The following is a 461,152-nucleotide window of genomic DNA, read 5'->3' on the forward strand; positions in this document are numbered from 1 at the left end:
TTTCCAAAGAGAATAGTTACCGCTATTTATGGTTATCTAAATCAACGCGAATCAAAATTTTAACACTTTTATAATTACAATAATTTCTTAAAAAAGTATTTAAATATAATTAAACATTATTTTGAATCTTCTCAGCGAAGCGATCAAATGGTATAAATAACACCATTTAGAAAAAGTTAATATTTTTAAATTTCCTTAATGTTTCAAAGTACCATAACTTTTTGAAAAATGCTCGGATTTTGAAAAACCAAACATTTTTGGAATCTGCACATCATGCCGATTTAAAAAATGTGCATTTGACCATGCTGAACATTTGTGGACACTTTCGATAACATTTTGAGTTTACCACGTGGACGCTTGGAAAATCTTAAAACTATGCTATAGATATAAGAATTTTAATTGGTGCTCGTTTGTTAATGCACTTAATACTAAAAATTTGCGGCGAGTATTGCGATTCGCCTGGCAGAACATATCCAGGGTTCCCTTGTGAGTTTAGCATGCAAGGGTCTAGCAGTTTAGCACGAATCTGTTAGATCGACCAAGAAAATGTTTAAAACGTTGAAAGCAAGAAATGAAAAGCAGATTTGTACTTATGGTAAATAATATGTATATTATAAGCGTCAAATTTCCTTCCATTAATAGATAATAAAAACAGGTCAATTTCGACTTAAGCAGAACACTAAGTCTTACAAATTAGCAATAAGTTTTTGCATTTCTGGGAAGGGGGGTCAGGATCAATGTCTTCAAAGGCATTAAATTTCGGATAGCAATTTTAAGAATCTCCGATTACCTTCTACACGTGCGTATTTCGCAAGACAACAACACTTCACGAGGAGCCCCTTTTTTGAGTCCCCTTTTGAAAAAAAATTTTAGCATAAAAAAGTTGTTCTTTTTCTCTCATCCTTTTATTATTTACTACAAGAGATCCAGATCCATTATGTTCGGAATGCAATATTTTAGTGGGCATTGTGATGCCATGCCTGGCGTGGGAAAACAAGAAAACAGAGACCCTTTCTTATTATTATGTATGCGTGATATATGCGTGTGCCTTTGCACACGCGTCCTAAATGTGTTTTCAATACAAATTTTCTCTTTAGCTTGCAAATCAAAATAAACCTGTATGAAATACTGCGCGATTGTGGGCACGGATTATTGGTAAATGAACTTAAAGGGGGAGGGGGAAATGATCGCAATAAGTATTTAGGAACACATTAAATTTGTTTTTCTCAGTAAATTCAACCCTTTGGAAATCATCTGGGTGTTCAGAAAACGCCCTGATATACTAAAAATCTCGTTTCTGAGCACCCTTTACAGAATATAATTGCACATATATGTATTCTGAAAGCTCACGACTCTGGCCGTTCCAACGATGAGCAAATCTTGCTGATCGAACTAACATTCAGTGGCGTCTGTTAAGTGGCCACACATGCAAATTGAATGATATCGATCGCTGGAAGGATACAAAATGCGAATGTTTCCTCCAGATTCCACGTACATATTGCATTAATTTTTTAGCACCAATTAAAATTCTTCTATCTAGCATAGTTTATGAATAACAGAGCAGCAAAGGTTCCCCTAAAGTAGAGAGGGGAACCGGGACGGGTTTTTGGTCCCGTCACTGAAAAAATAATCCCGCCCCTGTCCCATTTTTTTTCTCTCGGGTTCATCCCTGTCCCTGCCCCGTCCCTGTTAGCTCTTAACCTTGTCCCTGTTTAGTCCCCCCCCTCAAACCCTTACCAGATTCGTAATTTTTCAAATTTCTACTTTACTTTTAAAATTAGATATATTTTGTCAGTAAATAACAATATGTAATTTGTAAGCCTCGCAAGAGTGCTCACTTTTGAAAATAGGTTGGTGGAGATAGTGACCCTTTTTATACATTTATTGCTTCCAGGGCTCGCAAAAATTGCATTTTCCGGAAAACCCCAATCCATGGCTAAAAACTGTTTTTTTGCGGGGTTTTCTGCAATTTTGCGCTTTTCACCGACACAAATGCATTTTTATGGAAATTAAAAATTCCTTATGCTGGATGACCAAAAATAGGAACGTTACAAAATCAGTATAAAGCCACTGGTTGAGGGGTCATCAATTTTGCAATACGCAAAAATGCACCACTAGTTTTTTGCGCATAAAATGAGTTGGATGAGTTTTTTCCCCCGAATTCAACCCCGAAAAGAATATATTTCGCGCCAAAAAAGAGTAAAATTTTGGAAAATTGCTGTTTGTTTTACAATAATTGATTGTCTTTTGGTAAAACCAGTGGCATTTTTTTTTAAATCCTTATTTCTGGTCATCCATCTTAAGAATTTTTAATTTTCAATGAAATCGCATGTGCTTCGAAGAAATGCGCAAAATCGCAGAAAAACCTGCAAAAAGCAGATTTTTTGCTGATAATCTTTTAATGCTGCCGATAAAACTGTCCCTTGTCCCGCTGCAGATTGTCCCCGTCCCGTCCCTGTCCCGAAATACCAAATTCATCCCGTCCCTGAGGGATTCCCTCAGGGACGGGAATCCCGTGATCCCTGTCCCTGGTCCCCACTCTATTTCAAAGTACCATAACTTTTTGAAAAATGCTCGGATTTTGAAAAACCAAACATTTTTGGAATCTGCACATCATGCCGATTTAAAAAATGTGCATTTGACCATTTTGACCATTTCTGGACACTTTCGATAATGTTTTGAGTTTACCACGTGGACACTTGGCTAATCTTTGCAGCTCTGTTATTCGTAAACTATGCTAGATAGAGGAATTTTAATAGGTGCTTGTTTCTTACTGCACTTAATACTAAAAATTTGCGGTATTGCGATCTGCCGGGCGGAACAGATTTATCCAGGGTTACCTTGTTAATAAAGACATTTAATTTTCTGTACAAGCTCTGGAATGAACTGAATAAATTATTCAAATTTTATTTTTACTACTAAAGATCTCGTAAAGTATTCATCTAACAATTATTTCAATTTTTAAACTGGATTATCCAGCAAGAAAATCAGGTTTGAAAATTTTATCGAGTTTTTCACATCCAACATTTTGAAATAAAGCGTACACCAGCCTGTATTTTATGATTCAGAATTTTAACACACTAGAAAAAAGTCAATTAGAATTTTACTACCGAATCCGGAAACATAAAACGCTAAATTATGCTGATTTAGAGAATGCGTCAGCTCAACTTTTCCACAGCTGCACTTTAATTTCTTGTGACACAATTCGTATTCTTATCAAATGACAAAAAAACGAGGGTTGAAAACTTGTTAAAGGGGGAACTGGTGACTGGATTCTAATGCGCAATGAAGGGGTTCATTTCTTTCTCTGTGTCATGACACGCGCGGGCCTTCTCTCCTTCAAGCTGCTATGAATATAATGCATTACAAATTTCCGATCATATTTATTAACAACTATTACGTTTGACAGATGCACTCTGCACCAATCAATTTTGATAAGAAAGGATTTTTTCAATATTTTCCATAATGTTCAAGCATAGCTCCTCAATTATATCATGCTGCTAAAACAGGACAAATCATTTGCTTGTTTCCAAGGTGACACAGTCATTATGAAAATTCGAGATTATTTTAGATAAGGCTGAGAGTTAGCGAAATATATAGCACTAACATAATATGGATAACGGATTTCCTCTTGATGATAATGCTTTGACCTTAATTTGTTGCTACAGTTTTTAATGTGGGCCAGTACAATATAACACTTGAATGACAGCACTTGACACTGGAGTTGAATTCAGAGTTGAATTGTGGAAAAATAAATCGAATTCTATCTTTTAATTTTGTCGCTATGCTCTAAGAAAACGTGAGTCAAAATTTAACTAGTAGTCGTTTAAAAAAATAATGAATATGCAAAGCTTAAAATGTTAACCCATTTATATAGCAGGCAATCTTTATAATTGAACACTGCGACCTTAACTTTTATCATGGATCAAGAGGAAAATTAAAGCAAAGTTTCTATGGTTTCCTGTCCTCATAAATACTATATTATATTCAATCTTGGAGCGCTTGCAGCCGAGTGAAGGAAAACAAGCAAGTGCAAATATTAAAAATTGTTCCTGATGCTATGGGAGCAAGCAAACCGCAAAGCTTTGAATTTTATGCAATCGGATTATAAAGATTGTGATAAATTAAAATATTGATTAGCTGGAATTTGATAATGAATTGTAATATCCCTATACTAGCAAGACAAGTAAAGTTTTCGAAATCGCAGTAACGTAGGTAGTTTGAGTATTAATTTCACCAGGTGGCCAACAAACGAAATTCCATCTTAACATTTCGCATTTAATTGTGTGCGTGGTGCGAGGGCGGATTTAAGTGATTTATGGTCATCCACTGTCTACTGCATCCCGTTTTAATGGATGAACCACTAAAGCGGGATGCAATAAATTTTAAAAAACAATTTAAAAAAAACAGCACAAAAGATTTTTAGGCCTTGATGCCTTGTTGATTTACCTTCACAGTAGCAGTCTGAAACTTTTTTCGTCGTTCTAGTAAAAACTGAACCAGAGGGGTTCTTGAGCAGACAATATAATTGATGCGCATAATAGACACACAATCACCAGTGTCCCTTGCGTCATTGCTTGAGCAGAGATAACGGTAATAAAGCTAGGTGATAAAGGTGAATTGTTAAAATTGGGGATTTGCAACTCTACAGGATGTTTAATAAATGCAAAAAGAAAGGCCACTCTGAGAAAAAAGATAAAGAGAAACTCCCGGGATTGAAGAGTGTAAATCATTGTAAAGGTGGATTTCATAATGTGTGAGGCACATTACGACATTTTTACGAAATTTTCATTATACTCTCTTCTTTGAAATTTCCACGAAGGTCAGCACAAAAAGCTACCTGCCAAAGGCCGAACAAAAAATTACCTTGCAAGAGATTTTTTTGTATATTATTGTCACGCTCATTATTTTACAATGAATATCTATTGCGAACAATTGAAGACCTTGTTTTGCTCCATACTGTGTCACAAAGAAATAATGCTTTCCTTTTCAAATATTTGCTCAAAAGGGCGTTTCAATATATATTAAAACTGTCAAACATGTTGTTCAAATAGCGTAAGATGTTTCTGTACACGAAATATCATTTTCACAACAATATTCCTGGATTTTTTTTCAAACTTCGTTGGATAGATTGCAAGAAGAATCGATAAATGCCATATTATATGGACCCAAACACTTGGGGAATATCGAAAAACAATTAAAATAAATTTTAATTGTTGCCCTGAATTAACCCAAAGCTCGCCATTTACAATGAACAAAATTTTGGGATTTTTTTACCTAATTGGTTCAACTTGAGAGGTAACCAAATTAATAATTTTATATTTTTAAATGTTACAAAACGAAGAAATAATTTGTGTAGCTTACATTGTAATTGACTCATCTAGATTTGTTATATTTCTGATGGCTTAAAATTATAAAAAGGAACCAAGAACGTCAAGAAATCGGAAGACCCATGCAAAGAGATAGTAAAAATTATACACTCATATTGTTTTGCAATATGGAAATGAAATAATTAAAAGTGGACTTTGCTATATATATAATTAAAATTAATTTTTTAATTTCCAATCTGGAGCTAGAGTCAGACTTTAATCCTGCGTTTTGGGTATAGGCTGGTAAGAAAGTTGACCATTGAAAAGTCGGCTATCACTATAATACATTAACAATTCATGCAGCGTGCATTTTGGTATACTAAAAATTTTGTCCCGTCTATCGAAGGGCAAAAAATGGCTTTTAAAAAAGAATGCTCACTGCGAGGACACATTTTCACCGCCCATTTCCTGTTCGTTTTGCGGGCAGCATATTTCAGTGCTGCCTCCCACATGCGGCGCCTTGCAAAAAAATCTAATGAATGAACTGAACCGCCTGAGCAACGGTCTCTTGCCGCCGTCCTATTCATGTAATTAAATAACGATTCTACGCGCAGACACAAGCGCAAAACAGCGAGCGATGAAATTTTAATGAGCCCAACCCGGGACGAGTGTTGATTTTTGATCGCTGCTGGTTTCCGTGTGCAGATTACGATTTTGGGGGCAAATTAGGGCTACTACACATGTTGGACCATATTATAGGTTATTTTCTATAACAATTACTCCTTTTTATTTTTTTGCTCTTTTCATCCCTGTAACAACTAGTTGTAGGTTCAGGGCAAAGAAAATAGCAGCTACACTTAAATAAAAATAATAATAATTTTTTCATTATTTTTTAAACCAAATCTTTCTCTTCGGCCCCAAATTCTTTCGATCTATCAGAATATTATGTGAATTATGTACGCTAGAGGAATTCTGTAAATGTGTGTGTAAATGGTGTAAATGAAGAAGACATTCCTTTGGAGAATGAAGTGAACGACCTTGAACAAAATAAATATGTACCACCACCACAGGTGCCATTGGGGAGAGTTAGCTTGCTAATTCTTTGTGGGTAAGAAGGTTAGATGGCCCTAACCACTAGAGCGTAAAGCACGTCACCTCTGCTAGGGTGCTTACGCACGACAGCGATTTAAGATCGGATCCATCTAATATTTTAGTGATTTACTAACGTAAGTAAATTCATCTTTTCCCCTAAGGGCCACGACCCGTATTGCCTCGCGCAATACCAAATCCCTAAATAGGGCCAGACAATCTAACCTTCGAATCTGCCCCCAATAGGTGCCCAGTGTGGCCGTTAGTTTCACTACGTTAATCAAACGGCTAGCACCGGAGCTTCGAGTCGCAGCGTCATAGCGACTGGCGCGCCCACATCACTACGGCGCGTCGTGACCACAACCCTTAGTTCGGTCACCCGGTGGGCAACTAGTTCTACTTCCTCGACGGAGGACAATCTGAGTCAAAAAGGACGTTCAGCGCAATTGCGAGTGATATGTACAACTGTGTAATTTTTGTAAAATTTGTTATTATCGTTAGATTCCAAATATTTTGTTCCCACTAACCTTTTCCATTTTTGTTTATAAAATTTTGCCATCAACACAAACCTATCGAACATGACAACACGGTTATTTTTGCTTGTCCGAGTCTGCATAATAAAATCTGTTGTTTGACAGCCTCCTTTGTTGGTGACAAATCCCGTTTCTCATTTTGATATTAGATTTCGATAGAAAACATATTCTGAGTATAACTATAATTTCGTCGCATTGAAATATTTCTAATAACAATTCGAACCCTTGTACCTTGTCGGATAAGATTCCTGATTGCGATATTATTTTAGGAATTTCGCCTTTTGGTCGACCTAAAGAAAAATTGGTCTGTGAGTCTCTTTCTTCAAAGTTAAATTTCACGTGTTCCGTGAATGGCATCCCTAACCTTCTATTTGAGGAAGGGCGCGCACTGCACCAGCATGAATGCTGAAACCCGGGTCCCAATAACACCGCGAACGGATAGCATGGGGGCACCAGGCCGCACAGGGACCCAGTCCACTCAAGGGCCACTTGCCTCCGCACCGAGGACTGCATTGAAACGCTAGACATTCGTCCCGTGAAGCCAAATCACGCATGCTGGAAAGGTGCAAACCAGCAAGTAGCGAGTCGGCGCCAGTGCGCCTCCTCGCCCATTGAGCAATTTGAGCATTTCGAGTCACTAAACTAACCACTTTTTGCCATCTCTGACATTGGGTAGCCAGTATTAGATCTCTGAACTGCTCAAATATCTCCCATTCCTTTGACACTCATGAGAATGCCTTAACAATGCGAGCCAACGGGCTGGTTTTTAATTTACTGATGATACAATTGATTAAAAAAACGAATTTATTGGTGCAAGATATTTTTTCTCACATTGGCGGCTGTAGCACAGTTTGGTCAAAGTATGGCAATCTATGAGAGAGGAAACAGGAAACTAAAACGATTCTTTGAAGCAAGCATGTGTGGACCTAAAATAACATGCTGAAGAATCAATTTTCCCCGCGGGCAGTTTTTAACAGCGTGGGGGGTGAAATGGTAAATGCACCAGCTTCCACAGGCAGTTACGAAATCTAGGACTGGAAGCAGGCAGTGTCGAAATCTATACTACACTGAGAATTCTGCAATTACTGTTCCTCGAAAATAAGTCTAGTAAGAAGCCAGTGTTTTGGATATTTTTTTGCTCAATGCCCCCAATAGAGTTAATGCATTTACTGTGCAACTGGAATAATATGCAAGCCTTGCTTCATTTACTCAATTTCGTGTTGTGAAATTTATTTCACGCTTATGGTTGGAAAGTGCTTATGGTGTCAAGTGCACTAAAATTTGGCAAAGTACTAAAAATCATAACAAGATATCAAAGGCCCAAACAAGAAAAATGTTCCAAATGTATGTTCATAATACTAAGATCAAAATCTTTTGGCGGATAACATTTTTTTCGTTTGTAAGACAGTCACGTCGAAAGCTTAAAAACGTTTTTTTTTTCGGGAACCAAACGCGGAATTTTTTTAATTTTGGATTTTTGACCTGATACTATTATTTATCGATTTGTAAATAGTTATTTGTGACTGTTTTTAGGGTTGAGATGGATTATCCACGTCTCAGGGGGTCTATGGGGGGGGGGGGGTTAGCTTTTTCGGTGTAGGTTTCAAAAACTACCTCTAGCCAATAATTAAGTTCAAAATATAAATAATGTATCATAAAAATTGATTGACCCTTTCCAACTTTGAAAAACCCGTTTATAATCTTACTATGCTGGTGTGTTGGCTCCCAAAAGTAAGTGCCAACAGAGAGTGAGCCTTGATTTATTGCCAACGTACAATGCACGCTTATTGTGCATTATAAAAGTGAGTGGAGATTAACCCGAGCACGACATTATTTTTTGTCTCCAGTAGCGGGCGAGAGATTAAAAGGGCTTGTCTGCGTTGACTTTGTTTTAGTGTCGCATTTATGCTTTATTTGCGCCGCGCTTGATTTGTGATTTTACTGTTTAACATGCCGTGACAACGCACTCTTGATTGTTTGCACAATATACGTCGTATCAACTCGCCCCTCATTTGAGACAGGAATAAAAAAAGCAGCTCTCCACAATTAGATTGAGCAGCACCTGTGGAGGTAAAACAGGTTTAATTGCACCTGATAACTTTAAATTTAATGAATTTAGGAATTTGAAATAGATGACATTTCATTAAAATTTTCAATGAAAAATGCTTATATAGTTGCGTTTAGGCTGTTATAAATTTATAACGCTGATGAAAATAACTTTGTAATTTTAAATTTTGTTGGTCAGTAAGAAAGAAAATTCGTTCCTTTCCGCTGCAAATCGATTGGGTTTTAACGCATATGTGCAGCGAGTGCAAGCGTGATGCCTTTGTGTATATAGCGCATGGTAAAAAAATGACCGGAAATTCATTCATTCACTGTTTACGCATCTAACTTTCAAAAGCAGCCGAGATTTCCACATTTATATGTGACCCTGGAAGCGCTCTCTGGTTTGGGGAGATTTTTTCCACACGTGTTCACAATTTGTGTTGTCACTTTTCACAGGTTTCACGTCCACTCTTTCCCTTAAAGCAAAATTTATCTGTCCGAAAAATTGAAAGAAAATCGAACTTGGTCCAGTAATTCATACATGATTAGCTGACACATTCTGTAATATCCCTGATGCTATTTCAGCATAGCATTAAATAAATTTTCGCAATTAATAATGGAATGGATAGGTAATTTAAGTTGATTAGAAGGTGACAATTAGACACCAAAATCAATACATTGTGCAATAATTAATGAACATCCATGGCGACCAGATGTTGCTGAGAAACTGTCGTTTAACCTTTTCTCACGGTCTTTCACATTTCCAAAATAAATGACTTTCTTTGGGCTGACCACGTGTTTTTTCATAGATATGTATAGATAGTAGGATTAAATGTTTACTTTTTAACTAAAAGGGTTAACAAATTATTATGTTATATTATATATGAAAGTTAAGTTCTGTTACTCAGCTGTTACTATTATATATTGACAAGTTGACGTGTTGAATACTTAGTGACAATTATTTGTGTATTCCCAGAGATCAGCGTGAAGGGGTTATTGAACAATTACTCATTACAACTTCAAAGAAAATTTCTTGCGGTAAAAATTTTTCTAGAGATCTTTTCATCTTAATATTTTTCCTGGTGTCTTTTTTAAGTTAATAATAAGTGGTTATTTTAAATACTCTCACATTTTTTTTTGGTTGACAAAAACTTAAAAATAAGAATAATTTACCCGTGTGGTCCTTTTTAATATTGGCTCCAGTTTCCGCTATAGTGGTCAATAAATGACATTTAGATACAAAGCACAGACATACGAGACTGCGAAGCCGATTATCAAAGTTTCCCACTTCAGAATCATTTAATGCAGAGCAGGGGATACTTCCAGAGATGCTAATCAAAACGCGCGGAGAAATCGCAAAATTGATGACTAGTGCATAGAGATAACTAAGCACTATAGGCGACGCTTCCACACGTGCCGACTTTTCATTTCAGACTCGTTTTTTGCCATGCTCTCCGGTCTGAATGAAATACCACCGCTCCTTCTGTTTACCTTTTTAATCTCAGAAATAATCTGAATACTAGATAAACAACTCAGCAGGAGAAAGGTTTACTGTTGCTAACTGACTGATTTGTTTGGTCTCAGCGATTCACCTCCAGAAAATGATTCTTTCAATTCGCTTTGAGGAGCTGCATTAATAACAAAAATTTAATTTTTATCTGTTCTTCTCTTTTTATAAGAATTGTCACCCCCTGATAGCAAATAGCTCTTGGAAACTCCAGAGTCCCGGTAGCATCGCAAACAAATGAAATAGGCCTCATTTGAGGAAGCCCAGGAGCGCAAAAAGAGGACCACCTGAAGTTAGTGCCCTCGCTCCAGGTTCTTCAATTCAAACGTTGGACATTCATACTGTTAAACTAATTCACGCATGCTGGAAAACAGCAAACAAGCAAGTAGCGGGTCGGAAAAACTTTCGCAATCCTCGCCAATCTGAATGTATTTGTCATTGCAATGCAAGAGCCGAATTTAGGCGCAGTTCAGCCCGTACCCAAACCTACAAACGTCACTCGGATTCTCACATTGCAAATGCGAGGATTTGTACTTCACGCTGCTGGAGAGGTACAAAAACTAGCCCTCTTTTCAATCACTTATTAACTACTTAATGAAATGTAATTTTAAAAATGGTAGCAATGCTTAGATTTGCTCCAGATGGATTGGAAAATTTTAAGAAAAAAATTTAAATACAGCGGCTAATTCAGAACCCGTTGAGTATCTCAAAGACAAAATTTATTCCACAGCATTAGCTGCAGAGAATGCTGAATTAGTAGTTTATGAAAACATCTGACTGTAGTTATTGCTGAGAAACAATAAAAAAGGAAAAAAGTGAACCTCTGTCTGATAATTAATCCGAGTCATGTATTATTCAAGGCGGAAGAGGGTGAGATTTGAAAAGTAGCTACCTCAATGTCCAAAACAAATTGGCTTTGGTTAATTTTAAGGTCATTCAGGTCATTGAGCCCTAGAAACAGGACTATAGCGGTAAATACTGTATATAAGTTTCCCTTAAGTCAGCATTGTTAGGAAATTCTACGCGACTGTCAAAGTCTGTATAGAAATTGTTGGGGGATGAAGAAATATCCCCCAACAATATAAAATATGTGGCCTGGGAAATAGTCGTTTCCTTCGTTTTTCGTTTACACTATATGTAGTTAATATTTGATTTAATTTGCTAATTTAAGTATAATTTAAAATGCGTGCACCATTTAGTTTTTTCCTGATTTAACATTTGATCTGTCTGGGAGCCGTAAGGAAAATATACGTTTTTTCCATCCACTAAAAGCAGGATAAATTTTGCTGACGATAACCTCGGCTTCGAGGGCATTTGATTGTCGAAGGAGAGGCGATAAGGATTTCTTTGCAGAGAGCCACACGTGTCAAAATTATTGGCGCATTCAACTGACACAGCCAAAATGCAGAACCAGTGGCGCGATCAATATTTGAAATGCCGATCGGCGTTCGTGTTTTTCGGAGAAGGCTTGGCCGTCCATACTAATCACCACTTCATTCAATTCAGATTTCTTTCATTCATTCTATGCATTGGTGGCGAGAACGCACAACGCGTTTTATGGGCCTCTGTTTACAGTCTCTGCTGTATTTGTCGCAGCGTTTGGGATGTTTTCAAATCAATGTGCCACATTAGCATTCATTTGCGTGGTTGACAAGCCTAAAAATTTGTTTGTTTGTGCGGCAGGTCGGCGAAATTCTGACACCAGAATCCAAATGATATCGACTGTGTGACATTTTGACTGTCTATAAAAATCATTTCATCTCACAAGAAACACTTGTCGCATTTGTTCCCTGTTAAATTAATCGTTACTACTATAGAAATACAATATAGAAATAAAACATCGTTATAACAAGGAATGGGGTTTTAGGTATCCTTACTGATGATTTTACTGAGTAATTGAGTGAATTTATCAACGATTTATCACAGAGAAAATTGTTATAACCCAAACAATTATTCAAATTAATAATGATTCCTTTCCTTCAAAAAAATCCATGCAGTTATTTGGAGTTGAATTACATACGATTATAACCAATTTCAGATCTATGTCAAGTACTGCATATTTAGTATGGCAAATGAAAAATGTTACGATAAAATGGCTTCCATCATTTCATCATACTTTCTTAAGGACTCAGTTTCATTTCAACATACTGATTGCCTGATTTGGTTTATCTGGTATAATTATCCTCATTTAATTTGATCGTTTGTGACCAATTTAGTTTGCTTTTATTCCAAACCCTGTGATTAGTGCAAAACTGTTTCGCATCGTTTGCTGACTGGTATTTTATATGTTTTGAAATAATTCGCGTGAAGCGGGTGTGGCCGGCTAACACGCATTTGAAAAGTGTGTGCTAGTGCAGCCAAATCTAGTCCCATTATATTAATTTTTACGCCCTCTGATCCGGTCTTAAACTTATCTTGAGTGTTGCACCTGATCGCATTTACTGAAAAAATGATTCAACAAGGTTAACAGTTAAATTCTTAATAAAATTGTATGCCAAAGTTATAGTGACTAACTTTCTGAACAGAAATAAGAATGAAATACACTTGCAGGTAGTTAAGTGGAATAAAAAAAAAACTTGATGGCTTATTAGATGCTTGAATTTTGTATGTATGCACTCTTCAGCTTTTTATATAGATAGGAAGAGGTACAAGTGAACCACCTCGCATAGGGGAGTTGCGGCTCTGTGTATTTTGTTTTTTCATTCCCACGCCTCATTCACGCATATTGCACACACAGAGCAAGCACCAGAGATGATGACTTTATATTAGCTTATAATTTTGATTAGGATAAAATTAACTCTGGTCCAAAATTTAATTCAATAAATTTCAATGAATTTTATGCAGTTCGCATCGTTGCAAAGTGTGTAGTTATTTGTCTGCTTCCAAACATATGTAATGATAAAAGGTGCAAGGGAAGAAGTACCGCACGCATCTCACAATCACACTGCGTGAGTCTACCCCCTGCGCGGCTTTTGTGAAGAGATAAATTGCTGGAACAAATTGAAGTAACACAGGTTCAGGCTTTCTCCCAGCGAGTAAGTGACCTACAAACCCTTATAATGGTGACAAAAGAGAGATAGAAAAGGGCACGCATTGATTAATTTACAGCTTAAACAGTAATTTAGGCAGTAATATGTTCAGCAGGGATGCTGCATTTTGCTTAGCAACAAAATATAAAATTTACTTGATTGATTATTAATAACAATCCCGGTCCGAGAGGACAGGGATAAAAAGAGCAAAAAAAAACAATAAATATCTAATGAAATTTTATCAGTTAACGTTTCTTTGGGGAGAGAAGAATTTTTAATTAAAAGGTAAATTGACCGTAACATTTAAGGATAAGTTTTGCATAGCCAAGACGGTATGTGAAGAGTCTTTAAAAGAAAATCCCAGGAGTTAATTGCTGTAGCACCAGAAAAGCTATCTGGGTCATGAAGCAAACTATGAAAACACATCAAACATGCCGTTAATTTCTACCGAGAGATCACATTGGCGGCGAAACAAAAGGAATGAATCGCGATTTTTGGGTGTCCCTTTTAACACGAGCCAACGCACCAGCCAGCATTCTCTCTCGCCCGCGGCCGCCCTCTATGTTTATACTCCAGTAAATGCCGCTTAACAACTCTCTCGCTTGCTGATTTCCACCTCAATAAACACACGCGTTTCAGCAACAGTTTTACGAGCCCAAACACATTTACTTAGTGCCGTCTAAGATGAAGAAGAGGCACGCGTGCAGCTATTGGTTGTGTAATTATCATGCCGAGTCGACGGTTCCAATCTTGCCTCACCTCAGGCTCTATATCAGAACCCCATCCATCTGAAATAAAAGAAGTTTTTAAAATACAAATACAGAGTGGGTTGTAATAATTTTAAGGTTTCCCCAATTTGATGCAGTGGCAACTTTATCAATTCTTGTGTGATGCAACTGTATTTTAAGTAAAAAATATATTTTTTCCTAAAATCCAATATCAGCTTGAATGTTTAATTACGGACTATACATATAAAGAGCGTCCTGATTACAGATTTAATTTTAATATTAGATAATATAAGACTCTCAAAGTGCAGCAGCATGGAGCAATCCTTGGTCTTGAACAAATTCCTTCCAAACAGTAACCACCCCCAATGCACAACCCTCCTTCACAAGGTGAAAAGTCCCAAGGGAAGCGTGTGTGCAGTCTTCAACTTCAAAGAATAATTTGATTTAAATTAATTTACCAATTTTCAGACCATATCGAAGGTTAGGGTGAAAGTTTTCTTTTAATTTTGAATATATTTATACTTATCAGCTTTTAACACTTTGATAATAGCAGGAGAAAAATTTGGGCAGAATAATTTGAAAATAATAAGAAACAATTTTGACAATTTTTGAGCCTTTTGTTCTGAACAGTAGAAATATGCAAGAGACGCGTTTCAAGGGCATGAGACCATGCCTGGATGCCTGACTCTGAAGCGAAACCTGACACCAGAAATAGTCAACGTTTAGCGCGCCATAGGATAAAAAGTGGCCAGTCTTCTGCACGTTTTAACATAAATTTTAAATTCGTAGCGTTGACCACACTACTCAGCCAGCGAGCCAGCAGAGTGAGGGGACAAAAAGGTGGGCGCTCTAAATTGGTCCTGTTCGCATAATTTCATGTCCCAGAATTTCAACTTTCTTAAAAATCCCATGGGTGACGGCGTTTATTAAAATGCACGGCTGCACAGGCAAACAATGAACATAACCGAATTTGGCTTGGTGCAGGGCTGGCTCTAGCAAACTTTTTTATGAAACAATGCCGTCGAACTGGTGTGCCGAGCACGGAGCCCCGGCGTCCCGTGTATATACATATTTATTTATATGTGCGCCTCTCTGTGAGAGTACTCTACGCGTGCAATATAACAAAATGACCCTCATTGTTGCCGACAACTCGAAAAAAGTATCCTTCTCCTTGCAGAGAGCGCGATTTTTGCCTTTTTCTTTGTCTCCGCGGCCTGCTTGTTGCGGTTTCCGTGGCAGAATCAACAAGGTTCATTTTAAAACTGGTTTGTGCTTGAGTGGATTCAGACTTTAAAAGAACAGTAATAATTTTTCATTTCAAAACTAATTGTGAAAGCTCAGTGTTTTTAACATTCAAAATATGCTTCCAAATTAAAATGTATGGTTAGAAAAAAAATGAATTTTACTACTTCGTAATTTAAAGAAAATCAAGCGAAAATGCATATGGAAAGGTATTTTCTACCCCAAGGGAAAAAGAGCCAGTTTCTCCTTACGACGTAGTGAAGGAAACTATAACTTCCGTGTCCTTTTCATTATAATAAAATTGAGATATTTGATCTTTTCCAATTTGTCACTCGCGAATCTTCGGATGCAATTTCAACCCTCAAGAGAAAGTATAAAATGTGCCACATTCAAATGTATTTTGCTATAGAGCTTCAACTTAAGTACAGGAAATCTAAATTAAAGAACTTAAGACAGTACATCAGGCTAAAACTTTTTATGCCACTGCTATAGCAAATTACAAGCTCATTAATTTCAGCGCTGCGGCGACATAAAGACAGACGGACGCCTGCCTATGCACATTATACACAAACTAAACGACAGAGGCACGTTGGAGTAAAAAGAAAGAGAGAAAGAGCAGCGAGACTTGATATCGAGTTACCTCAGCAAACAAATGTACAATTCCTTTAAAGGCACGGCGTAAAAAGCAACTTGGCGCGATGTGTATGTGGCGCTTTTATTCAAGAATTTGTAGGCAAAATATTTAAACAGAGATAAAATTTTAACGCCTCCGACAAATCGCGCAGAGGGGGCTCCGTCTGAAAAGACAGCAAAAGCCTTCAAGAATTGATGCTATTGAAAAATACTCGGCTGCTAGGTTAATCTCCGCGTCTCACCAAGCTGGATGTTCCAATGAGAACATTCCAGGATACAGAATTTCAATAGAAACTCGATTTCTAAAACGCTTTGAGTATTTTTAAAAGTAACCAGCTCTCGGTTTTTATCACTCACGAATAACGCCGAGAAAAATTGTTCCCCTTTTTCATAACTTGCTGCCCTAGATCATGCTCTCTCGAGTGGCCATTTCAAGTTTTCCCTGCAAGTCCTGCCTGGGAGTGAGAGAATGGTGAATAGTGCTAATTTTCGAGAGTAAAACGCGTAACTCGAGACGCAATGTGCATGCAGAGAGGTATGGCTTGAATAAACGGCACCCCCTTGCTCTCTCCCGCTTGAGTGTTTGGCGCGAGAGGAAAATGGAATCTCTGGCTACCAATGGGACCAAAAGAGCTCTCGTTTCTAATATAGCTATAAGAAAGGGAGCATGCGGTTTCCCCAAACATATTAAATTCAATAATTAAAATGTATGGCCATGTTCGCAATTGACTTCCAAAATTATATTAATGCGTGTACGCACTTCAATTTTCAATCATTTTCTGACGATCCCGCTGACTTATCAAAGATTATGCCTTCCCCCATTAAAGTGGATACAGAGGCAAAAATCGCCTTCATAATTATTTGGAATTCCTCTCGATATCCTAACCGCAAAACTCAATATTTGAGTTCCCCTCTTTCGAGCCGAGTGATAATTCTAGAGGCAAATCACGCAATGGTAAGCCACTTTAAGATGCCAGGCCGTAAGTAAAAGAAATCATCGGCATGTCAGCGCTTCATCATTGCGAGATAATCACGAAATCCAGGGTTTTCCACGCTGATAAAGAGGGAGAGAGCGGCGTATGTCACATTATTTTCTAGCTTTGAGATGGCAATCTCCCCCGAGGGCAGGGTGGATGGATATGTGCCCCAGCCCCAAGATGAATGTTGCGTGCATTTCATTATACAGTGCATGCTGTAAATCTAGCTGGCGGCTGTGTTGATCGGGCCCTTTGTGCCGGCGAAAGCAAGAGAGGCCACTTGAGAGATTCGCTTGCTTCTTGCCAGACAGACAGACAGACTGAGAAAAACACTCGCGCTTTGGCATTCCAGGGGCCAGATTGGTTTGATAGTGCGAGAGTGCGAATAGGAGAGTACAACAGCGGCCAGGTGAAATTTTGTTGACGCGTGTGAAATTTCGATCTACTCGAGGCATGGGTAAATTTCAAGTTGCTTGGTGGTTCTTAAAATTTCCCGGAATGTTGGATTTACTGCTTCCCTGGGGAGGAAAACGAAATAATATGAGTCAGCGTTTTACATATAAGTAATATCCCTTGGCTCCCTTATTGCACCTGGAAGTTGCTAAAGGGAAATTCTGTACTCAAATTTTTGACTAGGTGTGTTAAACCCACAAAGAACATTTAACGGCTTGAGTAAAAGATGTAAACTGGAATTAAAAATATGCTGCGTCTTATTCTCCGGCTGCCTGCCTCAGCTTAATAAAAAAGTTTCCCATATTTGTCTATACGTTAAATGAATAAGGAAAGAATGAACACAATGAAGATATTTCTGTTGCTATGCAAATTTTGCCTTTTGGTTTGTGTATTAAAATAACACCACCCTCAAGGTATAAAGTTACGTGATGCGCATTAATATATGATCTGCAGGTTCTGCCGGCGCGTGTGAGACATAATGAGCTCTAATATCCACACTAGAAAGCAACAATATTATTTTTTCCTTTTAACCTGCTGCATATGTTGCGGCAGGTTTGATTAGACACCTCTGTTTTTACACCTGCGTGGCTAATGAAACATCAACAAACCGCAGAGAGGCCTGTGTCTGCCGCAAAATGTTGCTGCTTAATAAAAAATAAATTGCACAAAGCTGCCGTCTGGCGCATATATGATTAAATAGCAAGCTAAAAAGCAGGGAACATGCGAGCGCTTTCGCGCGATCCTCTGATCTACAGGTTGAATTTATAGTGACGTTTCACGGTGACCAGGCGATATTATCAAACGACAATATTTAAAAGCCATCAGTCAGGATCACCTCTCGATATCACCAAATCTCTCTTACTACTATAGAATTTTTCATTTTCAGCAAGCTGCCGGGCCCATTTGAACCTGAACAGCATAGAAAGAAGAATAAAAATCAGATTTCCCCTCGCTGTGCGACGTGCATTATTAAATTGCTTAGTCACTGAACAAGTCTATATGGACTTATTTATCACCACCGGCGTGAGCACACAAGTTAATTTATCATTTGACCGCCGCTGACAATTTGACACTACACCTTTTATTGCTAATGTTCCGAGGACATAGAGTAATCAATTAATCAGATTTTTTTGAGTTGGTAATTGGTTTTATTTATTGACTTTCAGTGCCGGCACTCAAAATTTGCGCTTCCTCTTTAGCTATATGATAATCAATTGATTTTAAACCAATCCAATTATGAAAGGTCAGCTCCAAGCCAATGAACGGAAAGGATATTTATGTCATGGAACCGGGACCGTCAATTAGATTTAACCTTTTCTTAATTTTTGACTGGCCAAAGCCGAGTTTTGAAGGCATGTGACTTTTATGCAAATTTATTCTGTGGCAGTAATATTTGCTTCTAATCTACAAAAAGATATATAAAAAATATTTTGATTTCTTGACACAATACTCATTTTAGTATAATTATAATCAACAGATTATTCAAATTTTATTAATTCATCCCTTTTCTTCTCGTTTGAAGTTAGTTTTGTAGTTCCATCCAACACCTTCCTTTTCTACATAGTATATTTTCGTAAAACAATTTTCTTTGTTTGTTAAGTACAACACTAGACCAACTGTGATTTAATATAGAATAACGTGATTGGGTGCATCAGGAGAGAGCAGTTTTATATAGTCTGTCGTGGCCCTGAGAGCCAAACGCTAATTTGCGATTTGCGCGACTGTCAACTTTGCAGTTTGTTTTAGCGCTTAGGAATAAGACACACGCGCGCACATCGAGATGAATGGAAACCGGCGCGGCGGCGAGGGTGATGTCATAAGCGAAAAGGAAATTTAAACCGAGGCCGGTATATATGTCATTAGACCTCTTCCTAGAGTCAGACTCCTCGACTTGGCGGCGACGGCGGTCGAACCTTATCGTTCAAACATTATATTGGCTGCAACACATACACAACATGTTGTATAGGTGACGTCATTTACGGGGGCACAAATCGCATCCTGTCAAAAATCTCTTTCTCACGCACCCAAGAGCCGCAGCAGCCGCGGTCTATGCTCTTTTTATTATTGGTGGATGCATAAATTCCGCCTTACATAGTCCTTGGCTCTTTGTTTTTGGCACTTTCCATGTAATAAATCAAATTATTTTCCACAAGATTTTACAGGCGTAACCTTGGAAACGTTTTAACAACAAAGAGGATGGAATGAATGGCTGGTTTTTTACTGTTATAATGTTTATAATAAAATATTTTAGGATATTGATTAATACATAGTAATGTCAACGACATATTTTTCTAATTTTCCCCATTATTTGATTAAATGTATGTAATTCATTTGAGCTGATTTCGACCGATGTATATATATAAATATTTTTAATTTCCTGTAGCTATACTTAACTGTACCCCATAATGATTATTTCAATGTAATAATGTCAGATGAACGTATCCATAAATGAATATTGCGTCAATAACTACAAACATAACCTTAGAACAAACCTTTTGTGGGTCGCAAGATTCAAGAATTCATTACATACATCATACATACATACCGCAGCCTCTTCATACTTCGTAGCTTTACTCTCCTTATATTTAATCAGGTGAAGCAATCATTTTCAGTTACGTAAGTAGATACATATATCCTTGTCCACTTGGTCCACTTCAATAAAATTCCACGTCGTCCGATCCATTAAATGTATGAGTTGTTGGGATGATTTGTTCATAAATTTTTTTAACATAGAGTCGACACCTGAAATCTCCAGCGTTAAAAAGAGTAAAAAAGGTCACATACTAACTTCACGTTGATGCGTCTATTTTGCCCAGATTTTCCGTTTTTTCCCTGCTGGTGTATATTTGTGATAAATTGATGATTTTTAGATTCTTGACACAAGACGATGCGCTGATTAATAATTGGAATACACGGAATACATAATAATAATATTCCGATCTTCATTTGTCTCTTCTTCTCTTTTCTCTTGTTGGCCTCTGCCTCTTTATGTGTTTATGTTTAGAACTAAGACAAAAGATGGAAGAGGAGGGGAGGAGAAGGAGAGATGGAGGATAAAGAGAAAAGAAGAGTAAAAACATACCATACATAAACACTCAAGAATGTTTGAATTGGTCTTTGGTGCTTGCTATTCTCTTTTTTGTGTGATCAAATTCTTTGTTTTTATATAATTTATAAATTTGTTAATTGTTTTATTACAAGTCTCACCATACCTTTTTAAGCGTGGGATTGTGTGTATGATGAGAATGTATGATGTTAATTGATCTTTTTCATTTCAGGTCATTTGGACAATGCATTTATATGATGCAAATCATACATAGGATGAATTCCAAGCAGGGTTCGTTTTTCAAAATGAAGAGATGAAATTAATAATGTATGTATGTAGCATATTATGTGTTTCATTTTTCTTTGAGACCTTGCCACGTTTTGGGTGAGTTTGAATCTTGCATCCCCCTTGGTTATATTTGAAGCATCGTCGACTCTACAACTTGATTATTCTGTATGATAATTATAATCCTCCAATTAAAATTGTCCAGCGATCCATCCTGTATTAAATATTATTAATTAACAAAAGTGTACGCTCTCAACCTTTTGATGTTGCATGCAAACTTTAATCAGCACACGCGTGCATCCTGTCTTCCTGTGCCCCACTTTTCATACTTTACAAGAGATGCTTTTTTGTCTCTAAAGCCAAATTAATGCCCATTTCGAAAGGCATAAAAGCATAAAGATCTCAACCTCTGATGTCTAGCTGTGTTCATGATAAAATTTAACATGCTCTTAATTACCGTCTTGAGTGTTTTAATTACACGAAAAATTATGTATGCAATCGCAATTTTGTCGTTGTAATTAAACTTACAGCAAGTCATTATTTAAATAAATTTTTACATGGATGATAGAAGTACTCCTTTCCAAATTTTCAAACATAAAGTGCCTTAAATTAATGTCTAAATTTTATGCAGGTTAACCTTGCTGAGAGCCTAAAGTGCGTGAATGGATCAGTCCTGCTGCTAATAATGCCTCAACTACAAAGATCGAGAATGTGGTATTGACTTAGACTTCAATTAAGAATGCCAAGCCGCAGGCCAACCAAATGGTACTGTTTCATGATGTGCACCCTCTGGAAAGCGATTGGTAAGTCACAGCCATGCCAACCCTTTTTAATTTCCCACTTAAATATGTGCGTTAATTGATACCGCAGACTTATTTAATGGCGCGAGAGAAAATAACCAGCCTTGTTAAACGCAGCACGAGGGTTAGGTTAGAGTAGTTTAACTGACCTGGCTTTTGTTTTATAGGGGTTAGGGGTGCTTCAGACTCTATTGATAGAGAGAGTTTGTTGAGTAATTATAATTATACTGACTGCCAGGAGTTGATTTTGATTACAACCACCTGTTATTTCCCTTCCCTGCCTCTGCTGCCGTTCTACTTTATCATATAAGATCTACGCAGTTTGTCTGCTCATCATAGCATGTCCGATTATTGTGCGTCATGCTGGCCAAAGTGGTTGATATCAGAATGGGCACGTCTATAAAATTGTAACGATTTGCAGCAGCTGATCAGTTGACGAGATTATGTGCGTGAACTTGGAAGTGTATTCGTCGTCGATATGCTTATTTAGTGAGCTTGCTTTCAAAGAAGCGGTCGCTAAAAGGGGCTCGGGATTTCAATCAGATTCGTTTTAAAATCACGTCGGAAGGGAATAATTTAAATATTTTATTTAATCGATGGAGCAACAATCAGTTGAATATATATATTGATTGGTTTTTGTCTTTCGTCTAGAGAAAATGTTTCAAAAATGTCTGTTTGAGACAGACAGAGAGGTATGGAAACTGTCATTTTTTTGTTGCATCCAATCTCCTGACAGGAAAAATATGCTAGCGATTTATCTTCTCTCCTTTGGAGCATTTAAAATTCAATTTGCGGCCTAAAAAAGAGAGACACCGAATTAGGGACAATCATTCTAAATTTATTCATCTGTTAATGTAAAAGCCATTAAGAGTGATTAAGAGTTTGCCTTTGCCATATCAAATTGAATGGTTTTCATTTCCTCACATTTTTCTGTTCCCCGAGGAGACATAAACCATGTTTACACAAACTTTAGATTAAAATATGGTAGAATCCGTCTATTTTATTTTAAAAGCCGTTTTGATTAATAAAAAATTGGGGTGTTAGTGGAATACAGAGCATTTATGCTGTACAACTAAATATATGTCAAGGTTCAATCAAGGCGTTGATCTTCAATGAGTCTCATCCCTAAACGCTCACATCCGTCAATACAATAAACCAAATTTACAAGCTTCCGTCTCGATATTTAGGGTAGTCGTCACTAAAGCATACTAGTCGGTTTGGCAAAGTTTCCCTTTTTGATCAAACATTCTTACCAACATGAAAATTCAATGCAATTTACAAGAGCACAACATAAATTATTTTTGAATAATTACAACAATTATTGCTACTCACAAGAATTGACAAATAACTTTAAGGTTCAAGTCCGTATTTCAGCAAGACCATTCTTGTAGGCTTGGCCCTTTGTGGCCAAGCCATATTTTTGTGGATGAGACGTGCTGCTGCACACGGCCAGCCACGCTCTCCTTTTGCCTTCTTACACCAATTTCTCGATTTTCACAAATATTTCTCAGTCACTCAAATAGATATGGTGAAAACTTTAATTTTTTACAAATACATTCAACGAGGCTCCTATCTCTCTTTATAATACAAACACTTTTTCTTTGAGCAAAGAAGACGCGAAATACCAACGTAAATTCTCCGACAAGAAAGCTTGAGCGTGTGCATTATTTATTCGCAGTGAGGGATAATTATCTATTCAAGTCACGTGTTTGGACAAAGGCACAAACAATGCGAAATGTTGATTTTCATACGCCGTCTTCTCTCAATCTCTTCAGGAAATGATAAATGATTCATGCATCAGAACGGTATATTGGTAGACGAGGGTGAGACACAAGATTCAATTTATGTCCCTTTTTTCGATTGCGGCGTGCGCTAATGACGTCGTCGATTGCAATTTGATCGCAACTGCGCAGCTGATTCAGAGGCGCGAGGGGTTGATATATTACATTTATATCATTCGCAACAAAATTTGCCATCTCTCTTAGAGAACTACGTAATGTTTGATTCAAAATCATAGAAGTTCAAGCTTTATTAAATGAGCTGAATGTTTGATTATTTCCTGTTTACAGAAAGTTAATCTGAGACTCACAATCAGGTCCAATTTTATCCACTTGATGGTGCTATTGGGATCATGTGAGCTCATAGCCCACGAGATGTGTTCTGAAAAGGTACATTTAATTTGCCACGCTGCTCACAATTAGAATGGATCTATAGAATAAATCCCAGCAGTGTTTCTTCTGTGGTGGTCTGCTTTTTCCTGCAAACTTTTTCGCGAATAACGGAACACCTCTGGTCAAAGCAGCACGCGAAGGCTATGCCTTAGAATACAATAAATAAATCAGGGAACAAAAAAGCCGACTTGATTCGAGTTCATGTGGCAACAGCAGCATTTCGCCCGAGCGACTTCCTTATCACTGCATTCCGCTGCGGCGTCTAGACTATATGGGCCGCACATTCAAATATTAAATTTCCATTAAGAATTTAATATGGTCGCATTATTTTTTCACCCCCGTGACACTTGGCGACTGGAATGGAATCTCTTCATCCCACGCAAGTGTTATTGCTGTTTTATATCACTTGATTAAGGAGCGTATATGCATCAAAAGTGGACTGAATGCAATTCAATAGTTTTGGTCATTTTGGCTAATTTATTGAATGACTCGGCAAGACAGTCAAATAATCATTCAAATGATTAAGGCTTGAGGGGGTGCTCTTAAGTTAAAATCAAAAGTCAAAAACACAAGGCCTCATTTCAAATCGTCTGTCAGGGTGGAACAAAAGGCAAGTCTAAACTCTAGAGGCCCTCTCATTCGATTTATAGAGCATGGTTGCATGATTAAAAGAAAAGAAAAGAATGCCTGTCTCTGGATTGAATGCTTTGTTTTGCTTATATTCACCAATTGAGAGCACATTGTGTGTTTGCGAATAATACGGAGGGGTTTTTCCATTATGCTCAACGCTTTTTTTAAGCGCTCTGAAAAATGGAAAGGCATCAAAGATATTTTTTCTAATAGCAGCACTGCCCTGCCACAGGAAAATATAACAGCATTGGTTTTTTGACCTTTGCAGTTGAGAGTAACTGCTCACAAGACAATTAGAAGATTTATAGCTCTTCTTATTTTAGGTTCAAATGTCCTTTTTCATTTTGGCTGTATAAACACTAAAAGTTAAAGTACGTACTTCTGATGATTAATGACTTTTCATAGCTGAGGAAATAGAATGTATCACACCCCCATTTGTCTGGCACGGGCATTTATTTTTTCCACTTTTTTCCCTCTGCGGTCAGTTGTTAAGATTTGACGCCTTCATTTGACTGTTATTATTGCGTTGCAATGATTTTTCCGTTTGGATTTGGAAAGATAACGGTTATATACCTTTCCAGCATGCGTGAAATCATTTCACGGGACAAGATGTCTGGATTTAAAATTAAAAATCTCATAGCGGGGGCATTAACATGAGCTGGTCCTTTTCTGGACTAGCTGAGTTTCCTCTTATGAGGCCCGTACGCCCATCTTATTTGTTTGCGATTTTATTGGGACTTGGGACGCAGAGATTTCGCTGTTGAGGGGGTCGTCTGTCTTGAAAGAGGTTAACCAATCAAAAAATATAATGGAGGAAAATTTGCAATTTGGTTTTGGATGTTTGCAGGCGTGTGAATCTGTCGTCCTAAACAAATGATATTCGTGACGGCGTTCATCTCATCATTTAAGAGCAAATTGTTATGGCGTGTCGCCAGCGCGCGTTTCGCAACAGTGGTCAGAAGCGGCCAGCTAGCTTTCCCTAATAAATGCCCCTCCTAATCGAGCACACGTGTCTCTGGAGCGGCCGGGAGAAGGCGAAATTTGCCTAGGCAAGCGCAAGTGAATGACATTTAGGGGGAATTCGATCCTCGAAGGCTCGTTTGTTTTCCTGCCCGATTGAATGTGTGTGTGTGTGTGTGTGTATATGCAAATCTGCGCAGCGCGGCATAATTTTCCACGTGCCTGCGTTTGTTTGAAGGGAGATTGCTCTGCCTGATAAAATCTCGATCCTCTGTGGTGAGCCGCTCCACGCGGGGCCACCTACCTGTGCTCTGGATTTTCATTTCCAAGTGTTGCATGCAGCTAGATGGTCTTAATTAGCCCACCTCGAATTTCGTTTACCCTCGAGCCTTCGTTGATGCTTATCATCGCCGTCGTTGCTCCGAGCTGGCGTTTTTAAATCTTGTTTATTCGGCCCTTTTGCCACTTTTGATTGGGCAAAGGCGAAAGAAAAGGTTATGCCATGGGTGCTTTTCTAATTTGATTACTGTGGCTGTTGAAAAAAATCGACAAATTTTATTTAACTGTCTCTGGTTTTAATAGACATTTATTCTCGTTTCGGTTGGAAATTTTGATTTGTGTTTTTCGTTCTCGTGTTCAGGGTGGCTGTGATCGCTAAAGGATTTTATTCCAATTAGCATATTTTAATTTACAAATCTGTTCCGCAGTCTTATTTCAGCAAAAAAAATAATAATTTCTCTTGGGAAAAGCAAATTTTGAATATGAACAGATTTGTTTTTATTCCCATGAAAGTTCAAATTAAGCCATTCTGCGAAATCATAACATAAAAAGAGCATGTATATCATTATATCGCATGTAACTGAGCGCGACTGTTGTTTTTAGATTGGCTGCGCGTCTAATCTGCTCGCCACTGACACGCTCTTTCAATGCCATTCAAAGCTAAAAAAGACTTTAATTTAGTATAAAACAGCAATTGTATTTGCAATGCTTGCACGCACTTGTTATTCATAAAAGCGCTTGACACACGCTTCACTTTGAGCTGTGCAGCTACAGCCGTATTATTTTCAAGGTTTGGCCATGTGATCAAAAATATTAAATGTTGACACGATAGCGTTATACCACAAATGAAACCTAGAATAAGGTCTCTAAGCTCTGCATTCATGGGTTCCAAATCTTTTAGTCAAATAATGGTCAATATTATGGGGATTTTTCTAGTAAATTTTAAAGGTTTTGACCCTGATTTTGTGTCAGGGTGATAACTCTGCTGTGTGAGGTCAAATCTCCTTTAGTGAATTTTAGCAAGCAGGGAAAATTCGTCTCAAATTTTCTCTAAATTTGCAATTGGTAGTATAACAACTTAATTTTAATTTTAATCAGTCCTGCTCCAGTTAAAGCCAAAATTTAGCCAGGAAGCAATGTATTTTATTTAGAAAATTATAGCTGCCAAGTTAGCTTACCTTTCAAATAGTGGTGATGTCTGTTACCCTACATGAAATCTTATTTTATTTCCCAACAAAGTTTCCCCATAAAGGTCTCATACACGGTTGGACAGATCTTGACAAGTGGAATCGAAATGAGCCATGAAAATGTGATCAAAACCTATAAATTTCGGGGGAATGGCAAAAATTTGAACAAACCTCTAGAAAAAATCTGCGATGACAGCTTAAAACGGACTTTGAAAAGTAAAGCTTCTTATTTCACAGAATCAAAAGGCATTTTTCCTACTATGTATTCGGGACGTGGATTCCAATGAAAACTGAATGCGCGCGTGCTCGGCCTTGTTTTGCTGAGCCGCGGCGGCTATCCGGAATAAATAATTCTAGGGATTTGGTACACCCGCAGCGTTGGCTTTGAGCTACACCGCTCTGCAATCTTTTTCAGATCTCGCGATTTTCCTCCTTTCATGCCATTGTCTCGCGGGAGAGTCTGTGATCTACAAAATTGCGAAAAAAGAGCTGCTGGCTTGGTCTAGCCGCCGCCACCGCCATGCACAAACGATCATGCGTTTTGACCGACGGCGACTAGTTTTATTGGTACTCAACACCGATTACATCAAATTGATTCGTGATTTACGACGATAGCAGTAAATTTTATCAGCGAGCTTTTTCAATAATTGCTTAATTTCTAGGAATTATATTCGCGCCTTTAACATGTATTTGGCCTGTGGTCTTTTTCACTCAAAATAAAAATTCGTCCTTAAAATTTCTAGCGTTTTTGCAGTTTTCTGCTAGCATTTGTTTGCCCATTCTTACCATGTCTTAATTTAATGTATTTAAATTTTGTAACTATGACAGTAAGAATAAACAAAAAATAATAAAATTAATTTAGTTATTTCTAAATTTCTAGAGCACAGTCTCTTTGACTAACTGCTGTGCATTTTTTTTACGAATTTCGTCAACAATTTAATTGTATTTTTTATTATAGCCCACGTAATGTATTAGCATATGTATATTCAAGAAAACAAATCATGAGCTAAATCTTTTGATTGAAAATTCTTCTTTTGAGTGTCTCCAAACAATGCTCAACTTATTTTTATTTTATTCAAATAAATTGATTTCTCTTGCAAATTATCAAAACCAGATGAAAATTTTCAAATTTTTTATTCACAATTCTTTACAGCAGGACAGCCTTGTGAATCATCACACTCTTATTATCAAAACAAAAGCCACCTGACCAAAGTCTGCCTGTATTTGCGTGCCACTCATTCGACACCTGTTGCATCTGGTATCCACGCCGTTTGTATACCATATGTTCTGTGCTCGGCTGCTCTTTAAAGGTCCATGGCTCGGCCAGCGCAATTCGAAGCGAATTACTACCAATGACTAGGCCTGATAATATCAAATTCACGCTTTCAACCCTTAGTTGAGGCAGGATGCATCCCCTTTGTCGTTAGCGTGTGCGCCCTAAGTTACAACAGAGTGATGAAAATCACCATTATTATCACCTAACAAAAGCCATGGAATAACCTTTTCTGTATAACAGAAATATTTAGCTTAAGCTAATTACGTTTCTATTTGATGAAAGAGGGAAGTTGTTATAGCCCATTGGACAATTTATATGAAAATCAGCTATAATACTTCAAGAATTATCGTGGCAAGAGTTTTGTTTCAATTGTCCGCGTTAAAAAATTAAATCGGAAACAACTTTTGTTTTAGAATTGTATTTGAAAGTGACTGGGGTGCACTTTGTTCTAACGTTGATGTGTTGTCTCTGTGCGTCCAAGGGAGAAAGCTTTTGAAAAAAGACCCCATTCCTCTCAGCAGTCCGCAGAACGTTAACTCCCTAATGGCTTTACACGCAGGCAGAAAGCCCACAATCCATGCTGCTTCTGGCGTTCTAATTGAGAATTTGAGTTAAGATTTTGTGCTATGAACCCAATTATCTTTTTTCATTTGTGGCCGTTTTCAATTACGCACACGATTTCTTTTCCAATCGCAGGCTCCCATGCCTTAAATGCTTTTGGAATCACTTTTGCAGATACGGGAAATAGCGCGAAATCGTCCCGTTCATTGCAAACCTACAGTATAACATGTTGATATAAATATTTCTTTTAACTATTTACATCAGGTTTCAAGCTGACAGCTACCTGCTTTGCTTTCCACAAATTAACATTTTTATCATAAGATAAGCAACAATAATTGGCAATTCTATTATTTCCAACACATGAATAAGTCACCAACATGAGTTAAACAAGGCATTCAGGGCTATTAGCATATAATAAGTAACCAGGATGCTAGTAAAATTTATCTACAAAAATTTGTGCATCATTGCTGGGATATATTAATTTACCTCAACTAAACTGTCTGTAGTTTAAATATTTTGAGTCTCTTGGGGATATTTCCAAGCATTTGCTAATGCAGGCTAAGATATTATTCTACTGCAAAGCCATATTCTGCACGCATGGTTGATTTTAGACAGGTTCACCTGGAATACGTAGATGCAATATCTAATTTAATGAAAATTGACTAACGTGAGAATACTGTTTCAGCTAAATTAAGATCAAACTGTATTTTTTTAATTGATTTTGAAATTTGTGGCCGTTTTTTGTGGTCTCCAAAATTGCTATAAAAAATCGTTGTATCGAAAAATTTCCACCACAATATTGACCACACCAGGAAAGGCTACACAAATTCAATGGTTTCCCCAAAAATCTGTAATGTCTATAGTTTTCTTGTTGGAAAAATATTGCTCTGTAAAATGTTACAGCAAAATTTTTGTTTCTCTGACTTTTCTCGCTAATTTATTGCAATGACAACATTTAAATTTGTTTGTATAAAGGTATTAACCTCGCATTATCAAACGATGCGAGTTAGCTTGCTTTTCCCTTTGAGCGTGCACGAAATTAGTCATTTGAGCAAGCATAAGCACACGTAGAGATGTTCTACGCTTCTTATTTTTCACACAAACACAAGAGAAAGACACGGCTGGTCGCACAAGCGTGAACGTCTAGCTTGCAAAGTGTTTGCAAAACGGAATAAAAAAGCGGCGTGCAAATTCCTTTTTGATCGCTCTCGTCTCGTCGTCGGTCGCGAAACCTGTTTGCAATGCAGGCAGACACGGCTGCTTTGAATGGAGCCAATACTCTCGCCAAATATAATAGAGCACGCCCCTGAAAGATGCCGTGCTCCGATTCGGGATATGTGTGAGAAAGTTTTTGCTAAGCAGCTCCTTTAGCCGCGGCGAGACGCGAGACGCGCGTGTAAAAAAAGCGCGCGAAAATATTGAGGTCACCCCCTCCCGATCCTCGCGGGCTGAATTAGCAGTCGACGCCACTGCAACATGCTGCACGCGAACACGCTGGAGTCGAGTTTAAATCGACAGAGGAACATTCTAAATTTTTTTAATTATTTAAATTAAAAAATACGTAGTTTTGTCTCCTGTCGGTCTTTGCCTCTATAGACTGATTTTGGGCACTGCCCACAATATTTTAATTTTAAAAATCTATTCAAATTTATATTCATATATCATTTCTTTCATAGTCATTCATTATATTTTATCATTTTCCTCTTAGAGTTGTTCCAGTAGTCATCAAAATAGATTTTGTTAAACGTATTATTTAAAAAAAAAATCTTGAACTTCCTCATTTTGGTAGTCTAGTGTATTAATCTCTTCTAGTTCATGAAAAATTACACATAGGTAATGAATGAATATAAACTACAGGAAAACGAGATAATATTTTTTTTGCTCTTTTCATCCCTATCTGAGGAAGGGCGCGCACTGCACTAGCATGAATGCTGAAACCCGGGTCCCAATAACACCGCGAACGGATAGCATGGGGGCACCAGGCCGCACAGGGACCCAGTCCACTCAAGGGCCACTTGCCTCCGCAACGAGGACTGCATTGAAACGCTAGACATTCGTCCCGTGAAGCCAAATCACGCATGCTGGAAAGGTGCAAACCAGCAAGTAGCGAGTCGGCGCCGGGGCGCCTCCCCGCCCGTTGAGCAATTTGAGCATTTCATCGAGTCACTAAACTAACCACTTTTTGCTATCTCTGATATTGTGTAGCCAGTATTAGATCTCTGAACTGCTCAAATACCTCCCATTGCTTTGACACTCCTGAGAGTGCCTTAACAATGCGAGCCAACGGGCTGGTTCAAAAGTCTTTTTTGCTCAGCTCCCACAGACCAGAATGGATACTTTTTTAGGAAAATCTTTTTCGGCCAATATTACCTTAACCTTTTCGACCAATATTCCCTTAAATGGGTCAAACCTAAAATTTGCACTTATTTAGCTGTATGTATTTCTGAGAGAATCAGCTCCTAAGTTAATAATGCTCAAGTTTCGAGTACTGTCTGCTTATTGAAATTCGTGATTTACTTCGCCAAAAGGAAAATTTTCGTTGTGAGCCACACACCATGACGAGAGTTAAAATCCCCCACAAAAATTCTGACAAAGCCGTGCGTGAGTTTACCAAGTTTCCTGGGTAATCAGCATACTCTTGATTTTAAGTGTAGATTGATCTCTTTTTGATTGACTTAATTTCACAAAACAAGTTTTGCTTAGATCCACAAATAATAATTGAAGAACAGTGATATCATTTTTTATTTAATTTTTGTCTAACTGTTTTTTTTTGCCTTGCAAGAAGTGACCAGTTGTTTTCTAATTTATTTCTTCAACGCAAATAGATCAAGCTTCATATGAAATATATCGGTTTAGGCAGCATTTCACAACTTCTTGCTTAAACGGATAATATGGAATTTGACTTAATTTACCGGCTTTTTTATTTTGCCCTCAATATTTCCTCCAGATATACTCTAGAACCAAATAAAATCCTTGCCCTGTTGTGAATTCTTGATCGGCGAGCCCTGAAATAGACTCATCAGTATTCCCAGTGGCTGCATCCTCTATTTCAATTCTAATTCGCACCTCAAGCGTTGCACGTGTACGCGGGCAATTTTTATGCTCTCAAGATTCGAGTGCGGTCGGTCAAAACTTTCACGAAAAACAAATCGTGTTTAGGCCCGCACGTCAGTGCTGAATGCATAAGAATAATAACAATCGCAATCGTATTAAAGTGTGACCAGTTTTAAAAGCCGCTGCTTAACGACAACTTGGCTACTGAAATGTCAGCGACGCGAGCTGAATTTCGATAATTTATGTATATGCAGCAGGCCGAAAATGAGAACAGTCTTATTGTGTGGTTTAAAGGATCTTTATGTGACTGATTGAAGACAAAAAATTGGTTTGCGCTGGGGAAAAGCTGTGTGACTTCTTTTTTCTTATATCCATCTTGATGATTGCCCTTCAGTTTTGATTAAACTTTACTGGCAGTGCAGCTTTTCAAATAAATCAGTACGTTTCAAGTTTCGAGAGGGTGCTCAGATCCGTTTTGAAAAGAAAAGCCTATGCTTGACGACGCAGCTTCTTAAATAAATATAAGTGTCGTTGATATTAAAAAGGGCAAGAATTTTTTACTACCTGTCCCTCGTTTTTTTTTTTTCAAAGCAATCATACTTTACAAACATGTCAAGGAACGTTTTTAAATATTAATCGGCTTTACCAAATATGAGAAAAATTTCTGGCAAATTATAAACGTTTTTGGATATTTCATACAAAATTTATTTATTTTTCCTAGCCAATTTCTTGCCAATAAAATCACATGGGTAGAGATTATTCCAATTTTAGTACTTTTCTTGGTACCACAGTTTTTCTCAAGATAAATCAATAACTGATCGATTGAAAATCCGTCTATAAATGTTAAGCAGTCTCAAACTTTAGGCTTAGTTTGAATTTGTCGCATTTTGGAAAGATTTAATCATGTTTCTTGAGTGGTTTTGATGATTTTGACTTTAAATATGGATTTAATGGTAGCTTATTTTTTATTTGCGTGTTTTTGTACATAGAATAAATTTGGACCCTAGGAAAATAGTTGACCATCTGTCATTTTGTGTATAGCCATCAATGTGTCGCATTGTGGAAGCCACAACACTCAACATTCCTCTGAAATCCCCAGGATGCGACGAATCACTGACCACCCACAAGGCGACTTATCTTCTGTGAAGCCTTTATGAATAACCGGCATTCTTAAAATACTTTGCACTATACTCCTGATACAAATAGCTCATATAGCATACCAACATTTGATTTGGTTCGTTCACTATAGTTGAAAATCAAACTTCAACCTACTCTTTTCATAAAATTGTTATGTCACTCTGGTAGGAAAATTCTAATCTTTTTTCTCATTGAGTTTCAAACACATACTGATTTTCCCCCACTTTGTTTTCAAGACAGACGATGCAAATCTAGTTGGCCTTTACCCTTTTTGCAGTTTATTTACCAACTGAGTTGTTTTTGCCTTCCAGATTTTTTTATCCTTCTCTTATATTCCCAGGATTTGTCCCTTTTTATTAATTTTACCCCTTGACTTCAAAAATCTTGGTGTAATTTAATGGAGATGCATATCAGGAAGGGGTATTATGTTTAAAAACAAAGAAATATGTCATAAATTGATAATGGCAAAACGCTTACATGTTTTCTAGGATTTTACGCCTCTAAAATAAGAATAGGCTTGAGTAATAAAATTTTGATGAGGTTCTCACGGCTAACTAAAATGCTGGTCGATAAACAGCCGCGAATGATGCGTAATAAAAAGGCGAATTGACAATGTTATACTGGTAGAGGTAAAATAATCTTCTTCTCCGTCTGGTCTGGTCTGCGGCCGCGGCACGCTCACCATTATTTGAAAAATAGCGCTCGTAAAAATTTCATACTCCACTCGAGCGCACAAAAAGGCGACAATAATAATGACACGCACGCACCTTCCTTGGGCCCACTTTAGAAAAGATTGGTGACGACTTTTACGACTTTTTAAGAATATTTCCCAGCAACCTCTCGCGCAAGTAAATTAAACACACAGTGGCCGATAGCAGGGCAGCGGCTCACAATGCTTTTATGATTGCGTTTTATTGGCGTTTGTCAAGACGCGCGTAGGAAATAATTCGATAATTCAGCAGACAATGCGCGGCGTAATTTTTGTTCCTCTCCACCAGCGCGTGCAGACTTTCCTGCTCTCTTTCTTTGGCCGCGCGCGGACAAAAAGAGAGGCAGGAGAAGCCGCGCTCTTCGAAAAGCAGATGTTTTTTCTTGGGGTGACACACAAGAAAGCTAGCTGCTTGCATTCATTCTATTCAAATCACTCCTCCCCCCTCTCGCCGCGGATTCCCCTTTCTACTATGCAACCTCGATTTTTTTGCGCTTCCTCGGCTTCCTACCCTTCTTTTTCATTTCTTCATTTTTGTTTGGTATTAGTCCAAGACCACCTGTAAATCTGGCCGTTTTCCCGCTTTCTGGCGCTGGGTTTTTTCCTATAAATGTTAAATGGATGTGCTGAAATCATAAAGTCTTGGATTTTAAATTAATTGAATCACAAGGCCCCAAAATTCGGCACATTTTATTTGAGATTTTTACATTGAAGGTAGAAATTTTAATATTTTATGCGTGACTAATCCGCTCTAAAGAGAGATCTCATCTTGCTACAAATAATGTTCAATTTTCTCCGAAAATTACAGCGCCTGATCATATTTCCTTATCAGATTTCGAATTTCGATTCCTCTCGTTGAGATTTATCCAACGAGTGCATGAAACTTTTTAGGGAAACTGTTTTCTCTGAAATAAAATAAGATATCAAGCAGGGAGACGTTCCTCATATTTAGATAAGCAGACTAAATTTGCAGCCACTTTAAAAAATATATATATACAGAGGTTAAATTTAATTTTGAACTTAATCCTTTGGCGTTAGTTTATACATTGCATTGGCAACAACAAGTTTCTGGGTTTTCCACTATCAATCCTATTTAATCTGTTACTTTTCGCCTAAAAAGAAATGTAAAAATACAATTCTTAAAATGCACAGAGCACTGTGCGGTTGCGGTGTTGGTACAAAAAACCGTTAACCGCACACCACAACCGCAGATGCGGTTATAATTTTGCGGTTGCGGTTTGTTTTTGCAGTTGCGGTAGAACCACAAAAAACGCAAATCTTGGAGAATCAAAATTTACCATTTTTAACATGCGACTGTTTTTTATGTATTAGTATGAAGTCAGGGTTCGCCAAGTTTGCAATGCGCAAAAATGCAGCATTTTTTAACAATTCGGATAACATACCGCGATCTTTTTTGCATTTTCCAGCAAGTAATATATAAAATTAGTATTAAAATCATTAAAAAAAATAAATTTTCAAGGGAAACATCGTCCAAATGTCTTGAAGGAAGATAGAACAATAGATGTATAACGCTGTTGTAATATCTGGGAATAGGCATTTAATAATAATACAAAATATGAAAAATCTCCTTTCTTTGAGTAAAATACGTGTTAAATCTATAATATCAAGCCAATCAATTACTACAACGTTATTGATGCATCATAAATGCAATATGAGCTTCTTTTAGTGGACAAGTTGATCGGATCAAGAGCCACTTAAATGTGTGCCCGCAATAAAAAACGAGGCCAAATTTTTCAGAATGGCGTTATTTTTATAATATCTCTTGATAGTTATATATTTCATAAATTAATATAAATGACATTTTTCCACTTTTTGGGTTCTATGAACCTTCAAATCTCAGGTTCTAACCATCAGAATTGCAAAAATTTTCCACCGATAGACTCGCTCTGACCTCCACTAAACAGCCAAAGTGTTTAGGGGGAGCTTACCCTCATCCCCTTTCAACCCCATTGTTACAATTTTAATAAAAAAAATTAACTTGCTTCCATTTGCATCCACTTGGCTTCAAAACATTTAAAATCATCTTTAGTTCCTACCGAATTACTACCCCGTCCATTCAACCAAAACTCAAAAATATTTTTTAATTAAATGTAAATTAATAGAATTATCCAGAGCTAAAACATGTTATTCATTTTCGAGGGGTTTGAAGTGTAAGGGTGGAGGTTAAGAACCCCTAAACCCTTAAGCTACTCAGGGGAGGTCAAGACGTGTCTAATGGTGAGAAGTTTTTGCAATTATGATGGTTAAAACCCGAGATTTGGAGTTGCACGCAAAAATAATGAAATTTGAAGCCTAGCCAAAACAAAACTATTTTGTTCTAGTACATATTAAATAAATTGCGGTTTTGCAGTAATTTTGCAGTTACCGCAACTGCGGTTTTGGTCAAGCCGTATGCGGTTGTGGTTTTTTATTTAAAAAAAATGCTGTTACCATGGTAATGAATGTTGACACCGCACAGTGCTCTAGTTGCACTCATGCAGGTTTATTGAAATGCAAGAAAACCAAAAAGCAAACCACTCTTTCTCTCATTCTATTGCTCAATAAGAGAAAAAATATATTATTTTTTTTCCCTGCACAACTCACAGTGCCACAATCACATATATTTTTAACCAAATACTCAACATAATAATACGAAAAATTACTTTTCTTGTAGTTCTCTAAGCACAAATATAATAGACTCGGATATTTTTAAAGATTGAGTCGATCTCGATTCCGCCGGCCCGCTGCTTAGTTGTCTCTGATGCCGTGCGAACTAGCATGCGTATATCTGGAGTAGCTTGCCTATTGTTATGGCATGGCTTGGTAGCGGTGTGTGTGTGTGTGTGTGTGTGTGTGTGTGTGTGTGTGTGTGTGTGTGTGTGTGTGTGTGTGTGTGTGTGTGTGTGTGTGTGTGTGTGTGTGTGTGTGTGTGTGTGTGTGTGTGTGTGTGAGCTGCAGCCCCTGGCCTGGCTGGCGTCGTCGGTCCGCAGAAGCATCTTTTCCCCTCCTTCAGATCGCCTTCTGGGGCCTCGTACATCTGCTTCTTACGTTACCACCTGTCCCATACAAAAGTTCTTAACTACTACTATGAATTACGTCTGATAGCGTCACCTTTTTATTCATAACACCAAGCACGCTTCCAGCCTCGGCTTTTCCCTTGGATGCGGCGGGTTTTAGTGTGTGTCACGATTGAGCCACTCTAACCCACGATGATTTGCAATAAAACCACCCCTGTGTCTGTCGCACAGCCCGCTTCTGTTCTGTTTTAAATTACGCCTGTGCGCCTCTTTAAGTCGCAATTTTGTTGCCTCTTAATTTGCCATTAGGTGCTGTGTAATCCGAGCTGAAAACTCGAAGATGCGCAAATCGCTCTTCCCCGAGAAAGAGATAAGTCCGGGTGTTAAATCCAAACATATTTCCTACCTGCTCTTGCAGCGAGGAAATCCTTGAAGGCTATTTTGTCTACTCTTTTGTCGAAAACAAGAAAAAATGCCACAGAATTCGTGGAAATGAACCCTCAGCAAAACCACTCCGCATTCCCCACACAGCATTGGGCAGCAGAGCATTAATGCTGCACATATATATCATTTTTCCGGCTTGGTATAGAGATTAGCTTCTATTTCCTGCGCCCGCATCTTATTTTTATGCGAATCCGCACCTCCGAGCACTTTGTGGCTTAATCAACCGAGAGAGAGAGAGAGAGAGAGAGAGAGAGAGAGAGAGAGAGAGAGAGAGAGAGAGAGAGAGAGAGAGAGAGAGAGAGAGAGAGAGAGAGAGAGAGAGAGAGAGAGATAGTTTCCCTCTTTATGCGCGGCGCGAAATACATTATGCCGCAGTGCAAAACTATGTTTTTGCAGCCGCCGGGAATTAAAAACTTCTCGGCACAAGTGAAAGGAACAAGGGGAGACGTGCTTCTGTTCTTGAATCTAACCTGCGTGCAGAATTTTGTGGTTAATCCTTAGATAAATAAAAGTGCTCAAATTAAAAAAAAAAACAGTAGGAAAGTCCTGAAAGTTCTTTACGGAAAGACATTTTTAACTTAGTTTAAAAACGTGTAATAGAGCAATTAGATTTTACTTGAAAATTCAAATTTGATGACTTCTGCTCCAAATCAACATCATAAACTATCCTTGAACTAAGCCAGATCATAATTATTCATTTTAGGAAAATAAAATATTAAAAATGCTCTAGCAAATGAAGATACTATTGAATTTTTTGAAAAGTGCTAACAGGTGGTTTTTGACTGACACATTCCTTGTGTTATTTTTCCTCTCCTCTGCCCAACTAATGTGGCGCTGAAAGGCAATCATTGCAGCACCGCATTTTATTTACATAAATTACTGTGGCACTAATTGCAATCAGTGCTGTTTGCATTATTTATGAATTCTAACTGGCTTTGATTTTTGCTATCAGACTGCCTGCGAGAAAAAAAAATTAATGGGATGTTGATAACAGGCAGATTTTCTTTGGTCCTACGACTCAAAGGAAGGCTGCAGCTGCAAGATAAGGATTTCGCGGTTTCCTCCGAACGTCTCTCATATAGCAGGGAAAAACCACTTGACTCGTGATTAACAGAGACGAACCTTTTCCTCTTATGCTGTGTGATTGTGCGGCTTATAATCACTGTAAGTTTAAATTTAAAAACTTCGAGCGTAGAAAGTACACTTCATAATGCAAGATTGAATAGAATTGTAAAGAAAAATATTTACTCTGCTCATTTTACGAGCCTGGAAACTGCACAAATTATTACACGCATCAAAAATTATTTTCTTCTTCATTGAACAGCTGGCGTTCCCTCGGATTTAGAAACATTCTGCACCGCCGTACCCTCTGCGTCTGCAACATCTTTTCTCGTCACGGCCAGACAATAAAAGATGCACAAGGGGTGCCAGAAAAAATCACTTAGACCCCACAGGCATTGCTTTTTTGCTCTAGAATTTAAATTCCTCCGTCTGCAACTTTACAAGCCGAAAAAAACAGTCTCGCCTGCAAATAAAAGTCTTGTTGTACAGAGGGTGCGTGAATGCTGATTAAAACCGCATAATTTCTCTATCTCCTCATGGGGAGACTTTTCAAAACCTGAATCACGCGCTGCTGTTCATATTACAGTCGATTACGGTAGTAAATCGTTTGTAAAATAAGAAAAGAGTAGCGAATTGAGATGAAATTGTCACTCTTCTGCACGTTTGATATTGCAATAATCGATATAGCAGTGATGACATTATTTATCTCCGTTGATCACAACATGGAAAAGATAATTTTTTATATTTTATGTCTACTCCTTCTAATTCTCTCTTAAATTCGGGGCCTTTTTACCTCTAAGAAATTTGAATTTAGAAGCGTATTGGGATTTTGATTCCTCTCCTTTTTCGCACCGTAATTTATGTAAACCTCGCGTACAGTGGTTCAATATTTATTTAAGTGCAATATCAAATATGACCTGGTCTAACCAGCCCGTTGGCTCGCATTGGTAAGGCATTCTCAGGAGTGTCAAAGCAATGGGAGGTATTTGAGCAGTTCAGAGATCTAATACTGGCTACTCAATGTCAGAGATGGCAAAAAGTGGGTTAGTTTAGTGACTCGAAATGCTCAAATTGGTCAATGCGCTGGGAGGCGCACCGGCGCCGACTCGCTACTAAACTTGCTGGTTTGCACCTTTCCAGCATGCGTGATTTGGCTTCACGGGATGAATGTCTAGCGTTTCAATGCAGTCCTCGGTGCGGAGGCAAATGGCCCTTGAGTGGGCTGGGTCCCTGTGCGGCCTGGTGCGCCCATGTTATCCGTTCGCGGTTTTATTGGGACCCGGGTTTTGGCATTCGTGCTATAGTGCAGTGCGCGCCCTTCCCGGTCCTCGGACAGGGATAAAAAGAACAAAAAAACGCACGTGTTTTACAATGTTCTGAACTTCTTTTTTTCAAGCAGAAGTTAGAATTAAAATTTGGGGAAAGGGCTATAATTTTCCAAAATAATTGTTGTTTTTTCCTGGAAAGATATAAAATAAGAACTATGAAACATCTTATGTTAGAAAATAAACGCAGTTTCTCTGGTGTACAGTGGGCTATTTTTTCGTTTATTTTTACAGCAGCAACATGGTTGAAACCATCGATTGTCAATAAAACCCAGCATGTCTCTGCATTTTACTCTTACGCTGATGAAAAAGTAAGTTGAAGCAGCTTTAATGAAACTGAAATTTAAAAATTTTACAAATCGCTGCGCCCCTTTCGCTCCAGATTGAGATTATCCAACCATTTGGCGTAAAAACGAGCTGCTCTTCGTCACGGTAGCAGATGGACTTGACGAGGAAAAATGAGAACACAGGAAAAGGGGAATTAATTTAGCATTTAGCCCTTGACAGAGCTGATAACGGCTTGAAGGAGTTTGTGAAATTCAAAAGCCTCGTCTTTTCTGAAACTGCATGCGTGAGAAAGCCTATCTGTTTATTTTCTTTCACGAAAAAAATATTGATGAGATCAGGGAGATAAAAAATCTCTATCATGGTGTCATATTTCACTCCAAACAACAAAGAACCGCCAGGGGACAATTTATTAGCATTTTCTGTCCATTCTCACCTCTGATTCACCATTTAGATTACGCCAAGAATTAACACTAAAATTCTTGGCCCAAAAGTTTATTTTCGAGTTAAAAGTCCGGGGGCCTGTGCACCTGTAAATACCGATATTAATGCAAATCGTGTGCGGGCCTCGCTTCGGGGCCCTCAAGCTAGCATCGTGAAGGAAAAAGGGGGGAAACGATGTGATGTGTCGCGCCGCGTGCACCTTGCGCCTTCCGCCGAGAGAAAACACCTTGCGTGCTTAATAATTGTGCGGCCATAAGGCTTGCGATGGGGTCAAACTTGGAGGCGCATCTGCCGTAATTACACACCTCAAAACGTGGACGGCGCAAAAAAATGACTTAATAGTGTATATATTTCTGTGAATATTCCTCCGTTTTATTATATTTTTATCAAATTAGGAGGAAAATAAAATATATTAATATATGGACGAGAAAAATGGTCAGCGGGAGGTGAAAATTTTCTATAATAAAAATTCGTACATCATTGCTGACCAAGTTTTCCAGCATGCGTGATTTGGCTTCACGGGAGGAATGTCTAAAGCGTTTCAAAAAGGCCTCGATGCGGAGGCAGAGGCATGTGGCCTTTCAGTGGGCTAGGTCCCTGTGCGCCCATGTTATCAGTTCGTGGTGTTATTTGTACCAGGGTTTAAGCATACGTGCTAGTACAGTGCGTGCCCTTCCCGGACCTCGGAGAGGAATAAAAAGCAAAAAAAGGTGTTCCAAGGTGGTATTGAAGCAAAATCGATAAAATAATTGCAGAGGCAATTTAATTAAAAAGATACACGTCATGTTGACATCGTGTTAGCACGGGTTCTCAGATTTCGAAGAAATTTGCTGGAATGTGTTGTACTGCTGGGATGTGTTGTACGGTTCAGGTTCAGTTCGGTTCAGTTGTCGGAACTTTTCTTGAACAATTTCTTCCATTTCATCGCAACGCGTAAGGCACCTTGCAGCTATTGTACAAAAATAAATAAATGTGCCTGAGAAGGTAGTACAGCCAACGCAGGCACAAAACAACCCTCAACCCTTGAGGCCAATTCGGGGGGCAACCTAATACCTGTTCTGCCATGACTCTTCCGCTAGTAGGGATCCTCTCTCAGGTCAGTGGCAGCCGTGGCAGGCCAAAGAGGATCATGACAAAGGGTAGCCCTAGGATTACTAAATCGCACGCTAAAAGATCAGGCCAAAATTGCTCTACATATCTGTTCATTTATTCATGTACATTAAATAGGTCAGATTTAAATTAAGTTACATGAACAATGGCAAAAATTGACAAGCAGGAACTGCATAACCGACCGAAACAATAAATTTTGATGACGTTGTCACGTGCTGCACTAAATAATAAATAAGTTGATATTCACATCACAACATATTAAAAATTAAACCACAAGAACTGCTCGCACAGGAAGGGAAATTTTGACGCGTCGCATTCTTTCAAAAACGGTATGAAAAGGCGCTTCAGCCAAAAGCGATTCTCGCCGGGGGGGCTAAAGGCTCTTTCATCTCAAAGTGCGCGCCCCGCCTGGACAATTCTGTCGCTCTCACGTCAAAATCTGTATGTCAGCTCTGGCATTTTGGGAAAAAGACGAGGTCGGTGTGCCGCAGGTGCATGTCGAAAGGCATCACCTTTTGCAACCTCGGCAGGATTTTTCTATAAACACATTGCATGAAATCTTATTAGTGTTAACGATTTTTCAAATAGTTATAATCTGGCAACAATAGCATTTGATTCAAGGGGCAGTATGAGGAAATATATTTTCTATCATAATAATATATTATTCTGTGTATTCCAAGGTAATAGTAGAATAAATGAGTTCTATTTTTATAACCGGTATTGTACTATACCTGCACAGGATCCTTTGAAACCAATTCCAAAAGAGTGAGAAAGAAAGAGGACGATTATATTTGTGTCCAAACAACAACCATGAGGATCTTTCTTGACAGTGGGGTTGTTAGGAGGGATTTTGAAATACTTCTGAATCTGACAATGAGTTGTTTTTACCATCCATCTTTCCTCCCTTTTGCAATAGTCTGTAATCCGTGTTTTTCAGATCACAAAAGCATGCCCAACATCCATGAAAAAATAAAATTTAAAAAAAATAATATATATAGCTCAACATAGAAAACAACTTGGTTAGTTTGGGTAAAACTTGTATCTCCATCCCCCATGCAAACAGTATGAGAGAGTGTGTTCATGTTATTTTTCTTTTACAATTTTATTAATTTTTCTTGCAACCCATTCGTTATTATTTGCCTGTGGGATAAAACATTTTAAAATCGATTTCATTTTTCTGTATACCAAACATTTTTTGGCATGTACATTATTTTCTTTTCTCTGTGTACATGACATGAAATGTGGTATTTCTTACAGGACAGGTATCAAAGAGAGTATTGTCCTCACGTTTTTGCTGTGGAAGATTTATGAGCTTTTCTTCTTCTTTTTATATACTTGTTTGTGCCTTCAGAAAAGACAATACTACTTCAAGGTTATTCAGTTTTCTTCTCAAATTGTTTACACCAAGGTTTTGCTCACACAGCGGACTGTAGTACTGTCAGGGGGATTCGACATTTTAGGATCACCCCTGTGGAGAGCAAGAATAATGAAACACTGTAACTTATTCTCAGCCTGTTTTCCGTCCAATTTTTTTTATCTAATTCTTCGATTCCCAATGTTACATATATATTGGCTAAAATCAACAATAAAATCGATAATATCTACAATAATTAACACTCTTGACGCGACAGAGATGTTCGCTCTCCGTGAGGTGAGTGACTCGCTGCACCAAAGACGAGTTTGATAACCCGAAACGGCTGTCCTAGCCATAGGTATTTGCCTATGTACAATGAATTATCTACGATTTCTTCTGAAGCATTTTGGCACTCGCTTAAAGTGTTTTTGAAGATTCGCTCAACATTTATTTTTGATGATTTCTCGAATGGTCTGCGTTGCATTGAGTAGCATCCCTTAGTATATAATAGGGGTACATATATATTGTTGAAAAATAAGTCTTCTCTGAATTCTGAATATATAGCGCCGATAGCTGATGATATGTGCATAAAACTACGATGGAGGGAGAAAACAAAACAAAGGAGAAGCGGCCCTCTTAGCACATGGCGATGATTCTTGCTCGCACGTCATGCCTATGCCTTTTCCACGTGCTTTTTATTATTGTTGATGTCTGTAAGGGGCTTGGTCTGCTGGTTTGCGAGCAAGCGCGGGTTCAGCGATCGCGCTCAGGTGTGCTCGGCAATCAAATTAATAACACAGGAAATGTCGCTCGTCCTCTGCGCTTCAGCGGTTGGTTTCTGCGTTAATCTGAGATAGTGAAATTAGACTTAATGCGTTGAGAGTTGCCGTTCGTTTAATAAACGCTGTAATTTTGCGATTTGATCTCCTTAATTTTATGCGAAAATTGAAAGTGAAATTATGGTTAAGAATTGTTCTGCTTTTGTATTTTTATCAAACCAGACATGCAAATTAGGGTTGTTACAATTACTTGTAATTGAAGCAATGGTAAAATTGGCTAACACTTAAATGGTGTAGAGTAATTGATTTATTTTTATTTTTGTTTAAAATAGATGTCCCATGTGGCCAGAAATTAGATTGAAAGAAAAAAACCGATTTAATATTTTAGCAGGATTGCTTTAAACATATTTTTTGTCATTAGAAAATTTCTTACAGCTACTATAACATATGCAGCAAGTGCAATTTTACAATAATTTAAAGAAAATGATCGTTTTTACTTGAACATTAATTATTTTGGCTACAGAACGGTTCTCGTGTCACTCAAAAATTCGTCTTTGCCTCAGTACTGACTTTCAAGTTCAACGTCTAAAAGAATAACACAATACGATGGTCTGTATGCTTTGATTCCAATTTTATTAAGTTTATGACTTACAATTCATTTGATGTGTTCCTTCCAACTTATTGCATTTTTATAAAAATTCGCATCTAAAATATCAAAAATGGAAGGGTAATTTTGCTTTGTAGTCGATTGTCAGTCACCCGCAAACAAATTGTATTCTTTTGGGCTGATCAAATTAGGGATGGGTCACTCATAGAAATTTTACTGCACGCTGCACGTTTTACCTTAAAGAAGAATTATCAGCTTCACGGAAAATAGAAAAATAAATTTTTTTTCGTAATTTTTTCCGTTTCTATTGTTATTTTCATTTATATATCCAGTTACATTTGTCTGCAAATGAAATAAACTCTATTAATCTGGCTGTAGACTTGTGCAAAAACAGCACCAGGTGTGTGTTTCTTCCGTCAGTTAATGTAAACAAACAAAGCTGAGTGAGGCAGACACCGCGGTCGACGTCTTGGATTTTTAAACTTTAAACCTGAAGGTGCAGCATAGCACATTTATTGCGCATCTTTTCCTTCCTTCCCTCTTTATATCGGGATAGCCTGGCGCGCGCGCGCATGATTTTACACACACACACACACACAAGAATTATTATAATTCGCTCGAGGAGAGAATAAGGAGCGGGATAACAAAAAAGCAGCTTCATGCGTCGTATTTAAGAAAGAACAGCACATCTTTTGATCGGGGAAAAAACGGCGCAGCTGCTTCTAAAGACGCCACGATTCCACGAGTAGCAGTTCGAAGACGGCGTCATTATAATGTACGTACCTGAGAGGCAGGTGGCACGCGACTCTCTGACGTATGCAAGCAAAAAATAAAAAACGCCGCTTGACCAAGAGAAAAATTTTGGAGGCTGCTGTTTTGACATGTGTGAGAGCAGCTCCTTTTCTTTCTTCAACCCTTGCCTTAAGTAAAGATGACAGTGTGATGAATTGTGTGAGCGAATTAGCCGTCGCCCCGCTTCGCATTGCTCGCGCGAGGGATATAATTTGTTAATACAAATAGAGTAGACGCGCATGCATATTGTGGTTTCTCAATGTGCGCCCCGGTAAAAAAGAAGGGATGCTAACCAGTCTGCGTGCGGCAGATGTTAAGTTTTATGGCCCCTTTGCTGCAGTGACTGCGCTAGAGGCCTCTCTTTCTCATTGCTACTCATCCCCGTAGTTTGTTTGCCGGCTCCAATCTTAATTCTTGGAATTCAGTTTTAATCGAGATGGCTAATTACTACCCCGGGGAGGGTTAGTGCCAAACATTTTAGCCAAAACTCGCGCAAGAGATGTTTTTGCGGTGGATACGCACAACAAGCGATCGTTGAAAATGTCCGCCTACTCTCATTCCAGAGTGCATACGAAAAAAGAAACAAGCGACGAAATTGACTAACTCGCAAATCGAATCTGCTTGTGATTGGAACAGTTCAACTAAGCCAAATAATTCAATTTTATGTGAGCTATTTTGTAAAACTGCTCATAACATTTTTTCTACAAATATTTACTGGTTATTCAAAGTCAATAGTACAAATTAAATTAAAATATTGCAAGAAACGGCAAACAGATAGCTAGCAAAATATCGCAAAAACTATCAATTTCTTTACATAATCTCTCGCCTTACTAGGCTGAAATCGGAAAAAAATAACATCACCCACCCTAAACTCTCCATAATTACTTTTTGTACAGGAATTCGACAAGGGAGCAGTCGTGGGTGGCAGTTCACTCCAAAGATTTACCATATCCTTTAAGAGAGGCTTGTTGACCATGTTAGCTTCGCTTGTGGTGCGGTGGCTTTGTTGCTCAGGATGTTTGGCTGGTGTCATTTTGAAGAGGAGATTTATTGAGTTACATGATCGTCCAACTTGACACTTTACAAATAGAAAGTGTGTTTTCTGGGTAAAAGAGATGACTTTGCTAAAAGTGGAATTGTCAGGGGAAGGTTTAGTAAATAGCTTTTATCAATTGTCATATATTAGTAAAAAAGATCCACTCCCACAAGCTCCCTTTGACGATCGTTGACGGGGTAGTTAACCTTGAGAGAGCTATAACAAATAGTGGGCATCCATATCTTCTGTGAGTCAGCTTAAATAAACAGGAGTATTCTAAATTGTACTTTCACGTTGAAAAAAGTCATAAATATAGTTCAGACGTTTTTAGACGACTTAGGAATGTGAGTTTGAAGTTTTAAAACTGCGTAAGTCCTGCTCATTTCTTGTAGAAGAGTGAGAATGTGAACCAGATATTCAAACATCAAATGTGTGGATATTTTCAAATTCCTTGCCAAATAAAGATACATTCAAGTTCACTCAAAGTGGAATACTGAGTTGTGTAGCTGAAGCATTTCTTTTTTGTAGACTTCTTTATAACAATATAACAACAATTTCTATTAAACAATGAAGTTAATAAAGATAATTTTTAATCAAACCAGAATGAAACTACTTATTCCTCTCCTTTGCAACACATAAATTGTGATGGGATTTCCCAATATTTTAACGAAAAATAGAGTTAAATATCCTTTAATCCTAAACGAACCCTTTTGATGCAAAAGAAATTATTGATCATTTGACTAAAGTTCATTAATTATTGCACCACTCGGCTAATTAATTTATTTTGATCCATTTTCCCACATTATTTGCTCTAATTAAAAATGGGTTTATAGCCCATTTTCATTTATGAGTTGATCTCTACAGCTAAATAAAGCAAAATAATGTTCCACTGCCACTTATTCACCGACATTGATGGAAAAACCATAAATATTTCCCACCCTTTTACCGCGGCGACTGGAAACAACTATATTCTCTTTACTGGTCGCACACGAATAAATTTCGACCATTATAGGTCAGGTCACGCTAGAGCCATATAAAAATTCTCCTTGAAAATTTCAATGGCACGTGTCAGCAATAAAATTACGAATTCCGATCTTTTTCCTGCGTCTCGCTCTCAAAACTCGTATCGGAAACGCATCCTGTCAATTATTGAACTCGCTTTGATTGTTATTGCAGTCGCCTCATCTGGCCCGGCTCACGTTCAATTTTCCTTTTTTTCGGGGGATCGAGTTGTTGCTGTGAGACGCAATACCATATATTGTGTTGCTATGCAGCGCGGTGTGTTCTTGGAGCGCTTTTTCGTATAAGCAAGATGCAGCACCTGCCTCCCCTCTTCCTACCAGAAACCGGCGCTAGGGGCAGCACGTTGCAGAGAATGGCAATTTTGCTATGAAATTCATTTTTTCTTGTATGATATAACTTGTCAAGAATAAGAATTTGATTATATTCTCAAATCAAATAATTCATAGTTCAGCTTAGTTTTTTATGAACAGAAATTAAATTTAACTTACAATTCTCTTTGTATAGCGTTAATTTATGTTGTGTTGACTTTTGTTTTAGAGAAATAAACGAATGAAATGAATAATTAAATGAATGAAAAATTATTTCTCTTGTTTCGACTTCAAAATATTGCATCTATTTCTGATGGAAAAAAAGAAAATAGTTTTAATTTTTCAAAGCAGAGGATATATTTCCATTTTTTGTGGTGAATATTTTTAAAATAAACTTAAAGACAATAATTGTCAATGGAATTTTCATTATACATTTTTGCGAAGGGAAGTAAAATTTTAATTTTATTAGCCTTCATATAAAGTCTTCTCAAATTAAAAAATACAATTTTTGTAAATCACTTCACACTGAATTAACTTTCCAATGGTTGAACCAATTTTGCCGCAGAGACTGAGTGTCCGCGTTGAATTTTGAACCGCTCGCGCTGCGTCGTTTCTCCGATCGATTTCGCAAGCGGCCCAGCTGCTCGTCTCGCTGTTTGCCAGTGCTAAAGATCCATGAGTGTTGTGTTATTGCAGTGTGCGTTCAGCCGTTTAGAAAAGCCGCAGTGGGTGTATCGTGTGCCGATGGCCCAATCAACGTAACAAACTAATTCAATTGATGCACCTCCGCGGGTCAGTGAGGCTCTTATTTGCTAGCGTAGAGGCATTGAACGCAATTCGTAAGTGAAAATCGCGCTCTTGTTTTTATTTTATCACACACGTGATTCTGCAGGTAGCAGCGCTCGATATATTAGCAAAGCTCAATTTTCCAACTCAAGCACGTCTTCTTACAAATTTACCCGCACGCTTCTCTGCTCAAGGCTTGTTATTTTTATTTTTTTTTTATTTTTCTGTTGTCCTAACAAGACTAATTTTTTTCCAGAATGTCGCAGGAGCACTCATCTCTGTTTCAGGGTACCTTGGACAGGTACCACGGCATTACAATCGACTCCACCAAAGAGCCGTGCGCAGGACCGGAATCATTCACCGAAAAATTACAAGGTGTGTGAAGGAGCTCTGGTGATTAATTAATCTTGTTAACCGAAAACTGTTTCAATAGCCTCTCTCAAGTTGTGGATAGAAAAAGGTGAAATTCGAGGAGTGTGGTTCAAAGTTGCCCTGAAGGACGCTGAATGGGTGCCTGTGTTAGCGAAGGTAGGGCCAGAAGATCGGTTAGGCAGTCCGCTTCCCAAGAGAGACGTGCGCGTTGCATATTTGTATGCTAATTCGACTCTCTTTTATCCATAGAACAAATTACAAACAAATATATAATGCCGTTTATGTTATCATGGCAGATTTAAAAGATATTTTTAAATTGCATAGGAGTAAAAAAGATAAAATGTGCTACAAGGATAAAACATATTAACGGCTGAGTTAAATAAATTTGGCACGTGAAAATAGGCAAATTTCAATTTTTTATTAGAATCCATCCGTCAACACAAATAAAAGCGTTTTATTTTTTTCAGAATGAGTTTTGGTTTCACCACTCAAAACCAGAATGTGTGATGATGTGTCGTTGGCTGCCAAAGAAAGAACCGTGCAACATTCCCACTTACGCTCACACCATGGTAGGGGTTGGAGGACTGGTGGTCGACTCAAAAAATCGACTTCTGGTTGTTAAGGAACGCTTCTGGAAGACGCCGACCTGGAAGCTGCCTGGAGGGTTTTTGGAGTCGGGCAGGTGTTTTTTTATCCATAATTACGGTATCAAAATTATGAAAATATTCAGGTGAAGACCTGGGCAGTGCGGCAATAAGAGAAGTTTTCGAGGAGACTGGCATTTTGACCGAATTTAACTCCATTGTTGCCTTAAGACATCACCACGCGTCGCAATTTGGTTGCTCAGACATTTACACAATCGTTCACTTGACGCCTTTGGTCGAGGACCAGCCGATTCAGCAGTGCAATCGGGAAATTGTAGAGTGCTGCTGGATGGATGTAAGCATAATTTAATATGTGTTGGATTTCAATTTGATTTCTGGGGTTTCTAAGGTTGAGGAGTTCCTTGAACATCCTGAGGCTCACGACCACAATCGTTTTTTCGTCCGCAAGTACCTGGAAAATGATAGAAGAGGCACGGCTATGACTGCTTCCAAATCAAAGCACCCCACTTTCAAGAACACTCAGACTATTTACACCATAAACTGTGAATCATCCGTGTGATCAGATTTTTGTATCATCAATTTAAAAAAAAAATGTTTCGTCTATTCCATATCACAATAAATCTGCTGTAGAAATTCTTAACTTTATACGTTATGGTATTTTTCTAAATTATGTCAATTTTTATCCCTCTTAAATAACATAATTAGTTTAAATAAATAAACATAATTTAGTTTGGAAATATAAAACAGTAGACAACTTTTTCTAGGTGTCCGATTTTATTTATGGACGCCAAGTTTACGTGAATCATGAGACTTATGAGCCATGGAGGACTCGCACTTCTCGCTAGGATAGGGCATTACATTGATCCTTTCCCATCAAAGAGCGAGAAGTGTTTCCCATATCTTCAAAGACCATCTAAAATCGTCTAGGATCTCTTTAGGCCTGACGAATAACTGAAAAATTGCGGAGATTTGTGTACCTTTTCGGTGCAATTATTAAAGTTCTATAGTTTTTCTGGTATTTTCAAAAAATCAAAGATCCGATCATTCTTTTAAATTATATTGTTCTTACAAAATTTAATGTTGGGATTTGATTATTTTTGCTGACCTAAAAAACTAGAAGGGTAAATATTAGAATTACTAAAAAAATTCCCGATACTGAACCGTTTTCTGTTGAAAATACTAAAAATGAAATAGTGCAACGATCGGAATCTGAATAGAAACTCAATTAAACCATGTAAAAAATATCAAAATTAATTGTTATGATAAATCACGCCCGAAATATCTGATGCGTTCTAAATAGTCAGAAAATCGCTGTGAAAATTTTTTTAAATGGAAACAGTGAAAATTGGCTGTAAACCCTTAAAAATAGAGCCCATAATATAATGCGTCTGAAGTTCTTCCATCTGTGTAATGAATAATGATTTCTCAGTCAGCTCCAGCGAGAATTCTAGAATTCGCGCGCCTCGCCGAGCGCAACCAATCCTGCTCGCCGTTGCTCCAGCCATTTTGGTAGCCACTCCTCCTCACCGTCAATAGAGGGCACGCATGTCAACAAATCCTACGATTGTTCGAGATACAAGGGCGAACTTTTGAGGGTTAAAAATCGGCGGCCAACAGGGAAAATTTCTAAGTGACATCGGCTGAAGTTGGCACGAACACTCCCGTGATGAGCAAAGCCGTCGACCTGATGATGGAGCTGCCCGAAGACGAGGTCATCGATGTCATTTTGAAAGACGCAATTCTGCCCGTAGGTAAGAGGCGTATCTTCTTGTGTTTACCCATGTTTTGTATGTATTTACATATTTACAATATTTCCCATCCCGTCTCATTGAGTGTGTGTTATGTAACCAGCAGCAATGTGTACGTCGCTGAATATAATGTGCATCGACTGGTCGATGATCGGCTAATTGAGCGTTTTCCATTATCAGACGGCCTTGGTGCGTCGTTGTTGGCGGAACATGATTTTTTGTCACAGCCAATGTGTCTTCGCTGCTTTATCTAAATGGTCCGAACTTTGGCCCTTATCTCGATCGCAGAGGCACTATTAACGGGCTCAAAAGTCTCTTATCGCTCGCCCAGTTGCTATCGTAAATAAAGAACGAAATTCTCCAGAGCCCGTGGAGGATTGGTCGAATTCGAAAATTCTCGAAGCCAGACTGTCATGCCTGGATATATATCTGGACAAGAAAAGGCAGGAGTGTCTCATTATGTGACCTTGTTTAATAAACGGGATCGGGAAATCCAACTTGGATAAAGTGTGACAGTTCTGGTATTAACGATTGCAAGATGACATTTCGTTGATTTTCTATGCTCGACGTGGAAAATATTTGTGGAGAAACGGCAGACTCCCTTCTTGCTCCAAAAAAGGGAAACTTTCACTTCATTTAGCTGTCAATAAATTGTCACTGCTGGGGCAGTAGGATCCGGTAGACTCAAAGCTCGAAGACCAATCGGTCAGCCCCTTTAACCAATTTTTAGTAATTCGAGAGCGTCTCAGCAGGTTCAATCAAAAGCCTTCTTTTGGTAAAAAAGATAAATAAAACAATTTTAATTTAAAATAAAATAGGCCTAAAAATCAAAGGTAGCCGCCGAGAGTAGACAAGCTTTGGGTTGTCCTATGAAATAATTCAGCCGTGAAATATATGCTAACAACTCCTCCGCCATAAATCTGCGGCTTATTTGCTGGTGAGAAGCCAAGCAAGTTAGCTAACCTGCGTTTTTGCTGACCCGCTTGCTTATTTGGCTAAAGCCTGACTTGCCTCATATCAAAAGGCAATTCTACTTTTTTCGGTCCGATGCCAGCGAGCTCCCTGCGGCAACCTTCACTCAGGTACAAGTCAGGTGGCACCCAACGTGACTCGCTGCCTCCATGGATGCTGCGCGAGCGATAAATGTTGTGGCAAATATACGATTTTTAGCGCTGGCAAACCTACTGTGAATATCAAAAGCTAGGAACCATTCGGTTGTCACGCTGTGTTTGTATTTTTAACTGGCAATAATTTAGCATGGAAAGGAAAATTGTGTTCTCAAGGAATTAAAAAAATTGTATACGCTGAAATTCCATTTTGACGCATTTTTTATTATTGTTTTAATGCTGGCTGCAATCACATAAAAATTTATTAAGATTCATTTTCCTATTTAGCATCATGAATTTTTTTTTATTCTTTTCCTTGGCAAATTTCGATTGTTCGCTTCATTTTAAGAGATAGCTCGAAATTGAAAAATAAAATATGTAACCCCAAACGAAAATAAATACTTTCACTGGTCCGCATTTTATGTTCCAATTTGCTGAGCTTACACAATTTCATACATGTCCCATTATTTAGAACTTGAATTTCGAAAGAGATAGATTCTGCAAACGGTCATTGTGCTGAATTCTAAATTTGGCATCTCTGCTCGTGTCGGCGTCCGTCTCAACTTCTGTCAATGGACATTGCCTAATCCGCTCAAGTGTGATGACTGGTTTATTTACTAGTTTTGATATTAGAATAACCAATTCAACAATGTTGCTCAAACACTTCGCCAAAATAAGATAAGCCCAGCACGCCGTTATCACATGAACAAGCTGTGTCGTCTTTAAACAACACATCAGCGGATTCTTTTTCCTTTTTTGCGTGCGAAAATTCGATTTGAATTGCGTGGAATAAAATGCTCGTGTCTCTACAACACACGCTCGAATCAGGATTTTTGGACTTATTTGCTTTTGGCAGAGAGTCTGTCTGAACTTTTCTTTTGGCAAGAAGCAAGCGCCGCGGAGGTGACGAATCAGCAGCTCACGATCAGCAGCAGCGTGCTGTTCAACGTGACCGAAAATGAAGCGAGCGCCGCGTGGTTCTCAACGAGACCTGCATAAAAATTATTCACGTAGAGAAAACCCAAACAAATTGGTGGGGCCTCTGAGAATTAGCATCCCGAATTTCCACTTTTGGTTTTGCGAAATGTTGCTTGACGGGCTGGGTTTGATTATCGGAAAGTAAAGCTTTAAATATAATATATTATTTACTACAATCATGTAGAAAAATAATTTCAGCTGGTGCACTGTAGCCCAAAATCTTTGGATTTCTCTCAATCTTTGATTAACATTTTATGAATTCGACAGTCACGCTTTTATTATAAGGATTTTTGCAAAATCACCATTTAATATTTTTTAATAAATCGATTGATCGGTGCAAGGCAGTCTCCTTTTTTCAAGCAATTAAGTTGGCCCAATTACCAATTTTTAATCGCAAAATTACGCAGTAACGTGGTTCCCCCACACTCGGCGAGAGTCATGTGACTGCATATTAGATAGACCGCGGCTGCCCCTCCGAAAGTTTGTCCATCAGTGTGGCTTCCCCAGTCCCGTCCAGAGCTCAATTTCAATAGACCCTTAGTTTGCAACCTCCGCTTCGTCGATTGCAGTCGCATGAGTTGGAATTCAGGCGCGTCGAAACAGCAAGTCGGCTAACAAACAGTTTGGATTTTTTGTCGGAATAAAGCTCCTAAAATTTACGTGCTTCATTTCGTCATAAAAATATTTTGCTCGCATTCAACTGGGGAACGCTTTTGTAATTCAGCATACAAAATTTAGTGAGTTGGTGGTAGACACACATTTCCTCGTGGTTTTCATAGCCATTACTTTAATTCCTCTGTGGAAAGTTATTCATGTTGGCTACAGTATTTTTGTAAAATTGTCAACTTTTCCATTTCTGAAAACAAACACTCTGACCTTGAAATTAATTTTCCGTCTAAATAAAAAACTGAAGTTTTACAATTTAAATTTCTCATCTTTTTTAATTCCGGTAAAGTTTGAAATGTTAAAAATGTACGATGAAAAAGTTTTGAAGTGATTTTCCGCGCAGCGACCGTCCTTCGCGACTCTCGGTCACACCAGTCAGTAATTTTAATAACATTGGAGGGGTGCGCTGGGAACGTTCGAGAGGCCACGAAAGATTATCAATTTGGCGATTAGAACGATCGTGCGGGCGGTGGTTGCATAATCTCAGCAGTCAGTGACAGTTGCGGCATCAACTGATCAATTTCAGGTGTGCTGGAGGATGGAGGAGGTTCCGGACATCCGACACCAGTTGAATCAGCTGGCGCAACTGCTGATGATGGACTCGACATTGCCCAGTGTTGACTCGATTCACCAACAGCAGCATGGTATTTTTCAGGCCGTGAATTAAATATTTAGTGTGTTAGAAACGCCCAAGGTTGGTCCTTGACCCCCTCAACACATGTTATTTTGTTCAAATTTTGTCATCATTGTTTCAAACGAGTGTTTTGTTTTTCTGTTCCAGGGAAATTTGGGGACAAGTGTAAGGACGACGTCACCGACGAGTGGTCCAATTTTGAAGCGCAAGCAGCATTCCTCGGGCCCAACATTTGGGAAAAAGGCGCCGGACTGGGAAATGATATCCAACTCGGCGACCAGGTAAATTACCATTTAGGTTGTTTGTAATCAGACTAATTTCAAATTCAAATCAGTATGTCGACCTGGATGAGTTTTTGAACTCCACGTGCATCAGCAGCGGAAACCAGCAGCAATCGCGGGCCGAGACGCCTGACGAGAGCTTGGATGGTGAGAAATCCCCCATTTTCAGTAGAGAACATTTGGCTTGAACTGCATTTGAATAAATCTCAGGCCGGCAGTCTTCAGCTTCTATGCAGTCAGAGGATTCAGCAAAGCCTGAGGAAGAGCAGGATGACAAAGAGGAATCAGTAAAGGACGAGGAACTGTCCGAGCCACCGTCCCCTGCACAGTCTAGTATGTTGGTTCTAGTTTTTTTTAATTGATGTTTGCAATCGCAATAATTGATCCTCGCCAACCATCTTTGCACTACTTGGCTGCATCTTCCTTCCAGGAAACACAAAAAAATAATCAAGAAGGTCTTGAAATTGCACTACTAAAACTTTTGAGCTAATATGATTTTATAACTTATCAGCAAAGCAACTATGCCCCAAATCCAGAAAAAGAAATATGTAGCGCTGGGAAATTTAGATGGTTTTAAGACTGCTATATTATCTATTATTCCCAGCAATTTTCTGTCCATTGAAATCAGATTTCTAGGGGTTGGATGTTATTTATCATGGTTTTAGTTTCTTCAAAAAACTCCATGGTCAAATTCAAATTTTGAAGAAAATGTGAAACTATCAGGAATTTTTCTTAGGCTCCAACAAATTACTAAATAGAACATGATTAAATCTGGCCTTTTTTATTTTTTGAACTAACATGTTCAAAAAGTAACTCTAAAATTGATAGATATATCACTGAAAAATATAATTTAATGCACTTAAATCATAGACCAATTTCTGCGTATTGCTAAAGTATTCAGTAAATTAGACGATTTTACAAGTTTTTATACAGATGACTCGGCTCTAAAGTCTGAAATTATTTGCTTGCTGTGTGCTAACTTTCTGCCTGAAAGTAAATCAAATGCCTAAAAAGTTGACTGTCTCCCAACCTTTTTTTTAAAAAAAAAGCTGATCAAAAATATTCTAGTTCAGAAAATTTCTAACTCGAACAAAATTTCCACTATTACATGAATCTTAAGCCATTTGACATGCCTCTTGGACTGCCTTTAAACATTCAAAGTAGAAGCAATTTTTATTTTTTACAATAAGAACTATAAAATTGTTTATAGGCGTAACTACAGCTTCTCTGGAGAGTAAATATGAAATTGTGAAGAGAGGTACCACAAGCCTCCTTATGATGGTTGGCGGTTAACTTGGGTATTTGGCATTTCACGCATCATAGCCGAAGCACTTGTTGAAGATTAAAAACGGTTTTAGGCAGTTTAAATTCATACTCATTTGATTTGCAAGCTTGGTGCTTGAAGGTTCAGAAAATTTAGTTTAGCCTGATATTATCAGACACCATTTTTTGAACTTTACGAATTTAAAATATTATTCGTTCTGGAATTGCAGCTTCATCAAACGACTCTGACGACTCATATCACCCACCCCCGAGCAAGCGTTCCCGACGAGCGAATGTTGATTACCGCAAGAAACTTTCAAACGTTGACCTGAAGCCAGCGCCTGTCGTGAAGAAGTCGCGCAAACAGTTTGTGCCCGACGACCTGAAGGACGACAAGTACTGGGCTCGCAGGCGCAAGAACAACCTGGCCGCCAAGAGGTCAAGGGACGCGCGCAGGGCTAAAGAAAACCAGATAGTCGTCAGGGCTGGCTACCTTGAGGATGAGGTAATTATTTTAAGAAAATTAAATGAACAAACCAGCCCTTTGGCTCGCTTTGTTAAGAAATTCTCAGGAGTGTCAAAACAATGGGAGATATTTACGCAGTTCGGGGTTCTAAAACTGGCTGCATAATGTCCGAGATGGCAAAAGGTGGTTAGTTTAGTGACTCAAATTGCTAAAATAGTTCAATGGGCTTGTAGGCGTTTCAATATAAGACCTCTGCGCGAGGAGGCGAAAAGATGACCACATTTGGCCCTACCTCCTCTGTGGCCAGTTGTTATCCACTGGGCGGTGTTATATTGGGACCCGATGAGCTCATACCCCTCAGGATGTGCTGGGCAGAGGGTTTTTTTTTTTTAAATAGGCTTAATATCCACGTAAATTTCAGAACACAGCGCTCAAAGAGGAGAATGAAAAGCTGAAGAACGAGAATAAGAAGCTGCGTGCAGAGCTGGCTAAATACAATAAGAAGATGTAGTTATAGTGTTAGCAGTTTATCATAATTTATCAGAGCTTTTAGTGTATGACCATGATCAAATTGATGCAATTCGCACCACACCCAGTTTAAATGAGCGAAAAGTTCCCATTTGTTGTGAAAATTTAAACATTGTTTTGCAACCCGCAATAGTTTTGAAGCTGGCTTCAAAAATTTCATCGTTTTGTAAAGCTATTTTTACGACGTCTTGGTGCATTTTCCGTTTCAGTTGTTTTTCTACATTGCTGTTTGCACGTCTAAGTCTATGGTTGTGTTTCTGGAGCACTATTATTCTCCTTTCATTGTTGCTACCTTGTTAAAATTTCGTGTCAATTCAATCAATTTTTAAGCTCTGCTGACCAGTACGTACAAAAAGTCAGGCTATTGTAAGCGATAAGAGTTGTATATCGTTTGCCTTCATTGTGAAGCTAATCATGTATTAGAACATAGAGGAAACAAATTTTACTTTGTTTTTTAATATTGCTGTGTTCCAAACACACATGTTGATTGGATAAAATGTTACATTTTATCATATATTACGAAAGGTGTAGATTGGAAAGTGTATTTTGGAAAATATTAAAGAGGACTTATTTACTAAAGAGCACTGGTAGTTTTAAACTAGTTTACATATTTCGGGACGTGAATTTTTGCGAATCCTTATAATTGGGCCAAGCAAAAGCATTTAATGTATGAGTAAGTAGTAAGAAATATTTTTTGTTCGTCAAGGTTACATGGCTTTCGTTTAAGAGACACAGCGAGGCTAACAATAGCATCGATTGCACTTGGTCCAAATTACCCTGGTGGCGCTCGTCGCAACTAAATTATAGACCAGCGAAGGTTTGATACCAGAACCAGCCGTGCACGTGCACCGCTTTCAGCGCCAACAGCTTTAAATTGACAATGGTTACTCAATAACTTGGCCTGCTGGCTTCAAAACGCGGAAGGGCGGGTATTTGATTCGCCATTCTTGACGATTTTATTTCTTCAGAGGATTATCGTCCATCATTTCGAAACGGAAATATTTTCTTTGCATCATGAATGTTTCTTAACAATTTTAGGTATATATATTTTTTTTTTTCTCAGCCGTTACAAAAAGTCGGTTTGTAAACGAGATGTAATTTCCGCTACCTTCATAGGAGAGAGAAAAAGACTGGCCAGAATTGCAAACTAGGGCAAGCCTAAGTCCCCCTCCTACGCTTGGCAACGGGCAAAAAATCTTCTCTTCCTCCGTTGTTCGCCACGCTTTTTCTTCCATCATCAAGCACGGGTCTGAAGGAGTCACTGGCCTGTCGAATGAAATCGTTAACAAAAAAAATTCATAGACACCAGCAGCCAAAGTAAGGTGAAGGCGCAAGAGCAGCAACGACCGCAGCCTCAGGGTTGAAGGTTGCAGCTGCGGCACCACATCAGGGCTTTGAAAGGGTTGAAGGAAGGTGGTTCCCACTTGGCTGGTTGGCTGGCGAGGAGCAGCGGCTCAAAGAAGCTGGCGTCGCGTCGGGCGTCCGTTCGTCGACTGAGCCGCGGCTGTGGCTGCGCGAGAGGAAAGAGGTCAACGACCGACCCAGCCCCTCGCCGGCGCACGTGTAGCAGCGAGCACTCTCACTATGTACTGCGGCACAGCACGGCAGCAGCCAGCGAATCGCGCGTTTGCCCCTCTCTGCCCGCGGCCCCCTCGCCCCCGCCCCGGCAGCCACCCAGACGCGCCCGAAAAACCGACTGGAATCCAATTCTCGCCGCTCGCAGCCTGGCCGCCGTGCCAAGGGCGCTCGACCGACTATGTACCTGCTTTCACCCTCGCCTCCCAGAAAAAACTTTCTTCTTTCTTTCGACCGAAAAGCGCTCGCCGCGGCCACCAGCCAAATACCAATGAACTAGATCACATTTTAGCCAGCAGGATTTTTTAAACAATTTTTAAAAATTAATTTCCGGGGTCACTTTTTAGGGCACACTAGAGCGGCCATCTTGGCATTTATGGACGTCAATAGGCACTGCGGGCTACCTTCAGAAAACCGTTGAAGGTATCCTGGTGTCGCCATTTTAGAACTGGCTTCTTTGTTCGCATTTAATGGTGGACGGTACTTTTCAAACGAATCTTCAGGTAGTGATGCTGGTGAACCGTTTTTCGGTCGGTGCCAACTAATTTCACAAGCGCAGGTTCCTATATATTAAAATATAAATAACGTATTGTCCGTTAGGATATCCTTTAAAACAATGAGGGCACAAATGAAAAGACTTGACGGTTTTCATCAGGGAGGAAATAACAATTTATTTTGGCTCCTGGCAAAATAAATTTTGTTTCCTTTTTGAGAAACTTCTCAATTTTCTGGTTCCGCAATCAATTCAAAGGTAATTTTCACAATGTCTATAGCGGCTTCAAAAGACGTTTAAAACAAGTTGGCCAATCTCGGACATCATCTTAACTGACAAATTTACAAGTAGCTCAGAAGACGCCATTTTACAAAAAGTTACCAACAATCTTTTAAAATTAATTCAGAAAAAACCGATGTGCGCGAAGGTTTTGAGAAATTTTAATTCTATATCCATAAGGACCATAAAGGAATATTTTAATTTTATCCATCCCTCGGACATCAAGACGAAATACAAGAAGCCGTGTTTGAATTGAATTCCAAACAGGAAGAATGTATCCGTCTTCCGTCTATAAATAAAAACTTGTGGTTTGGACGCGTTCCGAGCAGGTTGCTGCATAATTCGAGCGATTTTGTATCGACCGCAGACTAGCGAGACGGCTCATTTCGCAGTCTGAGCCAACCCAACGTAAGGATAAAAAATGGGGTACATTCACTCAGCACTCCATGTGCAAACCCGCCAGGCTGGCATGGCAGGGGCGTGCAAATATGCGATAGCGAGTTACTCGCATGCCCGCCAGCCGCACAGAGCAGAGAAGTAATAAAAGTGTTCATCGTCTGGAGAAAAATGGCGGCGCTGGCCCGATTCAATCTACCACGTGCGAGCCGCGGAGAGAAAGAAAAAACCAACGGCCGCCACAGGCTGGGCTAAATTTAGGCCGAATTGGCCCCGAATCGCCGGCCTCGATTCGCAGCTCGTGGTAAAAAACGCTCGCGGCAGCAGCCTCGCCGGACGGAATTAAACTACGAGACTTGAAAAAATCGGGGTCGTCGCATCAACACGTGTCACAATTCTCATCGATCAGGAACGCGGCCTGAAATCAGATTTTGGCTTAATATGCGCCATTATTCGTCACTGTGAACGATCGAGATTAATTTACTAGAATAGAAATGATATACAAGCGAGGATGTTAGCCTGAAACAGAAAAATGCTATTGTGCAACTATCGTGAGTATGTATGATGAAGCCTAAGTAAAATTCTGTAATTCGGCTTAAAATTTGCACCAAAATGAGCATGAAAACCTGCTCATGTATTAATAGAGCTTGCTACATGTAACAAAAAACGCAAATTTCGACGGAGTGAGTTCATATCACCTGATTAATTATGAACGATGGATGGAAGCCGCTGGATTTGTCGGCGTCAAACCTAAGAGTGATGGAGGATAGTGATGCAGCGGAAGGCGGCACATTGCGGGCGTCGAGGCACGAGGCGGGAAGAGGAGCGGGCGGCTAATTGGCTGCGCTGCGACGCCAGTGCCTCTGGCGACCGGTGTCGGTGGCGGGTAAAAGACGCGCGCAATTTTCCTTACCCACCCCGCACGCTGTTACTGTTACCAAGCTGTGTTTTTGGATTGAAAATATGAAAATAGGAAAAATATCACATGGAGATAGCATGACATCATAGTTTTTAGAGTTTTTAAATTTAAAATCTCAACTGTGGATTTAAAGTGGATAGTATAGTATATAATAATGTACAGTAAAATTCAACAAATTAATTCTAAACTTTTTACTAACTACCTGAAAATCGGGAACTCAGGTTGCTGTCCAAATTTATAAGAATTGATTATTAACAATGTTTGTGCACCACTCAAGTGTTGAGCACCGACTCCTTATTGAAATTCATGATGTTAGGAAAAATGTGTTTGATTATCGTGTAGTGAAAATGTGGAACGATATGCAACCCGCGCTCAAAGATCGTTCGGCGGCGCAGTTTCCTTCACTTTGTAAGGTGTATAATATTATGGCAAGTTTTTAACATGTATTGTGATGTCATTTTGATATTATTTCCTAGTCTGGGCTCACTTCGGCTGTGTTATTCCGACAGAGTCTTTCTTATTTACTTCTTTATCAGAAGTGTCGCCCATTCTCACATGCTTCCTTTCTTTGTAATTGACCTATGATACTATAATGGATTATGACTAAATGTGAGAATAAACAAACATATATAGGAGGGAAATTTACCTTTTATCATAATTACCAGGTGATTTTGGATGGCAATTCCAGCTGATTGTCATTTTTTTTAATTTAGACAAAGATTTATGCAATAATCAATTGGATTTCAAAGATAGTAAAAGGCGTCAATTTGTTCTATTTTACAGTATTTTGCTCAACGTTTCCATTAAAAATCCTGTTTAAGATTGTGAAGTACATGAACTTGAATCAAAGTGGTCTTGTTGGGTTAGATGACGTAGGGGAAAATTAATATGTAGCAAAGTCTGCATCCGCATGACTCATTGAAAGATTTTCCTCACTGCTGAGTTCTTTTAATAGTAGCTCGGCTTTTGGCTCATTGTTAATTGGTGCTTAAACGAATAACGAAAAATAATATTTTGCCTTATCCCGTTATCCAGCTGTCATTAAAGAGGTTGTTCCGCCATTTTTAGCAATTTAATTACCAAAAATTCTAGAAACCGTTTTTGATTAGGACGTGCAACAACGACTTTTAAATTTTTACTGCGTCCTATGAAATATTTCAGGGAATCTATTCGTGGTATGTCAATAATTACCCATCCAATCGATTTGTCTCTTCCGATATATTTTTTTTTATTTTCCAACTTTCATATAATTGGAGCAAAATCAGAATTTTAAGTCAATTTTTTTATTATTTGAATATTTATCAAGCCCCTGAAATTTTCTAAAACCGTCAAAATTGTGTAATTATATCCAATGTACATTTTATTCACAGCATGAAAATCCTCACGAATATAATATTAATTTCAGGAGTGTCACCCAACATACATATGAAGATTTTTCTAATCTTTCTGGTATTAATAATTTACATTTCTTTTTAAAGAGAGCTGCACTCGTTCTGCATCCACTATTTCAATTCTACCGTTTGAATAAGGAATCACACACTTTGAAACCGGAAATCAGGTGTTTGTTAATAGTTTATTTAAGTTCGTTCAAATCTGATCAAATATAAAAAAACATGTGTTTTATTCCTCGATAAATTCTTTCAAAATGTCTGAATGGCAACATTTAGCTACCGCAAAATCCAAAACTTGACGATTTAGGATTATTTGAAAAATTCTTTGAATTGTAAACCACCGTGGCTGACTGAGTGAGGGCAGAGAGCAATTTACACGGCATCGGCATACTAGCGTTTTTGAGAAGTCTCAGTCGGCACTCGTGCGAGCGTTTGCCGGCTGAGGTTATTGACCGACCTAGCAGGCACTGGCATAGGCAGACGGCAACAGCACAGCCGCGCGAGCCGGGCGGGGTCAATGAAATGTCTCCAAGGAGAAAGTGCTGCATGTAATAATGCAGGCTGGATGAGGGGAAGCGAGTGAGAGAGAATGAGAGAGAGAGGCTCTCTCCACACACACACGCGTGGCGTTTTATGGATTTTCCTGCTTGTCGGCCGTAGTTCTACATTGCAAGGGCTGCTGCATGGCAACAAACAATGGGAAATACGCGCCGCTCGCTCATCGCACTCACGCATGATTCGCGTAAAACTGTAAAACCGTGGGCCCATACTGTAGTATTAGTATAACATGCCCTCACGCTTAGCTTCTTCCTTCCGCGAAGAATGAGAAGGGTCGAGGATTCAAGATAATCGGCTATTTTTTCCTAACCATCTGATTAACATTTAGACTCCAAATGAGCAGGAATCACGCAATTTAAAAATTTTCAACCCACCGGCCGTCTTAAAACCGCCAAAACCGTCTGAACCTCTCTTGAAGTTATCTCAGTCTTAAAAGTTTACTTACTGATTGGATAATGTTTTCTTGTGATTTATTTAGTTTTGGTATTTTGTAAATTCTGAACACAGGAAATTCGGAAAAATATATTGATTTTAAATTTTAAACCAATTTAAAGTATTCAATTAAAAATAACTTTTGTTTTATATTTATTTTTAATATAGATTTGTTAGCCTTACATTTTTCTACGGTCAAATCAGGAAACAATAAATCAGTAATTTTACCGAAAACAGGATGATTTTGTCTATAGTTCATAAACAGTAATAAAACAGTATGATATATGATTAATCCGTTGATTTTAATGCGAATTTTTTAAGTTTCGGTAAGCTAAATTCAAACAAAATGATCAAAATTCGTCGAGAAACAACACCTGAATTGGACGTAAAAGCCTTTTTCGAAAAAAAAACACTCTAAAATGAACTAAAAAACTGTCTAATAAAATTCGTCTTGCATAGAAAACGTCTAAAAATGTAAATGCGAATGATAAGACATTTTTACTCCACCAGCTGCGCAATTAGAGCAACGACGCGCTGCTCTTTAATTATTATCTCTTCTCTGTTCTTCTTGAGCCGCCGCGTGCGACAGCTGCGCTTTTCGATTCTTTTCTTTACATTATACTTCTTGCACACATACACGCGGCCATCTGCTCTCTCGTGTTTTTAACCCTCTTGATAGGCACGGCGCACGGAAATCCAATCGCGATTATAAATGCGTTTTATGCACAGCTCTCGGCAGGATATGAGAACAAAAAATTTAGAACTGCTCCAGCTTAAATTCTCACGCGGTCCTTCTGATGCGAACTTGTTTATTTTCTCAAAGGCCTCCTGTTATCCATTTATCACATTTCTTGAAACCAATATTTTGACTGAATGAAGAAGAAAACTACTTTCATTTATGTACAGCTACTGGCTTAAAAAATAAAAGAAAACGATTAGCCTCCTGGGATTTGAATCATTACGTCGAAATTCCTGTTTGCTTGAATAAAAGAGGGGTTTTTAAAGATATTTTAATAGGTGTGCGATGCCGTGAAGAAGAAAAAGAAGACACATTGAAGCGAAGCGATACAAAATTTGTGGTGAAATGACGGAAAACCAGATTTGAATACTTCATCGTTTCCCAGGGTTTTATGGTTCTCCAAATAAATCGGGGAAATTTCCCACGTGATTTAAAAAAATTAATACCGTTTACTCAAATAATACGAAAAGAAATTGAAGATTTAATCAAAACATTCAGGAAGTTAAAAAAGGAGCTGGTTAAAAAAATAGGCAGGCATTTCAAGTTTATTTTAATCAATCTTCACTGCAATTGTAATTTTTGCTCCTCGATATTTCCGATATTCCATTCTAGAGGAAATTTATTGATCACGCACTTTCAAGGCATGCAATAAAATCAGTTCTATTTCAAAAGCGGAGAAAAATTGCGGCGGAATTAGAGAATCCGAAAATTGAAACCTGATGGAAAATACTTAGAATAGTAATTAAAACGCAAATTGCATCTATGGTCATTCATTTCTCATTGTTTCTTACTTTAACTGCTTAGGTTGTCTTGCTTCCATAATCAACGTGCCTGCTGCATCATTTTAATTTCCGTGATCTCTTGTTGAATTTTATAGTATAAATTTTGTATTCTTTGGCATCAAACGCTACACAATTTATTTCTGGTTCATTTCCACTGCGCGCTGCGTTTTTTCGTTTCCAAGAGTAAGCCTCTCAACGAAACAGTTTCTGGGTTCTATTCCAATTCCACGCGCGTATACCATTCGAAATGCAGGGTCAACGACTTCCTTTCCTACTAGCTGCTGATGGATGGGCCTATGAATGCTTTGCTTGTTTTCTTTCCTCTCGTCTCTCTCTTGCTTTGGTCACGTCAAAATTTTATTGCTGCCTGCGGTTTTACTTACAATTAGCTTGGTGTGCGCGATGCTTCTTGAAATTTCAATAACGTGTGCGTGCGAGTACCAAAAATGAAACACCGGATGAGTGCGGATAAAATTCTCGATTTTTATTGTAGTGTGAATTCGCAATTACATGACTCAAAAGCTTTCCGTTATGTTGTTCCGAGATAATATGATTCAGTATTTGCACAAAATAACATTGATCATCCATTTATATGATGCATTATGAACTTTTATATCTTGCAGTAGGCCATAAATTAGCTTTTTTACACATAGAATCCCTTTTTCGTCAAAAATACATACAAAACAGAGGCAGAATCGAAATTAATACCAAGAAACAATTCTGCCTGGTCGCGGTATAGTTGTCCATCGCTCAACGAACACCCAAATTTTCATTGTCAAATTGATTTTTGCCTTTTTCTTGCAACAAATTCGCGTTTGGTTGTTGAAAGTTGCGCAATTTTCCCACTACTAGGATAAATTACTGGATTCTGAGGGTCGTATCAAAAACCATTTCAATTCAGATTTCCTCGGTTGCAGATTCACCACTCAGCGAACAAAGCGCAATTAATTCTACAAATTTGGCACAGTATTTGTCAGTTTATAATTTACAAAACAACGCATTACACATAAAAACGTTTGCATGAAGCTGATGGAGTGCACTCAAACACTTGTGACTCGTGATAGATTTGTGCTTCAATTTTAATAAATGTAACCAACATTTACAAAGACTTTCTTTCAATTTCATCTCTCAATAAAATATAGGTTATATCTCTGGTCCTCTCAAATAATGATTACTTTCTCACTTTCTCTCAATGTGAACTAGCTAGCCTTTTGTTGTTGCATCTCATTTTTTACCCAGCAATCAAATAAGAACACAGGAATTGGGAATAATCCGTGTTGCAGCTTTCCTCATTAATTAAACCGCACGATCATCGCAGCAGAAAGCTCAACTTATAGAACAAAAGAAGTACGAAAGCGGAGCGAAAAATGAGATGGCGGCGCACCTCTATGCCGGGGCGTCAGGGTTGGCCAGGGGGTCGCCTTCGTTGTCCTGCAGAAGCAGGTGCTGCGGCTGTGGAGGCGCCACAAGGTCCACGTCAACTGTGGCTGCTGGCGGAAGGTCGATTGCTGGGTCGGCTGTCGCCTCAGCCAGGTTTGTCACTGACTTAGATTTGACGCACTGTAGAAATTTTAATTTAAATCATTGCTCTCATTGCTATACCATTTGTTTAATTATAAGATATTTTTTTTAAGCAGAATAAATCAAGATTTTTGTCTTACAAATTTTAATCTTAATTACAAGGTGAGGTTTTCATTAAATCCAGATCTTAAAAATTAGAAAGAAGTACAAAAGGAGTTGAGCGCTTATTCACCAAAACAAGAGCTGATTTAAGGTTGAAAATCAAGTCAAATATTTTCAGTTAATTGTGATGCATTTTATGAAACTCCAACAATGTTGAATGGGAATAGGAGGGTGCCGAATTTTGAGGATAGACTTGACTGTATTTACTCGATTTGCATGCTATGGATATCACTAATTTTTCTGTTCAACTCAGATTTACCATTATGAGCCTCAGGAGATTTTTTGTGAATGTAGATTTTGTGGGGAACATTGTGAAAAATATCATATTTTGAAATGTTTAGTGAAAAGAATTAGTATAAGAGAAGCAGTAAAGACTTGTAAGAATTGATTGTATGGGATTAGTGTCGCACGCATATATGTGTTTAATAATGAATTCGTTCATATTTTCAGTTAATTTTTAGCGCTTGCAGAGATGGAATATCAAAGATATTTCTTGTTTTAAAATTTACTAGCCTGTTGCCTGGGAAATGTATTTCTAATTGATGATTTTAAAGTCAATCTTTAATATGTAACGGCTTTCAAGCAGAAGCATTTGTAGTTAACAACTATAAATTAGATTTTTAATGAGTGAGTGGTGCACAATGTTGCTTAAATGAAGCACAGAATTTACCCCAAGATTGAATTTGCTGAAAGCGGTTTGCATTTTTTGAACAATCAGTTTGGCATTCAGGTATTTCAATTTGTATTGAGCTGCCTCTCATTGTCAGACACAGGTATTAACCCATCTGGTTTACAAGTAAAATGTTGGCACCAGTCATTTGAGATCAACCAAAATAATTTAACTATGAAACTGCCTCAAATAATTTTTAACCTAAAAAAGTTCCACAATCTACAATCTAATGCCTTTCTTTCCAGATATGTTGTGAGTGAATTCCAAAATAATAATAATCAAAATCACATAAATTAATATCGACCTCTCCAATCAAATAAATGATCTGATTTTGTTACCTGGAAGTCAACATGTCGGCTCTTTGCCTCCTCCTTCTCCCAGCTCATGTGAATGAATGGCCTTTGCACGTAATTGTAAATGACTTCAGATCTGCCTCCTGGCCTGCGCTTCACCTGCAAACTGACATGAGCACAACTTATTCAGCAGCATATTGACGAACTTACCTTCTCCTTGTAGGTGGGGTAGCCTTCAATGCCCAGTCTAATTTTCTTCAATCCTCTCTCCTTCAACACTTGCTTCGCCACGTCTCGATTTTCGATGTACTTGAAGAAGCGGTACATGGCAGTGCTATTCACAGCTGCAATCGACAAATAAATAATGACTTCATTTTCACGGGACAAAAACGTTTTCTTACTCTGAGAATACTCCTCTCCCATCTGGGGTGGATACTTTTCGTCCCAGTCGACAAAGTCGTCGTCCAGGAGAATCACAACATGGCACTCCCTGTCTCCCCTGCGAGCGCTAGCAACCATCAGTGGAAGCACTAACTCCTCGAGAAACTTCTCCATTTGAGCCCTCGCCCCTTCGTTGCTCAGTTCATGCAGCAGGCCTCCTGCAAATCGATTTTTGTTTTGTTGAAATAATTTTTAAGTTGTGCCAATGGCTAAGGATCCATTTATTTGATAAAGAATAGCACAAATTAATTCACCGGTTGCATATATTATAACCTCAGTGTTTGAAGCCACCAACAGATGGCGCCACTGTATACTTTTGTTTTATTTTAATTTTAAGGTACTTCCGCTGCGATTTCAGACTCAATCCTGCCACTGTGCATTCTTCACTTAATATGCTTTCTGTTGACGCTCTGAAAACCAAAATCGCTTAAGCCAATCAGCGTAGAATCCTGATAAACTATTTTAGGAAATATACAATCTTTTCCAAGGTTTCTACGGCGAATGGCTGGACTGATTTTGGTTTTCAGCACGTCAAAAGAAAGCATATTAAGTGAAGAATGCACAGTGGCAGGATCGAATCTGAAATCACAGCGGAATAGCCTTAAATTTAAATTTATTATTAAAGTATACATTGGCGCCATCTGTTGGGAGGCTGAACACTGTAAGAGATTATACAACTGGCGAATTAAAAAAATAAAGTATAAAAAATATAGTCAATATTATCAGCTTTATGGATAGTTTAAAGGTTTTCGTGTATATTTTTTAATTTTTTATGGACCTGAAGTGATCTCCATAAAAATCAAGTGGTTTTTGGTGGGTAAAAATGACCCACCAATCGATTTTTCTCATTTAGGGGCATCTATTATGGAAAAAATCATATTGATTGTACCAAATTAGGATTCTTAAATTAATATATAGGTTTCATCCAAAAATTTTCCAGTCTGTAACTAAATAAGTGCTAGAAAGAAAAAAAATGACCGAAGGTTAATGAAACCACGTTTGAAGCAAAATATATTTTATAATTATTTAGCAAAGTCATACTTAAGTTTTGGCATTTGACAGTGCTGGCATCGAAGGGGACGAGAAGGTAGTCGCAAGCCTCTCTCAGTTCCTGCACCGACACAGTTGGCGGGCAGCGAATCACACCGTGGTTGTAGTAGTCGAGAATCGACCTGAACACAGTGGCGCTCATTCCCTCAGCCACTTCATACTCGCCTCGCTCGTTGGGCCTCACGAACTCAATGCCAGACGTGAACATCCTGCGAAGCAACGAAGCAACGTTTTGTAATTAGTGTGAAAAAGACGTGGATTCTTGCTAAACACAGTGTTGGTTCCCACTTGGCTTTAAAGTAGCGTATTAATTGGGCCTTGACGTCACATTATAGAGCAAGAATGTTTGCACACTGCGTATTTGTCTCGTTGCTATTATGGTTGGTTAGGTCAATATTTGTGGGCTGCACAAAATGATAAATGAATTGCCATTTCTGCGATTGATTCTGCACGGTTTTAAATACCTTGTTAAACGCAAAGTGGCATAATAATTGCCCTTGCGAAAAATCATTCCAAACCAACATTAGTGCACGTTTTTGTGCAACAAGCAATTCAAATCCTTGACGAGCCCTTCAGTGGGCTGGGTCCCTGTGCGGCCTGGTGCGCCCATGTTATCCGTTCGCGGTGTTATTGGGACCCGGGTTTCAGCATTTGAGCTATAGTGCAGCGCGCGCCCTTCCCGGTCCTCAGACAGGGTTAAAAAGAGTAAAATAAAAAAAAAATTGGGACTAAACTTTTACATTTCACAGGCAATTTGATAAACACGAATATCAGGAAAATTTCGTATTTAATCATTAAACGTTTGTTTTTAAATCATCACTACTTCTCAGACATAAAGGATTTTGAATGTGATGCGAGCTGATGACTAAGAAAAAGAGGAAATATGAAGGCTAATCCATAGCCCTTGAAGTTGTTAAACGACTTAAGGAAAGATAAAGCCACAATTAAGAGGTTTCTGTGAGATTACATTCCATGCTAATTTGATTTGACTCATGAATGAACCATTTAAGTGCACAATTTAATTAATTAGTCACATCCAACTAACTTCCTCTATCCATGACACGCGCCATGACTGTTGCTTTCCCATGAGACATGTTGTTGCATTCCACAGAACAAAGTGAGCCAGCTATGAGCTCCATTGGACACTTCAAACTCAAACGCTCAATTATAAACTTCATTAAGTGAAGCCAAATAAAATGTACAATAAGAACTGCAAGGGGCTCAATTCAACAGGAATGAACCTGCCAAATTATGAACGGGTAAAATTTTATGCTGCGTAGACAGCGCAAATAATGTATCCAATAAAATGTAAAATATTTGATTCCAAACTAATGAATTCGCCTCATCCTCCATTCTTACCTTCCGAGCATTGTGTTGGGGTGGGCTGTGAATAGGGCAGGGTCCACGACGAACCTGGTGTTGTCCACGATGAGGACGAGTCTATCATCGTTGAGGCAGAGACCCTGGCACGAGGAGCCAGTGGCGCCGGCCTCAGTGCCAGCCTGCATGTACTCCAGTTTGGCTAGCTGCTGCCTCGGCGACCTGAAAAGAGAAGGGCACACTGAAATGCTGGCTGCGCTGCCTCGGGTGCAAATGCACTCTCGTACCTGGACCAGGAAGAACTCTTGAAGCATCTGCGTCTGCCTTCATCAGAGTCGGTTTCCGAGCTGCTATCTCGACTGGTGTAGTTGCTGCTGTTGTAGCGGGTAATATCTTTTAGGCCTGACATCATCTGCAGAACAAACAAAAAGCGTTCGCCAATGCTGCGTAATGTATGTAGATACGGACAATGGGAATTGGGAAATACGGAAGCGAAAACAAGCGAGCGTCTGCACTCTTCGCCAGCGCCAACGACACTTTAGCGAGTATCTACTCACGAGAGAATTTCATCGACGTTTACATGGGGTTGTGTTTTCCTCGCTGGCGTCTCAAGGTTCGCTCACACGTTCGGGGATTTTGTGACGAAAAGTTGCGAAAAAGCTGGTGCACAGGTTTTTGACAAGAGATTCACGACGACCTTGTGTTGGGCAATGTTGCCAACGTCGCAAAATGTGAAAGGTATGAAAGGAGAGAAAGCTGGCACACCCCTTTCCTGACATTTAGCAGGTGTATCAGTTTACAAAAAAATATCAAATAGGGAACAATTTTCACCCTTATGCATAGCAAAATTAATTTTGATAAAGCACTTTCTGATAAAGCACTTGCAGCTAAAATTATTATTATAAATTTATATTACGTTGGTGCAACTGCAAGGCTGTTGATTGGCACATTCGAAAATGTTCATGGCATTCAGAGTCACGTGACAAGTGACTTCATCGACGACCAAACAAAACGAAGTGTACGGCGCACGACCGCTTCCGCCAAGATCAGAGCCAGTCACCTCGCCCTCCTCAGCGCCTGCCACCTCTTCATTCTTTTTTATCACTTTCCTCTGGTCATTACCGCCGAGCACAGCTCTTCGTTCATTTTCCACGCTTATCAGCGAATCTAACAAGAACCGAAATGAGTCTGCACGTTGCCGATAAGGTAATTTTTCATAAATTCAAATTCGATTCGCACCGGGAAAGGTGACGCACTCTGCAACCACATTGTGTTTTGTTATTCTCTCTCCTGGTGTGGCCCATTGCGCGTTAGGGTAGTAAAATCGTAAATCTAGAAGAGCCGGCTATGATATTGATTTTTTCATTGCGGTCATGCAATATCATGCCAAGGCTTTACAGGTCGGCTCAATAATTGTAATGCTGGTCACAGTAGATACCGTTAACTTTTTCTGTTATTGCTTAAATTGAAATCATACATACATGATGACATGATTACAAAATTGCTTGGTGGAGACAAAAACAATACAAAAATAGTGAATTTGTCTCTGTGTATATTTTTTTTAAATTTTATTTTTTAAACTTGCTTTTAAAATTATCCCATTTTTATTGCGGCAATCCAATTTTAAATCCTGTTAGTTTTGGTTGAAATGAGATACGTAATTGAGAAAACGTAATTTAAAAAAGAATGACCAGTCTCATGTTGTCAGGTTGCGTAATGCGATTATACTTGAATTATCCTTTAAGTGAGTCATGCACAATTTATGCAATGCGCGCATGACGCAACCCTAAGTGGGCAATATTTGTTGTTAAAATTATTGCTTTATCTGTGGATTTTTTTTCGTCTTTTTGCACATGACTCAACCCCACTTTTGTCTTTCAGGACGACTTCAACAAGAAGTTGGAGGAGGCTGGCAGCAAACTGGTCATTGTGGACTTTTTCGCCACCTGGTGCGGTCCATGCAAGATGATTGCTCCCATCCTTGAGGTGTGTAAGCAAACAAAGATAGGAGATAGAGACCGCTCAGATACGCTATTCTTTGAGGGGGATACAAAAGTGACAATTTTTCTGGTTGAAATTATAGAATTAAATAGTGTTGCCTGTCACTAGTTATTTATTTCCGTTAAAATATTTCCTCTTTGTTTTGTGGTTTTGTTTCATTCCTTATTTTTACCGCCCATCAACTCGAATTGAATTATTAAAGTTTTAACCTGCAACTTTGAGAAATGCAATTTTTCCAAATAATCATGGAAAAAATAAATTATATTTTCTGCTTTCAGAGCATGGTCGCTGAAAATCCGAATCTCGTGGTCCTGAAGGTTGACGTGGATGAATGCGAAGACCTGGCAACAGAGTATAGCATCAGCGCGATGCCCACCTTCATTTTCATTAAGAACAAGACAAAAGTCGACACTCTGACTGGCGCCAATCCAGAGAAGCTTAAAGCCCTCGCTGCCAGTTTACTGTAATTTGTTTGTTCTTATTTAAAATAAGTGAATATATTCCAGTCCATAATATGACCCCAAAAAAGGATTAAATCATCCTGGCCCTAGCAAAATTGCGTAACTTTCAACAACCAAACGCGAATTTCCTTGTTGCAAGAAAAAGTCAACAATCAATTCGACAATGAAAATTTGGGTGTTTGTTGAACGTTGCGCAATTTTGCCGGGACCAGGACGAAATCTACTTAAGTGGTAAAGCTGCCCACAGTTTGATGCAACGTGTTATGTATTTTAACAAAAAAGTAATCCTTGTGCCTATTCAATTTATATTTCCAATTCCAAATATTTTACATTGTTTCCAAAGACACTTATAAGCCTCTCATAGCTTTACACTATTCGGTTTGGCGTTTTAAATAAAGATGTATTATTGCTTCACAAACTGGCGTTTTTTTCTCTTTAGGCATTATTAGAAATATCACCAATTATGTTTGTATAACGATACCTCTGTAAATTATTTAAATTTTAAGTGCCATCTTAAATCCTCTGGATTATTAGAAGATATGAAGTCTTTCTACTTGAATACGCGTTAGAAGATAAGATAAACAGATAGAAAATGGAGAAAACCCAAAAGGACCAAAGAATAAATATTATCTTGTCTGCGGAATGTCGTTCAAATCATTTCAAACACCGATCTTTAAGTCAATATAATACGACAAAGTATATTGTATAAATTTAATCAAAAAATGATGTTAAAATGAAGCTAGAAATCAAATTTTACCAGAAAAGGCATTTTTGGAATTGGCCTTGAAACGATATAAAATTTTCAACGTGCTATGGTATTTTTTAGAACTTAATTTTCCTATTTGCAAAATCTTGTTAAATAGTTATAGATGATGTTTTTAATGCATGCTTAACATATAATATGCATATATAATTCAGCACAAAAAACACTATTAAAATTTGGAAATTTTGGGTTCTTTACAACTAAAATCAACTACATGCCACTCTGAAAAACACGGTTAAAGGTAAAATAATGAATTCTTCGTAAAGGTCAGTGTCATTCATGCCTAGGAATCCAGGTCAAGTCATTAAAAGATTGTGAAATTATCTTCTGCGTTTTGGTATTATGACGCGCGATGTTAAATTAACTAAATTAAAAAGAATCGATTATGCTTAGTTGTTTACGGCATAGATTTGTTTTTTGTTTCCTGTAAAACGCGAGCCAACTAGACAATAACGTTTATTATATTAACAATGTCCTGTTTTAACTGTTTCTTTTACATTTTTTGCTTCCTTGCCTTCCTTATAATTTGGTCATTATTGTAGTAAAGTTATTTGGCCTTATTTAAAATTAAAAGCGCGTAAAATTCTTGATGCTCATTGGTCCATCTAGCACTGTTTCATTTTTGCTAACGCGCCATTGACTGATAAATTCGAAATTAAGCGCGAACATCTGTTCAGTCGTGCTCCGCGGCCCCTGCGTACACCCTTCCCTTTCTGGTTTCATCGGTTATGTCGCGTGCTATTCCGGCAATTCCAAGGTCTAACATTTAGAGTTAAGGTCTTCGCTGGACCACTTGGTTGTGTTTCTGCAGATTGTAGGGCTGTTTTGACAGGTTGGTTGATGAATTTCCTCTTTACATTGTGCTAAATCCTCGAGCAAGCACTCTGGTACAGAAAATTGAGAGATTTTCACGCGCGGTATGCACTTTTTCAGGTGCTTGCTGAACATTTCCGGCAACAGGTGATGGACAACTACGTGAAGCTCGAGAAGCTCGGAGAAGGTTTGCAGAAGCGAATACATATTTATTTTTGAAATTCATCCCGAATTTTCATTGTTAGGCACGTATGGTGTCGTTTACAAGGGGAAAAATAAACTGACAAACGAGATCGTGGCCCTGAAAAAAATCAGATCAGAGGGCGACGATGAAGGTCTTCCTGCCACTGCCATTCGAGAAATTTCACTGCTCAAAGAACTGTGTCATCCTTACATTGTATCGTGAGTTTCCCGAAGAATTTGCGAAAACTGATTTTAATTCAAAAAATTACAGTTTAAAAGATGTCCTCATGGATGAGACTACGCTGCACCTGGTCTTTGAACACATGAGTATGGACCTGAGAAAATTCATGGATGTGAGGGAACTGAACGCGGAAAAGATCAGGTCGTTCCTCTACCAGGTAGCTGTTTTGAGGTCTCAAACTGCGCACTTGACCTGACAGAATCTTTCCAGATCCTTGTCGCCATTCTGTTCTGTCACAAGCGTAGAGTGCTTCACAGAGACCTGAAGCCACAGAACCTGCTGGTCAGCTATGACGGCCGCATTATCAAAATCGCTGACTTTGGTCTCGGTAGGGCTTTTGGGGTGCCCCTGAGGGCATACACGCACGAGGTCGTCACCCTGTGGTACAGGGCGCCAGAAATCTTGCTCGGCGGCCTCAGGTACTCCTGCCCTGTGGACATCTGGTCCATCGCCTGCATCTTCGCAGAGATGGTGAACAAACGCCCGCTGTTCCAAGGCGATTCTGAGATTGATCAAATCTTCAGGATATTCAGGTCAGTTGGGGTTTCTCTTGACATTGAACATTGACTGCTGCCATACCTTAATTAGTCAAACATTGACAGTTCATTTGCAATTTTCTGATAGCTTTTTGGCGTGTACATTTTCTAATTTTAACATCAACGCTGAAAAATCTAATTTGGTATTCGGCTGATATTTGGAGAAACGACAAGTGTAGTACTACTTCTTCCTGTTTGAAATATTTCCCCCTGAATAACCCCCAATAAGTTAAACCGATTTTAACCTATAGGAAATAAAAAGACTTTACACAGTTTTAATGGACAAAGTTGAAAACTTATATATTTATTTAATTTTAAGACCTAGAAAGAAGTTTCAAACGGATTGTGCCCTTTGACAGCACTATAGTACGCGTCTAAAAAATAAAAAAAATACCTCTTGGATATTTGAAATTTTAATGGGTTGTTATGTGCATTGAAAGAATTACTAGAAAAGACAACATGCTACTGGAAAGTGTGTTAAGTTTGTTTGCAAATTTGCTATTAGGAAATAATGAATTTTGTTATCACTAGGGTTAGGACTTGGAGACAACCGAATATTTTTTCTTGGCGCCTGATTAACTATTGGACGCCAATTTTCAGCACAAATCACACAATTTAAAGCAAATTTTTAGTCTGTCTAATGGCATCTAAATCGCTTGTATAGACAGACAAATTTTAAAACGCTAAAATTGGTCTGCAATTATGGATAATTTTCTTCAAAAAATATTCTTTTCATAAAGTTTTCAATTAATAAAAATTGTTTTTGTTGGTGCTGGAAATAGCAAAGTCAAATTGATGTTGAGATTTGATCATATTACATTGTTAATTTCCGACTTCTAAAGAGCTTGGGATAAGGATTTGGATTTAGAAAAATTCCTGATTGTATTTTTTAATATCCAAGGTTACAGTTGCACCACAAAATTTGACCTCATAACTTTTTGTAGAAATGAAAAACGTGTAAACATTCTTAAATTGGCCCCTAAACTATAAATATCGCTTTTTAGAAGGAAAACCCCCCTTTATAAATCCCCAACCCTAGTTATCATTGCTCCAATCCATAAAAATATTTGTTTTTGCAAGTCCATGCGGACATCATAGGGTAAATCATGTGGGAAAAATCTGGATTAGATCTGCGATCAGAAAATCTATACCGAGGAGTTACCCTACCCTCAAACGAAACTCAAAAAATGACTTTTTTGATGTTTTTAAAAATTGGTTCATTTTCTAGGACTTTGAGGACCCCCGACGAGGAAATTTGGCCTGGAGTGAGCGAGTTACCTGACTACAAGCCGACTTTTCCGCAGTGGCGCCAGAACAACCTCAAATCCTCAATGCCTACGATGAGCCCGGCGGCGTTGGACATCTTGCAGGTATTTCAAAACGATGCAAATAAGTTGAGCCTAGTCTGCATCAATTTTGTTTTAGAAAATGCTGATTTACTGCCCAGGCCAGAGACTGACGGCCAAGGACGCTGTGAAGCACCCATACTTTGATGGATTCAACACAGACAGCCTGCCTGCTGTAGCCGACTGAGTTTGAGTTTGTCACCCTCTTACTGGATCTGTCCTATCCGCATTAATTGCTGCCTTAATTAATTACCTAGTTGTTAAAGTGTAAAACTGAGGTTCTGTGAAAAACTGTTGTACATATTATTAATCCTTCCAATGATGCCTTTTACCACTGAAATAATCACAACAATGGAGAGCTGAGAAATTAAAGTCAAAGCTTATTTAATGAAATACTGGGTTTAATTTCTGTATTTCTCAACTGAATAGTTAGTAGGAGTCTTGATAAAAAAATTTGCCGCAATTTAATATAATTCGTTGACAACTGAGTGGGGAACACTTACAAAAGTCATCGGAACTGAGGGGATAGCTTCTAGTTTGTGGAATCCGGGTGTGTGACTAGAAGAAAACCATGCAACTGATTTTTCTCGAATAGGTTACTCGTACATCATGCATTTCCGGGTTACTGGCTCACAGCCCATATTATACAAAAACAAATTGTGCGAGTTGAAATCAACAGGACCAACAACATAAATTATCTGCCTCGCTCGCACTTCTTTCTCACCTACATTAACAATTAATCGTCAAAATCTGAAGAATGTTCTCTAGTGTACATCTAACTGTAGTTTTTAGTTATTATCTTTTGCAAGGAATCTCAATTTCTGACAAATTTACACGTCATATTATTCGGAATATAAATTACACGTTAATCTAAAATAGTGATAATGCGGTTAATTAATACTGGAAGATCAAAGTGGAATGGTTCAACTGAAAAAAATGCATTTTTCCGGTTAAGTAAAGTGAGCCGCTTGTGAAGTAAAATCGCGTGGGGCAGAAGAGGAAAGAGAGGAACAGAACCCAAAGTTGCGTCGTATCCAACGCTAGTTTCATTTTAGTAAGACCAATATTATGAAGCTAATACACTAAAAGAATTACTAAAAACCTCCAAGCACCGGTTTAAAAATATAAATAGCTCTCTTTCCTGCTTCCACGGTGAAAATCTTTTTTGAAACAAGTCGGGTCGATAAAAGACATGCGTGTTCATCACATTTTGAGGCCTTATTTCGAAGCAAACGAAAAATAAATATCCTCCCAGGATCTGAGGTGTGTGTGTGCTGAATAGAGTGAAGAGGTGCTTGCCTTTTGTCGTCAAACCATAAAAAGTCGTCCGCTCGCAGCACCACAATAAACTAACGTAACATTCGTGAGAATAATAATTATTACAATATCAAATGCCGTGTGCTGGGGCTGGGGGTTACGAGTTGACTCTCCTCTGCTGGGGGATCGGAATGCCGTGTAGCGCCTCCTTGGACGCGCCCTTGGAATGGAGGTGGTGGTTGTTGTTGAGGACGAACAACGGCTTCTGCAGCTTTGGGCCGTCCACATCCGACTTGTGCTGCTTCAGGTTTTCAGTCGAAGTGCTGTAAATTCAAAGTGGAAATTAAATTTTGGGGCACAGAGTCAACACTTAAGGTTTTATGAAAATGATTAATATAACAATAAAATAGTGATACTATTCCTTACAAAGAAACCTTGCACACCTTCTGATTTGAAAAGCTTGTGTTTCAGACCTATAGACTTCCATTGAGTTTAAGAAAATGACTAATGCAAATTTTGTATCAAGTTACGGAGTCTAACCTTAGTCTTATGGGGATTTCCATGTTATTTAATGGGAAATTTTTGCCAAATCATGATGACTTTGGTATGCAGACTCTCCACCACGAAATGAAATGATCAACGACTTTGATAATTTATAATTTTTTCTAGATTTTTTTTTGTATAAAATCATTTGATTTTTATATGTGGTTTCAAAAAGTGGCGTTTGGCTAGCAAACGGGTCAAAATAATTTGAAAATTTGATAAGTGCTAATTTTTAGTTGTTACCAACATAAAAACTTTTGAATTCATATTAAAGAATATTAGTAAGCCTGATGTAAATACTTTCGACTAGACGCGGACGATGTTTACATTTACAGTACAGAAGTGTGTACATGTGTTACAAAATATCGTAAGGTATGCCAGGTTTCATTGTTGGCTTAAATAAATTTTGTAACTGGAAGAAAATGAGTAAGGAAAAATGTGAAGCACAGAAACGATTTGGAAGAATTTGATCTCTTAGTTCCTATATTTAATAAAACTTCATAGAGATGCTACCTTTTTCCCTGGAAACTCCCCTTAAAAACGAAGCTTAACTGACCCATCATTGCATGAGACTCAACAAAGCTGATAAAAGCTGCAGTGGATGGGAAAGATAGAATCTTCCACATTGTGTTTGCGTTAAAGCAGATTTCCCTGACAGTGAGACTGAGTGGAGTGAAGGCGACAGAGCAAACTTATAGCGAGAATTTCTATCAATAAACGAAACGACGTCTAGCCGAAGGAAGCAGAAAATATGTGCAGTGTCTATAGCACAAGCAGAGCTCAGAATTTTCGCACAGGAACTTACCCTGTAGGTCTGCTTTGTCACCGTTAATCAAAATGCAGCGATCAAAAACACAAGAGAGTCAAAAACGGTTTTCCATTTGAGTAATAATATATGTATGTAGAGAGACGGGCTCGAAAAATTGAAAGTACCTCGACGGGTCATATGAGTGTGTGACAGAGTTAATAGGTTAGATGAGCCCACAACAAAACATGCACTCCAGTGAGAGCTGCCATTCCTAGAATGGCGTCTGTATTTCGTACCTGTCCTATCCTGAAGCTGCAGCCGACAGCGCAAGGGTGAGAAACACACGCATTATTTTGTTAGTTAGTCAAGCAGATTTAGAGCAAAATGACGTGAAAGCAAAAGATGGGGCAAGATATCTCACCTGACTAGAGGGCCACTTCCATCAGCGGGCACGCTGTGTGCCATCGTTGAGCCCATTGACACAGGTCGAATCTGCAGGAGGAATTGAGAAATCAGGAAATGCGGATCAAGAGGGGATCCTGCTTACCCTTTCTGTCTGTGTGGCTACGTTCGTCTTTTCAGCTGCGTTCTCTGGCGAACTGTCGATTCCGCAGTACTTTGTCATCTGCTGTTGCAGTAGGGAAATCGTCCTGTCTTTTTCGCTTAACTGCTGTTTTAAAAATATTACCTGGAATAATTCAAGAATAAAATAGCATGTTCAACTAGATTTGTCAAACTATTTCATACTTTGCACTTAAAAGTTTTATTTTTGTATATTTTTTACTCTCTTAAAATTAGTTAATTGAGTTTCTATTTAGTTTTAAGTATACAGTGAGGCTCTTGTATATTAATTGCAGAGTTATTATATCTAAAAAATTTCAACTCACTTGACGCCTGAGATCCACGTTATCCTCCTCTGTAGACACACTGGGGTGGTGGTCTTCCTTTTCAAATCCATCACTGTTGGCCAAATTATAGTAGAGGCCGCTTATCTGAGGGCAAATTAAAACAGAATCATGAGCCTCAAGAGCAGCAAACGCGTCACACAACTTACACTCAGCGAAGAGTCGAACGGGTTTCTGACGTCGGCATCCTGCAGGGTGCGTTTCAGCTTCAGCAAATCAGTCTTAAGTGATCGGATGTCGTGGAGGATGTTCTGGTTGGCCAGCCACTCGCCATCCACCGAGCTGACCGAGGAGCGCGGCGGCCGAAGCGGCGAGTTGTACGACTGGCGGCCCACCTCCGAGTTGCTTGACGCCCTTGACCGCAGCGACGGCGGCGTCTGATGGGCCGGAGCCTGTCCTCCGCATCTGTTGGCACAAAACGAGCATATTGCTGTTTGTTCTCATCCAAGGTAAAGTACATGGTAAAAAAAATATTTAGATGAAGAAAGGTTAAAATGCTAGCGGAATACTGATAAATCAGACCGAAGACATCGAGATGCGCCTCTTGAATTAGCGATTATTTGAATGTCTAATTTTTCTCCCCTCACAGGGAAACCTTGGGTTCATTCCGCCATGACTTGCAATATTTTTCTTCAAATGTTTTCACTTTGGGGATGTTTACATGGACCACCAGTCTTAAGTTTTCAATCTACTATTTTTTGGAGTTAAGAACTGGGCAAATGTTTTTTAAAAAAATACTTTTAAAAAAATGAAAGTTTTGTTCAATCGTGATGGTTATTGGTTTATAGACTCCCTTTGATGAGACGAATTGATACAGGGTTCTTTTTGGACTTTTCCATATTTTTTGTATTTTTAATATTTCAAATGTCTGAATTTAACGTTTGCAATTAATTTAAAATTTAATAAATTTTTACAAGATTTTTTTATATTGCCAAATATTGCTAAATTGTTGAATGTCAGCACAATAAGTTTTTTCCCAAAATATTTGATTTGTTGAGGAGCCACAAGCCATTAAGTAATACCATGCGCAAAAAAATTGTACAAAAATCAGGACGGTACAGTTAACAATTACAGTGTCGCATTTTAATTTAATCATAACTATTTCAATAGCCATTTTCCTCGAATAACGGATCTTGAATTATATCAACGGCTAATTCAATTATAATGACCTGAATTAGTACTTCATAATGTCATTACTACGTCAGATTTGATTTCCAGAACCGCTATTTATAAAATTTAAATATAACTGTCAATTCCTCTTTGAACTCTGAGAGATTTCAACTCCACATTTGAAGTTTATTTTCCTGAACATGAGTTTTTCGTATTTTCTGCTCATTCCATTCATACGATTGCTAATTCTGAGTTATGCGTGTCACAGAAACCACGGCTGAAACCCAAGAAATGTGATTTCTCTGACGATGCACGCCGCAAAACGTGGAAGATGCGATGGCGACAGGCGACAACTAAGCCGTCGATTTCTCACAGCCGCGGTTTTCGCCTGACACGCATATATGCTCTGGGACAAATCAACGCGCGTGGTAAGAAAAAAACCGCAGGCTAAAATCATCAATTTCAGCCAACGCGAAGCGGTCAGAAAAATGACGCTGCTACTTTCAATTCCAAAGTGGATAATTAGAATACCTCGTTTATTGTTAACAGCGTGCTATGAGAAAATCAACGAGTTCCTACCATTCACTATGAATTTACAGTTATTATAAGGTAAAAAAAGATTCTAATGAGTGTCTCAGCAACGAAAACGTCATTAGAAGGGCAATAAAAATGTTAATTAAAGGAAACGCATGCTGCAGCAGCAACCACGCATTCCAAGGTCAGTATCCTGCGAGTAATCAGTCTGGATCAACAGGATGCCGCAGAAGTGGGTATTATCGAGAAAACATGTTTTGTCAAAACCAGAAGTGAAATTAAACGATCAGTTTCTATTTTTTCTCACTTAAACGCAATAAATTAAAATTGTAATTAACATAATATAATTTAAAATCAATAAGCCACTTTTCTGCACTTTTCACTTCCCAGAGAATCAAACCATTCTCATCAAGCAGTGCTTGATTTCATTCATTATCTTGGAATTTTAATTATTGCTACTTGGCTTCCCGACGGGACTTTGGGTATTGATTCTGTTCGGTGTTCTTTCTCAATTCTTAGATTTTTGCATTATAGGTCTCACTGGCTGCGCGCACTGATCAAGCCGAACGAATCACTCAGAAAACGCGTGGCGTTGGTTCATGTCCCTCGTGTGGATTCGATTTGCACTTTGAACCGCGGTGGCTCAGTGCACGACCTGTTCATCTCGACTCTCGCAGCTCGCTCGGCGGCCGATCGCGGAAGAAACACACAGATAGCGAGCGAGACAAAAGGGCCGAGAGCACAAAAAGCGGCCACGCTCGGCTGCGCAAGAAGCTGCCGTGCACCTGCAGAGCCCGTGTGCTGGTGCCGGCAGAATAATTTTTCCACCTCCGCTGCGGATCGGGTTTCGGTTTCCTCCTTTTGCGCCGAAATACGACGCGAATTAGGAAAATTGTGGCGAGCATTTTAGCCGGTGTGAGTTTCTCTAGACAATTAAACGCGCTTTACTGTTTGTCATAATTTACAGTTTTAACAACAGAGCGATTAGTGGTGAGCAGGAATGAATCGGAATCAGGAACTAACGAGATTATGAGGTCGGAAGTAAATCTTTGCCTGTTACGGACAGAAATAAATATTAATTTAAACATTCTTCCGCATTAGCCAAAGAAAGAGCGGCTTGTTTCACGAGCCAACCGTGAAATCTTGAGGCCAGAGCGGATTCAATCTCGACTAGCTTATACAAACAATAAAACGATTACCGCGTCCAAGCTATTGAAAAAGACCAGTCGGATAAACGCTAGCGTGCGTTGCTCGACCGACCAATTCCAGTACGGCTACAAATAACAATGTGTTTGCGATTGCACTTGCCGCCCACGAGAAAGAAAGGTAAAGTAACCGTTTCAGCCTCCCACAATTCAACTGCGGTACCGAGTGAATAATGTCAGCGAGGCCACTTATAAAACACACACATGTCAAAAATGGGAGTAATTTTGCGTTCGTCCATTCTTTATCTGAGCTTTGTACGCAATCAACGATAGGAGCGACGTTTTATCGGCTCGCATGATTGGATGGATACTTTAAGCTTATTGACAACAACTACTCGCGTGAATCATCAGGCACGGCTTGCAACAGATATTGGCGAAGACAATATTAGTAATTGACAAACTAAAAATAATAATTTACAATTCACAGTTAAGGACGAATAATGGTTTTTAAAAGCGTGAAAATTTCCCACAAGCGGAATCCGTACAAGTGAGAAGCAAATGTCTTCTGCTCCGACAAAGAGGGGTAAGAAAAATTACCGTTGAAGCGCCGTGGGCAGTCTGGTGGCGTTGGCCACCCCGTTGGGGGTGGTGGCCACCCTTCGGGGTATCCTGCCGCCGCTGGAAGCCAGTTTTGGTTGCGCTCCGACACTTTTGCGGCTACCGCTCGCCTCTGACTAACCAACTCTGCGCGCAGCTCTCTCGAGCCAGCCAGCCGCAGGAGACCCCTTCTACTGCGGCGAAAAATGTTTGTTGCTTTCTCACAACAACATAAACACTCGCTCTCGCGTCGCGCATATGCTCGAGACCTCTCAAGTCTCTTGCCTCTGCACGGAATGAAAGAAAGCGTGCTCCACCGACAACGACTACTCTTCTTTAATTAGTGTGTGGCACTGAATTGGACGCGACCTTATGCAACTCGAGCGGCCATAAACTGCGGTCTTGCAGCAAAAACGGGTGTGCCCAGCGGTGACGAGCTCTCTGGGATCGAAAGAGCAGCGAAAATATCGAGCGTAGATAGTAGTGGGCGTATTATTTGCTGGAATGTGGAGCACCCACTCCTCGCTTTCATTCACGAAGGAGAAAAATTCTGGATAATTGTGGCCCAGCACGTGACGTCTTTAACGATAATTATCTACCAGACAGCTAAATTATGTGCTCTCCCAGCTGTTTGCTACGACATGACACGACAAATAAAATGCGGATTTGATTGCAAAATCAATATGAGCGTACAACACAAAGCTTCTTGAACAGGAATACGCCTGTAAGCAGAAATCCTTTCCATTTTTAGACTGTCCCTCCATTTCCAGGACCATTGTCTGACTGTCTAAACAGTAGAGTTCCAATAAGTTTGACTCATTACGCAAAAAAACTTGCCATAAAATGTACCTTGCAGAACACGATTAAATGTAATATTCTTAGGATTTTGAAAGGAATTCTGTAGCCTGGTGAATATCAGATTCGACCTAAACCTTCTAAAATCAGGGTCGCAAAATGCAGTTTACTTCTTGAGTTCACTGGATATTATTTCCAGTTTGCTAATTTAATATCAAAAAATTTAGAATTGAACTGCCAGACCTTCTTTTTGTAGCTGGTGGGAGATAGTTTAGGGCAGATCACTTGACCGAAATTGAGGAGAAGGGGAATCATACAGCAACATTTTACAAAATATCTATAATCATTTAAATAACAAACCTACGTTTAAAAAAATACTTATTATCATTTTTGTGAAGGAAGGAGTGAAAACAGCGGTGTAAATAATCAAGTACACAAGTTTTCGAGCAATTCTGATTTCCAAACTTATTTGTGCAATGTATATTTGACTTCAATGAAAAATAAATAAAGAAAGTAACAGTAAAATTAAATGACAACTGGGAAACATCACCCAAAGAGAGCAGCTGAGGTGCGAAATGCTCTAGTAAACGCACAAATAGCGGCAAGAAACGTGCCTGTTGCATAAATCGCACACGCTGCCGCACAAATGTGCACCTGGACGAGCGTCATCAACAATCCTCAGCAGCAAACAAATCGCTTTCACTCTCTCAACGACCAGAAGTCGTCAGCCTTGGCGAAATTCACTTGTGTTGAGAGAGAACACGCCAATTTAACAACAAATGCGCTCAACGAGCGCAAAAACTCGACCGCGACGAAAGGACGCTGCTGCCAAACATGGGCATTGGAATGACGCGCAGAAAAATTATGATTCCGTCCAAACAATTTTTTTTCTGCGCAAATATGCATCGACTTACATGTTTCCCATTTGTGCAAAACGTCTCCCGCTACAGAAACTGAGCCCGCGCGCGCTTTCGATGGATGACACATGCACTGGCTTGGCTCACATAAAAATGCGCTGGCCGAGTGACCTCACTCACTCTGGCACGCACTCCAGCCTACGACTAAACTTGAACAATTTTTCGATTCCCCCGCAACGCTGCCTGAGTGGAAGTGGAATCAACAAGGGCGTTCGTTTCTTTCTTTGTTTGCATTCGATTTCACGGTTTGGAAAACGGGAGAATGATAAATATTTTAGCGCATTACTTACCCTAGGCTGTTGAGACTAGTGACAGAGCCGAGCATCACGTTCCACTTGTTGATGATCTCATCAGAGCCATTAATCCCGCATCCAAACTCAGCCAGCTGCGAGATGCTCACATTTCTGGAATTCAATTGAGTTCCAGGCATACCATAAATAGTTGTTCTAATTGACACTCATTCATGAAATACTCTCAAGTTGCATTCTAATTTAAATCAATATAAACATGATTATTGCTCAGGGCAAAAAATGTATAAATAAAGCTGTTACTATTTCGCAGATACTAAATTGTTATCAAGGAAAAGATGTAATTTGATTACCGTGAACTTTCTTCAAAATCCAACATCAGATCATCAGAGGTAATACTTTCGCAGGGCGACAAGGTGCCCGTCGAATTTGAGCGCATTCTACGCGGCGTTGAGTTCACGGTTCGGACAGGACTAGCTTGTGCCTCGCGACCACCTTCTTCGCACCCAACTGCAAATTCCATTATAAATATTATCAAGGATCCAAACCGTTAACTGTCATGAAGAAAGAATTCAATGTAGATTGGTGGAATGATATTGAGCAAATAATTGAACTGTGCATATTAAAATTAAAATCTGAATAAAGAATTTCCATTATATTATGTCAGTAGTAAAATTTTCTTAACCAAACAATTGCATGAGCATCATCATGAAACTTCCCAATGCAAATTCACATCAGAAAAATACTGTTTTCCAATACTTTTTATTAAATTATTATATTCCAATATAACCCCCAATGAAAATTGATTCATAGAAAAAAAGACCAGTTATGTAGATGTTGAAACTAAATTACTAGATGCAGTGAAATATTTAGGCTCTACGGCAAGTTTTGAAATAATTCTAGTATATCTGCACATTTTTGAAAATATTAATGCTGGCTATACAATTTAATAAAAAGTCATTCCATCTTCAGGTTTTTTTCTAATATTTAAAATAATAATAATATATAATTCCACGGAAATAAATAGTCTGCATGAGCCCACCTTGAATAGATGGTGGTGCGTCTTGGACCAAGGTAGACAGATCTTGCGGAGGAGTTTCTTCATTGGCGACAGACTCCTCAATATTGTAAGTCTGCTCATCTCCATTGAGCGTGATTTCGCCCATAAAAGTTGTGTCATCCTTGTTGTACTGCGCGTCAGTCTCTTCACCATCTCCCTGCTCCTCCTCATGCTCACCATCGTCCTCGATGTACTCTGTGTCGTCGTAGTTGTTGTCGTCAAAAGTCAGTCCAGGCTGGTCGGCGATCTCATCGTCGATCAGGAAATTATCGTCAGAGCCATTGGACAACTGCGACAAGCTGGAACCCGACTTCTTCTTTTTCTTTTTGTCGTTCAGCTCTGACGACGTGCTGGAAATGCTGCTGACCAAGCTGTCTGCGGACTTGTCTGTGACGTTGTCCGGAAACTCGATCTGCTGCTCTTCAATGCCCTCGCTGTAGCTGCCAGTAGAGGAGACCTCGTCGGCGGCTGTCTCGCTCCACGCGGGAATTGGGAAGGCAGGCGGTGCTTTTTCTGAGGAGTTCTCGTCGATGCACGCCTTTTCCTGTCTCTCTTCCTCGTCCAGGTCCTCTGAGATTGCAGTCGGCGCGCGAAGCTCATATCTAAATTAGCGGATTGTTCATGAGTAGGGCTGCGATATTTTAATTAACTATCATTGACTATTTTGGTTGGTACTTTGCCCTTAAGAATAGTTGTTTTCAGTTTACTTTGAGGAATGAAATTAATACTAAATATGTTGCAAGACCTTTATTCTTGAACCTTGATTTAATTTTTATTGCTAGCCAGAAAAATATTTTTGCTACCAGTTTCACGATTTGTCCTAGTTCAAAGTGTTGAATATTTATGTTTGTTTTCTTCAGTAAAAAATTTAGACGATTTTCATGGGAAATTTTGGTTCATGGTTGAGAAAACTACTCCTGCTCTTAAATGAAAAAAAGTTATTAATTTCATGCAACATGAGAGGCATACAAATGAACGTTTTAAAATGAAGTTTTAAGCTTTTTTAATGTTTCCTTGAATGTAACCAAGTGAGAAATAATATAAATATATACAACTTGATCCTGCTCAAAATTAATTTTGATATTTAGTTGGGATGCTGAGAATTTTAAGATAATAATCAATTTACAATTTCTGATTAAAAACGCGGGCCAAATTTTTGGGTTATGGGGTTGTAAATAAATTCCAATGATTTCCCTATCCAGTTTTTTAAGTTGCACATATTGTCAATGTAGTGCATTTGAAATAATCCATTATCTGAGAGTTAAAATGTTCAGGGTACACTACTCTTCAAGTTAATTGGTCATCTGTCGTTTAAATTTAAAATTAAACTGTTGTCTGGTGGCAATTTATTGAGATGAAATTCCCACCAAGCAGAAGACAAAACACAAATAATTCATCCTTACCGCTCTATGCGCAAGTCGGTGGGCGAATCGTCTGTGACACTGAGGGTGCCGATGCCAGAGGAGGCCGATTTTCCTGAGCCAGGCGAAGAGTCAGAGCTCTGGTTAGCCACCATTATGTTGGCTTCGGTCTTGGCCGACTTGGTGCTCTGCGGCCGCAAGACGGGCTTTACCACCACGGGTTTGGCGATGGCGGCACCATTCTTCTTGCCGGCGGTCGGTTGCTTCAGACCCGGCTTGGAGCCGCTTGCTTTTGGCCCCGGCAGCCGCGACTTAACAAGCTTTGGTTTTGGTAACTGCGACGTCGGCAGCGGCTTCTGGGCCGGTGCGGTCACTGCTAAGGTTGACCTGTTGTTCTCCTCGAGCAGGGGGGCCTGCTCGTAGTTTTCCGTCGAGGAGACAGGGTTGCAGTTTCCGTCGATGCGCTCCGGCGACACAATCTGCGGACGTTGCAAGCAGGCTGCATTATTTCTTGAGCGGGGAATTTTACTTTTGACCGGCATGCTCGGTGCAATTGCTTAAAGTGATATTTGTTTCGGCTTATCAGTGCTGCAGACTGATGATAGCACGCTATCAACTTTTACTGTTGCGATTCGCCCCCAAACTTTCAGGTTTTGAGGCCTGGGTTTGTCAGAATTTGACAACAGCTCTCTTTATAGATAGCCAGTCATTAAAAAAATGGAAACTATGCTCAAACATTCAAAATCAATTTTTGAGATTACTTCTTAATAACACTTGCTACATACAAACAAATTTGAGTTTATAGTTCTGTAGTCTGTACTTGACACTGATACAATGAGATAGCAATTTGCATAAGGCATTGAAGACGACGAGGACAAGTTGAGCAGCAGCCATATTCCCTATTCTTTTAAATCAATATTACAGCCCAATTGCTGATCTGATTTAATTTTCTGAAGGTGCTCAAAAAATATTTTTTTGGAACATGCATGGGATGAAACTTTGTATGTAACAACAACAAAATAAGAGGCAATCAATCACCTGTGCATTAATATTATTGAGGACGGCGGTTGCCCGCGGACTAAGTTGGAATCCGAATCGGTTGGCTACTGGATTCTTGGGTTTTGGCTCCGTGGGAGGCGTAGGTGGCACGTGGTTTGGTGAGCAATGGTACGAGGAGGCTGACACCGGCGCCGCCGTCGGCGCCGATGCCATGTCAGGGGCAGCGCGGCGCCGGAATCCGAATGCAGTGAGCTGCATTGAAGCGGCGTTCGCCACCCTGCTGTAGGGAGTTTTTCGAGGCTGCGGAACGTTGCAAGCTCGATCGGCCTGGAAAAATAGAATCACAATCAATTCTGATATGTATATGCGTAAATAACTTAATTTTTAATGAATATATTTCTTGTGCAAGCCTGTATATTTCTTTAACTGATACCAAACCGAAAAAATTAATATATTTCGAAATAGTTTCAGCTATAGGGTTGAAACACAAAATTTTCCAGAAGAAAGCAGACTGATATCGATTTGAGCAACGCAAGCGTACTAAAAGGAGCAAGGCAATTTACTTTGGCGGCGGCGGGAAGGGCACGAGATGGAAAGCCCAACACTGGAGGCGTCCGCTTTAAACGGCAATATGCATGACAATGAGGGCGCAAAGGACAATCAGAGGGTCGGGAAAACAGGCCAGCGTTACTTATGCACGCGTTCAAAGATGAATTATACTTAATTGAATCAAAGTGCTAGTCTAGATTCATGTCGTTGTCATCATGTCAAGTTCTGTTCAGCCGAAATGTGACGCAGGATTTAAAAGATTCTAATTAGAAAAGACATTCTCTCCAGTGTTTACTCGCGCGCACACAGCGACAAAAGGAGGGAAAGCGCAGAGGACGTGGTCGTGCCCACTGTTTGATAACAAAGTGTTCACTTGTGTTAATTAGACCCCCATTGAAGAATTATTTTATTTCTTTTTTCGCTGATTACCTTTCCAAATAATAAAGGTAAGACAAGTGTGGAGAATTCTGAGGATATAACTGATTTTGGAACATGAAGTAATATTATTTCCGCTCTTATAATGAATTATTAACAAGATCGCTGTACTACCTGAGTGATTGAAAATCCTAGCAGAAAATTTGATAACACAGCGCCCTTTCGTGCTGCCCCTCTAAGCACATCCGGAATACAACGAGAATTCGCCATTTTGGAGTAGTTTAGATACATGTCACGATATTTTTTTTTTTAAATTCCAGAAATCGAATCCTAAAGTTCAATTGTAAACTATGTCATAGCTCACATTCCTAATTGTAAGTAGCACACCATGATGAGATAGTTAAAAAATATTTGTGTATCTTCGTGTTGTTTATGACACCGGATTAATGAGCACCACAAAAAACTTGCTTAATATTATAAAAAATGCTGCTTTCAACTAAGCCCAGATTATTCCCAGTAAAGGATCAAAACTTTTCTAAGGAAAACAAATTAAGCCCCTACACTATAAAACATTATTTACCGCACATAAAAATTGCAAGCGAAACAGCAATGCCTCGATTTCCCAGCAAAGTCGAGATAAATAATCGGGGCGCAAACAAACCACTCGTTCCGCGGGTAAAACGGATTAGGTGCTCTCAAATCGGTCCTGGAACGGCGAATTGCGCGTCCACGACATTACAGGGCGGACGCAATGGCGCACCGAGGGTGACCTTCTCGGCGGAGGCGGCCTGGAGGGTGGATTGGTTTCTCGGTGGGCAGCCTACTTACGTTGGCGGCCGCCGTGGCCAGCAGCACGCTCGTGTAGTCCATGGCCGCCGGGGCAGGGCGCTCAGGGTTCCTTTCGCAGCAGCGGCCACAAGCTCCGACACTCGCAGTTTCGGTTTCTCGGGCCAGTTGATCACGTGACCCCGACACCCTCGTCCAGGTGGATCAATAGCGGGCGGACGAGGGCGCAGAATCGTGCGAGCGAGCTTGGTGGTGCGCAGCCCGCCCGCTCCGATCTATACCTCGCGAAAAGCGTGTGTCAGCGTGTGAGTGCACGTTACAGAAGCTCCAGCCTGCCAGCCAGGCAGCAGCAGCGGCGGGCGGATGACGCAAACCGAACAGTCCGATTGCAGTCGCCGCCGCACTCGATGGCGATGACGATAATTGGTCGCCGTCAGACAAACAGGGGACTGCAGCCGAGCGGAACGGGGGACAAGACTTTTATGATTTGCAATTTGAATTGAGCACGATATATCAATGCAGAAAGTGGCACGAAAGGCTCGTTGGTTCGCGAATTAAGTTTTCAAGCTGATCAATTTCACCTAATGATTCCTAATAAAACGATGGAAGATTCAGCTGAGGCATACTGGCGATTGCAAATTTAAATATTCCCAACCATAAACCTATCGCTTTCATAGGGCAACATTGTCAATATTACTTGATCCTACTTCTGTGCATTTTTTAATGACAAATACGATCAACTTCAAGTGGATCTTTATAGGCCAAATTAACAAAAATTTTAATTGTTGGTTATAATAAGTGATTCATTGAATTTTTTTATTATGAAATCTAGCAACTATTCATCTAATACAATGTGAAATAACTTAATCAGGGCCGGATAAAGTTATATATCAGATTTAGCCCGATTTATCAATAAAATTACCAGCTTTTATATTTTTTCTCCTAATGTCACGGTATACACAACGGATTGCGAATTATGAGGCAAATTTCCCCATATATTTAGTTGGGTTGGGAGACAGTGCTCGTAGTTTGATTAGCTATGCAAACTGTAGAGCCGCAATTTCTCGGAAATTTGAACGGCACACCGTGGGCAACGACAACTTCATAACTTTTACACAGTTCTTTTTTGGGTAAAAGGAAAAAAGATTTTTCAGAATTTTTAGGAGCGTTATCCACTTTTCATCAAATAATTGAAAAAACACAAATATTGACAAAGTAACTGTTTTTCTTTCCAGAGAATTTTAAAATAGATCCGAAGCACTGATTTTTTCTAGCAATTAATGCTGAATAGAAGCATTGACTCTCATATCAGAGTGGAAGTCTCTAGAATTATGGATATTAATAATGACGTCAAACTCGCAATAAATTATGAAAATTTGTTTTGCACTTCACAATTTTGTTCCTCTCACCCCATAAAACAAAGGCAATAACAAATCGCTGTTTTAATAGCTCTATATCACAGACTTTTAATGCAGTTGAAATTTTGCTTCAGACCATTACACGATAAAATGCGCAGCGATTTATCCCCAAAGTGCTGCTTGTACTCACTCTCAGCTTCTTAAATCTGACGTCACGTTCATAGAGCAAGCACCGCTTAAGGATCGATAGCGGCGGAGAAAACGGCCCGAAATGTCCGGAAGTTAGAAGGGACACGTCGTTAAACAGGCGACGACTGACTGAATAATAAGTCGGACCGCGAGACAAATGTATATGAGGGCAACGCGATTGATTGATCAGCCAGGAGCACCAAGGTGGTGGCGCAAGACCACAGGTGAGGCTATTAGGTGCCGTCCGCGAGAAGAAAGCATCGGATGAAGAGGTTACAGATTTAGCTTGTGTGTGAAAACTGAGGCAACCAGTTATGACATCGGTGGTGGTCGCGATTCTCAAGTTTTGTGCCGCAACCATACGCTAAATTTAGAGACTTAAAGTGACACTCATGGATTTCTTAATGACACCAAAGGTTGATTGACAAGTGATTTTTTCGATTAAATGTTAAATGTAAAATAAATTAATCCATACAAGGTTCAGATTTTACTTTTTCGCATAATAGAGATGCCAAAATGTTTTTTTTTCATTTGGTACCAAAAGTCAATATAATAAATTTAAAAAAAACTCCTAATTTTTATAGCTAAAATAACCAAAATATTTATATAATATTACCAATATTACTGTAAGTCTAATTTTGAATTTTCCAGACATACAATTTTAAAATGAAAAAATCTTCCAACTTTATCAAATATAAAATGTTCCACGCACTGCTGCTACCTGTCAGCTCAATAAAGGCGTGACGTCAAATAATTAATATAAACTTCCTAATTTAAAATACTAAAAGCCGTTCAGGAAACTACGATTTACGACTTTCAAGCAGAAAATCGTACCAGAACGGAATAATTCGCGAACCAACTAGACTCGTGCTGTGAAACGGGAGATGCGAATGATAAAAATGTGCATCTCGTGCGAGCGATTCGGTGCCACGTGCGTCTGCATGTGCAAAAGCAGAGATTTGAAATGTAAATCGCAAACCTTGGCGTGGAACGAACGAACAGTGAGGAAAGCGGCGAGTTCACGGAGCGTGTGCAACTAACTAAAAGCCAAAGAGAAGAGTCACCACCTTTGCTGTTGCTGCTGCCGAGAGAAATGAGCGAATTTACAAATAAGGCGGCGATCTTTCCATCCTTATTTGGCAAACGCGCCGACAACATGTGTGCGCGAGAGAGTTTCAAAATCTCGATGGAAAGCCGGAAGGCTGAATGCTGGCCGTATGACTCGCTCAATGGACCGGGAGGATGCGGGGGGGGCCTTTGACTTTGTCTCGCCGCTCGTAAACGCGTTTTATGCCTACACTTTTCGCTCATTGCGACGTGGTGGGAATGCTAAAAGCGCTCTTGGTGATCCTCACAGACGGTATTGTTTCTGCGAAAATTATAGGACACCCGCCAAATGGTACTCTAGCGTCCAACTTTGAGTGCCGACGGCCAAATTTTTGTCCCCGACGGCCGCAGGTCCAAATTTTAATCTCGAATGTGAAGATAGCAATGGATTTTAAATCATTTATTGTCATAGAGCGTGGGCAAAAGTTTAACATTTGGTACTCGTTGATAGTAACTTTCCCTTTGTAAAAATAACTATATGTATATGTTTTTAGCAAAGTAAACTCTGTTCTAACCGATTACGCAACACATTGAATTCCAAGATGTGTATTAGGTCAAGGAAGAATTACGACAGGATTCGCACAATTATCCGTCTGTTTTTCCCACGGCCGGCTTTCCCGAAAAAACCAAGCATCGTCCGTTTTTCTTCAAGACAAGTATTGTTTAAATCCATGATAAAATACCGATTATGTGCTGGTCAAAAGCTCACGATCTTTTTTTAGCAGACTAAAATCTTTTGTAAAATACAAACAAACCAAGGAATTTTATAAACAGAGAAAATCATATTCATCTGCCTTTTGAATTTTTAGTGATGCAAATTTTCTGCATGTTCTCTTCAAACTTAATACATAGAACACGTGTCCCATCGTAATTTACAATTGCCTAAACACGCCCACAAGTTGACATCTCATGTTAAACGATTTAAATTTCGTAATCCGGCAACACCGTCTCTAGACAATTGCCATTGTTATTCGGTAGGTGTGCTAATTGAGACAGTTTGTAGCGTTTGTGTGCTGTCGCGCGGAGGTTAGATCGTGTCTTCATTTGAATAAATAGAAATCTGAGGGCTCGCGTGCCACATTTGAATAACCATTCCTAGTCGGGCGCACCACGCAAGTCGGAAAACGCCACTTCATACTTTTCCCAGCTGCCTATTGCGCCACTGACTGTGTAATATGTGTGCGACCCTCGGCGAATTGGATTAACCTTTAGCAGGGGATAATCCCTTGTTTTCTCACAGATGCGAAAGTCGTAAATAATACTCTTAAAGAGTAATAATTGCAGACATTTGTTATTGGATGATTTTCCCACCGACAGACCAAGCTGAATTCGGCTAGCGGGCAAACGGAAAGTCAGAAAAGGACGCCGGCCTTGCGGCGCTTTGAATGTTGGTTAAACAGACGATATAAGTGTGCACTTGTGAGTTGTGACATATTGTATCAAAACAAAACCAATAAAGTTGTCATTGTGACGAAGGTAAACAAGGGGTTTCTTCTTAACTCTCACAATTTGATTTCCAACGCAGAAAATATTTTATTATTGCTAATTGTAGAACCTTTCGTAACACCAAAGTAAGTATTTAATTATTTTCTGTAGAGACAGCGGGTGATGAAGAAGATTAGTTAATTTCAAAGAGCTTTTTGCTGTGAACTGATGCAAATTTTCAGTATTCAGCACTCAGCCCTTTGCGCACGTTTGCAGACTGAACTAGCTTGCAGAAAGTTAGCTAAAGGACCGAACAATGACAGAATTTCAAGCAACCGCTGCAGAGCAAACACGATTTTGTATGAGCAGGAGCGAGCAAGCCCGCGGATAAATTAATTCAGCGGCTCTGTGCCAAACTGCTGGCTGAATGCTGCATCCTGTATTTCCCAGCGAAAGGAGTTATGTAATGCTGCCTTTTATATCGTGTAATACTTCCAGAATAGGGTTTGCTTTCGTAAGCTTATTTATCGGGTCTTCATGAAATTGTAATTTAATGAGTCGCTTTTTTCTTTAAATCAGATGATGTGTACGGAAAATTTTGAAAGCACGAGATAAAAATTTTAATTAATTTTGTGGTTCCGTTTTTAACGCTCTAGATTTTGGTTATCAAGTTCATTGTTTTCAATTGTGTAGCTATACAACAGGAAGAAAAGCTTGAATGAAGTCTACCTGTGAATGTTCACAAGGAGAGTATCTCGATATAAACCAGTTTTTGTAGCACATAAAGTCACCTTTATGCTTTGATTAAAATGAACCAGTTTTAGAAGTAAACTGCCTTGACCTTACTTGCTAAAATGTTGACCAAAAAGTTAGCCTTAATGTCAATTTCTAAAACAGGTACAGCACGTAGAGAAATTTGCACATAGCATGATTTTAACCGAGGAGAATGAGATTTAAGAAAAATTAATCTTTTCAGTCACACAAAAAAGGACAGTGAGTTATGATGAGCATGAACACCCGACCAGAATTGATCGATATCATCTAATGAAGTCAAGTTTGTCTAATACGTAGTTTTAACGGCTTAACTTAATCTGAGTTTCATCAGGCTAAATGTTGATTTTTATTCCCATCACAAGATAGGAAATCAACCAATCCAAAAAGTGTCAGTTTGGTATGCCTGCGAATTTTCTATAATCTGAGGCTTCGATAGCAAAAATTCAGGTTTTCAGCGAATAAATTCGATCCGCGTAGGTTAAATTTTTTGGAAACAGGATATCATGAATCCCTACAAAAATGTAAAAACCAGCTTCACTCACCGGAATATCATTGGACAGACTTTCCATACTGGCAAAGGCGCTGTATATCTTGGACTTGCTTTTCTTCTTTTTCTTTTTGGCTGCTGGCTTGGCCGCCGACTTGCTGTTGGACTGCTGCTGGGCCTTAACGGCGGCGGCCCTCTTAGACGTGCACCCGCCCATGGGTTACGTTCTCCGGGTGCTCTGCTGCGAACAAATACAACATGTGCCAAGTAAGGCTTGGATTCGCCCCGCAAACCGCATTGATTCTGCCCACCGTGCAAGAGAAAAGGTGCATCTGCTGGTCCGTGCAAAAGCACTGATTCATCGCTGGGCAAACAACACAGAATGATAAAAAGCGAACAATAGATAAAAAGGTACACAAGAGGTGTGCCTCGAAAATATATGCTAATGAGAGAGAGGCGAGGTGACAACAGCGGATGCTGCGTGAAATCTTTCCAGCCCGCAAATGCGTATAGAGCAACACAGATGCAAATTCGTAATTTTGCAAAAAAAGGTTGCCTTGCGTAGGTGTTCTCAGTTTCTCGCTCACGGGAAAAATAAAATTGCACCACATCTCTCTCGCTCCGGAGCAGCATAGCGTAGAAAGAGACAGGTGTGTGCGTTTGTGACATTTTTCACACGCACCGCTGATTTCAGCTGATCGGGATGCACCAGCTTTATGCATATTATCTCCGCAGTGCATGCAAATTAAACACCCCTACAACACTACTCACCTCCGCACATAGGCTCACGATATCGGCATAACGAAATTGTTTCCCGCCCTCAGCGTGCTCGGCACAGGCACTGTCTGGTCATGCGAATTTCAGCTGCCGAGAGCAATTTGCGGACACTTCACACGAATGTTTATACTTGCACCACTGCTAGTAGTGCTAGTCAGTCGCGGATGAAGAATAATCTTCAAGAATTTTCCATAGTTCACAATTCACCCGCAAGACACCTGCTTTTCGGCCCGTAAGGTTGGCGGCGTTACGCTCGCGACATGCAGAGCCCTCTTTCCGCAACTCTAATAATCTATCTTTGTTTGAGACTGGCACTGAATCAAGCAGCAACATGAGGTTGGTTGACACGTGAAATCCCGAATTAAATCCCGAAAAATCGGCACCATCGTCCGCCGATCTTTTAAAACTTTTCTACCTTTGTGTTCTACATAGTCTTAAATTTCATTTATATGCCATTAGGATCGGATTGTGCTCGTACAGCGGGTTCAAAATCTACCCGGGCCATGGCAAAACAATGGTTAAGGCCGATGGCAAGGTAATTTGTTTTCTACCTGAAATCGGCAGTGTTCTAACGATTGCTTCTTCTGCAGGTTTTCACATTCTTGAATTCCAAATGCGAGTCCTCCCAGCTAATGAAGAGGAACCCGCGTAAGGTTACGTGGACCGTCTTATACAGGCATGTTTACATCTTCGTGTCATGGCGGCAATGGATCTACTAACACTTTTTACTGTGCAGGCGGAAACACAAGAAGGGTCAGGAGGAGGAACTGACGAAGAAGAGGACGAGGAGGACGCAGAAGTTCCAAAGAGCCATCGTCGGGGCCTCTCTTTCTGATATCCTTGCGAAGAGGAATATGAAGCCGGAGGTTAGGAAAGCCCAACGTGACCAGGCGATCAAGTAAGCACACAACATATCCACTTCATAAAAATATCTTATTATTAACATTATGAGATTGAATTGGTGGCTGAATTTAACTCCTCATCTATTTGTCCTAAAAATGTGTGTAGATAGGAAAATTTGTTTTCAAATAGTGATTAGATATAACATCAATTATTCTGTATCCGGTTTAATGGATCAAAACTTATAATATATAGATATTAATATTACCAGAAAAGGGTTTCTACTGTCTACTCACTGCAAAACATAAATGAAACAATTGAATAATGAAATGCTACTTAAGTTTACACCCATTTTAACCTTTGTGCACTTGTTTTTAAGTATAAATATATTTGTTTTAATTTTGACTGGTTCAAAATGGATTACTGATCGTTGAAAAGATTTTTAAATAAATTGTGTTTTATGTTCAATCTAGAAAAATAAATTTAATAAAGCCATAATTGTTCATCCTAACTGTTGCAAAATGATAATTATGCATTTTTGCACTTAGTGTCAAGTATACACGCCCCAATTTATAGATTATTTTCTGTTTTATTTTAACTGTGATAGAATTTTCACGTAACTGTCCCATACAATTTCAAAAGCAAATAATTCAAAAAGTAATGTCTATTTTGTAATTCAGATAGTGACCAATAAAAATCATTGGAACACTTAATTTTAGCCAATTCATTCTTTACGCCTACTTAGTATGAAGAATAAACCTACGCTGGTGTACTGAGTTTCAAAAGACGAAACTATCATAATCTTTACGTGATTGTCACACAATTTTATTAATTCTCTTAAAATCTGACATTTACATCTGGTTTCAGGATTGCTAAGGACCAGAAAAAGGCACAGAAAGCCCAGAAGAAGGCTACCGCACCTCCCAAGGCCAAGCAAGCCCCTAAGAGCAAGGCTGCCAAGCCCCAACAGAAGGCTGCTCCCAGAGTTGGAGGAAAGCGTTAAATACCTTATTATTTGTAAAAATTAAGCGTGGCTTTCAAATGAAACACTTTTTTCCCAGGAATAAACCAGTTGTTCTTTTGAGGTCCATGTTAAAATTAGAACATTTCATTTCGTAAAAATGCATTATTTATTCATCGACTAGAATTCTACACAAGTTTTCCATCAGTGCATGTATACGCTCTGCCTGAGTGTATCTTTGTTGGGTACCACTTGTCCTCTCCGTTCTTGATAAATAGATGGATTTTCTCTTGGTTAAAGTCTCTGTTTGAGTAGGAGCACAACTTCTTTGTCCCTTGCTGAACGTGTTTCAACCCCTGAAATGTGTTTTTTTTTAAATTAGAAACAAGAAGTATCAATATGGAAGCACTCTGAGCAGATTAAAATCGAATTCCAAAAATAATTTACATCTAAAAAAACTTTATTGCACTTCATCTATCATCTTCCAAAGTATTTTCAGCAAATAGCTTCAATTAATGAAATGTTAAGTGATTCCTACCAGTTCGAGACACTTTCTGATGCAAATCCTGCGTCCCCTCATTCCTTGTGGGGGATGCTCGTCCAAGGTTTCCTCCATGGGGTAGGTGTAGATGGCGTTTTGCTCCTCGTCTGTCCGCAGTGCGATTCCCTTCTGATCAGTCTGGCTCTGGAGGAACACGCCGCAGGTGCATGGCACGGGTCGAGCACTCAATCTGTCCCTGTTTTGGCTTACGTGCTGGCCTCTTCTGTGAAAGCTTCCTGAAACACTGGATGGGAGTTACGTCTGATGCAGGCAGCACCAAGAGGGCTCACCTGGCCGAAATAGCTGCTAAGACTGCAAGGGAGGTCAAAAGTTTTGTCAGGACCATTTTGCGTTTTGTTTGAGAGTGAGTTCGCCTAAAGAGCTTATATAGTTGTTTTCCTGCTGGCTAAGCGCGATTCACTATCTAGCACCTGCGTTTCGCTGAACTTGCGTCCCATTACTCCAGTTTTAATGATTTACAAAACACGCAGCACATCTGCTCACCAACATAAACACTCCTGGTAATCCAATGGAATGCCGAAAGATTTTCAAGGGCAGTATATAAGTCTGAATTAAAAAATTGACTCTCATTAATTGAAAGTTTAGTTTTGAACACGATTTTTATCAAAAACCAATCTGCTAAATGAGACAGCATACTGTTAATAAGTTTTAATTACTAAAAAGGCATTCTATTAAGATAAATGAAATATTATACACAATTATTACGTTTTTGCCAACTCGCCATGGCTTCAAATAAACAATTCATTGTCACAACTAAATAATGCGTATCAAAGTAAAATGGCCCAGGAGAAAACTATGCAACCAGCGTGTCCTGAGTGCACAGACGATTGCATACCTCAAATTATTGGTGTTTTATATTCCTTTGATTTATTACTTGATGGAGTCACCTGCAAAGAGAGATCTCATCTTTAGCTACGTTAATCTCCTTATTTTGCCTTATTATTTTATATATTACTTGTTTAATTTTCTGAATAGCACACATAATACATTGTGTCTGTGACAGGGATTGAAATAAAAATCACGTAGGTCCAGTTTTGTTTCGTTTTTAATTAATAATAAAGAATGTTGTATTCCGAATAAAGTTTCACATAATAATATTAATAATGGACAATAATAATATAATAATTACAGAATCAATAGCAACATAAATATCTAAAAGTGGGAACTTGTTTTTACATTAAGCCACGTGACCGCAATACACTAATCATTTAAATAATGGCAAAATTATTATGCAACTTCTGTTTAGACAGGACTTTGAAAACCGATTCCTTTCGGACATGGCAAATAATAACTACATATTATTGTGTCATAACGATTGGTAACGCGAGCAATTTTGCTAAACGAAACTATATCCTGTGTGTTTGCAAAAATCTGCAGGAAAATGCGTTTTGCTCCTTCCCCTAGGACTTAAAGCGTTGGGTTTCTCTCCTACCGATATGTTAATGTTGTTGACATCCGACGCATCATCTGCTGAACAACTCAGCACAGTTCAACTTAATGCTACTGTATATCTCTCGTTTAACCTAGAGGCAACTTAAGTTTCAATTACGTAAAACAACTCGTAGCGACTCGACCTTATAGTGGTTAATCACTTGAAAAAGCAGCAAGAATAGTTTCTTCGGAAGTACGGCTAGCTAAGAGGCATTTTGAGTTAAAAAGTTTCTCTTTAAAAATATAATCGCTATCGTATGCATTGATTCCCCGCACAATACCGACGTTTTCCAAGATAAAAAGCGACGGGCAAATTATCTCAAAAAACTGCCAACGTGATGTGAGTGTGACCAACGCTATGGCTCCAGCAATCACATTTCTCATCAGCGTGAAATAAATAAATACAGAGTAATAGGTTAGCAGTTAGTACTTCAGCTAGTTTGTCAAATCTAATATGGCCACTCAACCAAATTATGAACATTTTAAGCATTAAGAGAAATACTTGAATAAAAACTTATACTTTTGTCCCTGCAGCGGTGCTGCGACAGTTTAAATTCAAACACACGGAGACATGTTTCGAATATCAGAAATACAGCAGGAAGGACGACTTATTTCTTGATTCGATTTTTAAGTCTAAATTACAGCACCGTTGATTATCACTTATTACGCTTATTTACAATCAAAGAAAAAGTCAGGACGAGGCTTACCAGCCGAAGCTAAGAACCAATTTGACCACCCACCAACCTAAGCAACTAGTCCACTTTGATTTTTGGCTGGAAATCCGCCTTCAGAGCAAAGATATCTTGATGTAATAGAGGGGGTTCCATGAAAAGCACAGCGCGTTTCCAACGTTAACTACAAATTTTTACCCTTGAGTTTTAGGCGCACAATCTTGGTCACTGTTTTTGATGGAGGAATGTCCTCCCCAAAAGCTATAGGTTAAGTCGTCGAAAGACTAAGCTTGATAATTTATTATTTCCTCATTTTAGTCACTGCTCTACGAGAAAAATTTACGGTACAACGATGTAAGCCTGTCGTGTCCCATCAGCAGAATCGCCACATATATACTCTAGTCAGTAGTTTATGCCAATTTACAGCCGCATCAGTTGCAATTTTGTGCCGCTCGCTAAGTGATACCTTCTGTGTACGTGGGCGCTCACTTCCTGCTAGTCGGTGATTGATATTTGCGCAAAACCTATCAGGGTCTTCTCGTCGGGTATGTCTGCCGGGTTTGTTCCAGTGTTCTAAAAGTCAGAGAGGTAGGAGTTTATTTTAATCTGGGGTCTAAAAGTTTTAATTCAATCTACTTAGAAAAACAGACAAAAAAATCACAAAGCAGGAGAGATGCTTTTCAAAGCAATAAATGAAAAAAAAATGAAAAGCACTGATTCCATTGAAGGTTCACAAAATTAGGAATTTTCTAGTCTAGTTAATCACTTATAAACCACTGCATAAAAAACTGTTTTGATCATTAGGAGAAAAAACATTAAGTTGAACAACCATGAGACCTAAGAGTGAAATTTCAAATAAACCAGCCTGAGTGAGGTCATGTTTAAAAAACATACATACACACATCACAGTAAACATGTTCATCGTGCCTATGATCTGCAATGATAATAATAACACACAAGAAATTTATGTAGGGGGAGGAGGGGGAGACATCTTAAGCAACGAAAAAAATCCACTTTTTGAATGTTAAAAATTGAAATGAAAAACACTAAAACATACAAGTTGTTAGGAACCATGCCGAGGGGACAAAAATGGGGAGCAAAAACAATTGCAGATAGTTAATGACACATGCTTGAGCTGCAAAATGTGGTACGTACTGCCTGCGCCATCTGGTAACTCACTAATGGGAAGGTGATGTTCTTTCCGGCAGTCGCAGCGTTGTCAATGAGCTTCTGCAAGTTGGCCGCGATCGCCACCATGTCATGCCCGTCCACCAGACTCGCGCTCACCAGTTCTGACGCAATGCCTTCAGCACTATCTTTGCCCACGGCGAATTCAAACCTTATATCGTTAAGCTCTCGTTTTGCATTCCTATTGGGGACGAAAAAAATGTAAATTTTTAACACCAGAAAAAACACTCAACTGGCAAAGATAGAATAAAATTAATCTTGTTTGAGTAAAAAGTACCTTAAAAATTCAATTAAAAATGGAACAATTACCTAATAAATGTTTTATTAAAAAATAGAATAACTATAACAATTGAGCTTGAAATTTCTTTGTTAAATGTTGCATTAATTCAATGAGTTTGCCACCGACTTATAATTTAACTATAACGTGTTCTTTGTCGATGAATGAACGACTGGCCATTGATTGTAAGATCTAAGTCTGTTCTATTCATAATTGTTTAGTCTGGTCTATCGACTAAAGTTAAGCTAAAATATGTCCATTTAATGGAAGAGTGCTAAAGAGAACAAACTTAATACACGGCAAATAAGATTTGAAACAAATTTTGAGGGGATAATGACAACAGATAGATTGCTAAAAATTACTCTCACCTCATTCTAAGAACTAGATTGATCGGCACGGCATGGTTGAGTGGTGCCGCCGTGACTGGTGCGGTTTGACTCTCAAGCACAGGAATTGGGCCAGAGCCTGTTGAGCTGGTGGTGCTGCTGTTCTGCGCTGTGTGGCTCGGCGTGCTGTTGATGACGGGCTCAGGTTTTCCATCGTTCAGCTCCTCCTCGCTACCAGAGGAGCCCTGGTTGACCAAAAGGTTCATTGGTTTCTCTTTCCTGATGTGCAATTCATCGTCAGAATCCTAAATTATCGTTTTGATTAGTTTTCATGTCTGCTTGATTGGGTCTTGTTACCTCTTGCGAAGACGCATTTTCTTCGTCATCTGACCAAACCCACTCTCCAGTCACGGTTCTGTGAAGGCGACCAGATGTGCCAGGTTGTCGCTTAGATGCCTGAAAAAATATTAATACAGAAGGGTTACAATGATAAAATAATAATTTTTCTATTTTATATTGAAACCCTGTGAAACCAAACCAAATTCAAAGAGCATCAAATTTATTACAAGCTAGTTTGCTAACACATCAAATAAAATATATTTTAACGCTTATTTTCTAGAGAATCAGGAAAATCTTTTACCTTCTGAGATCTTGTTTCAATACTGGGTCCCATAGTCACTAGAGTCTGCTGCAAGAACTTCCTGTCTTTCGCCTTCTTGAAGAAAGGGTGCTTCAAGAGCTCTGTTGCTGAAGGCCTGAAAATAAAACACCACACATGTTGTTATTAACAGTTGGTGTTATTATTTTACTAAAAAAAACTTTTGCTGTTCCTTCAAAACTATTCTCAGCTCTTAACATTTTATTTTATAAGAGTACAAAGTTTGATTAAATGAAATTACTCAACTAATTGTGTTGTTACCATTCCACAGAGTGAAATGAATATTCAGGAAAATATTTTATTGGGAGAGGCTTGCGCATCAAAATATTTTTGTATTTAGCAGTTTAACTAATTAGTCTAACTGGAAATGTTTAGAGCACAGTAGGAAACGTGTATGCATCAATTTGGAATTTTGATCTATCTATAAATAAATTTTTCATCTTATTATAAAATCAGAATGATTGATGTTTTGTACTGATTTCAATTTCAACAGCTGTATTCGGAGCTCAAGAAATGATTGTCAATCGCAGTTACTTCTAAAAAAATCATAAAATGTAAAATCTACTATTTCTTTAGTCGAATCACCTCTTAGTAGGGTCCTTTTGAAGGCAGTCAACGATCATTTTCCTGAAGGTTTTGCCGTAAACCTTGTACTGATCCTTCTCCTCAGCGCCAGTGTCCAGGGATGGGGGGTCATTCTGCAGAGTTAGCATGAGCACCTTCATGGGCGGGTATTTGTGGTAGGGCGCAGTGCCAGTGGCCATCTCGATGGCCGTGATGCCGAAAGACCAGATGTCGGCCTTGAAGTCGTAACCATGGTCCTGCTCCATCACCTCGGGCGCCATCCAGCACGGCGTGCCCACGAACGTGTGTCTCACTTTTTGCCGAGAGAGGTCACGTCCGGTCGCCAGCCATGCACTCACGCCAAAGTCGGCGATCTGCACTGTGCCATCCTCGCCAAGCAGGATGTTGCCGGCTTTAACATCTCTGCGTTCAAAACAATCAAGTAAATACAAATTTGAAGATGTTTAATACATATATAATGTTATAATAAATTTGTTTTCCTAACAAACAAACAGAAAATTCCGACTTCTGACCTCAATTTTGAAGATTGTTTTATAATATAATAATTAAATTTAGAAATTACCTGTGAATCTGTCCATTGCTATGGAAGTACTCCAATCCCTTTAGCACTTCTTTCAAAACTGTTGCTATCGTGGCCTCGTCAAACACACCGTGTTTGCAGTTACTCGACTTCATCTTGTGTTTGATTATGTCCAAGAGCGAGCCACCCTCCAGCAGCCGCAGCACCAGCCACAGCTCCTCGCGCACGACAAAACTCGTGTAGTAGGTCACTACGTTTTCGTGGTTGCACGATGACATTGCTTGAATTTCTTTCTACAAGATACATAAAAATTAGTACTGATTATCAACTACTTAAATTGAACCTACTAATAGTTCGTCCATGCTCGTGTTCCATTTTTCCAGATTTATTCGCTTTATGGCACATTTCTCTTGGCGGGGTTTGCAAAAGGCCCCGTGAACCACAGCCGTCGCTCCAACACCTGAAGTAGAAAATAAACAGTTAGTTGAATTTTTTGTGACGTCAATGCTCTAGTCGCTTCAAAAACACGAGATTTAAAAATTAAAAGCCAACGCATGGTTGTAATGACTTTCAAAGTGAAAATAATATTTTCCCCACTTGAAAAATCCTGCTTACAATTAGGAACGAAGGGGGCGTGGCACTCCCTCAAAATTTCCTTTGAGATTCAAACTAAACAAATCGATGCTACGGCATAAACTAGAAAATTTTGCCTATTTACCAGATTGAAGATCAAATTTGAAAAACTGGCAGGTAAACACAGGCCAAGTGGCCGCGAGGAATGCATTTTCACGTGGGTGGCACACCCCCTTTAACCATGACCGAGGGGAGTGGGGCCCCCGGTCAATCGAAGGGCCCAGCGGCCGAGCCCTACGGGACGCCGACAGGGCCGCTCGTCACTCGATCTACGGGTGAATTCGGCGGCCGAATCGGCGCCGGCCGTCGCGCGCCAGCAGAGCCGATATGACGGGGTGCAGTGGGGACGGCCTCTGACGGCCGTACGGCGGCCCCCGACAGCGGTGACCGGGTGGCCGTGGCCGCCAGAGGTTCCTGGCGGGGCGTGCTCACCGATCACTTCCTTCAGTTCGTAATCTTCCTTGGTGTTAGGCCAACCAAGGCCGGTGGCACCAGCTCCTGACTGCGCCATTTTCGTTGCTAGTATGTCTCCAACGCTCTGACGGGGGCGCGACTTCGGCGCGGGAAACACTAGTTCAGCGCCAGTGGATGATTTGCGCCGGAAAATGCCTGGCGAGCCTGGCTGCACTACTCCAGGAGAGATTTTCCTGCGGGAAAAGGCAATGCGATAGATTGAAATCCAATAAACAGCGGCGGAAATAAATTCTTTCGGTGTTTATAACTTTTACTTTCCTAATATGTAACTTTAAAACACGTCATACAACGTGTATGTACGTCACACACCACGTTTTCTCTATCCTTATCTGTTATCTAATATGGTTTTACGTACAATTCGATTTATCATCACGACACGACCAAAATTTCCACTTAACTTCAGGTAGTTTCTACTGTTTGATTCAAAACTTTATCAATGAGTAATCGAGTAGTACCGGCTTGAATGACTTCTACTCTACAGTCATGCTGTTTAAACTGTCGGTGAAACAATTATATAATATCCTCAGCAAGCAGAGAGTTTTTAAGGGAAAAATAAAAACATTAGCAGCCATCTATCCTGAGTAAAATCCATGAATCCAATATTCTCTCATTTTAATTATCATATAGAAAAAAACTATTCATCTCCAGTAAATATGATACAATTTAAAAGGAAAGACAAGATTTTTCCCCTAAGCAATTTTTTTCATTCGACGATCATAGCGTTTAAAACACTCAGTTGCCCAGGATTTAAAAAAACCATAAATTCAATAAAGACTATTTTTTAATGCATAATAAATATCAACAATGCACAGTTTAGCGAAGACACTTCAAAGCTTTCCAATAAAAATACAAATATTTCTCCACAAGAAAATCAATAATTCAGGTCTGCAACTATACATAGTTCAGTTTCGTGAACAACAAATTTATTTTTAAAATTCTAAGATTCGGTTTTTCATTGGGATTTTTTAAAATAGCAAAAAGCATACCAAGAAAATGTTATTCTGCCTTTCGATGAGAAAGGTGCTAGCAAAATTCACTCTTAGGCGCAATATTTATTTCGTAAAAGAAATTCTGCAAAAACTCCTCTTTACACTCAATCAAGCACCATTTCTTCGCGATTTTCTTATACACTTTGCAAGTACGAATGAAAAACCCACTATTTTGCAACCTTGAATTTGTTATTTAAAAAAAGAAAAACTCTACACCATCACCTCCTGAAACATATAATAACACTTACTCGGTCTGATATGCTATGTAAAATTCAGCACCGCTGAATTCACTGCCGTGGCGATCTTGCCAAAGTTAACAATGATTTCGCTCGTTTTTACCTCTACTACGGTTTGCAACAAAATTCATGCGCGCGGAGAACACACGACTCACACACATGGACATGGTTCTCCTTCGTTCGCTCGTGTTTGCCTTTTTGCGTTGCTTCGTGACGTGTAATTACGTAACCTGCAATTGTGTATCCTGCTGATTATGATGCAAAGTTGGCCGGTCGTGTGTCGCAGAGTGCCATAAAATTTCTCATTTTGGCCACGAGATAAAAAGCAATAGTGTTGTTTTAGTGTGGAGCCGCATGGATTTGGCGCAATAATAAAAAATAATTTCCATTATTTCGTACAGCCGATGACCATACACTATAAACGCATCTCCTCCAACAAAAAAATTTCGAGAAGCGTGGAAAATAAATTTTAAATTAATAAGCTTGTATGAAGTCAGGCGGTACAATCTTTACTTAAAAACGATTTAAATAAAACTGTACACACAAGTCTTAACTTAAGGAAGTATTGTAATTTTCTAAATAAAAAATTGATATTTTTAGATTTTCTAAACAAAAAAATATACATTCTTACAAAACTAAAAAAACAGAAATATCTACTGGCCTGGAAATTGGAAATGTCCTCATCAACTGAATATATACCTGAGTCTTCTAGGAAGAAGATGATTATGATTATCCATATATATAGTAGTGTTTTTAACAAAAGTACAAGATTTTTATTTTTTATGAACGGGAAAAATATTCCTCGTGTTTTCTGAAAGACCGTTTGTACTGTATGTTCAAATGTTTTAATCGGTCGTCGTTTTTGAGATCAAATAATGGTCAAATACTGTCATCTATATACACTAGGAAAAATTACATTTTATTGATAATCGATTCAATGGTAGAGTTTTTAATAATATTTGAAGGGCAATGTGTACAACACAAGAAGATTAAATAAAATAATTTAATCTACTTCTAAATTTAAAGCTTTCACCAATTTTCGAGCAAAATAAACCTAACCTGCTACCGATTCAAATAGCCAGAACACCAAACTTGCAAGAATACAAACAAAGGAAAAACATGCTAGTAGAAGTGCTCGTTTCAGAAAAGTTGTGTTAAAAAGAAGAGAAGACCAATATTTGGGAATTGTTACCTGTGCCTTCCGACTGTGAGGTGTCCGAAGATTCCAGAGTGCTCCTGGAAGCTGGGGCCCCTGGTGAGGGGGTGGCTGAGGGTGTGCAAGAGGGGCGGATGCACCCTGGCGCGGGCCCTCGCCACCGACACTGGACTGTTAGGGATCGGCGACGGAAGTGAGACACCGTCACCAGGCGAGCTAGATATTAAAGAAAAAATAACCAACCAGGAAAGAAGAAAAGGTCAAATTGAGAAAATTGCGAGCCTTCGCCTTTCGTGCAAAACCAATAGAATATTACATGCGAGAGTGATTAATTATTCCACTTCGAGACGTCCAGCAATATAACAATTTGAATTAGAAATCCATCTCATTTTCGCCGGCAGGCAACAAAATTAGAGCGGTGTATGCATAATAATTGTGTTTATAAATATTCCCGTATAATTACAGCCTGTCACTTTTTTATTTGAAGTGGAGAACCTTGGCAGAAAGGGCATGCTGAAGAAATTAAGAGAGCTTGCCAAAGTCATTACCTTGATTAATGCGCAAAAATTATTTTGCTCAGTCTTAAAGAAATGCAGTACACGATACGAGTGAATGCAAAGTCACTTCAATAAATGAAACAATTTTATGTGTCATGGAATTTAATCCATAATTTTTGACCAGAACCAGACATGAACAAAAAATATAAATTTAAACGGCTAGCTTTATTGCCAGTCTGGTAATCACTAACTTTTTAATTTAACGATCTCGTTTCTCATGGGTTCTTGTTTAAGATTTATGGGCACGGAGAAAAATAAATCGTTTCAGCAAAAGCTGTTTCAATTAATCGTAAAAATCTGCTGGTATAGCGATGCTGTACTGTTACCAATATACTTCTCCCGCTTTTGTTACGCAACTTTTAAAAGGCTAATCGTGTAAGTATGCGCTTCGTTATTGTAAATCGCATTTTAATTACACCCGTCTTTCATCGCTGGCATCAATTAGTGATGTAAATTGCTCTCGTTGCATCTCTGAAAGGCAAGACGCGCCGAGAGACAAGAAAATGACAACATATACGTCGAGAGCAGCGCATCGTATGGTTCTGTTTTGAACTCTGTTTAGTTGCTACATCATTCGCACTCAGGGCTATTCGCTTGAAGCAAAACTCCAAATAAAAAATGCGGCAAAGGTAAAAAGTTGAGACTGAGAGAAATAGCTGCATTTTTCTTAAATAAACTTACTGAAATATCTTATTTAAAAAAGAAACAATTTCTTCAAGCTTATTCTTTTAAATGTGCAGACTTAAAATGTATCCTTAATTAGACAGTATGTTTTTTTTATCATTTATACAAAAACAATTTTTCCAACATTGAACAAAAGAACTGAAACTGATCTAACCAAAAATATTATTAAAAATAGAAATTGAGAAATGTTACTCCCATAAGGAATTTAATTAAAATTCTCAATGAAAAAACCTTTCAGATACGCTGCCAAAAAATGGAGGCAGCAGGAACCTTCATGGTAAATGGCAATTTTAGATCCTGCAAGCTTTTTCATTGTAAAGAAATAGAATTTTACTCATTGATTTAGCTACAAAATAAGGATGGAGTTTTGGCACTGTGAATTTTTGTCAGAGAGATTTTGTTGCAGGGAGAGTGGTTGGATTTTAATTGTGCTCATTAAGCAATGGGTTCCTTTGATCGTTTTCTAAATGGTAATTTATCCGGAATTCTCGCTGTCCTTTTTTTTGTTCTGAATTTTGCTCTTCAGTTAACCGTTTTTGTTCAAAAGTCAAGGAGTCTATCAAATTTACTCATAGGATGTTTAATATCACAATCATTCCAACAATGCATTAGTACTAATTTGTCAAAATACAAAACATGTGATAAAGGGCGTCACTTTTACCAAACAGCATTTATATTTCCTCTTATATGTTTAAGTTTAATTTAAAATAAATCATTTACTATTCTCCAGCGAAATTTGATTTAATTTGAGGGAACATGTTGACGGCAATGTTTATTTCAAGTTAAAGCAAATGGAACAAAATAACCATGACTTGGAAGCAAGGCCGCTTTTCCTTTTTGAGTCTTCGCAAAAAATTGTGATCGAATAGCTCTCTCCTTGCTTTGAGACACCTTCTTAATGCTATATTCCTGTCTGCGGCAGCAGGGCCATGCACTGCAGGCAGAGTAAATGTGTATGTGACGAGCATTCGCGATTATGACAACATGCAACCCGTGCCCTTATACCGCGAGCTTTACACTTTGTAATTGTTATGCGTTATTGAAAACGACTGCCAACATGAATATTCAATTAGACGCACGGGACAGGAATATGCAAATCACGGCGAAAAATAGCCTGCGATTAATGTGGTAATAAAGCCTTTTCAGACATTTATGTGTGCACTCCTTGGATAGCGAGTTGAAGCAATTTTCCGTAGTAAGCCGCCGCGCACTTTCTGCGATTTATGTTGGGAAAATAATATTTGCTATTTATAGACGTGATAGCATTGCAACAATTTCACCGCGTGCGACAGGAAAGTCGGGAGAAAAGCGGAATGTGCGCAGCGTAATAGGAAAATTGCTTAATTATAGGTGTGAGAAACTTGATGGGCGTTTTATGGCTGAATGGGTGAGCATAACAGACAACCTGGTCGTCACAGTAGTCATTAGTCAGTCTATTCAAACGAGAAACATTAGATTTTGTTATTTCAATCTGCTGCGGTTTTAAATTTTATTTCAAAAGCAGTGATTTAGTGTAAAAAATAGGTGCCGCGTTCGAGAGTAAATTAAAATGAGGTTTTTTACTGGAGTCAGCAAATTTGTAGGATGTTACTTCGTTTCAGGTTAGAAAATTTGTCTGATTCAATCGCAAAAGAAAGCTGAACGATTAAAACGAAGAGACTCTGATGTTCAGAAATTAAAAGCCACATTCGAGAGTGAAAAAATTATGAAACGAAAATGGTCTGAGCAAAGAGTGGCTAAACAAAGGTGTTTATTTTTAACTCCAATGTTAAAAAATATTTAAATCAACGAGAGAAAAGATTTTTTAACTAATGGCAATATAAATTAGTTAAAAATGTTAAGAAAAATAGTTTACTTATCGCGGAATTTTTACTTAATGCTTATTGTGAGGTAAATGTCATGTAAATAAAAATTTCTCAAACTAGATAACCGTGTTTGCTATACGTATTATTTGTCGAGCCAACACACGCGCACAAGGATGGAGTGACGATCAATCAAACTCGATTGATCGCGTTGTGCAGCGCCCGTACTGCACCAATTTTCTCTCTTTAACAACCAGCCGCGAAGCAGTCAAATGGAAATTGTTGTATAAAAATCGGATCGCGTTGAGGCGCGGCGCGGCGCGGCGCTCCCCTGGACGGCGCCAGAAAAGTGTGTGCGGTTAATTTGATTTACGCACCGACCGATCGACCCTGCCGCCAGCTGAAAAAACAACACATGCGGAGCAGGAGGCTATTACTTGGTGCTGCGGTTTTTGAGGAAGTGTGATAATTATACCGGCTCTACCAGCGACTGAGCGATAATTGCCGCGCAGGTTTTGTAAGGCGGCGCAAAAACGATAAGTGCGGCGCCACTTTGGAGCGTAAACAGCAGCTATTTTCCATAACGAGTATTTCTCTCATTTGCCTGACTGATTGTGAGGGAGAGCTTTTCGCGGATCGAAAACGTGCTCTCGACTTTTCCTTCAAGAACTGCAGTTATTCGGCGCCAGCGTGACCCTGAGATATATCTAGACGCGCAACCTTTTGATCACTTGCAAATATTTGGGGAGTGCTACAAGGAAAGTTTTGGCTTCGTATTAGCGTTCACTCCTACGTTAGAATTGCAAATACATAGTTTGTCAATTCATTTTGAGGTTGTTGCTCAACTCATAATTAGTCAACTTTTGGTTAAAAATTAAGATGTTAATTTCTTCCAATCTGTTTAAATGACAAAATTTGAAAGCTTATTCGAACTTGATTAAACTTTGCGTTTTTTTGCTGTCACCCTGAAATACAAAAGACTTATCTAACAATAAGTGATAAATAATTAAAGGAATATTTTGTTATATATTATATAAACGATATTTGTCACGTTAAAAGAGTTGAATTGGTTTACAAAATGCTTTTTTTTCTTGGTATTATTTTTTTCTGCTGAAATGTTTCTAGGGAATTAATTTCAAAGCTGGGTTTTTTTTTTGAATTATTGGAAAGGAAGAAAGGATCCGTAGATTTTATTCATATTGCAAGTCAGTAGACGCGTGTTTTATTTTGTTATGGGCCCATCTCGTCGCCGTATTGAGCCCCTAATAATGAAAATTGAGAGACGGCGACGTCCCTGGCCCTGCGTGTGCAGCGGATAATGAAAATGTTGATATGCACTTGTTCGCCAGATTGAGAGCCGCTGGAGGCCAAGATATTGCCAATTATTATGGCTATCAGCCGGAGAAGCGGCGGGTCAAGGCTCACCCTCCGCGCAAGTAAAGAAACGTGCCTACTTTTCCGCATACTTTGCAACTGAAATTTACATTCAAGCTACTCTTACATAATGTGGAGATAGAATTTAACTCTTTTTCTTTAACAGAATAATGCAGTGCGCCTCATAAAAATTCGTGTTTTTAAAGATTAAATAGAAGATAGAGAAATAATTTAAACATTTGAATATATTTTAAGTGATCAAAACTCTTTTTAGATTTTGAAAAATATGTAACTAGAAAATAATTGGGTAAGTTCAAAAAATGTACGGAAGGAAAATGAATAAAAACTATTTAAACTCTAAAATGTTTGAGAAGAGAAGGAAAGCTTTTAGACTTATTGAGATAAAGTTTGTGTGTTTATTACTATTAAAAAGCGCTCAACCCTGCAAATACCAGAGCTCATATAGCTAAATAAAAAATTATAATCAATAAAAATAAATTCATGTGAATGTATTGTCAAGTACTCTGATCTTTTTTATTTACTTTTTTAAGATCGGTTCGCCTCATTTGAGATGATAACGAACAACTCGCGAAAGCCTCGTGTTCCTATAACATCACGCACGAATATAATGGGATCACGAGCCTCAACGGAGGAAGCAAAATCGAGAAAAGGACCAGCTCATGTTACTGCCCCCGCAACGGAGTCTTTTATTGAAACACCCGCGAAATTAAGTTAATGCTGGAAAAGAGCAAACTAGCAAGTAGAGTCAAATCAAATCAGCCCGCACTCGACCCCCAATCATCTCTCGGATACAAACATAATTTGAAGAGCATTTGTGTAAAATAGCAATGAAAAACCATGCAGTAGAAACTCTGTAAAGATCAATATTTTGTCAAGATTTTTCAAATCACAAAAGGGGGTGAGGGTGAACAATAGCTACTAGACCGTGCGTGGGTTTGGAAAGGCCAGCGTCGGCTATTGTTATAAAAACCTTTGCACCTGCTCAATTCATTGCTACTGACGATTTTAAGCTGAGGAAGTGGCCAAACAGCACGAAATGCAACGTTTTCGTCTCTACGGAAATATTTGTCGTATCATTTCGAGCTTCAGAAATTCTTTTAGTAATTCATGGTGGTCTGTTTTGTTACACATCGATATCGTCATTGAAGGCTAAAAATTTACAAATCAATTTGCTTGTGGAATTTTCCTATGTAGTGTGGTTAAGGTTACATCGCAGTGAAAATACGTGGTTCGCGGCCTTTTCTGTTCTGACCTTCCGAAAATGTGTGGCGTCCAGAAATAGACCCCTCTCGCGGAAGCACGCTGCTCATAATGAGACACATAATCTGCGTTTTTAGAGCTGCAACACGCACAACGCTCCAATTTGCTTGTCAAGATGCGAAATATGCTCTGACTGGCCTACATTTTTGCATAATACTACACAGACACAGCATTGTGTTTTATTTCGAGCCCGCAATTTCGATAAACTCGCGGCGGTTCGAATCTCATATTGCTCAAGTTCGAATCCATATTACCTGCAACAATGCGGGCAATTTGGCGCACGTGCTGGCAGATCACAATCGAGCGTGCATAAATCACGGCGAGACGGTCTTGAAACAAATAAAGCAGCCGCGCGCGCTCTCACTCTCGCGCGCGGCGGGCCTATTTACTCTGGATATATCAAAATCAGCTTTATACACATTTAAACACAAATACACCTATTATCGAGTGTGCACCGACGACGACGACGACGACGACCGCGTGCGCTAACCTACATTTTCGAATCTCTGTGTATTCACGCGAAGACTCATATTGTGTGCTTACCCTTGACTCGAACCAATGAACGGATAACACTTGTTTATCGGCTCAGTGTTTATTATTTGATAATTGAGATATTAACCCTGCTGATTCGAGACTTGTTAATTGCGTGAGCGACTCGACAAATTGTAACGGCTTTATTGCTATCGAGGTGTCGAGTTTTTTTCCTGAGACACGCAAGAAAAGTAATGATTATTGAAAAACTGGTTTCAATATGAGAAATAAATTTTTATGATCCTCGATATCAGTGGTACAATTTTTCATATTGGAGTTTGAGACTAAAATTAAAATTAAATATTGGAAAATTTCTTATCTTCCAAGAATGCAGCAGATTCTAAGTTTATATAGATCCATTAATATTTGTACTAGATTAAGCATTCAATATAGAGAATTCAGCTATGTGTAGAACTCGACTCATGACAAACCAATGCTATTTTTCTTGATTTTCTGCACATAAACATTTGTAGGCTTTTGGGTATTTAAGATAAGTTCAACACTGTACCTTTTGCTTTAATTGTAAGGCACTGAATGAGCACAAATTACGCAATATCAGTACGCTTGGGTCATAGTTAAAATCGTCTTTGCACGCCAAAAATTTTCTTAACGGCCCATTAGACCTATAATTATAATTCTTAAACCTATTAAAACGCCCAAAATATTCTTCAATATTGCAAGTATGTCAATGCTTCTTCATCGAAAAATACATCTTTCTGGACGAATTTAGAGACTCTCAAACAGTCTTTTAGGACCCCGTTGGTTGCCTGGAAAGGTACTAAAGTTTGGAATCAAGTAAATTCTACACGCGATTTTAATCTTTTTAAAGTTCGAAATAAATCGAACTAAATCTTGACGAAAACCACAATTTTCTCGGTTTTGATCCAGTTCCTTTCAATTTCGTAGTTTATCTAAATGATTTAAATAAAATATAGATGGCTTTGTTGAGTAAAATACCAATTTAAAGTTTAGTTAATTCTAAGAGACAGTTTGATCATCCCCTCGTTAAGCAACGTAATCTATTGCCGTCTAATTCTGAGCTACAAAGGTTTGAAATCCAATTCATTATTCGTCGATCCTGATCGGAATTCATCAACAAAAGTCTGATAAATAGAATCTCCGGGTTTCAGTGCTAGTGCAGTGCGCGCCCTTCCCGGTCCTCGGACAGGGATAAAAAGAGCAAAAAAATAAAATAAGCTAAAAAACGACAAAAACTGAAGAATAATGTGGGAAGCCCCAGTTTAAATTGGTTTCAAAATCATCTAATTGTAAATTAAGCCCAAAATACTTCTTTCACTCAAAATGCCCAAGCCTAAAAACTATAGAAACCTTTTTATTTAATTTTTCTCAATGATTCTCTGGTAAAAAAACTCATACTCGTGAGAGCCATTCTTTGTAATTTTCATGCGCAGAAATGGTTTATAAAAATTCCATAGGTTTTTAGTACAAACCTATCGCAAGCGGCACATTGTTATTTGTCTCCTTCGGCATTGCCTTTTACATATAGCTCAGCAATATTTTCACACGTGTCGGTATTTCAAGATTAAAATATTATTCATGAGCGCCCGCACTTGGCTTCATAATTGAGCGACACATATGTGAATAAACGCGTGGTTTATTGAGCAGAGAGACTTTAATGGAAAGTTTACGCGTTGCGTACTACGCGCATAATGTCAAGACAGAATGTCCTTCTCCGTCAACCTGCTGCCGTGTGAAAATACTTTATTTGACCCAGAGTAGCTAGTGCGAACCAGAAATTATTATTCAAAAGCAATTCCAGTTTCATGACACAGAGCAGATTAGTCTGTTTTTCTTTCTTTTTTTAGCTTGTATCTCAACAGTGTTGAAATACAAATGTTTTTACACGCACATATTTTGCCTTATCTGAACAGATAAACTCTTTTAAAAAAAACTTTAAAGAGTATTTTTCTGAATCAAAAACACTAAATTTTTAAGTCACGCTGATTGTGAGCTGTATTTTATATTTTAACTGGCTACTTGCAATTTGCGTTATTATTTTAATTTAATTTTTAATACTTATTGTTCAAAATTTTAAATCTCGAGCCGTAACAACAATAATATTGAAAGTTGAGAACAGCAAATTTTGATAAAATGGTAGCAAAGCGATTTAAAAGTATACAATAAATTTATCTGTCACCCCCACTGAGCTGCTAATTTGCTCACGCTTTATTTATATTAGCTTCCCATCGAGCCTAAATTGTTCCTAAACAAACAAAATTAAAAGCTAAACATTTCTAAGTAATGGCAATAAATTAAACCAGGCTTCATCCCCGTTGCAAAATTGTCGTTTTAATCTCTCGACTATAGTTTTGACGTCATCCAGGACGTCCTAATCATGAGTGAAAAACAATTAAAATCAATACAATATCTAATGTCACATTTTAAAATTACAAAAAATTCCGATATAAAAAATTCCATTCACTTCTTAACAAATATCACCCACCTATTCATGAGGCAATTTATTGCCATTATGAACACAACCTCGAGTGGTCGCCTATTTCAAAAATTTCTAAGTAAATAAACTTTAGTCTAGAAAATTCAAATAACATAGTTTGTTTGCAATCTAGAAGCAAAAGCAGTGTCACTATTTCTTTCAACTATTTTTTCTCTTCTATTTCTCTTCCTTAGTTTAATTATTTTAAACTCCTGAAATGTTGATGCTATCAGTAATAATCACATCTGTATGCCACACACGTGTCACTAAACTGTCCAAATCCAATTCAGCTCACTGATTTCTCGTGCCTAATGAATAATTAATGCACCGAATCAGTCGTAAATCATCGCATCTCGAGTCCACGCCTGCTTGAACAATGATCCGCTCGATCGCCTCATTCCTCACGCATACAAAACCGAGAACAATAATAACAATTAATTGTTCGTCGGCGAGTGCACTCAACCCGCGAGATTAATTCATATTTATACGCTGTTTGTTTATTTGTTTGTTTGCTCGGTGCGGACACAAGCGGTTCAATTGAAGGAGAAGCCGCTGCTACGTTGCTTGAACAAACGAATAACGTGTCCTCAGTCGAGTGCTCCCGTAATCAATTACGGCGTGCCCATATTCAGACGCAATCAAAGGCCGTCGAATTCCACATTAAAAGGTTGCGCGCACACACACACACACCAGCCGCGGGGACGATGGCAGGTGCATGCTCAATTTTCACTTGCGCGTAGCGTCAAGGAATGTTCGCGAGCAAACTGGACGCGACACTCGAGATAAATAAATGAGCTTGAAAATTACCATGATTCAAACTCCTTTGGAGAGAGGTGTACGTTGACAGATTGAGAAATTTCAGACATTCTTAAGAAGTACAAATAAATTTTGAGATATTAACACTTTCTACTGATGGCATTGGCATTCTCACACAACACAAAATAGTTTGGTTCGAAAATATGGATTTTATAATTATTAGTTTGTGTTGCTTGATAATTTCTTCCCCAAGTTCAAAACTGTTTTGATAAAATTGGTTTGAAAAAATTTATTTTTCAAGCATTGTAAGATAGATTTTGAGGTGATCATTATGCAATTATTTTTTAAATGGGGTTTAATTTAAATATGTTAAACTTCTATAAAAAATTGTATAAATTGAAAACCTCTTAAATAAAAATTTTCCTCTTTCTATAAATTTAAAAAAATTAATTACATTTTCATACTTCTTGCGGTTTTTGCTTGTTCGTTTTGTCTACTTTATGTGTAACATTCACAAATTAAATTTTTTAACTGCAAAATAGTAAATCTTTCAAATTGGTTGGGTTTCAACACACTTTATTGATTTCTAAAAACTTTATTTCCTTATAAATTAGTTTGAAAATGTCGTCATCTTCCAGTTAAAGTCAAGACTATTTAGAGACTGTGACAGATCAATGGATAGAAAATAGGCAGAAAATGGAAAGCGAGTAAATATTGAATCCTGGAAGTCGTATGAAGCTAATTTAAAATTTGAACAATTTCGAAAATTCTATAAATTAGAAAGTCTGTGCAATTTTTAGAAATAGTTTAAATATATATTGAATGTTTTTTTCTACGATTTACAGGTCTATGAGTTAACCAGTTCAGGTTTGAACTTTTATATATACAATTTTATCACCGATAGAAGGACTTTTAGAGGCTTTTGAGTGAGTTAAATTTCATAGGTAGGAATTTTTCCAGAACTCATTTAATTAGATCGTATGCTTTCTGCATTGACCCCTCATTTTTAGTGAATATTTGGCATTAATTTTGGAAAAACCCAATTTCTCACAAAAATATTTTTGATTGCAATTTTAACTTGCAATTATCCAGGTACTCAAAGGTTCTTATTTTTTCCGCGAGGAGTCTTAAGTCACGCTTTTTAATTTCACACTCAAGTGATCAAGGCATGTGACTGATGAGTGCGGTTGTTTTGATTCCTCCGCACTTAAAAATTTACAAATGTAATTAACACGGGGATTAAGACAGGGCTGCAAGAATATTCCATTCCAAAGTGGATCGACACGAAAATAGAGAAACAAAATATTTTCCCATCAACCAGACATCTTTTTATCAGTAGCTGCACGTGACAGCTTAACAATTATATTTACTGAAACACTTATTAGTTTTAAGACGCACCATTATTGCGCAATATACAGTATTGCAAAAAAATTGTTTAATTTTAAATTAGAGTCTACAAAATTAAATAATTTAAAAATACCAAATTTGTTCGCCTTTTGCCAGTAAAAAATGGTTTAAAAAGTTTAAAGTTTAAAACCCTGGAATTCTCGAATTGGAATAAAAAGCAAGCATAAAAATGGTGATCCCTGGCTCATGGAAAAAATAGCAAAACGTCTGTTGTCAACTACCTGTTGCTCGTTTGCAGGCGGCAAAGGCTGATAAAGTCGGTGGAGGCTGACATTTTGGCAGCTTTGTCACTCGAAAACAGGAGGAGAACAAAATAAAAAGTCAGCCTTTCGGTGCGAGTGGAGAGAAACTGCTTTTTAAACGAAGTGGATTGCGGCACCGCGCGCGGCCGTCGACGGACGAGCAGCAGTGGTTATATGGTTGTGTTGTGCGCGAGTTGACAAGCGCGGGCACTCGCACTGCGTCCCGCGGTCGTGATAAATTAACACTGGCTACTCAATCACTTAAACAATAATCACCAGCCATACATGCACTGGACGCTTGGCGATCAGTGGAAGGGAGTTGTGCACGCGTGAATCTATTCAAACCAACGGAGAGTGGGCACAAGGAGCGATACAAAAAATTATTCAGACTTGGAGCTGTGGAGCGGCCGCGGCGATTTAGGTTTTCCCGTCCATAACGATTTGAGACAAGGATAAGCTTTTTCTAGAAGTTCTTGTACTGTTCACCTTAACTTGCAAAAATAAAACAACACTCCTTAAATTTTCAAAAGCAACAAATCACAAATTTTTATAATTGGATTACGAAACATAATTAACGTTCAAATATATTAAAATGATCCATTAAATTTAATTGAGGGCAATAATAATTGAACAGTCTCACAAATAAATTATTTATAGTGGCTAATTAAAAAAATCTGCAGATATTGACAGCTATAACAGGTCATATTTAGGTTATCACAAATTTTAGGAGCTCCTTTTCTAATAAAACTAAAATTAACACAATTTATCTTGGTATAAAGACACGTCATTTCCTTAAATAGCGATTAATATCTTCAAAAAAAATCAAGAACGCTGAAAACAGAGAAAGCAGCTACTCGGCTTGACTATCTCACCTTTCAAATTTCGAGTGGACTAGCTCTGGTTAAAACTGGGGTAAAGCAGAATGCACCGATTCCGACTCATAAGCCACATGCCCAACTTTCAGAGTTTGGTCTCCCTTTGTTGTCCGAGAGTAACATCAACTATTTGCGTTTTATAACGAGTTAAATATTTAAATCATTATTTGTAGCCCTCAAATTATAAATCTCTCAGAAAACTATCCCGCAACTTGATACAAAGCCTGTTCTCTCTATGTTTAAGAATTTGCTAAACTAAATGTGGCCGGCTATCTTTTGCTGTATAACCATTATAAGATGTTTTGGGCTTGATTAAAATGCAGATGTCTTTATCACAACAAACTGTGTTGCCTACTGGGAAAATAAAAAAGATGAAGTTTATTGAAAATCCGTACAAGAATTATGCCATGATTAATGAGCAAAGCATACAAGCACAATACTTTTCAGGAATCGTGTAGGGAATCCAGCCTTTCGAGCGAGGGTAAAAATCACTTCGATTGTCTTGATGGTGGCACTGGACTATTGTATAGATAAGTTGAAGATTGACACGAAAGAAACACTCACTCGTTTGGCTGTGTATTTCATACAAGCACAGCCCCCTCTCATATAACTGTAAAAGCTTTTACAAAACATAAATATTTGTTGAACATAAATTAGTACAAGATAATGGTTGTTTATTAACTAAACTAGATTGTAGAGGCACGGGTAAAATAATATTTAGAGGTTAAAATCTATCGAGTGAGAAAATACAAATCTTATACTAAAAAACTGTCTAAAAGTGTTTGAATATTTAAAAAAGCCATCTAAAGTTCGCGCGTGAACGGCTTTAAACAGCTGATGAGGCAAAATCCTGGGAAGGTAGCTGCAGGTGTTGATTTTATTTTGCAGGTAATGTATAATGCTGTCGAGGCCTACGTGGCCCTTAATAACTACTGCGCAACACAAGCACGTGTGTGTGCAATTTATTTTTATCTTTTTTCTTCTCCCATTCAAAGATCTAAACGACAACAACAGAGTCAGTTATTCCGTTTTTAATCGATTTAGATGTTTTTGTCACATCATTTCTAGCCCAATTCACGCGTATATTTGATGCTGCAGTTTCAAGCGGATTTATTGCTGATTTAGCCGGTTTTGGTGTTTTTAGACGGTATACGAGTATAATTCCAATTGATTGGATTTGCATGATTTCATGCTCAGCGACGAATTCAATGCAAATCGTCTTCCCAGTCCACCTAAAATTACAGTTTTAAATATTAAGTTAATAAAATAATTCGGAGCAGAAAAAATCAAAATAACTATATCATTGAGAATGTACTAGAATGACAAAGTAATTCACGAGTGCGCAGCTTGCGACTCAATAAAATAGAATTTTAATGATACACAGATTTATAAAATTATTTGACTCCAGTTAGGGATAAAGGTTGAAGCTTATTGAGATATGCTTTCAATAGACAGTGACTCATAGAAACAATTTTTTTAAAGAACAATCATGCTTTTCATCTGCAAAATTAAAATCTGCAAAAAGAAATCATTTATACAAAATTTCAGCTTGTTTTTCGGACTAAATTTAACGGTTGCAAACGAATGGTGGCGGTGTTTATCTGATACTCTCATCTGCTTATTATGAAAACCCAATCCACTGCTTGTCGAATCTAAGAATAATAAAGCGGCCGGCCGCGTTTGCTGCCGGCGAAAACAATTTTATGGCAGATTGTTGCAATAATAATGGCAGTGCGTAAAACGCGGCGAGTCTTTAGAGATCACGAGATGAGCCAGAGCGCAGCATCCCAGCAGCAGCACCAATCATTGGCCAGGTCAAAACAGCTGCTGCGGATCCTGACGCCTTTGTTTAAACACATTATCGCGTTACTTTTTTATTATTTACTCTCTACCATGCAGCGCCGTGCTTAACTTAGGTCGTAAATCAACAGAAATGAAGTCATCGGTAACTGTGTGGTAAAAGTCAATCGCAGATTTTCATATTGCATAACTGTTATTTGTGTAGCTCGATCCAGACTTTTTTATGAAGGATGAATGTAATTAAATTCCAACATAATGTCAGAAGGCTATATTGTGTCACCTGGGGCATGAAAATATTTTGACACGGCGATGGTGAGTATTTATAAAAGAAATAAAAAGGGGAGTAAAATTATCGAATTTTGCAAATTGTTTCATCAGAAAAAATTGTTTTCTCGTAAAAACCGCGACCAGTCGTGGTTTAGAAATGGGGCAGCAATTTTTGCCACAAATTACCTCTAATCACTCTAATTTACATTTTTTTTCTTGAGAGCGAATTTAATAACAATTAAGACTTCATATATGTTAATTTATGGCTATTTAATTCAACTACTCCACTAGTTTTTGCCAATAAAGTCCGCCCGATTGAATTATGAGTATGCCACAGCTAGCTCCATAATATGACCAAGAGAAACATTTTTTTGTCCTAAAATCACTCTTGTGACTATGATCTTTTCCTTTTAATTCGATTTTTATCTTTATATTTAGGATGAAAACTCCCCTTTGAAATAAACCTGACGATATTAGTTAACTTCTGACAAAATTTTTTTAGGGTAAATTTTAAGCAAACTATTTTATTTTTTTATTTAACATGAATTTGCGCATGTTGGGATAAACTGTCTAGGAAATCAAGCATGTTAATTACCTTTTTCCCAAACTAACCAAGATATGTCCTAGTCAGTAATTAGACCAGAAGTGTCAATCCAAAATCTTTTGTTTATTGGTGAACTAGCATCTAGGTGGATTCCCAGGAGAGTCCCACTGTAGAACCTAGGAGAAATCCAATGTTTCCTAGGCATTCTCAGCACCGCAATTTTAAGAAATCAAATTTTCTAGAATTCTTAACTCTGCTTTTTAAATACGCTACTGTTTATTTCCTCAATATTCTGGCAAATACTTTTTGTCTAAGCTTTCAATTCAAATATTTTGCTATCGACTACTAGCTCTGACCTATTAAAGCATAAATTGCAAAACTTTACTATTATTGTCTCTAATGTATTAGTCCATTCGTTCCACTTTTTAGCTCCAGCAATATCAATCCTTGATAGAAAAATATTTCGCAGAAATATTCTGCCGGATAAACCACTAACCTATTGAGTAAAAAATAAACGCAATGCCTTTTGATAAGCATAAATAACTGCACGAGTATGCGGGTAGGCCACTTAACGGGCGATTGCGTGCGTTGCTCATTGAGTAATTGATGCACGCAATTTCATTGATACAAAGTTGGCAGAAACGGAGAATAATCGGCGACCTGCCACGGTCAGAGCTTAACAAACGAAATGCATCCTTGCATGTATGGCATTCAAATTGAATTTCAATTAAATGAAAAAATTTTGCGCACATGATTAATTTCACTTTTAACTGTGCACAAATAATTTCTTGAAAATTTTCAACCGTTAAGTAAAATGTAAAGTTATAAGTTATAAGCGTTAAAAATATAATTTAATGATTCAATTCATGTTCATTGCTGTAAAAATTGCTATTTATGTTGGTAACTTTTTTGTCACAAAATCGCACGAATGCAATTTTATTCAATTTTCTCGCGTTCAATTGCATGAGCTATGGAAAGAGAGTGTTTTGTATCTCCGAAAGGCCGTTCGTTCGTTCGTTTTGAACGTTAGTCGGTTTGTTTGTTTATTAGCACACACAGAGAGCAATATAATCCAGTGGCGTGTCCTCCGATCCCGTGCCTCTGACGAGCATTATAATTAAAAGCCGTTTATCCCGACGAGCTGGAACAACAACTAGTGCAGCTCCGACCGACCCACTGGCGTCTCGATTTTATTCGCCACTTGCCTCGTGTTTCTCAACAACAAAAACAAAGTTGCAATAATGATTGCGACCGCGACGTCCGATTAAGTCAATCTTTTTCCCACCTTTTCCGAGAAAAAAGTGCGTTTGTTTTCACGCTGACATTACAACACATGTGTCACGGACGATTAATTTAATTTCTTGTAAGGTGCATGACGATTTCCGAGGATTTTAATTACCATGTGAGCTTTGATTTACACCTTTTCCAATTGATATTGTTGCTACTTGGCTTTTAATAGCTTATAATCTTTAATTGTAGTGTCCATTGCAACTTAGTCAGGAGTAATCTAGGTGATTAATTATTCAAAAATTTGCCTTTTATCAAGAATTACGTTGCAACCTTCGCGTACCCAGACATTAATTCGGGTCGCAGGTCGCAGGACAGAACTTCCCAGTAGTTATACCCTCCCGGTGAAGCTGTGCCCTATCAGGATTATTTCTGACACCACCAACTTTAATTAGTTCCCAAAGTTGGAAATTAATGGAAGATTTTAAATTTACGTTAAAAGAATTACTTCTTATAAAACAAAAATTGAATTTAAATAACTTTATTATTTAATTTATTGGTTTAGAAAATTATATGGTGTGTATTTGATATTGATACTATTCACCGGCGAATTGACTCAATAAGAACAGAATTTGAATATCCGAATTACAAACAGGAATACAACATTAAATGAATTACTATTTCCAAGAATTGAATTTAAGACAGGATATTAACAAGCTCAATTAGATATTGATTTCTCACCACTCACTCTGCCAAATTAGAGATGGAACGTCTGCGGACGGGTTTCTCCCACACTTGCCTGAACTTATCGTGTGGATGAAAAACTCTCAAGTGACCAGAGGGATATTTGGTCTATGGTTTTAAAGTGGCAAGAGGGGGTGCCGCCCGATAGAACATAATGCACTGGTATGCGAGGTGAGGGTGCAGGTGCACTGGTTTGGGAACCCGAGATACATAACAACCAGGTGTTCCGAGGATTAAATACTTTAGATTGCAAAGCAACCAAAAAGATTACTTTAACATCTAGAAATCTTCTGTGCCATAAAAGGATGTGGAATTTCGGTAGTGAACATGTTTTGGTCATTGAAGAGATTACTTATTGTAGAGTATCCTTAAAAATAGTGAATGGAATTCATTGTGGTTAAATTTTATGAGATTTTCAATAGATCATTGCGGACATTCTGAAAATGAAAAATGTGCAAAAAGGTGTTTTTTCTGGTCTTGATATATTTTAATAAACAAACACATGTTATGAGGGCCGATGAAATTTTTACTTTTATTCATGCAGGCAAAAGTCTTCTAGCAATTTTATTGAGTAAAGAATAAATTAAATTCATTAACAGTTAAAAACTTTTATTTTGGATTTTTCCACTAAAACAGGTATGAAGATTTCCTTCTAGTCAGATCAGAAAATTCAGACCAATCAAATCATTAATGAGCTATTCGTAATATTCCCAGCATCACAGAAAAAATAAAAAAATATAACATTCTCGTATCAGATAGGAGAATGCCTCATGAATATCAACATGAATGAACATCTACAGGCTACGAAATTTAAATTAGAAACAAATATTTTTTTTTAAATTTCATTGATTGAGGTGTGTTAAAAGAGAATCGAGTACGGCGACGAAAAATTACACCAGATGCTGCGACCTACATTCTGTTTTGAACAATTGAAAGTCAGCATTTTTTCTTCTTGAATGAAATTAAGTAATTAAAAATCTAATTAAGCTGTACAACTTGTTGCTAGTGGCACATATTCAAATGGACAGACGTGAGCCTCTGGCAGACAGATTGAAGGGCAACCGCGCGGAATTTCCTTCTGTGTTTACTGAGCCGGGACTGCTTCAGACGTCGCACGCGAGTGTCAATAAGAAAAATATATCCTCATAAATTAGTCAACAGGCAGAATGCGTAATTGCGCGTTGGCTCTTTCTCCGCGCATGTACTTTAAATTAAAATCTTCTACGTGTTTACCCTGTCTGCAGCCCCAAGGTGATTTTGAACTGGAATTTGCGTTAGCATGCAGAGACGAGAAAATGCGTACAAACTGCGATATATTGGGAAAAGGACGACGACAATGTTTGCGAACGCTCAAATATGCCAGCAAAGTAAATGCCAATTAGCTGAAAATTTATAAATATTCATTGGAATTCACTCAATATTGACTGATATTAATGGCGGTTGGATGGGCAAGTCTTTCAAGGAGAGTTTACTGAAAAACATGAAACACTGTTGAAAAAATAAATTAACAAGGAAATGCTTTTTTTAGCCATAGAAATTTGCTTTAGTGAAACTTAAAATTCACCATCCTAAATTTATTCATGCAGAGCTTTGCCGTTCGGAAATTTATTAAATTTCATTAATTACGTGCGTGTGTATTTATTTTTTCTACTTTTTCATTGTTGGTTGCATTCATAGAGAGCAAAAATAAAGGTTAATACCTATTGAGCTGTAACATATTTTTAGGAGTTTGGTTTCTACTAAAAATGCATTTTTCTCACATTTAAATTCAACTTTAAGCAATATTGAATAATTAAGATATTTTTATTTAGTTTTATTTGATAAGTTATTTATACCTCACGTGCTTTCTTTCTCTTAAAATTTAATTTTGTAAAGTGCATGTGTAGTCTAGCGCACTTTGCATAATAATGACAAAAATTTCCTCAAATAATAAAAAATCCGGATTTTTTTACAAAATATATTGTACCATTCTGTCCGCCCTTTCGTCATAATTGAATTATTAAATTTTTTTGAATTTGAATCTGTTCCAGTCACTGGTTAGTTTAAATAAATTTAAAATCAAATATGTTCCACAAAATTCACATAGTTGCACATTTGAGAATAAATGTAAAGATTTTTATGAGTAGCCTAGTCTGGGATTTTATTTTTAAAAGATATCTAAATGAATAATTTCCCAAATAGATTATCCCGAGAACAAATTATTAGAAAATATTTCCCCTTTTCGCTTTAAGAACAGAAACAAACAATAGACGCCAGATGGGTTTAAATCGTATGAAAGGCACCCAAACACACGCACAAAACATACAAGCTTGTATATTTATAGCTCCGCGTTTTATTTTTAGAGGCTAAAATTTTGGCCGGCCCCTCACGGATCAGTCTGCGTTGTCTCTTTGCACCGTGTCAACTCTGCAGCTGATCGGAAGAAAATTAATTTGTAAAGATGAGCGGCAGGAAGCAGGGCAACCGGCGGGCCCCTCGCAAGCAGACCCAGCAGCAGCAGCGGGTGCCGCGAGATGTGGTCGATCACGACCCAAAGTACACATGGGCCTGTAGCTGGAGCACCGTGCAGTCAAACAAAGACGGCTTTTTCAAGTGAGTTAATATAATTTTTGCAAGGAAATTGAACAGTATCATTTGAAAAACTAAAAACATAGGATTAAAACAGATGGGTATAAAATTTGTTGATATCAAATGAGATGGTTTTGTATAACATTTTTTTGTATTAAAACAAAATTTTATCGTGAAATGCACATTTTAAATTTATTTGTATTTTATTAATTTTATTCTATACCTTTTGCAACATCAACTAATCCATGAAATTAAAATAAATAGCACGTGTTCCTTGATACTTCAGAGAATATTTTCTAAATATTTTAAGAGAAGAGGGAAAGCTCTATTCGATTGTAAAGTCTAGCCAAAAGTAAATTCATTTAGATTGTTTCGTTCCCGTTATTTTTATTTTGAATTAGGTTTATAATAAAAACAAATTTCCTGCTGCAGAGCGATATTTGAAGGATTCGAGGATTCGCTGAACAAGTCGCAGTTGTCCACGTTCGCAAATCTAGACAGCGATGCCCGTCGCGTTGCCTACCTATTGCGGCAGGAGCAGGTCGAGAATTTGAATCCCGTGCCGATGTTCAGACAGAAAAGTACCAAAGAGGCGATAGGTCTCATGCTGCAGGCTGAAAATATGATGGAAAAAGGAAATTCAGGCGGTGCTCTTAACATTCTCAGCATGGCCATTACCAAAGCCCCAGGTATTTTTCTTTTCCAAAAGTCTAAGTCTAAAGTCCTGATTTTTTTTTAAAACGTGCTATTTGGAAAATTGTCTAACTTTTTCACATGATCTTTTTAATTTTTTTTCGTTCTACAGAATGTGGACTTTTTTATTTTTGAATTTAATTTGGTTATAACAGTTAATAGATTAAAATTGACAAGAGATCGAATTTTAAATTTTTCTGTAGTTTAATTTTAAATACAAATTTTACTCAACACAATTTAATTATCTTTTTAGAAATAAAACATGCAGCGCTGTTCTAAAATTAGGACCATGCAACGGCTGAGAATGAATTACATTTTTGCAGGAAAGGAAGGAGAAGAGGGCGAGTTGGTGTGTCGTCTGTTGACCCTGCGCTCGAAGGCCCTTTCCGCGCTCGAGCAGCACGAGCTGGCACTCAAAGACACACAGACGGCCCTTTGCGTCGGCGTACCTGACCCTTTAGCCAGGGCCCAGCTGCTGCGCACGCAAGGCCACGCATACTTCTCGCTCGGCGATCAAATGAGGTGATAAATCGAATTGTGCGCGAGTGAGTGAGAGGCTCTTCTGCGTAGCAAAAAGCGCGTTTGCTTTCCTCAATAAATCAAAATGTTATGGCTTTCTCGTACCTTTATTCATTCTCTTTAAATTATCTGAGATTAAAATAAATGATGCCAATTTTTTACTAAATTTATCTTTTAGCTCAATTGATTGATATTATCTTACGTTAGGCTGTCTAATTTTTGGACTGTTTCATAATATTATATACAGCAAATAATTCTGGTTTATTTTTTATTGTTAAATCTGAAATATATCTTGGACTTCCAGCCGTAATAATACTAAATTCACCATTTTTTGTTTGATATTTCTGCAAAATAAAAATTATGTTATTCAACTATTTTTATTTTAAGGGCAAAACTGGCGTATATCAGCGCACAGAGATTGCTGGACCCGAAAAACTCTAAATCAAACCAACTCAAATTGGACCTAGACGAAGAAATTGCAGAATGCCTCAATGCTACGAAGAACAACTCGAAAAAGGACGACCACTCAGATGAAAATACCTGCCCAAAGCTGACTGGGGGAGAAAACCAAAGCATTCCAAACACTTCTCTGCTGCTGGGGGTGCAAGAAAGCGCCCAAACTGGACGATTTATTGTTGCCAAGAGCAAAGTCGACGCAGGGGACCTCATAGCCGCTGAGCCCGCCTATTGTTGCGTGCTGCTGCTCGATAAGGCTGGAACTCACTGCCACAACTGCTTGGCAAGGTAAACTCACGACAATTGATAACTGCCTTTTAGCTTACATGAACTTACAATGAAACAATACATACCATAAAGGCATAAGAAATTTTTTTGAAATGAAGGTTTGTATCTCTCATCAATGAAATTATAAATTTAAACGCTCGAAATCTGAAAAAATCCCGCATTTACGAAACATTTACGGTTTCGTATTTATTAAAACACTACACGGTTTATGATTTGGTACATGGATCATTTTGTGCCCCCCTATTTTTACTATTCTCAGAAAATAAAGAGAAATCTACACGAGAAAATATAATGCTGTCTACTTTTCACATGATAAAAATATACAGGTTAGTGGCGCCAATTGGCTGTCCTGAGTGCAGCGGAGTCGCGTTTTGCAGCCGCGAGTGCCAAAAGACGGCGTGCGACACTTATCACCGGATCGAGTGCCACTTCTTGAACCTCTTCATTGGTCTCGGCATGAGCATTCTCGCGCAACTAGCGCTTCGATTAGTCACACGAGCTGGTACTTATATATTAATTAATAATCTCTGAGATCAGTAGTTAATTGAAAGGGTGCTTGCATTTGGAGATTAAATCAAGAGGTAGTTGGATTTTACTTTTTATTCAGCAAAGAAATACAATATTTAAGACGGTAAATGAAGCTAAAAATCTAATTTAACGCAAGGGAGTCAAAGACTGGACCAAAATAAATTTCTTTGAAGACAACACATGAAATGGAAATTAATTTTCTAGGAAGATTGAGAATATTCCTAGATTGTACTGCTGTTACTGTGAAATAATTAAAAAACGTAGCAGTGCAGAGTATTATAAAAGTAAAGCATTCTTAACACTTTTTTTTAAAAAATCATTCCAGTAATGATCGAACAATCTAGGAAAATTTTCATTCCATCTTAAGATTTTTTCTTTTTTAACTTGGTGTTTGCCAAAAATGAATATCGAAATTTAATTTTTTTAGGTAGCAATTTTAAGACAATTTTTTTGAACACATATTATGTATTTAAAAATCACTCGCTTCACGAAGGCTTGCCGATTTGCTCAAATTATAGTTTCAAGAGAAATTTACCATTTTTCAAAGGGAATGTGGAGGAAATTATTGAGCATTGCAAAAGATTTTCAAAAGAAAAACACGGGAAAAACATTAGTAAAAACTTCAATCATAAAAGATTTCAAAAATGCAAAAATAACTAATTCTTGAGTAATAGTCAGTAGTGTAGGAATTAAAATCTTTAAAGAAATTGTTCGGCTTGTATGTACCATACAAACTACATTTCCAATTCTCAATCATCTGAAGGTTCTGCGAAAAAATTCCTTCACTTGTGGGACAGCGTTCATCGTCCAGCGGAGGGCGTGGAGGAGCAAAGCGTGTCCGACTACCGACGCCTCTTACGCCTGGTGCACCACCCTGAGAAGAGAGGGACGCGTGACTACCTGAGCCGCACCCTGATGGCCGTCTTCCTGCTCAAGTGTCTGCAGAAGAGCGGCCGCTTTTGGCCGCCGGACGAGAAGATCAGCGCCGAGGAAGAGCTGAAGGTGGCCGAGGCGCTGCTCAGGCACCTCTGCCTGCTGCAGTTTAACGCGCATGAGGTCTTTGAGACCCTGGCCTGGGACCGCACCAAGGTCAAAGGCACTAAGACACATTACATCGGCGTCGGCGTCTACCTCAGCATCGCTCTCTTCAACCATGACTGCAATCCGGCCGTCGCCAGGTGAGTTAAAAATTATATGAGCTGCTCACAATTTTCTTGATCTAATAAAAACTTCAGCTTTAATCTCGTTTTCTCTCCTTTTAATAATGTTTTGAAATATTATAAGAAGAAATTATTTTCCCCTCACTTTCCTTATATCCATGCAAATTGTTATAATAATCTTCAAAAAATGGAATACAAACAGCAAAATTTTCCTTTAAAATATTAATTTTTCTGTGTGTGGGCGGGTGTTCCTGGGCAATTACATTTGTTAAAATTAACATCAAGAAAATCTTGGCCCAGCTCTGCTTGGATTTACTCAGGATGGATAGCTATTTCGTGAAAATTTGTCTCGTTCATAATTGCATAGTTATCAATTAGAAATCCTGACTGAGTATGTTCGCGCAGAGAGCTGAGTCATTTCGTTAATTTCAATTTCATAAAATTTCCTGCGCTTTTCTTTCTTTCTCTTTCTGTATTCAAAATATATTTGTTGGGAAAATCCGTTTAGTATCTTGTATTTTCTCGCAAATCTTTTGTTTTTAATACCAGTTAAACCTGAGTGACTTTTTCCAAATATACGTAAAAAATAGGTTTTTAAATGAGTGAACTTATATATAAGCAACACAAATCGCCAAGAGAAGTCCTAAAATAACCACAGATTTTCGGAAATTGACTAAAAATATGAATAATATGCCGCTCCAAATTTATTAAGAGTGTTCAGTGAATACTATCAAAATGAGATCTGCCCGAATGAAATATTTCATTTCTCTTTGTAGGACTTTCAGCGGCACGAAAATGCTGCTGCACGCGTTGCGACCGCTGCACCCCGGCGAGATGGTGGGCGAGAACTATGGCCCAATGTTCTCGAACAAGACGCGTGCAGAGCGACAGAGGAGCCTGAGGGCCAGGTATTGGTTCGACTGTGCCTGCCAGGCGTGCTCCGAAAACTGGAACACCTTCGATCAGGGAATCAAGTCACCGGTTAGTAAAGGAAAACCGCGAGAAAGAGTCTTTGTAAATAATAAACTGCGGTTGATTGCTAAAGGACAAGACTCAGGCCTTGCAGAAAATGTTCGACATGGGCTTCGAGGCCATGGAAGCCGGAAAATTGGAAGGCGCCGTCTACCTGCTCAGCCAGTTCATCAACACCATTGATGGTGACGTTACCATGCCCGACAGGTAGTAAAGGATATTTTTTACTGGTCGAAAATTTATTGAAGTATTCTTAGACTACATTTTTTACTATTTTTTTCCTATTTGAATCAAGATTCGCAATGTCCCCCATTTGTCCAGGAAAGATCTAATAATATTATGCATTCACATATTTTTCTGGAACACTCATTCCTGGTTAATCAAAATTAGGAAAATTGATAAAATATTGTGCAAACTGGTATCCCAAAATCTTTCTAATTTGTAAGTAGTAAGATGTAATTTTCAGGGTCAAATTTAAAAATAAATCACTTCTATATTATATGTAACAGAGAAGTATGCTTGTCCATCGATGCGTTACGTCTGTGCTTGATGAATTTGTGGGGAAATGTGGTCGTAATCCAGCCTCTGAAGAGTGAAGAGAAAATCCAGAGAACGTTAGATGAAAGCACTGTTCAAATAACTGAACTTCTCACTTTGGAAGATGTGAAATAAAGGCTTCAATTTTAATTTTAAAGTAATTTTAAATAAATAAATCAGACTTTATAATAAATTATGATGAAATTTAAATTGGTTTTTTCATTTCACATACAACACGAATCAATTCTTGTTAAAAATCCCACTCAAAATTGGAAAGAGAAAAGAAAATCAGGTATTGGGTTGTTTTGTTCATTTATTCTATGACAGTCTTCTTTTAGCATTTATTTCTATTTGAAACGTTCTGCTGGGAAATTGAAATTACATTATTGGAAGATGAACAGTTGTCAAGATCTGGCGTGTGGTTATCTCGACCACATTGACAAAATTAAATTAAAGACATTCTCGTATTGCACTCTTCTACATGAAAATTCTGTCAGGGGTGCTCAAGCAAGGGGAACTTGGTTCTGTTATAAAGGAATTAATCTTTTATGGGTCCCGTTTATGAAACGTGAAAAATTGTTCATTAGTGTAAATACACGCAACATCTAGTGCTCAAAGTTTTAAACAGACACAAACGCGTGCAGCACATTGGCACATAACAACTTAGGAGATACGCTGGAGATAGTAATTAGATCCTGGCAAAACTTAATTCTTAAGACTGGAGAGGCACATACGGAAAGTCCACTCGCAACTGTATTTGCTGGGAGTCTTGTTGAACACTATTTTCTGGCAGCATTAAGATTAACCGACAAGCACAGGCCAGTCGCAGCGTGAAAAGAAAACTTTCATAGTTGGGGGGAAAAGGCGAAATAATTGCGGGCCTAACAAGTGCCGGAATCATGAAGAGGCGGAACTGCCGCTGGTAGACGGCTCCGACTGTCTCAACTCTCGAAGGTCGAGCGGCCGGCGCTTGGAGCCTCTAACGGTCTTGGTACTCAGCTGCTGCAACGCGGCGAACGCCTTGATGCGGATTTCCTCATCCTTGTTTGCTGTTGAATCGCTTGGTTGCGCGCTGCCGCTGCTCTGCGGCAGGCCCTCATCAGGCACATTTGACACACCCACATCCTGCTGGCCCAACCGTAATCCTGTTGACAAACGCACATACTTTCCATTAGATTTAACAACGTGAATTTCTTTTGACAACAAAAATATAATATGCAGCAATATTTTTATACTTGAGGAACAGTTCAGATTTTCTAAAATTTTCCAACAAAAAGGTACCAAGGGAAAATCGGTTCACCTCTATTGAGATGGGCGACTCCCTGATAAAAAAAAACAACTCGCGAAAACTCTGCGTCCCAATAACATCGCGTATGAAAAACATGGGCGCACGGGCCTCTTAACATATAATAGTAAATTTTTTGTAAGAAGCTTTCAAATTAAGCATTATTTTGGCTACTTAAAAAAATATAAGTAAATTATAAATGGATTTTCCAGGACATTGGATAGATGGATATTTATTTTGTCCAGAATATGCTTCAATTGAAAATTTCATAAGCCTCCCGAATTTTCCAAGATTTTAGCTCTAGCACTCATAACCACTATTTTTATAGCCAAAGATTTTTTTTTTGTAAATTTAGATTAAAAATTTCAAGATTTATAAATTAACCCAGTTGCTTTTAAAACCGTAGTAAGTCTCAAATATTAGGATTTGAACGTGAACATAACTCGAAAACCATGTATGCGGAAAATTTTCTGTGGCAAATTCTCGCTTTACAGACACATTAGGATGGAACAATAATTTTTTTATTAATAGATGTGCTCTCCTTATGAACAAAAACCTGAATGAATCTCCCATGTGTTCCCACATTCATGTACTAATTGAATTTGTAAGTCTTGAAATAGTTAAATCCACACTTCATAAACATCAGTAGTCCACATACAGCTTAGTTTGAGCTTGCCAGAAAATTTTATGGTTAGCTAATAATCAAAACTATAAATGACTATGATTAATATATGGCTGCTATTAAACCTTTACATCATTTTGTAATAAGCATAAGTTTTACTTCATCCCTTGAAGTATTTTCTGCACGAGGAAAATTGTACACAAGCCCTTAGAAATAGTAAATTCTTTTATGTTCACTTTTCTTAAGGCTGCTTGCGTTTAGAGCTTTTGATATATTAAAGTTATGGCATCCTTTAATTATTACAATAATGACAATAGAGAATATAGATTCTTACCTGGGACATTAATAAAGTACTTCTTATTCATTACGACTCGAGGATTTTGCCGCTCAAGTTTCAGGTAATAGAACAGTTCTGTGGTGAAGGGAGTGACGACCCATTCCCTGCGGAACAAACACAACTCAGCAATCTGATTATTTAAGACATTAGGCAGAAGAACTTACGTGTGCTGAGTCTTGAGGTGCCGGCAAAGCGAGTGGAAGTGCTTTACCACGCCGACGCAGATTGGACACTGCATGTCTGGGCCTGACGGTTCTGATAGCACAAAACATTAGCTTCATATTGCTCAGAATGAAACGCGACAACGGGCTTACCTGGAAGAATAGGATCGTAGTCTTGGTTTTCAGGAAACAGCGGAGGCCTGTCCGCGTCGTCCGTCCTGGGTTGCTCTTTGGGAGCTGTCGACGCCTTTCGCATCTTGTTGATCACAGCTTCCAAAGACTCTTCACTAAGCAAAAGAAATGGAGCTAGTTACAATTTAAAAAAGGCATTCTAAAAAGTCACCTCTCTGGTGCCTTGTCAGAGACGGGCTTGATGGCCTGCTTGGCTATAGCAGTAAGGGTAAGGGGTGTGTCCAGGTTTATGAGCGGGGTTCTAGGATTGATTGAGTCTTTTGACAAACTCTCACTGAAAATTGAAATAGAAGTTATTCAAGACGTCACTTTCCAAACTGCACAAGAAAGATATTTTATTATTTTAGGATTCATGAACAAGGTTTTTGGGTACCAAGAAATCCTTAATTTTTATTCTCCCGAAACTGCCACTAGAAATTAACATACAACTTAAAAATCCACCTCTAGCCTAGTTTTATTTTTATTTCCTCAGATTTTTTAGATTTCTTTTAACAGCAAATTTTTAAGATCAAGACACCCAGTTTAAATATTTTTTGGCTTGGTTTATCAAAAAAAGTCACAATGTGAAACCAGTAATGGACTCACGAATGCTGCTTCTCGACGGGAGGCAGCGGCACTTTGCCCAGGAGGTTAGTGAGGGCGCGGTCGAGCAGGCCGCCGAGGGCCGTAGTCATCTTTTCCTTGAGGCCGTTACTTGTACTGGATGACGCCTCCGACTTGCTCTTGACGTGCCGCTGGTGTATGTGCGTATTCAGCGCCATCATGTCCGTGTAAAGCTCCTTGCACACGAAGCACGCGATCTTGCGCTTCTTCTGCGCGCACTCGTCGGCCACGGCACCAGCCGCCGCACGCAGCACGCCGCTCCGCGTGCCGCCAGCATGGTGTAGAACGTTGGCTGCTGCCAGACCCACTAGCAGGCAGTCACGCTCACGTGCGACCTGGTCGGTCAACTTGACAGCTGAAATGAGACAACAAAATCGTGAAGTGACATTTTAACTGGCTATTGTGCTTCTTCCGAAGCTGTTATTTTTTAATAGATAGAAGAGATATAGATATAGAGGTTTAAAATTTCTTGATCACAATTATTTTTAGTTAGATTTACACAACAAACTAAAGTAGAGGTAAATTTTTTTTTTTCAAATTTTACTGAATTTAATATCATTGTAAAAAACCAGTGATGTATATTTTCAAACAATAGTTTTTTTCTGATTTTAGACCATTTTAGAGAAATGAATGAGTTTAATATCCACAACTCTAGTAAAGACTAAATAGGTACGATGATTTACTTGAAATCAATTTTTCGATGCTCTTTGAGAAAAACTAATTGACTTAAATTTTATGTCCCGTCCCCTAGTAGTTTTTCCAGGACCACCAGCAGCCCTTTGGTGGTCTTTGGAAAACTTGATCTCTTATCTCTTAGACAGCAAAAGTTTGAACTCACTGTTGTTACCGTCGGTTTCTAAAAGCTTGGTGCCTTTGATCTTGTGAGCCCACGCGATGTGGGTCTCAACAGCCTGTAGTCCCAGGAAGTGCTTGTTGCACATGGGGCAGACCATTTCCTTCTGTCCGTATATGGTGAGCAGGGTGGTCGAGTTGTTGCCCATTTGTCCACCCTCGTCTGGAATCTCGGCCGCCTCGTCTAGTGACACGTTAGACCTGCGAACGACACGACAGGTTTAATTCTGCGCCCGAGCAAGAGAAATGATAACACGGCAAAAATCAGAGAGGAGGCAGGCAGAGAGATGCGGGCTCTAACTCTACAATGACCATGCTCAAGTGACCACTAGAATTACCTTTCGACCTTCCTTTCAACAGACTCAGTCTTTGAGAACAAAGCAAACACGTGTCTAGTTAGAGAAAGTGATTCATGTTTGCACCGGTTCTAAGTAGTAATTCAATTGGGCTCCCAATGTTAGTGAAAACCGGGTTTGCAAACATGGGTGGTAAATCGGGCAATGGATTGGGAATTTCCGACGATGATTTTTTTCCTAATTTTGATTATTTCCGAGAGTAAAAACCAGCAAAATCACTTAAATTTTATCTTATAACTCTCTTTCAAGTAACAGCTATTTAAAATATGCAATACCATTGAAAACGTGATATGATAATGGCAAAATAAAAACAGTAGGAAACATTGGTAGACTAATTGTTGGCTCCAAATCCATCTATTTGCCAAAACACCGTCTAAAATCCCAACCCTACTGGCGAACAAGGTTGCAAAAATTCGGTTATTAAAATATTATTATTATTTTAAATCACTGCCTACTATGAAAAAGCGTATGATGCGAATTTTGGCAGCCATAGTTATCATTAAAAATAACGATAACTATAAAATCTTTAGAAAATTAGCTGTTTGTAGGTGGAAAAATGCCCTCAAAGACAAAAGAAAACTTACTTGGCGGCGGCGATGAAAGCATAATCTCTGACAGGCTCAGGCATTTGTTGCGCGGTGACCTGATTGTCCAGGTCCATCAGTTCAGCGTCCTCAAGCGGTTCAATAGGTCCAGTGGCGTTGGCCAGGTTGACAAGCGTGACTTGGCCGACGGCGGCGGAGGTGGACGCGTCATACGTGCTCGAGTTGTCATAGACAAAGTTCTGACAGGCGAGGCCACCCCCCAGATTCTCCAGAATCGCCATGTCCTCATCGGTGGCGCCCATTGCCTCCTGGATCTGCTTCAGCGACTGCTGTCCCTCAAAGTTGCCTATCAGGTAGGGGTTATTGAACGCCTGGGGCTCTGCGTAGTGACCCATCGCGTCGGCCCCAATGTTGCCGATGACATACGGGTTCTCCAGCTCCGCGGGCGGTGCCACCATTGGCGGTGGCACTGGTGGGGGCGATGGGGGTTGGAAGGAGGAACGATTGCTCGTCCAGTTAGGTACAGAGTCGCGAACGGCGTCAAAATCAAACTTGGGTGGTGGCGGCAGTTTTTCCGGCCGCTGCCATTCCTCTTCATCCTCATCGTCCGAATGATCCACGGTGTCAGGGGCGGGAGGCGTTGGCTGTATGGACTTTTCCTTAGGCTCTTCCAACTCTCTGGTTCTCTCCTCCATTGAGTTTATCAGCTCTGCGGGAAACGGTGGCTCTGGCTCCTCGTCAGGTGGACATGGTGAGTTGGGAGGCGGCGGGGGTGGCATGTACTCCTTCTCCTCCTTGATGGCCGGGAAAGAGATTTCCTCCACCTCCTTGTTCTCCGCGACGCTGTTCTCTGACACGGCGGGCTTGTCAGCGCCCTCAGCAGCGGCATCGTTCAGGTGCTCCACAGTTTTGAGGTAGTTGACGGCGGTCGAGAAGCCTTCATTGTTCGCTACCGGGGATTCAGGAGAAGATTCAGTCTGGGGAAAAAAGGGAAATTTAAAACTCAACATTTTAGATTCAACATAATTAGATTCAACCCTAACATTAAACCTATTTTTGTCAGTGAAAATAAGTATTTCTTGAGAACAGATCTATGTTTGTAATGCCTAGACAATGGTATGAGCTTCTTCGCGGCCAAAAATAATTATCTAAATGACAAAAATGAAGCGTGAAACATGTTCAAAGAATGGTTTCAATCTATTTAAATCAAAGTAAAACTTCGGTCTAATAAACATAGTGAAGAGAGGCAAGTGGCCCTTGAGTGGGCGGGGTCCCTGTGCGGCCTGGTGCGCCCATGTTATCCGTTCGCGGTGTTATTGGGACCCGGGTTTCAGCATTCGTGCTAGTGCAGTGAGCGCCCTTCCCGGTCCGAGAGGACAGGGATAAAAAGAGCAAAAAAAAATATGCAACCATAAAATGTAACCGTTTACGTGTCTAAGCACCATCTCTCTTCCGAATTCTCTTGACTTACAACGCACTTATTACATTCATGAAACGACATTACTTTATATACACATCAAAAGATCACTTTATTCATGCGTTTGCTTTTCCTGTCTGGAAAACGACAGATTTATCTGCTAGCCTTCCTCACCTGTTTAATTTTTCATTTGGCAATGTACCTCTTCTTAAAATATTTTTTGACTAGAGTGAGAATGTATTAAGTTATAATTAAAAACTGATTTTAATGCAATAAAATGGAACATTTATTTCTTAAATGAATTGTAAAAGACAGAACTTGTAGTTCTTTTTCGTTTTGTTTGCTTTTTAGCAAAGGTGCTGCACTGGCACTTGACACTATTGCTTCCTTTTGTCTTGAAATGTCTTCATTGTTGATGTTTCGTAATTTTGGGTATGGCATCTGAACCAACGCCTTAACCTTGTCAGATTAATTTTGAAAACATATTTTCATGATAAAGGCTCGATTGTGCAAGGTATGACATTTGCTATCATTTGAATTCGCATGCCTAACTAGTTTTTGCTTGCCAGTTCTTTCCTGTGAAAATATTGTGTAATAAATACTAAACTTTCTATCTTGGATACTACAGAAAGAGTAATATCTAATAATTTTGTTCCGTACCCTTTATGGGTTCCCAAGTTTTTACCAAGTGGTATTTGCCAGAAAAGTGAAATTTTTATCATAGTACACTGAGTAAGAAGTAGTAGAAATTGTGCCCCGCAGCAAAAAATAACTGGTAAATACCGGTAATTACCACTGGAAAATACCACCTGGTATGGTAAAAATATGAAAATCTTGTAAATTCCGACCCTGTACCCTTAACGAGAATAATAATTTTTTTAATCCTAAATTGTGAATAAAATGTCCTACCTCAGCCTGAGCGTTGATGCCCTTGACTCTGTTCAAGTGCCTCAGCGTCTTCAAGTGCTTTTGGTAATTGAAAGGGGTTGAGAAACCTCTGCTGCAAGGGTCGCAATGAATCTTGAGCTCATCACTGCGCTTCGCCTTTTTCTTCTTAGCAACCTCGTCAGATTCCTCAGACAGGACTTGCTCTTTGGCAGACGGATTGGAATCAAGCTTTGGCTTTTTCTTGGAACCAGCTTCTGTCTCGTCGCTAGCTGCCTTTTTCTTACTGATTTTCTCTTTGGGTTCTGACAAAGGCACTTTGCAAGCGTCTTGCGCAAGAGAAGCAGCTGCTTCCAATTTCGCGGCCTTTTTCTTTTTGATTACTTGAGACAGAGGAATGTTGTCCTCCAAATCTTCCTCCATATCTTCAGGGACCTTCCTCTTGGACACTCCATCCTTATTCTTTTTAACTTTCTTAGCAGGAGCTTCACCATTCGCCTGTTCAGACCTCCTTCTCTTTGATTCTTTTTTGATCTTGGCGCTCTCATCTTTCTTGTTGTTAACTGTATCCACTTCAACCTTGAGTTCATCAGCAGCTGATGGCATCATTGGGCTGCTTGGATTGGAGTCTACAAAAGCGGCCGACTTAATTTGCTTTTTAACTTTTTTTCCTTGTTTTTTATTCGGCTTATCTATTTCTACTGACAAGCTTTCATTGGCTGTCACCTCAGGTGCAACCTCCGCCTCCTTGTGCTCAACAGGCAACGTCTCCTCGACCACCATAACCTTTTTGGAATTGGCTTTCTTGGGCCTGGACAGAGTCGGTTCAGAGGCCAAAATTACCAAGTTAGCCAGCTCCCTCTTCAGCTTGGTCTTAGGTTTCAACACTGCGTCCTCGCTCTTTGCCTTCTTAAAAGCCGCAACTGTGAGGAAGTTTTTCTTGGTAGCGTTTTTTCGAATGAAGAAAGGCTTGCCCTTGCCACGTTTCCTCCTCTTTGGCTTGTTGGAGTCCAGCTCAAGTTCAGGAGCGTCCGCCGATTCAGAGCTCGCGTCCGACTGCTTGGACAGCTCCGACGCACGCTTCCTGAACACCTTGGCACGGTTGGTGATCTCTGAAGGGCTTTCATTGCAGTTTGAAGCGTGTCTCTCCAGCAGTTTGCTTGATGTAAATGTCGAGTAGCAAATGGGACAAGAGTCTACCGCCTGCACTTGGCTCGCCTGCTTCTTGGCGATGTTTTTCGGCTCAAGCGGGCAGCTCTTTAAGTGCCTCTGCAGCGATGCGAAATTCAAAAGACCCTTCTCGCAGTAACGACAGTCAATGGGCGCTTTACGGTCCAGCTCAGGTCCAAACTCAACCAGCTTTTCAGTCTTTTTTGGCTCCTCCACCTCAACAGGCTTCTCCTCTGCAATGGCAGGCTCGACAGTCTTTATGGACTTCTTCTTCTTAGGTTTAATGTTCATGGGAGGCATTGGAATGGGGGGAGTCTTCTCAAGCGCCTTTATGGCCACCTTTGGTGGTTTGTCCACAGATTCAGATGACGATCTGCGCTCAGCAATGCTGGAAGTCGACGGCTGGGGTTGTTTAGGAACAAAGCGTGACTTTGAGGCTTTGACGCCAACAGCTATGGGTCGCAACTGTAATTAAATAAGAGAAGCAATGAATGCAACGAAGAGCGCAGACACGATTTTACCACATCACAACACCAATCAATAGTGTACCTTGATAAATCTTTTCCTAAGCATTCGTGACTGCATGGAAACAAGGATTTCAATTAAAAGCAAAAAGTGGAACGCGGGTCAAGAGAGAAATGGTGAAACTTACGCTGTGAATGGTTGCCTGACTTCTTGTTTTGATTTCATCTTCGTTGAAGTTGATGAGACGCCTAGTACCTCCTCGTTTGCCAGGCATATTGGAAAGTATCTTATCCATCGTTTCTCCTGCAAGAAAAACATTCTAATGTTAAAAACAAAGGGTTTGGGATTAGGGGGAAGACCTTTTGCAGCTGTTGTCATTTAATTGGATGATTAAAATATTGCCATGCACTGATTGAAAGTATCAATATGGTTCAAGACTGATTGAACTTAATCCTATAATATAACCAATGAGGAATGTTAAATATTAAGTTTCAACTTCTAATTAAGCACTAACAGGACTGTGAACCAACTATTCCAAGTGATTGAAAACACTCAGAGACAAGATTAAAAGGGTTCTGATGAATGACAGAATGGCTTTCTAATTGGTTTTATCAGTTTGTGTTTTTTTGCAACAATTTGATGAGACTATTTTGGTTAAGCGATGACTACAATTCGTGAGCACCATAATTCATCTGTGTTAAATAGAATTCAAGTGTTAAAGAAATGTTGAAAAAAAAAGAAAACAGATTTAAGTATGAAATATTTGTCAGTTGAATCATAAAATACATACTATCTCGTTTGCGCTTCTTAGTTTCAGTCTTAACAGGACTCATTGGTGAACGGTTCATGCCCCTGCGCGCCCTGCGGCGGGTGTTGAAGGGTCGCCATGGCTTTCGCCGCTTGGTGCTGGCCAGCATCCAGGTGATGTCGCCGCCACACTCGAGCATGTGCTTGTGCAGGTCAGGCTTGTTGGCGCACACCTTTCCGCACTTGGTGCACGGACAATCGGCGGCCAAGGTCTGTGGCAGCTCTGGAGCGCTGCCGCACGCGCCCACGCGGTTCAATGAGCGGTGAAAGAGGTCTTCGGGAAGAGACACGTCCAATGGCACATCTGAGTACGTGGCCAACACATTCGGGTGCTGGTCCCTGGCATGGTCGTCCAGGTCGTCCAGATCCGAGAACTGCTTTGTGCACACATGGCATATGTACCTGTAAAAATTCGTGAGTTCGCTTCTTTTTTGTAAAAATCTGAAAAGAAAAATGGTTGAAAATATCAGAGTTGCCCACCTACGCATGTTCCCCTCTGATAAATGATTAAGTTGAGAGACAGGAAAGTGGTTGAAGGTTAAGAGCCTTGATACAACAGTTATGAGATATGGGCGATAAATTTAAAATTCTGATTGTTTTATTAAAATAGCAGCTGACTAAATTCATGAAATCTAGGCCGACTTGAACTTCTCCACATTTAAACTTTCTTCTCTTGCACAGAGAATTGTAAAAAAATATATAACTGTTTTTTGTGCCAAATACATCCTGATTATTTTTCACATCTCTAATTGTTGACCGAAACTGTGATGTTTTATGACCAGAGTAAAAATAAATCCAAACCACCAAATGAGAAATAAATGAATAAATACCTTCTAGGCCGAGTCCAGTCACCAGTAAAGCCTTCCTCCAGAATCTCGCCAGCACGCATTTCACTCTGCTTCTTGTTCTTCCGCGACCTCCTCTCTGGTAGCACCTGGAAACTAGCTTGGCCTAGCTCGAGGCTCTGAAGAACGACAGCAAAGTCTTCAGAGGTGTTAGGATTATTTCTTGTAGGACGTGACGAAGACTTCCTGGGCTTCTTTTCGCTGTTGCTAAGCTGCTTGCGTTTGGCGGGACGACTCCTCCTCTTCACATCTTCCTGCATGTCAAGACTAAGCTGGGTTAAGTCTCCTGGAGTCTTTGGAGTCATGGGTCTTTGACCACAGAACAGTATTGGCCGGCTGTTGCTCTCTTGCGCGGGCTCAGAAGTAGTGGATTTGACCTTAGGCAGCTTTCCTGTGGTTTTTATAGCTGGCTTTTTGGGCGCCTTTGGCGCTGCCTTGCGTGACTTTGGCTTGGGTGCCTGTTTTGCAACCTTTGGCTTTACTGAGAGTTCTTTCTTAACAGGTACAGGTGCCTTGACCACCTCCTCAACTGTGGCTTTGGCTTCAATTGCGTTTTCTGTCACGACAGCCGTTTCTTGGGGTTTCTCTACCTCTTTGGGCGTTTCCTGAGGGTTTTCTTTCGGCTTTGAATGCTCAACTATTTTTTCAGTTAACTTGAGTGCTTCTACAGGCTTCTCTACTACCTTGGGTAGTTCTTTTGTTATTACCGTAACAACTGTTTTCGGCTTCACCTTTGAAGCAGCCTTCTTCCTTTTCTCAGATTTGTTTCCTGATTTCAGTATGATTTTCAGTGGGTGCTTCTTTTTTTCAGTCGGTTTTTTAGGTTGCATTGGCTTTGGCAGAGCCTCTTGAGGGCCAGGCACCTTCAGAATTACTAAAGAGGGGCCTTCTGGTCTGTCTTCAGTTTCAGGCGGAAGCGCGGATATGGTCACTTCACGAGTCAGGGCAACCGTCTGATTGCCTGCAGCAAGGTTTGGCAGGGAAAATTCCTCCTCAACAGCACTTGGTTTTTGAGCAGCCAAAACATCTTCCTTATTGTTTTTCTGAGAAATTAAAGGAGAAAATTGGTGAAAACCTTTTGAAAAGTCTTGATTTTGTCTGTAATTTAATATGAAAATTATGGTAAAAACTGGTTTAGTAATAATGCAGTCTTGTGAAATGAGTTTAAATCTAAAATCATCATTTTTAAAATAATTATACATATTCAGATGCAAGGAGATTATGAAATTTTTATAGTACCTTTTGAACTGTCGAAGTGGCGCTCTTCTTGTGTTTATTAAGTGAGCTTGGACACGATTTCCTGTGTCTGCACAAGTCAATGTAGTCAATGAAATTCTCATTGCAGGTCTTGCACAGGTTATTATAGTTCTCAGAATCAGGCTGCTCCTTCTCAACCGGGGTAATGGTGATGATGGGCGGTTCATGCACCGGTGGTGAGTGGGAAATCGACATGTGCACATTTAAGGAGTGTGCGTCCGTGAATCGATCTTGGCATTTAGTGCAGCCATTGTAGACGCTGAAAATTTATAAATATTAGTATGAATACTCGAATTAAGGGGCAGGCATCTCACTCTTTGTGCGAGGTCCGAAGATGCTTTCTCAGTTGGCCCAGCGTCTTGAACGGCATGCCGCAGAGGTACATGCAGGTAGTGTTCTGCGCGCTGTGCTGCGCTTGGTGCGTTTCACGATCTTCAAAGGTTTTGCCTTCAAAGAAGCAGTACATGCAAGGAAACTTGTCTCGCTTTAGGCATCGACTCTTCTGAAAATGGAATGGAAAATGGAAGGCACGCTAAGGAGTTAATCTCCTTGTGGAGCGATACCTTTGTGAGGAGAGTGCGACAGAGGAGTTAAGTGCTGTGAACCTATGTGACTTAATTTTGGCGACCTTTGCACCTGGACCTGAACGAGTTGAGTCTCCACTTGCGAACGAATCGACCTTTGACACCTAGTGCACAGGCCGCAAAAATTAAGCCAGCCGTAGGTTCAAGCACTTAACTCCTCTGTCGTACTCGCCTCACAAAGGGGACGTGCCCGACTTTTTCGGGAGCGGGACCCCCAGGGAGAAATATTTGCTTCCTGAGAATGCACTGTTCGTCACCACTTGAGTCAACTAACACAGTATCAAAGAACACGACAGAAAAAAAACCAACCGAAAAATTATTGAGCGTTATTCAAAAGTTTTAACTTAATTTAAAATGAAATTTTGGGCTCAAACTGGTGCCCTATTCATGAGACTATATAACTGGCAATACTTTTAAATTTTAATGCAATGTTTCTAATTTAGTACTCTTGCTGGTTGGAGCTAAAAACATGCCGGAACGAAATTAATTTTAACTTTGATAGTCAAGGACAAGTTGAATAGGAATCCGCTGCTTTGAGAAAACATCTTTAAATCATAAAAAAGATCCTTGTATATTATGCATGCCTTATATTTAACTGCGATAATTGGAAATTTAAGACTAGGAGTGATTTAAAAAATGAAAATATGCATTACCTCATGAAGGGCTTCGTGCCTAAGCAGGTTTACTTCGTTCGTGAAAGTGGTTTCGCAAAATTCACAAGTGAACTGCGGATCCTTCACCTGGCCTGAGGGCAGTACAACCATAGGATGGTGTCTTGAATGTTTCTCAAAATGATGCGCTTTTAGATGACAACTTTTTTCAAAGAAGGCGTCTGGACAGAAGTGGCAACGGAAGTAGTAGGTCAAATTCATAGGAGCGTCTTTGCGGGTGGGGATCTTACAAGCGTCACGCTCCTTGGTTGTGATCAACCTGGGGTTGATGTGTAGCGACAGGTAGTGAATTTTCAAGTAGAGTTTATCAGAGTATTTCGTGTCACAGACGTCGCAAGTGTAGTGCTGCAGGAAAGGAGAGAATATTTTCATTCGGGGAAAAAAGTTTAAAACAAATTTTTTAGAGAAAATTTAAATATTGAACGTTTAGATTTAGTATTGCTTGCGTTTTATTACAAAAACTTAAAAGTAATGTCTAACTCATAATGAATAATCATTATGCAGAAGTTTATTTGAATGTATGGAACAGAAATGTTTACAACCAAGATTATTAAAACTATAAATAAACATTAAGCCAATTGGCTCGTATGAAAACTTGAGACCCAAAAAAATTGGAGGTAGAAAATTTTAAGAAAACAACTATTTTACCTGTCTACCGTTCTGTAGGAAGTTTTGGTAATAGCGCTCAAAATTGAATTTCATTACAGTGGTAGTGGCTTGAGCTCGGTTGCCAATCTTCTTGGCAGCACTGTGATTTAAGAAACGCGGCTCAGCGGTTTGACCTTGGAAGACGCTCTTGAAAGTCTCAGAGGACATTCTTTGGATTGGCTTGATGTGGCTCTCTGGTTTGCGCACACACAAATCGAGTGCTTCATTGCGAGTCTGAAATCAGATAAGCGTGAAATTACAAGTGTGCAAATCGATAAAACCAATTCCAAAAAATTATAACCAACTTACACTGAGATCCACAGGAGTTGTATTGGACCGAGGAAAATAGGCCGGCGTCACAAAATTCATAAATGTGGGCAGTGAGTGTGAAGGCACTGGCGGATTGATCGCAGCACCCATGCCAATCGCAGGGTATTTGGTAAGACATGATGTGGATCTTTTTATAGTTTTCTTTTCTGTTGCTTTTTTCCTACTTTTCTTTGCCACCTGCTTCACAGGCTCATCAGCCATCTCCACAGGAGCGGCCTCGACCTGAGGAGTCTCGCTTTCTGTGGACTGGATGTAGGTCGGAGAGGCGCTCACCACAGGAGAGGCTTCGACCTGAGGAGTCTCGTTTTTGTTGGTCAGAGCGGCGTTCACTACAGATGCGAAAGAATCCACCACAAAGTCTAAAGTCAGCCTGACCACACTTGCATCGTCCAAACTTTCGACAACCGGGATGTCCTCTTGGACTGCTGCAACGTTCTCCTGGTTAACAGGACTGTCCTCGTGGACAGATGGAGCGTCTTCATGGACAGCTGGAGGAGGTGCTTCTTTCTCTGCAGAAGCACTCCCCTCAGGTGAATTCGCGTTCAGTGCAGAGTCCTCGGGTACCTTGTCTCCAGTCACTTCTGTGACTCCGACACCAGAAGCATCGTCGGCCACCTCTTTGATGTCATTAACTTCATTTTCGAAGTCAGTCTCATTTTCTTCTGTCAGTTCTTCAGCGTCCTCTGCTACTTCCACCTTGACGAACTCCTCCAAAACCCTGGACAGGTCTATTTCCAACTTGCTCATCGTGATCTCAGGATCAGTCTCTGTCTGAGCCCGACCAGTAGGAGCTTGTGAAGGTGCTGACGCCTCCACGCTGTTCACGTTGTTATCCATGTGGTCCAGCATGCTGATCATCACACTGGAGACGACATCATCGTGCTGCTCTTCGCGCTGCACTTCGTCTTCCAATTTGATCTCAATCATGGAGGGCATGGACTCTTTATCGATGTATTCCACTTCGGGTGAATTAGGACGGTTGAGAACAACTGAAACACGTTAAAGGTTGGTCAGTGATGGATGGGTTCAAATATCGATATTGACGTAGCATCGATTTAGCGATAATTCTCCGGGGATATAAGTCATCAATTTACAGATATAAACCACACACAGGTCTTGAAAAATGTGCGGCGAGAGATTATTCTATGTAATTTATCGCTTTAGCAATATTTTCCAAGCTGTTGCCATATTTACTTCTGAATTTTATGTACTATACATATCGTATTGAATTTGCAAGAATAAACAAACAAATAAACAAATACAGAGGCGACATCTAATGCTCAGGGTAGTGAAAATAACCACCAAAATGGCTGCCCTCTTGCCCTGTGCGAAACACGAAACCTCCTCGAATGCGCATTTGATAAAACGATATAGGTGGAAACGTACAAACACAGCAAACCATCTCTTTGAAGTGTTTAATAAACAATTATTGCTATAGAGAGTGAGACATCTACTGAATGAGAATTATGTTGAGTGAAGTTGGTGGAATAAAGATGGAGTGTGTGTCTTTCTTTTGAAATCCTCTTACATCTTCTTTTGCCAAGAGATATCGGTCCATACCGGACACCCGAAAATGATTCGGACAGGCGCCCCTCCGTAGAAGCTCATAAAGGCCATTTCAACATCAAACCGGTGACGTTAAACATATCAACTCAAGACCGAATTTGCTGTTGCAAAAGTGAAAAATCCCCTGCCGCAAATACAAAAAGAATATATGTCTGCTAGTGTAGTGTAACAAGCTAAAGCCAACACAACTTCAATGTCATAAATGAATATCTGTGCATGAAACTTTGAAAACGTGTGGGTAAATTAATACCGAGTATTTTGTATACATATGTTTGGCTTTTCCATTTTATATTTCAATGTATTTCAAAAGGCACCTGTAAATTATTTCGAATTGAATTAGGTAAAGCGCAGAGAAAGAAGCGACGTCAGCGCCACAGCGACTACCAGCGAGAGCGATTCATGCGACAAGATAGTTAACCAGCAGCCAGCTCATGTCGCTTTTGGTGGCTGTCCCTGCGGCGCTGCCATCACCAAGTAAAAAAGCAAATTTGACAACTGCTGTATATTCTTGTGGTCCTTTGCAGAACACAAGTTTCCACAGATTTTTTGCACGTCATGCTCAAATAATTTGATTGAAAAACGAATTTCCAGAGCTTCTTTATACAAGCTAAAGGCCGTAATATTTATTGACAATTTGAACCGATCCTTTTTATGTTTTACGGTGGCTGAAATTTATCAGTGCCGATGATAGCAAAACTGCGGGACGGGAGCTCTTTTAAATCCCGTGCAAGCTATGAATGTTCCTTTGAAGCGTGAACTTACGTGAAAGAGCTCAATTGTGTTGTATATTTTTATGAGATAGTGTTGCGCGAATTGCATAGCCATCAGGCGCTTTCTCGCTCCGCTGGTCCCATAATTTGAAAACGCTGGGAAAACTTTGTTACCAAGTCGAAGATGATGGGTTCTTTTTCGAATTTGTCGCAAAAAGGGGGTGCTACGCGCTCGGAGTGTGCAGTGGCCGAGACGTGGAGTTGGGCTAGCATTCAAGGACGCTTCCGTTTCCCCACCCGGCGCGTACAGTTACTCCTTTCGAGTCGGGCCAAATTCGACCAGAGGCGACGGCTGACGGTGGAAATGGGCGGAAAAAGAAGCGACGGACCGACAGGTGCTAAATACTGGCGGTGCACGGCTTGGATGGAAGCAGTTAATCCGAGTTATGCAACCAGAGTCGACAATGAGTTACGCGGATAGTCTAACTTGTTTCGGCACAGGAGCTCGAAGAGCCGCGCGGCCGTCAGTGCATTCTCCCGAGAGCTTGGAGGAAAGAGAGTGGCTCCACGCACCTACCCTCGCCGAATTCACGAAAGCAGGCCGAAAAGAAGCTGGAGCTGGAAGACGGCTGCCGTTGTTAGGATGAATTTCAAAGCAAGCTTTGCACTGCTGACGCGAGCGAGTGGCTGGCTGGCCCGCCGCCCGCCTGCTTGCCGTGTGTCTGCTGCTGCTGCTGCTCCTGTTCCCCTACATTTCTCTCTCTCCATATTATCATGCGTTCTCTCCCTCTCTCGCAGCCAGCAATATAATCTAGTCTCTCTTTTCGCTCTCTCGCCAAGCAATGCTCCGAGAGACCGAGAGAACCTCCATTTCAAGCGCATAAAACGACACGCGAGCAGTTGTGTGCAACCTCCACTGATATCTTTAAACAATTTTTGAACAGACCGATATAGCAAGCCGAGAACAGAGAGTTTGATTAAAACAATAATACTCGTTCAAAATTGGTACAAAGAATTATGATTAATCGTTTAATTATGGCATTTTACCAGCGCCAAATATTAGTCTAGTGAAATTCACCCAAAAAATCCATCCCCCGGAAACTACAGGAGAAGGGACCACCTTGATTAAGTCAAACCATTTACGATGAACCTACTTGTGATAAAATTTGACTGGATTTTTTTTTGCTCTTTTTATCCCTGTCCGAGTACCGGGAAGGGCGCGCACTGCACTAGCGAATGCTGAAACCCGGGTCCAAATAACACCGCGAACGGATAACATGGGCGCACCAGGCCGCACAGGGACCCAGCCCACTCAAGAGCCACTTGCCTCCGCACCGAGGACTGCATTGAAACGCTAGACATTCGTCCCGTGAAGCCAAATCACGCATGCTGGAAAGGTGCAAACCATCAAGTAGCGAGAATCTGGGCATATTTAATTAAAAGCGGTTTATCGTCACTCTTTTCGGGAGTAAAAAATGACTCGTGTTCCCAACCTCGGTCCAGAATGTCAAAAGTGACAAAAATGCTTAACACCATTTTTTATTGTGTCATTTTCTATCAAATGAGGTTCATTTTGCCCATTTCAAATTTCAAAATAAATATTTTGTTCGCTTCGATTATTTAGAATAAAATTTAATTTCGGGACATGGACCTTCAATAATTCATTTTTTTAATAAATAAGAATCAAATTTGGGTAGGAATACGGTATCTTTCATCGTTAAATCGGTTTGAAAAAAGGGGGTGAATGAGCAGCGTTTGAAAACCCTTGTGGCAGTTCCCGCCACTTACTGGCGCAAGTCAAACTCATATTCTCCCAAATCGGTAGAGGGCAGTGTAACTGTGCGATAAGTGCGTTACCTGCACTGACCCTTCCACCTCGCACGACGATGGTCATGTCAACCACTCACTCATCAGAATAGGAAATTCCGTGCGAGGAATTATTTTAAAGCAGCAACGAGATTATTGTAACTGACCCGCATTCGATCGGGGTAAGATATTCATTGTGATAACTCTTTTTCTTTGTGAACAATTATTTATTTAATGTGCAATATTTGTAATTGTGAATTATATGTATTACAGTCCTGTGCTACTACTACTACTACTAAACTCAGACGTAAATTAAAAAGCTAAGTAGAATCAAAAGACGTTTTTCCATTATGGGCTCCTCGATCGTAACCCACACCCTACAGGAGCAATAAAATGCAAACTCACCATTTTCAACGGTCTCCAATTTATTGAGCACGTGCTCGATGGCACCGCGTGCTGCTTCTTCATTCACGTCGATAGACATACTGTCAATGGGCATCTGTGGATTTAGGAAAATCCTTTTGGAAACCTTGCAGTACAATATGGAATGCAAAATTCTTAGAGCGTCGGAGTTTAATTTGGAATGGCGGTAAGCTTTGAGCGTCTATGAATCACGAGCGTCCACAAGCCAACTGCAATCCAGGGATGTTACACGCTACCTGGTGACGTACTTACTGATGCTGCTTCTCTCCCAAATATAAAGCGCACGCTCAAAGGTACAGGGTGCACGTATGGTGCATCAACTCAAAAGACGCACTGACCACGGGATAGTAAGAAAAATAACGTGTCAGCTTCTTACCATCTGGCAAAGATCGGTTTGTTCTTTCGTCTAATCCAAAATGTATAGGCCATAGCTTGAAACCCTGGAACAAAGTTTAAGTTGTATTTTAATAGAAGTCAATAGAACATAAATAATTTCTCAGCTCTTATACACATATTTCCCCTTTAAATATGATGTTCAAAGTAAGGGGATAAAATACAAGCTATTGAATAGTTAAGAATTTAAAAATTAACAAATAAAGCTCGTAATGCCTCTTATTGCATACAAGTTATTTTGCCGCACGTTACCATAACTGATTTTTAAACATTAGAGCGAGTCAAAACACGATATTTAAAGAAAGTGCTGGGGATCTTTAAATACAATAGATCGCGAAATAAACTGGTGGCCAAAGACTAGAAGTTATATGTTACTGATTAAAAATTGAAATTTGATCTTCCTAAGACTGATATTTTTTTTTGTGATATACAATTTAAAAATGGACTTTAGATTTCTGTTGAATTCTATTATACAAAAACAATGTTAAAAGGTAACTGGAGAACTTGAGGTGACCAAAGTTTGAGGATAGACATGTATACTCGATTTGCATGTCATGGGTGTCATTTGTTGTGCCATTCAGATGTATCATTATGAACCCCAAGATGTTTATTTAAAAATAATGTAGTTTTTGTAAAGAACGGTGTAAAAATATCATATTTTGATTCAACAAAAAGAATTGGTTTAAGAGAGGCATCAAAGAGTTGTTAAAATTAATACAGACAATTGTAGACTTCGTGTTGCACGCATAATTACGTTTAATAAATTATACATTCATTCAAATTAAACTCGTGCTTTAAATTACATTTAACAGCAATATCGTACCATGAGTTGTAACTTAAATATTTCAACCATCGAAATAATGCTAATTCGACCCTAACAAAATGAGCCATCGCAACAGCGAGTTTCTTCTCATGAAGAAGCAAACCAAGATTCCATCCAACCCTTACCTCAAAGTCACAAAAATGTGAAGTTTCTGCACCAAGTCAGGAATCATGCAATAAAATTAACGAACGGCTCTTTAGTTGCTGGCCGTCATCCTGATCAGAGAGACGGAGAGAGAAAGGCTCTACAGCTCTTTCCGAACGAAAAACAAAACTACAGCCTCTTAAAAAGAGCCTTCGGACTTTTTGCAGTAATCAATAGTCAGCAGATAGCGATGTGCGTTTACAGAAAAATCAGGAAAAAGATTTATTTGTTTTACTTTCGTTCTGTCAACAGTGATGGGCAATTGCGGAGTTGGCTACGAGCGTGGAAAGGTGTGCGCGCGACACACACTGTATAGTTAGCTGCTGCATAGCCGGAGCGATAATTTTCATTTACTAAATACCGTTATGCTGTGAGTCAACCTTGGCAGCGGCCGAGCGAAGCAGTAAGCGAGCGAGCGCAAGAGAGAACCAGCAGGCAATTTCTGATTCGGTGAAAATTTAATGCAGCCTTTGATGATTTTCAACCGTGAAATAGAAATGAGGGAAAATTCTACAGAAAGCAACTCACGAGAACCATAAAATACACTCTATAAGGGAAGTTAGCTAACACTTAACCAGAAGGAACAATTTTAACAAAGAGTCTTAAACATACAGACAGTGAAAGTTGTTGTTTATTGCTCCCTTAACTAGCTTATGATAGTCATAACATTTATAAAATTAACAGAACAGACTTCTTTTATTCATGACCAGTTAAAGAATATTTTAGGAAAAGGATTCAGAATTACTATAACTAAAACATTATATACATTTTAATTTGTTCAAGCATGAACACCGTGCAGGTAAATCTGCTACAATATTGATATACGCTTTGAAAGCCTGGCGGTGAGAACCATGATTTATTTATTTGAAAGGAAAAAAACCGTTGAATAGATCGCGAAATAGGGAATACAATAGGGAATTAGCTGCTTTATTTTGCTAGTGGAAAAATTCTCAACAGTAGTTAGTAATGATTAGGGCTGTGAATTTTGGACGATCGACAAATTTTATCTGAGCTTCTAAACGTTACGGCACTATCAAATGACCATGAATTATGCGATTTAAAGCCATTTGAACCACATTTAAAATCGTCTAAAACGGCCAAATCCATCGAAAAACGTAAAAAAAAAACGGATAATAATTATCTAGAACCGTTCATATTGGCTAAAAACCAAAGAAAAAGGCAAACAATTTTCATTTTTGCGCTCGAAAATTTTTCTCGTGGTACCGTTTTTAGCGGAGTTTTTTTTTATTGTAATACAATTACAATTTTAATAATTTATTATATTTTTCCAGTGGGCACTGTGAATGCAAATTCTGTGATAAACCAATCAACTTCTACCATTTCCTTAAAAAGGAATGATAGTGAATTACCCCGCAAAATCCTTTAACACACATACAGATTGGGTCCTAAAAATCATGTACAGTTAAAAAAATACAAGGCAGCACTGTAAATTTTCGAGAAAATCGGCCTCAAACTTAGCATTGTTTTAAATGGAGAATTTTCAACGGAATTGTGTAATCACGATTTTCTCTGAAATTCGGCATTTCCCCAAAAAAAGACTGGCTGTCTGATAGATCTCGATGAGAGGATTCCAAATTATGTGAGAAAATATAGTGTAACACTGTAAATTTTGGAGAAAATTGGCAAAAACAATCTGATTGGTCAGCGCCCAGCGCTGCTGGCCAACAGAGAGGGGCGTTTCACGCTGCCGCTTCTGGTTGCATTACAGAAGGTGGCTGGCGCGCAACTCATTATCATTTTAATTCCGTTTTCATTATCAGCAAAAATTTGAAATTTTCGCACATGGTAACCAATGAATATGTCCTTGGAAATCAATAAAAATTTTTTTGTATCATATGCAGTCTCTGATAGCCATAAGGGTCCGAGTTTGCCTCTGAAAATCATTGAAATTATTGGGAGACCAACAATTCTCCCCATTCCACCCTATGCATTGAAGTAGCCACAAAATTTCTATTTGCTTTGCTTTTCCGGCTAAAATGTGAAGTGATAAAATTTATAAAACAAAATCGTGCAGACAGGTTTTCAAGGGTAAAATTTCACGGGGAATCCGAATCTTGCATTATTTTTTCAATTTGCAACGTTATATATTTCAGGGGAGCGAAAATTTGAATTTCAAGTCACCTAAAATTACGGCTGATGTGAGAGGCTCACCAGAACTGATAATATATGACCAGAATTCTGGTTGTATCATGTGATCAAACGAAGAGCTCACCAGAACTGATCATGTATGACCAAAATTCTGGTTATATTTTATGATCATACGAAGAGCTCACCAGAATTGATAATATATAACCAAATTCTGTTGTTTTTCCGTATGATCACACGAGAGGATCGCTAGAGCTGATTGTATATAACCAAAGTCTGGCTATTTTTCTGTTTGATCATATAATACTAGTTCTTCTAAACCAGGGAGGGAGCTTGATCTTACTATATATTATCAGGTTCTGATCATTTGGTATTGGTTACTTTGGTTATTTTACAATATAAAATGATTGGATTTAGTAAATCACAAATGCTCATCTTTTTTCTGCAATATTCTCAAAATTTAATATTTGAATAGTGTAATTGTCAATACATATACATATTATACCGTTCCCTGACAGCTTTGTACTGTGGCAGTTCCCGCCACTCACTGGCGCAAGTCAAACTCATATTCTTCCAAATCAGTAGAGGGCAGTGTAACTGTGCGATAAGCGCGTTGCCTGCACTGACCCTTCCACCTCGCACGACGATGGTCATGTCAACCACTCACTCATCAGAATAGGAAATTCCGTGCGAGGAATTATTTTAAAGCAGCAACGAGATTATTGTAACTGACCCACATTTGATCGGGGTAAGACATTAATTGTGATATATTATTTTTGTTGTAAACAGTCAATTTATTTAATGTTCAATATTTGTGATTGTAAATTTTTTGTATTACAGTCCTGCACCACTACTATAACTAAGACGTGATTTAAAAGCTGAGTGGAATCAAAAGACGTTTTTTCCTTTATGTGCTCCGAGAGAATTAAGAAATGCACTTGTGACTGCTCGACCGCTGCAAGGCAATTGCGTATGTTACCTGCTGCAGCGACGAGGGCGGAACAAAGGTAACTCGCCGTGCAGGTTGCATACTCTGCACGGCGGTCCCCATAGGCCTACTGTAGGTTACGATCGAGGAGCCCATAATGGAAAAAACGTCTTTTGATTCCACTCAGCTTTTAATTCACGTTTAAGTTATAGTAGTGGTGCAGGACTGTTTGAAAAGGTCAAGTTTGTGGTAATTACAGTTTTTTAAAATAAACTTAATCTTGATTTTGCAGCCAACGCCATCTTGTAGTGGAGCGTAAAAGTGGCTGCAAGAACATTTGACGCAAAATAGGCGATAATTATATTAAAAACCTTTAGTCTCGATAGACTTAGGTAGCTAAATTTTTCAATACTTGAATATTTTTTAAAGCATGATGAGCAAAGAAACTATAGCCCTTCATTGTCAAAATTTGGCAAAAAGTTAAGAAAGTGAAATAATTGTTCGAAAAAAATTCATGATAATTAACATTAATTAATTTCTTTTGTTATTTTTCAAAAACTGTTTCAAAATTTGCAATAGGAGTGGAGATATGAAATATTGAAAATCAACTATCCTAAAAATCTTTTGAAGCCGTTTGAGCTGTAGTAGGGGCGAGCGCTGGTTTTTTCTCCGCAGATTTTATGTATGAAAAAATGTTTTAACTTAAATTATTAAAAATCTGCAAACTTTGGAAGCACGAATCATTAAAATTTGGCATCGGTTCTCTTAAGAAGAGTAAGATTATTTTCAGATAAACTTTTTCTAATTTTTATATTTCAGGCATAAGATGTCAAAAGCTGATAAATTATCATTAAAACTTAAATTTATTTCTTAAATTCTGTTAAATAATACCACAAACATACAACTGTATACGTAAATAACCAGGGAAATCGCCAATCATTTGCAAACAACATGATTCAATGTATTATGCATTTAAAGAGTTATTTAAAAAAATACTTAGTTGTATTTTTGATTATATTTATATATATTTTCTTTTCTATCAGTCGCATTTGCATGAAGTGCTCGTTTTTTATAATTGAGTTTAAACTGCAAATTGTTCTTAAACAATTAGACTTTTTTAAGCAGCAGCAATAGAGTTGTAATTTTCTTTTTAATCCAAATAATCATTTAAAATTTTTTTAAGGTTAAATTCATAGCATATTTTTTTTGATAGTGCCACTAGAGCCATATTAATTTTCCTTCATTAATATTTCGTTGGTGCAGCAACACTTGTTTTAATTGATTTTAGCCGGAAAAATGTTTTACGATTTCTTTTGAATGGCTTTCGAGTCACTCTGGTGCGCGGCGCGCGCTATTGTTCTCGTGCACATGCACTCGCCTGCAGCCCCCAAATGCGACAAAGAGGCTGCTGACGATTTTCGCGATAGGATTAAGGGTAATTGTCAATTTTTACCGACTTTATTAGCCCATCCTGAATTTTACATATGTTGTTAGGGATGTTTCATAGTGTGTAACCTGAAATTTTGAGTAAAAAATTCGGGGGCTTTTGTTGGGAAATCGCGATTTTCGAAAATTGAGAAGTTGAGATAGTAAATCCGAAATATCAAGGTATCTTCGGTCCAGATTGGAATTTTGATGTGGTTTTTCACCTTCAGGCGTAACCTTTTGAGTAGAACAAGTTTGCCATTGGTCAAATATTTGTAGGTCAAAGGTCAAGGTCACAAATTGGCATGCTAAATGATCAATTACAAATATCGCAAAATACGCCCCCTCGGATTTTTTTCATGAAAACGTAAAAAATGTAGCCCCAAATGCGTAGAATCGAATGGTCAGGAGAAATCGATGGGCATCTTATGGGTGGGGGTAAAATCAACCCTAAACCTTTCAGCTGGTTAGGGCAGGTCGAGACGAGTCCAACTGTGGTTAGTTTTTGCAATTCTGATGGTTAGAACCCGAGATTTGAGATTTGTAAAAATTTCAATATTTGAAAAATTTCATTTTTCTTTTCGCGCGCCGCTACTACTTGAAAAGTTTGAGACCAAAAGAATATTTAAGCACACCACTGGAAAGCTCGTTTATTTTTCTAGGTAATCATATGCATAACATGTGGGTTACATATCAAATTCCGACGTAAATTACGAAAGTAAAATCGCCGGATGATGTTGTCGTCGTGCCGGACGTTTGAATCAAATCCTTAAATTCAATATATCTCGCGATCTATGAGAGTGCCCATCGATTTCTCTTGACCATTCGATTCTACGCATTTGGGGCTCGCATTGAACGAGCCCCTTTGTAAAAAGGCAACCAGGGTGGTCATATTGTGAAAGCAGCATTTGCAACCCCAAGCAATATGGGTATTCAAAGCCAGGTTATTATTATTTCTTAAATTCTGCTTAAAATTAGTTATGCACCCACCGCGGAATTTTTACTAAAATTTGCACATTTCTATTTGCAGAAATTTTGGGCAAAACTGTGATAGCGATTTGTGCTTCAAACGAAAAACTAGAGCAGTTTGAATTCCTGCTTCGCACTATTCTGACACGTCACACAGCGAGCGAGGTAAAGCAAGCTGGCAAACAAGCAAGCAAGCAGGCAAAGCTAGAAGGAAGAGTGTGTGTGTGTGAGAGAGAGAGAGAGAGAGAGAGAGAGAGAGAGAGAGAGAGAGAGAGAGAGAGAGAGAGAGAGAGAGAGAGAGAGAGAGAGAGAGAGAGAGAGAGAGAGAGAGAGCGCGCAGTAGCAATATTTTGTTCTCTCCCCTTGTAACATTCTTGAGAGCGTCCAGGGCACAATATGTATAATAACCCACAAAATAACCACCCACCTGGCGGATTTTGGAGCATTGTTATCACTTTTGTGGGGCTGTTGCTTGAACAGTTTGTAGGTAAAGCGCGTCGAGCGTCGATCCAACAGCTCCCACCATCTTGTTTTTGATTTTAGTCCTCGCTTTTTTCTCTCTCTCTCTCTCTCTCTCTCGCCACCTCACCCGCTGCCGAGCTCTCTTCGTCTCTCTCGTCGTTTGCTTGCTTGTGTGTGTTGTAATAATATGTACAGTGGCAAGGCCAAGCGGACTTACAACTCTTTAAACGATAATCTACTTCTTTGAGCGCGCCTGTATCGCACGCCAGATTCTTTATTGCGAATTCCGGAACGGCGATGTTTGATTGCTAAATACAAATTGGAGCTTTTATAATTTTCATTTAAATATATAACAGATTTTCACGTTCATGCACAAAGCAGGGGGATACGAGTCCCAAAGGGAACTTTTCAAAATGGCCACATGCTCCTTTGGCAAGTGGCAAATATTTTAAGGTACACGCATCAATAAATAAATAATGGGGAAAAGAAACCTTTACACGAAGAACACTCACTTGAGGGTTCTTCTTCCCCATATGGGCAATGGCATGGAGCATGAAACTCACCCCCCTCTCATACACGGAAGGTGTTGAAGCCCAAAACGTAAAATCTCAACTTACAATTACATGGCCATTGGTGTCGTATGCTATTTCCTAAAAGAATGCACGTAACTCGTGAAACACACACTCAATAAGCAGAAACAATGCTGAATCTGAAACAAAAGAGAGCAAAATGTAAGCAATTGACTTTGGAAGCTAATTTTAAAAAAGTTCCGAGATAAAAACAACCGTAATATCGAAATACTAAAGGTATACACTTTAGGGCGATGATTGGGGCTGGAAATTAACTCGCACCCCTTATGGTTTGACGAGAGTAATTAAAAATGTACAAGCTTATGAGTTTCCACAGTGGCCGGCCGGCCCTGCCTCCGTCACTCATCTTACGCTTGTATCTGCGAGCCAGAAATTAATATGCCAGATTTCTAGATGATAGTATTGATGGAAACGAGAAAAAAGTGTGGTTTATTAACGTAGGGGGCGATTTATCATACTCGGCTATTATGCATAGGCTGAACCGAGCCAGTGGTCGACCCTTTTGGCTCTGGCCCAGCTGAAGTACGATCGTGAAGATAGCCGTTCGAGTTAGCCGCTCGCGAGAAGATAGCCGCTTTTTCAGCAATGCTGCCAACCTAAAATTTGTAAGGTAAAAAGAGGGTCGTACGCATAAATATAATGGATGGGGGTGAATCGGATACTGCCCAAGTGAAGTAAAATGCAACTCTTAGTCGTAAAATAAAAATTTGAGCAAAAGAAAAGGGTTCCATTTAAGGGCTTAAAATTCGAGGGGTTGTTCCAGAGAGGAGTTCAATCTTGAAACCCTTTCCAATTTATTTAAACCGATGAAAATAATACTTCCTGCGAGTTTGAATTAATTTCAGCGTTCTTAACTCGAGAAAATTAAATAAAACTCCGTAAAATGGTCAATTTGGGTGAAAAATTCGAGGGGTGTCTCCTGAAGGGAGTTCGATCTCCTAACCCTCTTCAATTTATTTAAACCGATTAAAGTAATATTTCCTGCAATTTTGAATAGATTTCAGCGTTCCTAACTCGAGAAAATTAAAAAAAACTCCGTAAAATGGTCAATTTTAAGGGTTAAAAATTCCAGGGGTGTCTCCTGAGGTGAGTTCGATCTCCAAACCCTTTTCGATATATTTAAACCAATGAAAACAATATTTCCTGCGAGTTTGAATTAATTTCACCGTTCCTAACTCGAGAAAACTCGACACCCCTCGAATTTTTAACCCTCAAATTTGACCGTTTTTCGGATTTTTATTTAATTTTCTCGAGTTAGGAAATCTATTTAAAATTGCAGGAAATATTGCTTTGATCGGTTTAAATAAATTGAAGAGGGTTAGAAGATCGAACTCCCCTCAGGAGACACCCCTCGAATTTTTAACCCTTAAAATTGACCATTTTACGGAGTTTTATTTAATTTTCTCGAGTTAGGAACGCTGAAATTAATTCAAACTCGCAGGAAATATTATTTTCATCGGTTTAAATAAATTGAAGAGGGTTAGGAGATCGAACTCCCCTCAGGAGAAACCCCACGAATTTTTAACCCTTAAAATTGACCATTTTACGGAGTTTTATTTAATTTTCTCGAGTTAGGAACAGTGAAATCTATTCAAAATTGCAGTAAATATTGCTTTCATCGGTTTACATCAATTGAAGAGGGTTAGGAGATTGAACTCCCCTAAGGAAACATTTCTCGAATTTTTAACCCCTAAAATTGACCATTTTACGGAGTTTTATTTAATTTTCTCGAGTTAGGAACGGTGAAAATAATTTAAACTCGCAGGAAATCTTGCTTTCATCGGTTTAAATAAATTGAACAGGGTTAGGAGATCGAACTCCTCTCAGGAGAAACCCCACGAATTTGTAACCCTTAAAATTGACCATTTTACGGAGTTTTATTTAATTTTCTCGAGTTAGGAACGGTGAAATTAATTCAAACTCGCAGGAAATATTGTTTTGATTGGTTTAAATATATCGAAAAGGGTTTGGAGATCGAACTCACCTCAGGAGACACCCCTCGAATTTTTAACCCTTAAAATTGACCATTTTACGGAGTTTTATTTAATTTTCTCGAGTTAGGAACGGTGAAATCTATTCAAAATTGCAGTAAATATTGCTTTCATCGGTTTACATCAATTGAAGAGGGTTAGGAGATTGAACTCCCCTAAGGAAACATTTCTCGAATTTGTAACCCTTAAAATTGACCATTTTACGGAGTTTTATTTAATTTTCTCGAGTTAGGAACGGTGAAATTAATTCAAACTCGCAGGAAATATTGTTTTGATTGGTTTAAATATATCGAAAAGGGTTTGGAGATCGAACTCACCTCAGGAGACACCCCTCGAATTTTTAACCCTTAAAATTGACCATTTTACGGAGTTTTATTTAATTTTCTCGAGTTAGGAACGGTGAAATCTATTCAAAATTGCAGTAAATATTGCTTTCATCGGTTTACATCAATTGAAGAGGGTTAGGAGATTGAACTCCCCTAAGGAAACATTTCTCGAATTTTTAACCCCTAAAATTGACCATTTTACGGAGTTTTATTTAATTTTCTCGAGTTAGGAACGGTGAAAATAATTTAAACTCGCAGGAAATATTGCTTTCATCGGTTTAAATAAATTGAACAGGGTTAGGAGATCGAACTCCTCTCAGGAGAAACCCCACGAATTTGTAACCCTTAAAATTGACCATTTTACGGAGTTTTATTTAATTTTCTCGAGTTAGGAACGGTGAAATTAATTCAAACTCGCAGGAAATATTGTTTTGATTGGTTTAAATATATCGAAAAGGGTTTGGAGATCGAACTCACCTCAGGAGACACCCCTCGAATTTTTAACCCTTAAAATTGACCATTTTACGGAGTTTTATTTAATTTTCTCGAGTTAGGAACGGTGAAATCTATTCAAAATTGCAGAAAATATTGCTTTCATCGGTTTACATAAATTGAAGAGGGTTAGGAGATCGAACTCCCCTAAGGAAACATTTCTCGAATTTTTAACCCTTAAAATTGACACTTTTTCGGATTTTTATTTAATTTTCTCGAGTTAGGAAATCTATTTAAAATTGCAGGAAATATTGCTTTGATCGGTTTAAATAAATTGAAGAGGGTTAGAAGATCGAACTCCCCTCAGGAGACACCCCTCGAATTTTTAACCCTTAAAATTGACCATTTTACGGAGTTTTATTTAATTTTCTCGAGTTAGGAACGGTGAAATTAATTCAAACTCGCAGGAAATATTGTTTTCATTGGTTTAAATAAATTGAAAAGGGTTTGGAGATCGAACTCACCTCAGGAGAAACCCCTCGAATTTTTACCCTCAAATTTGACCCTTTTTCAGATTTTTTTTTAATTTTCTCGAGTTAGGAACGGTGAAATTAATTCAAACTCGCAGGAAATATTGCTTTCATTGGTTTAAATAAATTGAACAGGGTTAGGAGATCGAACTCCCCTCAGGAGACACCCCTCGAATTGTTAACCCTTAAAATTGACACTTTTTCGGATTTTTATTTAATTTTCTTGAGTTAGGAAATCTATTTAAAATTGCAGGAAATATTGCTTTGATCGGTTTAAATAAATTGAAGAGGGTTAGAAGATCGAACTCCCCTCAGGAGACACCCTTCGAATTTTTAACCCTTAAAATTGACACTTTTTCGGATTTTTATTTAATTTTCTCGAGTTAGGAAATCTATTTAAAATTGCAGGAAATATTGCTTTGATCGGTTTAAATAAATTGAAGAGGGTTAGAAGATCGAACTCCCCTCAGGAGACACCCCTCGAATTTTTAACCCTTAAAATTGACAATTTTACGGAGTTTTATTTAATTTTCTCGAGTTAGGAACGGTGAAATTAATTCAAACTCGCAGGAAATATTGTTTTGATTGGTTTAAATATATCGAAAAGGGTTTGGAGATCGAACTCACCTCAGGAGACACCCCTCGAATTTTTAACCCTCAAATTTGACCCTTTTTCGGATTTTGTTTTTAATTTTCTCGTGTTAGGAACGATGAAATTAATTCAAACTCGCAGGAAATATTGTTTTCATTGGTTTAAATAAATTGAAAAGGGTTTGGAGATCGAACTCACCTCAGGAGACACCCCTCGAATTTTTACCCTCAAATTTGACCCTTTTTCGGATTTTTTTTTCAATTTTCTCGAGTTAGGAACGGTGAAATCTATTCAAACTCGCAGGAAATATTGCTTTGATCGGTTTAAATAAATTGAAGAGGGTTAGAAGATCGAACTCTTCTCAGGAGACACCCCTCGAATTTTTAACCCTTAAAATTGACCATTTTACGGAGTTTTATTTAATTTTCTCAAGTTAGGAACGCTGAAATTAATTCAAACTCGCAGGAAATATTATTTTCATCGGTTTAAATAAATTGGAAAGGGTTTCAAGATTGTACTCCCCTCAGCAACCACCCCTCGAATTTTAAGCCCTTAAATGGCACCCTTTTCTTTTGCTCAAATTTTTATTTTACGACTAAGAGTTGCATTTTACTTCACTTGGGCAGTATCCGATTCACCCCATCCCTTAAATTTATGCGTACGACCCTCTTTTTGCGTTGTAAATTTTAGGTTGGCAGCATTGCTGAAAAAGCGGCTATCTTCTCGCGAGCGGCTAACGCGAGCGGCCAACTTCACATTCGTCTGAATTCTTAAAATTTGTTTGGCCTGAAAAACGCGACCCGGCAACGTACATAGATCTACTTGCAGTACCACACCGTTTTGAGTAGCCACTGGTTATACGCTACTGCACATAAGGCTGGTGCAGAACCGACTCTTAACACATCGGCAGCGGCAGCAGCAACAATGGCGAGTGTGATAGGTTGCGTTTTGAAACGCTTCTTCCAGCTAAAGAATTAACGCTCCTGCCCATTCTCGTTGACTCTATCCCCGCTTAAATTCACTCACCGGGGCACAGTCGATGGCCGGGACACCAAAGGTGGCCCTAGCAGGCAAACTAGCGGAAAATTCGCACTATCGCAGTTTACAACAGCAAACACAACGAGTCCAACACGAGCAGGTGAACAATAAAGGCGAGAGAGCGAGAGAGTTGCCCAGAGATTCCGAGGATTTTGAGGGGAGCTGCGAGCTGCTTGCTTATTCGGTTCTTGCAGGCACAAACCTACCTACCTTTTGTGCAATTTTTACCGGTTTGATTTATCGTTTCACTTCAAAAACCGGTTAAAACAACTAACCGATTGAAAAATTGCGGTTTTTCTTTGAGAAACACCGGTTAATTTTACTACTTCTCGCTTATAAAAATCACCGGCTTAAAAGATATTCGAGGTGTGTTTTAACCGATGGTAACTAGCGCCATCTCACGACAGAAAAAACAATCGGATGCAAAAACATTCGTAGTATGAGTTGCTGGACGAAAGAGAAGGGCTGTATGACACGAAATTTGGATTTAGCAGCGGCTTTGGCTTTGACTCTGCCCTTCGCTGTATTGACCACGGCTACAGATCAAATACAGCATATTCGTAGCGCTTCATCGAAAATAAGACGCTGAAACGTGCTGCAGACCGTATCAATACGATGTGTGGCACTTCAAATGTTCTTCAATGCTGCTGATGCTTCGGGTGGATTTATTTCGTATGCAGTTTTTTGTGTCCCTTTTTCTCTGAGGAAAGAGATAAGGATGTAATAAAACTCCTCTAAACAAGAATTTGCCAGCTAAGCAACTCAGCATCACGCATTTGAAGTTTGTAAGCTTTAGCAAAAGAATTCAGTGACAAAAAAATATTTTCAATTTTTCAGGTTAGCCGAATTATTGTTAGGCCTAATAATGTCAGCTCCACGAATTGCGAGGGGGTCGAAAGGGAGAATTTTACTCTACTTAGGTGCTGTGCTTTTCGTTGGCCTCACTGTGGTCATTATTCACGAGACGCAAACAAGAATAGATGACCTGCGGAAATCATCCGAGAAGTGCCAACAACAGCAGGAATCTCTCTCAGCACAGCTTCAAGGTTTGAACTCTTATGCGTTTGGAGTTTTAAATGTAAAAGATAATTTATTTTCAGTAATATTTGAGTATAAAACGAGGCTGGAGAAGTCGGTGCAGCAAGAAAAAGCGGACCACAAGAAAACTCACGACAACCTCAGCTCCCAGTTGGAGATCGAAAAGAACAAGCGTGCGAGAGAGGTGCTCGACACTACCAACAAACTGGCCTCACTGCAGCAACACTACAAACTCCTCCAGGTAAACGAGGAAGAATTAAATTTATTCCAATCAGCGCCAATAGGTTCCTGTCGGCTGTCGGTGCCAGCTTAACCTTTTTCATCTTGTTAATCAAGATATTAGAGTGTAAACAATAGAAGCACTTCACGTCTTTCGTCTTTAAATTACGCAGCACTGTCACACACTCAAACTGCATGCACTTGCTTTAATCCTTTCAATAAACCTGCTTAACTCTTTGGTTGTGGTGTGCATGAAATTTATAGGGCCAACATGAAGATTTAGCTGAGGAATGTAATGGAGTGCGCAACGGGGCCATCAAAGCTCTTGAAGAACAAAGAGTGGCTGAGAGTACGCTACAAAAGTTGAAAGAACAATCTAATTTGGAATCAAATATTTATAAGGTTGTTGGTCAATTAAAATTTAACTATGAGTTTCTTGATTCTTTATAACTTCTTGAATGTTGTTGTAAATCAATCTGAAGAACCTTATAATTTTAGAGCCAAGTGACACAGTTGAAGATCGATAATGAAAAACTGTCAAAACTCTTAAAAGAAGATGCTGTTGAAATATCAAATCTCCAAGATGAAAACCAGCGACTCGACAATGAATTGAACCAGTGCAAGGTAATATTTCAGGTTTTTTGCGGTGGAAGAGTTGTTAATTTTTATTTATTGTGTGCAGAAGCAGCTTTCTTTGTGCCCATCCAAGTCGTCAGTTGCACTGAATGTGCCTAACTTCCTATCGCCGTCAGCTGCTAGCATTTCTCCCTCTCCAATGAACTCCAATATTAAAAATCAGCAAAATGTCCTTCATCAACCCGAAGAGCCAAAGGTAACTTTTGCCTTCATCTTCCTATACCTATGGCCTATATCTATGGCAGCCCCTACATCGCGTTGAAAACATAAGTTTATTGGAAATCATCGTTTAAGTCAGTTTACTCGTAGCCAGGGTGTTGGGCAAAGAGTTGACAAAAGGTGTGTGCAATTGTGATTCCCTGGAATTTTCATGAAATACCTAGCTTTCTCACTCAAGTTTTTGGAAAAAAAAAATAGGAATCCTACTTCCCCATGATTCATTTCATCATTTCGCAGTTATTCTGTTGTGTTCTGAATGTGGGGAGGTGTGGAGCATAGTTGCTCTGCTGATCCGCAATAATATCAGTTTTGAATCTAAATTTGACATTTCTTTCACACGTTGAAGTTGATACTAAACACAAATTGTTTTTTGTATCATTTTCTTTATCATTTCAGTTTTTAATCAATTTTAAATTTATTACTTACATACATTGCTATTTATCCTTCGCTTTTTAAGCGTTGAATTTGACTTACAGTGACGACCACACATTAAATTATAATCATCTTCTTCTTATTTACACTGTAAAAGCCTGGAAAATTCTTGTTGCCAATGCATGAATCCCTTAGTATTTAGTTGAAGCCAAAATTGACCTAGGTTGTACTGTAAACTTTTGAGAAAGGTAGCTGCAAAGCTAGCATGCTTTTCAAATGGTTTCCTCAAAACCTCTTTCACTGTTGAATAGATCATGACGAGAGGAATCAAAATATGCTCATTAAATTTGTTCACGCACTGTAAAATTAGGAAAATTAAAAAAATGAATTTTTACCGTAGCAAGGACTATTGCAAATTGTAGAGCAAATAATTGTCTATCAACTGCTTATTTCCATCCAATATTAAAAAAATTTCCCATTTTTGCCCTGTAACAATCGACTTTAACTTTTTTAATCCTTAAGGTCCCCTTTAAAATTGCACATTATTGTAGTTTATATAGAACAAAGCTCTATTGATTGGAAAAATTGACTTTATTTCATTAAATTCTTGAATTAGTTGTGTACGGACAAAACTTCAAACCCTGTACATGAATTAATTTAATCTAATCAATCATTTGAAACAGGTTTCTGTCAATGGCCCCAAATAAACTCATTTGGTTAGTTAAGAGACAGGAATCTAGAAACTTTGATACAATTAGTTTGACTTTGGGTAAGAAAAAAATCTTGCTTGTCACAAGTCACAATTTAACAATATTTTAATTATCTTGTCTAGTTGATTGAAGCAACAAATGGGCCGTACCTCTGGTGACATCACCAAAACTGTATCATCTATTGCTTGTACAAATAACTCTGATTGATTTCAGGCATCAAGTTCTTCTCCAACTGGAATGAAAAGTACAGCCAAAAGCAACGTAGTTCCAGTTCCAGCGCCTGGACCTGAAGCCCCAAAACCGCTGGCTGGAATTTTCGAGCAGCTGCTGCCAGCTGGGGTGGTTCCTCCTGCAGTAGTACCCAAGGTGCAGAGCGACGACGACAACAACATCCACAAAAACTCGCTTCTTGGCAAAAACTTGGAGGAGTCGCGACAGCTTGTAAAGCCTTTCCAAGGCCGGTTTTTGCGCCAGCCCGAGCCAGAGGAGGACGAAGAACAGAAGAAGGCTGTAGGAGCGCCTCCGCCTGAGCAGCAGCAGCAGCAGCCATGGCGCCAGGGCAATGCCCTTGATGAGGAGGATGCACGTCGCGGAGGGGCCGGCGGCCTTTTCCAGAACTACAAGGACGAGGATGGCGCCGCTCCCCATTGGAATGGAGTAAATCGCCATCTGCCTGAGGGCGAGAGACACGAAGATCTGCAACTTGAGGATCCTGATGAAGACGGTAGGTAAAATGGGCTCGGAATTGGTTGATATTTAACCTTGACATGTTTAGAAGGAGATGATGACGTGGATCAAATTGATTACGGCAACGATGCTGTAAATAACAAAAACCTTCCCAACGCCAAGCAAAAAGCTCACCGAAAGTTTCCCTTGGTGAGAGCATTACAGGAAATTATTAGTTGAACATATATCATTGCATTTAACTCGCAAAATGACATTTTTGGTTTCTCTGATAAGACTTCTTGGCGCAACTACTTTATTTTGCCGTGCTTTTTATTATATTTAATGAGTGTTATAATAGTTTAGTATTAGCTTTTTAGTGCAGATAAGAGATTGATTAGCCATCAATCAAGTAATTTGACTAGGATCAAAGACTAGAATCTCTTACGAGCTGGTGTTTGAAAATGGAAAATAAATCAAGGGGCTGAGCAAAAGTTTTAATGATAAAGTGTTTTATCTGGTTTAACCAGGGTTCGGCTTGGATTTTTCAGATTTTGGCCCAACTCAGAGTTAAAATAACGTGTTGACCAAATGCCACAAAACTGATCATTATTTCTTGTAAAATCTCTTACCAGATATTTTATGTTATTTCTAAATTTTTATAAATTCCAAGCTAGGTCTGAGTTGAGTCTTTAGTCCCAATATCAACATTTTTTATCTTTTGAGATTATGCAGTTTAAATTTACAATTTCATTTCATTTTCAGGGTGGAAAGCATGATAGTGTAATGGTCAATCCGAAATGATGCGACTAATTCACCCACCTGATGGACGAGGAACTCTTGTACAGTATAATCATTGATAGTCAACTGTGAACTGTGACTGCACAAATGCGCCATTGACGTGGACTAGTAAAACGCACACGAATCTTTGAATAGGGACAAGACTTTCATTTCAGGTTTGAAATGCTTGTGAAGGTGATATTTATGTAAATTTAAAAACATCAAATAGCATTTATTACCGAGACAGATAGCATGTTTCTGACAAGGAGAGATTCTATTTAACTAATATATTTTTAACTTGTTAAAGGATTGACGCATTTTTGTACATTTTGGTTAAATTTTTGTTATGTTCGATTTTTTTTAATTAAGCGTTCCTTGTAAAGAGTAGAGGGCTCTATTGTTCATAATTCGTTCCTATGCGGTTGATGAGAAATAAAAATAGGAATTTTATGGATAAAATCAGTCTTTTCTTGCGCGCTTATTGCTTTGCATTTCCATAGACGAGAGAGCAGTGAACGCTCTTTTCTGCAACTGGCGAGGAATGAACATCTTTGAAGTTATCTTTAACTCCGGTGTCTCAGTTTGCGTCAACGCCGTTGGCAACTGCGGTCCATAGATTACCTGCGGAAAGTTTTTATAATATCTAACAGCTGCAGTTAAATATTAAATCCATTTTACCCCTTTGCTAGAGGCACCATATTGTTGGTTATCACTTATGCTTTTAGCTGGGATGTTTCGATCGTACTCCTCAAGTTTAAAATTAGACTTTGCTTCCGTTGACCTGACAAAATTATTTGTTAACAAAATCGGAGGAAATAATATTACTTTTTGGTCATACCGGGAATTTGTTCTCAACCTTTTTAATACATCTGCCTTTCTTAAGTCCATTTTTAATTTCACTTCTTCAACATTTTCCATTTCAGGGGCATAGCAGACGTGGAAGACTCCACCATAAAAAGATGTCGCATCTAATTTTCTTTTCGTGAATCTGAAATATATATTTTTGAAGTTTATATTGACTCATATTCATATTTTTTAGTAGTTAAATTAGGTTGTTACCTGGCATTTTTGATGTCACAAAACACTGCATGGTAAACCTTTGTGAACTGCTCAGCGTCTTTATAATTAGGTAGTTCAGCAAGGCTTTCCAACTTTCCATACTTGGACAATTTCGTTTTCAGCTCATCTCTCAGGTTCAAGTCAGGCACTCCATGAAAAAGTAAATGCCGAGACTCGCCTGCTATGGTGTACACCTAAAATATTAGGGTCACTGAGTTATTATGTTGCAACAATCAGTGCAGTAATACATTGTTTTTTGGTTTTTGCCATATATTTTGCTAGCTGTTTTTGTCTTGCACAATTTTCTTTTAATGTTTAATGATTTATACATACATAAAATGAATGACTGCAAAAATAAACAAGTATGATAATATAATTATTATATTATTATTCCAAAACAAAGGAAACAAGAGTTATAACAACATAAATTTAGTCTAATCTAAAGCAATCTTATCATACTTTGACAGCAGTTAATTTTCTTCCTTGGCGATATTGAGGTCTTGATGTACACAGGTTTTGTTGAACATGGTGCGGAAGAATTTCCATTTTCTTTAAGTCACCGAGAATATTAAAATAATCTTTGCAGAGAAATGCTAAAATGCATTATCGAGATGTGAGCTGCAGGGGCAAGAAGAGGACGAAGAGGTTAATAATAAAAGCAATAAAAGGGCCGGGGTGGAAAAAATTGAACATTCGCGCGCCACAATCATAACACTACTCTTAAACAGGTGTATCAAACTTGCAATGACTTGCACCAAAGCTAAAATGTTGGTATGATAAAATAGTTTCCTTTTTTTGTCCGTAGAAAATCGGGATCAAGTGATAAAATAATAACAGTAATTAATATTATGTGAATTGTATTAACAGATTATGAGAATTTATTAAAAAAGTTTGAAGCTACGGCCAGGATTAATGATGAAATTTAAGATTGCGCGCTACGATCATGAAACTTAAGCAATAATACCAACTCAATATATGAATGTTTGGAATGTTTGAGTTTTTTATTTTATTTATTCTCGAGTATTAGTGATAAATAATTAGGAAAATATAATTTCGATCAACACATAATTAGTATAAATAGTTATGTGTCGATAGTATAGCAACATTAAATTAAATCATATAAAATTGAAAATTATTGGGTGAAAATCATGTTGGCCAGCTTGCAAAATCATTAATGGCTGCTCCACCACATTGCAAATAGCAATCTCTAGTGAGAGTGCTCGTGGCGTGCTTCTTCAGTCGCTTGCATTGACTTGCCAGATTTTTCGTCAATTTTCATGTTTTTCTTTGGAAACATTTATCTCTCTTACAAATTTGGTATAAAACTGTCTCGATAAATCTGTTGCACAACATCCAATCATGGCTAGATACACCCAGCGTCCGGAAAATGCGCTAAAAAAAGCCACCGGTAAGTCCTTGCATTCCCATGTCGAAAGTCAGAAATCAATCCAACCCCCAAATTTCAGAATTCATCGAAGTTGGGAAGCAGGCTCGTGCTTTAGACACCTTGTACGAAGTTTTCAGGAACAAGAAATGGGTTTTCAGCTGGAGCGAGAGCGTTCTCGAGCCCATCATGTTCAAATATCTCGAGCTATGCGTGGAATTGAAGAAGTCTCACATAGCCAAAGAGGGGCTCTTTCAATACCGCAACCTCTTCCAGTCCGTGAACGTTGGGTCATTAGAAAACGTTATTCGCTTTTATCTTCGGACAGCGGAAGAGCGGACAGAACAAGCTCGAGAGCAATCTCAGCAAGCTGTGGTTGATATCGATGATTTGGATAATTTGGAAACTCCAGAAAGTATACTTCTGAGGTATTATACCTGGTGTATTTAGCTATTCCTGTTTAATTATTAATTCCTGACTTCTTCAGTGCTGTAAGTGGTGAGGACGCCCAAGATCGGAGTGATAGAACCATTCTCACCCCATGGGTCAAGTTCCTCTGGGAATCTTACTGTCAGTGCCTCGAACTATTGCGCACAAACAGCCATGTGGAAACGCTGTACCATGACATTGCACGGATGGTATGAGATTTATTTCTTGCTTTGACTAAAACATTCAATTTTTAAAACTAATTAGCTCAGAAAGTTTTATATTGCTGCTATTGTTAAAATTGGTTATCAACTGACTTTGATATGGTTTTAATGGCTATAAAAGTTGTCTTACAGTTCATCATCAAACTAAATAATTTTGCAAAGGTCAGTGATAGGAAAACAGCAATGCTGGTGATTAAGATTGTAATTCTTAAATTATCTGCCGTAGCTGTTAGGAAGCTTACCAATTATATTAATGCAAAGATCACTAGATTAGTTGATTCAAAAAATAGAAACTGCAGAAAACTAATTTCTTCCTTGTTTCAGGCCTTTGCTTTCTGCCTGAAGTATAACCGCAAGACTGAGTTCCGCAAGCTATGCGACAAGCTGCGCAAACATTTGGAGGACATCCAGAAGCTGACTCCTCAGGTGGCCAATGTGTCCATCAGCAAGCCGGAGACGCAGCAGCTGAACCAGGACACACGTCTGGTGCAGCTAGACTCTGCCATCCAGATGGAACTGTGGCAGGAGGCGTACAAGGCCATTGAGGACATCCATGGCCTGATGAACTTGGCAAAGAAGTCACCAGTGCCCAAGACCATGGCCAACTACTACCAGAAGCTGGCACTGGTCTTTTGGAAGGCTGGCCACAACCTGTTCCACGCAGCGGCCTTGTTCAAGCTGTTCCAGCTTTCTAAGGAGATGAAGAAGAACATAACGCAGGAGGAGCTGCAAAAGATGGCCTGCAGGGTTCTGATTGCCACGCTGTCCATTCCGCTGCCGTCCGCGCACCCTGAGTTTGACCGCTTCATCGAGACAGACAAGAGCCCTCTGGAGAAGGCGCAGCGTCTGGCAGTGTTGCTTGGCCTCTTCCAGCCGCCCACTAGGCAGTCGCTGCTCAGGGACATTCTGCGCATGAACGTGGTCAGCCTGGCCACCCCGCAGCTGCAGGAGTTGCACCAGTGGCTTGAAGAGGAATTCAATCCGCTGCAGTTGTGCTCTAAGGTGCACAGTATCATTGATCGCATCCGCGCTGACGAGAGCGCCACTGGACTTGTGCAGTACATCCCTGCCCTGCAGGACGTCACCCACATCAGGCTCATCAGACAGGTATGTTGAAAATAACTGCAAGATAAGCCCAGATTTGGTCGCGGAATTTTTTCATTTTATTTTTATAGTTCCATTCAAATATGTTATAAAATAAATAATCAATTCTTCCCCACAGGTGTCCCAAGTTTACCAGACGATCGAGATTCCACGCCTGGTTGAGTTGGCGTGTTTCGCCACGCCATTCCACCTGGAGCGGCTGCTCGTGGATTGCGTCAGGCACAACGACATGCAAATTCGCATTGACCACCGCAAGGAATGTGTCCACTTTGGCATTGATCTGTCCCAGGCTCAGCGTGAAGACAAGGCAGAGGGGCCGACCCTGCAGAGCATGCCTAGCGAGCAGATTCGCAACCAGCTCATCAACATGGGTTCTGTCCTGTACAGAGCTGTCAAGATCATCGACCCTCTGAAGAAAAAGGTATTTTTGTCGGATCCTTTGCTTAAAATTCCTCACGTCTAATTCAAACTACGTTTAAAATTTTAAACAGATAATTTTTGTCTGAAGCAGCTGCTTCCATGGTAGTAATAAAATAGAAAGTTAGATGTCATCAACTTAATGCGTCTTTAAAGCCAACAACCGGTTTTTTTTCATATTCGGTGTTATTGTCTTTGAAAATTAAAATATCCATTGCTTAAGAAATTTCAAATAATTAAATTTGTTGCAGGCCGAAAAGTTAAGGACTATGCAGCTGTTGGTGAGTCACTACCACGGTATCAAGGATCGCGAGCACCGTGAAGTGCTGAACCGTCGCATAATCATCGAGGAGCGCAAGGAGATGCTGGAGCGTCTGAACACGGTGCGCGAAGAGGAAGAAGCTCGACGTCTGGAGGAGTTGGCGCGCCAGCAAGCCATGGCCGAGCAGAAAAGGCTGACGCAGGAACGGCAGGAGCGCGAGCGCAAACGCCAGGAGAACGAGCTGCAGCAGATCAAGGACCGCACTCTCAAGGAGAAAATGCAGCAGATCTCGCAGACCACCCACGGCCAGCGCATTTTGCAAAAGCTCCAGGACGATGTAAGCAACTTGTTGCCTTTCCTTGAAGGTTTTTACTTATTAAAAAAATCGTCATTGAATAAACAAGAATATTTATTTGTTCTTCACGACATTATTTTGCGTGCAGGATCTGAAGAAAATGGATGCCGATGAAATTGCCCTGAGAGAGGTTGAGGAATTGCAGAAGGAGCGACGGGAGCTGCAGCAGAAGCTCAAGTCTCAGGAGAAGAAGGTTGATTATTTTGAACGTGCCAAGCGCCTTGAAGAAATTCCTCTGCTCGTAAAGTCATTTGACGAGAAAAAGGTATGATTAAATTTTCATAACTTGCATTTTTAAGTATTTACATAATACAAAATTGCATCACTTCATAGGACACATGTAATGGTTAATAGACACAATCAAAGTGATCAAAGTGCTGATTGAGCGTCATTTTCACATCATTAATTTTATTAAACTTTGAGCACTGGTGATCAAGATATCTTTCTAGACATCCGAAAAGGAGTCGCAGAGTTTTAAATTCATTACTTAGAAGAGATTTCTTTCTAAATTTTCTCTTAGTTTGGTTGGTAAAATGTACAACCAGTCCAAGTTCCATAACCATGAACACACACACACAAACACACACACAGATATATATATATATATATATATATATATATATATATATATATATATATAATTTTAATTGTTGTAATAGCTTGTTCACTTAATTAACGCTTTATAATTTGTGCTGTTTTCAGGAACAAGACATGCTTTTCTGGGAGGCACAGGAGAAGCAAAGGATTTCTGCGCTGAAGGAAGAGCGAGAGTTGGCCGTGAAGACCAAGAAGCGGCTGCTGCTGATAATGGACGAGAAGAACGCGTTTGTGTCGCGACTGAAGGAGGAGCGCAAGGCCGAGTTCAAGGCCAAGGAGGAGGCGTTCAAGAAGAAGATGGCTGAGAAGCGCTTGCAGCTGCTGGAGGAGCGCAAGCAGCAGCGCAAGGAGCATCGCCGGCGGGACTATATCAGGGCCAAGGAGGCTGAGGAAATGCGCCGCAGGGAGGAGGAGGAAGCCAGGCTCGAAGAGATTGAGCGAAAGAGGATGGAGGAGGAGCAAGCTGCAGAGCTCATCCGCAAGGAAAAGGTTTGCCATCTTGGTTTAAGCTTAAATAATTCAATTTTATTCTAAAGAGAATTTTATTTTATATACATGATTTAGGTTTTCTGGTTTCAAAAACAGTTTCTAGGGTTGTGAATTAAAGACAATCCTGTTTTTTTTTGTCCAATTTTTATTCAGGCATCAAACTAGCACGAATTATACAATGCAGAATGCAGAGAGTTTTGATCCACCTAAAATCGTCTATGTTGCCATTAACCCATTTTGAAACCTTAAAGTAGCGCTAAAAAGTCCACTTTTTCAATTTAATCTTACTAAAATCCAATTTTTCAGATGATTTCAATTAGAAAGTTATTAAAATAGATTAAATTGGCAAAATATTGATTATAAACCAATTTGTCGGTTCTAATATTCAATTCAAAATTTACGTATATTTAAACCAAATATTAGGTCTTCTGTAATTTTAATTTATTTTTAGTCACACATTTCCACACAACACATTGATCACTGGTTGAAGGAAAATTTTGTCTTTTTTTTTTTTTTTTTTTTTTGTTAAATATCGTGCTGTTGTAATTAAAAAGCTGACTTAACGAGCCAAATTTTACACGAAAAATTAAACGGCCTTGTTGGAATATCTGAAATGATAAATAATATCTAGAATGATCAAGAATTAGGCTTTTTGAAATGAATAGGTTTTTTCTTTGTTTTACATGTTTTCATAATTTCCCTTTCTTTTTGCCTCCATAATACACAATATTAGTGAAGTTTGTCCTAACAATGAATTTGTTTATTAGGAGGAGGAAGAGCAGCGTGTAAGAATGGAGGCCCTCGACAGAGCTGCCGAGAAACAGAGGGAACGCGATCGCGAAATAGAGGAACGCACTAGGAATGAGCAGGCGTCTCTGCGTGAGAGAGACCGCGGAGGCGACGGGGGCTCCAGGCTCTGGAAACGTGATGACAGGGAAGCTCCAGCTCGACGTCCCGACGACTGGCGCTCGCGTGCCGCTAATGGTTCGCCACCAAGAGCCAAGGAGGACGCATGGAGGCCCACCGGTATGTGTCTGTTTTTCCTTATTTTATCGTCTTCATTTTTGCGTATATTTTAAAATGGTTGAAATGATTTTCATTGACCTTATCATACCATAGGTTACAGGATAGTGTTGTTAATACGTATATTTTGCTTAATTTTGTTATACTTATAAGCATTATATAACTTAAGATAATATTACCTTTACACGCTCTTTACCTCTTTAAATCTCTATGGGTCACATGGCAGAGGAATTTTAAATCAAATATATATAATTTTTTCTACTTCCAACTTGTCTTATTGATGTATTTGTATATTTGTATTAAGTGAGAATAAACATCTATATCAACCACCCTAGATTATTAAAGCTACAAATATATTAAATTCTAGGGGGGGGGGGGGAGAAATAAAAAAATTGTACATGTTGAATTATCACATCAATGCTTCAATTAAGTTAACACACTTCTTGTATATTTTCAGAACGCAGAGGTGATGATCTCAGGCGAGGCGATGACAGGAGAGGTGACGACAGGAGAGGCCCTATGTCCAGAGATGTCCCCATGTCTAGAGATGGTCCCATGTCTAGAGATATCCCCAGACGTGGTGTAAGTCAACACAATTTATGTACTGCTTTATATCCCATGCTGATTCCTCCTTTTGATAAAAATTTACCGATGGTTTTATTCTGACACTAATCTAATCATCCATTTGTGTTATTTCCAGATGGGCGAGCCAGGAAGCAGTTGGCGATCTGGCGGTGACGATTCTCGCGACACTGGCCCAAGGTAAGCTTTTTTCATGGTTTGGTGAAAGAGTTGACAGTTGACCAAAACATTTGGATTTTACCAACCTCCGTTATTTTATTTGAAAATAAAAAATGATAGTCCCCACTCAACTGTGATTAAAAAAATATTACATAAACTTTTCCACTACAGTGTTTGTAGAATATACACATCATTCTTTTGCTGAAAATTTGGTATCTATTGAAACTCATGGAACGCTCAAAATCATTGTTTGATGTCCAGGTACTATAAATCACTTCGAAACAATTTTACCTAACAGTATAGGCTTTGGTTTCTTGCCAGATTCAAACACCTATCTTTTAATCTCACGCGGTTTTCAATTAATGGTGTTTCTAGATGCTCATTCATTTTAACCATCTGAAGAAAATATTTTTTTAACATAGTTTTAATAATTATACTTGAATACGTCATTCGCTTCTACTTATTTTTAGTTTTTAAATGTGAGCTAATGAATAAATTAAAATGTTTTCATGTAGAGAAATCAGTTTTTTTTTTAATTTATCGACATCAATACCCAATTTAAAAAAATCTATCATTTCGTTAACAAATTTTAGGTTTCTATATCTATATAATTAGTATTGTAGAAAATCCTTTCAGCTAGAATAAACTGCACATTTCGTGCTGGATAAACTAGATATAATTGTGTGAACCGTTATTTTAATCCAATTAAAACGATTCCATTGAGATTTTCGCCATGCTTCGTTTTTGTCCAAATGCATGTTACATTGTGTACCCATTTTGTCCGCAGGAAAATTGAAATTACGCGCAGGGATGACCGCCGTGATGACCGACGTGACGACCGAGACAGAGATTTCCGCCGGCGCGATGATGATCGCAGGGACGACCGCCGCTTTGATAGGCGTGGTGGTGATGACCGTCGCGAAGACAGGAGAGACGACCGCGGCGGCCCGAAGCTTGACTGGCGCCGCGGACCTCCTGCTGGCGGTGCTGAGCCTCCTGTTCGCAAGGAAGAGCGTGAAGAGAAAAAACCAGGTGAGCTAAACTTTGGTACTATTCTAATTCATGCGCGTGGATGTCGTTAAAATGCATTACAAAATAATTTTTTCAGCAGGTGTGTGCTCTTTTGGCTTGTTTTTAGGCAACTTGCAATCTCTATTACAGTTTAAATTAATAGTTTCGTAACAGAAAAATTCTTTTCCACTTGATTTGCATTTTTATTGCGTCTCTTGGTGATACATTTTCTATTGCAAGAAATTGAAAAAAAAAATCCAGTGCATATTTTAACAATGCGTTTTCGCAACCCCGAGTACACCTAGAAAATATAATTTCTGGCAGAGTCCTTTCAGAGAAAAATACTAATTGACACTTTATCAATTCAGCCCCTGAACGAAGCGCTCCTTCTGCTCCTCAAGAAGAAGGTGATGACGGAAGCTGGCAGCGCGTGAGTCGCAAGTAATCCTGTTGATCACCACAGCTTCCGTCTCTCTAGTGCCCATTCCACTTGCTATCAATCTGATCAGCTGATTGCGATATTCTGTTTAAAATCAAATTTGTAAGTGGGCTTCTTTTATTTACGTGCGAAGACGGAACTTCAACACAATGTTATTAATGTGTATTATGTAGTACTCAATTTGTCTGGTTTCAATAAAGGTTTCTAATTGATACTATAGCTCGAAGGATTTGACTGTGATAAAAACTCAGTAAAGTTTAATTTTAAACGTTTTAATGCAAAAGCCAAGTTTATATTTCATTTCACAATGAATTATCAATCAATATGAACAACTATAATATATATCTCAAGTGTTTTCTTAAGTCTAACAGGGGCATAATTTTTGGAACCAAAGGAGGGTGGATCGTGAAATTAATAAAAACGGATGTACATATATTATTTGATGCATCTCAACAAAGGCTCTTGAGGCTCGTCTTTTGTTACTCTCCCAAGTAGTAAAACCATGTAATCAAAACTTCAATACCAATCACTCATGCAGGAAAATCTAAACGTTTGTTTCTGATCAGTTGTCTAAAGTAAAAGCAAATAAAAATTTATTCACATTTTACATCAATTTAGATTTTCCTATAGTTTTGTTTTCTTTGCTGATATAATGTTGCTTTAACATTATAGTTTGGAATGTTTTCCATGGCATCTCACCACCTCGTTCCGTTATTCTTGCTATTATTTAATTAAAAATCACAAAATTTCATGCGCGTTTTTCCTTTTATGGATAATTACATTACGAAGTGCATTTTAGAAGAGTATTCTTTGCTTTGTTTCCTTTGTTAGTTGATTAAAATTAAAATCCATGAGCAAAGTGCAGATATAGTAAAAATGTATGTAGAGAAATCATTCTCTAGCGCAGAGTTATAAATAAATGTTATAATAAAACTAGAAACCAAACCCTCAGCGGAGCTCCCTCGCGAAATCGATTTACTCAACGACAGAAGGGTTTTTCTGGGGGTTGGAAAAAAATCCAGAAAAATGACTTTCAAAGGTGATAACACACCTGCACGAATGTGGTTTGTTCATAACAACATTGAACAAGGTCAAGTTTGAAGAAGGATAGAGCAAATGTCTGAGGGTTTCCCTTAGTTAATTTGATGCAATATTTAAATCGTTCCTCTTTTTTAGAATTATAGTGGAAGGGCGTGTGAATATATTTTCGTTTTGCATGGTTTACTTTTCCCGCTTTAATGATTCATTTTCCATATAGTGTGAGAGCAATCAACAGTTGATTAAAAACGATAATCACATCCAATTTTTGCACTTTTTCAACACACACACTAGAGAGTTTTCCTAGGACGATCGACACCCTTTTCAGCATTTTCATTCGCATGCAATACACCAGGTATGTCAAAGGCGAACTTTTGTTAAATCTGTTTTTAGCAGTTAACTTCGGCAACACGGACGACGTTTTTCGCGGGCGGGGAGGGTGTAATAATCGTAATTGCTTATTAGAAAAATAAGGAGGAGAAGTTTGCCGAACATTTCGCATAATTCAACGGAGGTTCAAACCAAATTAATGTATAAAAATCCAAAAAAATCACTCTCAATATGAGCTGCGACGATTCCACCTCGAGATGAAATAAACAAGCGTCAAAGAAAAATATCAAAAAATTAATTAATATAAACGAGTAAAAAATATATGGTTACACACAGAAACATCGAAAGTGTGCGTTTGTCGGCAAATTCTCGCGCGGGGGAAAATAGGCCAATTTCGCAACACCTAGCTCTTTTATCAGAGAATATACAATTCATCGTTGTGTGTTTCAATTCAACTCTACGCGGTTTAACAACACCGAATCAATTAATATAATTTTTGCACCCTATAAACGTGGTTAGCTAATTGCGGAAATTGCTTCTTTTCGACGACGGGGAGCAAACAAGATCACACTCGCTACATACGATTTTTTCGTCTCTACGCGCTTGCAACAGATACATGGAGAGAAGAGTTTTGGATCTACCAAACTACTTTACACATCCAGATGGGTTTTAAAATATATAGTACAGAGCTCTAGTAATGTCGTGTGACAAACCTCAACACCGTTTGAATTGCACGTTTCTGCGGGTTTATTTGAGCTTTACGTCGCGTTCGAATACGATTCCCTTTGCATTTCTTCTAATACTCGCGCGTTCCTTGTGAATATCTCTTGTTTCTCTGATTTTATTATTGATTTAAATAGTTGGAGATTATCCTTTTAAAATCAAGTTAGATGCCTCTTTCTTGATTCTTTAGTCGTTTTAATTAAAGAGTACGTTAGAGTGGTAGTTTTTAAAAAATTCACGATTTTATACACGTTGAATGAGTCGATTTGTTTGTTTTCCCTCGCAGTTTTAAGAATATTTAGTACAAGTATAATAATAGTCCAGCAGTATTAAAATCACAGATAGTATGGCGACGATCCCTTGTATTCGCTTCACTCCCTCTCTGGCCTCGAGTTGAATTTCAAATACGGAAATGAGAAATGCTTTGCGTGGTTTGTGGATTTGCAGTTTCAAAATTATTTCACCAAACGCCTCCAGAACAAAAATCTCAAGTAATTTCCCGTTTTTATATTAAAAAAGAAAGGTGTCAAATTTTGGGAATCTTACTATCCGTGAAATATTTTGCTCCCTTAAACTATGCAGCTTGACAAGAACATTCGTTAAAGTTGTCTTTTCAATTAAACATAAAATTAATCAGTTAAACTTGACAAAAATTTGTTTTCAATAAAATGACTTCATAAGCAATCAAGGAAATTCGCGATAGGAAAATTATTCAGAGACGGCCGAAAATTTATTATTAATAATATTTAATTTTATGTGAAACGACAAAGTTGTTTAGGTATCAAACCATTTAAGCCGTTCAGGGGCCAAAACGAACTAAAAAAAGTATTCAAAAATCATCTAGAAATTTGGATTTTTGTGAATTTGAGATAATTGGGGCGAGTTCAAGGACAACATAGATGGTCAAAGAGTGTCTTGAAAGTCTTAAAATGGATTATTTTTGTGCTTATTTAATGCCTAAATGAAAATCAGTTGCTTAGACAAAAATTTGCAATATCATTTTAAATTTCCAACCCAAATTTGGTTGTGGTTTCATTTAACACGGTTTTAGGGCAGTTGCGGTTTGAGAATTTGAACCAGCGCAAAACAATTATTTTTTCTCATAACACGAACCAACAAAGGCGAACGGACGGAGGGGAGTGGAGGAGCAGGTTCGGCGCCATAGGGTGTGTTTGTGTGGCAATAATTTGCATGCGGAGTGGCGCGTGGAACGAGGACCACAAGTTTATTGGAGGGGGTGGGCGCTACGAGGCCGCCGAAGGGTTGTTGGACGAGTCAACGGCGCCATTGCCGGCGCCAGGACGGCGCCGCGGCTGTTGCTGCTGAAGGTGGTGCTGCTGGTGGTGCAGGAGCAGCCTGGTCTCCTCGGTGGGTGACGTGTTGTCCTCCTGCCGGTCAAGGCTGCAACCGCACGTGGCCACCCCCGATTCACCGAGCAAGTGGTGCCGGCAGCTGGCAACCCCCTGCTCCGGGGGTTCGTCCACGACAGGCGAGCGCAGCGGTGGCGGCCGCCGCCGCGCTGAGAATTTGCTCAGGCCGGCTGGGCCGAAGTCTGGCGGCTCGTGCACCACGGTGACGCCGAACTTGATCGGCGCCGAGCCCCTCGACGACTTGGACGACGCACGCAGGATCATCGGCGAGCTGGTGCTGATGTCGTTGACGTCGCCGCCGAGCAGCGGGTCGCCGGCGCCGATCGAGATGAGCTGCTCGCACTCGGGCTCGAACAAACCCCCGGAGGCCCCACCCTTGTTGCTGTCACACTTCTTCAGGATACTCTTCTTTCGTTGCTCCGCGGATGGACTTTCGATGGACTCGGCGGACAGTGAGCCGCGGCTATTGCTGCGACCTGAACGAAATGAGACAAATTAATATACATCGTTATCTCTTAACTATTCATTAAATTTAACGGGCGTAGCCACATTTCGTGACAATTCAAACACATGACAGGAAAACCTAACACGGAAACAACTTAAGTATTAAACAAATGGATTAAAATATACCTGAATTCACCTACATTTTAAAAAATTAATACAAAAACGTGGAAATCTTTAAAGAAATTCCCGTGAGTGTCAATTAAAGTTATGGATATATGTCCATATATGTTAATTAATATAGGTCTTCACCCTCTCTGTGGTGTGGTCGGAGACTATTTAAAGCATTTTTTTCCTACCTATAATATCTGATTTTTTATTTATTAATTTTTTTTTTTGATGGGGGAGTCTTTTTTTCACAGAATTTTAGTTTCCTTAAAGAGCTTTGAGGTCAAAAGGACAAAAAAGAGACAGAAAACGCCCATGTGAGCTATTCTAGGAATTTTAGAAAAAAATATCCAAAATAAAATAATAAAAAATAAGCTGAAGCGTTTCCTGCTCATGCTACTTAAAAGTAATTGGCAATGAGCGTGGGCGGCAGAAATGACAAATCTGCGTACCCATGGAGCCGAAAAGGTGCTGATTAATGATCCTAGTGGCCGAGGCCAGGCTGCGGGACGGCATGAAGGTGGGCCTTCTGGCAGTGAGCGGCGACGTCGTGATCGAACGGCCACGACTCAGTCCCAGGGGGTCGTCAGTCGAGTTGTTGTTGCCGGTGTAACCACCCTTGGAGAGGCCCTTCGACCCCTGCAATCAGAACACACCCTCGTCAGTTTGGCGATCGATGCGTGCCGGCAGCAGTGAGGGCGATTCGCCCAATTAGGAATAAAGGAATCGGCCAGGATTTGGGACAAAGGCAGGGTCAAGTGCTGAGAGTGTGAATCTGAGTATGCTAAGCAGACTTGGTGATTGATTTTGAACAGAATATCGATGGATGCAAATTTATAAATCAAAAGACACCACGATGGACGCGGATGAAGGGGACGAAATGTCACGGATTGGAGGTAAATACATTTTGGCACAACGAGGCCAAGCAAAATAAACAAAATTTACATCATAAATCAGTGATAAAAATTTATTTATGAGCTTTGTTTGAGACCGAAATATCTCACCTTCCCGTTGTGCAAAAATAATATATATGAAAATGTTTTGTCCAAAGCCAGATTGAACCGATAAATTTGATGTCCTAGATCAGGGTCGGTCAATAACGGTCACTATACTGTTAATTTTTATAGTTAAAATATTTGGATAGAGCTCAGGATTTTGGAATTTTGAAAATGTGCTTAAAAGTTGTCCCATGACATGTGTGAGCTTGTGAGAAAAATTCAGAGCGACACTTTTTTAGACATACTAGAAAACTCGAAAAAATTGAAGTTTTGTACTTTTTCTTGTGCTGCAAATATTATCAACTCTAAGTCTCGGGTTCTAACCATCAGAATTTCAAAAGTTGAGCACCGATAGACTCGGCTCGACCCTCCCTGACTAGCTGAAGGGCATAGGGGGTGCTTATCCCCTCCCATTTTAACCCCCTGCTAATATTTGTGCAGTTTTTGTAATTCTGCATGGTTATAGAGCCCGAGGTTTGGAAGATTTTGGAAACTCAAAAAAGACAAAAAAAATGTGCTTTGATCTGGAATTACTCGACAAAAAATAAAAAGACTAAAATTTTCACAACAGTTCTCAAAAATGTCATCGAGCAATTTTAAACGCATTATCAAAAGTTTTAAGTTTAAAGCTTTAAAAGTTTACCCAGGAAAGTACATTCGGTGTTATTTTGATCGGGCTAGGCGAGAGGAATATATTTTTGATCTAATTTTTAAAACTGCACCTCGGAGGGAGATGAGATATTTTTGTTTCTAAACCCTCCGAAAATGTACCGTAAAACAAGTGAAAATTACTAAAAGACTGAATTCGTCAATTTTGCTTGTTCTCCGTGCCATTTTTGTCCTCGCACCCGTGACATTTGGTCCCGAAAGACCAAAAGTTGAGCGTGACCTGCTGGAAGCGCGTTTTCCGATGCTTGGGTAGGTTGCCCGAGTTGTTGAGGCTGCCCCTGCTCCCCCTGGAGGGCCGCAAATCGTTGGCCAGCTCGAGCTCGTCGAGGTCCTCATCGTCGTCGGGCGAGAGGGCGCGCAGCACGTCGCCCGACGCGCTCTTGACCGGCCCCCGCGGGGGCCGGGCCGACCCGGGCCCGGCCAGCAGGTCCGAGATGTCGGCCTGCGAGGCGAACGGGTGCGTGCTGCAGCTGGCGTATGTGTCCGAGCTGTCCACGCTGCCCGCCATGTCGAGCAGCTGCTGGCCGCCGTGCATCCCGTAGATGGCCCCCCGCGCCGGCGTGGCCGGCAGCAGGGCCGCCGCACCGCGCATCCGCTTCATCTCGAGGCACACGCCGCTGCGCAGGTCGCTCGTTCCAAAAGGCATCAGGTTTTCGGCGTCAATGAATTCTTTGTAGTCCTGCAAGCAGCCGCACGGTTGGCCTAACTCGCGCCCAAGCTCGCTCGGGGCTGGGTTCGGGGGGTTATGGGGATAGGGACGCCGGCCTCGAGTGGCAAAATTAGCATTTTCTATTCACGGCTGCGTCAGGTTTTCAGCGTTTCCATTAATTTATGTTAATTTAAAGCTTTTCTACGAAATTATATTGTTGTAAATAGGTTTCAAAATTGGTGTTTTTTCGCAGTAAAATGCGTTCTGGAGGATGGACGTACAAAATTAAAATCAAATATTTAATCAAAGCTCAATGATAATTTTTTGTCTGCAGGAAATGATATCATAATAGGGATGTGAAATTAAGAATAAATAGCTAGTTTTCAGATGTTTTTGTCTATTGTTATTAGCATTCATGCGTAATTGAAGGATTTTCATGGATATCTTTTTTTGTCAACAACTTTTCATTTACTCGAAACCCTTCATATATTATATATCTTCTTGACCAAAAAGATAAAGATACATTTTTCTTGATGGAAACACCAACTATTAATTTTTCAAACCAAAAACCTGTGCTGATATAATTAATGGTATTACGAATTTTCTACGTGTATTATTTTAATCAAGTTTGAACCGCAAAATGTAAAAATTTGTAACAGATTTCGAATGCCGCAGTGCAGCTATTTTTGTCCTCTCATGCGTGCTTCCAGCCTAAAAGCAAAGTCAGTAAGCAACCGAGAGAGATAGCTAACTAAGCCACCGGTGCAGGCGAGTGAAGCCTCTCATTTGGATTTTCCGAGAATTCACGTCGAGCGCAATCAACAGGAAAGGTTTCAATTACGAGGCCAACGCATTGCCAGATCAGTTTCACACATCTCGTCATTGGCAATAAAGAAACATCGGTCCCTCGAGTAAAGTTGGCTATTTCGCCCCCAAAGAAGGAATAAACGAGCTTTTGGCTGCCGCTCGGTCATTAGCGTGTTCGGTGTGCGCGTCTGAAACATTAACGGGGCGTGGCACGGCAATTGCAGCATCCGCCGCCAAGAGCGGAGCAGAGAAAAGCAACTTTCACACCCACCCACACTCACGCAAACCCTCTGAAGCCAAACGCGCCTTTTTAAACGAGCTCGAGTAATTATAACTCGGATGCTTTGCTTGCTAACGGAATCGTCTTGTGTAAGCATGGAAAGTAATTTTGTAAAAATACATTCCAGAAAGAGTATAACAGCCAATTAAAAATTAGGAATTCTCATTATTTATTAATTTGAATTCTCTTTTATATATGCTCTGATTTTTTTACCAAGATACTCTTGGGATGTGCGCTTTTAGTTTTTAGTTAAACCATTCATGACTGATGGAAAATTTTCAATTCCGAGAAAACCATAATTTTTCTCCAAACTTTTTGTCTCGTAAGAATTATTTAATGTTTCGACATCAAACAAAAGACTCAAGAAATTCTAAACGCTGATGAAATTTCCAATTTCGAAATTGTGAATAGATTTTTCTTGTAGTTTTTTTTTTAAATCCGAAAAAAGAAGTTGGACTTGTGTGCGGGAACCGCTCGATAACCTAGATCAAAAAATTGCGCAGCCATTTCTCGCGGTTCGAACAGACACCACACTTGTTTTTTTTAAATTTCATATTTTGCAATAACCTGATAATCAGCTCAGGAAGTTGAAAATATATTATTTAGAATTATTTATTAATCGAAAATTCAGGGAAATTTCAACTAAAATATCTTTCTATTATAGCCAGTAAAAATTTTGAAAATTGTTTTTGAGGAAATATTTTTCTATTTGAGAAAATGGTTTTGGGCCGATTTAAGTTTTTTCTGCGGTATTACCTCTGCATTTTTCACAATAGGTTAGGTCTTTTTACAAACTATCAGAAACCAACATTGTTATTGTAAACTATGAAAAAAACCTCAACAAACATTTCCCATTTCTGATATACAAATTGGCAAGGGAACCCTTCCAAACAACAGGTCGATAATCTGTTACTCAAATTACACAATGCGGTACGGTTTTTGCGAACAAATAAAAAAATGCCACTCGCTGTCGCGTCGGGAGAAAGTAGTTTTTCTACACACTCATAACGAAAGGAACAGAGACGACGAGAAAGAAGTTTTCGATCGCACAACGATTGGTTTTCTCCGTTTGACATCATTTTCTGCCTTGAGAAAGAGAGAATGAACAAACTTACCCGTTTCAAAGCAAGGACTCACATTTTTGGAATGTTCTTCTGGGGGAGTGGGGCAAGAGAGAGTTATGCGACGCAACGGTCGACTCAAAGAGCAAATGAGGAGGAAAGAGAGAGAGAAAGAGAGAGGGACAAAATCCAAAATGAGACAGATAAAGAGGTACAGAGACAGAGTTTATATACATTTACATGCAACACTGACCATCAATGTAATATTATTAATAAATTACATGACAACAATGAGATAGAGATAGCACACCGAATGCAAAATTTCCATATCTCTGGACGATTCAATTTTAGGGCATGCTATTTATATAGGGTAACACTTATCAAAAGTAGCACATCGATTTTGGTTTTTTAATTTTATTTAAAAAAAATCACCGATTTGTGTGTGGTGGGATGGATTATTTTTTTTCGTATTAGGTTATTTTAAAGAAAATGTTAGTGTGTCTTTGGCGTCATTGAGATTAAAGGTATATTCGGGTTAAACGCGCACTCTTTTTTAACAATGTGAGACTCACCTGGTTTTTGGCGTCCTCCGTCATGTCGGTTGAATTATTTAGTAAGACAATTTGTTTTCCCTTAAAGGTATATGCTCCCTTCTCTCTTCCTTCTCCTATAAAATATTTAGACAAGAATTTGCTTTGCTGCTAGATCCAGCGAGCTGCTGTTAATTGGATTTTATGTATGGCAAAACGGCATCAAGAAAAATTGTTGTGTGTGAGAGGGAATTTTTCCATTTCAAAAATACTGATTTAGACGGTTGTTTATATTTTATACAGTTGTATTTGTGTAATGTTTTGTATGTGTGTGTCGATACGGAAATCCAACTTTCGCCTTTCGAGAATTAGAATATCATTGATCGGCCCCAGCAAATGAAGGAATTTATGAAGTTCGCCTTTTAAACGAAAATATAGCGTTTTACGGTGTTTTTATATCTAGCCCTTTTACGATTATTCCCAATTTCCATCAATTTATCGGTCACGTGCGCGAGTATGAAGCGATATCTCTATTTATTTAACACACTGCCGCGTGGAATGAATAATTCAGCAATCGGCGTCAGTCGATTTTCGTATCGCGAGTCTGTTATTCAAAATTACTCTTTAGCCAAAAGTTAGGTAGCGGCTCATTGCACTTTGAAACACACAAACAACAGTAACGAACCAACGAACGAACGAATTCCCAAAGTTAACACACACGCATTTACGAGAGAGAGAGGAATGTACACATATATGAATAGAGAGATAGATAGGAAAATCGACATGCAACATGCAAACAACAGACACATAGAGAGGAAAACGAGACGCGATGGCGGCGGCAATGGCGCACTTAGGCCACGCATGTTTGGAGCCGCGGCAGCCATAAAAATAGGAGGGCAGTAAATTTTTTATCGGGCCAAATATGAGGATCACACACGAAATGCTGCGACGTAAAAGGTGGAAAGAGAAAGAGAGCAGCGAGATGGAGACGCACAGAGACGAGCAACACACAGAGCAACATTTCACGGGTGCACAGAGAGACGGAGGTAAGAAAATAAAAAATAACAACAAATTTGACACTGATTGAGGCATAACAAGAGCACGTGTCGCCGGTGAGCGGACTCGTAATCTGCGACTGGAACACTCCAAGAGGGCTTTCTCGAAATTAGGGTTGAAAAAAATTCGATGCAATGTTTTTTTATTTTCAACTTCAACATTCGACTAGTAAAAAACCGGTTAGCAAGGAAATTAATGGCTGGAGATTCGCCGTTCCAGTCGCAGAGTCTACGCGTCCTTCAAGTGTATGAAACAATCCCTATGATCGAACTCATCAGACTGCTCTAGCACTAAACGGAGGGAACCGACACCTAACATTGATGATTTGAGCCTAATTACAACACCCAACTAAAGTGCCCGCTAATTTGAAAATCAGAGGCTCGAGAAAAGTAAGAGGGATTTTTTTCAAAGGGGAGAAGATGGATTCTGAATTGAGTAGGATTACATGATAACGTGAAGATCAATGGTGTGTGAGTCCTGCTGTTGAAGAGAGGTTTTTACTTTGGATTAATACTGCCTACAACGCCAATTGGATATATAGTAAAATTCAGACTTCTACTAACATTTCAAAGTAATTAAATTCTAAATTGGCGCCTATCCTAATGGCAAACCAGCCCGTAGCCAGACAGTTTGGAGTAATAAATGTTCTGTCCAACCATGCATTTAATTAAGTAGGCAGAAAAGCGATTGAAATTTACGTCAGTATATACTCTCTAAATTTCTGACTAGTCGTACTTAATGAAAGAAATCTACTGAAAATGTATTATAGTGGAAGCGGAAGCTTTGACTGACAACATTAAAAACAGTGTTTTGAAGAACTGTTTTGTTGGTGTTTTTCTTTCTTAAAATTCCGAAATGTTGTTCTGTAGTGGTCATGCATTCCATCTGTAGAATCAATTGGACCATGCTTTTTTGATGGGGAAAACTTTTGTCCTGATTTCATTTTGCGTTTCAGTAATGGAAATAAAGAAACACCAACTTTTCCTCCGAAGGAAAACTGACACCAATTCGAAAGAGTGGAAAGATGGACAGTTTGGAAAGTTAGACATCGAACATAGAGAGGGGTTTCTTTGTTTCACATTTTGACATTGAAAAAATAGTCGCAGTCAGTATTGAATTACTACCTTTGAAGTGCAAAAGCAACATTCGAACTCACTGGGCAGTTCATCCACCTTGTCGACTTTCTTGTCTTTTGTTTTAGAGTCGTCCTTTTGGAGGGTTAGTGCACAATGAGGTACAGAAATGTTAGTCTCATGAAATATAAATTTGCAACAGAAAAAGTTGGAAAAAGAGAGTCTTTTGTTTGTACACATGTTAATTGCAAACTTGCTCGCTGCGCAAAATAGCGAGAAATCCAAACCTTTTGTTAATCTTGAACTAAAAATAAATAACCAAGCTTAGCACACCAGGCAAAGGAACTCCAAATTTGTGGTGTTTTTGTGTACAATTCAATTTAATAAATATATAATACATGAAAACAAACTATAGAGAGGATGATAGTAATGAACCTGAAAATTGACTAATTTGTTTTGGAGTTAGTTATAAAAAAAGGAATATAGTGCATTATCTCAAGGAACCAACAGTTACCACCAGGAGAAAGTATAAGAAATGTTTTCAATTAATGAGAAGCATTTAAAAAAAAAAAATGACCACCATTTTTGGACGGTTTTCGAGCCAATTTTCGTAAACCAGCAAATATTTAAAAATTGATCAAATTTCAATAATTAATTAGCATTAATATGTTTCTAAAATTAACAGGTTTCAAATAAAAAAATTTTAATACATGGAAAAATTTGCCTGAAATTTAAAAAAAAATGTGAAAATATAGACCGTTTACCGCTTTTTCACTTCACAAGCAATATAGATGATTTTAGACGGTATCTAGGGGGGCCCAAAAGTTTTAAAATGGCGTGATTCGTAATAATTTGGCGTCAGAAAGTATATCACGCATATAGAAAAAATTGTTCATCGCCTTGAATTCTCAACCCTATAGTTCTAAATAATTTCTCGGTAAAGACGGACTAAATTTCACAGCTGAAATTAGAAAAAATTGGAATATTCCCGTGGCGACACCTGTTGGTAATTTTATCTACTTGACAAAAGTTTGATTCATCCACTAAATTGAGATCACTACTAGATAAAATATTAAAAACGCCTGCAAGTTTATGAAGTATGCAACCCGCTGGAGTGACTTGCACAGCCGGTTGCATAGCTTGCATCCACAATTGTTTAGAAACTTGGATATGAGACCGATTTAAAGTCCAAAGAGCAGCTAGAGACTCATGTCAGAAGTCGAGTGAAAACAATAAGAAAAGAGTAGCTTTGAAGAAATGTGAGGTTGCACTTACCTCGCTCTGGCAAACGGGCGTGAGCACCGTGGCGTCGCCGTCGGCGCTGTTCACCGCCACGATGGGCACCTGCTGCGCCGTGCTGTTGGTCGCCTGCTGCTGTTGTTGCGACGACGGCGGCGCCACCTGCGGCGTTGGAATGTCCAGCAGGTGGAGAGGAGAGCCGTGGAGTCCATCGGCGTTGTGCGCCTGGTGCAGAATCGTGGACGCGGGCGGCCCACCAGCCACGCCCGTCGCTCCTGCGGAACGTCAGGGATGGACGTTAGGCGAGCGACGGCCAATTTTAACCTTGCACGGCGTGCGGGCGGGAGATTTGCATGTCATTTTATTTTTGAGAGAAAATAGAATCCGCCGGGAGAGAGAGAGAGTAGTAAAGTTGTCGGTTCGCTGAAATGCAATGGTTTAACGTGCATTTTATCCGGCATTTTTGTGGTGTGACAGTGAAATTAAATTTTACCTGCCTGTGAGGGTATTTTGTTATTTTGAGGTGGTTAGTGTTTGATTTGTTATGCGTGCTATTAGTAAAGACTAGAAAAAAATGCTTTTTTAAGCCCCCGAAATTTAGTTTTAAACATTTCACGAAAAGACCACAAAAATGCATGAAAAATCGCGCGGCTAAAGCGGATTTCGCTCTACTGAAGCAGAAAGAGAGACAGAAATATTGAAAAATTGCTAGAATCGTAAACGAAGCAGTGGAGGAGAATGCTTATTTAGGGGGTTTGGGGTGGGGGGGGGTGAGGTGGAGGCGAACCCTGGGAAACAGTGAGCGGCATCAGCAAGTGCTTGGTGCGGTCGAGGTGGTGCTCGTGGTGCGTGCTGCAGCCGTCGCTCGGCTTGGGCGGTGCCGCGTAACTGTACTCGCTGCAGTCGTCATCGTCGTCTTCGTCGAGCGCGAGCGGCGCCGACTGCTCCGACTTGGACTTCTTGTGCCGCTGCTGTTGGTGCTGCTGCTGCTTCAGCTGCTGCTGCATCTGTTGCTGCGTGCCTAAACACACAATCCACACGCGTGCCGTTTATCATCACAGGTCTGCTTAACGATGCGCCGAGAGCGGTGTTTTTTTCTCTTTATTTTACTTCCGAGACGGTTTAAGCAAACAAAGTGCTTTTTCTTTCAAATGAAATGCTAGCAGTGCTGTCAGCGGGGCAGTTTATGATGCAACTTTATGCAAAATAATCTACATTGTTTTTAGAGGGAAAACTGAATCCTAATGCATGCATTGGAATTAATTTGCTGTTTGACTGTGAGACGAGCTTTGGTTGATATCGTTAATAACTAAAGACAAAAATTAATGAAGTTTAAATTTTTAGAGCAAATCAAGACACAAATTCAAATCGAAAACATGAATTGAATTTAAAAATTTTAAAGCAGTTGAACAGAAAATTAGTCTAATGCGCGTAAATTGTTTTACTCCATAAATGATGTTTTAATTTAGAATGTTTGAAGAATTAGACTAGAGAATAAAGTTTTTAAAGTAATGAGAAACGTTTCAGTCACCTTTTTAGGCTTTTAGAATAAATGATTACATTTACAGAGAGCAAAAACTCATGCCTAATAAAATTTCACCGCATGAAATCGTGACAGGGGGCCAGAAATGTGTAATTTATATCTAAAAATATTTGTCTCTAATAACTTTCAGTAGTAGTTTGATTCATTGCCAGCTGTCTCATGTTTCGCAGGCTCAAATAAATATTAAAAACCACGTGCAGAACAAATTGTCTGAGAAAATGTTCATTAAGCAGTGAATTACCACTACAAAGTTGTCGCAGTCAAAACAACAAATGAAAAGGTTGAGTATCACATTAGGCGGGAGTAAGAAAGTGCGCACGTCCAATCAATTTTGCTTTCTTGGCTCGCACATGAAAGAAAGAGAGATTCAAGTTCAAGCCTCGAGACCGCACCACCAGAATAATTTCACTGCGCGTCCCTTTTGGGTGTGCCATTAAGTATTTTATTAAAAACCACTGCGGCACGTAGGAAGAAGACCGAAATTTGACCCTGTGCAGTTCTCAAGCCAATAAAGCCGTGACCAAGGGTGGAAAAAGAAAAGAGTAAATAAAGAAAGTGTAAAAATGGCGGTGGGATTGCTTTAAGTGTGGTCGAGAGGAGGCGTTACTCCTCGACACTTTGGAGGATTCACTTGTGCGAGCGGGGGAACTGCATTTTATTTTTTTCCTCGGCTTCTAATCAACAAGGAAACGCCGCATACCTGACGAATTTAAAAGCAATTTTTTCGCATCATAGACGTGCACACTTTCATGAAATGGACCTTAACGATTCATTTTAACTTTGCAAAAGTGTACACATCAAATGCAAAATTTACTTTTAATTTGGATAGCATGCATGGTTTCTTTGTGAGAAGAAAGATTTTTCTCCCGACTAATTTGAAATGTCCAACTTAAAAACAAAAATTTGGTTTTCTAAGCATGCAGAGTATGCGGAAAGAAACTCATGTGAGAAACATCCACGCCCGCAGGGAAAAAGAAGGGCGTACATTAAGAAGATTAAAATCTGCAATAAGTAAATTGAAAAAAAACGAACGTACGGTGGAATGTGTGTGAACATAAAAAACTGCAGGCACCAATCATTCAGAGACAGTATGAGTATATACGCAATATGTTTATGTACACATGTTTTGAATAATCAAATTTCGCAGCAGCAGACTGCAGAGAAGTGGAGAAAAGTTAATCCGAGAGTAAGCGAGAGAAGCTAAGAGAAAATAACAGAAACACACCCAGAGAAGGAAATTCAATAACAACATAGTGAGTACAAGAGCGGTGGGTGGGTGGGCGGGCGGGCTGGCGGACAGGCATCTCTGAACCAACGGAGCAACTTGTTCTGCTCAATTATCCAGAAACGCTATTCGTCCGCTATGCAAATGGAGCCACAGCGAGTGCACAGATTAGCCTTCGCTGATAGCAAGAGATTTTTGCAGCTGTAGCTCCACGCTCCCTCTCCGACAGACACATCAAAACACACACAACGAGCAAGAAAATCGCTTCGACTGGATTGGAGAGGCGATTTTCTTGTGGAGAAGAGCCAGAATTAGTATTACAGAACAGTTAGAAAAGTGCCAGAAGACTGAAATCGGAAATAAAGGTTAGTGTACAACAAACCCAAGCAAGAAATTACGACACTTATGTTGCATCACAATTTAGTGCCTCGGAGCAATTAAAACAGCATTTCGAATAACACAGACAAGTGTTACTATTTACGATATAATTCCTGTTATAATAAACAGCCTTTGGCGTACGTTAGTAGTTTCATGAGAAGACGACGCCACTGAATTTCAGAATGAACAATGGTATAGTGGTGAAATGCGTAATTTATTCATTTAGATGTGTTATAGAGGGTTAGGAATTTTAAGACAGGATAAAGACGACTATTTTTTGAGCCAATTTCGAAATAATCAAACAAAACGAATATTGTGTTTTGAAGACTAAATTTCGTGATTATCTGTATTGAAAATAGAATAATGGCTAAAAATTTATATCAATTTACTCTTTCAATTTCTAGAACAAACGGGTTTATAAAATTAACTTTTTATTTACAGAGAAATCGTTAGTACAACATAATTTTGATAGAAGAATTTTAAAAACTAAAAATGTAGACCAAATTTTCCACATTTATTAAGGGGTTTTTTGTCAGGCATAAAAAGCGTTTGAATTGTGGCTTAAGTAAATCAGACGCACAGAAAAAAATATTCGACCGTCTTTAATTCCCAACCCTCTATTAAAAAGTTTTTCTCCTGCAAATCTAATGCGGATGAAGAATGGATTCGACAGTGGTGTCATTTTTTGGTGAATTTTATGAATCAAACTTAAGCCCAAAAGGCGAGTTTAAACCAAATTGAAATGTGTAAGAGAGAGAGAAAAAGAAAGGTTGTGCTCACCTGTGTCGACGATCACGTCAATGAGGTCCATGCTCTTGGCGAAGGCGTCGCGCAGGTTGATGTGGTGGAACGAGACGATAGATCCCTCGCGCTTGGCGCGCTCGAGGGCCTCGCGGCGCTTCAGTGCCTTTTCCCTTCTCATTTGGTTTTTATAGAACTCGGCAAAGTTGTTGACAATAATAGGAATCGGCAGAGCAATCACCAGGACACCACAAATGCAACAGACACTTCCTATTACCTTGCCAAGTGGGGTCGTGGGACAAATATCACCGTAACCGACGGTTGTCATTGTGATCCCGGCCCACCAGAAAGTCTCCGGGATACTGATAAATTTAGTGCCGGGCTCCTCCTTCTCGGCGAAGTACGCGAGACTGGAGAAGATGAGCACGCCCATGGCTAGGAACAGCATCAGCAGTCCCAGCTCTTTGTACGAGTTTCGCAGCGTGAAGCCGAGACTCTGGAGGCCCGTGCTGTGACGCGCTAGTTTCAAAATACGCAAGATTCGCATGATTCGGAAGATCTGCACGACGCGCCGCACGTCTTGGAACTGATCGTTCGCGTTCTTATTCGTCTCGACTAGGAAGAGGGACACGTAGTAGGGCATGATGGCTAGCAAATCGATCACATTGAGACCGCCCTTGAAAAACTTCCACTTATTGGGCGACGCGCTGAACCGCAGCAGATACTCGAGTGTGAACCACGTTATGCACACGGCCTCGACCATCGCCAGCTGAGGATTGTCAGTCAATATGCCGTGGTCGTCTTTCACTTGGAAACTCGGAATTGTGTTCAGAGTCAGTGCGATAGTCGACAGAACTATGAATAATATGGAGATAATGGCGATCACCTGAAATCAGACGGCAGAACACCGCTCGCTCTAGTTAATCCTATCGTCGCAAGGGTTCTTTCTATTGCTTTTCTCCACTGCCAAATCTAATTAAACGTTATGGATTGATATAGGGTAGCAATTGAAAACTACTAAGATTAATGGCTACGACTGTAAGCAGTTGATCCAATAACTAAGTTTTGTCACTAGAACATAATTCTTTCGATTCCTCTTGACGAGATCTATATCCAGAGGTAATCAAAACGATTTAGCAAAATCTTTTTTTGTGTGAAACAAAATCAGATTTTAAGTAGGGAGAAAGTCCTTACCATAGGAAAATAATGAAAACTTTGCAGCTACTTTCCTACAAAAATTACTGAGCTACACCTAGAAAAACAATTTGGCCCTAAATGAACCCTACAAAATCTGTTAATGATTGACTAAAACGATTTCCTCGGATTTTCCAATATCAATCCTCTTTATATCGCGAAATTTACGAGAACCCTTGCGCCTGCCACCCTGGTCCCCGCCCTCGACGGCCCTCGAGCATCCCTCAAGTCGGGCCATTGTTTGATGTGCACGCAAAGCAGCAGTTTGGTCATCGCACGTCAGATTAATAAATTTCGAGTCGCTGCTTGCGTGCAAGCCATGCACGCATGCGGGTGGAGGGATGGAAAAATGCGCCCCGCTGCTACTGTTTCGACACGACGCCGGCAGCTTGTTCTTCGGAGCACTTAAGCGTGTCAGTGGGGTTCACGAAAATCACTCGAAAAGACGGCTGGGATTACGCAGAAATGTGCTTCTTTTGGAACTAACCTTAACCAATCTTAAATTTGAGGACAATCAATTCAAACCCCTCTGAACACAGAGTTTGCAGTTTTGTTTGTCGTTTTTCTTTATTTAAAAAAAGAACAGCAAGAAAAAGTCCAGTTTTTCCGTACTTTAGAGATTTGTGGCCCAAATTTTCCCTGAAAACCACGATAAAATGTAAATTGAAAGAATACGAAGACTGAATAGCTCTTGAACCCCCCCCCCCTATTTGAGTGGAAAACGTCAATATAACCGATAGTTGTAAAAAATTGATTATACTCTATAAATTCGTTTCAAAAATAATTTAAGAAAAGGGCAGTTATTTACGGAAATTTCCTGGACGGTCTTTTGTCCCCATAATTGTCCGCCGTTTTACCAAACCCTGCTTGAAAATAGAACAAACTCTAGGAGAGGTAATAAAAGTGCAAATGGCCCATTAATTTTCTCTCATATAGGGGCTGCAAACCCTGAATTAGTAGCAACTAACCAACGAGCAAACTACCGCTTCGCCTGCACACGGATCGAAGACCAAAGGACCAGGAGTTGAACAACGAGAGCGTGCGGTATTGTACAGATTTCGACATTTTTGGAACAGAGAGCACGATTAATGTGCAGACAACAAGTGAACATCAACAAAACACCACCGATTTTTAGCATCATGAAACGAGCGGAACCCGTCCCACCACCACCACCACTACAGAACATCGAGAGTATACGGAAACACGGTACACCATACCATCGATTTTCTCCGCAGCCCACTTGTTTAGACGGAGAGAATGTTCATCAGCGATAGCGAAATAAGAGGTCAAAGAGAGAAATCCATTTCATAAAAATATACTATGTACACACTCACTGCAAAAGGGTTACGTGAGAAAACTAATGCTGTACAGCAGTTGTTTATTGGCAAAAGCATGTGCACTCTCACTGCATGTGAATAAGTCGGAATATATTATACCGTCTGAATATTGTTTCACTTACGCGAGCGTGCATGTATTCGTGGGGAAACGCGCGGCAAAAGGGTAACATGCTCGCGTTAGTGGATGTGAATACGATTACTCGAGTTATTAACTTTTTACTGAGAGGGGAAATGAATGCATTTGGAAGTCGGCTGGCACTCGCAGTGCAGCTACTGTGAGGCGTTTTTGCTCTGCGCCCGTTGGTTTTTGCTTCGTTTACAAGGCAAAGTGACAAGTACGCTATGATGGCTGCTCAGTGAACAGGCAGGGGCACGTGCTTGTTTTTTGTGTAATTAGCTGGTGAGCAAATTTGCACAACGGATGCTTTTTCTATTCCAAAGTTGGCGCCTAAACGAAGCGAGAACCGCGGGCGAGGCGAACTTTAAGGGTTGCAAATAACTCTTTTTAATATAAATTCAGCCTCACTGGTCATGCCGTTTTATTTTACATATTATTAAGGCTGTGAACGTTGACGGTCGTCTTTTAAATTATAAATTGGCAAAAATCTAAATTATAACAGGGATATTTTTGGTTCATCAAATTTTTCAGTTCAGATTATTTTGGAGGTATGCTTGGCATTGAAAAGGTTTTAGCGTGAGTATTAATTGTCAGCTTTATTATATTTAAAAAAAATTCTATTGTTAAGGGAGGTATATGAAAATTTGCTACTAAACATGAAAAACATTTTAACTCCGAACATTGCGAAGAATAAAAAAGTAATAAAAATGTGAAAGGTCATAGAAACCAACACATTTAATTTTGTTTTTAATTAAACAGTTTAAAAAAGTATTAAACAAATGTAATTTTAAAGCCTTTTAGCTCTTGACTTATGCAGCAAGCGAGGCCATTAAAAAGCCATCAAAACCAAGCAAGACACTGTCTAAAATTCACAGCCTTTCATATTTTTTCGTTGATTTAATTTGAATTAATCCGGGGGGAGGGGTAGACATTTTAAAAGAGCAATGCTTTTTATTTGACAAAAATAATATGGCTAAATTTTGCACCATCTTGTGAATGATTATTTTTTCCTAATATTTTGGTATTTGCCGAAAATTAACTTTTGAATATAGCGAGTTGGCAAGAAAATAATGCAACGCTGCTCTCTTTTCGCGAAAGACCCCTGTATTCCGGTCACGCGTTCGACAACAATTACACACTACCAAACACTGGCACTCGATTGAAATCCTGTTACTCGCTCCGGTATCTCCAGTCAGGCGAATAAACATCGCATCAGAGAATTTCCGGACAGGGTCGACGATTGGGCGGTTCCGCGATAGGGTCGTCAGGCGTTTCCGTGCGAAATTCCCAGCCTCTGAGCCTGGCGGCGGCGGCGGCAGAAAGAATTGCGTCCAAACCGCGTTGCCAACCCTATTCGCAGCGAGTGAGATTTGCCCCCGTGTGCGACTCTGCTGAGCAGAGTGTCCACCTCGCCCACCCTCTGGAGAACAGAAGAGCTGCCCCGCATCCTCGGCCCTTTCGGGGCCTGGCGGGCCCGTTGTCGGGGCCGGGGCCACGGGGCTGCCCGGGCGAATCTGCCAGGAGGTATCATTCCTGTGAAGCGTGGTCATTGCTCATGCCCTTTCGCTATTACATCATCGGGGGAGGTTAATTAATTTTTTTTCGTTCGCATAACGATGGTTAGTTCGTTTTAGCTTGGTATTCGAAAGTAGTAGATTGTTAAAAATCCATTAGAGCTAGGAGAAGTAGGCAGAAGAGGAAGCGGCGCCAAGCTCCGATTACGTCCACAAACAGAAGAAATCAGAGTCAGTTTCAAAATTTCAAGCAGGCAGCACGATTCCGGGAGATTTGACTCCAGGCCCGACAGTCAAGCGACCTCTCATTTTTGCAGTTTGTAAAAAAAATGGAAAAAATCGTATTTTTGCTGCAAAAAGAGAGACCAGCTCAATTTTCCAGATGACTGACGAACCCAGGCTTCCCAGAACCCTGCTCAAATAGAGTGTATTTCCGTACTATTTATTAATATTTACTACCCTGAAATTTCCGTCTTATTCTGGAATCATTTCTGGACCAAAACCGTTTTTTCGTAGTTCTGGCATTGATAAATTTTGATTCATTTTTTAGTATCCATATAGGCTTTCATATTTTTTAACCTTTTTAAATTTCAAAGACGGCCATGCAGGTGGTTTCCAATGGATTTAACTCAATTTTTGTCGATCACGTTCTATATCATAAATTTTGGGAAAATTTCTACTTTTTTTGAAATTTTTAATTACAAATTTGAAAAATAAATATACATAGCACATAAAAGTATAACTTTACTGTAGCGATATGTACTTTTTTAATGGATACCTTGCGAGAAACTATAAACTTAATCGTAACTCTGATAACAGGGACAGGTACATACAATTTTCAACCTTCGTTTGATTTGCCAATGGATATTTTTCACGATTTCATGCAAAAAATTAAGAAAATAATCTAAGAAAACAATATTCTGATAAGAAATTTTTGGTCGTTTTTTTCAGGACGTCTTTTCCTCTTTACAAAATTTTCTAAATTCAGGAAATACACTCTAAGCTGGAATGCAGGTTAGTACCGCGCGTCAATTTCACACAAAGCATGCCAACTGGACGGGGAAGCAAGCGACAACTGTTGTTTTTCAAAATCCCCATCCGTTTGGAGTGTGTCATAATAATCAGATGGATGGCGCGTCTCCCGGAGTTATTATGACACGAGAGAGCGAGCGCGAGAGAATTACGTCAAGGCGGGAAAAAGGATTTCGACTGACATGATTCACACGCAGGCGGACGGAACAGAAATGCACGGCGGCTAATTCTGCCGTCGGCCCGAATTGATTTTCCGCTCCCTCCGCCAGGAAAAATCACACTCAACATAATCACACTCACACACACGTCAAGAGTGCAGTGACACAAAGTGCACACGAGCACGCAAACAGCAAATTAAACGAAGAGCTGAAATGAATGAGGGTAATCTCAGGTGATGGGCAGTGTGTAGGTTTTTGTGTGAAATGAGCCATAGTGTGTTTGTGTTCAGCAGCTACATGAGAAAGAAAGAGAGAAAGAAAGAAAGAAAGAAAGAAAGCGTCCGAGGATTGTGTTCGTGACCAGCGTTCAAGGAAAACGCATTACGAGGATCTGATTTACAGGAATTTCAAGATCAACTAGTTAAAAATAATTCAATTTTTAACAAATAGCCAATAACATTGAGGCGCAATAAATTAGCTAATATCTGTTTGAACAAATACCCCTTAGCACTTGCAGCGTACTATTATATTTCTCCCTCTATATCCTACGGTTTTTTTGGCCAAATCCCTCCCTTTTCCTATAAGTTTCCCCCTACACCCCTTTTCGATGTACAATTAAAGACATGAATCATCGCGACCAACAATAAGTTGAAAATAAAGAGTGGTTGCTATTAATAAGGATTGTTTTAAACCACTAACAATATTTTGGGTTATGCCCTTTGTACTTCCAATAAGAGCACAGGCCGACAAGTCTTGGCCTGACAAAAAGAGCTGATAGAATTAAACCTGAGTATTTGAGGCCATCAATGGATTCTACAAAATGGTTTTTAAACAAATTAAATTAAATATTTTCAGAACTAAAATACACCGACATTTCCAGGAATCATAGCGAAATAGCACCAGTTTGCTTTATTGTCCGTCAATAGTTTTTCACGGCTATCGAAAATGAACTCAGGCACCATCTTCTAGTAAATTGTAGCTTCAAACACAAAATGAACAAAGAGAAACAATAAATAATAAAAATTATAAAAATTATGAAAATCCTGCGCTCAACTCAAGTTGTGTAATTAACTGTCTTGAGTACAATGAACTTTCCACTTTATAAAAAGCGTTTAAGTACACATAATTTTCAGCCCTTATATTCGCCACCGTCTGGCGACATTTTTAATCAGCAATCTCCTCGGGCAAATTCACACGAGTTATTGCATTGCTTTACGAGCTGCTTCCCCCGGGTAGGAAATAAGCTCGCAACTCTAGGTGCCGCCGTAATCGGGCACGACGCCTTCTGCACGAACGACATTCCGAGCAAAGGAACAATTCTTTCGTGGCTGACAGGGTGTAAAAATGCTGCAAAGAGGCCTCACGGCTACATATTTGAGGCCGAGTGTGCCGGCGGTGTAGTGGTAATAATAATAATTTGAGAGAGAGATAGAGTATAGTGGCGTGCGAAGAGTGAAAATTATTTTACCGCCCGCCAGAGAGAGCGAAAAAGTAATTAGAGCGAGTAAGAACACGCGTCAGCTGCTCTGATAAGACCCACGTAGATCGATTACCCGGCGCGTTTTTGCACGCCGCGAGAGACAAACCCGGTTTCTCAAGCGATATTTCAGCCCGTTTTTTTATTCATTAGGGAGTACACACGGCAGTCGGGTCATCAATCAATTCGGCGCGCGGCGGAAAAACGCTGAGTGGCTGCCATTGGAGCAGGGAGGCCGCTTTTTGCGTGCTACTCTCGTCTTTGTTTTCACTGCGAAATTAGTGTCTACATACCAGCGGTGCATTCAACAAGTACGCGGCCAGAGGGGCCTGAAATGCTGCACCTGTTTGCGCACGCCGCTCGCATGCACTCACGGCGCCTGCAAGCCAAAGCCAACCCCTCTCGACAGCTCGTCTCAAATTTATGCCCCTCGATCGGACGCCAATGGGGCCTACTGTTTCATTATTGTCCCTTCGCTGCGGCACATTAGCTGTCGATTGTCTCCCATTTTACTCTGTTTCCCTCGTTATTGTTTTAGAGGCACGCCTATTTATTTCTCAACCGAAAATAGTTTAGGTTGTTTAAAAGAAACTCATACCACTCAAACAAAATTGGCAAACAACTAAGAGTAGTATATTGATTAATTAATTAACATTTTTTAACCCTTTTTCCGGCACTGTTCCACTTTTGCTTGTCAATTGTATTTCATGAGCGAAATGAGATTGTCCGAACAAATGACATGAAGCGCACGTCACCTGCGCAGAGTGTGTTTCAAGAATCGAAATTTATAATTATTATTATAATATTTGTTTATTTTCCTTCTAGCTAAGGGAATTGTAAATACGCATTTTCCAGTTATGATGTAAGGGATGCATAAAAAATAAAAGAAATAAAAAATTTGTTTAACTTTCGCAGCTCATTTAGAAGTAATATTCAACGCTACAATTGCACAGCACATTTTCTTTCAAGTTCAATTAGGATATAATTTTTCCTCTCCTGTCTTTTATCTACAGACAAACCTGCGTGTTTTCGTTTTTAAATTCTCGCTCCAGTTTGCGTTCCGTGTATGTATATCTGCAGCGCAGCGTAACACTAATTATTCCAGGCTGGCGTGAAAGTTGGCCATTGAGTGTGACGAGCAGGAAAAATGTCCAGATCACGCACACATGCAACAATGAGTTTCGCCAGCAGCGCCGGGAGGTAATTGAATATGTCGGCTCGCGCGCGCGGGGAAAGAAATGACACTGTGAAAAATCGCGAGCAGGCCATTGAAACGAATGTCGCACACGGCGTGTGTCATCTGTACCACCAGCACTTTGTTATTTCCGCACCAGGGCTGCGGCATTTTACCACGGGTGCGTGCGTCTGCTCATTTAATAGATCTCAGAGTCGCATCGGGCCGAGTTTATGTCCCCTGCAGAGCCAGTTTTGTCGCTTTGGCACCTGCGCCTTCGTTTAGTGACCGGCTGGTGGCGTCAACTATGCGTGTAGGGTAATTTAGGTTTTGCCAAAATTACTCTCAGTTTTGCAGAACTGTAGAAAATGCCACAGAGGCAGCATAGCAGGGTTTCTTACTGCTTCGTTTGAAATGGGTACGAAAATTTACTGCGGTTTCCCGCGTCAGCAGTCGGAATTAATTAACTGTTATGTCTTATCTTTTTAGTGCGGCACATAAAAACGTCCATCTTAATATTGTTTTGCGCATTGGTGCGGTTTTTGCTTTTTTTGCTTGTTATTGCTTGTATTAATCACTGTTTTCCATTTAATCCTCAATCAAATACGTGCGCTAATTATATAATAAGCTTTCAACATTTAAATAAATATTGCATACATCTTTAAAATACAATTAAATGGTTTTTAGTTTGTTTTAATTTGCTATTTTTCTTACCTAATTTACGATTAGGAAATTATCTCATCCTAGTCAGATCCATAAAAAGGGTCCACAGACGAACTATCTACCAACGTTTTTTATAAATGCTTCTTTGTTAGTTTTGACAGCCTTTTTATTTCAAAGTTTTTATCGCCTCAGGATATTTTCTAATCGAGTCGTACAACTTAGTGGTCTATGAGCGTACTAGAAAAACCGAAATGAAATCTCTAGCGACTCAGTTCCGGGCGAGAGGGCGAGAGTTTCATATTTGCCACGGCGTGAGTGGAGAACGGTGCACTTTTCCCCGCAAAACAAGCAAGTCGCAGCGCAGCCAGCGGGCAATTGGATTTTTCGCTGCGCACACGAAACAGCTGAGAGGGCGATTGCTGGTGTAAATAGAAAGCGGGGTGCTCGCCCTCTGGGAGACCGAATCTAATCAATTCTGACGTCATGCTCGCGCGCTGTGCTGAGCGAGAAAGAGAGTATGGGCATTTGTTTTGATTACTGCTGCTGCTGCTGCCTCTCGTGACGTCACGTGATTTTCATATTAGTCACCCCCACCCCACTTGACCTTGTTGACGGGGGTGGTTTTCCTGCGGGCGGGCGGGCTAAGGGGTGACTGGGTCACGGTTGAGCGATGCTGATTAGGCGCTTAATGATCGAGTGATTTATTCAGAAAGCCGCCATCATTAAGCCATTAGCACGGCTGTTGTTGTTGCCATACATATTTTAGGGCCACGCGTAAAAAGGGTGAAAATGGCGCAGAGATATTGGCCCACGTGAAATATGGCGAACAGAAACGGGGAAATGGTGCCTGTTTGAAAATGGTCCAAGTGATGCATCAAGTTGAGGCTTGTATGTGCCAGAAATGCGCTGCTCTACTTCCCAAAATGCCCAATAATTCATCTGTGGGATGTTTAAAATTATTCCCCACAGCTCAGTTTTTGTGAACATTTTAAAAATAGGCAGAGAGTGAAAAACAGTTCAAAAGCATGGAATATAAGCAGTCTAGTAAAATTAATAAAATATTTACCCGTGTTCAGGGTAGATCAAAATCGTTATAAAATTTTCTTCTACTTCAATCGAACTGTCAAAATTGCTTACAAGCAGTTCTTGGGGTGATATTTTTTCAATGCGATTTAAGTTCATTTAACCTGTATGCGGCATAGTGACCAATGAAAACTGTGAAATTATTTTTTTGCAGTTGCTTATTATTTTACTGTCACTGTCCCTGCTTATTTTTAAATTCGCATTCCTTTGCTACTGGAAATTTCTCATTTATTTATTTTGAAGGGGTGAGAAGGAATTCGTAGCGACTATACGCATTTCCCCCATTCCACTTGCCAAAAACAGCGAATTCCAGACAGAAAATCGCGCCGTAAGCCTTATTCTCGAGTCGTGTCTCAATTGGCTCCACTTTGGCCGCCGAAAGCCCCTCGGTCTATTCAGCAACCGGTTGCGCGGTCTGCAAATCCGCCCACGCGGCCATTGTCACCCGGCCAGAGAGAAAATCCAGCCGTCCGTCGCCCGCTTTTTGTGTTTCCATTCGCAGAGAGTCGGCCGGCTGGCTGCCAGTTTATTGTGAGCGTGACGTCAATCGCAAAAAGGTTAAGAAGCGAGCCGGCCGGCACCACACCCTCTGCGCGAAAGAGAACCTTTCCGTTTAAGCAGTTAACCTTTCCGCTGCCCGAGCGGCAATTACCCCCCCTAAGACATTTTGAAAGTGAAAAATTCCGGCCTATCAGGGCCTGATTAATGACCCAGGCAGAGCCGACACGATTATACCGCAATATTATGCGTGCCTTCACGCCCAACCGTTTTAAATTTCCGCCAGACGCGAAGGGTTGCGGGCGAGCGAGCTTACAAGAAAATCCCAAATTTCAAAGCAACTTTTTCCATCGATGGTGTTCAATTTTGGAATGGCATGATGTTATCATGAAAAACTGTAGTCGACATTTTTTGTTTTTAAGTTTTGGAGGTAGCTCTCAATTTTATAACATTTAAAAATAATTTTAAAACTGAATTTTTATCCATGTTGATGAATTTTGGTATATGGTTTCCTTTTGATGAGACAAAATTTCCCTTTGTCTCGTCAAAAAGAGTCTGCTTACCGAATTTTATCATGAATGGAATAAAATTGCAAACTACATGGGAATCTCAAAATTACACCATAATAAGTATAGGATTCATAACTCCCCGCCTTTGTTGCTTCATGGGATATTTTTACTGGTCATATTCTTCTAATATCATGAAATTCTGAACGGCTATAATGCATTTTTTTTATCTTGGAAAATAAAGAGCAGGTTGCAAAAGGGCACCTTCCACGCAATCAGAGCAATTTTCGCTTTTCCACGACAGCAAAAATATTGACATTCCTCTGCCGGGGTGTTTCCGCCGTGATTTTCCTGTTCGGGCGTGCTCCGACCAGCCCTATAACAAGTTCAGGCGCTGTTTGTTTGCCAGCTAACTTCGGGAAACAGTGCAGCCTTCATTCAAACGCGGTCCGCGTGTCTCTCTCTCTCTCTCTGCGTGCTGCGGGGGTGGCGGAAAGTGTGGATCTGCCGAGGGTGCTTAGAGAGGCGCATTCGGGGACTAATGAGGCCCTCAAGACCCACCCACCTCGCTTTTGCAACGCCTGTTTTACCGTCAGACCGACAGCCTGCATTGTGCGCACCCGAAATGAGTGCGACCGGGCGTGACGAAGGGAAGGAATAAACCCAATTGCGGAATTTCGGGCTTCCGCCCACCGCTGGAATGACCCAATTCCAACTTAATTTCAGCGAAACAAAAACTTTAAGGAATAAATGCATTTTTAAAAGTTAAATTTGTTGTATATTGCACCTCGTTGGTAATTATTTTTCAAAATTGAAATTTTGCCATTTAAAACTATTCTTTAGGGACTCGTTTAGGGTGCAGTTGAAAATTACCGATTAAAAAATCAATGCTGGACAAAGAAAGTGGTGATCACATTGTGACATTGATGCTACTAGGATCTTTACAACGCAACAATAAACGAACTTACGAATTGTTGGACCTAACAGGTGGCCCATTGAATATAATAATTGTTTGTATGGGATCCATATTTTTTACTATGTATATAAAGCTTTGGCATGCTCTGGCATTTCATCTCTACTACGTGGAAAAATCAAACCAGGGCTTAGTTGCAATGAAATTTTAAATTTTGATAATTTTTTGATTTTGTTTTGATCGCGTGAATCTTGATCGTTTTGTGTCTCAAAGTATATTCAACTCACATAATTTTTTTTATCTTAAATCCTGATTTTTATATAATTTTGTCACGAAATGCAAGTTTTCTTTCAAACATACTATAAGATAGATAAAGTCTATATTGATCGAGTTTATTAATTAACTCCAAGTCTTGGAAGATATTGACAGATATTAAAGAATGGAAGATGATTAACTTACAAACAAACTTCTCAAAGATAAGCAACAGTCCGTAGAAGCGTTATTGGAGAATATTAAATTACCACCGAGAAGGAATGCTTTGATAGACTAATTTCAAAATCTTCGCAGAAATTCCCGTGGTGCCAAAGAAACATGTAACAGAGAGGAATGTGTATGGTGTTGAGCACAATGTGCGAATTTCTTAGGCAAACTTCATTAAGGGGCGAAGAATGCCTGTCCGTCGGGCGCGTAAATAGAGAGTGGCGCGTGCATTGTGCGGGCTGTGGGCTGGCTCGCCCACAGATACGAGCAGCCGTGCCGCTGAATAATTGTTTCCTTGACGTGTGTGCCCTTGTAATTGAAAGCCACTCCGCCTGCCTGTCAACAACACGCGCCCCGCATGCAAACGAGCCGCAAAACGGCCGCTCCTGGCCGCCGAGCCTGGACCACTCGCCGCCGGCCGAGAGCGTGATACTGAAATTTGGCCCGTCGTTCCTGCCGCCGCGGGTACGCAATCGATTTTTCTTACCGGTAAGCGCGTGCACTAGGTCGACTGCAGACTGACTGCTGCCGGGCAGGGTGTCGCAGGGCAAAAAATGGGCCCACGATGCTCCAAGGTGGCCAAAATCGTACAGTTTTCCTCGACAAATAGTACGAAAAATCTAAAAATATGAAGATTTTGACCCCCCATTTTTTTGCCAGCATATATTGGATCAATTTAGAACACCAATTAACAATATTTTGCACTGTTAGCTTTAGCAAGAGATTCAATTGATTTTCTTTGTTGCACACTCTTTGGCCTGTTACTGACCTTAGCGGCGCCATAAGCAGTATAAATAGGGAGAAAAGTGCTTACAGACGTTGCGGTGAATTTTCTTGGAAATTGAGCCGTCTCTCTGGGAAATTGTTAACCCATTCGAATTTTATGAAATTGATTCAGACATATAAAGTTAATGTTTTATAATTTTTCATTTCATATCCAATTAAATTATTTCTTGCACCACCTTCTTCTTTCACAAATGCGTGCTATTGAGCCTTTAATTTTTTGGACAACATTTGTCAAACAGATTTGTTGATAGGAAGCTAATTATGGCAGAGTCCTGGGGAGAATTAAGACTTACTAGATTTATGCAGCGTGTCGTGAAGTGAACACGAGTTCAGTGGTCGAAATTTAATGGACAATTTTAAAGACGGAGCCTTTAAAACAATTCTTAAATCTATCAAAATGTATTTAAAAATGCAGTGTTTCTTCATAGAGAGAAAAAACTGCACATTTTAAATCAAAATGCATGATTTCCTTTGTTTTCTTTTATCTCTTGACTTTTAATTCATAGTAAACTAAATAATTAAACAAACCTGATTAATGAAATTTCCATATCTTATTTCTTAAATAAAAGGAGATGCTCAGGGTGCAGAGAAATCCCAATCGTCAATAATAAATCTTGTAACAATTTGAATTGTTATATTTTTCTCAAATCCTCATGAAATTCTTGATCAAGATTCCAGCAGTGCTTCTGTTCGGGAAATCAATCACCATTCTGTGTGGTTCTAGAGATCGCACTCGCTTGGAAAACGCGCTTCTCTGCAGCAATTTGTTAGAGAGAGCGCACGCGAGGCAGAAGCAAAACAACAAATAACAATGAGGCGGGCAGACACACACGCGTCTCGTCACTCGAAAGATTGATACTTCTGCAGCAGCTGGAGCAGTTTCGCATCAACCGCAAGTGATTTTCAATTCCGCACAGAAAGGAAAACTGTACTAAATTATGCAGGAAGAGAGTGTATTCAAGTGACCCGGTGCCCGTCGTTATTTTGGCCAACGTCGAAGAACGAAATTGCGTCCGACACCTGACGCAGCGTCGTACCGCAACCGACAGAAGGGCTCAATTCATTCCTTTTTACGAATGTAAAAGCATTGATAAATATAAGGTTTGGAAATTTTAGATGGTTTTCCGACTGACTACCCATTTTTTTCTAGAAAACTATAGCCCATTTTCAGGGGTTGCAATTCTTTTGCACAGTTCTAGCTCCTAAAAAAACTTCAAGGTTGGTGTTACTAGCAAATTTGAATTATTTTCGACAAAAATGCATCACATTCGGGAATATTTTTGGTTTAAACTTTTTTCCAAGCTCTTAAGATGTCAGCAATAAACCTCAAAGGATGTTAGTTTTTTAATCCTTTTGTTACTGATCAAACTAGGCCCTAAAGGCTTTATAAATCATCCTGTTTCTGATTATAATGGCATAAAAATTTGAATCATCACTCGATCAAATAAAGAATTTAGGTTTTGAACCCCAATTTTCGTAAATGTTAAGGTTTTGAAAATAGCAACGGCTAAAAACAATCAAATACCAAAATTATTTTGACTTTTTCCAATTTCAAAAACCAATATAGGTTTTGAGATTATTTTAAATGATTTATTAAATTACCAATAATAAATTTCATAGTAAGCAGACAGTTATCCACGATTTTTGAGATGCCAAACAGGCTACTTCAACTGGTTTAAATGGTTTTGAGCACAAAAATTGATTTCCAATGTGGCTAAAAAATCTGAAAATTGCGTGATTTGGGGTTAAAAAATCAATCAGCGACAGACAGAAAAAACAGTCGATCGTTTTGAATTCTCAACACAAATGACAAAAAATCAATTTAGACGCGTTGTCTTCCATTTCTTTGAACAACTGTTTACATCTCTCGACACGAAGCGGCCTTTTCTTTGTGCATATTATATATTGCCCTGCTCACCCAGATCAATTTTCATTCCGCCACAGCAGATGCCTTGGTGTGAACAGACTGCATTGCGTTCAGTGACCCTAATTTCCCAGCGTCGCGCCCCTGAAGGATGAGGATGTGATGGAGTAAATTTCCCCCTTGTGCAAATGTCAGTATTTCGCATGGCTGGGCTGCAAGAAATCGGCAAAGGCAAGCCTGGGAGCTGAAAGGCTGGCCGAGACGCCACTGATATGGGAAATATTTCTGTTTACCCTGCAAACAGTCTGCCGAGGAAATTGTTGTACGAGGTTAATGGATGTTTGATTTACTCTTTGTCCAGCACCCTTGTTTGCCGTGTCAGTGTCGTCTTTTTAATAAGGCGCCGTTGCTTTATCGTTTGTTACTCACACAGAAATTTTAGGGTTCCGCGTTTTGGAGTGTGTTGGTTTATTTTAAACGGAAATATTTAATTTCAGAAAAAATACGCACACATGTACATCGTTAATTAGACAGAAAGACTCAGCCCTGCGTGGATTAATTCAAAATGAATTTTTAAGATCAAATAACACACGTTCTCGTACTGTAATGGGGGTTGTTTCGATGTTTGCTAATTCAGAATTTTCTGCAGCTAATACATAAATTAATTTCATATCGGATGTATATTTCTGTTGATGAGGCCTCAAAATTTATGTAAGATGTTAGAAATTGAAAGAAAAATATTTAAAATGAGAAATAGGCCAAAATGATTTTGACTTGAGTTGAAATTGCATGAAATTCCCGATATTCCATTTTCTAGCCCATTACCTCGTAACACGTACCAGAAAAAAGTTTGAAATCCTTAAGAATTCTCTTTATTTTTCGTTTTTTATATTGCCCGATTTCAGAGGTTAACGACCTGGCAGCTACGTGTATAAAAAATCATCGCCGCGCACGAAATATCAAAGATTGACCTCTGTTAGTAAGTGATCGCGTGTAAATGTTGGAAAATGTCAAGTTTGATGAAGTAAATGGTTTTTGTTGATGCTAATCTGTGTGTCAGATGTGTGTGATTGTATTTGGTATCGAAGGACATAAATAAATAAATAGACAGGTTCGGACATAATCCAGACACACACATGGACGGAGAGAAGACTTACCCTGGCGGCGAGTGAGGTGTTTGGCTTTTCTAACAGGTCCCAGAGGAACTTCTGGTACTGGGCGCACTTGCCGTCGCCGAAGTCTTCCTCGTCGCGTTGTCGCAGCGACTCGGCCTCCTTGCGCATCTCCTCGTGCACGTGCTCTTTGCGTTGGTGGTACTTATGCTGGCAGCACGACTCGAGGTACAGCTCGTCGACGCCCCAGTACTCGAGGTCGTCACTAAACGCCAGCACGCACATCTCGTCGACCAAGTGCAGCTTGCCAGTACGGTAGAAGTTGAGGATGGATGAGAAAGACTTTGGGTGTCGGTCGAAGAAGTACTCGTTGTCCACTAGCGAGTAGTCGTCGCAGATTTCTGTGATGGCCTCGTGCGTCGTGCAGTCGCGTAAGCGGCCCAGCCGCGTGTGAGGAAGACGCTCAAGCGTCCGCCACAGAACCTGAAAAACAAAAGCATATTTAGGAAACCTTTCATTCAATTTCAAACTCTGTAGAATGGTTGAAGGAATTAATAGAGGTACATAATATATGCTTTCCATGCGCATCACGTTCATTAGCAAGCAAAAACGATAATTTCCTTTGAAACATAAATTTTCTTCTGCCTAGAAAGTATTTTTAACTTTTAAGCTGCCCTCATGGAATAAGAAAGACAGCCCATTTAAAGAGAGACAGACAAATTGTTGCCAAAAAGAATGTTTCTCTGTCAGAAGAATTATCGTCCTAACTAAAATAAAAGTTGATATCTCTAGGATTCGGATACTTTGAAAGAGAAATCAACCAACTAACTCTAGCTGAGGTCAAAGCTGGCTGTAATGTAAACCATACAGCTGGACGAACAATGAGACCCTCTGGTGCATTTAACGACTTAATAATTCATCAGTTGCAAGAGCCCCTTCTGGGCCCATCCGGCTCTGTCCTCCTGGACAGGGGTTTCGTAAGATGTTTGCCAGGAGTGTTACCCTTTTCACACAATACATGCTTTATAATTTTTGACTATGCTAAAGTGATTGTAAAATTGTGAGAATAAAAAACAATATTAATTCATAGCCTCCAAGAGATTTCGCAAGCGGTTATTTTCGATTTTAATTCATTTTCCACTGTGATTTAAGTCTCATGAATGGTTCAATCCTGCTGCTGTACTTAAAATTCGTAGCTGCAGGAGTATGTCTAGAATCGCAACGGAAGTGCCTTAAAATCGGAAGTATACGCCGACGCCATTTGTTGACGACTTCTAACAAAAAGAGCTTTTGCAAATTTAATGGTGAGTTAATGAAGGTAGATGCTCATTTTATAGCTGGACTCCCTTGTTTTTCTCTACACTTAAAACTTCAGCTACAATGCTAATTAAACAATCAGCAAAACCCAAACCATTTTGGGCAACCAAAGTTTTCTATTTGCGGAAGTTTCCACGTGAAAATGCATTCTTTTCATGTTTGGAAAGTTTTAATATGTATTTTTTAAATCATTTTTTTTAACTTCTGCGTTCGTTCTCTTCAAATTAAGTATTATTTCATGCCTTTTATGACTCCTAAAACAGCATTTTTTTTTCTTAAAGACCGTCTTTGACGAAGTTTCTGAGCACACCAATCGATTCTTGAGGGTCGAATTAGGTAAGGTAAAGTGGATATTTTTGCCCACCAAAAAGTTCAGCGCGACATTCGTAGCAGAAGTAGAACTTTTTTACCGCCAAAAATATGTACCTTAACGTGAGAAATGCGCATGCGTCAGAGCTGGCGTGGTTACGTCAGCCGCTAGCAGCCGGAGGAGCTCTGACGCATGCGCATTTCTCACGTTAAGGTTCATATTTTTGGCGGTAAAAAAAGTTCTACTTGTGCTATGCACGTCGCGCTGGACTTTTTGGTCTGAAAAATAATTTCCTCTTTACCTAATTCGACCCTCAAGAGCCGATTGGTGTGCTAAGAAACTTCGTTAATAACGGTCTTTAAATTTTAGAAAATTAGGGTTTGGAATTTTCTGAATATTTAGAGTTAAACATTTTGTGGGTTTTCTAACCTCGTGCTTGACTCCACCAACGTTGATGATGACACGCCGGTTAAGGGCGCGACTTCGCATGATCATAAACGGCTCTGGCGGCAGCGACGACATGGAGCGCGAGTGTGCGCGCTGCATAGCCGTCGCGGGTGGCGACGACGTAAAGGGCGCGTAACGCACCTCCTTGACGCCGCCGACGCCGCCGTCGAAGTCGTCGCCCTTGGCCAGCTCCCATTTGATGGTGTTGGCGGCGGTGGGGGCGGCGGACTGCAGGCCCTCCGCCGGCACCACCTCCTTGCTCTCTGCGTCGCCCTCGGACATGATGCAGCCCTTCGCGGGGCCGCCGCCAGGCGACTCTCAGCCCTTGTCCAGGTAGCCCGTGCGCGGCTGCTGCTTCATAATTCCACTCGCCAGGTCATTTTCATCTCTGCAACAAATCGTACAAAAACTCTGAATATTTTCTTTTCGGTATATATTTTTGTTTGTTTTATGTTGATATTTAGGTCAGTAAAAGACGGTATAATACGAAAAAATTTCTATCAAACTGATTTTGTCATGTTGGAAACGTTTCTAATATATAATGGAAAAATACATTGTAATTTACATAATTTAAAACATTATATTCTACGGAATAAATTATAATCGGCATAATCCTTGTTGTTTGAAAGTTTCAATCTATATTCGTCTCAACATGTTCCAGGTCCAACACGACGTCCTATTTGCCATAAAATAAATTTTCTCATTAAAATACTGTTAACAAACTTTTTTAATTTTGTTTTAAAACAGTGAATCAAATTTAATTTAAAATTTCAAACACTCTTATGGTATGGTTTATAAATCTAGAAACATACCTTATTTCAGACAAAGTTGTAATTCTATACGCTGCAAAGAAATAATTTGATCCCAGACTAATTTTGCTAGTGAAATCCAATCCCTATGCTAATGAAGAGATTTCATCTAAATCATTTTCAGCCCTTTCAGTGCTTTCCGTAAGATAGGGAAGCGTTGACGGCGTGGGAAGGCGTGTTAAAGAATTTATTTCTACACGCGCGGACGGCATGCTAGCGTCATTCTTTCTAATTTTCCGGTAACAAGTCTAATCCCCTTTGTTATGGTACCAGCTTAAGTTGCAGGCAAAAGAAAAGCCGGGCGTGGGGCGCGAAACACTTTTCTTGAATACAAATCAGCGCAAGATCAATATTCGGTTCACCAGGAAAAACGAGACCGACAAACTTTTTCTCCTTGTCCATCACGCTCACCCCTTTGCTTTTTTCCACGAAGGCGAAAAGTGGGTCGCCAGTCGTGGGATCAGGAATCGGGACGCTTGAATTCCGCGACTAATGGAGTACGAGAGCAGAGAGGGAAGCATTCCCTCATCACATAGGAATTTAAGATGGTCGATCGATTGTTTTTTTCTGTCGTCTGACGTTTTGGACGCCAAAATGTGTGACGCAATTTTAAAACTTTTGAGCCACACACAGAATCCGTCTAAATCGGTTATGAAACCAGATTAACGCTCACAATAAAAATTTTCGGTTTAAATTAGAGAAAGCTCTTTAGTTCGAATTAAATGCAGCTTTTCCTCAGTGATATTGAGCTTATTGTGTTTTTTCAAATAAGCTAGTCATTTTCATCATAAACAGATACAGTTGAAAGCTGAATTCGAGTATATTTTTTTTTGTCAAGAAATCGGCAATTGCTTGCAAAAATTGTAAAAAGAATTTTAAATTGGACCTTTAAGCCATTTAAAGAAGCTAAAAAATAATTGCAACTTCCCAATAATGTGATATTATTGGTGTATCCTGAGAAAAGTCGGCTATTAGAGTCTAAAGCCATCTAATTTTGCCCCAACACTGTTTTAAAAATAATCCCATATATTATAAAAATTAACCCTCTTAAATACCCAACTCTAGTCATCACCGTCATCACCATTAGTGGGGCTAGCCCGGGTTCGTATAATTCGTTAAGGAATTGGAACGCAGTGCGCGGAGCTATTGAATATTTATCGGGCGGCTCGCTCTGAATTAATCATGTGCAGCAGCAACCTGGATGCGTGCACGAGAGCGGTGGATTAATTTTGGATAATGATGGAGCGAATGCACTGCCGCCGACCGCGGAAGCCATACCATAACAGCGCGCGCGCGCGTGTGTGTGTCGCGAGGCACCGCGATGCAATTTTTTATTTTATTTCAGCGATCCATCGAGTTCAATTGCCGTAATGAAAAAGGGGCACTCTAAAGGGTTTATTTATGGTACTGGGGGCTTTATGCAGCGTGCGGTGCAGATTGGCCATAATTTACAAGTGAGGTTATACAAATGGAAATCCACTCATGAGCCTGCAGGGGTTGCTAGGACGACTGCCATTCTGACGGGAACCCTCTCCGTTCTTTGGGAGGAAACAATACAGAGCTGTCGAACATGTGATCAGCAAAACGATTGGAGGAAGAGGGATCAATTCAACTAAAAGGATTTCAAATTTCATCTCAAAAGCCTCCAGCTTTCCTTGATAGGTGTTTGAAAGTACAATTAAAATACGAATAAAGTGAATTTTAAGAGCGAACAAATTCTTCTCTGCATCTTTCATAAACTAGGCTATGAGTATTTTGAGTATTAAAAGTAAAAATTCTTTGTAAATCTTTGATCTAACTGGGTATATTTGTATTTAAATATAATCAAAATCAGTCCTGAAAATGCTCTGTAAATTTAGAGTCAGTGAGCAAAATTTATTTTAATCTGTAGTTTGGCTAAACCTAGACCTTTTATTTGTAAGTAATGTTTAAAAGAAAATAACTGCTACATAAAAATATATTCTGAGGCCAAAGTTGAAATTAATTATTTACAGTCGCTCAAACGTAGTCGACAACTTTTCATTAAACATTAATTTCCAATTTACATAGCACTACTGTTTAATCTCAATGAATTAACGGCTTCTTCCTTTAATTACTGTTCACCATAGTGACGCAATAGCTGAATTCAAGCATTGGGAGTGTTGTGCGTGTGCGGGGATGCGAAAATGGAAAACGCCTCATTGTCAGCCATTGGGCGTGTGAACCGGTGGTGGCGGTGGCAGCAGAGCGATTTATTCAAAAGCGCGTCTTTCGGTCTGGCTGCGCACGTGTTCGCCGCGCTCTGCGTCGTCGTCTCGGCAGCCGAATCGATCGACACGCGGCGCACATGGCGAACCGCACAGCCCGGAGCGTTATTACTGCCGGGACACTTGATGGAGCCGCACCGCACCACGCAGGCCGACTCTCGCAGGTTTCTGGGTTAATCGCGCGCGGCCCGCCGGTCTTTTCCCGCTGCAGGCCGGCCGGACACGTGAATTGCGCCCGACTGATCCCTTTACGGCCAGCCTAACGAGTTTCATTTGGGCCGAAAGGGTTGATCTTTTGAGCCGCCTTGCGGCGCAAAAAACGCGATCGTCGTATTAAACGATTGACTGCTGGAATCAGCTCACGATGGAAATACCTGCCCTGCCAGCCGCCATCTGCGTTATTCCACGCACGAGTCTGAAAGGCTTACCCGAGACATTTATCTCATTTCGCGTTTCCACGAAGTGATCAACCCAAAACAGGCAACTCTCTTGATTTAAATATTTCTGGGAGCATTTCTTCAAAAGCAGTTCGAAAGGTGAATTTATTTATTTTGAGAGTTTGTTTCTTGGAAAAAATATCATAAAAGAAGCAAACTAAAAAGAATTCAATTTTACTCTCAGCTATGAGAAAAAGCTCAAATACAAAATTAATTTTCTGCGTTAGACATTTCGTTTTATTAATATTATTCTTTTAATATTTTTGACAGCTCATTCATCATTCTCACGCTCTCTTTGTGGCTTGGTGAGGAAGGTTTATTGGTTAAAAATAATTTTACTAGACCTATTTTGTAGAATTCACGTAAATTACTATTCCTACGTATTAAATTTACCGGGTGCCTGGTTTATATTCCATAATTTCTTGCAGGTGGGAAGTTTTTCGGATATCAATGTTTAAACGGTATTAGTTAGAATTGATTTAATTTGTTGGTTGCCGCAAGCAGTCGATGGAGTTGGCAAGTAAATGTACCGTAAAGTTTAAAGTAAAGCTGTAGAGAAAAGTTTTGAAAAGTCTTTTTTGCCTCTACTTGACATACTCTCTAAAAATTAGGATAGAGCTAAAAAATTTCCCAAGTTACTGTTCAATTTGCGAAAAAATCAAGGAAATATGAAGAAGTTAGCATGCAGTTGTTGCTGCTTATCTTTAAAAATCTAGGATTCTTTCGCCAAGGAAATTTATCTCATAATTCGTAGACCGTTTTATAGATCGTAAAGAGAGGTATCCAAATCAAATACATACTAATTTACAACCCGTTTAAATTTTTGCCAGATCTGAGATTTAACTGTCCTGATTTCGTTATTGCACATTGTATCATAGTAAAACTGTTGCTAAATTCCACAAACAATACACTCAAAGAACTAACAATTTAAAATGTTCTTAATTGTTGGCCTGTGAAGCCTCACTTTACAAAACACTATAAGAATCAAAAGAGGACATTGCTGGAGTAAAAACTCAAATTTTGCCAATTTTCTCTGAACTTAACAGTACACCCACCTACATCAATATTGGCTTTAACTAAATCCTCATCCATTGACAACAGGAATTGTTTTGAGGTTTTGCAATTTCCAAATATTTCACATGTAAGGAAAAAAGTCGATATCGGTGGAACCATAACCTACGGCATCGCAGGAACAAGTTGCAAAACGTGATAGGCGTCTCATAAATTAATAGCGAGCACTTTGCGAAAAAGTCGAGACGTTTTAGCATACTAAGCGAGTGCCTATACATTCTCTTTGGCCGACCGGCCGGCTGGCTGCGGCGTATAATGATATTCATGAGTGAGAAAAGGATGATGCGCGCACACTAAATAGCCCGTTCCGCTCAATAAGCACCCCCTTGCGATGAGATTTTCCGCAAAAAACACAATGAGCTGCTTTGCCACCGCGGCGGAGCGTTACTTTTTACGACACACGCGAGCGCTTTTTGCCAATGAAGCCGGCAAAAATTATAATATCGCGCGTGCACGTCGTCATTGCACCTTTTTCTCCGCCGTTCTCCCGCACGAGAATTCCAATTTCGGCCAGCTGCCTGCTGTCTGCGGCTTTCAATTAATGCGCATTCTTGAGGCGGCAATCGCCATCGCTGAAATGGCCGGCCAAAATATTAGTTGTTAGGTATATCGTTTAAAAGGCATCTTGCTCCTAGCTATGGATTTTTATAAAAGAAGAACTAAATACGTGTTGCCTGTTGTGCTCTATGAATCAGGCCTCTACGCTTTTTAACTAAAATATAGCTTTAAACATAGATTTTTATTAAGCCTAAATTAATAAAAAATCATCATGGCTACTCTCAAGACATAAGCTACATAATGTAAAAAATGATAATTGATGCATATTATTTTAATTTTAACAATAAAGTTATATGCTAAAAATATTTTTTTCACATTAAATTAGTTGTGTGCATACACGAAATATATAAATAAATACAAATGCGTCCCATTTCTTGACCTGAATAACACACTGAATTAATCATAATGCCAATTCTAAGGTGAAAAATGGTGTCAAGTTTCAATAAGTCGCTATACCTGCATTGATACTGTATTTCAGATATATTATAAAACTTGTTTATTTTATTTTCTAAAGGATACGCAGTATTAATATTTTTGGAATCTTGACCTCTATTTGAGAGATATATTAGAATTATTTTGAGTGATTTGTACTTCTTTCGCTGCTGTTAAGGCAAGGAGTAAACTATAATATCAGGACATAATTTTAGTACAATATCATTTATTTTACTAGCTATATAATCTCAATAAATATACGCAGAGATTGATTACACCCCTCTGGAGAGAGTTAGATGATTAATTAAAAATGCTTCAATTATCGAGAGAGTTAAAGTTAATTTGAATCTAATTTACAGCAGATTAATTCATTCTACATCTCGGTAGGTTTCTGTTCGGAAAAAGAGCACATTTTTTATATCAGTTCATAATAAAGCATTGAGATTTTCTAAACAATTATTAAAAGCATAAAAACAGAATCAAGAATTGTGGGTTTCTTTCAGTGACCTTCTAAGAGAGTTATTTTTAATTTTTGACACTTATTAAATTTAGTTTCGTAAATCTATAGATAAAAGAAACTTATTTGGTTAGTGAAAATATACTTCAATATTTTCAGCCGCATTTTGATTAACTTTGACGTATATTTGCACTGAATTCATCATTGATAGGAAAATTAATTGCCACTCTAAGAATATATTAAAAAAATCATCGCAACCCGATACGATTGCATAAACTGGAGCAATTTCGCAAGGTAGATTATGGCAAAATTGACGAGGAGAGAAGGAAATGCAAGACGATAGCGCGCGCTCGGGAGTCGGTCTTCAGCGTTTGATTTGATCGTCGGCGACCTTTGACCTTTTGCAGCGCGGCTGCAGCCCTGCGCGCCGGAGTGCAGCCGACGCAGCCCCGAGGGGTGGAGGGCGTACGTTCAGTCGTTCGTTCGTTTGGTCGGTCGGCAAAGCCCAACGTGCACCGCGTTCTCTCGCTCGTGCCCTCTCTCGCGTGGGTATTGATCGACCCCACCCCGCCGAGTGGCTCCGCCGCCCGCGCCCCGCCATCCGCCAGCCTGCCCGCCCCGACAGTCCAAACAAACACCTGACTGGCCCAAATTAAGTGTTCATTACTGAACCTGAGCGGCGCCAACTTCGGCCTTCGCCTTTGCCGCGGTTCAAACGTCTGTTTGTGCTTGCAATTCTTGGTTTTCAGAAAGGCGGTTGAAACATAAAAGTGCTTTTTATGTTTCGCATCTTGTTTTTCTAACCTCTGGAAATTTAATTTCATTGAAAAGAACGATCATTATTTATAGTTTCCATGTGATACAATTTTGGTTTATATTTTGGACTCAAAAAATGAGATGTGTTGTTTAAACATCTTAAATAAATCCTATTGCAGCAGAAGTGAGTTAAACTCTGGAAGCCGGAGCCACTCTATTTTAAATGAAAATTTAAATTTACTGTTGAAGAAAAGTAAAAACCGCATTGTATAGGCTGCAGTGTGTCAAGTAGCTTGTGTGGTATTTATTTTGCAGTTATATGAGTACATTATATTATCTCCTATTAGATTATTGGCGAGGACCATCTTCCTACTTGAAATCTTTTTTATTTCACAACAAAGAGTTTCCCCAAAACGTGTCTCGACCAGGGGAATCGAAATTTTCAGAGAAAAAGCTGAGATCAAATTTTTAAAACCAAACATTTGATCAACTGCATATTGTAGCCAATAATTCTATAATTTTCAATTGTTGCCCTGTGTGATTCGATTTTGAATGGCCTTGAGCTTGATTTTTTATTCCTTTTATAACGATCTATCTAATGATCTGCGGCTTCGTGATGTGTGAGGGGAGACTGCAGCTTTTAGCAATGTAAATTAAAAGTTTTCAGCATTGGAAAATACTGCTTGCCAAACTAAAACTAAATTAAAAAAGAAAAACTGTAACTCTTGACTAAAAACAAAATAAATTTCAGAAAATCCCTCTCTAACAAAACAAATTTTAGTCAAAACATTAGTCATTGCTCAGTTCAATAATGTTTTCCCAATTATTATTATTATTCCTAAAATGTGTTCTAATAATTTAAAAATAACCTTGAAAGTAAAACTTTGTATTTTATTTAATCTACGTGATGAGAGGAGTTTGTATTTTACCAAAATTGTGTCAAATGGTAAAAAAGGTGTTTTATCTAAATGGAAATTCCGACACACGGAATTCGGCTCATCCAAAAAGGAGACGCAGGAAGGAGCATGTGTGTACCAACTTTGATTAGGAAAAGGCTGGGGCTGCTGCGGCTTGGTTGTTGTGTGGGCGCGCGATGACGAGGGCGCAACAAGCGGGTGCAAAACGAACGTGCAAGGTGCGTTTGTTTTATCGGCGGGCGGGTGCGCGGCTCAATCAGCGCCCCCGGGCCTGCTCTTTCGATTATTTATGCTGTCGGATATTCCTTCCGTCCGAAATTCGACTGACGCCCCCAAGGATCCGCGCCGCACCGGGGCACGATGAGAGCGAAATGCGTGGCTTGGCTTTGAGGGTCGAGGAGCCGCACGTGCTCATCTCGCGTCGTTAATTGTGACGCGTTCTGCGTGACGCAAATGTTTGCAATGTTTCCGGCGAAATTTGGATCGGTGTTTGAGACACCTCATTGTCAGTTATAAGCTGAAATCGACACCTTTTAATCGTCAAAATATGTCTAGCAAATGTAAACACTGACAAAAGAAGGAAAACATTTCAATTTATTGGATGTCTCCCTATGGGATATTGGCCAGATTGCTGGGAGCTCGATTTTAAGGATTCTGACTGTTCTTCAACCATCGCAGGTAAATTGATTTAAATAGCTTTAGTTTTAAATTTTAATTTAGGGGAGTGTCTGAGACTTGTATGCTGAGGACGAAAACCTGGAAACTTTGAGAGCTCACGGGATGAGATAGAAAAAATGAATTTTGCCCCGTTAGGAAACTCAAATAAAATTCCAAATGTCCCCATTTGCTTCATTTAATAATTTCGCTTTGAATTTAATTTTAAAAAAATTAAAAAGACCATCATGGATTTCTTTATGAAATAGTTTGTAGAAATAAAATCATTAGAAATTTTAATCATTATAATTTTAACTATTGTCACCACGAATAATTTTCTAGGTGTATAATTATCCAATGGTTACTTACAACACCCAATTTTGAAGTGAATTTATAAGACTTTAATTGTAATTAGGGCTGCTGGAGCTGAAACTAGATCAAAATAAATTAACTCAAAGTTTCCAATGAGATATTGTCCCGTATATATTTTTTAATGAGTATAAATTAATTGATAAGCGTTTTTTATATTTAATTTGAATCCCATTTTATATGATTAGTTTACAAATGGCTTTCATTCCATATGGATCGTCAACAAATGCGTAAAATTGAGGTAATGCTCTCGGTCTGGAAGAACGTTTTATTGAACTCGACTGACATATAACAAAGTCGGAAACCTAGACGCCCAATAAGAAAGGAAAAAATGAGTGTTCAATTTTTCATCTTTCTCCGTTGGTGGCCTGTCTCTCATATAACAGCTATAGGGGTCGATTTCATCGCCTCTGTGGAAGAATTTCGACACCCCCACACAATCTGCGTCTAATGAGCCGTTTTTTTCCCTTCCAGCTGCCCGCAGGCCCGAATTCGGAATGTGGGTCAAATGGCCTGGACTGACCCTGTGCAAATGTCCGGCAGAGAACATGGTCACCGTGTCGAAAGAGCCGTTTGGTGGAATCATTTTTTAGATGAAACATGAAAATGCCAAATTCTTGCTGATTAAAACAGCTTAAGCAAACTGCACCGATCAGAATTAATCAGAACAATGTTCGCGAGTTGCCGCCAACAAAGTTTTCCACACGAGGTATCTGGCGCAGTATTGACTCGCACCGATCCATTCACCCCTTTTCCTCGTGTGCACCGAGCGGCATGTTACTATTATTAATATAAATGGCGCACACGTTTTGTTCGGATATCAACCGTATAAAAGAGAAGCTGGCGCGGCCAGAATGTATGCTGAGTGCAAATGATGTCGAACCTGCTTTGTTCTCAGCTGAAAAATTGAATATACACGCTACACCCTGCTGGGAACACTGCAACATTGTTAAACGCTTTTTGCGTCCAATATTGCCGGAAAGTGACAGAACAATTATTATGTTTTCAAAGTTCAGTTAAAGAAAAACTTAACACAGTATCCATTTATCATAGTAGAATTAAAAAAGCAATATAAAAAAATATTGTTTAAAATACACTCTTACTGGGTACATGTTTTAAACAGTTTTTGTGCTCCGTTTGCACTTATGGCTCATAATTGCATTAGGAAATTTGTGTCGATTTTTCACCATTTTTAAAAGGCTTACTTGAAGAATTAAGCTATTTTAAATTGATCGAAAATATAATTTAAAAATTAATTTTTACCGAAACAAAATCTTGCGAACATTAAATTTTAACGTGGTTTTGATAACTTTTTATTAAAATTATCGTAATTTACTTGTGAAACCATCTGGAATAGACCAAAATTCTCCTCATAGAAGCCAAAATTACGTCCTAGAATTGTGGTTCCAGATAACTGTGACATCATGATGTGGTCAAGAAAATCGCTAAAAATAAAAAATCAAAATTTGCTCCATAAATTCTAAAAATAAGGATATAAAAAGAAATGCACTCGCATGAATAACTAATGAAATTCCCAATAATCAAATAGCTCATGTCTGCGTGGATTAGAGAAATTTTGAAAGCAAAAAATCCATCCTGAATTGATTTGCGCCGAGATGACCCATTTAATAACTGTAATTTGAAGGCAAAGAAAATTACGAATTATATAGATTTAGAAAATTATTTGATTTTTAGGGTTTGCGCCATATTTCTTGTCAAAGAAAGTCGTAAAATTTCTTTTTTTATTGTGTTAGTCCGTGAATTTTTCGCTTGTCACGGTGCCAACAGTTTCATTTTTTTTATTAGCGAGCCTGCGGCGCTTCCCAATGGAAAATTCGATGCGACCGCAAAGTAACAATAATTGCTGCTGCCGCCGCGAGAGAATTAAATAATGAGCCGAAAAAAGTTCGCAGCCGGACGCAAAGCATAAATTTGAAGATTAGCTGAGCAATGAATCTCACGAGACGGGACGGAAAAATAAAAGCAAATTTGTCATAAACCGCGGGAAGTCGTAATGGGTGCATCTTTTCTCGCAGCTAAAAGGCTGGCCGATTCTTCCGGCGCCGCTATAACTTTTTAGTCCCTGTTTTGGCGGCGGAAAATGGAAAATCAGGGCAGAATTATTTTCTCCGCCGATAAACAACAATAAAATTGGATGAAACCTCCACTCTTTTGGAGTCGGTCCAGGTTTTGCCAGCGATTCCGAATTGTAAATAAAGTGAATAAATTATCTCCGCGGCTGTACAGATTTTCTCGCTCGTGCCAACAAAAGTGAAGACGGGATATAGGCCTTTGAAAAGTCGCTAAGTGCAGCTAGAGAGAGTATCTGGGCGTGCAATGAAATGGGCCGAAAAGTTGGGATAATTGGAGCTGTGCCACACATTAACAGACTTTCAGCGGCTTTACTATCAAATTGGGATTTCTCTTAAGATGACGCATTGTATTTCTTTTTTCATTGTCTGTCTCAAACGGGTTAAGCTGTATTTAAATTTTTAGGAATAAAATTATGTTTGCCGAAACAACGTCAATCAGAGGAGCAAAATATTTTGAAAACAAAAGCAATAAAGCGATCCTATTTGCAAGGGTTAGTATAATTTTTTCCTTTATTATTTGATATTGAGTCCTATATATAAAAATTAAGGCAGATTGTAATCATTCTCCTCGCTTTTTCTTGGCTGATTTATTAATAAAAATTTATCTAAAATAGCCAATCGTGCGCTGCAATTTAGATTCTTGATATCAAAATTTTATTCAACAGGAGCCTAAAATGATTTTGTGTTGGCAGTCAATACCCTCTTAAGTCTTCACAAAGTTAATTAAGATTTAATTCAGCTGACAGGCTTACAAAGTAGCCTTTTATTAAAGTTTCCAAATTATAATATTGAATTTTATTGTATGCCAAAGTTTCCAAATTAATTTGTCTTAAAAACTATTCTAAGAATTAGGGACTTTAGGGATGGATCAAATTAAGTTTTTTTGTTATTTTAGACTTGGAATTTTGTGGGTTTAGTTACCCTGCTGAACCACAACAAACTTAATTTTTAAATCTAAAGTTGATACAATTTCCTTATAAGAAAAGTTGATTTGGGCAAAGCTGCACAAAAAGTCATAAATATCCGTCCTTTATCACGGCAGAAAACGGAAAATCAGGACAGATTTTCCATCTTCATTTTTACGCAGCTTTTGATAGGGTTTGGAGAGTTCTGAGTGAATAGGTCAAGATAGCGAGTAGCCAATGAAAACGGAGAGCGGTGTGTTTGGTGCTGTGGCCGGCCTCAAAATGAAAACACGGCGTGCTTTTAAAACCGAAGCAGGACGCAATGCAAATGATGCCGAATCACGCGATTCGCCCTTCTTCCGCTGCGGACCGATCGTAAAACAAGTTTCGCAGCGCGTTCAATCGCCGACGCACCGCCGCCGCGGCAGACAGATAGCTAAATTTCGCTCCGCGCGAGGGGAGCTTTATTGCGTATGCAGGGCAAATGCTTAGGTTCACCTGATCGACTGATAAGGCAAAACAATTTATGCCGGGTTGGCCAAGAAAAACGGGCGAGATGTTATCCAGCGCCGAGGTATGGGAGAAAGAGAGATGCTGACCGATTTGAGATCCGTGAACCGAGATGCTTTCAAGATAAATAAAACGTGCGGTGTGTAATCGGTAAATAGCGTGAAACGTCTTTCTTGCTTGTTTCCGGGGTGCAATATAAAATAAACCTGTTATAAAATGCAGCTGAAATTCCAATTTTAACTGCAAGGGAAATTATGGTATAATAAAGACTTACAAATTTTTTAAAGATTAGTTTAGGTTATTAACTAGTAAATGGGTGGAGTGAGAAAATTCTCCTTAATCAACGGTCCCTTTTAGAATAGTCAAAATAATTAATACAAATTGGTAGAAAAAAAAACAAAAAACATGATTGTTACATCCGAATTTGTGAAAATGGTTTTTTTTCCTATTGCAAACTTCGAAAACAGATGGATAACAGATTGAAACGGGTTTGGCTGTTTTTGACGGTATTAGATGATTGGTTCGCATTTATTGAAATTCCATGATTTGTGCTCATTTGGTGGTCCCTGACCGATTGGAGGCAAAAAAAGTCAATCGTCTAGATTTCACGGTCATAATCTTGGAAATTTTCTCATTTCATCTAGAGATTTAATTCTGATTTTACTATTGATAACATCTTAAAAATAAAACAATCCTTTCGAGTCAATTTTATTGAAGGGCTCATGACTGAATTGAAAATATCAAATGCTTTTCATGGCATATTGCGATTGCCGTTGAGCTCCGCTGAATGAACTGAAAGACCCAATTTAAAAGAGACAAAGAGCATTTGATCTCTGCGGCGGGCTTTGGCGGGCTATTTCCACATGCTCGAAACACGAGAAGCGGCTTTTCTCTTTCTCTCTCAGCCGCCACACACACTGACACAAAGGAAAGCGTTCTCCCCACCACGGCCGCGGCATACTCGGCAGCAGCAGCTTGGAGCCAGCTCTCTCGAAACACAATAAAAACAACAGTAAAGTAGCGCCACTTTGCATAATGACGCCGCTAAAAAGGTTATATTGTCGGAGTCCACACTCAAGCAACACAGCCGAGTGAAAGCAGGCGCAGGAAGGAAGCCTCTGCCGCTGCACCAATTTCACCCTAGCCATCGACAGTAATGCAGTCGCGAGCGCGCTTCAAATCAATTACCCGTGTGTTTGTCATGTCGACTCGGCTAGAAATTTAATTCAGGACCTTAGCGTGTGCGCCTGTTCAGAGCAAACTATGCAACCCGTTGGGCTGATAGGCACATAGCGTTGCATATTAATAAAATCACAACCATAGTTTTAATTTTGACTCTTGCTACGAATATTATTGAAAAGTTGTCATCTAGACAGTTAGTTTTAAACAATTTTAAATAAATTTTAATTTCTCGTTCAAGTTAGATTAAAAAATTGCTTTTAAATTATTTTTGTACTGGTTGACGTTCTAATAAATTTTGAACCTAACATAACGAATCGATAATGCAAAATATGTAGTGTTGACTTTGTCTAGAAATAAATTATTTTCTTGATTACCGATTAATTGTAAATCTAAACCTGCACGTTAAATTGGAGTGAGAAGACGATGACTAGGGCTGTGAAATTTATATGTTCTAATTATTTCTGGGCTTCCAATCGTTGTAACCCAATCAAATGAGTACGAATCATGTAATATTCAACCATTTGAACCTCGAACCATACTTAAAACCGTCTCAAACCATCTTAAATTGCCAAAATCATCTAAACGCATCTAAAATAAGCCATATATTATCCTCTATAAAGTCTAGAACCGTCTATAAATCGGCCATTTATCAAGGAATAAATATAATAAATAATCAAAACAGGAGACACTTAACAATGAGTTAAAGAATAATGAAATAATATTAGAATAAAAAATTCAGACTAAACCAATCCTCTTCAAATTTAATCTAAAAGGACCAGCCAGGTAAACTGACATGGGATCAATTGTTAGTTTTTCTGACTGGGACCTCCAATAACTAATTATTTTAATTATTAATTTGCAAAAGATTTTTCAGCCACCTAAAATGAGCCTGAAACGTTCGTTGAAACTCCCGTGAAAATTTAAAACCCTAGCGATAACCATATAAAATATACCCTCCTTTCCATGAGAGAGTTTTGAAGGATATTTATGAAGACGAGGCTTTTGTTTGCTCATTTTCCCGCAGACTACTGAGTCAGTGTCATACGTGTCTGCCGCGCAATATGAAAGAGCCCAGCTCTGCATCATCCTGCATAAATAATTAATTAAAATATGCTGCATCGCGCCGCGACGACCCAAGTCCTCAGAGGGAGAGACCAACTTAATAAAGCAGCAAAGCAACCGAGAGCAGAGCAGAATGCAAAAATAATACACAATATTATAATGGACTCCCCGGTGATTTGCATAGAAATGAGTATGTGATTGTCAGACTGTCGGCGGGAATAAAATTTTATTCTACAAGCAGCGAGCCAGCCGGCGTTTAACTTTTATGATGATTAAATTTAACGAGCAAAACAAATGCCGATGTATGCAGCTTTCTACTCAAGCCTTGTTTCGTGCAACAAATTCCACGACACGCCAGGAAAAAGGAATATATTGCGGAGGGAGATTTTTATAGGGTTCTCAATTGTTCGGATCTTGCATGAATTTAAAATGTGGAAACTTGTAGGCCCAAACTAATTTGTAGATTTTATTTCACCCCTTAAACCAAGGTTTAAAAGCGAAACCTTTAAAATAATTTTCAATGATCTTGCAAAAAATTAGATGCACTCATTTATATCAATAAGTTTGGAAATTAATTAAATAAAATTCAAAAGCAATGGTTCTGAACACACATCACAGTTAAAAAATGGTAAATGAAATGGGCAATTGATACAATACAACTAGTTTGTTACAAACAATTCTTGAAAGCTGTACTAAAAATGCCTGCAGTCAAAATAACGAGCTCAAAATAAACGGGAGCTTTTACCGCTGAGAAGAATTCCACTATCACTTTCCATTGAACGATTTCAACCTATTTTCAGGCTAAGCAAATTTGACTCAGCATTCATCAGCGCATGGAACGACAGTTTTCACGGAGAGACGGTCCCAATTAATTAATCATTCCTGGGGCGCGCGCTTTGTGTGCGTGGAAGGCGCGCTGTGATTATTTCAGTCTCATCGGTAACAAATCAAGAAGGGGGCAGGCTAAGGCGAGCTGGTTCAAAGGCGAGTAAATCAAGCGCGGCCAGACTTGCCCGTCAGAGCTGATACACAATGACACTCTTAATTACGAGCCAGCCCAGAGACCTAGGGAAATACGGCTAATTGAAGACCAGTGCGGTGACTCCGGCACTTTTCTTCGCGCAAATAAATAAGTTTCCTTGTCTAATTTGCGTGTCAATTTGCGGTCGGGACAAATGCTGTTTGCTTTGTTTTCGCCACAGTGGCGACAAGCACGAAAATAGGCACACGTGAAGTGATTTTGCGCCTTTGTCCCGCCTTTGAATAGAGTTCAAAACAATTAGCGCTGATTGCTCTCTTTTCGTTCAGTAGTTAACACCTTTAGAATCTGTTATTTATGAATTTAGCCCGAAAATATAAATTCAGGCTGGTTAGATAGATTTTGAAATCAAAATCTTTAGTAGACATTTTTAGTTCTCCCATATTAATCAAAGTTCTTAAGATGTTTGCCAATGCCAGTAGGTATAGAGCGTCGTTTGAAAAATAATCTAAACGTTTGTTTCATTGTTATAATAGATTATCCCCTTCTTTATTTTCTTTGATAGAACGTTTGAGTTAAACAAGAATAAATCCTAACAACTGTTTAATGTTTTCGAGAAATCGGGCAAATTCTGAAATTTTATTGCTATTCAGTCCTGATTACACTTTTCTAGAGACAACAGATCTGATCTAATAAACCATAGTTTAGTATTTAAAATTTTATTAATTGCTGTCGGGTAAAGGTAAACTTTTTTCTTAGAATAAAAATGATTTCATGACATGGAAACATTACGAATTTCACGCTTTACTTGGGGAGTTCATTGAATGGTTAGTTTTAAAAAGATAAAAAAATAAAAATTCTTATGCAGTGCGCATCGAGGCCGTAATTTCAAAGGCTGCTGGCAGGCAGGCAGGCTTTTGGTGCACAGGGAAAGTCGTTGGCCTGCATGAGAACGGACGTGCTCTTTGTGTGATGGCATACATCAGAGATGCTCGCCCTCTTCTCGCAGCACCACCAGCACCAGAGATCCTTTTCTCCTCAAGCTGGTCGTAAAGAGGCTGGCAGAAATGCACAGTTTCAGAGTGGAGCTCGACGACGTACGTACGTGTTGCACATTAAATGCAGGAAAATGGGTCAAAAGTGCGAGCCTCTGCTGCATTTTCACCATTTCCGCGTTGCTTCGATGAAGGAAAAAACGATTTGTGTTTTGAGCGTGCAAAGAAAGTGAAACAAGAGTTCGTTCTCGGAATAGATTATAACTCCACGCGCAAGATGGATGGACGCGTGCTTGTATTAATTTTTCCTCTCGGCTTTCTTTCCGTCTGCCAGAAACTTTTTAGCCAAGACTAACGACTCCCGAGAACTGGCGCTCTGCGTAAAATAGAAAATATCTGGAGAAGACGCAAGACGTTCTCATTTTTTTTCATGTGTCTTCAAGTTTCGCCATCATCTCCCCATGTTTCTTACTAGATTGAAAATTTGTAATTTGAGAGCTTCCTCCTCACAATATTTCAACTGATTGCGAAATATATTTTTTAAAATTAACGCGGAGAATTTTAAAAATTACTTGAGGAAGCTTCTGGCTGGTCATTTTGTAGTAATTTAAGTGGAATTTCAAATGACTTTGGCTACATTAAAGTCGTGACTGTCATATGAGATGTACGAAATCATTATATTGAAACATGCTCGGCTGTGAAACGTCGTAAAATCGAGAATATTTAAAATATTCTACTTCCCTGGAATCAAAGTATTTTAAAGATTTTAACATCTACCAGAAATATATTAAACCATTCAGATATATTTCCTACGCACGTGCTTCCCCATGAAAATCATTACATCTTTCATATATAAATAAATCATTGAAATTTGACAGTCTACAATCGAGCAAACTATAAAATCACTTGAAATGAATGAACGGGCATATGCTCTCGTGATTCAATCGAATGAGAGAACGGAGATACATATGGTACGGTATGTACACGTACGCGGTGGGGCGGTAATTGAATTGGACGTGGGGCCGGTTAAAAGGAGTGCTTTCGCTCGTTTGTCAGAGGTCATCGTTTCCTGCTACCGGCCGTGCAGGGTACACACACACTTTATTACGAGAGTACTCACTCGCTCTTGATTAAGTGGCGGCACTTGCATAAAAATAACACAAACACACCGACCGACGGACCGAGAGTGTCCCGCACCCCGCGCATGGTGGCGCAGAACGCACTATTTTTGTTTGTGTGCGCGTCTACCAGCTGGGCCGGCGCGAGATCTGTGTCAGCGGGCCGAGAGCCAAATCAAGAAAGCACGACCCAACAGATCATCTCCGCCGAATTTAATTCTGAGGCTTGCGCCGACGGGGGAAAGAAACGCCATCGCGATTCTGACACTTTTCAGTGGCGGCTCGCGCTAAGTGTGAGATCGTGGGAGTTTGTGTCGACTAACACAGAGATCACAAGAAAAGATTGGGGACTTTTCAGAAGAGTGGCACATGTTCTTGAAGTTTCTAAGTATTTTAAGTGAAAGGAATAGATGAAGTGAAGGACAAATGTCTAAAATGATTGTTTGGTGAAATAAATGGACATTCTTGTACAACAAATAGGCACCATTTTCTACGAACAGTAACAGAAATAATAATTTTTTAAATTTTGAGTTTTAGAGGATAATCGAAATTGAATTTTGCAATGCATGTTTTGTTTGTCAGTAGAAATTAAATGCAGATTCCGTGTGGTGTTTAGCGAGCTGTTTATATTTCAGGTTTTCTACAGAAATGTCCTAGCTGCTCAACTATATAGTTTCGGCTGCTGGCTTCAGCCCTACTAGGTTGCTTTTTAATGTTTATATAAAATCAATGCATAGAAATTGTTGACAAACCCTAACTGACATTCATGTTCCATAAATCCTGGCGCATTAATTGAATTATAACTCCTTATACATGCATTGCAGAATTGTATATACACGTCATCGCAAAAATCAATCACGGGTGAAAATCACGGGTCTCACGATGGTTTTGGTGGTGTCAAGATAATCTGACGAAATTTATACCATCAAGAAGTCTTAACTCTAATAGTAACCGAAAAAAGTTTCGTCCAAATTATATTTTTGCGGGTTTTATGGGACATTTTTGGTGAATGATGAGAAAAGTTAAGGCATGCGTTTAACTCCTCTCATCAAGCCTGATCGAAACAACACCAAATTTGAGGTCATCGGTCATAGTCACCAAGGGCCATTTTTGAAAATTTCCGTTTTTAGGGATTAGGGAAAACAAGCACCATATTTTAAAACTCCGAAATATCTATCAAAAGTGGTCTCAGGGTAAGTGTAAACTTGTGTGAAAATTTCAAGGTGGTGATAGGCTTTGTTTTTAAGAAATTCAATTTTGAATTCTGAACAAATTTTTCCAATTTTTGCAAGTGTTGTGACCGCCAAATCTTGGGATATAACCGTCAGAAATGCCAAAACTGCACACTGTTCAACTTGGCTTGACTTCCCCGTGTGAGCTGGATAGCTTTTGGGGTGTTCACCCCTCAACCCCTTTTGGCCACAATTTCATCCCCGAGGCAAAAAGTTAATATTTTAAACCATCACGATTTTTTTGTCCTATTATATTTGGTATTTGAAAATTTGACTCTACTGTTTTGAATACAAGTAGAGGGTAGTAATGCAGGATGATTTGAAACATTTTTGAATAGCTAAGACGTATTTGACATATTTTTTTATATGTTTTTCTCTTTAAATTATACAGTTCCATCAGATAAAAATTCCAGACTAATTTTAGTAAAAGCAGCAAAGTTTTTTCTATGTAGTAGTTTGTCATGGACAATTTGCTCACATGCTTTACAGCATACGCAAAGTCAGGGTTGTTGTGAATTTAATTAAACTGCGAGATTGTTACCTCCTTTCAGCTCTGGAGATTATCCCCAATTCCGGCACATATAAATGCCATAAAATGTGATTAAGAATTCACGCTAGTTCCTTTTAGAGCCCATATAGTTGTGTAGCCATAAAGTTTCACTGGTGGTACGTAATTTAAAAAATACAAGTCCGGCCGACGGGCCGAAATGAGGCCGAAGACAGCGCAGAAGAAGGGAGAAATTTACAGCCGCAGTATGAGGCAGGGGCGTGAGGAAAAAAGTCAACATTTTGACCTGCACGCGTGAACCACGTTAATAAATTCGTCCTGTGTGTGGCCGCATCTGTAATGAGAGGGCTGTACGTGTGTCAGACACGCCGAGCAGCCATATCTGACCCAATTTGAATATTTTACTGCGCCTCGATGATAAATTCACCAAAATAGGAAAGGCAGTCTTGAAAATTTTAAATTCCTTGCTTGCGCGCGCGGCGCTTATCTGCAAAGGCACAAGAAGGCGGGCGCCAAATAAATTTTAATTAGGCTTTGTCATGCGACCGCCTTGGGCCGCGCTTAATTAGACTTTCTTTCTCACATGAATTTCAAATTATCGCTGCTGTGGCTGCTCACAGATTTTGAGCTACGCCGGCTAGACTCTTGCATGTTGCTTGCTATCTGAATTTTGAGCTGAATTTATGGCAATTGAGCAGTGCCGACGCATAATTAGGCTTTGGAGCAAAAATGTGGCGTCGAATTTTATGTAAAAAGAGGGAGCCAAAATAAATAAGCAGAATTCTGTCATGGCCAACGACCTTGCTGTTGGTTCTGATCGATCTTATAGTGGTTTTTATTGCAGGTGCTTTGATAAAAAAATTCTTCAATTCTGAATTCTAGCATTAAATGAACAATCGAGCCTGTCAGTGAGTGTTGAGAAGTCTAGTGTCTAATTGAATAAAACAATGGACAAGGTTTATTGAGTGTTTTTTTTTTAAATCCTCTTTACCTATTTAGTAAATAAAGTCTTGTCAGTCCAGGCTGTTCCAGGCCTCTTTGAATCCAGAACGCTTCAAAACATTTCTTAGATATTTTATTATTATTCTTGTTTATTCTTGCAGTAGTCAATACAATAAATACATTGAATAGAAATATTAAAAGCAAGAAATGGCAAACAAATGTTAGAAACAGTTAAACATTAAAAAATGAATAAACTAAGTGTTAGCAATTAACAAATTGTTAATTTTAATTCGATTAAAATAAATAATCTAGACTTTTGAGTTGAATTGATTGATCAGCTTCATCAGTTTCAAATTTAAGGCAGTTTGAGGTCCATTTATCTCAATCGGCCGTCGCATATTTACCGTCGACCTTGCAAATCACTCCCCGGGTGCCAATTTTTCTGAATCAACCCTCATCCCCTGTCGCAAAATAAATGCGTTGGTTTTATCGATCTTTAGTCAGCTCACTACTGCTGCTTTCACCGCGGCGGAACAAAACAAGTCTTTGGCCAAACGCGTACGTGCGAACGCACAGAGGCGTGGTGACAAAAAATACACATAGACATATATACGTGTGTTCATCGCGGTGGCGGTGCTGCTGTGTGTATCTCCGCGGCTATTTCCGTCAGACCAGCGCCAAAATATGAGCCGATTTCCAGCACTGATTGGGCGTGCCACTTCAAAGCTCTGATGTGCGGCGTGGCGCGCATCAAATGGATATTTAGCAGCACTCGGTGGCTTCCCACAGCTCTCGAGGGCAGTGGAAGATTAGTGTTCGATTGCGAATTGGACGGGAGGGAAATTACTCTGCTGTAAGACATTTACTGACCTTTCTCACGAAAAAAAAATTCATTGTCAAATTTCAATATTTTCACACCTCAATAATTATTGTCAAAATTTTCAATTTTAATTTAAATCAAATCTTTTTGTGTGGCACATGTCATGGTAACGTATCCACAGGGTATTTTAAAATGAACTTTCTTTAAAAATTTATATCAATAATCATTAAAAAAAATCAAAATTTTATTATCAACTCATTTTCAAGAAATGAATTATCCCTTTGAGCTGTATTAATTAAGTGTTTAATTCTACAGAGCGAAGGATTGATTGGCTTAGATTCACAAGTTCTATATTTATGTAACAATGAGTTGCATATTGGAAAAATATAAAATTGGGAGGTTGCATTAAGTAATCGATTTTTAGGGCACCGTCTGAATTTGGTAATAAAAATTCCTCCTTTTTAAGCAAAAAAGAAAAAAATAACGCATATATACAAAATTTCTTACCCATGAAAATGTGATTTATTTGAAAATAGCTTCGGAAATGGGATAAAACCATTCAAATATTTACTTTTTGAACAAGGCACATTGGTTATTAGCCTTTGGCAATTATTTTCAGAGAAATAAAATAAGTGATATTTCGTCACTTCCCTGCGTACATACATAATGTACGTGTTTATTGCAGCTATATAGGGCCCCGGAGTGAACAGTTCACTGGAATCTGGAGATTTCCCACTCAGCATCCACGTGCACTCCGCCACTTTTATTTATGGCACTTTTAATGGAATTAGTTTGCTAGCGTCCGCTCTTTCACTCACAGTCGGTTTCCAATGCGTCGCTCGGTGCCCGAGATCCCGAGATAAATGGACACTGCGCACCGAGAGTGTTGTAAATTTCACTCTGCTCTTTCCACCTGCGGTGTCGCGTGTGTCGCTCCATAACCATCAAGTAATGAGTAATCAGCCAAAACCACTTGTCACGCTTTGCATTTTGGCTGGATTATCGCGGGCTGTGTGTGCGAATCAAATTTCGAATTCAGGCACACAGTTGGTCTGCTTAGTGGGGACCGATGTCAAATGCAAATTGGACTTGGTTGGAGCAGCGAATGCAAATATTTGCCATCTGCATCACGGAGTCTGAATTACCGGATTAGGGTCGAAAGGGTTCGTCTAGAAATGTACACGGAACGCAGCTGAGTTTCCGGACCATCCCCTTTGGAATGGAGTGGTTATTTGTGGCAAGTCTCAACGGGTCAACACGCACACTAAAAATTTGCATGTGTATACTTTTAATTGTAAAAAACTTCAATGTGACCTAAAAGCAAAATAAACTAGACAATTGTGCACCATAAAAATCTCGAATTTCTTCTTCCATATACCATGACACGTCTAGTTGTTTCTTTTTATCCAGCTTTTAGGAGAGAAAAATCCACGATTTATTGCATTCCTCGCACACGCAAACGCGTATATCTTGCGAGATACAAATCCTTGGGCCCCTTTCTCATGACCCGCTCCGCCCGGCGAATTCGGGGCAAACGTGTCGCATTATTATTCGCCACGCCGGGCGCAGCATGCAAACGTCCCTCGGGATTATATATTTGCGGGCGCGTGTGTGCGCAACACCGGCGCTCTGCTCTCCCACGGCCAATAAAGCTGCTGCTGCAATGTGCAGCCGGTGTGCATGCACAAGTGTCGGTCCGGCGGTTGCACCTGCCCTCCGCCCTGTTCCGCGCCACCCGCGATAAATACATGCGGACAGACACTCCGTGCATGTACTCACTGTGGCGTGTGCCACTTTCCGCGTGTGCCCGGCCCAGCCGACGTCTGCCCTCCAGACGCATTAATTAATTGCAAACCCAGCTGCACATGCCTTATAATTACAACTTTTGACGTGAATGGAAAATATTCTTGCTTTTTCAAAGTCAATAATATCCAATCTATTCAAGGAAAATCCAGGTTTCAATGATTTCCTGAATGTTTTTTTTTAGTTGTAGATCTTATAACTTTACAATTGTTCAAGTTTAGTCTAACAAATTCGCCCCGTAGGCTATCATTGCTAAGGCATTCTCATGTCGGAGCAATGGGGTTTGAGCCTCTAGGATATATCTATTACTGCCGCTGCTCAATGTCAAAGGTGGTTAATTTGCTCAAATAGTTCAAAGGGTTGGGAGGCGAACCAGCGCCAACTCGCCACTTGCTAGTTTCTGCACCTTTCCAGCGACGTAAAGGACAAATGTCTGGCGCATTAATCAAAGACCTCGGTGTAGGTAGACGAAAAGATGGCCACATTAGCTGCGATTCAAAATGAAATCTTTTGTTTTTACAAATCAAATAGAGGAAACCGTGACATGAGAGTCGCTAAAGCGCGTGCCTATTCTCCCAACATGCCGATTTCCATTTTTAGTCAACCATCGCCGGCGTGTCATAGAATGCGGGCACGATCTTCTAAAAGAACTTAAAAAGCTGGTTTTGAATGAAAGAATTTCAATGCTTAAATATTGAAATAATTTTGGCACGGTTATGGACAACATGAGCCATATTATCACGCTTTTCTGATTATTATTCGCCTTTGGAATTAGAATTTCCATATGCAATTTAAAAGTCTAGGAATGGCTAAAAATTACATTTCGGAGAATATGGGGACAGGTTTCGGCTAGATATCTCGACCTAGGAAAAAAGAACAAACACAAATATAAAACTAGTTCCAGTTTTGCAGCCAGGCTGAGAAACGTGAAGGAATTGCAGTGACAAATGTTTGCTCTGGGCGTGCTGAAAAAGATTGCACCTTGCATGCCATATAGACAAAAACAAACACGATTCGCATGCCAGGGGATATTAAGCTGTTTGCGATGGTACACTTTTGATAGTAAGCTCGAATCGTTTGGATATTCATGAGCAGCGTGCTCTATCGAAATTATCATCGTGCTGGCTGGCATGGTTCCACTTGGAAATAATTGCTCTTTCGTACACGGTCACAGCAGCCGTGTAATAGTCACTTAATTTATTATAGTTGGCCGGACAACCGGCTTCATTTGTAATTAAGCCTATGTGTGTTGTGTACTCGCCGATTCTGGGCCGGCGCGATAAACGCTCTCCTCCCCTTTGGCTGGAACGGGACCAACATGCACGGGCGGCCAAAATTGCACGTAATTGTCATATTCACTTGATATCTTCATGCTGCGATAATTGCCAGTGTTAATTCGCGCAAGCTATGGTCGATTTCAACTCGAAATTGAGGAGATTAGTAGAGAAGGGGTGCCCGCAATTGAAAGACATAGGCTTAAACAATTTGTTAAAATAGTAATTGAGGAGCAACTTGCTTCTATAATATTTTCATTACAATTTCTATTAAATTAAATTTAAATTTACATTACTTTAAAGTCTAAAGTTCCGGCCACGCAAAGGGAAACATTTTGGTTGAACCAACAGTCTAATAATATATATACACAAAGATGATCATCACGATAATCACATTCTGTCATACCGCATGAAGTTTAAAACACAGTAAGCTCGCAACAAACCTTTATGTTAAACATCGTTTCTCATTTCATTTGCGCTCCCAAGAGATGAGTGCAGGCGCACGTTTTCAACAATCGCTGAATCAAAATTCTTTGCAGCTAATACTGTGGCTATGAATTTTGTTTTGGATGCAAAGCACTGCTGATGAGGCCAGTGGGGACGAAACAGCTGCTGTGCAGTACGAGAACATTTGATATTTTACAAATTTTTCTTGACTTCGCTTGTGGGAGTAGCCACAAATCATTTTAAAGTAAATATACCCCACATGGTTTTTCCTTTTTCTCAAAGTTAACAACATGAAACTTAGTTTGAAAAGATTTAACCTACTTTCATTTACTTTAGTTCTATTTTTTTTAAACTTTAAAATTTTCTAATATTTAAGAGAATAAAATCAGCGGTAGGATTTTTGAACCGGGAAAAAGTCAAGTTTATTTTAAAATAATGTATAGACATTCTGTTCGTATTATTCCAAAATTCAATTGTGATAGAAAAACATAATACTAAAAAACATGTGCTTTTCCTTTTTGCGCAGATTGGTTTTGCAACCTGCTGCAGGACAAATAAAATAGTAGTGACGAGCGTCTGATTTCTCAACAAAAAAAAGTAAAGAAACACGCATTACGGCAGGTAGGGCAATTCGCAGCACACGGTGCGCATTTTGTGTGTGTCTTTTGTGTCCGAGCGGAATCGATCGTACACATGAAAACGGTCGCAGATAATAAAGCGGGTGCCCCGCTTCGCTCTCGACCCTAGGTGCTTATTTATAACGCACTTTGCTTAGTTAATCTGCACGAAAGAGCTAGAAGACTCTGTCTGATGGACATACAACTTGATAGCGTCGGGGTTTCTTTCTTTTTTTTTTTAATTCTGTGGGCGTGTGATTGATGGGTCCTTGCAAAGGTGACTTTGCCGACGGATGGTGAACCATGACATTTGTACAGAAGCGGAGCAGAGATGACGGAAAATGGCAACTACTCCGTTAAGTTCATTCCGTAATCAGAAGAGCTCTTTACAAGGAAACCCATCATAGCATTCGACGTTTTAGTTTTTTTGGGAAATTATTGAAATCGTGTATATGGCAAGAATAAACAAGTATTATAACGAGTTAAAAGATATCCTAAGGGGAAAATTTATTATTTGATACCGTACGCGAGCTCTGAAGGTTAAATCTTATGGGATTAACAATGGGAAATCATTCAAATCATAATTTCGACGCCAGTTTTCATGGTGATATTTTTATAGGAAGACCCTACTGACAAATTTATTCCTTTTTTTAATTTAATTAAAAAAACATCATTTTAAAGAATTTAGCAGCTCTCTCTCCATTCCTCTCTTTCTAAAAGCATCCAGCATCACTTACGTTTTTAAGAGACTCTTCAAAACACTCTGAGAATACAAAGTGTTTGTTGAATTTAAAAACTGGGTCGAAAATACACACGTGAATCACACGCTTGCACACTCACACAGCCTTCTCTCCAAAGGAAATGCCAGTGATTATTGAACGAAGCAAGTAGTTTGCGTTGGCCAACAGTCGCAGATTAGAGCAATTGATGAGATAAATTTAACCACACGTCGCAAGCAAATTGTCTTGACGATGGAAGTAAGAATGGCGTGAGCAATGCTTTTGCGCAACAGTGAGTCATATTAGAGTGATTCTTCGAGAAAGGGAAGTGACTAATTACTTTGATTGCTCAAATTGTAGACAACAGCTCCTTTTTTTCTAGAGTTTATACGCATTTAAATGTCTTAACTAATTCTGCAGCGTTGGGTGAGTGGTTATACTGGTTATTAATTTAAAACTTCAGCAAGTTATTTGTTAATGTTACATATTATCCCCGACTCTCTAGCAATTTCATATTTTTAAACAATAGGAAAATATTGCAATGTCTCTATTACGATCTTGAGTGATTATCTTAACTATGATGGTTGGTTATTCTAAAGAGTTTAAGGCAAAACTGCATTTCCCCGATGAAATTTTAATTTCTTCGTAAAGGAAAAGGTGCATGTATTCGATTTTTATATTTTTTTTTTAATATGTAAGACGTTTCTTATAAGGTTGAGCTACTAAAGGTACTCAACAGGAACATGTCAAAAAATTTAGAACCTCATTCCATATTTTAGTTTGCGTCAATCATGACCTACAAACTGTCTGCATCGGACTGAACTGATCTAACATAAGGTAAAAATGGTTGGAATGAACAAGTTCCATTTTAAAGCTAAAAATAATTAGAAAAATAAAACTGAGATTTGAAAGGGGCTGAAAGCAGTTCAGATTCAGCATATATACACCAATTTCCATTCCCGTGGCGAAGACTTTGCGAAAAGTGAACGTCGATGAACATTTGGAGGTAGTAGTGAGCCGCTGGGAAAGCCGCAAAACAGGCCAAGCGAACGCGAGTGAGCGAGCGAGCCGAGGTTGCATCAAACTTTCATCGCGGCTTGCTCATTGAAAAGCGGAGGAAAGAGATAGAGGGATGGATGCTCGCTGCTGCGAGAAATAACAAACAAGGGCCGCTGCGGCGAGTGCTACAGCAGAGGAAAGAGGAGCCGTCATCAGTATGCAAAGCATCACTTCAAGTGCATTATGTGCCAGCGGCCAACGAGTGTAAACAATCACGAATATATTCTCTCTCTTCTTTTACGACTACCGCGCCCGACGCCCGCTTTCCTTTCTGCCCCGTGTGTACGCGTTCGACTTGCAAAATATTTACGCCAGGTTTTCACAAATAAAATTTTAAGGAGGCTTTTGATATGTTTGTTTCCATCTTGAGGCTGGCACGACGGAGTAAAACGTGTTTTTGCAGCTCTGCAGTTCAACTGAGGGAGAGAAAAACAGTCAATTCGGAGGGTTGCTCTTTTTACTCAACTATTTTGGCCCTTTCAAAAATAAAAAAATATTCTTATATATTTTACCCGATTTTACAAATTATCAATATCACTTTTTTAATTTTTGCATAGCAAATATATCATTGAATTAATATAGGGAGAGATAAAATTGTTCCTGCAATAATTTTCATCTTATATAATATAGTATTTTAACAATTTTGCTGAGAGCTCAATTTTATGATGAAAATGTTCTATACACTGTGGAAGCTGCATTTAATTTCATTTGAAATATTTTGGCAACCTCAATTGCATCTGCCTTCAATAGTTATCCATTTTGACCCAACATAAAATTTAAAACGCGCAGTCCAATATAGCAATTCAAAATAACTGCTTCTTTAAATGGATTTAAAAATCTCATTCACTTGTGTGAGAGACAAGCAGCTTCCTTTTGGAATTACTGATCCATAAAAGCCATTCTTGTGGATGATAAATGAATTTTGTTCGCCGACATGTGCATATAGCTCCTTCTTCTTCGCCTTCTCTATTAGCAAATGGCAATATTCCGTCCATTTCAGCAAAAGCTTCCTCTTTGTATCAGCAAATCAGTGGAGCGAGCAGCGATTGCATTATATGGCACGGCGAGTGTGTTTGCAAGAAAAAGGGAGGCGAATTTTTATTGCTCCAGAGCAAGCGAGACAAAGCCCTGCGCGCTGCAAGCTTTGGCTGCAAAAGGAGCGACTGGCTCGGCCAACCAATCAAGAACAAGAATTAGGCGAAAGCCTGCTGCTTTTCCTCATTTGAATTTGGCGCACTGCTGCTCTCCGTGGACACTTTCCAATTCAATTTAATACATCGTGATTACATTTTGCACACACTGCCGTCGGAGAGAGAGAAAGAGCGCGCATAGATGAGGCCACGTTGATAAAGAAAACAGAACAAGGGTGCCGACTCTTCCAGCCAAGAGGCAACCCCTGAGGATTCTCTCTCGCTTTTCCAACAGTTTGGCCAAGGAAGAAGTGTTTCCCTAAAATATGGACCGTGTCACTTTGCATTAGAATGACATGAGCCAAGAGAAAAGGGGCTGGCACGCTGGGGAAAAATTCACTAGCAGCTCTGACATTTTTGTCTAAAATTGCACGAGTCCAGAAAAAATTCAAATTCCCCATAGAAATAAACCAGAAACATCTAGCGACACTCACATGAAATAGGGGTGGGAATTTAAGATGGTTGAATATTTTTTCTGTGCGTTTCCGATTTTCATTTAGCCTAATATAAATAATATATTATTCAATTTTAAGACTTTTGAGCCACAGTAAAACTGTCTTTTGAGCAAAAAACCGCTAAAACATCTATATTGTGCTTGAACTCTACCCTTTAAATATAAAACTGGTTCGAGTTGGTCTTCTAAGTAGTCCAATTTTGATCGATGATTTTAGTTATTTCTGGCACCTTGAAAATCTTAGCAATGAAAAAGTTGAATAATTATTGATTCTAAACCACTTGGAGACATTAAGCTCTTATAGTTAGCAGTCAACCTGCAAAAGTGCAGCACCACACTCTTAGAAAGGGCCGTGTTGAACATTGGTGCAATTATGAAGAGGGGGAAACAAAGCAACACAGATTGCACAAATTGACTCTGTCATGCAAAAATATGCTTCACGCACCAGGGAAGTGAAAGGGTTTTGATTGGTGTTCGCGTATGACCTTGCAATCCTTGCAGTGCTTCTCTTTTTTCTTAAATTACTTGCGACGGTTTCCTTGCATTTTGTTGCATGATAGGTAGAACACGATACTTTTTCATAGCTAGGTATCTTGAGGCTTGAACTCATATGATGCAAGCGCTCGATAAATTGCCAGGAAACCCATTGATTTGCTCTACATTGCGGTTCACTTTTAATAACCCAAAGGAATCCAATAGCATATCTTATTACGAAGAGAGGAGATGTGAACCAACCACGTGTATATATTTCCTAGGCCATATCATGCAATCTATCCTTATATCTATGGAGAAAATTACAAGAAAAGAGAAAATTAAGCTTCGCAAACCATGAAATTTTAGATCCAAGTCATCTGACCTGAATAACTAAAAATAAAACCGTAATCAAATTTGGACCAAAATTTGGTTTCAAATGAGTAGCAACTATCACAGCCAAATGCTACGATTTGTGTTCACATTCAAATTTATCTTGTCGAATGCAAACTAAATTAAATTGTTTTTCTAATAAATTTCTTTTACCGCTTCTTCGTATAACTATTGACGTTTTCCGTATAATTTATTTACATATTGAAGTAAAAACAGCAAAGCAAAAAATAGGCCCAAAATAAGTTAAAATCAACAATTTTAAAAGCGGATGGAAATTTCATTTGCTCCCTCCACGCTTCGAGTGGAAATTTCGTCGCCAAAAATTAAATTTAGCATTCACACACTTTGTTTGCAGCCTCGCTCGTAAGTTCGAGAGCCGCACATTTTAGTGTGCGAGAGCGACAGAGGCAAGGTCGGCTGCACGCGCACAGAAATAGCCCGGCGAGTTCCCATCGGAATCGCGTGTAATTGGCCCCACGTCGCGGGCAGGTCGCTTTTTTTGTATAGGAACTGCATCACTTCCCTAGGAAACAGCATTGGAAATTGGGGCGCGCACCCCGCTCCCCGAGCTTGTTTGGTTTGAGGCTGATTAATGTTGACAAATGGGAAAAGGGGGAAGGCATTGAGACGGGTCCGCAAAGTGACACATTTTACAAATGGTTCCTCGCAGGAAGAAGGGAGATATCTTATCAATATTTGAATAAATCTCTTCTTGGCTTTATAAAGATTGTTTAAAAGCGCGCTTTTTAAAAATCCTGGGTTAAATTTCTGGATATGCCGGTAAATTAAGAGTCAGGTAATTTCAAATTATTTTTTTAAGGAAATATTTGTTTTACTATTAAAAAAATGCAAGTTCTGCCAATTCAGAAGAATTATTTGCTAGCGTTTTTTTGTAGCAAAATATTCGTGTGTCTACTTTAAAATGGTTTTCCAGAAAAAAAACAACATTAACCAAGGATAGGTGCAATTTTTTTTAGATTTCTGTTTCCCTTCTTTTTCGTTCTTTTAATTCAAAACTGGATGGTCAAATTAGCATACATCCAGTTTATTAGTTACATAGTTTAAAGCCACTTATTTAATATTTAAATTAATAAATTGCATATCTCAGCCAAACTCCATACCGAAATAAAATATGAAGAGAGAAATAAGTATGTGTTGTATGTTTACGTTTCAGTTGAGTGGCTTTGTCATCATGGATAGCTTTTGTCAGAATTATTAATGACTGTCAGATATCAACCAATTAATTATCTTCGGAGAGCATTATTAAATTTGAATAGCACTCACTCCAAATGTTTCCCACGCCCCTGCTTTTGTTCTTCTGGTAAACATGGCGTGCTCTGCTGCGGGGTGGCTGGCAGGCGGATGAATGAACGAAAACGAGACTAATTGTTTCGTACGTCGGACGCGGCACCAAATTGAACGATAGCTCAAATTGGGTCGAATTAATGGTGCAGCCGATGCGGCTAATTCGACGTCCGGCAGCAAGCAGTGGAAGCTGCAAGGCGCGGCGGAGACTCGAAGCCGGCGAGAAATGTAGTTGAAAAAACGAAGAAACAGTCTAGTTGTCTGCATGGCGATTTTTAGGCACACGTCCAACATTTCTTCTGACAGAGCCGCTTTCGAGTTTGTTGAGCACGCGCGAGACGCAGAAAGAGAGAAATTAAGGGGGGTTTGTGCGTGCGTCGCCAAGCGGCAAAAATTAAAGAATAATGGATTCTCGAGCGACTGGACGGTCTTTTATGGGGATGAACAAAGAAATTCAATCTCGCTTCTGACTGGGAGCAAAGCTTTGCTGTCACGCGTTAGACAATTACTTAAAAAGTGTTATAAATAGGGCTGTGAAATATAGACAATCGAGTTTTTTCAGACTTCCCAGTCAAAAAAACACGAATTAAGTCTTATGGGTTCATGGGTTCTTGCTGGATTTAAATCTCTATATATGTTCAACAGATTGGCTTTGGTATTTTAGTCGATATTTTCCAACCGAAATATCACTTTTTGGTCTGATTTTATTTTATTTGCAGCAGTTAATATACATATTTGATTTTATTTAAAACATACGAACATTAAAACATTACATTCCTTGGTACAAAAGAAAATTCCTTTTTGAAATTTAAATTTCACCCTTTCTACGCATTATTGAATGTTCAAAAATTAATTAAGAACCAAAGATCTCACGGTCAAAAATTTATTTGATTTTTTATGTGGTAAGCTGCTGAATTTAGTTTCAAAATTAAGTTTATTATGGGCTGACAGGGCAACTCTGCCCCAAATCAGCACACATTCATAAAGTAATGATACAATTATGTAGGAACAACATTTGGAAGGAAGTAATGATTAATGGTAGCTTGAGAATATTGCTTCTTCAATTTTCTTCTTAAACGCACTTGAATTCTCGTTCATACACAAATTTGGTGAAAGACTATTCCAATGACGATAGCACATTTATACATAATTAAATTGTCCAACGTTTACGAGAGATTGATGAGAAATATTCAACTATAGAATCGGCTTGGAGTCCAGTAAAACATAATGGCTTATAGGCATCGTTGTACTAATTAGACACGACGAATTTATGACTTAATTAAAGAGCGGGCGCTCGAGAGCAAATGTATTCGAGAGTAGTGGAGCAGAATGAGTTTTATTCCATCAAAGAGGGGCTTTCATAATTCCCTGCTGCTTGACTTGTGCTGGAAATAGGCCGCCGAAAGAAAAGCAGCTATAGTGTTGCCTGTGGAAAAGAATGCACCAGCCGGTGATTGTTTAGCAGGCACAGAAACGAGGTCTCCGCAGGAAGCATTGTCTGCCAATTTTCATAACACGAGCCTTTCTTGCGGATGACCCAAATGGATATACACGTGACTCATCCTACGGTGGAATTCCCTAAGGGTGATATTGAAGTTGCGAAATGAGCGATGGCAATTTCACTCTGATTGTGAGCCCTGATTTGGTGAGTTACTCGGCCGTTGGGAGTCTATGTCTGTCTGCATCCATGCATTATAATTACGTAGAGGGCAGAGTGTTGTATAAATTTTGCTAGATAAAAAATTTCATATTTTTTATTTATTGGAATTAAATTAGATTTGGCTTTTTTCTTTTACAGAGATTAACTCATGAAAATGCGTCTAATTAACTTAATATAATTATCATACAAAGTTATTATGTAAAATCACAGAGCAACAAACTATGCTAGGTCGTACAACTGCGTATTTCATTATAATTTTTCAATAGTTTACTTTTCTTCCGGTAAGGCATTGAAGTGTCATGGAATCATGACGGCTGTTAGTTCCTTTAACTCATGTTTGAGATGAAACATTTATTTTATTAAAGTACCACTTTTAGCTGAAATCAATCCACATACCGATTTGGATTGCAATTGAGTTTATTTCTATGACCACGTTTTTTGCTCTGCTCGAAGCATCTGATTGCAGGGACAATTTTCTCCAATCAATTGCATCAACCCTGCAAGTGAAAAGTCATTTGGATGTCAGCCACCAGGCTGGCGATTGCCATAAAAGGTCGTTTCTATCAATTTCATCACATCCACAATAATGACACAAGCTGCATTTCTGTGGATCGAAAAAATCGGCCGATTCAGCTGCCCTGGCGCAAATAAAAATAAGATAAATACAACGCTGGGGCCACTTTGCCCGTTGCTTTTGACAAGGCTTAATCTGGCCTGGCACACGGAAGCCGCCCATTCGTTTGTGCGGGGCGAGTGAGTGGCACAAAAAGCTGCCGGGATCGTAAAAAAGCAGCACAACAACAACAGCAGCCAACGACAGTATGCACTTTGTTGATTTTGCGCCAGTTTTGCTTGCACGTATATGAAAGACGGGACATCGGGAAGCTGCTGCTCGCTTTGCATATCCACATAAATTACAAAGCGCCTTCAATCAAGTCAAGATTGATGAGACAGGCGAAACTGGAGCAAGCAGCAGAAAGAAATCGGTCGTTGCCGTCAGGTTTCCCTCCTCTCGCCCCGGGGGAATGGCGGCTAATGAACTGTCCAATTGGCGCAACCATATCTTACCCTTAATTCTGCCTCGCCTGCGGATTTCCGCAGAGGTGTGCTATCCAATGAACGTGTTTTGGGTGCTAAGCGGATATCCGAAGTAAAGGTAACATCAAATTCTTTTAGTTGAGAATGAATATCAATTGATAAAATATTCCTTGCACTAAAATCCTTTTGATTGCAGTCACACACGATTTTGGTGATTTTAGGAACATTGTTTTTCGCTGAAAGAAAAGGATAATTTTACAGGTAGAGTAATAATGCAATTCCCCCATTATCCTCGTGTCGTATGACAGTTTTTTCGTACCTTTCACAAGTCAGACAAACAAGATGGCGGCTTCTAAGGTCTATCCAGTGTGATTAATCGTTTAAATTCGGAATTTGATTGTTCAACTTTAATTCAATTGTTGCAATATCGTTTAGATGGAAATTTTGGAAATATTTTGCTACAATTTTACTAACCCATCGATTTCGTTTCTGTTAATCTTTTCCCTCAGCAAATCAATTCTTAGTTGACTGAAGCCAATTGTATTAGAGATCTGTATGCAATCTAGTTCTCAATTTTTCTTACCTACGAAGGATTAATACTCCTGAGAGGTAAAGCTAAAGTTTGAGACAGTGTTATAAGAAGCATTGAGTCGCTCAATTTGTTTGAGTTATGCAACCGGCACAGCAGCAACGCTCGGCGAATCACATAACTGGTAATTTCTCCAGGGGCGTCAGTGCTTCCTCCCTTTAGAACTGAATTCATGCGGAAACTTTCCACCGCATGGCCGATTCATAATTTTTTCGATATTAATTTCGTTGCGAAGCCATTGGAAGGTAATTAGCAAGAGGGGAAAATTGTGAGGCGCCAGAGCGGCAATTCAATTAATTTAATCCACGAGATGGGTAACGGAGACGAAGAAAAGCTGCAGCGATAAATCTCGTTTGCTGTTGGAATCGGATCTCGAACACGCGCCCGAGGCGAGCGAACCAAGATGTGCGCTTGATTTATTTTTGCAATAATGGCGTTTTACGCACAGCAGCAGTAGCGGCAGCGTGCTCTCGATTTCTCTACAGAATGAATATTCATTTTTTCCCTTGGCTCGCGACACATTTTCTTGTGTACACACTTTGCTCAGTCAGAGGGAGAGAGCTATAAAGTTTTTTGCCCCCGCAGAAATGTAGGCTGGATTAGTGAGCACAATAAAAGTTATTATAATGTCTTTGGGTATGTAAGCATTAAAACGATAAATCACAAGAATTTTGCAAACTCTTTAGTATTTTATTGGCCCAGAGAACGTGGAGTGCTTAAGAATGCGGTTTGTTTAATACATGTACACCAGTCGATAATTCGTCTGAATTAGCTGGACTTGATATGTTCGAAAACTTTCTTTTCTAAAATATATTAATGTTAGAATGTAATTTTTTGGTAATAAAAAGTAGGCGAAATATTCATAGATTATGTTTCCATTTCATCGAAAAAATTAAAACATTTTGAGTTTAAGTGTGCTCGTCACATTCATTTTTACGTGATACTTGCAACAATTTCATTGATCTTGCGACAATCATGCCCGCGGAAAACAAAACTCGCAAGTGGCAAAGCTCAAAGCGGCATTAACTATTTGATCGACCATCTGAGAGTTCCTTTTAATTTGAACATGAAAGAGCAAGTCTGTGTGTCGTTGAACGCCATTGAATGAGCGAAAAGTCGGTGATTGCTTTTAACAAGGGACTTGTCAGTCAACTTCAAAGGCCTGTGTTTGCAGCAGAAACAAAATATCGCGACAAACTTGTGAAAATGCGGCGCGTTTTATGCCGCAAGAGGTTCCTCCCCCGTCCAGGCCCACGTGCTCCGGTGGCTAAACGAGGCCACGGCTGCTTTTTCAAGTATGCCTTTATTCAACACCTCGGGGTTTCACACAACACACCGTATAAGAGAGAACAATAAGGGAGATAAGGAGATGCAGGAGATCGATCAGCCACACGCTGAGCGCGGATCGAAGGCCGAATAATTAGCCTCTTCTTTCGACTCGGGGCCCGGCTGTCACAACGAGAGGGAGTCGCTGCCGGTAATTGGTAGGCTAAAGTGTGTGGACGTAAACGACCGATTGTTGACACAAGGACGCGAAGGATCAAGAGTCAGTCGAGGCAGCAAAGAAAGTTAGAGGCACGCATTGATTCCCTCGAGTGCCTAATTGGCATCGCACATGTCGCAGAACCGGCCAGCAGCCTCACCTAGGAAACCGGCTGTCCACATAGTAAATAATAAATCGCGAGCAAGGAGAATAAGCAGCCGGCCGCGAGCAAAATCGTTGCTGCACGCAACTCGGACAGTAGTGCACTTTCCTTGATGTGATTAAAGGCGTGCAAGTGGCCCGAAAAAAATGTACACACACGCGCTCGCTCACCCTCTCTCGTTCGTGCGGGCCGAAATCAATTTTTGGGACTTGTTCTGATATACAAACCGCTATGATGCTGTTGAATGCCAAAGTGGTACGTGACACAAAACGTTTTTTCTGTAAAATCTAATGAAAAAATATATTCAAAATAAATAATTATGTTTTAAAAATGGGCTTAGACGATTTTAAGTATTTCTTATGACATGAAATTTTGTTGTTCACTCTCATTTACTGTCTAAATATGTATATAATATATGTAAGATGTGCATAGAATTCATTTTCGATCGTCATAAATTTCCCAACTCCACATATTACAGAAATCATTAATAATTATCAATTTTCTAAGACGTAGAGTGCAACATTTAAGGGAGCAGGAATTGTCAATTTGTCTGAAAATAGAGCTACAAATTTCTCAAATACATGGACAAACATCCTTTTTACTAACTATTTTCCCTATTTTCTTACTATTCGTACATGCACCACTATATTTTTTTTACCAAAGATAGTCACGAAGCCAAAATGCAAAGTTATGCAATCACGTTTTTCAGGTGCATTTTGAATCAAGCATTAACACCGCTGGTTCATTGTTATGTGTTGCTTAACGGGCTCAACAACTACACAAGGGTTGGCTGCTGCTTTTTGCCCAGTTAAAGAGCAGCAGCAGCAGCAGCAGCAGCAGAGGAGCGGTTTAGATCTGGGCCAGTTCCAGAGTGCAGACTGGCTCTTCCTTATCTCCTCCGCTTTTCCGGCGGCGATTCTCAAGCCGAGCACCTCAAGAAAAATCTGCATCTCGAATGCAACGGGGAAAAACAGCAGAGCGGTGGGTGTTTCCCTTTTTCTTCGCAGCCCACGGTGAGTTAATTTTTTTCACAGTGTCTGCACGCCCGGAATTTTACTAGTGTTCGACACGCATGTGGTTGTGGTGTGCCGATTGATTAGACAAATGGATTCGTCAGCGTCGTCAAGCTATTTTGCTCTATTTCTCTACCCCAGAGCGCCACTGATAAAGGGGGAAGTGTGCATTAAGCGAATTATAAAAATTGCCGGCACACGCATCGATTTTGCTTTAGGTCTTGGTGACACACTGTGTTTTGTCTGTGATAAGTGTGCTCCGTCTGGTGCGAATAATGGTGGCGAGCGCGCGCAGATAATGCCGCTCTGCCGGCGATGATTTAATTAGTCCGTCGGCTCAGTGCGCTCTCTGTAAATAATATGTTTATCTACTGCATGCAAAGCTCTTATCAAATTAATATGTTTTCGCCTAGAGAGCAGGGGATTTGTTATTTTATCATTGAGTTCTGTGTAGGTTTTTACTATAAGGAGATATTGCATGGAAAATTCCAATAGATTCCTCGTATCTTTTAAATTTTATTTTCGCGAATATTATTTGACCCTCCAAGCGACTAAAGGATGCTCAGGAACGAGAATTGAGGCAGGCGTTTTCTGAGCGCCTAGTGGCTTCCAAATAGGACCGAACTGATAAGTTCTTGACTTGGCCGTTCCAACAGTGAAAGGATCTTGCAGATCGAACCAATACAGAGCCCGGCATCGGTAAAGTTGCTTCAAATACGAATTTATTGATAGGTTCAATTTTTACTGGATCTGATGATCTTTTCTAACCTCAGGGGAGAACCCCATCATGCACCGTAGGTAAAAAATCAACCAACCATACAATTTGTTTTTCGATACTCAACCTGTACTATAATACCCTTTTTGAACCTTTGCTTCGCTGTATCTCACAATCTACAAGTTTCGCACCACCCTGAAAATTTAGACAGCTGCACAAACTTGGGGCAACATTTAATCTATACTAACAATCAAAAGATTATAAAATTTAACCATTTTGAGATATTCAACATTAAAAAATTTGATTAAAAATTGTTCAAATTGGAAAAATTCCAAAAAATCTAAAAGTTTAATAGGCTATTTAATTTGACATATTTTGATACAGTTTAATACCATAGCATCATAAGAACTCGAGATATTCTTATTTTTGTGAACTTCAAGATTTTTTCAAGATTTCATCCTGATTTTTCAGAAAAAGAGAGTTAATTTCTCTGTCAAAATTGGTTATTTCGACTCCTCTTAACTGCCCTAGCAACATACCAAAAAACCAGGATGGTGCTTCAATGAATATAAAAAATTGCAGACTACATAAAAAATCTCTTATGGAAACACTCATTTTTTTAAATTAAATTTGCAACTAAAAAATGGAAGATCAGAGGTCAAAATTACAAAGATAGATTCAGCGATAAATATTGAGCCTTCTTTTGTCTATGGTCTGAAAGCTGCATTCTGTCTTTTATCCTCTTTGTTCTCTTTGTATCGCTGCGCTTTGACAGATCTGAAGGGGAATTTTTTCCCCAGTCAAGAGCATAGCGTTGAATTATCTCCAAATATATCGGGATACTGAGGTTTCCCTATATCTGACCAAGCATCACAATTTATTCTGACAGGGCTGGTCGAGTTGCGTCTGCGGCGCGGTGTTAGCTCAAACCGCAAGAATTTACAGTTCCCTTTTTTGAATGCAGACGAGCAGATCGGCGAATCAATGACCTAAATTTAGGAAACACTACCAAATCACCGGGGTCTCGTGAGAGAGAATTAATACAGCGTCCAAGACACCCTTGCATAGCAGAGAATGCCCCGTTAGACGCGTCTAATCCCGGTGGCCGACCGTAAAATTTGCATTTCCCGCCGAGAAAGCAAATTATGTAAAACACGCTCCGACATAGACGCATAGCCAAGCAGAGAGCGGCTAGTTCACGTGCGGTTTGCGAGAAACTTCCGCAAGCACTCGCTCGTTCACACACGCATTCATTTGCCAACAAATTATGATGCATTCTCTCTCTCTCTTTCTCTCTCACGCCCGCTCGCTCACCCGCTCAACATTTGTCTCACGTATCTCTTTGCTAATTAGCGAACAAGGAGGCGCCGAAGAGAAGGCGCAAAGTGAGCGGTTAATTTTTTGCCCACGCCTCCGTGGCCGCACATTATTTTTGCCCTCTTTCGCGTTAAAGTCGACTGAGAAAACTTGATTCAAAAAGTAGAAATATAAGTGTGTGCGTGGTAATTATAGTTATAAAAATATCTAGAATTAAAATGAAAAATCTTCCTGGAGTGTTTTAAGAGATATAATGGCGCAGATTGAATTCAGGGAAATCTCTTTTTAATTACTTTTGAAAGTGTGTCAAATCTGTTTCTCTCCCCTAGGGGAACGTTCTTTAACTCTTGAACTATGTAGCATTGGATAAATATCACAAGGATGTCTAAGCTTGCCAAGTGATTTAAAAATTTGAGCTAGTTGCCAATAAGCAATCTTTTCAAGTTTAGTTTAGTTGGTGTTTCTTCAAACACTGAAAATATAAATTTAAATATTTACCAGCCCGTTGGCTCGAATTTTAATGGCATTTTCAGGAGTTTTAAAGTGGTGGGAGATATTTGAGCAGTTCGGGGACTGCCCAATGTTAGAGATGGCAAAAGGTGGTTGGTTAGTTGAGTGACTCGAAATGCTCAAATTGCTCAACGGGCTGGGAGGCGCACCGGCGCCGACTTGCCACTTGCTCGTTTACGCACCTTTCCAGCGGCTTTAGGGACAAATGTCTGGCATTTCAATGAAAGACCTCGGTGCGGGAAGGCGAAAAGATGGCCACATTGGGCACAAGCTCCTCCTGCGGCCACTAGGGCCACTTTTGTTCCATGTTATCCTCTCGGCGGTGTTATTATTGTGACCTGGGACCGGTGAGCTCATAGCCCACGGGAAGTGCTGAGCAGAAGTTCTAAATAAAAATATGAAACCAGTGTATCTTAACCTTATAAAAATGAACTTTTAATTCTTTAATCCTTCAATTTAAACAATATCATTTTACGGGGAAAATTTGGGGCATTTAACAATTTCTAATGTCATAAAAAATCCTGATTTTTCATGTTGCGTTTTTAGACGGACAAAACTCTAACCTCAGTCAATCTTAAATTGTTGTATATTCTTTTCGTAAAGTTCCCTTTGCACGAGAAAGTTGCCAGGCTGACCACAATAGAACCTGAAGCGACCCATTTGAAACAAAAATTCTTCTGCTGACAATTAAATGCGGTTCCGTCAGCGGCGACGGAATGTCGGTGCGAGTAATTCGAGTACACCGCGCCCAGCGGGGGAGGCGGGCTGCCCCCGGTCCCGCCTCCGTGTGCCCTGGCTTACCTCTGGCGCAGCGGCCCTGCTGCGGCTGTGGGTCCGAGGCGTCGGCCGGCCGCAGCCCTGGACAGGCCCGGACGCGGCCTAGGCGTCCGCTGCGGCGCCGCACTCACTGCTGCTCAAACGCACTGAGCCCTGTGTCGGCTGAAAATCTGCCTGCCTGGCTGTCTGTTTGTGTGTCTGTCACCACCGCCGCACCTGTACCCCGCGCCAAGGGTTGTCTCCGACTCGAGCACCCGTTCGCACTGCTCTGGCTGGCTCCTCTCGACTCGCGCGGCCCCGGCCCCCTAGCCGCTCGGCCCGACGACGCCGCGCGCACGCGCCACCCCGACACCGCCACTCGAACCGGTGGCGCCGACACTGACTTGTCGCGCTCACCATTTCCCGACGCCGCCGAAGGAAAAAATGCCCTGCCTGCGTCAGCGAAAATCCTTCAATTCAGTGAACTTTTATACCTTATTCGTGGATGAATATTTACGGATTCCATTTAGGGCAAGAAATTTATTTTTTAATTTTAGTGCCTAATTTCCTGCAAGATAGTAATACAAATTTTATCTCATCTCTCAATGAAAGGAGTTGTCGTAGGACTGTTCTTTTTAATAATAAATATTTTTGCTATGTGTGACAAGCAATGATCACGAACCGTTTATTTTAAGCACATTTAAAGCCTATAAAATGAAGATGATATTCACGTTTTACCCGTTCACTCAGGAATTTGTGGAATTATGACTGAGCAAATGAAAAATCTCCTGCAACTAATGAATTTTCTGCTTTTTTTGAATGCATAGTTTTAAAATCAAGCTCTCGTTAAAATCAACTAAAATAAATTACTTTGCTAAAAAACAATGTACGTTCCTATAAACCAATGCAAACAAAATAAAATAAACTATTTTCAGCTATTTCCGCTGAGATAGTATTCGTATTTTAAAGTTTTGGCTAAATCATAGTTAATTGCTATAAATTTCAATCTTAGATTTATCTACATATTTATTCATTGGATTTTAGTCTAAATCCTTAAATACACGCCTTTAAATAGTTGAAATTGCCCCATGAAACTGAAAGAATTTAAGCGGAAATCACATAAAAGAAAATTAATCGCAATTTCTTGAAAATTCTGAAAGCAACGGCTTTGAAAAGAGAGGATTAAGTGCCCTGTATCCGCATAAATTGGCCTTGAAAGAAATTTAAAACCGTTATATGCGCAAATCTAGAAATCCTTTTCCAAGAATATTTTCACCTTAAGATAGTGTGGGTTCGTAGAGCCGTGACAGAAACGCGTGTTTTGGTAGTGCAATTATTCGTTTTTTATTTAGGTCTCGTGGTAGAATTAGTAAAGTTAAGACTGGGAAATTACATACATAAATAATCAAAATCACATATTTACAACAAATAGTTATTATAACAGTAAAAATATCACATTCAAACATGAACAATTATTACAACTTACCCCGCAGTGCGGGTTTTATATGAAATAGTTTTATAGAATTTTCTCGCACCAAATCTCATCCTAGACGGAAAGAGTTCATTTTCTGTGACTGCTTTGGTGCGAGTCTGATTGTGCAGTGCAGTGGGGGAGAAGGTGCAGTAAGGGTGCACTGCTTGTCGCACACCTTAATACTGCCACCTGGCGATACAGGTTAAATGCAAACTAGTTATTAGGAAAGTAGTGGCGAGGAGGCGCCACAATAGCAAATCTTTTTAATGGAAAAAACCATTTTGTGTGTGCAAAAGCAAAACTAAACATACTCAACTATTTGGACCTAGAAACCACAAATAAAAACTTGCAGCCCTAAACTAACTAAAACTTTTCACAGAATAGCTGCTTGGAACAACCAATCCTACCAGATGACGAAATTGAAGAAAAAGATGAATTAATAAAACAGGGATAAATTGTTTATTCCAGTTCTTCAATGGTTTCTAAACTGTTAAAAAATGAATAAACCGAGAAGACTTAGTGTTGGGGTGGCCTGAAAAATTGGATGAAAATCACGTTTAGTATAGTACAATAATCAAATAACAAACTTGATTGTCATTTCAACTCGTCGTTATTTCCTTAAGAGTTTGTTAGAAAATAAAAACAACGTCATTTTAGGGTGCAAAAACTAATATTGATAGCGATCGAGGCGCTTGAAAAACGCTTTATCGTCAGCTATCTTCTTTCTCCTTGCGATGTAACGCGCATTTGCCGCAGCATCGGTGTGTTCCAACCAGAACTTCTCATAATCAGGCTATTTCCGCACAAACTTACCCTGTTAACTCAAGGATGACAGGATGACTTAATTTCATTAAGGCACTGAAACTTGCCATTTGACGCAGGAAATTCTATTTGAAATAAATATGAAAAATAATTTAATTCTTATAGGAAATATAATAGAAATAGAGCTGCTTCCTGCTCCACGAAAACACACGAAATTAATTTTTGTACGGACCCTCCGTTAGAAGGTCAACGGCTGTATCCTGTGACACAACCAAGAAGTATTTTAATTAGTTGTATTCGCATAGTATCAATCTTATGATTTCAGTTCATTGATTAGTGTTTAAGCAACCACAATTTTATTTTTTAATTTTGCCAGTTATAAATTATATGACTTTACGTTTTTATATACTCCGAGGTATTCTTAACAAGTTCAGAAAAATGAGACATGAATTAAAATCGTTTGAATGTATTAAAGAAGTTACATTTTGTATAGAAAAGAGATGGTGTATTTGCTATATATTTTTGTGATTTTTTTACTGACAATGAGTAATAATTCGATTTCGTTAGATTTTCATTAGATGTGCCAGGTACTTTGCGTAATCTGACGCATTAAATGCATGGCCCAACAATGTATAGAAAGCATCTTTAATCTGTCACATTGTTGCATACATTAATTTTTGCTCTGCGCCTCGCAAAATATATCATAAGAGGCTGAAGTTATTTAGGCAATCATCTTATCTTTGGAATGAAGCAAGTTGCATAGTTCTCCTCTAAAGACTGAAATCCCTCATGTCAGCACATTTCAGTTGGTTCTGTACCAGTCAAGACCATGCATAATAATTTACATTAAGTTATTTTGGGAAAAGATCACATCAGCTAGCTATGTGTCGTAAATTCCAAGGCTTGAAAATCTATTCTGAATTGTTCTACTTTTTTGCGATCAAAGCGGTTTTACTTGTTAATTAAGCAAAAAAAAAACAGTTTACTATATATGTCCAACGTGTACTACCAACGCGCAAGATCAGATAAAAATTTTAAACAAAAAACCAGGTAAACGCGAATTTCAGCCTTGAAACAAAAAGTCAAAATGATATGCGTTGCACACAAAGCTTTCGTGCTACACATTTGTTTTCATTAACATATAGCTTTCGCTGCTTTGTCACGCAACTTAAAACAGGTATTTCCGTGCACATTAAAAATTGAACAGTAAAATAATGTCCCTAATTAAAAGCTCGATTATTTTATAAAAATGAACTATCCACCATTTTCTCTTTCAAATTTTCATATCCTGCAGCAAGTAAAGTGAAAATTTAATCAAGTGGTGTTTGCTGAGGCGCTGCAAAAATAATTTTCTCCTCTTTCACTTGCTCTTTCTCTTGCACGCAGCGGCGGTGGCGTTAAAAGTCAGCAGAGAATATATACCGCCGCTGTACACTTAGCACTCGTAGCAGAAGAACACACTCGCCGAATAAAATTTTACGAGGGCACGCTGTGTGTTTATGTATATAAATTATTTGGCAGCGTGCCTCATTACGCTCATGCGGCATTTAAAAACGGACACTTTCTTTCGCATTGCACACGCAACGGAAATTTTATAGCGAATTTAATGTCCCGACGCACACGCATCTTCTGCTCCCTTTTGCAAATAGGACCGACCACATTTGGCCACACACACAAATATTATACATTCCGACGCGTCGTAAACTAGTGGCCCGAGAGGTATTTGTATATTTAGGACAAAACGAAAAAAGAGTCGGCAAAAAATTGTTGATATATGAAAAAAACTGTTGTAAATGTGCACTTAACTTTCTTTTTAAACTGACTCTGTTTAATCCAAAATGAACCAAGCACCCATAAAAAGTTTGAAAAGCATTTTTCATTCAGAGATAAATTTAAAATCAACAAACTTTTGATCTGACCATAAAAATGTGTGCTCTGATTGTTAGTCTTCCTTCAATATACAGGGCCTTAGGTCATTGCTTCTGATAATGTCCCTATTAGGGTGTAAAAACGGGTGGCAACCCGGGACAGTGGTAACACGACGAGGTCCTATATCTACCCTGCATGCCCTGCCTCGTACGGGACAAGGTCAGCACCTCGTCCGTCCCGGTTAAATCTGGATTTTTAAATTTCTAAATAGTAAAAATTTAAAGAACTAAGTCTGTCACATTGGATTGTTATATTAAGGAATAAATGACTGAATATTTGAAATAAAAACGAATTTTTATTTGCGAGAAATAATATTTCTGACCAAAAACAAACAGATAGAAAATGCCTTTTTGGGTTGGAAAATCTCATCTTGAATATAATATACATAATATAGAACTAAAAAAATCGGTTGATCACAGACTTTTCGTTTCAAATAATCTTTATTATGGTTCTGCAGGGCTATTTTGCCCCATATATTGCCATATCCAGACAAATTAACTCAAATATAGGAACATAATTGTTAAACCGCTTTAAACGGGTTAAAATATATGACTGAAAATTGCATAAGTCGTGCTCATTTAATGGTCCCACAACGATCGGAAGCTCAGAAACAGTTGATCGTGCAAATTTATCGCTCCAAACAGATTAAAAATAATCATTGGCTATTATCACGAATTACGATCATGTTTTTGTGCTCTTTAGCGTGGGTCATGAGTAGGTTTTTGCGGTTGCTCCAAAAGAATGCCTTTGGGACAGTGTAATGCAAAAAGCCACGTTCTATCTCTTTGTTTTAATAGCATACAATATAATTCCGAGAGTCTCCGCCAAAAACCGTAAGCCACCAGATAAAAACATTTATCGGAGCATGTGTTCACCAAGAGCCAAGGAATAAATAAAAAAAGCATTCGTCCTGCTCATTTTTTGTCCCGTATTTGCCTTCTATGCACGGATCTCTAGTACTGCGCTCTCGATGAATAAATCACCGCCACGGTGGAGAAAAAATAAAGTTGGCAGGCAGCCTGGTTGCCTTTGTGCGCTGGTCATGCAGCCGCAAAATTTTTAACCTATTTAATGCCCCTTGATTTAGCAGTTCACAAGTAGCAGCAGCAGCAGTGGCAAAGCGGAATTTATGACATGTATTTTACGAACAAAAGCTATAGCTGTGCAAGCCCAAGCGCCCTTTTGATACTTTTGGCACTGTTCTCTATGTATTGATACGGCTGCAGTGCAAAATTATTGTCGGGGCTAACTTGCCCAGCTCATTGCCAAAATTTATTAACACACAAACACTCACAGCGAGTGGCCAGCCGGCACACATCAGAGAGATTTGACCTGGAAATGTACACAATGAACGACTTTAGCTCATGGAATTTGAACAGGGGAGTTAAGTGTCGCAAAACCGCTTGGCCCCGATATTTTGTTACAATCTCTATAAATTTAACCAAGATTTTTAGCACCAACAAATTAAAGAGTTAAATGATGATCGCTCTTTTGGGAGACGTAAATTTTTAGTGAAGACTCGCGTATTCACTACAAATTTATTTAACGAAATAAAAAATGCACTTAAATTTCACTCGCGTAAAGTTGATTGTTGATTGATCAGCGCATTGCTAAAATTGACAATAAAAAGGGGATTATTCGTTACTTGTGAAACAAACATCGTAAATTTTGCAACAGAATCATTACTTCCAAAAGATGAAGTTTATTGTGAAAAAGGCCACAAAAATGCAATAAAAATGCCCCATTCGAAATACATTATTTATGACAGCATCTATTCTGATAATCTTGGTGGTTGATTACTGGGTCAGTTGCCAAATGTGGGAAGAAAATTCAGTTTGTTTCTACTTTAAAAAAGTTAACTAGTTTATTAGCTTCAAATTGTTATGGAATTTAGAGTTCCGCGAACTTAAATAGTTTCACCCAAAAGAAAAGAAAACAACAAAACAAGAATCTAAATTTTTCTTTCTTTGCCAAATTTAGAAACCCAACATCTGAAAAGCATAAACTTCACTACCAAGGCCGTATGGAAAAAGCTAACTTTGTGCTGTAAAAGAACGCAGAGACAAAAAATATATGAAGTGAAAATACAAAAAATGTGTTTACCATCTAGGATTTAATGTTTTTTTTCAAAACTTATTTCAGAAGATACTCAATTATTATTGTTTATGAACCATTTTTTAGCAGCTGAGCGAACACCATGAGCCAAAAATAATTTTTTTGAACTGACTGCACGGAATTTTAGTAAAAAATAAAATTTCTTCAAAAAAAGATTATTGAAAGATGGATTCACTTTCTCAGATACGTTTTTATACTTTAACCGACCCATGAGCCTGATTAATTTTATGTCATTTTCAATTTCAATGATACATTCGATATATTTAAAGACATAAACCAATTATTCATTAGTTGAAAAATATAAATTAAGTTAATTGAAAATGAAGGGTCTGAACTAGTTTGGGTCAATTGAATGGGTAAAATATAATTTAATATAAAAACAGATTGTACACATTTTTTCTTTATTCATAATCAACACACAAAATAATCAACTTTTAATCTTGCAAATAAACCAACATTTCGCTAAAACAAAATAGAAGTAACTACTCTCATTGGTCCGGAGTAAAACAATGGTTTAAAAAACTTTAAAAATGTTTAGAGACATTTCAACCAAGGTAAGTGATTCAATTTGATTTCCAAGAAATGGCTTTAGGTTGTCATGTCCTGTAAGGTACAAACAGATTGCGAATAACATCACAAATTTAATATCTCTTAAAAAGTAAAACTTGGCGAAATTTTCCTCAGTCAATAGTATATATAAGCTCTGATAAAAACCGTACACAATTACTTGTTGCCAAAATGTTTGATCTCAGCACGTGAAAATGTCAAAGTATCAATTATTACCATGAAAACGGTAGACTCTGATGCACTTCCTGCAGCGAAAATGAATATAAACATTAAAAATGTTCCAAGACACATCATGACTCACATTGATTACATGAAGACTTGATAGTCTCTGCTTGGACCGGCCCTCTTGAACAATAAGGCTTGTGGATGAGACTCTAGAGAGACATCAAGTCAGTCGGTGATAATATTTGATCAGTTAGCTGCTATCTTTATAATATGAATATCAAATCACTGACACTTCAACGATGTACACGTTTCGCCATTTAGTCATCACATTCAAGATTTTTTTAAAAAATCCATCAAAAATACATTTTCAAGTCGGCAACGGGGCTGGCACATTAAAATTTCAGACAATGATACGACTCACCTAGTGGCGAACATTCACTTTGTACAAATATTTATGGCGTATGTATTATAGGTTTTTTGGGCTCGCGCTAAGTCAAGCTCTATGCCCCGTCTGCCCGCCGACATTTATATAATATAATGAACTTATTAAAAGACATCACACATAGTACCCTGCTTTTTTCTCTATAAATGATATACATGATTATTTTAAACGATAAAATTCGACTCCTGATAAAACACCAGTTGATCCCGGCAAGACGGCCTCACTGGCCGTCGTCATCTACCTACTCTGCTGATTTGGCACGTATTTTGATTGACAAATTGACTACTTCACTGACTGGGCGGTTGGTTAGGAGGGATGCCAATACCTGAGGTAAATAGCAGTTGCGCCTGCTGCTGCGACAGTTGGAACGGAATCGTCTCGTCTGACCTTCCACTGATCATCTGCAAAGATGACCACAAATATAGTGAAAATCGCATCATGATTGGAAATTTCGCAGATTGAAATTCACCATCAGTGATTTAAATTGAATAGATAATTGTTTCTTCCTTGGAGAAACGGGTTAACAACAGGGTGGAAATTTGACAAAAAAACCTGTCCAGTTATGTTCCTGGCTCTAAAACTATTTTAAACTTTTTCTAAAACTATTTTTAGGACTTAAAGATATGAAAATTTTCCTTCGACAAAAATCCCAGAGAACCCTTGAAATTTAATTTTAGAATAGATTATACGATTTATTGAACACCATTTGGTATACTAATGGAATCAATGTGCTTTTGTGCAGACCAACTGGGTTTGATTGTTAAGGAAAATAATTTATATTAGAATCAATTTCATGTAATGTAAAACCCAGTCACTAAAAAAGTGATTTTCTTATAATTGGCAAATTTCCTAGCAGCTGATAAATGATGTTGATTTTACGGGTTTGGGGTGCCAGATAGAAAGGTAAGTGCTAGAGCCTTTCATAAAATGTTTAATTGAATTTGTAACTAACAACTTTACATTGAGAATTAATTACAAGAACATTTTTAGCTCATGCTTAGGTTTTCACAAGGGGTTTTAATATTAATTTTAAAATTTTACCAGCCAATTTTACCTCTTACTGATGAAATGATGAAACAATAGAAAAAGAGCTATTTATATATTTAAATTTAAACAAAATATCTAAGTTCTAGAAAATGAATATTACTGATGCCAGTAAATATTGATATATATATCCAGAAAAAATCCACGTATGATTAAAAAAACTCCGTTTAGATATTTTTTCATTTAAAAAAGTTGGTTTTGGCCAAATGCCAATAAAGCTGTTGTTATGGACAGTATAAACTCACCTGATCGTGCATGGATATGTCCTGTGCCTGGGCGTACACGGTGGCGGTGCCCCGGTTAGTGGTGCACATCAGCTCAGCTGTTGTGGTCAAGGGCGTTGTACTCGTGGTACCGCTCTGGGAATACGGCATGGTAACCTGACAAAATGAGGGCCGGAGATTTGGCGTTAGTTACAATAGTTGGCACAGTTTAGAACGAGAATCTAATTTACACATTTGCAAAAACTTTTCTTTGTGGGTAAATCATGGATCATAAGGCGCATGATATTTTCCTGAGCAGGCATAGCATACATCTTTCTTGATCCAAATTTGGCAATTTCAGTTTACCTGACTGACGTTGAGTGGCAAAATTCCATAGCGTGCCATCAACAACTGCTCCCTGACTCTCTGTAGCTCTTCTTGCTGCTGCACTATCAGCTGCTGCAACTCGGCGTGTTTTCTTTGCAGCTGGTCGTGGATCTGCGACTGCGGAGAGGTCACCACAATTGGTTGGCGGAGCAGCTGAGAAACACAGCATATTATGTCGTTTTAAGTGACAAAAATGCACTTTAAGGTTGCTCTACTAATAAGACTTCAATGTAAAAGACAAAATAAAATTTTGTAAATGGTATATATGTATGTAAAGTACTGAATTGCCTGAATGAATGCACACCCAAATATATTAAAATTTCTGATTTGAAATTATTTATTGCCACAGAATTTTTCTGGAAAACATTTTAGATGTCTTACCTCTGGTGGAGCCATCGCTGATATGACAGTTGGAGTCGGGAAAGGAGCTGCGATCATGGCTGGCTGCACTGGAATAGCAGCGACAAATTGCTGTGCTTGCTGGTGCGAAGGTACTGGTTGGAGATTTGATGCTGACTGGTAGTGAGGGTACGCAGTGGTGATTACTGTGCTGACGCTCCTTGGCTGCAAGCTCTGCTGCAGAGGCTGCTGCGTCTGCGGTTGCTGCTGCGGATGGTGCACCGATTGTGAGTTACTCGAGGTAGCGTCATCTCTCCCTGAACGCTGAGAAGAGAAAAATATATATTATAGCATAATGGCTACATGATTAAAAAGTAGAGGTTTCAGCCAGCCACGCCAGCGTCAGGTGGGCAGCTGCCAGCCGGGCTAAGCTGCGCCAGACAATGGTGAAAAAGGGTAAAAAATTAAGTGCTCAGTGTTTAAAAAATTTAGGCCGCGCCAGCTGCCAGCCGCCGCCGGTCCCATCAGCCACCACCTTAAATCTCACGGCAGAGACCTCCATTAAAAAGTTTTTTAAAGGGTTGTTCAAAGGCAGATTTATTTTAGTTTAAAACTGACAGGGAATTTCCCATGGCATAAATGTATGAGACCTTTTTAATTGTTTGAATTTTTCGGATCATGTTGCCAATATGATGTTTGCTCTAAAATTTAATATTAAGTTAATGAGTAGGGAAGTTCAAAACCAAATTGGTTAGAAAAGCAATGATATAACTTACTGCACTGTGCACCGTCATCCGAGAATGCCGCGATGTTGGAGAGTCAGCTGACATCGAGTTGCAGTCAGATCCTGGACCACACACCTTAGATGAAGGTGTCTTACCTAACCTTGAAGGCGACCCATCTGCGGACCTAACGCCAAATCTCGAACTTCTTCCCACTGCAATGAAAAGAAATTATGTTAAATAATTCAGGTAAAGATTATATTTGACAAATGCAGAGAATGTAACATTATCGCTGCAAATTAATCGTACCTGATGATTTGTTTGGGGACCAGGAGGCAGGAAGCCCTGATTGCGTGATGGTTGCTGAGAGTTGCGAGTCAGTGCCTTGCTCCTCATCCTCTCCGTCCATATCTCGGTCCATGTCGAGTGATTCACCTTGAAGGCCTTCAGGGTCTAAACCCTCCATGTCACCTTCTATTTTTTCCAATTTGGTAGGAGATTCACGCAGCCTTCTCATCACGTCTATGTAACTAAAGCAATAATAAACACTTGAGCTTCATATTTCAACTTGTTTTAACAAAAAATATGCCAGGATTCTCATTGTATTTGTGTTGGGCAAGGTAAACGGTCTAACCTTTTAGATTAGACAATTTAATATAATTTTCATTGATCTATTCATTTTTTACAAGATAAATGTAAAATCTTGTTTTTAGGTTCTATCGTGTATTTTTCTAAAATGAAAATTCCTGTAGCGCCTTAATTTTCCATTTAACAACCTCAACATCATGGACATAAATATTAAAGCTAAACAAGCAATCTATTTAAAAAGTAGTCTTGTTATAAATTGGCTAAGAGAAATCAGAAAGATGAACATGAATAAAGTTCTGAAAAATTATATTATGGAGTCAGTATGTATTTAAAAAAAATTGATTACATTTTTCAATAGATTTCATTTATCTACCAACGTTTTCTTATTTACTTCTCTAAATTTATATTTCTGAACAGATCAAATTTACAAAAATGTACCTCACTACACTGTGTGTGCAAACGATGAATTCTGGTTTTGAGTTCCACTGATGGTACGTTATGTAGAACCGAGTTTGCAACCAGATCCACTGTTGGCCTTTTGTCAAAAATCTGTAGTAGCAGGAGGTGCCTTCCCCTTTTTGCATCACTATGACAATGACAGTTAGACTGTTATGCTGCGCCAAAAATTTTTAATTACAAGCTTCATGGCAAGCGACAACTTTCTCGAGATCATCTATGTGGTAATAATCATATCCAGAGGTTCCCAGCACCTCAAATGGCAAATATCCGATGATGGGGGGCGCTCTGTGAAACATCCAGGTTAAAAAGTAACCTAAAACTCATTGCAATCAATGAATACCTGTGGTCCAAAAATAGAAATTTCCACTCCAGACTGTGTCTTGAGGTAAACTCGCTCTTGCTGGAATCAACAATTGACATTTCTCGAATCAATTGAGGCGTCTGCAGTCGTCCTGTGCCGACAAACACAATTTTGTTTGATTCATCTGGAAAACTGTTGCTGCTGGAAATCATTGCGTCCACCTCAGCAGAATCCACTATTGATCCTGAAAACATAACCATGTATTTGGAGATGTTGGCATGAGTCAATTCAGCTTACGGAAGTATCCAATGAACTGTACCAACTCGTATGACGCCTCTTCGCTGAAATCAAGCCCTCCCCTCTTCATGTGGCAGTAAAAAGTGATTTGATTTTCTGGCAAAAGCAGTGTTATAGAAGAATGAATGTCTAAATTAAAGCACATACCTCTGCCAATGTTGTACTGCGAGGATTCAACAGGGTTTGTGGGATTCAGGAGGATGTTGTACAATTCTGACTGATCATTTTCGTAGGCCATGTCGTAGACAGTTGTGTTGAGGAGGTCATTCTGGAGTAACAATTGTGAGAAATTTTGCGGCTGCGTGAAATTTTGGTTCATACTGGTAAGTGTCCAAGGAGGGAGGTGATGCTTTCAGAGGCGTAGAATATTCTTCCTGAGCAAGAAAAGACCATAATGAAGCCGTCCAGCGCCTCTAATATTAAATGTGTAAATTCTTCATTTGAGAGAAAGGATGGCTTCCACTCCTCTTGGATTTCATGCGCTCGGGACCTTACAGCTATCTCTGCAAAATTAATTGTGAATAAAATTCATTATATATAATATAACATTGTTTGACACGCACCGTTGTGGTTTCTGATGAATGATATGGTAGATTTCAACACTGTTGATTTGTCCATTTTTCTGCTTGTGGATGAAACCATCGAGCTGAGCTCATTAATCAGCATATTAAACTGGTCCCGCCTCTTTTTCTCACTCAAATTTCGTGATTTTCTAAATTAATCATAATATCTCTAAGTATTGGCTAAAGAGCATATTGGAAAATTGAACCTTTTGGTGTCATCTTTATCGTCTAGATCATCATCCATGGTGTCTCTGTGGGGAGATAAATTATTTTTCGTCAATCGAATTGCGTCAATTTTAGCCTTACTCAGATCTTCGAGAGGAGCCTCTGTTGATGAAGCTGGATGCCATGGTACTCAAACTGTGCACTGACATTGAAAAGCAGTTCTTGTATCGACACGGATGAAAATAAATCAGCAGATGAACCACTCAGGGGAATGGGCTCAACGTGAGGTTGACCACACAGGTCATTGTTGTCCAGCAATCACCTGACAACAAGAATAAAATTGATTATCCTTGTTTTTTGCGTCCCAAGAGAATTCGCAATTAATGATCGCCCTTGGCTACAACAAGAAAACACATAAAGCACCAACCTGCCAAAGGGTGAACGACTAGAAACACGAATTTGCAACACCTGCAAGCACCGAATTTAGAGTTGTTGGAGCGCAACTGTGGCCACTTAGCATCAATAATGCATGTTCTGATACTTCTGACAAATTAATTCATAATTCCGAGCTATGGCCACTCGTGTCCACCTGTGTTTAGTAAACAATGGATCAAACAGATGTCTCTGGCGCGGTACGATGGTACAATGTGGGAGTAGCACGCCCTTGATGACGCAATTTTCAATACTTAACCGGTTAAAAGCCCGGTGTCTCTTTTTGGAAAACTGCAAGTTGATTGTCTGCTCTATATTTGATAGAGATTTTAAAATTAGTTGTCTTTCGAGTTAATTTTTTGTTTTTCTTTTGAAAATGCTATCGAACTTTGGATGACAATCCATTTGTAAATTAAGAGTTTGTACCGTTTGTACACTTGATAACCGGTTTTTGAGCGTACGTCACACGATCAAAAATGGTCAGCTGCTCTCTGGAAGTTCGACGTTCACAGAAAGTGGCCGTGAGTAGCTGAATTATGACGCGAGATTTGCTGCAACTGTGCAGCTGAAAATGCGTTTCTACGGGACAAGAATCACGCATTAAAGGTGAAACATGGAGATCGATCAGGAAACTGTGTACGGGACACACGAGGACTCTCATGTTGTCATGTCCGAAAAGGTGCAAAGCCTGGCTGGCAGCATCTACCAAGAGTTCGAGCGGATGATCGGCAAGTACGATGAAGAAGTGGTCAAGGATCTCATGCCCTTGGTGGTCAACGTGCTCGAGTGTCTTGACCTCAGCTACACCGAAAACCAGGAGCACGAAGTCGAGCTCGAGCTGCTCAGGGAGGATAACGAGCAACTGGTCACCCAGTACGAGAGGGAGAAACAGCTGCGGAAGGGTGCTGAGCAGGTTTGAACTTGGATTTTAATTCCCTTGTGTGAATTTGGTTTGATTTGAACTCCTATTACATCAGCGTAATCCGAATTAATTAAATTTAGAGCCTGTCAAATTGAAATCACGTGACCTGCTTCCGCGAAAAATTTCTTTGACAGTTTTTTCCATTATCTTGTAGAAATTACTTGAAGTTGAGGATGCTGGTGAGGACGAGAGAAAAGACTTGCATTCGAAAATCGAGAGTATTGAGAGCATTGTACGGATGCTGGAGCTCAAAGCGAAAAACTCCTCTGATCACGGTAAACATGCCATTTTTACGTCACAACCACGCCAATCTAAATACTTAAACACGATTGCAGTTTTTCGGCTGGAAGAAAAGGAAACTGAGATGAAGAAGGAGTACACTAAACTACACGAGCGTTACACCGAGCTTTTCAAAACCCACGTCGACTACATGGAGCGGACGAAAATGCTACTTGGTTCGGACCGAATGGAGTCAATGGGTGGATCGCGCACTCGCATCCCTGGCATGAGTCTCGGGCCAATGCAGAGATCCTCAGGCCCGTTATCATATGGCTTCAGCTCTCTGGAGTCGTCGGCTGTGGTCAGTCGCACCATAGGCAGCCCCAACGAGTATGACGACTCTCAGGGCATCTCGCCATTGGGCAGCCCCTCAAACACAAGCCTCAAAAATGAATTACAGGTTTGGTTTATTCTAGCTATTAAATGAGCATTGTGTATTGAATTGAAAAATATAAAAATATTATGGTGAAATTATAATCACAAGTGGCTAATTAGCTGAACAGTTGGTCAAACAAAACCAAATATTTTCCCATTAAAAGAAGTGAACTACTTATTTACGAGAAATACATAATGTCAACTGCAGCAAGGTTTAAAAAATAATTAATTAGAAAATTCTGCTGCAAAGGATTGGGGCAATAAATCATCTCGCTCAAACAAAAATTGGTAATTACGATGGGATAAAAATTAACAAAAATTTTCTTCACATTTTGCTCTTGTCACTTATCATTCATCACAATCAGGAAAAGTGTTCCTTCAGTAACAATTTGGTTTCTTTGTAAAAAAAATGTATTATAATTTGCCCTCAATTCTTAATTAACTTTAATAATCTTAATCCGGAGCAGTATTGTTTTTACATTTGACACAGCGCTGCGTGCTTCGCGTTGTTGTAGGGGCAATTTTGACCCCACCCATGATTATTTCACCCTAAAGCTAAGAATTTGCATTTCCGAATTTTTGTCCTTGCAGTCTAGTGTTCAGATATGATTTTTATTACATACTTCATCTACTTCAATTGCTTACCTTTCATTTTAACACTTTTCATTGCTCTGTGTTTTCTATTCTTGGTTCAAAGTTTTTAATCTATGTCATTCTGACAATGACCTATTTTACCAAAACTTGCATAATAAAATAGCTGATCTGAAAATATATGTCTATAATGAATGAACCTGCTTTTAATGTCTCCATTTTTAAATTTCAGTCATTTTATTTTTCAAAGTCCAAAATATCCAACCAAAATTATTTAAATCACGATTTTCAGGATGTGTCACAAGTATCAGAGGAAAAGACTCCAGCTACCCCAGTGGAAAAAATTCCCTCAAAAGGTAATGCAGTTAAGTTGAAACGCAACAGTTTATTACCCAATGCCCAGCCTTGGATTAATATTATATGCATGAGAAAATTTCAAAATACTTTGCCAGTCGCAACATGATACTGATCAGAATCGGTGTAGCACTTTCTGAAGAAAACATTGTCATTTTCCCAGGTGGCTGGGTGGACGGCCTCAGTCCGGACGGCAAGTCGCCAGTGGATGATGAGCTGCCAACCCCCACTCAGGTAGAGGACTTTGAGGGACAAACGCAGAGCACGGCGGTTGGCCCACAAGGTCACAGCAAGACCAAACGGTGAGAAAAAAGGAATTGATCTCCCTGTTTGCTATGTTTATTTCTAATTACTGATGCAGAGAACAAAGGAGTGGCAACACACTTTATCAAGAGCTTAGTTTCCAAGACGCGGATGCGCTCACAGAGGTTGATGAGGGCGCCGATATCACTGGTATGAATTTTGTCTTGATTAGAGCAATATAGCCTAGCCCGCCTGAATTAATCACATTCATTGAGGCCCGATTATAAACCGTTCCAATTTCATGCGTTCAGGAGGCTGGGTTCATCCAGGAGACTATGCATCTTCTGGTTTGTATAATCCAAACGCTGTGCTGTTAGTAGCGTCTTAATTTTGAGTGTTATATTTTTGTACCTCCCTCCCGCAACCTGAGTATAGGCATAGGTTTCTTGCTCACCTTTGGTTGTAGTGGTTTCACCTCCCGATTTATGTTGCACAATTTTATTGCATGGTTCAAGACAGTAGCAGCGATGATGAGCAACTTTCTAAAAGAGCACCTTTCGGAGCGATCAGACGCAATGGTACGCTTTTATGTTCACACCCAATTTAATTTTGTAAATAGCCACCATGCACGTATTTCCACTGAATCGTTGACTAGCGATTCTTTTATTAATATGGCTCACCTTGAAATTCACCTTTGCACAAGGAATTTGATTACAATTTGGTAGTTGTCCATTATTTCTCTGGCTTGGAACATTCTCAACCAATGTGACTAACATGATTTTCTTTTTATGCTTCCCCTGGTGGTTCATTATGTTGGGAACTTCAGTCAATGACAATTTCTTTGGTAAGTCAACTTTCTATTCCTAATCAGCTGTCATCGTCATAGTCAATAATTATTAACTACCATTCATAACAAAATCAGTAAAGGAAACGGCCGATTTCATTTTTCTTTCATTGAATTTGAAGCATTATGGTTATTACGTTATTTGCTGACTCTATTTCCAAACCACGTTTAAGTCTAAGATTGCAACGTGAAGTTAAAAATGACATAACTGTATTTAAAATATAGATTTTTTCCAAAAGCAGATTTTAATTGTACGATTTTATTTTTATCCTCACTTAAATAGTAGGCGCCTGCAGTCAAGTATCAAGTTACAACTATAATTAAATATCTTGTCATTTCAGTTCAACGTTATTTCAGCTGATCCAGTTTTATTTTAGTATTTTACTATCATTCAACTATTTATGCGAAATTGGACAATTGGAGTTGTTTTAATGGCTTTAATTACGTAACTCACGAGTCACATCAGCTTGCCTATCATGGTGATTTAATAATATGTATAATGCGCAACATGATTTACTGATATATCTTAACAAATTCCTTGCATCTGATTTAGTAACAGATTAGGTTTTTTTCCATTATAAAAAATTCACTACATTGGTATGAGAATTTAACTGATGATTTTGGGAGTGGCTTCTGGGTTTAGAATTAATTCAGGGAATAGGGTTAAGGCAAGGATTACACTTTCATTAAATTGCTGCTGAAATTGACGGAGAAATGCTAAGCCATGAAATTAATTGTGGTTGTGGTGGAATGCCTTTCTGCGTGGAGAAGTACAATATTGTTTCACACCGTGGATTTATTCGCTAAAACATGTGAATAATTAAAATCCAATATATTGCTTATTATATTGCTTGTGTAAATAAGAGGATTACGCGTTATGGATATTGCTTTAATTTTTACTATAGCGTATTCTTGAATATTCGGCTGTTTTCTTTGCCTATGGTATTCCTCTAATAGTTTTTGTTGTGGACAGGCATGGGCAAAGAAGTGGAAAATCTCATAATGGAAAACAACGAACTCCTAGCAACCAAGTAAGCCGCGTTTGATAATGCTGATTTCAATTTAATTTATCACCCTAATTACAGAAACGCCCTCAACATCGTCAAAGATGACCTCATTGTCAAAGTGGATGAACTAACCAGGTGATAATCATCAATTTCATTGCAGTGATGATATTTCTATTCGGAAATAATTAAAACAGTGAGCTGGAAATCTTGCGGGAAGAAATTCAATCGCTTAAGGCTGTCAGAGAGAAGCTGAAGAACAGAGTTTCTGACCTTGAGGAAGAGGCGAAGGTAGCCAAAGAGGAGGCGGAGAAAGCAGCCAAGGCCAACAAGTCTGACGACGAGGTAAAGAGTTTTCAGATACGCAAGATTTCCCCACTAATCTCCACTTGCCAGGAGGATGTTCCAATGGCTCAGAGAAAGCGGTTTACCAGGGTCGAGATGGCCCGGGCCATTATGGAGCGGAACCAGTACAAGGAGCGTTTCGTTGAGCTGCAGGAAGCGGTGCGGTGGTCGGAGATGATTAGAGCGACCAGAAGCGACGCCTCCCTGGACAAGAAGGGAAAGCAAAGCAACGGAATCCTTAAATTGTACTATTAGCCTTTTTTAAAGTCAAGCTTTTAATTCCAAATTCGTATTGCTTTGCAGTTTTAGCAACCTTTTTAGCACAGACCGGCCTCAAGACAAAATTGCCCCCTACGTAAACGTCCATTACAATGCCCCAACCCATAATGTCCGACCTGCCCTCGACACGATGCGGAAACGAGGCCTTAAAGACAGGAAAAGGGGCGGCATGGAGAGTCTTGACTCAGATTTAAATGAGAAATGGCAGGCGCGTCAAGCAGTTGAGAGGAGGGAGCAGTACAGACAAGTTTGTGTTTTTTTAATTATTACAAAGCTAATCTCAATTTAAACTAATTGTAAGACATTTTTTATTTGAAGAAACTTATCCATCTGTTCATTATATATAAAATTATTTTTAAGCAGCACTATGGTAGAATCATCCTTTGTGGAAATAATTTATGTGACAATTTTAGCATTATGCCAGCACGATTATACTAAACTTGTAAATTAAGTAAAAAAAATTATGGCATTGTACCTGTTATTAGGTCAGAGCCCACGTTAGAAAAGATGACGGTCGCATGCAGGCCTATGGATGGAGTCTTCCAGCCAAGGCAGGCCCGTCAAGCAGCGGTTCAAACAGCGCCCTTCCGCCGCGGTCTTCGTCCTCGTCTGGGGTGCCGGTGCCCGTGCCTGTCTACTGCAGGCCGCTAGCCGAGGGCACGCCCGGCATGAAGGTATGGTGCGCTGCTGGTGTCAACCTGACTGGAGGCAAGACCAGGGATGGCGGCAACATAGTCGGTGCCTCTGTTTTCTACTCCTCGGACAGCCAAGCCGAAGGCAAAAAGACTGATGAGCCTTCGTCCGAGATGGACAAACTGGACATGGAGCTGCAGGAGAATCAAAAGGCGTCCAAGGAGGCCCAGCAAATGGAGACTCTGCTTTCGTCCCTGGTCTGGATCTGCACCAGCACACACACCACCAGCAGGGTCACGGTGCTCGATGCCAACAATCCAGCCGACATTTTGGAGTCGTTTACAGTCTGCAATTCCCATCTCCTCTGCATTACAAGCGTACCAGGTAGAAATTTATCTTTTCCTTCTGGTAAGATGCTTTTTGGCGTGATTTTATCCAGATCTATTAAAATTTGGTCTAAAATTCAGCCTCTCATAAAATCTCTTACTGCATTTAAAAATCAATAATTTTTAGATAAGTTTATACTCTGTGCATTGACTATATTGAGAATGGGATGGAAGAGGCTGTTAGTTAAAATTTCGATAACAAAAATTAAAATCCACTCTTTTATTTAGTTACCTGCAAGTGTATTTTTCATGTTTAATTTTTTGTTTCACATGTAACACACTCAGGGTTATATATCCCAAAAGATGCTTAAACTCAATCTAAAATTTTTAAGGTGCCAAAGAGAGTGATTACCCTGATGAGCTGGGAAACAGTACTGAAGCCAGTCCAGAAAAGCCTCCTCCAGAGCCAAAAGAACCAGTAGCTGGAGAAAGTCCAGAGGATGGTGAAGACATGGTTGGGCGACTGACATTCGTCAGCTGCGCCACTGGAAGCGCTCCACCCCCGTTGGCTACTTCCGTAGAGGAGGAGGAGGAGGACCCGCCCATTCACACTCCCCGCTCTGTGTCGGCCATCGAGCTGCACTGTAAGTGCTGGCAATGGGTTGCTGATTATTGTGATGTTGACTAATGTTCAATGTTTGCTGTTTGCATTCACCTATGAACACTAATTTTCTTCCAGCACTCGCTAATCCCAACAATGAAAGTCCTGATTCCTATAATCCACCCAGGCGCTTGCCCAAAGAAGCTTCCGGTATAATAAAAGATGGGCTCTCTGAGGTGTCAAAAGGTTGTCAATTCTTTCTTCTGCCATCCGCATGTTTGCTTACACCCCATTTGCCTTCCATTTTCAAATGCAATGGATGAAAACATTGTGCTTATACCCTTATTGTTCCTGCTTACAAGGGGAGTGCACCTGTTAATTCGAAAATTATTGTGTTATTTATTTTTCTATCATTCGACAGTGTTTGAAAATTGATTACTGATTTCTTGTGTAAAATTGACCGTTCTTTATAGTTACTTTTTATGTTATTCGTCTGCTAAAAGCCTCTAAAATTTGCGATATTAACGACCTCAACTCTTAACAACCGCAAATTACAGAAGATTTTCCTGTTGGCAAAATTTAATCTAATCTTAGACTTTTTAGAATATGTTAGTAAGAAAAAATCATTGAATTTTCGGATTAATAGATTTGCCCTCCATGTTGGCCCCAAATTAATGTCGTAATTCACTTAAAACTTTGCAGCAAACGAACATGCTTATCAACAAGTTGAGAAAATGTCGAGCGTGTTGCCAACTATGTGGCTTGGCTCTCAAAACGGCGGACTTTACGTGCATTCCGCAGTGGCCCAGTGGAAGCATTGCATCCACTACATCAAGCTGAAAGATCCGGTACTAAGCATAATGTGAGAACTTTTATCGTGTGCATTGTGGAAAAATTGAAATATTTTATCCGTAGTCACATCCACGGGCGCGTGTTGGCAGCTCTGGCGAACGGTTCCGTGGTGATTTTCCGGCGAGGAACGGATGGTCAGTGGGATCTGGGAAAGCATCATATTTTGGATCTTGGAGCTCCTCACCACTCCATTCGCTGCATGACTGTGGTTCACCAGTCTGTCTGGTGCGGCTACCGAAACCGGATACATGTTGTTGACCCTCGCAGCATGTCTGTTGAGGTAATACAAAAAATCCCTAGGCTTCAAATTGTTGGAAAAATAACTTAAGAGAAAGGGTTCATAATTTCATTCATGTGCATCTGATGTTCTTTTCAAAGCCAAATAAGCACAAATCTCGCAATTTCAAGACTTGAGCCACTCTTGAGTATATTTCACCCACTTTGGTGGCTAAATCGTCATTAATCTTTTTATAAAGCCAGATAAGCACCTTCAAAAGCGCGATAAACGATCTTAATTTTTGGTTTATTCAAGAGTTTGCTACAAATCAGGTGGTTTTTAATAGATAAAAGATTTAATGTGTTAATTTATTTTTCAGAATATCAGCATATAAATTTTCTAATTCCATTTTTTGCAACATTTTAAGAAATCTATAACTTAATATCTTAGGGCAAAAAATCATAATTGTATGTCTAATTGTTTTACAGTGATAAGTAGTACTGGTTCTCACTAAAACATTACGTTTGCCAATGACTTAATTCCACGATTAACGTTTTTCGTTAGAAAACATTTGACGTTCACCCTCGCAAAGAAAGTCAAGTGCGACAGCTAGCTTGGCTTGGCGACGGCGTGTGGGTGTCCATCAGACTGGACTCGACCCTGCGGCTGTACCACGCCCACACCCACCAGCACCTGCAAGACGTGGATATTGAGCCCTACGTCAGCAAAATGCTCGGTGAGCATCTTTGCATGCGGCATTAGCCACCGCTCTTGGATTAATATTCAAAAATATATCACCTGAAATCACTTCTCGGTAGATACCTTCCGACCGAATGTGAAGTTCACAGGTTTGAGTGAACTACTGTCCAAAATTAGAGACTTTCACAGAAAATTTTATGAGGGTTTGCCTTCTTTCAAGGGTACATAAGCGTGCTAATTTTTTATTCAAAATTCCTAGGCCTGTAAGTCAACAAGGTCGAACGTTACTGACGCATTCATTTCTTTATTTCTTGGTTTGCTTGATGGACTCGTGTCGCTTTTCGACATTAAAGCCGTGTTCCCTGGAGGTATATATCATACTGTTCGCTCACCATTACTCATTGCTAACACTCTCTGAGGAGTGAATTTTACTAATGAAATAATCCATCTAAAGCATGCTCTCACTAACCCAAAAGTTGTCAATCAAGATCTGTCTCACTCCAATCCTTTCCCTAAGGCACTGGAAAACTCGGCTTCTCACTCATCCGCATCACGGCTCTGCTGATTTCGTCAAACCGGCTCTGGATTGGCACCGGCAACGGAGTCATCATTTCAGTTCCTCTTTCTGAAAGTGAGTGGTCAACTTGCCCATGAGTTTTGCTCATTCACGAGTTCTCAGGCGCAGGTGGTCGGCCAGGCAGCAGTCAGAGCTCGTCCAGCAGCAACCTAGCGGTCGGCTCTCCACCAACCGGTAGTTTCAAGCCGTCTGGTCCCGGCTCTTTGATCAGGGTCTACACTGACCCTAAGGGCAACAAAATCACTCCTGGCAGCTTTGTGCCTTACTGCTCGATGGCTCAAGCGCAGCTCTCTTTCCACGGACACAGAGACGCTGTCAAGTTCTTCGTAGCTGTGCCTGGCAAAGGTAAACTCATTGATTCCACCAGGTGGAAAGAGTAAAAGGCCACTGTTTTCCCCTTTAGTTTCATATCAGAAAAATTAGGGTTTCTTTGCTAGTAATAGACTAAGAAGAGAAATTAATGAGGGTTTGATAAAGAATCTTTCAAACTATTATGAGTGTGAATTTTAGACTGTTGATAAGCAACTATTTTTTTCTGAGCTTCCAATCATAATTAGACCACCAAATTAGCACAATTCACGTAATTTAAAGCCATTAAAAACAATCTTACAACGTCATACACTTTCAAAACTATCTATAAATTTGCCAAGAGTTAGTATCTTCTTAGTTTTGTAATCACTATTTTTTCAATAATTTCTACGGAATAATTGATTCCAGAACAATTAAATCGACCAGATGTGTTCATTAATTTACAGGTTATATGTTTGCAGGCACTCCAGGTCTGTCTGGAGCGACAACTCCAGAAACGCCGGCTGTGGAGGTGGCGGAGGCGGCCACTGCACTCCTGGGCGAGCGGTCTCCGCAATCGATGCTGGTGATGTCAGGCGGAGAAGGCTACATCGACTTCAGAGTTGGTAAGCTCGATTGATATGTGGCTTTGGTTTTTGAGCACGGTGATTAATTATTTTGGAAGATTGTACCTGCACCAGACATTTTCTTGTTCTCTCTCAATCCATGAATAGGCATTTACTTAAAGTTGTACTATAATTTTAACACGTCAGTTCGAGTTTCAAAATTGGCATGTAGTGGTGAGTGCTGGCTAGTTGGTAATTTTCTCGGCAAATCTCGCAAAATCACTAACCCTTTCTGAGATCATTAACTCACTCGCAGCTGCGTCCCAGGTGAGCACCCTAGATCATCTTCTGTATACACTCAAACACACACACGTCTGTGGTTTCACGAAAATCGAGCGAGTTTTCGTGCGAAGAAAGAAAGAGTCGGGAAGCAGTAAGCAGTGGCGCACCCATGTTGCAAAACACGCCCCTAACTCCCCGCGCACCAGGCAGGGTTGTTTCTTTCCCGAGTGTCGAGTCCGTGATCTGAACATACAGAGAATGCAATTTTTGGCGCGTGCCAGTGGGACCAAATCTCCTGTGGAAATTGTTTCATTCCAGTGGATGATGGGGAAGAGGCGCTGGACGTGGCTAGCCACCTGATTGTGTGGCAGCTGACCAACCAATCCTCTGGCGCCAAGCATGCACCCGAGCCGCCGCCGGCCCAGCAGCAGCAGCCGTCTAACGGGGAGGCCCAAGCCCCTCAAGCTGGCCCTGCTACTTAGTTGATGTGTTTTTGAGATGAACTAGTCAGTTAGTATTTTAACTCTTCGCAATGTTTGCATCTCTCTTACTCACTCTTTCTTCCGATTTTGTTTGTTGCGTTCGTCCTTTCTGCACTCTGTCTGTTTTGAGTTGAAAATAGGTTTCTCTTCTTGTTGTTTGGTAGTTCTTCATGATAAACGCATTCTCACAAAGACATGGTAAGATTTTAGGTTGATTCCTTCCTATCCGTTATCACACTTAACGCATGCTTCTTTGCAAATGATTAACATTTATCAATCGTCTAAATTGAATGACAATCTTAAAGCTTTTTTCGTGCTCAAATTCGTTGTTTGTGTAATTCAATTAGGAATTGGAGGCCGCCAGTGATAAATCCTGAAACAAAATCGGCTAATTGCGTGAATCGTTTGTGCGAAAAATTGTGCCACCGCCCATTGACATAACAGTCGCAATATGTTGCTATACTCCAAAATCAATCGATATGATCGAAGTTTAAAAATAAATACTCATAAAATCATATTAAGTATATTATTCATCTTAATTTTTATTTTCATATCACTGAATTCCACACTAATCCCAGGTAAATATTTTTGGTTCAACATTTTGATAAAAAGCAAAAGCAATCGTTTAATTCATGTTGTTCTGTTTTAAAGTAACACACGTTCACAAATAGAAAATATTTTTAGCCGTCAATTTCATCCATTGATTTTATCCTTGATAAAAATGACTTTTTACGAGACATAAACCTAGCACTTCTGACATACAATAAAAAAGTTTTTCCTGAGCTTTATATATATTTTAAAATTTCTAATTCGTAGAAATTTAATTGTAACTCTGTTGGATTGAAACAAAAAATAGCACCGCGAAAAATGGTCGGTGCAGTGGCATCAGTTGTGCATAAAAATTCGCGCAAACCGAATTTTGAAGACATTATTTAAATTATAAGTTTTTAAATTTTATACAGAGTTTCCAGCTCTTTGTAATCTATCGTAACTGAATTTCACAAGAGACGAATTATAAAAGCCACACTGTCCAAGTTGCATTATGAATAGTACACACAAATCCCGATGATGGACTTCAGAATTCAAAACTTGGCTTGGAATTTGGCTGCGGGGTGTATGTGTGAACGTTTATCCAAATGTGGCGTGTTCATTTTAGGAGACGGTGCCGAGGAGGATGATGACATGTGCCTCAACGACGAGGACGACGTCATATGCACGGACAGACCTGACTTTAGTGGAGGCCTCGTGTCCAAGATGGACCGCAGCCACCTGATCGTGTGGCAGGTGGTGGCGGACTGACGCCCCCGCTGTCAAACTCACGCGGCTAGTCCCGAAATCTCATCCGCCAATCCCATAGACGCGCAGCGGATACTACTTAACTTACCTATTAGCTGAGGTGAAAACGAATGCGCCTTCTTTTGCAATTATTCCACTTTATCCATGTGCTCAAAATTCGACGTTTTAAGCTTTTTAACGGTTTATCTTTGATTTTACCCGTACAACTGTGATTTTTGGTCAAAATTTTGTTGCTTGATTTTAATCTGAGTGATATATAGTTTGCTTTAAAGTGTATTACGCATAGATGTTGGCACAAACACCTTTCTTTTACAAATCCAAGGATTTTTTACGTAGCCAAGAATGTAATGCGAACACTTTAAAACCTAGATAATTGGATTGTGCACGAATAGCATTTGGATGTAATTAAAACGCATTCTGTGATTGAAATCAAGAAAGTGCAGTTCTGCCCATGGACGGGATCAACAATTGAAAGTAACTTGCCTCAACTGAATCGATTTGTGTGCAAAGAAAAGCTTTCTTAAGTACCCACCAGTATAAATCAGTGTGTGCTTTTACAAGAGAAGTGGCAAGAAGTGTCGTTTTTTACTTTTACCTACATGTTATAACTTGAAATGTATAAACAATATGAGTACCGTATTATACACACACACATGATAAAGAATCCGTAATATATTGTATCAAGAGGAGTTGCATTTTAGTCTGTAGCAAAGGCAAGACAGATTTTGTATTGACTGTAGGGTGTCATCGTTTCTCTATTGGTAGAAGGAGATTTTGCTTGAGAAGAGAGTCAGTTCGCCAAAGAATCAGTTTTGTTGGTTTTATTTTCTTAAAAGAGCCTGCAGCTGTTTTAATTTGTTGGACAAGTTGTTATTTATATCATTTAAGCTGTACGATTAAAGAACCAGTGCTCCCAATCGAGGAATGCGATTTATTCAGAACCCTTCGCGAGTCGACGCATCATTTGCGCCGCAGCCAACTCATTGCTATTCTGGCTGTGGCAATGAGCACACCGAGCGTTTAATGATTATTGCGGCATTAAAAGCGGGCAGAAACTCACAATGCAGACGAAAGAGTTTGCCGGGCTTTTATGGGCGTTTGTTGAACTGTTGATAAGCGACGAGCGGCTATTGAACTTGCTCCAGCGTTCAAGTCTTTCTTCGCCGTTATTTTTTCTGATCATTCTTTTAAAAATGTCCACTGCACTAGATTAAATTTAATTTCGGTGGCATAGTGGGCATTCAATTGGAAAAGATTAAACAATTTTCCAAATATTCACAGAATGCTCACGTGTTTATCTAGCAAATTATTTCCACTTAAAATATTATGTGATTTAAAAAATCTCTTCCAAAATCTTTTTACTCCTTCAAAATTCTACAAGGAAATATTTTCGAAGAAGAGAGTCAAACACCTCTCGCTACATAATTTTGCTATAAAGTGCAGCTAACACAATAAGTCCCACACGTGTCGTTGTAAAAATCTCGCAATGCTGCTGTATTCGCTTCACAATGCAAGCTATTGGCTGTTAACGTCCAATTCCAACGTGGGTGTTGACAGTGATATAATAAAAGAGAGACGCGCAGTAGAGCGGAGTCAACAAACGGATCGAAAGCAGGCTCCTTTTCGTTTCTGTTTGTCGTTTGAGCTTTTTCACACACCAACACTATTATGGAAATGCGCGCAGGAGGAGCAAAATTTTGACACTATTGCCCAGACGAGAGATGAAACGCATCTATGGCCCGTTTAGACAAAAAATAATGGACGACTCTCTTCTCGCTGTTGATCATCCGCAACGGCGAAAAAGAGGCGCTAATATCAGACGCAAATAGAAAGCAACAGTTACTTTAGCCTGCTAAGTGTGTTTGCGAGTGTTTAACACTGTTGCTTGGGCATTAAAATTATGTGCATAAATAATTCAAATCTGCTCAAAAAATTTGGGACTAATTTAAATTCAAACTCGGCGTTAACTCTCTTATCGGTTTAAATTCGCCCGATGCAGCTTTAAAAGTCTTTATAAAAAAAGCAAAAAAAAAAACATCTCCTTGGCGTGGACGCTGCGCGCACACACACCGGAAAGCGTAGGCGAACCTGAAGAGCGCGGCGGCGGCGAGAGATTTTATTTTTATTTCATTGGTGCCTCTCTCATCCGAGGAATTTTGATTCATTTTCTCTCTCCTCTGGCTGTACATTGCGCAGACAAACTTGTCTGACAATGAGAGCCAAGCTTGTTGCTGCTTGAAAGGTGTCATCATCTCGCGGCTAATTCAATGGTAGTTATACTAATATTGGAATTAGCAGCACGTAACAACAATAATATTAGTAGTTGCAAGTTGAGATATAATTGAAATAATCGGAAAGGTTCAATTCTGCGTGACTAAATTGTGTAAATATTATGTGGTTGTCCAAATTGTCTACTTGTGTAATGTTTTGACAAGGAAATTTGAATTTTCATCGTTCTGGGCATCATTAGTTAACATAGATTAGTTAAAAACTAGCTGAGCATGGAAAGAGGCTTTGGACAAATTTTCAAATCATAAAAAAAAACCAAACGAATTATATATAAAGGAAATTTTTGCAAAGGTCAACCAGAATTTCCCGAAAACAGATTCTTGAGTGTATTTTCATTCTAATTGATGGGAGTATTTTCGAATTTTTTATTTTTCCTTCCACTTTTGCCTTGTTCTATACGAGTTCTGGATCTTTTATGAGAAAGAGAGAAACAATATTATCTGGAATATCTCTGGATAGATAAAATAATTGGTTTCAATTATTTTTTAACTCATTGTTGAGCACATAATGGTCTCATTTCGAAATCAAAAATATCATAGTTTTTGTCATTGCATTTGGAAAAGTAAAAAATATTATGGATTGGACCATCTACACAAATAAAATAGTGGAAGCTACTTGAATAGAATACAGCTAAAAGTGAAATCAAATCAACAAGATTTCGATTCTAAATTCGGAAAACTTGTTTAGGCTGCATATTTAAAGGAAAAAACTACAGATTCTAGTGTAAGTTTGCAGATTTCAACCATATCTGTAGATTTGGTATGAAGTGATCAATTGCCAATATTCAAATGCTTAATTTGTTTTAATCTTGTGCATTTTATTTAATTTCATCATTGATCAATAATTGTAATTAATTGATTTATTTCAAGAATTATATACATAAACAGCAATAAAAAGGGAAAAGGGCCCAATGCACAAGCGATCAAGTCACTGAAACGTCAGCAATAACAGGAATTAGTTTAATAAGTCTTATACCATATTAGGTGCGCTTGTTCAGAGCTAAAATTATCATAAAACTATTTTAAAACCTACCTACACACATTATACTCCAGAAATTAAAGACAGAGTGCATTAACAACATTACAAGATGACATTTTGGCTATTGCAAAATTAGTTGAAATTCATTCTGAATATCTGAACCAATTTATTATCATTCAGACCAGACTTGAATCAGCCAATTTTCCGCAACGCAGCGTGTGATGACTTTGATCCCGGCAGCAGATGCGCGCGAATAAATAATAATAGTACACGTCTATGCTCTCGTCGTACAAAACACAAGCCACGGCGTATAAATAAATAAATATATGTACATAGACATTGTGGTTGTACTCCGTTCATAAAATGCCGGGCTGCTCTTTTCGTGTGTTGTGCTTTTTGTAGCTGAGGTCACGATTTTGCTGCCGCGTCTCCCATTCAAGAGCCGGTTGGCTTTTTATTAGCTCTGGCAGCGCGCAGACGGGCGGGCGGCTCCGCTCTCGACCCTTTGAAAAATGAACCGCGCATTTGCATCTCGGCCGCAGCATCCGCACCGCAGTAATTATGAATGAGCCCGAACAATGGCCAATCAACAGCCGCGTGCACTGCTTGTGTGTAAAAACTCCGTGTCTTTCCTTTCTTCTCTCTGCTTTTTCCCTCTCTGCGCGCTGGCCCACACAGGCGGCAATTTGCATCGCGAAACACTTTCTTGAATAATTTGAACACGCCGCTGTGTTCATGAGCTGTCTACCTCGCGTCTGAATTTCCAGGCTGCCAAGAAAGCTAGAAGTATTTAAAAAACATAATTATTACTTTGGCTTGCTTTTATCCCCGTCATAATTGAAGTCAGCTCTCTATCTAGTCTGGTTTTTCACAAAAGGGACAAAAAAGCATACAGAAATATTGTATTTTATTTTCTCATTTGTAGTATTTTAGGTGAGGAACCTAATAAAAATATCGATCACTTTATTACTTGAGATTTGGAGCTGTTAAACATTTCTAATTTTCTCATCACTAAGGAAACCAAATTGATTTTCGAAATAAATTACAGATAATATTAGAATATGCAAATTATAAATTGAACCTAAAGTATTAAATTTGATACAACTAAGAATTTGTACCAGTTGAATATTTAGTTGGGATAATTTCCTAAAATATCCTTAAGTTTCAATGCTACCTACTTGCAATCATTTGAGTAGGCCTAACTCCGGAGTTGCACTTATAGTTTATTCAATATATTCTGGCACGTGATATGAGACAAAGGCAATGAGCACAAATCATAGGATTCCAACGATATGACCTGACATTGACGGTCAGCATGCATTTAATTCGAAAAAAAGAGTTAAGGTGCGTGAAACTAGTATCTGGTTTGTTCTCAAGCAGTCTTTGGAGTCAAAAAACCAGATATTAAATTTTTTTCCCTTGCCGAAATGATGGAAAGCAATTATTACATATTTCTTACTAGAACAAAATATTTTTAGTGGCAGAAATATTAAAATACTTTGCTATATTATCCTAAAAAATAAAGTAAGACATACAGCCGGAGGAATATTCCACCTTTTACATCTGAAACCACCCGCTCTAACGTTATGTGCAGCGGCACAGCATGTACCACTTTTCAAGGCGCTTCTCAGGCAGACAGCACTAATTCCCTGCATGGAATAAACTTAAAGTAGTTTTAATTCCTTACTCATAAAATAAAATGTTTTCATTCCTGCTGTCTCAACAATCTACCTCTGATATTTTCATAATTACATCTAGAAATAGATGAACATCAGAAGAAATAAAATTAATTAAAAAGAAAAAATCATGTGGGGTGCATTTAATTCTGCTGATTTTATAATGGCTGCTCCCACAAGCAAGCCTCTCATGCTTGATTTTTTGTTTATGGGAGTAGCCATTGTAAAATCAGCAGAATCAGAAGGATTATTCAAATGCAATCGAGATAGCGTGAAACTTAAATGAAAATCCGCAGCACTAACGAGCAGCATCTTTTCTCTTTTGCTCTTTACAAACACATTCTCGAATATGCAAATACATCAAAGTATGAGCCAAGCAGGTTGTGCGCGTCTGATAATTTATTCTCATCAAGTTGCCCGGCCGCTGCTTTGTGTGATATTTCTTGCGTAACGTGAGCAACCAGCTTGTTTTTGACACTCACACTCACGGCCAGAGCAAAGGGTTCACAATTAATTATTACGGTACACCGGTACACAAGCGCGAGCTGCAACAATAGAAATATAACGAGCGGCTGCATGGGCGTACCTGCGAATAAGTGAACAACATCGCGCGCGCAGGTCGGAACGGTGGTGGCCGCCTCGTGACACCTGCCAGACACGGCTTTATTGCTAAAGCAAAAAAATATCCTTCGCTCGCCTCTGTTCAGATCTCCGAGGCCATTTGTTTTACTCACAATGCGAGCTATCAACTATCTTGGTATACATATTCATCTTTTCATAATTTTTTCATGCGCGCGCAACATTGAAATGAAATAACAATAATAATTGTTGCAATTTGGAAATGGTTTCACATTTCTACACTAACGAATTTATCAAATTAGTCTAATCTCTTATAGTTTCTTTGGAAAATTGAGTGCGATAATTTTGGTATTTCCAGATTTTATTTAATTTATACTTTTTTCATTGAGACTTTCCCATATATTTTAAGCTTTTCAATAACCAGCTATTTTTGAAAGTTTTCTAGCTTTAAGATATGATTTTTCCTATTCATCAACATTATGACAAATTATTTTCCCGAACTATTAGGCTTTAATTCCTAATTCCTTTACTGGTAAAATCAGCGGGGGCCAGATGTGCGATAAAATTGGTTCCCACTGCGCAGATCCAAGATGGCGTCTGAATGTGGGAAACAAAAAGCTCTCATTGGATTCCCGTACGAGTGTCAAGAGTTTGTATTTACGATCCAAAAGACACAATTATTACAAGTAATATGTCATAATATTGACGAAAACTTTGTTCTTTTCGCGCATTTTCACGTGATCGTTTTTTCGTGCCATACTCCGCCGAACACCATATCTGCGCGTCGCATTAATCTGGTCCTCGCTGGGTAAAATGGAATTTTAACATAATTTTAACGCAAAAATACATTTTTTTTCAAAATATTATTAAGATTGAGAAGCAAATTGTAGCGTTTTAAATATTATTCGTTATTACATTAGTCAACATCACTCACCAATTTTTTATCCGATGGATCCAATGCCATTGGGGGTTGGTATTAATCGTATTTAAAAAGTTCTTGTAGATTAACCGTTTCCCTGCTACTGTAAAAACAGCTGACAAATAATTAATTTTATTTAAATTGCACTCTCGGAAGCGATTTGAATTCTTTAAGAAAATGAATCCTCTAGCAAAATTGCTAAAAAAATCGGAAGAGTTTACTTGCTTAAACACGTCATTCAAAGCTTCAAATGCGTTTAAATTTTCTGCATATGATGCACTAAAAACATCAAAATCCGACTGTGTAACCAAAAAATACGATCTAATATTCTACATAATCGGAAAATGCTTAACTGATGACATAATTGGGTGGTTTTTGCAGATAGTTTTCTGCTTACCTTTTCCTCTTAATATTCGCACTTCTGTAGCTCGATAATAATACTAATTTTACAAGTGAAAATCTGCAAATGGGCCTCGTTGTTACAAATGTAGTAAAAGCAAATTTCGACAAGAAAGACATTGTCGACAGCAAATTTACATTGCTAACAATAAGCCAAGTCAAGCGCTCACTCTAGACGAATGCAAAGTATGCAGTTATTTCTTTAGTTATGAGCCTTTTATCTGTTAGTTGCGTGTGTGACCCGAATCGAAATTGCGCGCACCAAACAACGAGGAAAAGGCGGCTCGAATTTAATCCTCTTCTATGAAATTTTCTCCCTGCGCGCACACACTCACAGACTCTGGCCTAATAAATTTATACGTGCAAACAGGCATTTGCATACAATGCAAAACGGAGCTCCGCGCGCGCAATAACAAATAATACCATAATCAGGCGGCACAAAATGCATCGCTCGATTTGATTACACTGCTGCGTGTGTTTATAATAAGAATGGGAATAATCCAAGCGAGCGACGCGGTGCATTACTTGATGGCTGCGACAACGTCATTACACCTTCCCTCAGGCCAATCGCGCATGCAAATCACTCTCGGCGCAGTAATTAGTCGTCGCGGCAAGTGCGATCATAATTGAATCGGGCGAGCGTAATTACGTCGGTTTTCTCCTCTGGGTCAACGAGGACGCGACAGCAACAATTTGCATTTAACTCGAGTTCATTTCGAGACGCTTATACTCATGCTCGAAATGGTCGGGTGCGATTTCCATCAGGAATTATTGCTCATGATTATACACCCAGCCGCGTGCAGAAACAAATCAAACTGCTGGTTATGGTAGGCACATTTTGTACAAAATTTACGCCTTCGCACCACGTGCGTGAATAAAATCGATTAACATTTTTAGCCGTGATCGATGTTGCAATTCTTAGTGGTTTTAAAAATAAATAAGGAACAAACGCAAATAAAGCATAATTCCCACCAGCAAGAGCAAAACTGAAATTTTCGCGCCAGTCCTATACCTATCAGACAACAGGCCTGAGAGGTAACGAAATATTCATTCAAACTTTCAACTTGTGTTCTGCACTTTAAATTTTTTGCTGACATTATCTGCTGATAGATCACATCGGCAGTGCCATTAATTTTTAACCCTTTAGGCCAGAGGCTTATGATTCAGTTCCTAGGAATTGAGGTCGCTTTTCCCGCGAAGAAAGGATCGCGGACTACCAACAAAGTGACTCACGTCGCGCACATAATCATGATTAAAAGCCGCTTTTTTCTCATCGCTCTGCCCCGTCCGGCGCAAAATCGCAGACAGTGAGGAACCTGAGCATAGAGAGAGGCTGGAGGCAAGTTCGAGCGGACTGCAAATATCTAAATCGGAGTGTGCAGTGCATAATTGTCTCTCTATGACTAAACAAATAATACGCGCGTCCACAATATTATAAATAGGCATGACATCAACTCGGCGCACATTTCATCTCGAGCGCGCGTTTGTTGTTCAAGCCAACAAAGCCGCAAACGGACCATTGATCTGAATTGAAAGGAGGCGGAGGACCTTTAAAAAGGCACACACACACTGCAGAACAAATAGTGCGCCGTGCATAATCTGTAGACTTGTTTGATGAGTGAGTGTGTGACCCTCGATGCGCGTGCTTTAACAAGGAAATGGAATAATGTACTCCTTTGCTGTACAATAATCAATGCAGTGTATATAGGTACTCGACAGTGGGATTATTGAATAGTTTTATTTTTCCACGGAGAGCGTAGCGTCTTGGAACAATGACACCGCGTTTTAAGATGACTTGTCATATTTGAATGACCATGTCAACCAAAACTATGATGTTAAGTATTATAATGCATTTTGCTAAGATATCAAGGTGTATTTTGTGGCCATATAATCAAATTAACAATTAACAATTTCTAGTTGAAATTAAGAATAATCTCGATGCGTAAATTGATCAGTAAATTTTGCAACAATTTTATGAGAAAGGAAAAAATATCGAAATAATGTAGCTTGAAATTCAAAGTGAATGAATGCGGCTAAATAGTTCATATGATGTTAGTGAAATTTTGAAAAAACAACAAAAGTATTGTACCGGCTGTTTCGGTCCCAAACAAAATTCATACCGCAGTTAACAGCATAGAATTCTGTATCAGTTATCGTAAAAACGTGCGTCTTTTCTCATGGCTGAGCAAAATCGAAAAGACGAGACGAGTGATGAAATCCTGTTAACCCCGCCACTGTAATGTAACTTCCTTTAACGTCTCTCTGGCATTCTGCTCTGTCGATTGCAAAATCTATGAATATCATAGTAATTTAATATACGATTGCAAATCTGCTCGTCTCATTTACTGCTTGACATTAAATGGCGAATCACGCGATTTCCACTCTTTGGAGCCGAACTATATTTTGTATTTCGTATAAACTGTCTTTTAATCCCAAAAGCGTCTACAACTACCAAATGCCATAAAAATCGTCTCAACTGCTTGTGAGATTCGGAAAATATCCTCAAGAAACGCACAAAATAATCTCCAATACGATTTTTCAAGAACTATTTTATAGCCATAGAGTCTTTCAACCTATAAAGCTTTTTTATACTTGTTGCTCTTTTTTTGCGAGTTATCCACCAAATTTTGCTTCAAAAATCAAGATTTCGTTCTTAGAAGATGTATCAGTTGAGTTTGACCTATCAATATTGTATGATGTAAAGATTGTTTCTATTAGGAAAATTTTCTTGCGAATTTTTCTAAGCTTGAAAAGAGGTTTTGGACGAATAAATTCGAATTCTATTTATTTTCGTTGAAACCTATCAAAATTCGAAGTGAAACCATCAGGAAGCCCTTTTGTAAAAGCTAAAACCACGCGAGAGAAATACAAACCCTTAAAATATGGTGTGGTATTACTAAAAGGTTTCGAATTTTTCAGAAAATGAGTCAAGGAAGACTAAAACTGTCTTAAAAAAGTTCCCTTTTTGTCCAAAAGCAGTGCGTGTCAAAGATGAAAAATCAAATTAAATATAAATATTTGCTCTCCGTGAGTTTGTGTAATTATTATTCTAAATAATCTGAATAGATTATGATAACGGTGAACAAGAACAACCAAAATTTACATTTTCTTTTCAATGAAGGGAACCATATAAACTAACATTTCAGATTTGAAAATGATATAGATCAGTAGAGATTTTTATACTATGCAAATTTTAATCTTCCTTTATTTGCGACAGAAAGCTGGAGATAAATTCATAAGCGTCGTCTCTCGCAGGTGAGCGCACTTTTTGTGAATCACGCGCGGCGAAAAAGTTGAATGGCAGCCAATTAGCCGCGAGTGCCAAATCTTCATTTCCTGTCGTCCACCCAGCTCGGCGGAGCAGAAAAGCCGCGGGCAGGCAGGCACTTATTTTTTCCTCTCCAGTGCCGCGCGCGAAAATAAAAAAAAAAGAAAAAGAGCCCAAGAAGAATCTGCGGAGTGGAGTGTCGGCGCGGCGGCGGTTGAGGCGCTTTACTCGTTCGTTCGGTTGTGTGTTTGCCATGCACGGCGTGCGTGTGTTGCTGGGCGAACTCGCGCAGTTCAAGGCGATCCTCTTCTTTACTCAATCAATCCTCACTACGCCAGCTCGCTCTCTGCTTCCTTTTAATAATATCATTTTGTGCGAATTCGCCAATCGAACGCGAGTCGCCGCCTCCGACAGTTTCCGACTTGCCACTCTCTCGACATCTGGATCATTTTGACCGCTTCCATTGCAGATTTTTCGCTGTACCAGTTGAGTCCAGCCCAAGCGGGAAGTAGCGCAAGTCAAATAAACGGGAAGAGCGTCGATGGCTTTCTGGGAAATGACAATTCCGATGCGATAAATGAAGTGTTCTTGAAAACCTTAAGAAAGGTCGATGCGATAGTGACGCGCATTTACTACTCAATTACAAGCTGAAATTTTTGTGCATAATTGCACTAATCAAAATACATAATCTGAACTCTTACATTTGGATGAACACCCTTCAACTGCTGGAAAATAACGTGAATCACTAATTTAGATAAATTAATGTTTCTTTGTAAATATGATTTTCCCTGGAAAAGAGGAAAATTAATAAAAAAAAAGAAATACACACACAGGTTTAATCTTTAAATTTAAGAAAAACTGAATGGCTCCACACGGTGGTAATGCGGTAAAATCGATCAGCGTCTATTGGTGGCTTCGAAAACTAACTAAGGGGCTTTCGCAAATTAAAAAGTGAATCAAAAGTGAGAATACAAAGGCATCCTGCACTAACAGGGTTGCTGTTTAAGGTCCAAGCTGACGACATGGCAGTACCTGCTGGCTAGCAGGGTCGGAAAGCAGCCTCAACAAATAATGCCTTGTATGCGTTGAGATGTTTCTTTAAACTGATGGCAGCTCTCCGTCGAAAAGAGAAATTTCGGAAATTTTATATATTGCTACTAGAGTCAACTGGTATAGAGGTTGTGAGGGAACCACGCTCGCCCCTTAAAAAAGGTCAGTGTTTGTGCACATGTGCCGGGCGGACTGGCGGATATTTCAATAGCTAGGTCTGCAGACGATCAGAGACTTTTAATATGAGCCGAAATAGTTGTAAAAATCAGTGCTGTGTATTTTATCTCTTTGCATAATTTTGAAATTTCACTCCTTGACTGAACGAGCGAATCGAAAATTTCCACTGCCATCTTGTGTGTTTTTCCCATTTTAAATTATTTTTCACTTATTATAAAACTCTAAAATCAAGGAGGATGAAGTCTTTTTGTCCATTATTACCTATTAAATAAATCAAAACTATTTCGATGACAGAAATAGCCTAAACTCCAATATACTAAGAGAAAAAATTGAATTAGTGGACTATTTTAACCCTAAAACTAACTAAAACGCGCAAAACTCTATCGCAATATTGTTCACTAGCTGTAGAGACTCTTTTCGCTTTCATCTTAAATAATTCATAGACAGTTCGAAAATCTGGGGCGAGATGACAGAAACAAAATAATTCACTGTCCTCCGTTGAAGCTCCGCATTTGACATTCAAATCTTTCGCATTGAATGCGTGAAGCGAAAGGTGTCTGAAGCAGTGAGCGTGTGCTGCCGCTGACCAAGCATGAAATCCCGTCGCGTCTATTACATTTATTGCTTGATGCTCCGTCATTATGTACACTTTTTACGCGTGTTATTATTTACAGGCGAAGGCGGCAAAAAGTTTTATTAACCTTTGCATCCCGCACGCTGCGGACGGTAATTTAAGAGCTGACAGCTGGATTTATGATTTGAATGACACGTTGGAATGCTGTGATGAGAGACGCACATTTTGGAGGATTTTTAACCGCAAAATGAAACATCCCATTTCAAAATTTTAGTGATCAATATTTTATTTGATACAAATATATTTGAAGCTTCTCGTATAAAATTGTTCACTTTAAAAAATAAATCAACACTTAAAGGAGAAAGAGAGAGAGAGAGAGAGCACACACACGAATGGCTTTATGTTCCAATGCGCGTACATACGAAAATGTTTGATTAAAACACATATGGCAAAAGTGAAAGAGGGCGTGTTAAGCAACATTGCACAAAGTCGAAGAGCTTGTATATTAAATTACGTGATATTAAGTACGGTAAAAGTAAGGAAATGCAGATATACAAACTCAACATGTGCAGCATTAATTATTACAAAAATAAAATAGACATCATTTTGGCAACAGGATTACATAGAGATATTAAGTATCGCATATTCAATAAATTATTCTCGCTCGTGGTAATTCCAAGTAACATATTGAACATTCAAATTTCACCAAAACAATAATAATTTATCACCTTTTAACTCGATTTCTACTCTAATTATTGTTCTCTTTGTTGCGAGTGAGACCAAAAAATTGTACAAATTTACTTTGTTAAATTATGTAAACACAAAACACGTGTCTTTTAGACCTACTTCCGAAAATGCGCAGTTGGATCGATATAAAAAAGTATACACAAATATTGGTATAAAAATGGCAACGGCGTATTGCTTATTTATTGGCACCTGCTGCGATTTTAAGGCACAACCTGTTGGCACTTGTTTTTCCTTTTCTAAGAGCATTGTATATAGTTCTTACCTTAACGGTCATTTGGTAACAACGTAAATTATATTTTGTTGAATTATTAAATCCATGAAAATCTCGACCGTCCATGAAATGTTGCTTGCGTAACATCTGGAGACGAAATTCACAAAATAATATTTGTGATATGTTGGTAAAAAGACTGCTTTCCACGTCCGATTCCTGAAACTCTTGTCTGAACATCGAGACTTTTGAGATTCGTCACCGCCAAAATAAAAAAGGGTTAGAGAGAATCGGAAATCGACGGGAGCAGCTGGCGGTATTCCAAAAATGGCACTTGTTCTCTGGAAAAGGGTTGAAAAACGACGGTTGGTCGGATAAATGCATCTTCCGGACACTGTTTTCTTTCGGCTGCTGAGCAAACAAGTTGTCTGTCACTGCTGGTTCTTGGGCGTCTTGGGCTGATGCCGCTTCATGTGCAGCGCCAGGTGGTCCGACCTGGCGAATGAGCGGTCGCACACCCCGCACTTGAAGGGTTTGTCGCCCGTGTGTTTGCGGTAGTGCCGCGTGAGCTCGTCTGAGCGCGCGAACCGCCACTCGCACTCAGCCCAGTGGCACCTGTAGGGCTTCTCGCCTGCAAACAAACAACAAATTACACGTTAACATTAGTTTCGAAACAAGCTGATTAACTTCTTGAATAAGGAAGGGTGGGTTTGCGCTTGTTTCTTCTCTATCCGAAAATATTGCCTGTATCTCTCAGGCAAGCTATAGCGATTATTTGCGCCTGTTAACAATTGGAGCGAAGGCCGGAATTTGATAAAATAGGTGGAAAATTGTCAATAAGACAATGTCCATAAGTAGTTTTCCTGAATTAACCGCACTTTTTCACAGCATGTTTTGGGGTTGGTTAAAGCCGTATCTTACTTGAAAAGTGACCTTTTCCTGCTATTTTTTTTACAATTATTCATACTTTTTATGTTAAAGAAATAAGTGAAAATTGCTCCGCCTCTTTAATCTTTTTAAAACCTGCCGTAGTGGTTTCAAGCTTTGATTTTAACTTTTTATAACTAAAAATTGGGTTTAGACTGTTACTTTAAAAAAAATGATATTTTTTACCTGTTTTACACTCTTTTTAGTTTGTGTTTTTTTTTAAGGAAACTTAGGGTGAAATTTCAATAGACTAATATTTTAAGTTCAATCAAAAATATTGACAGCTAATTAACTAATCATTGTTTGAACGATTAGACTTAAATTAGTGCAATAATAAAAAAATCAATAAAATTATATTTTACTTGCTCACTCAATAAGTTATAGTTATGAACAATTTTTCAAGTTAGATATTGCTTCATCTCGATAAATTAGTCAAAATTTGAGCGTCGTCTTGCAGAGGAACTCCGTGCAATGAAATATAGTAAAATTTCGAGTAGGTCGATAGTTCTCGCCATTTGAAAAGCACTTTAACTTTGCAGCTTCTCAAAAATTTTCAATGCAACTAGAAATACATTTGCAACGAGGATTTTTCTGGGATTTTGGAGCTTACTTTTAAATAACAGCCTTCATTGAATTGAGATCGCAGAGTTAACAGACCCAAGCGAATAAATTTCTGTAATGGAATACTACATTTTGTTAAATTACTTTCACTGACAATGGTATCACATAATTCTTAATGTAAGATGTCTACAGATAAATGCCTGACTTGATAGTTTGCTATAGTTCTCGTGTAGTGGACGTGCACTTTATCCCGGTCGCAATCGACACAACCTCCTTTTTCACAATGTAATCTAACACAGGCTAATCGCAATAATTCAGCATACAAAGCCGGGCGTCTAATCTCGAGTCGTCCGTCCGTCCGGCGTTTGTGTCTTGGCGACAACAACAAAGGACTAATTAAAAGGCAGCGTGTGCCCGCCAAGTGAGGATTCCAGCACGCGAAAAGGTGTCGTGTCGCGATCGGTGGCGGTCGCGGCGCGAACAACGACCAGAGCAGCGCAGAAGGGCTCGGCGACAAATGCCATTAATCAGAGGCGAACTGCACGCACAATGCACGAACCTCTCTTTCTTCTTGTGATTCGGCGACGGTTTCGCAATGTCATTGTCAAGGTGGCGGCCTCGCGGGCATGCCTAATGTGCGCGCGGCGCGCGGGTTGTAATTAGAATGCGCGCCGAACGCGCCGCTACACCATTAATAATATCAAAACACGCACGCACCGCATGCAAGTGTATATAAACTAAAAGTGCTGCGCTCGCGGATCTGCAGCTGCTTAGTATGCGCCGCTGGTCAAAGGTATAAATGAGCAGAGAGTCCCCGCCAGGACAATAACCCTTCGAGGGCCAACGATCACCTTTTGGCTCGCCTCTGCGCCTCTCGCTCACTATACTCGCTCTCGCTTTGCGTTTGTTTTAGTTTTGCTTTGTTTTGAAACGCTATCGGCTCCTTTTCCTCTTCTCTGCCCTTTAAAATCACTAAAAAATGTAGGCTCAGATCTTCAAACCGACAAAATTGGGTGTAAGGAGATTTGGGGAAAGGTGACTGACTTAATTTAGCAAATTTATTTTGCTTGGTGAGGAACCAATTCTATAATTGATCGTTGATTTAAAATTTTGTTGTGATTTTACTAACTTCACGAAGCTGAAATCTCACAACAATTTATAGTTGATATTTAATTTGGTTTATTTAATTAAAAAACTATTTTAGGCTATGTGCGATTTGAAACACAAACAACATAAAAATATGAGTCATTGAAATCTGGCTCTAATAATACTCATTTACTCAATCAAACAAGATATAACACTACGATTACAAATCCAGAAATTCAAAAAAATACGCAAAAAAATCAGAAGTTTTTTTATGATTGAATTCGTTTGAAATAAAACAGCAGTAGGAAATTAACGTTCTAATTTGATATGCAATATAGTTGTAAATTGGGAATATATCAACTAAGTAAAACAACAATTTCAACATTGGAAACTAATTTCAAATTAAAGATCCACAAATTACATTTACACAACATACAAAATTACTTATTCCACAAATAAATAATGCTTCACGAATAAAATTTTGATCCCCTCCTTGAACGATAAATTTCTGACCTCTTTGTGAAGTGTCGAAAGAGTCTTTAATCTATCGCCTGAAAATTTCCATACAATGTGTCAGCGGCGTCCAAATTAATCTCTCTCGAAGTTAAATTACACTCCAATTAACCTCTTCTCAATCTCCATCTCGCGTGGTTTGTTGCATTATTAATAATATTTTGTTTTGAAACCCCAAAATGCGCGCGGCTGGAAATTGGCTTTCGACATGAATATTAATGAGACCAAATTAAAGAACAGTTTTCCTCGCCTCGCTTGCGTTATGTGCGCCTTTTTGTGCTCGAATATAAAAAATTGCCGGTATCATGACGTGCTCGTTTTCAACCCAAGCCCTGTAATTTGATCATGCGCTGCGTTTTTCTGGTTGCATCTTTTCTCTCTCCTCTCTCAGCACCGGCTAGAGAGCAGACTCGTCGTCTACACACAGACACATGGACCGCTTCCTTTGTTGTCATTATATTTTGGAGCAATTTTCGGCACGCAACACTCTTATTTAACATGATCTGGAAAAAATGAGAGCGGCGTAAGCGGGGGTCTTTTTTACTATCAATACTAGAAAGAAATTACAGTTTATTTTAAGACAAATAAGGAATAATCCCAGTTTTAAATTATACCGCAATGATGTGTGAATATATTAAGAATTTTATCTGTTTAAAAAACACTCTAAAACTCTAGACGGAGTGCAAAAACTGGACAAAATGGTAATTTAGATTCAATATTCTATATAAAATTTTAAAATTTCTATATTGGACAATATTTTATCAATATAGATATAAAATAATAAAAATAAATCATCAAAATATACTACTTTGGAAGTTTTAAAAATTTATTTTTACTAAACCTGTTTAAAAATTATCTTTCATCGATCATGAAACAATTACTGACTTTTTCCATTTACCTTGAGTTGAATTTAAATGTCAAGCGTAAAGTCTGAGACCATGACCACAGGCGAACAAACGAATCGCATATTTCAGGATTTGTGCCAACTGCTCGGATGGCATGAATTCCAAATTCCAAGCGCTGCAATTATTATCGCGTTCATCTGGAGAATTCAGCAAAACGTTTAAAATGGATTGGCCGCACAATCAATCCGTCCGCGGAATGCCGCATAATTATCGCCACTAAAATCGGCAATGATGCCCATAATTGGCGGCGAAAATGCGACCAATTTCGACCGCCCGTTGCCATCATTACGCGCAGGAAACACGTTCGGGCCGCTTCATTTTTCCCGACTTTAGTGGTTTCGAATAATAATGGGAGAGGATTAGTGGAGGAGAAGTCGTCGTCATATATGTATATATAAATATATAAAACTGCTGCCGGCCGAGAGAGAGAGAGAATTAAATTTTTAAATAGAGAGAGAGGAGAAGGAGTTAGAGAGATGAAGGAATGTGGTTTACCTCGAGGCGTTAAAGTCAAAGAGTGCGCGCGCGAGAGAGAGGAGCTGGTCCACACACAAACACATACGGCCAGATTCATATCCCAGCCGCGCAGCAACTCTCATTCATAAGAATGGGCGGCGTTGTAAAATCTACCTCTCCTCCCGGTCCGCTAGCTCGCCGCATACAGAGAGCAGCAGGAAAATCTCTCGCGCGCAGCATCTCTGCGGCTCACAATGAAAGTATGGTTCTCTGTGGTCTCACTAAAAGTGCCACTGTACTAAAGGATCGAAAGAGTACACAATATGACAAAACAGGGATGATATAGTTTTGTGTGTTGGATTATTTCACAACAAAAGATAATCGAGGCTTTTTAAGTTTGGGTATTATTTGGTCGATTCAAATACACGAATTATTCAGTTCAAAGTTAGAAAACGTTCTCTAAAAGCCAAACAGTCGTAGGAAAAACAAGTTTAAAATATTTTGATAAAAAATAATTTAAATATTGACCAAAACCTTTGAGGGGTCTCAAATAACTAGCATTCAGTCCAGGGCCTCTTATGAAAATAAAATGTGCTCTTTTTTAGAAATGTAACCGAATTAAAAGATGGATTTTAGAGTTTTAGGTACATTTAGATTTTTAAAATTGCATGATTCATGCTTAAGTTGATGATCCCATAAAACAGTTTACTGTCTAAAATTCACATCTCTTTTAAAATTTTATTCAAATGCCAAGCAATCATGTAATAAACTGGACGTAAACGACACATACACATGCAATTCCGAAAATTTAATTTTTTTATCATGTAAAACAACATTTGCAGCCATTTTTTGTTTTAAATTTTTAAATGAAAAAACAACTGTAATCAGAACATATTCGCCAAAACATAAAGACTATTATGCCACTTTTTTATAGCCTTTGCTCCAAAATAGCAATTCACACAACCACTTTTCCAATTAGACGGAATTTTTACAGCCTCGCGTGAAGCACGTGAATAATCGACATGTGCTCGCAATTAGCATTTTACAGCGCCTTCGAAAATAAAATCAACTGCTCTTCTCGCTCTTGCCGCGCGCGTTTATTATTTTCATTTTCTGCGCACAGTGTCCGCCGTGTGTTTTATTTTTTTACTCTCTATCAATAGAGGCGCGCGTGCAATATTTTTACAAGGCTGTATTCGCAATCGGCGCTTGCGGCTCTGACTCGCTTGTGTTTTTGCCGACGACAAATTACGTATTTGAGCAGCCGCAGAGGAAACGATTACGTTTCCACAGAAAATTCAAACGGCGCGTCCCTTAATTGGAGCCGCGCGCGATTAACTCATTACCAGGCACTGTTCGTTCTCGGGGGAAATAAAAAGGGACGACAAAAAATCCGGCTTTGTCCGGCTCCACAGGCGGCGGAAAATGGAGATTTGAACGCCTGTTAGCTTGGGAATTGTAAGATTGGACGCGGTCGCTTGTTAAAAAGTCGGAGGCTGTTGTTACCTGTGTGGATTCGTTGGTGTGCTTTCAGGTGAGAACTTTTGGTGTACACCTTGGTGCAGCCTGCAAATCAAAGAGAGAATTTCTGCGTAAGTCGTGACCAATTTCCATTCGTGCAGTCAGTATAAATCATTATTTTCAGGAAGGTTTACATCCTATTTATTCAAAACAATTGAACATGAAAAAGGGGATTTTCGTGATAAAAAATCAAGTTTAATGCCATTTATCCGTCTGCTTGCTTGAAAGGTGCAGCAGATATTTATTTAAAAAAAATTTTTCCTTAACTTTGCAAGATTACGTGAGTCTTATTTAACCCTGCTTTCATAGTCAAAAAACAACTTTAACATGAAGTTGTTAAAATTTTCTAGAGTGTATAAACAATGACTGCTTGAGGGAAACTTAATCGTTAATAGCAAATTCTCGTTTCCTGGTATTTTTCGTAATATTCCTAAGTATATACTAGTTTAAAAATTGTTTTAGTTAAATCTAAGTTACTGGTTTGTACAACTCTCTAACAATAAAGGCCCCCTTAACAGCGAACTTGTGTCGGCACTTTGAAATTCCCCAATACTTGTCGACACTTACCTATCGGCAATTCCCAATAATTTATTACCAATAACAGGCAGTTTTATTCAACAATCGATCCAAAAAAATTTTCGATAACGAAAAAGTTCACCGTCAAGGGGCCTTTAAAGGATGCAAGTGTGCTATTGGGTTATTTTATTGAGTATTATTGAAACTTGGCTTACCAGGGTAATCACAATGGTGAATCCGCCTCTTCTCCAGCTCAGGGTTATTCCTCCTGTTGTACTTTAAGGGTAGTTGCGAGTTGTGGACAACGGTGGTGTGCTGGTGGTGGGGTACAGCGCCGGGCGGCGTCGCGTCCATCTGGCCCAGTTGCGGCACCACGGCCAGCTGCTGCTGCGGCGACAGCGGCGACTGTTGTCCTGGTTCGGTCAGCATCAGACTAGTGGTAGGGTGGTAGGGCGGGGGCGGCGTCCTCCGGCTGGCGGCGGCGCTCATCATCACCTGCAGGTTGTTGTTGCCGGGGGCGGCGGTGTTGTTGCCACCGCCGGGCGAGGAGCCGGGCTCGCTCGCTGGTGGCGTCGGTGGAACGTGGTAGTTGAGCGAGCGGCTGGCGGCCATCTTGTAGCCCAGATTGGCCCTCTGGTTGGGGTTGGACGTCTGGAAGGTGTTGTTTGCGCAGTAGCTGTTGTAGTTGCCGGCCGGCATGGGCGGCGGCAGCAGTTGCTTCTCCTGCTTGACCTGCATCGGCATCAGGTCGCTGGTGGTGACCTCCAGCTTGATGTTGGTGGCGCCGTCGAGGCCCATCGGCGTCTGGTGTGGCGTCGGCATCAGCTCGGCCGGCTCTTCCCACTTGGGCATGTTGTTGATCTCCTCCCAGAGCGGCTTGAGGAAGACGTCGTCATCGACAACGGCGCTGCCTGTTGCCACCCGCATGCTGTTGAACCTGCCGGTGGTGGACTCAACGAAGAACTCGTCGATCTGCGACGCGCTCTCCCGCCGAGGCTTCAGCAGCTCGTCATCAGGGCTCAGCAGGAAGGCGTCTGGGTCTGGCTTGGGCCTCTTCCTCGGCGGCTCAAAGTGCTCCGCCGACGTGTTGTTGTTCAGCTGGTGGACGCCGCTCGCGGTGCCGCTCTGCTGGCGGTACATCATCGAGTCCATGTCCGAGCCCTGCCGAGCAAGAATATATTTGTATCGGACGTAAATTAAAGATTACAAATTTATTGCTTTGAAATATTGATCCTACAAATTTGTGGGAGTAAAAAACCGAATTTTGTATTTATAAAAAGATAAATAATGTTACTTTTAAAACACTATACAAATCTAGAAAGTTCAGACGAATTAGTGGCTGGTGCTTGTTCAGCTGCTAATCGCAGCTATCTCGTCAGTACAAAAATAGTATGTGCACACAAAAATAATCTTGTCTACGCAAAAAGTTGTTGCAAAAATCCTTTTCGGACAATTTTAAACTTTGTGTTCATTTTCATTTTTGTCTAAGCAGAGTTTTAAATCACGACTCATACAGCAGCTTTCAAATTTTTATAGTTTATATAAAGAATCATAAAAGTTGGAGCAAATTAATTTTATTCATCATTGGTTCTATACAGTTCTGTGCCATATCAGTGCGTTCGTTCAGTATCGAAATTACCTTCAAAATATTTTAATTTCAAAAGATAAATTTTAACCACAAAAACGACATCCCGAAATTTGAAGAAATCAGAATCCCTCTCCCTTACGTACGTTTTTACAATACAGAATTTGTTTAAATTCCATTTCTTGTAAATTTGAGAACTGATAAAAATCACATTCAAAACCTGCTATATCCAGCAGGTTTAACACTCGCAGATTCAAAGTAAATGTTTTTATGATATTTTTCAAGTTTCTAAAATTTTGTGAACACCTCATATTATTTTAACTATTTTGACAATATAAAAATGCCATGCAGTAAAGGCATTTTTACACTCGAGTTTACCATAATTTTCAAATAAAAGTAAATGCAATCTTGTTAATCGAGCTATTAAATTTTCAATATTTCTTAGGGATCTTTCTGTAGAAATATGTAAAATAATCAATGGAAGTAACTTTTAATTTGAACTTGAAAGTCCTAAAAGCAAAGCTAGTATTTTTTTAAAAAAATATTTCGCCGCTTTTGATGTATTTTTTTATTCTTGGCGGGCGAAACATGACACTTTTTAGCTCTGCGTACCCTAAAATTTCCGCCACTTCTTATGACCTTCCACCCCTTTTGCCGTCTGAGGACAACAATGCTGGGGTCTTTTGGAAACAACACGTGTCTAATAGACAGGAAAACCGACGACGACGGAGTTAATGTGGCAAAAAATTTTAGCTGAAAAACTCTGCTCGCGATAAAGATGGACTGACTTTCAAAGTCAACAACTGCAACGCTCTTGGATAAATAAATAAAGCTCTGTGGCACCAATTTTATCAGGCATCAATAATTTTTATAGATGCTGTCGCTATATAAGAATTTATTTAAAGTCTCGCTGGCTGCGATAAGCGCTGTTTTATCGCAGCTTTTAACATCAAAGGGTATACGTTCAATATTTGCTTACGAATTTCGTTATCAATCCAAAAGCTATAGCTCAGCAGTACAGCAAGCAGCAGTTTTCTCGGAAACATCCCAAGCACAGGATTCAAAACTTTGACTTATGGTGAAAATAATAATTGCGTGTTTATGAGCTGCGTGTTACTTGTTATCGCACCTCTTAATGAAGCTCAAAGTTTCATTGATTTTTTCAACATGAAACATACCACTCACTTGACGTGATTAACTTTCCTTGTTTTTGTGTCATTTAATGTTTTGCTGAGTCTTAATCTTTGAACAGAGCGTCAAGAGTTAGGAAGATTTCCTTTATTTATCGCATGGCGTGACGATGTCACTATAATTATTAGTCTATTTAATTTACTGATAACGTTTGGGACTGATTTAGATTATTCTCATTGACGCATTTAAGTTCCTGGAATTAATAAACATTTCTGACACAAAAATATCTTGATGACAAAAAAAGAGAATTTTTAGGCATATTATATTATTTTAAAATCCCAAAATAAAAAATTTTAATTTTTGTAAAGTGGTTCTATTAGTGCAAGGAAAAATGAACTCATTATCCTTGTAGACTTTTATTGCTTAAATGGCGTGCCATTCCCTCCTCTCGGGGATACGCTTTCATCGGAATTTTACTCTCTCTGAATGCATTTCCGTCGTAGAAAAAGCGTTCTTAAATCCTCCGTGCTCTGCGAACGATTAGTTTTTAGCAAACTAAATAATTAAATGAAGCAACCGATTTTCTCGTTTTGTGTTTGTAATATACAGACAGATGATTTAACCAAATTAAGTCAGAATTTCTAAAACGAAAGTGGTTGGAGCAACAAGTGCGGTGCGTAATCTCGTTTAAAACTCCCGTCGTGAATTTCTACTCCTCGCGGCTGATCGAGTTGCATCATATATATCTAATTTTTAATGCGTTGGACAAACGCGCATGATGGCTTCAGAGTAAATTCGTCGGCATGCCTACGTGCTGCAGCCAGCGGACATTTCACTGCCCCTGGACCGACGAGAGAAGCTGCAAAAATCTGGCAGCAGCGGTGCGGAGCCAGCCAGCGAAAAACCAGTTTCAGCGCGAGAGAGACGCTATGTGTGCCCGAGCATCTGAATGGATCGAAACCACTTTTCGGCTGCTCGACGGCGGCGTGATGTTGCTTTTTCCGACCGGCAACCGCACCTTCTGATTCAAAAGGAGCTGCTGCACTGGCCGCGTGCGGAATGAATGAATGAATGGAAATACATAAATAATTATTATCCACGACTCTCCTGAGCGCTGGGCTAGTAAAAAATAACAGTCCGAAAACTGTGTAATCACCATTATCGTGATGAATTATTTTTTTGCGTCAGGGTGAGGAATTCGGATCGCCGCCGGCGGCTTTATCAATTTGGAAAATTGCCATTCCATAAATACGCCGAGCTAGCTTTCAAGTTTGCACGAGATGGGAATTGCAAATCGGGTGCGCGGTGATTAATTGCGACTGGCGATTGTCAGAGACAGGATGTAATTAAAACAGAGAAAACGACAGATGTAAACAATGCTATATACTGATTTCCAATAACTAGAGACGGTTTGGAGATAACTTAGACAGTTCTAGACATTAATGTTTATGCGATTCTCTGACCAATAATATCGATTTTTAGAGCTTCTAAAAAGAGCTTTTAATTTCAGATGGTTTCACTAGCGAATTTCGATTATTTCCGGTAAAAATACATAAAAATCAAGATCTTGGTTCAAAACATTTCCATATCTCTAAAAACGATTACATCTCATTATTAATTTGATTTTTTTTCTATAGCACCAAAAATCTTCAATAAAAAGAATAGCTTTTATGAAATTAAAAAATTTTCTCATAAAAAATAATAAAAAAATCTTAAATTCAAACTTACAAAGTACTGATTTTTAACCAAAACAAACGTTCCTGCCCTCGTTGAGCGTTAAATATTCCTTTTCCCTGAACCTGTCAATGTAAATAATACCTCGCGTGTGGTGTTTTTCTCTCTTTCATTTTTCGCCGCAGCTGTGTGTGCAAAAAGCAGCAATGTCTTCGTCACTGCCCTCAGGGAGTCGCAATTACGCGCCGATTCTTTTCAAAACTGCTGCAAAGGCGATTATTACTGTAATCGCGAGAGTGGCTTTTTAAGCACGAATGCTTTAGATAATCGAAATTAACCCGAGAGTTGGACTAATTATTTTTGTTTCGCTGCCGGGGACAGAATTTACTAAGCGTACAAAATTTTTAGCAGCACGTGTATTAACCTATTTTTTGCCACTCTATCTGTAATTTTAAAATTTTCTAGATGATTAGATGATACTTGAGAGTTTCTTGTACGAGGCAAAGGATGTACATATAATAAAAGTTTCTGGTTTTTAATTAATGATCATAATTTAACGGCATTAAATATATTAGATCAAATAAATTCTAACATTATTTAAAATAGAGGAGCTTTTCTTGTAATGTTTTCCACAATACTTGTGTGAAGGAAGGGTAAATAAATCCGAGTGCTAAAAGGGTTAATGGAGACGTCTGTCATATATCAAAGCCTCAATTAACATCCAATATATGAATACGAGAAAGAGTCGTTTTTCGCACTTAAAGGAGAGCTCTGGAGACTCAAATTGCCAACATAAATATTGCACGCGTTTGCCTTAAGCGAACGAGCGCTGATACACATTTATTTATTAACAGTCGTATTAGCAGCGAGAAGAGAGAGAGAGAGAGAGAGAGAGAGAGAGAGAGAGAGAGAGAGAGAGAGAGAGATCGGTCGTTTCCGTTCCTCGTATTTTCTCTGGCATTCCTCCATAAAAAGGTTGTCGCCAGAGTCGAGATGCTAATTTATAGATTACACATTGCGAAACAAACACATCAGCAGAGAGCGACTGACTCGAGCGAACGGAGCGTACATTTCCCGAATATAAAACGAGAAAAGACGCTCTTCTCGGGATGAATACATATTATGAAAAGAATGAACAGAACCTGTTGTTCGGCGACGACGAGAAAGCTTTTTAACGACATCACGCGTGCTCGTAAAAATAAAAACGAGATCCACCTGTGATACACCGATATTTTGTGAAATATTCTCAATTCTCTGCGCTCTGCAAAAAGGGCAGATCTCTCCGTGCATTTATTGTGCTCCAAGTGCGACTAGCGGGAATTTTGCCATATATATACTGATACACACACACACACACGAGAGCCTCCATAAATCTTGGCTCTAATTGAGCTCGACCATTTTTCTCTCGTTCGCCGTTTTTTTATTATTTTTACTAATGCCCTGCGCGCACACTTAAACACGTAATTGCGCACCATACTTCATTTTCGTGCCATCTGCAAAAGAGTTATTGCGTTTGCCTTTTTTGCAGTCCAATCCGTATAATACATTGTGTGTCTAATGCTTTGCAATGAATTTGTAATTTTGTTCTGTCCAGGATAAAATATTTCTTCTTGAATAAATACAATTTTTCTCTCTTACAATAATATGGGAATGATACTCAAAAATCCTAATTGCTGTTGCATAAACCAAAGAGTTAAGAATGAAATTCAAGACAAAATGTGTCTGGTTCTTAAAGATTTTGAAAAAATTGCATTAAGTGTCTTTGCATTGGTAACAAAAAATGCGAAGCAATCTTTCCCAGGATACTGTGGATGATTTGCGTTAGTATGTTTGATTTTAATACCTGCTTTTGTTGCGAAAGAGTGGAAGGTTTGCGAGGTGAACTGTCTGCCCTGATCGCAGTGTATGCTAATATACAATTGACTATAGTGAGTGGTGTTTATAGCTATATTTATGGAACTCGGACTGCGGTATCAATTTTCATATCAATAAAACTAAAAAGTAAATTTAGAGATAAATCTCTTTTTAGTGATAGATGATAATAGATTAAAGCTATTTAGTAGAACTTGAAGATATCTTGATGATACCGCAAAGAGATCAAGAGTGAAGAATGTGACACCGACTCTGATTAAAAGAACAACAATTTTTTGTGTGCTAAATTTCTGTATTTTACTAAAAAATAAAAAATTAATATGTCTAACAAAATCAACTCTATATAGTAGCCGCAACGTTTGTTATGATTTTCAGAATGGCAAACACTGTCCCCCTACTAGAAATCTTCATTTCAAGGATACTCCCTTTCATGTAACAAAAATACCGTTGGATAAATCTCGTCGAGAGGAATTGAAGTCGTCTATAAAAATACAGTCAAGTGCAGTAAAATGCTTAGAAAATTGGCCCAACCTCCATTTTTATAGTATTATTGCCCTCTGTATCATTCGAATTTAAGCATAAAAAATTTACGAAGTCTGTTTTAAATTAACTAAAATCATGAAAAATACAAAACATGATAGCTCCAGCACATTCCAACATTTTTCACACTCGTTTCGGGACAGCAGTAAAGCTGAGTTAATGGCGGTACTGAATCGAAAAGAACACGGGCGTAAAAATATTCAATCCAGGTTAGTGGTGGTGAAAAATGAATGAAAAGACGAGAGCGCGGTGCATTTTTTACAGCCGCGGCGAGTAATTAACGACGAGTCAAGCTGAAGCAGGGATCGAATAGCCGCGCTGCACGTGTTACTGAAATAATAATGTGCGCGATCAAAAAGCGCTTTTCGAATCGCGCACACCACACACACAAGGCGGCCATAGCGAGAGAAGTGGTCGGGACAACTTTTTTCTCCCAATAAAAAAGACGCCTCGGGCGCATAATTGCGAGTTTGAGTTTCGCCCGGCGCTGCTGCTGCTTTTCGGAGATGTTTTATTCTAGCCGAACACACAACATCTGGATCTAATAGCGGAATTATTCTCCTTCCTATCTGCCCGGCCACGTTTGCCGACTAAATGCTATAAATCCGCGCGCTGCGTATTTTCGCTATAAATCAAAACAAGCAATTTCTTAATAACAGGGGGCATGCAAATTAATTAAGAGCTGAGTTTTACGAAAATTCGTTCGCCTGCCAGCGAATTGTTTTGACGAAAGCGTGGAATGCGCCGGTTGTGTCCCCCAAAAGGAAGTAAAAGGGTTATTAAATTAGCCGGGCGGAATGCGGATAATCTTGCAGTGGAAGAATTTCATACCGGGAAAATTCCTGGCGCTCTGCTCGTGGCATTAATCTTATGAGGAAGACTACAAAATTAAACTGCACTTACGGTACATCAAAATTAAAAAGGAAATAATTGATTTGTGGCTTTTGACATCCGGTTTTTTGCAAGCTTCTAAAATAAATATTTAACGTAATTTTTGCTTTTAAGCTAGAAAGCTCTGGGAAAACAACAACTCTGAAAACGCACTTCATGTAAGAACTTGAATTTATTTAAAAAGCAAAGAAACCTGTGCAAAATCAAACCAAATACTAGTATGTTTTTATATTTTACTGTTTTTGTACGTTTCTGGGCTTCATTATGTAGGACACAAAATGCAAAATTGAAATTGAAATTACCAAGTTTCCGTAGGATATTCATTGGAGAAAAATTATTTTCTTCCGATTTTATAAACTTCTCAAATACAATTGAAGAAAATTTCCAGAAAAACGCATACGACAGTCTTTTGTCAAATGTCCGTCCTGTCGCCAAACTTTGTTTTGTGGGAAATTTTCGGATGTCGTTTACGCCAACTCAATAACAGACAAATCGATAAACTTTCGAAAAGGATGAAAATTTATCTCAGCAATAATAAAGGCGGCTTTCCGAGGGAACTTGTTCAAATCCATCGTCGGTGTCATCCCGGCTGAGAGACGAAGGAAGAGAGAGAAATCTGGCTGCCAAAAACGCAATTATTTACGACTGGTGCCCTCCTAAAAGAGGTCCTCCATAAAAGAATGAAAGGGTCACCGCGCGGTGCTAAAAGCAGGCAGTCGGCGTGCACCGACAACGCGCGGATTATGCTCGCTCTCGGGCCAGTGCTGGGAGAGTGGGCACCGCTCATAACGGCTCGAAAAATAAATATAAATCTGCGTCCCACGTGTCCGACTTTGCATTTTTCATCCTAGCTCTCGCGCGAATTCGCTTGCTTAATAGAAAGCTGCTGGCGATCTGGATGCTGCTCGCTGGCCGCGAGATCAGTGCCGTAAATGCTTCACTCTTGGCAAGACAATGAACGCGAGCAGCCATTCATGAATCGCGGCAGGTGCGAAGAGTCGTGATGGCGCCGGGAAAGCAGGGTGGAGGACCGCCGCATGTTCGCCGCCGCCGCCGCAGTCGCCGCGCGGAGACTTTAATGAAGGGTTTGCCCGCGTGGACACGTTCATTGATGGATTTTTATTGAATAGCGAGGAGAGTATAAAAGGGGAACACTCGCCAAACGCTTCGTTACGTGACGTGAAAAACGTGCTATTTTTCGCACAATCAAAAGCAATGCCAGTGAGAGTTGATTTAAAATAAATATTTCCAGCTGATTTCACGAACTGCCATTTTTTAATTACAATTTCAGGCAAATAAACTTCATTTAGCAATTTTAATCTATGCGTTTTACGACATTAGCATAAATTAAAGCTATTAACAATTTAAAAACTATGCCCAATATTTTTAAAACTGTCGAACAAAAAATACACTTCAAACTGAACAAATTTCTCATTTTAGAAATGGCTCTGGTTTTAATGGCTTGTTGCGACTGCTGTCGTGCGAGGCTTAAGGTGCAGTGGCGATGACCACGGCCACTCACGTTATGCTACGAGTCGGAGCGCACCGCCAGTAGTGGCGAGAAGGCGCCACAGGCTAAATATTTATTTAAAAAAAATTGAAGATAAACTAGTGCTCCAGATGCAACGTAAGGCTGTTTTGGAGAAATATAAATGAATTGAAATTTTAAAAAGGGCACATGTTAAAATATTACAACTAAATATCAACCCTGAATTTGCTAGTAAAGATTATTTCAACTTGAGGCATATGATTTAACTTTAAAGTTTACCTCATTCATATACTTTAAAAGTAATATCATACTGGGCACAAAATTAAAAAAAAATATATGCGGTAGTTGGAGTTGACTGTGTGAACAATTATGAACTGAACAAAGCGCAGTAATCAAAACAAGACCAAAAGTTACAGAAAATTTTAGATTTAGGTATTTTAATTAATTAATTAAGACCAATTTTGTACATTTTGGGGACAGAACTGGATTCCTCTTACGAGATTTATCTACCAGTGATCAGTGTGTATCTTATGACGATAAACTCCTCTTAAAAAAGATTTCAAGTAGATAAACAATGCCATTTTTACAAGAACACGAAGGACGCAAACAATAAATTGCACTCACTTTTATAGAGAAATCATTGTTTTATGCAACAATTTAAGAACTATTTTTTATTTTGAAGCATTTTTCCTCTTTAAAATTTGAAAAAGACAAAAAATGTATCGTTATTAACTCACCAATAAGAGCTACCTTCAAGTATTTAAGGAAAAATGAGTGCTTTTAAAATAAAATGTGACGCGTTGAATTTAATGCACTCTCTGCGTATAAAATTAAGACGTGCGGCCTTTCAACGGCTCGTCGACTTTTCACGATAGCGAATTTACGATCGCCGGCTTAATTGAATCCCTGCTTTTTCGATTTTTCCAGCGAAACAAGTTGAGTCGTCTGCGCTCGCAGAAAAAGCTTGATCTCTCTTAAGGTTTCTCAACGCACAAAACAAAGCTGATTTGCATTCAGCAGTGCAAAACAGTTAAGATTACAATCACAGACGACGCAGCAAGGCAATAATAATTCGGCCCGAGATGCGCGACGACAAATGCGCCGCGCGGCCGATGGACACGCCGAGATAGCGCACGCCAGAGACGAAATTTTATGGAAAAAGCAGCTCGCTGTCATTTTGCGGCAGGAAATTCGACAGCCGCGTGCGTGTAACAGGTGAATTCTAAAGCGCGGTGGTGAAAACATTTTTATGCTACGCGGAATTCCCGCCGCGCGCGCTCGGCGAAATTCGTAATGAAGTCACAACGTCGTCGTCGGCGGTCATGATTTGAATTTCATTACGACTTTTGTTTGCTATTGTCATGGCCTTCTGCTCGGCCGATGTAAGCCGTGGATAACTGTCCGAAAATATGCAAATTCGCTTTACGGTCGAACGCGAGGAGAATCGACAAGCCGCACGGAGGATGCGATTTTGGCACCACGTCAATTTGTGTCCACGTGCATTTTAATTAGGTCTGCACTACGACGAGTTATGATTTATGCTTTTTAATCACCATCCACACGCAACTTGTGTGTTCCCCGAAGCTCGTCCGAAGAATGAAAATGAAAGCTTTTGGAAGTTTCTTAATTTAGATGCAAATTAACATGAATATATTCATTTTTCCGAATCAAACGCATTTTACAACGCTAAAACTATAACACAAATCAAGGTTTGGGTAATTTCGTTGCTCTTCTCAGCGTAATTTTTTACAGACATTTTTGTTGTTTACAACACTTGTCGTCCCAAAAATTACCGTTGACTTTTTCTGGCTATCAAATGATATTAAAATGTAGAAAAAATTGATTGCTCTCATTTAAAAAAGGGAAATAACCTTTTTTCAATTTAAAATTATACTGGCATCGCAGGAATCCACAACTATCGCATTTTATTTCATTTTATCGTTAATAATTAAGCTCTTCAAATTTTCAGTTTCAATTAATTCAGTGTTGTGTCTACTTCTATACACAGTGAGATAAAACAACCTCTAAAACCTTCAATTTCTTGTTCTCTTGACCCTATAAATGTTTAAATTTCGCATTTAGTACTTTTCAAGTATAACAATCGTCTCTAAAGAAATCTCGGAGGAAAAGAGAAATCAAAGTGCGATGATCTCAGCAGTCTCCGATCAGAGTCATTTTATGCGCAAGAGGCAGAGTAGTCCTCCAGTTCCATTCTTGTGCACTTTAGTTGGCCATTTAGGCTCTCTGCTTTTTAGAATCATAAAATTGTGCCTTCAGCCGTTCCATTTATTCATATCTGGTTGAAGATTTAGAGCTAAAAAGAGGCAACTTTCAAAACGCGCGCAGACAAAAGCGGCGCGCATAAACCATAATTTATATTCACGAGAGCGAGAGCAGCAAAAGACAAAAGAATTCGTCCCCGCGGGTAACAACAAGTCGAGAAACCATAAATTTCATTTGCATCCGCGGCAACTTTTTGATTTTTTATTTATGCACAAAGGAGTCAGCCATGGCAAATTGTTGCTCGCGCGCGAGAGAGCCTGTCGAGCAGAGTCTAAATAAGCTACGAAAACGAGCGGATTATTATAACAAGGGCAGCGGAGAGGCAAAATATACATATAATCGCCTCTGGAATCTTCTTCCTCGAAGCAAAATCATAATACTTTCCCGATTCAAGCTGAATTTTTATTTAAATTTTAATACGGATGCTAATGAAGCTGTCCTTTCTGAATCTGTCCTGATTTCTTTTATTCACAGAATAAAATGAAACTAAAATTACAATTTTTCGCACGTGAATTTAAGGAATAAAGACTAGACTGGATTAGAGATAAAATGATAAATTTTTGGGAGGTCTTGCAGCCAGTATTGAAACAACGCATTGTTAGTATTCTCTCTGCAACAATTTTTTTGAATCCTCCAAATACCTTACTACAGTTAGAGATTTAGTATCCTATTAAATACCATCTTAAATATGATGTACTAAATAAAAGACAGCCTGAAAACAATGAATAAAAAATGGAAGAGCTGCGTTATGTGTGTAAAAATATCTCGGCAGTATGAGTTCAATCAAAGCAACTTGTCTCACGACTCTTTCGAGAGAAGAAATTTTCCAGGCGCTCATCGTGATTACATTATGCAAATATTCCCAATTTCAACATCTTTGTGAAAACGCACTTGCAAGCATTCATTTGCCCATATACAGATTGAACCCTTACGGTTCTCGTTCGACCTGAATCATGCTCAGGCATTGTTTCTGCGTTTTAATTGTCGCCGAGCAACAAAAGCCTACAATGTGCGTACAAAACGAGCTAGCTGTATGGAGTTCATTAAATATATCACTCAGCATATTATAGTTGTTATGAATGCGTGTATATATTAAAATATTTCATTCCGCGTTCTCCTAATGATCTTCTCGTCCTCGATTTTCTCCGTGGAACGGAGACAATGCGCCGACGACAAGTGGGAAAATGCCATTATTATTTCAGCATGATTCGGTTGTTATAAATATCAGTTTGGACGGATGGAAAAGGTGACGCACAGAGACGCACGTGCTCTGAATCTTAATTCGCACCTCGCTCTCTCAAGTGCATGGTGTCATTCTTTTGTAAAGCGATTCGGAAATTCCTGTCACCTTGTTCGTGTCTCCAAAAGGAAACAGATTCGTGCTCGATTGGTCACAGAAATTAGACTCATTATCTCCTGTTAAAATTATATATTGATGTCACATCATGAGGAAAAGTTATCCGAAAGATAAAAATTATACTACACAGAATGGCCTGCTGATAAGGCAACTCATTGACAAGCGGGCATTTTCTCTTTCAAGATAAGCACGGTATACAATTCTTGAATCAATTATCTCTGAGTGAAATTGACGTTGATTGAGGTTTTTATTCAGTCAATCCCTGTGGAAAAAACTTTGGCTACGCGGATAAACACTTAACTTTATACCAGAAGGAAACTTGCGGTTTTTAGGACAACTTACTCAAGTTTCCGCATTATCAATGAATCTAATTTTAGATGCATTAGCTCATTTTAAGAAGCAGGAAAATATTCAGAGAATGACACTTTTGATCCAGATACGAGAAATTGCTGGAAATAACTGACTTTTTATTAATGGTTTGTATTTACATATTTGATTTTTGAAACTATGATAACAAACATTTTTTTACGAGATTTAAAAGGATACAATGTATGATTAATATTGATAATCAGAATTGTAACATAGTTATTCTTTACATTGATCAATTTGGTGATCAAGATCTCTTTACGTTCTTCTAGTATGATATTGATCCATCCCAAAAATAGTTTACTTTCCAAATTAATATCATTGATTAGTATTTATAAAAATTTCATAGCTATGAACTCAATTCGAAAGTCAAGTTTCTCGGAATAAAGATAGATAGGATCTTCATCATATTTAATTTTTTTTCTAGTCAATTCTAAGACATATTTTAAGTTTTTTTTCGCTGAATAGCCATGAAATTTAACGAGTGCCATTTATCAAGGCTAAAAAATATTATATTATTCTAGATTACCGCCCTCCATGATTCGATTACCTTAAGCGCCACCGAAAAAAGTCACTCTCCACAGATAGGAATGTTGATAAGTCGATCTCCATTCGAGAAGTGGCACGACTGTTAATTACGTCGGTGCTCTTTGAACGTTAATGAGTAATTGTTGCTGCTGGAAGTGCACGAAGGCGGCTGTAAAAGCTGCTCGCCAATGCATACTGTTCTCCGCATATAATATTGTTGGATCAAAGTGTATAAGAAGCCGACTTTCTTAGTTAGCTCAGCAGCGGAATTGAAATTCAACCCACACACAATCCTTTTTGTAATTAACAAGGGAAACGCGCGATAATCTCGCGCACACTGCAATAAAGCTGTAGAATGTGCATGCATCTGCCTATAAACTGCGTGCAATCGCCCTCGAGATCGTTCGATCGCCTCTCCGCGGAAAATAAGAAAGAATATATTCTTCCCGCGCGCCAGCATAACTAATAGTGCAACATAGTCGATCGGCGGCTATAAATATATATGGATATGGCATTGGCCGATTGAAAACACATCGCCGTTACGCGTGCATCTCATTGAGCGAAATGCACTCAATCAACGGCGTATAATTTGCGCCTGCTGGCAGCCAGCCGTGCCGATTTGATTGATATCTGCTCCACTGGATTATTCAATTGCGTCCACTTTTTCCTATCTCGGATTATATTGCATATCATTTGTCACACGGAGAAATCAATTTGCCTCTGCGGTATGCGAAATTAGCATGGAATCCGCCTGCTTACTTGGACGGCGTGTGGTCCTTTGATTTCCGCTAATCAATTTACAAGGTTACTTCGGACAAAATTCTATTCGCAGGTTGGTGCCATTTCATGTCATCAAGAGGAAAACATCTTGAATATCTTAAAATTCTGTCAAAACATTTAATTCAAGATTAAAAAAGTAACAGCTCGACGACAGGAAAAGTATTTTTGAAAGAAACATTAAAATTTTAAAAGCTTTTCTGTGTTGATTGCACCAAGCAAACTGAGTCCATTGAGTTATTATCCTTTTCAATGGCCGATCAGGCAATATCCTTTGCAGATTGCAGCAGTGCAAAGGATTTTTGCGGGAAAAATACTGTTGTTGATTAGGAATCAGAAACCGAAACAGCTGCTGTTCAGCATTAGAACGAGTAAGATAATTTTCTCTCCGATTTTTTCCCAATTTTCCACTTCCATTATTTAAAATGAATAAAAATAAGAATATCTCATACGGCTTTGTTGCCGAATCAGGCGTTTTTTAGACTGCTTTTTACTCACCTTTCCCAGCGATTTACTTGCCAATAAAATCACATTTGGAGGGGTTAAACTCGGTATTTTACCTAGTGTTGGCTACTAATAGGCGCTTTAAGCTTAAAACTATTTTTTGTTTTCAATATACAAGATAACTTTTTAAAATACGTTATATTAAAAATCCATTAGGAAAACGAGAGTTTAGTAGAAAACTCATACGTCAAACTGACAGCATGTTCAATTTGTTCGTTTTTCATGTGATTTTCAGGCCGGCGATTTCAGGAAGCGATTTAAACAGTTTTTGTTAGTTTTAGAAGATCTTAAATGTAGCTTACAACGCTTCAAAATGCGTGTTTCATGTTCGTTTGGCGTCTAAAAGTAAATCAAACAGAAGAATTTAGTCATCGTCCATGTTCAAATTTTATTAAAATAAAAATCGTCTTTAAATAACAGAGTAAAAATTTTCTTTTAATCTGGTGGCTGAAAGTATCAGCTCTTTTTGCCTTTATATAGCAAATTTTTTTTGTTAAAACGCAAAAAAATAATTCTTGAGATTTAAACAGCAATTTGATACATCTTTTATTTTGCCTAGGAGGCTATAGATTTTCCTAGGAGAAATTTTTGCACCGTTCTTACTTTTAGCATAGTGTCTTCTGCACAAGTTTCCATAGTCCAGTCCAATATCAATTAAGGAGAAAAGCCTTTCTTGGCGATGATAGTAATATATAACTCGTTTTCAATTTTCCGTACGCGATTGCTGTCAAGATAAATCACCGAGGGCTGCACGGTTGCTTGCAGTTGCAGGTCAATCTTGTTGAGCCGCTCGCGAAACATGGGTACGCGTATAACTGCAAGCGCTCGGCTGTTTATTTTCAGCGGTGGAAAAAGTAGCGGGCAAAAGAGCTAGTCTCTATTATAAAGAGAGCTATAGAACGGCCATGTGCACACACATACAAGCAATTTGCAATTCAAACTGTAAATTATTGTTGATAGTGTGCACAATGTAAAAGGCGCACTACACCATATTTATGTTTATTTTCCTCACACGATCTGCGCTCGGCATTAAAATGACAATCGCTGCTCGAAGAGAGAGAGAAAGAGAAAAACGCGCAGGTGACAATGATCGCGTTTTACTCGGCGGTAATTGCACTCTCGCGCGCGATGCAGCAGCTTATGTATGTATGCGCGTATAATTCGAAATTAATGCAGTCGTGACTTCTTTCTGTCGAGCGATGAACACCAGCAAGTGCGCGAGAGCGGAATTTTAATTTTGTTCCGTGCGAGCGCGGAGGCTGCAAATAATAATAAGAATGGAATTTCTATTCGTTAGACATTTTATTCGATTCCATCGGAAAGTAATAAATTATGCGAGGTGCATCAAAGTTTTGCTGGAGTGTTAGGGAAACGTATGCACACGGTAATTTGGAATAAAAAGCCGCATCGTTTATTTCCTCCCTCGGCCCATTTTTTGCTAGTTCACTTTACATTCGAGATTAAATGCCCTTTCTAATGCATGTTTCCAAGGGGTGATTGGCGGGTCAATCATTTTTAAAAGCGAGAGAAATTCCAGATTGTTGAGAGGTATTAAAAATTGAAACTTTTCCCTTACTATATATCATTTCTGTCAGCAGTGAAACTATTTGAAATAGGCTCTGCTTTGCTACTGAACTCGAAAAAACAGAATTATGAAAATTATTAAAAAACGATAGCTTACGAAACTTTAAATTTAATACAATTTTCCAATAATATAAGTTTCAAATAATTGCAATTTAAACATTTAATTTGATAGTTTATTTCCTTAAAAAATTTAAACAGCAACGTAACTAAATTTCTTTTGAAGAAATGACACGTATAATGACTGGTCAGGAAGGAAACAATCATACGATTATGCTATGCGGTTCTGACTCTGAGTGAGATGGAAATTACGCTTGCTGTCCATCAAAACGGAAGGAAGCCGTTGTACCGCAAGCAGTGGCAGAGCACCCATTTTTATCAATGAATCTACTAAAAATAGATCGCACACGTTGCGTTGCCAATCACAGACTCAACATATATATTGATTAATTAATAATGAGCAACATGTAATACTGATATACCCGTTTGTGTTAGTAAACGTGATTTTCCCGAGTTGTACATAATTAGTTTATTACATAATTGACTAAGTAGTGCCGCGATGCGGAATATGGCATGAGCAGGAATAATTAACACGTTTGCCATATCATTAAAAGGTGTGAATTGCGTTGCGAAAGCGAACACGGATTTTGATTTGCATTTAGCTGAACGAATTTGTTTGAAATTTCAAATAACCCTAATATAGTGTTACCTTAAAGCCCATGATTTCAATAAACAGTACAAAAAGGAATTCGTATATTGGCTGTGGTGTAAATTTTCAATTAATTGGCGTGAAATATGAAAGTCCTCAGCTATGTTTCACATAAAAAAAACTTAAAAAGGATTAAGTATAGTTAGATGAAAATTAAAACCTCTCTTGTATTAAAAACAACTTGAACTTACAAATCTGTATTAATTGATACCTGTGAGGAAAGTGTGGGAATAATGCAAGTCGATTGGCTGTTGTCAGCCACTCACTGGTATATTTATGAATTTTGTTTTGAAGGTGCTGATCAGGCCTGCGGGGCTGAAATAGCGGACTGATACAGTACAGACACGTGGAATTGTTTATTCTTATCAAAAACTTAATTGATAGCTCCAATCATTGAAGAGAAAATTAATAATTTCGTTATTTCTTGGTTTTCAATAAAATGTCATTAAAATTAATAACTAAATTTCCGTGTTGCATGGTTGAATTGCAATTTGGTGACAAGGAAAAGACAACTAACCTGCAAATGCACGTACGAATCCAGGTTGGCGACTGCGTTGGGCGGCGAACCGTGGTTCTGGTACCAAAAGGGGTTGGAGTGGTTGGGCACGATCTGGTCGCCGAGGACGCACGACGGGGTCGAGGGTGGCGGCTTGGGGCGCACCAACACGCAGCAGGATCCCGCATCCATTTGCCCGACGCCGGGCGCTAAGACAATTTTCCTTTTCGGCTTTTTCTGCTCTCAAAGTGTGTGAGTGTGTTTTGCCGCACCGACGACGCAGTTGCGGATAGACACCTGTTGTTGCACGACGGGTCCACTTCTTCGTCTGACAGCGGCCAGAAAGACCCCTTTCGGAGGCTCACGGCGCGGCCCCCTCTACCCGCCGCCGCTGATTCGCTCTCCTCCGCTGGCGCACGGCTCTCATTCTGTTATTTTCCTGCCTCCTGCTTTCCTTCAATGAAACGAACTCTGCGGCCGATTTTCATTGAACTGCGGGCGGCCAGCGGCGACTCCACTTCGAGTGTGAGCTCGCAGATTTCGTCGCCAATTCAGAATGGCGGATGAGCGAAATTACTCTAGGCTCACTAGAACAGTTGCATATCAGGGTGCTTTAGAGTCTTTAGAGAATAGAGACGAACACTTTATTCGCCATTTTGCAAATTATGGCTTGACTATGTTGAGACTAAAAAGAACAAAAAGTGGCTAAGCTATTTGGCTCACAGCAATTAAAACCGCACTATAATGAGAGATAATTTTCTGCTAAACAGAGCAATATTGAGTGCAAGAAATGGCTTTTATTTTATTTTTTGCGCTTACTTAGAGCAAAGGGGAATTAAAACTAAAACACTCTTATATTTAGTTCAGAATATATGTTAGTTTTGATAATTAAAGTCTAACCACTCTGATGTGTACTTGTATAAAATATAAAGATTAAATTTTTGCTGACAAGGAGTTTCTCTTAAGCATAATTTGAGATGCTATAAGTAAAATAAATCGATTCTTTAAGTGGATTCAACAACTAAAACGAAACTTTATGGCTTTTATTCCTTTGTAAATATCCTTTTTGCCACCTACCCTGCTAATAAATAGAGGGAATTATAGCAGGGTTTGCGGTCACCCACCTTTCCGCGGGGGATTAATCTTAAATTAAATTGCTCTCCCTATAAATTTCTAGCAGATTTTAAATCCTGTAAAAGTCAATAATCCAGTGGTAAATCTACAAATTAATTTTTCAGATTAGTTCTCAATTTCATGTTAAATGATGTTTTCAAGTTGAACTTCTGTAAAACTTAATTGCAGTAGTTTTACTGACACTATTTAAACTCTTTTTAAGATATGATTTTGATTTTTAAAGATAAAAGTTGTATTTTAAAAAGCAATTTCTTAACACTTTTTAACGCAGTCTCCAACTATGAAATTTTCTATCTGTGTTCTTCGGAAATATAACTGAAACGAAAAAATCTAGTTTGTTTGGAAGTTTAGTTAGGAAATTTAATGAAGAGTACAAAAAGAAATAATTTTGAAGTGTGAAAATTTTTCAACGGGAATAATCCTGTAGCTCAACAGCGAGGAAAATATTAATTTAAAGAAAAGTTATCGTTCGCCACCTGCACAATCCGCTTTCAAGAACGTTGACAAATGGGCACCTTACTTTATTTCCAACATTTCGCGCACGACGTGACAAACTTGCGCGCCTTGTTTTCTTTTTTCTCTCCAGCACACACTCTCCAAAATGCAATTTGATCCTTTTGCCGCGCGCAAGAATTTTTCCACGTGCGTCTCACTCAACATAATAAATACATGGCTGGATTAATTGCCAGATACATTCATCACCACGCCGGACAAAAGGAATAAAAGACGACACCAGCGTTACTTTTTGAGGTTCATTGCACCAGGGGCTGCATGCAGGAGAGCAGAAAATTGCGTGAAATGTGAAAAGCAAGTGCCTGCTAAAGAGATAGGCCAGTTTATCTACAACTACGTCTTATTTGAAATGTTTGCATTTGCTCGCGATTTGACCTCCGATTTGATCCCCAGAAAGAGCCAAATCGTGTCAGCACATCCTTTTCTGTATAAAGTTGTATCAATATCGTGTGTCGCAATGTTTATATAATTGATAAATCGTTTTATAAAACCAGCGTACGCGATAAACCCCCTTTTTCGAGAGTGTTCAGCTGCAAATCACCACGCGGCGTGCATCTTTTCTCGCCTCCATCACCAATGTTTGATTTTTCTCTTCTTGTGAGTGTGTGTATGTGTAGACTCTTGGTATCGTAAAATCCATATAAGAGAGCAGATCGTAAAAATACGTATCTGTCGCCGATAAGATAAAGAGACTGATGTCACTTTTTACTTAATTTATTTTACCCGTTTTTATATATAGACACACAGACTGGCGAGAGCACGCTTTTGCTCAAACACACGTGTAATGAGTCACGGAAAATTCTGGTGAAAGGAGACATAAATTGATACGGCTTTTCCTCTTGCAAGTGTCTCTTAATTAGCAATAACACACCGCACTTTTATAAAAAGGCTCAGTTGGTAACCGCAGAAATGTTGAGTTTTAATACCAGAGGATGGAAACGTGACGAATTATGCATGAGGAAATATATATGTTGGAAAGTCCTACCCGGTGCAGACTGCAGAGGCTATAAATACAATTGATGAATAAATGTTTGTTTTGCTTGCACATTTCATGAGTAGCCAAATAATTATGTAGCTAGCTGTTCTGCTGTTGTTGTCAGCTTGATATGCAAAACCCTTTTTAAGTACTTGCTGAAAATGTTCGGGAAAATTTTATGGATATTCCAGATTTTTGTAATTTCTCAAGAAAAGTTGTGTTGCTTCATATTCCTCCCTTCGTGCGGGTGATCTTATTTAATTTTTAAATAAATGGCGGGGAGAGATAATTTAGTTTATTAGTTCTTACAAAATCAGAACAAAGCTAATGCTCATCATTGCATTTCTTGCATTTCTCGCAAATTTTATTTTTAAGTTTAAGATTTAAGTTAAAAATCAATTGATTTGGTATATTGTGAAGTAAAAGAGTAAATAACGTCCAAGCAACGCTATTTCCGTTGGTTTCAATTAGAAAAAAATTTTTTTTTCAAAGATTTGTGAGTTATTTGCTTTTTTTAAGGTCAATACCCTAACCAAATAAACGAATCAACTCAAAACAATTTCATCGAATGAATGAAAAGTATTTTTTACTGACTTGCTTCAAGCAGAAATAGCATTTTAAATACGCATATCGCAGAGGTTTGCGTGCGACACACTTAGGCAGCGAATAATAAACATAGACACGCTGTTCGCTTTTTAAAACACAAATCAGACAAGCGTACATTTCGTTTTGTTTATGTTCATTGTTAAATTGAGTTTGAGGGAAAGTTCCCAAGACACAAAATATTGCCACGAGCGGTCGCGAGTACCACAAAACGGAATCGCCGGCCGCGCGTCTGACTCTCTAATTCAGCTGCCACAGTGTGATTAATGATGCATAAAATTGATCGGAAAAGAAAATATGCGTCGGGCACAAACGCACCGTGTGAGATCACCGGAGCGTTTCCATTTTAATTGCAACGCATTATTCGCGAATCAGATTATTCAAAATGGCGGCCGCGAGAGCATTAAAGGCTAAAATTATCAATCTGCGTGTTAGAGACTTGGGACTGGGAGAGAGAAAGAAAAAAATGTAATATTATTAATCAGAGAGCTGCGCACGCGGTGGAGGCAATTTTTCAAAATGACGTGATCGCCGCATATCATTATTGTAAGTGGCAGCCTATGCGTTTTGCGTTAAGTGTGTTTGCGGATCTCGCAGATGAGAGGTTACACAGAGGTGAGTCACTCAGGCTGAATTAATATTCCTGCAGCATCGGCCACGAAAATGACTCATGCCCTCGCGAGAGCTTTTTGGCACCTGTTGCAGTCTTTTTACAATGCAAATTGATCGAATTTTGAAAGCTCCATTTGTACCACTAAATTATCGGCCCAACAAGGAAGTGTTTGCATTCAAATTGCCCCCATTACCGGTGTTATACACGTGTAATTTTATTGCATCACCAGCTGATTCAGGTAGAAAATTGAGTATGCTTCGTTCATAAGGGTTGAGAGTTTTAGACGATTTAACAATATTTTTCTTGGTTTCTGCTTTTAATTAGGACCAAAAGTGAGCACGAATCGAAATTTAAATATAATCAAAAGCGTCTTTGCAGCCAAAAACCTTCTTATAGAATCGTCTAAATCATTTTTAAAGCCAAATATAAACAACTTTTTAAATGCGGTAGTTAGTTAACGATTGCGGTGAATTTTAGAATTTTCTTCAAAATATTTTGATTTTAGGCAACACGTATGTATTTTAATATAACAATGAAAAACACTTTTTGGAACTTAAGTTTGCTATAGAGCTATTTCTCCAGTGTAACTATCTGTATCCGAACTCAAAAATATAAATTATAAAATTGTAAATTAATTGCCATCCTCTAAAATTCTAATATTATTTGGAAAGAATAATTTAAAAAAAATGTCTTAAATTAGCTCCAAAATGATTTTCTCGAAAACTCCATCTAAAATTCTCAACCCTATACGAATAAAATGTAGAAAAATATGTACATAAAACTGGAATGAAAGTAAATAATTAAAAAATAATCTGGCACTTAGCACCCTGGTCAGGAACTTTCAGATCACGTAACTCGACAGGCACGGTTTTCGCACTTAGCAGCGACACGTTCGCGGCGGCCATGGCCCATGCGACGGCCACCTTCTCGGGCCACTTTTCGGCCGCGGCCAGGATGAGCGCAGCGGCGAAGCAGTCGCCCGCGCCAGAAACACTGACGGGCTCTAGATTTGGCGTGTCGATCGGGTAAAACTTTGCTTTGGCAGGCAACCTGGTCTCCTGCTCGAAGAAGGTGCGCAAGGGTTGCCCTGCGTCGCTCCTGTTCACAATCAGGCAGCCTTGTTGGCCGAGCGTGATGACCACGTTGGCCACCCCTTGGTCCACCAGGAACCTGGCCAGGCGGGACACCTCCTGCAGATTGGGCTTAGCGTCTATCACCCTAGTCCCGGCCGCCTCGGCCATCCGCTTCAGCTCCTCCAGGTTGGGTGAAACGAAACTCAGGGTTTTCCACAGCGGCGATGATTCCACGATTTTTCGGGCTTTCCTCGCGTCGGTCGGCTCGAACCAAACCGGAATTTTCTCTTTCTGGCACGTCTCCAGAACATATCTTGCGCTTTCCTCCGACACGTTGGCGTCGATCACGACCATCCTCGAGTCCTGCAGCCGCTGTCTGCCAATCCAGGCGACGTCGATGCCGGCCAGGACGCCGTCATCGCCGATCACCAATCTGCACTCGCCCTTTCCGTCTAGCAAGATTTCGTAGGCTGCCGTTCCACGGTCCTTGACTCTGCGGACGCCTGCCGTGTCCACGACTCCGCGAGTCTGCTCGATGATCAGGTCACCGGATCTGTCCTGTCCCGCGGCAGACACAAACAGCGGCTTGGCGTAATTTTGCAAGTTTTCCTGCACGAGGTGGCCGATGGCCTCTGCCAGATTCCTTCCTACCCCACCAGCACATTCACTGATGCTGCCTGGCCAGGTGGCCCCATCCAAGGGGATTGGATTGCTTTGCACCCTGACGACCCTGTCCAAGGCACACCCTCCGATCACACTCACTCTGCAACCTGACGAGTTTGATGTGGAAATTTTAACACTGATTTGCGCTGCCGTCTTCGCATTGTTCACCACCAGCGCCTTATTGATGCTCAGGGCGGCCCCTGAGGTCAGTCTGTTCATCTCACCCAAAAGGAAGGGCGTCAGGTCTTTGCCGGAAATCCCTCTCCTCTCCGCGTCCTGGACAGCAACCTTGATCGCGTCCTCTAGGGCCCGACTGTCTCCAGCTTCGGCATCTGGCACCGGTACAGCGAGGATTAACCCTGCGGACTCTGAAACCTTCTCCCAGGCGCGGATGAAATCGGCTGCTTCGGTGGCGGACGGAACAGAGTAAGGAGACTTGCAGCCGCTTTTTGCCCAGTAGAATGCGGGGAAATCGTCCGAGTCGCCGACCGTGACCACCCCGACGCCCTGAGTCTCCAGGTACTCCAGGGTGCGGGGGATGTCAAGGATGGCCTTGGCGCCGCTACACACAACCACCACCGGTGTCCTGCCTAACTCCACGAGGTCGGCGCTGACGTCCATCGTGTTCTCCACGCCGCGGTGCACTCCGCCGATACCACCGGTGGCGAAGACCCTGATGCCCACCGCGTGGGCCACCATCATGGTGCCCGCGACCGTGGTTCCACCGTTCAACCTGCGGCTGATGGCGGCCGGAAAGTCCCGCCGGGACACCTTGATTGCGGGTTCCTTCTTCAGCGCAAGGCTCTCCAGCTGCTCGGGGGACAGCCCCACCTTGATTCTGCCTCTGATGAAAGCGACGGTCGCCGGTAGAGCGCCCTCCGCAGCCACCGTCGCCTCCAGCCGCAGGGCGGTCTCCAGGTTGTGAGGAATGGGCATTCCGTGGGTGATTATAGCCGATTCCAGTGCCACAACAGGGTGCTTGTAAAAAAGTGCTTCTTGCACGCTCGGGGAGACGTCAATCAAGGAGTGACTGATCTGCCGCCTGCAGACGGGCGCCCTCAGCGACCTACGGAGGAGCGGACGCGACGAAAACATCTGACGCAACATTTCGAACTCTGCAACAATCCAAATGAAGTGCGTTAGTGTAAAAATAAAAAAAAATTCTTACATGATTATATATATGAATGTTTTGGAACTCTGCGACAATTTTTTTCTATAAAATGTGTCAAATATTTGAGATACCACATGAGCATGGATTACACAATTTTAAAACTTTAGAGGCACACTTCAAACCGTCTAAAACGACCGATTTAGAGGCTCTAATTCATGTAAAGGTGCCAAAAAACTGTATTTAATTGCTTGTGAAGCCCCCGGTAAATATACCTTATAAAAATACGGAAACTGGACTGCTTGTTCGGTGCTTCTAGGATATTTTTAAGGATATTTTTTAAATGCATTGAAAATCTACTTTTTGAAAGCTATGGTGTTTATACATAGACAGAAAAAAATCAAAACTTTAGATAGTGCTGATATTAAGTCATATTTCGGCTGTTTGATAATGATAATAATAGTCTATAAAGCGACGTCCACAAAATAAATTTTTTTACGTTCTATTGTAATAACAAACAGATAGTGTATGACCAATTTTTTTTATATATTTTTTTCTGAACAAATTTCTTAAACCTGTCTAGTGTTATTAAGCCAATTGTTACGATTTCTGAAAGAGCTTCGCGTAGAGAGTATAAACCAAGAAAAAATTTTTAAGGGGCTATTGTATACCTTTTTTTAAATAATATTTTGACTGCACATGCAAGAGTAAACAATTGCTAAAATCACCTTTAAGGGATTTTTCTTGATTTTGATTTTAAATTTGAGCAGTACAGGAAAATTCTGAATAGCTTTTTTACTAACAAATTTTTGTTTAATGAGCACGCTTATTTGGATTATCACGTTTTTATTTGTTCCAAAAAGGATCATGGGACAAGTATAAATCTTTTAATTGGTAAAAGTGCACGTCGTGCTGCAAAGGTAAAAATCCTCACGGAGATTATGTATCAAATTCTCCAAATTCTAATCAATTCTTAAATGCATATATAACATATCGATAAAGACTCAAAAATATCATTAACGACCATCTAAGTTTAATGATAATGTGGTTTTAATTTTATATATCCTCATTTCCTTTGTAATGCAAGCTATTATGTATTTTAAAATTGTGTGCAAATTTAAAATCATTTTTATTTTCAAAAAACTACTTAAAAAGCATTAGATAATTTTTTTATTAAAAAGCTAAGAAAAAATTTAGTTGATAATATGTTATTTGAAAACTAATTATTAAATTGTATACGAAAATTACTGTTACTATTTATCACCAAACAAAATTAATTTAAAAGAAAAAATGTATAATGAAGTGTTTAAACTATATAGCTGCATATGCAACCGGTGATACCCTCTCTCCGAGCTTTCGCGTACTACAGATGACAACAAACCTCTGCCACGAGAGCGCCGGTAGGAATTAATTATCACGTTGGACAGTGTGTTTGCAGTCATCATCACAAGTATGACGATAATAGCTAAGGGAATTACGAAAACACACGAGTCGTACGATAACAACGCGTGTCCGTAAAAATGCTTACGTGGTGGTGGCCGGCCTAGGAAGAGCGTCAGTGTCTGTCGGACAGCGTCTCTTCAGGCAGCAGCAACTCCAGCAGCGCTGACTCTTCTCGTTTTCTAAAAATACTGTACCCAATCGTGAAGAGCTTTCAATTTAGCCGCGATGGATTCGAACGGCAAGGGCGACTGCAGCCAGGACGTGCCGACTATCTTATCAGTTGAGCAAGTCACGGAGCACCAACTCCGAGACCGGGTCACGCAGGTTCAAAATGTATACCAAGCCAAATTCGGCGTCCAGCCTGATTTTTTCGTCCGCGTCCCCGGAAGGTGATATTTTAATTAAAGTGTTTTGTGTCATTAAATCGATTTTTGCCTAATTTAAGGGTGAATTTGATCGGCGAACACATTGACTACTGCGGATATGCTGTTTGTCCGATGGCCCTTAAACAGCACATTTTGCTTGCTGTTGGCACTTCAGAGGATCCGGTTTTGAATTTGGTCAATGTGGATGGGAAGTACCCCGATTTCAACACGGCAATTGAAACGCTCAAGTAAGTCATAATAATCATTAGGACTGCGCGTTTTAATTTGTTTCTGGTATATATCTAGCTTATAGCTTTTTCTTGGTGAATATTTATATTGATTTTTTATTTTAGATGGAAAAAGTAAAATTTTATAAATCTTTTATTCATCATATTTTATTATGAATGAAAATTTACCAAAGGAATTATTAAAAAAATGGAAATATGGAAAATTTTCTTAAAAATATCATTTTCCAATGTTGTGACTATCAGACGGAATTTTCGAATATAACTAAAACGAACTTTTTTATGAAAAAATCTTTTAATCATTCAAAGAAAATAATAAAACCTGTTCAATGCGACAGTTGATTTACTTATTTCTACCGTTTAAGTACTACCGTTTTAAGTACTTATTTCTAACATTTAAGCAATGGGAGCCTCGGGGGTGCTCATTGTCAGCTAAAGAGGGGTATCATGAGGCCCATGTTAAATGTATGAGCGCCCGATTAGCCAGTCCAACCCTAATACTAATAGTGCTCAAAGCTATATAACATAAATTAATATTAACTAAAATTCCGAGAGAAAAATTTAGGTCGTCACAAAACAATATTTTAGAGCAAGTACATATTAATATCGCAAACAGGATTGACGTCAGTGGCCCTCCCCAGTGGCACCAGTACTTCATGTGCGGCGTCAAGGGTGTCTTGGAGAACATGATTGGCCTTCCAGAAAAACTGGTTGGCTTGAATGTGGTCGTTTCTGGCGACATTCCGCCCAGTTCAGGGCTCTCCAGCTCCAGTGCTCTAGTCTGTTCTGCGGCCCTTTGCACCGCTCATGCTTACAAGGTAGAAGATATTCGTCTAAATGAAATTATTCAATAACGCAATTTATGCTATCAGACAAAATTCAGCAAAAGAGAGTTGGCCGCACTAAGTGCCAAATGCGAACGCTACATTGGAACTGAGGGAGGCGGAATGGACCAAGCGATCGCGTTCCTCGGAAACAAAGGTTTATTTTCGCGCAAAAAACATCTTGCAATTTTTACTATTTTTTGCGGCATTTCAAAGGTTGTGCGAAACTGATCGAGTTCAATCCCTTGAGGGACACCAGCATGAAGCTGCCTGAAAATGCGGTTTTTGTCATCTCGCATTCGCTCGCTGAAATGAACAAGGCTGCCACTGCTGACTTTAACTGCCGCGTAGTGGAATGTCGACTCGCTTGCCAGGTGAAATTTGGAGGATGATTTGGATTAAGGAGATTGAAATTAAAACAATCAAATATGAAGATCATCGCCAAAAAGAGCGGACTGCAGTGGGAGAAGTTGACCAGGTTGTCTGATCTTCAGAAGCAGCTCGGCTTCAAGCTGAAGGAAATGGCAGAAACGGTACAAAGATTGCTTCATGAAGAGCCATACTCAAAAACAGAGGTGAGGTGTTTTAAAATGTGTATATCGGAATGTATTTTCATTTCGATTAAGTTTAGTGTGTTACTCCAGATAAGGATAAATTAAAATATTAAAAGCATGTTATTCTCCTAAAACTATCTATGACCACTCAGAATATTGGTAACATATCGGGAGAAATAACTCTATAAACGTGTAAAATTATAAAGGGATGTGGATTTCTGACGGTATTTTTTTTCTTTTGCTTAACTTCCAATCTTCATAGGACCATCAACTGAGCAAAAATCACGCAGTTTTAACGCAATCCCCCACCAAAAGCGTCATAATCGGTTATAAATCTATGCAATGCTTCAAATTTTTTGTTCTTGAGAGAATTTTTTCCAAATTTCGTATAGAATTTTTCAGCTTAAAATGTTTTAAGATAGAGCCTGATTTTTTATGCAAAGTTGTTGCATTTAAAATATTTACAAAGTTTTACAAAAGTAATTTAAATTATTCAAGAGAGAAAAGAGAAATAAAGTTTTGCAACTTGAATTAAATTTTTGAAAAATAAAATTTCCTAACAATAAAAACCATAGGATCCCTTATAGCGATCTAATATTACAAATGATGGAATAAAAATCATCCAAAACATTCTAAATGGACCAAGAACCTGTCTAAAACTGATTCATATTGCACAGAGAAACAGTCTAAAAGGTAAATTATTTTGCTTTTAAACCCGTCTTAAATTCATAGCACCAAAAATATTCATTTAATTTCTCTAGCATTTTGACTGAAGTTAAAGAATGGTGACAATTTATCGAGTGAAATTTCACTCTCCAAATTTTCGCTTCCTAAGAAAAATGCAAGAAAAACGGTTTTAAGATTTACTACCAAAAGAAGTGTCAAACGGCTCGTTATTTTTGGTGCGCAGCCAAGCGAGATCGGTGACTTAAAATAAAGAGTTCTCTTGGCCCGTCGTGAGTCGTGTTTGGGAGGCTGGGCGCGATGGACGACTGCTATGCCAGGTGCATCCGCGAGTACAACACGGACGGCATCCGGCAGCGACTGGACAGGCGCCACGCCGTCCTCGGGTACTGCCACCGGTTTGTGTCTGACAGAACAAAAATTCACGCGCAAATGGGTTGCGTCGTAAAGTGCGCGCCGATTCTGCCGCGTCTTAGCTCCGGGCCGAATGACGGGGCTCCAAGGCTGTCCAGTGCTGTCCAAATTCGTTTTTCGACCACTTTGGGACGTCACTTGGTCGCTGCAAGGAATATTCAACCTGGTGAGTTTTTTAAGTTTATTTGCTTCAAATTTATTTTTAAGAATTTCATAAGCAGTAAATTTGAATTAAAACTAAATGAAAAATTAGATTGATGCTGTTTAATTGCTGGAAATCCCCATGGAATTCTTCAAAAATTATTTTCTCTCCGAATGTCTACCTTCACAATGAAAATAACTTAATTGATTTTTATTCAGAATCCTGAACAATTTCTGTTCTGTGTGATTTCTTATTTTTAAAATTATAATATTTTCAAGGTGAAGTTCTGATCTGCGAGGAGCCCTTTGCGGCAGTTCTGGCTCCAGAGTGCAGGCAAACACACTGCAGTTTTTGCATGAAAAGACCCGCCTCGCTGATTCCCTGCAATTACTGCTGCCTGGTGAGTGATCTCTAGTTATTTCGGCTCCCATTTGGCCTCTGAGCGGCCAGATTTAGCCTGCTCATAATTAGCAACACACGGAGCAAGTCGTGAGTGACATTTTTTCGTCGAGATATGCAACCGGCTGGACATGGGTGTTCGGCTGATTGTCTCAATTCGAACGCGTGGCGTAGGCGTGCTAAGAAAAATAAGCGATATCCTTCAGTTCAGCTCAGCCATCTGTCTGCTTTTTTGGGACCGGTCCAACGCGCGTGAGTGACGTCACCGATGCGTCACAGGGGCCAATCCAATTTACTTCAAAGCGTGAAGCGAATAAATATCTAGAAATGCTCTTGTTTTTGTTTTCAGGCATATTTCTGCAATGAAAGCTGTCGGAGTGCTGCGTGGAAAAAATTTCACGAGATTGAGTGCAGTGTGGCCGCAAAATTTCTTTCCGTGGCCTCCAATGAAGACAACGGCGAGGAAATTCTGCTCGTGATTCGCCTAATCAGCACCGTGGGGCTGGACCAAATAAAAAAGTTCCTCCATGCACCACCGCTGCTAGACCAAAATGGTATTGCAGGATTTTCCAGCGGCAAATACTTCCCTGATTTTAATGCCATTTTCAACTTGGTCACGAATATTGAGCATGTGCCTCAGGACTATCTCAACACTGGTTGCAGAATATCTCTACTCCTTGCACGGTATGATTATTATTATCAATCAAGTTATTATTGATTTAGTTCATTTTCATTTATTGTTTCATTTTTTTTATTAAAATGCGTCTGGAACAAACCAAAATGCTTCAGTAAAATTACCGAAATTTATTTAATTCTGAACAGTATTGCTTCCTGGGGATACAAAAATTAGAGATAAAACCAAATAAAAGCCAATTTTATCATCATTTATTGAGAATCGAAGATATTTTGAATAGATAATTTAAATTAATCGTTTGAAGTAAAATTTCATGAATAACTGGCATCTAAAATTTTCACTCATTTTGTGCAGATGCTTCAACGTTGATGAGTCGTATGCTGCAATATTCTTGAGGATCATCCTTGGATTAGATAGCAACACTCACTCGATGCGAGAAATGATAAGAAGCGAGCAGCAAGTGTTGAAGTTCAATGTGTTCGGTTGCGCTATTTACCCAAGTGCCGCTCTTTGTAATCACTCTTGTGACCCAAATCTGTTTAGAGCCACGCACGGCAACTATACAGTCCACAGGTTTATTTTCAATAACAACTCCTGAAAGTTTGACCAAAATGCAATTTATAGAGCAAGGAGACTGATTCGTGAAGGAGAAATTTTGGCTGAATGCTACAAAAGTCTGTTCATTCACGCACCACTGAAGGAGAGGAAAGCCTACCTGAAGACCTTTTATTACTTTGACTGTGGGTGTGAGGCCTGCGAGAAAAACTGGCCAATGATGGAGTATCTGCCCGACAATCCAGTTTTTGGCAAAGGCGAAACTAAAAAGTGGGTTGACTACAAGGAGATGCTGAAAGAAGTACAGGCCTCGGAAAATTCACAGCTTTTGACGAAGAAAGAACTAGAGACGCACGTTAAAGCGCTCGTGTTTTTGGTCTCGAATGACAAGAGGCTCTGCAAGCTCGCTTTTGAGTTGGAGAAGAAAGTTCAGAATTATTACTGCTCTCAAGGCAACTGTTACTTTAAAAATTTAGACTGACTGTAACAAAAAGTGATATAAATTGATTAAAGAAATAAAATTAGGTTGAATAAAAAGACTTATTTATTTATCCTACAAATTTGCATAAATTTTCCTTTACAAAGTTACCTCTAAATCACACATGTATTATTTTGCAGATATGTGAGATTCTAGAAACCACTGACGATGAATTGGAGAAACTCACTCTGAGTGAAAACACCAAGAACATTCAGAAGTTCAAGCTTTACCAGCGAGCTCTACATGTTTACCAAGGTTATAAAACAAAATTTAAAAATGTCTAATCATAGTTAAATCATTTTTCAAACAGAGGCGAGCCGGGTGCATCAATTCTTTGAAGCAGGCGAAACCGGTGCTTCTCTTGAGACGCTAGGTGCACTGATGAATTCAAGTCACGCGTCTCTCAAGGACCTGTACGAGTGCAGTCACCCTGGTTTGGACAAACTCGTCTCCATTGGAGAAAATTTGCGCTACGGTGCTCGACTCACAGGGGCAGGGTGAGTGTTCACTCAATCAATATTTTTGCCTTGTAAACTAATAGACAAATCAAAGTTGGGGAGGCTGTTCCGTTGCTCTGACTTCGCCTGAAAACGCCAAAGAGTTTGTGGACACCTTGAAAAGAGAGTTTTACGCGGAGCATCCTCTGGCCAAGGGAAAGGACGTGGACAAGTTGGTGTTTGTCACCGAGCCCCAAGAGGGTGCTTTTATTTTGGTGTAGAGCATGATGTGTTTTTCATGAAAATCTGAACGGGATAAATCATGTGTTGTGCTAGGGCGGATAATTCCCCAATTACCTCAAACAATCAAAATAGATTTTATAGAATGTAGTGAAATAAATAAATGAGTCCCTTTAAATATTTTTTTCTAGTTTAACAACAAAGATCTGAAATTATGTCGTTTTCTTATCGGTTTTTTTTAACAAAACTATTTCTTCCTTCCAATTATTTGTTTGACGATTTTCTTCAGAAGTCAGGAAAACCTCAGTGTAGCCTTTCCTACTCATCATTGTTAGTAATTCATTTTTGCCTCCCTTAATGTTCTTGAATTTTACAGCAAACATCTAAAATTTAATTATTAAGTTATGATTCGTCATCTTTTTTAAAATGTATACTTTTATATCAAGTTTGTCGAGCGCTACTGTACTCAAAACCTCCATTTCGTCACCTCCGATGTCCAGGCTGACCAGTCCAATGCTACTTATGCTTGAGGGAAGAGCTTTAATCACTGAGTAAAGCGGCATGCAATTCAATTCAATGTTCCCAGAGGAAGAATTGACTTTTGGATTGGTCGATTGCGAGAGAAAGCGCACCTTTTAGCATTCAGAAAATCAGATTTGTTCGTTTCCAAAAATGCATTCGGCTCACCAAGGTGGTTCTGTTTTCTAAACTGAGACAAGTGGGCAACAGCCAAGCATTCCTGCCTCTCTTCTTGAGCAACGTGAAGTGCGGCGGATCAGGTTCGATCAGCAAGCCTGTCCACTTGAACCAGGTTTCAAGGTAGAGCGTGTTGGACATAAAGTAGCCGTCTAAAGCACCGCTCTCAATGTAAAATCCCTTTGTTAGATTCTGCAATTTTTTTATCTTCATGAAAAGCCATGATTGAAAGATGGCAAAGGTAAGAGTAAAAATATTAAAATTGAAAGCACATAACAGGCTTTAAGATTGATGAGTGCGAAATATTCCCAAAGACAAATAGAGGGTCAGGACAGTCTCGTTTAGAAATTGGTTCAAGTTATTTCAAACAATATTTAGCCAACTTGAATAATCTTACAAATCTGGGCACTTTTGTGAAAAACCTGGCAGTTTATGGCAGAAACAATGAAAGTTATACCTTATGAGGCAGGTTGAATCATCATTGCAAATTTAATTATGAAGCAGATTTAGTTTTTAATTTCTGGCATTAAAATTAATAATGATTCCCCTACCATGCTTAAAAGAGTGTTGTGCACTTTATTTGCCAGTCCTCTTGAAGTGTCATAGTCTGGTTGTTTGGTAGGAGTCTCTGGCGGCGGGATTAACAGATTGTTTCGAATGTGATCAATCACACGGTCATCATCTTGAGAATAACTGCTGAGCATCAGTGCTGGAAATATTTCTCGTTTTATTTGTAATCGGGCCTATAATAAAAAGAAATCTCCCACCTTCAGACTTAGAAAACGTATAAAGCTTTCGCAGTTCTGCAAACAATTTTGAACAAAAAAAATATAGGAATTAAAAACACTAGCTTATCAGTGGGAACCTTTGTCGGCGATTTTCGAGTTTTGGTAGGCAAATATGAATTCTTTAGCGAAGCCATGCTTTTGGTAAACTATGGGTCGCATCTGGCGAATTTCCTCCCGCAGCGTTCTCAGCGTGTTCTGCACTGATATGGTCCACCAGGTAGCAACCGCTATCACGGATAGAAGGCGAAAATTGCTCCAAAAAGCACTGTTTCGTGGAAATTTCTCCATGCTCAAGACCATTGCCATATTCAGGTGCTGAAAATACGACGTGGGCTTGCACCGGACGTGTTTTTTTTTATCAATTCCCCGCGAGTGCAATTATCTACATTTTAGATAACTCTTTCACGTTACACGTTGACGATTATTTTCCTTTCACAGTAAAGAGTGATACTACTTTTGTAAAATATTATTTGGCACTCAAATATTGCTACAATGCTCGATTGAAAATCCCCATGTTCATTTTATTGCACACCCTTGCATGATACATCACGTCTCAATAATAAAAAAATATAATCTATTTTGAAACTGTTCCTAGATATCACTATTTATTTATTTTTCCTTGTTGTTTCAATCATACTCTGTCTGTCAATGTAAGTAGAGTTTTTAATTCACAATAGCATATATTGAGGAGAGTTACAATCAATAATAAATTAAACTACTAACGCAAATTTTGGATAAATATATCGTTTTATAAATACAAAGTCTTTTTGACTTGATTGTCCATTCTGTTCACATTGATAGGATTTGTCATAGCCATTTTTATCATGTCTCAACAACTCCTAAAATATATTTTAAATAATTCTGTCATTTCTTGATTATATTGTTTTTCGTAAAGTTTTGTTTTATCTGGGGTACACAATAGTACTCAGTTGTATCATCAACACTAATTTATAACAAAATGTGCCTGTCCCTCGATGTATTAAAATTCAGTTTAGCATAATATCCACGCAAAACAATATGTGTCAGCTTTTAAGCAATTTTATCGTTCAACTGACTAAAATAATTTTTTAACAAAGATGAAATCATTGGCAAGATTGTCGTATCTAGTCACATTGCTATGAAGAATATAACCATTTTCCATCATGTGGCGCAGCAATGCATCTTTGCCCTCCTTTATGTTGCTGAACTCGACTGAAAGCGTCTGTAAATGTTCAGAAACGTCAAACTTAATACTTATTACAGAGAGTTGAACGATTACTACTATCGCAATATCAAATGTAATAGGAGATTTAAATAATTAAAAATCATTGACAATGTCCTAGTTAATTAGAACTAAATTAGTATTGAAATATTGTCTGATTGAAAAATATTTTCGTTAAAATTAAATTGTAAATGAGAATATTTAAAAGAATTGGCGTTAACTAGAATACTTATTTTGCAGACGAAAATCAGAAATTGCATGGGTTTTGACGTGACTCTGAAATTTAATATAATGTGGTTTATTTTTATAAAAATCAAATTTACTCGTTCATACAATCATGCACGGATTTTCAGTAGAGAAATTCAAAGAAAGAAAATAAAACGTACGCGTATGTCAAATTTGTTGAAGTCTATGGTGCGTAGAACATCGAGTTCATTTCCTTCAACGTCTAGACTGAAGTAGTCTACTCGTTTTTTATCGAGGGCCAAAAGTAGAGTAGTGATCGGAATGCATAGCAGATCCGTCAACGATCCTTTAAAATTATCGTGCTCCTTAGTGCCCAGTATTCTACCAATATTCCTCGCTTGCATGTATTTTACCTAAAAAACGCAAATTATCAGGATTTTTTTGAAAATTGAAAGAAATTTTTAATTGTTTTGTGAGTGCACAAAAATTTTACCAGTTGCGGCTTTCTTTTGAGGCTAAGACAAGTGGGCGCTAGCCACGCTTTCCTCCTTTTTTGTACAACTTCTTGTATGTTGAGAGGATCAGCTTCGACCAAAAGCCCTTTCCAGTCGAGAAAACGCTCAAAGTAAAGAGAGTTGGAGCGGGTTTCTCCATCCAAAGCGCCGCACTCGATGAAAAATCCACCCTTCTGTGAGATTTGTTGACTTAAGCATATAGCACCACAAGAGTAAATTTTCTTGTGTCTCATACCATTTCCCCTAACGTCTGTCTTATTTTTTCTCCCTGGCCCATTGAGTGATCTCTGGTTTTGGGATCTGACAGGTTATATCCTATTGTAGCTGGTGGTATTAGGTACATGTCGCGGACGATTCGAACCAAAGCCTCGTCTTCTTGGTCCATTTCTGTCATGGCAACTGAATGTTTTGAGTTGTAAACTGAGAATATATATATATTTTTAAAAGTCATATAAACCTTTGTCGAGGGGTTTTGAGTTTTGATAGACGAATCCTTGCTTCTGGAACGCTATTGGTCGCAGAAGGCGGTTTTCTTCTCGTAGTTCACTTAGCTCTTTTTGCAATGAAACGACCCACCAAGTGGCAACAGCCATTACAAGCAGCAGGTATAGCTTGCACCACCATGAAATTCGGGGTATATTTTCGAAGAACACAACCATTTCTGCTTAAAATACGTTTATCGCCAAATGGACACACTGCGGAAACAGTTCAGTCATTGGGATTTCGTAATCAATTTATTTTAGAATTTCAATAGAAGAAAATTAAAAATATTTACCTCGTTTTTTCTATTAATGGTGAGTATAAAATTCGTAAAAACTAGTGTTTTCGGTCCTCAAAGACAAAGCTTAAGCCATTTGACATCAGGGGGTTAGTTTAGAGTTTGAGATTTTTTATTTTACTTTACTGCCGACGTCACCCAGACGTTCAGTCATATCGAAGCTGATCTAGAAATTGGCTTAAAAACTGGGCAACAGGTTTTTCTGGGGGTGTGCGATCTCAAAGCGTGTGTTGTTGGAACTCCTAAAAAGCTATATATTTTATGATCAACAATCCTTGATATATAGCGTATGGGCTGGCGTATCCTCGAGTCTCCAATCTTAACAAACGATTTTTATTTGGTTCTTTTTAACTTCAGTATTTATAGATTCAATACTTACAAAATCTCAGAGTTAAAGAAACGCCTGCTTCAATTTCAGAAGTAATTCATAAAATAGAACGTTCCCGTTCGTGGTAAAAGTCTACCACTCACCTGAACTGGTTATCATTCGTTGGAAGGGGAACTTGTGAGCATGAGAAAATCATGCCATACATGTATTGCAGGAAAATCACACGAAACGAGTGAGTTTTAGACGTAAATAAAAATATATGTAAAAATTGTGAGGCTAAATTATTTTATTTCTAATTTGAATATATCTATATTTGAATCAGGGGTATATGTAAAACATAATAATAGATGTGTATTCGTATATGTACACAGAACAACAATGCGGTTATTACTTATATTGTTAGATTTAAGTGAAACTTTACAGGCCAACAGTTTAGAACATTTTGCATTCTCGAATATGTATAATAGGTACTAGTTCATTGTCAGTGATTCTATTGTTTATGGATTCAGCAACAGTTTTACCTTTTTACAACGTGCAATACGAAATCAGGACCGAAATGACTGTCAAATTTCAGATTGGACCCACTTGCTCGTAAAATCAAACGGTTTTCAATGATTTTTTTACTATTTTGATTCCGCTCGTCTTAATCCATCTAACGGTGTACAAATTATCGGGTAAAGTTTTCTTCTGCGGAAATAAATAAATATATGGTTTATTTCTCCCTAGCCCTCTCTGATTGATCTTTTATATTTGGTTTCGACAGATGGCATCCCTTCATCCTTAGTTTTTTTTTGCAGGAAAACGTTGCAAACGATTTCAACCAATCTCTCGTTTGTTTGGTCCATATCTGTCGATGATTTTCGAACCTTGATATCCTTTTTAATTTCCTCCGGTGAACTATGGGTTGCATCTGGTGGTTTCCCTCTTGAGGAAACAATTTCAATAGAAAAATATTTACTGTATCCTTATTACCGCCTCTAACTAAAAGTATATCTATGCTTGCCGCAAATTTATTATAAAAAATTATCACTGCCCTTTCCTAATTCACGTTTATTAAGTCACATAGAACATAAATAAACAGTCGTACATTTACTTGATGTAGAATTTTATTCAATTTCAATTAAGGGTAATTGCTTCTCTTGATATTTATGAAAAGTCTAGATATTCGTACTCCACTTAATATTATGTGCAAAATATTCACCGTGTTTTATTAAATGTAAAAATCAAATAAACCCAATAATTTCGATGAATCACTTTGGTTGTTTTTTGACAAAGATAAAGTCGTCTCTGGCAAATCCATCGGTTACATTGACTCGATTTTCATAGCCATTTTCAAACATTTATCGCAATATTGCATCTTTGCGCTCTTTCACGTGTACATTCTCAACAGAGTGTGTCTGCAAATAATAAAAATGAATATATATAATATTAAGGTGATGTAGTTGCCTCCAGAAAAAGCTAAGAATTTAACAAAAAATATAAATTTTTTGGAAAGATTTTTTCAGTAGGACAAAATTTAATAACCGCAGTTCGTCTAATGCAAAATGAAATTTAACTAGTTATTTTTTTATCATGATGCAAAGCTGACAAACTGTGGCTTTCGTTCGAGACTGAGACAAGTGGGCGCCAGCCACGCTTTCCTCCTTTTTTGTACAACTTCTTGTATGTTGAGAGGATCAGCTTCGACCAAAAGCCCTTGCCAGTTGAGAAAACGCTCAAAGTTAAGAGAGTTGGAAAGGGTTTCTCCGTCCAAAGCTCCGCACTCGATGAAAAATCCACCTTTCTATGAAATTTATTGATTACAGCACAGCATCAAGAATGCACTATGGCTCTCCATTTCCCCCAAAATATTTCTTATTGCTTCTCCCTGGCCCACTGAATGATATTCAGTTTTTGAATCTGACAGATTATAAGCACCTGTGGTAGGTTTTATGAGAAAAATGTCACGAACGATTTGAACCAAAGTCTCGTCTTCCTGGTCCATTTTTGTGAGCGAAGAATCACACTAGATACATTTACAATTTAAAGTTACTTCGAGATGAAAATATTTATGAGAGCAGAAGAGGTAGTGATAGCCATGAAAGGAGTATCTAGCCCTATCGTTACAATTAGTATTGATCCAATCAGATTTAGTCATAGCTGGAGTTACATAGAATTTCGGGTCAATTGATTGTCGTTTAATAGACATATTATTAAAAAAAAAATCCAAAAGCTTATTTATTGATTAATCAATTTTCATTTCGGAGGAAAACATAGTCTTCGAGGGTGATGTTTGCGCTATAGAAACCCTTCTCAGACATAAAAGTTTTCAAAGTTTCGCTCACATCCTTGTTCTTCCGTGCTCTGTAAACTGCAATAGCCTGTGGGATATGTATTTTAATTTTGGTTGAAAACACTTAATATATACAAATACCTTAATATTTACTTTATCAAATGGAAGCGTTTTCAAAATTTCTAGCTCTCGGCCCTCGTTGTAAAAACTAAAGAAATCAATCGTTGACTTGCCAGCAGCTTTCAAGACCGAAAACAAAGGCATGCATTGCAACAAGGTGCCGTTATCGCTCATTTTGCTGCTTCCGTCAGGTCGCAGATTCAGCATCATCTTCAAATTTTCTAATTTTTTTAATTTTTAAGAGAAATTTTATGAGAAAATATACTTGAATAGGTTTTTTCTCAGGGCTGACGCACGTTGGCAAAATCGACACGTTGCGTTTCATCTTAATTAGCTTGGCGAGTTTTGATGGCTCCTCTTCTATTACTAGTCCTTCCCAATGATAAAATGTTTCCAAAAAATGCGCTTGCGAATAATGACCATCGAACGCACAACATTCGACGTGGAATCCCCCTGTCTTAAATTTTTTATGCTTATAATTTAATTAAAATATGAAATAGGTGGTGTCACCATATTCTTATGGTAATTCATCACCGCGGTTAAGATGCCTCTAGAGCGGTCAAACCCCCAATCAGGGCCCACGTACATAGGTGGTGGAATCAAAAGGTTGTGTTTGATGTACTGAATCAGATTCTCGTCCTCTTGCGAAAATTCACTGACCAGCTTTCCTAAATAGATAAATTTTGTTATTCGTTTCGAAAGCAAAGCAGGAATCACTAACTTTCAGTCTGCGAAAAGGAGAAATGTGGTCTGCTTTCTGTGGGGGAAATATTATTAAAATAAATATCAATTAGAATAGTGAAAATTCAATACCATCCTCCAAGTGTGATGTGTTTTCAAAGGTAGAGAGCACCTCCTTCATGTACGTGTGGCTTTGATAAACAAAGAGCTTGAAAGTGGTGACCTCTTGGACGAACGACCGGACGGACATTTGCAGAGAAATTGTCCACCACAGGGCAATCACAGCGGCGGCCGCCAAGTATAAGTCCTGCGTACGCGACATTTCTTCCGCTTTAATGTGAAGGGAGTCGAGCGGTGACAGCGTGGCGCCAAACTTTATCAACTCATATATCGCTATACCCACACATTTATTTATTTCCACCACTTCCAATATACATACTACAATTTTTCTATAAGTCACAATACATTATTGATTATAAGTGAAATAGTCTTTTTATTCATTTAATCTTTTTTCATGAATATAAAGTCATTGGCCAAGTTGTCACTCCGAGTTACAGTGCTGTGGACCTCATAGCCTTTTTCATTCATAAAACGCTGAACCATGTCTTTGCCTGCCTTCACGTGCTTAAATTCCACGGACAGCGTCTGAGGAAAAAAATAAATATACATTTTCATACCATTACCGATATATTTTGTACATAATAGCAAGTTATTAGGAGACACAGAAAAACCCAGTATTTATGTTTTAAGTGGCATTGATTTGATAAAAAAAAAACTACAAATAATTAAAAATATTAACGTCTTATCTTTTTCTACGCTGTTTTTTTCAAGGAAAAGTTGACTAAAATAAGTACATATTTAAAAATTGCTACAAAACCAATCTTTCTGAAGGGGAAAGTATTTCGGCAAGGCTAAACACGATAAAAATTTAGCTGTTTGATATTTTTGTAAAAATTTAACGGTTTGATTTTTTAATAAAAAAGGCTGCCTCTCAGTAAACTACCAAACATGAAGCAAAATTGTATATTTTTTTCCTTGACTTTAGTCCGATTAAGTCGGTTTTAAGATTGTTCTATAAAGCTATATCATTACGATTGGACGACGTGTAAATTTTTCACGGGACATCACTTGCTGCAAGATTTGAACTGCCTTTGCCCCGCACCGGGGTCTTAAATTGAAAAATTAGATATAATTCTCGAATATACAGAAACCAAGCATATTGGCAAGAAGCGAGAGGGAGTGCTGTCACACACGCCTTCAAAATCCACATAGACCCAAGCTATTTTTAAGAACAGAAACTCAAAAACTCTTATAATATTTGCAACAACGCGCGGTGGTGCACTTCACTTAAAAATGCGAGCTAATCAAGATGTGTTGGATGTGTATATATATTCATAGAGGGTTTACTAACCCGAATGTCGAATTGGTCAAAATCTATGGTGCGTAGGACCTCAAGTTCGTTTCCTTCGACGTCCAAGCTGAAGTAGTCTATTCGCTTTTTATTTAGGGCCAAAAGCAGGGTTGTGATCGGAATACACAGCACTTCGGTCGACTTTCCATTGAATTCAACGTTTTTGCCCAGAATTTTCCCAACGTTCTTCGCTTGCATGAAGTTGACCTACGCAAATAGATAGTGAGTACGTTGTTTTTAAAAGGCGTGAAAAATACTCTGGAGCAAAGATTTAGATGCAGTTTAATAATTAAAAAAGAAAATATTTTTAGGGCACTTTATTGGATTTTTGTAGGTATATGAATGATATCAATAAAAAATGTCATGATTATCAATGCAGGCATTTTTATGATTTTGTCAGTCTCTCAACTATTTTTGTGCCAATAAATCGGTTCTGCTCTTATACATTCATTCTTACCAACTGAGGTCTTCTTTCGAGACTAAGACAAGTAGGAGCTAACCACGCTTTCCTTCTCTTTTGAATCACTTGCTCAAAGTTAAGGGGGTCTGCCTCCACCAACAACCCTTCCCATTCAAGAAAACGCTCAAAGTATAACGAGTTAGAGCGAGTTTCACCGTCCAAAGCGCCACATTCAACAAAAAATCCATGTGTCTGTGGAATAAATGTGTTTGTAAATTAAAAGAACTTTAATTTCAAAACTCTATTTTACTAACCATTTCTCCCAAAATTTGTCTGATCTTGTTTCCCTGACCCATGGACTGATCATCTAATTCTGGGCGAGTGAGATTGTATTCCATTGTGACCGGTGGTAGAAGAAATCTTTCGCGAACGATTTGGACCAATTCTTCGTCATCTTGGTACATTTCTGTGATGATTGCAACTAGAAGTTCAATTAGGTGGAAAAATTTAATTTTGTTCTATAAGCACCGTGAATTAAATATTTTTAATTCAGTTGTTTTGCGTTTAAATTTTGTTTGTATTTTGACATGTAATTGAATGCGCTTTTCTTAAATTTATAACTTAAACATCACAACGAAGGGTGAATCTTTAAACTATCTATTTGAATATTCGCTGAAATCAAACAGTGAACTTGGCTGAAATAATTGGTATATTAAATATACGTACTTTCTCTTTGCGAATATTTATATAGGTCCCAGACATCTGAAAAAGAATTAGGGAATATTTGCAATTGAATTTTTACAATTCAGCCACGACTCACCTTCTATTTCTGAATTGGAAGCTATAGAGAACAGTTTCCCGCTCTGATAAACAGCAATCCATTTTTAATGAGTTATACATATCGAAATAACAAACAAAACGCTCTTACTTGCTCTTTCCATTCGACCAAATTTCCATAGTTCCACACCACGAGGATCACGATTAAAAAGAGGAATACTTTCCCGTATCTTTTCACTACTTCAATCACGCCCATGAGCTCGACTCCAAATGGATGTAATATGGGTCACAAACCGCTGTGTGTTTCCGCTCTCGCTTTCGTTTATGATAAAAAAAGTTTGACTCTATGCGCTGAGCAAACTTGACTGTTGATAACAGGCATTATATAAATGACGTAATCTTCTTTACCAAGCTTAAATATAACGAATGTGGACCAATTGCAATGCGCCGTGTTAATCAAAGAAATAGCTTAAAGGTAAAAAACGTATATATGTATAACAGATTATCCGTGAATATATTTGATACGTATCATGATTTTCAGGGCTTCATCAATCAACGTTGACAAGTAATAAATAAGTAGAGCTTTACAGGCTAACAATTAAGAACCTCTTGCATTGTTGAGTTTAGCAAGTAGTTGTGGTTCATTGAGTTTATTGTTTGTGAAATTCAGTTACATACAGTTTATCTCTATGCTGTGCAATAATGAAACCAGGACCAATAAGCGACAGTTTCTAGATTCTAAACACAAAATAATAAATTGAATCGCATCTGTAACCAATAAAACAATGCAAAACTTTATCCTGAGTACAAAAGATTATCTTTCCTCTTTAAACCATTTTTTAATGTTTTTGACGAAATAATCTGCAGATCAAAGCGTCGGTCGAATTTTTGAGTTGGCTGACGCGTTAACGAACAAGGGAAGGCCAGTGACGTGTTCCCGAAAATTTTAACTTCAACATTGACGATGACGTTGCAATGTGCTGGATGCTCTTAATTACCAGAGCTTTTCCTGCTTCCACTATAAAAATTTCCAACGGTGCTCTAAATTTCAGATTATATACCTGCGCACCTGTAAAACAGCTTTTGATTTTTCTCACTGAAATCATTGAATTTTCAATGACTCAAAGACCAGGAAATATTTCAATTATGACCTAAAAATGAATTAAATGTAAACTTAAAAAACATGACAACCTGAACATCTACCAGCTAAAAGTTCGTTTTTCGTTGTTATTAAGTTCAAAATAAGTTTTATAAATATAGGTTTGAAATTATTTTTACTCGAGGGAAAAGCATTTCTTGTGATTTAAAAAAAAATTTATCCAAGTCACACGTAATGTTTATTTTTAATATGAAGTTTCCTTTATTTGTAATTTGGGAGGCAAATGATAAGAGCACACTTCAAGAAAAACAACTTTAAATGATAGCAAGGAAAACCATTTTTTTGCTATCATTTAATTACTTGTGTTTACAGATAAGAGAAAGTCGCAATTTTTCTTCAAAATATGCCTTACAGAGCAATAAAATCAATTTAAAATTGCAATTTAAATTTTTCCTTGAGAAAAAAAAATAGAAAATCTCAATACTGGATCATTTTATCATTAGACTAAAGATTGCAAGTTGTTTTCTTGTGTTTTGGGGTTCAAGAGGAATCAATTATGGTATCATTTAAAGACTTAAAAATTATTATCTTAAGAGCAAGTTCACTGATTTCATATTTTAACAATCAACCGATAAAATTATCAGTGTGTATTCCCTGTTGTATTAAACGCAAGATGCCTCCGATGTCTCCATCTTTCCAAAGAAGCAGTAAACAATAGCCTCCACTTGGTGACTCAGAAACTCAGACATTTTACTTATTGTTATTTCGTAACACACGCGTTAACTCGTCCCTGCCCGACTGAGAGAGGAGAGTGAAATCATGCTCGGAATGTACGGCCACGCCAGTGGAATACAAATTGTTTTGAATGCTGCTGACCCAACGAATTAGCGCACGAGAAGAGGAGGTGAAAGTCTTCAGTGTCAGTGAGTCTGGCTCGGAGCAGTGTGCGCGGTGAGAGCAGTCGGTGCGCGGTCGGTGCGGCTCTCGAAAAAAAGCGCTAATTCAAACGCCCGATGTGTAGTACTTTTTGACGCTTATCAGAGGGACTTTTGTGGTTTGGCGCGAGGAAAACCATGCTGCAAAAGCAGGCGAACTTGGAACCTAAGCAATCAGTTCCGCTCAAGAAAATGGCCAAAGGAGTTTACAGCATAAGGGCGGAACTAACTAGACGAATTGCAGCCTGGTCCGACGCAGACGTCGTTGATTTCCTGCAGAAGGTTTGCTTTCTTCCAATTTCCCGATCCGATTTTCAGTCTCTCTTTCGTAGAACAAATTATCAGACTGCTGTCACGCGATATCCAGCCGGGGCATCACTGGACAGAGTTTATTGGTGAGCTGCTCGTATTTATCTTTTTAATTATTCCTCTTGCCGTCGTATAACTCCAATTATTTATGGACCGAAGGACTCGAATGACGTCAGTTTGTCGGTGCTGAAAAAGGATATTGGCATGGTCAAAGTCAGGTACGTGACTTTTGAGGCAAGGACACTTTTATTTTCTATTGTTGTTGCGGCTGCCTTTTTCGGATTTCAATTGTGAAGAAACTGCAAGAAAGTCACTATTTTCGAATTTAAAACGGGTTATTGGGTAATAACTTGACGCTCCTGTTTCATCAGCTGTCTCAGTCGATACAAAGGGGCTTTAAAAATCTATTCTTTGTTTGAAGATGGAATGTTGCCCAAAAAAAGCAAATGACTAATAATATATGTGTAGCATTGAAAATATTATTGCAGCTCAACTGCTGAATTAAATAAGAATAAGCAAAAGTAATTTAATTTTGATTGAAACGCTCCAAAAAAACATCTCCTTTGTTTACCTGAATGTCACAAATCTCTATTACTCAAGAAATTTAACAAATTTACAGATTTGTTAATTCTTGAGAAATATTTGTAACAGCACTTCTTCAGTACGCGAAGGAAGTTGCGTCGAAAATTATTATCACACTGAGATTAACAACTTGTTTCAAGTGTTGCGTTCAAGTTTAAACTCTAGTTGAATATGACAAAGAGAGTTTCATTTTCAACTAAGTCATTAGAAATTCGTAAAATGTCATGAGCTTTTAACATTTTATTCTAGATTATTTTTCAATTACAAACGCAACTAAATTAAATCTTAACAGTACCTTCCAGTTGGCTCAAATCGACAAATCTTTAGTCTTGGTCAGTCCCAAAAGAGGCTAAAAAGACGTGGTACGTCTTTGAATGCCCCTTATCCCTTAGTTTGGTGTTTATTCTGATGAAAAAAAAAAGAATTGAAGGTTTAACTTCCTTATCAATTTTTAAAGGAAAGTTCTGATTGTTACAACAGGATGAATGGCGTGTTTAAAATAAAATTCTTCATGAAAATTTTAAACAAATACGAGGGCAGACACAAATCGATTTAAATATTAGAAAGATTATTAAAAGCAAAAATTTAAAAAATCAATAGGCAAATATTAAATGGACTATCAAGAAATATTATATAAAAATTCGCAGATTGCTGACACAACTAATAAAAGATTTGAAAGAAACCCCTGAGAAATACGTCTCAGCCGATAGCTGCGACTGCTCAACAGAAAACACAGAGTAAACAAACACTTGGTTGCATTACTCGCGCACTGATCGATTCCAAACAGCACAGTTTCGCAAAACATGGACACAAGGTCGCGGAAGCCGCCCATGCCACCCCCGTCTTATTCATACGAGGATGAGGAGGAGGTTGTGTATATGAACAACGATAAAGAGCTGGACAATGCCCAGGGTTCGTCGCAGCAGCAACAGTATGACGACGACGAAGGGGACGACGACGACGACAACGGCTCGTGGGCCTCGGACGATTTCGATGAAGAGGTCGAGTATGGCAACGTTGAAACCCACCCGCAATATGAGGAAGGTTATCTCCCAATGAATCCGATTTCACCGAGCATGGTGCGTCTAACCGACTTGTCCGAGAATCCGTCTCTTTCCGCAATTTTTTTTTTTCATTGATGATACGAACGCTTTATATGCTTTTGAAACGCACCTTAATCTGTCTTGCTCAGCACTTTGACTTTTTGATGTGCAATCAAAATAAATATACTGAGCTTTATTATTTCGTTTAGCAACCTCAGCTGCCGATGAGAGCCGGTGCCATGGATCCCAACAAAGGAAAGAGGAATTTTGAGCCTCTTCCGCTACCACCAGACATGTAAATCCTCAATTTACACATTCATTTTAAAGTGAAATTGAAATATAATTTAAAAGAAGATGGCATTTTTGCTGTTGGGATAGATTATGGATTTTTTTTTCTTAAACTGTATTTTAGTGATGGTGTGTTATTATTTGACCAAGTAACAGTTTAATTTCAGATTTGGTTAAATTTCGAAAAATTGAACACTTTTTTGCTTGTTTTCGAGTCTTTATGTCGCGATCTATTCAACAGTGTGTGAATTATGAGCCAAATTTCCCTCTTTGGTGAAATAATACATTTTCAAGAGAGAGACGGTGCTCGCCGCCTTATTACAGCATGCGGCGAGATTTGATCGCAAATTTAAGCGGAACTCATCTGGGTTAATTTTTGCTGTTTCCCGATTTTTAGAGAGTATTATTTCCTCTCGTATGAATATCCATATAATTGAAATTATTGGCAAATAATGCAAATTTAAATCTTAAGATAAACAGTAAGTAAAACAAATAAGCAAAAATGCCGCGTGGCACTGGGAAAACATTTAAATCTTCTTTAAGTTTCACTGGAAATGTTAATTCAAAATTTTTGCTTCCATTTTTAGGACGTTGACAGGAAACATTCCACCTCCTATGGTATTATTTCATTTTCTAACAACAATAGTTTTAATTTAAAAAAAAATGCACTGTAGGATGACGAAGACTGCGATTATTTGGATCCGGTGAATGATATTAACCCTGAAGGCGTGAGGAAACTGTCGTTGTCCAAACTGTCAGGCAGCAATAGTTTTGTGGAGCCAACGCTCCCTCCGCGACCGGGAAAGAAAAATAGCCTACCTAATAGACCCTACGAAAGCCACAATTTTGTAAGGAAAAATATCAGAGTGGGCAATTAATATTCCGTCCTATCGCTCTTACAGCAGCATTTCCAGCCTGAAGAGGACGACGACCAAATCGACTATGAAGAACCAATCGGTTCGCCAATGCAACCAAATCATACAAACAGAAAGCTGCCACTGCCACCGACCAACGGTGAAATCTGAAATGTGTTCGGCCTGTTATGGAGATTAATTTTCCCTTTTCATAGATGTCGTCAAGCGTCTGGAGTTGAATGACGAGTCCAAAGACATGATGATGCCGGTAACGTTGATGTAATTTGACTCCAAGTCGCACTCACAGTGGAAATTATATTAATTTTAGAACGGCGTGAAACTGATTCCTTTGTCAAACGGCCTTTTTGGTAAACAGCCGCGAACTCTGCCCCTGTCGAAACCCATCATTATGGACGATGGTAAGTCTCGTTTAATTTTTCGGGCTGTGAATTTAAGACACTCTACCCTTATTTTCTGAGCTTTCAGATTAAATTAGTAAGAACCTTACAATCGACATAAATTAAAATAGTTTAAATCTATGCCAAATTTTTTTAAAACGTCCTGCCTTAGGTCTGATTTGGCCTACAAGGTAATATTTTTAGAAATAAAAACTATGCGGACATTTGTTTCCCTTGAAAAGCTAGAAACCAGCAAAGAAATCGTTACAATATCTTGATTGTTGAACCAATTAACTTATTAAGCTTCATTTAAATAATTAATTTAAAGTGGGTATAATAAACTAACTATTCCAAAATTTTATGGAAAAAATCTTCCATTAACTAAAAAAATCAGTCGCAAAATCGACAAAAATGACATTTTCCTTAAAATTTCTCTTAAAAGATGAATTATGCGGTAACAACGTTTACCCGAAAACCAACACAAATCATCCTTAAACTGTTTAATTTTCCTCAGAAAGCGCCAAAAACAAGCAAAATTAGTCGACTATTTGACCAAAAATCCGTCTAAAATTCACAGTTCTAATTAATATCAAAAGTGACGTGCAACCTGATATTTCAAATCGTATGTAAATTCGTGGGCCACATGGAATCCATTCTTCTTCGCCGAAAACATTCTTTTAATTGAATGGAAAAAACTGCTGTCTTCTCCGTTTAACGCTTCGTGGCTTGAGCAATGAGAGAAAAATAATAGTGCAGCTGTCACGTATTTCTCTCGGCTCATTGTTTTTTCTTGGCCCGTTTTTGCTTCCGAGCAGCATGTGTGTACCGCTTCTTCTCTCAACATGCACGCTGGCTCGTCAGTCAGTCAGTGCTGATGTGAGAGGCTGTGAAGATGCGACGCAATGCGATGCAAGGCTGCCGCCTCCACCGCCTCCGTCCCCTCTAGCCTGAGGCGCGTCTCGTCCTCCGCCAGCAGATTTTCCTATCAAACCTCAGACTCTGTAAGAAATTATTTGGAGGAAGTGAAAATATTGCCAGTTATTGAATTTTTAAAATTTAATAAGCAATTCATATTTGATAAGTCTGTAAAACGGTTTTGTTGTTGTAATTTATTCCACCTGTTTTTCACTTGGTGCGTTTTTAATTAAATGATTGTTTTTCCTCCGTGCCACTCAACATAGAAAAATACGTTCAAACGGGATTTTTTGAGTTATTTTACTCCAAAATTTTTCTTTTCAGAACTAATGGGGGCACGTGGTGTTTAGTGCTGTTAATAGGAGTTTTAAGCTTCCAAGTTCTTCATTAGTTATTTTTTTAAATTTAGAATTGTCACCATACTTGAAAATTTTGCGTTCATTTTTGGATGGCGTGTAAATTAAATTTTACGGTTAATTTTAAAACTTTGGTGCTCGTGTTGACTTTAGAAGGCGACAGGGTGTTGTTGCTGCTGCTATTTCGCGAGGGTGGTGAGCTCGGTGTTCCTAAATCTGCTGCAGAGAATTGGCTCCGAGTGCGTCGACTTGGTGGTGGCGACCAGGGAGCAGCTGAGAAACATGATTCGCAGGCTTTTGCAGCTGCACGAGGAGTATGGTGGTTCTGTCTTTGGTGAGCGTGCTTCTCGAGAGGAATGTGTAACTGTGTTAGCTTGCATGTGTTTGCTGTCTACCCTTTGCTTTGCCTCTTGTGCACGCTCTTATGCAGACTTTATGAATTTGTTTCAAACCATCAAAAATTGAATTGTAATATATAATTCGGGAGCATAATTCCTATTAAGTCTTTGGAATTTTTTCTGGGGTCTTTCTGTAAAATAAATCATACGTGTAAGTTGACTTTTCGGACTGAGTCGATTTTTTCTTAGTTATTCTTAGGAATGTAAAATTTAATTTATTTTTACTTCTATGCAAATAGTCGTACGTCGTTGGCGTTCAATAAATATTATATCAATATGCTTAAAACATATATACTTACAGTTAAAGAACATTTAAACATTATTATTTGTAGCGGTAAATATAGATAACACAAGCATATTGCAGCATTTCTTATCTAAACGTGGGTAGTCTCCAAATAAATAATCAGTTTTTCAATTTTCTTGAACTCTCTCCGAAAAGAAAAATAAAATGGATGGTCACTAGATCTTTGATTTTAAGGAACTAAATTTTTCAAAGTTATATATATATATATATATATATATATATATATATATATATATATATATATATATATTGACGCTTGAGCTAGAAAGCAATCAAAGATTTCAAAGCCTAGATTTATATTCGCACATAATTGAACTAGTCGGAATTTGCCAAGAAATTTGGCTTTTAGTTGATATTCAGAAGCAAATTTTTACTTAGAAACTCATAATTAATTAAGTTGTATTAAAATTGGCCATCTATTTAGCTTCGAAAACATTGTCAACCAAAAAAGATTATCTGATGATTATTATTATAAATTAGATGCTTCCTTATCAGTAACCCCAGATTCTGTGTATCCTCGTACATATAGCTAAAATGAAATACACAATAAGTGATTTTAACTTTCATAAATCAATAAAAAAACATTACACAAAAACTTTTTCTTGAAATTAACAATACTTTTATCTGTTCTTAATACTGTTCGTTCAGGTGGTTTAAATATGTAGTGAGAGAATGTGCCTTTTAAACTTCACAAGGCAGCTGTGCTTGCTGTTAGCTAGTAGTTATGTATTAAAATACCCACAAAAGCGGACCCCCGCGGTGGCACCCCCAGCGCAGGCTGCGCTCTCTCGCTCTTTAAATCAGTCATTCGCTTTCCCTGCTCGGAAGCGTTTGCCATGGCGAGCAGTACGTGCGTAACCAAGACGTTTGTCAAAATCGCGAAAAGACCGGCCGAGGATCCGAATCGGCGCCTGCAATCAGTCAGTCATTGTCCGTATTATGTGAACATGCCAAGCGGCGGGCGCAGCCTGGCCAGCTTGCGCCGCAGTTTGTCCCTGCAGGAAAACCTCTCGCACTACGTCGTCATGTCAGCTAGGCCAAGGAGTGTCCCTGGTAAAAATCGAAGGCTTTGTTCTTTTTTTGGTTCCTTATACCGCATCAGGTTACTCTTGTTCTGACTTTAGGAACATAACTATGCACGTTTTTGAAGGCTAATTATTGTGAGCAAACCAATTTATTGCATGCGTGTTCAATTTTTAAATGAGTTTATTTTAGATTTAAATTTTTAATTTAAAAATTAATTGCTATTAAAACATTTAAAGATAATTTCAAAATAGTTAAAATAAAATGCATTTATTTTATAAAACAAAAATTTTAAACGTTTATTTAATATTTAAAATTACGTTAAGCATAATATGTTAAATTTATATTTTCATGAAATTTAATCTTTAATTAATTTAAATTGACTATAATTTTATTTTATATTTTTAATTATACATATATAGTAAACTTACAATAAAATTTAAAATTTATGCATTTTTACGCATATATTTACGCATTTTTACTTGACTAAATCAGCTCTGGCGAAACAATTTTGCTGGTCCATTGTAAAACATTGAATTATGATTAATAAGTATTAATTATAAAATGTGCACGTTATTTGAACAGATACACAGCAGTTACAGCTTCCAAGTACCACATAAGACAACTTGACCATCCCACATGCATTATTATGAGCAGTTATTCGCGAGATTGGAGGTCGATTGGACGCGATTTTTCGGCGTAGAAATTTTTAGGTGGCAGTTATATTTGCTTAAAGTACTTGTTAATAGATGGTGAAATTCCAAATTTGAAGCTCGGGAATGGGGGCGTTCCCTATTTTTTCGGTATCTCAAAAATACCCGAAAAACGAATTGTGTTAATGAATTCTAAACTGCAACTCTTGACTGCATTGAGGTATCACCTTGAAATTTTCACTGCCCAACCTAGTTTTTGATCCTGAACAACTTTTACATTTACAAAAAATTCGCAGGTCGAAGGTCAAGGTCACCTTTTGCGACCTTTTTTTGAAAATTCAAAATTAAGGGATGATAGCCCCCTACGATTTTTTTGGGGTTCAGGGCTGAAATGTAGCCCGTGAAATTCTGCACAGACACACCAAGTTTCATAGGTGCAATCGCGATACTTTTGCTGCAATTCGAATTTGAAGTTTGAAAACTTGCTCGAGGCCGCTTTACCGCGCGTGGACTTTGAGCTGCGAGCTAACCTCTTGTTCGTCAAGTTGATTTTTTTCGCATTTCACTTGCTTAGAAACACCAATGGGGCCTAGGGTAGACCAAGGAAGGTCAAAATCGACCTTCAGGGTCTGTCCCTGACGTGACCCTGAGCTCCGAAATATCGAAAATTTTCAATTTCATCGAACTTGGTGTCTTTTCATAGGTTTTCACCACCGTAGAGCTCAAATATACAGCCAAAACTGCCGAATGACAATCCTGAAACCGGTTCTTGAAATAATTGTGGTAGCCATTAATCCAGACGTGATGTGTGAAATGGTCAAAATTTTGAAATTTTTAATTTATGAAAAGTTCTTCTGTTTCGTACACACGAAGTTTATATTGAATTTTAAATAAACCGATCGTTTTTTACAAAGTTAACAAATTTATTTAGAGCAAGAACAAATAAATTACATGTTTAAAATTTTTATTTAAAAAAGTAAGGAAACAAATTTTTTTATTTTTTAAAAGTAGATTATTTGTTATTGCATTTAATAACATTTTTTCAAAGTATTAAGCATATAAGATCCTTTATTATCAGCACATATTATACTTCATATGTGCAAAATAGAAGCATCTTTTCATAAATTAAAAATTTCAAAATTTTGACCATTTCACACATCACGTCTGGATTAATGGCTACCACAATTATTTCAAGAACCGGTTTCAGGATTGTCATTCGGCAGTTTTGGCTGTATATTTGAGCTCTACGGTGGTGAAAACCTATGAAAAGACACCAAGTTCGATGAAATTGGAAATTTTCGATATTTCGGAGCTCAGGGTCACGTCAGGGACAGACCCTGAAGGTCGATTTTGACCTTCCTTGGTCTACCCTAGGCCCCATTGGTGTTTCTAAGCAAGTGAAATGCGAAAAAAATCAACTTGACGAACAAGAGGTTAGCTCGCAGCTCGAAGTCCACGCGCGGTAAAGCGGCCTCGAGCAAGTTTTCAAACTTCAAATTCGAATTGCAGCAAAAGTATCGCGATTGCACCTATGAAACTTGGTGTGCCTGTGCAGAATTTCACGGGCTACATTTCAGCCCTGAACCCCAAAAAAATCGTAGGGGGCTATCATCCCTTAATTTTGAATTTTCAAAAAAAGGTCGCAAAAGGTGACCTTGACCTTCGACCTGCGAATTTTTTGTAAATGTAAAAGTTGTTCAGGATCAAAAACTAGGTTGGGCAGTGAAAATTTCAAGGTGATACCTCAATGCAGTCAAGAGTTGCAGTTTAGAATTCATTAACACAATTCGTTTTTCGGGTATTTTTGAGATACCGAAAAAATAGGGAACGCCCCCATTCCCGAGCTTCAAATTTGGAATTTCACCATCTATTAACAAGTACTTTAAGCAAATATAACTGCCACCTAAAAATTTCTACGCCGAAAAATCGCGTCCAATCGACCTCCAATCTCGCGAATAACTGCTCTTATTAATTTATTTTCTTCCTTTATGTGTTTTGCAGAGAAAAACGTGAGGACTCCATCGTCAAGCACTTCCTCGCCGTCCATTTCTCGCTCGACAAAAGGCCAGCTGAACTCACCGAGTCAGCAGAGGCCACTGCCCGAGCTACCATCACCGGTTTTCAAGTCGCAGCCCAAGATCGCAGAAGGGCCAAACGATGCCATTGAAAAGGCCCGTTGGTTTTTCCAAGTAGACAGAAAGCAGGCCAATGAACTCCTTCGCGAGTGTGGTTAGTACATTTTTAGTAAAATATTTGATTGATTGAGTTTATCTGTAATAATATTTCATTTCGGCCACTTATCTATATATATATATTTCCTTTTACATCATATTATTTTAAAATGTATATATATATATATATATATATATCTAAAGAGCCTAAAAATTATTATTCCCATTTTAGCTGCTTCTTGTTTCTCTTATTTTTTTAATAAAATAAAATAAAATTGTTATCTTGGCACAAATATTTTCATTTACTTCAAAACTCGCCGAAAAGTTAAAAAAATGTTGATTTAAATCTTTCGATTAAACGCCTTGAAAATTCCGCTTCCGGTGCAGTTTTTATTCAATAAATAAAAAAATCAGTGCTAAAAAGCTCAAACTTACTGTTAAGAAATTTAATGCGAACTGGCTCGATTCGCAATACATTTATTTTCTAATACATCTATTTTTATAATTTTATTTTAGGTTTTGATGGCTGTTTTATGATACGAAACTCGTCAAAAGAGGACGCGGCGTTCACCCTCAGCGTGCTGCACAAGACCAGACTGTACCACATCCAGGTTCGAAAACGGGCAGACGACCTGTACGCCCTGGGAAAGGCGAAAAAGAACGAGCATGTGAGAACACTCCTTGACACCTCGGTCGGTTTCATTATTATCAATCTTCTCTTTCACGCAGGCATTTCCCAGCGTGGAAGGCCTAGTGACTTTCTACGGCAAGGAGCCGCTGAAGCTGTACACCAACGGCAAACCCAGCGGCGAGACACTTTTGAAGATGGCACCGCGCAGGGTGGATAAATAAATAGATTGACGAGCGCGAGTGCGGTGGTCAAGTGCGATTTTCCGAAAATGACTGACACTTAGATCTTTTACATTTAAACGTTTTTAGCATTTGCTTGTAAAGTATTTAAGGAGCTATTGTATACTCATTCAAAGTTATGATCTCCATTTTTCCTCTTATGTGTTTCATTTGCTTAAAGTTGTCCTCTGTGGTGATTACTTTGAAAAACTATATGGGCGTAAAATTTGTAAGCAATAAATTATGTACATCTTACCTGCACTAGGTTTGATTCATTTTCTAAACTCTATACAAAACAAAATCAACTTATTTGCATCAGGATGTGAGGCTAGGACGTCTTCCCAGGAAAAAGCTTTTTTAAAATTTTAATTTCTCAAGAATACGTTCAATTCTATTTTAAAATGAAAATTGCCTGATAAAAATTAGAAACGTACGGTAGATATATTATCTAGGGCTGCCGAAACTATCTGAATTGACTAAATAGTCGTGCCAAAAGTGCAAATAATTTAACCTTATTGATTTTAAATCTTTAGGAATTTTCTCAGTCTGAAAAAGTTTATCCGTTGATGCTTAAAGATGGTTTTGAACCTATTAAGCAATTTTTGTTCTGTGATAGTCGAAAAAGGAATATTTTACAACTGCTTTGTATGGTTTCAGTTGAATCTGTTCTTTCTTAGCTATAAATTCTCTTACAATTTTTAACTAAATACATGACAAAAATTTAAAAAATAATTAAATTATATATATGCCCAGTTATTTATTTAAACAGGATCTTTCTATTGCTCAGTTGCTCAGTAAAAGGAAGTATAGTTTTGAGTATAAGATTTATTTCGCTTGATGCAGGAATATATCTATATTTGTGGTTTATATCTGCATCAAGCAAAGTAAATACCAACCAAATAAAAAAGGTGAGAAATGAGGACTTTCCTTTTAAAAATGAAAAATTAAATTAAGACTTTTAATAGTCATCTAAAATTCAGATTTATTTCCTATGTGAATAGTCACAAAATTTTCCCATTAACGAGTATTTACGCGCAGTAAATCCATGAACGATAAAATAGATGGCACTGAAAACAGGTTTTACAACAATATTGAAATACTAAGAGGAACAAGGAAAGGATTTAACCACTCGTTTCCTTTATTTTTGCGGTATTATGGCATGTTGCAAAATAGTCCTGTTGACTCATACATTTCAATTATTTTGAAGTGCTTCAAAAATGGAGGCAACGTGCAATGCGTTCGTCGTCGGTGTGCAGACCTACTACACCCCGGCAATAGTTTTCATCGGCGTCTTCTGCAACCTGCTGAACGTGCTGGTGTTCACGTGTACGCGCCTCAGGAGCCGCAGCTCCAGCCTCTACCTAGCGAGCCTGGCCGCGTCGGACGCTTGCTTCCTCTTCGTACTCGGCCTCTCCTGGTGGAGCGATAATTTTGGTGACGCGGTCCTCAAAAATTTTGGCTGGTGCCAGTTCCTCTTGTACCTAAGCGTCACTTCTGGTTTCTTCAGCGTCTGGATCACCGTCGCGTTCACCACTGAGAGACTGGTTGCCGTGAGGTTTCCCCTGCATAGAAGCTATATCTGCACTTTTTCCAGGGCGAAGGTCTGAGGTTTTACTCCAATTTTAGTTAACTCCACAACTGGCGCCCGCTAGGCCAATATTTTTATTACTCGATGATGCAGTCAGAAAATTCCGATATCTTTTCTTTTTTTTAACAATGTATTGAAACCAGCTCGTCATGAGCAGAGGTTGAAAAAACAAAATGTTTTCTACTAATTAGAGCTTTGTGAGCTTAAAGGTTTTTCTTAATTTTTGCAAAGGTATCTACCGATTTTCACATTATGAAAAAATTGGATTGAAAACAAGTCATAAAATATTTGATGCTAAAAATATTACTAAAAAATATATAATTTGTAAAATATGTCCCAAAGTGAGATAAATATTTGCAATTTTGCCCAGATGCATGGCCAATATATTTTATACAGATTTAGACGCTTTTCAAATGGTCTTTGACGTATACGATGGTTTTCAACGGTTCTAATTATGGTTCAAATAGCTTAAAATTGAATCATTCCTGCTCATTGAAGGTCAAATGCCCTTTGGAAACTCAGAAAAAAACAAGCAGTCTAAAGTTCATATAGCCTGATTTACTATTCTTATTCTTTTATATATATTTGTTTAATGAACAGAAACACCTTTATTTAGGTTATCCGCACTAGAAGAATTGATTTTTTTGCCAAATTTAATTAAAATTCTGTGGATGACGTTTTGAGAGTTGAAGCTATTGATAATTTTATGCGTTAAAATTGATTAAAAATCAACTAAAAAGTTTATGTAATATTGTCTGCAGATCATCATTTTGGTCATACTAGCGTTGTCTCTCCTCTGCAATCTGTACACCCTATTCACAACGGGCAAAGAGGATCCCAAACAAGGCTTTGTTTGCGATATGAAGCCACAAACACTTCAATATCTAAAAGGTATCTTTGTGGCCGACCTAATGCTGTCGCTGGTGATACCGCTGGTTATGATCTCAATAATGAACACGCTCGTCGTGCAAAGCCTTGTGCGTTCCCGGAGTCAACTTAAATTTAACGTGACTGCCAGTTCAAGCAATGCTGAGACTATAATGATATATTCAAATGACTCATCGTCACGGAACATGGTAAGTTGAGATTTAGACTATTTGCTGATTGAATAAAAACATAATGTTGAATTGATATTGATATTCCAATTTTACCCGTTCGCGCGAGAGCCATATCCAAATTTTAAAGTTTTCCCTCCTGACCGTATAAGCAAATGGGAAATTTCAACTTCCTTTGTTCAATTTTGAAATCTTTCAAAAAATATTATGTTATAAGGAGTCAATTGAACTTCAGGATGAAAAGCCAGAAGTCAGCAGTAATGTTCCAAATCATAGTAAGATAAATTAATTTTCTTTTTTTAGAGTAGCAAATTAAATATGTATTTCTTTTTAATATAGCTCCAGATGTCGTCCAACGCTGTATCAGCTCGTCCAAGAGGGTGCAAAGGAGTGTAACAAATATGATGCTGCTCATTTCCATCTCGTTTTTAGCCCTGAGCACACCAAGGTGAGTTGTCTTTTGATTGATATACCCTTGATAACTTAAAAAAGTCCAGCTACATCGTTCGTCTGCTGATAATATTCTCGACAAAAGACGAAGCAGAGAAAAACAACCTAAAGTGCGTACAAAAGCTATGCATGTTGATGTATTTCACTAATTTTGCGATAAATTTTTTGCTGTACGCTTTTTGCGGCAAAGCTTTTCGACAATGCCTCGTAGAGATTTTAATGAAAATGTACAAGTGCTGTGTTGGGAATGTCATGAAATGTTTTCGTTGCAATTTAAACAAATGATTAAGTTTCTTAAACATGTGTAATTTCCTATTTTGCTTACTGTAAAAAATTCTAGATCTTTACCAATTTGTACAAATTAATTCTATTATAAATAATTTAATCCTAAAGTGTTGAATGTCAATCACTAACTCCGATCAATGATTAAATATTAAAAAATACATTTACAAAATGCGCCTTTGACTCTTAGTGTTTTACGTCCTAGTGAAATACGTTGGCAAAAATGGAAAAATAATTAATTTTTTTGCCATTTTCCATCAATCTGCTTTTATGCGCCAACATTCAGTCACTGCAATGTTTGTACGTTTCTATTAGTTTAAGAGCTCATTAAAGTTCAGACGACAGTGTGTAGGAGGAACAGCTGCACTTCTCATCCCTTGGCCCGTCGAGTTTTGGCTTGATTCCGTAATTGCTCTTCTCCTTTTTCTCCTCCTCCGAAACCACGAATCTCCACACCAGAGGATGCAACAGTTTGACGTCTGGCTTCGTGTTCACTAAGCAAGCTGAAATATATTGCTATCGCAATTAGCAACTAGTTACACACACGTTGTCCTTCATTTATACCTGTCAATGTGCTTATCACGAAACCAATAACCATCGTGACGCAGCAAGAGAGAGCTCCGTAGTACATGTAGGAAATTGTATACAACTTGTCTGGCCATTCACTGAAAAATAATTTATCAGTTTTTTAATTTTTTTAAATTTGAACACAAATACGGTTGACATAATAATGTCCTAACTTTTTCTAACATCCTGGTTAAATTGTTTGATACTCACATGTCTGGTTGGACCGGGCTGGACGGGGTATAAGTATATCTAGCCCCCGGGAAGTGTCCGCTGATGGTTTTGTTTGTGCCGTAAGCCGACTCAAACCAGGGTTCATTCGCGCAGTTTTGGTCGGACAAGGGCAGGTAGGGTGGCTTGGCAGTCAGATTGAGCGCCCCGTACGTGATCCAGATTGAGAGAGCGTGCCCGCAGAGCATGCCCACAACGGCGCCCTGTGCGACAGTTTTATTATTTTTTAATCAGGTCCTAGACAAGAGTTATTTATATACGTATTTGTTTGCCCAAGGAACGAAGAGCGCGATGAGGAACACGCCCAGAAGAGGGCCTTGAATGGCGCCGACTAGGGTGAAGGTGGTTTGGATGAGCCCGGACATGTTGCTGACCAAAAATCCCAGGCCAATCATCATGAATCCGAAAATGAATCCTATTTATTCGGAATATTAATTAACGCTATTCATAAAATGGATTCAAAATTTCCACCTAAAGCTTTTGTTATGTTCAGCTGCGCGTGTTCGTCCTTTTTACTGAAGTAGGACAACTGACTGAAAAAGTCTTGCCATACCACAGCCGCCATTGAGTTCAGCAACGAGGAGACGGAGCTGTTTAGAAAATAATGAGTTAGGGTTGGGAATTTAAGACAGTTTTTTTACCAAAGAGGACCATCTTTAGATGGTTTTGAGGCCAATTTAAATTAAATCTTGAGACAAATGTATACCGTTTACCGCGTTTATCTCATGAGATTTAGACGATTTTTAGCGGTTCGACTCGATTTTGGGCTCTGAAGATGGTTATATAAGATGGCTTATAACATTCGGGATGTGGCGTACAAAAATATGAAAAAGGATTGACTTAAATCCTAATCCTGAACATGAGAATAAATTATTAAATACCTCAAGGACGCACTGACGAGACTGGCCACGAAAAGACCAACGAGACCCGGTGTGCCTGAAAAATAGCGAAGCACAAAATATGGGACGATGGCGTCTTTGTTCTTGATGTGTCCAGTGAGCACGGGATCGCACTCGGCGTAGTTGGCGAACACCACTGCGCCAGCTATCCACCCCAAGCTGACCATCAACGTCAGCAACGGAATATTCAGCAGCATCGTCCTGCAATGAGTAAAATTCAAATAGAAGAAAACAAGGATAACGCTTCCGCATTATTATACCAGACAGCACTTTTGAGAGTGGACGTGCTACAATATCTCTGCACGGAGGTTTGATGGCAGCCGAAAGTAGCCGTCGTGTTGAAAAGCCCGCCGATCACGCAGATCAGGGTTGTGTGCCGTAAAAACGGATTTGGGTCGAAACTAGTAAGCAAATATACAAATTTTGGTATCGTATTAAAAAGAGAATATTTACTTTAAAAAATCCAGCCTGCCGTGCTCACCGCTGATTCTGAATGCTTCACCAAGACCGCCGATTCTAAAGGCACCGATAGCGATGATGGCCACAAGTCCCCCGAGCATAAGGACGCCCTGCAGGACGTCAGTCCACACGACGGCTCGCAGTCCACCCTGAATTTGAAATTTGGCTTTTTAAATTATGTTTGATTTTTTTGTGTAAAAAATATGCAAGAAAATTAGTCATAAAATTCAAATTTCCATAAGAAAAATCTTCTAAAATATCCTACACGCAAAATATTGACAATAAAAAAGGTAAAATCTTTAGATATATTTTTGGAAAGTTTAGTTCAAAACGTCTAAAACCGTCCAAATTTTGAAGACGATTCTCAAAACTTCCTCTGATTGAAAAATACGGGTCAAAAATCGCAATTAACAATTGTAGTACATATGCATAGTCATTTTTATGTTTTAATCACATAAACACTTCCACGCTATAAATTAAACTATTTTAGGAAACAAAAAAATGGTGTAGCCCTACTGATGATTCAAATCTAGAAATTTAATTTAATTTTAGACCACTCTAAGTTCGGCAATCAATTTATTTTATTTATTCATGATTTATAGCTTACGATCGCTGTGTAAAAGGTGCCTATGAGTCCGATGCTGACCATGGAGACCCAATAAGGAAAGCCGGAGACGGTGTGCAGGGCTATGGAGGGTGCGAACACCACCACTCCCAGGTAAAGCATGGACTGCATCGCAAAAGTCAGCGAGGCCAGCAGCCGGATCAAGTAGTTGTCGAATCGCAGCTCGAGATACTAAAAAACAAATCACCAAAAAATTGACGAGCTGTCATGTCATTATTGTGCAATCAAATTTCAATTCGTCCTGGTGGCGTAAAAATCGCGCATGTGTTCTTGGTGTACCCGTAAAAAGCGCGCACGTGTTCTTGGTGTAACCGTAAAAAGCGCGCATGTATTCTTGGTGTACCCGTAAAAGTTGCGCATAGCTCCAAATCTCAATTTTACAGGAGAGAGAAAAAACTGTTTCCCCACTACAATGCATGGAGCACATCGAAGCTGTTGCTGTATTTGAATGCTGTTATTAGATGCACAAATGGTGGCTTACAATTTTTATCAAAAATTCACGAAGCAAAGCCCAAGTTCCCACTTTTCAAATAGGCTTTCTTCCGAGACCTGCATGTTTTAATAAGAAATTTCATGATTTTTCTTCAAACCTAGTGCCTAATTATATACTTTCCAACATTAGCTTGTACTTTAATCATGAGCGATTAATTTTTAGTTTTCGGAGATTTTGCATTTCAAAAAAACATGACATTTTTTAGGTCAAATGTCGTTGTCATTAAAATAGATTTTTTAATCTAAACTCAAATTTGAGAATGAATATGTCGACATTTTTAATTTTTTTCATATCCATTTTGTAGAGCACAAAAATTTAAGTTAAAAACGTAAAAATTTAAAATGGCATTTTGTATCATTTTTTTTATTAAAAAATGAGAACTTCGAAAAAACTTGTTTTTCAAGGTTAGTAAAAAACGATGATCGACCAAATCTCGACTTCTAATCATCCGAATTTCAAAAACCACATACCGTTAGACTCGTCTTGACATCCCTAAGTGCAATAAAGTGGTATGATTCCCACCAACCCCCAACCCCCATTTAACCCCCTTAATAACGTGAAATTTAGCATTTTTTCGGCCTTTTCAACACCTTAGCACAACGTTGACGAGTAATTGTCTTCTTCAAACCAATTTAGTTACTTAGTTCACTTCAATACGAGTCAAACGATACTTAATTTTTGAAATTAGGACCACTACAACCTGATATTTGGGTGACACAAAGTTTTTTATTAAGACGCGGATGCATTAAAATGCTCGATGAGCACCAAATCTCGAACTAAACACAAAAAGGTGGTCCTATTTACAAAAATTAAGTACCGTTTGACTCGTATTGAAGTGAACTAAGTAACTAAATTGGTTTGAAGAAGACAATTACAAGTCAACGTCGTGCTAAGGTGTTGAAACGGACGAATAATGCTAAATTTCAGGTAATTAAGGGGTTAAAAGGGGGTTGGGGGTTGGTGGGTACTATACCCCTTTAGTGCACTTGGGGCCGTTAAAACAAGTCTAACGGTATTCGGTTTTTTCAAAATCGGATGATTGCAAGTCGAGATTTAATCGATCATCGATTTTTAGCAACCTCGGAAAACAAGATTTTTCGAAATTTTCATTTTTTATTAAAAAAATGAGGAAAAACGCCATTCCAAATTTTGACGTTTGTAGCTTAATTTTTTGTGCTCTACAAAATGGCTATGAAAAAAAAATTTCAATATATTATTCATTTTAAAATTTGAGTTTAAAATCCAAAAGTTAATTTTTATGACCTTGATCTTTGACCTACCACTTTGAGGTCAACATAAAAGCTGTTTGCCATGTTGAAACGAGTTAAACGTTTATTAAATTTTTGTTATAGTACACCCCTGAGCAAAAAGCTTTGAAGTATGCTCAAATAATTCCCAGATTGTGACCTTTGAACATCCGCGTCGAGTTTTTGGATTGATTATACCCCCAAATCTCAGGTTCGAACCAACAGAATTAAAAAATAACCACCGCTAAATTCCAACGGTGGTTAGTTTTTTCAATTCTAATGAATAAAACCCGAGATTTGGAGTTGCAAAACTATCTCAGTATTGTCATCATGCGCGTGTATGTGGGCATTCTGCAAGAAGTAGTTTTCCTTTCTTTGTTTCTCATCATCCTTACAAGCTGCTCTAACAGAAGTATTGGTATTGCATTTTATTTTACTAGTTTTCATGTATTATACCTTTAACATACTTCATTCACATTACCAACGAAATTATAAACAAAATGAATATTATGAGAGGTGCATGAGGTATGCATGTTTACGCGGCTGCCGGCTACTATCCTTACTTATTGGCGTTGTCACTAGATGATGTTCCTGCTGTCAGAGGAGCATAATATTTGGATGGGGCATGTAATAGGCGCCAAAAATTTAAAATTTAAAAAAAAATGTGTTTGGTAACCCACTGTTACTTACGCACTTTTTCAGATGCGCAACTTTACACATGCGCGCTTTTTACGGGTACACCAAAAACACATGCGCGCTTTTTACGGGTACACCAAGAACACATGCGCGATTTTTACGGCACCAAGACGAATTAGGATTCGTTGCGGCGGACAAAAAGACGGCCGCGGGAGACGAGAAGTGTTATTATCACTTGCTCAACACGTGCAATTTCACGCCACGGCTGCGGGCAAAAGGTTTCGTCGCGGCCGCAAATGCGAATCCACGCGACTGCCGGTTCGCAGCCTTCGATTTCCGTGCATCTGGAGCGTGAATAAGTGCGAGTTACTCTAAAAAAGTTAAATTTTTACGCTGATCAGGCGTTGCATTTGCCTTCGAGGACTTTGTGCCGTAAATTCGTTTGTTAACTCACTTTCTCTTGAGCCTTTGCAAATGCAGAGGTTGTTGACTCGCGCTCTTAACACCTCAACAGAGCCTTGTGCAATTAATATTCTGTGTCAGCTCCGTATATGGATTAAGATTTGTTCAGGGAAATCTCACTCTAACCAGAGGAAAGAGTTTTTTACATATATCTGGAGAAAAAAGCGCAGGATTCAAACAGATAAAATATATTCTGAAATTTATCAGCATCAAGTTAAAATTTTTAAATGTATGCAGTTGGGAATGGAGAATTGACTACCTCGTACGCTGAAGTAAGCTTCAATCGATAAAACGTTGGTACGAAGATGTAGGCGACCAAGGGAAACGCAATAATGTTGCTGTACATCGCCTCCCACAGAGCTGATCCATGGTAACTGAATTCTGCTGGGACACCTGCAAAGGAAGACATTTTTGGACATTTTAAACAATAAATTGAAAGCTTTTATTAGGCTGTATCAGTTTTAATTCGATCTGCACTGTTTAACCGTTGCTAATCAATTTCAAATACAAATTAATTTTACGACAAAGGATGAACATTTTGTTACAATAAATGTTACTGCACAAATTTCTTTTTTATATTTCCTGAAAATTAAATTGAAGTGTCAGTCATTTGATTCCAAACTAATTATAAACATAATATTTTTCAATTAATCGTGTAAAAAAATTTTTTTAATAATAATTACTGCAGAATAAATGTAGAAAAATATTTTGATTTTTCCTACATGCTCGATCAATGTGCTTCACGAATAGTTCAGAGCCCTTTTAAAAAACACCGGAAAATTTAGAGCTAAATTATTTCTACCATTTGTTGGTCCTCTTATATAGAATACCCATTGTCAAATTATTCACGATACTTAGATAATTGCGACATACTTTCGCGATCGAATCAACAATGAAATGTATTTCAATGGCCAATAATTTCACGCCTTTACATAAGAGCGTTTAAATGCGGAGGCTGCCGCTGCTTTTTTTTGCATCATCGGCGGCACGGCGAGAGAGTTCGTCGGATTGCATGCTTTCATGAAGCAGCGTATTATTTAATCTGTTAGGTGCGCTTAGAAAGCCAAATGCACGCTCTAGGCTGCTCTCTTTGACAAACAATAAATCACGAGTGCTTCAAGCGATAATGTTGTTACACAAGACAAGTGCGCGCTCTGGTCACACGGGAATATAAAATCATTATTTGTAAACTAATGCAGCAAATAATGTTGAAATGCAAATTGTGTATTGCAAATGAAAATGCAAATGATACATGTATTTTTCTTGCTACACATTCTCAAAAAGGGCTGAAATTATTTTAATTCCTGAAACATAAACGAATTTTAACAGCTTGGGTTTCTTTCGCAGCAGCCTTGTAATCCTTTTGCACTCACAAAGGAATTGCATACTATGTAATTAAAGGTTGAAGAATTTAAATGAGGCTCATTTTCCACCTTGTTAATTTTCATTTGAATAAATATGGAAGGCAGCTCAGTAATTAATGTTCTTTACTGTCGGATTATTGAGCTGACACATTTTATGCATTAATGCACATAATAACTTAGTTGCTTGATATGCAAGGGCCGGTGCGAATACTCAATCGCTAATCATTGACCTGAAAACATGCAGCACTCGATATGGCAGCGTTTGCATACACGCTCATCCATTCATCGCAGTTTGTTGCGCAACAAAGCCAGATGGATGCAACTCACCTTTCATCGTGAAAGCAGATCGGCATGCATTTAAATTAATTCTGATGGTGGTTAAATCTCATATTCTATTTAAAGTTCAAACCTAAATTGGCAATGTTTTTGACGTGATAGTTTTCAGATAAAATTGATTAATCCATCGCACTTCTGATTGTATATTAACTATTTTTTATTTTCAGCTTGACTTGATTTTATGACTGCTATCGCCGCTACATGTATTCTCAAAAACATGATTACTTTTTATAGCAACACCTCCTACCTATAATCTTATGTCAAAATATCATTGATTAAATATGGCTATGCAAAATCTACTTGTGTAGATTTTGCATAAGGAGGAGTTACCTCAATTCATTTTGAAGAAAGAAATTTTGTACAATGGCGAATCCGTTATGACGATGGGGTCAGAATGTCTGTTAGTCAAGTGTTATGTAATTGTTTGACTTTGGACAAAATGCGAGTCACGCACTATTGCTAAAAGTCGGCACGTGTGCTTAATCTATGAAGCGGTATTAAAATTACCCAAGTGTTTCGCAGAATTAACTAAACAAAATTTCATTAATTATCCTACACTTTTAAAACATCAAAACGTTGACAGTTACAAAATTAATCATAAAACAGTAAATAAATTTTTGTATAGTTCTTGCAGAAAACGAGAAAGGAATATGTTATTGGAGTCTGATATTTGAAGAAAATTAGTTTGAAATTAAAAATGAATCTTTGAAAATCCAAAACCTATTAAGAATATAGTCTTTTGTAGCAGTTTTTTTCCAAAATTAGAAAGTAAAGTTAAACATAATTTTGATATATTACATTAGTTTTCTTTGGTACGTTGTCACCAAATAAAGTAATGCTTTTTATTTTACGAAGAAAACTTAGCGATTTTAATTTGCAAGATTAAATTATGGCTTTGTCGGTTGCTTAGTTTCCATTTGTTCCATTGTTTAGACTCAAACCATTTTTAATCATATAAAATAGAGCAATTTTTATATTTGATTTAAAGCCTTAACAAAAGTTGCAGTCTAGCATTCTGCATACCGAATTGAACAACCCTGATGATCTGATAAAATTATCACGTCAGAGGAGATTGCTTTAATCCCTAAAATCCTCTATTTTATACCTCCGGTGCATCCCGACGAAAAGCAATTATTGCAATTATGATAATTTTTCCCATGCTTGGTTTCAAGGAAGAATACCGTCACACGTTCTGAATTTCAAGAAGGAAACTCCGCACTGGTGACATTGAATCGAGTCTGCTGACTATGAAGATAAACAGAGTTAAAAACTATTTCGCGTGCATGCAGCTGCTAGTAGATAACCTTTGATTTTCGCCTCTTGTATTGTCTCATCTCGTCATGTCTCAACGTTTGTATAATCGCCTGTTGCGGGCGCGCTCACTGTGTCCGCGGGCCATTGTCTACATTGTGTTCACGGACGCGTGCGATTTTTGTGTCGAAGAACGTCGCTGTATTATATTTGCAAAAGGCCAAAAGAGATTCGCGGAATTAATTTTATAATCGGATGTGTATGTTACCTGGACGATGAAATTTGGAATTTTCTAACGAAAATTGCTCTCATCAAATAAATAGTTTTGTTTGGTAGCAAAACATTTTCGCTTTCCTAAAAAATATTTGCAATTTATCTATCATTTTCTTCTAATTATGGACTAGGATGAGTTTGTACTGTTAATTTTTTGCAATTATCTGCTACATCCAATGAGCCCAACTGTTTCGTTTAAAGTAAAGCCCCTTGGCTCGCATTCCCAAGGCATAATTAGGAGTGTAAAAGTGGGAGGAGATAATTGAGCAGATTGGGAATCTAATACTGGCTGACCAGTGTCAGAGATGATAGCAAAAAGTGGTTAGTTTAGTGACTCGAAATTCTCAAATAGCTCAACGGGATGGGAGGCTCACCGGCGCAGACTCGCCTCAAGCTGGTTTGCCCACCTTTCCAGCGGCTTTACGGATAAATGTCTTTTTTTACGATGAATAAAAAATACTTCAGAGCAGGGAGATGAAAAGATTGCAACATTGAGCCCAAGAACTTCTGTGGCCACTCGGACCACTTGTTCCATGTTATCCACTCGGCGGTGTTATTGAGACCTGAGACCCTGTGCTGAGCAGAGGTTAAAATAAAAGTGGATATATACTGAAAAATTCTTAAAAATAATATTTACTTTCACTCTAAATATGTTTTTAAAAATTAGAAATCAACTACAATTTTCCCAGGTTACTGTTTAAATTTCTGAGAAAATCAACTCTAAAGTATGCATGCTAATCAAACGATGAGCACTGTATCATTACTGATTATTTTGTCAGAGGGGGAATTTTACTACATAATTTGCACACCAACGAGATCGTAACGAGACGAATAAAAATCAAACAAAATAAACTCCATTGATAAAAACTGTCTAAATTTTCGAAAATATTTGCTAAATTATGAAATAAAACTGTTATACTCAGTACTAGTTTGATATTTGCACATTGTTGAGATAATTATTCAAACTAACAATACATACATATAACCAACTGTTAATGATGCGCAGGCCTCATGTGCTTCGCTTTGACTTTAATCGATATGCTGCTTGAGAGTAGGCTGCGATTAAATTTTGACCAATGTAAAATAGAATTAGGAACATAATTATCGAAATTATTTTTTTTAAATCTACTTTTGCGTGGTTCCAAGTCTCTTATTCCTTTTAAAAGTATTTTTTTCAGCAAAGTAAAGCACAGCCAATTCGGAAGAGAATCTGATGCTTTGTATATAACAAGTAGAAAATCAATTTTTTTTAACTTTATTTAGTATTCACTTCCATTAAAATATAAAAATTTTAAAAAGATAAAGTTGGAGTAAAACAATATTATAAAGATCAGAAAAATTATATAGAAAAACTATAAACAGATTATTTATTCATCTGTATTTACATCTACTTAGATGATTTTAACACTAATTTTCGCAAAAGAAACCAGTATAACCCTTAAATTTAAATTATTAATTTTCATCATAAAATTTATCCTTTTTTACATCCAACAAAAATTACATACGCTTAACTTGAACTGTTAGCTGCCGCGATTACTGACCAAGGATGAGGATGGCAGAGATGTAGCTGGCGAGGAGGGAGATGGCCGTCGGCAAGAGAGGCATGCTTCGGCCGCCAACGAGGTAGTCGGCCGTCGACTTCTGCTTGCGGAAGATGGCATGATAGACGCCGATGAAGAGCGAGCCGCCCAGCAGGCCGATCAGCACGACATAGTCGACGGCGCTCATGCCCGTGGAAACGGCAACGGAGTCGTCGGCACCCATGCTGCTGCTGCCGCCGTCCAACGCAGACTGCCACCTGACTTTTACTCGCAACCTGCTCCTCGCGAATATTATGACTCTCGCTCGCTCACTCGCTCGCTAAGAGTACAAGTAAGAAAGAAACAGTCAATGGAGGTTAAGGCCGGTGCCGGACGCGCGCCTACCGATTGTTGACACCTGGGAACACGATGAATGATATTCACTTTTGGGTCCCTGATGCTGGTTATCAGTGGCATTGGCCGTGCTCTAAATTTGGTGCGGATTCAATGCTTTTGTGCGGCATCCATGAGGTTACGACCGGTTGCGGGGCCTTCCATATCGTTGGGCTTTATGAAATAATGCCAAGGCGATTACCCACAGTCAGGCCCTGTGACCGGAATTCAGAATTCCGGTCACAGGCCCTTGAAATTTCAACTAGCAACGGTTTTCCCAAAAGATTCCATGTTTCCAGTCCATATTTCAGAGAAAATAATGCTGTTGTCATTTTTCAGAAATCATATATATAATACATTTTCATTGTAACAATAATGGGGTATGGAGTTGCTTGAATTTGGAATGGCCAAAATAAAGAAAAACTGAAGGCTTGCGATATATACGAAGAGCCCGAAAATAATATGCTTGATCTATAGAATATAGCGTGATGTACATCTTAAATAGTTTTGAAATTTTAATGCGTATCTTTGTATCTCAATGAGAGTCACATATATACGGGGGACATGGGTTTTGAAGTCAGAGTGCCAATAAAATGTAATTTTTGTATTTCTTCGCTTTTTACTTAATATTATTTCAAATTGCAGAGGCTGTGTTAATCCGAAATAAATATAGATAGCAAACAAGAAAAAAAAATTAAGACCAATTTCAACATTACATAATTGGGTGTTTCTAAAAACATAAAGGCCAATGTGGTGAGATACGCCATATTAAATATAAAATTGTTTTTTTTTAATTAAGTTTTAAGTATTTGCAAGTATATATAATTAGAAAATAACACGCTCTAGTTTGTATTATCTTCTTTGTGTATTATTTGTCTTAGTGGAAGCAGCTCATTGACCGAGATCAACTTTTTCAAAGATATCAGAAAATTTCTTTCACAAGAAATCGCTCCATTTTGTAGCGATTGAGATTGCAATTCAACTGAAAGGCCTAGGTTACACCTTTGGAAACTTGGGTGTCTGTGTGTCCATTTCCTCACAAACTGTACTCTATAAGGAGTACTTTTTTTAATAAAATATAAATCCACCGTGCAAGTCATCCCTAAAGATTTTTCATTCACAGATATATCAGGAAAAGGTTGATCGTCTCATAATCTATAAGGATGTAAAGAAGTTGGAGAAATAAGTCTGAGGATAATTTTATTTCAGAAATAATTCCATATATTTACACAGAAATAAGTTCATATCTTCTCAAATTTCTATATTTACAACAAAAACAGATAAACAGCAAAAAGGCCATCCAATTCCAAGGTAATAAAATCGCTTGTTGAAATTAAAAGGACAGTAAAATTGCGATTGTTAAGAAATCGCAAGCGAAATCTGTAAAAATAATATATAATATTAAATTACTTGTTGAGGAATAGAATGGCACTGACAAGGTTATAAACATCAGCTGAGGAAGCTTAAACTGAGGTTCAAATTAGAAAATGAAGGGAGTCGTACTGGCTAATCATATGAACGAACGCAACTGTTAAAAATCACAATGGAAATGCCATTAAATTACAATTATTCGAGTCGGCCCAGGAATTAAAATGAATACTGTTGCTCTACGTTTACATTTACACAGTCTCCATCTTAGTTTGGAATTATTCGTTTCGTTCGGGAGAAGCCCGGCTTTTTCCATCAAAACCTACTCGTGGACGGGATTAGTTTTATTGTCTGCGTGAGGAGTTCAGTTCAGTTCACTTCACAGACGAAGTAGGTCTCGAAGGAGCACGGCGTGTCGTTCCACTTGAGCCCCTTGCCGTCCCTGTTCCACAGCTCCAGACAGTGCTCTTCCTCGCCGTTCTCGTAGCGGAAGTTGTTGGGCTCGCCTGCGTTCCAGTTGGTGAATGTCAGCGGTCGGCCAGTCGACATCCAGAAGAAGTGACCCTCCTCACCCTGGTCGGTGCCCGACGTCCAAAAGTGCTCCAAGCCAAAACCTGAGTCAGGAAGTAAATATCGTTAAACTATTTTTTTTGTTTATTAGGAAATTTTTAAAGGAGCAATACTCTCTTATGGTCTCAAATAAAGAGCCTGGAAATTCATTCAAAATTGGACAATACCATAAGGTATATAATATTCAATTCTCTCCGAATCGCGCAAAACTAGAATTCCCTCCCGTCTGCAGTTAAATTGTGTCCAAGTTTCCCTTGAAATATTGCAAAATGTATGTGATTTCAAAGTTGTGTGTGTTGTAGTATAGACTGAAGTGTAGCTAGAGATTAGAGAAGTGGTAAATTTTGCCCCTTTTTTACTCTCGAGTTTCAGCGGGTTGTTCGCTAGCACCTACAAATGCCTACTTTATAATTTCTGATTAATGAGATTTACATTCTTTTTAAAAATATTTATCAATGTGCATGAAATTGTAAGACAAAATTTGGGATGCCATTGAGGCAAAGAAATTGTCAAAATTGTGATAAATTGTTGGTTTGGAAAAATAAACCAAACTTAATTGAATCAAATTTTCATAAATGCTTATGCTTACGGGAGTGGACTGTGCAAATTTATTTGTAAAATGAATGAAATCATCATTTCCTAATACGATAAATTTAAAACGCCAAACCTTTTGAAAAATATTAGCTGTATAATATGCTGAGCCCTCTGTGAATATACACATACATGTTTAAACTTATTTATCTGGACTCTTCCATATTAAATAACAACTATAGGAGAAATTTTAGATGACACACACAATTAACAATTCAATGGAAACGCTACTCGCATGAATAACAGATCGTTTTTACAACAAGATCTTGAAACTGCAAGTACATGCGGACATATAGCTCCTTTTCCGATGTATTAAAGAACATTAAATATTTATAATTTATTTATTCCCGTGCAGTTGTGCTTTTAAAAAGAGTTGCGGTTTGTTATGAAATTTATGGATGTTAATTTTCGGGGATGACAGCAAGCAGTACCTGAGTCTCTGATGTGCTTTTCCAACTGGTCATTCTCCTGCTGGCTGGAAATGGAGGCCAAATGCATGCCGTGATACCTGCAGTACTGGGCCGATTTGTACCAGTTGGCCTTGCGAGAGGGACAGAAGAACCAAGAACCGTTTTTACAACATGCCATGGTGCGAGACAGTTACAGTAAAGGGGGTAAAAAGGGGCATTATTCGCGAGGAAGAAGAAACCACCGAGAGTTAGTCTTTGGCTGGCAACCTGACCGGCCCACGAACCTTGAGAGGCAATCGTCTCCTGCAGGAATTTGTTCTCCTCCTCGTTGTCGATGGAGGCGAGTTGCATGCCGTGGTAGCGGCAGTAGCGGTTCGCTTTGTACCAATTGGCCTAAAGTGCGTTAAAATTGCAGAACAATGCCCACTTTTGTTCACAATGAATCGAGCCTTTTGAATCGTGCAAAGCGTCTCGATCGAAACCAACAGATATGCAACCTGTTGAGCTTCAGTGATCTGCATGTTGCATATACTGACTTTCGCAGGCGCTTTGCCAAATCAAGGCCGTAAATGAAGCATGAGCAGATTTTTCTTAAAATAGTCTCAATCAACTGAACTCCCCAAAAAACGTCCAGTTATCTGTGCAAGGTACGAATATGAACTACTTTTTTAATTTTTAAACTAAAAATTTATACTGCAAGAAGGGGATTTATGGAATACTTGACCAACATCAAAAATTTGTTCAAGATAATCACAGATTCAAGATAATAGGAAAATGAATATCTGGATGCAGCGATAAATATTTTTCAAGATTTGAAAGTGTTTTTAAAATATGAATGGAACAATTTCTGATTTTATTTAACTAGATCATATTTTTCTGTCGAGCATCCATTTAAAATATTGATAAAATATTAAAATAAAAATAAAATAACAATTATTGCTGGCCGTAATTCTGGAAAATGGAAAATTAAATGAATGGATTAGATTAAACTTGCTTTAGGCCAAGCAAAAGCTTTTGACCAGACAAAGGAAAATTAAAAAAATGAACAAAATCATGAAAAATAAATATGTTTCTTTTAGGACCACAAAAAGGATTTTTTCAGATAGTACAATAATTTTAAATTTAAATTAAATTAAAAATACGACTGCGTCCATCCAATTTAATGCAAATATCCTGCTCATGCCTCTTGGCAAACCACAAATATCAGGAGCAAGAGTTAAAACTACTCTGGCTTGCAATGTTTAATACCTTGAAGAAAATACCAAGGTAGTATCTCTTTTCGCCAAGTTTCAGCAGCGGCATCGTCCACCTGTTGATGGTGTTTGACCCCAAACTGTCGTCCACGCAGTTGGAGCAGTCGTTCCCTGAAACAACGCGGAACAAACTTTCAGCTTGCGAAGGCGGTGGATTTGCAATTTAAATTACTCTCTGAAATAAGTGTAGCACACCGTGACTTGCTTGTCAAGACAAAAAAAATTGAAAAGCAAATTCAGAGCACCAATGTATTTTGTCTGTTTATTCAATATTGCTGAGCGACACACATTATACATAAAGTATATTATTAAAGTTGCGAAATTCAGACTTCCTGTTTGTATTTCGGGCTATTGAGATGATAGGATTGAATTTTTAACGAGATGAAATTTGGCCACTGGCGCTGAAAAACGTCGTTTTGACAGCTTTCGCGTCATGGCTGCAGCCAGAGGCCAGCCGGTCATTTGACAATACGGGTTCCTCTGTTGTAATCACCCATGACACACAACATCGCTATTGATTTTTGTTTAAACCTTGAGTTAAAAACGAAATGAATTATGTTTGTTTCTGGTCCTCATTTAGATTTGAATTTGACCTTTTTTCAATTTATACCTTCAATCAAAGAGGTCAATATTTTGTTAAAAAGGCTGCAAAATATTCCCTTTGCTCCCAAAAAAATGCTTGAAAATTTGCTATGAAATTTACTATTCAAACAAAAATGAGTTTCTAAAAAAAGATCGAATAATATTTTTGTAACTAAAAATTACACCTTAAATTTTGGACTCAAAGTTTGCTCTCATGCCTGGAGTTTCAGCCTGTTTAGTTAGTTTTTGCAATGGTTTTACAATAGTTTACATGGTTTTAGGCAGTTGAAAGAGTGGTTCAATAGTCGTATCACTGTAAGAGCCGTGCTCATTTGATGGTCCCGCAACGATTGGAAACTTACTGTTAGAATAAATATTCGATTGTCTACATCTCACTACCCTGGCAATTTTTCACGCTTAAGCAGAAATTTTAAATAAGTTTATGAACAGATAATTAATTTAACAGGAAACCTATAACCCGAATTAAAGCAAAAATCAAATGATAACATTAAACGAATAGAAATCAAAACCAATCATTTATTCACCTGGTCACAAAAAATTCAGATTTATTATCTGCTATTGGCATTGAGTTCGCAAATTTTTCATCCACAGCCTCGGATAATTGATAAAAAATTATCAAACATAAAAAAGTTGCGGAAAATTGCACTTGTGTCCGCGAGTGTAACTTAAGACACGGACGCAGCCTTGAATGTATGTTAGTGAAATATATAGTGCCGCGGCGTTATTAATAATAGGATTTTACCGTGTGCCGAGGTGTGTAGGGTACATGTATATGTTCACTTTCAAATTCCTCTGTGCTGCGAGGAAAAGAACACATGCGTGCTCTCAGGCACTACTCGTGCGGCAGGTGGGCTGGCACTCTACTTGAGAGCAGAGCTAGCAAGGTCGTGCAATTGGACAAATTATTTGACAAGCGGCCCGCGAGACTGGTTATTGATTGGTTCGAGTGCACTTTGGAATTTTGATGGAAAACTTTCACTGTTGACACAATATTATGAGGAGTGTCCGTTTGGAATTAAAGAAATGATCCACTTGGGTGGCGCTAGGTGAGCTTCAACTGGAGCTATTTACTCTGTTTAACTGTATTTAATTAATAGCAGTTAGCTACTTGACGTACATTTATGACTGATAATAAGGTCAGAAATTGAAAGTCTGAAGTTTATGATTGTTTAAGAGCTATCAGACGTATATATCTGTATTGCGGGCTTAAAATAATTTTTTGTCTGTAAATCTTTTAGAAGGTAATTTCTAGGTTAGGATATTTACCGCATTTTAATAAGTTGCCCCTGAAAATAGAGGCTAAAGAAAATAAAAAGGCTCAACTAATTACTAATAGGTTAGGAAGTGTTAACAAGAGTTTAAAATATTTTTCTTGGAGAAATAGCATGTGACATTGAAATCTGATTGGAAAAAATCGGTCAACAAACGGAAACTCTCGACACAGAGCTGATTAATTTTTCTTGTCTTCAGCGTCCTTATGAATATTCACGTTTTCCATGTACTTCCCCGAGGCTAAGCCGTGAACAATTATTACAAATCAATTGCGAGGATAGAAGCAAACACGTCCGCTCACTCTCTTTCTCTACCTGGTGCAAAAAATGACCACTACACTTTGTTTGCATTAATAAGTATCCATGTCCGCCACCGATGTATTGCACGAATACAAATAAATAAATACTTAAGTCGAAACATCTGACCTGAAAAGCAAGCGGCGCATGAACATCCAATAAAATGTGTTGTTGCTTTGATAAAACAGAATGATAGGGAATAAGAAGTTGATGGGAGCGGCTCCTCTGCTCCTACCGTCTGGCTCATTTCAATAACAAACTGGGTGAGATAATAATAATATGAGCCCTTCTATTATATGGTCAATAAGATGAGCTGGCACTTCATTAAAATAAAGTGCCGTCGGCGGTCGGTTTAATTGAATGGTAAATAACCTGACAAGGAATTAATTACAATATACGCGGTCATTTACAGCGTTAAAATTTCTCTCAGCTTGGCAGCGAAGGTTTCAATTTTCGCCAGACAAAAATTGGAGAAATAGAAAACTATTTGGTCACAATAAAAAATTATTGTTCACCAACAAGACTTAAAAAGCAGCTGCCTCGTGATTTAAATGAACTTAAAGTACATAGAAGAAAGATAAGAATTAGGAGAAATAAAGTTGAGAAAAAAGACTGTCTTTTCAGATTATTCCGTTTTCGTTTTTTTGCAAATATGTTTTTTTTCCAACAATAATTTTTGATTTGATAGTTGTGATTAGAACATTGACTTGCTATGTTCAAAAACAAATGTTTCTCGATACATTGTTCAACATTGTTTAAAGTAAGGAAATTCTGAATAGTCATTTACATTCTCGTTGGTACAGTTCTATAGAAGGGAGAGTGATAAACTCCCTTTTTCCACGCGTTATAAATAACTGCATTTTTACAGCGCTGATTTCTCCTTAAAGGTCGTAAAAATGCATTTTGCTCGAAAACAATTGTCCACTTGCCTTGACAGCGCGCGACAACAATAATTCTTGCTGCAGAACAAGACAGCTGTCCAGTGGCGTGAATTATAAGAGTGGTTTTTTCACGTTGGGTGTATGCAATGAAAACTTTCGAGAAGAAAGCAGCGAAGAGTATATATAAATAAATCGCAATCCAGCCTTAATGTCAGGCGTCCGTCGCTCTAACATCCTCGTGATCGCGCCGAGGGAAATTAACTGCCGTGCAAATTGCAGAGCAGTAAAATAATTTCAAGCCCCTGGATGCGATGAGATAACAACAATCGAGTTGAGATAGGTGTGCTCTGTGCGCATATCACATACGCTTTCCTCTAATACCCTCGTGTACGTGCCTTCATTAAGTTTCAAACGCTTTCTCTCTCTCTCTCTCTCTCTCTCTCTCTCTCTCTCTCTCTCTCTCTCTCTCTCTCTCTCTCTCTCTCTCTCTCTCTCTCTCTCTCTCTCTCTCTCTCTCTCTCTCTCTCTCTTTCTGGAGGAATCCGTGTGGTTCAGCGCAAACCCACGATCGGTGCAGATTTTGTCGCATTACGCACTAAAATGGACCGAAAATGAGGATCAACGGACTGGTTTTGTCTGCCGGCCACTCCAATTTCTAGCTCAAAAATACGTTTAAGAAAGTGATGTCGTTGAAAGCTCCAGCATCCGGCGGGCTACCTGGTCAATCAGGATTTTTATCACGTTCGATCCGCCAGCCCAAGCACTTCTTGGGTTTATAATAACTGTCATTTAGGCAGCCAATCATCTCGCCACAGATCAAATTTGTATCAGATGAATAAAGCCAACAGAGGTGTGTCCTCAAGGTATGCCCGGTCACCAGATGACGCCGAATAAATCAATATCAATTTTACTATCGACACCATAAGCTTTTAAACGTCATAAATTTATGACTGGATTTTTTGCATTGTTTGATTTGATTATTGCAATAAAGTGTTTTATTAATTGATTAATTAAGATTTTACATGAGAAACTGATTTTGATGTTTATTTAGGGCGTGGTTTGATCTAAATTCATATGTAAATATTGCAGTCTAGTTTTGTAACTCGTTCTGTAGCTTTTGTCAATGTTCGTGTGTCCTCTCTCTAAACTACTTAAAATAAGTGAATATTTTGTGTTCAAATTAAGCTAAATTGCAAGACTAAAACAGTATCGAATTTAAAGATACTAAATATCAGTACAAATCATCTCTAAATATAATTTGGAAATTGTTTATATTTTAATGTTTGCCTAATTTTATATAGGAATATTGAATCAATTCAATTTCATTCACTATTTACATTATTAATGTAGATTAAATATATCGAACAAATAGACTGCATTACGCGGAACCACTCAAGCCAGATCAAGAGTCGATTATAGTGCGCGGCTCGTGCAGAGTGCACGTTAGCTTGACTAACTAAATAGGCACTCTCTCGGCAATGGAGCCCATCTCTCAACTCAGTCAGCTGCGGCGCCGGCGATTTTTCATGCTCTGATGCAAGCCGAGGAACGCTTTATGGCATCGATAAAACGTGTTTGAAGGTGCGCACATATTAATGTGGTTAGCCGGGTGCAAGGCGAGCAAGAGACGCCTCTTGATGATGTTTTTCAAAGGGCACGAGAATGCAGACGTCGCGCCGAGGTAGGAAAGAAAGTGCCTCGCTCGCGCCAAGCAGTGCATATCTCGGGCGAAATCCACGTGGGTGGACAGCAGGACATGCTGACGTCTTTCTTTTCAATACATTGTTCCTAGAACAATGCTTTGAGTTGATATAATACTAGCAGTGAACGTTCTGAATTTAAAAATTGGTAAGACTTCCATTTTCTAGGTCGAATATAATTATTTAAGTCAGATAAAGGAGCTTCAATTTGTTGTAACTTGAGCAGACGAGTAAAATCCCGAACTGTCAAGCGTGAAAACCTAGCAAAAATCAAACAAAAGTGTGCTAAATTAGCACAAGGTAGTAATGCTACTTAAAAACAAAAAAAAACTTTGTCCTGGCATAACAGCGGAATGTCTATTTAGAAAATAAAATATTAATTTTAAATTTGCAAACCCTTAATTGACAACTAAATCTAAAATACTGCGAACATTTTAGTCATTTGAATTTTTCGTGTTAAGTAATTAAAATAAGAGCTACTCCGTGCAATCAAGACACTTCAGCCGATATTTCTTTGAAATTTACTCAAGATTTGTGAAGTTTTCTATATCTTTACGTGTTTTTAATGGCTGTTCAATTGAAATATTAGTTTATCAAACTACAAAGTTTTATAATAATAACTGTATCGTAGATAAAACATATTTATCAATTTTTAGTCCATCATTGTATGTTTAAAATAAAACCTCTAGGAAGCAAATTTCAGTTTCGAAAGTAACTAAAATAGTAGATTGCAAAATAACCATTTACAGATACCGCAAAGTGGATATTTTCTGATAGAGCTATAGTGGTGTTTGTGATTAAATCGTCCATAAGGGACAATTAGAAAGCATGTTCTTGACTATCTAATATAGCGCTTTGTCCATAGTTTATGAGGAGCTCTTCCACAATTGGCCATCCGCCAAAACAATCAAAGAAAATTTTCTTTTCTCCCGAAGGTATTTTTGTGAGTGGTTAAATTATGGGGACTGCCTGTCGGCGTATGCAACCTGCACGGCAGGTCACTTTTGCTCCCCACTCGTCGCCGCAGCAGTCTCCATAAGATTAGTAATGAATTTTGCTATATTTTTTTAAATCGAGAGTTTCAGCGAGATATTTGCTGACGCTTGTGCTGGAAATGTCTAATTTCTCCCAAAAATGCAATGTTCCGATGGAAAAATTACATAAAGTAGCGACTCGCTTTGGAAAATTTAATTCAGGATCAGAAAACTGTTATTTCTATTATTCGATATTTTTACTTAGCCATTTTACAAATTGAATTACGCGATTGTGGTGGACGCAATGAAAATAAAAACACAGTTTGGCATTTAAAAGTTTAAAAACCATCAACAACAGCAGATGTTTCGATGACGAGTCTATAAATTACCCGCGAAAACAAGTTACGAGACAGCAAAATGTGAAATTCGCGACCTTATCAGTTTCGCTTTTCTTGAAGGCGAGAGACAGCAGTAAAACTTGACCTGACCGTATTTTAAATAAATTTAAATCTTTATGTTTTTTTCTATGAAAAGCTTAACGTGTCTAACAAACTGATCCCTTACAAAGGGGTTGTTGAAACTCACCCCTGGAGGCTCCATAAGCGATGGAGTAGAGGCTCATGGCGACCAAGATTCCGCATCCTAGTCGCGTCATGATGGTGCGTGCAGCAGCTTTTTACGGAGCAAGAAAAAAAAAGGATCGAGAAATTGGCGCGTGGTCGGCGCAACCTGAGAACGGAGCGGGTTTGTGCTTCAGCAGGTGAGTCCGCTCTCCAACTGAAGAGAGAAAGTGTAGGGAGCCGCGCTGGATCTGCGCTGCTGCCGCTGCCCTGCCCCTCGCGAGATGAAGCAGAAAGAGATGTGCCTGCAGGTCGACCTTGATTGTAAGGCCGCAGCCAGTTTCGTACTTCATACAACACGCCTGATTATCGAACGTGCAGACACAATTTATTTTTCCTCTCTGGCCGAGCACTTTTGAGCCTGGCCGTTGGATTTTGAAGGGCTCGAGCCTTCAGGCAGACGTCTTGTGCGGCTAATATGATCATTAATTATAAACTCGACAAACTCTGTGTAAAACAAGACAAGATTTACTCATTCTTTTGTATTGATATACTTCTAGTTTCAATTCATTAACCAGCATAATGGTTTCCTTTTTAAATTTAAATCAATTGAATGGCGCTACTCTGCGTGGAAAATTAATTTAATATGGTTAGCTATTAGTTAACATTCTACGAGAGAAAAATTAATTGGCAAGTTCTTCATTTATTCAATCAATAAATTCAAATAGAATATTGGTTCAATTAAATTCAAAATCGATTATATTTTTTACTATACAACCATTTTTAATTGCCATGTTTAATTTTACCTTAGTTGGATTAATAAGATAATAAAATCTTACTATAAATTACAATATTACAGGAAATTGTCAATTTTTTGTCATTCGTGTATTTTTTTAATAATAAATTTGACTATACTCAATCGTACGAGGGAAGGCATTCTCTAGCTATACATACCAACGAGGAAAATTTAAGAGTCTGAAAAAACTGTAATCATTTGGGCAAATTTCAGTGAAAATGTAGTTTGCTTTTTCTATATTTAAATTTTGTCCATTCATTTTTATATTTCTTTGGAGTGCATTTGTAAGAAGCTAAAAGTAAAAATTTGCTTTAGTCATAATTCAGAATTGAAGAAAAGAAGGGATTAAAAAACGTTCTTTTTAATTTAATAAATCCAAACATGGCGTAATTTTTGTGATAAATTGCGGCAGAAAAAATACGGTATTATAAACAGCTCCGATCCTGCAGTAAATTCCAATTACACGAGCAAGCCCGACTCTTTATGATCATGGGCGGGCGTTCATGAAGACTGGCTCTTTGAAAGCCGTCTGCGAATCAAGGCATGCACTTAACGACTGTGCCAAATGTCAAAACAAAATCACATTTAAGCTTATTCAAAATTGAAAGCGCACTCTTTCAGTTACAAATTGACATTATATTTGTAAACTATGCTAATATGTATATACAGCAATTAAACTAAATTTTCCACCACCTGCAGGTCAGTGATTTTACCTTTGATTTTTATTGACTTTGTGTTTTATTGCCTATAACGCACTCTCTTTTGCCTTTAAATTCCAATCTCTTTCTGAGTAAAATGATGCTAAAATGGCCTTCAGAATTGCAGCAATGTGCTCTTTCTAAGATTTGCGAATAAGAAAGAAAAACCTTCAATATCAGTGAGCAATTACTCATATTTCGGCCAAAATCTCCTGCTCAATTAAGGGGGACCTTCTCCACTTTGCGAATTACCAAGTAAATATTTTACGATACCTACGAAGTTTGGACTAATGAATGAGATTGAAAATAAATGCTCTGTTGATCTGTTAACTCAATCAAATTTTTTTAGAATCGATATAGTTTAAAAAATGTTAATGAATTAATTCATTAATATTCAAATTCAATTTTTGGGGAGCTTTCAATTCGTCTAGTTAAAAAAATTTGGAAGAAAAGGTGCTATCCAAAATTTGTTTTAATAAAGCGCAAACGTACTCTGCAAGTGATTTTTTTTAAGTTTCCACGGCTACAATTTATAAATCTAGTTTGTTGGATGTAAAATACTTCGATGGTAAATTTGGCACTAAATTAACTCACCAAAATCGTACAAGACTGATTGAACTTAAAAAGAACCAATGATGAACTGTACGTAGACGTATCGTAAATATTTTGCTTTAACTTCTAACTAAAATATTTTATTGTTAAACTTTTTTGTTGCCTAGACTTCTAATGTTAAAAATTAACACTTTTTCTTGAAAAAATGTAAATACAGATGCAATTTGATATTAATAAAAACATAAAAATGTTTCGAGCTGCTCTTGACCCTCAACGCAGGCCAGCGCTATTTGAACTCATTGTTTTAAACGGGTTTAGTTAACTCATTTTCTCACGCTGTTTTTGCAGAATCGTGCTTTGCTAAACTCTTGCCGAAATAAATATCCGCCCATCAGTCAGAACCATTGTTCGCGGGCTGAATATTCCGCAAAAATTGCAACACCTTATTTTCTATTCCCATTCAAATCGTATCGTGGCCGAGAACAAGCAACGCCTAAAATAATCAGATTAATTGTGTTGCGTGAACAAGAAATCGAGACCGTTTGCCAACTCTGAATAAATACGCTTGTTTGTGTTCAAGACGCGTGCTGCAAACGGATGCGACTTTTAATTAATCGTGCGTCCCATCAAGATTATTGCCAAACTGTGCAACACATACATGAAGAAATTCCTGCCTTTGTACGTAGGAGAATCGGCGAAATCCAGGTCTCGACCCTTCGACCTGAGCACGCGCTGCAATGTAGCATGCGTTCGTGGAAACATCGCGGGAGAGTTCCTCATGATATTGGCAGGTGAAACGCGTTGTTGGAATGGCTTTCAGGTTAATGGATGGTCAATTCCATCTGTTAAGACACTTTTTTTAGTGTTTTTCTACCGATCAGAGCCTAGCGCAATAGGATAGAAAATGATTGGGCAGTGATAAACGGTCGAAATGAAAAACTCTTAAATAACAATTTTTTTAACATTTTTTGGAAAATAGTAGAAAGCTCTATTTGCATTTGTGCACAATCCAGTGCAAATATTTCCCAATAGATAATCTTTATTTTTGAAAGTTTTCTCATTCGATCAAGGAGAATGGTTGAGTGCACACTTTTTCCGCGTCAAGTGCAGGTTGGCAACACCATCAATTTCAGGCAAATCACGTTTCGGTCGTCAGAAGAAAATAGCTTCTTTAACTTGCTCAATTTTTCGCTATCCACCAATTATTCCAACTCGAGCAGATTCACGGAATGCACATGAATTATGCTCGCTGAATAGAGTGATTTATGCGGCGTGGTACATCCTTTTTCATATTTGCATTCCCTATGAGGGAAAGGGCAGACGCCTTATTATGAGCGCGATTACGAAAGCTATAAAGGATGATCTCTGTTATGTTGGAAAGAAAGGAAAGTGAGAGATTGGACAAACATGACGGTGCATAGTCAGTGTGCGCAAACTGAGTCGATTATTTTTGAGTAAGAGCTCAAGCAAAATACGACTCATTGTGAGCATTTTCTCTTTCAGATTGAGCTTTAGGCCAATTTCATAAGTTTTTTGTATTCTGTTTTTGCATTCATGCAGTCCTTCAGTACACCTTGCAATAAAAAAATGTCTAAATTTCATACATGAACGGAAAGCGTCGTGTAATGTAACATCATATTACAATTTTTAATATTTTAATCGCTTAATTTTAAATATGATGCTGCACAAATTAAACACTTCTCAGCCTATTATATAATTGAAACCCTATATTTGTCAAATCATTCAGTTGATATGATTAAATTTTAAACAAAAAATCTTAAATTCAGCGTTTAACTCAAGACAAATAATTTTATGTTATGACGCAGTAGCTTTCAAATAATGAAAAGAAAAGCAAGCATTATGGCACTGAATGACTTTGAATTATTAATTTTTAATAATCTGCCCACGTTCCTCATGCCAAAAGTGACAGGCTCCTGTTGACTAATTGCATGGGACAACTAGAAATCTCCCAAGTACCAAACTGTCCTTTCTAACAGTCACCACTCTCCATTACAAATCACAATCCAGGCCAAATCTGAAAGGGTTAATTCGGGCCAATTAAAACTCCGCCTTGCTGTTATCGACACGAGCACAATGCAAAATCGCAAAGATCGATCTGAATTCGATAAGAACCTTTATTGAAGGTGTCAGATTTCGTCTCTCATTCGTCAGATGACGTAAATTGTGTCGAGAGAGATACTTGCGAAAAGCCAGGTTGGGGGCACAGGGTCATCTCCAAAGAATAAGAGTGCTCTGCATCTGCCCGCAGGCTAAATCTTCCTTTCGAAATTTAAGACGATCTCTCATCAATCTTAAAATTAAGCATTTCAGGTTTGAATATCTTTCTTTTTTCTGTCGATTCATCCGCTAGTCACACACTCACACGCGGAAAAAAATTACCTAGAAGCAGTGAAAGCTATCTCCTCTCTTTATTCTTTATTGCTTGACATACGCAGAAAATGAAGCTTTTAATAAATCTATTACGCTGGTATTTCGCCGCCGGAGACACGCAGAAATCGTTTTTATTTATCCGTGCTGAAGCTCGCGAATGTTTCATTCGTCCCTGTATGCAAATCGCGTGATTTCATTCCACACGCTAAATATTGAATCTACAGTTTATTGTATTTACCATGATTACTGAAGAAGAGAAAGGCCTAATTTGCAATAAAAAAAATTAAAGTGTCACAAAACAACGTTTATTTTTATCAGAATTTCCAAGTTAATGAAATTATTCAAATTATTGAACCTCTATCTTATTTTGTATTTGTTTATTTTGTGAGTAATCTTGGTTAAGATTTTCAACCGTGTGAATGCAATTTGTAAGCTTTGTGATGATATGTTGAGAAAATCCTCGCATTATATCTTAAAAATGCGGAATTCCTTGTAAAAAATTAGCATCACCTTATCATAATCGTGAACTTTCTGTCAAGAACGATCTTGAAATTCGCACGTTTTACAGTTGTATCGACGGTAGCGTCCTTTGTTTTTTCGTGCCAAATCTGCATAATTAGTTTTGAAGTCCTCTAACTCAATAAATTTCGTGATCACCTTGACTCTCATTCCAGCGCCTGAACAATTGGAACAACTTACGAGATTCCTGTTGTGCTGCGTAATTTGCATACTAGCGCCAAATTTCACGGGCAATTATTTGCCGCCACGTCGATCAAAAAACGTGTCCAGCGATTTTCGATACTTAATAAAATTGCCACCGCATCAATTCTCTTTCTGCCCGCCGGCCACAATTGCTCACTGCACTGCTGACACTATTGAAACGCTTTTAAACGATTTACTCTGCGCAATTAAATGGTCCAGCCAAATATATATGACCGATATCAGGTCTCTTTGGTGAAATCACTTTGGCCTTGAGAGCGGGTTTAACGCGTGTTTACTCTAGTGTGTAAGTAGTGCTAATTTCATAATAGGGTTTAAACTTTTTGTCTAATTTTGCAAGAGTTATAAAAATTATGAACCCATCAAGTGCTCCAAAATGAGCCGTAAATCTAGAGCAGTTGGTTAGTAAACAGTAAAAAAAACTAAAACGTAATTAGACATTTTTCAATAAATGTTAAATAAAGTTATATGGACAGTCAGATACCGATGGTGATTTTTACGTACGTAAATGGATAAAATCCCAAAATTAAAATTTTACTGCATCCTTGTGAGATACATAGACGTGATTTTTTACTAGTTTATGATTTTTCTGTGTATTTTTGTAAAAGCTTGTACATATTGGAATGGCTATATTCAAGCTACTTAAATAATTTTTTTTCAGTAATTTTATTTCTGCTAAATAAAATGAATCTGAATTTAAAATGGACTGTTCTGTCAGAAAATCATCTGGGGGATTTTATCAGAGCTATACCCACTTTCCATTTTTAAAGCGCATATGTGCATCAGACGCTTTTTACGCTTTACTTCTCTACGCGATACCTTTTACATTGCCTGACTTGCGCACTTGGACCGCTTGTGAGGAATCTGTGCCCATTTACACCAGTCACGGAAGTCATACATATTTCATACTCACGCGCAAAAATATTTGCGGTTTGAAAATCAAGGCTGCATCAAAATAAACACCACAGACGAGCGCAAAAACCAGTCTGCCTAATCGCTCCTAATGGAAATGCCTAATTAAAAACCAGCTCCCCGAATTTCCTCATTAAATTATTTCGCGCTTTGATGCTCCGTGATGGACAATTTTCGGAATTTCGCATTCGACCTTGCTGCTGGCCAGACCAATAACAGTAAATTAAGCCGCCTTCTGGATTTTTTCTAGATCTTCTTCACCAGAGCGTGAAGACTTGTCGAAAAGTCTGTAATTGACGGCTTTTGTTGCCAAACAACAACGGGGGCCGAGCGAGGCTAATTCGACGCAGTCATTGAGCCGATTTCAAATGAGAAAGTGTTTGAATCTCGCCCTGAGCAAAAATTCGCTCACAATTCGCTCCCACGCGTGACGTAACCGCGCAAAGTATTCGGCCATGGTCAATGTTAGCGTCTTGTCCAGCAGGTGTCCCACAAACCTGCCAAGGTCTCGGGTCAAAAGGTCAGGTGAAAAAATTACGTTTGATGAATTCCACTGAGGCTAACTTGCAGGCTTTATTAACTGACAGCAGCGTTTGGAGATGAAAAGAAAGTTGATACAGACGACCTCATCACTGTCACTTGATGTTTTTCAAATTTATTAATGTTTCAAAGACAGCATTAATTAAAAATGCATTTCCTTGGCTACAGAGGAACTTTCATTTTGCTCTGTAGATTAAGAGCAAACATTGTTAATTTCTCCTTTTTAATTTGGTTGCTGAACGAGATTATCTTACTGAGTAAGACAAAAAAAGGCATGATTATATCAAACGATTTCCAGAAAAAAAATCTCGGGACATAAACAGAGGCCACATCCTGAGGCGGTTATGGCTGATGAAATAATCTAGTGATAAAAAACAATGTTTCATTTGAGAAACGTTACACAAGAATGAATTACAATGATTTTATAGTTAATTGTGAAGAGAAATTCAAACCGCAAACTATTTAATATTTCTTCCGTAGCAGTAAGAAATGTTTATATTTGCATCTAAATTTAAAAAATGAAATAAACTATTATAATATTTTAAGTTTCAAATGTTTTTATTCTAAGTGAAATGAATAATGTTGCCTAAGCAAAAGCGATCTTATTATTCCGAGTGCAATTTCAGCGGCTATGTGAAAGCTGTTGATCCGCAACTAATTCTGGATTTCACGCTTCACTCCTCTAATTTACGATGCCGCCACCGCTTTGCCGGTCGAAAAAGCAGCTCTTTGGCATTGGATTCACGTCTTACGTGATGCTGAAAGCTGAGTGAGCGCTTGGAAATAATCGCAATTAAATTTCCTACATGACCTAGCAGCAGATGACTTTCCAACGCGCCATTTGATCTTTACAGGGCAACAATGAACAATATTTTTGCATTGTTGGCTCTAGAAAGTGGTCCATATTGTATCTATTAATCTGGCCATAATATGTACGCATACAACTCATTCTCTAAAATTTGCGGATAACTAATCAAGACCAGGTAATCATTAAATTTCAGATTTTACCCGATTTCTCGAAAAAAATAAACTATTTTTGTCCATGCGTTATTTCTGTTGGTGTCCCTCTCGTGATCTGATCCATCCAATAGTGTTCGCGGCCAATTACCCTTATTTTGAAATAGATCATGCTTTTCAACAGGGAAATAGTGCAAACTTTGAAGCCAATTTCCATGGAAAATTTACTCTTTGCCTGGTAAAAAACCCTTTAAGATTGCAATAAATATCCTCTTCAACAATGGAGTATAGTGACATTATTTCAAATTCCAATGTGAAATTATTCCATTAATAAAGATATTTTCACAATTTCACTCCTGAAGAGATCGATTTCAAAATAGCTCTATTTCCTCAACACAGGCATTCATTTGAACCAGTGAATTCGAAAAATGCGCTCTCGTGTAAACAAACCAAAGGAAAGTAGCTTCTCGCGTTACTAACGCCTCGTTTAAGCATATCTTCTTTCCATTTACTCCTCAAGTTCTATAGCAGGAAAAAGAAGCGTGGCATAAATACGCATAGAAACAATTAAAACTAGTGCACGAGAGAGCGTGTGTGTTGCGTTCTTTTGCGGCTCTAATGTCAAGTTCACCTCGTTGGTCAGCGGCAGCAACACTCAATTATCGCATTTCACGAGCGTGAATGTATCTACGTGCATTCTTAATTGCCTCTCACCGCGCTTGTAAATCAACGAGAGGAGTAATGCAGCTTGTGCGTTAATCAAATTGACGCATGTGTTTGAGACAGTTTCAGATTTTCTGCTCGTAAATCTTGAATATTCATCATCCCCAAGGTGATGAAGTAATCTGGTTGCCTTGGAATTTGTATAAAATCAAAATGTCAAAATTAATATTCAAGGAGAGCGTGGCTCATCAATAAATTTTTGCAGAATAAATTAAGAAAAAGGGGAGGACAAATTTAAATCAAACTTTCTAAATAAATACAGAAACCCTTTTAAATTTGATTTTCACATTCGGCGTCTGAAACGAGAAGGTAAATACTTAACAAAATCACAATAAAAAAAACGCTAGAGAACATTTCAAACTGACGCTTTTGATTGATTTGTGAAGAGCTATATTTTTTAATCAATCTACACTCCATGGCGTTCGCACATAAATTTTTTTCTTGAACTTCTCCCTGCTTAACATTTTCTAATTGTTGCACTAACAGGAAATATAATGGCCTTAAAAATCTCAATTAAAAATTTACCCATCATTTATTTTTCAATAGCCTAACAATTTTTAATTTAATTTCTAATATATTTTATCAAAAAATTACTTTAAAATTGTACCATAAAGAATAAATACGAAATATTTTGATGTTTTTGCTGAAGAGTGTGGAAATTCAATTAGGCTATTTTTGTTCTGACCTTCTTCGTCGTCGTAGGAAACGTGTGAGCTGATTTGCTCGGATTCATCTGAGTCGAGCGCCTCGCCTGTGTCCTGCTCGGCCGAATTGCCGGCGACCGGCGGCGCTTCGGTCGTCACCGGCGTCAAGTGCGGGAACAACTTTTTCTGCAGGTACTGCGCCAGAATTTGCTGTGTGATTCTGTTCTGGCGCGCGACTTCCGTCCCTGCAACCACACAGAACACATCAGCAAATTCAATTCGAATAAAAATATAAAGACAATACATTTTTATCAGCTACAAAAGAGCTGTGTGTGTTTTCGTGCTCGAAACGATTTATTTTACAACATTCTCTCCGTGTTTTGTGGTTTTAACTTTTTTGTTTAGCTGACTTGTAACAAGACAAAATCACCTTGGCGCCGGCCGCAGGTGTGGTCGTGCTCAGTTGCTCCTCTTTCGAGTTAAATAGAAACTGTCGCATGGCAGCACTGACATTTCCGTAATTTGAACCACGTTTAACTCCGAGCTATAGACATCCAGGAGCTTTTTCCTTAACGCATCATTTGATAATTAGTTGAAAAATTTCGCAACATGGATTGAATTAAAAAAAAAATAATTTATGTGAGGCACGATAACTTCTAGGTCACTCGTGTTGATTAAAAGCGCGAATATAATCTTTCGTTGTTCATTTGGAATATTTTATTGCGCTGCTATTGTCTCACAGAGCACGTTTCCCTGGTACAAGTCGATTTTCTCGAGAAAATCTTCCTCTTGGCGACCGCGGTCACGAGTGTTTTGCAGAGGTGTGCCTGCAAGACCTCGCCTTCCCAACAATGCACCGGCCAGACACAATGGTCCAGAAATAAAAGTGCACGTTGAAATGAAAATGAGAAAAAGAAATCAAGGTCGTCGAGTGAGTGCACCTCTCGGTGCGAAAAATAGCTTTGATCACTTCTCGCGTCCGATCCTTTTAAGGACGGGGGTCATTAATCAATCGGCGTTTAAGAGCAGATGCAGCTAATGCCTTGTAATTAATTCGCAGGTGACAACCAAATTGTTCCTGGAAAGTTTTCACTCCACCGGTTTCACTCTCTGTTTTCAGTCTTGTGACACCTTTTGAACTTTATTGCTACGCATTGGAATTGCGTCGTTAAGCTGCGTTAATAAACATTTTAAGAGCAATGTCGAGACGCGTTATATTTCACGCCCTTTCACGTACAATTTGTCCGTATTTTTCGAAGTGGTTTGGCTTTAAAATCATTTGCATCGCTGATGGTGAGAGTTACTCTCAATACCTCAACTTAAAATTGAAGCCAAAAAAGGAGAAGTGTTTTTTAGCACAACATAAATTAATACATCATCGCAAAACTCTCTCCTCACACAGCGATAGGAGGAATTTAGCTAAATTGTAAAAACGACCTTACTATCATTAATATGCTTGCTAGAAATCAGCGTAATTGGCCTTTTATTTCATTTGGCTGCGCAAACTATCAATTTTTCTCTTACAAATCAAAGAAGCAATTTGTCAGCCGCACTCAAAGGTCAAAGTTTTATGGCATCACGGATTGTGCATCGGTTTTGTTCAACATTTTGCGGCGGCACCATTCATCAACCGACATGGGATCAACATCATCATCATCATCGTTGGCTGGCTAAAGAAAGCTATATGTGTATAATAATTTTTCATCATTATCGCGCGCATCAAGGTTCGACGGTTGCGGAATGGCGAGCAAACCGCGTAATTGAATGGGACTCTCGCAATAAAATTGTCCCACATTCAGCCACATTCAGCTGCAGCGAGTGAGTCTACTGTGTGGTTTGCTCTACAATGCACACACATCAAGCCATGCTTATTTTAGGGAGTAATGAGATCATCCGGCGCTTGACACCGCACTGACTTTCCAACAGCTGCCCCACAGCGCCCACGGCACCTTGCTTGCATCACTACAAAAGGAGAGAGAGAGAGAGAGAGAGAGAGAGAGAGAGAGAGAGAGAGAGAGAGAGAGAGAGAGAGAGAGAGAGAGAGAGAGAGAGAGAGAGAGAGAGAGAGAGAGAGAACACAGTGAAATTCACCATGTCACCTGTGTCCTACGCACAAGTTCGCTCAAATGGTGATAATTCATGCTTTAGTCGCGGAAACTCAAGGTCAGAGTAGTTTGTGGTCACCAAAATAAACGAAATTTGTGTTGTCTTTCAAAAGACAAGCCTAGAATCAATGTGAAGGCTGCAGTGATGACACCTAAGCGGTTTAAATGAGAAATTTTCAAAAGAAACATATTGAAGACAAAGATTTTATTTTCTTGCTTCATTGAAAATCAATTGAGGTAGAAAATTAAAAATATTAAAAAAGAAAAAAAACATAATATCCACAAATCAGACAAAATTCCTAATTTTCACAATTTTAATTCCTTAAACCTGCCTAATAAAGTTTATTTTTTTAAGTTTCTGCCGATTAAGGTTGTCCGAAAAATAAAGTGGTGATTTTTTGCACGTTTCTAAGTTATGTGCTTATTAAAATAAAAAGGAACACAACTTTACTTGACCTTAATTTCCATCAAATTTAGACAGGTATTAAACGGTTTTGGGAATTTTAAATAATTCTGTGGAATTAATATAGATGAAAATTTATAGATTTGTGTTCTTTTGATTTCAATCTATCACACGTTTTGTTCAAACTCGTTCAATGGTTTGCCTATTTTTTAAACCTGAGACATATATATTTTCTCTTCTATCATATTCTTTGTTATACGCTGATCAGGTTCATTCAATAACATTGTTCGATTCCACTAGTGATTTAATAAGCTGACTCATGAACATGCAAAAGGCTTCATTAAGCTTGACATGAACAGTATGGATTTTTCTAAGGTGAGATCACTTTTTAAAAAGCAGGTGTAATTAATCAACGTCAATCCAAAACGAAATCGAAATTGCCGGCTTGAAGCAGCTTTCTCACCTCTTACATCCAGTTTTAAGTGTCTCACGCCGTGCATACAGGAATTGCAATAAGATCAAAAATAAAGGCTGCCATTTTTCCAATTGCAAACGAGAGAAATCGAGAGTGCGTGTGTGGTCTGCGTCCGAATAATAAGAAATTATACGAAATGGCCTAGTAATCATAAAATTGTGAGAAGAAATTAGTCAGCTTATTTAATATTTGCATTGTTTGGAGGTTTGGACTGCTTTTGAGGTCAGCAACTGGTGGTGGACGCACCTTTCTGGATTAGAAACCAAAATTGTTTTCCTATGCAGCCACAGCCAGCTGGCCTGATCAAATTTCTCTCATGGGATTAAAGTTTGGTACAGCCCATTGATCTGTTGTTGATCACAGGTGAGAGATAATTAGTTTAAGCAGGAGAAAAATAGAGCTTTATTCATTGTCTAAAATTTCTCCTCAACAAAAAAATCGACGTAAGAAAGGAGAATCGTGTGTCGTCGCAGCTTCTCACAGTGCATAAAATCCATCTGATTTATACACGCCACTTTTTAAATTACGGTCTTGTCAAAAAGGGTGAGTTACTATTAACTCCTATTTATGCTAATGGACGTCACGACGCGTGAATTTTTAGTTCTATATAGTAATTTCACTTTCTCGCTCCATTCTCAGCTCATCAAGAGAGAAAAATAATCCCAAAAGTTGAAGAAATAATTTATATAATTTCAATGCAAATTATTCAGAGGCGCGACCTGCGAAATTTCTATAATCTTGTGCGACGTTTTTCACTCAACTATATAACAGCATTTGCGTGTATCGCGTCACTTTCTTATTTCCATCCCATCGGCCGAACAGTTACAAAATATAATTTGCTTTTTATATTGCTAGAGAAAACGCTTTTCTAATTTAATTGTGACGTTGCGTAATGAGCAGGAGGAAAAAAGATACTATTGTTTGTTGATTTTAGTCATTAGGAAATTTTGCGGCTTCGGCTAATGAGCGTTTGTAGGCCGCAAAATGCGACCAGGCGTTGAGTTTTCTTCAATAAGGTACATATGCTAATGAAAGCTATAAAAGTATCGCCGAGATTCATTAGCAAGAAGAAATTTTATGCAAATCAACGGCGGGAAGTGAGGTAATAAAAGTGGGTTCATCGGAGCACGGATTTTGGCCCGGTATGCAAATTAATTAGCAATAATGACATGACCAGCTTACTTCTCAGACAATTTTTAGTACGCTGATTGAAATTTCATGCTCGTTTTCACGCCCAATAACTGAATTCTTCAACTGTATTGACAGCGATTGTCATGTGCACATGATAATTAGTGCAGGCATACACTTCCTGATACAAAAACCTCAATGTACCGTGTTGACTGCTTAAGTGACAGTTCGAAATTTTAATGAACCAGCGATTAAGCTACCTGAATTTTTAAATCGCAATCGGTGACGTGAGAACATGTTGTGTGCACTCACATCAGTAAAAGTTGTTTCTCAATTTATATACTTTCATCAGTCAGACGCTTTTGGCATTTATTTATACTCTCTGGAATAGATTAATTGATCAAGAGCGGGGTTTAAATTGAAGGCGAGTGAAAGATGGAATGCAACAATGCAATTGCGGGCGGGGAAAGGCTGAATTTTCGCATTTTTCACCATTTCAGTCAGCACGTGCGTTCGGCACCTGGGAAGCCAGCTGCTTTTGACGTTTATTAAAACAAGAAAATCTCGGAACAATGCTTTGATTAAATTATGCATGCAGTCACAATCAGTTAAATTAGCTCACTTTAGAAAACTTGCTTGGGGCTAATTATGTTGGATATTGGAAAGGAGAACAAACCTACCCTTGTTGATAAAAATGAGAGACTAGATGTACTTCATGAAATTACTAGCTTTAAAAACAACTCAATTATTGGGTTAATTAATATCTCTAGATTTATTCCCACAGCTTGAATAAATTATTATTAGTTATTCCTTTAATTCATTAAAATTACAGAGTTTATACGTTTCACCCTTTTTCGGGGAAATATACTGAAATCTTCGCAAATTTAAAGATCTCCAATTTTCACGCCAGATTGTTCATAATAGTAGGCTGTCACGTACATTGAACCCTAAGTCGGTGTGCGTGCCTAAATTATGCACGACCGCGACAAGGCCAATTTGCCAAAATAATATTATTTGCTCTCAACCCTGATTCTATAGTTGCTACCAGCATGATACGTGAGCGTTTTACGATCAGCAACATTTTGTGCCAGAAGCAGCAGGACTCATTTAGAAACCCCAAATCGCACTGGCTCTCGCTTTCTCGAATGGCGTTTCGCTTTAGAGGCAAAACCAGCTCAAAATTAATGTGCAATTTGTCCTCTAATGACACACCCAGCAGAAGCAGCAGCATATTTTTATAAAAGATACGGATCGCCCTTGGAATCGTCCTCAGCTGGACGAGAAAAATACAAACTGGTCATCGCCTCCCTAGAATAATAACTATTATTTTTACTTGCAACGACCGTTGAAATCTCCATGTGTAGATAAAAAACAAGTATTGGCCGTCAACAAGAGACGACAGGTTGCCAACTAAAGGGACACGGCCAAAAGGACGTTTCTCGCTTGCTTAAAATAGAAAAAAGTCGTGCAAACAACATCAACGCATTGGAAATTATTTTGACGCAGACGCTTTAATTCGAAACTTGTTTGGGCCCGGAACTTTCACTGCCAAACTTAAGCTCCTGCATCTCCGCGTATACTATCTCGAAATCTAGACCTCAGTTTTCGTGGGGATAAGCTTTAAATCTGTTTAATCAGAAAGGCAAACGAGAAGTTTATAATGATAAAATGATATAATTAAATAGCATTGATTTTTATCAATTACGTCATTGCTACCCATTGTCGGGCAGCTCTCAACAACGTTTGAAATAAAATGTTCTCTGAAAAGTAAAAACGTACTCTAAGTGATTTATTTCAATTTTGGAGTTTTATGTCAGACGATCAAATTCATAAAATTTATCGGATATACAAAACAATTTTATACTAATCTAATTTAACTAATAACAATACACTATTAATTTGTCTGTTGGCATCACGATCATTAAATGATACATCACTACATCATGTTAAGTCATCCAATTTCAAATGCATCACATTAACATTACTTTCAAATGGAGAAGGAAGAAATATTAAGTATCCTACTCGAAATTCAAATTTTTAATCCCGGGAAGCATTGCAAATTAATAAAATTAAAAAAATAATTGTGTAGAGGCTATTTTAATTGGTCAATTTCTAAAAAAATCAAGGGTTATCCATTAATGAGCTCCATGTTAATTATCATCAAGAAATTTTTAATGTTGACAATAGCAATAATAACCCTCTCGTTTTTATCGATTGAGAAAAAATGCTGCTAGCCTATTCCGGTGAAACAAGTGGCTCCTGCACCTATACTTGTTGGCCCCCATTGTTCTTCTCATCTCCTTAGTAATGGAATACGCGAGCTAGTAAAAATACAAATTTGGTCGTCTCGCGCGTTTAGCTCGGAGCAAGAAGTGCAAAAGAGTGTTCAATTGTTGGAGAGAAATCTGCTGGCCGCCGAAAAGGAAACTTCCTACATTGTCGGCTGCCGCGGAGAGAAGATCGCGGCGCGACCGGAGGCGCAAAAATTTCGTCACTAGCAACATAATCACGCAGCCGCAGAGAAATTAAAAGAATTAAATCATCTGTTAAAAGATCAGAAATAGTCCACTAAATTGTGTTTTTGCTCGTTAGTCTGAGTAAGAGATTTTTAATTATGCCGCACGGCATCAATCGAGTTGTTTTTGCAAGAATTTCCGTTCGCAGTGATGCGTCTGTCCGGCGCAGGAGAAAGTTTCCAGCCTGTTGGTATGTGTGTGTGTGTGTGTGTGTGTGTGTGTGTGTGTGTGTGTGTGTGTGTGTCTCTCTCTCTCTGGAGATCCGCACGCGGCTGCCTTCTTCTCGCCAGCCGCGCGCGTATGTAACACACCAAGACGCACTCCAACAGCACGTGCGTAAATACATTTTAAAGAGCGGCCGTAAAATTAGGCGCTTAGCTCTTTCTCTAATACCACAGTTGCAATGTGTGCTTGATCCTGACGCCAACTCGTAAAACGTGATACATCATATCTCTGGAGGATCTCCATGAGCGTCGACTAAAAAAGAAGGATCGAGTTTTCACATTTCTCTTGTTTATATATGAAGATTAATCTGATTCAGCTATATGTTTATGGCATAAATTCAGTAGCTGTTAATTTTTAATTAAATTTATTGGTTGTGACATCCAATAAGACTTGGACTCAATTTTTATTATATTTTTTATAATACTGATTTAAGTTAATTCTTTGGCAATTTTGGGAAATTGTTCTTGTCACGTAATTTTGACCAGCAAAATAAAATTAATCTTTAGAATCAAACCGATTAAACATTCTGATCTAGGCTGCTAATTGTTTAGTATTTTCTTTGTTTCATTTTTCTTATTTAACAATGGTTGTTGCACCTGGAAATGTTTTTCCTTATAGTCAAATCGAGTTTAATGCGCTAAACAATAATTTACAGAAATATATCCCAGAAAAAACAAGTCAGCAGTATTTAATAAGATGCAACCGAATGATAAATAGATTTTTTTTAAATATTTAAGAAGCACGTAATTTTCTTATGATTTATTCCATTCAAACAATAGAGACCATTCCAGTTTTCCCTCCATGTGCAAAAATGCAAAAGTGGCAAGGTTTTGTTAGTCAGCAGTGATTTTTTGATAGCTCCGTTGGCCCATTCTTATAATATTCCTCATTAATTTCTTTGAATTTTAGCTTGCACAAGTAAATATTTTTAGCTCACACCACCGCAAAATAAGAATAGGAATAGAGATCCTCTAAAATTATTTTATCTTCTCGTCTTATGTATGAATAATATTCCAACAAATTCAAAATTATGCAAAAAATGTTTAAATGATTCTTTTCACTGTAAATTAGACGTCACGATAATGTGTCAACAAATACTCAACATTTTAAGCTTTGAGTGCTTTAACAAGTTAAGTTTTTTGGTTTAACTCTTTTAAGATGGGTGACGACCCCCTGATAGTATTCAAATCGGTACAAATCCGTTACAGCTTTACGGACTTGTCATTTCGGTCATTGCTTTGAAAGAAAATCAAATGTAGGCGCAAATCAGCCCGCACTAGACCCCTAAACATTGTTAAGTGTTCAACAATGCTTCGCCATAAAAGGTGGCGCTTGAATTTGAAAATTTGAGCAGACTGGGCGTGAAAATAGCGAAAATTTTAAAATCTGCAAATATATGCTTCTCAGATAACTATACACTTTAAAAAGCACAAAATTAGAATGCTTTTTTTAGTCCACTTCTACTTTCACCAATTTTTTATCCTTTTATCTTTTCATCTCATCCTTAATGTGACTTTATTGCTTATTTCAATTTTCATTTTCAAGCGTAGAAACTTGTTCGAAGTCTCTCACAAGGAAACGCTTAGGATTCGACGTTTTAATTTTTGGCAAAGCCATCGAGTCCGTGTAATCTTTCGTGTGTTGTTTTTTGAACGTATATATAGTGCTAAAAATTGTCGACTTGTCGAAATTAGTAATTTTGGGAGAATTTAAGAAAATGGCCCACATTTTAAAATTAATTAAAATATAAGTATATATTTACTAAATTTAGCTTAAATTTGGCTTCTGTATATTGTTTTACCAGACAAATCAATCGGCGAGTCAATTTTGACGCTCGGGAAAAAATTTAAAAATTTCCACAAGGATCAGTTCCGGGCGTTGTTAGTCTTATCGACAATAATGGAGCTACGCGGCCTGTAAGTCGGCTCAGAAAGTTAGGAAACTGCATTGCATACAAAATTTCAAAATAATTTCGTCAATAACTAAAACATCGAATACTTCAGAATTTCCTAATCATAAATTTCTTCAAAATTTTACGTTATTTTTTGTAATATAAAAACAAACAAACGGCTTTCAAACAGGAAAGTGCTGATGCTTGTACTCACTGGTTATCTCCTTGCTGTTCCTATTGAGCGACGTCTGCTGCTCCGAAATGGGTACCAGGGCGCAGAGGCCGACGGCCAGTAGCAGCACGGAAACTGGGCTCATCGTCATGCCGGCCACAGCAGCTGATTGCGAGTGTGTTGACTTGAAGGAGGTCGAGCGGCGACTACGCTGCACGCTATAATATGCTTCCTCGGCACAAACACACGCGTGCGGAAGGAGTATGACGGTTGCCTCGGCTGCCCCTGCCTGCCTGCGCACCTGAGTACCTGAAGAAAATCGGAGTCGCCGCGGTAACTCTGCTCGCGCCGAGTGTTCGATTCCCTCCTCTCAATGAGAGCGACTCATCGCATCTCCAGTTTCCCAACTCTGCAATGCACCAGCGCTGACTTTTGAGAGCAAAGCTGCTCAGAGGAAATGAGTGACCAGCCTTTCTCCAATCGAAGAACAGGTTCTTTTTCGCGATGTAGAGTCCCGTGGGACCGGAAACAATTAGGATGATGCTACTGTTAGATTAACGAACCGATAAGACACGTCAAATTATTAAATAAAAAAATAAGTATTGGTTTTTTAACTTCAAAAATTAAAAAAATAACCATAATGAGTAATTTATATTAATATAGTTGTCAAGATTTTCATTGCCCGTGTGTTTCTGTTTGTTTGCACTGAGATTATTTCCGGTGGACGTTTTCAACGATCGCTCATTCAGAATTCTGTGAAACTAATACACTGCAATATTATATGAATTTTCTTTTGGGGGATCTGCTAATTCAATTTTTGAAACTAATTCAAGACATGCGGGGCCGAAACAACTGCCGTTTAGTACAAAATAACGCTTCTTCTTTTTCAATTATAATATTTTCATTCTCATCTTTGCCAGTCCATTCCAAGTTGTTTACCTATGGTACTAGCCTTTGTTAAATCAATTTTAATATAATTAACTATATATACATAAAATAAAATTTATAACGAACAACTAATATTTCTGTCCGACTGCTTTACGTACTCTTAAACCCCAAATAAACACAAATCACGTGCATTGATAATTGGGACTTTAAAGTTGGTTCTAAATTTGGTCTGAGAATTTTTTTTATCGATGGAATGATTTTTTCTAAATTTTAGCGTAGATGTCAATGAACTACCATGTTACTGATAATAAATTATGAAACCGATTAAAATAACGTTTAAACCAAAAACAACTGACTATTACCAATTAGCGGAATATTCGCCATTTTCTTTTAACAACCTGGTTGTCCTTCTAGCTAGAAGATTTAAAAAATACTATCGAAAAGAATACCATTTTCTAAAAGCAATAAAAAAGTAAATCTATAGAAATCACGACACATTATAGTGTGTCGTGATTTCTATAGGCTGGAAAAGTAGTGAAAGGTAGTACAGGTTTGATATACGATTGCTACCACTCTACACAAATCAATTGAATATTTCGCATTTCAAAATTTACATTTCCAATAGAAAAATAAAAATTTGTTTAGGTTTTACTAATTCAGTAAGTAGACCTATTAATGTAGACCATTATAATTTATCGGGTTAATTTCAAAAGATATTAGAAAATATTTTAATTCGTTATTTTTAACAATATTTAGCGAAGATTTACTTTATTTATTTATTCAATCAATTATTATTTACAATATATCCAAGAATTTAATGAGCATGATTCAATTGCTAAAAACATTGAAATTGATGTATTCTTTTAAAAAATTATATTATGGTTTAGTTTTTTACCATACATAATAAAACAGAAATAACAGGTACACAACATTAAACGTTTGAAGAGCAGCTCTTGCTTGTTCCTGCACGAAATTCTTGAATGAAACCTCTCAATCGTAGTAAAATATTCCAACACATTGCAATTAGGGAGACGCATTGCAGAACAGTCGCTGGAAAATTTCAAGATACCTTATTAGTACAATACCCTACAAATAGGCATGCGTTATATAAACTAAAATTGCACCGTTGCATAGCATGTTTTGAGAAATTTTACATGGTTGGGAAATGCTTACATTAATTATGCCCGTTGAAAAATTTGAATTTTTATGATTATAAATATGATTTAAATTTTTAATATTATTTTTATGCAGGTATTAAGGTCCCCTAAAGTGAACTTTTGTCAGTCTTTGAAGTTTGAAAAACGCTAGTTTAATCGCCAATAATTTTATTCCAGAGTAGCAAGTATAGTTTTTCTCTTCAATCTGTCTCAATAGAAGTTCTTTTTAAATACAAAATGGCGTAGAAAGCACACCAATCGATTTATGAGGGTCAAATTAGGTGAAGTGGATATTTTTTGTCCGACCAAAAAGTCCAGCGATTCGTGCGTAGCACAGTAGTAGAACTTTTTACCGCCAAAACAATATGAACCTATATGCGAGAACTGCGCATGCGTCAGAGCTGGTGTGGCCGAGGAGAGGCGTCACGTTAGCCGCTGGCAGCCGGTGGTTGGCGTGTACCAGCGCTGACGCATGCGCAGTTCTCGCATATAGGTTCATATTGATTTTGTGGTAAAAAGTTGAACTATTGTGCTACGCTCGTCGCGCTGGACTTTTTGGTCGGAAATATATCCATTTTACCTAATTCGCTCCTTAAGAATCGATTGGTTTGCTCAGAAACTTCGTCAAAGACAGTCTTTAATCAAAACACTTTGTTGACAACAATCTAGTAACTATATATAGGATATAAATTCATTGAGGTAATAGCAGGATGATAGACACAGCATAAGACAAATGTATTTGGATCCTAGACGCCTTTTGCAAAAGCAAAGTAACTATTTGGCTCCAAGTTAACTCTCGTATCCTATGTCTACCACAATTATTTAGGAAAAGCAAAAGCTTAAAAAATAAAACTGACTGGCTTGCAGCATCAATTCCAAATAATCGGTGTCGAGAATGAAGAAGTCGGTAAACAACGAGAGCACAGGGCTGAAGATCAATAGTATCAGAATTGTCGGTAGGCAAGAAGTTGACGGCAGATACAAGTAAATCCAGCATATCGGATATGGAATGAATAATGTCCTGCAGCACGTCAACAGGAACAGCACGACCCAATAAATGTATCTTCTATCAATGAAGGCTTCCTCAAAATCATCATATGCGTGATTCGTCACTGTTAAAAATGGTTGCAATTAATGTTTGCATATGTATAATGCGCCTAAAAATATTTACTGTCTTTTAGCAAGGCAAGCTCTGCACACATGATCACTTCGTGGCACATCAAAAACCGAGACCACTCTTTATCCATGGCAAACTGAAAACAGGGTAAAGGTTTTGCAAATTTTTGGAGCCGAAACATGGTAAAAATAGCTCATCTAAGTCTGGCAACATTAAATCATTCACATGCCTTCTCATCATCCTCAGAGACCTGCTTTTCATCCTCGGGAACCTGCTCCTTGATACAAATTTCAACGTCCATATATGAGAGCTTCTGAAATATTAAAAATAAAAAAAAACTTATGGCAACATGCCTAATAATGTACCACAAAAAAAAATATAAAAATAACTTTTTAAAGCTTTTAATTTTTTTCCCATTTTATCCCTGTCCGAGGACCGGGAAGGGCGCGCACTGCACTAGCACGAATGCTGAAACCCGGGTCCCTATAACACCGCGCTTCTTTTGATATATTATCATATTTCTATAATTATATTATGACTGTCTTTTTGATTTTGCGGATGTAAAAGCTTTATAATTATGATAATTATTATATTACTCTTTTCCATGGTGTCTGGGGCTCACGCTCACAATTAGAATCAGCTTTATATTTTATAGGTCCTGAAGGGGTGGGCAGTCACTTATTAGATTTACTGGGATGATTTAGGAAACAAGTCAACTATACCTTTTTGTGGAGATCACAAGCAAGAAGTCAGTTTGTGCCAGGGATACCATCAGTCTGCTACTCTACTAGTAAAGTAACAAGACGCGTTTTGAGTTTTGAAATTACACTGACAGATTTCATAAGTGAGAAGACAAGGTGAGGTAGTCAACAAGGGGCGGCCTATAAGGCAGCGCCTGCGTACTGGCGTATAATGAGTGAAAAGGGCGTAACTCTGATATGATAATTATCTTATAATTATTAATTCTCATCGTTAATCGATGATACTTACTTTTTTAATAATATTGGGTGCGTGTTTATATTTTTATTCCTTTCCTTATATTCCGTCAATCTCGTGTCGAATTAACAATAATTTTCGCTCTTCCTCTCGTAGGGAGGGTTTCTAAAGCAACATAACCACCAGGAAAAGTGAAATATTCATTACCACGCACTAGTGTATAAAAGTGTGCACGCAAAGCGTGGCGTTCAACAATGCTATTAATTTAAGCGTCGAACAAAATTTGCAATAAATCGAGCCAACTTACATTATACAGTATAATTTTTCGAATGATTAAAAAAGATTTTGGCTCTTGCGAAATTCGCAACTTCAAAGTCGCGCGGTTTCTCTCAGGATTGTCGAATTTTGCAAAACCGCACATGCCCAAACTCGCCCCACCGAGGGGCATCTTTTGGTGCAGCAATCGGGGCCCGGCGGCTACCTTTTTTTTTGTAAATAGGACCACCTCAACCTGAGATTTGGGTGCACAAATTTTTTTTATCGAGACTAAATGCAATAAAATGCTTGATGAGCACCAAATCTCGAATTCTGCACTAAATGGGTTGATGATTCTGGGAAGCTAGAAGCCAAATATGGATATTTCGGGTCTTCATTTCTGTTGTCTGTGTCTCGGAAATGGATAATTACACTTTTCCGCGCAAAATGAATACAAAAATAAACACGCTTTGGGATGGGGTGTGTATTAGGGGTTGAAAGGGATTGCACCCTTTAATCCCGAAAGGGATGCCAGGGCAAGTTGAGTGGTGCGATTATTTGATTTTATAATTGTGACGAGATTTTTAGTGAAGAATTCGAGATTTGGTGCTCATCTCAAGCATTTTATTGCGTCCGTCTCGATAAAAAAAAACTTCGTGCAGCAGAATCTCAGGTTGAGGTGGTTCTATTTACAAAAAATAAGTTCCGTTTGACTCGTCTTTGAGTGAACTAAGTAACTAAATTGGTTTGAAGAAGACTATTACTCTTTAACTTCGTGCAAAGGTATTCAAACGGACGAAAAATTCCAAAAATTCTAAATTTTACGTTATTGAGGGGGTTAAAAGGGGGTTGGGGGTTGGTGGCCCTTATACCCATTTTGTGCACTTGGGGACGTCGAGAGGAGTCTAACGGTATTCGGTTTTTGAAATTCGGATGATTAGAAGTCGAGATTTGGGCAATCATCGTTTTTTACCAACCTCGAAAAACAAAGGTTTTCGAAGTTGTCATTATTTATTAAAAAAAAAAAAATGAGGAAAACACAATTCCAAATTTTAACGTTTTTTACTCAATTTTTTGTGCTCTACAAAATGGTTATGAAAAAAAACTTTCAATAAATTCATTTTCAAATTTGAGTTTCAAATAAAAAAATTAATTTTATGACCTTGACCTTTGACCTAAACACTTTGAGATCATGTAAAAATTGTTTGCGTTGTTGAGACGAATTTACGTTTTTTTTTTAATTTTTGTTCCAGGACCACCCTGAGCAAAGTTATGAAGTACTCAAAATTCCCAGATTTTGACATTTGAACGCCCGCAAAACCCGCAAAAATTGGAAAGTCGAAGTTTTCTCAACTTTTTTGTCGGTCAATAGGGCAAATTTAACGCAAAAAATTCATTAAAATCCATTGATCCCTGGACAAAAATTTGTTGCTTTGACAGATTGTGGCTCTAGTTCAAAAGAGCGCTCTTGGCACAGCTGTGATATTATTTTTCAATTTTATATTTTATTTTTATCTTTGTCCTTCCGTTCCTTGTTGTTTACACATATGTTAGTACATAGCCTTTGTTAAATCAATTTTAATAACTATATACAGCTAATTGTTATTGGAAATTTAAGACGGACAAGTGCCAATTTTATTTCCGGTCCGACTGATTTGTGTACTCTTTTCAACCTTAAATAAACACGAATCACGCAATTTTAAAACTTTTTAGCCACACATGAAATAATCATTTGGCCTCAAAACCTTTTGAAACCACGTCAAAATCACACTGCCACTGTCAAGGTTTCCAGTATGTAAGGTTAAACTTTCTGTTTGTCACGTGCTCGCAGTGGTATGTGGCTAAATTCGTTGTTCTATAATAGTTTTATAATTATAAATATATACTGTTCATTTTAAGTTTACTTATTCGTTGCAAAAATATTCGATTAAATACCAGTACATTTAGTTTCATCCCAAAATATTACAAGAGCGTAATAAAATAAAAATTATTGAAAGTAAAGAAATAAAATACTGAAGTGGGCCAGCCTCAACGTACTCGACTGCAAATTTCCTTTTTTTAAACATATTTCTAGCATGCATCATGAAGTAGTGAAGCACCGATAATTTAACAAAAATTAACTGGGGTGACGTAATATTGATTTAAGAAACCCCTATTTTTGGACCAGGAAATTTAAATTTGGCGTTCTCTCAGCCAGAATCAAAAGTGGATACATCCAACTAATCATATGTTAACTTTCGGTAAAAATACAATATTTTGCTTGGCATATATAAATATGTAACACAAATGTATTAAATAAAATTACTGTGTTAATTCATCAAGAAACTGTTTCAACAAAAGAAAATTACAATAAGTGTATCGAGGGTTAGTCATTTTTTGAGTTTAATCCCAACTTTTGATCACAACTTTTCCACCCTGAAGAGTCAATTGGAATAATCTTTTATTTACGAGCATTATTTGTTGCGTGCATAGGCAGTCATATTTAAAATCAAAGGTGTAATTTTAAAATTTGATTCCCAGTAATTTCGAATTAATTGACAAAACCATACAATATGACTAAATTATTGGCAGTAAGCAAAATACTTCATAGATTCACATGGCTTCAGATAAAAAAGACAGTCCTTGGTACCGGAACAGAGTTGCGTCACAGAATGTCTATTTGCTTGCCAAATTAATTAAAATAATTAGGTTCATTTTTGGAACGACCTATTTGTTTGTCAAACACAAATGCTTAGCCCGAAAAAAATCATATTTAAGAAGCAATAAGCCATGGTTCTAAAATATAAAAGTATAAATCAGCAATTTCGGAGACGAAATCACGTTCTTTAGTGTACAAATTTTTTCTTTATTATTTACTTGACAAGAAGGTTTCCCTGGCACGACATACCTTTCATTTAATAGAATATTTTTCCCTCTTAGTCATTCCCTTCCCCAAGTCGCAAATTCCTTTGAACTCTCATTTTGGGCACACAAAAGACTCAATAAGCTCAAACGGATTTGAAATGGCGAAACAAAATCATGAGGCTCAACAGAATTCGGTAATAAGTGTTCGGTGTCTAGCAAGACTAATGTGCGTGAGCTTCGTCGGTGCACTTTTGAGCTTTTTAATGCGAACGGAATATAATTCAAGAGGATCTTGCAATTGGAGCTTGCAAGAGCTCCCCGAAAATCAGCCACTGTACGTTGACCCGATTGCGAAGAAAATCTGGCTCCCAACCAGCAAAGACAATGTGAAAATACCTCAAGGTAGATTAGTTTTATTTTCTTGTCCAGGAAGCAGACTGCTGAAGAACAAAAAAAAGTCAGAATTAACCCTCTCGTGCTTAAAAAACAAGCAGTATAAGGTACTTAACTTAATATTTCTTTTCACTTTTAATTAAATGCAGCTTCCTTGGTTTGTCGCAATTTTTACCAATTTCTCTTGAGCAAAAATTGCAAGAAATGAATTTATTCCATTTTTCTTTTGTAAAAATCTAAAATTTTGGTCAGGGTGCTCAAAATTTCCTCCACTGTGCAGACATTTTCTTTTCAATTGCCATTTTGCTGCCTCAATTTCTCCAAAACATTTTCTCTGGCAGATTTTTAAGTTGAGGCTATATTTACTAATAATTAGTAAATGATTTAAAAATAAGGTGAAAACATTGCCTGCAAGAAACTGGTAAAAATTGAAAAAACACGCATTTTTTACCCCTGAACTGATTTTTTTTAAATGCGGTTTTTTGCAACCCTGAATTTAGGGAATTTAGTGCTTGCATGGCCACATTTTCGTGGCAGATTTCGATTCATCTCATCGAGATCTGCCCTACAGAGTATGAAACCTTTTAGGGAAACTCTTTGCTGTGAAATGAAATCAGATTCCAAGAAAGGAGAATCCTCGCACCATTTGAAAAGCATGCTAACTATGTAGTCACTTTTTTTTTTTAAAAAAATACAGGGTTACTAAGGTCGATTTTGGCTTCAAACTGAATCCTAAAGGATGAGTTCATGCACTGGTAGCAAGGATTTTCCAGGCTTTTGCAGAATCAAAATTCACTTTGATAAGAAAAAATTTCAATTTTTCACTAAGAAAGATGCATTTAATTTCATTTTATTATAATAAATCAAACAACACTCTGAACGAATTATTATTTTATATTTTCATTAAAAATTATTTTTAAGGACGATGAAGGAAAAATCTACCACTTTGATGAATTACAATGCTCGGGTGCTCTCAAACATTCAGTGGAATTGCTTGGAATAAAGGCGTGTGGAAATAAAAATAAAGCTGACTTATTCGCGATTGGGTATCATGCAGGAGATTACTTTTATGAAGGCTACAAATCATGCTTCGACCGCAACACACTGGACGCTATCTATGCAATACACCATTTAAACCATCACGTTGCTTGGAGGCAGACAAATACCGAGAAACCATCCAAGTTCATCCAAGATGAACTCTGCTACAAACAGAGTTCAATAATAAGTATACAGAAGCTGTACGAAGTTGATAGGCAGAAGGAGAATTTGAAAGGAAAAATTAAAAACGCCAAAGATTTCTGCAATGCAAAAGGTAAAATATTTTACGATACAATTATAATGTGGCTATTTATTTTTCCACGTCTTTTTGCATCAATATATCCCACTTTAATCCACGACTCTTTTTATAAACGTGATTATTCCACTGAGATTTCATACTCTATCCTGTCAATACAAAATGAAATTTTTGTCAATGATTTGTTTTCACTTATGAGCCAAATTTCCCTCTTAGCGAAATATGTCATGGTTTGTAATTGGGTGACAATGCTCACCTCTTGATTAGCGTGCAAGCTTTGGAGCCGGTTTTCTCGAAATTTTTCTCGTCCACAGCCTAGCAAAGCTGAATTTTCCAATTTCCAATTTCTAAAAAGTTTATAATTAAGTAACAGAAAAATAAATTTTTCAATTTTTCTGCACGGCTTTGCTCAACATTGGAAATAAAAAAGAAAATATATGATATTATAAAATTTCAATAAAAAATATATTGGTTTGTAACAGTACGCTGGTTGAGTTAATAACTCTTAAAATTTGTTGTTTCTTTTTAAACAGCGAATCACTATCTTTCTCGAGGCCACCTAGCACCAAGAGGAGATTTCGTTTACGACTCCAACCAAAAACTAACGTACAGATTCATCAATGTGGCGCCTCAGTGGCAGGAGATGAACGGTGGCGTCTGGAATGCTTTAGAAGAAAGCACAAGAATATTAGCTCGTGATAACAACAACGACTTATTGATCATGACAGGCACCTCCGGCACTGCCCAATTGCCAGACAGCAAAGGAGAATTGACAGAAGTGCACCTGGCGCCGCAAAAAAAGCTTCGTGTCCCTGAATATTTTTGGAAATTAGTAGTTGATGAGAAAGCTAGATTAGGAGTAGCGTTTGTTGCCCAAAACATTCCATTTGGTGAAAAAACACCAATGTTTGAAAGTTTTTGTGAGCAAATCGAGTGGTTGAAAATGCCGGAAAAGGATAATAACAACAAATATCCTCTCAGGTGCTATAAAGTGGACGTGATAACCAACATTATTCCTGAGGTACCTGCTGAACAGCTCAAAACTATTACAGGCATTTTAAAAAGGCCGAATAGCAAACATGGCTTCTGCATTTTTTCCTATTTGGAAAGATTTTTCTTGTAACAATAATCGTAATCATTTTAAGAAAATAAAATAGAAATACAAAAAATTTAGAATACTGACCCATGCAAAAATATATGTTTCATTGAATTGATAGATTTTAGTTTTAAAATATGGTGTAAAATTACAGTTGAGCATACTATAGTACTGCTTTAGATACTAAAAAGTAAACAAAAATTGCCATATCATTTAATTTAAATATAAAAAAATCTGATGTGCTGATCCTGCACATCCGATAATAAGATTGATTCATACACTTAGAAATTATTGATCAGTTAATGAGATTTAATTTCCAAATTAGTAATAAGCTCAATTATGATATTTTGTATACTTAATAACGTCACAGTATGTATTCAATTTTTAAATCATATCCTAGGTGAAACGCAATGGGAAAAAGCAATAGAATATGGGATAGCGTCCCGAATTTCCCTAATCATTTCTATTACAAAGTTATGTTTTGAGGATTTAAGAAGTTGTTCGCAATTTTATGATAAAAAATTGGCTTGGAGAGCAGCCGTTTCAGCGCGAAAATAAAGGAAAATCAGACTAGCAGACAAGAATATGTTCCCAACGCTTTGTCTGACGGACCCTCTCAAATTCTTGAGCGTTTTCACATTTTGGATCGTTAAACTTGTGCTAATTATTTACCAATCTAGATTTTAAATTAATGTGTTTTATTTCCAATATGTAATTTAACAAAGGAAAACCATTGAGTTAAATAAATATTTCCACGTTTTAAGTATATTTTTTTAATTTCAATTCCTTACAAAACTTGAAAGAAGCCATAAGCTTGGAACTAAAAAAAAGACATTCTCTACAGATGATCACAAAATTGGCAAAAATTAAGCACGCAAGATAATCGCATATTATTTAACTATCAACATCAAATAAATCTCCATGGCTGCATCCCACACATTCTGGTGGTATTATTAAAATGCATGTCAAGTTCATGAGACATTTTTCGCGACAAGGTTAGTCATTACAAATACTAAAACAAGATGGTGACCTGACGAAATCGATAAAGAGGGAGAGAGAGAGCTTGAGAACAAAAAGTAGCACGTATATTTTTTATACAAACAGATATTATGCAATTGACTGCAGCAAACTAGACAAAAATGCACTGGATTAAAAGCTCAATATGATTGTTTCGTGACTCACACTTTCGCAGGATACAATCATATCAGTGTATTTACATCGCATATAGTGTATACATTTTTATTTTTGAGTTGTGTATGCCATCTCTCAATCGACTTGTAGCACTGTCTCCTGCGCGAGGGCGACTTTCTGCAGCATCCGTTCAATCGACTTCGCTTCAGAGTTTTACAAATCCGAGTAGTGACCCGCACCTGTTTTAAACAGAGAAAGTCATAAGCAGAGACCTTGAAGTAAGAAATTAAACGAGGAACAACAGAGAAAAAACGGTCGAGAATGTTAATGAAAATATGAAACGAATATGTTATACGGGGTCGCGTGCAGAAATCATGCACCCCAGCCGACTTCCCCTAATTGTAAGTTTGATGCATTTTTTGAGGGGAAATTCAACCGAGAGCTATTCAAAATGTGAAGCGTGCAAAAATGGAAAAAAGACGGCCTGTTCCTCCATGATTGAAGCAAACTGCACCATATATGGGTCAATGCTGATGAGACGAGTTAATAAAACTTTGATTATGTTATGAGATATTGTTTATGTTATTTAATTCGTGTAAAGAGAGTATTCGCGCAATACATGACTTGTGAAAAATGTCATGAGAGAAAATATGGATGTTAGCTGAATGTATGATACAAACAAAATGAGAAAGAGAATAAACTTTCTACAGCTAACTACTTACTTTTCTTATTTATACAACGCGTGAGCGAGAACCCCCACCCCATCCCTCTTTAGTTGGGTCGTTTCATTTATTTATTTTTTTCAACTGGTGGAGTTTACTCCAAGTGAGAGAAGTTTGGCAAATAAAAAGGGTCAAATAATAAGAAAGTAGCACAGTCAAACTATAAAATAATCAGAATTATTTGAAACCAAATGACAGGGCGTTAGGATTAAATTGAAATAGCGGAGCCTACTCAATCCAAACACTCGCACTACTATAACTGATCGAACGACCTTTCCTGCACAGAACCCGACTCAAAAATCAAGCGAAACTTTGGTATCAGTCCGTGAGGAAGGCGCCGATTACTTTGAGCTAGCGAAATATTTTCAATTTTTACAGTTCTAGCCAATTTGCACCGATTCGTAGCCACAAAGTTTTTCATCCGTTTCTAAATTATATATGCGTTTCAGTCTCGATCAACGAACCTGGGGTTTATAATTGAAGTGAGTAATAGAAGAGCAATTCAGATGGTTCACGAGGCTGAATTACAAGAAGTGTTGGCCTGCGAATTAGGCGTGGGAGAGGATTGGTTTGGGACCATAAGGGGCGACTGGACGAACGGCCGTATCCGCGGACACTTGGCGAACTGCGCGTCCATAGGATTGACACCAGGCTGCGACAGAACCCTGTATGCCCTGGCAGGAATGGCGGCGTACTCTCTGGGGTCCATCATGCCCCAAGAATTGTAATAATCAACGTAATCGTAATAGTGGGGTCCGTACATGTGCGGAGGGTAAGCAGGGTAGTACTGCGGCATCATGAGCGGTGGCTGCTGAGTCTGCAAAGGCGACGGTCTGGCGCCTCCGCTGTCCGAGGAGGCCGAGCTTCCGGTGGTTCCCGTGTCGTAAGGATCGTTGTCCTCCTCCTTCATGATCCGAAGAGCTGTTGCGTGGATGCGGTTCGTCTTACTCTTCTTGCCCTTTTTCTTTGACAATTCCTTCGCGAGCTCACGCACCAGTTTGGCTGCCACCGTTGGAGACGCAGGCGAGGTGATTTCTGAACTGCTGAGGCTGCTGCTGTCGCACATTTCGGCCTGCAGAGGTAGTCGCAAGGTGTCCCGTTTGGGCTTGACGTCCGGCTTGGTCACCGGCACGATTACGTCCTTGGACTCGGCCGGCTGTTCGCCGCTGCCCTCTTCTGCATCGTCGTCCTCTTCGTCGTCGCTGCAGACGCCAGCATCTTGCAGCAGCTTGAACAGGCGCGAATGCGTGGCAGCACGCTGACATGCCAGCATGAGATCCAGTCCCACTTCGGACTCGCTGTCCGAGATTTGGCGGCTCAGGTCAGTGACACCGGAGTCGTCCTCTGTCGAGCTGCGTCTTTTGTTCCGTTTGCACTTCTTCTCGCAGACAGAGCTGGTGCTCCTCTGCGGTTTTATGGGAACCTTGGGAGGCTCCTCTTTGTTCTGATGGATTGGCGGACTCGACGGCTCACTTTCCTCACGGTCACTGTCCACCTGGTGCGTCGTGGCGACGCTAGGGACGCTGCTGTTGCGCCTGTGCCTCACAGTCTGGATGCTTGTACTGCTCGAGTCGTCCTCCCAGTGGCTGTCCTCGTTTTCAGGAGGTGGGGCAGGCGTCCTTTTCAGTGGCAGAGACAGACAGATGGACACTTCCGGACTGCTCCCAATGCTGGCGTTAGACTCGCTTCTTTGCATCCACTCCTCCACCTTGGCTGCGGCCTTTGCCTCGGAGCTCTGCACCTGCTCGCTGTTTCCGACGGTTAGAGTGGCCACGGGACCGCAATTAGTGCTGCTTGGGCTAATTTTTATCCTTAGTGGCAGACGGACAGTAACGGTGGCGTTTGCTTCATCGTCGCTGTCTTCTTCTTCGGAATCAGACTCTTGCTTTATCTCCATCGAGTCTGCTTTGGAAATTTCAACGACGGTTGATGAATTTTTCAACCGCCTATCACATTCTTCATCACTAGATTCTTCTTCTGCTTCCACTGGTTTTTTAACTGGTGGTTCATCTTCCTCGTCTGATTCTTCCTCAGAGCTGGATTCCTGTTTTGCAGCAGGCTTGTCCTCCTCTCCATCCTCCTCCTCTTCCTCATCAGAATCTTCTTTTACTTCTATAGTTTGCTTCTTGGGGGTGGCTTCTTCCTCTGATTCTTCCTCCTCCTCTTCTTCTTCTTCTTCTTCCTCCTCCTCCTCCTCCTCTTCCTCTTCGTCACTCTCTACCTTTACAACTGTTGTCCTCGACTCACTTGGTGAGACACTTTTCGCCGTGGTGACCTTTTCATCTGATTCCTCTTCTGTGCTTTCGTCCTCCTCTTCCTCCTTGGCGCTGGTGTTTGGGTACTCGTCCTCGGTTTCCCCATCGCTAGATTCGGTTTCTGTGCAAGACTTGCTTGACTTCCATCCGCATCTCATCCTTCTCACACTCTCTGCGTCAGACTGCTCACTTTCTTCATAAATTACACTGAGCTGCTTGCTTCCCAGCTGGAGGTTAGGCTCTTGATTATTCGGCGGCTCTTCTTCATCGATTTCACTTTCGTCGTCGTCGGTTCCAATAACCCTGACATCAGTCACGGATTTAATGGCTTGGATTGCTCCACTGCTCAATCGCTTCGGCTCAACACTCTCCTCCTCCTCCTCGTCGCTTTCCTCTACCTCTGTTTCAGAATCCTCGCTATCTTCAGAAGAATTTTGGTCTTGATCGGTCGTCGATGCTGCTTGATTTTCTGATTCGTCTTGCGACTCTTGCTGTGCAGCATAATACGCCGCCTGATTTGGGTCGTAATAGCCCATTTCCTCTGTGGATGAGTAGCCCGAAAATTCTTCAGACTCATACCCGCTTGGGTAATAGTATCCTGGAGGATACTGGCCGTAAGTTTGGTAATAAGCGTACATGTAAGAATCCCAGACAGGGTCGCCTGAGCTTCCCTCTGGAGGGTAATACCACGAATAGGGAGAAGGACATGGGGATTGGTTTGGATAATACATAGCCTCAGCAGGTACTTCGCTATAAGCCAGGCCGTCTATAAAATAAAAATACACGTGTTTGATTTCCTTTTTTATCATTTCCTCTTAAAATTATAGATCTATTTTAAAATAATAACTGTGCTAATTATAGTAAATGGAATATACATTGGACCCATCTGATGATTAGTTACGATGAGAATAATGGCTTGATGAAGAGAAATTTCGGAACTACTGTCTGCTACTTACTTTCATCTTGATTCGTTCCTGTCATGGCTTGGAGCATCTTGAAAGACCGCGAGGGGATAGCACTGCCAGTATACTTGCGAGGCTCAGGCTGAGCGCTCTGCTCTGAAGGAGGCACATAGAGCTCTGACGTCACTCTCGCCTGTTGCACTGGTGCTCTTTGCACTTGCACTGCAAAGGAAATCACTCCCAGTGAATGGGAAATGATTCAATAAAAATAAATCTGTTACCATAGTCTTCACTGGCGGAGGCGCCGTTTCCGTCGGGACCAGTCATTGTTTGCAGCATTTTGAAAGCCCTGGACGGAATAGCTGCGCCGCGATATCTTGGGTCAGCTTCTGTGTGCAAAGAAGAGTCTACGTCGACTGAAAAAGTAAATAAATGAAAAATTAGATTTATTTTTTGGGAGTTTAATACATTAATAAAATTGATATTTTTTCAGCCACCACCAGATATTTAATAAAATCTGAAATACGCTACCAAATTCATATGTATTATCGTAAACATCTTCCTTGCTCCTTCCAATTGGTTTGCTCCCGGTTGTGAAGCCATTTTTCATTTCTGTTTTAAATTATTCAAGTTTGTTGAGAAAACATATAATCTAAATTTAAATAAAAATCATGGTAAATACCTTGTGCCTTAAAGCGGTCCATCAGCGCCCTATCATCGTTGGAGAGCTGCAGCTTCCGCATCTGTGATATCGGGGCAGGTGGGGGCGGCCCTGTTTGGGTGACCGGCGCCGCTTGGGGCTCGCCCTCGATCTCGTCGTAGGAGGTGATTCGCTGGAGCACCCTGAATGAGCGAGACTGTGTTGGATTATCTGGAGCAGGGGATGCCCAACCGTGACCACCACCAGCCCTTGGAGACTGCACTCCGGGGCTGCGTGTTAGTAATATAGAAATTAATTAGTCAAAATGCAATCAAAAACGGAAAAATGAATCTACAAAAAAGCTAATTTATATGCTATTATTGCAAAATTATAGTGAATTTGCGTGTAATTTGTTAATATCCTTTCCAAAAGAATTTCAGGGTTATTTTTAATGTTAAAGCTAGAATATAATAGTAGTTAAAAATATTTGAAAATAAAAATAATTGCTTAAATGATTTACTTTGCTGCTGGAGGACTGGCGGCGGATCTGCCTTCGATCTGGATGGGTATGACCCTGATGTTAGCCTGCGGTTTGCTGGCTGGAGGGCTCATCGGCGAGTTGCGACCCTCCACTTGAATGGGGATGATTCTGCTACTAGGCTGGGTCACCGGAGGAGACCACATGGGCACCGGAGACTGGGGCGAGGGCGAGGCAGAATTCATCCAGGGCATGCACTGCTGCGTTCGGTTCAGCATCACTGAGGCTGGCTGCACCTGAGGCGGATGCTGCATAGGCTGCGGCTGTTGCTGCATCACCACTGGGATGTAAAGGGTGCCTGCAGGCGGCTGATGCAATTGCGTTGGAGTCGGGGAAGCGCGAACAGGCTCACTTCGCATCTAGTGGGGACGTTAAGGTCATTTAGAATTACGCACGTTTTCTTATGATTGATACACAAGGGTTACAAGTGTTTATTAACTTGTCCTAAACTCGAGTATGAGTAAACCTATATACTTCGAAGATATTTTAGACACATATTATTTTTTATTTCATTCCTCCAGGGATACTTGTTTGACATGACTCTAGGCCCATAAAAGCACTGTCAAGAGTACTGCGCACTATATTGAAATTACTATATTGTTTCGTTTTATAGAACGCTCATTGTGTAGAAACGTCTTGATCCAAAGCCATTTGCGGATATTCCCATATCCAGAGCTGGTTTGACTTGAGAAAAAAGAGTGTGCAAACTGGTCAGCCAACTCGAACGAATAAATAAATCATTGCTAAAGGGTTGAGATTTTTATGTTAAGACGCTTTATTGCAACCCATCTTTCAGTTAAATTTTCCGACTTAAATTCACGTTTTAAGTGATTGACTTGTGAACATACAATTGTATTAATTTTTTTTAAGTCAGCGATTTATGTCAAATCCTGGTGGTTTTCGGGATATATTTCAATAGTCTAAAATAAAGATTAAGATATTTAGGAAGCTTTACAGTTCACTGAAAACTATCTTGCTCCAGCTATGTACTACTGACCATGAAGCTATAAAATAATATATAAATGTTTGTTAAATTATAGCTTAAAAATAAAGTAAACCAAACTATTTTTTTAAAACTAACCATCTATAGGCCGGTAAAATTATGAAAGTAACCGTGATAATACGTGAATAAAAATCATTTAGAGGGCCATAAATTTGCTAAAATTCTTGAGGTTATTTCACATAGTTTTTTTAAAAAGTAGCTTTAATTAAAAATGGAGAACATTGATTTTTTTGGAAGAAAACATCATATCGGTGAATTGAACGATTTTATGCGAATTTTCTATTTTAGGTGGTTTCTACAAGGGATAAGGCCATATGCAAGTGTGTCTCTAAAAAATCTCAATATTCATTCTCACAAAATCTAACGCACAGAAAAAATAGTCCATTGTCTTAAAATCCCAGCCCTAAAATCATTGCTTTTCGCTTTGCCAGTTGTTTTCGAAAACCTTTTGCGTCTCACCTGTTGAGGGATAGGAGACTGAGAAGTTTGTGGGGGCGGCGGAGGTGGTGCAGGAGCGGGAGCGGCACGCACCACCTGTGGCATCGGAGGTGGCCGCTGTTGCATTTGAGGCTGCGGCGAGGGCGGCGACTGCGGGGGCAGCGAGGCCTTAATCAACTCTGCCAGGGGCCGCGGGGGCTGCTGCGGCGGCGGAGGACGCACCTGCTGCATCTGCTGGGGTGGCGGGGGCGGACGCACCTGCTGCGGCGATGACGGGGGCATCGGAGGCCGCACCTGTTGTGGCGCCGGCGGTGGTCTGTTCTGCGGCATCGCAGGAGGCGGCGGGGGCAGCACTTGCACCGCGACCTGAGGAGGCATCATCGGCGGGGGCGGCGGACCCTGCTGCTGGCCGTTGGTCGGCGGCGGTGGCGGCCCGCAGATGCCCTCATTGGCGGCGTTGCGGCATATGCGGCGGGCCATGCGGGGGCTTTTGATCTGCGACAGGTCGATGCCACCTGGCGTGTACGTGAACGGCTTTTTGTCTTTGCTCTGGCCCATCATGGCCACTTGGATGGCCGCCGGCGGCTCCAGGGAGCTGGTAGGCGGCAGCTGGAAATCATAGGTTAGGTTTATTAATGTATGCAACCAGCTGGAAACAACTGCAGTGCTGCTTGTTGATGAGCAACTAAATATTATACCCGAACTGGGTTAAATTAAATAAAAATGAATACCCTGGGTCTGGCTGCCATCGGTGCTCCTGGACCCGGCATTGGGGGTGGTGGGGGCGGTGGAGGCGGTGGCACTCCAGGTCCCCCACCCATTGCACCTTCTGAAATTGATTATAAAAATAAAAATCTCATTTTTATATTATTTTAAGTTAATACTTTATTCTACAACTAATTCATGCTTATTTACAATTTTCTCAGAGATTATTCTGGTCTCAAAAATCGAATGCATTGTTCTACAGTATTTTTTCACGACGAGAGTTTATTAAAAACAAATTTTTCCCAATTATTAGAAATTTAAATGAATTAGGAGCTCGCTCTAATTTTGATTTCAACTTAACTAATCTAATTAAAGATTAATTTGGTTTTCAATTTTAAATTTATGCTATAGATAAAATAGTATTGAATGCCTAATTAAACAAAAATTAACGAATATCAACAGAAATCGGTCTATAAATAGTTTATATACAAATTCCAAGCAACTTAAAGTCAGCAGGAGTTATAATAACAAAAAAATAAATTCAGTAATATTGTTTGCCAAATTTAAAAGGAGCATTGCGGGTTTGCGGTTCATCAGTGAATTTTTTTAAGCCTCGAAACACAATATTCCCGTCGTGCTGAGAAGAGCAAAGAACAGAAACCGAACACCAACCATACCCCTCTCAAAAGCAAAGTAAACCATCTTACCTGACATGTTGGACCCTCGCTTGGTCCCACCAGATATTTGATTCGATTGTTGTCTGCAATCAGAGGGGAGATATTTTGTAAGACAAATGCTTAGATATTTGTTTCAATATTGCAACACTTTGTTTTTGTTATATCAATATCGCGCATCCCGATTAATTATCTTCCACGGCGCGTGCTTGTGAGCAAATATATCGTACTACTCGTCAGCGCAAACTTTGAAAGGCAAACTTGTATCAAATGCAACGCAGCACGATTTCATGCTGTCGAAAAGCAGGATGCCGCGGCGTTGAAATTTCTCTCATTACTCACTGTGACAATTTGAATTTTATTCAACTCGTCAGCAACTTTCTTTCGCAGTTCGATCGTATAGTGCACTCAAGGTTAAGGACGCACGCCAAATGATTGCTTTTTCACTTGCCTTTCAAATCGTACAAGAATAACATCTGTCGAATTGGGACTTTTAGACGAATAAAATACGACTGTTTATAGACGGCTGCATTTAGACAGATTTGGAGACAATTTAAAAGGGTTAGACTTTCTTTTAACCACTTTTCCTTGTCAATAAAATTGTTTTTAAATTTCACAATCAAACAATTAGAGCAATGTAATTAAAAGCTCAATTTTTTTAATTAAATTATCACGTTGGAAACTAAAATTGGCTAAATCGTTTAATTTAAAAATCAAATTAAAATTGTTCATTAAACCAGTAGGTTTCAAAGAGAAAGTTATTAATTTACAATAAATCACATAAAAATATCATTTTTGTAAGAATATTATTTTAAATACACCGACCAAAAACCAATATGTACCATTGTCCGCGTTTGTTAGGTTTTATAAAGCTCCACAGTTCACAAGTGATTTAGATGGTTTTGGTGGTTAAATTAAAGCACGGTTTTAAGTTTGGCTCTAATGCCTTAATTGCGTGATTTTTATTCTTCGGTGCCTAAAAGTAAATCAGACATGCACAGAAAAAAACAGTCCACCGTCTTCAAATCCCCATTATAATCATCTGCTTTCTTTGTAGGAGAACTAGATACAATTTTAAATGCAGTAAGCAAAGCACTCGACTTCCTTAAACACTTTGAACCGGGTGTGGGCAATTGCGGCGCGTGGCCGCTTGAACCTATTTAAAAATAGTCAGCAATCACTCTCGCGAATCGCAAAGAACAGTGTTCGGAAATGTGTGTTTTGGTCGAGCAGCAGGCGCGGAGGCCGTAAATTATGGCCGGTCGGCGGCCGACGCGCGCGTAAATTTAGCAGAGAGAGAAGCAGTGCGTTGGTCCTGTGGTCTGGGCCATCCTCCCGGCGCAGGCAGAGACATAATGGCATTTTGCGAACCTTGACCTTGGATTTACGACCTTTAGCTTGTAAGGAGAGCGTCGATCTGGGCATTTGCCAGCGCGGATCGACTGATCGCCGCCTTGCTTGCTTCTCCGCCAAATTTATTGCAAAGGTTATATTTAAATCGAGCACTCACACGACACCCAAATTAATTAGCCGCTTTTCCGGAATTTCAGAACGTGCCGAGTTGGAGCTTATTACCCTTGAGCGTCAGGCGGCTCTGAATCCTGGCAAAAAGCCGAAATCTGTTTTGCTGAGAACACTTCGTCATTATTCAGAATTAGCTCAAAACTGGAGAAAATTTTACGTGGATCCAAGACTTCGCCGACGCCGAGACCAAAAAATCGCGGTGAGAGCAGCAGTCCCACGACCATTTCATTCCCTATTTGGCGTAACGAGTGCCAATTTGTTTTTTCCTGATGCCGCCGAGCAAGGTTACGATTAGCATCATCCGCCGCCATGATGCGCGCGATGCCCATAAGCAGTGCGTGAGGAATTATTAAGATGAGAAACCACATCTCTAATTTGACGCCTATAGGCGCCTTGCGCGAGCTTAGGTGCAATACGTCGGCGCCTGCTCTCGTGATAGACAGACGTGCAGACTTTTCTGCCCGAGAGTCCAATTGCAACAAGGAAAAAACAACACGCGAAACCACTTACAAACACCCGAGATGCTACATGTCGAGAGACACAAATTATTTACAACGTGATTTTTGCACTTCAGCAGCAGATGAAGGCCGTATATTTTAGGACAAAAAATTGTAACTCATGATGAAATATCTTTTCCTGTACATGAAAAAAGCCGCACGCTATTGATTTGCTCAGCAATGTAAAAAAATAAATATTTGCATTATAAAAGTCATAAAAATGGATCAACCTTAAGAGAGGCCAGTAGTTTCTATTAACGAGGATTGATACTGCAAAACCCTGCATGGAAAATCCTTGTTGCCATTGCATTAACTAATCCTAAGTTCAAGTTTAGTTTAAGTTCAAATTGATCTATAGATAACACTAAGGATAGTAGTGATTGGTATATCCAACTTTGTGCGAAAAATCATGTTACCCTCCATATGAATTACATTGGGGATAACAGGATTGTCAGATTCTGTCCTCTACCATCCTTAGTCAAACGGGGCCAAAAGTTAATGAAAAATCGCCATGATCGGTCGACCCCTAAAACTATTCTACTATGAGTTATTTTGCATCAACTAAATGCATGTGCGTGAAAAGATAACATTTTCTTCTGGATAAAAATGCATAGCATGACCAAATGAAAATTTTACTACAAAATCTCCGTGACGGCGAAAGAGCAACGTTTATTTAGAGGATTTTATGGTAAAGAAAGTAAAATATATTCTGCTCGCAAAATATAAGGTGAGAATTCAGGGAAAACGAGACCTCTTGTTAGCAGTTGTTTTCCGCAATCGTTAAGTAAACCAGCAAGGAGAACTTATTGTCTTGTACTTGAAAATAAAAGGTATGCGTCAACAGGGAGTCAAGGGCCACCCGCAACAAAGAGCAGCGGTGAGGTCGAAACCTTTTTACGACACGTGAATCACTCATTACTATCTCGCCGAAAGGAAGGCTGCTTTTGTGATTTTCCCAGCTTGCGGTGACAATGATTCAGATCAAATTATATTGGAGTGCAGAGAGTAATATATTCCTGGGCGCGGGCTAATCACGAAAGTGTGCTCTCACCCGCGGCTAACACGCCGTCCGAGTGACGTGAAGCCGCTGCTTTCTTCGGTGCTGCTGCCTCGGGAGTGAGTAAGGAATATGCTGTGTGCGTGATGTCATCAGAACGCGCGAGTCAGAGAGAATCGACTGGAATAAAGCAGCGTCCGGCGCGCGAACACATCGCAGACCAGTCAGTTTCTGCCGAGCAAAAAATGGTCTGCACTTGATACCCTGACTGACGCCCACTTGCTGCGATATCGCGCGACCGTTGGAATGAGGAAAGGCCGGTAGGCACCAAGACATGAATAATATGAACCAAAGAACCATTGCAATGCTGACTAATCCCTGGAGTAGAAAACTCAGTATTATTTTGGGGATGATTGAAGGCAAAAGAGTTGGTCTCCCAGCTAAAATGGTCAATTTTAGAGAAATTAAAAATTTATTTACTTGATTTTGTGACTTGTTTGTCGTCGTAATTATTCCTAGAGACAAAAATGATCTGGAAAACGAAACTTAAGCTGGTATATAAATTTTCCATTTTTTCTTATCTAAAAACTTTCATCCACAAACGAGTAAAAAGATAATATTTTAAGCGTCAAATTATTGAAGAAATTAAAAGTATTACTTGGTTTATAACATAAAGCAGTTTAAGTTGGTTCTAACTATTAAGTTAGTAATTCTTTAAATCACAGTTGAAATCTCCATGAAGGGCAGTTACCATACTATAGATTACAAAATTAGTAGGCTCAAATAAAAGTCACAGAAAAATAATTACAAAATAAAAGATTCAATAAAACTTGAAATGAGCGATTGGCTTTTTTCAATCGAGTTGCATTTTTTTCTGGCTTTTGTTCGATCTTTATGTGTGTTGCATTCACACCTTTTTTTAACATTATGACGGTTGGAGCAGCGTCTTAATTTTCACCCCTGGTGCTCATGACTCGTAATTGGAGAAGAATGAATGCAGTGGGAGAGTCACAAAAACCAGTTTTCAGGCGAAAGATGCGCGACCAGTACAATCGGATTTTTTTTGCTAGACTACTCTAGATTGTACTAAAAAAATAATTTTTCCTGACATAAATTTTTATGATTTATGATGTTAAATAAATGCAAGTAAAACCTCCAATTTTTCGCGCAAGAGAATTCAAGAAATAAATACTAGACCAGTTTAAAAAAATTGTAAGTGTTAATTGGTAAAATGAATCAGTAAGTTGAATGATAAATTTTTAATTTTTAATGATTGTGCAGCGTTTTGAAATAAATTTTTAAATTTTCGCAAAGAAAATTAATTTGGTTATTATTCTCCATGCAGTTTTTTACTTCAGTTTAAAAATTGGTTATCTATCTATAAATTTATACCGTTCATAAATATTTATAGAACCATATAAAATTAAAGTTTAAACCAACAACTTTCTAATCTAACACTATATATCATTTTAATTTGACAGCGTGAATGAATGAAAAAGTAATGATGGTGTAACGTACATCATATCAAGGATGTGTCTGTCCACCCCCTGATCGTAGGTGACCCTGTCGTGGGGTAAAGACTCGATGATGGCGTTGGCCTGCGGGTAGAACTGCGTAAGCATGCCTCGGTACATGTTGTACGCCAGCCTTTTGTTCTTGTCGGCCAGGTCGGCCGTGTTTGGCTTGTTGGTCACAACGGCCGTCCGTGTGGCCATTGCTGCGAAGGCTTAACTTGAAGGTGCACACCTGTTTCTCAGGGCGAGTGTTCGCCGGCGTGCACTCACTAAGACTGAACTGCGGCCAGATGGCGAGGAGCTGCATGAGAAGAGGCAGTGGAAGGAGACTCAGAGAAACCCGAAACTCCCGCCACCACGCTGATAAAACGTATTATACGCATAGAGAAAGGCAATCCTGCCTGGGCTCCTTGACTAATTTTTTGTGCCTCTTCGTCTATTGAACGGGAATTGGTTGTGGTCGAAATCACATGGCGTCGATATGATGGCCCCACAGAAAAACAATCAATCAATATTTAAATAAAAAAAGGTGGCGAGACAGTTGGAAAAATCTGCATAATAAGATGAGTTTCGTTTCCCTTTGCAAAAAAAAGCTGCAGCTTTGTTGAACTCATTATCAAAGGTCAAATTGGAAGGCAATAATTTTCTACGCCCTAATCTGGGTGAAATAAAAAAAATAATGATAAAATTACAATATGAATTAATAAACGAAACCGCATCATAGATATAATAACCTATTTTAGAGTCTTCTAATTAAGCGATATTTATTTTGTTTAGACCCAACGGAAATAATTATACGAGGAGGATTAAATCAATTAATGATATGGATATCCCATTCTATTAATGTTCTGAATTCCTATGTTTGTGTTTTTTTTTATCAAAAATACACAAAACTAATTCAGTGTTTCTTTTCAAATTTTAATGGTAATAATAATTCTTTTTTACTATGATATTTTAAATGTTAAACAATAAACAAACATTTCAAAACTACGCGGATATTTTTTTTATAAAATTTATGTATTATTCAAAGTGGGAAATTTTCCAAATCTGCCCTATCTTATTTTTAGTAAAAATCAGCAATTTAGGAGAGAGTACCAGATAAGATCACTTTTTGACACAGCCGTTGAACCTTCGCCACACAACCAAGGCGATGAAAATGCTTAGTGAATGATTTTTAATTTTTTAATCGTTTCCTAGGACAGAATACGATATATTTCAGTATTCGTGTGAGTATAGCAAAAATTGACCTCTGCGAGGTGATTTGACGCGACAGTTGGTCGCACGAGCAGTGGCAGATGAAAGTGAGAGTGTCGGACGCGTGTAAAACTCAAGTGGCGCTCCGTATTTGGACATGCACGACGTGTGGGCGACCTTAACCCAGCTGCACCAATGCCAATGCTAAACTTAATTTTGTCCGAAACGACGCATTTCGCGTCTTCCGCCTTTGCAATTTTCCCGAGATGAAACTGTTTTCAATGCACCTTTGTTCGCAAAACTGGAACGTTGAAGGTTATTCGATTTGTTATTTCTGTTTGAACAACGTAGACAATTGTCGGCCACGTGTTTTTCCGTTTGTTTGTATGTTGATAGAGTTTATCTTCATTCTGTCATAATTCCGCAGCTGCTGCGATTGTTTTCTGGCAGTGTGGGATCGAAACGAAGTGCGGAAATGTGATTGCTGGCAAGGTTTTGTGACGTAAAAGTGAATAAAAATATGATTTTCGTCAAAATGTAGGTCCAACTATACTTGCTAAATTTCCCATTTTCTTTTGCTATATATGTGTTTTCTAAATTTAACGATATAATTCTTCAAGTTTTATTATCATTTTTACCATCTCTCCTAAAATTTAAATTAGCGTCATATGATTAAGAAAATAACAAACCGAACCAGGGAACTTGACTTCTTTAAACAATTACGTTTCTTTAAGTGCAGCGAGAGATTACTTGAAATATGCAATGTTATCTAGTTTTCGGACAGTTTTCGGAGGCTTATTTTCCTGTCTTTTTGCACTTTCAACGTTCCAAACTAATATCTTAAAATATTTACCTTTCGTTTATTTATTACTTTTCAAGAGGAAAAAACAATTAAGTCGATGGAATTTTTAATATTTTTGCAAAAATAATCTTTCCTTCGTGAGTACCACGATATTTTTGCTAGCTATGTCATTTTGAGGCAAACCACAACAAACCGCAGCAGAGTCTTTATATGGGGCGGCGCGAATATTGAGAACAGACACGATAACAATAAGTCGAGCTAATTAGCCGGTCCATTAATTGGCCGTTAAACGGCCAAATGACCCAATTGGCGCGACGGGACGCCGGCCAATCGAGTTTTGCGAACAAGGGACGGAAGCAAAGTAGGTCCCTCGCCGTGTGTCGACTCTCGTCAATCGTGCAGCGCGACAGAAAAGACAGCTAGAGGGACTTTTTGTTTTATGGCTATTTTTAAGAGAGCACCGCGCTGATTTAATTAATCGCTCGATTGAGACGCGCACCGTGTCCCCTATAGCGCTTTTATGACCTAATTACAACGCGCAAAAGTCACGTGTGCTTTACTCGCGACACAACTTTTAATTGTCTCTCCGCGCGGGCTCTCTCGCGAGGAGAAAGTAATTTTTAACTGTGTTTTACTCTCTTGCCGGTGTTGTTGTCGAGAGTGAAGTGAAGAAGAGAAATGATTCGCGCCAGTGCAATGCAGGATTCTCTTTGGGACCATTTTGAAAGCCTGCAAAGAACTCTTAGGGTTATTGATTTTAAAATTTTTGTTAATAACAGCTCGAAATAAGTTTAAATTATGATTTTCATCTTTTGTCACATTTAGAAACCAAGAATTAAAAGAAATGGAAGTGTAGTTTTATTATAAGCACTGCGTACGTCATTATTAAAATGCGTCACGACTCACAAATAATTTACGTAACGGGAAGTTTGTATTCATAACAACACGTATAGAGTGAGTGTTAATTTGTTTTTTAATTTAATAACTCTTTTTTATTTCTCCAAAAGAGCACTATACTTCCAATTTAATAATATAACTTCATTGGAATTAGGGAAAATTTATTTTTTATTCGTCTCTTAACTCAATTGTGAAAATTTTTTAAGTGTTGGCCCTATGTAAAAAAAGAAGTTGGGCAGTGCCTAATGAGCTACCAAAAGGTCACGGACCAACAGGAAATTTATTTGATCTGACCCGAAAAATAGTATTTGAGAAACGACAATTTTAAACGATCCGTACGTGCATAGTTCTGGTTAGCGTGAATACATTTTTATTTTGTGTAGTTAGTTCCTCGCGTTTCTTATCATTATTATCACATGGCGAAGAAACGTGTACAAAGTGGAAACGTTGGCATTCGTACTTTAACTTACCTCAAAACGCTCGCGAGGGGCCAAAATTGTAAGGCGGACGTTGTGCTAGAGTGATAAACTAGCATGGTCGATATTATTTTCATCAAGTTTTGAAAATGGACTACAACAAAAAGCGGACGCTCGTAACTTGTCTCGTGTGCTCCATCATATTCATTGTGATTTTCAACTATGACCTGATACCTATAACTACTGTGAAGCTGGAGGATGTCAAAGTGCTTGAATGTGAGACAGTCTTTTATTTAGGATTTGCGTAACCAAATTAACTCTGTCACACAGTGAAGGACCTCGATGGTCTTGCGGAAGACGACGAAATGCTTTTAGCATTCACGAGGCAGATGTTGGTGAAGCCGAGCAGTGGCCCATATTTCCTCAGCAAGCCCGGTTTTTACAATCCTGAGTACAAGTACATTGTCGAGAAGCTTAAGAACCGAGTGAGACTTTCCTCAAAACAAATCCCACAATTTTGAAAAGATCTATAGGTGTGAGTGATACATTGATTTTTTTTTTCAGAGGAACGGTTTTTTCATAGACTGCGGTTCCTTTGACGGCGAGGACGCGTCGGTAACGCTGCCCATGGAAATGAATTTAAACTGGCGCGGCATTTTGGTGGAGCCGGCACCCAGAAATTTGTATAGGTTGCGGTTGAAAAACCGAAAATCGTGGATATTGCCGATCTGCATGAGCACAACCACTAAGTCAACGCTGGTACAATATCTTAAATAAACGTTATAAATTTTTAAGAATCAAAATTTACAAAAATATATAAATTAAAAAATAATGATAAAATACGCGAAAGACAGTTTTGCAATCTTCTCCATTATTTTTTATCTGCATATATTGATGTTGACTATTTTCTTGCAGGTTTCATACCTTGACTCTGAGATGCACAGCAAAATCATCGATCACGACAGAGCGCAGTCCAATAGCTACGCTTTAAAAACGATTTGCATCCCTTTCCATACGCTAGCCCGTGCTATGGGAGTGAAAAAAGTCGACTTTTTCAAATTGGACGTGCAAGGCGCTGAGATGGACATTTTAAAAACCATTGATTTCAACCGCGTGACAATCGATGTATTTTAACTCGTTTTCCAAACACCTTTTACTAATTTTTCTTGTATCACAGGCCATGATAATTGATCACTACAAATTTAATAAGGAGGAGAAAAAAGAAATTCTTCGTTTCATGGAAGAAAAAGGTTACATTTTGCTCAACACAACGCTTTTTGACTACATTTATGTACATAAACGAGTGTAACAAATATTTACAATCTATAATGATTGCAATTGTTCAATTTTATGTAGAGTGAATTAGATTCATTCTGTTGGAAAATATACGAAATATCTGATGTTGTTCAGATTGGCCCAATCCTTATAGATACAAATTAAAGAATCGAATTATTTACAAAACAATTTTTCAATAATGCTCTCTGTAAGAAGAAAAACATGCGATCAGCATCACTGAATTCACCTTGTGCAATTTATGTGCTGCAATAATTGACGCGAGAGACAGGTAGATTGTTTTGCCCTCTGGTGTCAGAAAGTATTACGGAGGTGCGATATCGTTTAGCCAAAGTATTAATTTAATCGTCAAGAAGAAGACACCTAGTGCAATAAGAGACCAAGATAAAGGTCACTGATGAAATTTTTATGCTGCTGTTTACTCAGGCGTGGAGGAAGTTGTTGGGTAACAGAGGGAAAAAGAGAAACGCAAAATATGCAAACTAAAGAAGCGAGCGCCAATTCGGACAATTTCAAACCTCATATATAGCTTGTATAATAAAGAGAAATAATAGATAATGATAAAAAAATTTGGAGACAGAAGCAAGCAGTAAAATGAAAAATGAGTAATACAAAAGCAAAATAATAAGTAAACATTTCTAATTTTTAAAATTCTTCAATTAAAAAAAACGTTGTGAAAAAAGTTTTTATTCAAGCTGTGCTTGACGTAAAGTCACCTTTAAAATTCACTTGACAATTTAATCCATTTGTCGGCCGCCAAAAATTAATTACACGTCGTACACAGAAAGGTGACCTCTTTTAATTGTCGATTAAAAACTCATAGCGAGAGAGTTTTGTTTGGTTTCATTGAACCTTGAACGAGCGAGGCAATCTTCTCGTGGACTCAGACTCACTCTAATCTGCTCTCTGGAATGTATTTTACGATTCACGACGTCTGCGGAGTGCACGCGGCTAAACCCGTCATTGACTCACTGTGCGCCGGCCGTGGCCGAGTGGGTGGCTCTCGCGAATAAGGGCAATAAACGCATAATCTGGCTTGCCCGACACCGTCTCGGATTCCATCGCAATCTCACCCATAACCCCAAAGAGACTTGGATTTTATTTAAGTGTCAAATTTTATACTTTTATTGGAAGTTTAGTTTTGTGTGGCTTTGAAAAGGGACTAATCTTGCTTGATTTTGACGCAGAAAGAGTCGAATCATCAAGCCTGAGCGTTTCTTCTGCTGGCGTGATTCGAGAGAAATCGCCGGTTAAATGACTATAAAGCTGCTGATGCATAATGCACTCGGCGCGTGAGTCGAGAGAGGCAACGCACACTGCGGAATGCAGGCTAAAAATTTTCTACAAACATCCTCTGCGGCGCATTTTCTCTTTGTATACGTCTCTCGCAAAGCGACTACAGATTTTTTACTTGCATTTTCCGTTGCGAGCAGCAAAAACGTTCGAAAGTGATTGATTTAATAACGCCAAACACGTTTGAACGGCTAAATCAAATCAACATAAGGCATGTAATTTAATGAAAGTTTGTGCACTTTAAATGACTTTATATATAAAATCAGAAAACCAGAAAAGTATAATGTTCACAAATTACATAATTTGAAGAGAAAAAATACGGAGAAAATTAAAAAAACATTAGTAAAGAATTACTTGAAAACAGGAGCAACTAAATATAGAGTGATAGGATGATTTTATATACTTGAAAATAATTTTACGAACACAATACATGAAAAACAAATGTACACGCAGAAAATTCATGATACATAATTAGCCAATTTAGCGAATGGCTTTGCTCTGCGAGGATTTATTCAGGGTGGTGAAATTTTGAAAGGGAGAAAAATAAAATAACACGTTCTCGTACTGTGCAGCGGCAATGAGTTAGGCAGGACGTTGTCGACGATCGCTGATCAACAATTCTTTTCTAATTCTGTGGCATGGAATTTTGTTTTGGAGGTAAAGATAAATATGCTGATGAGACCTGAAAGGTCATACCAGCCACTGTACAATTCGAGAACGTGTTTTTTTTTTTTTAAAAATTTCCCTTATAATTAATGAATTTATCTGCACAGAGCTTTGCCATTTTTTATCGTTTATTTTAAACTTCAGAAAATTAAGAATCATGGACAAGTTTTTTATAATTATTAATATTTCCAACAAAAATTCAAAATTTCTGCGATATATTTCCTACTCGTTTTGTAAAAGTGACTCATTAATTCAAAATTACTGCAGTTGAGGCGCATTTAGATTGCGCCTTGCATCAAGAACGCGCGTTAACCCCCCGTCAGAGTGGACACAAGAAACAAATATGGAGCGCGCGTGCACTCCTCGCGCCGGCGGATCGGACCAAATCAACCCAAGAAGCCCATGTTCCAATCAGTTGCAAGGAAAGCAAAGCAATATAAAAGGTCCGTTGAAGGGTTATATTCGAGGGTTAGCTTACCTGAGAAGGGTTGAAGCGACAGGGTTTGAGTCCCGGCGTGCGTTCGGCGGTTGCGCTCCTTTCTGCCTCTAACTCTCAACGCACATTTCAACCAGGAGGCTTCGGGCTGTGGGTTATTTTAGTCGGCCCGTGGGTTGGCACCGACACACAAAACTAACTGCCCTCCGCCTGCCTCTGCGTTTGTGTGTATGTATGCAGAGGGAGAGAAGAGACTACTCTGGCCGCCGGCACCGCACGAATCGCGCACGGTGGAAAGAAAAGACGACACCCCTCTTTCGCGTAGTAATTGGCCGATTGTCCACAAAAAACGGATCAACAGTGCTTTGAACCCGGCACCGCGCCGGTCTCCCGAAAACTGGCACACGTCTGTGATTCTCAATGGCTCGTATATTGGAAAAATTAAATTAGGACACAGCGGGCCCCTCCGAAAATCTACACAAGTCTCAAACCTATAGACTAAGAATAATAAAAAATAACCTAAATCCGCAGAGCTTCGCCCTGAGCGTAGGCTGTAATAGTAAAATTATTATATGCTATTTCACCATAACAATGCTTGAAATAATTATTGTTCAGACTTTATCTGGGCTAACTAGATATGTTGATGATATTTAATTATATACAAAATATTTTTAAATTTTAGCTAAGTGTTGATGACTTGGTGATCATCGTTAAAAATTTCTATGCAGATGGCGAGTAATAGGACCGCATTATTTTATATTTTGGTAACTGATATATATTTATACCAAAATCAAAAATTGTTTTATATCCCTGATGTTTATAAATAATTTTCAAAGAATCAAGATATTTTAAGGTTCAGTTAACTTAAAACCCTTAAAACAGCCCCTAAACTATTTGATTTATGACAAACTTGTGAGATAAAAGGCTGTGAATATTAGACGGTACAAATATTCGGTAAATAAAATAGGCAAAATATTTGGCTATTAAAATTTCAAACTATTTTTCAGAGAAAGAATTCATATTCTAACATCTTTTATAGGATTTCTGAAAAATTACGGTGCTAGATAAGGATTTAAAATATGAATATGTTTGAAAAAAGACAAAAAATAAGATGTTCTATTTATTCAAATATTTAAATTGAAAATTAAAATTTTGATTTGGTTCAAACTGCATGAATCGTGCTTATTAGATGGTTCCATAACGATTAGAATTCTCAGAAATAAAAAATAGCCAAACGCCTAGAATTCAAAATCTCTAGTTCAATTCAAGTGTTTAATTGAAAATGTGAGCTTTATAAAAATTAAAATCAAAGTAGTATTATTCAAAGATAAATTCATTTTTATCTCATAATTTTGCGATAGCTAATCATAAGGGGATGAGATCAATAAAATTGCCAATTATTTGTGCAAAAATTCCCTCTGAAATTTTATGCTTCCACCTTGATGCAGATTAAGCCAAAAATTAAACCCTTTAGCACGAGCGCGGACACATTGAGAGGGAGTATGTATATGGAGAAGCAGCGGCGCGACTTTTGTTTGACTGCTGGGTTAATTTTGGACCACTGACTCAGTAATGCCGTGCGCGCGGATGTATTATTAATTTATGGCCATCTATGCCGCTGGCGATCCGGCCGAATTTCGCGTCTAGTTTCCAAATTCGGAGCTCGTTCGGAATCGAGAGACCCAAAGACAAAGGCATAGCCGATAAATCCGAGCGAGTTTGTGTGTCGCCGCCGCGCGCGTTTGTTGTCGCGGGCAGCCGCAGGGAAGGGAATCCCTTTGAGTCGAAAAGAAACAAGTCGACGTGTCTAACGCAAAGAGCCGGCGAAAATTTTTGGCAAACGCCACCAACTATCAGGGTTTGCAGCGAACGGGGGGAACAGGTGCGCGCCGCCACCACTGGAATTAAGCTGTTAACATGCGTGTAGAGAGATGCTTGATGGCGCCGCAAAAACTCGCACAAATTATTTAACCCGCGCATCGACTACAATAATGTTAATTTACGAAACTCGCTGCAGCGGCCAACATCAAAGGGGATGTTAGTTCTTTTGATTCAGTTTCAAAACCAAATATTTGCTCACGAAGAAATTGTTATTTTGGGCATTATTTGCAGATAAATTATAAATATTATTATAGGGCTGTTAATTTTAGACGGCGCTTTAATTTTCAGAGAACAGTCGAATATTTTTAGATACGTAGTGTTGTAAAGTAAACTGGACAGTTTTAGACGGGTATTTCTAGCCGATTTAGATGTGACATTTTTCATTGCTGAATTCTTGTATCAGGAATTAAATTTATAAATAAATCAAATAAATATGTAATACATATTTGTAAAAAAAAATCAAATTTTTATTGCTGATATTAATGGAATTAATAATCTTGAATTATCCCCCTATATGTTAGGTAATATACGCTTTCATCAGATATTAAAAAAAAACATTATGTATGATGTGAATCTCATAATATCTCATTGTCTGCTAGAATGCTTCCCTAATTAGGATCATTATAATGTTGCTAAAATCGGATCCCTTCTCTTACTCTTTGCCCAGCTGTTATGAAATAAAATGCTGGAAGCAAAAAGAACTCGTAGAAGAAAATTTTATTAACATTCGCGTTGTAAATATATTTAAGAAAATTGGCTTTAAGTTTATAGCTAGCCAGTTTAGCATTGTATTGAACGGCAAAAAAACTCGCAGACTCAGACTTACCTTGCATTATTTGTCTGTAGATCTTGGTTAGACGGTTCAAAACCATGTAAAAATTGGTTGAGAAAATTGGCAAAACCAAAGCACGCACTACTTTTAGCACTTACTTAATCACTAGAACTTTATTGTTTTTGGTGGGTTCCAGCCTGATCACAGCTGTTGATGGCCAACAGAGGGGGAGGGCAGTGCAGTCAGTGCACGCCTGTGTTGCATTCCATTCTAATCGATTATGCTAAATTGGCTAAATTCTCGCAGCCATTAAACTATTTATTTGTGTTCTTGTTTGACTTAATTTGACAGTCATTTCCCTTGATTTTACATTCTGGAGTGGTCTTACATGACACAATATTTTCTTCCACGATTTGGCTTATGGGCATTTAAAAAAACGCGAATTTGGCACTGTGCCCGCTTCTTAGTGCGAGAAGAGGTTAAATGTGACCTCAAGTCACTGAATGTCAACGCAAGTTTTATCTCCACTTCTTTCATCTCTTCATAAAAATTAGGACGACTTAGCTAAAATAACCTTTTTACTTTAACCCTCTAACATCAAACACGTCAATTTTAAATAAAATTACTTTGAAACCTATATAATCGTCATCGTCGATCTATTTCACTACAATCATGTTCCCGTCGTAATCAACTGAAATTAAATAAAACTAACGTAATTGACAACATTTAACTTTTTATTGTTTTGTCCAGAATCATAATTTACACCTGCTGCATTTAAGGTGATCTTTAGTCTTGCTCTATGGTTGTTTTTACACTGAAGAAAATCTCACTAAGCCAGCTTGGAGCTTTAGGTGTAATCTGCATCCACACATACTGCTTGCATTGGAGTGAAAAGCCACTCTGCTATCAAACAATTAACAAGGTAGAGACACTTTAGCTCAAAAGAAATGCAGCGGTGGCCCCGCCTCGAAGCTGGCCAAGTGATTTTCTTCATACAGGTAGCGTTGGTGTAAGTGGTTTAAATCCTAAGCCAGTACATGGAGTTGCGGATTCTCATGTAGTCAGGAAGGTTCTCAACAGGTCCAACGGCGGCCACAGCAGGGCATCTGTCATAGATGTACTTCATGCAAATGTCTCTAACCTGCTGAGCGTTGACGGCCTGAAAAAAATCACGGTTGTTGAATAACATTGTTAAGTTTCACTAGAAACTAAAATAGAAAAGAGAGTATTGCAAAATTCATTGAGAAAAATTAGATGTTGCAATGCAGAGTTCAAAGAAACAGAATGGTCTAGTCACATGACGCATGGGTAAATAAACTTTTAACGCACAATTAGTCATGTTACTTTGCTTGGTTTATAATTATGTAAAAACATTTGTGTTATATTTTTCAGTTGAATGCATTATCAAGAAATACAAACGTGATTACTAAAGTAAAAACGATCTTCACAATCCTGGCTTCTACTCTCAGCACTGCATTTTTCTTAGTTGTAAATTAAATAAGATTTTGAAATCAGATTAAAAAAAGAAACTATGATTACTATGTTAGCCGGTTAAAAGACATGCCCAAAATTTCAAAGATCCGGGTCATAGGACAAAATTTAGATCAGTTGACAGGGGGAGACAAAAATTTCAACTCACGTCGATTCTGGCTTCCAACTCATGAACTGGAATGCGGCGGCCGTAGGTGAGCAGTTGGCGGCCGATGTCTTCGCAGATGGGAGTGGTGCCGTCAAGCTGCAGCAGCAAGTTGGTCTTGAGCAGGTTCTTGCCCCTGGCCACCTCACCCTCGGTGACAGTATTGCAAAGGTGCATCCACTGCGACTGCACGTTGAAAAGCATGTCTTCGCACAGCATCGGGTCGCACACCCAGTAGATGCCCCACAGGCCGGTGTCCTTGTAGCTCGTGTTGAACGACTGGTATGAGTGGCACAAGTTTGACTCGGCCGAGGCCTTAGCCAGGGCAGATGCGTGGGCGTTGCCAGCACCCTGAAATTTACGTGGAATAATTTATTAGATTAAAGAATAGACACTGGTAAAAAGACAAATTATGAGGGGTATAATACAATATAAATATGAGATGATTAAAGTTTAAACTTTAAAATAGGGAAAACTATTATGAAATATTTTCTGCTGTAAGATAAAAACAGTTTCAATTTTTTGTTATCGAAGATATATTTTCCAATTGTTATTGAAATTACTTTAAAAACAGATTTAATCCTGGATCAAATATGCTTATGATGAAACTCTTTAAAGATATTATGTTTAAGTTTTTGGCGGAACCATTGAAATTGCGTAGTATCCAATGAGCCAACAATAAGAGATATCACCAGTGGAAAATATTTGATTTGAAGGATTTGTCAAGTTATGAAGCTCCAAAGGTTTAATATCCTTTCAACATAGGAAATGTTTAAAAATCTATTTGTGAAACCTGTTTTAATTTAATTATGGTGATATTTCAAAGCTAAACTCTACAAGACAAATCGATTGGTGGGTCGTTTTATATTTTCAATAAAAAAGTCCCTTAACTTATGCTGGGAAATTCAAACATAATTTAAAGATTAAAGATAGCGTTTTAAAACTTACTGAGCTACATTTTTACTATAAAAATCTTTGAACTTATTTAATTTTACATTTCCAATTACCTTTTTTCGGAAATATAATATGATACAAAAAATTGTCAACTTGCAAAAATAAGACATTATATTTAAATGATTAAACTACGTTTAATATTTTGCTCTACAATTAACCATTAAAAAAACCAGTATCTAATCCATAAGGGTCATTTGAATACAAAAAATGACCCCCGCCGATCGATTTGCCTCATGAGTGTCTTGAATCCAAATTTCAGCTAAATTAAGAAATTTGAAATCAACATTGAAATATCGGGAAATTATCTCAAAATCTCCATAAATCGCTAACTTTGTCAAATTGAAAATTATCAACTTAAATGATCCAACCGACCAAAAAATCAGTTCATGAAACAGGCAACAAATGTAACAAAAAAAGAACTAAACAAACCTGAGAGCGATCCCAGGCACCAATGATGGTGTTGGCGACCATAAGGGGAATACTGTCAGGGTTAGCCCAACCGCAGGACTCAACCGCGACGGCAATGTGTGCAAGGGGCATCGAATCATCTCGTACTCTGATTTCCGAACCTGAAAGAGACCATTTGTTTATTTCAAATGCAAGCAACACAATTGAGGACTTGCCAGTGAATCGGCAGTTGGGCAGGATGGGGATTTCGGTTGACTCTCCACTGGACTTGGCGGATGGGAAATGTTTTTCAGCAAGTTTGACCAGCTCGCCGTGGCTGATGCCTCCAGCGCCTGCCAGCACCAATCGGGGACTCTTGTAGTGCGTTGATACAAACTCAGCGAGGTCACTTCTGGTTATGCTCCTGGAAATAATCTGAATTAGATTTCATTTTCCAGAGGGGCATAATATTAATAGTGGAGTAAATTTTGTTCAGTAAATAAAATGCAATTCTCAACATAATGTTTCAGTTAAGAGGTGTCAGATTGCGTTTTAATCATCATTCTATTGATAGGAAATGAACATAAAAGCACAATATTGATTTATTACTTAATATTCTGGGTGGGACCCAAGATGGTTCTGCCCAAAGCGGTGCCTTGGAAGGCGGTGGCGTGAAGGTGGTCAAAAACAACTTCCTGCAGGTTGGTCTCTACCTCTTGCATTTCCCTGCATGGTAAAAAATTAGCTTATTCACAAACCAAGTCTCAAAACACAAATCTACCTCAAAATAACGCCCCTCTCCCTTTCGATCTCCTGCTCGCCCAGCTTGGAATTCTGGATGATGTCAGCCAAAATTTCAACAGCCTTGGGCACATCCGCGGACAAACACTTGGCGTAGAAGACGGTCTGCTCCCTGGAGGTATAGGCATTCAGATGAGCACCCATGTTTTCCACCTCAAGCTCCAAGTCGGTTTGGGACCTCTTGGATGTGCCCTGCAACCGGCGTTCATTTCAACCCTTGCAAACACACGACTCTGAATGTGCGCACCTTGAAGGCCATGTGCTCGAGGAAGTGGGCGACGCCGTTGTTCTTGTCTGTCTCGTAGCGGGATCCGGAGTCAATCCAGATTCCCACGGTGGCGGTGGGCAGGCCGCTGTCCTCGGATGCCACTCGCATACCATTGTCCAGCTGGGTAAGCTGAGTGGGTGGCAAATTCACCAGCTTCTGTTTCACAGCCGATGCTGAAGAGGCATGCTGAAAGATTAAAAACAAATTGAGACTTTTACACCGGCTAAATTTTGCCCACTCTAGAATGGACCATATGATTACAAAAATTAGTAGTTTTTACGAAATTAATTTTGCAATAAATTTTTTTTCGCAAAATAACAATCTGGCTGAGCTCATATTTGCAGAGAAAATCCGGGGAAAAGTGCGGAAAAAAAGGCTAAATTAAATGATAAAATTGATTTTCTAAGACAGAGGGAACCCTGGCCGAAAATTCAAGAGACGATTTGTACACCATCTTAAGATCACATTCAATTGAATTTGCATTGTTCTGCTGATAAAATATATTTAGCTTAAGTTATTGTCGAAAAACTCACCTTCACCAAGCTGGTCTTGTTGGTGTAAAGCTTCAAAGAACTGCCTAAACGTATGAAGCGGGCCGCCATCTTTCCCGATGAAAATCTCTAAAGGGTCGAACAAAAGACGATCGTCTCCTAACAGATGGGCAGGGCATAAATTTGACTTGCAAGCGCGCGAAAGGAAATGCACACGAATTCCATTGCTCTCACGAGTCGCATTATAGAGTGTGACTTCCTGTTCTCTCGTGGTTTGCTGCTGGCCTTTTAATATTGATTTTGCCAATGAAACTCTCCGTCTCCCGCTATGTGACACTTATAACAGTGCAGAGCCTGCTGCTTGTCTTGGACCTCTGCATTAATGCCTTTTCTGATTTGGCTCTGCAGGACACCATCGTCGCCCTGGTTGTTTACATGTGAGGAGTAGATATAGATGACGCGTAAATTGATTGAAGATGATTTTTTATTATGATAAAATATTTCAGCCTTCAAGATATGAGTCTGGTGTTTGCGATTATTCTTATTTTCCTCAGCTTCTTCTCAACCTTTCTATTTCAGGTAAGCAAAAATGAAATGCTAAAAAAGTATTTATTTTACTTATTTTATAAACCAAATTAATTTTAGGCTGGACTTTTGTCAGACGTTGTGAAAGAGTTTGGTTCCACAATTTTCATATCTACACTGTACCTGATCCTGAGCGTTGCCCTTCATTGGGTGACCCTTCAAGAGTCCACCAGCAAGGACAATTGGTCGGAGGAAGAGCCCCTTGCCAGGAGTTTGGCGACTGAGGAGCAACGCTGGCCGGCAGGGAGACTGCCGCTTTATGCTACTCAGAGATTTTGTAAAATAAATTTATATAACTATTGCTTATTGAATACTGAAAAAATTTTGCACTTAGGCTCACTCATATATTACTACACGTACAAGTGGACAATGCTGAGGATCGCTGATTCGAAATATTACGACGACAAAGTATGGATCAAAAGATCCAACGCAGTTGGAGACTCAGCCTCAACTATAATTGAAAACGGATATAATAAGGAGGTTATTGAATTAAAATAAATAGAATTTGAAGTATGTCTCAACAATATCACAGCCACTATATTATAGAGGAGAAGCCAAATTTCTTACTTTAATGGATATACTTGGTAAAAAATATTCAGTTATTAAATCTTCTTCAGATCGATTCAAATCTTTAATGAGTGTGTTTTTAACACACTTCGCCATATACTTTACTCCATATTATAGCCATGTATTTTGATATTTTTATGTGTATAGTCATATATTTGGAATAAAACTTAATTAACAAACCAAATTAATTTAATTCCACTGATTCCCATTCCAGAGAACGTAATTATAATAGTTCGTGATTGAGACAATCAATGATGTGATGTCTTTCACACATTTCAATGGCATAATAGCCCTACAAAATTTTTATAAAATTCAATCTTTATGCCTGTATTTTGCAGCATATGATGTGAATTGTGTGTTGGAATAGGGAGAAATTATTCTAATTATTAAAATGCCAATGACATGACAGAGCGCGCATAGATAAATTCTCAAGCAGCCCATTCTTTTTGTTTCTCAACCCGCAGGAAAAAAATCAGCGTTTACTTGGCGAGTGCATTCGATTTGACACGTACACCTGGCTGAGTGCCTGGCTGCGCCAAGTAACCAAAGTACTAGTCACGGCCTGATAAATAGCTTTCAGAACTCCATCTCCTCCACCTCCGCCGTTATCATCCTCCCAAGACGGAGCAAGCCGCCGAATTCAATTCGCTTTTCACCGCGGTAGCGAGTTGCATCTTAGTCAGTTCAGCAAACACCTTCTTTCGAGACACAACATACAGCCTATCATGAGCACGGCAACCTTTACGCTTGCCTTGCTTCTTCTTGTTTCAGCAGATCATTTAAAACCATGCATAGGTGAGATCGAAATTGGATACTTTTAGCTCAAAAATATAATTTAAAAATTCACTTACTCGGAAAAAGATGTAAATTATAAATCTTAGTTAAAATTTAATTGAGTCTTTTTAGTTTTAATTCGTATAAAAGTTTTATTCGATTAAATTGAACTATATTAAGTGGGGTTCAAAAAAATATTGGTTAACGTTTTGCTATAAATAAATTCGTAAGATATTTTTATGATTTCCTCGGTAAAACTGTTTGATGTTATACACCCTAATCAATTGAGCTGTTATTCGTTACAATTATCAAATCATTTTTTTGTCAATCAATCAATCACTGCTTGCTGTTTATCTTTGGTAAGTAGAAATTACTCATTTTCGAGATGTGTACCGTGATATGGATCAATTAAAATATACGTTATACCAGGCACTTCTTTTTTTCAGCTGAAGAAACTTGTAGTCTAGATTCCGGAGATTGCCATGCAGATGTTAAATCAGTATTTTTAGATCAACAAAAATCTGAAGGTATTGTATTTTGAATTTTAAATTTATCACGCCAGATAACTATAAATTAGGCGAGAAACCTAAATCATACAATACAATAAGAATCCGAGAATCCGTCAATTCAATTCGCTTGTAACAGCTTGTAAGTTTTCATCTAAAATGAATATGTTTTGCAAAAAGTCAGATTTTTTTAATATGTATATTGCTCTGCAGAATATGTAAGACAAACCTATATTATGTGCCTTTTCTCATAATTGTAATTATTAATTTATTTTTTACAATAAAATCTCTCAAGTCTGAAGTCAAAACAAAATCTTATTGAGCTAGCTTGATATATTTTATATTAATTCAAATAGATTTCTGATCACCGTCTGAATCGTCACGTAGGCCAAAGCAGCGGGAAATAGCGTGGCGACACTGATAACTGTTCAAGCTGAAAATGAATAGCAAAAAAACGCGTGCAAAATCGCACAAAAAGACGCGCCTCCTTTCAAGTTCAATGGCTAAAGGAGGACTCTTTCCAGGACAATCGCGATCAGTCACGGCGTTGGATGGGGGAGGGGGTTATATCCTCTAATATATTTTTGTTTTTTCTTCTGCCAGCTGATGCGTAAACCGATAGACACAAAAAATGAGAAAAAAATTTAGTTCGTCATTAAGAAAAAAATGGTTGCTGGGGTAAAAGGATTAAATTAGAATTGATGCAATTGCATTTCGGAAGGATGTTATAGTGCGTATACGTATCTTTAAAATTCTGATTTCTAGACTACTTTCCCTTTCATAAGCATTGTTTGGCGCGCGCACAGGAATAAATTATAAAGATCAAGATCCCACGTTCATTTTGAAATGGCATATATTATAATGTCACCTTTTGCTCATTCAGAATAAATAAAAAATTACTTAAAATTTTGCAAGCTCCTAAAAGCTTAAACACCCAAATTTATATTATTATCCATTAAACGGAATTAAACTATTTGTGTTTTTAGCCTGTTAAATTATGACTTATTAAGCGTCGGTTTTCTGTTTCTTGGTAAAGGATGGAAAATTATTAGTAATTTTATTTATTATTCCTAGTGTTAATATTTTTCCTTCAAATTCCTATCACGCACGGTACAACTGCTGAATTGGTATAAAAATAATGAACAATGAACCCGCTAGATTTTACCTGACAATGAAGCGAATTGCTATAGACTGTGTGTGGATGTTTTTTGGGCTTTTTGCCGCTCCAGATCTTCTCAATCATTCGCTGCCCCCTCCCTGCTCCGAAGGTCACAGCGGGGCGCACGTGCTGCCACCGCCAGATGTAAACAAACGCCAATCAACAAAATTTCGCTGTCGTCAGGCCGGGACTTCGGGTTAAATCTCGCGAAATTTGGTCTCTCGTCTTCTGCTTGAGTCCGGAACCGATCAGATTTCTCATTTTGAATCTCCATTGTGTTCTGAAGGGGCTATTTCCCATTGAAATGTGTTAATCTCCGCGCAAAATCGGCCGTGAAGAAGCAGGTGCCATAGTAGAGGAGTCTCCACTCCACTGGAACTTCACTTTTGCCCATTTTTGTCGTGCGTAGCACCCCCAAAAACATTTTATTCAATCTCAACATGATTCGGTTCATTTTATTACCCGTCTTAATTGCTTTATTTGCCAACGTTCGAGTGACTAGTCAGGAATCGCACAGCGAAACTCATGGTTCGTACCGTTCGTACACTTCTTCCTTCATTGAATTTTTCCTTGTTTTGGTTTAATTTTTATTTGTGTTATCAATTATTTATTTTTTATTTAGATTCGCTAAAATATTGTTTAGAAAGAAGTATTAAACCAAACTTAATTGAATTTTTGAGAGAAGCAATGGTGTGGTTGACGTGATCAGGAGGGAGCGGGTTATGTCTTCTTTTTTTCTCGCAGCTTCCAACGCAGCATCCGCTCTCATCATCTGAATCGAGCATCATAAGACAAAACGCCCCCATCTTGAAATTTATGGAATTAACTCCCATTCAAATTAATCAAATTTCAAATAATGTTGTCAGTTCATAATTCAATACAAACTCAAAAGAAAAATATTTTTTATTTTGTGAAAAACTTTTTACTCTTATTTATGAGTAACTTTTGTTATAACAAATTTTAAAATAAATAGCTCTCCTGTTGTGTTAATAATTTACGTGGCAAATTTCATTAATTTAAAAGCTAATTGGTCAGTACAACTTGTAATTTTTCCCAAAGAATTGTTCAAATGGTTAAAAGAAGAGACAACTGTTAATTATAACGTGAAACGTTGCTTTAAATGCATATAAAATACAACAAATAATTCTTTTGATGGGATTAAAAGTTGACCAAAGGCCTCGACATTAGTCGTTAAAGTAAACAAAAATAAAGACCAACGATGGTGAGCCCATGCATAAATTTACATTTTATCTTTGTTTAAGCAGCGTCTTATTGCACAGTTGCCTGTATCTATAGATATCAGGATTTGAAATCCTGATACTTTTGATGAGTAAATTTCCTTTAATTTCGCAGACCTTTTGGCCTTGACTGTGGCCACCGATGAGACTGATGGATTCAGGCGTTTTCTCCGCTCGGCCAAGGTGTACGACATCCCTGTCACAGTCCTGGGCCAAAATGAAGCTTGGGTTGGCGGAGACATGCATTATGCTGGTGGTGGACAAAAAGTCGAGCTGCTGAAAAATGAGCTGGAAAAATACAAGAATGATAAAAATAAAATCGTTCTCTTCACCGACAGGTAAGAATAATTTTAAATTAATCACGATTAAAAACTAAAATTCTCTTAAACAGCTATGATGTGATTTTCCTGGCTGGCGTGGATAAAATTTTAAATCAATTTGAGAAAAGCGGCGCCAAAATCCTGTTTTCGGCAGAAGGCTTTTGCTGGCCTGACAAGAATCTTGCTTCTAAATATCCTAACGTGCTACTTGGAAAGCGTTTCCTCAATTCTGGTGGTACAGTACAAGTTTTGCTACCTCTTAAGTAGTTCAGTTTTTTCAAACCATAACAAATTCTTTAAAACTTTTAATAATTCGTGAAATTAAGAATTCCTTGACTTAATTGTTTATTTCCAAAATATTTTTATGCAATAATTTAAACTGGGGACAATTGTAGCTTTTCATCTTAAAACTTTAAAATAAATGAAATATTGCCAAGATTATTTGTGAAATAATTTTGTGCTTAAATTGAACAGGTTTTATTGGCTATGCGCCTGAAGTTTATCAACTCGTGTCTACTTGGAAAGGCACGGCCAAGGATGATGATCAACTGTTTTACACCGAGCGCTATCTGGACGATGACGTACGGGCTGCACTTAAGATGAAGCTGGACCACAAGGGAGAAATCTTCCAGAATCTGAATGGAGCTGTTGGTATGAACAAATCCAAGCTACCAGTAATCGGATGAAAAATTATAGTGGGTTTTATCAGGCGATATTGAGTTGGAGTTCTCAGACGAGGATGGTGCCATCATCAACAACGTTGTGTACAAGACAAAGCCACTTATTGTCCATGGAAATGGCCCAGCCAAACAGGCTTTGAACACGCTAGGAAATTATCTCGCCAAGAGCTGGGACCCAAAAACTGGTTGCACTACCTGCGAAACAAACTTGAGGGAGCTCCCAAAGGATGTATGAATTTTAACTTTTTGATAATAACGCAAATTTTTTTTGTATTGCCTGTCGTTCAACAGTTTCTTTAATCAGTGTAACACAATCTAGACTTCCTGTTATGCTGGAAATGCATTCTCACCCCCCATAGACAAAAGCATATTTCTTTTACTCTTAAGTTTATGTGTATCACAGTAATCATTTAGTTTACTTATTATACTTATGTTAGAGTCAATGCTAAAATTATCATTTTGTGGCACCATGACGTTTTAGGGAAAACCTTGGCCTGTGGTGTTGGTTAGCATTTTCATTGGGCAACCGACCCCATTTTTGGAGGAATTTATCAACAAAATTGTTGCTCTGGATTATCCTAAATCTGCCATCCACCTTTTCATTCACAACAAGGTATGGTATTTGCTACTAAATATACAAGAATTATGAAGCAAACGCGTTTGTAGGCTGAGTACCACGCCAAACAACTATCCAAATTTGTTACTGAACATGGATCAGATTACCAAAGTGTTGAATTTATAGAACACATTGAGGATACCTGCGAGGAGAGTGGCAGAAACAAGGCTATGTGAGCTAAACTTTGTTGCTAAAAATTAATCTATACTTAATTTCAAAACAATAAGAAAACTTGATGCAGGATAAAAACACTATGAAAATCAGAAAATTATAAAATGACATTGATGTCAACATAAAAATCTGATCTTGATTGAAAAATAATTTAATCTACTGAGATTTGAGTTCATTGGGGAATTGATTTTTATTCTGCTTTTTCAAAATTTTCAGCTCGCATTGTGTAGGTCTGAACTGTGAATACCTCTTTGTGGTTGATTCCATTGCCCACCTGGACAACAAGGAGACTTTGAAGAACTTGATTGAGCAGAACAGGTAATAAATCGCTCACTCTACCTGTTGTGCGGAATTAATGATTAATCTCGTTAGACCGGTGATTGCTCCTCTTCTCACAAGGCACAAAAAGGCTTGGTCCAACTTCTGGGGAGCGTTAAACTCTGACGGCTATTACGCAAGGTCGGCCGATTATCTGCAAATCGTCGAAGGGGAGCGCAAGTGAGTATTTGCAATCTTGCTGGCTAGTTCGCACTCTGCTTTGGTTGGTCGGGTTGTTCAAGTGGGCTTTGTCAGTTTGTACTATTACATAACGCTTGCAAAACGGCGGCGGTCAAGGATGGGCTGTTGATTAGATGATTAGTCCACTCTCTTCCTTGTAAACATTGGTAACCGACTCTCGTGAGCCGAGCCGTTTAGGACACCTTGATTTATAATGCGATAGAAATTTTCCAGTAGAGAAATTAGTTTTATATCTTTCCAGTTTTCTAGCAGGTTGTACATAAAATAATATAGGTGTTTTAAATTTGTAAATAGAGCATTTTTATTGTTCCGTTTACAGGAAAGAGCGAGCAACAAAATATTAGGATTAATTGTATTATTTGGTCAAAAAGCGGGCAGCCGCTATAATGCCAGATGGTTGTTGTACTTTGCGTTGCCAGCGGGCAGGAAGAGAGTAGTTATGAATGGACTCGCCGTTGTGTTTCATTGCTGCATTTGAATACGTAATGCGCACGCTGCGGAGAGAATCTTGGGGCCACACTCTAATCAAAGGCAATGCTGAAGTCTGTTTTGAAAGTGCGTCTGTCAATAGAGAACTTGTTGTCTGCAAAGCACTCGTAAACTCCAGCGTCCATTTGGGTTGCTGGATCGATTTCCAACTTTGACTTCATTCTGTCCTTTCCCAGTTCCCACTCGTGAACCTTTAATTCAAAAAAATATTCTTGAAACTCTTAATAAGTTTTAATTTTTGAAAAATCAAAATTAGATTGTCAAATATCAAGTGTCAAAATGAAGTTAAAATTCCAATTTTTCACGCAATTTAAATTATAGATAGAAGACTAACTGGGTATAAAAAATGTTGAGATTTTAGATTGGAAAATGAATGTCTGGATGATATGAAAATTTTTCCATGGTTGGAATTATTAAAAAATATTGCATAGAGAATAATAGCACTGCTGAACCAATTCTGTTGTTATTCACTCTGTACCATTTTTTTTTAATATTTTAGCATGGGTTGTTCAGTCCTGGAAACCTCTATCATCCCATCTAGACACATCTAGAGATTTATTTTCGCATTTTCTTCTTAGAAAAAAATTATGTCCAGTTTGTTTAGTAACTTTAAAAATTTGAATGAGATTTTAGTTACAAATTTTTATTTAACTTCAAATATCATTGGCTAATTTTAGTCAAAATGTCATCTTTGGTTAATGTTTTGGAAATTATTCAAAACATAACAACTTACATGCAGAAATGCGTGAGCATAGAGCTCAACTCCATCTTTGTACCAAGTGATTTGTGGACGAGGCTTCCCCTTTGCAGTGCAAAGAAACACTATTTTGTGTCCGAGCACAAATTCAAAATCAAAATGAGATGCCACGATAATTTTCGCTCCCTGCAACGGATCGGTTAATTTACGAGCTCAAGATTTTAGCAACAACTTACATCGTTATTGTTGTAATATTGGTCAGACTCTGGATCTCGGTACTTGCCATTGATGGGCATTCCGATTTGGACCCTGCTCTTTGTCCGACCTTTGCCTCGTCCCCTCCTCGCATCACCACCTGTTAAAGTTTTAATTTACCATGATAAGTCGGTTTTTTGGTTAGTGTGCTTTGGTGCATAACTGCGGTTTCACTCACCTGATATGATGACTATGAGGATGAGTACGGCGGCACCAACCCAGTTGTAGTTCATGTTGGCTTGTGTCGCGCTCACTGAAGTGATATGTGTCTGTATCGCTGACAAATTAGCCACTTCTGACCCTCCCCACTTGGCTCACTGTTTGTGCCCTTCCTTCCCTCTGCAATTACTAATAGTCTGCAAGTACTGGGTGGCGAAATTGGGATAACGCGAGCCACATGACTCTCTGCAATGTTCAATAATTGGCGTTAGAGAGTTGGACACACGCCTTTATGCCTTTCCCAATATGTGATAAATCAAGTCGTCACTTTTAAACTCAAATCCTGTTTTTGGTTTTGTTTAAAAATTATTTTGGTGGTAAAAACGCAAATTTATTTTTCTAGTGTAGAATCGCTCCACTGGTCGACACATTTTTTTGTGACGGGACATGAAACACAACGATATATTGGCAATACTTTGCGACCATCTTCTGCAATTGCTTTTATGTTTTTGGGGATGCCAGACATTTTTTCATAAAACTTAAAACTTTCAATCTTTATTTATAAAATAACTACAGCAAAACATCGCGTCTAGATTAGTACAAATTTATTTGATCTAAACCCTAAAGCATGCAAGTTTAGTGATGTAAAAGTTAACTGTTGTAAATGACGTAGTCCGTCCTGAAACCCCTGCGGTCAATAGCGTACTGATTGTCTGCTTGGCACTCATAGTATCCCGCGTCTTTCTGCGTCGTCGGGTCGATTTCCATCTTGGACTTGATAATCTCCTCGCCTATCGGCCACTCGTGCACCTAAAAACGCAAACGCAAAATCAGGTTTTTTTGCTTTGTTTGACTTTTGAGGCATTACCTGGAAAAATTTGTGTGCGTACAACTCGATTCCATCTTTGAACCACGTTATGTGGGGCCGCGGAAGTCCCTTGGCCATGCAGAAAAAGGTGATTTTTCGCCCAAGCATGTAGTCCAACTCGAAATGGGATGACTTCACAATCTGCGCCGACTGGAAAAAGATTTTTTTAAATAAATTTAAATTAGATAGAATTCACAAATATGTATAGATTTTGCAGTGGCTACTTCCATAGTAAAACAAAAAAGGAATAGGAGACTCAAAGTGAAATAAATGTCACACTGTACATCTAGACGTTTCGGTCCCGCAGGTCTCATCAGAAAAATCTATTTGTAAATTAAATCCCCCAAACGGTTTTCTTTTCATTTTTCAATTAATTGTTGATAGAAAGAATTATTCAATAGCAAATCCATGAAGCGAGTTAAAACTTAATTTTAAACCAAGCACTTCTAATTAACTTTCCAAAAACTCGCTAACTAAAGAGATAAAAACCAGTCGATAAAATAAGTCCTCTGACTGATGGTTGGTGTTGCGAAAACTCACGTCATTGTGGTTGTAGTAGTTATTATTTTCCGAGTTGCGATGGATCATGATGGGCATCCGCGAGCCCATTCCATGTCGTCCGCGGCCGCCGCCCTTGCCCCTGCCGCCGCCTCCCCTGGCCGCCTCATTGACCACCGCCAGGTACGCGGCCACCACTATCAGCAGCAGCAGCAATTTTCGCATTTGTTGTCTGTTGTCAGCACGCGCGATGAAAGCGATAAAGCTACGCAGCTCTCTCTGCCCGTCGATTGGGCCCCTTTTCTCTAAATTGAGTCCCCCTGCTGATCAGCCGCCGACCGACCCCTCCAGCCAAGAGGTTGTTGGCTCATTATTGGCCATTATCACGCCTCATCATTGCCCAGTTTTCTCTGCTTGCACAAATTTAAACCGGCGGCTGGCCCGACCTCTATTATTGGATGATCATTTCGATAAGGGCCAAATCCTTTTTGTGCACGACACTCAATTTTTTGCAGAGGAGTGTGGAATGTGCCGCACATCAGCGCCTGCTACCTGGTGCAGGGTTCCATCCTGGCGGACGAGCACCTGCGTCCCACCTACACCAGCTCGCGCGGCGTCGACCCGGACATGGCCTTCTGCGAGTCTCTCCGCCACAATGTAAATATTCTTTTAAAAATAGACTGAAAAATGGTGATTCCCATAGGTGAACAATAAGGAATGAATAAGTTAAATAAATTAAACACGTTCTCCTCATGTAAAGCTCGCTGTTCGGTTACTAAAAGCCTTGGATTGGTTGTGCCTTACCCAGAAAAATTCATACTGCTTGTTCAAACCTCAGACTTCATATTTTTTTTTTCATTTTGAGCCACCCATTCCTTATTTGTTTGCCTGTAAATATATATAAAATTCTTTTCTTAGTGTTAATCTTACTTTATTTATTTTTTTCATTTATATTTTTACCCGTCAGGCCACTATACTTACACGATTTCGTAGGATATCTTCATGTTTGTGGACAACCTGAAGGACTTTGGGCATTTGATACATGCGGACAACTTTGACACCTCGCATATGCATAACGAGCTGTACCAAATTTTTGACAACCAGTGGGACTTTGAACAACGCTACATTCACCCAAACTATACTGCATGCTTCAATCCTAACCACACTAATCTTCAGGTGAGATAATTAAAAATGATATATAAAAAATAATAAATTTGCACATGTTTAGCCGTGTCCTGATGTTTATTGGTTCCCAATTGTTACCCCGAGATATTGCGACGAACTTGTGGCTGAGATGGAAAATTTCGGCCAATGGTCTGAAGGAAAGAACAGCGTAAGTCTTTCCAGGATTTATTTTTGTTTGGAATTTAATTTTTGACAATGTTGGGCTGGGTTGAAAATATTTCGGGATTTGTGCACAGTAATTTTGGCCTCTCAGGACCCTCGTCTGGACGGCGGGTACGAAAACGTGCCCACCCGTGACATCCACATGAAGCAGGTGGGAATGGAGCAGCACTGGCTGGAGTTCCTCAGGGTATACGTCAGGCCTGTGCAGGAGCTAGTGTTTCACGGATATGTCCACGACGTAGGTCGAAGCCCCGACTGCTGAATTTTGCTGTGCTGTCTTATTTTGTTGCCCTTAATGCAAATCTCCCCCTGTAGTGCGCAAATTCTCATTTTATTTCGTGTTGCGAAGGACCCCAGAATCAAAGGAGGATACGAAAATGTCCCCACCAGAGATATTCACATGAGACAAGTAGGAATGGATAAAGTTTGGGACTATTTCCTTGAACAATACGTGGGACCGCTGAGCAAACATATTTTCTGGGGATACGGTGGAGTAAGAATCCAGTCAGTTCACTCGGGTCTTAGATTAGCAGTAATTGGCGAAGGAAAACTTGCACTATGTAAATTTATATTGCACTTGTCAATCAATTTCTTGCCTCCCATTATTAAGGATAGTTGCTATCTAATCTCGTAAGTATCAGCTGCGGGCTAGAAGTCTCATTGTAGTTGCAATACTGAGTATGAGAGTCTCCCAAGTAATAACTGCAGTTTAAATTTTTTCATTGGGTACAAATGATTTTTAGTTTGGACAGCACATTTTGTAAATACTTGCACATTGCAGGAAACAGTAAACAAACATGAATTGGTCTTGAGTTTTTAGCCATTGTAAAATCAATTAATAATGAGTTTGTCTTTTTGACTTATTAATTATTTAAATATCCGATTATTTAGTGTTTAACAAATTGATAATTATTATTTTGGAAGAAGTTTAACTGTAAGAATCAAGTCTAACGTTTTCGACATGACATTTATTCCATCATGAAATTTAATTTTTACGCTCTTGTCAAAACTACACTAAGGAAACATAATATGGTTTGGCATTAATTCGATTCTTAAAATGCTTTGAACAAAATTGTGTTAAAGTTGTAAATTATGATTGCTTGTTTTCTGTTTCCCTACCTTAATCATGGCTATGAAACTTAATATTAAAGTTGCTTCGTTGGTAATTACAGCCTCCTCGAGCCATCATGAACTTTGTTGTTCGTTATCGGCCTGATGAGCAGCCGTTCCTTCGTCCCCATCACGATTCCTCCACTTACACAATCAACATCGCGTTGAACACCCCAAATGTGGATTTTGAGGTTTGTATTTTAAATTTACAAACATATCCTGTTTTTCAGCGTCTGATTCCTATTTCGTATCAGGGCTCAACTATATTTGTTCTTATTGCTTAAATTTTCAGTCACGTTCATCACACAAAATTTACATTTTCCAGGGCGGTGGCTGCCGTTTCATCCGGTACAACTGTTCCGTGGTGGACACTCGAAAGGGTTGGATGCTGATGCACCCTGGCAGGCTGACCCACTACCACGAAGGTCTTTATGTCACAAAAGGCACCAGATACATTATGGTCTCTTTCGTGGACCCTTAAAGCGCTTGCTGAATGTGGATAAGTGCAATCAACAGCTTCCATTTTTTAGAGTCTAGCTTTTTAAGCAATCTGCATTTACTTATGTACATAATCTCAGCAGCTATAGTTGCTAAAATGAGCAAATAACCGCGATTATGTCGCCTGTCTCTCTATACATGACTAATCTGTGTTGAAATTCCAGTCTTGAAATGTTAGGCTGACTCCAAAAGTCACATATATGTAGGCCAACTAACTTTTCAGTTCCTTTTTACTTTACACTGTTTTGATATTTTCTTGTAGGTGGAAAATCACGAATAAATGTGAATTTCATCTAATAACGACTGTTTTTCTTTTCCAAGCAAATGTACATACTTGTAAATAGTGTTTTATCTGTTGGGGGCTCTGCACAGTAGAACATTTCAGTCTTTAGGATATGAAATTAAACATATGCACACCCAGAGGGGTGTGGAATGTGCCTTTTGTCAGCTCAAGTTACCTGGTTAAGAGATCTTTACTTCACAACCCTGAGATAAGCTACTCCTGCAAAATATTCGACCCTGAGAAGGCGTTTGCTGCTTCACTTCGGGAACAGGTGATACTCAGCTTGCTTCTGGCCGCAAAATGAACCAAATTGTTTGCCTTAGGATATCTTCATGTATGTCGACAGCAGATTTCATTACGGCTATCTCGTTAGTGCTGACAATTTTGATCTTTCCCACGTGAACAACGAATTGTACCAAGTGGAAGAAAACCGATACCACTTTGAGCAGAGATACTTGCATGAAAATTACTCACTTTATTTGCAGCCTAATCAAACTCTCAACCAGGTAAGGAGTTTCTCAACTAAGTCAATAGAATTATTTTTTTAGCCTTTAAAACTTCTAATAGTACCATCTTTTGAATTATCAATTCGTTGCTAAGCATAAGTGATGCATTTTAACGTAAAATTGTGTCAGCCTTTAAAGACCGTGTTTCGATTAAGAGAGGCAATTACAATTCCAATATAATCCAAAAGTTAATTCATTTATTGATTTTTTCCTTGCTGCAGCCTTGCCCTGATGTGTATTGGTTCCCATTATTCAAACCCAGATTTTGTCAAGAGCTTGTGGCTGAGGCAGAGGCAAATGGTTCTTGGGTAACTGGAGCTTACAACGTAAGTAAAACCTACACTACTTCTCAAATATAAATATTCTGAACCAAGAAAGATTTTTTGCCAAGACGTAAACACATACTAAAAATAAAAAATGCAATATAAACTTCTTAGAATTGGGATAAACTATTTTTATGATCGCTTCTTAAAAATAAAACGGGATGCAATGTTTTGGTTTTGGCGAAATATCATTTTATTGTGTTCTATTGAATGAGTCTAATAATAGCTGATTTTTTATAGAAGTTCAGTACAATTTTCAAACTTTCCAAGCTGACTTACTACCAATTCATTGGGAAAAATTATAAAATTTTGTGGCACATTTTATTTATATTTTCAGGATCCAGTTCCGACTCAAGACATTCACATGGAGTACATTGGTCTCGGCGAGATGTGGGATCTGATGCTGAAAGAGTATATTTTGCCTCTTGTGTCTGGTGTCTTTACCGGATATGAGGATGTAAGCAACCCCATTTTTAACTGCTGATGTCGTCTTATAACACTTGTGACAATTTCCAGACGCCGCACTGCCCACACAAGTTTGTGGTTCGCTACCGGCCTGACCAGCAAGCATTTCTGCGTCCCCACCATGACACAGCGACCTACACAATCAACCTGGCACTCAACAATGCCAAAATTGATTATGAGGTTGGTTTTATTATTTGATTAATATGGGCTAGTTCAACAAGGAATAAATTTTATAGGGCGGTGGGTGCCGATTCATCAGGTACAACTGCTCCGTTCAAGATACGAGAATTGGCTGGATTTTGATGCACCCTGGCAGGTTGACTCACTACCACGAAGGCCTGCCTGTTTCCAAAGGCACTAGATACATTTTGGTTTCCTTTGTTGACCCTTGAAGAGTCACGCATTTGACCATTTGGTTATTAATTTCATTTTAAAACAAAAGAGAGATATTCATATGATTTTTTTTTTAAACAAAGAGTAGTAATGGCAAGGTTTTGTCAAAACGCCTTTTAATTTTATAGGATACTGTGCCGCCTAGCATGCGTGCTCTCCAGGATGTATAAAAAGAAGCAAATAAAGCTTTTCTTTTCAATGGACCCAATTTTTAATTTCATTATTTAAATAAATATAATAATAATCGACCAGTTAGAGTAACTTTAAATTTGCACGAGACACAGGATTCAACTTTACTTAATGTTACGTAGTAGGTTCTTGTGCCAGATAAGAGATGGCGATTCAATATGCAAATTGCGCTTCGCAGTGCCTGAAGAATCAAAGCTATATTTTTGCAGCAAAGGGTCAACCCTTTTATAAATTCATCACCTCTATAGTTAGTTGGTATTCAAACGAAAAACATATAATTTAGACTTCCAAAACTTCTTTCATCTGCAATTAAAAATAGGTTTAATTTAAAAAAAATACTTGCTGAATTTCAAAATTACTACGCAGTATTGTAGCATATCGTATTTCTCCAGAAAAATAAAAATAATTTATTATATGTATATATGCATAACATTGAAATCGTGATTTTTGTTCACAAAATTACTTTCTTATTCAGGGAATTGGAAAAATGAACTTCAAACACTACAGAAAATTTTTCACTCGAACCAAAGATTTGAACTGTTGCATAGATTTAAGCCGTTTTTAGGCAATCTTTAGACGGTTTAAAAATGACTTAAAATTGCACGATTTTTAATGCTCATTTGATGGCCCCTAGACGTTTGGAAGCTCAGAAAAAATAGCCAACCGTCTAAAATTCACGGCCCTCGAATTGAAACTCTAAAGGCCAAATCTATCGACGAATATCGGTTAAAGGGTGATAAGCCCATATGTCGAGCCGCAACAGCATTTACATTGCGCTCATCGTGTTCGATTGGCGAAATTTGGAGAGGATATTGGCGCCACGCTTTATTTGCGATGAGCGACGTGCTCGTCTGCAATTACGTCGGCAAACCGCAGTGCATTAGGCGCAAAACCAAAATGCACACGCCGCGCGCGCTCTTCTTCCCAAAGACCGCAAACTGCTGCGCAAATCAAGCCCTCCACTTGAACGTATATTCCGCTGCGGCTTTGAATCGCAGGCCACGCGCGTCCATCGCCAGGCATGCAGGAAGCGGAGTCCTTTAGCCGGCAGTAATTGCTCAGCCCGACCAGCCAAACATTCAAACTCGCAGTGTCAAAAGCACGCCGAATTAAACTATGTTTCGCAACTCTGCATATATGGCATGACTTCAAATTCGCTCTGAACTACACCGCACTAGAGAATGCGAGCACAAGCGTTTGATGTGCCGCGCAGCAATTTGGAATTTAATTTCGTCTTTTGTGCACTCGGTTTCATCCAATTGAGCTAATGAAAGTTTAGGAGCTTTAATTTTCGTTCCTGAGGCTTAATTATTTCATTAACTTTACATGAAAGTGAGAAATTCTGTCTGTTGAGCAAATAGTTTTGCTTCATTAATTTTATGGTGAAGCGCAATTTGAAGTTGATGAATTTCAACTACAATATAAATTTAATTGTGTTTATTAACATGATGTTTGGCTCATGAAATGTATGAAGCTGATATATATGGCTCGATGAAAAATTGCGTTGTTTGGATTTGTTTCTTTTTAGAACCTATTTTCTCAGCACTTCACGTGGGGTATCGCTCAACGGGTCCGAATACACTGCCGAGCGGATAACATGGAGCCCGAGTGGCCGCAGAGAGAGGAGCTTTTGGGCCCAAAGGGAATGGAGTGTGTGCCTTATATCTGACTTTCTTATTGTATTTAAATGACGAATCCATTTGGATATGAGAGGATTACAAAAGCCTACCGACTCACTACTTTCTGGTTTGCACCTTACTAGCATGCATGAATTAATTTATTACTGTCTAGCATTTCAATAAAAAGACCCCGATTCGGGGGCAGTAGCATGAGCTGGTTCTTTTCTGGACTGGACTTCCTCCAAGTCCGTGCGCCAATGTTACTAGTTCGTGATGTTATTGGGACACGGAGTTTTCGCGAGTTGTTCGCTATCATGGGGTCGTTCATCTCAAAAGAGATGAACCAATAAAATAGCAAGACAAATAAATTATAAATAATGGTTAGATATGTAAATTTAAAGTAAAAATTTTCTCTTATAAGCAGAAAATACATTTCTAAGATCGCAGAGATAAAAATATTTTGCGCCTTCTTTTAAAAATAGGGAAAAATATCACACAAACTAAAAAATTTGTACCCTTGCACGGATATTTAGCTCAGTTAAAAGATTTTACTAAGATGTTTCAAGAATTAAAAAAGCTAATTATTTGACTTCATTTTTTGACCCACATGACAATTCAAAGCTCAGAAAAGATATCATATAAAACCTATAGCTCTATAATGATTGAGATAAATTTTTTTAAACAAATGCTTCTATGGCTTAGTCATGTATTGAATGTTGACGATTGCAGGGCAGCAAAAATGTTTTCTTGAGACGTCGGAATATTTGGCTCCTCGTATATAGCGACGTGTCCAAAGTAGTCCAAAGCAAGCATGCCGGCACATCTTAAGGGTTTTCACGAATGTGTGTTTACGCAGACCACCGATTTTCCTCTTTCCCGTAGTAAAAAGGCAAAGTTTATCTTGTGCCGGCGTTGCTCTTGGGGGTTTGCGAAAGAGAGAATATCCTTCCGCGCGCGTGGAGAAATGGAAATGCGTGTTATTGCTGCCTGGCAAAATAGCTGGAGAGCGCGCGGGCAAAAAATAATACAAGGTGTTTTTTCAAGCCGCTATCAAATTAGAGCAGGGAGCGAGCCGAGTGAAGGGAGACAGACCAAGGAGTTCATAACGGCACTTAATTGAAAGAAAACAAGAAGGAAATTCAATATTCCGCGCGCAAAAAGAAGACGGAGCGGCGCAGCACCCTCAGCTTGGCAGCTGAATGAAAGAAAACGTCTTTTCATACGTGCACCCCTTTGACCGTTCACCCTTCTCTCTCGCAGGTTTCCCTTTTTAATTTCCAGTAGCAAATGGTAATTAAACGGACGTTTTTGCTGCATTCGAGCCCAAATAGAGAGTCTCTCCTAATTAAAAAAATTGGGTGTAATTTTTCCAACTTCACAGTAGAACAAGACTTTTTGCCGGAGACTACTTTTTCGCTGCCAAAACTCAAAGGGAATTGAGAGAGAAGAGAGTCGAAAACAGCTTTTTTGTGACTGTAACAGAAACAGTTTCTGGTGGACTCTTCTAATTATGCCCCAGACTCCCACCCATCACGTTAATTACACAGGGAAAACGTGTAATGAGTTGATGGTAGAGCAGTGCACGGCTGTCGTTTGAAAACAGCAGTGGTGTTTGATGAGCGTTCTTTTCATCTCCCGCACTATTTTGCTGTGTAAAATGTGTTTCAAAGAGAACAGTAGAACCATATGCAACGTTTGAAATAGAGAACAAGATAAATGGGTGAATGTCTATGTTAATAAATCATATGTACTTTGTTTAGCACATTATAAAAAACATGAATTAGGAAATAATAAAGTTTGCTCTTCTAACGATAGCTGAGCTGTCCGATTATATAATCCGTTTAACATTAATTTTGACTTCCACATTCTCAAGCTCCTAAGCCATTCCGTTCAGTGTTAAAAATTGTATTTGGTTTAGAGTCTCTAATCCAAAAATTTAATTGGTAGTTGAGACCAAAACTGGATATATATTTATTTCTATTTTGAAAAGGCTTGAGGCCAAAAATCAGCTTCAATTTTGTGGATAAATTTGCTAGTGTTCTTTGAAGGAACATTTTAACTCTGTTTTATGGCCAACAAATTCATTATTATTAAAGGCCCACTAAGGTGAGCTTTTGTCGGCACTTTGAAGTTTGAAAACACTCTCGTTGACATTCAGCTGTCGGTAATTGAATTGCCAGTAATTTGATTCAAACTAGTAGTTTTCACTCAACAATCTATTCCAATTACAGTTTGTTTTAATTACAAAATGGCGAAAATAATTCACAGTTGGGGGCCTTTAAAGGTAAATATTCTTGGCGTTAGTGAAAATATTGACTACTTTCGCGGAAGCAAAATTAATGTATTGCATCGGTAGTTATCAATTGTTTAATTAATTCAGTTTTCCCAATTAAACTTTTAAACATACGTTTAAAACGAATTCGTAATTCATCGAACTATTTTCTAAAAATAAATATGAGTATATGTGCAGGAAGTTTCTTGCCCGTAATCAAACAAACGTGAAATCTCTGTTTCCCATCTCTTTTTTATTTAAGCTTCTTATAGCTTCTTGGAACTGAATTCGATTGGTGTTCGCTGGAGAGACACTTGCGGTGAAATAGCCTCGCTATCTGACAGGTCAGTAAATTACAATATCTTGCGGAAGAAGCGTCGTTGGCTAGCTCGTTCCAATCATACGGGCCGAGATTGCATGATCCGAGTCATCATCACTCTTTTTCCGCCGCGTCCGAAGAGAACGAACGAACGAATCCCAAATTAAATTAAACATACACTCAGTCAGCCGGGCGCAGGCATGTTGAAATAAATTATTGGCTTTTCGCGTGATAGATTCCGCAGCCCCGGGGGCCGCCCCGAGAGGATTTGATATATTAGATTCTTTGTGTGTATTTCCCACTTGATATTGAATGCAAATTCCTCGGATGCGTGATCGAATTGAGAAAAATTTCCCTCCCAATAAAGTAACTGCGCGAGAGTGGCGCGCAGGCGAATTCTGATAAATGGAGTATGAATAGGGGCACGTCTAGGGCTGCCTTACATATAAAGCCGACTCGCGGGGGATGTGACAAATAGTCGATTTAATTTTCTGCAAATTCCCCCACGAGATTGTTCGAGGTGAACTTTTTGGCACGCGAGAGCATTCGAGTTGCGTCGAAAAGACCCCCTTTGCGGCAACTTTCGTTCGTTAAAGACCCTGAAAATCGGTCATTTCTGCCAATGGCTCCTGAAACTCGGCGAACGCCTTCTTTTCACGTCCCCATTCTTTGGCAGTGCAGAAAATAAGACTGGCTGCTCTCGTTGGCTTTTCAATGTCTCTAACACCGACCGACTGGCTATGGCTACACTGCCGGTTCACCTTAATAGAATTTCGCCGCTTCTCAAGAGAAAGATGCTCACTCTCGTAAAAAATTCAATTTCTTATTTATTTGCTGGCGTGTCGCTTTTGTGGCTGTAAAATTTTATTTTGCGCCGAACGCTCACGGGCAGCGCAGCTCGCTGCTTGCGTATGCAAATTTACTACTTTATTATTGCATTACGGACATCTCGATGCATTTGGCCACGCCGCCGTAAACGGAAAACGACTACGACGTGCAGCAATTGGCTGCTACGGCCCTATTCCATTTCCAAAAAAGGCACCGAATCGAATTTCCCAGAGTGCCTTCTCGCTGTGTTAATGGCACAATATGTCGACCTGGGGAAAGTAAGAGGATTTTCCTCTACGTAATAACGTCCTCTTTTAGGACGATGGCTATGTTTATGAATAATTAAAAATTTGAGTTGGTGAAAGAGTTTGAAATCACAGAAATAACTTGTAAACTGGTAACAAATATAATACGAATGACTTTTATCTCTTTGAAGATGAAAAATACAAACGTAAAAAATATGAGGAGTAAAAAAATCATAGTCAATCATGAATCAATAGTGAATACTTCCGCTCTTTGTTGAAACTTTGTGGGACAAAAATTTGTCATTATTAAAATTTAGATATATTTTTCTATAAAAACGATAGCTTTGGTTCATTACTTGTTTCTCTGATGTAAAATATGTTAATGTCAAAAATACGAATTTAAAATTTAATTCCAAGCAAAATAATTTGCAAAAAAGGTGAAAATGAAGCTTTCCCTAAATAAGAGAGCCATTGTAAGCCTGAGTGAATAGTGCTAAAAACGATGCAACATAAAACCAACCATTTTAATCCTAAGCCCTAACAATAGTTGGATGAACAGTAAAAAAATAGAAATAATATAATTCCCAGACCTAAATATCCTGACAATTTTACTATCAACGGTTAAGAGTTCTTTTATTGACAAAAATAAATGGGAAACAAACAATAAAATTATTGTTTTCCTCATGGCTCCAAGTTTTATTTTTATTTTTGGTAAAATTTAGTAAAATGAAGAAAATGAGGAAGTAAAATAAAAAAAAAACGTGGATGCAGTGTTTTTTCTATATTTTAAACCCAAATTTCGCCTTGTATTCCGCGATTCCTGCAGTCTGGAATCATTGTCAGTACATTAATTCTACTTGGACGTCATTTGACATAAATTATTCGCATTTGCAGAAAGTTGCCAATGCTGTTTCGCTCAACCTCCTTTTCCATAGCCGCCGTTGTTCCTTTCTGCGAGCGGATAATGCAACTTGTCCCGGCGCATTTCCACACACTCAATTAAGCCGATTAATTATTCCAGGCGGGGTTGCGGCGCAAAAAAGAGGTCTGGAAAGGGGAGAACAATGCGTCGGCGGCGGTTGGCGCTCTCGTGCGGGGTGAAAAATCAGGCGGACCGTCGTCTCGGCAGCCGCAGATGGGTTTTTCGCCACCCACGAGGCAGCCGGTCAGCCGGGGGGCGACCACCCTTGGTGCATTGTGATGCTGCGTGCGCGGGTGTGCAAAATAACTGATAAGGCCGAGAGACCTGTTAATGGCTTTCGAGTTAATTCCTGCCTCCTCAGCAGATCCGCTCGGCGCACTGGAGGGTCTTCTCGCAAACTTGCTTGCTCTCTCTGCTCTCTCTCGATTTGCTTGCTCGGATGCCCTTTACATCCACGCCCGCGAGCAATAATCTTCGTGATTACTCAGTCGGACAACGGCTGATTGCTTTTGCTTGTTGTTGTTTCCGTTGCGAGACCCTTTCGCCGCCGCTTTTTGCGGCATTTATCTTCTGCGGCCAGCGGAGCAAATCAAAGTGACCCGCGGCGCTCCAACTATTCTGCTGTTCAACTTTGGCAACTTTGGATTGTGCACGGGTAGGAATTCGAATCCAAACTTTTTGCTGCTGAGCACTTCACGAAAGGTTAGGCTTATAGATTGATTATTGCAAACTGCTTTTTAACATTTACACCTTAAAATCTAGATAATCATTTTCTCTTTATGGAGAGCTCTACATTTAATTTTAAAGAATTTTGAATTGTGATCAATTTAACTCTTCAGCCTCTTCAGCAATACGAAGGAAGGAATAATCATTTTTATTTTATTTCAATTTAGCCATGAAAAGCCGCCAGTCGAAAATTCGAAAAACTGCACGAGAAAAATATTGATCCTCGTTAAACACTATCAAACTTCACTTGTAAAAATTTGACAGCCACTCCAGCCGCCGTTTGCTCAGCCACCGGCTCTAAGACAAAATTCAGCTGTGGCTAGCTGAACCGGCAAAATTACGCGGCTGAGACCTCTACGTTTAATGCATTATTTTATTGGTATTTTAGTGTTGCGACGTCTCTGCTAAAAAATGACAGTGTACCGAATTGCAAAAAAAACCTACGGAATTGAAGACTAAATAAAAAGTTATGGTTGGGCGGTTTGGGCATAAGCACCTCATCTGCAGGAAAATAGTTCTGCCTCTAAACAAATATTTACACATTTTATGTTTTTAGACGGTTTCAAATGGTTAAATGATTTGTAAATATGCACGATTCGTGCTCATGACGATTGGAAGCTCTGAGAAGAAATTCTTAAGTTTAAAATCATGTAGCAATGCTCATTAGGTTCATTAATCAACGCCAGAAAAACATTCGTTTTGAATGAAATGAATTCAATGGTGAAAGGATCAATACTGCATTCTACTTTCCGCCTCCGCTGCAGATTCAATCCACTTTGACGTCGGATCGGGATCTGCGGAGGATCGGTTATGTCGCAATTACAGCAGAGAGCACCTAGCAAAAAGTGCGGGAAATAAAATAAGTCCATTGAAACCTACTGCATCTCGCATCTACTCAATATAAACTGATATCTCTCTTTTCCAAACATCCCATTTGAAAGGCGAGTAAAAGGAGCACACGCTGTTCTCAACTTGCGCCTGTAGAGGAAAATGGAGCGATGTCCTTTCTTTGAACGCACATTACGTACTAACAGAATTAAAACGCAGCGCGTTCCAAGCAGCTCGGCAGACAATTTCTAGAAAAGAAACACCATAAAACGCATTCGCCGTTTGTGCAGACGCCGCATCAGATCGATGCAAGCCGCCACGGTTGCATAAAAGCGCACGCGGGGGCATCGATCTCGACTTTCATCGCACCTCATTTGCGCCGTTTCATTCTCCGCTTGACTCCGGATTCGAATCCTCTTTGGTTAATTAACGACCATTGTTGCGGCCGGCCAACGACTTTTCTTCCATGGCATTTGCTGCGGCAGCCGTGATTATTTACCCTTTGTGCCGGGGTAGTTGAGTGGAAGCGCGAAAACTTGAATTATTCATTCTCGTTGCTTGACGCGCTTCAAGATGTGCTCCAAGGGTCCACCCCATCAACATCCATTGTTCCCTGCGAATTTCATTTCGTCCCCGGTGCTCTTTCAAAGAAACAAATCTTCTGGAAGCACGATGCTAAATTAAGAATCATGTTTTTGCTCGACAGCATTTCTGTTCCTAATAAAAAGTTAATGGTTTTTAGAATGAGAAGTCTATTTTCAGAATGGTGTAAGCAAGAAATGTGTATTCGCTTAAGGTTGTTGAGTGATTCTTTTAAATTTGGATTGTTTATGTCAATTGGCTTAAATTTGTAACTAAAGTGTATCAAATGTGATATTTTTTTCGGGGTACTGTAAAAACACTCGAATATGTCTAAGAACTGATTGAACTGTTAAATAACCAATGACGAAGACTGCGTGGAAACGATAACCTCGTGATTTGAAAAAACTTTGAGACAGAAAGTTAGAAAAATGCTGCTTTCCTTAGCTAAAATATTTCCTTTTTATACAGCTCTATATTTTGGGCAAACAAACGACTATTCATTCTTGTTTGCATTATATTTGTTATGTGAGGTCTGAGCGAGCATCAGCTGATAATTCATCTGATATAGCTGAAATCGAAATGTTCTAATATAAACATTTCCAATCTAAAAATATCAACGATGATGGCCATGTAATTCGAGAAAATATTTTTAAGAAGGAAAACTTAAAACAATGATCCGGAACAACAAATAAAATCATGAAATCATTAAGAGTGAGCCTTCTCTCATGCGGGCATGATTATTGCTTAATGAAGAGCAATAAACAAGCGTTTTTTTTTCGACGAGTCGGATCGCAGAGTTCAAAAGGTCCATGCTCATTGATGTTTATTTCCACCTTCTTGCTCAGCTCTGCACTTTTTGTAATGACCATAGCCCGTAGAATCCCATTTAAATTTTCACACAAAGGAGGGTTTCTAGTAGCGAAATGAAAATTCCGAAAGAATTAAACATCAACGAGCCTTCATCGCTACGCGCACACATTTCCCTTTTTTGACCTAAAAGCGCTGAAAAAAGCATTCCCTTTTTGTTGTTACGTTTCGTCGGCTCCAAAATACTCGCATCTCCGCTCTGACAGGTACAAAATAGAGCTGGCTTTTATACTCGGCGGTATAATGTTAAATTAAAATGTGGTGTGGCTTTGCTCTTTGCGTTCTGCCGTTTATTATTGCTCAAAGGCCGTCTCTTCGCTCACTCAACGCCACAACGCGTTTTTTCCGTTGTTTCGCATCATAAATAGTCATGAATACCACTCAAAGTAAGCCTTAAATATGGAGGCAAACTTAATTTTCATTTGTTTAAATGCGTGTACAAAAATTCTCAGCCAAGTGAAAAACTGATGAGTCTCTTAGCAAAATTTTAAAGTGCAATGAAATTTCAAATTTAAAAATTTGATGCATCCATCAATTGAAAATTGATTGCTGGCAATTGAATACTTATTAAAAAATGAAAAGTGGAGACAACTTTTATCAAGAGGTCTTAGAAGACCAGTTTTATTTATAACGAAGGTGCTGGATCCTATTTGAAGCGTTGATTTTTGTAATTTATATATATATATATATTCTAACCATTTCAAATTTATGGATGTCCAAAATTACTAACTGAGAAAACCCCTTTTGATCAAAGCAGGCTAATAACAATTTTTGAGACAAAAAATATTTCCTGTCGATTCTTCTACGATTGGCAGAACCGATTTTGGATTTCAGCACATCAAATGATTTTTTAAGCCAAGCGTACAAAGAAGCAGGAATGAGTTTGAAAATTTGCGATGTGCACCATGAAATTTGTAAATTAACCCAATTGGTGAATTAAAATAAATTGACCAAAACGGTATTAAATTTCTAAAATGTGATCTAATATTTTCTTTTTCATTGTGTTACTCGAGATATTTCATGCTTTTGTAGAATGACACCTGAATTTGACAAAAGTATTAATCAACCCAATTGAGCAACTCGTCATTTCATGTTAATTTCGTTAGAGCAGAAACACCTAAATAAAAGGATACAAACAAGGCTTCAGCTCATTGCATTTCTTTCGTACTCTAGCTCTCATAACATCCAATCTTCTCGAGTGCACTTTGGTGCTGACGCCATTATCCGTAGCTCTTGTTGATCGAGCAGGCCTGACAAGAACAACCTGCTGAGTAATTTATTAAAGTGCATAACAGGTAGCTGTGAGCAGCAGAAACAGACCACCCGCCCATCTGCCCACCCGCCCGCCCGTTGGCGTAATAATGTAATAATATATGTCAATGCGCGCGCGACGCGTAATATGCCAGGCATGACTCGTCAGGCTGCAGGGCGTTGGCCTCAATAGCTGCGTGATGCACACACTCACGCTGCCGCCGACGCGGTGTAATTAATCTAATTGAATTGCGAGAGGTAATTACCGAAACATGATACACGAAGGATAACACCCTCTAGCCGCGACTCGCTGTCTCCAAGAGGGGAAAATAATGAGAAATACTGACATGAATATGTCAGCTGAGACGCTTTTCAAGCTGTTTGCGGAGGTTTAGTGACGTAGAACTGTAAACCTTTTGACAAATTATTGCTAACATTTGAAGTCAGGAGAGTATAATTTGATTTGCGATATGAAGAAACCGAAAATATGTCTCTTCACAAAAGTTGTAAATATTAGATTTGCTCGAAAATAGTTTTCTTCCATTTTTAAAGCATAAATACCACCAACATTTTGAATATTTATCGTAAACTATATAAAAATTTTCTGTACAATATTATGCAATACAGTATATACAATGCAAAAGTAAATTGTGCTGGAAGCCTTATTTACAATATAGAATTACAATCGAGGAATAAATTTATTGCGTCCCCATTTCTTAGAAAACATGTTAATTAATTTTTTACTTTGAAATCATTATCAATGTTTTATATTAATTTCTGCACTTTATGGAGTCGTGAGATATTTAAGGTACTCAAAATTTGATACGAAAGAAGAGAGCTCGCTGCCACAAATTTAAGAAAAAAAAACAGCGAGGAATGTGAAGTAAAAATATATTTACGCCCTGATGGATTCTGTGTTTTTCCTGCTCGGATTGTGGGAAAACCAAATTCCACCGGCTCGGGCGCTGTTCCCTGGCTGCTTTGAATGCAATCTGCATAATGGCCTCGGTGTACATACACTCAAAGCCAAAAGGGTGCAAATCCTGCTCGAGCTTCTACCTGCAGCTGGAGCGAAACATTTTACTGGAGCATATTATGCAAAGATGGCGCTGGTAAAAAAACGCATGTTTTCCGCCCCAGGGTGTTTCTGCCACCCCCTTCTCCATAACAGGAACCCGCAGTTGTTTCTAGTGCAAACTTTTGTAATTTTAGACGGGAACGTGTAAACACCAGACTTGTAATGAAAATGAGATTTCCAGTTTTTGAATACAAATGGAAAACTTCATCTTGTTTTCGGTTATGTTGCAATTTTTTAAACCTATACATTAAGCCACTTTTTTCTTTTATGGAGGAAAAATAGAAAATGTTAGAACTATATTGTATAAAATTATACGTATCTTTTCTCAATTAAGTGATGCATATTTTTCAAATTAAAAAGCCTGAGATCGACCTAATTTATCTGAAGATACAAAATAATGCTAACATAAGATAAAAATACACTTTTCCGCCCTATGGTGAAAATGTTCAGGAAAGTGAATTAAATTTTTCACGAAAATAAAACATCTCCTAAAGGAAAAATAGATTATAAGGCCTCAAGTAGCAATTAAGCTGCCCTTTGGCACAAAACCGTCTAAATCTGAATATTTTGCTGTGAGAAACATTCCAAATTTCAAAGCCCTATCCACTCTTACAATATATTGTTAACATTAATCCAGGGCATATCTCAGCATGAGTGTGTATTTGCTTTGTCGTGCAGTTTCCTCTTCCTCACTTGGTGCCTTGGTGGTCGAAAAGCATTTTGACCGACTGATATATGTCACGTGTAATCGCGACGGGAGCGAGAGAAAGAGCGGAGAGCAGACGGTGTAGCGGCAGCTGTCAGCACCATTAGTGCGCCTCTGACCGGAATTTACAACGAGCACGCTGCGGTCCCGCGAGGCCCTTTTTCGCCAAATTGGTCGCGCCAAATTTAATTTGGAAAAAGAGAAGGCAGCACGTGGATGGATTCCGTGGCTATACGATGACGTTCCTTCTGCTGTGTCGCCAGCAGGAATGGAATATTACACGTGTGTGTCTCTTGAAAATTTCATTCGCCACATGGCGGTGGCCGACTATTGTTTGCCAATAAAACGGTTATTTTACTCGGCAAAGAGAAAACAGCTCGCTGGCGAATGGTTATTATTTTATGATTGCCGTTTCCTTGCCAGCTCGGTCGCTTCCAATAAAAAGTGGCGAGGCTGTTTACCCATCGCGGAGAAAATTGAAATAAAATGGCGAGTTTACATTTTCCATTGCATGCATGTGGCTGGGTCGTGAAGTCGACCGAAACGGAAAAGCATCCTTTGTCAAGTGGAAAGCGCATGGCGACACACATGAGTTGCAATTTTTATTAGTTTATTGATGAAAATAAAATCAAATATTTTTATGATTGACGATGTAATAAAGTAAAGAAAAGAGGGCATTGAAACGAAGGTTATCCGCATTTTCCTTGTGGCAGGACATTTTTTATTTACCTTGGTTACAGCATTTTCCCTCTGTAACTATAGTCAATATAACCGCGTAAGAGGAAATATATTCTCACATTAGGAAGAGTCTGAAACCATCCACAGTTAATAGTAAATCAATAAAATCAATGCTTCCAAATTTATTTTCAACAAACTAAGATACAATATTTAATTTGTAATTTTTTGAGCAGGACTGCGGTTTTTTTAATTTTTTTTTTTACTCAAAAATGGTTTGATTTATACTTTTTTTATAATATTTGAGGAAAAACTTATGTCCACCATATTTGAAATTTTCATTTGATTGACGTGGGATGTTTACAGAATTTTTATTTTAAAATGATATTAAAGTTCATTTAATCTTATCACTAAAAAGACAAAAATCTCGATGAATCCAGATAAACGTTAGAGAGATATTACATTCATTTTAGGTTCAAAGTAATTTTGTTGCGGATCAGTATAGCAACTGCCCAATACATCACCACATCCAAAAGACAACAACAAATAAATCATATAAATATTTGGCTTACTTTTTACTTGAATGCCCTAGAGTTCTCATTCATACACAGATTTGACTATAAATTGATCCACTGACGGTAGCACGTGACTTGGAAGCATTACATTTTATTTAAAGCAAAGTTCTGACTGAAAACATTTTCTAAAAGGGAAATTAATTTAAAAGTGGAGTCAGATTTTTCAAGAATGTACCAGGCAGTATATTTAAACGTTTGAAAATTCATAGCTCGTGCACAGTTTGAGTCCATTTCTGACTAGAAATTTCTGACTGAAAAAAAAAACTATACGCTAAAGAAATCAGAAAACAGATACGATTCCTTACAAGCCTAGAGAGCAGTATTTTGAATCGTAAAAAAAACAGAAATACGTTTTCCAGTAATAACTCTTTAAGTCCAAAAAACATATATCGTTGAGCACAGAAAACTGCTCCTTCACATTATGATTTTTCGTGCTCTCTCCTTGTAGCATTTTAACTTTCCGAGAAATACACTCACACTTGACACACAGTAGAAGGAAACGACTTTTTCATCCTCAAGCGACTGAAAAGATGATTCGAAGCTCGAGTTGTTGCAAAGGCGGCGAACGGAACATGCTTTCAGGCCGTGCTCTTAATGTCATTTGACTCGCACCTGACAAAAAGTCTAGAGCTGCTCTCTCGGCATCTGGCGACATCAAAGAGAGAAAGGAAGGAAGAAAAGGACGAAAAAATGAGTATACACGGTATGTTCAGGCTGGGAGGAGAGACATAACGCAATCACACACGCAGCTCGCATCGCGAAGGAAAAAAGTTTGATGCGAAAATTTTCCTGCGTCATGAAGAATTCATGCGGGCTTTGTTGCTGCCAGTCTCAGGAATCAGCGCCCGTTTATACACACGTAGAGGGACGTGAAAAACAGCCCGTTTTATCAATAAGTTTTGAGTATCCTATACTTTTGCAAATTAATTATTTCTTTAGCTCTGCTCTGCAAAGATCTTTGTATCCTCATCTCTTTGAGAAACGCATTTGCATCAAGTTGCAAATGATGGGATGAGTGCTGGATTCACGTTATTTATTCATGAGCTTTGCTTTGAGATGGAATTTGTCTGCACGAAAACTCTGACTCGGCACGAGTCAACTATTTTTCACATCCCCACAGCGTTTACAAAGTGCAGGAGACAGTTTTACGTTTTAAACTTTGTGAATCGGTAATGTCATTTTTATTTAGACATTCGCATAATTGAATCGAGCGCGGTACAAGTCAAAAGACGCTTTCGCCGGCGACGCCAAATGCAATTTAAAAAGACTCGTCGGCGCTCTTGCAACTGCTCTCGGCGAAACTTGGCAAATTTGTGCAAATTCGAGTTAAAAGTTTGCTCCCCTGAATGTCGCTCTTCTTTCCTTCATCCCCTGCGCGTTTTGCTTACCGCACACGCTCTCTCGGAACTCGACGGCCATTCCAGCCCTTAATGTTGATAAATTTTTCAGGCCTGCTCAGAGGTGCGCCGGCCAATTTCGCTTCTCAGTGAAATCGCCCAGGGCACCAACTTTGATTAACCTTCCAGCCTGTTGTTTTGGAGCATACGACATACTTTTCTTAATCGTTGCTCTTCACCTCGTGCATCGTTTGTTAACTTTAAACTCTGGATCGCTGTAGCTGTTCCATAATTAAATATTTTTCTCATTTTTCCTATTTAAAAATTCATAAAACATAATCTAATAACTCAATTCAACGATCTTCTACGAATCTAATCAAAGAATATTACAGCCTATATATGTGACGTAATAAATGAAACTGACAACAAGAAAGATATGACATTGAAACTAAGAATATTTTAAAATTTATCAATACATATATAATTATGTAAAATTGAAGACTTTTTTACGAGTAAATAAATTATCATAGAAAAAAAAATTAAAATTGCAGTGCCATCTGCGAATGCGATGACTTCTAAAAATAATGAAATCCTCGGGCTACTTTCAGAGTAGTTTATTTTATTTTTACAAAAAAATCCAAATTTCATACGGATTTAAAACGATTACAGTCACTTTGGCGAGTCAGTGTAGGGGTTAAGGCAGTTTGGAACTCACTGTTAGGAACCAATCCAGTAGAGTCAAAACATCA

At 38.7% G+C, this 461,152-nt stretch overlaps 35 protein-coding genes and 1 long non-coding RNA gene across 96 annotated transcripts; 16 read left to right on the forward strand and 20 right to left on the reverse strand.

The window, feature by feature from the left end:
* Positions 1-21,535: 21,535 nt before the first annotated feature.
* On the forward strand, positions 21,536-49,635 carry LOC135946685 (uncharacterized). 4 transcript variants are annotated; one of them, XM_065494996.1, is made up of 7 exons: positions 47,872-48,066; positions 48,120-48,207; positions 48,270-48,388; positions 48,447-48,541; positions 48,853-49,063; positions 49,116-49,324; positions 49,379-49,635. In XM_065494996.1, the coding sequence occupies exons 1-7, from the start codon at positions 48,006-48,008 to the stop codon at positions 49,547-49,549; spliced, it is 954 nt and encodes a 317-aa protein (XP_065351068.1). In that variant the 5' UTR covers positions 47,872-48,005; the 3' UTR covers positions 49,550-49,635. The 4 variants fall into 4 exon arrangements, with proteins under 4 accessions (XP_065351071.1, XP_065351068.1, XP_065351069.1 ...); XM_065494999.1 differs by lacking the exons at positions 47,872-48,066; positions 48,120-48,207 and adding an exon at positions 21,536-21,680; XM_065494997.1 differs by lacking the exon at positions 48,120-48,207 and having other exon boundaries at positions 47,872-48,019.
* Positions 49,636-50,507: 872 nt separating this feature from the next.
* On the forward strand, positions 50,508-57,242 carry LOC135945766 (thyrotroph embryonic factor-like). Of its 4 annotated transcripts, none has more exons than XM_065493628.1 (7): positions 53,186-53,428; positions 54,015-54,132; positions 54,270-54,403; positions 54,457-54,550; positions 54,614-54,736; positions 55,897-56,171; positions 56,554-57,242. In XM_065493628.1, the coding sequence occupies exons 1-7, from the start codon at positions 53,396-53,398 to the stop codon at positions 56,641-56,643; spliced, it is 867 nt and encodes a 288-aa protein (XP_065349700.1). In that variant the 5' UTR covers positions 53,186-53,395; the 3' UTR covers positions 56,644-57,242. The 4 variants fall into 4 exon arrangements, with proteins under 4 accessions (XP_065349704.1, XP_065349700.1, XP_065349701.1 ...); XM_065493629.1 differs by having other exon boundaries at positions 53,189-53,559; XM_065493630.1 differs by having other exon boundaries at positions 53,189-53,443.
* A 1,304-nt stretch (positions 57,243-58,546) lies between these two features.
* Positions 58,547-60,151, reverse strand: LOC135945945 (uncharacterized). Its single transcript, XR_010575477.1, has 2 exons — positions 60,102-60,151; positions 58,547-59,821 (listed from the first exon to the last, which is right to left on the reverse strand). It is a non-coding gene; the product is annotated as an uncharacterized LOC135945945 (long non-coding RNA).
* A 4,536-nt stretch (positions 60,152-64,687) lies between these two features.
* Positions 64,688-70,409, reverse strand: mri (mrityu). Its single transcript, XM_065492215.1, has 8 exons — positions 70,239-70,409; positions 69,969-70,093; positions 69,721-69,903; positions 68,353-68,570; positions 67,272-67,469; positions 67,081-67,214; positions 66,916-67,029; positions 64,688-65,784 (listed from the first exon to the last, which is right to left on the reverse strand). The coding sequence occupies exons 2-8, from the start codon at positions 70,091-70,093 to the stop codon at positions 65,611-65,613; spliced, it is 1,146 nt and encodes a 381-aa protein (XP_065348287.1). The 5' UTR covers positions 70,239-70,409; the 3' UTR covers positions 64,688-65,610.
* A 271-nt stretch (positions 70,410-70,680) lies between these two features.
* On the forward strand, positions 70,681-72,561 carry Trx2 (Thioredoxin 2). Its single transcript, XM_065492220.1, has 3 exons — positions 70,681-70,887; positions 71,563-71,667; positions 71,961-72,561. Exons 1-3 carry the CDS (start codon positions 70,864-70,866, stop codon positions 72,147-72,149), a joined length of 318 nt encoding a protein of 105 aa, XP_065348292.1. The 5' UTR covers positions 70,681-70,863; the 3' UTR covers positions 72,150-72,561.
* Positions 72,562-73,578: 1,017 nt separating this feature from the next.
* Positions 73,579-76,418, forward strand: LOC135944947 (cyclin-dependent kinase 1-like). The gene is made up of 7 exons (XM_065492216.1): positions 73,579-73,738; positions 73,840-73,906; positions 73,965-74,121; positions 74,174-74,300; positions 74,354-74,676; positions 75,908-76,049; positions 76,105-76,418. The coding sequence occupies exons 2-7, from the start codon at positions 73,870-73,872 to the stop codon at positions 76,210-76,212; spliced, it is 894 nt and encodes a 297-aa protein (XP_065348288.1). The 5' UTR covers positions 73,579-73,738; positions 73,840-73,869; the 3' UTR covers positions 76,213-76,418.
* A 54-nt stretch (positions 76,419-76,472) lies between these two features.
* On the reverse strand, positions 76,473-96,212 carry LOC135944941 (uncharacterized). Of its 6 annotated transcripts, XM_065492201.1 has the most exons (14): positions 96,066-96,212; positions 95,350-95,535; positions 88,284-88,571; positions 87,288-87,724; positions 85,867-86,486; positions 85,178-85,334; positions 84,867-84,980; positions 79,628-79,883; positions 79,461-79,565; positions 79,121-79,261; positions 78,995-79,065; positions 78,870-78,885; positions 78,631-78,639; positions 77,445-77,605 (listed from the first exon to the last, which is right to left on the reverse strand). In XM_065492201.1, the coding sequence occupies exons 2-14, from the start codon at positions 95,509-95,511 to the stop codon at positions 77,594-77,596; spliced, it is 2,388 nt and encodes a 795-aa protein (XP_065348273.1). In that variant the 5' UTR covers positions 95,512-95,535; positions 96,066-96,212; the 3' UTR covers positions 77,445-77,593. The 6 variants fall into 6 exon arrangements, with proteins under 6 accessions (XP_065348271.1, XP_065348270.1, XP_065348272.1 ...); XM_065492202.1 differs by lacking the exon at positions 78,631-78,639; XM_065492199.1 differs by lacking the exons at positions 78,631-78,639; positions 78,870-78,885 and having other exon boundaries at positions 76,473-77,605; positions 95,350-95,532.
* A 52-nt stretch (positions 96,213-96,264) lies between these two features.
* On the forward strand, positions 96,265-98,009 carry RpL24 (ribosomal protein L24). The gene is made up of 5 exons (XM_065492219.1): positions 96,265-96,407; positions 96,531-96,606; positions 96,662-96,747; positions 96,808-96,969; positions 97,779-98,009. The coding sequence occupies exons 1-5, from the start codon at positions 96,403-96,405 to the stop codon at positions 97,912-97,914; spliced, it is 465 nt and encodes a 154-aa protein (XP_065348291.1). The 5' UTR covers positions 96,265-96,402; the 3' UTR covers positions 97,915-98,009.
* Positions 98,010-98,040: 31 nt separating this feature from the next.
* On the reverse strand, positions 98,041-99,338 carry Fcp3C (Follicle cell protein 3C). Its single transcript, XM_065492218.1, has 3 exons — positions 98,704-99,338; positions 98,411-98,657; positions 98,041-98,228 (listed from the first exon to the last, which is right to left on the reverse strand). The coding sequence occupies exons 1-3, from the start codon at positions 98,757-98,759 to the stop codon at positions 98,061-98,063; spliced, it is 471 nt and encodes a 156-aa protein (XP_065348290.1). The 5' UTR covers positions 98,760-99,338; the 3' UTR covers positions 98,041-98,060.
* Positions 99,339-99,461: 123 nt separating this feature from the next.
* Positions 99,462-118,902, reverse strand: fray (frayed). Of its 3 annotated transcripts, none has more exons than XM_065492208.1 (11): positions 118,647-118,902; positions 107,615-107,794; positions 105,156-105,370; positions 104,438-104,550; positions 104,133-104,383; positions 103,571-103,972; positions 102,968-103,082; positions 102,685-102,783; positions 102,370-102,632; positions 101,716-101,905; positions 99,462-101,109 (listed from the first exon to the last, which is right to left on the reverse strand). In XM_065492208.1, the coding sequence occupies exons 1-11, from the start codon at positions 118,697-118,699 to the stop codon at positions 101,032-101,034; spliced, it is 1,959 nt and encodes a 652-aa protein (XP_065348280.1). In that variant the 5' UTR covers positions 118,700-118,902; the 3' UTR covers positions 99,462-101,031. The 3 variants fall into 3 exon arrangements, with proteins under 3 accessions (XP_065348280.1, XP_065348279.1, XP_065348281.1); XM_065492207.1 differs by having other exon boundaries at positions 101,692-101,905; XM_065492209.1 differs by lacking the exon at positions 107,615-107,794 and having other exon boundaries at positions 101,692-101,905; positions 118,647-118,901.
* Positions 118,903-121,353: 2,451 nt separating this feature from the next.
* Positions 121,354-132,055, forward strand: LOC135944943 (SET and MYND domain-containing protein 4-like). 2 transcript variants are annotated; one of them, XM_065492206.1, is made up of 10 exons: positions 121,354-121,498; positions 126,467-126,716; positions 127,125-127,381; positions 127,709-127,907; positions 128,292-128,648; positions 128,975-129,150; positions 129,940-130,354; positions 131,113-131,317; positions 131,382-131,515; positions 131,818-132,055. In XM_065492206.1, the coding sequence occupies exons 2-10, from the start codon at positions 126,565-126,567 to the stop codon at positions 131,978-131,980; spliced, it is 2,058 nt and encodes a 685-aa protein (XP_065348278.1). In that variant the 5' UTR covers positions 121,354-121,498; positions 126,467-126,564; the 3' UTR covers positions 131,981-132,055. The 2 variants fall into 2 exon arrangements, with proteins under 2 accessions (XP_065348278.1, XP_065348277.1); XM_065492205.1 differs by lacking the exon at positions 121,354-121,498 and having other exon boundaries at positions 126,364-126,716.
* Positions 132,056-132,140: 85 nt separating this feature from the next.
* LOC135944940 (uncharacterized) lies at positions 132,141-163,276 on the reverse strand. 6 transcript variants are annotated; one of them, XM_065492192.1, is made up of 22 exons: positions 163,120-163,275; positions 158,250-158,341; positions 150,759-150,822; positions 150,365-150,458; positions 145,857-146,866; positions 145,548-145,781; positions 144,882-145,244; positions 143,959-144,146; positions 143,627-143,903; positions 142,373-143,430; positions 141,526-141,944; positions 140,923-141,038; positions 140,820-140,849; positions 139,125-140,735; positions 136,838-137,775; positions 135,884-136,098; positions 135,028-135,400; positions 134,594-134,716; positions 134,404-134,537; positions 134,254-134,344; positions 134,087-134,193; positions 132,141-132,990 (listed from the first exon to the last, which is right to left on the reverse strand). In XM_065492192.1, the coding sequence occupies exons 3-22, from the start codon at positions 150,759-150,761 to the stop codon at positions 132,743-132,745; spliced, it is 7,632 nt and encodes a 2,543-aa protein (XP_065348264.1). In that variant the 5' UTR covers positions 150,762-150,822; positions 158,250-158,341; positions 163,120-163,275; the 3' UTR covers positions 132,141-132,742. The 6 variants fall into 6 exon arrangements, with proteins under 6 accessions (XP_065348264.1, XP_065348268.1, XP_065348267.1 ...); XM_065492196.1 differs by lacking the exon at positions 150,365-150,458; XM_065492195.1 differs by lacking the exon at positions 140,820-140,849.
* A 287-nt stretch (positions 163,277-163,563) lies between these two features.
* Positions 163,564-168,227, forward strand: LOC135944945 (Golgi integral membrane protein 4-like). 4 transcript variants are annotated; one of them, XM_065492211.1, is made up of 9 exons: positions 163,565-163,912; positions 163,969-164,177; positions 164,232-164,410; positions 164,653-164,790; positions 164,887-165,012; positions 165,071-165,220; positions 166,539-167,049; positions 167,101-167,201; positions 167,754-168,227. In XM_065492211.1, the coding sequence occupies exons 2-9, from the start codon at positions 163,997-163,999 to the stop codon at positions 167,790-167,792; spliced, it is 1,425 nt and encodes a 474-aa protein (XP_065348283.1). In that variant the 5' UTR covers positions 163,565-163,912; positions 163,969-163,996; the 3' UTR covers positions 167,793-168,227. The 4 variants fall into 4 exon arrangements, with proteins under 4 accessions (XP_065348284.1, XP_065348283.1, XP_065348282.1 ...); XM_065492210.1 differs by having other exon boundaries at positions 163,566-163,916; XM_065492212.1 differs by lacking the exon at positions 167,101-167,201 and having other exon boundaries at positions 163,564-163,916.
* Positions 168,214-169,584, reverse strand: LOC135944948 (RNA-binding protein 48). The gene is made up of 5 exons (XM_065492217.1): positions 169,287-169,584; positions 168,828-169,021; positions 168,607-168,756; positions 168,447-168,549; positions 168,214-168,389 (listed from the first exon to the last, which is right to left on the reverse strand). The coding sequence occupies exons 1-5, from the start codon at positions 169,371-169,373 to the stop codon at positions 168,228-168,230; spliced, it is 696 nt and encodes a 231-aa protein (XP_065348289.1). The 5' UTR covers positions 169,374-169,584; the 3' UTR covers positions 168,214-168,227.
* A 435-nt stretch (positions 169,585-170,019) lies between these two features.
* Positions 170,020-177,518, forward strand: eIF3a (eukaryotic translation initiation factor 3 subunit a). The gene is made up of 13 exons (XM_065494220.1): positions 170,020-170,235; positions 170,294-170,639; positions 170,699-170,849; positions 171,186-171,968; positions 172,084-172,386; positions 172,634-172,981; positions 173,088-173,264; positions 173,702-174,085; positions 174,853-175,111; positions 175,566-175,690; positions 175,809-175,870; positions 176,637-176,881; positions 177,229-177,518. Exons 1-13 carry the CDS (start codon positions 170,187-170,189, stop codon positions 177,303-177,305), a joined length of 3,309 nt encoding a protein of 1,102 aa, XP_065350292.1. The 5' UTR covers positions 170,020-170,186; the 3' UTR covers positions 177,306-177,518.
* Positions 177,519-177,555: 37 nt separating this feature from the next.
* Positions 177,556-251,925, reverse strand: Shab (Shaker cognate b). Of its 6 annotated transcripts, XM_065494214.1 has the most exons (11): positions 251,675-251,925; positions 211,584-211,989; positions 209,573-210,010; positions 193,658-194,504; positions 190,519-190,752; positions 189,768-190,006; positions 188,576-188,627; positions 186,406-186,500; positions 183,257-183,715; positions 181,822-182,008; positions 177,556-181,236 (listed from the first exon to the last, which is right to left on the reverse strand). In XM_065494214.1, the coding sequence occupies exons 2-11, from the start codon at positions 211,881-211,883 to the stop codon at positions 180,635-180,637; spliced, it is 3,453 nt and encodes a 1,150-aa protein (XP_065350286.1). In that variant the 5' UTR covers positions 211,884-211,989; positions 251,675-251,925; the 3' UTR covers positions 177,556-180,634. The 6 variants fall into 6 exon arrangements, with proteins under 6 accessions (XP_065350286.1, XP_065350289.1, XP_065350290.1 ...); XM_065494217.1 differs by lacking the exon at positions 190,519-190,752; XM_065494218.1 differs by lacking the exon at positions 183,257-183,715.
* Positions 251,926-258,293: 6,368 nt separating this feature from the next.
* Clk (circadian locomoter output cycles kaput protein Clock) lies at positions 258,294-264,746 on the reverse strand. Of its 2 annotated transcripts, none has more exons than XM_065493884.1 (16): positions 264,579-264,746; positions 264,293-264,473; positions 264,193-264,237; positions 263,987-264,135; positions 263,745-263,926; positions 263,571-263,691; positions 263,424-263,519; positions 263,166-263,370; positions 263,004-263,110; positions 262,805-262,952; positions 262,088-262,308; positions 261,833-261,993; positions 261,099-261,380; positions 260,697-260,870; positions 260,373-260,486; positions 258,294-259,484 (listed from the first exon to the last, which is right to left on the reverse strand). In XM_065493884.1, the coding sequence occupies exons 2-16, from the start codon at positions 264,358-264,360 to the stop codon at positions 259,371-259,373; spliced, it is 2,187 nt and encodes a 728-aa protein (XP_065349956.1). In that variant the 5' UTR covers positions 264,361-264,473; positions 264,579-264,746; the 3' UTR covers positions 258,294-259,370. The 2 variants fall into 2 exon arrangements, with proteins under 2 accessions (XP_065349956.1, XP_065349955.1); XM_065493883.1 differs by having other exon boundaries at positions 260,373-260,507.
* Positions 264,747-265,044: 298 nt separating this feature from the next.
* On the forward strand, positions 265,045-277,559 carry syd (JNK-interacting protein syd). Of its 17 annotated transcripts, none has more exons than XM_065492286.1 (26): positions 265,045-265,496; positions 265,660-265,780; positions 265,841-266,184; positions 267,043-267,106; positions 267,268-267,406; positions 267,466-267,557; positions 267,659-267,694; positions 267,863-267,925; positions 268,174-268,191; positions 269,165-269,222; positions 269,277-269,333; positions 269,393-269,540; positions 269,592-269,785; positions 269,844-270,066; positions 270,305-270,836; positions 271,171-271,422; positions 271,518-271,625; positions 272,082-272,241; positions 272,295-272,511; positions 273,013-273,184; positions 273,501-273,515; positions 273,665-273,778; positions 273,827-274,069; positions 274,480-274,638; positions 275,179-275,370; positions 276,499-276,640. In XM_065492286.1, the coding sequence occupies exons 1-25, from the start codon at positions 265,197-265,199 to the stop codon at positions 275,340-275,342; spliced, it is 3,993 nt and encodes a 1,330-aa protein (XP_065348358.1). In that variant the 5' UTR covers positions 265,045-265,196; the 3' UTR covers positions 275,343-275,370; positions 276,499-276,640. The 17 variants fall into 17 exon arrangements, with proteins under 17 accessions (XP_065348358.1, XP_065348361.1, XP_065348359.1 ...); XM_065492289.1 differs by having other exon boundaries at positions 274,495-274,638; XM_065492287.1 differs by having other exon boundaries at positions 275,179-275,366; positions 276,499-276,634.
* Positions 277,560-288,807: 11,248 nt separating this feature from the next.
* On the reverse strand, positions 288,808-314,170 carry LOC135946902 (dendritic arbor reduction protein 1-like). Its single transcript, XM_065495376.1, has 4 exons — positions 313,792-314,170; positions 296,203-297,148; positions 295,457-295,516; positions 288,808-290,133 (listed from the first exon to the last, which is right to left on the reverse strand). The coding sequence occupies exons 1-4, from the start codon at positions 313,960-313,962 to the stop codon at positions 289,934-289,936; spliced, it is 1,377 nt and encodes a 458-aa protein (XP_065351448.1). The 5' UTR covers positions 313,963-314,170; the 3' UTR covers positions 288,808-289,933.
* Positions 314,171-316,943: 2,773 nt separating this feature from the next.
* LOC135946899 (uncharacterized) lies at positions 316,944-322,109 on the reverse strand. Its single transcript, XM_065495369.1, has 2 exons — positions 321,982-322,109; positions 316,944-320,460 (listed from the first exon to the last, which is right to left on the reverse strand). Exon 2 carries the CDS (start codon positions 320,450-320,452, stop codon positions 318,410-318,412), a length of 2,043 nt encoding a protein of 680 aa, XP_065351441.1. The 5' UTR covers positions 320,453-320,460; positions 321,982-322,109; the 3' UTR covers positions 316,944-318,409.
* A 12-nt stretch (positions 322,110-322,121) lies between these two features.
* On the forward strand, positions 322,122-328,045 carry Galk (N-acetylgalactosamine kinase). Of its 2 annotated transcripts, XM_065495374.1 has the most exons (9): positions 322,122-322,285; positions 322,342-322,509; positions 323,123-323,324; positions 323,379-323,487; positions 323,547-323,704; positions 323,765-323,905; positions 327,331-327,445; positions 327,501-327,687; positions 327,743-328,045. In XM_065495374.1, exons 1-9 carry the CDS (start codon positions 322,122-322,124, stop codon positions 327,906-327,908), a joined length of 1,410 nt encoding a protein of 469 aa, XP_065351446.1. In that variant the 3' UTR covers positions 327,909-328,045. The 2 variants fall into 2 exon arrangements, with proteins under 2 accessions (XP_065351446.1, XP_065351447.1); XM_065495375.1 differs by lacking the exons at positions 322,122-322,285; positions 322,342-322,509; positions 323,123-323,324; ... (3 more) ...; positions 327,501-327,687; positions 327,743-328,045 and adding exons at positions 324,795-325,148; positions 325,403-325,524; positions 325,873-326,207; positions 326,512-326,730; positions 326,782-327,193 and having other exon boundaries at positions 323,793-323,905.
* LOC135946903 (uncharacterized) lies at positions 327,239-329,700 on the reverse strand. The gene is made up of 6 exons (XM_065495378.1): positions 329,429-329,700; positions 329,331-329,366; positions 329,115-329,272; positions 328,555-328,755; positions 328,302-328,499; positions 327,239-328,250 (listed from the first exon to the last, which is right to left on the reverse strand). Exons 1-6 carry the CDS (start codon positions 329,655-329,657, stop codon positions 328,080-328,082), a joined length of 993 nt encoding a protein of 330 aa, XP_065351450.1. The 5' UTR covers positions 329,658-329,700; the 3' UTR covers positions 327,239-328,079.
* A 288-nt stretch (positions 329,701-329,988) lies between these two features.
* LOC135946904 (uncharacterized) lies at positions 329,989-332,572 on the reverse strand. 2 transcript variants are annotated; one of them, XM_065495379.1, is made up of 7 exons: positions 332,411-332,572; positions 332,029-332,349; positions 331,711-331,948; positions 331,489-331,652; positions 331,232-331,426; positions 330,939-331,151; positions 329,989-330,552 (listed from the first exon to the last, which is right to left on the reverse strand). In XM_065495379.1, the coding sequence occupies exons 3-7, from the start codon at positions 331,910-331,912 to the stop codon at positions 330,406-330,408; spliced, it is 921 nt and encodes a 306-aa protein (XP_065351451.1). In that variant the 5' UTR covers positions 331,913-331,948; positions 332,029-332,349; positions 332,411-332,572; the 3' UTR covers positions 329,989-330,405. The 2 variants fall into 2 exon arrangements, with proteins under 2 accessions (XP_065351451.1, XP_065351452.1); XM_065495380.1 differs by having other exon boundaries at positions 331,711-332,572.
* A 1,982-nt stretch (positions 332,573-334,554) lies between these two features.
* Positions 334,555-338,493, reverse strand: LOC135946905 (uncharacterized). 2 transcript variants are annotated; one of them, XM_065495381.1, is made up of 12 exons: positions 338,172-338,493; positions 338,064-338,106; positions 337,970-338,005; positions 337,558-337,724; positions 337,301-337,495; positions 336,844-337,050; positions 335,565-336,077; positions 335,473-335,508; positions 335,262-335,419; positions 335,017-335,208; positions 334,773-334,961; positions 334,555-334,719 (listed from the first exon to the last, which is right to left on the reverse strand). In XM_065495381.1, the coding sequence occupies exons 1-7, from the start codon at positions 338,274-338,276 to the stop codon at positions 335,934-335,936; spliced, it is 897 nt and encodes a 298-aa protein (XP_065351453.1). In that variant the 5' UTR covers positions 338,277-338,493; the 3' UTR covers positions 334,555-334,719; positions 334,773-334,961; positions 335,017-335,208; positions 335,262-335,419; positions 335,473-335,508; positions 335,565-335,933. The 2 variants fall into 2 exon arrangements, with proteins under 2 accessions (XP_065351453.1, XP_065351454.1); XM_065495382.1 differs by lacking the exons at positions 337,970-338,005; positions 338,064-338,106 and having other exon boundaries at positions 338,172-338,281.
* A 1,241-nt stretch (positions 338,494-339,734) lies between these two features.
* LOC135946900 (uncharacterized) lies at positions 339,735-350,458 on the forward strand. 4 transcript variants are annotated; one of them, XM_065495371.1, is made up of 14 exons: positions 339,757-340,336; positions 340,387-340,449; positions 340,523-340,581; positions 341,593-341,682; positions 341,733-342,024; positions 342,198-342,283; positions 342,864-342,894; positions 342,951-343,124; positions 343,179-343,290; positions 343,346-343,398; positions 343,459-343,549; positions 349,179-349,406; positions 349,865-350,016; positions 350,078-350,458. In XM_065495371.1, exons 1-14 carry the CDS (start codon positions 340,193-340,195, stop codon positions 350,198-350,200), a joined length of 1,698 nt encoding a protein of 565 aa, XP_065351443.1. In that variant the 5' UTR covers positions 339,757-340,192; the 3' UTR covers positions 350,201-350,458. The 4 variants fall into 4 exon arrangements, with proteins under 4 accessions (XP_065351445.1, XP_065351443.1, XP_065351442.1 ...); XM_065495370.1 differs by having other exon boundaries at positions 339,762-340,336; positions 342,951-343,142; positions 343,191-343,290; XM_065495372.1 differs by having other exon boundaries at positions 339,764-340,336; positions 341,733-341,946; positions 342,951-343,142; positions 343,191-343,290.
* A 791-nt stretch (positions 350,459-351,249) lies between these two features.
* LOC135946104 (thyrotropin-releasing hormone receptor-like) lies at positions 351,250-353,575 on the forward strand. 2 transcript variants are annotated; one of them, XM_065494158.1, is made up of 5 exons: positions 351,256-351,798; positions 352,547-352,861; positions 353,058-353,115; positions 353,180-353,288; positions 353,338-353,575. In XM_065494158.1, the coding sequence occupies exons 1-5, from the start codon at positions 351,415-351,417 to the stop codon at positions 353,573-353,575; spliced, it is 1,104 nt and encodes a 367-aa protein (XP_065350230.1). In that variant the 5' UTR covers positions 351,256-351,414. The 2 variants fall into 2 exon arrangements, with proteins under 2 accessions (XP_065350231.1, XP_065350230.1); XM_065494159.1 differs by having other exon boundaries at positions 351,250-351,798; positions 353,180-353,436.
* Positions 353,576-364,225, reverse strand: LOC135946103 (sodium-dependent multivitamin transporter-like). Of its 2 annotated transcripts, none has more exons than XM_065494155.1 (11): positions 363,954-364,225; positions 359,448-359,581; positions 356,333-356,521; positions 355,720-355,874; positions 355,527-355,667; positions 355,249-355,467; positions 354,839-354,957; positions 354,628-354,782; positions 354,350-354,570; positions 354,137-354,237; positions 353,576-354,075 (listed from the first exon to the last, which is right to left on the reverse strand). In XM_065494155.1, exons 1-11 carry the CDS (start codon positions 364,174-364,176, stop codon positions 353,900-353,902), a joined length of 1,833 nt encoding a protein of 610 aa, XP_065350227.1. In that variant the 5' UTR covers positions 364,177-364,225; the 3' UTR covers positions 353,576-353,899. The 2 variants fall into 2 exon arrangements, with proteins under 2 accessions (XP_065350227.1, XP_065350228.1); XM_065494156.1 differs by lacking the exon at positions 363,954-364,225 and adding an exon at positions 360,115-360,225.
* A 1,283-nt stretch (positions 364,226-365,508) lies between these two features.
* LOC135945982 (mannose-binding protein C-like) lies at positions 365,509-393,017 on the reverse strand. 2 transcript variants are annotated; one of them, XM_065493952.1, is made up of 5 exons: positions 392,694-393,017; positions 383,778-383,981; positions 368,513-368,628; positions 367,549-367,657; positions 365,509-366,307 (listed from the first exon to the last, which is right to left on the reverse strand). In XM_065493952.1, the coding sequence occupies exons 1-5, from the start codon at positions 392,800-392,802 to the stop codon at positions 366,063-366,065; spliced, it is 783 nt and encodes a 260-aa protein (XP_065350024.1). In that variant the 5' UTR covers positions 392,803-393,017; the 3' UTR covers positions 365,509-366,062. The 2 variants fall into 2 exon arrangements, with proteins under 2 accessions (XP_065350024.1, XP_065350023.1); XM_065493951.1 differs by lacking the exon at positions 367,549-367,657 and adding an exon at positions 367,286-367,394 and having other exon boundaries at positions 392,694-392,995.
* A 10,363-nt stretch (positions 393,018-403,380) lies between these two features.
* LOC135944997 (nucleolar protein dao-5-like) lies at positions 403,381-423,574 on the reverse strand. 6 transcript variants are annotated; one of them, XM_065492315.1, is made up of 11 exons: positions 423,211-423,574; positions 411,673-411,725; positions 410,992-411,089; positions 410,282-410,869; positions 408,802-409,178; positions 408,324-408,571; positions 408,173-408,253; positions 407,923-408,057; positions 407,696-407,863; positions 404,949-407,505; positions 403,381-404,001 (listed from the first exon to the last, which is right to left on the reverse strand). In XM_065492315.1, exons 2-10 carry the CDS (start codon positions 411,677-411,679, stop codon positions 404,996-404,998), a joined length of 4,212 nt encoding a protein of 1,403 aa, XP_065348387.1. In that variant the 5' UTR covers positions 411,680-411,725; positions 423,211-423,574; the 3' UTR covers positions 403,381-404,001; positions 404,949-404,995. The 6 variants fall into 6 exon arrangements, with proteins under 6 accessions (XP_065348387.1, XP_065348384.1, XP_065348386.1 ...); XM_065492312.1 differs by lacking the exon at positions 423,211-423,574 and adding an exon at positions 416,176-416,461 and having other exon boundaries at positions 410,282-410,866; XM_065492314.1 differs by lacking the exon at positions 423,211-423,574 and adding an exon at positions 416,176-416,461 and having other exon boundaries at positions 408,324-408,484.
* LOC135946009 (protein Star-like) lies at positions 419,280-420,929 on the forward strand. Its single transcript, XM_065493988.1, has 5 exons — positions 419,280-419,756; positions 419,811-419,965; positions 420,045-420,239; positions 420,396-420,605; positions 420,658-420,929. The coding sequence occupies exons 1-5, from the start codon at positions 419,630-419,632 to the stop codon at positions 420,787-420,789; spliced, it is 819 nt and encodes a 272-aa protein (XP_065350060.1). The 5' UTR covers positions 419,280-419,629; the 3' UTR covers positions 420,790-420,929.
* Positions 423,575-426,537: 2,963 nt separating the features above from the next.
* On the reverse strand, positions 426,538-430,524 carry LOC135945952 (mitochondrial-processing peptidase subunit beta). The gene is made up of 8 exons (XM_065493902.1): positions 430,401-430,524; positions 429,847-430,053; positions 429,580-429,791; positions 429,408-429,524; positions 429,035-429,222; positions 428,841-428,980; positions 427,461-427,808; positions 426,538-426,980 (listed from the first exon to the last, which is right to left on the reverse strand). The coding sequence occupies exons 1-8, from the start codon at positions 430,467-430,469 to the stop codon at positions 426,840-426,842; spliced, it is 1,422 nt and encodes a 473-aa protein (XP_065349974.1). The 5' UTR covers positions 430,470-430,524; the 3' UTR covers positions 426,538-426,839.
* Positions 430,525-430,532: 8 nt separating this feature from the next.
* LOC135945953 (transmembrane protein 138) lies at positions 430,533-431,671 on the forward strand. The gene is made up of 4 exons (XM_065493903.1): positions 430,533-430,795; positions 430,865-430,937; positions 431,004-431,220; positions 431,278-431,671. The coding sequence occupies exons 1-4, from the start codon at positions 430,665-430,667 to the stop codon at positions 431,439-431,441; spliced, it is 585 nt and encodes a 194-aa protein (XP_065349975.1). The 5' UTR covers positions 430,533-430,664; the 3' UTR covers positions 431,442-431,671.
* A 487-nt stretch (positions 431,672-432,158) lies between these two features.
* Plod (procollagen lysyl hydroxylase) lies at positions 432,159-443,714 on the forward strand. 3 transcript variants are annotated; one of them, XM_065493098.1, is made up of 16 exons: positions 432,159-432,305; positions 432,731-432,811; positions 435,303-435,525; positions 435,579-435,742; positions 435,982-436,158; positions 436,217-436,416; positions 436,669-436,800; positions 436,854-436,975; positions 437,191-437,292; positions 437,347-437,472; positions 440,975-441,116; positions 441,453-441,635; positions 441,688-441,792; positions 442,156-442,299; positions 442,979-443,107; positions 443,242-443,714. In XM_065493098.1, exons 1-16 carry the CDS (start codon positions 432,236-432,238, stop codon positions 443,395-443,397), a joined length of 2,256 nt encoding a protein of 751 aa, XP_065349170.1. In that variant the 5' UTR covers positions 432,159-432,235; the 3' UTR covers positions 443,398-443,714. The 3 variants fall into 3 exon arrangements, with proteins under 3 accessions (XP_065349170.1, XP_065349169.1, XP_065349172.1); XM_065493097.1 differs by lacking the exon at positions 442,156-442,299 and adding an exon at positions 441,898-442,044 and having other exon boundaries at positions 432,161-432,305; XM_065493100.1 differs by lacking the exons at positions 432,159-432,305; positions 432,731-432,811; positions 442,156-442,299 and adding exons at positions 434,120-434,477; positions 441,898-442,044.
* LOC135945418 (immunoglobulin domain-containing protein oig-4-like) lies at positions 437,770-439,244 on the reverse strand. The gene is made up of 4 exons (XM_065493103.1): positions 439,113-439,244; positions 438,916-439,034; positions 438,716-438,865; positions 437,770-438,173 (listed from the first exon to the last, which is right to left on the reverse strand). Exons 1-4 carry the CDS (start codon positions 439,165-439,167, stop codon positions 438,015-438,017), a joined length of 483 nt encoding a protein of 160 aa, XP_065349175.1. The 5' UTR covers positions 439,168-439,244; the 3' UTR covers positions 437,770-438,014.
* On the reverse strand, positions 439,619-440,770 carry LOC135945417 (immunoglobulin domain-containing protein oig-4-like). The gene is made up of 3 exons (XM_065493102.1): positions 440,502-440,770; positions 439,962-440,111; positions 439,619-439,903 (listed from the first exon to the last, which is right to left on the reverse strand). Exons 1-3 carry the CDS (start codon positions 440,682-440,684, stop codon positions 439,745-439,747), a joined length of 492 nt encoding a protein of 163 aa, XP_065349174.1. The 5' UTR covers positions 440,685-440,770; the 3' UTR covers positions 439,619-439,744.
* Positions 443,715-443,974: 260 nt separating the features above from the next.
* LOC135945416 (procollagen-lysine,2-oxoglutarate 5-dioxygenase-like) lies at positions 443,975-445,587 on the forward strand. Its single transcript, XM_065493101.1, has 5 exons — positions 443,975-444,203; positions 444,425-444,529; positions 444,864-444,983; positions 445,043-445,171; positions 445,228-445,587. The coding sequence occupies exons 1-5, from the start codon at positions 444,030-444,032 to the stop codon at positions 445,381-445,383; spliced, it is 684 nt and encodes a 227-aa protein (XP_065349173.1). The 5' UTR covers positions 443,975-444,029; the 3' UTR covers positions 445,384-445,587.
* Positions 445,588-461,152: the final 15,565 nt, after the last annotated feature.

Source organism: Cloeon dipterum, chromosome X (genome assembly GCF_949628265.1).
Source record: "Cloeon dipterum chromosome X, ieCloDipt1.1, whole genome shotgun sequence".
In the NCBI taxonomy this organism is placed as follows: Eukaryota; Metazoa; Arthropoda; class Insecta; order Ephemeroptera; family Baetidae; genus Cloeon; species Cloeon dipterum.

What these genes read in the sequence shown, in the direction of transcription:
- LOC135946685 (XM_065494996.1), top strand. Translation starts at nt 48,006, where the DNA reads ATGCACCTCCGCGGGTCAGTGAGGCTCTTATTTGCTAGCGTAGAGGCA. An exon ending in CGCACGCTTCTCTGCTCAAG is followed by an intron (nt 48,208 to 48,269) that starts GCTTGTTATTTT and finishes ATTTTTTTCCAG; the next exon opens with AATGTCGCAGGAGCACTCAT. An exon ending in TAGAGTGCTGCTGGATGGAT is followed by an intron (nt 49,325 to 49,378) that starts GTAAGCATAATT and finishes GGGGTTTCTAAG; the next exon opens with GTTGAGGAGTTCCTTGAACA.
- fray (XM_065492207.1), bottom strand. Translation starts at nt 118,699, where the DNA reads ATGTCAGCCTCCACCGACTTTATCAGCCTTTGCCGCCTGCAAACGAGC. An exon ending in CGCCTGCAAACGAGCAACAG is followed by an intron (nt 107,795 to 118,646) that starts GTAGTTGACAAC and finishes TTTAATATCTAG; the next exon opens with CTCGCCTGGTGACGGTGTCT. An exon ending in CTCACAGTCGGAAGGCACAG is followed by an intron (nt 105,371 to 107,614) that starts GTAACAATTCCC and finishes CTTTTCCCGCAG; the next exon opens with GAAAATCTCTCCTGGAGTAG.
- LOC135945953 (XM_065493903.1), top strand. Translation starts at nt 430,665, where the DNA reads ATGAAACTCTCCGTCTCCCGCTATGTGACACTTATAACAGTGCAGAGC. An exon ending in GTCGCCCTGGTTGTTTACAT is followed by an intron (nt 430,796 to 430,864) that starts GTGAGGAGTAGA and finishes AAAATATTTCAG; the next exon opens with CCTTCAAGATATGAGTCTGG. An exon ending in TCTCAACCTTTCTATTTCAG is followed by an intron (nt 430,938 to 431,003) that starts GTAAGCAAAAAT and finishes AATTAATTTTAG; the next exon opens with GCTGGACTTTTGTCAGACGT.
- LOC135944943 (XM_065492206.1), top strand. Translation starts at nt 126,565, where the DNA reads ATGAGCGGCAGGAAGCAGGGCAACCGGCGGGCCCCTCGCAAGCAGACC. An exon ending in AACAAAGACGGCTTTTTCAA is followed by an intron (nt 126,717 to 127,124) that starts GTGAGTTAATAT and finishes TTCCTGCTGCAG; the next exon opens with AGCGATATTTGAAGGATTCG. An exon ending in TCGCTCGGCGATCAAATGAG is followed by an intron (nt 127,908 to 128,291) that starts GTGATAAATCGA and finishes TTTTATTTTAAG; the next exon opens with GGCAAAACTGGCGTATATCA.
- LOC135944997 (XM_065492310.1), bottom strand. Translation starts at nt 416,372, where the DNA reads ATGGCCACACGGACGGCCGTTGTGACCAACAAGCCAAACACGGCCGAC. An exon ending in GCGAGGGTCCAACATGTCAG is followed by an intron (nt 411,090 to 411,672) that starts GTAAGATGGTTT and finishes AATCAATTTCAG; the next exon opens with AAGGTGCAATGGGTGGGGGA. An exon ending in CTCCGCCAGTGAAGACTATG is followed by an intron (nt 407,864 to 407,922) that starts GTAACAGATTTA and finishes TTTCCTTTGCAG; the next exon opens with TGCAAGTGCAAAGAGCACCA.
- LOC135946903 (XM_065495378.1), bottom strand. Translation starts at nt 329,657, where the DNA reads ATGGCAATGGTCTTGAGCATGGAGAAATTTCCACGAAACAGTGCTTTT. An exon ending in TACGTTTTCTAAGTCTGAAG is followed by an intron (nt 329,273 to 329,330) that starts GTGGGAGATTTC and finishes AAATATTTCCAG; the next exon opens with CACTGATGCTCAGCAGTTAT. An exon ending in TAGAAAACAGAACCACCTTG is followed by an intron (nt 328,500 to 328,554) that starts GTGAGCCGAATG and finishes GAATGCTAAAAG; the next exon opens with GTGCGCTTTCTCTCGCAATC.
- LOC135944947 (XM_065492216.1), top strand. Translation starts at nt 73,870, where the DNA reads ATGGACAACTACGTGAAGCTCGAGAAGCTCGGAGAAG. An exon ending in TCAGGTCGTTCCTCTACCAG is followed by an intron (nt 74,301 to 74,353) that starts GTAGCTGTTTTG and finishes GAATCTTTCCAG; the next exon opens with ATCCTTGTCGCCATTCTGTT. An exon ending in CAAATCTTCAGGATATTCAG is followed by an intron (nt 74,677 to 75,907) that starts GTCAGTTGGGGT and finishes TTCATTTTCTAG; the next exon opens with GACTTTGAGGACCCCCGACG.
- mri (XM_065492215.1), bottom strand. Translation starts at nt 70,093, where the DNA reads ATGATGTCAGGCCTAAAAGATATTACCCGCTACAACAGCAGCAACTAC. An exon ending in TGTCAAATGCCAAAACTTAA is followed by an intron (nt 67,470 to 68,352) that starts GTATGACTTTGC and finishes ATCGATTTGCAG; the next exon opens with GAGGCCTGCTGCATGAACTG. An exon ending in GGGAGAGGAGTATTCTCAGA is followed by an intron (nt 67,215 to 67,271) that starts GTAAGAAAACGT and finishes TGTCGATTGCAG; the next exon opens with CTGTGAATAGCACTGCCATG.
- LOC135945766 (XM_065493628.1), top strand. Translation starts at nt 53,396, where the DNA reads ATGAGTTGGAATTCAGGCGCGTCGAAACAGCAA. An exon ending in ACCGTCCCCTGCACAGTCTA is followed by an intron (nt 54,737 to 55,896) that starts GTATGTTGGTTC and finishes CTGGAATTGCAG; the next exon opens with CTTCATCAAACGACTCTGAC. An exon ending in CTGGCTACCTTGAGGATGAG is followed by an intron (nt 56,172 to 56,553) that starts GTAATTATTTTA and finishes CGTAAATTTCAG; the next exon opens with AACACAGCGCTCAAAGAGGA.
- Shab (XM_065494214.1), bottom strand. Translation starts at nt 211,883, where the DNA reads ATGTCCGAGGGCGACGCAGAGAGCAAGGAGGTGGTGCCGGCGGAGGGC. An exon ending in TTGGTGGAGTCAAGCACGAG is followed by an intron (nt 210,011 to 211,583) that starts GTTAGAAAACCC and finishes TTTGTTTTTCAG; the next exon opens with GTTCTGTGGCGGACGCTTGA. An exon ending in TGACGTGATCGTCGACACAG is followed by an intron (nt 190,753 to 193,657) that starts GTGAGCACAACC and finishes TTGTGTGTTTAG; the next exon opens with GCACGCAGCAACAGATGCAG.
- LOC135945417 (XM_065493102.1), bottom strand. Translation starts at nt 440,684, where the DNA reads ATGCGAAAATTGCTGCTGCTGCTGATAGTGGTGGCCGCGTACCTGGCG. An exon ending in ACTACTACAACCACAATGAC is followed by an intron (nt 440,112 to 440,501) that starts GTGAGTTTTCGC and finishes ATCTTTTTCCAG; the next exon opens with TCGGCGCAGATTGTGAAGTC. An exon ending in ACGCACACAAATTTTTCCAG is followed by an intron (nt 439,904 to 439,961) that starts GTAATGCCTCAA and finishes TTGCGTTTTTAG; the next exon opens with GTGCACGAGTGGCCGATAGG.
- LOC135946902 (XM_065495376.1), bottom strand. Translation starts at nt 313,962, where the DNA reads ATGGATGCGGGATCCTGCTGCGTGTTGGTGCGCCCCAAGCCGCCACCC. An exon ending in TCACCATTGTGATTACCCTG is followed by an intron (nt 295,517 to 296,202) that starts GTAAGCCAAGTT and finishes TTTGATTTGCAG; the next exon opens with GCTGCACCAAGGTGTACACC. An exon ending in ACACCAACGAATCCACACAG is followed by an intron (nt 290,134 to 295,456) that starts GTAACAACAGCC and finishes GTTTGTTTGCAG; the next exon opens with GCGAGAAGCCCTACAGGTGC.
- LOC135946104 (XM_065494158.1), top strand. Translation starts at nt 351,415, where the DNA reads ATGGAGGCAACGTGCAATGCGTTCGTCGTCGGTGTGCAGACCTACTAC. An exon ending in GCACTTTTTCCAGGGCGAAG is followed by an intron (nt 351,799 to 352,546) that starts GTCTGAGGTTTT and finishes TATTGTCTGCAG; the next exon opens with ATCATCATTTTGGTCATACT. An exon ending in ACTCATCGTCACGGAACATG is followed by an intron (nt 352,862 to 353,057) that starts GTAAGTTGAGAT and finishes TTATGTTATAAG; the next exon opens with GAGTCAATTGAACTTCAGGA.
- LOC135944940 (XM_065492192.1), bottom strand. An exon ending in TAAGAAGCGCAAACGAGATA is followed by an intron (nt 141,039 to 141,525) that starts GTATGTATTTTA and finishes TTTTTCTTGCAG; the next exon opens with GAGAAACGATGGATAAGATA. An exon ending in GTCAGGCAACCATTCACAGC is followed by an intron (nt 140,850 to 140,922) that starts GTAAGTTTCACC and finishes GTTTCCATGCAG; the next exon opens with TCACGAATGCTTAGGAAAAG.
- LOC135945982 (XM_065493952.1), bottom strand. Translation starts at nt 392,802, where the DNA reads ATGACGATGAGCCCAGTTTCCGTGCTGCTACTGGCCGTCGGCCTCTGC. An exon ending in ACCTTGGTATTTTCTTCAAG is followed by an intron (nt 367,658 to 368,512) that starts GTATTAAACATT and finishes AACGCACTTTAG; the next exon opens with GCCAATTGGTACAAAGCGAA. An exon ending in GGAGACGATTGCCTCTCAAG is followed by an intron (nt 366,308 to 367,548) that starts GTTCGTGGGCCG and finishes TTCCTGACTCAG; the next exon opens with GTTTTGGCTTGGAGCACTTT.
- Plod (XM_065493097.1), top strand. Translation starts at nt 432,236, where the DNA reads ATGAGCACGGCAACCTTTACGCTTGCCTTGCTTCTTCTTGTTTCAGCA. An exon ending in AACTTGATTGAGCAGAACAG is followed by an intron (nt 437,293 to 437,346) that starts GTAATAAATCGC and finishes TAATCTCGTTAG; the next exon opens with ACCGGTGATTGCTCCTCTTC. An exon ending in ATCGTCGAAGGGGAGCGCAA is followed by an intron (nt 437,473 to 440,974) that starts GTGAGTATTTGC and finishes AATTTTTTGCAG; the next exon opens with AGGAGTGTGGAATGTGCCGC.
- LOC135945952 (XM_065493902.1), bottom strand. Translation starts at nt 430,469, where the DNA reads ATGGCGGCCCGCTTCATACGTTTAGGCAGTTCTTTGAAGCTTTACACC. An exon ending in ACAAGACCAGCTTGGTGAAG is followed by an intron (nt 430,054 to 430,400) that starts GTGAGTTTTTCG and finishes TTAATCTTTCAG; the next exon opens with CATGCCTCTTCAGCATCGGC. An exon ending in GAGAGGGGCGTTATTTTGAG is followed by an intron (nt 429,525 to 429,579) that starts GTAGATTTGTGT and finishes TTTACCATGCAG; the next exon opens with GGAAATGCAAGAGGTAGAGA.
- LOC135945418 (XM_065493103.1), bottom strand. Translation starts at nt 439,167, where the DNA reads ATGAACTACAACTGGGTTGGTGCCGCCGTACTCATCCTCATAGTCATC. An exon ending in AATATTACAACAATAACGAT is followed by an intron (nt 438,866 to 438,915) that starts GTAAGTTGTTGC and finishes GATCCGTTGCAG; the next exon opens with GGAGCGAAAATTATCGTGGC. An exon ending in ATGCTCACGCATTTCTGCAT is followed by an intron (nt 438,174 to 438,715) that starts GTAAGTTGTTAT and finishes TTTGAATTAAAG; the next exon opens with GTTCACGAGTGGGAACTGGG.
- LOC135946009 (XM_065493988.1), top strand. Translation starts at nt 419,630, where the DNA reads ATGGACTACAACAAAAAGCGGACGCTCGTAACTTGTCTCGTGTGCTCC. An exon ending in GGATGTCAAAGTGCTTGAAT is followed by an intron (nt 419,757 to 419,810) that starts GTGAGACAGTCT and finishes TCTGTCACACAG; the next exon opens with TGAAGGACCTCGATGGTCTT. An exon ending in TCGAGAAGCTTAAGAACCGA is followed by an intron (nt 419,966 to 420,044) that starts GTGAGACTTTCC and finishes TTTTTTTTTCAG; the next exon opens with AGGAACGGTTTTTTCATAGA.
- LOC135946904 (XM_065495379.1), bottom strand. Translation starts at nt 331,912, where the DNA reads ATGGTTGTGTTCTTCGAAAATATACCCCGAATTTCATGGTGGTGCAAG. An exon ending in TCAAAAGAAAGCCGCAACTG is followed by an intron (nt 331,152 to 331,231) that starts GTAAAATTTTTG and finishes TGCGTTTTTTAG; the next exon opens with GTAAAATACATGCAAGCGAG. An exon ending in TCAACAAATTTGACATACGC is followed by an intron (nt 330,553 to 330,938) that starts GTACGTTTTATT and finishes GAACATTTACAG; the next exon opens with ACGCTTTCAGTCGAGTTCAG.
- Fcp3C (XM_065492218.1), bottom strand. Translation starts at nt 98,759, where the DNA reads ATGGTCCTGACAAAACTTTTGACCTCCCTTGCAGTCTTAGCAGCTATT. An exon ending in TTAGCAGCTATTTCGGCCAG is followed by an intron (nt 98,658 to 98,703) that starts GTGAGCCCTCTT and finishes ACTCCCATCCAG; the next exon opens with TGTTTCAGGAAGCTTTCACA. An exon ending in TCAGAAAGTGTCTCGAACTG is followed by an intron (nt 98,229 to 98,410) that starts GTAGGAATCACT and finishes AACACATTTCAG; the next exon opens with GGGTTGAAACACGTTCAGCA.
- LOC135944948 (XM_065492217.1), bottom strand. Translation starts at nt 169,373, where the DNA reads ATGGAAATTCTTCCGCACCATGTTCAACAAAACCTGTGTACATCAAGA. An exon ending in GAAAATTAACTGCTGTCAAA is followed by an intron (nt 169,022 to 169,286) that starts GTATGATAAGAT and finishes CTAATATTTTAG; the next exon opens with GTGTACACCATAGCAGGCGA. An exon ending in TGTGACATCAAAAATGCCAG is followed by an intron (nt 168,757 to 168,827) that starts GTAACAACCTAA and finishes TATATATTTCAG; the next exon opens with ATTCACGAAAAGAAAATTAG.
- syd (XM_065492286.1), top strand. Translation starts at nt 265,197, where the DNA reads ATGGAGATCGATCAGGAAACTGTGTACGGGACACACGAGGACTCTCAT. An exon ending in AACGAACTCCTAGCAACCAA is followed by an intron (nt 269,223 to 269,276) that starts GTAAGCCGCGTT and finishes CCCTAATTACAG; the next exon opens with AAACGCCCTCAACATCGTCA. An exon ending in CTGCATTACAAGCGTACCAG is followed by an intron (nt 270,837 to 271,170) that starts GTAGAAATTTAT and finishes AAAATTTTTAAG; the next exon opens with GTGCCAAAGAGAGTGATTAC.
- LOC135945416 (XM_065493101.1), top strand. Translation starts at nt 444,030, where the DNA reads ATGTATGTCGACAGCAGATTTCATTACGGCTATCTCGTTAGTGCTGAC. An exon ending in CTAATCAAACTCTCAACCAG is followed by an intron (nt 444,204 to 444,424) that starts GTAAGGAGTTTC and finishes TCCTTGCTGCAG; the next exon opens with CCTTGCCCTGATGTGTATTG. An exon ending in TCTTTACCGGATATGAGGAT is followed by an intron (nt 444,984 to 445,042) that starts GTAAGCAACCCC and finishes GACAATTTCCAG; the next exon opens with ACGCCGCACTGCCCACACAA.
- Clk (XM_065493883.1), bottom strand. Translation starts at nt 264,360, where the DNA reads ATGTCAGTGCACAGTTTGAGTACCATGGCATCCAGCTTCATCAACAGA. An exon ending in GATAAAGATGACACCAAAAG is followed by an intron (nt 264,136 to 264,192) that starts GTTCAATTTTCC and finishes TGATTAATTTAG; the next exon opens with AAAATCACGAAATTTGAGTG. An exon ending in ACATATCCATGCACGATCAG is followed by an intron (nt 259,485 to 260,372) that starts GTGAGTTTATAC and finishes TCATCTTTGCAG; the next exon opens with ATGATCAGTGGAAGGTCAGA.
- Trx2 (XM_065492220.1), top strand. Translation starts at nt 70,864, where the DNA reads ATGAGTCTGCACGTTGCCGATAAG. An exon ending in GTCTGCACGTTGCCGATAAG is followed by an intron (nt 70,888 to 71,562) that starts GTAATTTTTCAT and finishes TTTGTCTTTCAG; the next exon opens with GACGACTTCAACAAGAAGTT. An exon ending in TGATTGCTCCCATCCTTGAG is followed by an intron (nt 71,668 to 71,960) that starts GTGTGTAAGCAA and finishes TTCTGCTTTCAG; the next exon opens with AGCATGGTCGCTGAAAATCC.
- LOC135946905 (XM_065495381.1), bottom strand. Translation starts at nt 338,276, where the DNA reads ATGGGCGTGATTGAAGTAGTGAAAAGATACGGGAAAGTATTCCTCTTT. An exon ending in TGGTCGAATGGAAAGAGCAA is followed by an intron (nt 338,107 to 338,171) that starts GTAAGAGCGTTT and finishes GCTGTTTATCAG; the next exon opens with AGCGGGAAACTGTTCTCTAT. An exon ending in TTCCAATTCAGAAATAGAAG is followed by an intron (nt 338,006 to 338,063) that starts GTGAGTCGTGGC and finishes ATTCTTTTTCAG; the next exon opens with ATGTCTGGGACCTATATAAA.
- LOC135944941 (XM_065492199.1), bottom strand. Translation starts at nt 95,511, where the DNA reads ATGGGCGGGTGCACGTCTAAGAGGGCCGCCGCCGTTAAGGCCCAGCAG. An exon ending in ACTAGTCTCAACAGCCTAGG is followed by an intron (nt 79,884 to 84,866) that starts GTAAGTAATGCG and finishes TTGTGCCAACAG; the next exon opens with ATGCGGAGGACAGGCTCCGG. An exon ending in ACGTGGATCTCAGGCGTCAA is followed by an intron (nt 79,262 to 79,460) that starts GTGAGTTGAAAT and finishes GAATTATTCCAG; the next exon opens with GTAATATTTTTAAAACAGCA.
- LOC135946900 (XM_065495370.1), top strand. Translation starts at nt 340,193, where the DNA reads ATGCTGCAAAAGCAGGCGAACTTGGAACCTAAGCAATCAGTTCCGCTC. An exon ending in TTGTAAGGAAAAATATCAGA is followed by an intron (nt 343,143 to 343,190) that starts GTGGGCAATTAA and finishes CAGCATTTCCAG; the next exon opens with CCTGAAGAGGACGACGACCA. An exon ending in TGAACTCCTTCGCGAGTGTG is followed by an intron (nt 349,407 to 349,864) that starts GTTAGTACATTT and finishes ATTTTATTTTAG; the next exon opens with GTTTTGATGGCTGTTTTATG.
- Galk (XM_065495374.1), top strand. Translation starts at nt 322,122, where the DNA reads ATGGATTCGAACGGCAAGGGCGACTGCAGCCAGGACGTGCCGACTATC. An exon ending in AATGTCGACTCGCTTGCCAG is followed by an intron (nt 323,705 to 323,764) that starts GTGAAATTTGGA and finishes TCAAATATGAAG; the next exon opens with ATCATCGCCAAAAAGAGCGG. An exon ending in AGCCATACTCAAAAACAGAG is followed by an intron (nt 323,906 to 327,330) that starts GTGAGGTGTTTT and finishes ATTATTTTGCAG; the next exon opens with ATATGTGAGATTCTAGAAAC.
- eIF3a (XM_065494220.1), top strand. Translation starts at nt 170,187, where the DNA reads ATGGCTAGATACACCCAGCGTCCGGAAAATGCGCTAAAAAAAGCCACC. An exon ending in TGCAAAAGCTCCAGGACGAT is followed by an intron (nt 172,982 to 173,087) that starts GTAAGCAACTTG and finishes TTTTGCGTGCAG; the next exon opens with GATCTGAAGAAAATGGATGC. An exon ending in TCTCGCGACACTGGCCCAAG is followed by an intron (nt 175,871 to 176,636) that starts GTAAGCTTTTTT and finishes TTTTGTCCGCAG; the next exon opens with GAAAATTGAAATTACGCGCA.
- LOC135944945 (XM_065492211.1), top strand. Translation starts at nt 163,997, where the DNA reads ATGTCAGCTCCACGAATTGCGAGGGGGTCGAAAGGGAGAATTTTACTC. An exon ending in TCTCTCAGCACAGCTTCAAG is followed by an intron (nt 164,178 to 164,231) that starts GTTTGAACTCTT and finishes ATTTATTTTCAG; the next exon opens with TAATATTTGAGTATAAAACG. An exon ending in ATGAATTGAACCAGTGCAAG is followed by an intron (nt 165,013 to 165,070) that starts GTAATATTTCAG and finishes TATTGTGTGCAG; the next exon opens with AAGCAGCTTTCTTTGTGCCC.
- RpL24 (XM_065492219.1), top strand. An exon ending in TGGTTAAGGCCGATGGCAAG is followed by an intron (nt 96,607 to 96,661) that starts GTAATTTGTTTT and finishes CTTCTTCTGCAG; the next exon opens with GTTTTCACATTCTTGAATTC. An exon ending in ACGTGGACCGTCTTATACAG is followed by an intron (nt 96,748 to 96,807) that starts GCATGTTTACAT and finishes TTTACTGTGCAG; the next exon opens with GCGGAAACACAAGAAGGGTC.
- LOC135946899 (XM_065495369.1), bottom strand. Translation starts at nt 320,452, where the DNA reads ATGTTGCGTCAGATGTTTTCGTCGCGTCCGCTCCTCCGTAGGTCGCTG.
- LOC135946103 (XM_065494155.1), bottom strand. Translation starts at nt 364,176, where the DNA reads ATGGGTGCCGACGACTCCGTTGCCGTTTCCACGGGCATGAGCGCCGTC. An exon ending in GGCAGGCTGGATTTTTTAAA is followed by an intron (nt 355,668 to 355,719) that starts GTAAATATTCTC and finishes TTTGCTTACTAG; the next exon opens with TTTCGACCCAAATCCGTTTT. An exon ending in AGCCCGGTCCAACCAGACAT is followed by an intron (nt 354,238 to 354,349) that starts GTGAGTATCAAA and finishes ATTATTTTTCAG; the next exon opens with TGAATGGCCAGACAAGTTGT.